Source organism: Tamandua tetradactyla, chromosome 7, assembly GCF_023851605.1.
Source record: "Tamandua tetradactyla isolate mTamTet1 chromosome 7, mTamTet1.pri, whole genome shotgun sequence".
Taxonomy (NCBI): domain Eukaryota; kingdom Metazoa; phylum Chordata; class Mammalia; order Pilosa; family Myrmecophagidae; genus Tamandua; species Tamandua tetradactyla.
Window position 1 is genome coordinate 5,268,889 of NC_135333.1, and position 404,122 is coordinate 5,673,010.

The 404,122-nt window shown below is 36.9% G+C and overlaps 4 protein-coding genes, 1 non-coding gene and 5 pseudogenes across 21 annotated transcripts; 4 read left to right on the plus strand and 6 right to left on the minus strand.

Moving 5' to 3' along the window:
- Nucleotides 1-51,243: 51,243 nt before the first annotated feature.
- On the minus strand, nucleotides 51,244-65,723 carry TOMM20 (translocase of outer mitochondrial membrane 20). Its single transcript, XM_077168392.1, has 6 exons — nucleotides 65,616-65,723; nucleotides 65,429-65,581; nucleotides 61,701-61,747; nucleotides 60,001-60,082; nucleotides 56,527-56,669; nucleotides 51,244-53,787 (listed from the first exon to the last, which is right to left on the minus strand). The coding sequence occupies exons 2-6, from the start codon at nucleotides 65,547-65,549 to the stop codon at nucleotides 53,743-53,745; spliced, it is 438 nt and encodes a 145-aa protein (XP_077024507.1). The 5' UTR covers nucleotides 65,550-65,581; nucleotides 65,616-65,723; the 3' UTR covers nucleotides 51,244-53,742.
- Nucleotides 64,776-64,909, minus strand: LOC143643050 (small nucleolar RNA SNORA14). The gene has a single exon (XR_013156091.1). It is a non-coding gene; the product is annotated as a small nucleolar RNA SNORA14 (small nucleolar RNA).
- A 5,229-nt stretch (nucleotides 65,724-70,952) lies between the features above and the next one.
- Nucleotides 70,953-114,367, minus strand: RBM34 (RNA binding motif protein 34). Its single transcript, XM_077168384.1, has 11 exons — nucleotides 113,978-114,367; nucleotides 113,685-113,859; nucleotides 113,163-113,299; nucleotides 106,981-107,218; nucleotides 105,682-105,741; nucleotides 102,068-102,111; nucleotides 80,976-81,059; nucleotides 80,646-80,709; nucleotides 78,369-78,408; nucleotides 78,015-78,133; nucleotides 70,953-76,618 (listed from the first exon to the last, which is right to left on the minus strand). The coding sequence occupies exons 1-11, from the start codon at nucleotides 114,028-114,030 to the stop codon at nucleotides 76,334-76,336; spliced, it is 1,299 nt and encodes a 432-aa protein (XP_077024499.1). The 5' UTR covers nucleotides 114,031-114,367; the 3' UTR covers nucleotides 70,953-76,333.
- Nucleotides 82,472-84,105, plus strand: LOC143690777 (serine/threonine-protein kinase Nek7 pseudogene; annotated as a pseudogene).
- A 2,883-nt stretch (nucleotides 114,368-117,250) lies between the features above and the next one.
- ARID4B (AT-rich interaction domain 4B) lies at nucleotides 117,251-326,795 on the minus strand. Of its 12 annotated transcripts, none has more exons than XM_077168373.1 (25): nucleotides 326,620-326,795; nucleotides 319,409-325,204; nucleotides 300,728-307,873; nucleotides 250,612-250,722; nucleotides 247,879-247,944; nucleotides 207,878-207,968; nucleotides 204,830-204,909; nucleotides 200,394-200,485; nucleotides 192,267-192,405; nucleotides 176,943-177,022; nucleotides 171,624-171,700; nucleotides 170,335-170,489; nucleotides 167,657-167,729; nucleotides 165,067-165,161; nucleotides 161,613-161,710; nucleotides 160,537-160,780; nucleotides 160,028-160,203; nucleotides 155,948-156,211; nucleotides 142,388-142,472; nucleotides 138,726-138,924; nucleotides 133,730-134,944; nucleotides 130,823-130,936; nucleotides 128,342-128,557; nucleotides 125,457-125,603; nucleotides 117,251-119,006 (listed from the first exon to the last, which is right to left on the minus strand). In XM_077168373.1, exons 3-25 carry the CDS (start codon nucleotides 300,794-300,796, stop codon nucleotides 118,879-118,881), a joined length of 4,014 nt encoding a protein of 1,337 aa, XP_077024488.1. In that variant the 5' UTR covers nucleotides 300,797-307,873; nucleotides 319,409-325,204; nucleotides 326,620-326,795; the 3' UTR covers nucleotides 117,251-118,878. The 12 variants fall into 12 exon arrangements, with proteins under 12 accessions (XP_077024488.1, XP_077024489.1, XP_077024487.1 ...); XM_077168374.1 differs by lacking the exon at nucleotides 326,620-326,795 and adding an exon at nucleotides 326,561-326,579; XM_077168372.1 differs by lacking the exon at nucleotides 326,620-326,795 and adding an exon at nucleotides 326,250-326,508.
- On the minus strand, nucleotides 171,731-176,932 carry LOC143690779 (alpha-ketoglutarate dehydrogenase component 4 pseudogene; annotated as a pseudogene).
- Nucleotides 236,877-237,976, plus strand: LOC143689420 (sugar phosphate exchanger 3 pseudogene; annotated as a pseudogene).
- LOC143689421 (eukaryotic translation initiation factor 4B pseudogene) lies at nucleotides 302,383-304,196 on the plus strand (annotated as a pseudogene).
- Nucleotides 326,635-338,969, plus strand: GGPS1 (geranylgeranyl diphosphate synthase 1). 6 transcript variants are annotated; one of them, XM_077168387.1, is made up of 5 exons: nucleotides 326,635-327,115; nucleotides 327,423-327,508; nucleotides 331,639-331,731; nucleotides 336,163-336,233; nucleotides 336,464-338,969. In XM_077168387.1, the coding sequence occupies exons 3-5, from the start codon at nucleotides 331,662-331,664 to the stop codon at nucleotides 337,223-337,225; spliced, it is 903 nt and encodes a 300-aa protein (XP_077024502.1). In that variant the 5' UTR covers nucleotides 326,635-327,115; nucleotides 327,423-327,508; nucleotides 331,639-331,661; the 3' UTR covers nucleotides 337,226-338,969. The 6 variants fall into 6 exon arrangements, with proteins under 6 accessions (XP_077024502.1, XP_077024500.1, XP_077024505.1 ...); XM_077168385.1 differs by having other exon boundaries at nucleotides 326,635-327,078; XM_077168390.1 differs by having other exon boundaries at nucleotides 326,635-327,078; nucleotides 327,428-327,508.
- Nucleotides 338,970-347,697: 8,728 nt separating this feature from the next.
- Nucleotides 347,698-349,145, minus strand: LOC143690359 (small ribosomal subunit protein uS9 pseudogene; annotated as a pseudogene).
- Nucleotides 349,146-404,122: the final 54,977 nt, after the last annotated feature.

Consider the following 404,122-nt stretch of genomic DNA (forward strand, 5'->3'; position numbering starts at 1 on the left):
GGATGGACCCCTCAGTGAGGCGCCTGCCCAGTGGGCCACGTGGTCAGGTCTCCCTGGTGGCATGCAACAGAGATGGAAGGGAGGGGGGAGGAAAAAAAGAAGGAATTTCAGGGAAAGGTGGGTGATGGGCCCAATTTTTCTTTCATCCCACCAAGGCTACAAGGAACGGGGGCTGAGAGGTTCTTCAAAACAAAATTGGGGTGCTGTTATTAAAAGAAGAGAGGAGGGACGCCGGGCAGGCAAGAAACAACAGAAGTCCCAGGCAGCGGCCATCTGCCGAGGTGGGGAAGTTTGGATGGTATGGATACAACCGTTCAGATTTTCTCCATCTCTCCCTTCATTTTCCACTATTTCATGATTTTAATGCAAATGACGATCCTCGCTGTGTCTTTTTCGTTATTTCTCTTTCTTCAACCTTAATGTCCTCAAAGGTAAACCAGGGACAAAGAATCCCAGCCTTGAAAGTTGTCGTGGGTTGAATTGTCCCCGGTCCGATAACTGTGACAAACTCACTGCAGGCATAATCAATTAGATCAGGTCACGCTGGATTAACGTGGGCTCCAATCCGATATGACTGGTGTCCTTACAAGAGGAGAACATTTGGACACTGAGGCAGACCCAGGAAAGAATGCTATGTGATGACAGAAGCAGAGATTGAAGTGCTGCCGCTGCAAGCCAAGGAACTCCTGCCAACACCCAAATCGAGAAGGGGCAAGGAAGGGTTCTCCCTACAGGCTTCAGCAAGAGCATGGCCTGCCCACAGCTCAGTTTCAGGCTTGCAGCCTCCACTGCAGTGAAACAATAAATTCCTGGTGTTTTAAGCCACCTAGCTGGTGGTGCTTTGTTAAAGCAGCCCAAGGGAACTAATTAAAAAGTTTATGAGTATTATGTGAGATCATGTGCCCAACATATAAAGGCTATTCAATAAATAGATATTATATTAGTATTTCTTATAATTATTTATTTTTATTATATATATGTATGTAAGAAATATATATATATATTATTTCTTAACATAATTCTAAACCTTTGGTCTGGGGTCCAACTAAATCAGATTACAGCCTATTTATTTAATATGCAGGTGGCTTGGCCCATCTCAGCCTTACTGTATCCAAATCTCTGAGACTGGGACTTAGAATCTGCATTTTAACAAGCTCCCCAGCGCCTCCCACCCAGCAGATGATTTTGTTACCCACTAAAGTATGTTCTGTGAAGGAAAATAGATTCAACAGTCGACTACACAACACCATGTCAGTATACTGGTTCATACAAGAAAATGCAGACTATAAGAACATGAAACAAAAATGAATGACACAGGGGTGCACAGGTGGTTCAGTGGTAGAAGCTCACCTTCCATGCAGAAAACTCGGGTTCTATTCCCGGACCATGCATCCGAAAAAAGAAGAAGAAAAAAAAAAGAATAACAAAAAGATTGGACAGGTTATGCAGGGAAGGTTACAAATCCACTCTTTTTCCCCAGCCAAGTTATTCTCCTACCGAGCTTTTTCCAGAAAAAAAAAAAAAATGCTGGCAATTTTAAAGGTGCAAATAGGACAAATCTAGGAAAATAAATTTCCCCAGCAGGTGTAAGGAGCCCCTTTCTCCCACACTTTTGAGAATCAACAGACCCTTGCAGCTACTTTGTAAACTCGAAACCTAGGAATGAGGAAGGAGGAGTCACTGGGTCAACATTTTCTTTTCCCAAAGCAACTGCAGCATTTGTCAGGAAAGCTCCCCAACTCCAGAGGCAAATACGACAGCTTTCTGGCCAGCCCCTTTCTGACATCTGCAGCTGCCGGTTCCTCTGGCTCTGCTCCCCCTTCATAAACAACAAGGCCTCCTCCTTCCCAAAGCCCCTGAGAGCCGTGGAGATAACAGCCCAGCACCACACCCACCCCAAACAGATGTGCTCCCTCCGGTTGTCAACACAGGAGAAAGAATTGAGTGTGAAATTCTCAGGACCCGTAAGAAGCCATGTGGTCTGGAAAGAAAGCCTCTGCAAACTTTTTTTATGCAAAAGACATTTGATACGGGTTTTAGTAAGGAGACATCTACTTTCCCACCACGTAATATGTTTTAGGTTAGAATCACGTGAAGAATGTTGGCGTCACCATCTGATTCAGCTCATTCATTTCCTGAGGAGAAAGAGACAGAGTCCAGAAGGGTAGATGCCTCTATACGAGAATTAAGACAAAACTCCAGGTCTCTTGACTTTTTGTTTTTGATCCATCCTTGGAAGGCTGTGGATTCTTAAACATCAGCTTTAAATTTAACCAGCTGTCTCCAGGAGCACGTAATGAAACAATGGCAGAGTGCTAGTCCAAGCTTCCCAATACTCAGAAAAATATTTCCCACTCAACTTTGGAGGAAGATGAGCAGGCCATTTGGTGGCTCTAGGCAAGGACAGGGGCCAGGGACTCATTTCAGTATCTTGAGAAAAAAGGTGAATGTTGCCAAAGAAAGACAAACGTGCAAACAGTCAGAAATGTTTGAGATGGAAAGAGACCACAGTGGCAGAGGACATCCTGTACTGAGCCTTGTCATCTTGGGAATGTTTTACCAGAAGTGTGGAGCCTTCCTTTCTACTTACTCATGATCAGTTAGCATTCTATGAACAAGCCTTTGCCTTTGCCTTGTGTATTTGTCAGGGTTCTGTAAGGAAACAGAACCAACAGGAGATATCTGTAAATATGAGATTTTATAAAAGTGGCTCACGCAACTGTGGGGAGGCACGAGTCTAAATTCCACAGGGCGAGCCGTGAGCTGGCAACTCCAATGAACGTCTTCAATGAATTTCCCAGGAGAGGCTGGCAGGTTGAAGTGTAGAGAGAGATTCTCTCTTCTAACCTCTCCTTTAAAGCCTTCAATTGATTACATTTAACATCACTCATCGTGGAAGACACTCCCCTTAGCCAACTGCAGATGTAATCAGCCATAAATGCAATCGATGTGCTGATGATTTAATAAACTAGCCTTCTGGTTTATTAAATAGCCACAAAATGTCCTTGCAGTAACAATTTAGGCCAGCGCTTGTTTGACCAGACAACTGGGTATCATCACCTGGCCAAGTTGACACATGAACTAACCATAATATCTTGGCTGCCAGAAAACTCAGCTAAATTCTGAGTACAATCAAAACAGCTTTACTTAGCACAAATCTTCTAGAATTAAACCTTCTCCACCTGATCCCTCCCTGCCTTTTTGCAAATCCTTTCTGGAGATAGGTAGGGAAAGTGAGCATTTGTTATTTTCTGGCTATTCTCTATTTGCACTTTTTGGCAACGAGGTATCAAATTCCCCCTAGGGAACTGTCCTTCCCCCACTCCTAGTCCTGTGCTTGGGAGAGAGTCTCAGGGATGAAGTATGTAAACTGGACATGAGCCAATCACCCTACCTGCCTGGCCACATTGGTTGGTTCTTAGGTAGGTGCATGAGCCAAATAGAGCCAGTGAGGTGCAAAGAACATTTTGCCAGAAATTTTGTGATAGAATAGTGTTCCCACTGGACCTGAAATTGGAGGGATACAAAGCAAAAGCCTCTACAGTTGTATTGTAACCATGAGGGAAGCATCTGCCTGAAAATGGAGCCACATAAAAAGAGGAAGGCCTGTCTACACGTCAAAGATGCTCAATGTACTCCAAGTAGATAAACCTAAATAGATCCATATTATAGTCAAACTGCCGAATGCCAGAGATAAAGAGAGAATTCTGAAAGCAACAAGAGAGAAGAAACATGTCAGGTTTAAGGGAGACTCGATAAGATTGAATGCCTATTTCTCATCAGAAATTATGGAGGCAGAAAGGGCAATGCAATGACATATTTAAAGTGCTAAAGCAGAAAACTGCCAACCAGTCTCTTATTCTTCCTTTTTCTTTACTTGCAAGAGTGCCTGCATGCTCCTTTTCTTTGTGTACTTAAAAAATTTCTTACCTATTTGCCCTGTCTATGCTGTGTTCTGAATTCTTTCTTATGGCACAGCCAAGAATCTAGGAAACCAAAATTCAGTAATAAATTTTGGTAAGCCAGCCAGGAGCCATTTCTCTCCACTGGCTGGACTGGTGAGTACCAGCAAGCTTGGCCATGTATTGTCACTTTTTCTTTTCACTTGGTTCATTGCTATCCTCTCCTGTGTCCTCATTTTCACTGCTTTCTTTAGGAATCTAGGAGCTCTAATGCTGCTACCCCAGGATATAACTTCGGCCTTCCTGAGCCTCTGACTCCCTCTTTGGACATGGCAGGGGCCTGTCTCCAAGCCATGTAGATCCAAAGAGGCTCAGGATGGCGGGTGACACTGCCCTTTCAGGCCTGATTGGGGGTTCTCCCCGTGTCATGCAGGAGTCCCGTGGGAGCCTAATTGAGTCCCGTCCCCCCACCCCGTATCTGTATCTCTGTCTTTCTCTCCTCAGCTCTCTGACACTTCCCACACTCTTGCTTTTCTTTTCCTCTGAGGACCCAGACACTTTCTGCTAAATCTGTTTCTCTTTCCACCTCCTCCACAAAGGTCCTCTCTCGTGCCTCCATGATACTCTCCCTTCTCCTCTCTCTGGCTTTTTATGCCTTCTGAGACATTCCATCTTTTCTAACACAGGATTCTGGGCTAAAGGTTCTCATACCAAACAAGGTTTTGCATTTAACATCCTAAAGAGTCACCTCTAGTTTAGGTTCAAGGGAACTGGGTAAATTCCATTGGGAGTGTCTCCCCTAAAAGCCAAAAATGAGGTTTGCAAAGTAAGCAAAAGCCCTGGCTACTGATTAGAGTTAGCTGACCTGCAAAAGCCAGCAAGCCCCCGTTCATCTCAAAATGAGCACGCAGGCCCTCTTGCTCTCTGCTCACTTGCAGCATTGGCTCTCCAGTCCTCACCTGCCCAGGGCTGGTTCTGAACCGTCATTTCTCCTCCCTATTGTGGCTCTCCAGTGCAGTTAAAACCTTAGTGGGCCTTTCTCATGGGGGAAGCTACTAGTGTTAAGTTTGCTTCCACTTTCTAAAACCTGTGCTGCAAAGGACAGAAGGAGCCTCACTCCTGACCCTGTCCTCCTATAATACGTGCGTACCTAAATCCCTCTGATTGCTTCAAAAGCATACTAAGCATGTTCTTAAAGGAGCTGAATTTCCTTGGCAGATGTTCTTTCCCTCTAGCTCAGTCATGACCACACCTGGGCTGGCATCTGGGAATTTCCAAGTTTCTTTATTTGTGGCAAATCCTTTCTCTTAGGCAGTACTCTAGGCAGTAAGTTTAAGAGCACAGATACCCAGGAAGCTGTCTTCCTTAGAAATGGGTGGTGCTTCTGAGAGCACAAACACTTCTAGGAAGATAAGTGGGTCAGCTCAGCAGCTTCAGGATGGCCCCACGGCATCCATCTTTTGAGTCTTTGAGGACCTCAGAGACACCTGGGGATAAGGAGCCTGGTCCCATGGTGGCGAGGGTCAGCGCTCAGCTCAGCAGGCAGGTGACCTGGGACACTGGGCACTGGTAGGAAACCTTCCTTTGTTCTACATGGCTGGAGCGTCCACGCAATACTGTATGGCACAAGATCACCTGAAGGACGGCCAGTATTGGGCCACAGGTGAGACGGTCAGCTATAACCTTATCCTACAGTCAAATCTCTTTTGTGAAAGGGAAGGAATGTGGCAGGAAATTCCTTACATACAGCTTTTATGGCCTTTTATCAAGACCAACCCATGAAAGGCTCTTGCAAATTAAAGTACGCCCAGGAAAATATCAGGAACTTCTTCCTCGTGACTCTTCATGGAAGGAAGCAAACGTTTTAAATAATCCTCTTTAAATAGCCCTCCCCCACCCCAAATCCTTGTTTAGTCTCTCTTAAAACCCACTGCGGTCGAATATAAAACATCTCTACTAAATTATACTGTCTTTTTAACCCTCAGGAGACAGGAAACTTAGAGGACAAAACGTCTCCTCTTCTTAAAAAAATGAGGAATTGTAGCCCTCCCGTGGGACTCTCAATTACAAAACCACCCTCCAGTCTGTAAAAGATAGGGAAAGTAGTCAGAAATTCCCTATGCCTAGATATTTATAGGTATATCAAGACAAGGACCTAAGCAAAAGCCAAAACTTGTCACTTGTGTTATGCCTACATCTCAATTTCCATTAGAGAAGGAAAGTTCTTGTTTTGCTAAAAAACGTGAAAAAATGTACCGCCAAACTGGTTAATTGTAATATGCTAAGGCGATCACTCAGGAAAAAGAGGAAAACCTGGCCCCGCTCCAAGAAAAGCTAATAAAAAGCCCAAAAAGTTTACTAAAGTAAGTCCGGTTTCCCAGGAAAGTCAAATTTTGCTAGGCACCCATTGGGAAATAGCTGCAAAAGTTCTCATGGCTCCACAAGCTCCCACTTATAACTTATTAGCTTTATCAGGATGAGGCCGAGGAGGAGAAGAAGAAGACAAAAAGAGGTAAGCAAAAGACTAGAGAATGAGCTCAGCTTACTGCAGTCACTGTCAGCAGCACCCTGCCCCCTTGGGGTCACCTGAATCGTGGCTCCAGACCTCAAGGTCTTTGCTCACCCATGAGCCAGAGGGCCAGTGGCAGAGAGGGTGCCAGAAACTTCAAGACAGCCCTCAACCTCCGGACCCACGGGGGCCTTGCCCCAAGTGCCACCAACACGTAAGCATGAAATCAGGATTTGAGGGATGATTTTGATTACTGATTATTTCTTTTTACTTTCTGGGATACTGGAATAGACAAAGGGGAATACCTAAAAATCCCTAAACTATAATTCAGCTGCCATGATTATAAAAGTCCTTATCTTGTGCCTTTATGAATGTAAGAGCCATTACTCCCTTTACCTGGTCATTTTTTTGTAGGGCAAAGACCCTAACGCTAATGAAGAATTTAAAGTCAGCCATTGACTAGTTTCAGCCCCGACATTTGTAAATCATATCGGCTAGACTGTGCTGTTGAAAGATAACTTGTCTCCATTTCTTTCTGAAATGATAGCTCTGCCCCCACTCCTTTCTGGTTACATTCTCCAACTGAATGATAATGACAACACTGTCTCCTTTTCTGCATAGAACTTGTTATTTGAAATTGTCATGACCGCACCTCCCCTTGCTAAAATCCATAAAAACCTTGAACCCCTAAACTCGGGGAGACAGATCTAGGGCCACGAGGCCGTCTGCTCTCCTACTACAATGCCTAGTAATAAACTCTTTCTCTCCTTGCAACCCCGGTGTCTCAGGATTGGTTACTGAGTGCATCACGCAGAAGAATCCACGGCCTTTGTCCGAACAAAGGTAACTGACATGAGCTTTGGGTCCAGGAACTGCACTGTCTCCCAAGGTGGGGATAGAACAGCCCAGGAGCCCTGCTGGCAGCAAGTGAAGAAGGCTGAGGGTGCCTGAGGCCGCGTGTGGCTCTGTGGACTTCACATCTGACCAACTTAGAGGATCTCCAGGTGACACTCGACAGGAAGGCTATTAATTTCTTAGTCAACAACTGGAGCCATTGTCCCAAACTGCCACTCTGGGCTTACTTCCACTTGAACTTGCCTAGTTATGGGAGTTGATGGTAAAGTCAAAACTAAAACTCCTTTGCAGGCTCAAGGATGTTCTAGTGTCCCATCAATTTCTCCTTGTCCCTGAATGCTCTAGGACTTTCTAGGGAAAAATCTTCACTCCCTGGAGCCCACCTAAAGACTAGAGTAACCTTGGGTTACTCCTTGTTTGACCCAAGGTCCCTACTAAATCAAGGCCTCTTAGCATCCCAGAGAAGATCTTCAAGTAAATAAATCTGTCTATAAAATAAAGGCATCCCAAAGCTAACCCGGGAACAACCCTAACTGCATTCAAGTTTTCAGCTCTAAATCTGAAAAACTCATTTTGTATCCCTCTTTACCCTAACTCTCAATACCTATTTGCCTTTAAATGGCAGGAACTTAAGGATAGGATTCCTGCCTGGCTCACTTAGTAAGGGCTGCCCCAAAAGTTTTAAAATAATCCCTATATCTTTAAAAATACCTTAGCAACAGACCTTACTAGCCTCCAGCTGCCTCAAAGTACAGTCCTGCAATATAAAGCTATTCCTAATATAAAAGTGAATTTATTATACTCATGATTAACTGAATGTATATAAACATAGAAAGTCTCATAAAGGTTTAGGGAAGATTTTTTCATCACATAGTTGTATATTCATCACCATAATCACCTCTCAGAACATTTGCATCAATCCAGAAAAAGAAATAAAAAAAAAAAGAAAGCAATTCCTATATACCATACCCCTTACCCCTCCCCCTCACCAATCACCAGCACTTCAATCTACTAAATTATTCTAATATCTGTTCCCCTTATTATTTATTTAATTTTAATCCATATGTTTTACTTATCTGTCAATAAGATAGGTAAAAGCAGCATCAGATACAAGTTTTCACAATCACACAGTCACATTGCAAAAGCTTTATCATTATACAATCATCTTCAAGAAACATGGCTACTGGAACATGGCTCTACATTTTCAGGCAGTTCCCTCCAGCCTCTCCATTACACCTTAACTAAAAAGCTGATATCTATATAATGCATAAGAATAACCTCCAGGATAACCTCTTGACTCTGTTTGGAATTTCTCAGCCATTGACACTTTATCCTGTCTCATTTTGCTCTTCCCCCTTTTGGTCAAGAAGATTTTCTCAATCCCTTGATGCTGAGTCCCAGCTTTTAGGATTTCTGTCCCACGTTGCCAGGAAGGTCCACACCCCTGGGAGTCATGTCCCATGTAGAGAGTGGGAGGGCAGTGAGTTTGCTTGTCGTGTTGGCTGAGAGAGAGGCCACATATGAGCAACAAAACAGGTTCTCTTGGGGGTGACTCTTAGGCCTAATTTTAAGTAGGCTTGACCTATCCTTTGCGGGGTTAAGTTTCATATGAACAAACCCCAAGATTGAGGGCTAAGCCCGTTGTTTTGGTTGTCCCTACTGCTTGTGAGAATATCAGGAATTCTCCACTTGGAGAAGTTGAATTTTCACCCTTTCTCACCATTCCCCCAAGAGGACTCTGCAAATACTTTTTTATTCACTGTTCAAATCACTCTGGGATTTATTGGGGCATCACTCTGGACAAACCTACAAAATCTCATGCCCTACTCAAGGTTCCATGTACTTATGGTGTTCAATTAAGCTGTCCATATAAGTTATATCAGGTAATGCACTAGTTAAAATATAAATTTTGTACCAAATAAGCATTTTTTGCTTTAATCTCGCACATAGGTTAAAATTTTTAAGTATGAATTACCGTCTATTTTCAACACCCTGCTATATTGACATTTCTTTGTTCTTCCTCATGCAAAAACATTTTTAAATTTGTACATTTAGTCACTATCATTATACACTATGGGCATACCTAGGTTATACCATCTCAGTCTTCATTGTCTGTCTATCTTTCTTAGGGAACTAAATTTTATAGTCATTACTGACAACAAGCCCTAAATGAATAGAGAAAATTATAGAAGTTTTAAGTCCTTGATGGATGTCGAAAGTTGTGGAAAGTTTTTTAAAAACTAAGTTTTGTTTATAGTCACTGCTAACTCCAAAAAGTTATAGAAAGCTTATAAAAGTAAATTCTGTCTGTCCTAGTCAGTGCTGCTCTCAGTTAAACTGCCTGTAATGAAAGATTATGAAAAATTTTTCATAATCATCTAAGGACTCTGTCTAAAAAACAGGTTAATAATATCCTTTCTTCATGTTCATGTGAACCTTACCCTTTATTTCAAAAACAAGTCTTCTCTTTCTTTCCGACAACTTTGGGAGCTCCTCCAGGATCCGAGGCTTCAGAGGGGGACGCCCGGGGTGGGCAAAGGGAAGGTGCGCCCCGCTGAGTGAATGGTCTCAGACTCCACCATCGCGGACCTACTTCTGATAGCCAGGACACCAGGACCCGACACCAGATGCTTGGATCTGCCATTTGTGAATGGGAAAAGGGGAAGGAAAAAAATCGGCCTCCCAGTGACCAGGCAACTCTGCGCACGGACCTAGGTAAGAAAAAAGGACTATTAAGTATTGCCTTGCTGGTTGGGAATTTCTGACGAGTCTGAGATTGAGTGTGTGTGTATGAGACATACTGCACAAGGTGAGTGTAGAGTCCCAATTTGCATGTCCCTTCTCCCGCAAGGACAGGTAAAGCAAAACGATGCTGAGAGAAAGGAACCCAGACAAGACTCAGAATGTGTAATAGAGGCAGTTGGCCAGCTGGGGAAAAAGGGAAGGAGGTACCTATAGAGTCCCCAGGAACAGTCCCCTGGATAGTCCAAAGGGAGAATGTCAAAACATTGAACTGACAGTGATGGGAGCAAAGGAAACGACAAAAAGAAAATGATTAGATATTGTTGTCAAGCTTGGACAAAATAGAGCATTTGCTGCCTGATGTAGTCTGGCCAAAATATGGGGCAGATGAGGATTGGCTCTGTGCTAACCTCATGCTTTATGTGAATGAAAAGAAGTCCTTCTCCAAAGAGGAATCTGATTATGCCATGTGCTGGCTAAAGGGATAAATTGACTGTGCCCAAATCTCAGAACTTAAATAAGTCATTTGAGGTGACTCAAGAAAAAGATGACACTCCCTCTGCTTACCTGCAGAGGTTGAGGGACCAAGTGAGGAAAAACTCAGGAATGGACCCTTATAGTCCTATGGCCCAAGGAATGCTAAAGCTCAGCTACATAAAGGGGTCTCAGCCTGACATTCAGAAAATGGATGGCAGATGGATAAACCACTGGAAGAGTTATTGAGAGAGTTTCAGAAAGTGTTTGTGAGAAAGGAAGAGGAAAACTAGAAGCAAAAAGCTAAAGTTATGATGAGCATGGTTGACCACATGTTCAAGAAGAAATTAGAAACAAAGCAGGGAGGGGACAGGCAGAGGTGAGCTGGAGAAGCAGTCTGGGCTAGATGGGATAAAGGGGCAAAGAGGGTACAGGACTTTGCAAGGTGCTATCACTGTGGGAAACCTGGTCATTTCAAAAGGGAGTGCCAAGTTTAAAGAAAGAAGGTCGGGTGATACCCCTGATGGATTTTGAGGATTAGTGGGGGTGACAGGCTCCTTGTCTCAAGATCCCCCTGGGAGCCTTTACTAAATCTGAAGGTAGGCCCCTATCAGGAAGAAAACATATTTTTGGTAGACACTGGCACAGCTCAATCTTCTGTGAACCACATCCCAAAGGGGATTGAATTCTCCAGTATCTCACACACAGTGGGAGTAAAGGGGGAAGGATTTGAAGTCCACATTTTCAGACCTACTAACATTTGCTGGGAACATAACCAAATTGTGAGCCTCCTGTTGTATATCCCAGAAGCTGGGGGAAACCCGTTGGGAAGGGACCTGATAGTACACATGGGACTGGACATAGAGGTAAGAGATGGCCAGATCGACGTTGTCTTAACATTGTTTACCAAAGAAGATGAAAAGGACATCCAAGAAAAAGTATGGGTGAGAGAGGGAGATGGTGGGGGGGTGGGGGTTGCAGGTTCCCCCTATCAAAATCAAAATGAAAAAGGACAGGGAGATAGTTTGTCAAACTATCCCCCATTGAAGAGGGGTTAGGGACTTCAGCCCATCATTAAAGGTCTCCTCCGAGATGGGCTTTTGGAAACCTGTCTGTCCCCTTCCACTACTCCCATCCTACCTGTCCAGAAGGCAGATGGCAGTTGGAGGACAGTACAGGACCTGAGGGCCATTGTCCGCGACTTCTCGCTCGGCTTCTGATCCCCGGCAGGCGCGGGTAACCCGTTGAACCCCATTCGTGATGGGGATCGGGGATTGCAATTATTCCCCATGAACGAGGAATTCCCAGTAAGTGCGGGTCATAAGCTTGCGTTGATTAAGTCCCTGCCCTTTGTACACGATGTCCGGGGCTGCACGCGCGCTACACTGACTGGCTACCAACCCTATCTTCCAATCACCTCTGTATACGTGGCACTAACCTATTGGGTTTGGGCACAGTATATAAGAGGTTACCCGGACAGGGTGGGTGGGCGCGTGCGTCATACGCGGAAACAGGATGCGGGCGCCATCTTGACTCACTCGATGGGCGGGGGGAACTCTAGAGCAGGCTGCAGCGCGTCCACTAGGCCAAACCCGGAAAGCGGCTCTCTACAGGCCATCAGTCAAATTGCTCAAGTTAGACACCCTGAGGTCCCTAACCCTCATACTCTCCTTAGTAGGGTCCCCTGTCATGGTAAATGGTTCAGTGTAGTAGATCTGAAGGATGACTTTTGGGCCTTCCCTCTTAATCCAGAGAGTAGAGACTTGTTTGCCTTTGAATGGGAAAATCCCTTTATTGGAAGGAGGCAGCAATATAGGTGGACAGTCTTACCGCAGGGCTTCACAGAACCTCAGTCTCTTTGGGCAGGAGCTAAAGAGAGTGCAGGAAAATTTTTCTTCCATCTGCAATTCCCTCTTACAGTATATAGATGATTTGTTAATATCAGGTAAAGAAAAACAGGTGGTGGCCAACGCTGCAAAGGACCTGTTGAACTTTCCTAGGAAACTCTTTGTAGTATCTAAAAGTAAACTACAGTTTGTGGAAAAGGAATTTAGATACCTAGACCATCTCAAAAGTGAAGGAAGAAGGAAAATAAATCCAGAAAGAATTCAGGCCATAACTGGATTGCCCCTTCCCCAGACAAAGAGGGAACTAGGGAAGTTCTTAGGGTTGGTGGGGTAGGGTAGGTTGCGGACAGATTTTTATGCCTCTCAAACTAAACAGCTATACCAAAAGCTACTGGGAGAAGAGCCTGACAAATTAGAATGGAGGGAGGGAGCCCTTTGGAAGGGCTCAAATGGGCACTGGTACAGGCTCCTGTTCTGGCTCGAAAAGACTTTCCATCTATTTGTTACAGTCTTAGGGGTACTAACCCAGACTAACCCAGGCCAAAGGAGACCTGTAGCCTTCCTTTCTAAAGTTTTGAACACTGTCTCCAGAGGATGGTCTGGGTGGGTTCAGGCTGCTGCAGCAACCGCTCTCCCGGTAGAGAAAAGTAGGAAACTGAGCTTTGGAGGGGCATTAGCGGTCAGCACCCTTCACGGAACAGGACTATTTTATCCCAAAGGCAGGAGGATGGCTGACTGATTCCCAAATCATGAACTATGAGGCAATCTTAATGAAAAAAGACAACTTGGTTTTGCAACAGGTAATAACTTAACCCCAGTCTCTTTCCTTTGGAAAGGGCCTGACCAGGCGGAAACTCTTGAACATGACTGTTTGGGTTTAATTGAGTATCAAACCTGAGTTCGGCCTGACCTAGGGGATCTCCCCTTACATTCAGGGGAGAAATTGTTCATAGATGGTCCTCCAGGGACCTGGAGGGAATGAGGTACAATGGCTATGCAATTGTGGATGGACTAACTTGTGAAATAAGAGAAGTGAGTTGATTACCCAATGATTGACCAACTCAAACTTGTGAATTGTATGCGTTAAGCCAAGCCCTCAAATTATTAAAAGAAATCAATGGTACAGGCTACACCGACTTTAAGTATGCCTTTGGGGTGGGCTGTATCTTTGGAAAAATTTGGGAAGAAGATTAATTAAGAGTGAAGTGAAGGAATTGATCCATGGGGAATTAATAAAACAAGTACTAATGGAAGTGGGTGATGGAGAAATGAATATGGTGGTTTTCTCAGGTGTCTGGAATTGTGGGTGATTTTTTTCCTCTTTTGGAAATCATACATTATTGTCACAATAATTTGATAATGAATAAAAAAGTAAAATAAAAAGTAAAAATAAAACAGTGGACTTCTAAATAGAGTAGCTGGAGATTAGCCCTGCTCCACAGAAAAGTTAGAGAAGGGGTAGGAGGGCTACTGAGGTGGTAATTCAGGAATGCAGCTGACCTGGGTGGGTCTTCTGTACCACATGTGGCAGCCCTGGTTGTGGGGGCCGAGGAATTGAGAGACAGAAAGCTGCAGTCTGGTGCAGAGATGAGGAACCACAGAGCCTGCAGGAGTGCATGGACTGGAGTCCAGGACTAGGAAGTAAGCCAGGCCGCGTTCTTTGGGCATGCTAACCTCACCAGTGCAGCCCCATGACCATATGCCACACCCCACACACCCGCTCCCATTCCCTGCACTCCTGGTGTCCCCACCCCACCAGCCCCCAGTGCACATACTTGCCCCACCCCCCACCCCCAAATGCAGCCCAACCCACCTCTCCTGCACCCCTTCCGAGCGCTACCTCCCCCTCCTGTCCCCTGCAGGCTGTTGCCAGCGCATAAAGGTTGAAAGCACGAACCTCCATAACAAGGCTACCCCTGACCCTCCACCCCACCCATAGTGTCACACAGCCTCACATCGCCCTGCCTGAGCACTGTGCATCTTTCTACAGCACTCCCAGGCCCATGCATGTGCAGTTCCCAGAGCTGAATCACATCATTCAGCTCTGGGAACTGCACTTTACAGCAGTCCTAGAACCATGCATGCACACAGCCCTCAGCCTCACTTTCCAGCTCTGAGAAAGTGCTGACCTGCACAGCCAGGGCACATCTGCCCCCAATTCACAAAGGCATAATGCCAACCTGCTGCCACAGCTCTGCGTATGTGCAGAAAGGGCCCCATGCCTTAGACCAGTGCACACCAAGGTTATGCACCCCAGACCAGTGCACCCGCACAGCTACATCTTCCCTGGCCGCTGGGTGCCCAAGTTCACAAGCATCAGCACCCTGACCTGCACCCCAACCTGCACCTATACCTGCCCTGAAGCAAATCACTGCATTGAGTTCCCCACCCAGTGCCCTGCTCCCTGCTGTACAACCATCCCACAAACACAAGGCCTTAGACTACTGAAAGAAATCAACTCCCAAAGTTAATCAATCAAGATATTACATGTCACAAAGACAGCAGAAGATCACTAGGCATATCACAATGCAGACAGATAAAGCCCTGCCTAATGAACAAATTAAAACACCAGAGGAGACACAGACATTGGAACAACTAATTAAAGATGGTCATACAATTTACTTAATATAAGTGTGATTGCAAATGACATAAAGGAGGTCAAGAAGACAGTAGAAGAGCACAAAGAGGAATTTGAAAGAAACAATTTAAAAATAGCAGATATCTCAGAGATTAAAGACTCTGTTGACCAAATAAAAAACATACTAGAGGCACACAACACCAGATTTGAAGAGACAGAAGAAAGAATAAGTATATAAAGGACAGGATAATTGAATTCGAAGTCTCAAAACAGCAAATGGTAAAAAGAAAAAGAAATTGAAAGGGAACTCAGGGAAATGATAAACAAAACAAAGCATGCAAATGTAAGAACCATTGGTGTTCCAGAAGGAGAAGAGAGAAGTAAAGGGCTAGGAAGAGTAATTGAGGATATAAAGGGGGGAAATTTCCCAACCCTTATAAAGGACATAAATATACAAGTCAAAGAAGCCCAAAGAACTCCAAACAAAATAAATCCAAATAGGCCTTCCCCAAGTCATGTACTAATCAGTCTGTCAAATGCTGAAGAGAAGCAGAAAAATCCTAAAAGCGGCAAGAGAAAAACAATCTACTATATACAAGGGAAAGCAAATAAGACTGAGTTCAGACTACTCAACTACCACCCCAGAGGTGAGAAGGCAGTGGTATTATATATTCAAGATCCTGAAAGAGAAAGACTTCCAGCCAAGAATTCTGTGCCCAGCCAAACTGTCCTTCAAAATTGAGGGAGAGATTAAAGTTTTCACAAACAAAGAAGTCCTAAAAGAATTTGTCAACAAGAGACAAGAAATACTAAAAGGAGTTCTGCCAGCTGAAAAAAAAAAGACAGGAGAGGAAGGTCTGGAGGAGGGTGCGGAATTGAAGAGTACCACTAAGAGTAATTTAAAGAATACAAACAGAAAGAGGGAAAAGAATATATAGATCTGACAAATAAAATAAAAAAGATAAGATGGTGGAATCAAGAAATGAATTTTTAGTAATAACTTTGAATGTTAATGTACTAAACTTACCAATTAAAAGATACAAACTGGCAGAATGGATTAAGAAACATAATTTAGCTATATGCTGCTTACAGGAGACTCATCTTAGACACAAGGATACAAATAGATTGAAAGTGGAAGGATGGAAAAAGATTTTTCATGCAAGTTGTAACCAAAAGAAAGTAGGAGTAGCTATACTAATATCAGCCAAAATAGAATTTAAATGTAAAGACATCATAAGAAACAAAGGACACTATATACCAATCAAAGGGTCAATACACCAAGATGATATAACAATCATAAATGTTTATGCTCCCAATCAGGGAACTCCAAAGTACATGAGACAGACATTGGCAAAACTGAAGGGAGTGATAGATGTTTCAACAATAATAGTAGGAGACTTCAATACACCACCCTCCTCTATAGACAGAACAACCAGACAGAAGATAAACAAGGAAATAAAGAAGTTAAATAACTTGATAAATAAATTAGACCTAAAAGACATATATAGGTCATTGCACCCCAAAGCACAAGGATATACATTCTTCTCTAGTGCTCATGGAACATTCTCCAGGATAGATCGTATGCTGGGGCATAAAACAGGTCCTTATAAATTTTAAAACACTGAAATTATTCAAAGCACTTTCTCTGATCACAATTGGATGAAGCTGGATCTCAATAACCACCAAAGAACAAGAACATTCACAAATATATGGAGATTAAATAACACAATCTTAACAACTAGTTGGTCAAAGAAGAAATTGTTAGAGAAATCAGTAGCTATTTGGAGATGAATGAAAATGAGAACACAACTAATCAGAACGTATGGGATGTGGCAAAAGCTGTGCTGAGAGGGAAATTTATTGCCCTAAATGCCCTTATTAAAAAAAAAAAAAAAAAAACCTAGAAAGAGCAAAAATCGAGGACTTAACAGCACACCTGGAGGAACTTGAGAAAGAACAACAAACTAACCCCAAAGCAAATAGGAGAAGAGAAATATCAAAGATTAAAGCAGAGATCAATGAATGGGAGAACAAAAGAACAATAGAATCAATAAAACAAAAAGTTGGTTCTTTGAGAAAATCAATAAAATTGATAAGCCACTAGCAAGACTGACAAAGAAAAAAAAAGAGAGGATTCCAATAAACAAAATCAGAAATGAGAAGGGGTGCATTACCACAGACCCTGAAGAAATAAAAGAAATCATAAGAAGATACTATGAACAACTATATGCCAACAAACTAGACAACTTAGATGAAATGGACAAATTTCTGGAGTCACACAAACAAGCTACACTGGCTCAGGAAGGAATAGAAGATATCATCAAACCAATCACAAGTAAAGAGATTCAGTCAGTCATCAAAATCTCCCTTCAAAGAAAAGCCCAGGGCCAGATCATTTCACAGGGGAATTTTATCAAACATCCCAGAAAGAACTAATACTAAACCTGCTCAAAGTTTTCCCAAAAAATGAGGAAAAAGGAACTCTACTTAACTCATTTTATGAAGCTAATATCATTTTTTAAATATCATTTTAATACCAAAACTGGGTAAAGATGCTACAAGAAAGGAAAACTGCAGGCCAATCTCCCTAATGAACATAGATGCAAAAATCCTCAATAAAATATTAGCAAATCAAATCCAACAACACATTAAAAGAATTATACACCATGACCAAGTGGGGTTTATACCAGGAATGCAAAGATGGTTCAACACAAGAAAATCAATTAATGTAATACCACACATTAACAAATCGAAAGGGAAAAATCACATGATCATCTTGATTGATGCTGAAAAAGCATTTGAAAAAATTTATCATCCTTTTCTGATAAAAACACTCCAAAAGATAGAAAATAAAGGTAACTACCTCAATATGATAAAGGGAATATATGAAAAACTGATAGCCAGCATTGTACTCAATGGAGAGAGACTGAAAGGTTTCCCCTTAAGATCAGGCACAAGACAAAGATGCCCACTGTCACCACTATTATTCAACATTGTGTTAGACATTCTAGCTAGAGCAATCAGGCAGGACAAAGAAATAAAAGATATCCAAATTGGAAAGGAAGAGATAAAACTCTCATTATTTGCAGATGATATGATACTATACTTGGAAGATTTTGAGAAATCTACAGCAAAATTACTTGAGCTAATAAATTCAGCAAGGTGGCGGGATGAAAAATTAATGCAAATATTAGTACCATTTCTAAACGCAAGCAATGACCTAGTTGAAGAACGAGTTAAGGAAAAAAGTACATTCAAAATAGCAACTAAAAGAATCACATACTTAGGAATGAACTTAACTAGGGATGTAAAGGACTTGTACACAGAAAACTACATAACATTACTAAAAGAAATTAAAGGAGATCTAAATAGGTGGAAAGACATTCCCTGCTCACGGATAGGAAGGTTAAATACAGTTAAGGTGTTCAATTCTCCCCAAATTGATCTACAGATTCAACACAGTACCAATCAAAATTCCAACAACCTACTTTGAAGACTTGGAAAAGCTGACTACCAAATTCATCTGTAAGGGAAAGAGACTCTGAAGAGCTAAAAGCATCCTAACATAGAAGAACGAAGTGGGAGGATTAACACTCTCTGACTTTAAAACCTATTATAAAGCCACAGTGGTCAAAACAGCATGGTACTGGCACAAAGAACAAGTTAAGGAAAAAAATACATTCAAAATAGCAACTAAAAGAATCACATACTTAGGAATGAACTTAACTAGGGATGTAAAGGACTTGTACACAGAAAACTACATAACACTACTAAAAGAAATCAAAGGAGATCTAAATAGGTGGAAAGACATTCCCTGCTTGACCAATGGAATCAAATCGAGAGTGCAGAAATAGACCACCAAATCTACAGTCAACTGATTTTTGACAAGACCGCCAAATCCTCTGAACTAGGACAAAATTGTCTTTTCAGTAATTGGGCATGGAAAAACTGGAAATCAATAGCCAAGAGAATGAAAGAGGACACCCTACACAAAAATTAACTCAAACTGGATCAAACACCTAAACATACAAACTAGCACCATGAAGCTTCTAGAAGAAAATGTAGGGAAACATCTTCAATACCTAGTAAGAGGAGGTAACTTCCTAAACTTTACACCCAAAGCACAAGCAACAAAAGAAAGAATAAATGAATGGGAGCTCCTCAAAATCAAATGCTTCTGCACCTCAGAAGTCTTTGTCAAAAAGGTGAAGAGGCAGCCAACTCAATGGGAGAAAATATTTGGAAATCACAGATAGGACAAGGCTTGATTTCCTGTACATACAAAGAAATCATACAACTCAACAACAAAAGAACAAACAACCCAATTATAAACTGGGCTAAAGATATGAATAAGCATTTTTCTGAAGAGCAAATACAGATGGCTCAAAAGCACATAAAGAAATGCTCATTTTCAGGAACAAGACAAGGATGTCCACTATCACCACTATTATTCAACATTGTGTTGGAGGTTCTAGCCAGAGCAATTAGACAAGAAAAAGAAATACAAGGCATCAAAATTGGAAAGGAAGAAGTAAAACTATCACTGTTTGCAGACGATATGATACTATACGTCGAAAACCCGGAAAAATCCACAACAAAACTACTAGAGCTAATAAATGAGTACAGCAAAGTAGCAGGTTACAAGATCAACATTCAAAAATCTGTAGCATTTCTATACACTAGTAATGAACAAGCTGAGGGGGAAATCAAGAAATGAATCCCATTTACAATTGCAACTAAAAGAAAGAAATATCTAGGAATAAATTTAACTAAAGAGACAAAAAACCTATATAAAGAAAACTACAAAAAACTGTTAAAAGAAATCACAGAAGACCTAAATAGATGGAAGGGCATACCGTGTTCATGGATTGGAAGACTAAATATAGTTAAGATGTCAATCCTATCTAAATTGATCTACAGATTCAATGCAATACCAATCAAAATCCAACAACTTATTTTTCAGAAATAGAAAAACCAATAAGCAAATTTATCTGGAAAGGCAGGGTGCCCCGAATTGCTAAAAACATCTTGAGGGAAAAAAACGAAGCTGGAGGTCTCATGCTGCCGGACTTTAAGGCATATTATGAAGCCACAGTGGTCAAAACAGCATGGTACTGGCATAAAGATAGATATATCGACCAATGGAATCAAATAGAGTGCTCAGATATAGACCCTCTCATCTATGGACATTTGATCTTTGATAAGGCAATCAAGCCAACTCACCTGGGACAGAACAGTCTCTTCAATAAATGGTGCCTAGAGAACTGGATATCCATATGCAAAAGAATGAAAGAGGACCCATATCTCACACCTTATACAAAAGTTAACTCAAAATGGATCAAAGATCTAAACATTAGGTCTAAGACCATAAAACAGTTAGAGGAAAATGTAGGGAGATATCTTATGAAACTTCCAATTGGAGGCAGTTTTATGGACCTTAAACCTAAAGCAAGAGCACTGAAGAAGGAAATAAATAAATGGGAGCTCCTCAAAATTAAACACTTTTGTGCATCAAAGAACTTCATCAAGAAAGTAGAAAGACAGCCTACACAATGGGAGATAATATTTGGAAATGACATATCAGATAAAGGTCTAGTATCCAGAATTTATAAAGAGACTGTTCAGCTCAACAACAAAAAGACAGCCAACCCAATTACAAAATGGGAAAAAGACTTGAACAGACACCTACCAGAAGAGGAAATACAAATGGCCAAAAGGCACACGAAGAGATGCTCAATGTCCCTGGCCATTAGAGAAATGCAAATCAAAACCACAATGAGATATCATCTCACACCCACCAGAATGGCCATTATCAACAAAACAGAAAATGACAAGTGCTGGAGAGGATGCGGAGAAAGAGGCACACTTATCCACTGTGGGTGGGAATGTCAAATGGTGCAACCACTGTGGAAGGCAGTTTGGCGGTTCCTCAAAAAGCTGAATATAGAATTGCCATACGACCCAGCAATACCATTGCTAGGTATCTACTCAAAGGACTTAAGGGCAAAGACACAAAGGGACATTTGCACACCAATGTTTATAGCAGCGTTATTTACAATTGCAAAGAGATGGAAACAGCCAAAATGTCCATCAACAGAAGAATGGCTAAACAAACTGTGGTATATACATACGATGGAATATTATGCAGCTTTAAGACAGGATAAACTTATGAAGCATGTAATAACATGGATGGACCTAGAGAACATTATGCTGAGTGAGACTAACCAAAAACTAAAGGACAAATACTGTATGGTCCCACTGATGTGAACAGACATTCGAGAATAAACTTGGAATATGTCATTGGTAACAGAGTCCAGCAGGAGTTAGAAACAGGGTAAGATAATGGGTAATTGGAGCTGAAGGGATACAGACTGTGCAACAGGACTAGATACAAAAACTCAAAAATGGACAGCACAATAATACCTAATTGTAAAGTAATCATGTTAAAACACTGAATGAAGCTGCATCTGAGCTATAGGTTTTTTGTTTGTTTGTTTGTTTGTTTGTTTGTTTTTTACTATTATTATTATTACTTTTATTTTTTTTCTCTATATTAACATTCTATATCTCTTTCTGTTGTGTTGCTAGTTCTTCTAAACCGATGCAAATGTACTAAGAAACGATGATCATGCATCTATGTGATGATGTTAAGAATTACTGATTGCATATGTAGAATGGTATGATTTCTAAATGTTGGGTTAATTTCTTTTTTTCCGTTAATTAAAAAAAAAAAAGAAATGCTCATTTTCATTGGCTATAAGGGAAATGCAGATCAAGACAGCAATGAGATGCCACCTCACACCTATAAGAATGACGGCTATTAAACAAACAGGAAACTACAAATGTTGGAGAGAATGTGGAGAAACTGGGACACTTATGCACTGCTGGTGGGAATGTATAATGGTGCAGCCACTATGGAAGACTGTTTGGTGCTTCCTTAGGAAACTAAATATCGAGTTGCCCTATGACCCAGCAATAGCACTATTTGGTATATACCCAGAAGAGCTGAAAGTAACGACACAGACATTTGCACACCGATGTTCATAGCAGCATTATTCACAATTGCCAAAAGATGGAAACAAACCAAACGCCTATCAACAGACCAGTGGATCAACAAAATGTAGTCTACACATATGATGGAATATTATGCAGCAGTAAAATAAAGTGACATCCTGAAACACATAACAAGATGGATGAGCCTTGAGGACATAATGCTAGGCAAAATTAGCCAGACACAAAAGGGTAGATACTTTATGATTCCACTTTTATGACCAGCATAAAGGTATAATCAGAGGCTAATAGTACAGAATATAGGGGACTTAGAGATACATGGAAGCTAGAGCTGGGTGAACCATTAGCTAATGAGGTTGAACTCTAATGTAAGGGGACAAATAGGAGCAAAGGTGAATCACTAGTGGGCCTATAAGTAAAATTACCATATTGGGATGAACAAGATTGAAAGGGGTTGTATAGACCAATGTGTCCCACTGATTTACACTAGAAATATGAATTAGTTCTCACAAGAAGTACTTCAAACATATGATTCTTGTATAAAGAGTGTTTAAGTCCAGGATAAAGGGGGGAAACTGCTATTGCATTCTATGAGCTATGTTCAAAAGGAAACCATCAGCACTACCACAGCAACAGCAGAGGTAAATAATGGGGGGAGGGACAAGAGTTAAGAGGAGGTTTAGATTTCCTATTTGGTGAGGGTGTGTTTATTGGTTTTCTTTCTCTTGGGACGATGAAATTATCTAAAATTGAAAATGTTGATGGGCTATGGACTTTGGGCCTTCTACATGATGCCCAATGAACGCAGGTAGCTAAAGGATGCACTGACGGAGAAGTAGATTGGTGCACAATGGTGTATACTCATGAACAAAGGTTGTTCTGCTACAAAAAGGAACAAAGTCCTGAGGCCTGCAATGATGTAAATGAACATATGGGACATCTGGTGAGACAAAATAAGGCAGAAACAAAGGAACAACAATGGTATGGTCACCTTTAGAAAATGCTTATAAGAAAACAGGGGCCTCGATTGTAAGCTTTTAGAGCAGACACATTAAGTCTGGAGTGGTGATTATTATTTCTGGATTTTGAGAGTTATATATATATATAACCTGATATTTAGAGATAAGAATGAAGCCGAACAGGTTGGGGTTAAAGTAATTCAGAACATGGGGGTAAGGAAGACAGTGTCTACATTTCAGAACTACACATACTCTTTGAGACCAATGGAAGAAAGGTTTATTTGATCTGGAACTGAAATTTTCTGTAGTGCATAATCTAATTCAACCTATCTGTATAGCTTATTTGAACAACTGAAACACAGGGAGCACAGAAGAAGAAAGAGGTCCGTTAATCCTGTATAGATTATTGTAATGCTTGGAAATAGCCTAGAATATATTAAGCAGATAATCAAAAAGTATTGGCAAAGACCCTGAGGGAGGGGAGAAAGAATATGGAACTATTAAACATTACCATCAGGGAATCCTCTGATATTGTGTCAAACTTTAGGGACACCCAAATCAATAGGCCATGCCCTCGATCGTGAGGCTTACTCTTGCAAAGCTTATGTAGGTAGCAGAGAAGCTTAGACTACATATAGGCATGCCTAAGAGTTACTTCTGGAGAACCTCTTTTGTTGCTCAGATGTGGCCTCAGTCTATAAGCCCAACTCTGCAAGTGAAATTACTGCCCTCCCCCCTACATGGGACAAAACATCAGGAATGAAAGTTTCCCTGGCGACGTGGGAGATGACTCCCAGGGATGAATCCAGACCTGACACCATGGGACCAACAATTCCATCCTGACCAAAAGGGGGAAAAGAAGTGTAATTAATAAAGTATCAGTGGCAGATAGAGTTCAGATAGAGTCGAGAGGCTACTCTGGAGGTTGCTCTTATGCAAGCTTCAGGTAGAACTTGCTACCTATCATAACCTGCCAACCCTCAACCAGGACCATTCCAGCCAATCCTAAAGAACACTTAGGGCAATATATAAGATTCCACAAGGGTTCCAGGTCCTGGAGTGATTTTCCAGAAACCTACAACCTCCAGATGGGTCCCTGGTCCAGATAAATCCTGAAACCTAGCCCAGCCTCTCCAGAACATCAGATAGTTCCATCTCCCTACCCCATATTAGCGACAGATCCTTCCAATATGAAAAACATAGAATTGCCATAGCCCAAACACCCCTAAAGAGGGGGATGGAAAGATCAAAGGTGATAGTGGAGTTATACAGAGAAGATAGGACTTAACAAATGAATATGATTGCTGAATCATTACACTGATGCCTCTTTTAGTTTCCAGTGTTTTAGAGCAGCTAGAAGTAAAACCTAAAATTGTGAAATTATAACCCACGTTGAAATCTGAAATATATTCTACAACTAATTGTGGTGCTGTGCTTTGAAATTTGTAGCTTTTTGTGTATATGCTATCGTTGAAAAAAAGAAGGAAAAAAGTCAGTGGTGATGATAATAAAATATTTAAGCCCTCTAGCCTCCTATAGTTTGGAGTAGCTAGAAGGAGAAATCTGAGAGGATCGTATGGTAGCCCATGGCAAACTTTGGATCTGTCCTATAACCATTTGTTGAAGAGTGCTTTGAAAACTATTGCTTTTTTATTTCTTTGCTTTGTGCATATGTTATACTAGACAATAAAAAAAGTTAACAAAAATAATAACAAAACAAGTATTAACCAACCTACTCTTACCAAGGGAAATAGCTATGAAATATCAGTGGTGCACGGAGATGGACACCAGAAAGGCCACATCCTTGAGGGGAAGGGAAAGAGGGTGGACAACAAGTACCCAACAACACAGTCAGATTCCTGGGAAATAACTTCAACTTCGAATACTTTAAAGAGGCCTTAGTCAGGAGGGTAAAAAGGGAATTTCGGATTCTATATTTTAATAATTGATAGTGGCTCTGGTCCAAGAGTCCTGCCCAAAGAAGACAAATGAAGGATTTTAAGCTTGGCCTAACAAATAAGCTTATTTATACTAGTTATAGTGCGTCAGGCTGCAAACAGGCATCATACCCTGTTGCATTAATAATAAATGTGACCTAAGGCTTACCCCAAACTGTGCAGTTTGACACCTGCCAAGTAATAGACTGCAGAGATTTAAAACAGCAGCGATGGCTAAGTAGAGAAAATAAGTATCTATGTCCAGAACCAATAGGAAATAGTCCTCAATACCCCCCTTGGGCACATGGACCTTGTCCCTCCTTGTCTTCTGTGTGGTGGGTCCCCAACATAAGGGATGGGTTGCCGACACAGACGCTCTACTGCAAGGTGAGATAACCTTAACCAGAGGCAATACCCTGCTAGATTGCAAAAACCTCCAGTGCAATCCGGTAGTAATAACTATTTAAAAAGCCGACAAACAAATAGGGGCAGCGTCAGAGATCATGTAATTGACAGAATATATGGAATGGGGCAGATGTCACTGGTAGAGACCCTCTGGGAAGTTTTGCATACAGGTTCCCCCCACCTCACCCCATGAAGCACTTCTCCAACAACGTCCTTTCCAGCGATCTCATGTAACACCCAAGGAGACCCCACCGGATGACTCACATTTTGTCAGAGTCCAAACAAAAGCAACTGCTATGCTTGTGCAACAGGCTGACCCACTGCTCTTATGGTGCCCTTTCTGAAAGGTTTGGAAAGACATGAAGAGGAGTTCAGATGTATGGTGCTCCTTTTTCAGAAGACTACTCACGGGGAAAATTGTAGTATGTTCTCCTCTTCCTTCCCTCCAGTCAGGAGAGGAAACACCAAGGTCATTCTGGCTTCCTGTCTTGGTCCAGGAAACTGCTCTGCCTCCCTCTCTAGATGGGGAGAAGGGCTCCCCATCATCATGTGGCATCATGTACCCAAGCATGGGTTGTGACTGAGGATGTTACTGGCTATTTCTCCAGTTTAACCATACCCCAGGCAGACCTTTGGTAGTTTTGTGGAAAGGGCACCCTCTGACAAGTATTACCTAAGAAGTGGAAAGGGACCTGTGCTCTGGTTCAATTGGCCATCCCATTCATCCTGGCATTTGAAAAAAAGGAGGAAGCTCAAATCCAGGGGAAAAGAAAGAAAAGAAGCCCACTAAACCCATTTGGTTCTTTTGATGACCGAATCTATTTAGACAATATAAGAGTGCCACGGGGAATACTGGATGAGTTTAAGGCCAGAAATCAAATAGCTGAGGGATGTGAGTCATCCTATCTTGGTGGGTCACAATTAATAAAAATGTGGATTGGATAATTACATGTGTTATAATCAACAAAGATTCATCAACCAGCAGAGACACAGTGAAGGGTATCACAGAGCAGCTAGATGCTACTGATCAAGTGATATGGGAAAATAGGATATGGTGCTAGCTGAAAAGGGAGGCGTTTGTGTTATGATCAGAGGTAGCTGCTGTATGTTCATCCTCAATTATACATCCCCAGATGGGACTATCAACAAAGCTCTGCAAGGCTTAACAGCCATATCTGAAGAACTGGCGGGAAATTCAGGCGTTAATAACCCTCTCATGGAAGACTGGTTTGGGAAATGGAAAGGGGTGGCACTGTCCATTTTAACTTCTTTAATCATTAAAGATTACATGATTAATCTTAATCTTTTAAGGGTACTCACAGCAATTGGGTGTTAGTTACATGGTCCCATGCTCCTGGGGGTAACTCAAAAGCTTATTGAACCTGCTTTAGCCAACCGAATGCCTCAGTACAGGCAAAACAATCGTACCCTCTTAAAGAAGATCCCTATGATAAAGAATGTGAAAAAGCTCTTAGCAAGTATGAAAAAGAACTACAATGTGAAAACTAAAAAGGCTGAAAAGAAAGAAGGGGAATTCGTAAGAACAGCATTAAGTTTAGCTTTCATGCAAAATGGTGCAGAATGGGAGAAATGAAATTTATTAAACAAAAAGCTGCAAAACTAGCTCAGACCAGTCTCTGGACAGGGAAAGAAGAGGGCCTCTGATGTAAGCCTAGAATTGGTGCCAGATCGTTATATGGGTAAAAACAAGTTTAAACAAGTAACAACCAGGGCCACTGGGATGTAAAACAATCAAATGCGGTAACTTTCGGTGGGAGATTTGAATTAGATTGCTGGGATAGGCTGTAACCTCTGGAGTATCCAGTCAGCACAGAAACAGCAGAGGGACCTGCATGTTAAGTTTAGGGTATAAAATCTTTGGTATTCTGTCGCTCGGCACACCAGCCGCCATATTTCAGTTGCGCACCCGTTCTTGCAAGATCATGAATAAATTACTTTCTCCTCCGCAATCGGGTGAGCATTTATTCTCTTTCAGGTACAGCTTTCTTTCCAACAATCATCACTAGACAGGCCCCACTAAAAAATGTTAACGAGGGTTTTGCAGGTTAAAAAGAAAGGACAATAGGTAGTAAATCAAAGCCACATGAAGACAGAAAGATCTCTGGTGAGGATAATGCCATGGACAAATATATTTTGCCAGTATTGTTTTGCTTTTGGTTTTTAACTCCACTTTTTACTTAGTATAGGATCTCAAAGGCAAATGCCTGACATGTAATGAGAAATCAGTGGTTTTGGATTCATAATGTATAAACATGTAATTTGGTGACTGCAAAGAAAACTTTGGAGAATATGCAAGTTCACAGAGACAGAAATTAAAGTACAAGTTGCCAGGAGCGAGGTGCAGGGGGAATAAGGAATTAATGCAAAATGGGTGTAGGGTTTCTGTTTGAAAAGAAGGAAAAGTTGTAGTAAAAGAGGGTGGTGAGGGTGAGGTAATACTGTGACTGTGATTAACCCATTGAATGGTGTGCTTGGGAGAGGCTGAGATAGAAAAGTTTACATTGTAAAAATGTTTCACAATACATTTTAAAAAGAGCAATTCAGGAGAAAATGACAATTAAATGCATAATGATCCTGAATGAGATCTAGCAACGGAGGAGAAAAGGAACAAAGGGATATTATTAGGACATATGAGAAATTGGAATATAGACTATAAGCTTTATATGAATGTTAAATTTCATGAACTTGATAACTACACTTAAGGTGCTCACATAAGGGAGCATCGTTGTTCTTAGGAAATATACAGGGCAACAATAAGTGTTCATAGAGTATAATAAACTCAACCTAAACTCAGATGCTCAGAAAATTGATAAATAGGTAGATATCGAGAGAGTGATACAGCAAAGGCAGAGAAATGCTAAAATTGGTGGGCCTGAATATGGGGCAGGGCAGGTATGTTGGAGTACTATGTCTGGGGTCTGTATTATTTGTGTATTTGTCCTGTGACTTTGAAAATATTTCAAAATAAAAAGTTAAAAATGGGGGAGACCTAGGAGAAGAAGATAAACCAGGTCCATGTTCATCATTTGAACCCTTAATCCCAGCTCTACCTGAAGCCCGCCCTGATTTTTGCTTAAATTTGACCTTGGGCTTGTTATTAGTTACAGCAGAAAGAGTTCCAATGATACCGTAAGTACAGACAAAAGGTCATACTTTGCTTTCTCTTACTATGAGAATAATACATGATTGTGGGAGGAATTTTGAAACATACAGGAAAGTGGAAGGAAAAAAAAAATCACCCATAATCCCCAAAACTAGAGATAATGGTAAATGAACTCACTATTCCCCAAATTCACTTTCCAAACAGGAAAAATGACCATTCATGAACAACTTCTAACATGTCAGTCACACAAAACCAGGTATAAGTCATCCCATTTGAGCCGCATAGCAGGAGAGTTATTAGCTCATTTCTGTTTTGCATTGGAGGGTAGTTCTAGCATGCTTTATACTTAGGTTTAAGGATTTTTCCCTTTCCCTTTCAAATCAGCCCTACTAGAAACCAGAGGCATGGTATGGGCTTGGCACATTGCCAAATGCCTTTTTTTTTAAATTTATTTATTAATTTTAAAAAATTTAACAAACCAAATAAAACACCAACATATATAATCAGTAAGTGACAATATCATCACTTAGTTGCATATTCATCATTTCTTAGAACATTTGCATCAATTCAGAAAAAGAAATAAAAAGACAATAGAAAAAGAAATAAAATGAAAACAGAAAAGAAAAAAAAGATTATACCTACCATACCCCTTACCCATCACTTTCATTGATCACTAGCACTTCAAACTAAATTTATTTTAACATTTGTTCCCCCTACTATTTATTTTTATGCCATATGTTCTACTCGTCTGTTGACAAGGTAGATAAAAGGAGCATCAGACACAAGGTTTTCACAATCACACAGTCACATTGTGAAAGCTATATCATTATTCAATCATCATCAAGAAACATGGCTACTGGAACACAGCTCTACATTTTCAGGCAGTTCCCTCCAGCCTCTCCATTACATCTTGAATAACAAGGTGATATCTTCTTAATGCGTAAGAATAACCTCCAGGATAACCTCTCGACTCTGGAATCTCTCAGCCATTGACACTGTCTCATTTCACTCTTCCCCCTTTTAGTCGAGAAGGTTTTCTCAATCCCTTGATGCTGAGTCTCAGCTCATTCTAGGGTTTTTCTCAATCCCTTGATGCTGAGTCTCAGCTCATTCCAGGATTTCTGTCCCATGTTGCCAGGAAGGTCCACACCCCTGGGTGTCATGTCCCACGTAGACAGGGGGAGGGTGGTGAGATTGCTTGTTGTGTTGGCTGGAGAGAGAGGCCACATCTGAGCAACAAAAGAGGCTCTCCTGGGGGTGACTCTTAGGCTTAAATTTTAAGTAGACTTGACCTATCCTTTGTGGGTTTAAGTTTTATATGAACAAACCCCAAGACTGGGGGCTCAGCCTATAGCTTTGGTTGTCCACACTGCTTGTGAGAATATCAAGAATTCAACTTGGGGAAGTTAAATTTCTCCCCATGCTCATCATTCCCCAAAGGGGGCTTTGCAAATACTTTTCCACTCACTGATTCAATCACTCTGGGATTTATCGGGGCATCACTCTGGACAAACGAACAAAATCTCATGTCCTACCTGAGATTCCAAGTACTTATCGTGTTCAATCAAACCATCTACATAAGTTATATTAGGAAATGCACTAGTCAAAATATAAATTTTGTACCACATAAACATTTTTTGCTTGAGTCTCACAGAATAAGGTGACATTTTAAAATATTAATTACCATCTATTTTCAGCACCCTGCAATAATGACATTCCTTTGTTCTTCCTCATGCAAAAGCATTTTTTAATTTGTACATTTAGTCACTATTATTATACACTCTAGGCATTCCTAGATTATACCATTTCAACCTTTAACATCTATCTTTCTTTCTGATTTCATTTATGCCCCCATCCCTCCTCCCTCTATCATTCTCACATGCAGCTTCATTCAGTGTTTTTTTTTTTTTTTTTTTTTAACATGGGCAGGCACTGGGAATCAAACCCGGGTCCTCAGGCCTGGCAGGCAAGCATTCTTACCTGCTGAGCCACCGTGGCCCGCCCTCACTCAGTGTTTTAACGTAATTGTATTACAGTTAGGTAATATTGTGCTGTCCATTTCTGATTTTTTTTATTCAGTCCTGTTGCACAGTCTGTATCCCTTCAGCTCCAATTACCCATTATCTTACCCTATTTCTATTTCTATCTCCTGATGGTCTCTGTTACCAATAAATATTCCAAATTTATTCACTAATGTCAGTTCATATCAGTGAGACCATACAGTATTTGTCCTTTAGTTTTTGGCTAGTCTCACTCAGCATAATGTTCTCAAGGTCCATCCATGTTGTTAAATACTTCATAAGTTTATAATGTTTATAATATTCCATCGTATGTATATACCACAGTTTGTTTAACCACTCGTCTGCTGATGGACGTTTTGGCTGTTTCCATCTCCTTGCAATTGTAAATAATGCTGCTATAAACATTGGTGTGCAAATGTCCGTTTGTGTCCTTGCCCTTATGTTCTCTGAGTAGATACCTAGCAAGGGTATTGCCAGGTCATATGGCAATTCTATATTCAGCTTTTTGGGGAACCACCAAACTGCCTTCCACAGCGGTTGCACCATTTGACATTCCCACCAACAGTGGATAAGTGTGCCTCTTTCTCCACATCCTCTCCAGCACTTGTCATTTTCTGTTTTGTTGATAATGGCCATTCTGGTGGGTGTGAGATAATACCTCATTGTGGTTTTGATTTGCATTTCTCTAATGGCCAGGGACGTTGAGCCTTCATGTGCCTTTTGGGCATTTGTATTTCCTCTTCTGAGAAGTGTCTGTTCAAGTCTTTTTCCCATTTTGTAATTGGATTGGCTGTCTTTTTGTTGTTGAGTTGAACAATCTCTTTATAAATTCTGGATACTACACCTTCATCTGATATGTCGTTTCCAAATATTGTCTCCCATTGTGTAGACTGTCTTTTTACTTTCTTGATGAAGTTCTTTAATGCGCAAAAGTGTTTAATTTTGAGGAGCTCCCAAATATTTCTTTCTTTCTTCAGTGCTCTTACTTTGGGTGTAAGGTCTATAAAACCACCTCCAATTATAAGATTTACAAGATATTTCCCTAAATTTTCCTCTAACTGTTTTATGGTCTTAGACCTAATGTTTAGATCTTTGATCCATTTTGAGTTAACTTTTGTATAGGGTGTGAGATACAGGTCTTCTTTCATTCTTTTGCATATGGATATCCAGTTCTCTAGGCACCATTTATTGAAGAGACTGTTCTGTCCCAGGTGAGTTGGCTTGACTGCCTTATCAAAGATCAAATGTCCATACATGAGAGGGTCTATATCTGAACACTCTATTTGATTCCATTGGTCAATATATCTATCTTTATGCCAGTACCATGCTGTTTTGACCACTATGGCTTCATAATATGCCTTAAAGTCAGGCAACATGAGACCTCCAGCTTCGTTTTTTTTTCCTCAAGATACTTTTAGCAATTCGGGGCACCCTGCCCTTCCAGATAAATTTGCTTATTGGTTTTCTATTTCTGAAAAGTAAGTTGTTGGGATTTTGATTGGTATTGCATTGAATCTGTAAATCAATTTAGGTAGAATTGACATCTTAACTATATTTAGTCTTCCAATCCATGAACACGGTATGCCCTTCCATCTATTTAGGTCTTCTGTGATTTCTTTTAACAATTTCTTGTAGTTTTCTTTGTATAGGTCTTTTGTCTCTTTAAATTTATTCCTAAATATTTTATTCTTTTGGTTGCAATTGTAAATGGAACTCGTTTCTTGATTTCCCCCTCAGATTGTTCACTACTAGTGTATAGAAACACTACAGATTTTTGAATGTTGATTTTGTAACCTGCCACTTTGCTGTACTCATTTATTAGCTCTGGTAGTTTTGCTGTGGATTTTTCAGGGTTTTTGACATACAGTATCATATCATCTGCAAATAGTGAGAGTTTTACTTCTTCCTTTCCAATTTTGATGCCTTGTATTTCTTTTTCTAGTCTAATTGCTCTGGCTAGAACTTCCAACACAATGTTGAATAACAGTGGTGATAGTGGACATCCTTGACTTGTTCCTGATCTTAGGGGGAAAGTTTCCAGTTTTTCCTCATGGAGGATGATATTAGCTGTGGGTTTTTCATATATTCCCTTTATCATTTTAAGGAAGTTCCCTTGTATTCCTATCCTTTGAAGTGTTTTCAACAGGAAAGGATGTTGAATTTTATCAAATGCCTTCTCTGCATCAATTGAGATGATCATGTGATTTTTCTGCTTTGGTTTGTTGATATGGTGTACTATATTAATTGATTTTCTTATGTTGAACCATCCTTGCATACCTGGGATAAATCCTACTTGGTCATGATGTATAATTCTTTTAATGTGTTGCTGGATTCAGTTTGCTAGAATTTTGTTGAGGATTTTTGCATCTATATTCATTAGAGAGATTGGTCTGTAGTTTTCTTTTTTTTGTAATATCTTTGTCTGGCTTTGGTATGAGGGTGATGTTGGCTTCATAGAATGAATTAGGTAGCTTTCCCTCCTTTCCAATTTTTTTGAAGAGTTTGAGAAGGATTGGTACTAATTCTTTCTGGAATGTTTGGTAGAATTCACATGTAAAGCCATCTGGTCCTGGACTTTTCTTTTTGGGAAACTTTTTAATGACTGATTCGATTTCTTTACTTGTGATTACTTTGTTGAGGTCATCTATTTCTTCTTGAGTCAAAGTTGGTTGTTCATGCCCTTCTAGGAAGTTGTCCATTTCATCTACGTTGTTGTATTTATTAGTATAAAGTTGTTCATAGTATCCTGTTATTACCTCCTTTATTTCTGTGAGGTCAGTGGTTATGTCTCCTCTTTCATTTCTGATCTTATTTATTTGAGTCCTCTCTCTTCTTTTTGTCGATCTTGCTAAGGGCCCATCAATCTTATTGATTTTCTCATAGAACCAGTTTCTGGTTTTATTGATTTTCTCAATTGTTTTCATGTTCTCAATTACATTTATTTCTGCTCTAGTCTTTGTTATTTCTTTCCTTTTTTGCTTGCTTTGGGGTTAGTTTGCTGTTCTTTCTCCAGTTCTTCCAAGTGGACAGTTAATTCCTAAATTTTTGCCCTTTCTTCTTTTTTGATATAGGCGTTTAGGGCAATAAATTTCCCTCTTAGCACTGCCTTTGCTGCATCCCATAAGTTTTGATATGTTGTGTTTTCATTTTCATTTGCCTCGAGATATTTACTGATTTCTCTTGTAATTTCTTCCATGACCCACTGGTTGTTTAAGAGTGTGTTGTTGAGCTTCCACGTATTTGTGAATTTTCTGGCATTCTGCCTAATATTGATTTCCAACTTCATTCCTTTATGATCTGAGAAAGTGTTGTGTATGATTTCAATCTTTTTAAGTTTGTTGAGACTTGCTTTGTGACCCAGCATATGGTCTATCTTTGAGAATGATCCATGAGCACTTGAGAAAAAGGTGTATCCTGCTGTTGTGGGGTGTAATGTTCTATAAATGTCTGTTAAGTCTAGCTCATTTATTATACTATTCAAATTCTCTGTTTCTTTATTGATCCTCTGTCTAGATGTTCTCTCCATTGATGGGAGTGGGGAATTGAAGTCTCCAATTATTATGGTAGATGTGTCTATTTCTCTTTTCAGTGTTTGCAGTGCTTGCCTCATGTATTTTGGAGCATTCTGGCTTGGCACATAAATATTTATGACTGTTATATCTTCTTGTTGAATGTTCTTTTTATTAGTACATAGTGTACTTCTTTGTCTCTTTTAACTGTTTTACATTTGAAGTTTAATTTGTTGGATATTAGTATAGCTACTCCTGCTCTTTTCTGGTTGTTATTTGCATGGAATATCTTTTCCCAACCTTTCACTTTCAACCTATATTTATCTGTGGGTCTAAGATGTGTTTCCTGTAGACAGCATATAGAAGGATCCTGTTTTTTAATCCATTCTGCCAGTCTATGTCTTTTGATTGGGGCATTCAATCCATTAACATTTAGTGTTATTACTGTACAGGTAGTACTTTCTTCTACCATTTTGCCTTTTGGAATTTATATGTCATATCTAATTTTCCTTCTTTCTACACTCTTCTCCACACCTCTTTCTTTTGTGTTTTCATATCTGTCTCCAATGCTCCCTTTAGTATTTCTTGCAGAGCTGGTCTCTTGGTCACAAATTGTCTCAGTGATTTTTTTTTTTTTTGTCTGAAAATGTTTTAATTTCCCCCTCATTTTTGAAGGGCAATTTTTCTGGGTATAGAATTCTCAGTTGGCAGTTTTTCTCTTTTAGTAATTTAAATATATCATCCCACTGTCTTCTTGCCTCCATGGTTTCTGCTGAGAAATCTATGCATAGTCTTATTGGGTTTCCCTTGTATGTGATGGATTGCTTTTCTCTTGCTGCTTTCAAGATCCCCTCTTCTCTTTGACCTCTGACATTCTGATTAGTAAGTGTCTTGGAGTACGTCTATTGGATCTATCCTCTTTGGGGTACGCTGCACTTCTTGGATCTGTAATTTTGAGTCTATCATAAGAGTTGGGAAATTTTCCATGATAATTTCCTCCATTAGTTTTTCTCCTCCATTTCCCTTCTCTTCTCCTTCTGGGACACCCACAACACATATATTCATGTGCTTCATATTATCACTCAATTCCCTGAGTCCCTGCTCATATTTTTCCATTTTTTTCCCTATAGTTTCTTTTTCTTTTCAGATTTCAGATGTTCCATCCTCCAGTTCACTAATCCTATCCTCTGTCTCTCAAAATCTACCATTGTAGGTTTCCATTGTTTTTTTTTTTCATCTCTTCTACTGTGACTTTCATTCCCATGAGTTCTGTGATTTGTTTTTTCAGACTTTCCGTTTCTTCTTTTTGTTCATTCCTTGCCTTCTTTATATCCTCCCTCAATTCATTGATTTTGTTTTTTTTTTTTTTTTTTTTAAAGGAAAGACAGAGAGAAGGAAGGAAGGATAGAAGGAAGGAAGGAAGGAAGAAAGGGAAACATCTTTAAACATTTTCTTGTTTTATTGTAATTTGTTTCTTTGTTTTTGTTACATGGGCTGGGGCCGGGAATCGAACCGAGGTCCTCCGGCATAGCAGGCAAGCACTTTGCCCGCTGAGCCACCGCGGCCCGCCCCATTGATTTTGTTTTTGATGAGGTTTTCCATGTCTGTTCATATATTCTGAATTAATTGTTTCAGCTCTTGTATCTCATTTGAACTGTTGGTTTGTTCCTTTGACTGGGCCATATCTTCAATTTTCCTTGTGTGATTTGTTATTTTTTGCTGGTGTCTGGGCATTTAATTACCTTAATTAGTTTATTCTTGAGATTGCTGTCCCTTCTCTTATCTAGGGTTTTCTTGCTGGATGAATTTGTTGTCTATTTGTTCTTTGATATTCAGTTCAGCTTTTTCTGGACCTCTAGTTTAGGTTTTGTTTAACAGAGGAGAATTTTTTGGTTCTTGTTTTCTTGTTTCTTGTCCTGCTTATCTGGTGCCTCCCCACCCCCACCCTTAGGAGGGTCTACGTAGGTATTATAGACTCCAGCCGGGTTTTGCCAGACTAAACTGACCTCCTATCAGGGGGGAGGAGTCATCTGCATCAGTTTTCCCTGAGGGTGAGACCCAGCAGCTTAAAAGACTTTCCTGTGAAGTCTCTGGGCTCTGTTTTTCTTATCCTGCCCAGTATGTGGCACTTGTCTGCCTGTGGGTCTCACCAGCATAAGATGATGCAGCACCTTTAACTTTGGAAGACTCTCCCTGCTTTGGTCGTGGTAGAGACAGAGGAGAGGTTGTAGTCTGGTTTTAACGGCTTCAAATTACCAAGCCCTGGGGTCTGAATTCCTTGAGGGAGGGATTCCACCTGAGTTGGGCTTCACCCTTCCCCTGGGGAAGGCACAGGCTCAAGACAAGCCCTGCCTGAAAGGAGCTTGTTACTGCCTATGCCTGGGGCAATTGCACCCTGAAAAGTCCTGCCACTGAATCCAGAGGCAGTCAAGCCTTTGTAGAAATGCAGCCACAAAAACCTCTGTTTCTTTCTTTTTTTTTCTTTTTCCATTAGCCCAATGAGCGACCTCCACTTTGACTAGGTTCACCTGAGCTGGGGGCCTATTTTTAGTAGTCAGAATTTGTTAATTAATGCCACAATTGGCGTTTGGTTGGACTAAGCCCCTGCTGCTGTTAAAGTCTCTTTCCTTTCCCTCTGGGAAGCAGCTTGTGGGGGAGGGGCACTGGCCACGGTGGCTTGGGGAACTCACGGTTCTAGGGGGCTCGCAGCCGGTCCAGCTGGTCCAGACTGGGGTACGCTATGTGTCTGGTCACTGATGTGGCCCCAGGAGCTGTTCTATACTGTTTCTGGTTATTTAGTAGTTGTTCTGGAGGATGAACTAAAACGTGCACATTGCCAAGCCGCCGTCTTGGCCCAAATGATCTACAGTACTGCCAAATGCCTTTTTGCTGCAACAGTTGAACTGGGGAGAGAGCTCACTCTCTCAGAGGAACAGCTGGCATTTCAGGTCCACCCTTCATCATTCAGTAAGTACTGCAAGACAGACATGGAGGCAGCACCATGCCCACCACGCCATTAACAGTGGTTCTTTGCACAGATCATGGGGATGTGCTGTGAGTCCTCCAGAACTGTGGGAATCTCCCCAGCAGTACCTGACCCCCCAGCTTGGTGGGTAGCTGTAGCCCCTCAGGTTGTTTTGAATGGATAGCACTGTAAACACTCTAGCTCACAGCATGTATTATTTGGGGGGGGGGTACTTTTTTATTATTAAAATTTTCAGGGTGCGCCACGGTAGCTCAGCAGGCAGAATTCTTGCCTGCCATGCCGGAGACCCAGGCTCAATTCCCGGTGACTGCCCAAGTCAAAAAATAGAAATTCAAACTTACAGAAGAGTAGAAAGAATACTATAATAAACACCCATATGCATGATTCTGATTTCACAATTAACATTTGTCAGTTCTGCTTCATGTATTTCTTTTCTTTTTTTTTTTTGCTGAAGTATGTTAAAGCAAACTATAGACATTATGGCATTTCATCCCTAAAAATGAAATGTATACACACACATGAAAATATGGTTATTTTCATATTTAATTACCATCCCCTTAAAACTGCTAATAAATTTAAGGTAATCCTTCCACATCATCTAATAACCAGCCCATATTCAAATTTCCCCAAATATTTAAAAAATGTCTTTTAAAGCTGTTTTGCTTCATCAAAAACCACAGTGTATTTAGTGTTTACCTCTTAAATTTATTTTCGTTTAGGATAGGCTCCCCACCCCATAACACACCAGTCTTGCCCTTTTTTAAGAAACCATCTTTTAGATATGTCTGACTGCTCCCTCACAGTGCAATTTTATTTTTACCTTTTATTTCCTATTCAAATTAGATATTGTAGCAACCCAGCCCTTAAAGAGCCTTGGCCAGACAGCCCCAAGACCAAAGAACGTGCTGTGCAGAGAATGAAGCATGGATGTTATTGGGACTTACCAACAGGAGAAGATCTTTCCCAGCTATGGCCATATAGAAAATGGGAATCAGTGCTCCACAAATGGGTGGGGGGTACAAGGGACAGCTTACAAGGGTTGAGGACAAAGACATTCCAGAGAGTGTGAGAATAGATTTTCAGCAAGGTCTCCCGACACAAGGATCTGGAAGTATGTTATCAACAGATTGGTAACAAAAATTTTAAAAGGAATTTTTTGGACAAATAATGGTCAGATTACAATATTTTGAATGGTTCCTATTCCCCATGGGTTTAAGATTCCCTCCCAGTGCAGCTGAATAGGCCAGCACCAAGGCCAAAGAAACTTATTTTCTTTATTTTGTATGGTCTGAGGCAAAAGCAACAACAAATTATTATAATTTCCCCTTTTCAGCTGCAAAGCTACTGACCCATTAATATGTATTCTCAGGGCCTGCATGAACCTTTAGCATTTCAATGTGCACAGGTGCAGCAGCCTAGGGCACTGCATTCAAGTGAGTTAATGCCTGATAGAGCCTTTTAGTCCAATGCTGCAAGGACCTCTTGTGCTCTTTTAGCTGTTCCTTTAACAAACCATTCATTCCTTCAATAAGGCCCACACCTGTGGGATTGTAGGGCTGACGGAACATCCACACCATGTCCTGACCCATGGCCCAGGACTGGGCTGTTTGCCCAGTGAAAGGGGTCCCCAGTCACTGTCTATCTGTGCAGGCACTCCATACAGAGCTCGCACTTTCTGAAAACATCAGATGGTAACCCTCTGGCTTCCCTTCCCCACTGGAAAGCTAACAACAGTCCTGTAGCTGTGTCCTCAGCAGTAAAGGTATACCTTGCCCTCTCTGAGAATGGGAGGAAATTGACATAGTCCACTTACCAACAGGTTACCAGGATTTGTGAGTGGCTGGTCTGTCCCATTTGATGTGGTAGCCTACATGGTCAGTGCAGGGAGCATGAAGTGTACTCTCTAGTTATGTCCAAAGGCTGCTGGCACGTAATTGACATCTGGAACTGCTGGACCCGATGCCACTGGTTTGATACCCTCAGTGTCCACTTTTCTAATGAAGCCATTCTGCCACTTTCCTGGTTTCAGCTGTGCTGCTCCACACCCGTGCGAGTGCATCTGCTTCCACATTCCCAGGTAACGTGTTGAGAGTGTGAGCAGAGACATGATAGACAGTTGCCTTTTGTCATTGGCAGGCATCCCAGATGTCATTCCACAATTTTTGTCCCCAGAGGGTCAACACATGACTGTCCATTGTTCCTGCTTCCAGGTTGCCATTCAGGTCATGAGGCCTTTGTAAACAGCCCAGTTGTTGGTGCAGATAGCGCATCTCCTGACTCGTGCACTATTACCATCCATACCGCTCTTAATTCTACCCATTGACTGCTTTGCGTATTGCCAGTCTCCCACCATACAGTGTCAATACTGGGTTGTACTGCCACAGCTGTTCCTGTGGAAGCTGCCTGCAAGCAGATCCATCCGTGTACCAAGCAGGCTCAGGAATGGGACCTGCGCCTTCTATAGTGGGCATTTCAACACCTGCTTCAGATGCAGTGACTTTAGCTGCTGAATCTTCTATATAGGACCCTGGTCTCGGAATCGTGTGCATATCTGCACTCAGAGGGCTGGTACTGAAAATACACACTGTAGCAGGTAGACTTTCTATTTGATCAGCATGCTCAGTCGGGCACTGCCAGAGCATGGCTTAGAAGCCGTGCCAGTTATCCACCCCTGAGTAGGGATGGCCATTTCCTAGGTGACTGGGGATCTGTGTGTCAGTCTCTCCACTTGCAAAAAGGCATTATATGCAGCACACAATTGTCTTTCCAGGGAGCCGTATCTCATTTCTGCCCCTTTCCATAATTGTGACCAGAAGCCAAGGAGCATGCGTTTAGAATATCACCTCTGCCACAGACCACACCCAAAGCCAATATTAGAGCTGGCCACGTCCAATTCACAGGGCACATCTAGAACTATGCCCCGCAGTGCTTGTGCCTGCTGCTAGTGCCCTTTTTGCCTTTCCAAAAGCAGCCTGTTGGGAGGTATCCCATTCCCAGAATTCTTGCGCCCTATGGCCTGTGGCTTTTTGGTTTCCTGGATGGCTCACCAATTGTTCCAACCCAGCTCATGAATAGCTCTTGCAGCCCCAAGACCAAAGAGTATGCTAAGCAGGGAGTTAGGCATGGATTTTATTGGGACCTAGGAACTGGAGAAGATCCTTCCGGTGGCAGTCACAAGGAAAATGGAAGTCAGTGCTCCGTAAAAGGGCGGGGAGTGCAAGGGACAGCTTATGAGGGCTTAGGACAAAGACAGGGTGTAAGAACAGAATTTCAGGAGGGTCTCATTACACCTGAGTCTGGAGGTCTATCATCAACAGTGACCAAGGGAGAGGAATTTTAATGCTTTGTTTATGATACCATCTGTACATTCTCCCCCATCCTGAAGTCTGATGACCTTTAACTTCTGTGCCTGTCATTGTAGGTAGCTACATGCAGCAACTTATTCTCAATATGGAAGAGGGGCCCAGGCCCTGGGTCTTCACAGATACCTACGAAGGATTTATTTATCTATTTTTTTAAATGCTTACTGTTTATCAAGTGCTTCATTCATTCCTTTGCCAATATTTATTGAGCACCAACTAGGTACCAGACATTATTCTAAGGCCTGGGGACATGGCAAGAGCAAACTGAAAAGAAAAATACAGCCCTCATGGAGCTTACATTTTGGTGAAGACAAGCATCAAATGGATAAATAACAACAAAATAAATAGTGTGCCATATGGGCTCTGGAGAAAAATTAAGTAGGGTAGAACCAGTGATAGTAGTGGAGGTGATGAGAAGTAACTGGATTCTGGATGTATTTTGAAGGTAGAGCCAATGGGGTTTCCTGACAGATTGGATGTGGGATTTGAAAGAAAAAGAGGTGTCGACAACAACTCCAAGGTTTTTTGTCTGAACATTGAGAAGAATGGAAGATCCATTAAATAAGATGGAGAAAACCACAGGAAGAGCAGGTTTGGGGAGGGAGAGCAAAAGTTCACTTTGGACATGTTATGCTTGAGACGTCTCTTAGAATCCAAGAAGAGATGTGAAGTAGGAGGATAGATATGTGAGTCTGGAGTTGAGGGATAAAGTCCAGGCTGGCGACACTAATCTGGGAATTGTCCTAATACACACATAGTATTTTACACCTTGAGAATGGGTAACACTACCAACGGCATGAACATAACTAGAAAAGACATCCAAGGACTAAGCTCTGGAAACTGGGAGATAGCGGGGTGTCCTGGAAGCTAAGGGAGGAAAAAATTTCCAAGAGAAGGGACTGATCAGCCGCCAAAGATAAAGGCCAAGCACTGACCACAGAATTCAGCACTGCTTTGTTTCCCTTGGCAGAAGCAGCTTCACTGAATTGGCCAGAACAAAAGTCTGTTACAGAGAGAGAAAAGGAACGGGAGATAGCAAATATAAACAACCCTTAAGGAGACATTTTGCTATAAAAGTGAGAAAAGAAATGAGGTGTAAGATGAAAAGGATAAGGAGTCAAGAGGTTCTTTTTTTTTTTTTTAATAGGAGAAATTATACCATGTTGGTCTGCTGAAGGAAATATCTAGAAGAGAAGGGGGAACGGATGATGCAGAAGAGAGAGGAAGAACTGCTGGCATTGTCCCAGTGAATGAGAGGGGATGCAACCTAGGCGCTTGGACAGTTCATCCATGGTAATAGAAGCAAACATGGAGATTACCGGCAGAGGTTCAGGCACTCCGTGGCTGTAGCAGGGTGCTAATTTTTCTGAGGAGATGTTATCATCCCCTTTGAAAGTGAGACAACTGAGCCTCGAAGAAGGTAAGTTCCCCAGTAAATTACAGATTTAGAACTGAAGCCACAGGTCTCTCTGATTTTAAAAACGGTGTTGGTTCTACTACACCATAGCTGCCCCTCTATATATGCAGGGTGATTAAGCAGAATTTGGAAGTCAAAGAGTTAAAGAAACTCTTTGCCACGTTTTATTATTTTTCTTTAATATAAAAGATACGGGTATACACGTTGCTTTGTTTGGAGCACTCTGAGTATTAACGTGGAGTCAGGCCTTTTTGACAAGTCAGCAGTCCATTCGCTCGTGCGGCATGTTTCCACATAAAATTTTTTAATTTATTGAGACCTGAAATAAGGATTCACAAAATGTCATACTGGTACATTTTCCAAGATTAATTTTTTTTTCCTAAATAACTGTGCAAGGATTTTCGCTTTACTACTAGCGAGCGCTATAATTTACCGGAGCACATTCCAGTGCTGGGAGTCATTAGGAGTCTCCAAAGCGCAGGGGTCAAGCCGTGTGCTTCAGGCGCCGGCCAGGCGCGGGCAGAGCCGAAGCCCCGCCCCGCTGGACCGTCTTGCGGCGGCGCTCGGACCCGCCGGGCCGCACAGTTCCACTAGATGGCGCTCGGGGCGTTTCCTCCGCTTCTGGGTCTAACTCGCGGGAAATTCTCACACTATTTACTGTTCGGAATGAACAGCGAACATCACCCGCGCCTCGCACTAAACGTGTTCGGTCCCTCCTCCAACCACCTTCTCCCCTCCAACCTGGAACAGAAGAAGGTGGGAGAACACGATGTTCATCGTCCCCACCGACCTTAAGGCACGTCCACGCAAGTCAACATCTTCTCGAACCCTTACAACGGTGACCTCGATGTCACAAGCAGCCAGGATACAGGACCGCTGATGTACAGACATTCTCTGTGCCAGTGGCGGTGGAGACGCTGACGGGTTGGAACAGCGAGGAATATATCTTTATGTAACTGCAACCTGACACGTACTTTCCTGATATTTGCTTCTGGAAACAACTTGTCCAGCGTCCATTAACCAGTTGCCTAGAGCCCTATGCAAGACTGGAGAGCAGCTTTAAATCCTTTCCAGAAGGTAAAGCATATATGCACATGCGTACATACATACATTCATACACAGTTCTCCTGTTATTTCTCTTTAGTTTCAGGGTAATAGATTAAAATGGCAGAAAACATGACAATTTATAGATCCTTGGAATGGAAGTCTGTGTGATGGACAAATCCATTCCTGAAAATTGTGTGTGTATCCTCCAGGAATGGCAAGTAGGGTGCAACATCTTATATAAAGTGCAATATTTAATATAATTAAATCAACCCAGACTTTTGAAAATTGGTCAGGGGATGTGTTAGTTAGATTCAGTTGTCAACTTGGCCAGGTGAGCATACCTAGTCTTGTTGCTGAGGACATAAGCCAATGGTGCGTGAACCTCATCTGTTGCCAATTACATCTGCAGTCAGCTAGGAGGTGTGTCTGCTGCAATGAGTGACGTCTGACTTAATTGACTGGTGCTTAAATGGGAGATTGCAATGTAGCACTGCTAGCAGCTTGGCATTCCTCATCTCAGCACTTGCAGCTCAGCCCAGGCCTTTGGAGATGCAGAAAGAAGTCACCCCGGGGAAAGTTGCTGGAACCCAGGGGCCTGGAGAGAAGACCAGCAGAGACCATCCTGTGCCTTCCACGTAAGAAAGAAACTCAGTGGAAAGTTAGCTGCCTTTCCTCCAAAGAACCAACAAAATAAATCCCCTTTTATTAAAAGCCAATCCGTCTCTGGTGTGTTGCATTCCGGCAGCTAGCAAACCAGAACAGGGGAGATGCTATTTCTTGACTTGAGTTTATTCCTTTATCTGCAAAATATCATCTCTCAAATCCTCTTACCTGAAATGAACAAAAATTTTTAAATTGTAGACTACTTTAAATAGGTCAGAGTAAATGTTAGCTATCATGGAAGTCTTCCAGGCATATTGATACTCTAGGGCTGAAGTTTGCAAGGCTGGCATGGATGTTTCTGGGAATTATATTTTATCACATACCTAAAATAGCTCTAAGAAGTTAATCTAATTCACTGTTGCTTACTTTTACTTTGGAAGGGAGAGGAAGGCTAGGAAGATGTGAAAGAGTTAAGTATAATTGAGATGCAGCCTTTATTATGGAAAGTATATCATTTTGATTAGTGCCTCCAGGACCTATTTCTTTTTCATTAATTCAGCATTTATTGAGGAGCTATCTTGTGCCAAACACTTGTTCAAAGTGTATGGAGCAGTGTTACCAACTCAAGCGAGTTCTTCTTTGGACACTCACACAGTATGGCAGAAGCTTTTTTTTTCTTTCTCATGAGAAAGGACACTCACAACAACAAGCAGCAAGTGAGTGCAGAGTATGGGAGTGTAGGCTCCTTTTATCCTAGTCCTTAACTCAAAGGCTACCACACTGGCTGGCTGCTTAGGAGTTACAATCTAGTTTTGAGAACTAGCAGAGTAATAGGTGAGTTTTTTACACCTTATTATCATAATTATTCATTTAATTTTTGACCAATCACAGATTAGGGTATGTTGAATCCTTTATTTGCATATCTGACTGCCTTATATAGAGGGGGAGCAAGTAAGTAAGCTTCGTACCCTACGCACCTATTATATTCTAGTACTAATGTGATTTGGGGGTAAAGTGCGCCAGGTTAGGGGGTCAAGACTTAAACAAAGGGCCTTCCATACTTCCTTATTTGAGTGGGACGAGTCCACCATCCCTTACAAAAGCACTGGGGATACAGCAGTGAACAGAAATGTGAAGAAGCACTGCCATGCTAGAGCTTACCACCTAATGGGAGAAAACCAAGAAATAAGATTTTTTTTAAAATGCATACTGTTAAGATGAGGATATGTATCACGTTATTGTCCTCAAAGCATTGTCAGATGGCTCAGGTTCAAGCTAGGAAGCTGAGCCTTAATCCATTTTGATCAATAGCTAGTTTGGCAATTTGTAAGTCACTTCTCAGTTCCTTGCCTCTGTTAATATCCTACTTTCCTCATAGATTTGATAATTCAGTGATAAAACATCTAGAGCTGTAAAAACATTACACAAGTGTAGGCCTTTGTTTTTTTGTTACAACTGTTAGTATTTAAGAAGAGCATAAAATAAGCCAAAAATAAGGGAACACTTGACCACTAGTAGTTCTTAAGACCAGTGTCAAAAGACTAGTACAATTAAGCTAGAACTCTAAGAGACATCACTTATTTTCAGCTATCGCATATTTCTCTGAAGCAATGAACAAAAACATAGAAGCACTGCCATTTTAGAAATCTAGACTGTTCTGTCTCTTTAAGTGATCAGGGTTGAATAATGTCAATCCTGAAAAGGTTCTAAGTAAGACTCCTTTGGAGTTAAGTAACCCTAGGCTATTCTTTTTGCATGAAAAGGACTAGTTTGCCCAAAGATGTTGAAAGAAACCAACCCTGTAAACCCAGGTAGCTCTAATTTGACTAAACCCAAGGCCAACATGAATACATTGACACAAGATGTTAACGGCAGCAGAGGTATCCTTGTACGAGTTCCTGTTCAATATAGGGACACTCCAGAACCACTTCCAGGAGGTATGATGACTGTGATGCACGCAGAGAACACAGGACACTAAATATAAATCCTGAAGCAGGATGTGCTGTTGCCTAACACAGAAGTCTGCAGAAAATCCCAAGCGAGGAGTCAACAGCCACAGAGGGGCTTACAACTGCTGAGATGATTTCCTATATTTTCCAACCTCCCCATTTCTCACCACTTCCCCATGCCTCTTAACAGTTAACCTCATCACCTAAGGGCTTCACCATGGAATTTTTTTCACGAGAAACAGGGGAATTACTATGGTTCATTGTTCTTAAGCAAGTATACCAAAATATGTATGGCTTTTGGTAGAAAAGAAGTCACATGCAGCAACAGGTGGAATAGATAAATTCTGCAATTTTCCTGTTGAAAATCCCTCTAAATTTTGAAATTATGCTGGCTTGATTTTGCTTCTACTGGAGAACTAAGAGAAATATCCCCCCTCATTGACCCAAATGAAGCAAAAGGACTAAATGGATCAACATTTTTTCCACAAGGAAAATTATTAAAAAGGGTCAGTTAGAATACCTCTCTTCCCACCTCCCCAGTCATGTGAAAGTTTGGTATGAGTTTTGAACAACCATCTGTTTACCCTCATAATTAATTTTGGGGGCTGAAGACCATTTAGGAAGAAATTTCACCCTTAGCAGAGAGCTGAACTGTGAGGGAAGTACCAAAATGTTGCTTGGTTGATAAACAAGACAAAACAAAAAAATAGAGCAACAGTAAAAACCCTTTTACCTCTGTCTGGAAACTTCAGTGTCTTTTTATCTAAAAGAATCTGTGAATGCCTAGTCCAGAAAGGAAAGTCATTCCTAGTTTTGTCAGTTTATTTTAATTCAGGTCAACTTAACAAACTACCCTCAGTTCAGTAGAAGAAATATTTACTATCTGCCTATTGACTTGCTAGAGTGATACTTAGAATCCAAAGGAAAAAAAATCTAATTCTTTTATCAGTAAACTCTTAGTCTAATAGGGAAGAAAGCATATAAGCAAATAACTACAATACATCATTTCACTTATTGTCCATTTTACTGATAAGATACTAGTGCTCATAAATGTTAAATAATTAAATACCTTGGGCCAGACAGCCAATACATATAAGAGCCAGAATTCAAACCACAGTACCTATTTTTTAGACTGCAATTGCTCCTGTATTATTCTATTTAGTAATATTACTTAAATTGAGTTTGCTAAATGTCTAATGTAATGCCTGGGAAGCTAAAGATTTGGAAAATCTTGTCTTGTCAAATATTTAGTAAAGACATGGTCACGTTAACAGGCATCTTCTTTCTGAATATACGTTACCAGGGGCCAGGGTGGGTAGGTTATAGGGAGAGTTTGGGGTGATAAAAAGTGTTGGTAATGGATGATACTGATGGGTAGCACAATACTGAGATTGTAATTAATGGCACTGAATTATGTATCTGAATGTGGTTAAAATAGGAAAGTGTAGGTTGTATATGTTATTAGAATAAACATAGTTTAAATACAAAAAACAAAACAAAACCATTGGACGGTAAAACACAGTGAACTCTAATTTAAACCATGTATTATAGTTAATACAATTATATTATTTCATCAGTTGTAACAAATGTAACACACTAATGGAAGATGTTAAAAAAGAGTGGGGAGCCTACGTGGGACATGACATCCAGGGGTGAAAATCTCCCTGGTGACATGGGAGAGGACTCCCAGGGATGAATCCAGACTGGTATCGTGGGATCAACAATTACATTCTGACCAAAAGGGGGAAAGAAGTGTAATTAATAAAGTATCAGTGGCAGAGAGAGTTCAAATAGAATCGAGAGGCTACTCTGGAGGTTGCTCTTATGCAAGCCTCAGGTAGACCTTGCTACCTATCATAACCTGCCAACCCCCAACCAGGACCATTCCAGCCAATCCTAAAGAACACCTAGGGCAATATATAAGATTCCACAAAGGTTCCAGGCACTAGAGTAACTTTCCAGAAACCTACAACCTCCAGATGGGTCCCTGGTCCCGGTAAGTCCTGAAACCTAGCCCAGTCTCTCTAGAACATCACAGAGTTCCATCTCCTTACCCCATATTAGTGACAGACCCTTCCAATATGAAAAAGTTAGAATAGCCATAGCCCAAACACCCTTAAAGAGAGGGATGGAAAAATCAAAGGTGATGGTGGAGTTATACAGAGAAGATAGGATTTAACAAATGAATATGAATGCTGAATCTTGATACCTCTTTTTAGTTTCCAGTATTTTAGAGCAGCTAGAAGTAAAAACCTAAAATTGTGGAATTGTAACCCATGTAAAACTCTGAAATATGTTCTACAACTAATTGTGGTGCTGTGCTTTGAAATTCATAGCTTTGTTGTATATGTTATTTTTCACAAAAAAAGAAAAAAAGCCAATTGTGACGATGAAAAAATATTTTAAGCCTCTAGCTTTCTTTATTCTGGAGCATCTAGTAGGAAAAATATGATCATATGGGAGCCCATAACAAACTCTGGGATCTGTCCTGTAACTACTTGTTGAAGAGTACTTTGAAATAACTATTGCTTTATTATTTCCTTGCTTTGTATACATGTTACACTATACAGTAAAAAAAGTTTAAGAAGTGGGAGAGAGGATATGGGGACTCTCTATTTTCTACATTTTTCTGTAAACCTACATTTCTAATAAAACAACTTTTAAAGTGAATTTAGAAATCGGTCATCTGTGAATGATGAAATTCCAAGTCTTCAAAGGTCTCTAAGAGGTAATACCATGAACTGCTGTATATAGTTCATCTGACTCAAAGGAAAAACAAAAACAAAACAATCCTGCCCTTTCAAAGGAATCAGAAAAAGCAGAATATAGATTAATCCACAGAATAGCCACATAATTTACCCCATTTGACAATGTTTACATGAAAAGTTAATAGTTTTGAGTGACTGCTTTTGTTTAGTTTACTTATATTACTCAGTGACAACCAGATTTGTTTTGTTTTCTTGGCATCGTATTGTTAATTTTCAAAGTGTCAAAAAAAAATTTAGAGCTAAATAAATGTTCCCTTTTCTCAAATTGTTAATTTCTAATAAGCAAATAATCTAGCTTTAAAAAGCTAATAATTTACCTTTTTTAAATACATCATATCAGTCTTTACATCCACTTTTCTTTTCACTTACCCTGTATGTGAAATCCCAAAGAATCTAATATTACCTTTACTGTGAAAAATTCCCAGTCTAGTTGTTAATTTGCATTTCTATTATTTACTGAGTCACTTAACTATGCTTTATGCTGGAGAATCAATGATCCATAAGACCTATGTTCTTAGGAGTTTAATGGCCAAGAGGGACAAGTCACCAAATTTTAGTAACCTTGACAAATGCCATGGTACGAAAATCCTACGATTCTCTAGAATCTCCTGACAAGGGGAACTAATCCTGCACCAGCGGAAGGCTTTCAGTTAAGAAGCTCTATTAAATTGTCCAGAGTGACAGTGAGGCTGCAGAGAAATGGAATGAATTAGTCATAAAAAGTTTAAGAGGGATGGGGTTTGGTAATTGAAGGGATGTGCTGAGTAGATGACAGCAAGTTGGGGGATGGCTCAGAAGTAGGTTGGAGGGGAAATGAATTCATTTTGTATGTTAATTTGAGGGGGCCTATGGACATTCAAATGATGCTAATCAAGTAGTCATACCCATTTGGCAGCCACTGAAGCCAGAGAGGAATGAAATCACCCAAGAATGGAGAAACTATGGAGAACATTTTTTTTAAGTTAAAATAGCACATTTTGGCTAAGAAGTTCTAGGGGAGGTTCTACTCCCTGTCCTGAACCTCACTTTCCGGCCAGCTTACCACTTTGATCTGCTTTCCAACAGTTCATCTACCCAGTTTGTGACAGTTTAGGAAGTCAGTATACCTTCCCAAAGCATTAACCTGTAGTAACCTGGGGAGGGGTAAACAGGTATTTTTATTAACATACTTCTTCTCTGGTAAATAGTATCCCATTTTTTTTTAAGCCCTCCGAACTCATTATCCTAGTGTGTCAAATAGGTAGTGATGTACAGCTGCAAGTGGTAATTCTGAATTCAAATCCTTAATCTATCACCTACCACGGAACTTTGGGCACATTTCTATAACTGTATCTTACCTTCGCTTGTAAAAGGAAATATCTACCTTACAACAGGGTTGTAAGGGTTAAATGAGTTAATACATTACACAGCTCAGCCATCATATGTGGACCTGAACTTCCCAGTGCCCAGAGCCCAAGCCCGTTTGTGAAAATGAATGGAAGCAGAGTTGGAGGGAACTGTCCAGTTCTAATCCACTCTTTCCCAAGATACAGGTTGGATTTCTGCACTTGCCCCAGGAATCCTAAGAGAATCTTTTCAGGGCCTTACAGGATACTCATGCACTTTGTTCATGAATGACAAATCTCTGCTAGGACCACAATCATCCTCTTCAAAAGGTGACTACAGTGAATACTATTGTGAATGCTGTCCAGAGGTCACTGAATAAACACGTTTAACCTCTTGGCACCACTCTTTGTGGTTACCCTGGGCAAAATGAGATGGGTTCTGGTTTTAGAATTCCAAGGATCCTTACTTAGCAAAAAAACAAACTAAAAGATGATGTCAATCCCACCTGTCTACTTACGCAATAAAAAGGCAGGGTATATCGATTTTAAGATCTCTGTGAAATTCTGGTGGGGTTATTTTTCTCCCTGAATGTTCAGATTAGGCACTAGCTCAAGCACTTGCGGACAGTGTTGTGAACACCACTACCTTTTTTCAGCTCAAACTCCAGCTTAGCCAGTCCCGAATCTCCGTTTTTCTTTCTATTCGCAGTCTCAACCACCACCCCTAAAGCCCAGCACTCACAGCTTCTTTGTCATTGTGTCAAAGCAACATTTCATATCAGTAATAATGAAAATTAAATAAGGTTCAGTATTTCCAAAATGCCTCCTGCACTGTTTCCAAAAGCAGCTGTAGCGTTTAATTGTACCCCAAACCCTGAATCTAAAAAGGGAAAAAAAAATCCCTTTGATTCACCTAGACACAAATATAGAATTAAAACTTCACGACTGAAATGCTTAGAAAATACAATTTCTGCTTAACTGGGAATATTTCCAGAAGAAAATATTCCTGAAATACATTTAACTGGGCATATTTAAAGTCCTTATGCTTCTGATCATTATCAAGAATGGAGTCCGGAGTTCTCAGATATCACGCTGCTACCAATTAGCAGTTTTTTGTGATGCATCTCATTTTCATAGAGTGCTACTGCAACCTTAACATAGCCAGCATTTGCTAGTAAGAATTTCCTATTCACTTCTTCCACACCACTGACCTTCACTGTCTCTTAAGAGTGGTGCCTAGATAGCAATGTCACCACGATCTGGGAGTTTGTCAGATATACTAATATTTGCACCCTTTCCCACATCTACTGCATGGCAGTATGTATGATGCAGTAATTTGTGTTTTAACAAACCTTCCAGGTCATTCTGATGCATACTAAAGTTTAAGAACCATTACTATAGAGAACCCCTCACTATTCACATTAAAGCAACAGCTCTTAAGAGCCCTGGAATCTGACAACCCCCTGAAATAAGCAAATGTTCATTTGCCTGGGGAAGAAAGCTCACAGCTCTCAACATTCTCAAAGGTATGTCAATCTAGATTAGTTGAAACTGCTTTAAAGTCAAATTGCACAGAATTCACTTCTGCAAATATACACCAAGTCAAATTTTTCTCCAAGCCCTTTAATTCACTTAAACAACTGAGGCACAATAACAAAAACTGCATTTTTTACTTTACAAGGAAAATCAATTTGTGTGATAGCTACACGATACGCTAATTTTCTCAAAATCTCTTCTGCAATAACATTTCATCAATACTCTGGTCCACAGGTTGAATCAGTGAGGTCACAAAGATAGGCAGGAAGGGATTAGAAGAATGAAATATTTACTGACTGCACACTATACTAGGTTTTACACTTAAATGTGAACATAAATTCTAGTTATCAATAGAAAAACAATGCTGTCAGGTAAGCTCGTTTTAAATGCTTTTACTTTAAATATAAATTATGAACCTTTGTATTTAACAAAGATTTTTGACCAAAGAAGCATGTCAACATACAACAATATGTTTTCCATTTCTAGAGATTTTACACAAGGGTGCAACATTAGCACATGGGAACATTCAATCTGTTTCATTCAACTTAAATCTTGAGTTGTTTTATTCCCACCTACTGGGTACCATTTGGTCAGCACCACGGTTCCCTGGTTTATCACCACTACTAAAACCTTAGGTAGGAAACTCTTCAGTGGGGATAAAATAGCAGGTTTTTTTTTTTTTTTTTTTTTTAATATAGCACACCTAAAGCTTTCAAAAGTAGGAGCTAATTTTAAAGTACCAAAGCTGTCATTTAAATAAGAAAATGTACTTGGCTTAATCGGCTCTAAAGTGAGGCCATCATTGCCTTTTCAACAAGGCTTAAATCAAAGAGGATTATTTTCCAGAAAGCTGATTCCCAGCTTGTAGTGCACAATTTTCAAGGGCATATATAGTTAACTTTCTACCTTCCCAAAATCTAGATGACCACTCACTCCTCCAACCAATCCTTAGTTTTTCCAGGCCCATTATTTTCTTGCTAAGCTCTCTGCTCTTTTTCCCACCTATATTCTCCCTCTACCTCCCTCAATCTATACCTAGAGAAAAGACTGTTTCTCTGCTGCCTGATCAATTACTGACCAATCACCACTACCGTGCTTTGAATTTCAGATCTTGTTAGTCAGGTTTCTACTGTTCATTCCCCACAAAAGCACACAAAGTGTCATGATGATAATAATAAAATACACCAAGAATTCTCACAAACCTAGAAGGTATCTGGAGGAAGAGCCCTTACATGTTTGACCCATCTATCCCAATGTCTAATTCATCGGTGAGACACTAGAGGTGGATACATGACATGCTCAAGGCTATACAGAAAGCTAATTAGAGGCAGAAGCTAGCCTTGTATTTCAAACTCTTTCCACTATACCACAACTACCACACACACACACAACCGCCTAGGTTAAGGTAAGAAAAGTTAATAAGTAAATCAAGATAAAAAGCCTAGTACAAAGGAAAAATCTCTGGGATCTCTCCTCAGACTTTTATATGGCACAAAGCCAATCTGAACGAGAAATACTGCTCGGTTCAGCACATGCAGCACGATACCAAAGATCCCTATTCTCAGTTCTGAAATGGGATCTGTGACTGCTTGTCAGTATTTGAGAAAAGGTCCCACTCCATTTTCTTCAATCTTCAGCCACAAGCTTATGCCTTACTCTTAGTGTTCAACAAGATAAATGAATCAAGTTGAATTAGGATTAAAGAAATACATCAAAGTTAAACACAAAGTGGAACTTTTTTTTTACAAGTAGGTCATCCCAGTTATCTTAAATCATACACTTCAGATTAATTTACAGTGTTGCGACAGAATCGTATGATTTCAGTGAAAATCAAAACAATAATCAGACATTAATAAAAGATCAATTTGAAAATACTAAGTTAGGCAAGCATGCAAAATTCAGAGTATAAAACAATACAAGGCCTGGTGGCCAAAGAAAAGACACTCTTCAGGAGAAGGTGGATTTGAAGATGCTGAACACAACCATATAAAAAAAGGGATGCCTCAGAGATCAGTTCCCTTTATTTTATAAATGAGGAAAATAAGCAGACATGATTTGGTGAAGCTCACACGCAGCTAGTGCTATTATATGCAACTGCTACACATATCTAAAGTACAGGGTGATAAATACCTAGGACATATTAAGCCCACCATTTAAATAAAACATTTTACTAAGCCTACTGATTTAAACAGTATTATCAAGATTGACATAAGGGGTAGGGATAAAGTTAATATAGCACAGCAGCACATTTCACATATGTATTTATATTTGAAAGATTAAATGGGAAAAATCATCTCAAAGATTAATGCTCAGTTTTGATAAACAATCAAGTTTTCAAACAATTTTCTGATATACAGCAAAAGGTATTAGCCTTTAAAAAATGCACGTTCTTCAGCTTTCTCCTATACTTCTTTATGCCTTATCTTTAAAAACTGAGCACTGGGGCAGGCCATGGTGGCTCAGCAGGTACAGTTCTCACCTGCCATGCCAAAGACTTGGGTTTGATTCCTTGCGCCTGCCCATGCGAAAAAAAGAAAACAAAAGAAAAAAAAACAACTGAGCACTGGGTACTTTCAAACTAAGTATTGTTACATGTATGTACATTTTAGGAAGAAACAAAATCCATGATATTTTAGTTAACTCATAGTGTATTTATAAAATGAAAAATACTTATCAAAATACACTTTTCACTGGGAAAAATAAATAAAACAGACAAATGGATCTACACAAAGTAAAAATTAACTTTGGCAGATTTCAGTGTGGTACAGTCCATCTCAAAGCATATTTGCTCCTATAACTCCAGAGCTGTTCATCTTCCAAGTTAAGAATCTTAAAAATATTTTAAATTGAGATTTTATTATGCTGATATTTGTTTTTCATTCCACATCATCTTCAGCCAAGCTCTGAGCACTTACAATTCTCTGCAAGAATAAAAGAAAAATAATTTAATTCCTATAAATATCAAACATTTAATCAAGATGTTATATAAAATACTCTTTATATTCAAAGATTCAAACCTTACTAAAGTTTATCCATTTTGACATTTATTTTAACATTTAACACACAGTTATCATCTGGGAAAAGGATGCTCATACTGTCAGTCTCATTTCAAAATTCAGGCTAATTAACATTACCCTGAGGTCAATTTTCCGAAAGCACTGCTATACTGCCTTTCAAACAGTGTATGCTATTAAACAGATGATTCTGATAAAAAAACAGACAGGAAACCACATCACAAGGATATAAGGATTTAAACTGAAGTCCTTGGTTTCCCAACTCTTTCCCTTGAATCTTTGGGATCTTTATTTTCTTTTTTCCAATTCCTTTCCAATCTACTTGAGTGAAGAACTGTTTGAAGGATAAAGCGTTCAGTTACACCATAAAGTTCTGCAAAAATCCAACATCATTATCCTACTAATTTTTAATAACACCCATTAAGGAAATTAACAAACATAACAGATCTGCTATACCAAAAAGCAGATTCATTTCAGCACCTTGGAAGAGATTAAAAATGAACAGAATGCATTTTAACCAACTCAAATTATATACAAATTAACCTTTTATATAAATGGCAATACTTGATTAGGGATGTGGAAAGGTAGTCCAAAAGCTCCAAAGTCAAGGCCCACCTCAGCAGAAGCAGAGGTACTGAGTTTTTAGACAAGTCAGGTGTCAGTGGGAGTCCAAAGTTCCTTACGACACTTTCTAAGCTACGCCATAATAGAGCCTCTGCCTTCAGCCAGGCCCCCTAACTAAATGCCTGATCTTCCAGAAGGGTAGGCAGGCGGCCAGTTTTAAAAAGTAGCTGACAGAAGGATGCCTGGACAAATCCCAGAGTGATCTGAACAGTGAATAAAAAAGTCTTTGCAAAGTCCTCTTAGGGGAATGGCAAGAAAGGGGGGAAAATTCAACTTTCCCGTTGGGAGAATTCTTGATATTCTCGCAAGCAGTGAGATCAAATCAATAGGCCAAGCCCTCAACCTTGGGGTTTGTTCATATGAAACTTATTCCCGTGAAGGATAAACTAAAGCCTACTTAAAATTAGGCCTAAGAGTCACCCCCAGTGAACCTCTTTTGTTGCTCAGATGTGACATATCTCTCTCTCAACCAACAAAGCAAGCAAACTCACCACCCTCCCTCTCTACATGGGACATGAATCCCAGGGGTGTAAACCTCCCTGTCGACATGGGACAGAAATCCTAGAATGAGCTGGGGCTGAGTATCAAGGGATCGAGAAAATCTTCTCAACCAAAAGAGAGAAATGAGATAAATTAAAGTGGCTGAGAGATTTCAAACAGAGTTGAGAGGTTTCCTGGAAGTTATTCTTATGTGCTTTATAGATATCCCCTTTTTAGTTTAAGGTGTATTAGAGAGGCTAGAGGGAAGTGCCAGAAACTGTAGAGCTGTGTTCCAGCAGCCATGTTTCTTGAAGATGAATGTATAATGATATAGCTTTCGCAATGTGACCATGTGATTGTGAAAACCTCGTCTGATGCTCCTTTTATCTACGATATTGACAGATGGGAGTAGTAAGGGGTGTACAAAAAAAAATAGGGGGAATAAAGGTTAAAATCTATTGAGTAGATGGAAAAACTAGCCGCCAATGACAGGGAAGGACAAGGGGTGTAGTGTGTGTAAGTTTTTTCTTTTTTTCTGGAATGATGCAAATGTTCTAAAAAATAATCATGGTGATGAATATATCACTATGTGATGATATTGTGACCCATTGATTGTACATACTTTCGCTGGTTTGAAATGATGTATGTACCCTAGAAAAGCCATGTTTTAATCCTAATCCCATTTTGTAAAGACAGCCATTTCTTCTAATCCCTATTCAGCACTGAATGTCTGAAACTGTAATTAGATAATCTCCCAGAAGATGTGATTAAATCAAGAGTGGTTGTTAAGGTGGATTAGCTGGAGGTATGTCTCCACCCATTTGGATGGGTCTTGATTAGTTTCTGGAGTCCTATTAAAGAGGAAACATTTTGGAAAAAGAAAGAGATTCTGAGAGAGCAGAACACAGCCAAAAGAAGCAGAGTCCACCAGCCAGCGACCTTTGGAGATGAAGAAGGAAAATGCCCCCTGGGGAGCTTCATGAAACAGGAACCCAGGGGAAAAAGTCGGCAGATGACGCTGTGTTTGCCACGTGCCCTTTCAGATGAGAGAAATTGTAACTGTGTTCACCATGTGCCTTCTCATTTGAGAAAAAGACCCTGAACTTCATCGGCCTTCTTGAACCAAGCTATCTTTCCCTGGATGCCTTAGACTGGACATTTCTGTAGACTTGCTTTAATTGCGACATCTTCTCAGCCTTAGAACTGTAAACTAGCAACTTACTAAATTCCACTTTTTAAAAGCCATTCTGTTTCCGGATATTGCATTCCAGCAGCTAGCAAACCAGAACAACCATAACACGGAATGTTTGCATGTTAAGAATGTCCATGTTTGTAGGTTATTTTAGTTTGATAATACAAAAGAAAAAGTAGCTGACAGTGACCTGAATTTTGAGACTTAATATTAAAGTCTGAGACTTTAAGAAATTTAGTTTCATTACATAGATGAATTTCATTATTTCAAATCTAAGCTCATTTTTAAATGCAAATGCCTGCAAACATTTCTCAGAATCTATCTACTTTTATTCTGTTACATTTCCTTACCTGACTAATTGTTGGGAGCTTAGTCAGAAGCATCTGGAACACTGGTGGTGGAAGAGTTTGCTGTAACACTTGCAGTAACTGCTGTGGCTGTCCACACACAGCAATTGCATTTGTCAAATGGTCCACACCCTTCTCATATTCACCTGTAAGATCACAAACAATTTGAATTGCCTTTTCCTTGCCAAAAAACTCTCAAGTCTTCACTGTTATCTTCAATGATGTTGATACACTGATATGAAAATGTCTCCAAGATATGCATACAAGGAAGAAAAATTAAGGAGTATAATTGTCCAAAGGTACGAATGGAAATGTCTCCAAGATATGTATACAAGGAGGTAAAGTTAAGGAGTATAATTGTCCAAATATACTAGCATTAATAAACCTAGAATACTTTTTTCAAGATTACCTAAGAAATTGTTGACAATGAAATAGTACTTTTCTATGAGATGAAAACTAGAAGACTGGGGGCTGAGGTGGAAAGAACACTCAATTTCATTTTAACCAATCTTTTGTACTATTTAGATATTACCACATGGAAGTTCAAGAAAAATGTTTTTTTTTTTAAAGTCATGCTGGGTGCACGGGTGGTTCAGTGGTAGAATGCAGGGGATCCAGGTTCGATTCCTGGTCCATGCACCACCACACCCTGGGGAAAAAGTCAAGCTAATAAGGAAAATGTGACAGTAATGAAATGGCAGGATTTATTCTTTTTATTTATCTATAAATTTCCGACAATACATTTACTACTTTTGAAAGAAGGAAAACATTACTTAAGGTTTACAGTTTTTAAATAGGACATAGAAATCCTTTTAAATGTACCTTTTAAAAAATGACTGGATTTCTTTTAATGAGGAAAGAGATTGGGAGACAAGTTCCCATAGATGTCTCTAATATCTACACTTCTTTGGAACATAGGCATTTATTACATTTGCTCTGTATTACCTTTTCAAGGATGTCTTAGTATAGTCAATAGCCATTGAATACATAAGGCCTCCCTCCAAAGTAAGGACAGATTTGCTTAAAATATTTCACCCCTCTGGGGCAAGGACAAACATGCTTCCTGGTCCATTATAAAAGGGCTGGATTTAGGTGTCATCTCCTGAAAGGCAATCCACTGTGTGTACAGGTGTTGTCTGATACTTGGCATCACCACGGGCACTGGGGCTCCAGGAACTGGTAAGAATGCTGATACCCTAGCTATTGTCATTACTGTGCTAAACTGTTCTACAACTCAGACCTAGGAGTCTCGGCACCCATGAAACTATCTATGGAAGGCTCTTAATAACCAGTATGTTCTTTTTATTCACTAAAACAGACTTTCATGATATAAATTTATAGGAAACAGATTTTAATGAGTTTTCAGTAAGTCAATGTTTTTGTAACAATACTTCTCATGTATTTATATAAAAGTTCATTCAAGTAGTTTAAACATTTCTTCCTCTATCTTTATTATCATCATATTAAACTACAAACATTTACAAGGGTCCTAGAACACTGTTCTAAGTGCTTTGCAGGAACAAGCTCATGTCATTTTCAAAATAACCTTTGGTTAGACACTTACTAGTATCATTCTCATTTTACATCTGAAAAAACTAAGCCTTAGAGTAATTAAGAATTTTGCTTTGAGTTATTAAGCCCAGGATTCCTTAATTCCAGAACCCCTGCTTGTATTACTAAACTTCTTCCCAAATCCAACATTTCTTCATCAGCACAGGTGTTGAGCCAATTTGAATTTATCCTAAACTAAGTCAACAATCAGTATGGTAGGGCCTACCATCCTGCAAAACTCTTATAAGGTAGTTTCTGACTTAAGAAAATGCCTCCAGACAGTTGCTCTTATTCACTCTTAATCTTTCTTATTTTGTAAGTAACTTGAGTATAGGAACTGGGCCACCTGCAACCATTTAGCTGGAATTAATTGAACAAATTCTAATTATGTCAAGAAATTATTTATTGGAAAAGGAAAGATAAAAAAGTAAAGCTGGTTACTATTATCTTATACTTTAATTCTCTTCCCATAAAGAAACAACAACAAAAACCCCACAAACACCCTGCAAAATGTAGTTCAACTCTGTCTAAACTATTATAGTAGCAATGAGAAGAAAACAGTCTTAATGCTTTTTAAAAAAAATGATAGCAAGTACTTCAAAAGCAACTTTTGAGATGTTAATTTGACACTAAAAAGATAAAGAAATAAATGTGTCAATACTAAATTACTGAATGAATTATACCTCAGTTGTGTCAAGTTGATGAGTTTAATTTCATTACAGGAATTTAAGAGCGCTCAATGAGGCACAAAGTAATGAAAGTTTAAATCAACATCAGATAACTTGGTTCATTCTAAAATCAGTCACAAACTCATATATGACCTTCATTAGGTAAATTTACCTTCTCTGGGATTTGTATCAAAATGGTATTGATTTTCTAAGTCCCTCCTAGACCTAACTTTTTTTTTTTTAATTTCTGCATATTTTATTGGGGTTCTGACTACATGCAAACATGTTTTGGCATAGAGACAATCATATTTACCGATGTAAAAAAATTTTTTAAAAAATTAAAAAATTTTTTTTCTGGTTTTCCAATTATTTTCTTAATGCTATTTGTTCTTTTCATGATTCATTATTCTTCAGAGAGTGACCACCTCTTGGGAATGCTGTGATGAAAAGTCCCTTGAGTGCTATGGGAGACTAAGCTTCTTAAGGGAAGAATAATGTAATTTCATCTTTTATCCCATCTAATGATACCATTAGAATAGGCTGGGAATATTCTGGGCATTCAATATGTGTTTGTAGCCCTGATAGACCTAACTTTTAATGCAAGATACAGTAAACATTTTTTGTCAACTTTTCATTCTGAAATAATTTCAAACTACAGGACAGCTGTAAAATTACAAACCCCACAGAGAACACCAACATACCACTGGATCCCCAGATCTCCTTGAACAACAATTTTAACATTTCACCAAGAATAACCTCATTTTTTAAGACTATTTATCACCTTTATATCATATATCAAGTAAACTAAAATGCAATCAAAATACACCATGGTCAATGAAAACCTACTTGAGAATATTTACTTCTGGAGTCAGTAGTATATATATAAAAATTCCCCACATTAAGTGCCTAAAAATTGGTCATGACATATTTAAAATACCACTTTAAAAAATAACCAGGCGGGCCGCGGTGGCTCAGCAGGCAAGAGTGCTTGCCTGCCATGCCGGAGGACCTCGGTTCGATTCCCGGCCCCAGCCCATGTAAAAAAAAACAAACAAACAAACAAAATATAATAAAAACAAGAAAATGTTTAAAGATGTTTCCCTTTCTTCCATCCTTCCTTCCTTCTCTCTGTCTTTCCTTCCCTTCCTCCCTCTCTCTTTAAAAAAAAAATAACCAAATTACACAAGAAAAGTCCCTTATACATTTATATTAGTGCAAAGCATTCTATCTACTTCTTCCTTCTTTTAAAGACTATTACCTTGGGCTAGTAACTCTTCACCAAGCTGTATTTCTTCAAGGAAAAATTTCTGAACAGCTTCAGCATCTTTAAGGTCAGGCAACTGTGGAAATAGAATGTTCAGTAATTGATACCAAAATTATGCCAAATGACATACTGGTATGCAGAAAATCATGCCAATAAAAATAAACAGGGGGTGCATGGGTAGCTCAGTGGTAGAATTCTTGCCTGCCATGTTGGAGACTCAGGCTTGATTCCTGGCCCATGCACCCCCACCCCTCCAAAAAAATGCTGCAAACAAAATTCCCTATGATATACACATCACATATATGCCTCTGTGTGTGTGTGTGTATATAGATACAGAAATACTTATGCAGGGAGTCATAAAAAACAGTTCATCCTAAAAGACTGCAAGGAATAGAGTTTACTATCTACATTGAAATGAAAAACAAAACTTTTTATTGATTCAACTGGCACTTGAACAGTTCTTAGAAAGCTGTGAAGCAAACCTAAAGAGAAAAAAACGAAGGGTACAAATAGCTCCACAACAAAACACACACTTATCTACACAATTTTTTTTTGCTTGTCATCATTTACATTTTTATATAATTGTAGTCAATTTTTTCTAATCCAACAAGATCTTATATAGATTTAACATACCTCTAAAAGATTAGTTATATTTAAACGCCAAAAGAATACCATTGAGTTGTATATGATTGTTTAATCATCTATTTGTTGGGCAGCTGAATTACTTTTAAGTGTCCTGACATTACCTATAAGCAGCTTTATTTCAGTAAGTTTGCATTTGTGTGTTTATTGTTTTGTGGTATTTTTTTAAATACTATCAGACTGAATGACTAGGATAATACAGAACGCCACCAGCTACATGGCTCTTTTTCTTTTTGAAAATTGCAAATCTGCTGGATTAGTCAAATATGTCTCCATTTTTATTATAAAACTTAGGCTTCTATTTCAATATTACCATGTCCAGTCAATTAACCATGATAATTACTCAACTGCGTCAAAATAACTACTAAAATAAACACTTATTGATCAAATTTTCTCTTGCCTCAATTTCCTTTGAAAAGAACCACTACTGGTCAACCATTACAGTTCCAATTCCTGGGAACCCAGACAATGAAACTAATTTCAATAAAAGTAAAGAGCTATATGGACAATGGTCAAAACTTACTTACTTACTTCGACATGTCAGAACATTTAGTAAGTAGATAAACCTATGTACAGTCATTGAAAATAATCATGAACACAGGATCTATGAAAAGAAAAAATTAATAGATGTGTACTTCATTTATGTATTCCAACAGGGTAAAAATCTGTTAGGGTGGTGAGATTCTGAATCAGTGGGTGTCCATAATTTTGTTATGACTTTAAAAATGAATAATATGTTTCTTTTAGGTTAAAGTAAAAAAAAAAATTAAATCAATACATGTTATGTATTATTATTTTGAAGCAGAGAAATTCTGAATCTTTTGGTGCAATTTTTTGCAGACTATCATCTTATTATCCCTTAAATAACGCTTGTACAGTAAGTTATATAAGTTAACAGACATTGAACTGAGTTAACTATTTTAAAAACAACAAATTGTTTTTAAAAAATGAAAATCAAGGTCTGACATAACTTTCTCAAAATATATACTGAACCAGATTTTAAAAATAAGCCTATAAAGCATATAACACAATCTAAACAAAAAACAGATTACCTTGGAAAGCCCAGCTCTCTCCTTGGCAAGTTTCTGTTTCTTTCTTCCTGCAAGAAATATAATGCAGTACTTCATTTTACCATTGTCACACTGGAAATCAAAAGAAAGTCCAGCTGCCATAGTAGTCATCCATTTTATTTGCAAAATATTTCCAACTCTTGGGATCTCTGCTTTTGGTTTGTGATTTATCAAGGTCATATGAATGGTTCTGTTCCAATGAACTGTGTGCAATGTGACACTTCTAGGCAGGAGCTTTCTTCTTAACTCTAAGGCACCTGGACTAGCAATTTATAAGACGGAGGCAGATCTTAACTCCAAAAGATGACCTTAGAGGACTGTTATGAGAAAAAAAAAAAAGCTTAAAACAAGCAAATGCCTTCTGAAAAACTTGGAAGCATTCTGCAAATCCAAGTCTTAACACATAACTAAAGAGTCAGTGACTTGTTGGCCTAACTCTAGATAGTTAATTGGTGATGGCAAGGATACCCTCTTTTCTTATTCTGGCTTTACAAACTGGATTAACCAAAATACTTCTTGCCAATTCTAACCTAATCAACACCACACAACTCTAGCAGTTAACAGAAAAACAGGTTAAAGCTGATCTTACATATTAATTTGAACACTGCCTATTTTTCTAACAAACATTTTAGTTAAGTGCTAATTACTCACTGTGCAATTAACTGTGGGCAAACCACACATGCTTAAGGGTTGAGGTCTTCTTTAGGCACAAAATGGTATGAGACCAGTGCTCCAAGATGAGCAGTAGGAAAAAATCACAAAGGAAATGAAGATGAAGATAAGGCTATATACTCATTATTTGAAATATTTTATGTATTACTTAGCTCATTTAATCCTGGCAACATTTTGAGAGAAAGCTTATGAAGGTCACAATTAGCGATGGAGTGGCAATTCAAACCCAAGCAGTTTAACTTCAGAGCATGTGTACTTAACCTTACTCTTAACTTTCTAAAAGGTAGAAGGTAAGTAAGTACACTCAAATGAAAACAAAAGACATCAGAAGTGAGCATGGCAACTTTGGGCAATAAACTCTGAGGAATACAATTTGCTAAGCCAGAATCTAGGAAAAAAGTGACAAAAATGATCATGAAACCCAGCAGAGTCAAACTCAGTTTCCAATACTATACAACCTCAAAGTTCCCCCCATTCTTGGGAGGGTGGAGTACGTGACTGTTGTTGAATAAATTTGATTGCTTCCAAATTTCAAGATTGCTTAGTTGCTTTACATTTCTAGCAATAAAATTAAGATTCTGGATTTAGTTTCCTAAGACAATTAACTCATTACATTAACTTACTTTCAAATATATCATCATCAAGTATCTATCTCTGTTATAAAGAGACAGCTGGTAAAAGACCAAAATACCACAGGAGCTATACATTTAATCAACAAAATGAGGCCCATAAGAAATATTTGCAAGATTATTATAGTCCTAAGTGCTACTGTGTAAACCCAACAAATAAAAACAGGAATGCCTGCTTTAAATATATATAAAAAACGAGTTGTAAAAAGCTTCACATCTAAAATCATTTTGAAAGCATTCATTTAAATATGGAGGTTGTCTGATATATTTGTTAATGTTTACTATTTTATATGGTACTTTTAAATGAAACATACTTGTACATGACATTATAATCTATAAGGATAAATTTCATTAATCAATGATTACTTAAGTTGAAAACATTATGCTTTAAGAGTCTCAATAATCTGCTCTTGCTAATGGAAGACAAGAAATATAAACAAATTGAAATCCCAGCTCTAGCCCCAAAACTTACTTAAAAAACAAAATCAGCCTCTTTTCCTAAAAAAATTTCATCAGGAAAACAAGCAAAAGTGATTGATCTGAGAATCCTGTTTTTACTGCAGATGCATACATAGTATTGGAAATTGGCCTGAAAAAAAAAATCTTCTAAACTGAAATCAATTTCATTACACAAATGCAAAATATTCTGTTTTTTTTAAAATCAGCCAACTATGCAATTACCTTTAAACAGAGAGCAAAATTATTCTGAAGCTTTTTTTACTAAAATATTAAATAATCTAATTACATTCATAAAAAGTCACTAGCATTCATCAATGTGCCTGGAACTGTACTAAGCTCTACATTTATTATATCATTTTATAAGAGGGAAACTAAAGCTAGAAAACGTGCAGTCTTTTCCCCAAGATCACTTAGCTAATAATAGTGAGCATTCAAATCATTCAGCTAGGGGGAATAAAAAGTATGGAATGAAGATGGAAAAGGAATTTTGAAAATAACAGATTTCTCAATTTGTCTAGAATGATACCTTTTATGATTTCTTTAAACCCAAAATGAAGTTTCCTCAAGGTTTAAAAAATAGGATTGAAGTATTTCCTAAGGAAAAAAGGATTAATCCACTCTATACAGAGTTCTTCACACACACCACCCACTCCCCCAAAATGTTTTTGAAGGTATAGGAAAAAGATGACCTAAATTCCAACAGTTAAACTTATAGGAAGCATTTAAGAAAGGGACTTCCCTCTGTCAGAAATTGTGGTTAGCAAATCTTCACAAAACCAACAAGAGGCAGGTGGCATTACATGGTTTATTGTTTAAGTTCAGAAAGCTCAAACTTATGCTGCTGATATTCAGTGACCAACCTGGGCCTGGAAACTCAATGCTGAATTCAAAGAGGCAATCCTTCCATTACACTAACTAAGCATAAGTAAAACAACATTCCTTTCCTCCTAAAACAGCTCGGTAAACTAAATGTCACGTGGTAAATGGTATAAGATCAGAACTGCCCAACATGGCAGCCACCTGCTACACGTGGCTACTGGTCACTTGGAATGACTTCTTAAAACTTAAGCACGAAATAGGATGGTTAGTTATTCGAACTTTTCCGGCTTTAATAACAGGTCAATTTTAACCGGATTTCTGAGAAATCTAGTTAAGTTACAAAAATATTTCTTTACTGCAACAAATTTGCTCTTCACTTGTTGCAGATCAAGATGCCTCTAAAATTCAGAGCAGATGACAAAAGGCTCTTAAAATTCCCTCAACTTCTCTTTTAAGAGCAAATCCAACTGCTCTTAAAGGATGTCGCAGGTATGAAATAAGACTGAGCCACGGAGAGGCGCAGCCCTTTGGACTCTCCTACAATTTCTGTAGCATTCACTCATATCTTGGAAGCATTTTCAACGAAGCTACCAAGAGGGTTTAAGAATGCTAGAATGATACCGCATTGCATTTGCGGGTTTGGTAGGAGGCTAAAATTCGTAAAACACAACTTTCGAGTTGTGAACAGATTAAAAAGGGTGAACGGAAAAAAAAAGGGGGGGGGAGAACAAAAAACACCCCACAAAAACCCTACCGTATCATTTCTCCATTTTGTTTTCCCCAAATCAGAGTGCGTTTTCACGGCAAAAGTGTTCGGGAAAAACAAAATGAGGGAATAAAATCCTTCCTCCAAAATGGAGGAAAGCCTGCCCACACGGAAGCGGGTAAATGCGCAGGCGGCGCCATCTCCTTTTCCCGGCCCGCACGTACAGTCCAGGCAGGTCAGCCCGCAGGCGCCAGGCCCGGGCCACGCCACGAGGTCGGCCCGCGCGCAACGGCCCAGATGACCGCCGGCACGGAGGACTACCGGGTCGCGTGCCCCGGAGCCCGCAGGCCAGCGGCGACTGGGGTAGGGGAACCAAGTGAGGCGGAGGGGAGGCACCAGGCCCAGGGGCGAGGGGACCCACTCACGCTCTCGCAGCCTGTTCTTGAAATTGGGGTCACTCCGTCTCTTGCGGTCGAAGTAAATGCAATACCCGATGAAAAGGGCCCCGCAAACACCGGCGGCGATGGCGCTGTTCCGACCCACCATTTTCTCTCGACCGTGGAGTGAGGAGGGCGGCGGCGGTGGCGGCAGCCCGCGAAGCAGCCTTCGGCCGCCAAACCTCGAGCGGGACGGCGCCGCTCAAATCTGACCACTTCAGGTGAGGGATGCGGAAGGCCCCCGCGCGCGCCACTTCCGGTTCCGTAGTCCTGCGCCTGCGCCGTGGAGGGTAGCTTGTGCGCGGCCCCGAGGGACCAACCAGCGGTTGCTTAGCGCCTTAGAGCTGTTCTGTTCGTTCAGTTAAAGGCTTTGCGCGTAGTCGCGTATTTCTGCAAACCAGCTAAGTTTGATTTACCGAGAGGGGCGTATTGCCGTTTTACACACTGACTTTGTAGCTGACAGCTGTGTGTCAATGATGGAAGATCGCGGACACATTTCGTATCACCCGTTTGTAACACAGGGCAGCCTGTGACTCCTGTTCGAATTAAACTGCAGTTACTTTTCAAGTTCACTTGTAACCCATTGTACAACGAGCACCATAATCTAGTGATTGAATCTGAGTTCCAAAAGATGGTACAATACAGTGCCAATTTATGAAGAGGGGAAGAAAATTGAGTGAAGTCCTGGAAACATAACCTCTGAAACTGGTTAGAGAAAAAAGTAGAAAGCGTGAAATGTCTTAAGACTTTTGAAGATATTATATCGGCACTTTACACTGAAATCTTACCACAAATAAAACTTTGGGGCCAATTGGTTTTACACGAGTCCACCAAATAACTACCAATTCAACACTTACAGGAAATAAAAATAAGGGGGGGGGGTATTTTTCCTATCTCATTTTATTAGAAAAGGGTAACTTTGATACCAAAACCAGCAAAGGATGAGAATGTACTACAAGCCAAACCCTGTCAAGAACATAAATTCAAAAATGCAAGCTTTATTAGTGAGATCATACAATATGAACTAATTATAAGTAAACTCATAGAGATAAAATTTAGAATGTAGGTTACCAGGAAAAAGAATGAGGTAGAGAATGGGGAGTGGATGCTTAAGATGTGCAGAATTTTTAACTAGGCTGAATTTAAATGTTTAGAAATGATGGTAACAAATTATGGTGACTGCGACAGCACCTCATTATGTATGTGACTGTGGTTGAAAGTGAAGTTTAGAGGCATGTATGTCACTAGAAGGAAAACTAGAAGATAAAACATGGGATTGTATAATACAGTGAACCCTGTGGTAGATAACTATGATTAATAGTACAAATAGAAAAAATTCTTTTATGAACTAGAACAAATGTATATCACTATTAGAAGAAGTTAATAATGGAGCTGGTAAATGGGGGAAAATGCACCCATTGCAAACTTTGGACTATAGTTGACAGTATTTTTTTTTTTTGACAGTATTGTTTTATTCTTCCATCAACAGTAATGCTAGCGGTCAATAATAGGAGAGATAAAGGGTATGGGATGTTTGGGGGTTTTGTGTGGAGTAACGAAAGTTGTGATATTGATTATGGTGATGAATGCACAACTATCCAATGATACTGTAAGCCAGTGGCTGTATACTTTGGATAGACTGTATGATGTGTGCATATATCTCAGTTATAAACAAATCTTAGCATAGAAGTAACATCATTTTGTAAGTTAGTTTCCAATCCAGAAGTTATTTTGTAGATTAGTTACTGTTGCTTTTTTTCTTTCTAAGCATTTCTTAAGCCTTTCCCTTCTATTAGATATAAAACAAATTATTTGAACCATCACTTGGTTCCTGCTTTAGTTAACTATTGCTGGGTAATGAATTGTCCCCAACTTTAGTTGGTATAAAAAATCCATTTATAAGCCAACAATTTAGGTGGTTCAGGAATTTGGAAGAGCCAGTTCTGGCTCGGGTGTTTCAAGCTGCAGTCATTTGAAGCCTTGACTAGAGGTGGGAAACACTTGCAAAATAGCTCACTTACATGGTTGTTGGCAGGAGGCCTCAATTCTAATGATAATGGCAACTAAAAAAATCCCAGAGCTCAAAGAGAAAGAGAGAAGAGAGAGAGAGAAGCCACACTGTCTTTCATGACCTAGCTTCAGGATTTCATTGTTCAGACATTCCATCATTTCCACTGTGTTCCACTGGTTACATAGACCAACTGGATACAGTGTAGAAAGGAACTATACTGGAAATAGTACTAGGAAGTAAGGATTATGGGAGCCTTCTTGGAGATTGGCTACTACAGTTCCCAAATACCCTCCTGGCCATATTTGCCACAGTACCTCTTCTTTCAGTTATTCACTAAACTAATATTTATTGAGTGTTTACTGAAAAAAAAAAAAACAGTTTTTTACTGTTTAACTACCACTAATCTAAGTAATTAGGATATAATACTGAACAAATCTAACTCCTTTCTCATTCAGAGATTGCATTCTAATGGGAAGAAGCAGATATTAAGCAAATGTCAAATAGCAACATTAAGTATAATGAAAAAGAATAAAGCAGCTACATGGGGGTGTATTTGTCATGTGATATGATACACAATGAGCTCAAGAAACACCTCTTTCAGAAAATGGATTTGGGGTAAAGACTTAAAGGAAGTAAACAAGTGAACTATGCAGATATCTGGGCTTTAATAACTTACATATGGATTTGCAGAGAGAATCGCAAATGTTCTTGAGGTAAGTGTGTGTTCCATATTTTGCAGGTATAGCAAGAAGGCCAGTGTACATAGAGTGGAGTTAGGTAGGAAATGAAGTCAGAGAAAGACAGTGAGGGTATGTAGGCCATGGGGAAAATTGGCTTTTGAGATATAGAGCAACTGGAGGATTTTAAGCAGAAAATAACTTGATTCAACTTCTTTTATTTGGATCACCCATAACACTGCATACAGAAAGCCTGTAGGAAATAGTGAAAGAAAACTAATGAGAAGACTGTTGCCATGATCTTAGTGAGACAGCTTGGACAAGGAGGTAGCAGATTTCACCATCATACGTATCAGTATTCTCCCTACCAGTACATCAGATTCTGGATGGCTTTCCAAAGTAAAGCCAAAAGGAACTGCCGATATAATGGGACAGATGAGAGAAAGAGAAAATTCAAGTATAACTCCAAGGGTTTGGCCTGTAAAATGGAATTTCCATTTACTGGAGCAAGAAATACCAAAAGATGAAGTTTGCCAGGAAAGTTCACAAGTGCAGTTTGGGCGTTAAGTCTGAGATACTTTGGAAACAACCAAGCAGAGATACCAAGAAGAGAGTTGGATATGTGAATATTCTCAAAGGTGAAATCTAGACTAGACAGATAAAATTGAGGGTCATCAGCATATAGATGGCATTTAAAGCTTTGAAATGGGATGAGATCATTAAAGAAATGAAAACAGCTAGAGAAGAGGTCTGAGGACTGAGTCCCAGAATACTCCAAATCTTGTAGATTAAGAAGAGGAGACAGAACCAACAAAGGACTCTAAAGCTAGTAAGGTAGGAGAACCAAATGAAAACAATGTGTCCAGGAGTACAGAGTGAATCATCTGTGTCTAATGCTGTCAATAAGTGGTATGATTATACATCCTGTTTTGCCAGGGCAGAGCTCCAGTTTACACCTGTTGTCCTAGCATAATTATTAATAGTCCCCCCTCTACTCTCAAAATATCCTGAATTGGCTAATAAATCAGATGATCATCCTACCAATAGGTCAAAATAAGGACTCAAAAATGAACATTGAATTTGCCAACACAGAGATCATCAGTGACAGTAAGAGTTGCACCTATTTTCCTACCCCCTACCATTCTACTTATCATGCTTACATTCCCCCACCATCTTGCCTTTGCTGATGCTGCTTGCTTTTCTCAGAATGCCTTCTTCCTTATCCCCACCTTGGGGGACCCTGCTTAAATTTCTCTGCCTTCATAAATGCTCCCGGGACATTCCCATATTCTCCATTCACCTCTACATTTGGTTAAACAGATTTTAAAACATAAACCTCCTATTCCTAGTGAAATAATAAAATCTGTAGGATCTTAAAAAGTTAAAAAAAAATTAAGACTTATTGAGACATAATTCACATAAATATTCTAAAAGCTTAAAACTGGAAAAGAAGCTTATGTATCTATTTTTGTTCATTAAATATGTATGTACCTTCACTGCCCTGAGACACTGTAGGGATGAAGATCTGATACCTGCCAAAAACAGACTTTGAACAAACAACTATAAGGTGATAAAGTGTTTAGTAAGAGAAGAACTACTTTCTATTTCATCGGAGAACCTAAATCTACTTGAGGCATCAGGAGGTGCCCTCCTGCTTTCCCGATAATAAACCTAAAACCCTAAAGAAGAATGGAAATTAGACCAAAGGTATATGTGTATTGCCTGGTCTCAGGTAGGGGAGAAGGCAAGTGTGGAGGGACAGATGTACCAAAGCAAAAATAAATGATTGGGGTCACAGGATTACATGCATCAGAGTAACACAAAGAGCTTTTTAAATCATATGTCCTGCACATATAGATTCAGAGTCTCTCCATTCAAAAAAGTTGTCAGTGTATCCCAGCCACTAATGGGAGTATTTCTGAGTCTCAGGTGTGTTAGAATAGAAAAGACTTATCCAGGGCCACAAAGCTTGTAATGAGGCCTTGAACTTGACTCCATTTATAGGTAAGAAAATTTTAGTAGACCAGGTTGGCCATTAGATTATGTCTCCTGAATAAGCATAGAACATATTACTCTTTTCTATTCCTCACACTGTCTTGTGCATTTTAAATGCAATGTAAATATTCAGATCACTACTATGAATCACAATATACCAAGTAAAATGTTTATACAAAAGCACAGTTAAACAACAGCTCATGCCTTTGAATCCCTTAACTACTCTACATTCTTAAATGCCTGTTGTAAAACAACTATAAAGCATAGAATCCTGAAATGGAAACAGCCTGGAAACCACCTAGGCCAAATATTACCTGAAATCATTAGTGGATTGTGGAACGAATTTAGTGCATCATAACCACCATTTTTAATGAAATAGAATTTTAAAAAAAGACTCAACACAAGTAGCACAGACAAATACTATCTTGGGAAACTTGTGTCAGCTAATTATATCCATGTTTGCAGAGGTCACAATCTAAAATAAATGTTACTGCAGATTGCAAGGAGCTAACCAAGCTACAAAGTCAGAAAGAAGGCAGGGGACCCACAGGATTGCCCTCCCTTGAGACACCAGCCTCAAGTTCAGGTGTCCCCTCACTTCAGATCAGCTGGCTGAAAATACAGGGTTACCTACAATCACCCTCAGATTCAATAACTCCTTATGATTCATAGACTTGTGAACGTTCTCTATTTGATTACAGTTTTATTATAGAAAAAAAATATATATATATAAATTAGAACCAATTAAAGGAAGAGAAGCATAGGGCAAAAACTGGGAGCACAAAAGCGAAGCTTCTGGTCATCCTCTCCCCATGGAGTCATGAATGGCATTTCCTCTTCCTGGTAAAGATGTGTGACAATATACACAGAATATTGTTAACCAGGGAAGTTCACCCAAGCCTTTGGTGCTCAGAATAGAAAAATAAATAAATTTATTGTGAAAAATAATATATATACAAAAAAGCAATAAATTTCCAAGTACATTTTAAACAAGCAGTTATACAACAGATTTTAAAGTTTGGTATGGGTTACAGTTCCATGATTTTTCATTTTTAATTCTAGCCATTCCAAGACACTGGAGATCAAAAGAAATATGAATATATTGATTGAGAAGTCATATTCATTTGTTAAATCCTATCTGTGCTGGTTTGGAAGGATGTATGTCCCCTAGAAAAGCCATGTTTTAATCTAAATCCCATTTTGTAAAGGCAGAATAATCTCTATTCAATACTGTATGTTTGAATCTGTAACTAGATCATCTCCCTGGAGATATGATTTAATCGAGTGGTTGTTAAACTGGATTAGGTGGAGGCATATCTCCACCCATTTGGGTGGGTCTTGATTAGTTTCTGTAGTCCTATAAAAGAGGAAACATTTTGGAGAATGAGAGAGATTCAGAGAGAGTGGAGAATGCTGCAGCACCACGAAGCAGAGTCCACTAGCCAGCACTTTGGAGATGAAGGAAAATGCCTCCCAGGGAGCTTCATGAAACAGGAAGCTAGGAGAGGAAACTAGCAGATGATGCCATGTTCGCCATGTGTCCTTCTAGATGACAGAGGAACCCTGACCGTGTTTACAATGTACCTTTCCAGATGAGAAACAGTGACTTGTGCTCACCATGTGCCCTTCCAGCTGAGAGAGAAACCCTAAACTTCATTGGCCTTCTTGAACCAAGGTATCTCTCCCCGGATGCCTTAGATTGGACATTTCTATAGACTTGTTTTAACTGGGACATTTTCTTGGCCTTAGAACTGTAAACTAGTAACTTATTAAATTCCCATTTTTAAAAGCCATCCCATTTCTGGTATATTGCTTTCCGGCAGCAAGGAAACTAGAACATTACCTTCTCTATCATACTCTTCCGTCTCTTTTTTGTGAAAAATAATATATACAAAAAGTCAGTAAATTTCGAAGTACATTACAAGAATTAGTTGTAGAACAGATTTCAGAGTTTGGTATGGGTGACAATTCCACAATTTTAGGTTTTTATTTCTAGCTACTCTAAGGTACTGGAGCCTGTGCTGGTTTGAAATGATGTATGTACCCTAGAAAAGCCATGTTTTAATCCTAATCCCATTTTGTAAAGGCAGCTGTTTCTTCTAATCCCTATTCAGTATTGTACGCTTGAAACGGTAATTAGATCATCTCCCCGGAGATGTGATTTAATCAAGAGTGGTTGTTAAACTGGTTTAGGTGGAGGCATGTCTCCACCCATTTGGGTGGGTCTTGATTAGTTTCTGGAGTCCTATAAAAGAGGAAACATTTTGGAGAATGAGAGATTCAGAGAGAGCGGAAAATGCTTCAGAACCACGAAGCAGAGTCCATCAGCCAGTGCTTTGGAGATGAAGAAGGAAAATGCCTCCCAGGGAGCTTCATGAAACAGGAATCCAGGAGAGAAAGCTAGCAGATGATGCCGTGTTCACCACGTGCCTTTCCAGATGAGCGAGAAACTCTGTTTGTCATGTGCCTTTCCACTTGGGAGAGAAACTCTGAACTTTACTGGCCTTCTTGAATCAAGGCATCTTTCCCTGGGTGCCTTAGATTGGACAATTCTATAGACTTGTTTTAATTGGGACATCTCAGCATTAGAACTGTAAACTAGCAACTTATTAAATTGCCCTTTTAAAAGCCATTCCATTTTTGGTATATTGCATTCTGGCAGCTAGCAAACTAGAACAGAGCCTAAAAGACATATCAATATACTGTCTCAGCACTCATACTCATTTGTTAAACCCTACATTTTCTGTATAACTCCACCATCACCTTTGATCTTTCTCTCACTCTCTAGGGGTATTTGGGCTATGACCATTCTAACTTTTTCATGTTGGAAGGGACTGTCAATAATATGGGATAGGGGAATGGAATTACTTGATGTTCTGGAAAGGCTGGCCCCTCTACCTTTCAGGACTTATCTGGTCCAGGGACCCATCTGGAGGTTGTAGGTTTCTGTAAAGTTACCCTAGTGCATGGAACTTTGGAGGATCTTGTATAGGTATTCTTTAGGATTGGCAGGAATGGTTTTGGTTGGGGTTTGGGCAGTTATGATAGTAGCAACATCTAATTGAAGCTTGTGTAAGAGTGACCTGCAGAGTAGCCTCTCGACTCTATTTGAACTTTTTCAGCCACTGATACCTTATTTGTTACTTCTTTTTCCCCTTTTGGTCAGGATGGCATTGTTGATCCCATGGTGCCAGGGTCAGACTCATCCCTGGGGGTCAGCTCCCATGCTGCCAAGGAGACATTCATCCCTGGATGTCATGGCCCACGTAGGAGGAAGGGCAATGGTTTCAGTTGCAGTTGGGCCTAGAGAGAGGCCACATCTGAGCAACAAAAGAGGTCCTCTGAAGGTGACTCTTAGGCAAACTTAAGTTTTTATTGGGGCTTAATCACATACTGCCAAGCTGACTAACCAGGTAAGTCTCCAGCCCATCCAGAGAGCAAAACTGATATGGCATGGCCCAAAGCCTCCATCATAAATCAATGCTGGGCTGTCCAGAAGCCAAAGCCCCTAGGCAAAGACACTCTTATTAGGCTGGGTATTTCATCTCATGGTAGCTGAGGACAAAAGTTAGATCTCTTACTATAGTCTGAAACCACTGATACAGTCTAACTTTATTTTACAAATCAAGATATTTAGATATGGAGAGGTTGACAGACATGTCCAGGTCATGCACAGAGTAAGTGACAGAGTTGGGTCAAGAACCCAGATGCTGTTACATGCCAGTCCAAAGCCAAGGCACTTTATGTGAAATCTTAGAGACTAAAGGAGCAAACTATGGTAATGACACTAACACTAGTTTAACTGGAGTGAGAAAATACTTAGGTAAAGCATTCCTGACCTTTCTCATAAGTAAGGATTCTTCAGCCTTACTTTTTTTTTTTTTTTAACATTCCACTGAAAAAATCTTTGACTTTTGGATAGAAACAGGAATTTTTTTTCCAGGAAAGACAATGCAATCATATTTCTGCTGGACCCAGAGCATGGCTTCCTTATTAGAATGTGTTCGGTATCAATGCAGCGCGTTCTGCAATTCTTGTCTGGAATGCTGAAATCAGACCTTCCCAGCACCATACAATGGTCCAGGCCATAGATAGCAATGCTTGAGTCATATTTGATATGTTCCTGGATCCCCAAATCAAAGTTTCCACAATGTCAGACCTTTCTCCAAGATTTCCTCTGCCTTGGGACACATGGTCTGGGCAGTGGACAGCAATCTTTTCAGTTCTCCTCATGCTGTACCTAGCTTTGGAAGATATGGGGTCTGCCCTGAGAGCAGTTCCAACACTTTGGCTGCCTAGGTCAGTCTAACCCCAAGCCCAAGTAGGTGCTGAGATAGAGCTTGTGGCTGTGAGGTTCCTACGAGGGGTTCTCCTTTTCACCCTGATCCTGCATGAGGGAGAAGAGCCTGTCCTACTTTCTCGATCCAGGATCATTAAGAGAAAACAGATTTTCATCAGGTTTTGCCAGAGAAAAAGTGTTCATGAGAAGAACAAGAACAATGCTCATTACTAATCAAAATCACCAAGTTTTTATTTCAATTATTAAAGGCCAAATTTGAGCCACTGTCGACCACCCTTATATATCTTCTTATGGCTAGAAGTATTTAATCAAATATAGCACGATACAATTATTTTTCCGGGTAACAAAGAATTATATCAGTATCTCTAATGGAAATGTTCTATAAAACCCACATTCCTTTCTGTTATATTTCTTCTATATCATATGTGCTTTAAAATTATAATAAAGTGTGCATATTCTGCTTAAAGTTTAAATTTTGTTTGTACAACCAATGTGGAGTTTTTAAATGTTGCTATGCTTTGAGAAGCTACCCATTCATAGGAAAGCCAGAATTAAGTTTATACACACAGACTACGTCAGTACATAGTCTCAAGATGATGCATCTGTATGTAAATTTAACTGGAAATGCATGCAAAAAGTTTCAGACATCAGGTAAAAAGTATTACTGAACCCTACTTAGGAAAAACAAGGTTCTAAGCCCCCTCCGGGGAGAGGTGAGGTTAAACTATTCAGGAGCTGGCTAGACAGGAAATTGACATGTCACTGCTCTCTACAAAGCTACATTTGAAAGACCTATAAAGTCTTCCCCATGATAACCCCACAAGAAGATTTTAAAAAATGCCAGTAACTTGCTCAACCCCCAATCCCTTTATCCACATAGGCGGTAAGATGGATGTACACTCAAATTCTGCCATACCAGTTTACTACCACCCCCCCCCCCTCCTGTGCTACAGGCCCAGCTTGGTAAGATACACGAGAGGTTGCACCAGGTACAGCAAAATGTTAAGTCCTAGGGAATGCAGTGGTATCCTGTGTATAAAAACTATTTATAGTTTGTGACAACGTATTTTAACCAAAAATGTTTCCTTTAAATATGATGTTTCAAAAGATTATTCAATTTGGGTGGGAGACACTAATTTAAGGATCTTAAGTTTTCCTGGGAGAAGATTTTTCAAATAAATATAGAAATGAAAAGTAGAAATCTGCTTAATAAGCTGATTTTCCAAGGACTTTAAGAAGCAGTTCTAATCACTGATTAAAAATAAAAAAAATCACAGCAACATCATTCCACAGATATAAAAAGTACAAGGTATCCTTATTGATTAGTTATTATGAGATTGACAAAATAAATCTCGAACTTCACTCAACACAAGAACAAGAGAAAGGAACAAAAATGAGTGGTTATTATATAACAACCCTCAAAACTTTCTTCTTAAGGACTGTGACTGTAACTTAGATCAGCATTCCCAGTTTATTTAGATATTTTGTTCAGGTACAGTCAGTACTACTACTTAGTGTATTGTTTTAATTTTCTGTAAATTTACTTACTTTTCAGTCTCATTCTGTGTGGTAATATTCTGAAAATAACTGATCTGAAGTGCTAATTACATATTTCCAATGTACATTAAAGTAAGACGTAACAACTAAAATTCTAAATGTTCACCCTATGCCTGAAATGTATAACATTATTACTAACATGAACCCGTACTAAACAATTTACCCATATTTTAAACAAATGTGTCAGAGATACCATTATAATTTAAATAAACTCAGAACAGAGAAGTCTCCAAGGTTCACATACAGCATCTATAAAAATTCTGAAATGTAACACACAGGTCAACACACTTTTAATACTAGTATTCAGTGTTTGCTTTTTTTTTTAAAGGAAAAGAGAAAAGAAAAGTTTCATATTATTTCTGTTTCTTTGCTTTCTGAGTTTGTCCACTTCTCTTCTGTCCCTTCTTTTTCTTTTTAATGAGAACTGCTTTTTCTCCAATAAAGAAACTTTTAGAATGTCTTGCAGTTTTTGAAGCAAAATTTTTAAGTCCCTGCTTAGGTTTACCAATATTCCTCAAACCAGGATTTGAGTTTTGTTGTTTTAATTTTTCTTTATTAACTGAACGCATGACTCTGAGTTTTCTTCCCATTAGTTCAGAATTATTTAATTTCAGAGCAAGATGAACAGCATCTGTATTCTGAAACAGAAATTAATAAATTAATTTTGATCAGAAACTCAGCTGTGAAGAAACTAATAAAATACTTTAAAAAAACGGGATTATAGCTATTTTCAGACTTCAATATAAAAACCCTTTCTATTTCCATACCCTGGAAGTGCAACCCCATGTCTTCTGTAGCCAAAGCTAGGTTTCACTCATACTCCTCACAAGTTTTTCCCCAGGGAGCACTCAAGCTGCCTTATCAAATGATCAGTCACAGTCCTATAGTCTTCCTTGTTTTCACTGCAAAATAGCGTGGTTAGACTAACTAGATTTAGTCACACATGATATTTAAACCAATACATTTCTTCCTCAAAAGAAATCCTTATGTAAAAGCCCAGTTTAATTAGTTGACTCAAGGGCAGGAAATTCCCCCATTAGAGTTCCTGAGATGCTGGATTCTATGCCCTCTAGGGTTCCCCTTTTAGATCCCCTGTTCTAGTCTTATTCTTTTAATATTGATAAGATGTTTGTTAAAAGACCTTAAAAGCTTATCAAGTAACAATCAATCAGAAGACAGAGACCAGACAAAAGAAAAATGACTACAATACAATAATGATGAAAATAAAAAGTTGTGACAACCTTTCTAAAAAGTCACCTGGCAATATAAATCAGAAGTCTTAAAAATGGTCAAACATCTTGACCTAGTAATGGCCCACAGCAAACGATCCTTAGGCAGGCCAACATTTCAGGAAAAACTATAACCCACGGCAATTTGACTGTTACACTGAAAAATGAAGAACACTGCAAATGCCCAACATTAGGGGGAAAAATACAAATTATGCTATATCACTCAATGGAACAGGCTTATATAACACAATGTAACTTAAAGCAGTTTACAAAATTTTATGCGCAGAGATAAAAGCTCAACTATTTAAAAAAAAAAAAGGGAAGGGGAACAGGAAATCACCTAGAGGAAATAAAGTGACTTTTGCTGAGGGAAGAAAAATTCAAATGCCATCAGATGGTACATGTTCTTTCACTACCTAATAATGTTAGGTGGGAAAAAATAATATTTAGTGAACTAAAATAACCAATTTTATACAAAGACTAAAATTTTTCTTCTAAGCAAATGGTCAATTATTTTCTCTATTTTACAGAAGGTGAAATTGATACTCAAGTGATACAGTACCTTTAATATCCAATATCTAAAATATTATTTAGTAACATCAATATGAACAAAGGGGAACTAGAACATCTTTTGGCAAGGTCCTATTATATCAACAGTATCCAATATAGCAGGTTACGAATTTAATTTCCTTAAGACAGAATGTGAGGGTGAAAATGAAAGCTATGTCTGAATGGATGAAAAAGTAGTAACAATCCCTCCCAGTTCATTTTCAAAGGATAGTGATAATGCATTAGTCTCTCATACCTCAAATAGTACATAGCCAAAACCTTTGCCAACTCCAGTAACTTGGTCTCTCACAATTCTCACTGCTACAATATTCCCACAGTCCAAAAAATGTTGCTCAACAGCAGATTCTTCAATTTCTTAAAAACAAATTGAACCAAAACGGAAGTAAAGACTTGCAATCTCCTTAGAAAGAAATAAATTTTTAATAACAGATATTCATGCATATTTAAGCATAGCCTCATTAAAATTAGTCATTTACAATACACGCTTTTTAAAGTTAGTTGTAAATCAAAACATTAAATTACTACTCAATTTTTATTTCCCCATTATTTTAATAATATGAAGGTACTTGATTTGTTTAAACAAACTTACTGTAAGGGAGATTCCCCACAAATACTGATCTCTTGTCCCTCTGAAACACAAAGACGGTTAAGAAAATATCACTCACATAAGCAAAAGACTGAGTCACCCTAAAGTCCTCCCTTTTCTTCATTCCCCATATCTTAACTGTTCACCAATCCTCCTGATTTCATCACCCTTCTCTCTCTTATCTATCCCCTGTTTATGTTTCTTCTGTTTTCCCAGCTGGTCTGTGAGTGGTCACCATCAGGAGGAAGTTCCTTTTTTGTTCAAAGCTGGCAATGACACAGGGTCTTTGTTGACATGTGTCAACAAAGACGAGCTACATCAGGAACTGACATAAATTTTAAGTAAAGGGCTAGATAATAAATATTTTAGGCTTTGTGGTCCATGTGGTCTCCATCTCAACTATTCAACTCTGCCATTACAGCAGGAAAGCAATCAATTATGATAGGTAAATGAATTAGACTGGCTGTGCTCCAATAAAAACTTATTAACAAAAACAGGCTGCACGTGGATTTGGCCCACAAGGCACACTTTACGGACCCCTCTCTGCTACATTCAGATAAAAGCCGATGCTTCTGCCCAGGCCTTTGTCATTTTCTTAATTAGGTCACTCTGACACAGAATGAAATGCACTGTTTCTGTGGTGGGCACTTCCAATCCATCCTTCATTTACCTCTGTAAAATGCAAGGCTGGTTATGGTGCTGCTTCTTTTAAACTGTTAGACTCACTCCTGGACAAAATCCAGACCCTGAGGAGCCAGACAAGGGTCTTACAATTTGGCCTCTACCTATTTGTCCAACTACAACTCTTATGCCTGCCCCTCAAATCCTACCTAATAACCAAATTAAGCTCTTGCCATTCTCTGAGCAAATAAAGTTTTCTGTCCCAACGATTTATACTGCTGTTTCAGCGCAGATATCCCAGGCTCCCTTTTGTAGTGGGGAGAAGGAAGCCTGAAGAATGCCTATACATCTTTCAAGACCTGTTCTGGAAAACCACCTTTACTCTTTTTTTCCCCTTTTCTTCTTTTTTATGTTAACACCATATGTAACATAAAATGTTCCATTTTCATTGTTTTTAAGTGTACAACTCAGTGGCATTAATTACATTCACAATGTTGTGCTACTATCACCATCATCCATTACAAAAACTTTTTAATAAGCCAAAATAGAAATTCACTCCCCCACCACTCTGATCTACTTTCTGTCTTTATGAATTTGCTTTTCTAGATATTTCATCTGAATGGAATCATACAGTACTTGTCATTTTGTTTCTGGTGTATTTCACTTAGCATGTTTTCAAAGTTTATTCACGTTGTAGCATATATCAGAACTTCACTCCTTTTTATGGCTGAGTAATATTCCATTGAATGTATATACTATACATTTTGTTTATCCACTCTTCCAGTGATGGATGCCTGGGCTTCTTTTTCCTTCTGGCAATTGTGACTAATGCTGCTATGAACATTAGTGTAGAAATACCTGTTTGAGCCCCTGTTTTCAGTTATTTGGCTGGCAGATATACCTAGGAGTAGAACTGCCAGCTCTTATGGTAATATCGTATTTAACTTTTTGAGGAACCACCAAATTGTTTTCCATAGCAGCTGCACCATTTTACATTTCCACGAGCAACATGTGAGTATTCCAATTTTTCCACATCTTCATCAACACTTATTTTCTATTTTTTTTTTTAACATTAGCTATCCTAATAAAGGTGACTTTTACCTTCTTTCCTTGTACCTCCTCAGGTTAAGGGTCCCCTCTCCTGTGCTGACAAAGCACCCTTATATTTATCATAATATGTCATAAAATGGTACAATGATTTGTTCATCTCTGCTTGTCTTTACCTTTATACTGTGAACTCCTAGAGAACTGAGACTGTCTTATCATTGTATGCCAGATAAGAGTAGGAACTCAAAATCTCAATTTAATGAATGACTTAACTTTCTAGACCTCAGCCTACATATAAGGTATCAGACTGGATGATGGATAATGTACCTTCTAGCCCTAACTTTCTATGATTATTTGAACAAATGGAGGGAATGCAGCAGTGCTTTAAACAGAAGATGACGATGTTCTTGAATCTAGCTAATGTTGGCTAAGAGTCCTGTGACACCCCAAGCACCAATATTGTCACTGTAGAGGATGAAGTTAATTTACTTCTGTGCTTTCACTTATGCCTGTACTACTGATTTCACTCTCTCCTCAGCAAAAGCTCAAAAGGAAATATTTTTATTTGCAAGCCTCTAATTAGGCTCTTATAAAAAATCAAGAATTACTTACAGATGAGGTCTCAGATGCAAGATCAACTCTAACACGAAATCCATCTGCAATCTGGGCTCCATTACTATATTATAATTAAGAGCAAAATAGTTGTTAAAAAAATAAAATGATGAATATGCAACTATGTGATGGACGGAATGATCATATGTTGTTTGTGTTTGTTGTTATATATTTTTTTTAATTTAAAAAATTAAAAAAAAAATAAGAGCACAAAGTTACTGTAATATTTGCCCAAAAGTGAACCCAAAGAATGAAAAATAAAGAATAAAAAATTACACCTACACATATTTAAATATAATAATTCTGTTTAAACCTCAGAGATAAAATTACCTTTTCAATGCTTTTGTAGCAGCATCCTCATCCTTAAACACAACATAAGCATTAATATTTTTCTGATCGGGATGAATTTTACGTCTACACCAAAAGATAAAAGAAAAAAAAAGACATGTAAAATTTGTTAACCTCAAAGCCACTAAAATAAATACAGCTCATTTTCTACTCTGAATTAACACACACGACAAGAATTATTGGGTAGAAGGTTCATTTCTTTGAGTAAATATTTAGCAATTACTCAAAGCGAAGACAATGTATAGAGCCACTGGCTGACACACCTTGTTACTGTGAGAGAAGTGGTAGACCACAGCTCAATGCCAATCCTTGAGAACACTAACTACCTAAGTCACAGGTTTATAACTGGCATATACATAAACACATGTTTTCTTCCCTTTTAACTGTAAAATGAAGCATACACATAGAAAACCACACAAAAATGCATAGCTTAGTAGCTTAGGAAATTATTAAAGGACCAGCATCCTTTACCATCACCCACTCAAGAAGCCTATGTGGCCCTTTCCAATTTTCTACTCCCTCCCTTTTTCAAAGGTATCCACTATCCATACTTCTCAGGAATCATTTCCTGTGTGTCTTCATAATTTTACTGCCCAAGTGTTTTACGAGACAGTGTACATTGGTCTTGTCCTTTCTTTGAACTGATGTATCTTTTGAGCCTATTTTAATGTTCAATATTCCTCCTCTTTCTTTTCCTTTTATTTACTTAAGAACCCCTGTTGTTACAACCTAGTTGTTTGACCTGCAGAACTTCCCACAGCCTAGATCTGGCTTGATTACAAGCTTGTGGTGCAAACTGATATGTACCTTTGTCCACTATAGTTCTTGGAAACTGGAGCTGGATCCAGAGGTTTGATCAGACTCAGATTCAATCCCTTTGTCAGGACTGTAGAGAGTATTGTGTCCTTTCATTATGAGAGTATTGTGTCCTTTCATTATGAGGGATGTTTTGTCTGCTTTTCACTCTTTTTTAATAACTGCAACCACTGCTGTTCAGGGCCTAAACTCCAGTGATTCTTTAGGGTTTGCAAAATAGTGATATAATTTAGTTACTTTAAGGGGAAATCATCCTTAGAGTTTTTTTGAAGGGAGACACGGGAATAAGTGGAAAGTGAGAAGCATCAGTAATTTATTCTACATCAAGGAGATGAAAACTTTGGCCCATGGGCCAAATCCAACCTGTGTGACTTGTTTTTGTTCTATTGGTGAGCAAAGAATGATTTAAAGAGTATTAAGAAAAAGGAGAAAAATATGTGACCAGTCTGTATGTGCCCTGCAAATCCTAAATATTATCTGTTACTTTATAAAAAAAGTTTGCCTGCCTGCATTCTATACCAATGAATGCTGTTCTTCAGAGCAGTGAATAAAATCAAACTTAAATGCTTTAGAAAGTCAAAATATTAAGTAAAGCAGAAAGTAATAAGTTTTAGTATGATGAACTATTAAAATAACACTTTCAGGGGGAAATCACCAAGATATAGTTAGATGATGACAGCCAAATAATGGGAATAATCCACATTTCCATCAACTGGTGAGTAGATAAATACATCATGGTACATCCAAACAACAGAATAATACTGAACAATTAAAAAAGGAAATCTTTGGTATACAGAACAAAACCATCACTCCAAAAAGAAAATGCAAATTACCGTACAGTGACAGAAAGCAGATCAGTGACTGGAAGGGGGAAGGGATGCACTACAAAGGAGAATGAGGAAACAGGGGGATGGTGAAAGCATCCAATATCTTAGCTGTGGCGATGCTTTCATGAAGGCATTCTCATGTCAAAAATAATACAAGTGTACACTTCAAGTACCTGCAGTTTTTTGGAGGTAAATTATACCTTACTAAAGTAGGAAAAAATTTTTAAATGACTATATAAAAAAGCAAAAAGCAGCCAGACAGAAATACTGTGGGTACTAAGTAAGGGCTCACAGAAACGCCAGAACCTGGAGAGAGTCAAGGGAAGCTAAGAGATGAAGCAGTTTGGCCCAGCAAAACCAAATGAGGGCCTACAGACGCCTGGAGAGAAAGCCATTGGATTCAGGATCTGAAAGCAACGAACCAGGAGCAAAAACCTCAGATGCCAGCCACCTGCCTTCCCAGCTGACAAGAGGTGTCCTGGCTGCTGGTTGCCTTTTCACTGAGAAGAGTTCTGAAGTTTCTGTTGCTTTGGACAATGGATAAACAATCACAAGGAATCCAAAGGCCACCTTTTCCTCAGTTCCAACCACAGAAGGCTTTAAGACCAGATATGGGCTATAACACATTGGCCAACTTTTAAACAGAAAAGAAAATTGGTCGTGTACAATTTAGTGAAGTTTATAGAGCACCAGGTCTCATGGATGGAGTACCAGTAGCTTTAAAAAAAGTACAGGTATTTGATTTAATGGGTGTCAAAGTATATTCTGATTGTATCAAAGAAATAGATCTCCTTAAACAACTCAATCATCCAAATGTTATTAAATATTATATCTCATTCGCTGAAGATAATGAACTAAATAGTTCTGGAATTAGCAGATGCTGGTGATCTATCCAGAATGATAAAGCATTTTAAGAAACAAAAGAGGTTAATTCCGGAAAGAACAGTTTGGATGTACTTTGTTCAGCTCTGCAGTGCATTGGAACACATACATTCTCGATGAGTCATTTACAGCCATTGGGATGGTAAAACTTGGAGATCTTGGGATTGGCCAGTTTTCCAGCTCCAAAACCACAACTGCACATTCTTTAGTGGGTACACCTTATTACATGTCTCCAGAGAGAATACAAGAAAATGGATACAACATCAAATCTGAATACAAGAAAATGGATACAACTTCAAATCTGACATCTGGTCTCTTGGCTGTCTACTTACTATATGACATGGCCGCATTACAGAGTCCTTACTATGGTGAAAAAATGAACTTATACTCGCTGTGTAAGAAGATAAAACAATATGACTACCCACGTCTTCCTTCAGATCACTATTCAGAGGAACTACGACAGTTGGTTAATATGTGTATCTACGTGGATCCAGAGAAGTGACCAGACGTCCCCTATGTTTATGACACAGCAAAGAGGATGCACACATGCACTGCAAGCAGCGAAACATGTGGAAGATCATGAAGAACATAACCAAAATAACTGAAAGTATTTTTGTGCAAATCATACTTCCCTTTTTTGTCTGGGTGTTAAGATTAATATTTCAGAGCTAATGTGCTTGGAATCCTTAACCAGTTTTCATATAAGTTTCATCTTGTACCAATCAGAGTCACTTCTTACAAACCCAAAATAACTTTGGAAAAATCAAATTGCATGTTAGGAGAGTAAATGAAATCTGATGGTTTTTAATGACTCAAGGTTTTTAGGATTATATAGACTTTTGGATAAATCGTGTTCAGATAAACTCTGAGTGCCAAATATTGAACGTTTGGCTTGGTACACACCAGCATAGTCTTACAACCTGAGGAAGAGTATCTGAGCAGGTGCCTCATTTCCTTTTTTTGTCACTTATGGGTGTTTGCAATGAACACAATTGTGAACTTTTATGATTATTTTATTTTTAAAAGTTTGAAGTATGTGTTTTAATTCTTAGCATTGTAGTTTTCAAATATAATTCTTTAGAGAAGTGTAGACAAACTATTTGAGAAACATTTCAAATTCTTAGCTTACACCTTTAAAATGTTAAATATGAAAAGGTTTGGGGGCAAAATATGAGTCACACACTGAAGAGTTTTTGTTTTTTGTTTTAATATCTCTAATATTATCTTTGCATTAAACTGGTATAAATGAATCCGTTTAAAAACTGCTTAAGCATCTGTTTGACTGGTGTGATAGTAATTTTTTTAAATATTTAAAATTTTTTTAATTAATAAAACCACTCAACATACAGTATGAACATTTTTTCCCAGTTGTATATTCATCATCCTGATCATTTCTTAAAACATTTGCATAAATTCAGAAAAAGAAAAAACAGAAAAAAATTCATAGATACCATAACCCTTACCCCTCCCTTTCACTGATAACTAGCATTTCAATCTACTAAATTTATTTCAACACTTGTTCCCCATATTATTTATTTTTATTTTTAATCCATATATTTTACTCATCTGTCCATAAGGTAGATAAAAGCATCAGACACAAGGTTTTCACAATCACACAGTCACACTGAGAAAGCTGTATGATTATCATCTTCAAGAAACATGGCTATTGGAAAACGGCTCTACATTTTAAGGCAGTTCCCTCCAGCCCCTCTGTTAGGCCTTAACTAAAAAGGTGATATCTATTTAATATGTAAGAATAACCTCCAGGATAACCTCTCGACTCTGTTTGGAATCTCTCAGCCATTGACACTTTATTTTGTCTCATTTCTCTCTTCCTACTTTTGGTCGAGGTTTTCTCAATCCCTTGGTGCTTAGTCCCTGGTCATTCTAGGATTTCTCTCCCACGTTGCCAGGAAGCTCTGTACCCTTGGGAGTCATGTCCCATATATAGAGAGGGGGAGGGCAGTGAGTTTGCTTATTATCTTGGCTGTGAGAGAGAGGCCACATCTGAGAAACAAAAGAGGTTCTCTTGGGGGTGACTCTTAGGCCTCATATTAAGTAGGCTTAGCCTATCCTTTGTGGGGTTAAGTTTCATATGAACAAACCCCAAGACTGGGAGCTCAGCCTATTGCTTTGGTTGTCCCCACTGCTTGTGACAATATCAAGAATTCTCCACTTGGGGAAGTTGAATTTTCCCCCTTTCTCACCATTCCCCCAAAGGGACTTTGCAAATACTTTTTTATTCACTGTTCAAATCCTGGGATTTATCAAGGTATCACTCTGCATCTACAAAATCTCATGCCCTACTCAAGGTTCCATGTACTTCTGATGTTCAATTAAACTGTCCACGTAAGTTATATTAGGAAATGCACTAGTCAAAATAAAAATTTTGTACCAAATAAATATTTTTTGCTTTACTCTCATGCATAAGTTAAAGTTTTAAAATACGAATTACCATCTATTTTCAACACCCTGAATTATTGACATTACTCTGTTCTTCATGCAAAACATTTTTAAATTTGCACATTTAGTCACTATTATTATACACTCTAGGCATTCCTAGATTATAACATTTCAGTCTTCATCATGTATCTTTCCTTCTGCTTTCATTTTTGCCCCCAGGCCTCCTCCCTCTATCATTCTCACATTCAGCTTCATTCAATGTTTTAACATTATTGTATTCCAGTTAGCTAGTATTGTGCTATCCATTTCTGAAATTTTACAATCAATCCCATTGCACAATCTGTATCCCTTCAGTTCCAATTACCCAATATCTACCCTATTTCTATCTCCTGATGACCTCTGCTCTTAACTGAAATTATCCAAGTTTATTCACTAATGTCAGTTCATATCAGTGAGACCATACAGTATTAGTCCTTTTGTTTCTGGCTAATCTCACTCAGCATAATGTCCTTAAGGTTCATCCATGTTGTTACATACTTCATAACTTTATTTTGTCTTAAACTTTATTCTGTCTTACAGCTGCATAATATTCTATCATATGTATACATCACAGCTTGTTTAGCCACTTGTCTGTTGATGGACATTTGGACTGTTTCCATCTGTTCTAGTTTGCTAGCTGCCAGAATGCAATATACCAGAAACAGAATGGCTTTTAAAAGGGGAAATTTAATAAGTTGCTACTTTACACTTCTAAGGCCAAGAAAATGTCCCAATTTAAGCAAGTCTATAGAAATTTCCAATCTAAGGCATCTAGGGGAAGATACCTTGATTCAGGAAGGCTGATGAAGTTCAGGGTTTCTCCCTCAAGTGGAAGGGCACATGGAAACACAATCAGAGTTCCTCTCTCATCCGGAAGGGCACATGGGGGAGCATGCCTCATCTGCTACCTTCTTCTCTTGGCTTCCTGTTTCATGAAGCTCCCCGGGAGGCATCTCCAAAGGTCGCTGATTGGTGGACTCTGCTTCTCGTGGCTATGTCATTCTCTGCGCTCTCTGAAATCTCTTTCATTCTCCAAAATGTTCTCTTTTACAGGACCCCAGAAACTTATCAAGACCCACCCCAAAGGGTGGAGACATGTCATCACCTAATGCAGCTTAACAACCATTATTGAATAAATCACATCATCCAGGAAGATGATCTGATCACAGTTTAAAACATGCAGTATTGAATGGGGATTATTCTGCCTTTACGAAATGGGATTTAAATTAAAACATGGCTTTTCTAGGGGACATACATCCTTTCAAACCAGCACACTACCTCCTGGCAATTGTCAATTATGCTGCTATAAACATTGGTGCACAAACATCTTTTTGTTTTGCCCTCATGTTCTCTGAGTAGATACCTAGCAATGGTATTGTTGGGTCCTATGGCAATTCTATACTTAGCTTCCTGAGAAACTGCCAAACTGCATTCTACAGCAATTTTACCATTTGACATTCCCACTAAGAGTGGATAAGTGTGCCTCTTTCTCCACATCCTCTCCAGCACTTGTCATTTTCTGTTTAATGATAACAGCGATTCCGGTGGGTGTGAGATGATATCTCATTGTGGTTTTGATTCGCATTTCCCTAATAGCCAGGGAAGTTGAGCATCTTTTCATGCCTTTTGGCCATTTGCATTTCCTCTTCAGAGAAGTGTCTGTTCAAGTCTTTTCCCCAGTTTGTAAGTGGGCTGTCTTTTTGTTGTTGAGTTGAACAATCTCTTTAAAAACTCTGGATACTAGACCTTTATCTGACATATTGTTTCCAAATTTTGTCTCCCATTGGGTAGGCTGTCTTTTTACTTTCTTGACAAAGATCTTTGATGCACAAACGTGTTTAATTCTGAGGTGTTCCCATTCACTTATTTTCTTCTTCTTATGCTTTGGGTGTAAGGTCTAGGAAACAGTCTCCTATTATAAGGTTTATAAAGATATTTCCCTACATTTTCTCCTAACAGTTTTATGGTCTTAGATCTAATGTTTAGGTCTTTGATGCATTTTGAGTTAATTTTTGTATAGGGTGTGAGATATGTGTCCTCTTTCATTCTTTTGCATGGGATATCGAGTTCTCTAGGCACCATTTATTGAAGAGACTGTTCTGTCCCAGGTAGGTTGGTTTGACTGCCTTATCAAAGATCAACTGTCCATAGATGAGAGGGTCTACATCTGAACACAATTTTCAATTCCATTGGTCAGTATATCTATCTTTATGCCAGTTTCAGGCTGTTTTGACCACTGTAGCTTCATAATAGGCCTTAAAGTCAAGTAGTGTATTACTTTATTTTTCCTTCTCAGGATACTTTAAGCTATTTGGGGCACCCTGTCCTTCCAGATAAATTTACTGTATTTTCCATTTCTGACAAGTAAGTTTTTGGGATTTTAATTAGTACTGCATTTAATCTGTAAATCAATTTAGGTAGAATTGACATCTTAACTATATTCTTTCAATCCATGAACATGGATTTATTATTCTTCTATTTATTTAGATCTTCTGTAATTTCTTTTAACAATTTCTTATAGTTTTCTCTGTATAGGTCTTTTGTCTCTTTAAATGTATTCCTAAAGTATTTTATTATTTTGGTTGCAGTTATAAATGGGATTCTTTTCATGATTTCCCCCTCAGATTGTTTATTACTAGTGTATAGAAACACTACAGAGTTTTGAGTGTTGCCCTTGTAACCTGCCATTTTGCTGTACTCATTTATTAGCTCTAGTAGTTTTGCTGTGGATTTTTTTTGGGTTTCCAACATATAGTTTCATATCATTAGAGAGTTTTACTTCTTCCTTTCCAATTATGAGGCATTGTCTTTCTTTTTCTTATCTAATTGCTCTAGCTAGAACTTCCAACACAATGCTGAATAACAATGGTGATAGTGGACATCTTTGTCTTGTTCCTGATCTTGGAGGAAAGTTTTCAGTTTTACCCCACTGAGGATGATGTTAGCTGTGGGTTTTTTATATATTCCCTTTATCATGTTGAGGAAGTTCCTTCTATTCCTATTCTTTGAAGTGTTTTCAACAGGAAAGGATGTTGAATATTGTCAAATGCCTTTTCTGCACCAATCGAGATGATCATGTGGTTTTTCTGCTTTGATTTGTTGATATGGTGTATTACATTAATTGATTTTCTTATGTTGAACCATCCTTGCATACCTGGGATGAATCCTACTTGGTCATGGTGTATAATTCTTTTAGTATGCTGCTGTATTCGATTTGCAAGAATTTTGTTGAAGATTTTTGCATCTATATTCATAAGAGAGATTGGCCTGTAGCTTCTTTTTGTAATATTTTTGTCTGGCTTTGGTATAAGGATGATGTTGGCTTTGGAAAATGAGTGAGGTAGCTTTCTCTCCTCTTCAATTTTTTGAAGAGTTTGAGCAGTAATGGTACTAATTCTTTCTTGAATGTTTGGTAGAATTCACATGTGAAGCCATCTGGTCCTGGACTTTTCTCTTTGGGGAGCTTCTTAATGACTAATATAATTTCTTTACTTGTGATTGGTTTGTTGAGGTCATCTGTTTCTCCTTGAGTCAACGTTCATTGCTCATGCCTTTCTAGGAAGTTGTCCATTTCATCTACATTGTTGAGTTTATTAATATAAATTTCTTCACAGTATCCTCTCATTCCTTCCTTTATTTCTGTGGGGCCATGGCTCCTTTTCCATTTCTGATCTTATTTATTTGCATCCTCTCTCTTCTTCTTTCTTTCAACCTCGCTAAGGGTCCATCAATTTTATTGATCTTCCCATAGAACCAACCTCTGGTTTTGCTGATTTTCTCAATTGTTTTCATGTTCTCAATTTCATTTATTTCTGCTGTAATCTTTGTTATTTCTGTCCTTTTCCTTGCTTTGGGGTTAGTTTGCTGTTCTTTCTCAAGTTCTTCCAAGTGGACTGTTAATTCTATTTTTGCCTTTTTTTCTTTTTTTCATATAGGCATTTAGGGCAATAAATTTCCCTCTTAGCATTGCCTTTGCTGCATCCTATAAATTTTGATATGTCATGTTTTCATTTTCATTTGCCTCAAGATATTTACTGTTTTCTCTTGTAATTTCTCCTTTGACCCACTGGTTGTTTAAGAGTGTTGTTGAACCTCCATATATTTGTGAATATCCTGCACTATTATTGACTTCCAACTTCATTCCTTTATGATCTGAGAAAGCATTTTGTATGATTTCAATCTTTTTAAATTTATTGAGACTTGCTTTGCGACTCAACATATGGCCTATCCTTGAGAATGATCCATGAGCATTTAAGAAGGTATATCCTGCTGTTGTAGGGTGTAATGTTCTATAAATGTCTGTTAAGTCTAGCTCATTTATTGTATTATTTGAATTCTGTTTCTTTATTGATCCTCTTTCTAGATGTTTAGTCCACTGATGGGACTAGGGAATTAAGTCTCCAACTTTTATGCTAGATGTGTCTATTTCTCTTTTCAGGGTGTGCGTCATGTATTTTGGAGCATTCTGGCTCAGTGCATAGATAATTTATCATTGTTATGTCTTATTATTGAATTGTTCTTTTATTAATACATAGTGTCCTTCTTTGTCTCTTTTAACTGTTTTACATTTGAAGTCTAATTTGTTGGATATACAGCTACTTGTGCTGGTTTGAAAGGATGTATTGTGGTAGTTAGATTCAGTTGTAAACTTGGCAGGTGAAAGTACCTAATTCTGTTGCTATGGACATGAGCCAATGGTACCTGAACGTCTACTGTTGCTCATTAAATCTGCAGTCAGCTAAGAGGCATGCCTGCTGTAATGAATGATGTTTGCTTTAACTGGCTGGTGTTTAAATGAGAGAGTTCAACGTAGCACAGCCTAAGCAGCTCAGCATACCTCATCTCAGCACTCGCAGCTCAGCCCAGACCTTTGGAGATGCAGAAAGAAATCACCCCAGGGAATGTTGTTGAAACCCAGAGGCCTGGAGAGAAGGCCAGCAGAGATCACTCTGTGCCTTCCCACGGAAGAAAGAACCTCAGTTGGAAGTTAGCTGCCTTTCCTCTGAAGAACTAATGAAATAAATCCCCTTTTATTAAAAGCCAATCCATCTCTGGTGTGTTGCATTCCAGCAGCTAGCAAACTAGAACATGTATATACCCTAGAAAAGCCATGTTTTAATCTTAATCCCATTTTGTAAAGGCAGCCATTTCTTCTAATCCCTATTCAGAATTGCATGCTTGAAACTGTAATTAAATCACACCCCAGAGATGTGATTTAATCAAGAGTGGTTAAGGTGCGTTGGGTGGAGGCGTGTCTCCACCCAATTTGGGTAGGTCCTGAGTGCTTTCTGGAGCACTCAAATAAAAGAGTAAACATTTTGGAGAATAAAAGAGATTCAGAAAGAGCACAGAAGAAAAGCATAGCCATGAGAAGTAGAGAGGACCAGGCAACGACCTTTGGAGATGATGAAGGAAAACACCTCCTGTGGAGCTTCATGAAACAGGAAGCCAGGAGAGAAAGGTAGCAGATGACACCATGTTCGCCATGTGCCCTTCCAGCTGAGAGACAAGCCCTGACTGTGTTCGCCATGTGCCTTCTCACATGAGGGAGAAACCCCGAACTTCATCAGACTTCTTGAACCAAGGTATCTTTCTCTGGATGGATGCCTTTCATTGGAGATTTCTATAGACTTGTTTCAATTGAGACATTTTCTCAGCCTTAGAACTGTTAAGCAGCAACTTATTAAATTATCCTTTTTAAAAGCCATCCCATTTCTGGTATGTTGCATCCCAGCAGCTAGCAAACTAGCACACTACTCCTGCTCTTTTCTGATTGTTATTTGCATGGACAATCTTTTCCCAACCTTTCACTTTCAAGCTATGTTTATCCTTGGGTCTAAGATGTGTTTTCTGTAGACAGCATATAGATGGGTCCTGTTTTTTAATCCATTCTGACAGTCTGTCTTTTGATTGGGGAGTTTAATCCATTAACATTTAGTGTTATTACTGTAAGGGCAGTACTTTCTTCTACCATTTTGCTTTCTTGGATTTTATATGTCATATCTAATTTTCCTTTTTATCTTTACTGATAGTCTTCCTTTCTACACTCTTCTCCACACCTCTCTTCTGTGTTTTCCTATCTGTCTCTAGTGTTTCCTTTAGTATTTCTTGCATAGCCAGTCTCTTGGTCACCAATTCTCACAATGATTTTTTGCCTGAAAATGTTTTAATTTCTCCCTCATTTTCGAAGAACAATTTCGCTGAATATAAAATTATTGGTTGGCAGTTTTTCTCTTTTAGTAATTTAAATATATCCTCCCACTGTCTTCTCACCTTCAGGGTTTCTTCTGAGAAATCTATGCATAGTCCTATTGGGCTTCCCTTGTATGTGATGGATTGCTTTTCTCTTGCTTTCACGATTTTCTCTTTCTCTTTGACATCTGACATTCTAATTAGTGAGTGTCTTGGAGTACATCTATTTGGGTCTATTCTGTTAGGGGTACACTGTACTTCTTAGATCTGTAATTTTAAGTCTTTCATAGGAGTTGGGAAATTTTCAGTGATAATTTCCTCCAGTAGATTTTTCTCCTCCTTTTCCCTTCTCTTCTCCTTCTGGGACACCCGTAACATGTATATTCCTGCGCTTCATATTGTCATTCAATTCCCTGAGTCCCTGCTCATATTTTTCCATTTTTTCCCTATATTTTCTTTTGCTTGTTGGATTTCTGATGTCCCATCCTGCAATTCACTAATTCTATCTTCTGCCTCTTGAAATCTGATATTGTATGTTTCCATTGTTTTTTTTTTCATCTCTTCTACTGTGCTTTCATTCCCATAAGTTCTGTGATTTGTTTTTCAGACTTTCAATTTCGTTTTGTTCATCCCTTGCCTTCTTTATATCCTCCCTTAATTCACTGATTTGATTTTTGATGAGGTTTTCCATGCCTGTTCAAAACATTCTGAATTAATTGTTTCAACTCCTGTATCTCATTTGAATTGCTGGTTTGTTCCTTTGACTGGGCCATATCTTCAATTTTTCTAGTGTGATTTGTTATTTTTTGCTGGTGTCTAGGCATTTAATTACCTTAATTAGTTTATTTTAGAGATTGCTTTCACTTCTTTTACCTTTTTTTTTTGCTGGATGACTTTGTTGTTTATCTGTTCTTTGACATTCATTTCAGCTTATTCTGGACCTCTAGCTTAGGTTTTGTTTAATAGATCAGAATTCTTCAGTTCTTGTTTTCTTGCCCTGCCTGTATATTGCCTTTTCCCCCGCCTTAAGGAGGGTCTACTTAGGTATTATGGACCGCAGCCAGATTTTCCTAGACCAAACTGGCCTCCTGACAGCAGATTAACAGTCACCTGTGTCAGTTTTTTCTGAGGGTGAAACCGAGCAGATTGAAAGGCTTTCCTACGAAGACTCTGGACTCTCTGTTTTTCCTATCCGACCCAGTATGTTGCACTTGTCCGCCTGCAGATCCCACCAGGATAAGGTGATGCAGTACCTTTAACTTCAGCAGACTCTATCTGCTGGGGATACAATGGAGACAGAGGAGAGGTTGTAGTTTGGTTTTAATCGCTTCACTTTTCCAGACTCTGGGGTCTGAACTCCTTTAGGGATGGATTCCACCTGAGCTGGGCCCCAGCCTTCTCCTGGGGAAGGCACAGTCTCCAAACACTCAAAAAAGCTTAATTCTGCCTATACCTGGGGTGGTGGAGCCTGAGAAGCCTCGCAGCTGTATCCAAAGAGCAGTCAAGCTGTAGAAACACAGCCACCAAAATGAAAGAGAAAGATCCTCTTCAGAGCAGGACTCCCGTTCCTCAGGTTTGCCAATCAAGAGCTTAAGTTGGTACATTGCTCTGTGTATCTCCAGGTCCTATATGCCCCATCCTTTCCTTCAGGGCCCAGGCCTTTCCAGATCCAAAGAAAACTCTGTTTTTTTTTTCTTTCTTTTTCCTTCAGCCCTGCCCACTCTGTGCCAGGGCAAAAATCAGCAACCTCCGCTTTAACTTGAGGTTCAGCTGAGCTGGGGGCCTATTTTTAATAGTCAGACTTTGCTAATTAATTCCACAATTGTAGTTTGGTTGTGCTCAGTCCCTGCTGCTGGTAAACTCTTTCCTTTTTTCTCTGGGAAGCAGCCTGTGGGGGAGGGGTGCTGGCCGCTGCAGCTTGGGGAACTCACAGTTCTGGGTGGACTCACAGCCGGTCCAGCTGTTACAGACTGGTGTATGCTATGTGTTCAGCCATGGAGGTGGCCCCAGCAGTCATCCTGTACTATTTCTGGCTATTTATTAGCTGCTCTGGAGGACTAACTAAATCCCACACCTCACTAAGCTGCCATCTTGGCGTGATAGTAATTTTTTTAAAACTGTTTTTATTAATTAAAAAAATTAACAAATAAAACATTAAGGTATCATTCCATTCTACATATACAATCAGTAATTCTTAACATCACATAGTTGCATATTCATCATTTCTTGGAACATTTGCATCATTTAAAAAAAAGAAATAAAAAGATAACAGAAAAAGAAATAAAACGATAAGAGAAAAAAAAGATTATACATACCATACCCCTTATCCCTCACTTTCATTTACCACTAGCATTTCAAACTAAATTTATTTTAACATTTGTTCCCCCTATCATTTATTTTTATTCCGTATGTTCTACTCTTCTGTTGATATAGTAGCTAAAAGGAGCATCAGACATAATGTTTTCACATTCACAGAGTCTCATTGTTAAAGCTATATCATTGTTCAATCATCATCAAGAAACATGGCTATTGGAACACAGCTCTACATTTTCAGGCAGTTCCCTCCAACCTTTCCGCTACATCTTGAACAACAAGGTGATATCTACTTAATGCCTAAGGATAACCTCCAGGATAACCTCTTAACTCTGTTTGGAATCTCTCAGCCATTGACACTTAGTCTCATTTCACTCTTTCCCCTTTGGTCGTTCTCTCAATCCCTTGATGTTAATTCTCAGCTCATTCTAGGGTTTTTCTCAGTCCCTTGATGCTGAGTCTCAGCTCATTCCAGGATCTCTGTCCAACGTTGCCAGGAAGGTCCACACACCTGGGAGTCAGGTCCCACGCAGAGAGGGGGAGGGTGGTGAGACTGCTCGTCATGTTGTCTGGAGAGAGAGGCCACATCTGAGCAACAAAAGAGGCTCTCTTGGGGGTGATTCTTAGGCCTAAATTTTAAGTAGACCTGACCTATCCTTTGTGGGGTTAAGTTTCATGTGAACAAATCCCAAGACTGGGGGCTCAACCTATAGCTTTGGTTGTCCACACTGCTTGTGAGAATATCAAGAATTCAACTTGGGGAAGTTGAATTTCTCCCAGCTCTCACCATTCCCCGAAGGGGGCTTGCAAATACTTTTCCAGTCACTGATCAAATCACTCTGGGATTCATTGGGGCATCACTCTGGACAAACCAACAAAATCTCACGTCCTACCTGAGATTCCAAGTACTTATGACATTCAATCAAACTATCTACATGAGTTATATTAGGAAATGCTCTAGTCAAAATCTAAATTTTGTAACAAATAAACATTTTTTGCTTTAGTCTCACACATAAGGTGACATTTTAAAGTATTATCATCTATTTTCAGCACCCTACAATAATGACATTCCTTTGTTCTTCCTCACGCAAAAACATTTTTAACATTTGTACATTGTACATTTCACTATTATTATACACTCTAGGCATTCCTAGATTATAGCATCTCGATCTTTACCATCTATCTTTGTTTTGTATTTCATTTATGTCCCCAGCCCTCCTCCCTCTATCATTCTCACATGCAGCTTCATTCAGTGTTTTAACATAATTACATACATTTAGGTAGTATTGTGCTGTCCATTTCTGAGTTTTTATATTCAGTCCTGTTGCACAATCTGTATCCCTTCAGCTCCAATTACCCAATATCTCACCCTATTTCTATCTCCTGATGGTCTCTGTAACCAAGGAAATATTCCAAGTTTATTCACTAATGTCAGTTCATATCAGTGAGACCATACAGTATTTGCCCTTTTGTTTCTGGCTAATCACACTCAGCATAATTTCCTTAAGGTCCATTCATGTTGTTACATACTTCATAACTTTATTCTGTCTTACAGCTGCATAATATTCCATCTTATGTAGATGTCACAGTTTGTTTAGTCAACTGTCTGTTGATGGACATTTTGGCTGTTTCCATCTCTTGGTAATTGTTAATAATGCTGCTATAAACATTGGTGTGTAAACGTCCATTTGTGTCCTTGGCCTCGTGTCCTTTGAGTAGAGACAGCATATAGATGGGTCCGGTTTTTTAATCCATTCTGCCAGACTATGTCTTTTGATTGGAGAGTTTAATCCATTAACATTCAGTGTTACTACTGCATGGGTAGTACTTTCTTCTCCTATTTTGCCTTCTGGATTTTATATGTCATATCTAATTTTCCTTCTTTTTACCTTTACTCATAGTCTTCCTTTCTACACTCTTCTCCACACCTCTCTCTTCTGTCCGTTCGTATCTGTCTCTAGTGCTCCCTTTAGTATTTCTTGCAGAGCTGGTCTCTTGGTCACAAATTTAGTGATTTTTGCCTGAAAATGTTTTAATTTCTCCCTCATTTTTGAAGGACAATTTTGCTGGATACAGAATTCTCGGTTGGCAGTTTTTCTCTTTTAATAATTTAAATATATTATCCCACTGTCTTCTCGCCTCCATGGTTTCTGCTGAGAGATCTGCGCATAGTCTTACTGGGCTTCCCTTGTATGTGATGGATTGCTTTTCTCTTGCTGCTTTCAAGATCCTCTTTCTCTTTGACCTCTGACATTCTGATTATTAAATGTCTTTGAGTATGTCTATTTGGGTCTATTCTCTTTGGGGTACGCTGCACTTCTTGGATCTGTAATTTTAAGTCTTTCATAAGAGTTGGGAAATTTTCAGTGATAATTTCCTCCATTAGTTTTTCTCCTCCTTTTCCCTTCTCTTCTCCTTCTGGGACACCCACAACATGTATATTCGTGCACTTCACATTGTCTTTCAATTCCGAGTCCCTGCTCATATTTTTCTGTTTTTTTTCCTATAGTTTCTGTTTGTCGGATTTCAGATGTTCCGTCCTCCAGTTTTGAAATCTTATGTTCTGCCTCTCGAAATCTACCATTGTAGGTTTCCATTGTTTTTTTCATCTCTTCTACTGTGTCTTTCGTTCCCATAAGTTCTGTGATTTGTTTTTTCAGACTTTCAGTTTCTTTTTTGTTCTTTCCTTGCCTTCTTTATATCCTCCCTCAATTCATCGATTTGGTTTTTGATGAGGTTTTCCATGTCTGATCGTACATTCTGAATTAACTGTTTCAGCTCCTGTATGTCATTTGAGTTGTTGGTTTGTTCCTTTGACTGGGCCATATCTTCAATTTTCCTAGTGTGATTTGTTAATTTTTGCTGGTGTCTAGGCATTTAATTACCTTAATTAGTTTATTCTGAAGATTGTTTTCACTTCTTTTATCTAGGGTTTTCTTGCTGGATGAATTTGTTGTCTGTTCTTTGACATTCCGTTCATCTTTATCTGGACTTTTAGCTTAAGTTTTGTTTAACAGAGGAGAATTTTTCAGTTCTCTTTTTCTTGTTTCTTGCCCTGCTTGTGTGGTGCCTTCCCGCCCCCCCACACACACACACACTTAGGAGGGTCTGTTTAGATATTATATACCCCAGCCAGATTTTCCCAGACCAAACTGGCCTCCTATCAGGAGGAAAGAGTCACCTGCGTTGGTTTTCCCTGAGGTCTCAACCTGAGGGTGAGACCCAGCAGGTTGAAAGACATACCTGTGAAGTCTCTGGACTCTGTTTTTCTTATCCTGCCCAGTATGTGGTGCTTGTATGCCTGCAGGTCCCACCAGCATAAGATGATGTGGTACCTTTAACTTTGGCAGATTCTCCCTGCTGGGGGCATGGTGGAGACAGAGGAGAGGTTATAGGCCGGTTTTAATGGCTTCAAATTACCAAGCCCTGGTGTCTGAATTCCTTGATGGAGGGATTCCACCTGAGTTGGGCTTCACCCCTCCCCTGGGGAAGGCACAGGCTCCAGACAAGCCCTCAAAAGAGTTCACTTCTGCCTATGCCTGGGGCAGTTGCAGCCTGAAAAGTCCTGCTGCTGTATCCAGAGGCAGTCAAGCCTTTGTAGAAACACAGCCACAAAAACCTGTTTCCTTTTTTTTCCCCCCTTTTTCTGTCAGTCCTGCCCCCTTGGCGCCGGGGCAAAAATGAGCAACCTCCACTTTGATCAGGTTCACCTAAGCTGGGGGCCTACTTTTAGTAGTCAGGATTTGTTCATTAGTTCCACAATTGGCGTTTGATTGTGCCCACTCCCTGCTGCTGGTAAAGTCCTTTCCTTTCCCCTCTGGGAAGTGGCCTGTGGGGGAGGGGCGCTGGCCACCGCAGCTTTGGGAACTCACGGTTCTGGGGGGTGCTCGCAGCTGGTCCAGCTGGTCTAGACTGGGGTACGCTGTGTGTCTGATCACTGGCATGGCCCCAGGAGCTGTTCTGTACTGTTTCTGGTTATTTTAGTATTTGTTCTAGAGGACGAACTAAAACGCGCATGTTGTTAAGCCGCCATCTTGACCCGGAAGTGATAGTAATTTTTAAAGTTGCACATTGCCCAAGTTTTTTTTTTGGTTTTATTATTGTTTGAACATTTGAAAATTGTTCTTTGAATAATTCTGTAGTACTATATTTTGATTTCTTTATAAATCTAAATGCATTCTCACTCATAATTGTCCACTATGCTGTTACCATATATTTTTATTCACAGATTTTGTTGAAGTACTGATTGGTTCCCTTCGGATTTTTTTAATTTTCTTCAAATTGCTTTAGATTATGTTTAAAGAAATGAAAACTGGCCATTACTAGAGCCAGAATTTTTGAGAGTAACATTTCTGTTGAGAAGTTTTTTAGTGAAGTACTATATTCATGCATGAAGATGACAGAGACGGTAACGCTTCATTTAAGGAAATGGAGCAAGTTTAGTTAATGCGGTTGTTGAGATGTGTTTTCCTTGAATGCCTGCAGATGTTTGTGATGATCAGTCCCTTACAGAATTGTGAAGCCAAACGGCTGTAAGGTAGTCACTATTAAAGGACATCATGCCACCATAATACCTTGGGATCCATTATCCTGTCAACATGAAAACCTCTTGTTTAAAGAACACCTACCCTTAGCTGATATAACTGCTGGGTTTGATTTTTCATATGTATGTATGTATTTCTTGCAATCATTTGAATGCTTTTGAGTGTAAACTTTAAAAATGTATAAAGAGCAAGCAGTGTCAACTTATCTTTTTATTTTCCAAAATTTAATCAGTTAGGTATGGTTTCTGAAGGGTAATTTTATCTTGGAAGAGACAATGGAAACCTAATTGGTCCTTTATATGATGACTGGATGCACTGTTTTTCCCATGGGTTTCCGTAGATTTATCTCCAGAACTATGAATGAAATTTTTTTGTTGACTATTAATGTCATGGTCATTTAAATGTAATAAGATTGATTGAAGTGAAATGTTCTGCTTATAGAACAGATACTCTCCTTTCTCTAGCAATGTTTAAAAATACATGGATTTAAAATTCATTAACTAACTCCCTCACAGTGACTTGTAAGCAAAGATTTAAGCTTTTCTTCTTTATGAATCTATCTGTTAGAAAGAAATAGGTGGGAAGAATTTGATAATCAGGGAAATCCCTGATCATTTTCTACATGTGGAAACTTTTTTTTGATAGTACATCATATGAACCTAAGTGTTCATATTTTTTATGTAGAAACCACTATGTAAAAAACAAATTTTAATTCTGAATGGGATCATTTCAAAGAATTATCAAGATGATTATACGTTCTAATTTTTTATAATCACCTATGTTTTCCTTATATTTCTGTTTATAAGTAAACTTTGTATTGATTAAGTTAAATATTTCAATTGATTTTAGAATGAGTAAAATGAAAGGTACACCTGAATCTGAATCTTATTTAGACGTTAGTACCACTTACTGGGAGAAAAACGTGGGGTAACTTTGTTTCATATGCTGAGTTCAGGAATGATGGATGAAGAATATCTCTCTATAAATAAAGTGCTCAACAGTATGCAATGATAGTAAATTTAATAAAATATTACAGCCATTTCATGAATGCTTTACCATTCTTCATAGTATCTATTACAAAACATCTTTCTTGTATCCATACACTTGAGGTGTTGCTGTTAACATATACCATGATATCTGTTTTAACCAAAATGTTATTCACATTAAACATTTATTCTTTAAAATGAATGTATTATGTTTACAACCCACAAATGCATAATTATCCTATGCCTCATATTTCAATAGCACTGTATTATGAACTCTTTTGTGAATACTTTTATTTTGTTGTGCTTTAAAAACATATACTAAAAAAGATTCTATTAGCCATGAAAATTGTACAATATCCTAATATAAATAAAATATAAAAATAAAAATATAGCAAAAAGCTTTACATGCAAAGTCCCTCATAGGAGAGTCAACAAGCAAATGACAAATAGGGAAAAATATTTGTAACACATCATAAAAGGATTTCGTTAACATTACATTGACCTATGTGATGTTAAGATGTTGAGATGTTCCAACTCAAAAGAAAAAAACGGGCAAATTATAGCCATAATTCAGACAAAAAGACAACAAACAAATGTCTGGTTATCATGGTATGCCACGCCTCAACCAAAGGTATTCCTGTAAACTCTAAAGAATCCTCAGGCCTCTGGTCTCAGAGTTTATAAAAGTTTCACTCACTAATTTCATTTTTCAGAAACCTAAACTCTCCAGATAAGTCCTGAAACCCAGAGGTACCAGTCTCTCCAAGAGCATCAACCAGTTGCATCCCTGTACCCCATAATGTCAATACCCCTTTTCAACATGAAGAAGTTAGAATGGTCACTGCCCAAATATCCCTAAGAGTGAGAGAAGGATCAAAGGAGAAGGAGTTGTATCAGAGAAGACAGTACTTAACAAATGTGTATAACTAACTGAATCATTATATTGATATTTCTTTTTAGTCTCCAGTGTCTTAAGAGCAGCTAGAAGAAAAAACCTAAAATTGTGGAACTGTAACCCATATCATGCTTTGAAATTTGTTCTATAACTACTTGTAAAAATGCACTTTGAAATTTATCACTTTTTTGTATGTATATTTCACAATAAAAATGTTAAAAAAATGGTTATCTTAAACATTATTGTAGGAGTATATATCTATCAAGTATCAACTATATCTGTTGTGGCTACAGGGGAAAAAACAGCAAAGAACTGTTCTGCCACATAATTCAAAATTCAATCCAAAATTTTAATGTTAACATAATTCCCAGAAATGTTTCTAAAGTATATCACTATATTTAATTTATGATAAAGGAACTAAGGACTGTGAAACCCATTATTTTATATAGTATTAAGAAAAAATACCCAAGATTGGGAGACTAATAGAAAACCCTGCCTAAAGGTGGGGTAAATGAAAAATACACCTTTCACATAGGGGAAAAAAGTAAGGACACTTGTACATATCACCCTTGGCACTGGGTGGAAAAAGGGAAAAACAATCTCCTAAGAATATGACCCACAAGTCACAGTATCTACGGTCCCCCAATCTTCAAACAGAAAGCAAAGCTGTCTCGGGCTGGACTCTACTCAGGTGACTGGCAGAAGCAAACACAAATCCTCTCTGAAGAAACTGATTTCAACCCAGGTCGACAGCAACTATGAGGCACCACTGACTTAAAGATGCACTTTGATTTTCGAGATGTCACTATGTGGGAAAATGTGTGCCTTTGAACTGGTGATATATGGTATTTATAATTTGTACCAGGAAATTTGGGATAACACTTTATGATCCCCTTCTGAACACTATGCCCTAAGGAACATTCTTGAAGTTTCTCATGGCACATTTTCCAATAAATTATTTTACATTACTTTCTGTAACTCGGCAATTTACATTAAATCTAAAGACAAACCTCTGGTAAATAAATTTATTTAGTATTACAGACAGGGGGAAAAAAATCAAGCACAATATATTATCTACTAAGTAGAAATTTCTGAAGTTGCTAAGAATGTATTTCAATATTTAACCAAAATGGAAGAAAGTGTAAGATCATTCCCTTTCTCAAATTATAAAACTTACTTTATTGCTGCCAACTTTTTGGATAAAGTCCCCTCCGCTGGAATCTTTTAAGAGAAAAATAAAACAGTATTGAAGAAAATTCAGTATTTGAAGTATTACCTCAAATTAATTATATTTTAATTGAAACCCAAATTGCTCATTCTCATATGTTCTGATTAAAAACATTCTGGGGAAATAACAGAATCCAAAATAACTATCATATGTTACATGAATGGAAACATCATAAAACTGACGACAAAAAGTTCCAAAAAATAGGATCATATACAGATTTAATAAGCAGTGACTCTCAAACTGTGGCAGATGTCACTAGGGGGGTCTAGTCATGATGAGAAACTGAAGGTGGGAAATGCACATGAAAAATTTGAGTAAAACTGCTTCATAAAATGAGTGTGAACAAAAGCAACATTATTCATATTTTATCTTATATCTTTGTGATTTTAAATAAATCTAATTAAATAAATAAATAAGGTAGGCAGTCAGGTATTACTTGATCCATTTCCCTAAGAGCTTCTATATTCTAAATTGGTTCCCAAAATTTCTGGTATCTTTAATTGGGCAAATAAAAGAATTGCCTCATATTCAAGCTCACTTTATTTTCAGTCATATATAGGTGCATGAGTGTGTACATATATGTGCTTACAGAGGGTTGGAGGTAGGTAGGGAAAACTTAATAGAAGAAGCAGAAAGTCAAGTCAACAAATATAACTGTGAGCAATGTGCCAAACACAGCCAGGTACTAAAAATATAAGTTCAAAGTCCAGGAGCTTCTGTGAATATAAATCTCCTTTAGGGCATTACTATAAAGCTTCTCTAGGAAAATTACTTTCTTTTTTAGTCATGTGACAGTTCATAGAGTAAAATTAAGACATCTGAAATATTTCTTCTTTTCTTGTGGGTCCTGTTCAAATTGCTAACAGTCTAACTCAAAACACAAGCAGGGTAATAATGCAAGACATGAGAAATGCCCAAAAGAATAATCGATACATGAATGACAATCATGAAAAACATTTTATTGGTGGCTTCTGGGAGCTCTCAAGGATCAATAATCTGTTATTAATGATATTAATGATTAAGTATATCATAAAGCAAAAAAATGCAAAAATAACTTAGAAGACAAAGTATGCTTTAACAGTATAATGGCTCAGAAAAGGCTGGAAGAGTAACACTGAAACTGCATACTGAAAAACAGGCAGCATCCAGACAGGAAGAAGGGGACTTCAACAACAGGCAGCTCCCTGGCTGTAGAGGTGTGTGTGTGTGTGTGTATGCATGCGCGCGTCTGCATGTATGTGCATGTTTGTGTGTGTGTGCGTGTTTGCGTGTATGTGTGTGTGTGTGTGTGTGTAGGAAGACAGGTCCGCAGGAAATTGGGACATAGATGCGGGGTGGAATTGATATGTGGACAACCGTGAGGCTAAGAACTAAAGAATGTTAGTTCACTGACAGAAAAAATGGAAAGTCTTAGGTAATTCAATAGATATTTAGTGGGCATTATGTGGGACTCAAGGATGAGCAAGCCAAACAGTATTCTGGCAATTACAGCTTGATTTGGTGAGGCAAACAAACAATATATATAACAATTGAAACAAATACTCTAAGGAAGTACAGGGTGCTACAGAGTACATAGTGGTAGTCCAAGAATAGGGAAGATTCAGGGCGAGCTCCCCAAAGGTGAGAAGAGAATACCAGGCAAAGGTGTGTGTGTGCTAATGGAGGGATGGGGATGGGGGGTTTGGGGAGTGGTTGATAGAGAGGAGAGGAGATCGTGGAAGAAGTACTTTAGGAAGATTAAGGTGACAATGGTGTGTTAGATAAATCAGAGAGGGACTGTTATAGGCCCCTAAAAAATTCCAGCAAGAAGTAATGAATACTTAGGTGGAATAACGTAAAAAGAAAGGAATGACTCATCTTAGGAAGAAACACAGTTGAAGAAAAACAGGTAATGGCGGCAAATGATAGAACGAATGGCCAAAGTGAAGCCAAAGGCAACTACAGAGCTTGTGGTCTGGGTGCCACTAAACAATGCAGAAAGTCAATGGACAGTGTGGTAGTTTGAAGCTGTTATGTACCCCCCCAGAAAAGGTCATGTTCTTTTAACCCATTTCTACTGGTGCAAACCTGTTATAGGCAGGACCAACACTACTCAAAGTTGGTCTTCACTCTCTTACTGGAGTCCTTTATAAGGGGAAAAGGACACCCAGAAAATGCCCAGAACACTCAGAGAAAAGCCCTGGAGAAGCTAAGAGAAGCTCAGAGAGGGAGTCACTAGAACCAGAGCCGAAAGCAACAGGACCCTGGAATGAAGGACTAGCTCATGCTAGCCATGTGTCTTCCCATGTGACAGAGGTGCCCCGGATGCCTGTCTTCAGAGTTCAGGTATTTTCCTGTTGATGCCTTGAGTTGGGCATTTTCATGACCTTAGAATTGTAAATTTATAAGCTAATACATTCCATTGTAAAAGCCACCTCACTTCTGATATATTGCATTCTGACAGCTTTAGCAAATCGAAAGAGATAGCATAGGTTGGGGAGTCTGGTAGATGGAGACAAACACAGACATGCTGAAACTGGTGTGCTGGCAAGACATCCAAATGGACTTGTCAGGTAAGGATGTGATATGTGAACTGGGACTCAGAGAGCAGACAAAATATCTGTGATAAAAGTGGGAAACAAACACAAGCACCATGAAAGAAATTATGGGGACTGTGTCAAATCTTGGGAAATACCTACTTTTAAGGCAGTGGGCAATTTGGGACCCCTGCTCTTGGGGAAAATTTTACAATGCCTAGAGAAATTTTTGGTTGTTACATCGGGGTAGGGAGGAGGGGAAGAGGAAGGCAGATTACCAGTATCTAGAGGGTAAAGGCCAGGAATGCCACTAAGCATCCTACAATGCTACAATGCACATGACAGCCCCCAAAACAAGGAACTATCCAGTCCAAAAGGTCAATAGTATAGAGAATCATATGAGAAAGAGCAGTCAAAAACATGAAATAAAAATTCCTATATTCTAACACAAATTAACTACATAAAAAATATATGGTGGCCAAGAATATACACAATGTTAAATCAAATATGGAATATAAAAAAAATGGGAAAACCAAATTACATGAATGATATTTATTTCATTCTCTAAGCAATGTGGCTACAACTGGTCTACAGAGTGCACAGCTGATGAAATCAGATGCCACTCACTTCTATAAACTTTTAACATTAAACTGATTAAAAAAAAGAAAACTTCATTTATGTTGAGAGCATAAGTATTGCTTAAAACAGTCAAACTTCCCATATTGAATGCATATAATGGGACATACAGTGTAAATAGGAGTTCAGAAATACTAGTCAATAAGTACTAACTTCTTGCTTACTCAACTGACAAGCAAACAAAAGTCACCCAATCCAACCCTCCAAAATACATTCTTTGTCTTCATAACAAGGATATCATTTTAAGTGAAACTATTAAATTATTTAACAAAGTCCAAACATTTATTTTGGGCTAGATTTGAACCTATTATTCAAAAAGTTTTCGTTCAACTCACCAATACTAAGAAGTTAATAAATCTAATTGAAATGCAGTGAGTTTTAACACTATGCAATTTAAAAGAGAATACATACCACAGAGCGAAATCGTACAGATTCTATTTGTCCATACTCTTTAAAAAATGACTTCAGCTTCTAGAAACAAAAAAATTCCATTTTCAGAACATCAAATAAGTGCTAGAAAAAGGAATGAAGTAAAAACCAGATAATCTTTCACTGCCAGTTTTTATTTTATAGTAACATTTCAGGAAAACTAGCTCACTATTCAATCGGATAGAAAAAATTTTTACTGACACATATAAAAAGAAAACACAATTCAAGTCCATATCAGTATCCATGATGTACTTAACATTTTTGTCTCCCAATCTTTTAAAATCTCTAATAATCACATGCAAATTAAGATTAGCCTTATATCTTCCACAGAGTTGCTCATCTTTTCACATTAGCTTAAACCAGACATGGATTTTAAAGATGCCTATGCCACTATGAGAAATTATCTGTCTCAAAGTAAGACCAAACATTCAGAAAAAGTCTAGAAGGCATGTTTTAGAAATCATTTTTTTGATTGGCTCAGAACATGAATAAAGTACAGGTTTTACAGCTAAAACAACTGTTTCTATAACCAATGTAAGTCAAGAATAATTTACTGAATGGTTAATATTTGTGCAATAACACCACACAGAGTCTTCCAATGAGCCCATTTATAATCTAAATAGGAAGACCAATAACCAAGACTATGCTACAAAGCAAAATGATTTATATTCTATAAAATAATCACAAATCAAACGCTAGGAGACAAAAGGAAACAATCAGAAAGCAAGTTCTGTGTACTATTTTGTTTTTAAGGAAGTGGAATTCAATTGTATTTAAAAATATGAGCAGGATTTGGAATTGCCAACAGTGACTATCATACGAAAACATAAAGAAAGGGCATCTTTTTGGTTTGGTAAACCTCAGGTAAAGGAAGAAACTTATGATGTGTTCATTCATTTACACGACAAATATTTATTGAATCTCTATTGTGAGCTATGTACTGTTTAAGATGCTGAAAACGGCTGAGAAGAAAAGAAAAATATCCCTGCACAAATGGAGCTTACATTCTAGTGACAAATGAGATAAGGCTAGAAGAAAAAAAACTGATAGCAGACTACTGCAGTAATTCAAATAAGATGTATGAAAGCCTAAGCTTGGACAGTGACTAAAGGAATGGAAAGAAGGGGGTAGATTCTGGAATCAACCTTTATCAGAACGATTTATTTAGAATTTATAATGAAGTTATTTATCAATGATTTGTTAATTACGTACTTATTCAATAAAGAAAGTAATGAATATTTACCTTTCTGAATTTTTATAATGTACCAACTATATACTTACCTTCTTATTACATGTGATGGGCAAATTCCCAACAAACACAGTTCTCTCATTCTTCAATCTTTCTTCCTCTTGGTTGATTTTTATTTTCTTTCTTTGATTTACTATTGTGTAATCTACATCATCAAGTACTTTTCTATCTGCTATTATAATACCATCACCAGATTGAGAACTTTTCTTTTTCTGCCCTTGCTTCTGGTGAATTTCTTCTTCTAAATCAGCACATGCTAGAGCACTTTCCCTTTTCAAGAAGAAACAAAAGAAAATAAGAAATAAGAGTCATGGAAGTCAGGTCTAGTAACTGACAAAGCACACTTTGTAAATTGTCAACACACTCTCCATGATAAGAAATATTTCCTACTATTCTGGCTTTCCTAAAAATGAACATACCATTCACAAATATATGTAAAATTTAAAAGTAGCAGCATCTAAAACGTGACTGATATCTTTAGAAAACAAACTCCTTGACTTAAAAGAGTAAGTTAGGCTCAATTTTTGAAGGCACACTAAAACCACCAAGTATTAACAGCAACAACAAAAAATACTTGGTTTTTTTAAAGTTCCTGTGATATAGTCTGTAGTCCATAATGCTTAATTTCATTTTCTTCTCTAGAATTTTAGGAGCACTGCTGTACTATGCAAATGCAATCTGTCAACAGGAAAAACTGGATTCTCTAGTTGTGAAATATTTAAAGTATGCTTACTAAAAGTAAATTCTGAAATGGCAAATACATAATATAAAATATTGGTGCATACAGATAAGTAGTATCTGGGATGAAGTCTTGAAGAGAACTGGATGGGGATCTTATGAAGTGAGGGGAGAGAATGGATAGTAGAAGCCATAAAAATGATTCAGTCATTCAATCGTTATTTACTTGGTTCCTGTTCAGTTCTAGTCTCTAAGGATATAAAGACTAAAATGCTATTAAAGGCCTTTCAAAAGTCTAGTGAGGTCCTCCCTGAAATTCTCCCCTTGGGTGATTTCCTGGCAGCCTCCTTTCTGGCTTTCCTCCTGTGTCTCTGGCCACACCTTTTTGGTCTCATCACAAGCCCCTCTCCTAGTGCTGACCTCTTAATTCCTGGGGTGCACAAGTGTTGGTGTGTGGCCTTTTCTCTTGTCTTACAAGTGTTCACACCAAACTCATCAACTACTACATCTACGTTGATGATTCCCAATCACACAGAGTTCCACTGCATGGTGTGCTCTAGTGGAAAGAGAATAGGTATGGAGAAAAGCAGACTTGGATTTGCACATTAGCTTTGCTACTTACTAGGATATGACTTTACAGAAGTTTTACTCAACTTTTGGGTTAGTTTTCATATCTGTAAAATGGGACAATATAACTATTATGTAAGATTGCTTGAGGATTATAGATAATGTATGGAAAATGCTAAACATACAGTACATGCTTAATAAATAGTAGCTATTATTAAATAAAAAAATAGTATAGTGAGAAGACTGCCAAAATTCACAAAAAATTGATAACTACAATAATATATAAGGGAACAAAAAAGGAAGACTGTGTCAGGAGGAAGGGGAAAGGCCTCTCAGAGGTAGAAAGGCCATGCCTGGCGTATAGTCAGTCCTCAATAAATGTGGACCATTATTACTCCTTCACTAAAAGCTAAGCTCCACTAAGGAGAGGGGCCATGTCTAGTTTTTTGTCCAATGTGATATATAAAGCAGTTAGTAGGAGGGAAAGAAAATGAGATAGTATGGTATCTCATAGAGGAGTGTGCTGGTTTAAAAATGTTATGTACCCCACAAAAGCCATATTATTTTTCCTAATCCTATCTTTTGGGGGGCAGACCTACTATTTAAGGTCGAAACCTTTGATTAGATCGTTCCCATGGAGACTGACCCACTCAATTGCAAGTGGGGCCTTTTGATTGGATGGAGATGCAACCCCGCCCATTCAAGGTGGGTCTTGATTAGTTTACCGGAGTCCTTTAATAGATGAAACATTTTGGGGTTATTTCAGAGCCAACAGACTCTGAAATAAGATGCCTGGAGATGCCTGGAGTGCCGACAGAGAGAGCAGATGCCTAGACAAGGATGTCTGGTGATGTAGAGCCCAGCAGACACTAGGCTCATCTTCCCATGAGATGCTAAGTAAACCAGAACCCAGAGTTTTGCCGCAGAGGAGCTAAGTAAAAGCCCACAGACACTTAGAAAACCAGTGGAATCAGAAGCTGGAAGCAACAGAACCTGAACAAGACAAGCAGACACCAACTACGTGCCTTCTCATGTGACAGACATCAGCCTTTTTGGAGTCAAAGTATTTTTCTCTGGATGCCTTAGTTTGGACATTTTTATGGCCTCAGACAGTAAACTTGTAACTTAATTCCCTTTTTAAAACCCATTCCATTTCTGGTATATTGCATTTCAGCAGCACTTAGCAAACTAAAACAAGGAACCTTATGCAAATGTGTTTAAATGTAATCCTGTAGAAAACAGGGAGCCACTGAAGACTTTGAGCAGCACCCATAGAAAAGATCATTTGAGCAGTAGAGTGGAAGAGAATTAAAAGAAGGCTGAAGAAGGGAGACAGTCAAAGTAGTGTACATTTAAGAAGACCAACCAAAGTAAGGGAAGAAGTGGGAAGAAGAGATTAAAGAGAGAATCAAAAGACAGCATCATCAGGACATGGTAAATAATTAGATATGCAGAGGGGAAATACTCTCACTGGCTTTGGAAACTTGAAGGATGGTGGAACCATTCATACAAAGGAAAAGATTTGATAAGGATGATGGGTTCAGGTGGAAGCATTCTGAATTTGAGGTGTATATGGAATATACAGGTGCATATGCCAGTAGGCAAACAGATATACAGGCCTGGAGGTTAGGACAGATATCATAAGAGAAGAGCCAGGGACACAAATGAGATAGGCCAGAATGAAAAGTAAGAAAAGGTCACTAGAAGATGATCGATAACAGAACCATGAGGAAAATCAACATTTAAGGAACAGTAGGAAGGAAAGGTGTCCACAATAAAAGTAGAAAGGACCAGAGAAACAAGAGGAGGACAATCAGAAGAGAAGCAATTAGAGAATCTAATAGTTTTGAGAAGAAAAGCAGCCATGTCAAATAAGGACTTGTATGACAAACTGCCTATAAAATATGGCAATTAGGCAAAGTGCCTTGAGGGATGGGAGAAATAATATGGAACTATTAAAACATTACCAGCAGGGAAACCCCGGATACCATGTCAGACATTAGGGACACCAAAATCAATAGGCCAAGCCCTTGATCTTGAGGTTTGCTCTTGTGAAGCCTATATATATAACAGAGAAGCTAACCTTACTTATATGCCTAAGAGTCATGCCCAGAGGACCTCTTCTGTTGCTCAGATATGGCCTCGCTCTCTTCTCTCTCTCTCTCTCTCTCTAAGCCCAACTCTGCAAGTAAAACCACTGCCCTCCCCAAGAAGTGACACATGACATCTACGGGTGAAAAGTCTCCCTGGCAGAGAGGGAGATGATTCCCAGGGATGAGCCTGGCCCTGGCTCCATGGGATCAATGCCATCCTGACCAAAAGGGGGAAAAGAAGTGGAACAAATAAGGTATCAGTGGCTGAGAGAATTCAAGTAGAGTTGAGAGGTTACTCTGGAGGTCACTCTTGTGCAAGCTTCAGTTAGACATTGCTACCTACCATAACTTGTCAAACCTCAACCAAAACCATTCCTGCCAATCCTAAAGATTACTCAGGGATTATATAAGATTCTACAAAGGTTCCAGGCACTAGGAACCTTCCAGAAACCTACAACCTCCAAATGAATCCCTGGACCAGATAAGTCCTGAAATGCAGAGGGGCCAGCCTTTCCAGAACATCAACTAGTTTCATTTCCCTCCCATATTATCAACAGCCCTTTTCAACATGAGAAAGTTAAAATGGGCGTAGTCCAAATACCCCTAAAAAGTGGAATAAAGATCAAAGGTGATTGTGGAGTTACACAGAGAAGACAGAGTTTAACAAATGAGTATGAGTGCTGAATCATTATACTGACATTTCTTTTAGTCTTTAGTGTCTTAGAGCAGCTAGGAGTAAAAACCTAAAATTGTGGAACTGTAAGCCAAATCAAACTTTAAAATCTGTTCTATAGCTACTTGTTAAAATGTACTTGGGAATTTATTGCTTTTTTGTATACATGTTATATTTCACAATAAAAAAATATATATGGCAATTAGGTCAGGATGGCTTTGCTGAGCACTTCACCAGAATGGTGAGAGCAAAAAGGAAAAACAGCAGGAAGACCAAAAGTGGAAGAAGTTCACAATTGTTAGCAATTAATAGCTCTCAAGAGGTAACATCTGATCTGCCAAGAGAAAATAGGGAAAGAAAAATAAGGGGCTTGAAGAGAGTGGCAAACATGTTGAAAAGCTGATGAGAGGACTGAGGAAGCTAACTAGGAGCAAGTGACCATACTGCTAAGCAGCACAGTGGGTGCATATCAACTAGACACCCAATATTTGTAGTGCTTATGGAAGGACAGAAGGTGAGAGAGTTGAGCCATACCTGAAGCACAGTACCAGAGGACGAAGGGGTTGCTTAGGGGGTGGGGTTGCTTGTAACTGGCTCAAACAACAGTAAGAAGTCAGAGAATGGGTATCAGAGTAGATAGTAAATGTTTTAAGAGTAAGGAAGTGTTATGCGCGGGAGGGGTATATCATTATTCAGAGGATGCCAATTCCTTGCTCAAACCATATGCCTTCAATTTCCAGGACCTGGAACCAGCATTTTGAAAGAGACATCAAGCAGCCTGCCAAATTGTATCTGCTATCTTTTTAAATTTAACTCAACATTTCCACAAAAATTTTAAGAAAATAGTAAAATATTAGGCTGTATTGGAAGACGAGCACTGTTTAATATAAAATATTTAAAGTGACAAAAATTAAAATTGTTCTTGTGCTAATGATAAATTAACACATCAACGCAACCTGTAGAAGAACGAGAAGTAAACCCAGGATAGTGTTTTTCACCCCAAGATGTGTATATGGTGGTGAGGATGGGCTGAGTGGTTGGGTAAGGGATGAATTAGCAATCAAGATTATCTGCGGGAAATTTTAAAAGCTACATATACTGCTATTTTCATATCAAACTGAAAATATACACTAAGATGAATGTATATATATGAAAAATTCACAAAACAAATGCAAACAACTAATTTTCAATCCTTCTAGTGATGAAAGAAATCAAAATTAAAAGTGATATTAATTTTTCATTGATAAAGTTAACAAAGACAGAAAAAACAAACACTATGATGAGATAAACAACCTCATAATGCCGGTGGAACTGTAAAATTGGTATCTTTCTCTCCAGAAAGCAATGTGATAAGTGGGATCAGAGACCTTAAAGATGGAAACCAAAGATGAACTAAATAAATTTTGGAGAGATATACCATGATCATAGATCAGAAGAGTGAATAATGCAAAGACTGTCAATTCCACCTAAAATAATGTATAGATTGATCACAGTCTCAATCAAACTCCCAGGCTTTTTTTTTTAATTAATAGAAATCAACAAATTGATTCTCAAATATATATGGAAGAGTAAAAGACTTAAAAAGGCCAAAACAGTTTTTAAAAAGAACAAAGTTGGAGGACTCATGCTACCTGACTTAAAAGGTCTCCTATGAAGACACACCACATTAACTGGGAATGCAGTGAATAAAATCTAGATGGTGGGAAATCCTACAGGATAAACAACATGGTTTTTCAAGAAATGGCAAGAAGGGAAAAAAAAAAAGAGATGAAACATATTAACCAATTGCAATGCACACATCTTATATGGATAATGACTCAAACTGCACAGAAAATTTTACGTTAACGGGGGAAATCTGACTTCTGACTAAACAAAAAAAACAAACTAATCTTTTGGATACATACTCAAGTATTTATGGACGAAGTCTCCTATTTGCTTCTAAATAATAAGGGAGTATAAGTCAGGCTGAAGATGAAACAAGATTAACAAGTATTAATTGTTAATAAGCATCAATAATTGCTGCTCCACGGTACCTGGGATTCATTATCCCACCCAATTTTGCACATGTGTGGCATTTGCGACAATAAAATTATTTTTAAAGAAAGAGAAATATGAAATGAAAAAAATTAAGACAAGCATTGAAAGGTACAGGAATTTAAATTTCCTTAACATCAACTAAAAGAGAATGGGAGATTTTACAGACCTGTTTGCCAACTTTTTGTCTGCATCAGAAACTTTCTTCTTCGCTTTCTTTTTTTTTGCAGGTTCGTGCAAAAGTGGTCTTTGAATTTGGGATGTACTTTCTTCCTCCTCGTTTCGTTTTCTTCTTTGTATATTTTCCTTTTAAAAGTTTGAAATTGTGTTTAAGATTTCATTATTTTAAAATTCTGACTCCAACAGATCATTTAGCTGTCTCTCTAAACTTGCGTCTTTTTGTCTCACTGACATATCCAGTAGCGAAAAGTAACTTAAAAAGTAATCCTATCTGGGCGGTGCGACGGTGGCGCAGTGGCAGAATTCTTGCCTGCCATGCCGGAGACCCGGGTTCGATTTCCGGTGCCTGCTCATGCAAAAAAAAAAAAAAAAAAAAAAAAAGTAATCTATCTGTCACAGTGTCCCAACTGCACTTTAGAAACCATGCCCTGCGTGGTAAACTGCCAGGTATGACCTTGCTGGTTTTAAATTTGTTCTAATGGGTCATTCCTAATAGAACCGAATAACTTACTTTAGGCACAGGCACGTACACGGGCTGAACCTGAGACTCGAAAGAGGTGAAAAGGGACGCCAGCCGATCTGTACTGCCTCTGGAAGGGCGCTTGCTGTGGAATAAGCTATCAGCGACTTGTCCAACGAGGTAGTCTGCAGTTCCACACCGGCGAATACCACCGTCCGGGTTCTCTCTAGAAACCGAGGGCAGAAACTCAGCAACGCTAAGCTACACCACGCCCCACCGCAGCCCCTGCTCGAGGTCTCAAACGTACGACATCCTTGCCCGGGAAGAAGTCCCGGGCCACTCACCCCCGGACAGCATTTTTCGTTTTCTTCCATTTGTTCTTCACTTCCAAGGCCATTCTTTTTCCAAGGTCTCCCAGAGAAGAGCAGCACGTGAAACGGTACTTCCGGCTCTGGCGACTTCCGCTCTCAGGGTCACGCCCCTTCCGCTCCGGGCGTCAACACCTTCCTCCCGGCGAATCAGCGGCGGGTGATGGAGTATTAGGTCGCTGGGATCTGTTCGCTTTCTTAACGCTCTGGGAAACCTAGTGTGGGTTGTGAAGCAAGTTTTCCTAGAGTAGTTGAGGCTCAACGTATGAGTAAGAATCAGAAAGGTTGGGTGGTAGAAGCGGCGTGTTAATCCAGGCAGAGCGGAAAACACGTACGAAAAACCCTGAGTTGAGGAAGAGGGAGGAGGAGAGAGGCTGGGCAAGAAATGAGGTTACAGAGGCATATGTAGCAAAATATTTAAAAATGGATGAGTCTCGTAAAGGGTATACAGGAGTTCACCTACTTTCCTTGCAGCTTTTGTGAAATATGACATTATTTCAAAATGAAGTTAAATAGTTCGAGACCACAGCTTTTACCTTACTCTGAGGGTAATGAACTTCCAAAAAGTTTTAATACTACCTTGCTATTGTACCAGAATAAGCTGATATTTGGCACTCTAAACTTTTTGCTCACCTAAGCCTGCTTTTCTTCACCACCTCTACTTTTCATTCCCCCACAATTGCCTTCCTCTTTCCCCCTAATTTTCACTTTCAAAAATATCTCCTAAATTGCCCAAGCCTGGTACAGATACTATCTTCACTGAAGAAAATTTCTCAGCTATTTTCAATAGGGATGTAATATTTTTCCAAGACTCCATTGTACTCACTAAAATCGTTTTTGCATTAATATTTATAGTCTTTCTAAAAGACATGACGGTATTCCGTACATAGTGAAAATTTAACTTGACTTTTTAGGTAATAAAAGACTACTATAAAATCATTGCAAATTTTTTTGGTAAACTAGGATTTGACTTTGAATCTTTTGCTTTCAGGAAGCTGTAAGTCACTGTATATATACTTGACCTGTTATAGCCCACATCAGACGTGGAGAAAAATCCACATTTTTAAAACTGGCCGTTTGATCTCTGAGCCCCTTATTTTGGTTTCCCTTAATCTTGATCGTTATTTTACAAAGACAAGAAAAATACTACTGTCTGTATTTGCAACTCAAATATCTCTGCCCTATTCAATTCAATGAAGAAATTCTGTTTAATTTTCCTTTGAAATGTTTCCCATTCCCATTCCTTCCACTCTCCCTAACATTGCTCCAAGAATCACCTTGTATCTGGATCACTACTGTAGCCTCTTCCTATCTGGCCTTCCTGACTCTTCCACTTCTACTACAGCCTACATAGCCTATTTCCATATGAATCTGGAATATAAGGTTTGCTTCTACTTCTTGTCACCATCAGTCATCACAACTCTGATATGCTCATATACTACCCCTTTAAACTCTTATGAACTTAAGTCTTCCTGACCACACAGTTTAGCATTTAATTTTATCTTGTATTATTCTCACAACCGTGAAACTCTTATACATGCGTAAGCCTTCATATTATGTTAACATCATTCTATAACTTAATTGATGAATGCAGAGTTCCTGGGAGGGTACTCATACAATGAGTGTTCTCAGAGATGATCCACAGGCGATGTTCAGTCCCGGTCCCTGGGAAGCAGCTCAGCGTCCAAAATCCCTAGATTATCAAGTAAAAATTAGGAGTACAAAGATGAAGAAATGGGCCTCACAAGGAATAAAAGGTAGCACAGAGAGAATAATAGTATGAAAAAGAGCCGTAGTTGGAGATGATTAAAAAATTAGCCTCATTGTGACACAGAACTGGTATCTAATCTTCTAGGGACCAATAACCCTTTTGAGAATTTCTTAAAATATAAGGGCTCTTTTCATAGAAAAATACAAACAAAAAAACAATTATCTAAGAAATGTCAGGAGTTTCATGGCAACTGCTTCACTTTCCCCAAGTCGGTTAAGAAAATTAACAAGAACCCACCCTAAGGTTATTTCTGGATGAAAAAAAGGTGCATGTAAGAAATAAATCGATCTTAGTTTTATCAGAGATTGATAAAATGTAGTGAAGGTGACAAGGGTAGACAACTCTCACGTGGTTGTCTTGAATTATATTCAACTAATACCACGAAATTCTCAAATCCTCTGAGAAGCTGGGAAAAATGGAGAGAAAAGGCAGGCAGGCAGGACAAAGAGATTCCAAGGGTTATGTATCTCAACTTCAATAACATTTGGAATCAATTCCTAATAAAGCACTATTTCTTTAAACACATCACACATATTGTATTAAAAGTTCACAGAAAAATAGTTGAGGACAGTAACCAGTTGTCTTCTTTAGGCCTTCTCAAAGCATGTTAGCATGTTAAAATATGCTAATACTATGAATTTCTAAAGGATGGTGATATATAGCATTACCAAAACATATCTAATAATAAAATTCAGAGAATTTCCAGGGACCAGGCATTCTAGAACATATGTTGGGAAACACTGTTCTATAGACTTTAAAAACTCAAACTAATTTCTGGGAAAATAAAGGGCCATTCCCAAAGGAGCTTTAAAAATATATATTTGAGGTTTTCAGGCTTAAAAAGAAGCGTTCCTTGTTTTAAAGAAATAATTTTGTTCTGGTGGAAAGTCCAAATAGAGCAAACAAAACAAAAACCCCTTATTGATTTTATAAGCTTTGAATAAAGCAGTGGTTCCCATCCAAGATGCATATTAAAGTTAGAAACATTTAAAAAAAGACCAACATTCAGGAATCACCTAGACCAATTAAATAAGACCTTTTGGGGCGATGGGGTACAGGGTCTGAGCCTTGACTACTGTTTAAAAAAAGCCCCGGTGGTTCAATGTGCAATACAGGTGGAGAGCATTAACATATAAAGCACCCACAAAGATCCAGTTAAATTAAATGACTTAAAAAAAAAGCTGCAGCTGATGGTTTCAAGTGTTAAAAGAAAAACAGGAAAAAACTTGATTTTTCTTTAGACAAGTTGCCAAACACAAGTGTTTACATTCAGACTCAGGCATAATAAATGCATTAAAAAATATAATGCCTAATAAAATTTTTATTATCTAATTAATGAGCTTTTGATCTTATATGTAAAATCCTTCCCTTTTTGTATGTAAAGTAACACCTTGTGATGTTAGATATGTATGTTTCATCACTCATCACATAGAGAAAGGAATTAAAATTACTTAATCTTTTAGAAACAAAATCAGGGATTCACAAACTATGGCATTTTATTTCAGAGCCTTTGCTTACATTTGTACAATATATTACATAATTCTCCATTGTTTGCAGATCCTAATATATACTTTATAGCTTTTCTTCTATAAGCTTTTTCTTCAATGTTTGTTGTCAACAAATCTTTACAGTCCTGTACAAATTTGAGTAACTTGAAACCATTTTCAACAAAATTAGTTACTGTAAGCACACACTATAAGACTGAAAATGCTTTTCTTAGAAAAGTTGAATGTAAAGGATTCTGACACGTTAGCATCTACAACAAAACACTTTGAGTCTCACGTGTCATATTGCCAGAAAACAAATAAAACATGCCAGCCCCATCCAAAAAAGTACACAGAACTACAATTAAAACAGTAAAACAGTCTGTACAATAAAGTACTGTGTATTAACAGTGCCAGGTATTAAATAGCTTGAATGAACACATCCATAATATACAAATGTCTTACAAAGGTGTAGAATTAAATACAAGTGCCAAACAGAACAAAGATTAGAATCATACAACATAAAGTCAACATGAAGTGAAAACAATTTTGCGTTCATTTTGGATTTTACACAAAGCATTTAATTTGATAGGCCTACCATCCAGAATAGCTATTTATACTTAAAATAAAAACCATCCTTTTGAGACAGTTCATATCAACAACCTCTGAACCATACTAATACAGTTTACTTGTTCCTGAAGTCCTCTCATTGTAGCTCATAATAAAATAAGCAATACAAATGAATTATCTGTATTTAAGGGAAAAGAAACATTTACAAGAAAACACAAAAATATAACTGTTATAATTCATTATGAATAAATATACACTTTGAATGGGCTAAATACAATTTTATACATTGTTTAAGATTTAATACAGTTTATTAGCCATTTTCTTTTTTCACACAAGGTATTATATCAAAATTAAAAAAAAATACTGATTCATAGAAAAATGGCAAAGTACAGTAGTTCCATTCCAATTTGAAGGGCCATGAAAAGCAAGACCATTTAGCCTAATTCAAACCTGTAAACATATTCAGTCTTTTTAAAAGAGAATCTTTAATGTTTGGTTACCAGGATTGATGTCTAATATCCTGTTAACTGCAGGTTTTGAATTTATTTCATGTGCTTGACTTATACAATTAAAGCCACCATAAGGTGACTTGCTTTAAAAAACAATTAGCTTGTACAAATGAAAATAGGTTCATATATTTTCATAAATAAATGGAAAAATATCAAATGTTCCAGCTTTAACAAAATACAAGGGAATACATATACAGTAAGTTATCTTAACATGTTCAGGCCCACTCAATAACTATGCTTATTGTATTGTCTCTACAGGCAGTGAAAAGCCTCCATTTGCCACAGTGGAAGGCCTTCAAGTTACCAGACATACAACTCCCAGACAAGTTGGAAACAATTATTGCTTGAGGAAAAGCAGTTCATTGTACTTTTTCTTCATTAAAAAAGTGCACTTGAGTGCCAAGTCAGCTTGTCAAGAAACAATTTTTAAATATAAAATAGTGCTTGTCTGATTTTGTGTGTGTGTGTGTGCCACTGTGCAGTATAAAAAAGACGTGGCCCTCAACAGCCATTAAGTGCAAAGTGCTTTGGAAAGTCCTGTTGTCACCTGCACTCAACTGACATTCCATTCTGTGATGTGCTGGACATTGACGGTTCAGCTAAAGTTAACATAACAGCAGCAGTTATAGAACTGGAAGAAGGTGAAGAAGAGGATGAGGATGTGGCAGCACCTAAAGGAAAAGGAAACCAAACAATGCTTAATAAAATTATATTCAACAATAAGAATAAAACACTATTCCTTTGAACTCAAATTCTGTTGCCTTCTCCAAAATCATTTAGCTCACAGTAAGAGCTGTTAATTCTCAAAGTACCCTGATGTAAAGAAAGGCAAATCTAGAGTATCTTATACCATACCTTAAATAGCTTGACAGTGCTAACTATAGAAGTAATGAAAAAGGAGAAACTAAGAAGACTCCTGCATGGATTGAAGAGGAAATAAAACATGTGCCCAGTCAATAAGACATGGTAATAAAATACAGATTAGAATAGACCTTCTGTAATAATAATGAAAATGCCAGAAAAGAGCTTACAATTCAGTGGGAAAAACTGTAACCCATCCCAAAATTATTTTTCTCTCAATAATCTTTCTGTGTTCATCAGGGCTTAGGGTTTTCATATAGATGAAAACGGAAGGCTAAAATTGGAACAAGAGTCTATAGCTCAATTACTGTGATCTCCTCCACTTGTTTATAAAGCAAATGACACAGTAGTTATTTTCTTCAGGGAAATTATTCCTTTGTTGTAAGTTAGTGTTGGGGTTTGTGGGTGTGTGTGTGTGGGTAATTATAAAAGAAATAAGAAGTTAAAATCTCATTTGGCAGAGGAGCATGCAGTAGAATAGTAAGTCCTCTCATCTAGGACTCTCCTAGTACCCCACATATCATCCTCTCTGGGCTACCAGTTGCTTCATATTGTTTGAAATGCTAGAATAGGTGTTGGCAAATTATGGCCCCAGGGCCAAATTCGGTCAAATCCAGTCAATATCCTCTTTTTGTAAATAAAACTTTATTGGAATATAGCCTATTTGTTTACATATTTCTTATGCCAGATTTCACAACTACAATGACAAAAGAAGTAGTTTCTACAGAGACCCAGAAAGCCTAAATTATTTATTATTTGTCCCTTAACAGAAAATGCTTACAACTCTTGTTCTAACATAATTTTATCTCTAGAATCTAGAGAAATTATATGCAAAAGTTAAACTATGTAGTGATAACTTCACTTTTAAAAACATAAATTGCAGGCATAGTAGGGTATCTGACTCTTGGGTTTTGTATTTATTTATTTGTAAAATTTTTATTGTATAACATAACATATGTACAAAATGAAAAGAAAAAAACAACAGTTTTCAAAGCACTCTTCAACAAGTAGTTACAGGACAGATCTCAGTGTTTGTCATGGGCCACTATACCATCCTCTCAGATTCTTCCTTCTAGCTGCTATAGAATATAGGAGGCTAGAAAGAATAATTTTTTTTTTAATCATCACAATTGACTTTTTTTTTCTTTTTTGTGAAAAATAACATATACATAAAACAATAAATTTCAAAGCACAGCACAACAATTAGTTGTAGAACAGATTTCAGAGTTTGGTATGTGTTATAATTCCACAATTTTAGGTTTTTACTTCTAGCTGCTCTAAAGTACTAGAGACTAAAAGAGATATCAATATAATGATTCAGCAATCATATTTGTTTGTTAAATCCTACCTTTCTATATAACTTCACCATCACCTTTGATCTTTCTATCCCACTGTTTAGGGGTATTTGGGCTATGGCCATTCTAACTTTTTCATGTTGGAAGGGGCTGTCAATAATATGGGGTAGGGAGATGGAACTAGCTGATGTTCTGGAGAGACTAGCCCCTCTAGGTTTCAGGACTTAGCTGGTCCAGGGACCCAGCTGGAGGCTGTAGTTACCTTAGTGCATGGAACCTTTGTAGAATCTTATATATATTGCCCTAGCTGTTCTTTAGGATTGGCAGGAATGGTTTTGGTTGGGGTTTATGTTAGGTAGCAATGTCTAACTGAAGCTTGCGTAAGAGTGACCTCCAGAGTAGCCTGCCTCTTGACTCTATTTGAACTATCTCAGCCACTGACACTTTATCAATTACACTTCTTTTCCCCCTTTTGGTTAGGATGGAATTGTTGGGATATTTTAAATTAATAATATATCTTAAGAGATTGTTCTGTATCAGCATACATAGATTTACCACTTTTTCTTTTCAAATTAAATAGTATCCACTATAACTATGAGCCATAACTTATTTAATAACTAGTGTTTTGCTATTACCGACAACAATGTAATGAATAACCTATGCAGTATAAATAAAACTTTAAATGTCTACTCTATTTTGCATCAAGGCAATGTATCATTTGATCATACAACTTAAAATGTCTTTTATTATAAAATTACCATAAAGTTCGTGTTCTTTGTAGCTATATATTTTGCCTTGGGACTTAGTCTAAGAACAAGATTAACCAGTTCTCCAAATATATGATCAAATTGTTTTTCAAAATAATGTGCCAATGCTTTGACTAGCATTGGTTTAGTTATGAATTTTTCTTTTTGGCAGCGCAGGCTCTGGGAATTGAACCTGGGCCTTTGGCATGGCAGATGAGAATTCTGCCACTGAGCCACCGATGCACTGTCCATCTACTGATTTTTAATAGTATTTATTTATGAACTGACTTTTAATGTTGACTCACCCAAAGAAAGCATTTTGCTTTATTATTACCATAGAAAATTTCTGATGACCAGGTCTACCAAATACTGTTTTGAAGGAACTATTCTTAGTAGACGTCTTATTATACAGAACACTCCAATTAAAAGGCTTAGCTTACTTAAGGGTGAAGAACTCTAGTAAAAGCATTTAAATAGTGTGCTAATTATAATCATTATGTATTTTTAAATGATTAGACACATAAAACCCTGAACCCGGTTCTTTGACAAAATGTTTCCATACATACTTTCTGTATAGTAACACTTAATTACTTTTCAAATACTCTATAACTCGTACACAGAAACAGGCTTTTATCCACCCCACAAATTAGAAAGCCTAGCCAAATGAGGTGGAGAGTGTTACAGGAATACCACTGACAACAATATAGAGAAGTAGGAAAATTGGTCTGAAGGAAAAGAAAATGAAAGTGATTCAGAAGGAAACAACGGTGTGCTGGTTCGAATCTGTTGTGGACCCCAGAAAAGCCATGTTCTTTAATCCTCATTCAATATTTCTGGATGGGAGCTTTCTGATTGTTCCCATGGAGATCTGAAATACCCAAATGCGGGTGGTAACTTTTGATTAGATGGTTTCCAGGGAGCTGTGTCTCTACCCATTCAAGGTGGGGCTGCTTACTGGAGCCCTTTAAGAAGGAACCAATTTTGGACAACGCTGTACAGCCCATGAAGCCAGAGACCTTTGGAGATAAAGAAGGAAAATGCCCCGAGGGGAGCTTCATGAAACAAGAAGCCTGGAGAGAAAGCTAGCAGACATCAGTATGTTCACATGTGCTTTTCCAGTTGAGAGAGAAACTCTGAATGTCACTGTGCTTCTTGAACCAAGGTATCTTTCCCTGGATGGCTTAGATTGGACATTTCTATAGCCTTCTTTAATTTAGACATTTTTACAGCCTTAAAACTGTAAAAGTGCAACTTAATAAATACCCCTCTTTAAAAGCCATTCCATTTCTGGCATATCAGACTCAGGCAGCTTGCAAACTAGAAAAGACAGTAACAGTGGGGAAAGAAGAGGAACTGAAGCAAAGTGATAAAGCTTATATTATGCTAGATTGCTCCCCTTCCCCACTCCCTATTGCCCCATTTCTCTACCCCCCTTCAACACTGAGGGTCACTCTCAACTTCATCTTCTTTATTCTTCTTAAACAACTTCAATTCAGCTTTATATCCACTACTCACTGAAAATGTTCTTGAAAAGGTTACCAATGAAACTAACATTGTCAAGTCTATTGACCACATACTTCTCTGATTTTTCAGCAGCACCTGACACACCTGACCACTCCCCTCTTTCTCCTCCAACATTCTCTTTTCTTGGCCATCCTCTCCTGGTCTTCCTCTTAATTCAGGGCTACTGCTTCTTATGACACAATAGGTCTGTTGTCACCTTCTCAGCCCTACCTCTGAATGTTGGCTTTCTCTCTTTTCTATCCACTTTCTCCCAAGGTGATCTACTTAAGTATTGTGGCTATAAAAACCACTTTGAGTAACTACTATACTGCAGATATGCCAATGATTTAAAAAGCATCTCTAGACCTGACTTTTCCCCTAAAATATCCCACTGTCTACTTGTCATCTCCATTTAGGTGCCATAATAGACATTTCAAAACTTAGATGGCTAAAACAGAACTTTTGGTCCTTGCTGTGTTCCCCTACCCACAATGTATTCTTCTCAAATCTTTCCCATTTCAGAAAATGGCACTATATCAATTTGTTGTAGCCAAAAACTCAGATGTCATCCTAAATTCTTCTCTTTCCTCCCATCCACCATTCTCAAATCCAATCAACTGGCAGGCACTGGTACAATTGTATATATTTTGCAATACAGTTACACAATCATTATTAAAGATCAGGGCTATTGGATTACAGTTCAGCAACTTCAGATATTTCCTTCTGACTAATCTAAAACCCTAGACAGTAAAAAGAAATATCTATTAATGAGTCAGTAATTTCAGTCATTTGTTAAATCCTAATTTCTCAGTTACACCTCCTCCCTCTCATTTGATCTTTCTCTCAATCTTCAGGGATATCTGGGCAATGACCACATTAACTTCTTTGCAATGGAAGGGGGTATTCGCTTTATGGGGTAGAGAAATGAAAGTGGTTGATGTTCTTGGAGAGATTGATACCTCTGTGCTTCACAGCTTATCAAGCATAGGATCAATCTGGAGAGCTTACTTAGTTTCTAAAAACATAAACTTACAATTTTTATAGAGACTTAGCTAGAGCCCAGGGCATTCCCTAGGGTTTTCAGGACTACTGTTGGTTGGGGCTTGGCATACCAATGGTAGTCCGCAACATCTGGCTAATGCTTGCCTAAGAGTAACCTCCAGAATGACTTCTTAATTCTATTTGAAATTTCTTAGCCATGGAAACTTTACTTTGTTTCATTACTTTTCCCCTGAAAAAAAGAAAGTGTTTTCAGTATCACAATGCCAGGGCCATGCTCATACCTGGGAGTTACACCACATGTTGCCAGGAAACATGTTGTACATAGAGGACAGATTAGTAAGTTTATTTGCAGAGTTGGTTTAGAGAGGCCAAATCTGAGCAACAAAAGAGGTTCTCTGGGGTTAACTTTTAGGCATAATTACATGCAGGTCTAGTTTCATTCACCACTGCAGAAATAAGATTCATAAGGGCAAGCCTCAAGATCAAGGGCTTGGTTTGTTAAATTGGGAGTCCCTAATGCGCAAGAGAGTATCAGGAATTTCCCAGGTGGGAAATTTAATAGCACCATATTTTCCCCCAGTCCCTCAAGGGAATAGAATTCAGTATTAACTGCTCTCCATCTTTACTGCAACTATCCTGACCCATGTTAACTATTACTTCCCACCTGAATTATTGCAATGGACTCCCAAACTCGTCTCATTGCTTCTACCATTGTCCCTCTGGAGTCTACTTTCTATGGTAAACAGTGATCTTTTAAAAAAACCCTACTATATAAAGAACATGTCATTTCCCTGCTTTAAACTTTTCAAATAACTGTCCATCTTAGAACAAAATCTGTATGTCTTCATCCTGGCCTACAAGGCCCCACTTGATTTGATTGTTATTTCTACCATTTTCCCACCACATGGTTTTCTTTCTGTTCCTGAAATGTAACAAATACATCGTCACCTTAGAGCATTAATCCTCATCTGGGGGCAATTTTTCCTACCAGGGGATATTTGGCAATGTTTGGAGACTTTTCTGATTTCCATTACTAGGGAGAGGAGTACTATTGGCATCTAGAGGTTAAAGGCCAAGGATGCTGTTTAACACCCTACAAGGCACAGGTGAAGTTCCCCAGAGCAAAGAACTATCTGACCCAAAATGTTAATAGTGCCAAGAATGAAAAACCCTGTCTTAGACACACTTGCTATTCTCTCTGCCTAGGATTCCTTCCCTCAGATTTTAATGCGTCTTTCTTCTTGTGATTTGGGAAATATCCTAATCATATGTAAATAGCCCATACAATCTCTATTTGATGCACAGTAGTTTTCACTTTCTAAAACTATTTAAGGTTTTTTTTTTTTTTGGCATATTCTAAGCTCTGTGAAACAATGTTATGTTTTGAGATAATTTTAAAGACATTTCAAGAGTCTATAACAAGGTAAGTCAATAGAGATAGGTTGTGATTTTCTACAAAAGAAGAACATACACTAACATTTACTAAGTAATTATCATGTTTGGGAATTATTCTAGACAAACTACAAGCATGAATTATTGCATTTACTTCTTACAATAAACTTATGAAGTCCATATTATTTTTTTTCCATTTTCTGGATGGAGATATGGCAGAGTGACTAAAAACTTGCCTGAATATAGACATACAAACCCACGCAAGTCTAACTGCAGAGTCATGAATTCTACATTTTAGTTAAAGTAGGGTGTAAACACTTACTCTCTCTCTCTTTCTTCTTTAAACGTTTTCTCCTCCGATCAATGGAAGCTACTTCAGATTTTAATGACAAATAATGTTTTCTGATTTCTTGTAGTTTTTCTTGAAGAATTGTGATGCGTTCAGCACTGGTCATATTTTCCAAGTCCGCTATGAATTAGAAACTTTCATTAATGTGTAATTTTGAAAAAAAAGTTAATATATCAAAGAGAACATTTAGTTGTAAAATAAAGTCAAGGCAGATAAACTGAAAAAACTAAGGCTTCTACAGACATTGTAGAAAAGTTTGGTGATTCCTCAAAATGTTAAATATAAAACTACTATATGACTGGGCAATCCCACTTGTAGTATACACCCAAAATAACTGAAAGCAGGGACTCAGATAATTTCTACCCTAGTGGTCATAGCAGTATTATTCACAATAACAAAAAGGTAGAAGCAACCCAGAAGTTCATCAGTAGATGAATGGACAAACAAAATGTAGTATTTTACAGTGGAACATTAGCCTTAAAAAGGAATGAAATTCTGATACAGGGTACACATGGATAAAACCTGAAAACATCATGTCAAGTTAAATTAGTCAGGTGTAAAGGGACAGATATTGTATGATTTCACTTATTTGAAATAGCTAGAATATGTAAATCCAGATATATAAAAAATAAGATTATAGGTTACCAGGTATATGGAGGAGAGGGAATGATGAGTTAATATATAATGGGAGTAGGGTCTATATCTGGAGTAATGAGAAAATTCTGCTTATGGACGGTGGGGAGGGTAGTAGAACACTGTTATTAATCCCATTGAATTATGTGCTTGGGAGTGGTTGAGATGCCAAAGTTTATGTTGTTTATCCTTCCAAAACGTAAAAAAAGAGCCACTAAAAAGACAATGACAGTTAAATGTAATATAAGATTCTAGACTGGATCTAATAATAGAGGAAAAAAGGTTCAAGAGGACATTATTACAAAACATAAAAAAATTGGAACATTGGGTGGGCCACAGTGGTTCAGTGGCAAAGTTCTTGTCTGCCATGCCGCAGACCCGCATTCGATTCCCAGTGCCTGCCCATGAAAAAAAATTGGAATATAGACTGGAAGCTTTTTATTAGTTAAATTTCTTGAACTTGATAACTTCTTAAGGTGGTTATATAAGTAAATATCCTTGTTCTTAGAAATGTACATGGAATTTTTATGCATTCAAGGAACAGAATGTATACAACCCACTCTCAAAATACACTGATAGATAGATGGACAGATGGGTGATGGACAGATGGACAAACAGCAAATGTAGAAAAAGGTTACAAATGGTATACCTGTGTATCTAGGGGTGGGGTATGTTGGTGCTCTCTGTATGGGTTGTGAATTATATTTGCAACTGTCTTGCAAGGATAAAATTTCAAAATAAAAAGCTTAAGAAAAAGAAAACAAACAAAAAAAGATTTCTAAATGTTTGTTTCCTAAGATTTTTGTGTTCTAGGCTAGAACAATGCCCAGCTTATAATATACCATTAGATGCTATGCGAGTTTGAAGCTGTTATGTACCTCAGAAAAACCATGTCCTTTTTCCTGATCCAATCTTGTGGAGGTGTCATGTTTCTTTTAATCTTGGTTCAATATAGTGGGGAGGAAACTTTAACTGGATTGTTTACATGGAAATGTGACACACCCAGTTGCAGGTGGGACCTTTTTGATCAGATAGAGATGTGATTCCACCCACTCAAAGTGGGTCTTGATTAGTTAATAGAATCCTTTAAACAGGGAAATATTTTGGAGAAACGTTAGATGTAGATGGAGAACAACTGGTTCAAAAACGACATTGAAACAGACATTTGGAGATGCTTGGAGTGCCAACAGAGAGAGCAGATGCCTAACAATGGATGTTTGGAGATATAAGGATCAGGTGCTGGTTACATGCCTTCCCATGTGAAAGACATCGGCCTTCCTTGAGTCAAGGTGTCTTTCTCTGGATACCTTAGTGTGGACATTTTTATCACCTTAGAACTGTAAACTTGTAACTCAATAAATCCCCTCTATAAAAGCCAACCTATTTCTGGTATATTGTATTCCAGCAGCTTTAACAAACTAAAATATATGGTATCTGTGGAATGAATAAATGGGTGCAGAATTAAAGACATTATGACCTAAACATTTATGCTAAAAATTCCACATACATAAACTGTATCACCACAGTATATGATTAAAGAATCATATATAGAAATAAGACTAGAAAGACATAAATGTTAAAATTTATAGATTTACAATTAACATTTTAAAAAATTTAAAATTGAGTATCAGGACTATGGATAAATTATTGTCCTCCAGCCTCTTTTCATTATTTTTTAGAATTTTTATGAGTAGGTAAACTTTTGAATTGTAGGAAAAATTTTTAAATGCTCTAAACATTTTTATTAGAAAAATTTCTTACACATACAAAAATACAGTCATGTAAGTTTTAAGTACCTAAGCCCTATGTACCTGTCATCCAGCTTCAATAATTATTAATTTATGACAAATCTGATTTCATTTACACCTCCTTAATTCCCACTTCCCACAAAGATAATTTAAAAGTAATTTCCACCAATATATCATAAATATCTTTTATTTGCAAACTGTAGTAAACATTGTCTTCCAGAAATTTGTTTATTCAAATTAGGATCCAAATGAAGTCTATAAATCCCAACAGGTTAAGGTATCTCTAAAATTTGGTATAACCTCTTTTAAGAGTTAATAACCATGGTTCAGTGGTAGAATGCTCGCGTTTCACACGGGAGACCCAGGTTTGATTCCTGAGCCTTGCACCCAAAAAAAGAATTAATATAAATCAAGAGGTTGTTATGGGTAAGGTATCAAATTTTCTACTGCTAATTATAGATTTAATATGTTACTTACACATCTGAAAACTCCACTTGTAAACTTTGGGTAATCGATTACTGGATTCCTTGATGTCAGGATCCTTATCGCCATTTTTTCCACACTTTCCTGGAGATTGGGTCCTTGCAGGAGATTTGGTACTATGAGACTTCATTCCAGTAGAAACTGGTTTGACTGGCTGAGTCTTAGTTACACTTTCACCAGCGGAAAGTTCTTCACTATCACTACTGTTTGCTGAAAGAAAAAAAATTTTTTTTAAAGCATTAATAGAAAAGTAACAAAACTTCTGTTATAATTTTAGTGGATAATTTGAAAGTAAACCATTTGAATTTACTACAACAGCAAATGACTTACTTTATTAAACCTTGCCTAGAAACCTAGAAAATCACCATGTATAAATGAAGTAGCATCTCAGTTCAAAACAAACTACAAGCCCCCAACATAAAAATATTCTTCTTACCTGAACTGCCAATAATTTAAAAAAAAAAAATCACTCAAACTAATCTCAGGCTACATTTGGTAGACAAGTTAAATATATTTTAATAATCTGAATTTTTTTCTAGTATGTTAATAGAATTCAGCATCTTTTAAAATGACCCATTATCGAAACTTCTTAATTTCAACATTTTAGATTTTATACAGACTGTGTATATGCAACATTTTCCTTCTCCCATGGCCACAATGACGTACCATCATCATATTTAAAGGAATCTTTGGGAATAAACTCTAAACTTTGATACAGCCAATGAATTTCTTCATAAGTAACTTCTATATCACACCTGTTGACTAAAAACAGTTTACCCTGATAAACATTCAGTTTTTCATGAAGAATTCAGAATTTGTTTAGTAATTATGTTACACATGTCTTTGCTGATTAAGTGATTTAAGTTTCAGTACCAGAATGGAAATATTTGACCATGAATAGCTTACCATGTAAATCTATAATGGGATTAATATTTCCATAAATTACCTCTTTCTGAAAACAAAGTATTATTTTAGATTTTGTCAGTTAATTCATTTTATTAAATTATTCTGAGTAATTTACCATGCCATAAGCCAATGATTAAAATGGAAGAATATAGTCAACCCCTAAATCTCTAAATTATATGAGTATGTTAATTGATTTGTTGAAGATGAACACTCTTAGGAAATGTCATTTAAATAATCAAGTCTTGAAGACCAAAACATTAAAATAAGAAAAAACACTTTGAAGAGTCTGTCAGTTATACCAAATAACTGACAATCAGTTTGGAATGTATTTATTTCTGATTCTTCATTTAATAGCCAGAAAGCCACCAAAAACAAAAACAAAAATGTATGTGTGTGTGTGTGTGTGTGTGTGTGTGTGTGTGTGTGTGTGTGTGTGTGTGCGCGCGCACGCACGCGCGCACTTGTTAGGATCTCAAAGCCTTAAAAGTATCCAAATTAGCAAAGATACTACCAACTCCTCCCACTGCGGTGTTTTGGGAATAAAGAAATTTCACCACTCTTTTACATATATCTTAAACTAAATCCCTCCCAGTCCCCCCACAGCTGCTCTGGAATCCCTGGCAACTCACAGCTAAGCCACCCAGGCCTAGCCCCACTCTGATGCAGTGATGCAGTGGTCTGCCTCAGCCTGGCTTTCATGGCCCTGCTGAGCACAGCCTCCCGGGGCCCCAAAGGATGCCATATTCACCGCCTGGAAGTCATATGGGCTCAGCAGAACCTCGGGGAGCTGGGCGAAAAACCCTTTCCTGCACTGAAGTGCAGCCAAGCCGGCTGATAGCAAAGGTCAGGCAGTGGAGGTGGCAGGAGTCTCCTGGAAGAGCAGCAGGAGGTCAGTGTGGGGCACCTGAAAAAAAATTTACATATTTTCTGCTTCTCACTTTGTGTCTACAAAAGAGAGATAAAATGTGCAGCTCTCAGGAGAAATACAGTATATAGTCCCTGTAGGTTGATTAACAAGAGTCACTGCTAAAGTTAAGCCTTAGTTGAAGCCTACATAGCAAAACTATTGTTTGTAGCAGTTGCTCTCAGGTCACATGGTTTGTAGTACCAAAGATAAAGGCAGTAACAAGTTGATGGGATTATAGCTCTGAAGCTATCTTGAGTGCTTTCTTCTAGGCTAATTTTACCCAGAATTACAAAGCAATCAGTTTCGTTGTAATAAAAGTAATATATAATTGAAACATTTTATAATATACATATAGCGGCTACTAGAAAGAACTGTGGATATAAAGAAAATATAAAGATGTGGATGTTTATATTATATTGGCCAGTTATTTAAAAAGGATTACTGGCTATTCATCAATAATCAATACCCAGCAAATAATACCGAACTGTGTAATCCTAGAATTTACCTAGAATTAGAAGATTTCTGTGTGACTGTACTGGGGGTGGAGATTAAATCAAAATATAGAACAATCCCATATCCTGAATACCCTTTTTTTTAAAATGGAGGAAAATATTTATCAGCTTTTATTCTTATATTTAAAAAATTAGAGGTTTCACACTTACTGCCTTTTCCCTTCTTTTTGTTGTTTACCACAGTTGCTTTATGGCTTCTCTTCTGCTTTTTTGATGAACTTCCTCCTCCCTGAGCTTCTTTTACTCTTTTCTGACCTGTACAGGCTATGATGGGAAAGAAATTATTAAGTAACACAAAATAAAATAAAATCTTCCCCAGGTATAAGTTAATTACATATTTTAGAAGCATAGAACAATTTCAAAACTACCATATGTTCTATTTAAGATTTATAAATCATAAAAATTACTACAAATTTTAAAAATAAATTACCATTAATGGAGTTGAATTATTGCACATACTAAAAAGTAGGCTTTGCTTAAAAAAGCAAACAAAGTATGCACATCCTTCTTAGAAAAATCAGATATAAACTGAAAATAGTTCCCAATAAGGTACAAGAAATATATGAATCTAGCATTCAAAAACAGGTATATGCTGAAAATAAAAACTGAAATTTGTTAAGATCATAGTACAAAAAAAATTCATAAAACTAAAATATTAAGATTTAATTGTAGGTTAAATCTTAATTATATATTATAATATATTACTATAAATTTAAAATGCTATAATACAATGATATTAATGAGATTATATTTTAGCAGTAATTCACACTTGGTTATTTTTATTTCAACAATCACTTAGCTCCCAAGGCACTGGTTACCATTTATAAATCCAGCACAGTAGTTCTAAGTAATGATTCATCTTCTCGTTTGGGAAATTCTCTCCAAACATTATAAATACCTCCCTTTTCTTCAAGGACTAATCCAAGTGCAACATCTTTCTAAAACCTTCCCTGATTCCCCAGCCTTCACTTCTTAACAGTAGCACTGACTCATAATATTCATTTGGTCCTTCATATGGGCTATGCTTCTGTATCTTTCTAATGATATCTTCCAGACTACACAGTAAGCTTTTTCCAGAGACTAATAAAGCCCTACCTCTATTTGGTTCCAATGTCAAATGCTATGATAAAATGATATAAATTAATATTATGGTACAATTATGCCATGCTTGCTACTATGTCCTGTCATTAATGATAAAATCAACCTTGGATATACAAGACATGGCTTCCATGGCCAAAAATGGGACAGGATATTAAATGTTTGCAGTAACTTCCTAGATAGTTTTCTTTTGTTTGTTTGTTAATGGATCACATCTTATTTGCAACTTTTTCTACTGCTCTTTTAGTATAACAGTTTAAGTGAGAAACAAAGAAGGTGATCTAGATATTGACTTTATTGAAGCACAGAATCGAAAAATAATTGGCAGGTTTCTCTCCAGGAGTTTCTTTAATAACAAAGTTTTCAACAACTATGAATTAAAATCCTAAATGTAGGCTAAATTGGAAAAGCTAAATCCAAATGGTAAAACTTGCATTTTTACTTTTAATATAATGAGAATTCCCCAATGTTAGTAATAGGCAAATATATTAAAATGAGGCCATATGAAATAGGTGCTAAAGAATTTAATTCTAAAGAGATGTAATTCTAAAAAAAAAAAAAAAAAATTGTAGAGCAATGTCTTAATTTGATAAAACAGATGGTCTCTTTCACCCTAAATGTAGAAGTGGCTTTCAAGTTCCATACTTATTAACCTAGTTCAGATTAAAATTCAAAAGGGCATTTTATTGATAAAATCAAAAATTCAAAAGGCCAGAGTTGACTTAGCCTATCAGAAGATAGGATATAATCTCTTGTATTTTTTTTTTAATATTTTAATCTTCTTAAGATATGAGGGGCATGGTAAGGTTACAAATGCCTAAGAACTATAATTATTAAAACTTTATTATATTACTGTTGAAAAAGTCTGTGATAAAGGATTCTATAATTGTGAAGATTAATCTACTCATGCCTAGATAATTCAGTTTCATAGGATAGTATGGCATACAAATATAATCATAGTAACTCTAAGCATGAATGTAGAAAAAAAAATCCCAATTTAATTGCAACTATACTTTTTACTTTATTAAAAGAAATGTTTTAAATCAAGAATTGTGTGAGAAAACTTAGAATTAACTAACCTGATCTATAAAGGTTTCTTTGAGCTTAGATGAAAATCTAAAATTAGCATACTTATATATATAAAATACATACCCTAGTGCTCTATCTTTCCAATGAAAAGCAAGTGTTTCAAAGTCAAGTGTCAGCCTAGAGTATACTGATTTAAAGATACCTGAACAAAGTGGTTTATAAGAAAAATGATGACAGAAGTATAGCTATAGCACCATCAAAAGGCACTAATACTTTTGGAAAGTACTAATTTGAATTTCCACTTTTAACAACTTCACGGAAAATCAAAAAAGTATTACTGTAGGTCATTAACATACACATTGGTCCTTCAATTTGGAAGCTATGCATCTAAGAAAGCATCAAATTCCTTTACAAACTCACACAAGTTAGTCAGGCTTGAAAATCAGTTTGACACGGTTGTCTGAGGAAAGCAGTGCCTGGACAGTTGGTTGCTCCAAACCCCTACATACAGTATTTGGTTAAGGGTGGAGGGGTCTGTCAATAAATCAAAATGTTTGTGAGAAACTGCACATTACAATTGCAAAAACAATGTCACAGAAATATATTTAATCTGCTCATGCCATAAGTCAATCAGTGTATAATGAATTTTTAAATAGGTTTGGATTTGGGCTTGGGTGCAATTTCTAGATGTGTTCTCATACACTATGAAATGTCATGGATGACTCAAGCAAAGAACATTAAAGCCTTCTTAAGCTTTTAAATGCATTCCACCATGTATTACTCAAATAACCTATCAATTTCCATTTTTACCATGTTCACACAAGTACTTCGTTTAAACACCTCATGTTATATTAAGAGAGACTGTGAAAGCACTAAAATTGTAAGAGGGGAAACCCTAAAATAAGTCACCATATACTTTTTCCTCCTCACCTTTTTCAGGATGTTCTGCTTCTGGCTGATTACTACTGCTGGAGCTCACACTCGCATCAAAGCCTGTTGGGGAGCTATTCCCTTCAGACTGGAGGTCTTGGAGCTCCCCTGCAACACTATCCACCTCAATTGTGCTATCAGTTTCACTCTTGATACTTCGAACCTCTTCTTGGTTTGGAGCCAGTGGTTCTGATACTGTTACAGAAGACTGCTGCCTACAGGCTTCTGTTACAGTGACTGATGAAGGTGACTCAGGTGTAGTAGGAGGGGTATTTAGTACTGAGTTACTGCCACTGCTTGGAAATTCTGCTTTTTTATCATTGACTTCCACTATTTTTTCCTCAAGGGGTTTACTATCAACACTGACTGGTGGTGACTTTTCTAGCTCTGCAATGGGCAAACAAGTCTCTTCTTCTGCCACAGTCTGTAGTGACTCCTCTGCTACCTCCTCCTCCGGGGAAGGATGGGGTGGTGAAGCTGCAGCCTCAGTATCAGAGTCTGAAAAAAGTTCTTTCAGCGTTTTTTTAGGCCACTGTCCCTGAATACTTGACCAAACATCTTTCCGATCTTTAGCTCTGCTGTTTTGAAGTCTTTCATCAGAGTTATTTAGAAGTTTTATCCTTTTCTCTGCCACTTCTGAAAAACCTGAATAGAAACCCGTTGTCCGGAGAGATTTTCTTTTTTCCTCCAAACCATTGTATTTCTTAGTTGGTGTCATCTTTGCTTTTGATCTTCCTTCTTCATCCTCATCTGAAGAGCTGTTGCTACTGTTTTCTATGCAAAGTGATTCCTTGTTCTTGGTCTTCTCTTCCTTTTTGCCAGGTGACCCAGTTTTTAAACATTCTTCAGTATTGCAATACCTTCTTTTACCACGTTTTACTTGTGGCTTTGAAGATTTATCTGTCATGTCCTTCTTGACATCCTTCCTCTTTTTTGTGACTTCATCCTCTTCTTCATAATCAGTGTCTTCTGATAACCCTTCTATATCTTTTCTTAACCTTTCTGGAGATTTTGACAATGGTTTGGTTATTACCAAATCTGTATGGATTTTGCTTTCTTCTAGCAAAGATGAATTGTTCTGTTCCTCTTTTGATAAAAGATCATTTTTGTTGTGGGTCACATGATCAATCTTAGATTCTTCTTTGCCATTATTATCAATGTCCTGAGCACCTGTCTCATCTTCCTGTTCACTGTCTTCAGCAGAACTTTCAGAAGCTAGAAAAATAAGAGAAGGAAAAAACGGTGATTATCATAAGAATATTCGCGATGTCTTCTATGTGCCTATCACTTTACTTTAGCTCCTATGTTCATAGTCTCTGAGGTGCCAGGTTTTATTTCCATTTTACAGGTAAAGAAACTGAGAGGTTAAGACACTTGCCCAATGATGGAAATGTTCCACATTATTATTGTGGTGGTAGTTACACTGCTGTATATTTTGCCAAAACTCATCAAACTGTAAACATAAAAGTGGTGAATTTTATTGTATGTAAATTAGACCTCAATAATGTTGAACATTAAAAAGAAATTCTCCCTACTTTATAGGTACAGGAAATAGTGGCATCAGGATGTAACCTTAGGTTGCTCTTACTACACAGACTATATTTTTATAAAATGGTAACCTTTGTTTTCAATATAATCATGACTATTCAAAGACTATATGATTGACAGATTTCCCCAATGTTCAAAGAACAGACATAACTTAAGTAACTGATGCCTTTTATAAAATATTTGTAGAAATTATTTTTCAAATGCTAGTTTTGTAAATAGATTCAATTAAGTATAAAAATAGCTTTTATTATTTTTATTTTTTCCTTTTTTATTAAAAAAATTAACAAACAAAACATTAAGATATCATTCCATTCTACGTATACAATCAGTAATTCTTAATATCATCACATAATTGCATATTCATCATTTCTTAGAACATTTGCATCAATTTAGAAAAAGAAATAAAAAGACAACAGAAAAAGAAAACGATAACAGAGAAAAAAAAAGATTATACATACCATACCCCTTACCCCTCGCTTTCATTTACCACTAGCATTTCAAACTAAATTTATTTTAATATTTGTTACCTCTATTATTTATTTGTATTCCATATGTTCTACTCATCTGTTGATACGGTAGATAAAAGGAGCATCAGACACAAGGTTTTCACATTCACAGAGTCTCATTGTGAAAGCTATATCATTGTTCAATCATCATCCAGAAACATGGAGCTTTTATTATTTTAAGATAACACTCATTGAGAGCTTATTACATGCCAGATACTTTGATATATTTTGCACAGATCACTTATTTCTCACAATAACCCACGAAGTACATGTTAATATTAGCCCCGTTTTTCTGTTCAGGTCTATCCTCGTGACCAAAGAGCTAGTAAAGGTCAAGAAAATGTCCAGATCTAAGTCATTTGACTCCAGAACTAAGAATTTTTTGCTGCTCTACACATGTTCACTATTGACCAGGAAGTGTCACAAATATAGAATCTGCAAATAATGAAGACTGACTGTATATATCTTATTTATATAATATTCTTTTTATATATGTTATATACACACAATTCCTAAAGTAATGTAAAACTACAATAAGAATGGGAAAAAATTATCGAGAACAACAGAATTTGCAAGCTAGAAAGCCAAATCTCAAGCCAGCAATGAAGGGAGCTGAGAACCAATCCGGTTAACCACAGAATCCTCAAAAATAACTGTCTGCACCAAGTACCCACAAAATTGAATAATGGAAGGAGTGCCTTAAGAGGACTCAATGAATACTTAGAAAACTAATTACATTCCTAGATCCTCACCCCAACTCTAGGTTGCTGGGTGACTGCCTTTCTGGAGGTTTATTCTCTAAAGATGGATGAAACAGAGTTTCTGACCTGGGAGATGCTAAGAACTACTAAAACCAATATATAGTGAAAAAGCCTACCAGGTACACAACATAATGGATGAAAATAGATCCACACAAGGCACAAATTACTGAAATCTTAGGACATTAGAAACAAAGAGAGGAAACAGCAAAAATTAAATAAGAAAACAAGTCATAAACAAAGAATCAGGAAATGAAGAGCTCTGAACTTCACAGAAGCAACACTGGAAGCAAAAAGAAACTGAACAATACCAATAAACACTGAAGGGAAAAATTTCAACCTAACTAAAACATAGTGTAGAATAAAGAAAGACATTGGCAGATATGCACATTGCACATCTCTAAAAAGTTACCTTTCCTCTCATGCACTTGTTCTTAAGAGGTTACTGGAGGTTGTGCTCCACCAAAATAGAGTAAAGCATGGGGATAGGGAATAGGAAATAATATGAGACAGAGAAAACAAAAGAATTCTAAGGACTACATTGAAGAGGTTCCTAGAATGAGATCTCCACTAGGAGACAGTTGTGCACCAGATGTAATAGAAAACCAGTCCAGACCAGTACAGGTATTCAAAAGAAAGTCATTCTGAGGGCAGGCATCACTAAAATGCTTGCTGCCATTGTATAGTCTTTGAATGACTACATTCTTAACTGTACTTAGGTTGTTTCGACCATGTGATAAAATTATAGTGTTCTCCTTCCTGGGGTGATTGTTTTACCCAGAAGAATTATTTTGCTTTGATCTAATCCTGAAAGCTGGAAGCAAATTATGGTAAGCCTAGAATCAGAAAATTCAGAGCAGCCTACTACCACTTAGAATGTTGCTGCTAGTTATCCACTACAACTATGAAAGACATTCTATGACGAGCCCCTATGTTTCCCAAAACTTGCTCAAGACTTTCTCCCAATGAATTCCTAAGAGGGGCTTTTTTTTTTAGCATTAAATTTCTTTTTTTAAAAATTTTTTATTAATTAAAAAAATTACAAGAAACAAACATTCCCAACACATACACTCAGCAATTCACAATATCGTCACATAGTTGCATATTCATCATCATGATCATTTCCCAGAACATTAGCATCAATTCAGAAAAAGAAATAAAAAGACAACAGAAAAATATAACAAACAGAAAAAAAAAAATTTTACAGGCCATACCCCTTCCTAAGAGGGGCTTTTGTAAACTCTCAGAGAAGAGGAAGCTGAAACCAGAATAGGACATAGAGATTCTATTCAGAAAATATTTTCAAGAAGACTTCATCTAAGAAGAAATAATGCCTTCTCTTACATAGCTAGGTTTTGCTTGCTACTCAGTTGTTCAAAATTAAACAGTATCCTCTTCAGGAACAAATACATAAGAAATACAATACTAAAGAAATGTAAAGCAATGATTACACAAAAGCCAAGACAACAGTTACTTCTGGGGGCAGGAAAAGGAAAACACGGAAGAGTTCAACTAAATATCCATCTGAAATCAGACAATTTCCATTACATTCAAAATAAAAACCTCCCCTAAGATATTAGAAAGGTAAAATACTTCTAGAGATGCATTATTTTACTTCAGAAGATAGATCAGATTTCCCCTTTTTCTGACCAGTTAAACTTAATAAATATCCCCACCCAGTCCTGTTTTTATTATTTGATACTTCAATCTTCCTTAAATATTAAGCAATAATTCCATCATGAAAGAAATAATAGATAATCAAAACATTCAGTTTGATATCCTTTACAAAAACTTTCAGTATAGCTTTATAGTCTGATATTGTATAGCACAAATTCTGCTTTAAATGACAATAGAAAGGATGATAACCTGAAAAAAAATAACATTAACAATACTGTGGGGTGAAAATTCAAAATTTTAACTAAATTGGGCAGGCCACAGTGGCTCAGTGGCAGAGTTCTCGCCTGCCATGCCAGAAATCTGGGTTCGATTCCCGGTGCCTGCCCATGTAAAAAATAAATTAAAACAATTTTTTTTTAGCTAAAATTTCAATTTAATAGAACCAACAAAATTCTAAGTCAATTCAAAAACAGAATTTTTATAATTTCGTTAACTTATCTTTATATAAACTGCCTTATAAAAACTAAACTCAAACATTTGCTTGTAAGGGGACATTTGTTAGCTTACCTTGGAGTCCATTAAGAATAGAAGTAATTTCTATGGACTTAATATGAGCTGTATCAGAGTTTTTGGCATCAGTGAGATCCAATTTGGACACCATTTCAGGAGAAGGATTTGTGTGAAATGGCGGTTTTGACAAGCGCCGAAGTTTAGAGTTTTTTGGAGAATATTTTTCATCTTTGTCTTTTTCTTTGTCTAATTTATTCTAGGTTAAAAAAAAGAAAAAAGTATGTGACCCATAATTTGTCATGACAAATTCATCAGTCCCAACGTCGACACTCATTTTTAAATCAAAGTTCTAGAATATATTATTAAATATTTAACATAAAAAGAAAGAATATAAATAGTTTCCCCAAAAAGCCAAAGACGTGTTTTTAACAAACACATAATTTAACAAAACACTACAGGATGAACAAAAAGTTTTGTATTGTACTACTAATATATTTTAATAGTGGGAATCAAATTAGCAGTCAGATGAGCTATTTAGATTAATAGACCTACATATTTCAAATCTACATTGGTGTTACAGTGTTTAAAATTAAATCACAATAAATATTAGGAGTGACAAAATTCTAAATATCTCTATTCACTTGACAGCTGAGAGAAACTAAACAAATGATCTGTTGTCAAGTCAAGGGCAACCTTTCTCATTAATAGAGTTTCATGAAAAACAAAGAAAAATCTCTTCAAATGCTCTTTTTACATATAGATAAGCAGAAGCTAACAAATATATTCCTCCGAAACCATAAGATTTAACAAATGATTATGATTGCTGAATCATTAAATCGATACCTCTTTTAGTCTCCACTATCTTAGAACAGTTAGAAGTAAAATCTTAAAATTGTGGAATTGTAACACATGCCAAACTTTGAAATATGTACTACAACTAATTGTTGTGCTGTGCTCTGACATTCATTGGTTTTTTTTGTATGTATGTTGTTGTTCACAAAAAAGAAAAAAAGTCGATGGTGATGATAAAAAAAATATTTATTCCTTCTAACCTCCTGTATTCTGGAGCAGCTAGAAGGAAAAATCTGAGAGGATAGAATGATAGCCCATGACAAACTCTGGGATCTATCCTGTAACTACTTGTTGAAGAGTGCTTTGAAAATTATTGCTGTTTTCTTTCTTTGCTTTGTTTATATGTTATATTAAACAATAAAAAAGTTTAAAAAGCTGTTATATGCAAATTCTTGAGATCAACAATCTGAATTTGTTGTCTGAGCCTTTATAATCAACTTTATTAAACATTCTGTGTTGTTTTTTTTCTTAACAGTTTTATTCATGCAACATATAATCTACCCCAAGTGTACAATTAACAGCTCCTGATATAATCACATACTTAGGAATTCACCACCACAATCAGTATGAGAACATTTTTAGTTCTACTGGGGGAAATAAAAAAGAATCCCATAACCCTCTCTTATATCCCCCTATTATTGATATTTAGCTTTGGTATAGTACCTTTATTACAGTTAATGAAAGAATATTACAACGTTACTGTTAACTGTAGACCTCAGTTTGCATTATTTGTATTTTTCCCATATACCAAGCCACTATTAACACCTTATTAATTGTGACATACATCTGTTCTAGTTCATGCAAAAACTTTCTTTTATTTGTACAATTAAACACCACCATCATCCACATTAAGTTTTGTAAGTTATTCAGTCTCACTTTTTATCTGGGATGGAATATCTTCAGCTTTTCTTCTGGTGATATTAATGACCCTAATTCACCTTTCAGCCATACTCACACTCAGTTTTGTTAATTATACTTACAATATTGTGTGGCCATCACACAGTATTGTGCTATCCTTTTCTGAACCTTTATACTCAAACCTTATTAAACATTCTGTACTCCTTAAGCATCAATTGCCCAAATTCTGCCCTCTATCTTCTGATAACATATGCTTTCTAACTTAACTCCCAGAGTCTGTTCATTGTAGTTAATTTATATAGAAAGACCATACACAGTATTTGTCTTTTTGTTTCTGGTTTATTTCTTTCAACATAATGTCCTCAAGGTTTATTCACGTTGTTTCATGACTTCATTTCTTCCTGGAGCTGCACAACGTTCTAACATATGTAGATACTACAGTTTGCCCTTTCACTCATCAGTTGATGATTTAAACAATCTGAGTTTTAACCAGTCCTCCAAGTGATTCTGATATATGCTCAAGTAAGAGACCCACTGTGTTTGGGCCTTTGGGCTTAATTCTCTCACAGAACCAACTGAGAAAGCATATGGACATACAGACTAACACAACCTATCAATTTGTAGTGCTGTTACATTTTTTCCCCTCCTGTTGCAACTTTTTCACCACTTCATTACTATATACTAAAGATCATAATCCACCATGAATGATGTGGGCAGAAACAGCCTATCCTCATCTAAGTTCAAATACGGCTTTTAATGTCTGTCATAGCATAGCTTTTAAAGTAGTGGTTTTCAAGTTAAAGTTGAGATAGAGTAAAGAAGGAATGGACAATACCAGACTATTACCTAGAAAACCTTTTCATAATTCCCATGTCCCTTTCCTTACAACCAGGAATTTTAATATGCCTGGGGAGTGGCCAGGAACTGAAGAGAGACATAAGTACTTAGAAAACACTCTCTAACTGATATTCCAATGTCGCTCCCCCCAGCTTACCCAATTCTCTTCCTTAAAAATACTATCTAAAGCTTGCTTTTTTAAGGAAATAAGGCTTTTTTTAGAGTTAAAAAAAAAACCACTAACTAAAAAAAAAAACAATGCTAAATACAACATAATTTCCATACTTTCCAATAAAGGCCAAAAGTGAAGAGGGAAAGGGATTTAAGAGGTCTGGTTTTAGGTACTACAATTGCTAAACTGAAAATTTAAAAACATGTGCCCAGTTTTACAGTGAGAAAAGAATTACCACTTTAGGGAAAAGCTTTCACTGTTTCAGGCTATTAAGAGTATTATTTGGCAATAAGGTAAATACCTCCATTTTGAATATGAAGATTGAATTCTAGATGAACTATTAAGCACCTCAACTATATACAATATTCAAAGTAGAAAAAGCCATTAAAGAAATAAAAAATATTTTAGGATGTAGTTAATGGACTACTTTCTAATTAAACATTTAAAAAGATTTAAATTTTAAAATTTAAATTTAACAAACTCAACTGATCCCCATGGCATCTATGTAGAATGTGGCTAATAGAGCCTCTGACTATATTCTAAGCTCCAATTTATAATTAGATAAAGGTGAAAAGGAAAAAGAAGAGAGTTGCCAGACAGATTCTCATCTGGCTTCAGACACCTCCTTTTCTTCCTCTGAATATTTTACAGCTATTACGGTAACTGATGACTCCTAACCAAACTGCTTTATAGCTCCTAGCTGGATTAAATTAGAGGGACAAGAAAGAGTTGAAATGGCTGAGAGAAATCTGGGTAGGTGGTCTTATACAATATTGGGACTAATAATAATAATAATAATTATTATTTATTATTATTATTATTTCCAAAATGCTTTTCTACAACCTGACAAAACTGTACCAAAACCTAGAATTTGATAAATTTGCTATTTCATGGGAATTGCTGTAACTCTACAAACAGTAAGACACACTCATATAATTGCATCATATCAAAGGAAATTATTTAATTAAAAGCTATGATATGTAACAAAATATGCACTTACCTTTATTTTCTTCCGATGTTTTATTTTGGGCACATTTTTATCAGCGGGCCTTACTATTTTATCTGCTTTAATCCATTCATCATATCTAAAATTAAAGGAAATTAATATAAATATGAAAACAAATAAAACAGAAGTAAATATAGCATATTACCAAGGAACACACATATACAATCATAACATTTTTAAAAGGGAAAAGACTTTGGAGATCATTTAGCTCAACGTCCTCATTTGATGAATAAAGCTATTAGGCCCAAAGAGAGGTATTACATGACTTGGCTCAAGGACATACATACTGTTTGCTACTGGCTAAGCCAATATGTGAAAACTAAAACCTCTTGACTCCTAGACTAGCACTTCTCACTTTGCCACACCAAAAAGAAATTAAAACTGAACAATAAATGTTCAGAGACATCACAATATCTTCTAAAGTTTTTGTTTTGTTTTTGCTTTTAAGCAGCAGGTAAGCAATGTCTTCTCTAGATATATCAAGTAGATGAGGTAATGTTATAGCTTAAAATGTCATAGTGTGTGATGACAGGAAAGTATCACATAATTTATGATAGCATTATAATTTATGAACAATGCAGAAATATCTAGACCCAAAATATCTAATCATAAAATACTAGAAAATATTACTCTGCAAAGTTTTCAGTATTATGAGGTGCATTCTACATGTACAGAGTCAACAGAGCTGTAAAATCTACATGATTTTACAGGGTGTAATTTACTATTGACTGCAATAAAGGTGATTATAAAAAGACCAACAGGGCAGGCCGCAGTGGCTCAGCAGGTAGAGTTCTCACCTGCCGTGCTGGAGCCCCGGGTTCAATTCCGGGTGCCTGCCCATGCAAAAAAAAAAAAAGAAATATAAAAAAAACCCCACATTTTTACAAGAAGTTACAAAGAAACATTAAAAAATTCACTCTTTTTGTGTTCAAAAGTTATGTATGTTTATTGTGGATAATGGAAAATTCACTTTTTAACTCTAAAAGATTAACACTTGAAAATGAGCTTACTTAACTACAATATCCATATTATTGGAGGTACAAAATAAAGTTGTAAAGGCCCCAAATCAGGAAGCAGCTGATTTGGGTCATTATTTGACGGTAAATTATATTCTTTCTATAAGGTACACCTAGAAAGTATCTACAGCAGCTCCTTGGCAAGAGTTTTGCTGCTCGTGCAAACCACTGGGCGCAGGGAAGTTGATGGTTCAACCGAACACAAATGGTTGTGTTTATGGTTACCAGCTGGAAGTCAGCTGTTGAGGGCCACAATGAGAATTAGAGAAAACGGGGAAAGGAATGGAATGAGCTCTAGTAAGGTCTTGACATAATCCCTCCTTACTACTTAATGCGGTCTTGGTCAAGCCATTTTCAACATTAGACTTAGATTATTTTTGTATAAAAAGACTGACTATACTACATGATTTTGGGGGTAGCAAATATATGATAATGATAGTTACCTTGAAAAGCTTTAAAATAAGTATCATTCTTCTACAAAACACAGTACTTCAGAATTTACACTGGCACTTTGGAATTTATCTATATATTAACAGTACTTTTACCTTCCCAATAAAACCACAAATTGCACTATGCATGGAAAGAAAGGAATTACATTTCTTCCAAAATTCGGGGAATGGGGGAAAATGATTATAGAAGTATCTCTGCCCTCTGCAAAATTCAATGTGAATGCCTAGAAATCGCTCTATTTGAAAATAGGGAAGACATAAATTGACTTTTTGAAAAATAAAATAAGCATCCTACTCCTTGTGAGATTAATTGAAAATAGTTCATGATTACACATAACATTCGCATAAGCTAAACAAAGATAGAATCGTTTTCTACCTTTCTTAACCAAGACCGTTAGGTAGCTAAGTTTTATGATACCAGATATTTTTACTAAAAATAAGGATAAAACCTACTCAATTCAATTTGCTTTTATTTTGACAAGAATTATATTTTGAATTAAGATAAAATAGTAGCTTTCAGTTTAAGATTACTGACATATTACACTTTTGCATATTTTACATGGAGTACCAAACACATAAGCCAAGAAAAAAGAGTTGTGGTTAAAATGTTCACTGTTCTCAGTGCCTGCCCATGTAAAAAAAAAAAACTTGTTCACTGTGACAGAGGAAGAATTTTTTACGACTTAGAGTAATGTTTGCTGCTTAAATTCTTTTAGGAGTAAGGTAAGAGAAACATACATATAAATAATAAAATTAGGGATGCCTGATTATGGTACAGACTGGGGTCATTACCTGAATTCTACCAATGTACAGATGCTATATAGAAATATTTTTTTCTCTACCCAATCATAAGTTAAACGACAGTGTGAGAACGTTTGTTGAAGGAGCTTTCTCACATTACAAATGCCCTTACCAAATGAAGGTTGAGAATCACTGACATAAACACATTAGGAGACAAATGCTTCAAAACATGAGGTTTTAAATAGCACTTTAGTCACCTAATCAACCTTTTAAGGAAAAAATATATACTGTCAGTAGAAAATAAAATATATACTGAAAAAATATATACTGTCAGTAGAAAATAAACTCATAGTTTATTTCATGAGGAAAAAAAAATTGTATTCATGAGAAAAAAAAAATAGTGCCCCCAACAAACATTTTTAGACATTAAAATTTTATAAAAGAGAGCTAGACCTATTTACATTTACTAATGTTAATTTAAATAATGGAGACAATTAGTGAGTTAAGATCTCTAATTTCTTATAAAATGCCAAGAATAAAGAATTGAATGAAGGAAATTTAGTTCAAAACTATAAGAAAAAGCTGCAGTTGATCCTGCTCATTCTACACAGTTAGACTTTTTATATAATATATTTAATATATAGGAAAAAAGAGATTTCAACAACTTTAACAGAACAGACAGCAGTCAACGAAGATAAAGAAAACAGCCTCAAGCTCAATAATCTTGAATATCATAAAAATTAAAATTCTTGAGAAAGACATGGCGAAGAACAAAAACTGCAACTAAGAAAATAAGAGACGATAAAATAATTCTCAAGTCATTCTTCCTTCAGATAATCTATCAAGTAAGGTATCTATTCATTCCTTAAATTACATTTTTAATGAATGTAAAAATCTTAATAACTAAGGCAAATGCAAACTTTTTGGTTTTAAAATGCTTTTAGTCCTTTTCTCAGGTATTCCCAAATACATGTACATCCTGTTCTTCCCTCAACTATACTGTAGCTCAACCCTACACAGCAGCTCTCCAATTTTGTTGACACTGCTTTACATGGTATCTTAGAAACTGTGATCAGAAGTGAGTAAAGGCCCTCTTTGCGACAAAAGAAAATATGGTTTGCCAGGGCACAAGGAAAAGAGGATTACTAAATTCTTCCATTTAAAAACAAATATTAAGTAGTAAGTTAAAAAACTAAAACTAAGTGCTAATGATTAGCCCATACTTTTTCAATGCAATTATCAATACATTCACTTTAACTGATGCATGTAATAGAAGGAATGCATATAAGTATCTAATCCAATATTTATCTAAAATACTAAGGAAAGTATTTTCAAGACACATAATACATGATTTATTGAAGATATTTCTACTGAGATGATTTAATATTCAACTAATGAACAAACATGAAAAAAAACAGCTGCATGAGCAAGTACTTTAACTTCTGGAGATACCCGATCAAATAAAATGAAGGCACTGGACCAGACAATTCTTAAATGAAAAATCATACGAGACTGCAAGACTAAAAATCAACACATGGACTTACTCATTTGGCAAATACTTCTTGGTTATCTATTATGTGCTCGATTCTGTGCTAGGCACTTGGTATTCAAGCAATGAATGCAACAAACAGCTCCTGCCCTCAAGGAGCTTACAGGTAACAAGGATTTACCTTTTTTGTAATATATAAGTAATTACAAAAATAACATACAAGCTTTCTGAAAGAAGACATGTAAATATTTGAATTTTTAAAACGTGATGAATTTCAATATTCATATAAAGCTAAGAGAAATTATTCAGAGACCATAGCATATTTGCTCTCACCAGAGAAAAATAGAGTTCTAAAATAAAAATTTTATGACCATTGTTTGGATATATTACCAAATCATCTAAGAATACATTTAGTAATAATAAAAATTGAGAAGAATGTTAGTCAACCAGATATAAAGACCAAAATGGTTACTGTATCCACAAACAACTCAGACATAGATAAACCCAACTAAACTACTTTCATAGAAATACTACCAGTATGTAGTAATATATACCCCAAAGGTAAAAACAATAAAAAACAATTTAAAAAAACAATAATTACATACAGAATAAAGAAATTTTAAAAATAATTTCTTAAAATCCAAAGCAAAATACTTAATTCACTATTTGAAATACATTTTATTAAAACAATAAAATTTAATGACCAATCTTTAAGGAAAATATTAAAATCATCTGTATTTTGTTTTCTGTAATGGATACACTTGTCTAGTAACTGCTGAACAATATGTGTTTTACAGTTTGCCTATGTATACACAAAAAAGTTCATGTATGCCATGTAACTGACTTACATGAAAACCTCATATCTAAAGGAGAAATTTATGCTATTTTAGAAAGAAAATTTCCCCTTGAGTAAGAAAACGTGAAATAAAAAATCATATAATAGGAAAAATCACCAAGTCATGGTAAAAAGCAGTACCAGCTATTATTAATTATAAGCTTTATAAGTAATTTTGTCAGTATTTGCCTAATTTATGGACTTTTCATATAATCCCAATTTATAAATACATCTTTAATCTAAGAGTATATCTAAAGCAAAATTTATTTAAAAAAAGACTCAATGAACACAATTTAATGCTTTTAGTCATATACTGAAGATAAAATCAAAATAAAGGTTTATTATTCAAAAAGTAAAATCCTAAGCACACTATCATTAACATTTCATATTTTCATATTTCTACTTCATATAACATTGCTAAATCCACATCAAAGAGTCAGAGGTGGCAGTCATCATAATTAAGAATATAACAGCAAAATGATAGAAACATGAATATTATAACATAACCATATTCAATATATGACACAACAGAATGGAACAGTAATTATATCAGATTCTCCTAGGGAATGCAACTTTGTAAAATTAAACAAAAATGCAGGTCTTCTGGAGGGAATATGTAATATTAAGAAAACATTACAGAACATTTTACCAGGCTCAGAAAGACCACTGCAAATGGTTAACAACTGTGTCAATAGTATGTTGTGACAGAGATAGTGACTTAAAAAGCTTATTATCAGTTTAGGGAATTAACATGTGCACGTTTAGACAAATATACAGATGTACTTGCCATTCTACAGAACTATTGAATGTAACATGTCAAAAATTTATGTTTTATGTTAAATGTACCTGCCAATCTATTTAAAACTACTGAATGAAACATGTCCAAATTTGGTAAACACTGTAAGTAAGGTGAATACAGAAAGAAAAATCAAAGTTCATTTGAGTATAAAAATAAGCATTATTAATCTTTGTTTTATAAAAGAAATGTTTATTTTCACTTGTACTTAAAAATTACAGTCAACTCTAATTGTCAAAATTACAGTCAACCCGCCCTGAAGTCATTTTTTTAAGTAAAACTTATTTTTATGTTCATTTTACTGAGTGCTTATAAACTTTAAATTTCTCTGTAGAATTGTCTGATACAAAGCATTTGAATGCTGCAAAAGAATTTTTCACATGAAAAATAACACAGAGTCCTTTTCTGCCACTGCAATTTTTAGTTTCATTATGTTTTATAACATAAACAAAAGTGAATAGGCTTGGAGATGTAACAGGGGTTTGTGAGGTGAGTGTGGAGAAGACGCAAGAAAAACAGAAGCGAAATATACAGAAGAAGTAACACAAAGGGACTAGGAAAAGACTTGGTGAGCAAGATAGGGGCAATGTTCTCTACACTCCCCCTAACAAGTCTATAGATATTTACTGGGAAGTCACTGCCAAGGGTTTTATTTAAAGGCTTTTAACTTTCATATTATGCAAATAAACACAAACAATTTCCTTAGAAATCTATTATTCTGTAAGTATGACTTAAAACCAGAGGTTTTTATTTGATTTTAACTTCTGAACCACTTCATTTTAGTGCCAGGAAGTTTAACATCCATTGATTACTTACTCCGTGACAGGCAGATACTGTACTAGATGTGGTAATGATATTATTGGAATGAATATGATACAGTAAATTTTTTTCATGTTTAAAAATACAAAGTAATAAGGCCTTGATGTGGAAAGTGTGAAAAATGGAAGGGTGGGGAGAGTGGGCTGAATGAAGGGAAAAACATTTACCCATAGTCTTAGTTGGTAGATTTATTCCAGAGGGGTTAAATCCCTTCTAGTTAAAAACCTAATTAAGAAAAATTCATTATCAGAAAAGTGACTCAGGAAAAAACAGCAACAGAAAGTAAAAAAGTTAAATGGTTATCAATGGAAAAAAGAAAGTGACAATTAGAAGGGGGAAAACAAAGATAAACAAGAAGGTAGAGTCAAAAGAACAAAAGCTAGGATGACTGAGGAATGATTTCTTTATTTCTGAGAAAGGTAGAAATGCAAAATAAACAAGAAAAACAGGTGCAGGTACAGTAGCTAGCCAAGTAAAATGTATCATGGATGTAGTGATCAACTGGGTCAAATCCTTTTGATAAGGCAGGTAGCAAAGATGAAAGGTTAAAAAATGAGTGGGTTCATTAAAAAGTTAAACATAAATTCCCATATGACTCAACAACCTTGTTCTAGGTATATATCCCAAAGAATTGAAAAACAGGGACTCAAACAGATCCTGGACACCAAAGTTCACAGAAGCATTAGTCACAACAGCAAAAAGGTGGAAATAATCCATGCTCAACAACAGTTGAATAGATAAAGAAAATGTAGGCACATGCAATGGAATATTATACAGCACTAAAAAAGAATTAAGTCCTGACATATGTTACATGGATAAATCTTAAAAACATTATGTTTAGTAATAAAAGCCAGATGTAAGGACTAACTGTATGATTCCACTTACACGAAATAATCTAGAATAAGCAAATTTAGAGACAGAAAATAGATGAGAGATTATAGGGAGCATGGAGGGAACAGTGGGGACCACATGGAATTATTGCTTAATGGGTACACAGTTTCTAACTCAGGTGGTGATAAAAAAAGTTTTGTTAATGGATAGTGGTGAAATTAATACCACTTAAAAATTGTTAAAATGGGAAATTTTAGTTTATATATATGTCACTACACACACACACACAATAATAAAGAAATGAGTATGGATTTCAGCTACATGGGGGTCATTGGTGATTCTGATAATCACAGTTTTAAAGGGATGGTGAAAGCAAATGCCTGCTCAGAGTGGGGGGTTTAAACAAAAATGAGAGGACAGAAACTGGAAAGCAAATACAGATAACTTTTTCAAATAGTATTGCTGTACAGTGGAACAAATAAAGTAAGGGAAAGTGAGGTCAAGAAAATGTTTTTAAAATACTATTTAAAGTGGGGGTGTAAGAATAATTCAGTGGTAGAATTTTCACCTGCCATGTGAATGGTTCAATTCCCAGTCCACGCACTTCCCCAAAAACACAAACAAAATACAACAAACAAAAATTCAACAAATGGTGCTGCAGTAACAGGATACTCACATAGAAAAATAATGAAATGTGACCCTGCCATACAGCCTACCAAAAAATAAAACAAACTATTTAAAGCCATTGTTATTTAGTATTTTATCATTTGGAAACTTGCAGAATTCAACATTTCCAATATGTTTAATACAATTTTTCAAACAGTAGCTGACAGAGAAGTGGATACTTGGCAAAACAGATCAATCAAGCAGCTTCTGTTAAACAATGAACCATGCTGGACAATAAGGTGAGGTAGATTTTCACAGGTAACTTCATACATTTTAAGTATTTTTCTTTTTACAAAGGTATAGTGCTCCTACATGCTAAACCAAATATCTGAACACTTGACATGGCACATATCAGGACATTAGGAAAGTACTTCTGAACAGTTGTTTAAAAAACATGAGCTACATGGTTGCATTGCTTCAGATTTTGGATAGACAATAAAAGGGAAAAAACTTCAGAAAGGATGAGGGAAATCAGTTGGTAGGATCTTCCTTAACTCTAAGTCTACAATTTTGACTCATGAAGTAAACATTCACCCATATTCTATCAGCTATTCACTCCCATGGCCACCATTTTAGCACCTAGAAATGCTCTGTCTCTGAAATTAAATACATACCAAAAAAATAAAACAACAGAAAAGGTTTTTCTTTAAGATGGGAGAAATAACAGCAGCTCTACATGTGGAAAGAGATGATCTAAAACAGCAAAAACTTACAAGAAAGAAAAAAGGACAGAATGGCTTGACCATTCTTGGCTTTGGCCAAGACAGGATGGCATTTAGAAGTCTGGCTTATTTCAGATAGCAGCATGAATTTCTCATCTATGGCTAAAGCTGAAATGCAGAGAATATGGCTGCAGATAAGAGCAGAGAGGTAGATACAGGAGAAGTTTGTGGGAGTTCTCTTCTCATTGCTTCAGTTTCTCAATGAGGTAGAAAAAAAGCAAGGTCAGCAGCTGAGAATGAGGATGGGGAGAAATATTGGGGATTTGAGGACATAAGAGACAGTAAACTCAAACTACTCTAATAACAAACAAATAAATAAATAAATAGAATAGAACTCTCCCAATAAAATAATTTTTAAAAATTTAAAAGATAGTACAAAAAAGTCTAAATAGGAGAGTGAATGAATCAAAATAAAATTAAGGCCTACTTGAGGTTCACAGTCATGAATTTAAAATAAGAACAATCAATGTGGTTGCTTGATTTACTTCAACCAGGAATAGCTACACAGGTATAGGTAAGGAGTAGGAGAGTTAGATTTAATAAGGGTTGCAATGGCTTTGTCCTGAATACTACACAAAGCAACAGAACAACAAAAGAAAAGCATGAGTGTCAAAGGAAGTGATTCTAACAATTAACCAAGGATTTTTAAAGGATTAAGGGTATTAAGGGGATAGGGATAATATGATCAATGGATTACAAAATCTGCTGGGGGTAATTTCCTTATCTGGAACATAGCAGGGACCATTCTTTGTAATCTTAGTGCCAAAGATAGTAAATGAAACATAGTAGATATTCAATATATATTTGCCAAATAAAGGAATAAAGTTCGAAAAAAAACAAGTTGAATGTTAGTAAACAGTGGGGGTTTAACCAATTTGTTTGTGAAGTCTTTTACTACTGTTTTTTTTGTTTGTTTTTGGTCTCCCTGATTCCTACTCAAGAGGATTCAATTCACTTGGAGAAGATTTCTATAACAAATAAATACATTTTTATTTCAAATACAAGGTTTAAGTATAAGGTATCTTTTTTTTTCGCAAGGGTAGGCACCGGGAATTAAACCGGGTCTCTGGCATGGCAGGCGAGAACTCTGCCTGCTGAGCTGGTATCTTATTTTAAATTCTCTTAACTTCCACTATGGAATAGCATTGTACATATTTAATAGCCTTATCGCTGAAATTTTAGGATGTCTTTTTTCCCTTTTTCTTTCACTTAAAGAAACCCTTTAATACAATTGGTGATCCTCAATAGAAAAAAATATTCTCTAATCAAATTCCCAACTCCTTGATTATGGAAAACCAAGTTGAAAATGAATGGAGAGAAATAATCAGTATCATTATAGCATAATAAAATACTGGTATATTTTAAATCCTATGCCAAATAGTCTAGATAGTTCCAAAAATTTGTAGTTGCTACTCAACAAGGATAAATGCAACATGCTCAAAAGAGTTTATGGCAGGTGGATTTCAGTGTATAACCTTACTTTCAAAAATCAATTCCATGTTTATGACATGACTTATGAACTGAACAGCAAAAAGGATCAATTAGCTAATGAGACTTCAAGAACTTCTATAAAATATTAATATCATTTAGAGAAGTTTAAAATATTTAACAGAGGGGTGCAAGGGTAGTTCAGGGGTAGAATTCTCTCCTGCCATGTGGGAGACCCAGGTTTGATTCACCTTCCATGCACTTTCCCAAAAACAAACAAACAAAACCAAAATTCAACAACAAACGGTGGTGCAACAATGGAATACTCCGTGGAAAAATGCAATGTGACCCTGCCATATAGCATACAAAAAATATATATAAATATATATATGAACAATATATGTACATATATAAAACACCGAGAGCCTACTGATAACAATTTACTGAAGTATGAGCAAGACTTCAAAAAAGATTAGGAGTTATAATTTTATAAGACTAAAAGAAAATATACTACCATGTTAGTTCTGATCTTTTTATTTTTATGCATTGCCCCAATTTTCTAGGTTGAATACTATGAATACAGTAACCATATCTGAAGATATATATACAGTAAATTTGGAATAAGCATGTAAAATAATGCCTTGTTTTTCACTGCAGTAGTAAAAAAACAAACTAGTCCAAACACTATCTTTAAGTAACAAAAATCAATACATTTTAGTTGTAAAATAGGGGTATAAATGAAAATTACATTAATATAAAGATTTAGACAACATTTTAGAAAAAAGGAAAAATATAGAAATTAAGAAGAAAAATAAAATTTTAAGCAAAATATATTTTTCTTTCTTCAAAAAGTATCTGTTTTCTGGAAAATGATGTTTCAGATACATAAATATTCATTTCTAATTTCACATCTCTTAAATGTAAATTTAGAGATCAAATTGAAGACCTCCAAAATAATAGGAAAATAGCCACAGAGCTGATGAAGAGGTGCTGCAGTCCTCATGAGATTAGCTAAAGATACAAAGGAGCGGCAAAGATCATAATTATTGCTTATTCATCAACAAGACAAACCCTGGATATTATTGCAGAGAGAAATAAGAATATTATTTGTTATGCTGGCTGGGAGAAAACTGCCTAATCTACTGAAGTACAGTTGCTTCCTCTATGATGATGGACTGCCTAGAGACCCACCCTATAGGTCTTCATCAGGACGACATATTTTCTTCTTCTGAAAATTCATACCACACAAGTGCTTGAGTTGTGAGAAATAGATGGCATCTTTCTTAGTAACACAAGCATGTCTAGTTAAACCAGGTCTCACTTTCCTTCCTATATTATTAAAAGCCTGAACACCTCAATTTAAAATCTTCCTTATTCTACTCCAACCCTATCAATTTCAAAACTAAAATACAAGTCATTCTTTTTATCCTCTAACACTCAACTGCTCTTAAGATTAATCTTTCTTTAGTCAATCTTTTCTTAATAAAAAGCTGCACCTTAATTGCAAAATAATTTTATCAAAGTCTCAATTTTTACACCTAATCAACCTCTTCTGTTAAATGAACCAATCAATAAAAAACAGTCAAGCCCTGATCATAGTTAAAGGTGGAGAACCCCTAAACTCTATCGAGTCTTCACAAAATAATTTAGAGTATTTTTTTTTTTTTTTTTTTTTTTTTTTTTTTAAAGGAAAGACAGAGAGAAGGAAGGAAGGAAGGAAGAAAGGGAAACATTTTTAAACATTTTCTTGTTTTATTGTATTCTGTTTCTCCGTTTTTGTTACATGGGTTGGGGCCGGGAATCGAACCGAGGTCCTCTGGCATAGCAGGCAAGCACTTTGCCCGCTGAGCCACCGCGGCCCGCCCAATTTAGAGTATTTTTAAAAAGACCACTAGGAAAACTGCCTCTTTAGATTAAGCCAGAAAAATAACTAGGAGAGAAGAACCAAAAGGAGAGATAAAAGGTGATGTGGCTCTTACCTATCTTGAGGGCACAGCTTAGTAATTATGAATTTTTTTCTTCCAAAGTTTAAATAAACATATTCTGCATTTACATTTACATCATAGCAAGAGGGACTCCCACATTTATATTTGTTAGATCATTTAGTAAAGTGAAAATAACTAAACAGCAAAGACTGGGCAAACTATTCTTTAACAGTTATATCTGAAATCTCAAGTATTGTCTTTAGAACATAATCATTAATAGCCCACCCTTCAGGTAAGAAAATTATGTACCACAGAGGCAGCATAAGAACCAATAGTCAAAAGGATAAATTACACAAGTGTTAAAAAAAAAAAAGTGCTGTCTTGAAAAGTTTATGTTGAATGACAACTATTATATCTAAGCACTCACTGACAGTAGATATTTTTAAAACCAAGAACTTTGCAAACTTCTTAATTAGAAATAATAAAGAATGGATTCCAAACAATCATCACTGTGATATCATTTCAGGGAATGGCAGGTCCCAAGGATGTGAAATTATCTTTCAATTTTATTTTAAATAGTAAAACTGTATTTTTATATTTTATTTTAAATACTAAAACTGACCTCTCCACCTTCAACACCAGAATTTTTATTACTAGCTTCATACATTTTTTCATTTTTCCCTCGTCCATACCGCACTTGAACTTTCAAGGCCTGTACGCTTTCTGCATATTTTCTTAGGAGTTAGGCTGCTATTTTTTTTCCAAGCATCATAATGGATCAGAATTGTACTTTTCTCAAAATAAAAAAGGTAATTATATTTGACCATACCTCCAGAATTTCCTAATGCTGCAACTGGACAACAAAAAATGTACTTTTAGGAAACAGAATTTTAGATATTTTCTTAAGAACTTCCTAAGCCAGAGAATATAGTTTAAATCTAAAATATAAGAACTGTATTTCTACCTGAAAACAATAGGTACCATGAAATCATCCCTTAAAAAACTTGTATGTAATCATTTTCAAGGGTTACAACTCTATCATAGGTTATATTAGGTTATATTTAAAATATAATACCAACTATCCCAAAATGAATTAAGTTATTGTTAAAAGATAACTGATATTCCTCAAAACCTGCTTACCAATTCTGGACAAAACTGAAATGCAAAATTTCTCAGGATTAACCAAGCAAAATTTATATAAGGGAAAAACTTTTGTCACTGAACTCAACCTAAAACCAAACCTTGATCTTGACTTTTAGTTTCCTACGTTAGTGGCAGTTGGAAAGTGTACTCCATTTTGATCAAGAAGACTTGCTTATATTTCAACTAGATTGTTTCAAAGATACAAATAAACTTCTAAGACTTCTGTTCAAGGTTGTAATGCAAAAGCTGTTAAGGACAGATAAGGCCTTCTTTAAAATTTCAACCATTATAGCCCTGTCTACTAAAGAAATATGATGACTTAAAAAATTACTAAGAGTTATTGTGGCAACGAAAATGCAAGAGAGCAGGCAACGTATTAATTGGGCTGTAGATATCAAGAAGCTCAAATCTCTTTTACCTTATTAAAAAATTCTTCCATCATTTCATCATAATGCTTTCTCTGTTAAAGTACATATAAATTGTATAGACTATTGTCTTTTAATAAAAATGCCTTTTAAGTACTGAAAACAGTAAGAAGGAAGTCACTAAGCAAGACATTTTCATGCTAAAAATTACCTATTTTTTATATGGTACCACAACCTCAATTAGAACACTAGCAAGTCTGTAATTCATTAATTAGCTTTTAAAACAGAAGCGTTTTTAGATAATAATCACTAGCTAAAACTCAAGTTACCTCACATTCCATCCGCAGTAATGCACCAAGTATAGGACCTCTCCACCTTCGACATCAGAATCTTTAATACTAGCTTCATACATTTTTTGATTTTTCCCTCGTCCATACCGCACTTGAACTTTCATGCCTGGTGGATAGCATTCAAATTCCTCTTCCTCATTGTTGTCATCATCATCATCATCTTCATCCTCTTCCTCCTCCTCCTCCTCCTCCTCCTCTTCTGCTTCTTCATCATCTTCATCTTCCTCTTTATTCGTTTCATCTCTTGAAAGGTTTAAAAAATTGCAGAGTTAATAAAAGACACCTCATAAGCTTTTCAGTTCCAAACCACATATACTGATAAATATCGTTGCTGTGATTGTTCCAGGGAACGGCAGGTTCCATGTGTGTGAAATTCTCTTTGAATTTTATTTTACATACTAAAACTGTATAAGATGAGCATGGTTGCAGAAAGACATATTTAGAGAAAACGAAGATTCAAAAAAAGTGCATAAGAGAAAAAAATTTCCAATAGCCGGAAGACCAGAAGTCGTGCTGAACAGCAAGAAACTAGTAAGGTCAACTGTAACAATTTTCTCATGTTCACTATAAAAGTATTTGAAATCTCAGTTGACAAAAAAATTATACTTACAGTCATACCCTAACTAATAACTGCTTTTCATAAAAATATTTCCAGGCTCAGAATGTTTAAAAACAAGCTTTTCTTCCTAGCAGATGTCAGACTTCATAACTTTCAAAGGTGCCCCAAATTTTTAAATGTTATACTTTCACAGGAATACTCTCCTAACATCATCATCAATATCATAGCAACTTTCTTTCCTTTCAATCCTTCTAAACTTCACCTCAATTTCTGTTCTATTTACCACATATTTACTAAATGTTTTCTTCCAAAAATGCTCTAAACTTTCATGTTCCAAAAAAAAAATGAGTATATGAAAGAGCAATTCCAAATATATGAAACTAAATATCCAACCATTCCAGAAGCAGCATTATAATCATTTGGAATCTTTTCAATACCATGTACTTTCTAAAACTGAACATTCATATTCTTTTTAGTCTCAAATTTGCATTAAATGAGTTGGCGAAAACCTTAAATTATAAATCTTTCTAAGCAGTAGGATTTATAAATACTAAACTTCAAGATGAAATTCAGAGTATATTTAATGTTTTTATGCGCTTCAGTGAATGTCTATGCTAACTATAACAGTTACGTTTCAAAAAAGAATTAATCACTTTTCAGCAAACAAATGAATTAATATCACAAAATAGAAGCCAGAAGATAGTTAAATAATTTTTAAAACAATGGATAAAATATTTATATAAAAATCCTTCTATCACTGATAAATTATGTTCTATATTCTTATGTAGCCTTTTAAGTAATTACATACTTACTCAGTCCTAATTTGGTAACTATAAAGGCAACAAAAATAATCTACAAATAGTGCTACAGGCAGCACTATAATGCCTTTTACTCTCCGTCCTCTTTCTGTAGTCAGTGGGCTTCCATATAAAGCCTAAAAGACTTGTGAAATTAAGTCTGAGTACACACAAAGGTACAAAATGTGTCAATTTTGTCTTAAATACAGCACAAAGACTACAAAGATCTCAAGAAATATCCCTATTTTAAAGACTCACAGTTAATAAAGCTTTATTTAAAATTTAAAACCCAAATGAAGTCACTTGCAATTTGAGATAAACAAAAACACAAACTGTGTTACTGAAAATACATTAATACGTCTACAGTGGATAATTACTAGTAAAGCTAAAATATTTAAGAAATTAACAGAAATGGTGCTATGGATGATAAAACTATTATAATAATTTTTAAATAGATTATATCCTTGGAAGAGAGGAAGTATATTCTAGAGGCCAAAATAAGAGATTTATCATGGACCTTTGTTTATACATTTCAGAACCACCATGTAAGAAGAGATATAGAATAAAAAGTCTAAACATTTTTAAATGAAAATTAAAAAGAAAATTCTAAACTGTGTCTTATGGAACGTTACACACTGAGCACAAATGATAAATGCCAATAATAACAAGCACAATTATACTTTAAGCAGTAGTCAGGGCAAAATTTTTAATCTGGAATGGAAACCTAATGCTTTTTATTAATAAAACAAAGTAATCAAAAATTAAAAAGTAAAGCTAGCATTTCACATCAACCTAAGACCATGAACCCAATAAAATTCATTTAAATAACACAATGAAGTATAAATAAGCAAACAATATAGTTACTGGCAACTCACCAAAGAAAATACTCTCTGGACTCAATTTACTGGCAGACTCTAAGGTTAACGCATTAAACCAGATGAAACCCAGAATGCCACAAAAGATAGCATTCCAGTGTCGAATGCAAACACATTAATTTAAAAAATTAGATTGATGCATATTGCATACACACACACACACACACACACACACACACACAGATTTAGGTTAGAGAACCACATTTTGGAAAACCCAATGTATCAAATGTTTCTTTGAATTCACAAAGAAATACCAAGTTTTCCCAGTTTGAACTCACATTCCTCTCAATGAAACGCATTAAAAAAAAAGCTATTATTTATTCTCTACTAAAATTTCTTGGCAACAGCCAATTAATCAGAAAACATTTATAAACTAGGAAACTAGGAAATTAATAAATATATTAATTCTTTATAATTATAAAAATTTCTATTGAATTTAGATAAAAAAATTAACTTCAGATATTTCCAACATGTAATGCATCTTACGAACATCTAGCAAACTAGGGCAATCACACCAGAAAAATTTCACTTTGCAGTATGAATATATTTATAAATAGCTTCAGTAAATATAAGCCATACAGTTAAGGAATTAAAGTGATTAATAAATCTACAAAACATAATTTATACAATAAAATAAACTGATATACCAACTTTAAAAATTAAGATAAATTTTAGGAACAAAAAAATACATAGGCTTATTAAAGTGCTTGCACATAGTAAATTCTTCAGAAACATCTGTAGATTTAAAAATCAGGTTTTTAAACAAAAAGCTGTATCTTATTAAAAGTTTCTAAGTAGTGAAACAGTCTCTAGGATCAGCAAGGAGTATTTCAAATATACATTTATACACAAAAGTGTAACAAAGTATAATAAACAAACACCTTTTACTATAATTCTCTGAACCCAATTTTTTCCCCACATTTATCTGTGTGCTATGGCCAAAATTTCAGGAAAAAAATAAAATAACCAAGAAATTTTAGGGAAAAAGCTGAACCCTTATTATGTTTCATAAGAGTTGAAATAGTCTTCATTAGTAGTAAGCAGTACTTCAAATACACATTTGTACACACAGAAATATAACAACATATATTAAACAAACACTTTTTACTATATTCATCTAAACCCAGTCTTTTCTCTTCTTCTAGGTTTGTCCGCATACTATGACCAAAATTTCAGAAAAATACTACAATGATCAGGAAAACGTAGTTGGCATATTCAAATAGAACATTAACAAATCAAGATATTAATGATTTTAAAACTTCAGAAACAAGATTAAACAACAAAAATTACCTATAAAATCCAGAGGTCTATTGGCATTGTTTAGATTACAATGTTAAATAATTCATCATTCCCAAGTGGCCCAAACAAGTAAATGTCACGGTTACCAAAAAACAAAATATAACAATTTTGGTCTTTTTAAATGCTTTAGTATTTTTCTGTTCTTAATTTTTGCATAAGAAATAAATACAATTTTCATAATCTACAGCCTGAACATACCACCCACAAAACAGTGAAGGCCATCTTCTCAAATTTATATTACCAAATCATTCAGTAAAGATTAACACAGTAAGAAGTATTTTCACCTAGCTAAAAATGTTAGATATTTCCATGATGAGAGCAAGAAGAATGGATCAAAAATATGATCATTTTTCACAAATTTGCATTAGTAGGGTCTCTGAAGGAGGGAGATGTAATTTACCTAATGAATGCAAATCACTCAATTATTCTGTTTTGTTAATCAAATTTATATTCATATATACAGACTTACAAAGAACAAATAAGAATTAATCCAGTCAAAATGCATCTTAACCAAAAACAAATTTCTTACCCAGATTTTGCTTTTTCTTCTTCAGCTTCTACCTTTATGCTGAGGGATTCATCTACCCTAGTTGTCTCAACATCTTTATCTTGCAGAATTTCATTTTCTTCTGTTTTTTTCATGGTAAGTTCTTTTTCCTGATCAGACTGTGTAGGTATAGAGTCTAATAAATTCTTTTTACTTCCCTAGAAAAAGATCAGAGGAACTAAACCAACAAAAGTAAATATTTCCAGCCTAGGTCCATGATCTAGTTGTTATAACAAGAGGCATCAACCAAGTCCATTACTGAGATAATTATTAGTTTCTTTTAAGAAACTCTCTTGCCATTCTTAAAACACTAGGCAAAAGTAGCAGACTTTTGAATAGTCATTACACTCAAAATTATATAGAAATAACACAATGAAGAAAAGAAATTAACTATAAAGTACAATATTATACAATAAATTAACTTTGGAAATGTTATAGAGGATGTAGAAAATGTACCAAAATCAACAAAGGACAATTAACATCTGATTTACCAGAGAAGGTCTGATATTTTCTTTTCTTTCAATATCATCCTCAATCGGCTTTTCTTCTTTTGCTATTATATTCCCCTCCTCTTCGATCTTCATTTCTTTGCTCTCTGGTTCATTCTCTTCCTTAACTTTTATTTCTTTTACATTTTCAAACTCCTTACACGACTTGTTAACAACCTTCTCTGGCAATGCCATCTGAAATTCAATATTGGCTGACCTACAGTACTCCTCAAAACCATACAAGTACCTGAAAACATGAAAAGTACAATTAGTGAAAACATCTCAAAATCCTACTTTAGTTTTCTTAGGAAATGTGTTTTCATTCTTTTTTTCTGTAAAATTGTCAGATATTGAACCACATTAATGTTCTAATTAATTCCAGTTCATTCTCTCTTCCAATCTTTTTTTTCTGGGGTTGGGGAGTGAGCATGGTTTGGAAATCAAACCCGGATCTCTTGCATGGAAGGTGAGCATTCTATCACTGAATCACCCATGCACCCTTCTGTCAATCTTTTTAACCCAAATAAACAATTCTTCAAAGAAAAAAAATTCTTTCAATAAACTATGCTAAGCATGAGAAATCATAATCTTAAATATAATAATAGTAATAACAAGTAGCTATTAGATGTATTAGTAACAATATCAACCATTTGCTGAGTACTTATGTACAAGGCACTGAGCCTCTTCTGAGTAAAATCTCATTTAATCATTACAGTATTAAGCAAGTAGTATTATCCCATTTTACAAATGATGAAATTAAGGCTTAGAAGGACAAAGAAATGGCTCAAGAATAAAATCAGCTAATAAATGAGAGAACTAGGACTCAAATCTGGGTTTGACATTAAAACTGTGGCTTTTTAACGACTATGCAGTACTTTCCAAATTTACTGGCTACAAAAATTTTTATTCAGCGAATACCACAAAGATCTAGTATGCATGGAATATGTATTAGAAGTGATACTTGAGTAAAATTTTCTGATTTCTTCTCAGAAGAAATAATTAGCTTCAGTTATATGGTAAATTCCATCCTGCTTTCTGTGTAAATTATTTAAAATTGTTGTGTATGTACATGAACTTACTTTTTATAAGCACATTTAACATTGTAACCCGCAGCTGAATTTAAGACAGGGATTCCAAGATCTTGGTAGACTTGTTTCCAAACAGCTCCACTTTCAATCTAATAAAGAAATTGAAATGAAAACTTTCAAATTAAAAGATGGGAATATAATAAAAATTTGATAAATGCAGTAAATAAAAATCTTTATATTATTCATTCTAGTATTAAAAGAATGAAAAAAGATCAGACGATAAATTAGAAATTTAAACTTTGGTTTACAATGTTTTAAATGTAAGTTTTCATACTCTAACAAATCTCAGAAAACTACAAGTATTCAAATAATAGGTCATTTAACTTTTAAATAAACTCTACTATAGTAAGAAAGTATCAATTTCCTAAGTTAAATTTTGTGTTGAAGCCACAGACAAAAAATTTTTAAGGATTTATTTGCAATAAAATTTACAAGCTAATCAAAGCAGTTCTACAGACTTTGTTATTTTTTTCAAAACTTTTTTACTGTATAATGTATACAAAGCAAAGAAAGAAAAAAAAACAATAGTTTTCAAAGTTCTCTTTAGCAAGTAGTTACAGGACAGATTCCAGAGTCTGTCATGGCCTACCATATCATCATCTCAGATTTTTCCCTCTAGCTGCTCCACAACATTGGAGACTAAAGAAGGAATAAATATTTTTTTATCATCACAATCAACATTTTCTTGGTGTGCATATGTGTGAAAAATAACATATATACAAAAAAGCAACAAATTTCAATGAACGGTACAACAATTGGTTGTAGAACAGATTTCAAAGTTTCGTATGGGTTATAATTCCACAATTTTAGGTTTTTACTTCTAGCTTCTCTAGAGGTAAAGAGACCAAAAGAAATATCAATTTAATGATTCAGCAATCATACTCGTTTGCTAAACCCTACCTTCTCTGTATAACTCCACCATCACCTTTGATCTTTCTATACCACTCTTAAGGGGTATTTGGGCTGCATATCTCTAAGTCCCCTATATTCTGTATTATAAGCCTCCGATTTTACCTTTACCATGGTCAAAAGAATGAAGTCATACAGGATCTATCCTTTTGTGTCTGGCTTATTTCACTCAGCATTATGTTCTCAAGGCTCATCCATCTTGTCATGTGCTTTAGGACATCATTTCGTCTTACTGCTTTATTGTATTCCATCATATGTATACACCACATTTTGCTAAGCAACTGCTGATGGGCACGTGGATTGTTTCCAGCTTTTGGAGACTGCAAATAATGCTGCTATGAACATCAGTGTGCAAATATCTGTTTGCGTCCCTGCTTTCAACTCTTCTGGCTATATCCTGAGTAATGTTATTGCTGGGTCATAGGGTAACTTGATCTTTAGTTTCCTAAGAAACTGCCAAACTGTCTTCCATAGCAGATGTACCATTATACGTTCCCACCAGCAGTGTATAAGTGTCCCAGTTTCTCCACATCCTCTCCAACATTTGTAGTTTCCTGTTGTTTAATGGCAACCATTCTTATAGGTGTGAGGTGGCATCTCATTGTAGTCTTGATAAGCATTTCCCCCTGTAGCCAATGAAAATGAGCATCTTTTCATGTGCTTTTGAGCCATCTGTATTTGCTCTTCAGAAAAATGCCTATTCATATCTTTAGCCCATTTTATAATTGGGTTGCTTGTTCTTTTGTTGAGTTGTATGATTTCTTTATGTATACAGGATACCAAACTTTTGACCAATGTGCGATTTCCAAATATTTTCTTCCATTGAGTTGGCTGTCTCTTCACCTTCTGACAAAGTCTTTTGAGGTGCAGAAGCATCTGATTTTGAGGAGCTTCCATTTATCTATTTTTTCTTTTGTTGCTTGTGCTTTGGGTGTAAAGTATAGGAAGCCACCTCCTATTACTGGGTTGCGAAGATGCTTCCCTACATTTTCTTCTAGGAGCTTTATGGTGCTAGTTCTTTTATTTAGGTTTGACCCACTTTGAGTTAATTTTTGCACAGGGTGTGAGGTAAGGGGCAACTTTCATTCTTTTGGTTAGTGATCGCCAGTTCTCCCATGCCCATTTATTCAAAACACTATTTTGTCCTAGTTTCGTGGATTTGGGGGCCTTGTCAAAAATCAGTTGACCATAGATTTGGTGGACTATTTCTGCACTCTCAATTTGAATCCATTGGTCAATACTCTTTTGTGCCAGTACCATGCTGTTTGACCACTGTGGCTTCATAATAAGTTCTAAAATCAGGAAGTGTTAATCCTCCCACTTAGTTCTTTTTTAGGACGCTTTTAGCTATTCTGGGTCTCTTTCCCTTTCAGATGAATTTGGTACTTAGTAAGCATTTAATTCTACAGAATACCTTAATTAGATGAGTACTATACAGTATGGCAATCTTCAAATAATTTCTTCAGATTAATTCAACAAACATTTTCTGCATGCTTAATATATATAAACCAGACACTATCAAAGGGATTATGGATATAAAGAATGTTAGGATAGATCCTGTGTTGGTTTGAAATGACGTATGTACCCTAGCCTAGAAAAGCCATGTTTTAATTCTAATCCCATTTCGTAAAGGCAGCCATTTCTTCTAATCCCTATACAGTATTGTATGTTTGAAACTGTAATTAGAGCATCTCCCTGGAGATGTAACTCAATCAAGAGTGGTTATTAAGCTGGATTAGGTAGAGATATGTCTCCACCCATTTGGGTGGGTCTTGATTAGTTTATTGGAATCCTATAAAACAGGAAATATTTTGGAGAATATGAGAAATTGCAGAGAAATGACATAGTCACAAGAAGCAGAGTCCACCAGCCAGCAACCTTTGAAGACGAAGAAGGAAAATGCCTCCCGGGCAGTTTCATGAAACAGGAAGCCACAAGAAGAAGGTAGCAGATGATTCACCATGTGCCCTTCCAGATGAGAGAGAAACTCTGACTGTGCTCACCATGTGCCTTTCCACTTGAGAAAGAAACCTGAACTTCACCGGCCTTCTTGAACCAAGGTAGCTTGCCCTGGATGCCTTCGATTGGACATTTCTATAGACCTGTTTTAACTGGAATGTTTTCTTGGCCTTAGAACTGTAAACTAGCAACTTACTAAATTCCCCTTTTTTAAAAGCCATTCCGTTTCTGGTATATTGCATTCCTGCAGCCAGCAAACTAGAACAGATCCTTACCCTGAAGAAGATTATAGTTTTGTGAAAGAAAGATTTTCCATCAAGATGGTTAAATTATGACTCAGATATAAACAGGCCGTTTATGACATTTTGACAAACAGTAAATCAGAAAACGTGTTTCAAATTTTTTTTTAAAGTTAATTTAACTAGTTAAAGTTAAATTTTGTCTGAGGAAGGATAGTTGTTTCAAACCTGCATTTTCCACGTTTTTCCTTATATTAATAGACAGTAATTTTAGACCTAGCAGGTATGTAAGAGATCATGTTGATGAAAAATATTTCACTTTCAATTGAAATACTTACATTATCAAATCCTCCAAGTTTGTGTACAAGCCTGAATAATTTAAAGAGATTCAAATTTCGATATCCAAGTACAGGTCGTTTGTTAATAGGTGTGCCTATCAGAGAAAACACAAAAATACATTAGAACTACACTTTAATTTAAAATTTCAAAGAATTAAAGTATTACTATGAATTGATACAGTATGTAAGAAAAAAATTCCCTTGTTAATCAGACATGATATCTATGTAAGTGGATTCCACTTTTAAAAAAATTTTCCTCATATCAGAATTTTGAAACCTTGTATAATTCTATTCCACCTTCCTGCTTCTGGTAAGCAAATTATTCTCTTGCTCAAAACAAATAAAAAAGAAGAGATGAATACCAATAATATTCAAAATTAGGGAAACAAGGATTCAGTAGAACTAAAAAAAAGTGTTGAGGTAATTGACGGGTACCTGCTTCATAAGAAGAGTTGGTTTTTTGTTTGGTTTTTTTTTGACACTTTCTTTGCATTTTACTAATTTATTATTACTCTAAATAATGATTCTATAAGTAGGAAACCAAAGGACAAACAAACAGGATCCAACTTCAAATTGCTACAAAGTAGGGCAGAGTGAGGAAATCTTCTATGGTCCTCCCAAAAATATATGACTAGCATAACCACATTTTATTTTCTCTACCATTACATTTCATTCATTTTCTTTACTTATGCAAAAGCCAACAAAACAGTATACATTCGTAATCCAAGTCTCCACTCATAACAAAGAAATAACAGATGAACCAAATGCATTTTATATTAAAATATGAAAAGATACCTATATTCTATTAGTCACCATGATTTATAAGGGGAAAAAGAAGACTTCTTCTCATCAAACCTACAAATGGGATTTAAAAAACATTAATTTCCAAAGTACATTGGCACTTGAAAATATCTGCTACTCCTGAAGCTAGAAAGCTTTCTGACTCTTCCCACCTCATTCTTAGCATCTTCCCAGGGAAGGAGAGGCTACTCTGCTCTGACCAAGCAGGTAAATAAGACAGTAATAGGATCATAGCTTACTGGAGGTCTAGGTCACCATTATAAACTGAAAGGCTAACACCCATACCCATACCGCTTTCCCCTAATTCTTGCATTTCTTTAACAACATTAGGCAGATTCAATAAACTGAACCAAGGCTCACTTTGAGACTCATCTTTCTTTCTGTTTCTGGATCTCTATGGATAGTTTAATTCTCTTCTTGATTCTATGTGGCTGGGTCTTAAAGGAAACTTATGACCCATCTTTTGGCCTTCTCTCTCTCTCTCTCTTATATGCAAAACACACACACACACAAACACTTGCCAATTATAGCAGAGATTTTGGAAAAGATGGCTTTTTTTTACCTTTGTGTAGTATCAATAAAATGGTACTATGATTCCCATTCTGCTAGTGTTTCCTAGTATAAAGGTTCTTTGGGGATCCCAATAGTGGCCAGAGGGATAGACAGGAGAGGATACAGGCATTTATGAGTCCCTGGCCACAGCACCACCAAAATGTCAAATTCCTCATTCTAGTCACTATGTGAAAGGTAATATGAAAAATGCTGGTGGTAACATCAATCAGAAAGACAGTAATGATTGATGTAAACATAAAGGTGAATTAATTTTTACTTTTAAAATAATATTGTCTATCTGAAACCCACAACATTAATCATGAATTTTTAAAAAATCACTATTTCGGAAGCAGAGAAGCTATAGTTATGCCTAATAATTACTTCTGGACAACATCTTTTGTTGCTCAGATGTGGCCTCTCTCTCTCTCTAAGCCCCAACTCTGCAAGGAAAGTCATTATCCTCCCCACTATGTACAACACAACTTCCAGGGATGAAAATGTCTCTGGCAACATGGAACATGACTCCTAGGGATGAGCCTGGCCCTGGCACCATGGGATTGACAATGCCTTCCTGACCAAAAGGGGGAAAGAAATTTAACAAAATAAAGTATCAGTGGCTAAGAGAGTTCAAACAGAGTCAAGAGGCTATTCTGGAGGCTACTCTTACACATCAGCTAGATATTGCTCATTATTAGTTTGCTGAACCCCAAACATCATTTCTGTTAACTCTAAAGAACATCTAAGACTCTATCTGATATTCTACAAAAAATTTCACACACTAAGATTACTTTCCAGAAATTTACAACCTCAAGACAATTATAGGTCAGATAAGTTCTGAAACCCAGAGGGACTAGCATCTCCATGAGCATCAACTAGTTCCATCTCCCTATCTGAGGACTGCTGTCAACAGTCCTTTTGAACTTGAAAAAGTGAGAATGGACATAGCCCAAATACTCCTAAAGACTGGAAAAAGGATCAAAGGAAAAGGAGGATTTATAACAGAGAAGAAAGGATTTAACAAATGAGTATGACTGCTGAATCATTATACTGATATTTCTTTTAGTCTTCAGTGTCTTGGAGCAACCAGAAAGAAAACCTGAAATTGTTGAACTGTAACCCATACCAAACTCTGAAATCTACTCTATAACTACTTGTTACAATGTACTTTGAAATTTATCACTTTTTTAATATATGTTATATTTCACAATAAAAAAATATTTAAAAACAAAACACTTGCCTCTGTCTTCCATAAATTTGTACAATTGTTGAAGAAAGTTCTCCCTTTCTTCTGGAAATGGTTCTATTTCTTCCTAATTTCAATCACAAAGAGAAAAATATTATTTTCCTCAGTTAAGCATTTTAACAATACAAGCAGATTTCCAGCTTACAGTAAAAACTAATACAAATTAAAAATATTTCAAAAGCTTCTTACCAAATAAAATTATTTAATACTAAGCTGTTCAAAATCAGAAGAAATTTTATGCTTTAATAAAGAGGTATCTGCCCAAAAAAGATATCTCAATATTTATGTAATGCATAACTATTACATAGGATTGTTAGGATCAAATAAATTGCTACACTTAATTTGTAATTACCAAGGTGAGTTCATGTAATTTTTTTTTTTTTTTACCCTATCAGAGTTCTATTTTCTGAATCAGTGTCAAAGACTCAAGAACACCTTCTCAACTTATATTAAACTGGGTCAGGGTTTAACATCAAAACTGACGTTATTACTACTCCTCAAGGCACAAACTACGCAAGTCTGGATTTTGTTAGCTGTTAACTACAAGTATCCTTCATTATTTGGAGCCCCACTGTATAGTTCTTCAAGTTTATAAAATCAGTAAAGTGGGGAATGATCTACAATACCTGAAGATTCAGACTTAGGGAAATCTTCAAGTAATAAAATAGTTCCCCGATTTATCAATTACAAGGGAGGGACTAGCTTCTTGCTGCTGTGGCCAGGGGCTGTGGCAGTAGGGAGCTGGTCCTGAAGGAACCTGCAAGGAGCAGGGTAGTAGGTAAGATTGAGGAACTCATTAATTGAATGACTTTCATCTATTCAACAAACATTTAATGAACTCCTGTAGGTGTAGGCACTACCTTGGGTGCCGAATTGGATAAAGGAAAAATAAGCTATGGACACTGCCATTAAAGAACATGATTAGGAGTAACTCTCAGAGAAAGTGAGTCAACAAATACATCTGGACTTCACAGTTACTCTGGATGAACCATATGTATTTCTAATATTAAGAATTATGAGCATATTTTTCAACAGATATTCTAAATAAATCTAAAAATATTGTAATTTAGAATACCATGTGCTTAATGCCAGTATTCTGAGATGTGCCCTTTTATTTTAAAAGCTAATGTAGCAAAGGAAGGCAAGTTAAAAACAAAAATCAAAGAACAGAACTCCAATTTGATGAACTATTAAGCATCCTAGTTGGGTAGGGAAGAATAAATGAAAATTATTAAGCTGTTTCAGATGAATCTATATTTCTCAATTTAAACATAGTTCACATATCCCAGGTATTGGTCAGGTAGTCAGATACAAATCTGAGGAAATCTGTATTTTAGATATTATCTTAAATGTCCCCATCATACAATATTTGACTTTAATAATCTGCTAAATTTATTACTGTTCCAAATATTTAAAAATGAAGTTTGTATTTAACTTAAGAAAATGTTACACTGGAAACCAGATTTGCTTTTACAAAAACATCAGTGAAACACAAACCTAAGCAACAAAAGGTATGGTAACTAATATTTATTGATTATCTCTTAATAGTAAGACATTATAATAGACACTATATGTACAAATATGAGTAAGACAGGGTCCCTATCCTCAAAGAAATTATAGATTAGTGGGGAGAAAACAAGTAGACCAAAGAAATATATATATATGTACAAGTAATACAATTAAGTAATTTGAACTCAAACAATAAATTAACTAACTTTCCCAAGAGTGAGAGAGGTGATGGTTCATGGGAAACTTCCCTTTATAGAGGTGACATGAAATTAGTGTTTTGAAAACAAGAGCCTGCCAGGCTGACCAGGAAAGAAGCAAAGGGCATTCTTGGCAAAGGTACTAGTATGTACAAAGGTGAACAACACAAACTACGTAATCTAACATTAAATTATCTCATACTCTGGGCAATTAAAAACAACCGATTTCATTATCAAACATAAGTAGCCTTCACTATCAGCATCATCTACCTAGTAACTTTTACAAAGTCATTCAGCAAACCATTAAAGAGGATCTTGTTACTGCTAGACATAAAGCACCAGTTATGATAAAATTCAAAACTTCAGGTCCTGGATCCATACAAATGGACGGATGTCTTACTTATGATCCAACACTATTAAGTACTGACATGTATTAGAAAAAAATTATTTGAGATTCTCTGAATCAAGTGATATTAATCTTTACTCTTAGACTTTGGCTAATCTTTTTGTTTGTGTTTTAGTATTTGTTTTCTTTTGCTTTTCTTAGGTTATTCTTTTAATACTAGATAGAAGATATATATTTTGTACTTTTCTAGGTATTTCAATAAAATATGTAGATGTAAACAGCTTATGTTATGACAGATGTCTACACAATGGTGAAATGCTTATTAGAGTTCTCTGTTAGGTATGTACTTCCTCAATCATCTGATGACACCAAAGGCACAGCAAGATTAAGAAACATTTTTGAGACAATGGAGTAACTCAATATTAATTTATAGGATCACATTTCAATTTTAAGGTAAGCATGGAAACTATTTGATTCTGATATTATAAATATACTTTTACTATGAAATATTTCTAATATTAAAAATATTTAAGTAGTTAATGAATTTATGCCAAAATCTGTACCATAGGAAAGTCAACCCCTATGTATAATTTTAAAAGGCATCAATTGTTTCTACTTGCCTCTTCTTCACTGCTATTATCCTCCTTTTCTTTTTCATCATCTTCCTCTTCTTCTTCTTCCTCTGCTTCACTGCTAGAGCTATCTTCTTTCAATTCAGTCTTCCAGTTAGCAGGAATAGTTCTGCTTTTGTGAAATTCAAGTGCCTGATCAAAGGCTGCAAAGAAACCATAAACTGAATGAACTGAAGAAATTAAGACAACTGATTTGTACAAAAATATTATCAAATATAAATATATTTAATATAAATACAAACATATAAATATAAATATATTAAATATAAAGATAAAGAAATAAAACCTGCCATACTAATACTGCTGACAGGGTTTACTGTACTGTGTGGTAGGAATTATATTAAGTGTAGCAACTCATTTAATCCTAAAAATCCTATGCATTAGGAACTATTACTATCCCCATTTTATATACAGCAAAACTGCTATCACTGAAAGGTTACTTATTTCAAATAAATATAGGAAAATTTTTCCCAATTTAAACCAAAAATAAGCTTTTCTAATAAAAACTTTGAGATAAATCATTTAATTCAACCACTTATGCAATAAATGATTACAGTATTATATACCAGACATTAAAGTCATTGTAATAAATATGCAGCACCTGAAAATTGACTAGAAATATCTTCTCTACATTTCTAGTTGAATCTGAATTAAAATCATGTTAAGAATAAGCTTAAACTAAAATTAGCTAGACTCAATTACTCTGTATATTATATGAAACAAATTATAAACCATAAATTCCTGATGACTGTTAGCTGTTGTATATAACACTGTTATTAGATTCAACGAGCAAGGGCAAAAGAGAAAAAAAACAGTTATTTACAATGCCTAAAACCAAATAAAAAATGCAATTTCAGCATATTCCTCAATCAAATATAACCAGTGGATCCTAGCAATTAGGATGTCCACTCATTAGAGATAAATGACACATCAAATTACTTTTCTACCATGCCCAAGAACTAATATTTTATTTACTAGACAATGCCAGACTATATTAGCTGATGATACAGCTCTTTTCCACTTTTGAGATTACAGTCCCTGATTATAAACTAAATAAACAAAACAAAACAAACAAAAAACTTACGATAATGAAAGACACATGTTTTTCAACATAGGTTATAAAAGTATAACTATAACTTTAACTTGCACAGAACCAAGTATAACTCTAAGGACATACTTTAATAACGTATTTTTAAGAGAAAATTTAATCTTTTTGAAGATTAAATTTCACTTCAGTTTAAAAATTTCTTGTTAATTTATTCCAAGATCACTTTTACCTTGTTTTAATACAGCATCAGGTTTTGGCACAGTGTCACTAGTAATTTCATGGACATCTTTTCTTGGTACCGAAGTACTATATATTTTTTTCAGTTATAAAGAAAAAGAAAACAAAAATAAGAGTTCTGTCAATTATAAGCCATAGAAAGATAATGAAAATACAGAAGAAATTTTGACAGTTGCAATGAAAACAATTACACACAGGGTTGTAAGTACCAAATAAAGTTTTGACCATGATACTAAAATACGTAATCATTTAAAGAAGAATCTCATCATAAAAAATTTTTTAAACACGGTTTTCAAAGACCAGAGTCCTCTTCCTAAATACAATAGTGGAACTGTTCACAGCCATAATAATAATTAAAATGTTTGGATGGCAGAATACATGAGCACAATAAAAAAAAGAAGTCAAATACCTAGCTGCTGCTGACCTAGAGATGCGAGCTGGTTTAACTGACATATTTAAACATGATACATATTATGATTATGTCTGGAATACTAACAAATGTCAAAACTGGAGACTCATGGTTATACTTGAAATATTGGGAGTTAATTGTTGAACTGAAAAAGTTTAAGAGTAGAGAAAGCCACATTGGAAAAGTAAGGCAAAAATGAAATAGAACTTCTTTTACTGAATCAAGCCAGACTGTCATATTGGCATTCTAGATAATCCATTGATACCCATTTCTTCTACCCCTGCTACCTGTGTTGCGGCTGTGTCTAAGCACCATTGAGCAGAGTGCTCTTCGACTCTTACTGCCTGATATGGATCGACTGTGTGCTGTCTTTTCTAAGCAGAAGTATGTTAGGCCTCTGGGAGACAGAAGGTTTCCTTCTTGATGCTCTAACTATTAAGATACAAATTCTCTGAATCATGTTTTAAGTATTGTATTTATTTAGCAGAACAGGATAATCTTGTATTATAGTGCAAGGATAAAAATTGTTTCTGGGGCAGGCCACGGTGGCTCAGCAGGTAAGAGTGGTTGCCTGCCATGCCCAAGGACCCGGGTTCGATTCCCGGTGCCTGCCCATGTAAAAATAAAATAAAATAAAATAAAAAAAGGTCAAATATACTGCCACTGTAAATACTTATTTTGTCTGTTTTTTATCAATATCTAAATAGTTTTCCCCTTGAATTATTTTTCTCGCTACCAAAATTACATTTAGAGGTCATCAGGTTATAGACAAAACAGGCTAACAGATGATAACAGAAAGTCTTATTATCAAAGATATATATGCATTTGTATTTTTTTAATGTGGAAGAGAATTTATTTAGCTTTGTGAGCCTTTAACTTACACAACAATAACACACTCTTGACATAGGAAGACCTTATTAAAGTTTCATAGCTGCTTTAATAAGGTAAATCTTTAGACTGATTTTATGAGGCTTCAGACATTACGTTTGAGAAAGTTACTGGGTTATCAGGATTTGCATATATGATCACAATCAAAACACTAAAATAAACATAAAAATTTAACACCCACCAAAATGTAATTGCAATTTCTAGTCTAACACTTATTTCTATGTTGTATTCACTGAACTCTTCATTTATTTTCCACTTTATATTCTTTCACATTTTCTGAATGTAGATGACAAACGATCTTTTGCATTATCTCCCCAGTCTCAATACCACAGTCACCTGATTAACCTTGGCTATATTTTTATCCTTTAAATACTATATGCTTATTATGCCAGTAATACTCTTGTAATGTTGTCAATGTAAAAACATTAAAGAATTAAGAACAAATAATGGAGTTATTATTTCAATGATCCTAATCAGCAGCAATTCTGCCTGATAAATTCCTTCCATCCCTAAACAGCTCCTGAAAGAAAAGTGAAATTAGGTGAAACCTATGATATTTTACCAGACATCATGTACTTTCAATAGTTCAACAGTAGTAAAACTTGGTAGGAGTAAGTTAATAGGCTAGCATTTAAAAATGTATACTTTAATAATTATAAAGCTTATAAATATTTAGGTAAGCTTGTGGAGAAGCTGACCAAGATACATAAATTAGGAGACACAAGTGTCTATCTAAGTTTTTATTTTTTTTACAGAATATTTTATTAAAGTTGTTTAATGTACAATAGATCATTTGTCATTAGGAAATCCCTTTATTGTAAAGATAATTCTTTTGTATGATGATAAATAGCAGCCCTGTCAGTGATTATTCTGGACCTACACATTGGATAAATTCAATTTCTTCTTGAGACATAGATTTCCCTCTGTATTTCTGAGGTAATGATTTTATTATTTCTGCAGTATCTGCAGGACCCTAATAAATCAGCAAATCTGGTGCTTTACTTTCCATAGAATTCTGTGAAACTGCAAATGAGTGAGAAGGTATTCCTGCTGATCTCAAAGCTTCTGATACATTGAGTTTAGGGTTGTCTCTCTGTCAGGGAACCTTATTAATGAAGTATGTGGCTTGACTAACTGGACAACCCTACTGGTAGAGGCCATCTTGCTGCCCATCATGATCTCCAAGTACCGAAGATTTATATTTTGAAGATCTCTCCCATCCCACCAAAGTAATAAAAAAAAATTTTTTTTAAAAGGCAAACAAAACCCATCAGGTGCTTCTTCTATCCATTTCGTAGCTTAGTGTATTCGAATTCGGCTTTTCTGTATCCAATAAGCAGGTATTATTTATCAGCAATGATATACAAGAAAAAAACACTTGTCCTTTAAATATAATAATGCCATTGTACATACAAAACTTTACAAAACATTTTATGTACGTTATCTCAAATTTTACCTACTAAAATGTAAGAAGGACACTTATCATACACGTACTGAATATGAATTGAGCTTTTACTAATTGCTTTATACATATTAAATCCTTACAGTTATCCCTTAAGGTAAGTACTATTATTACCCGCATTTTATAGGTGAGGGAACTGGGACTGAGGTACAGAAAACTCAAGACCTGCCCACAGTCACACAGGCAGTAATTTAGATTCGACATGAACACAAGCAATTTGGCTCCATAACCACTAGCAACCTGTACGCAATTTGACAGTAAGTGGCCAAGCAGGGACTGTAACAATGTTATCCATCTGCTTCTTATCATTTGTACTTATCAGACAAATTAATAAACACAATACGTTTATAGGACACTTAGGTTCAATTGTTGGATCATCATCATAAACACAGATATCTTTTTATTGAGTTCATATTGTACCCCGAATCTTACATAGATAACTTTGATTTATGTGCTTTTTGTTCTCAGAATCATTTTACAGATAAAGAAGCAGGCTCACTACTTGGAATTGGGCCTAAGAGTCACCCCCAAAAGAACCTCTTCTGTTGCTTAGATGTGGCCTCTCTCTCTCGGACGACACGGCAAGTAGGCTTGCTGCCCTCCCCTTCTCTGCATGGGACATGACTCCCAGGGGTGTGGACCTTCCTGGCAATGTGGGACAGAGATCGTAGGGTGAGCTGGAACTCAGCATCAAGGGATTGAGAAAGTCTTCTTGACCAAAGCAGGGAAGAGCAAAATGACACAAGGTAGAGTGTCACTGGCTGAGAGATTCCAAGCAGAGTCTAGAGGCTATCCTGGAGGTTATTCTTATGCAGTAAATGGATATCAACTGTTTATGGAGAGGCTGGAGGGAACTGCCTGAAAATGTGGAGCTGTGCTCTGGTGGCCATGTTTCTTGAAGTATGTGATGATACAGCTGTCACAGTGTGACTGTGTGGTTGTGAGAGCCTTGTGTCTGATGCTCCTTTTGTCTACCTTATCGACAGACAAGTAAAACATATGGATTAAAAAACAAATGTTAAAATAAATTTAGTAGATTGAAATGCTGGTGATTGCTGAAGGGGGGGTAAGGCGTATGGTGTGTACGAATTTTTTTCTGTTTTCATTTTATTGCTTTTTATGAATTGATGCAGATGTTCTAAGAAATTATCATGGTGATGAATACACAACTATGTGATGATAGTGTGAGTTATTGCTTATATAACAAGAATGGAATCATCATATGATAGGAATGTTTATGTTTGTATGTGGTGATGTATCATAAATAAAAAATAAATAAACTTACAAAAGAAAAAAGAAAAGCAGGTTCAGGGACTTAAAAAAAGATGTGGGCATTGGCTCTACAGTGTTAATTCTAATCCCTGTGTTTGGCTTAGAATAGGTTTTTTCCTCAGTGGCTATCATGTCACTTTTCTGTGTATCACAATGACTTTACTTGATCAAAAGTAATTTCTTTAGGCAAACGTGAACTGAAAAGTTTTTTCCCTGCTAGATTACACCCTTGCTTAAAGAACTAGTTTTCGTTTTAGATGCTGTTCCACTGATGTGCCATGTATCCATGAATAAAACACTTGATGCATTTAAAGAAGAAAAAAAAAAGAAGTCAAATAGTAATAATTTGTCATTATCTTGGTACAATCAAGGGAAATTACTTAAAGACTGGAAGATAATGCAACTTGATAATATAAATTTCCATTTAACGATTTTTTTAAACCTAGATTTTAGGCTCCAACAAATGTCTAATACGCAATTTCACTACTTAAAGCCGCTCATGAACCTACCCAACCATAAGGTGGGTCTGATGTGAATGACTGGGATGGGTTATATCATACACACAACCTACATTTTCTATTTTAAACTAATAAGTCATCATTAGGCTTTTGTGCATTTGCTTTGCATCACTCAATCCGTCAAAGCCTGAAAACCAGTCTAAATACATTTTTCAACTTGCCACCACTTTTAACTTTTTATTTAAAAAAATTAAAACATGGGGTGCATGGGTAGTTCAGTGGTAGAATTCTCAACTGCCACCTGAACACTGGGGTTCGATTCTCAGCCCATGTACTCCAAAAAAAGAAAGAAAGAAAGAAAACATACCTAAATATAGATAACAGTCTAATGAACCACCAGTATCCACCATCCAACTACAAAAATTATCAACTCAGTCACTGTTTCATCTATACCCTTACCCATTTCCTTGTATCCCGACTGGATCGCTTTGAAGCAAATCCCACACATTGCATTATTTCACTCAGAATATTTCATTATGGAGATTACTTAAAAGAATTATTTCTTAAAAACCAAAATTGTACCATTATAATACATTAAAACTACAATAGTTTTTCAAATATCAATATTAAAGATCAGAGTTCAAATTTCTCTGATTGTTTCAATTGTGTTAAAGTTGTTTTCATGGTTTTTTTAAAAAACAATCACTTTTCAGAACTGGAAATCCTCAGCACTAAATCTTATAACAGATAACTCCTTCAAGTTCAGCCAGTCTAAACTATCAAGCTTCTCTAGCCATAAATTCATAAATGTATTATACTTACAATTTGCCATCTTTGAAAGATCGAACAAGAATGTTGTCTTTTTTCACAGCAATTTCATCACTACAGTCAGGACAAACCACCTATAAGAGTGTGAAAATATTATAACTAATAGCACATTTATAGATAATTACATAAATACCCGCTATTATACTTCTTTAAAAAAAATAGTTTGAACTTAAACATTTAAACACTAATTTTAGTTTAAGGGTAAATAGGTAAAGACAGATAGGGGAGCACATACAAATAATTTAAAATTTATATGCTATATACATCCAGCTATCTGGGTAATCCAGACTTAGTTTGTGTGTGTGAAAGCAGAATCACATTTAGAATGAAAATGGGAACAAAGGTCCAGTCAAAAAATAGAAAGCCAGAATGAAAGTAGAAAAGGGGAAAACCTAGAGCCTTCTTTGAGGGCCTGGATCATGGCTAAGAGGATGTATGATCAAGTATCAAAACCATAATTAAGACAGTCTCTATTTAGTTCTACTTGTAATGTACATTTAAAACAGATTAAAATCTCTTTATGAACCAGGTTTCAAGATGGCAGCACAGAGAGGTACGCAATTTAGTTCATACTCCAGAGCAGCTATTAAGTAGCCAGGAACAATAGCAGAACAACTGCTGGGGCCACATCAGTGACCAGACACATAGCCTACAACAATCTGGACAAGCTGGCCCAGCTGTGTCCCGACACAGAACTGTAAGTCCCCCAGGCTGAGCAGGCCAGTGCCCCTCCCCCACAGGCTGGTACCCAGTGGGGAAAGGAAGTGACTTTGCTAGCAGCAAGAGCATAGCAAAACCAAGCTCCAACTGTGGAATTAATTAACAAATTCTGACTACTAAAAATAGGTCCCCAGCTCAGATAAACCTTAAATAAGAGCTAAAGGTACTAGGAGTTTTTACCCAGTCACAAAGGGGACATGCCTGACAGAAAAAACAAAACAAAACACAATTTTTGGATCAGACAGCACAAAATACCTGCAAGGGTTGGTAAAAAGGTGGGGGCGGGGGCCACATAGAACCTGGAGATACACAGAGCAACATACCAACTTAAGGTTTTGATTAACAATCCAGAGAAATGGGGTACCTGCTCTGAAAAGGACTTTTTTTTTCTTTGCTTTGTTTCTACTACTTAACTCTTCATTAGATAGAACTACAACACTTCTCAGGCTCCAACTGCCCCAGGCAAAGGCAGAATTAAGCTTGTCTGAGAGATAAAGAGGTTGGTCAGGGGAATGGAATTAATTCCCAGGAGGGGGATGCAACCCAGCTCAGATAGAATCCCTCCCTTAAGGAATTCAGACCCCTGGGACTGGAAATCTGAAGCAGTTAAAGCTAGCCTACAACCTCTCCTCTGTCTCAACCGTTTCCAGCAGGGAGAGTCTGCTGAAGTTAAAGGCATTGCATCACTTTATGCTGGCGGGAAACCGCAGAGCACAACATATTCGGCAGAAGAGGGAAAATACAGAGTCTAGAGGCTTCATGGGGAAGTCTGTTACCCTGCCTGGCCAGGGAAAACTGATAGAGGTGACTCTTTCCTCCTGAGAGAAGGCCAGTTTAATCTGAGAAAATCTGACTGGGGGTTATAACATCTAAGGAGACCTTCCTAAAAAAAAGAAAAGAAAGAAAGAAAAGAAAAGACTCCATAGAGGCAGGGCAAGAAACAGAAAAACAAGAGCTGAAAAATTCTGATCCATTAAACAAAACCTATGCTAGAGGACAAAGAACAGATAGATAACAAGGCCACGCAGAAAGAAAATCCCAGGTAAAAGAATGAAAACAATCTCCAGAATGGACTAATAAAGGAAATCAAATGCCTAGATGCCAGCAAAAAAGAATGAATCATACTAGGAAAAATGAAGATATGGCCTAGTCAAAGGAACAAATTCAAATGAGATACAGAAGTTGAAAAAAATAATTCAGGATGTTTCAGCACACATGGAAAATCCCATCAAAAAATTAAATCAATGAGTTGAGGAAGGCAATGGGTAAACAAAAAGAAGAAATGAAAGTCTGAAAAACGAATCACAGAAACTTATAGGAATCAAAGGTGCAGTAGAAGAGATGAAAAAAACAATGGAAACCTTCAACGTTAAATTTGAAGAAAGAATTACTGAACTGGAGGATGTGACATCTGAAATCCAACATGCAAAATAAAAAATAGGGAAAAGAATGGAAAAATATGAAAAGGGACTCAGTGAACTGAATGACAACATGAACCTCATAATATACATGTTGTGGGTGTCCCAGAAGGAAAAGGGAACGGAAAAGGAGGAAAAAGACTAGTGGAGAAAATTATCACTGAAAATTTCCCATCTCTTCCAAAGGACATAAAATTACAGATCCAAGAAGTGTAGCACACCCCAAACAAAACAGATCCAAATAGACATACTCCAAGACACTTACTAATCAGACTATGAGATGTCAGAAAGAGAACTTTGAAAGCAGCAAGAGAAAAGCAATTCATCACATACAAGAGAAGCCAAATAAGACTATGTATGTGTGGATTTCTCACCAGAATCCATGGAGGCAAGAAGATAGTGGTATGATATATTTAAGATTCTAAAAGAGAAAAACTGCCAACCAAGCAAAATTGTCCTTCAAAAACGAGGGGGAAATTAAAACATTTTCATACAAAAAAAACACCGAGAGAATTTGTGACCGAGAGATCGGCTCTGCAAGAAATACTAAAGAGAGTACTAGAGGCAGATAGGAAAAAACAAGAGACAGAGGTTGTGGAAATAAAGACAAGCAGTAAAGGTAAAAAGAGAAAAAAATTAGATATAACATAAAATCCAAAAGGTAAAACGCTACAAGAAAATGCTGCCCTTACAGAAATAACATTAAATGTTAATGGATTAAACTCCGTAATCAAAAGACATAGACTGGCAGAATGAATTAAAAAACAGGACCAATCTATATGCTATCTACAAAAGATGCAATTTAGCCCCAAAGATAAACATAGGTTGAAAGTGAAAGACTGGGAAAATATATTTCATGCAAACAATAATCATAAAAGAGCAGGAGTAACTATAGGAATATCCAACAAATTACACTTCAAATGCAAAATGATTAAAAGAGACAAAAAAAAAAGACACTATGTATTAATAAAAGGAAAAATTCAACAAGAAGACATAACAATCATAAATATTTATGCACTGAGCCAGAGTGCTCCAAAATACATGAAGCAAACACTGAAAAGAAAGACAGACACCTTTACCATAACAGCTGGAGACTTCAATTCCCCAATCTCATTAACGGACAGAATGTCTAGACAAAGGATTAAAAAAGAAGCAGAGAGTCTGAATAATACAATAAATGAACTAGACTTAACAGACATTTATAAACATTATACCCCACAACAGCAGGATGCATCTTTTTCTCAAGTACTCGTGGATCATTCTCAAGGACAGACCATATATGCTGGGTCACAAAGCAAGTCTCAATAAATTCAAAAAGACTGAAATCATACAAAACACCTTCTCAAATTAGAAAGGAATAAAGTTGAAAATCAGTAACAGAAAGAGGGCCACAAAATTCACAGATATATGGAGGCTCGATAACACTCTCTTAAATAACCAGTGGGTCAAGGAATAAATTACAAGAGAAATCAGTAAATATCTTGACGCAAATGAAAATGAAAACACAACATATCAAAATTTATGGGATGCAGCAAAGGCGGTGTGCTAAGACGGAAATTTATTGCCCTAAATGCCTATATTATAAAAGACCAAAAATCAAGGAATTAACTGTTCACTTGGAAGAACTAGAGAAAGAAAAGCAAACAAACCCCAAAGCAACCAAAAGGAAAGAAAAAATGAAGATTAGAGCACACATAAAAGAAACTGACAACATGAAAACAATCAAGAAAATCAACAAAGCCAGAAATTGGTTCTATGAGAAAATCAGTAAGACTTATGGATCCTTAGCAAGGTTCACAAAAAAAAAGAGGAAAGAGGATGCAAATAAATAAATAAAATCAGAAATGGAAGAGGAGACACAACCACTGATGCCACAGAAATAAAGGAGGTAATGAAAGGATACTATGAACAACTTGATGCTAAACTAGATAACATAGATGAAAAGGATAACATTCTAGAAAAGCATGATCAACTGACATTGAGAAGAAACAGATAACCGCAACAAACCAATCACAAGAAACAAACTTTATTAGTCCTTAAGAAGCTCCCAAAAAAGAAAAGTCCAGGACCAGATGGCGGCCATATGTGAATTCTACCAAACATTCAAGACAGAATTAGTACCAATCTGGCTCAAACTCTTCTAAAAAATTGAACAAAAGGGAAGGAAGGCTACCTAACTTATTCCATGAAGCCAGCATCACCCTCATACCAAAGTCGGACAAAGATATCACAAGAAAAGAAAATTACAGACCAATTTCTGTAATGAATTAGATGAAAAAATCCTCATCAAAATTCTTGCAAATCAAATCCAGCTGCACATTTAAGACTTATGCAAGATGACCAAGTAGGATTCATCCCAGGTATGCAAGATTGGTTCAACATAAGAAAAGCAATTAATGTAATACACCAAATCAACAATTCAAAGCAGAAAAACCAAATGATCATCAAGATTGATGTACAAATGGCATTTGACAAAATTCAACATCCTTTCTTGTTGAAAACACTTCAAAGGATAGGAATAGAAAGGAACTTCCTCAACATGATAAAGGGAATATGTTTTTCATATAGTCATACAAAAAACCTCTAGCTAATATCATTCTCAATGGGGAAAAACTGGAAACTTTACCTTTAAGATCAGGAAAAAAGACTAGTGTGTCCACTATCACCATTGTTATTCAATATTGTGTTGGAAATTCTAGCTAGAGCTATTAGACAAGAAAAAGAAATTCAAGGCATCAAAGCTGGAAAGGATGAAGCAAAACTCTCAGTGTTTGCAGAAGATATGATACTATATGTCGAAAACCCTGAAAAATCCAAGCCAAACTACAAGAGCTAATAAATGAGTTCAGCAAAGTGGCAGATTACAAGGTCAAGACTCAAAAATCTGTAGTGTTTCTATACACTAGTAATGAACAATCTGAGGGGGAAATCAAGAAAAAAATCCATTTACAACTGCAACCAAAAGAATAAAATATTTAGGAATAAATTTAACTATAGGATACAAAAGACCTACAAAGAAAAGCTACAGGAAATTGCTAAAAGAAATCACAGGAGACCTAAATAAAGGGAAGGGCATACCATGTTCATGGATTGGAAGATTAAAATATGGTTAAGATGTCAATTCTACCTAAATTGATTTATAGATACAATAAAATATCAATTAAAACCCCCAAAACTTACTTTTCAGAAATAGAAAAACCAATAACCAAATCTATCTGGAAGGGCAGGGTGCCCCAAGTAGCTAAAAATATCCTGAGAAAGAAAATGAAGTTGGAGGTCTCACCCTACCTGACTTTAAGGTGTATTACGAAGCTACAGTGGTCAAAACAGCATGGTACTGGCATAAAAACGGATACAGTGACCAATGGAATTGAATAGTGTTCAGATATAGACCCTCTCTTCTATGGACTACTGACCTTTGATAAGGCAGTCAAGTCAACTCACCTGGGACAGAACAGTGCCTTCAATAAATGGTGCCTGGAGAACTGGATATCTACATGCAAAAGAATGAAAGAGGATCCATATCTCACACCTTATACAAAAATTAACTCAAAATGGATCAAAGATCTAAACATTAGGTCTAAGACCATAAAACAGTTAGAGGAAAATGTAGGGAGATATCTTATGAAACTTACAATTATAATAGGAAGCAGTTTCCTATATCTTACACCCCAAGCACAAGCACTGAGGGAAAAAATACGTAAATGGGAACTCCACAAAATTAAGCACTTTTGTGCATCAAAGATCTTCGTTAAGAAAGTAAATAGAGCTTTTTCAGAGTCATGAGAAAGCCACACCAGAATGCTGCAGAACCACAAAGCAGAGAGTCCAAAAGCCAGCAACTTTTGGAAATGAAGAACGTTTCCCAGTAAGCTTCATAAAGCAAGAAGACTGGAGAGAAAGCCAGCAGACACTGCCAAGTTCACCAGGTGCCCTTCCAGCTGAGAGAAATGCGGAACATCATCGACCTTCCTGAACCAAGGTATCTTTTTCCTAGATGTCTCAGATTGGACATTTCTATAGACTTGTTTTAATTGGGACATTTTCTCAGCCTTAAAACTGTAAACTAGAAACTTATTAAATTTTCCTTTTTAAAAGCCATTGAGTTTCTGGTATATTGCAAACTAGAAGAGATTCTGGCCACTGCATAAGCCCTTGGAATGGGTGGGACTGCTGATTTCTAAAGCCCTGTGAATAAATGATTCTCAGACTTTGAAATCTAATGGACTTTGCCCTGCAGGTTTGCAAAACTGCTTGGATCCTGTGATTACTATGTTCCTTCTAATTTCTTCCTATGGAAATGGGTATATGCATTCTATGACTGTTTCTTCTTTGTAGGTTGGCAGCAAATAACTTGTTCTAAGTTTTACAGGTCCAGAGCCAGAGGAGAATTTAAGCCAGAGGTATTAGGACAGACCATGACTGTAAATGACGTTGACGAGATTTATACTGTTTCTGACTTGTATTTTTTTTTTTGTATTATAACTGAAGTTTGCAAGACTTTCTGATATTGCTATGGAATGAAAGTATTTTGCATTTGGAAAGAACATGTCTTTTTCAGGTCCAAAGGGTGGAATGTGCTAGTTTGAATTTGTGGTGGACCCCAGAGAAGCCATGTCCTTTAATCCTTATTCAGTATTGCTGGCTGGAAGCATTTTGATTGTTCCCAAGGAGATGTGACTCACCCAACAGGGCATGGTAACTTTTGATCAGATAGCTCCCACAGAGTTGTGACTCCACCCATTAATCCTCTAAAAGAGGAAGTATTTTGGAGAGTCCCTTTTTAGAGCCATGAGAAAGCTACAGCAGAATGCTGCAGAACCACGAAGAAGAGAGTCGACCAGCCAGCGATTTTTAGAAATGAAGAACACCTCCCAGGGAGCTTCATAAAGCAAGAAGGCTGGAAAGAAAGCCAACAGACACTGCCAGGTTCACCATGTGCCCTCCCAGCTGAGAGAGAAACGCTGAATGTCATCAACCTTCTGGAACCAAGGTACCTCTTACTGGATGCCTTAGATTGGACATTTCTATAGACTTGTTTTAATTGGGACATTTTCTCAGCCTAAGAACTGTAAACTAGAAACTTATTAAATGCCCCTTTCTAAAAGTAAAAAAACAAAAATAAAAATAAAAAAAGATAAAAAGACAGCCTACACAATGGGAGACAATATTTGGAAATAATATATCAGATAAGGATCTAGTATCAAGAATATATAAAAAGATTCTTCAACTCAACAACGAAAAGACAAACAACCCAATTACAAAATGACAAAAGATATAACTGACATTTCTCAGAAAAGGAATACAAATGGCTAAAAGGCACATGAAAAGAGGCTGAACTTCCCTGGTTATTAGGGAAATGCAAATCAAAAACACAATGAGATATCATCTGACACCCACTAGAATGGCCATTATCAAAAAAACAGAAAATGAGAAATGCTGGATAGGATGTGGATAAAGAGGCACACTTATCCACTGTTGGTAGGAATGTAAAATGGTACAACCGTGGTGGAAGGCAGTTTGGCGATTCCTCAGGAAGCTAAATATAGAACTGCCATATTGATCTGGCAATACCATTGCTAGATATCTATTCAGAGGACACGAGGACAAGGACACAAATGGACATTTGTATGCCAATGTTTATAGCTGCATTATTCACAATTGCCAAGAGATGGAAACTACCCAAATGTCCATCAACAGAAGAGTGGTTAACCAGGCTGTGGTATATACATACAATGGAATATTATATAGGGTAAGACAGAATAAAGTCATGAACCATGTAACAATGTGGATAGACCTTGAGGATGCTATGCTGAGTGAAATTAGCTAGAAAAAAAAAGATAAATACTATATGGTCTTACTGGTATGAACTAACATTAATAAATGAACTTGGAGAATTTCAGTTAACAACACACATTATCAGGAGATAGAAATAGGGTAGAAATTGGATAATTGGAGTAAAGGGATACAGATTTTGCAAGGAATAATTGTAAAAATTCAGAAATGGATAGCACAATACTACCTGACTGTAGCACAATAGTGTATGTACACTGAATTAAGCTGAATGAGAGAAAGATAGAGGGATAAGGGCTGGGGGTACATATGAAACCAGAAGGAAAGACAGACAATAAAGACTCAAATGGTATAATGTAGGAATGTCTAGCATGCACAATGATAGTGATTAAGTGTACAAATTGAATAATGCTTTTGCATGAGGAAGAACAAAAAAATGTCAATATTGCAGGGTGTTGAAAACAGATGGCCATTCGTATTTTAAAACTTCAACTTTTGCAGGAGACTAAAGCAAGAAATGTTTATTTGGTGCAAACTTTATATTTTGACTAGTGCATTTCCTAATATCACTCATATGGACAGTTTAAGTGAACACCATAAGTACACAGAACCTCGAATAGGGCATGAGATTTTGTACGTTAAGTCCACATTAGTGTGATGCCCTGAGGAATCCCAGAGTGATGTGACCATTGAATAAACAAGTATATGCAAAGTTCCTTTCGGGGAATGGGAAGAAAAAGGGAAAATTCAACTTCTCCATTTGGGGAATTTTTTTATATTCTCGCAAGCAGTGGGGTCAACCAAATCAATAGGCCAAACCCTTGATCTTGGGGTTCGTTCCTATGAAACTTATCCCCACAAAGGATAGGCTAGGCCTAGTTAAAATTAGGTCTAGGGCAGGTGATAATGGCGCAGTGGCAGAGCTCTCGCCTGCCATGCCGGAGACCCCAGTTCGATTACCAGTGCCTGCCCATGCGAAAAAAAAAAAAACATTAGGTCTAAGAGTCACCCCCCCCCCGAGTAACACCCCAGAAAACCTCTTTTGTTGCTCAGATCCAGCCTCTCTTTCTCTCTCTCTCTCTCTCTCCCTCCCTCTCTCTCTCTCAGCGAACGTGGCAAACAAACTGACTGCCTTCCCCCTCTCTACATGGGACATAACTCCCAGGGGTATAAAACCTCTCTGGCAACGTTGGACAGAAATCCTAGAATGAGTTGGGACTCAGCACCAAGGGATTGAGAAAACTTTCTCCACCAAAAGAGGAAAGAGAGAAATGAGAGAAAATAACGTATCAGTGGCTGAAATTTCAAACAGTCAAGAGGTTATCCTGGAGGTTATTCTTACACATTATATAGGTATACCCTATTTAGCTTATAGTGTATTAGAGTGGCTAGAAGGAAGTGGCTGAAACTGTGGAGCTGTGTTCTGGTAGCCATGTTTCTTAAAGACGATTGTATAAATATAGCTGTTGCAATGTGACTGTGTGATTGTGAAAACCTTGTGTCTGATGCTCCTTTTATCTACAGTATGGACAGATGAGTAAAAAATATGGGTAAAAAATAAATAAAAGGGGGAACAAAGGTTAAAATAAATTGAATAGATGGAAATACTAATGGTCAATGAGAGGAAGGGGTAAGGAGTACGGCATTTACGAGTTTTTTTCGTTTTTCTTTCTTTTGATGGAAAGATACACATGTTCAAAAAGATGATTATGGTGATACATACAAAACTATGTCATGATATTTTGAGCCACTGATTGTAATCTAGAATGTTTGTGTGTCTGTTGGTTATTAATAAATATATAAATTTAAAAATGCAATAAAAAATATCTTTATAATACAATTCACTCTAAGAAGGAAATATTTTCAAGTTGGTACCTTCCTGGAGTCTGAATAAGACTTATTACTAATATGAAAAAGAGTTCTAATGGAAATATAAATCTAACATAAGAGGCACACTGCTAATTGAAGCGAGGATAGACATGCCTTCCTCCCAAAGACAGTGTTAGTACAAGACTCCTATGAATTTTAATTATTTTAATCCCAAGACAGCCCACTACATATAACAAGAACAAGTTTACAGTTTATATTTTTAAGTGAAAAATCAGTTAAGTAAATATGGCAGGTTTGTTTCAAAGACTGTCTCTTCAGTTCTAAAAAATATGATGGTACATATGTATTCTCACAGGAGATGAGAGAAAGGAGACAGAAACACATGAGAGATGAGACAGAAACAGGTTAGTTAAAATTCAGTCTTCTGAAACTTTAAGTTAGTCAAAATTTTCCACATTTGAAATTACATTGTTGTTTTTTGTTAGTGTTGCTTAAATGCTGAAAGTATTTTCCACAATGTAATTTCAATTGTTAGTGTTGCTTAAATGTTGAAAGTTATCAGCAAATGTGATAATTTGCTGATAAAGGTTTTCACAGGAATGAAATATCTAGAAAAACTTTCCTGTTTCAAAATGTCTTAAATACTTAGTAACTGTTTATTCAATCTTCCAGTTACTCTACAAATATTATTAACTACTATATGCAAGGTACTGTACTGAATGCTGGAGAATAGAGGGGCCATGACTGACAAGTGTTTTTCCCCACAAGGAGCTTGCACTGTAGTTGGGAAAACAAGCATTAAACAAATAAGCGCAAATTTATTTATTTATTAAATAAACAATTATATTAAATTCTTTGACTAGTGTGCTATGAGAGAGACCTGGGAGGTCAGAGACTGCTTTCTGAGGAGAAGAAATTTAAGTTGAGGTCTGAAGTATGGGGAGGAATTAACTTGATAAAGAATATTTATATTTGCATATATTTACTATACAGGAGCAAGCAGAAGAAACAGATTATGCAAAGGCCTTGGGGCACAAAGCAGTGGAACAGAGTCTAGGAAACAAAAGAAGGTCTGTATGGCCTTTCTGCCTGTGCAGAATAAGAGAACTAAGCAGGGTCCAGATTTTTCAGGGCCTTATGGGTCATGCTAATTCTTAAGAGAGAATCTAAAATTTTTAAGGGAAGAGTCTATTTTGGCATGATGAGATGTGCTTTCTAAAAATTACTTTAGCTGCTTAAAGAAAATGGAAAAGAAAGGGGCAACAGTTAAAGAGACTAAGCTACTGTGATCATCTGGATGAGAAATGGTGACTTGGATGTAATCAACAATGGCAAGTTAAAGGAATGAGTATTAGAGACAATTAAGAAAGTAAAGGGATGAGTGAGAAGAACATGTTTCAGGTTCTACCATGTACAAATGGGTAGATGACAATGTCATTCACCTTGAAAGGAAACAATGGAGAAGGGCCAAGCTTTGGCATGAGAAATAGAAGATAACAGATTTAATTTGGGGATTAATTTATTAAGCCATATGGAAAGACAGCCAATGCTTATTACTGAATATACAGATACTAGATCTGGAGCTCAAAGTAGAGTTCTAAACTCTAGATAAATTTTGGAGCTGACAGCCTAAAACTAGTGAAAAACTTGGAGTTTGTGAACCGTATTTTTCTCTGATGATCCTAGGCTTTTAAAACAGTATATATGATAGCTTTGCCAGCACTGATGGCAGTGTGTCAGAGGACTTACTCTCCAATTCTGCCACAGAAACCGCATCTATGTTATTTTCTTGGACTGTAGGCATTTTAATTGCATTATTTCTGCAAATAGTTTGGAACTATTAAGATTAGATCACCATGAAGAAAACATAAAGAAGAAAAGATTTGAATCTTGAATTACAACATTTAAAAGCTGCTTAGAGGAGGAGAAATTAGTGAAGAAAAATGAAAAGGAAGACCATATGAGTCATGAAAACTACGATCTCCTGCTCTTAAAATGGGAATAAATATCCTTTATTTTCCAGGGTTGTTGTTAGGATTCAATGAAACTACTCATGTACACAAAGTTAGCAGGATGCCTGGTCAGGGGCAAGGCTCAATAAATGGTGGTTATTTATAGTCTCTAGGGGTATAAATACTGGCTAGTTATACTTCCTAGTTAATACAAAACACTCGCAAAATTTATTACATTTATTTTAAAAATACCTTTTAAATACAAACGTGAGTGTTGTTTATGTGATTACGTAAAGATTTTTTTTTAGAACACAAAATTTCATTCTATAAACATCACTGTTCAACAGATGTCAATTCTTTTTGGTGATAACATATATAAATAACCTTAAGATTCCTTAAATAATAATGAAATGGTTGACCTAGGAGAGTAACTTTTTGTTATATTTATTCTCAGCAAGGAAACTAGAAATTATGGTCAAATAAATTTAAATTAGTACTGAAAAGACTAATTTTGGTTCTAGCATTTCAAAGGAGACATATATAACAGTTTTTTAAAACACATTTTCAAAAGAAATCCTTACATTAATTTTCCACTTATATGAACCACTATCTTGAGGGTTTTGCTTAAATCAATTTTTTTACTTAACTTACTTTTTAAAAATTTTTTTTGCTTTTCTTTTATTAAACTGTTTTCATAAAATAAATCCTTACAGAGAGAGATTCAGAGAGAGCAACACTACAAAACAGAGAGTCCACCAGCCAGTGACCTTTGGAGATGAAGAAGGAAGACACCTCCCGGGGAGCTTCATGAAATAGGAAGACAGAAGAAAAAGCTAGCAGATGACGCCGTGTTTGCCATGTGCCCTTCCATCTGAGAGAGAAGCCCTGACTGTGTTCGCCATGTGCCTTCTCACTTGAGAGAGAAACCCTGAACTTCATCAGCCTTCTTGAACCAAGGTATCTTTCCCTGGATGCCTTTGATTGGACATTTCTATAGACTTGTTTTAATTGGGACATTTTCTCGGCCTTAGAACTGTAAACTAGCAACTCATTAAATTCCCCTTGTTAAAAGACAAAAAAAATAAAAAATAAAAAAAATAAATCCTTACAAAGAATCTCAGTGCTTTTAAGAATAACGAAATGATCGCAAACTTTTTCAGCTTACTCATTAATCAAAAACATGGTCTTCTGACATTCAATTTCCTTATCTCTAAATTGAGGTAAATAATATCACCTACCTCATAATGCTTGTAAAGGTCTTAGCATAATCATTACATACAATGTAACAGGTACCCAGGTACCCAATAAATGTTGGACAAATGGATGGATGGATACATGGGAAGGTACAAAGGTACCAGAGTCTTAACATTTATTAAATCCAACACTTGTCCTCATTAATTTTAATTGTAAGAGCTGACATTTACTGATGACTTAATCATGCAAAACAATGAAGTAAGCACTGGGGATAAAGAATACAAAACATCATCACTGAAAAGGATGATAAATAGATAATCCTTAAAGACAACAGTAGAAAACAGAGACGCTTTTACTCCTTAATCTATTATTCCTTTCTTTTTCTTTCGAGAAAACAATTAATTTTGAGATCATGGTTACCTAATGTAGCTCACTCAACCCACAAATATCTGAGTTATATATGTTATGGATAAATTTTCATACAAATGTACATAAAACATAGTATAATGTGTTTTAATTCCATTTCCAAGTCTCTGCAATTGAGAGTCAGTGAACAGGAAAGAGGATGAAAATAAAGGTTAGTAAATTCTTGACCAAAACAAAGGGAGGTTAATTAAACACAAGAATGAGAGAATCCTCTACAACGTCAATCCTTGTAAAATATTTGAACAGTGTTTAGGTTAAAACTAGATCATATTTAACAAATACACACTAAAGTATAAATCCTTCAGAACACAAAAATTTCATTAAATATTATTAATAGAAGAATAAAATGCATCCTAAGGGAATGTGGTTAATTATATTTAGTAAAGGACTAGGAATATATGATTCAGAGACCAGGGTATAATTTTTTACCCATTCTGTCCCTTGATATATGAGTAGTTGTTAGAAGAACAGTATCTTAAGTTTATGTGATAGACCTAGAAGTTTATAGTTTACAAGTATAAAGTGAGGGGGTACATATTTGAAAAAGATGTATATCCCAGTGTTTGACAGAAATGACCCCAAAGATCTTCAGATAAAAATCTTCAGAAGCGGGCAGGCCAGGGTGGCTCAGCAGGCAGAGTTCTCGCCTGCCATGCCAGAGGTCCCGGGTTCGATTCCCGGTGCCTACCCATGTTAAAAAAAAAATCTTCAGAAGTCATGTCATACAAACACACCAAAATTTAAAAGCCAGTGTTCAGGACTCTTCTAGACAGGTAATGATTTATAGTTTTCGTTCTGAAATTTAAAACCTTAAATGAATCCAACTATATCTTATTAAAAAAGAAATGCATTCTTACTGCTACAAATATTATATCTTAAAGTATAACACAAGACTAATTATTAGCATTTGCATGAAGTGATGCAAACTGTTTTCTTACCTACTAAACATACTTCACTGAAAGACACTCTAAAGTCTATGAAACATTCAGGAGTGTATTTCCGTTATAAAAGTGAAAGAAAATGGTCTCCTATACACGTCCCTTCCAACTAGCTGGAGAGCCCAGTGGTTACCAAAAACACAAATATAAAACTTTAAAGACTTTCTGTGATCTGCCATCCCAATCTAAGTTGCATAGAACTTGGGACAATTACAATAATAAGCATTAAGTATCTACCGAGAATCAAAGAACAGCTATGTGAGAAACCAAAGAGAAAAAGATATTTGATTTCGAATCTACAGAACTGCATACTTTTTTGGGGGGAAAAACAAAAAGTGAGTAGATAAAAGAATCTACTGTGGAGAAAGCCAGAGGCTGGGCTAGTTTCAAACTTTAGTCATTATTATATAGGAAGAACCTAAAAGAAAAAATTAAGATCAAAGAGGCAGAGAGTGCAAGGGTAGTTCAGTAGTAGAATTCCTGCCTGCCATGCAGGAGACCCGGTTCAATACCCAGTCCATGGACTTTCCAAAAACCAACAAGCAAACAAAGAAAGAAAAATTCAAGAGAGGGTGCTGCAATAATGATCCCATGGGAAAAAAATGAAATGTGACCCTGGCACATAGCATACAAAAAAGAAAAAAGCATGAAGCAAATATTCTGGCTCTGTAAGAATCAGGAATACTCCTAAGCTACTACTCCTGTCAACTAGGGAATGGTTCTGTTCTTTTGCAGGCTAGAGCTTACAGTGGGCTTCAGGAGTTTTACAATTCTGTACTATGAATTTTCTACCCAACACAGACCACTATAATGAACTGCCATATACCTAGCCCCTAGAATTATTAAGATTTTGCCTTTGTGGATGACTTTAAGAGTTCCTTGTACTCCAAGACAATTTTGAAAGTACCCTTGTGTGAATTAACAATGGTAAAAACAAAACATCTTCCCATTTTTGTACCCACAAAAAAGACTAGTAAGAAAATAAACTGTTTGCTTCATAAGTTTATATTGTTGAAAATTAAACTCTTCTATACTGAAGTTACTCACCAATGCAGGAAACCATAGTGCTTTCTTTTTATCCAAACTAACATAATCTACACATACAACTTTTCCTAGTAGCTCATCAATCTGTTTCCTCTCATCCTCATCTTCATCACTGGAGGATGATGAAGACTCTTCCTCTGGTCTAGAGAGAAAAAAATATATGATATTTTAATTTATTTTCACAAAGAATAAGCATGCCAAGCTGCTGAATATAAGTATGCTAGAAGTTTTATCCCATTTCCTGAAACATAAAAAATGGCTAATTTAATTAATCCTTTCTAGACAGTTTACTAAATCGCTAAAGAATTTACCATTACAGGAAAACATAATTTTTCTAAAAATCATATTTATTGAGTGCTATTTTAAAAAATTATGGGGAAGATAAATTTTTAAGAACAAAATTATTGACCAAATCCTCAAAATGCATAAAGTCCTATATTAAACATCCCAATACTAAAGCATACCAGATTCCAAGCTCAGATTAAAGGAATTCTGGAAATATGAATTTCACACTCCCAAAACAAAGCTAATTTAAAAAGGGGAGCTGAGGGTGAAGGTGGTTGTAACCCACCAGAGATCACCACTGCAATCCCCAATATCAAATAAACACAAATTAGGAATTTATAAGTTTCACAATACGGTTCTTTTGTACTGCTAAAAATTACTTTCAGTTACACTGTCTATTGGACTAGCATATTAGAAAAATGTTAAATGTCAGAAGAAAATGGAAGGCTCTAAAAGCAACAGCTGGCTGTTTCAGAAAAGAGTGCAGTAAGAAGTAGACCTAAAAAAGAAAAATAATTAAAACAAAACTTAACAAAAAGAGGCATTCCTTTTAAGCCCATACTCGTTGATAAAAGAAAGACTTCTTACAACTGACTGCTCAAAATACCCAGAATAAGTAAAACATTAGGAAATGCTGATTAGATAGACTGCAATGTATGTTCTTCTTATAAAATAAAACAGCATAGTGGCTATATACTAATTCTCTATAGGGATGAGTAACAGTTTTAGATTGACTGACAAAAAATGTAAATTAATAGATAGTTAATAGAATTCTAGTCTAAAACTAAACATGATTTATCATATTTGGTTGACTGGGACAAAAAATCCAGTTTTCTTTGAATTTTAATATAAATTTAAAATTTATATTACATATGCCAATATAAATATAAATGAAGCCAAAACTATTATAACAACATTAAATATTTTAGAGTAATATGGCGAGAACTGCTATTTGATTTCAATAATCCAAATAGCTTTATTCAAATGGCACATTATCTCTCCACTTTCTCATAACTGTACAACAAAACCAAACTTAAAACCATTATTATTCCTTTTTCAAAGTAGTCCTAAAAGAATCAATCAAGTAGGGTTTTATAGACACCCTTTAAATAATTAACATTAGCAAAATAGAAAGCCACAATGTCAGAGATGACTGTCAAAATCTGTAAAACACAGAGAAAACTGGGTTTTATTTGGATAACAATGTTACTGCATTTTTTACAAAAACTCTGAAGAAGCCTGAAGATAACAGATTCCAAAAAAGTTTTATCAAAAAACTTTGACTGACATTATACTGATATTTCTTTAAGCCTTCAGCACCTTATAAAAACTTAAAATTGTTGTAATCCATACCAACTCTGAAATCTGTTCTACAACTAATTGTTGCCAAGTATTTTGAAATTTATTCCTTTTATATATATATATGTTATTTAAAGAGAAAGAAGAGTATAACAGGGAAGACAGGATCTAACAAATAAGTATGACTGCTGGATCATTATACTGATATTTCTGTTGGTCTCCAGTGTCTTGCAGTAGCTAGAAGAAAAAATGAAAAATACTGAGACTGTATAACCCATACCAGACATTCAATTTTTTTCTATAATTACTTGCTAAAATGTACTTGGAAATTTATCTCTTTTCTGAATATATATATTGTACAATAAAAAATTAAGAAAAAAACTTTGAATAGATAAAAACACGTATCTCATGGCAGATTTTGTTATACATATGCTATCATGAAAATGAAAAATAAACAAAATTAATTATCTAGGTTCCACTCTGAAACCATCCCCAAACTTGCGGAATACATCTCTTTCCTCTTACCTACTCAAAACTTTGTTTCAGCAATGCTTCTTTCTCTCTCCTGCATCAATTTTTCTGCTAGAATCAGCCCCATAAGCACACTGTTATTTCCATCTATATCTGCTATTTCTCTCATCTTACAAAAAAAAAATCCGCTACCTTTACTTTGCTCGGCGGCTACCACCTCACTCCTCAATCCCCAGTCCCTGACACACACTCTTTTCAGTAGAACAAACCTGGAGACTTCTTCCTCCAGATATCTGGAAATTCTTTCATCTACTCTAAGTCTTTGCTTAAATGTCATCTCAATAAAGTTACTGTGCCCACTTTTTTCAAATTTACAACTTGTCAGTCTACCTACCTCCCTTCACCCTACTTTTATTTTTATTTTCACAGTACTTAGAAGCTCTTATCATATTATATAATTTATTCATTTCTTATGGTTGTTCTTTATTGTAAACCTCCCCCCCCCCGCCCCCTAAAACAAAAGCTATAAAGGCAGAGATATTTTAAATATCTGTTTTGTTTACTGATGTATCCTAAGTACCTGAACAGTGCTCGGCACAGTCTAGTTGTTCCATAAATGAAGGAACCAAATAGATTTACTTCTTTCTACTATGGTTCTTAAAGTACTTTCTCTGAAATAACAAAATATATATGATTAATGTAAACTCTATCATTATATTGAAGGCTACTTCATCCTTTCAGAGCCATTTCGCCAGGAAACCGTTTACACGAGACAGGTATTCAATAAGCTGATGAACTAAAACAAATGGAGCACTGGAAATATTTTAAGGGTGCAAAGAGAGAGCAAACAGAGAGCCTGCTTGTTTTTTCCTTCAACTCTGACACTGTTACTTCTCTGGTGGCACAAGAAAATAATGCACTATCTCTATGAAATAAAATCTGACGATGCCACTGGAGACAAAGCTAATTACACGGAAATATTTATCACAACAGAATAACAGCTAATTGCTTAATGCTGACCACAGTACACATAACTTATGCATATCACTATTAATTGTAAATCAAGTAAGAAGAAATTAAGACTGCACCAAAGAAAAGCAAATGATAAGATGCAAACAGAAAATTATACTAGGAAATTCAAAGGCCCAGTCTTTGAAATGAAATTCTGATTTCAATGATCTCTATTATTTCAGGCAAGCCAATTAACTCAGTTTCAAATTTTGTACAGTAAGTTAAAAATTTGTTTCAGTCAGTATCAGGGAAGACTGACAATGTATAGCTTCTGAAATTATGTTCCTTTTCCCAATTTTTAACAAGTATAGGATCAAATTCTCATATAAAAATAAAGCAACAACAAAAAAGAACTTCTGCAGTTAGTGGTGATGATTATAAAACTCTGTGAGTACACTAAAAATCACTGACTTCCAAGGATGAATTTTATGGTATGTGAATTATAATCAATTTTCAAAATGTTTTAAAAATCTGCAAAACTGCAAATACCAGATATAAATCTCTAGTTTACTGGGTAAATCTTAGCACTGTCACTGTGTAAAAACTATACACATAAATAATCCCTAAGAAGAATCACTAATAGGTTTTCTTGTGTTTTCTTCTCTTTCTGGAGAAGAAAAAAAGTAACAGCAAATAGACTGCTTTCCTACTGCAGCAGTAACACATATACGTTTGCTAGTTTATTAGAAAAAACTTTTTGGAGGGGACGTTGGGAAAGCAGATATTCCCATAATTTCAGGCACTCTATTCTTTACACAGAAACAAACAAAAAGCCCTACATGTAATGGGTAAATTATAAAGGCAAAACGCAATCAAGTTATACAATGATTAAAAGGATCAATAACTTGTTAAAAAGCTAACAAACCAGAGGATGAAAACCACTAAAGAAAATACTTGATTTCATTAGCACTATAGGTAAGATATAAACAGAAAGGAATTTTAAGAAAGGTGTCAAAATAATGAATTTTAGAAAATCTAGGTGCAGACTAACTGACGTGTGGATTAACAGCTGTTAAAAGAAAACCAAGGTATTATTTACACAACTACGACAAAGGGAGTCCTGGGAATCTTGGAAAGAGATAATATATTTATTTTTGCATATAAAAAAATTTTAAGTGGAAATCAGAGAATTAAAGGCCTTTTTGCTCCATCTATAATGAAGACTTATTTCAATGGCACAATGAAAAAAGAAACAAGGCACAGATGAATGACATTAAAGATCCAAGCCCAAGATTCTGTTATAGAAGCTCATTCTGAAGAGAAGGGAGAAAGAACTTAGAGGAAGATTAATTAAGGAGATGGAAATTCAAACTGAGGTACCTGACTATGATGTTTACATACCAATCTTTAAAGCATTAAATAAGCGCAACATTATAAGTTCTCTTGTCAGGAGAATGATCACAATAGTCTTCGGGAAGAAACAGCAGGCAGAAACAAGACTACACACAGAACTGGGCTTCATTTGTTAGACTGTGACTTCTCAACCTTTTGTCTACCTTCATACTTTGTGCATGCATAACACATTTCCAACAGTAAGTCTCTCATTACACACAGAAATTCTCAACTGGAGAATCACTAACTGAGAAAATTTGCTGGAATATTTAGAAAGCAAGGATTAACTTGTTCAGTGACAACAGCATGTTTTATTCTCATATTCAAGAAAGGGACACCTCAGCTAAAAAACGTATTGACTTCTTAATAGATCATAATTATTCATCAATGACATTTGTAGAGAGGTTTAAAAAAAGTCTAAATATGAAAGCATTTTTCAAAATTAAAAAAAGCTTGACAGGTATAAAAACTGCTTTTCCTATAACTAATATAGAACATTGCTTAAAAAAATTCGCATAATGTAGCAACAGTCCTATCTGTCAGAGATAAACATCATTAAACAGAATTATAAGTACTCACATATATGCACATTTGATATACATAAATGAAACCATATTAAATACTGATATTTCATCATGAAAATGTTTTCATGCCAACATATGATAATGATATCTGATACTTACATAGTGCTTTCTATATAAACACTTTAAGTATACGAACTCATTTAATCTTCAGAACAATCCTAAGAGATAGGTAATGCAATTATACCAATTTTAATGATGAGAAAATTGAGGCCTAAAAGGATTAAGTAACCCTGCCCAAGGTCACACACAGCAAAGCAGTGGCAGAGCCAAGATTCTAACTCAGATCATCTGGCTCCACAGTCTATACTTTGAACAACTATATCATATTGCCACTTTCAAAGACTAGAGAACTGAAAATCCATTACTAATGAAATAATTTTACATTAAATACACCACTTCTTACTGCTATGCCATCATCAATCATAATTAAGAGTTGGCTACAGTGGAAAGAGACTAATGGTCAATGGTAGATAAAATCTTAATTCACTACTATAGTCGTTATTCAAAAAAAAAAAAAATCAAAGGATTTAACTTATAAGTCATTCAATGAATATTCTGTGGCAACATAATAGTCCTTGGAAAAATCAAAAACATTATTAGATCACAGTAGCATCTAATATTCACAACAGGATTTTCTTACTAATAATGCCATAGTACATTTTTTCATTTATTTTTCTTTCTAGCTAGAACAATCAAGTTTTAAGTGTCATATGTACAAGAGTAAATAACAGTTACAACCTGAGCATCCTAAAAATAATCAGCTCAAACAGAAAGCTAAGTCACCAGCCAGAGAAATAATTCCCCCAGTAATTAAGGAAAACATTTTCAAGATTCAGTGTTAGGGAAGAAGAAAATGCCTGACTCAAATCACAAGTATAGTAGGAAAATAAGTAAAAGATATGTTTTAATATAAGGATTAATATTCTAATTTTCTCCCTCAAATGAGCAACTATTTATTTACTATTAAAATTAATTTGAGATGGGCCACAGTGGCTCAGTGGCAGAGTTCTTGCCTGCGATGCCGGAGACCCAGGTTCTATTCCCGTTGCCTGCCCACGTAAAAACAAACAAACAAACAAAAAAACACCTCACCCCCAAAATAAAGACAAACTCGCTAAAAATTAAAAAAAACTAATATGGGGGGTGGTGCGATGGTGGCTCAGTGGCAAAAGTTAGTGGCCTGCCATGCCAGAGACCTGGGTTCAATTCCCAGAATCTACCCATGAGAAACAAAAAACACTATTTTGAAAAAATTGATTATCTAAACAAAAAGAATCAATCCATTGAATGGGAAGAAGCCCATGGTGTAAGAAGGAGTTCAAATGCTGGTACCTTCCTTCCTATGTTCCTGGGATTAGTCACTTGCTGCTGTTTTTGAGGCCAAGTGACCCAATTTTCAATAAGGATAAAAATAATACCTACTTTTATGGGTTTCTTGTAAACCTAAGTAACATATGACATACTACTTAACCAACTTCTACTTCCAAAGTTCAGATACAATTAGATTTAATATCTGCTACTATATACTGAATGAAAGCATTCATATAAACTAAAGTTTTTAATAATTCAACTCAATATTTACTTTCAATGGCTATTCTGACAGTATTGGGCATAGGTATATTAAAAATGTTAATCAAAGTAATGCATTCAAAATTATTTTTAAGGGGCAGGTACATAGACAGTTCAGTGGTAGAATTCTCGTCCGCCATACAGGAGCTCAAGGTTCCATTCCTGGCCTATGCACTCAAAAAAAAAAAACACCACAAAACAAAAACTTCAACAAATGGTGTGCGATAACAGGATATCCACCTGGAAAAAGAATGAAACGTGACTCCCACCACACAGAATATGAAAAAATAAAAATTATAATTATTTTTAAAACAACCTCTGAAAGATCAAATTACATCTACATTTCCCTCCAACTTCCTTTCCCTCTCCAAGGAAGAAATTGTTTTTATGCCTCTTAGCTATTTCTCTGATAGCTTCTACCTTATTTCTAAATAATATTCTAATACTAGTATTTCTCGCATTATGTACTTTAAACATTCTATTGACTTTTTATTGTTATGAAGACCACTTACATTTAATACCACCTCTCTACCCTCCATCCTATTAATGTAACTGTATCATTTTTAGTTCAATAATCACTGTTTAGGACTACATAATTATTATTCACTAAGCATCAAATAGTTTTCTGTGATTATATTTCCTTTTTATTTCCTACTATATTTCTTATCATATCTTTCATTTTTCTCCAACATTCCACTATATAAGGTAACTCAACTCTTAGGTTTTAAAAGATCTTTTCTCCATTCTGCACTATACCAGCATTTCAGTGTTCTACTGAAAAGCCCTGATGCCATTGCACCTCTTTACCTTTGCAAAAGATTCTTTTTCTTTCTGGAACTGTTTGAAGATCACCTCTTTCTTCCTTGTGACCTAAAATTTCATGATCCCTTATGCCCTGTGATCCCTTTAAATTTAGAGCCTTTTAGAGCCTAGGCATATTTCATTAAAGCAATCTGTTAAAACAGGCAGAATGTGTGTCAGACTGTGAGGAAACATAAAAATGAGTAAGACAGTTCTGCTATCAAGGAGATTAAAATTATTAGGAAGAGAAAACAAATACTACAATGACAACAAGAGGTGAAATCTTGTTTATGACATTGGATAAATGCAAAGAATTGGGGGTTTAAAGGAGAGAAAAATATGTTCAGTTTCAAGGAAAGAGTTTGGGGAGGTATAAAATGGCTCGCATAAAGACAGAAGCATATCTGTTCTGACTCAAAGAGAGAATAAGACAGTGGCAAGGAAGGGGGCATTTGAAATATAAAAAGCAGTGGGGAAAAAAGCATGATATCAGAAAAACAAAGGATGTAGTCAGAAAATATCAACGAGTTCCAATTTAACTATATCATCAAGACACATGTAGGGAGAAATGGGAGGTAGATATAGCTGTTAAGGTTGGCTAAACATGGAGAACCTCAACCACCATGTTCAGGAGTCTGAAAGTACTATTAGGTCTGAAATTATTATTAGATTCAGTTAGCATTTTGCAAATTACCATTTAAGAAATAATAACTATTGAAACAATGTTAGAAGGAGAAATTAATTCAGGTTCAACTAACAATTATTAAAATGGACTTACATATGATTAGATCTTCTTCCTCTATTTGTTTTCTTTCCTATGACTGGAGTGCCAAAATGTTCAGGGTTGGTGAGTGGGAGCTGGTCTAATGTCTGTGGGTAAGAACATAAACCCATCAAAAGTTATTACTTTGCAAGTTCTTTTTTCTTTTTAAACCAAATCAGTGTAAGAATATGTTCAGATTTTGAGATTAAAACTTCCCCCAAGGAAGATTAAAACACAACTTTCCTAGAGATAGAAAACTCTAATTTCAAAAATAAAGAGGAATTTTCCATTACAAAAAAAATAAATAAAGTGAAAAGAAACTCATCGATTCTCTTCAGATTATATCATTAGCTATTTGGAAGCTGATGGACTTCTAAAAATGATAAAAAAGAAAACAAACACGGGATGGTAAATACAGATGTGAGAGATAATACACCTAATTCCTAGACTGGAGCCAACTGCAGCTCAGATTTTTCTTTGTAGATAGGGAATTATAATCCAAAAATAGAATTCTTAAGTAACAAAATTATCAAGAAAAATATCAATTGCTCCAAAAAATTTTCAAATAGAATAAATTACTTTGCAAACATTTTCTGCAAAAAACTTTTTTAAAGAAAATAAGAAAAAACAGTTTTTCTACAATTAATTTTTTCCTTCCTTTTTATCCTGCAGCAACCAATATTGTGCTTGGTATTCAGATAATAATAAATAAATACTTCTTTCTTGTATCCAAGTCAAGCCCTTTGCCCCTCACTCCCATATAAACATGATTTCTAGGCAAGGGATTGGCTGATGGTTGGAAGCAGAAGGAAGAAAAAGTGATTTGGGATAGACTTTTTTAAATTTCTTAAACACTTTTTAAAAATTTCTCTTAACATTATTTCCTGAAAAGGTTTACACATCTAAAAGGTTGAGATATCAACCCCAAGATGCTATGATACCCTAACTGCTTTAATTCTCTTAATACCAATTTTGATATTCTACTTTTTTCATTGTGAAGATTTTCTACAGTCACAATTCATATTATCCTCCAAAATTCAACCTCTGCTACTACAGACAGTTTCATTAATTCTAGGGAAACTAGAGCTCCCTGGAAAACTGTTAAGGTGGGAGTGAGGATGGGGGATTGTTTACGATCCTTAAACTAAGGTTTAAGGATCAGATATCTAAATACAAACTAATGCTAAGATTTCAAAAGGAAATTTTTAACTTTTATTTTTTAAATTGAGATAATTTCGCTGAAATAATGATAAAGCAAAATGTGAAAAAGGAAACCTATTAATCCATTTTGCACAATTCATTAGAATACATTGTTAACGTATTTACAGTATATAAATACATTCATCCAATAACCAGTTTGAGAATATGGTAGAGGAAAAAAATTAGCCATAAAGTTAAACAATGATTCCTTCAAAACAGAGAAAAATTCACTAGTGTATATAAGACAAAAACCCTAAGCCTGCCAATCTAATCTATATGGAACCTACTCTTGCATAAAAGATCCTTAAGTCAGGCACTTTAAATGCATCATTTCAAGGCAAAAGCTGGCCCAAACGCAACATATGCCAAACAGAAACTCTTCAGAAGACTTCCTTATTAACCCCCAATTATTCTTCTCAAAGGGCTAAAATTTCACAGCAATGTATTAGGCAAATAAGGAAAATAAATTAATAAATTCACTTTCTGCCAAGCTAACAGATGGTTTAAATGAAAAAAAAAAAAAAATTAAGAACACGTTCATGAAAAAGCAGAGATTTTCTATTTTAAGTACCTGCTAGTCATTGATTGCACTTGTTACAGCAAAGAAAACATCCAAGATTTTTTAAGAGCTGTTTAGGAATGACATATAAGAATTTTCAAATAAGCCATAGTCTCTTGCTAGTATGCAACGAAGAATTAGAATAATAAAAAAGCAAAATCTGTCCCTGGACAGACCCATGTCCAAATTAAGACAGGGAAAGACCTGGGGGAGGATAGAACTTATCTTGTTTTATACCTAAAGAGCAAAACCCAGAGACTCCCAGAAGATATAAAAGAAAATTTCATCGGCCCGGTTATAGCATGTTTACAAATCTCCTACAGTTCTATTATCTATAATGGACTATAGGAAATGTGGAAGCTGGGATTTTATCTATTCTTTTTTTAGAGTTGTCAATACCCTGTGGAACAAGCAAAGAATGAAGTGCTACTGTGACCTCTTATCATGAAAATCTTGACGTTTCTGAATGAGATTAGTGAGCCAAGATAGTGCCACTATGATGTGGCTTTCCTCTCAAAGGTCACTGCACTGTATCATTTTCCAAAGAACCAGTGTCATCTTTAAAAGAAATACAATTTTTAAAAATATCAAAAATCGGTTATTTCATAAAGAGAAAATAATGGTAGATCAAATTTCCCTTTGTATATGCCTGACCATGTCTTCAATGTGCTTAATACGCTTATAATTTTAAAATATTTTTAACTGCTTGATTAATGCTTTTTCTCCTGAAACTTATGGTAAATTATCCTGCGTCCCAGTGCCTAGCACAGAACCTGGTATATGGGAAGGGGGTAAGGAATCATACATCAGGTTCTAATTTTCCTCAAGCAAAACATAAATAAAAGTGTTCACATGCATGGACAAATAGAATAAAACTGATCCTCCCTTAAGGTAAAAAAGTATTTAGCTATTTGTTTAAAATTGTTTCAGACTTTTATAACAAATGTCTTATGGACCATTCTAACTTCAAAATCTCCTAGTAAAAAAATTAACATTTTAAATATTGCTCTTGACTTAGTAAGACACATGCCTTCATTTAACAATTAACACTCCAAAGTCTTCAAATCTTTGATTGAGTCATATAATTGAACACGTGCTCCATAAGGAGAATGAAATTATTTCTAAGAATTAATTAAACAGAAAAAATTGTTATTTCATCAATATAAAAAGCCAAATTTACTGTACTTCCTCCAAAGCAGCATGCTTTTCCTATATTTAAAATTTTCACAATTAATCCAACAAATATTTATTGAAGGCTTTTATACAGAAAACCCTCCTGGGAAAAGGAGGTCATATAAGGATGAGAAAAATATGGTTATTTCCTTAAAAACAGAGTAAAATCTTACAGGGGAAATAGAAAAGTAACAAAAAGACCATAAAATAAGAAGAAACAGCAAGAGAAGTATAAACAAATGAAAGGATAGATCAAATTTGGTTAGAGAGCTAATGAAACACATTACAGAGGAGGAAGCATTTCTACATCCTTCATAAGTAAGATTTCAATAAGTAGACGGCTTGGCAGGACAAAGAAAAGAAAGTATGAATCATAGTTTAGAAATTCCAAGTAGTATTATAAGGCAGAAATACAGAGAAGTAGTAGAATATGAGACTGAAACATAGGCCAGAATCATAATACAGAAAATCTATAAAAGATGTACCAAATTCTGAATTTAAATGGGAATCCAATCATTAGGGGAAGCAAAAATACGTTCAAAATAAATAAGCATAAAATAAGAATCTAAAGAGAAAAAAACAAAACATCTATAACAATGTCTATTTATAAAATCCTGAATTCTAAACTAGTGATTTATAAAACTTTGCGAACCTTTCATTTTTAGTAACTTGATAACTTTCAATTTAAGAGCATGGCTTTGGTGCTAGAATGTTCTGGTGTGAGAATGACCTCTGATCCTGTTTCCACATTTGTATATCGGTGAGAATAACATCATCTACCTCATAATGCTGTGAGATAATGCACGTATATCACTTAACAAAGACTCTGGTAAATATAAGCACTTCATTTATTCATCCAAATAACATTTATTCTGTTTCTACCCTGTGCCAGGCACTGTTCTAGGAACTAGGAACAAAATAGTAAAAAGACACAAAAATCCTGCCCTTGTGACACATTCTAGTTAGGAAGGTGGGCAATAAACAAATAATTAAGGACATATACATATTTTCCTGTTAGAGAATAAGTACTATGAAGAAAACTAAATCAATGTTAGAGGATGAGTAATGGAAGGAAGTAGGTTAGAAAAGCAATCAGACAAGGCTTCCTTGAAGAAGCTGTAATAATGTCAATTTCTATTATTATTATTATTTAGAGACTTCTTATAGTATCTATACAACCTTATATTATGACAGGATTCAAATGGATTACAAACCACATGTTTCTCCACTACATTTATTTAAAAGTTAAAGGAATCTATATAAAAGTTGACAGAAGGAAATAATTTTTAAAGACCATTATATTTTCTTGGTGGACAACTATTAAAATACCTTAGACAAAAATAAAAGATAGAATGGTGCTCAAGCATAAGGTCTTACACAGACTTCGCGTATTAAATTATAATATTACATATTAACAAATTTTTCTAATTAATAAGTAACTTGACTGACTTGGAAAAGCAAATACTTGATCCTCCCTAAAACAAAACTAATACATATTTATCATTAAATTATTACTTACTTCACTTTCAGCAAAATGTCTCTCTCCTTTTAGGCACAGTGAAGACCGTCTAAGTGTCTTCTCATCTCCATCATCAAAAACTATGAGAGGATGTAAAAATGGAAGCTACTTAAGAATTCTTAAAAGATTAACAAAAGAATATAAATTATCATTTAATTTTCTGAGCACTATTGTTTTAGAATACTACATTTGAAATTCAGTTCATTTTATGTTTTTTAATGAACTTCAAATATAAAGTATTAGAGTATCTTTTTCAATTTCTAGTCAGAAAGAAACAGTACACCTGAATTTAAAACATGTTCTCTAAAACAGCATATACCAAATAAAAATAAGATTTTAGGGATGATTAACTTTTCTCAAGATGGTAAAGGAAAGGCAATCTTTTCTAATGATGGGCAATGACAGAATTATCTGAAACACAAAATAAGATTATAAACTTAAGTATTCGGGTTGCCCCTACAATATGACTCTACTTTCATCATTTAAAGCAGATTTCCCAACTTCAACACTACTAACATTTTATAGCAGAAAATTCTTTGTTATGGGAGGACTTGTACTATGCCTTGTGGGATGGATACATACTAGCATCCCTGGGTTCTACTCAGTAGATGCCAGCAGAATCTCATCCCAGTAGTGACCAAAAAAAAAAAAAAGGAAGTCTCCAGACATTACTGAATATCCAGACAGGAAAAATTTCTACCCACTAAAAACCGCTGGTGTTTGTATATACATAATATGTGCATTTTATGATATATATATAATGTTAAGATTTAATGCATTCATCAAAAGTTATGTGAAGAGAGGACTTTACTTTAAAGAAAGCTAATTTTAAAAATCACAGTTTTTGCCTAACTACCAATATTACGTTATTAGATATTTCACATTAAGTCAGACTGGTTAAATAACGTTTAGCACATTCTTTTTTAATTTTGAACCTTAATTACACAACAATAAAAGGGCCATATTTATGAAACAGACTACCACACCTAATAACCATGTAGACTTACTACACAGATTGCTCAGTTTTTATAAACTATATACCATGAAATATTAATGTTTTGGAATCAAAATTTTCTTTATCATCCCATGTTTCCTTACTAAATAAGAAAAATAAAACTCATCTATTTTATTTCAAATATCTATCAAATTCTGACAATGTCAAAAGCATTTTGCTCAGTGTTTATTGTCGTCTATTACTCACTAAAAGGCACAGTATTACCATCAAATGAACTGCAATAATTGGCTATCAATTTAGAAAAAAATATATAAGATTCTTATTTTAATCCTTTCAAAAAATAAACTGTAGATGGAATTGAAAGCTATTCGGAAAACAAAAAAACTGTAAAGAAACTGAAGACCATGTTGGAGAACTGATTTTCAAAACTGACAGAAGGAAAGGTTTCTTAAGCAACATTCAAAACTAAAGCTACAAAGGAAGAGGTGACTATACCAACTGAAGTATACGAAAAATAAAAACAAAGAGTAAAGTAATAACAGAAAAATATTTGCAACTTAATTAGCAAAGGGCTAATTTCCAGAATATATAAAGAATTTGTATTATCCAAAAAATAAGAAAAAGATAAACTCGCCAAAGAGGGAAGGGGAAAAAAATGGAAAGATAATATAAGCCAGTCATTTTGCAACAGAGAAATGCAGTTGAAATTATATTCTTTTCTATTTTTATGAAAACATGCTCCATCTTACTAATTATCACGGAAGGTGCATATCAGAACAAACCTGAGATATTACGTTATGTCAATATTGGCAAAAATGAAGACGTTAACATCAAAGTTGGTAAGGTTAAAAAACATGTACATTCATACACCAGTAATGGAAGCATAAATTAACAAAGTCTTTTTAGAAGGCAATTTTCATTAACTACTGAAGTTTTGAAGTTCATTTCCCTTTAACCTATTTTCTCAGGAAATAAACTACAGAAATACTGGATAAACTGTGCATATGAAAGATATTCAATCTAGTATTGACTGTAAGAGCAATCATCACCAATAGGAGAAAATAAACTATGGCGTCATGGTCAGGTTCACGTGTCAACTTGGCCAGGTGGTGATGCCAGTTGTCTAGTGCTGGCCTATCTGTTGCTATGAGGACATTTCATGGACTTAAATCATTATTATGTTGATTGTATCCACAGCTGACTGCATCTGCAATCAGCTAAGGGGAGTATCTTCTGCAATAAGTGATGCTTAACGTAATCACTCGAAGGCCTTTTTTTTTGCATGGGCAGGTATTGGGAATCGAACCTGAGTCTCCAGCATGGCAGGTGAGAACTCTGCCTGCTGAGCCACCTGGCCCACCCTGGAAGGCTTTTAAGGAGAATTCAGAAGAAACAGTCACTCTTCCTGTTTCAGCTGGTAAGCCTTTCCTGTGGAGTTCATCCAGACCCTTCATCGGAGTCGCCAGCTTCACAGCCTGCCCATGGATTTTAGACTCTTCCATTCCCATGGTTGTTCAGCCAGTCTCTCCTAAGAGTTCTTTGAGGAATTTCCTTGGAGGTGCCAGTTTGGGGCCCGCCCTACAGACATTGGACCCTTACATTCCCATGGTTGCCCAGCCAGCTTTTCCTGAAAGTTCACTGAGGACCTTCATCGGAATTACCAGCTTGTGGCCTGCCCTACAGACCCTGGACTCTATATTCCCACAGTAACATGAGACACTCTTATAAATTTTATATCTACAGATATCTCCTGCTGATTCTGTTTCTCTAGAGAACCCTAGCTAATACACTATGATATATATCAAATATTATGAACTGTAATACTATAACTGAGAGAAATTTCTCTTATTTTTAAATGAAAAAAGCAAGAACTCCAATTACGTAACATATATATGAAATAATCTCAACTAATATATGTACATATATAATTATTAAAAGAATTTTTAACCTAGAAAGACACAAAGTAGTAACAGTAATATATCTGTGGTGTTAGAGGAAGAAGTGAATAAACAAATTTTCCTTTATCTGTAATATTTTAAGATAAATTTTACTTGCGTAATCGAAAATGAATTTTAAAAAGATTTTTCCCTTACCTACAGTGTACCAACTTGCATCTGTTAGTTTATTGATGACAGCTTCCTGATATGCACCATCAAGATTCTTTACTTCCACAATCGCTCCTACCTAAAGTATTAAAAAAATTAGAAAAACTTTTAAAAGATAAACAATGTTTTCTTTATATTTAAATAGCGTTGTTAACCTTTTGGGGTATATAAACTTAAGGTATTGATACCTTTTCCTATGATATCAAATACCAATAGACCAAGATGTAAAAGAAAAAAATTATAAAGAAATAAATCCCTAAGTAAATTTATAATTGAATTCTTAAATGATTAAAAAAATCAACATCTAATGACTTCAGATTATCAGGCAAAAACAAACTACATTTCTTTCAATAATAATAATAAAGATACAGATGGTCTTAGGAAGAATAATCAGAACAAAAACAAAAATCTATGAGTAAAACAGCATCGGTAAATATGTGTTCAGCCATTACATATTTTGCCATAAAAAACGTCAGGCTTCTTCTAATTCTTTTCCCTTACTATCTGAAGTTCTTATTTTTTATCATTTCAGCCCTTTCTCTTTCCCTCTTCATATACTTTTTAAACTTTTTATTTTGAAATACTTTCAGATTTATAGGGCAGTTACAAAAATATTACAAACCCCACATGGAGAACTCCAACATATCCCTATTCACCCAAATATTAAGATCTGCCAATTATAACTTTTTGGCACATTTGCCATACCATTCTACTTATCTTTCCATCATTCTATCAGTCCATCTATCTACCAGTCTACCTGGTTATCAAGGATATTCACTTAGGCTTCCAACTTAATTGCAGCTAAGCTCAAGAAACTTAACGTTGATATAAAGCTTACAGTCCATAATTGTTGTCATACATCCCAATAGCGTCCTTCTCTCCTTCCCTGTTAGATCTCCTCCATGATCATGTATTGCCTTTAATTGAAATTGTCTCTTTACTTCATCTATCTTTCTTTCTTTTTATTGTGGGGACATATTACAACAAACTTTTCCATCTCAACCACTAGCAAGCATACCATTCAGTGGGATTAATGAAATTCACTAGGTTGCAGTATCCTCATAACTTTCTATTAGTAAAATTTCCCCATCTTCCCAAACAGAAACACCACACCCATTTTCCATTAAGTCCCCATTTCCCCCACGAACCTGGCAACACATACCATATCTGTCTCTGTGAACTTTCATATTCTCTAGCATTTTCTTTGTAGTTACTATGGGGCTTAAATTTAACATCCAAATCTCAAATAATCTTTTATTTGATATCAACTTAACTTCAATACACAGACCATGTTTCTATGCCCCACCATCTTCCCATCTTTATGAGTCCAAAACCACTGTTTTCTAATTACATTTAATGCATTTGCCTTTCAAATCCTGTAGGAAGCAAAAGGTGGAGTTTCAAACCAAAATTAAAATAATACTGGTATTTATATTTACCCAAGTCATTACTCTTTGGAGATCTTTATTCCTTCATGCAGTTCTGATCTACAGCCTAGTGTCCTTTCCATTCAACCTGAAGAACTTTCTTTAGCATCTCTTGTAGTCTAGTGGTGTCAAGCTCCCTAAGCTTTTGTTTGCTGAGGAATGTCTTCATCTCTCTTTTTTTTTTGTTTTATGTTTTCTTTCTTTTTTGGGGGGTGGGTGGTGGGTGGGTGTATCGGCGGGGAATTGAATCTGGGTTTCCTGCATAGCAGGTAAGCATTCTACCACTGAACGACTTGTGTACCCATCTCTCTCTTTTTTTGAAAGACAGTTTTGCCAGATAAACAATCCTTGTTTGGCAGCTTTTTGCTTGTAGCCCATTAAATAAGTCATCATGAGCATCTGGGAAGATGGTAGAATACAACAGGATGAGTTCACCCCTGCTCTGTGGAACAATCAGAGAAGTGACAAAAAGGAACAGTTACAACAGGGTACAAGCAAACAGAAGGACTTCTACATTATATATGGAGGACTTGGATGAAAAAGTGAAGAAATTATGACTGATAAGGCAGGGTGAATTTATTCAGTCATGACTGCACTTGGGGCACACTGCAATTCACAGGCAGGAGCAGGTGCCGAAGAAGTGGTGCACTCCCACAATCCTGCCTACCTTCGCAGCTAGCTCTAGCTAGAGATCTTCCTTCTCAGCTCCCCAGCTGGGTACTTCCACAGGGGAAGTGACTTCTAGCACATATGGAAGTCAGCAGACTTGATTTACCTATGCACAGAGATCTTCCTACAGTTCACAGTGGCTACACTCCACCCCTGAGGCAGTCTGCTATGGGTATCTGGTTTTAGCAGAGTCGATTTGACAACTGGCCAGTGAAAGAGATATCCTGGATCCTGCTACTACTATCTTTTCTCCATGGAGGCCTGGAGCATTCACAACATGCACTGGCAAAGAGGCAGGGACGAAGAAACAAGTTGCACCACACTGCCAGGAACTACCAGGCACTACCAGGCTGGCTGTAGGAAAGTGTTGAAATATTCAGTCCCACAGCCCAAGGTCATTCTATGAGGAAGCTCAGGGACCAAGAGACCCATTGTGCCCATAGGCAGATTCTCCATCAAAATAAATAATGTCCATCCTCCAGCTTCAGGGTTGGTGACTTTTAGCACATATGGAAACCTGTAGCCTTGATAGTTTTTGTACCTGGTTGGGTCCCAGCCCAGCCAGCTGACTTACTTGGGGAGAGGGGGGCCTAAGGGGAAGTGGTGGCCCTAATAGTCCATCTTCTGGGAAGATGTGGAAAGTGCACACTGGTAAACTGTCTTTCTGCCTAGCTTTCAGCAGAATTTCAATTAGAAATACACCTCTTGCATCTTGCCAGCCTTGGTTTGGCAGGGAATCACTGGCAAACCAAGTGTAAAAGGAGACCTAGAATGCAAACCCAATCAACTACAAAATCTTAGATGCATGAAGAAAATCAACTTTCAAAATAACCTTATGAAGATAATCAAATGCCATGAAGGCAACTGAAAATCACAAAGCACATGAAGATGCAAGAAAACAGGGCCCAGCCTATTGACCAAATTAAAACACCAAAGGAGACACAGAATTTAGAACACCCAAAGATGTTCATACAAATCTCCTAAATAAGTTCAATGGGTTGGCTAAAGACATCAAGGATATCAAGAACACACTAGAAAGGCATAAAGAAGAATTTGAAAGAATAAATAGAAATATTAATAGATCTTAATAAAAGATACTACAGATCAAACTAAAAATATACTAGAGACACAAACAGCACATCTGAAGAGGCAGAAGAAAGAATAAGTGAACTAGAGGACAGGACAATTGAATTTGAACAAGCAAAAAAACAAATGGTGAAAAAGATGGAAAAATTTAATTGCACCATATGAAAATGATGGACAATGCAAAGTGTACAAATTTAAGAATCACTGGTGTTCCAGAAGAAGAAGCAGAAAGGCCTGGGAAGATTAACTGAGGACATAATTGGGGAAAACTTTCTAACCCTTTTATGAAAGACAAATATGCAAATCAAAGAACCCCAACAAATCACAAATGGAATAAATCCAAAAAGACCCATTCCAAGACACATACTAATCACTGTCAAATGTTGAAAAGAAGCAGAAAGTCCTGAAAGCAGAAGGAGAAAAGCAAATCACCACATACAAAGGAAGCCACAAAAAACTAAATTCGGCTACTCAACAAGAACCAGGGAGGGAGAAAGCAGTGGTATATTTAAGATTCTGAAACAGAATAGTTTCCAGTGAACAATTCTTTATCCAGCAAAGTTCTTCTTTGAAACTGAGGGAGAGATTTAAAATTCCACAGACAAACAAATACTGAGAGAATATGCTAACATGTCCTACCCTGTAAGAAATACTAAAAGAAGTTATGTTAGCTGAAAAAAAAAAAACAGACAGGAGAGAGAGGTCTGTAGGAGGGCACAGAATTGAGGAGTATTAGTAATGGTAATTTAAAGGATAAAAAGAGATACGAGGGAAAAGAACATACAGATTCGACAAATAAAAATCACAGGATAATATGTCTGGTAGATTCAAGAACAGCCTTTGCAATAACTTTGAATGTTAATGGACTAAAAATCAACAAAAGATACAGATTGGCAGAACAGATGTAAATATATGATCCATCTATAAGCTGTTTATAAGAGATTCATCTTAAACCCAAGGATGCAAACAGACTGAAAGTAAAAGGATGGAAAAGATATTCCATGTGAGCTGTAACCAAAAGAAAGCAGGAATACATATACTAATATCAGACAAAACAGACTTTAAATGCAAAGATGTCACAAGAAACAATTCACCAAGAAGGAAAAACAACCATAAATGTTTATGCACCCAATCAAGAAGCACCAAAGTACCTGAGGCAAACACTGGCAAAAGGAGATCCAAGATGGCGTCTTAGTAAGGTACATGCGTCTTAGTTCCTCCGACTCCAAATCAACTAATAGGTGAACAGAAACAGTACAAAACAACTCCCGGGGCTACAGCAGGGAATGGACACACAGCGTAACCAAGTCTGGGCTGGCTAGTCTGACTGCGAAACTCAGCTGCGGTGAGTGAGATCCCCGAGCGGCGGGCGATTTCCCGAGCAGCCGCAGCTGCGGCGGTCCGAGCTAATCCCTCCCTCCTTCCGGGGCTGGCTGAGAGACTCGGAGAGACAAGCTTCCCAGCCAAGGCGGCCGGCGCCACACTTTTGCGGGCGGCTTCGAGTCCGCGACTACAAGTCTCGGATCAGAGGGCTATCCAAAGTCTGGGCTGGCAAGTCTGTTTGCGAGACTTGGCTGCGGCGAGACCCCCGAGCGGCCGCAGCTGCGGCGGTCCGAGCTAATCCCTCCCTCCTTCCGGGGCTGGCTGAGAGACTCGGAGAGACAAGCTTCCCAGCCAAGGCGGCCGGCGCCACACTTTTGCGGGCGGCTTCGAGTCCGCGACTACAAGTCTCGGATCAGAGGGCTATCCAAAGTCTGGGCTGGCAAGTCTGATTGCGAGACGTGGCTGCGGTGAGACCCCCGAGCGGCCGCAGCTGCGGCGGTCCGAGCTAATCCCTCCCTCCTTCCCGGGCCGGCTGAGAGTATCGGAGAAGTAAGTTCCCCAAGCCGAGGCAGGTGGCGCCCTTCTTTTGCGGGCGGCTTCGAGTCTCGGCTTTAAGTCCGCGGCTACGAGTCCCGGATCAGAGGGCTATCCAAAGTCTGGGCTGGCTAGACTGACTGCGAGACTCGGCTGCAGTGAGACCCCCGAGCGGCGTGCGATCTCCCGATCAGCGGCAGCTGCGGTGGTCCGAGCTACTCCCTCCCCCCTTTCCGGGCCGGCTGAGAGTATTGGAGAAGCAAGTTTCCCAAGCCGAGGCAGGTGACACCCCTCTTTTGCGGGCGGCTTCGAGTCTCTGCTTCGAGTCCGCGGATACGAGTCTCAGATACGAGGGCTATCCAAGCCGTGGAAGCCCCCCCACCACGGGAGGCTTCCTGGTCCGGTGGGGAATCCCCCAGGCCCGCTGCGGCCCGCAATCAGCCACAGGGTCCCCTCAAACCGCGGCAGCTGACGCCCCCACCACGCGCGGCCCCTGAACCAACGGAGAGATTTGGATCCGAAAGCCCCAGGCCATGGAGATCGGTGACTGGGGGAGACCCATTCCAAACACTTGAGACAAACGTGTGCCACGTGCGCCACGTACTGGGCAAGATAAGAAAAACAGATCCCAGAGATTTCACAGAAAAATCTTACAACCTTGCTGGGTCCAACACCCAGAGAAATCTGAATAAATGCCCAGACGCCAGCAGCAGAAGATAACTGTCCACGCTCAAAAGATTGAGAATATGGCCCAGTCAAAGGAACAAACCAATAGCTCAAATGAGACACAAGAGCTGAGACAACTAATCCTGAATATACGAACAGAAATGGAAAACCTCTTCAAAAATGAAATCGATAAATTGAGGGAGGACATGAAGAGGACATGGGCTGAACATAAAGAAGAAATAGAAAAACTGAAAAAACAAATCGCAGAACTTATGGAAGTGAAGGATAAAGTAGCAAACATAGAAAAAATAATGGATAGTTACAATGATAGATTTAAAGAGACAGAAGATAGAATTAGTGATTTGGAGGATGGAACATCTGAATTCCAAAAACAAACAGAAACTATAGGGAAAAGAATGGAAAAATTTGAACAGGGTATCAGGGAACTCAAGGACAATATGAACCGCACAAATATATGTTGTGGGTGTCCCAGAAGGAGAAGAGAAGGGAAAAGGAGGAGAAAAACTAATGGAAGAAATTTTCACTGAAAATTTCCCAACTCTTATGAAAGACCTAAAATTACAGATCCAAGAAGTGCAGCGCACCCCAAAGAGATTAGACCCAAATAGGCGTTCTCCAAGACACTTACTAGTTAGAATGTCAGAGGTCAATGAGAAAGAGAGGATCTTGAAAGCAGCAAGAGAAAAACAATCCATCACATACAAGGGAAACCCAATAAGACTATGTGTAGATTTCTCAGCAGAAACCATGGAAGCTAGAAGACAGTGGGATGATATATTTAAAATACTAAAAGAGAAAAATTGCCAACCAAGACTCCTATATCCAGCAAAATTATCCTTCAAAAATGAGGGAGAAATTAAAACATTCTCAGACAAAAAGTCACTGAAAGAATTCATGAACAAGAGACCAGCTCTGCAAGAAATACTAAAGGGAGCATTAGAGTCAGATACAAAAAGACAGAAGAGAGAGACATGGAGAAGAGTGTAGAAAGAAGGAAAATCAGATATGATATATATAATACAAAAGGCAAAATGTTAGAGGAAAATATTATCCAAACAGTAATAACACTAAATGTCAATGGACTGAATTCCCCAATCAAAAGACATAGATTGGCAGAATGGATTAAAAAACAGGATCCTTCTATATGCTGTCTACAGGAAACACATCTTAGACCCAAAGATAAACATAGGTTGAAAGTGAAAGGTTGGGAAAAGATATTTCATGCAAACAACAACCAGAAAAGAGCAGGAGTGGCTATACTAATATCCAACAAATTAGACTTCAAATGTAAAGCAGTTAAAAGAGACAAAGAAGGACACTATCTACTAATAAAAGGAACAATTAAACAAGAAGACATAACAATCATAAATATTTACGCACCGAACCAGAATGCCCCAAAATACGTGAGGAATACACTGCAAACACTGAAAAGGGAAATAGACTCATATACTATAATAGTTGGAGACTTCAACACACCACTCTCATCAATGGACAGAACATCTAGACAGAAGATCAACAAAGAAATAGAGAATCTGAATATTACTATAAATGAACTAGACTTAATAGACATTTATAGGACATTACATCCCACAACAGGAGGATACACCTTTTTCTCAAGTGCTCATGGATCATTCTCAAAAATAGACCATATGCTGGGTCACAAAGCAAGTCTTAACAAATTTAAAAAGATTGAAATCTTACACAACACTTTCTCGGACCATAAAGGAATGATGTTGGAAATCAATAATAGGCAGAGTGCCAGAAAATTCACAAATACGTGGAGGCTCAACAACACACTCCTAAACAACGAGTGGGTCAAAGAAGAAATTGCTAGAGAAATTAGCAAATACCTCGAGGCGAATGAAAATGAAAACACAACATATCAAAACTTATGGGACGCAACAAAGGCAGTGCTAAGAGGGAAATTTATTGCTCTAAATGCCTATATCAGAAAAGAAGAAAAGGCAAAAATTCAGGAATTAACTATCCATTTGGAAGAACTGGAGAAAGAACAGCAAGCTAACCCCAAAGCAAGCAAAAGGAAAGAAATAACAAAGATTAGAGCACAAATAAATGAAATTGAAAACATGAAAACAATAGAGAAAATCAATAAGGCCAGAAGTTGGTTCTATGAGAAAATCAATAAGCTTGATGGGCCCTTAGCAAGATTGACAAAAAGAAGAAGAGAGAGGATGCAAATAAATAAGATCAGAAATGGAAGAGGAGACATAACTACTGACCTCACAGAAATAAAGGAGGTAATAACAGGATACTATGAACAACTTTACGCTAATAAATACAACAATTTAGAGGAAATGGACGGGTTCCTGGAAAGATATGAACAACCAACTCTGACTCAAGAAGAGATAGATGATCTCAACAAACCAATCACAAGTAAAGAAATCGAAGCAGTCATTCAAAAGCTTCCTAAAAAGAAAAGTCCAGGACCAGACGGCTTCACATGTGAATTCTATCAAACATTCCAGAAAGAATTAGTACCAACTCTCCTCAAACTCTTCAAAAAAATCGAAGTGGAGGGAAAACTACCTAACTCATTCTATGAAGCCAACATTACCCTCATACCAAAACCAGGCAAAGATATTACAAGAAAAGAAAACTACAGGCCGATCTCTCTAATGAATATTGATGCAAAAATCCTCAATAAAATTCTAGCAAATCGAATCCAACAACACATTAAAAGAATTATACATCATGACCAAGTAGGATTCATCCCAGGTATGCAAGGATGGTTCAACATAAGAAAATCAATTAATGTAATACACCATATCAACAAATTAAAGCAGAAAAATCACATGATCATCTCAATTGATGCAGAGAAGGCATTTGACAAGATTCAACATCCTTTCCTGTTGAAAACACTTCAAAGGATAGGAATACAAGGGAACTTCCTTAAAATGATAGAGGGAATATATGAAAAACCCACAGCTAATATCATCCTTAATGGGGAAAAATTGAAAACGTTCCCCCTAAGATCAGGAACAAGACAAGGATATCCACCTCACCACTATTATTCAACATTGTGTTGGAGGTTCTAGCCAGAGCAATTAGACAAGAAAAAGAAATACAAGGCATCAAAATTGGAAAGGAAGAAGTAAAACTATCACTGTTTGCAGACGATATGATACTATACGTCGAAAACCCGGAAAAATCCACAACAAAACTACTAGAGCTAATAAATGAGTACAGCAAAGTAGCAGGTTACAAGATCAACATTCAAAAATCTGTAGCATTTCAATACACTAGCAATGAACAAGCAGAGGGGGAAATCAAGAAACGAATCCCATTTACAATTGCAACTAAAAGAATAAAATACCTAGGAATAAATTTAACTAAAGAGACAAAAGACCTATACAAAGAAAAATACAAAAAACTGCTAAAAGAAATCACAGAAGACCTAAACAGATGGAAGGGCATACCGTGTTCATGGATTGGAAGACTAAATATAGTTAAGATGTCAATCCTACCTAAATTGATTTACAGATTCAATGCAATACCAATCAAAATCCCAACAACTTATTTTTCAGAAATAGAAAAACCAATAAGCAAATTTATCTGGAAGGGCAGGGTGCCCCGAATTGCTAAAAACATCTTGAGGAAAAAAAACGAAGCTGGAGGTCTTGCGCTGCCAGACTTTAAGGCATATTATGAAGCCACAGTGGTCAAAACAGCATGGTATTGGCATAAAGATAGATATATCGACCAATGGAATCGAATAGAGTGCTCAGATATAGACCCTCTCATCTATGGTCATTTGATCTTTGATAAGGGAGTCAAGCCAACTCACCTGGGACAGAACAGTCTCTTCAATAAATGGTGCCTAGAGAACTGGATATCCATATGCAAAAGAATGAAAGAAGACCCATATCTCACACCCTATACAAAAGTTAACTCAAAATGGATCAAAGATCTAAACATTAGGTCTAAGACCATAGAACAGTTAGAGGAAAATGTAGGGAGATATCTTATGAATCTTACAATTGGAGGCGGTTTTATGGACCTTACACCTAAAGCAAGAGCACTGAAGAAGGAAATAAATAAATGGGAACTCCTCAAAATTAAACACTTTTGTGCATCAAAGAACTTCATCAAGAAAGTAGAAAGACAGCCTACACAATGGGAATCAATATTTGGAAACGACATATCAGATAAAGGTCTAGTATCCAGAATTTATAAGGAGATTGTTCAACTCAACAACAAAAAGACAGCCAACCCAATTACAAAATGGGAAAAAGACTTGAATAGACACCTCTCAGAGGAGGAAATACAAATGGCCAAAAGACACATGAAGAGATGCTCAATGTCCCTGGCCATTAGAGAAATGCAAATCAAAACCACAATGAGATATCATCTCACACCCACCAGAATGGCCATTATCAACAAAACAGAAAATGACAAGTGCTGGAGAGGATGCGGAGAAAGAGGCACACTTATCCACTGTTGGTGGGAATGTCAAATGGTGCAACCACTGTGGAAAGCAGTTTGGCGGTTCCTCAAAAAGCTGAATATAGAATTGCCATACGATCCAGCAATACCATTGCTGGGAATCTACTCAAAGGAATTAAGGGCAAAAACTCAAACAGACATTTGCACACCAATGTTTATAGCAGCGTTATTTACAATTGCAAAGAGATGGAAACAGCCAAAATGTCCATCAACAGACGAGTGGCTAAACAAACTGTGGTATATACGTACGATGGAATATTATGCAGCGTTAAGACAGGATAAACTTATGAAGCATGTAATAACATGGATGGACCTAGAAAACATTATGCTGAGTGAGTCTAGCCAAAAGCTAAAAGACAAATACTGTATGGTCCCAATGATGTGAATCGACACTCGAGAATAAACTTGGAATATGTCATTGGTAACAGAGTTCAGCAGGAGTTAGAAACAGGGTAAGATAATGGGTAATCGGAGCTGATGGAATACAGATGGTGCAATAGGACTAGATACAAAAACTCAAAAATGGACAGTACAATAATACCTAATTGTAAAGTAATCATGTTAAAATACTGAACGAAGCTGCATCCGAGCTATAGGTTTTTGTTTTGTTTTGGTTTGTTTGTTTTGTTCTTATTATTATTACTTTTATTTTTTTTCTCTACATTAACATTCTATATCTTTTTCTGTTATAATGCTAGTTCTTCTAAACCGATGCAAATGTACTAAGAAACGATGATCATGCATCTATGTGATGATGTTAAGAATTACTGATTGCATATGTAGAATGGTATGACGTCTAAAAAAAAAAAAAAAATGGTCAGCACAATACTGCCTAATTGTAATGTAATTATCTTGGAACGCTGAATGAAGCTGCATCTGATCTATAGTTTTTTTTTGTTTGTTTTGTTTTTTTTTTCTCTTATATATTTTTGTACTTTTTATTTTTATTTGTGTTTTCTCTCTGTGTTATCACTTTATTTCTTTTTCTGTTGTAGTGCTATTTCTTTCTCTAAATCGATGCATATGTACTGAGAAATGATGACCATACACCTATGTGATGATATTAAGAATTACTGATTGCATATGTAGAATGGATTGATTTCTATTGTTGTGTTAGTTAATTTTTTTAATTAATAAAAAAAAAAAAAAAAAAACACTGGCAAAAGCGGAGGGAGCAACAGACATTTCAACAATAACAGCAGATTTCAATACACAACTCTCCTCTATATCTAGAATCACCAGACAGAGGATCACATTATTTAGAAAACCTTAACAATATGAAAAACGAACTAGACCTAACAGATAGAAAGACAATACACTCAAAACTCAAAGATACACATTCTTCTCTAGTGCTAACGGAACATTCTCCAGGATAAATCATATGTTGGGGCACAAAAAGTCTCCATAAATTTTAAAAGACAGACAAAGCATTGCCCTCATCACAATGGAACAAACCTGGAAATCAATAACCACCAAAGAACTAGAATTTTCACAAACATGTGAAGCCTAAATACCATACTCTTAAACAATCAGTGGGTCAAAGAAGAAACTGCAAGAGAAATAAGTAAATATATGGAGATGAATGAAAATGACAATATAACATATTAGAACTTACAGGATCTGTCAAAGGAAGTAGTGAGTGGGAAATATATTGCTCTAAATGCCTATATAAAAAAGAAGAGTAAAACTGGAGGACTTAAATGCTCACATGGAAGAATTAGAGGAAGAATAGCAAACCAACCCAAAGTAAATAGAAGAGAAATAATAGATTAAAACAGAAATAAATGAATTTGTGAACCAACAAATGACAGAAAGAATCAATAAAACCAAAAGTTGGTTCTTTGAGAAAATCAATAAAATTGATGGACACTTAGCTAGACTGACAAAGACAAAAAGAGAGAGGATGCAAACACATAAAATCTGAAATGAGAGGGGATCATTACCATGGACCCAGAAGAAATAAAAAAAACTATAAGAGGACACTATGAACAACTCTACAACAACAAATTAGAAAACTTAGATATGAAATGGACAAATTCTTAGAAACACATGAACAACCTACACTGACTTGAGAAGAAACAGAAGACCCCAACAAACTAACAACAAGTAAAAAGATTGTATTAGTCATCAAAAATTTTCCTACAAAAGAAAAGCCCAGGGCCAGAAGACTTCAGAGGGGAGTTTTAAGAAACATTCAAAAATGAACTAACACCATTCCTGCTAAAACTCTTCCAAAATAGTGAGGAAAAAGGAAAACTACTTAACTCATTTTATGAAACCAACATCACTCAAATAGCAAAATGGGATAAAGACACTACAAGTAAGGAAAACTACAGGTCAATCTCCCTGTTGAATATACATGCAAAATTTTTCAACAAGACTTGCAAATCGAATCCAACGGCACATTAAATGAATTATACACCACGACCGAGTGGGCTTTATTCTAGGTATGCAATAGTGGCTCAGCACAAGAAAATCAATGTAACACAACATATTACAAGTTGAAAGGGAAAAAAATCACATGATCATCTCAATTGATACTGAAAAGAGCATTCAACAAAATTCAAAAGATAGGAATCAAAGGAAATGTCCTTAATATGATAAATGGCATATACGGAAAATCCCACAGTCAGCATAATACTCAATAGCGAAAGACTGAAAGGCTCTCCCCTGAGATTGGGAATGAAGCAAGGATGCTCACTGTCACCGCTATTATATAATACTGTGCTAGAAGTTCTAACTAGACTAATCAGGCAAGGAAAAGAAATAAAAGGCATCCACATCAGACAGGAAGAAATGAAGTGTTCATTATTTGCAGAAGACATGATCCTATATTTGGAGAATCATGAAAAATCTACAACAGAGCTACCTGAGCTAATAAACAAATTCAGCAAATTAGCACAATAAAAGATTAATATGCCAAAAAGCAGTTAATATTTCTATAAACCTAAGGATACAATTAAAAAAAATTCTATTCACAAGAGCAATTAAAACAATCAAGTATCTAGGAATAAATTTAACCAGGAACATAAAGGATATGTATACAGAAAACTACAAAACACTGCTAAAAGAAATGAAAGACGACTGAAACAGATGGAAAGATGTTCCATGTTCAGATAAGAAGGTTAAACGTCATTAAAATGTTAATTCTACCCAAATTAATTTACAAATTCAATGCAATCTAATCAAAATTTTAAAAACGTACTGGAAAATATTGGAAAAGCTAGTTATCAAATTTATTCGGAAGAGAAAGGGGCCTCAAATAGCCAACATGATAAAAAAAGAATGAAGTGAGAGGACTTACACTTACTGATTTTAAAGCCACAGTAGTCAAAACAGGATGGTATTGGCACAAAGACAGACATATTGATCAATGGAATCAAACTGAGCTTTTGGAAATAGATGACCAAATCAATGGTCAACTGATCTTCAAAACAGCCCCAAATCCACTGAACTGGGATAGAATAGTCTTTTCGATAAATGGGCACTGGAGAACTGGATATCCATAGCCAAAGGAATTAAAAAAGACCCCTACCTCATATGCTATACAAAATTAACTCAAAGTAGAGCAAAGATCTAAAGATAAGCGCAAGTACCAGAAAACTGCTAAAAGAAAATATAGGGAAACATCTTCAAGACCTAGTAATAGGAGGTAGCTTCTTAGACCTTACACCCAAAGCACAGACAATGAAAGAAAAATAGATAAATGGGATCTCCTCAAAATTAAATACTTCTGTGCTTCAAAGGAATTTGTCAAAAGGGGGAAGAAACAGCCAAGTCAATGGGAGGAAATATTTGGAAATCATGTTTTAGTTTGAGCTGCCAGAACACACTATACCAGGAACTGAATAGCTTTTAAGGGGGAATTTATTAAGTTGCAAGTTTACAATTCTAAGGCCGTAAAAATGTTCAAATTAAGGCAAGGCTACAAAAATGTCCAAACCAAGGCATCCAAGAAAAGAAACCTTAGTTCAAGAAGGCCAGTGACAACTGGGTGTTCTCTCTCAGCTGGAAAGGCACATGGCAATGTCTGCTAGCTTTGCCTCTTGGCATCTTCAACGGCTTCCCCAGGGGCAATTAATTTATGCATTCCAAAGGTCTCTGGTTGTGTGGGCTCTGTTGGCCCTAAAGCTTTTTCCAAATGGTGCCTCTTAAAGGGCTCCAGTGAGCAACCCCACCTTGAATGGATGGAGACACACCACCACGGAAACTACCTAATCAAAATGTACCATCCACACTTGGGTGGATCAAATCTCCATGGAAACAATCAAAGATATCCTATCTAGCAATATTGAATGAGGGGTAAAAAACTTGACTCTTCTGGCATAAACAACAGATTTAAACCAGCATACCATATATCTGATAAGGATTTGATATCCAGTATATAAGAAGAAATGATACAATTCAACAACAACAAAAGAACAAACAATCCAATTATAAAATGGGCAAAAGAAACAGACATTTTTCCAAAGAGGACATACAAATGGCTAAAAAGCAAATGAAAAGATGTTCATCTTCAAAGCTTACAAATGAAATGCAAATAAAACTACAATAAGACAGTATTTCACACCTACAAGAATCACTGCCACTAAATAATCAAGAAAGAAGAAATGTTGGAGAGGATGTGGAGAAACTGGAACACTTCAAGTTGACCTACGACATGGCAAAATTACTACTAGGTAAATACCCAGGAGAACTGAAAGCAGCAGCATGAACAGACATATACACACTGATATTCACAGCGCATTATTCACAATTGCCAAAAGATGGGAACAAGCTAAGTATGCACCAACGGATGAGTGGATAAATAAAATGTGGTATATACATACAATGGAATATTATGCAGCATGTAGACAAAACAATTTCCTAAAACATATGACAGGAGAAAATGGCGGCTTAGTAAGACGCACGGATCTTAGTTTCTCCTTCAGGACAGCTACTAGGGGAGTAGAAACGATACAGAACAGCTTCCAAAGCCACGACAGAGATAAAAAAGACAGCGTACCCCATCCTGGAACGGCTGGCTGACTGAGAGAACCCGCTCTGGTGAGATTGCCAAGGGGGCGCGGGCTTCACCGGGCGGGGCGGCAAGCGGCCGGAGTCACTCCCTTTCCCCTCCCCGGGCCACCTGGGAGAATTGGGCAGGCGGTACCCTCAAACCGCGGCGGCTGGCGCCCACACCACGCACAGCCCCCCGGACCAACTGAGAGAATTGGATAGGAAATCCCCAGGCCGCGGAGAACGGTGATGGGGGGGGGGCCTTCCAAACCCGTGACTCCCCGGAAACGTGCACTCTCCTGGGCGGGCCGCGGTGGCCAGCGACCCTCCCCACGTTCGGACCCCGGGCTGGCTGGCACTCTTCCAAGCCGCTTCGGCTAGCGAACCTCCCGGACGGCGAGAGTTTTCCAAAGTTAAAGGACCCACAGCACCTTTTACTGGTGGGACCCGCAGACAAACATGTGCCACGAGCACCACCTACTGGGCAGGATAAGAAAAAGAGAACCCAGAGATTTCACAGAAAAATCTTACAACCTTGCTGGGTCCGACACCCAGCGAAATCTGACTAAATGCCCAGACGCCAGCAGCAGAAGATAACTGTCCACGCTCAGAAGATTGAGAATATGGCCCAGTCAAAGGAACAAACCAATAGCTCAAATGAGATACAAGAGCTGAGACAACTAATGCTGAATATACGAACAGAAATGGAAAACCTCTTCAAAAACGAAATCGATAAATTGAGGGAGGACATGAAGAGGACATGGGCTGAACATAAAGAAGAAATAGAAAAACTGAAAAAACAAATCACAGAACTTATGGAAGTGAAGGATAAAGTAGAAAAGATGGAAAAAACACTGGATACCTACAATGATAGATTTAAAGAGACAGAAGACAGAATTAGTGATTTGGAGGATGGAACATCTGAATTCCAAAAACAAACAGAAACTATAGGGAAAAGAATGGAAAAATTTGAACAGGGTATCAGGGAACTCAAGGACAATATGAAACGCACAAATATACGTGTTGTGGGTGTCCCAGAAGGAGAAGAGAAGGGAAAACGAAGAGAAAAACTAATGGAAGAAATTATCACTGAAAATTTCCCAACTCTTATGAAAGACCTAAAATTACAGATCCAAGAAGTGCAGCGTACCCCAAAGAGATTAGACCCAAATAGGTGTTCTCCAAGACACTTACTAGTTAGAATGTCCGAGGTCAAAGAGAAAGAGAGGATCTTGAAAGCAGCAAGAGAAAAACAATCCATCACATACAAGGGAAACCCAATAAGACTATGTGTAGCTTTCTCAGGAGAAACCATGGAAGCTAGAAGACAGTGAGATGATATATTTAAATTACTAAAAGAGAAAAACTGCCAACCAAGACTCCTATATCCAGCAAAATTATCCTTCAAAAATGAGGGAGAAATTAAAACATTCTCAGACAAAAAGTCACTGAGAGAATTTGTGACCAACAGACCAGCTCTGCAAGAAATACTAAAGGGAGCACTAGAGTCAGATACAAAAAGACAGAAGAGAGAGCTATGGAGAAGAGTGTAGAAAGAAGAAAAATCAGATATGATATATATAATACAAAAGGCAAACTGTTACAGGAAAATATTATCCAAACAGTAATAACACTAAATGTCAATGGACTGAATTCCCCAATCAAAAGACATAGATTGGCAGAATGGATTAAAAAACAGGATCCTTCTATATGCTGTCTACAGCAAACACATCTTAGACCCAAAGATAAACATAGGTTGAAAGTGAAAGGTTGGGAAAAGATATTTCATGCAAATAACAACCAGAAAAGAGCAGGAGTGGCTATACTAATATCCAACAAGTTAGACTTCAAATGTAAAACAGTTAAAAGAGACAAAGAAGGACACTATCTACTAATAAAAGGAACAATTAAACAAGAAGACATAACAATCATAAATATTTACGCACCGAACCAGAATGCCCCAAAATATGTGAGGAAGACACTGCAAACACTGAAAAGGGAAATAGACTCATATACCATAATAGTTGGAGACTTCAATTCACCACTCTCATTAATGGACAGAACATCTAGACAGAGGATCAATAAAGAAATAAAGAATCTGAATATTACTATAAATGAGCTAGACTTAACAGACATTTATAGGACATTACATCCCACAACAGCAGGATACACCTTTCTCTCAAATGCTCATGGATCATTCTCAAAGATAGACCATATGCTGGGTCACAAAGCAAGTCTTAACAAATTTAAAAAGATTGAAATCATACACAACACTTTCTCGGATCATAAAGGAATGAAGTTGGAAATCAATAATAGGCGGAGTGCCAGAAAATTCATAAATACGTGGAGGCTCAACAACACACTCCTAAACAACGACTGGGTCAAAGAAGGAATTGCTAGAGAAATTAGCAGATACCTCGAGGCGAATGACAATGAAAACACAACATATCAAAACGTATGGGACGCAGCAAAGGCAGTGCTAAGAGGGAAATTTATTGCCCTAAATGCCTATATCAGAAAAGAAGAAAAGGCAAAAATGCAGAAATTAACTATCCATTTGGAAGAACTGGAGAAAGAACAGCAAACTAATCCAAAAGCAAGCAAAAGGAAAGAAATAACAAAGATTAGAGCAGAAATAAATGAAATTGAAAACATGAAAACAATAGAGAAAATCAATAAGGCCAGAAGTTGGTTCTATGAGAAAATCAATAAGATTGATGGGCCCTTAGCAAGACTGACAAAAAGAAGAAGAGAGAGGATGCAAATAAATAAGATCAGAAATGGAAGAGGAGACATAACTACTGACCTCACAGAAATAAAGGAGGTAATAACAGGATACTATGAACAACTTTACACTAATAAATACAACAATTTAGAGGAAATAGACGGGTTCCTGGAAAGACATGAACAACCAACTTTGACTCAAGAAGACATAGATGACCTCAACAAACCAATCACCAATAAACAAATTGAATCAGTCATTCAAAAGCTTCCCAAAAAGAAAAGTCCAGGAACAGACGGCTTCACATGTGAATTCTATCAAACATTCCAGAAAGAATTAGTACCAACTCTCCTCAAACTCTTCAAAAAAATCGAAGTGGAGGGAAAACTACCTAATTCATTCTATGAAGCCAACATCACCCTCATACCAAAACCATGCAAGGATATTACTAAAAAAGAAAACTACAGGCCAATCTCTCTAATGAATATAGATGCAAAAATCCTCAATAAAATTCTAGCAAATCGTATCAAACAACACATTAAAAGAATTACACATCATGACCAAGTAGGATTCATCCCAGGTATGCAAGGATGGTTCAACATAAGAAAATCAATTAATGTAATACACCATATCAACAAATCAAAGCAGAAAAATCACATGATCATCTCAATTGATGCAGAGAAGGCATTTGACAAGAGTCAACATCCTTTCCTGTTGAAAACACTTCAAAGGATAGGAATACAAGGGAACTTCCTTAAAATGATACAGGGAATATATGAAAAACCCACAGCTAATATCATCCTCAATGGGGAAAAATTGAAAACTTTCCCCCTAAGATCAGGAACAAGACAAGGATATCCACCTCACCACTATTATTCAACATTGTGTTGGAGGTTCTAGCCAGAGCAATTAGACAAGAAAAAGAAATACAAGGCATCAAAATTGGAAAGGAAGAAGTAAAACTATCACTGTTTGCAGACGATATGATACTATATGTCGAAAACCCGGAAAAATCCACAACAAAACTACTAGAGCTAATAAATGAGTACAGCAAAGTAGCAGGTTACAAGATCAACATTCAAAAATCTGTAGCATTTCTATACACTAGTAATGAACAAGCTGAGGGGGAAATCAAGAAACGAATCCCATTTACAATTGCAACTAAAAGAATAAAATACCTAGGAATAAATTTAACTAAAGAGACAAAAAACCTATATAAAGAAAACTACAGAAAACTGTTAAAAGAAATCAGAGAAGACCTAAATAGATGGAAGGGCATACCGTGTTCATGGATTGGAAGACTAAATATAGTTTAGATGTCAATCCTACCTAAATTGATCTACAGATGCAATGCAATACCAATCAAAATCCCAACAACTTATTTTTCAGAAATAGAAAAACCAATAAGCAAATTTATCTGGAAGGCCAGGGTGCCCGAATTGCTAAAAACATCTTGAGGAAAAAAAACGAAGCTGGAGGTCTCACGCTGCCTGACTTTAAGGCATATTATGAAGCCACAGTGGTCAAAACAGCATGGTATTGGCATAAAGATAGATATATCGACCAATGGAATCAAACAGAGTGCTCAGATATAGACCCTCTCATCTATGGACATTTGATCTTTGATAAGGCAGTCAAGCCAACTCACCTGGGACAGAACAGTCTCTTCAATAAATGGTGCCTAGAGAACTGGATATCCATATGCAAAAGAATGAAAGAAGACCCATATCTCACACCCTACACAAAAGTTAACTCAAAATGGATCAAAGATCTAAACATTAGGTCTAAGACCATAAAACAGTTAGAGGAAAATGTAGGGAGATATCTTATGAATCTTATAATTGGAGGCAGTTTTATGGACCTTAAACCTAAAGCAAGAGCACTGAAGAAACAAAGAAAGAAATGGGAACTCCTCAAAATTAAACACTTTTGTGCATCAAAGAACTTCATCAAGAAAGTAGAAAGACAGCCTACACAATGGGAATCAATATTTGGAAACGACATATCAGATAAAGGTCTAGTATCCAGAATTTATAAAGAGATTGTTCATCTCAACAACAAAAAGACAGCCAACCCAATTACAAAATGGGAAAAAGACTTGAATAGACACCTCTCAGAGGAGGAAATACAAATGGCCAAAAGGCACATGAAGAGATGCTCAATGTCCCTGGCCATTAGAGAAATGCAAATCAAAACCACAATGAGATATCATCTCACACCTACCAGAATGGCCATTATCAACAAAACAGAAAATGACAAGTGCTGGAGAGGATGCGGAGAAAGAGGCACACTTATCCACTGTTGGTGGGAATGTCAAAGGGTGCAACCACTGTGGAAGGCAGTTTGGCGGTTCCTCAAAAAGCTGAATATAGAATTGCCATATGACCCAGCAATACCATTGCTGGGAATCTACTCAAAGGAATTAAGGGCAAAAACTCAAACGGACATTTGCACACCAATGTTTATAGCAGCGTTATTTACAATTGCAAAGAGATGGAAACAGCCAAAATGTCCATCAACAGACGAGTGGCTAAACAAACTGTGGTATATATATACGATGGAATATTATGCAGCTTTAAGGCAGGATAAACTGATGAAGCATGTAATAACATGGATGGACCTAGAGAACATTATGCTGAGTGAGTCTAGCCAAAAACTAAAAGACAAATACTGTATGATCCCAATGATGTGAATCGACACTCGAGAATAAACTTGGAATATGTCATTGGTAACAGAGTTCAGCAGGAGTTAGAAACAGGGTAAGATAATGGGTAATTGGAGCTGATGGGATACAGACTGTGCAATAGGACTAGATACAAAAACTCAAAAATGGACAGCACAATAATACCTAATTGTAAAGTAATCATGTTAAAACACTGAATGAAGCTGCATCCGAGCTATAGGTTTTTGTTTTGTTTTGTTCTTACTATTATTACTTTTTTTTTCCTCTATATTAACATTCTATATCTTTTTCGGTTATATTGCTAGTTCTTCTAAACCGATGCAAATGTACTAAGAAACGATGATCATGCATCTATGTGATGATATTAAGAATTACTGATTGCATATGTAGAATGGTATGATTTCTTAAAAAAAAAAAAATGGACAGCACAATACTACCTAATTGTAATGTAATTATGTTAAAACACTGAATGAAGCTGCATCTGAGCTATAGTTGTTTTTTTTTCTTATATATTTTTGTATTTTTTATTTTTATTTTTATTTTTTCTCTATATTGTCATTTTATTTCTTTTTCTGTTGCCTTGCTATTTCTTTTTCTAAATCGATGCATATGTACTAAGAAATGATGATCATACATCTATGTGATATTATTAAGAATTACTGATTGCATATGTAGAATGGAATGATTTCTAAATGTTGTGTTAGTTAATTTTTTTTAATTAATAAAAAAAAAAACATATGACAACATGGATGAACCATGAATACATATTGCTAAGTGAAATAAACCAGACACAAAAGGACAGATATTGTATGATTTCACTAATAGGAACCCTCTAGAAAATGTATACTCAAGAGTCTTAAAATGTAGAATATAGGGAACCCAGAGATAGACAGAAGCTGGAGAAGGAGGAACTAATGGCTACATACAGACTAGTTAATGAGGTGAACATAAAAGTAGGGGTGACGGTAGTTCATTAGTGGGTTTATAAGTAATAATGCCAAACCTAAAGTGAGTATGATTGAAGGGGGTTGTTTAGAGCTATGTAGCTCACTGATTAGCACTACAAATATAACTGAACTACTTCAAAGGTATGACACTTGTGTACGGGGGCAAGATGGCCGCTTAGTGAGATGTGGAATTTAGTTCGGCCTCCAGCTGGTCCTTCAGAGCAGCTAGTAAATGGCCAGGAACAGTACAGAACAATTGCTGGAGCTACATCAGCAACCCAACACAGCGTACACCAGTCTGAAGAAGCTGGACCAGCTGAGACCCCACACAGAACTGTAAATCCCCCAAGTTGCAGAGGTCAGCACCCCTCCCCCACAGGCACAGCAGGCTGGTTACCCGAGGGGAAAGGAAACAGACTTTATTAGCAGCAAGGGCTTAGCTCAATCAAACTCCATTTGTGGAATTAATGAACAAATTCTAACTACTGAAAATAGGCCCCTAGCCCAGAGAAACCTGGAATAAAGCATTAAAGGTACTAGGAGGTTTTCCCCCATAGAAAGGGGGCAGGACAGGGAAAGAAAAAAAACACCCAAGGCTTTTTTAGTCGAACAGCACAAAATACTGCAAAAGGAATGAACCCACCGTTCTGGGAAGATGGTGGAATAGGATAGGTTGAGTTCACCCCCGCTCTAAGGAACAGCTAGAGAAGGGATGGGAGGGTGACTAAGTCTGTGATGTCAGGGTATAAGTGACCTGGGAGGGTTTTCTGCACAACAGGGAGGCACTGGTTACAAAGTTGAAGAACTGGGATGCAGGGAACTGGAGATACATCCAATTGGTGAAAACAGCCTAACGCTGCCCTTTCCAAACAGAAGCCTAGAGCCCGCAGTAGTGCACAGACAGGGAGACAGACTACGAATACTCTACCTCCGTGTTCCCCATGCCACACCCTGATCCCATGCTCCAAGGTCTGCCTGAGCTGTACCACATACCTAGAGCCCCCGCACCGCACCTCTACAACCCCACAACACACATCCTATGCTCAAAGGCACCAGCGTAGTGTCCAACCTTGTGCCTATTCCGGTGCTGCAATGCATTACCACACTGTTGTGCCCTGCCCCACACCCCGCATCTTCCTCCACACCCATCCAGCAAATGCAAAGCTTCAGACTACAAAGGAAATCAACTCCAAAGTAAACCAATCAAGATATTTAAATGTCGCAAAGAAAACAGATCACTAAGCACATCAAGATGCAGACAGATAAAGCCCAGCCTAATGACCAAATTAAAACACCAGAGACATAGGCTTTGGAATAATTAATCAAAGATGTTCATATAACTCTAAAAAATAAAATACAGGTCCTGTAGACCAAATAAAAAATATACTTGAGACACACAACGGCAGATTTGAAGAAGAAAGCATAAGCAAACCAGAGGACGGGACAAATAATTTGGAACACTCAGAACTGTAAATGGAAAAAAGACAGAAAAATCTGAAATGGATCTCAGGGAAATAATAGACAAAACAAGGTACAAAAATATACGAATAATTTGTGCCCAGAAAGAGAAGAGAAAAGGGCTAGGAAGATTAGTTGAGGATGTGATGGGGGAAAACTTCCCAACCCTTATAAAGGATATGAATATGCAAATCAAAGAGACCAAATGAACCCCAAATAGGATTAAATCCTAATAGGCCTTCCTCAAGACACATACTAATCAGTCTGTCATATGCTGGAAGAGGCAAGAAAACAAACAATCTACTACATACAAGGTGTCATGGTCAGATTCATGTGTCAACTTCGCCAAGTTGTGGTACCTGTTTGTCTGGTTGGGCAAGTGCTGGCCTGTCTGTTGCAATGAGGACATTTCATAGAATTAGATCATGATCACATCAGCTGCATCCACAGCTGATTTCATTTGTAATCAACCAAAGGGGAGTGTATTCTGTAATGAGTGATGCTTAAATTTAATCACCGGAAGCCTTTTAAGGAAGATTCAGAAGAGACATGTTCTATTCCTGCTTCGGCTGGTGAACCTCTCCTGTGGAGTTCGTCCAGACCCTCCATCGGAGTCGTCGGCTTCACAGCCTGCCCTGCAGATTTTGGACCTGCATTCCCGCAGTCACGTGAGACACATTTATAAATTTTATATTTGCAAGTGTTCCCTGTTCATTCTGTTTCTCTAGAGAACCCTAACTAATACACAAGGGAAACCACATTTTAAGACTGAGTTCAGATGACTCAACTGGCACTATGGAGGGGAGAAGGCAGTGGTATGATATATTTAAGTTCCTGAAAGAGAAAGACTTCCAGCCAAGAATTCTGTACCCAGCCAAACTGCCCTTAAATACTGAGAGAGAGATTAAAATGTTCATAGGCAAATTCTAAAAGAATTTGTCAACAAGGACTGGCCCTATAAGAAATACTAAAGGGAGTTCTTCCAGTTGATAAAAAAGGACGGAGATGGAGGTCTGGAGGACGGCACAAAATTAAAGAGTACCAGTAAGAGTAACTTAAAGGATAAACAGAGATAGAGGGAAAAGAATATATAGATCTGACAAGCAAAATTCAAAGGATAAAATAATGGTAGAGTCAAGAAACACCTTTGTAGTAATAACTCTAAATGTTAGCTGACTAAATTTACCAATTAAAAGGTACAGGTTAGCAGAATGGATTAAGAAATATAATCCAGATATATGCTGCTGACAAGAGACTCGTTTTAGACATAAAGATACAAACAGATTGAAACTGAAAGGATGAAAAAGATGTTTCACGCAAGTTGTAGCCAAAACAAAGCAGAAGCAGCTATACAAATAATCAGACAAAGGTATGATGCTTGTACAAAGAGTTAATAGTAGAGGGGTATATGGGGAAAACTACATTTTGCATGCTAAGTCTATATTTAGCAGGAATATATTATTAGTACCAAAAGAATTCTAAGGGTAAATAATTGAAGGTGGGGGACAAAAGTAAAGAGGAGTTTTGGATTTTCTCTTTGATAAGGGTATATCTATCTGTTGTTTTTTCTTTGGAGCAATGAAAATCATTTAAAATTGAGAGTAATGATTGTGCAACTAAGTTAGGATACAATGAAACACTTTATTTTGAATAAATACATGCTGTATGAATGTATCACAACAAAATCTGCAGATTCAAAATAAATAAACAGAAAGATCCAAGTCCTTGAGAAAACGTACAGGGAGAGGTATACCTATTCAATGTTGGCAGGGTGGGAGAATGGGGCAGTCTCTCCAGAGGACAATGTAGTAGATGAACAGGGGGCTAAAAATAGGGTCATCAGATGACTAGGCAATCCCATTACTGGGAATATACTCAGAAGAACTGAAACCAAGGACAAGACTAGACATCTGCACATTGATGTTTATGGCAACATTATTCATGATACAGAATGAATGGAGGTGGTTAAAGAGTACACTGACTGGGAAGCAGAAGGGCAAACTAAAGGGTATACATACGATGAAATATTGTACAGTTACTGAAAGGAATGAAATCAAGAGGCATGCAACAAGGCGAGTGAACCATGAGGACATTATGATGAGCAAAATAAGGTAGAACAAAAGGACAAATACATAAACTCTTTAGAAAATGCTTAAGAAAATTGGGACCTAGATTATAAGCTCATACAGCAGTCACATTTATTCCTGTGCTTTAAATGTTATTTTTAAATTCTGAGACCCTGTGCTTTATGTGTATAAACCTGGTATTTTTCCTGGAACTTTGGGTACCTGTGTGACATTTAAGACTCAGAGCTGGAGTTCTGCAGCTCTGAAAGTCAGCACTGCTACAACAACTGTTAAAGAAGCCAAAAAAGAGATAAGGCTTCAATTAGATCTAAGAACAAAGCCAATCTGGTTGGGAATAAAGCAAATCAGAATACAGGGTAAAGGATCATATTGTCTGTACTTTAGAACTTCACCTATCAATGAGACCAAAGGCGAGTTTTATTTTATAAAAAGCCTAAATTTTCTGTAGCACAGAATTGGGATCACTGAATCCCAGCTCTGAGGGCAGCCATTGTTTCAGAACCACTCCAGACCGGGGCAGGGGCAGAGGCAGAGGCAGTGGACATCTAAAGATACAGTGCTTCCTCTGGGATTAGGGAGAGAATTAGCTGGACGGCTGCATTTGCTGGGCATGTCAGGAAAGTTCAGCTTTGGGGAGCTATTGGAGAAGTTTTTGGTGCCAATCCTGACGTCCTCCATACTTTGGAGCCAGTCTGCGCTTCTTTATGGGTCCCTGGCTCTATTTTGGCTGGGAAAGGCCAAATTGGGACAGTCCCCCCTGGGGTGAACCTCCTCCCAAAATCAGCCCTGCAGACAAAAGCAGTGTGAGACAACAGAGAGTGTAAAAAAACTATAGAGCGGGTACACAAGTGGTTCAGTGGTAGAGTGCTCGCCTTCCATGTGGGAGGCCAGGGTTCGATTCCTGGAAAAGGCAACAGCCCCACCCCACCCCTGCCAAAAATATAAAAAAAAAAAAAAAAACTATAGAGATGAACGGTCTTGGACAAAGACCTGCTGGCTATAAATACCCAGGAGAGGGAAGTTTATCCATGGGAAACAGAGGGGACAATCAAACCCCTAGAAAGAAGGCGACTCCAAAACAACTGACAAGCAAAAGCCCAGAACAAGACAAAGGCCCAGAAAGACAGTGAAAACACTGCACTTTGCATTCACCTTGAGCAGACCTTTCTGACAGGGGGGCTGAAGCTCGAGAAAACTTGTCCTGTCATTAGTTGGTTACAAAACCAAGAAACTGACATTCCAGGGAGTAAATCTCAGAGTTAACATTTAAAATATTAAAATGTACAGCAACAAAAGACCACAAGACAAACAAAGAAACAGGAAAAGACGTCCATCCAAAGGAAGAGGATGAGAACACCAACAAAGAAGATGAGACTGTGGACTTACCAAACAAAACCTTTAAAGAAATAATCTTTAAAAATGTTTAAGGACAAGACGGAAAGTACAGAGAAGGAATTACAAGATATCAGGAAAAGAAGGAATGAACTAAAATAGAGTAGAAGTAAAGAGCAGAGATCTTAGAAAGGAAAAAAAAAATGCCCAGAAGAGTTTCAAGAGCAGAATGGAGCTGGCAGAAAGAAAGAATCAGTTAACTTGGAAACAAGTTCTTAAAACGACTTGAAATGAGTAAAGCTGAGGAAGAAAAATAAAAAAGAATATTAAAAGCAAAAAGAGCCCAAGACAATTATGGGACACCATCAAGCACACATATATATGCATTAGGAGAGTATCAAAAGCAGAAGAAACAGAGACAGGGACAGAAGAAATAGTCGAAGAAATAATGACAGAGAACTTCCCAAATTTAGAGATGTGAATACTCACATCCAAAAAGTTAAGAGAATACCAAAAAGGATAAAAATGAAAAAATATACCCCATCATATGTTGACTACACTATCAAATGCAAACAGGAAAGAGTTCTGAAAGTTGCAGGAAAAGAGCAACCTGTAATATACAAGGCAATCCCAAGAAGGCTGCATGCTGATTTCTTATCAAAAACCACGGAGACAAGAAGACAATAGGTTGAAATACTTAAAGTGCTCTAAGAAACCAACTGCCAGCCATGAATTTTATATCCGGCTAGACTCACTTTCAAAAATGAAGGAGAGATTAAGACATTTTCAGATAAACAAAAGCTGAAGGCGCATATCACCATTCAAGGGCCCTACAAGCAAAATAGAATTCTTTAGACAGAAACAAAAGAACACTAGACCAAGGTTCAAAGCAGCATAAAGAAATAAAGACCTGTAGAAAAGGTAACCATTTGGGTAATTATAAAGCCTGTATTATTACATTGTATTGTTTGGTATGTAACTCTACTTCTTACTTATTACAGGTGCTAAAATGCAAAATGCATAAAAAGTAATAATGAATCTAGGATCTTGGACATACAATATACAAATACAGAAGTGTAACAAGTACTACAAAAAATGGTGGGTGGACAATATATATGCAATAAATATGCATACTGTTGAAGTTTAGCTGGCATCAAATCAAATATAATTGACATATATTTAGGAAGTTAAATTTAATCCTACAGCAACCCTAAGGAAAACAGATGAAAAATATATTCAGATAGAAATGAGGAGGGACATCACATGGTGTAACACAAGAAAGCAAACAAATATAAAAGTAGGGTACAATGGAAGTGAGTAACAAAACATGGTGTAAGAATTGCAAAGGAAAAATGGCAGAAGAAAGACATGATTTATATTATCAGTAGTGAGTTAAAATATGAATACTCTAGAACCCTCCAGTCAGACCTTGAGGTGAGGTGGCAGGGGTGGGAAGAGTGCTAGAGGGTGGACTGCAGAAAGGAGAAATGAAGTAAATCATTCACTATTCAAGTTTAAAGGTCACAGGTGAAAAGGAAGGTCAGTATGAACACGGTCCAGCCAAATATTTTTTAAAGAGGAACTCTGATCTCCCAGTTTAGACATCATCACGTTGTTGTGTTCTTGCTCACTTTCTTCAGTTATTCATTGCTCCATGCTTCAAGGAAAACATTTAGCAATGTCAAGGTCAGTGTCCAAGCAGTGGATCCCAACTGCTTTCAACAAAACAATTGAAGTGCATGCAAAGATTTGGAGCAGCAACCATTTGCTGCCCAATGTAGAGGAAGCCACTCTTGTCCTGGGAACAGTGGATACTATTTTTCTCATCTCCTACGCTGGGGGCCTTTTCATCAGTGGCATCATTGGGGATCATTTTAATTTATGATGGGTTCTATTTTGGCATGTGTGCTGGTTTGAAAGGATGTACATACCCTAGAAAAGCCATGTTTTAATCTAAATCCCATTTCATAAAGATAGAATAATCCCTATTCAGTACTGTATGTTTGAAACTGTAATCAGATCATCTCCCTGGAGATGTGGTTTAATCAAGAGTGGTTGTTAAACTGGATTAGATGACGACGTGTCTCCACCCACCTGGGTGGGTCTTGATAAGTTTCTGGAGTCCTATAAAAGAGGAAACATCTTGGAGAATGAAAAGAGTTCAGAGAGAGCAGAGAATGCTGCAGCAACATGAAGCAAAAAGTCCATCAGCCAGCGTTTTGGAGATGAAGAAGGAAGACTCTTCCCATGGAGCTTCACGAACCAGGAAGCCAGGAGAGAAAGCTAGCAGATGACGCTGTGCTCACCATGTGCCCTTCCAGCTGAGGGAAAAAACCATGACTGTGTTCACCATGTGCCTTCTCGGATGAGAGAGAGACCCTGAATTTCATCAGCCTTCTTGAACCAAGATATCTTTCCCCGAATGCCTTAGATTGGACATTTCTATAGACTTGTTAATGAGACATTTTCTTGGCCTTAGAAATGTAAACTAGCAACTTATTAAATTCCCCCTTTAAAACTCATTCCGTTTCTGGTATACTGCATTCTGGGAGCTAGCAAACTAGAACAGCATGTGTTCTTCTGCATTTGGCACCCTCACAGAATGGCTGCATTCCTACCCAGCGGTTCTACTGCTGTCTGTGGATTGTGAATGGTCTGCTGCAGTCCACAGGTTGGCACTGTGTAGTTGCTGTTATAGGCAACTGGTTTGGGAAAGTTGGACAAGGAGTTATTTCTGGTCTTTGGAGTGCCTGTGCTTCAGTCATTAATATTTTGGGAGCATATCTAGCTTCTATTCTGCAGTATGGTTATGAGTATGCCTTTCTGGTGACAGCATTTGTGCAGTTTGCTGACGGGATCATCATCCTCTTTGGATATTATGGTATCACCAGAAGAAACTGGTTTCCCAGATTTTGAGACATAAGAAAATTTTGAAGATTCACACAGGTTAATTAATGTGCTGAAAATGAAGGTGAATATGAGTCTAATTATTCAACCCAAGAAGGCAGTACTATCACCCAAGCCAAGGCAGTAAGCTTTAATCATGCTTTTTGCCTTCCTGGAGTTATACCATATTCACTTGTTATGCCTGCTTGAAGTTAGTGAATTACTCCTTCTTCTTCTGGTTGTCCTTTTATCTGAGTAACAACTATGGATAGGAGGCTGAAGCTGACAAGCTGTCCATGTGGTACGGTATAGGAAGAATTATAGGTGGAACTTTGCAAGGCTTCATCTCTGACATGTTACAAAAGAAAGCACCAGTTTTAACTCTAATTCTATTCCTGGCACTTGGGTCCCTCGTTGGATATAGTCATTCTCCAAACAACAAGTCCATTAATGCACGTCTAATGGCTGTTACAGGATTTTATATCGGTGAACCATTTAACATGATCAACTCTGCTACTTCTGCAGCACTGAGTCGCCAAGAACTAGTTCAAGGGAGCAGTGAGGCTTTGGCCACAGTCACAGGAATTGCTGATGGAACTGGGGGCACTGGAGCTGCGGTGGGCCAGTATTTAGTATCTTTGATACAGGAAAACCTAGAATGGATGTGGGTTTTCTATTTTTCATCCTCATGACAAGCTGTACAATTGTATTTATCTCACCATTAATGGTCAGGGAAATTTGCTACCTCGTACAGAGGAGACACACTCACACAGTGAATAAGTGATTGGTGCTGACAAAAGAAAAAGAACAATGGGAGATACATCAAGACTATTACTTTTTTTAATTCACCATATTCTGGGGTGGTCTAAGTGCTCCAACATAACCTTGGATTGTCAAACCTGCTTCAACAGTACCAACCACTTGAGATGCTGATCCACTGTGAAAACTGGGCTACTTTTCTACATTACAGGAATTATTATTGATGATTTTGTTGTTTCATGAATGTACTGAATGGCTTATGAATCTGCCAGCCTGTTTGGCCATGTTGTGGTTTACCCTTTCACCTTAAAATACTGTTTTGGCCTTGAACTCATGTTTTGAAGCCTAGAAAATTGAATGAAGAGAAGGTAGAGTCTTAAATGATTTTTATCAATAATGTGCTCTGTGAACTTAAAGTACTGTTGCATTTTGCTTTGGTAATTGAGTTTCCAGAGAATGCATCATCTTTGAAGTATCAAATCCTGATGAAGTACTCAAACTGATCAAGCATAAGCCTGCCTTGGACAAAAAAATCCTTTTAACTATGGTCAGAAAAACAATCCTACTATGTTCTTGATGGCTCAGTCACTGACTATTCGAAGTCATCCAGCTTTAGAAGCAGAAATATCTTCAAGCTGTCAACTTGTTCTGCTCCATCTTCATTCAAAATTAACTCTGACTCCTGAAAGTATTTATATTTTACTCTTCCTATGATGGACCATAAGCCACATCAGTTGGCTTGAACATTTCAGTGTTATCACTCAAAACCAAAGTACTCAACCCCAGATTTGCTGACTGGAAATTTCAGGATCCAATGTAAGAGGCTCTTTTAACTTAGCCCTATTTTTAGAAGACTGATTTCTCCTGCAATCAAGTTCCTTGAGTAACCTCAGCAGAAGATTAGAATTAGAGAAAATGAAATTGTAGATTATGTCTTCAAGGTTGTGAATTCTATACAAATTATCAATATTTTAAGGTCATTCTGTATACATATTAAGTTATACAGCAAACTAGGGGGAAATGTATAATTTTGAGGGATACTTGATTTGCGTTCAGTTGGGGAATATTTTCAACCTCTTACCCTAAAAAATGTGGTGTGTTTATGAAGTTATTACTCTAAATCAATGCTATTTAATCAAACATAAACTTCCAGCCCATTTATTGCTTATTATGGGCAAAAAAGGAAAATATGAAACACAGAAAGGTAAAATATAAACTGACTTTTCTAAATAAATAAAGTCCTCCAGTCAAAAGGCAGAGATTGACAGAATGGGTTAAAAAAGCATGATCCAAATATATTCTGTCTGTAAGCAACTCACCTTAAAGTTGAAGATACAAGTAAAAGGATGGAAAAATATATACCGTGCAAGCAGTGACCAAAAGAGAGTTGAGGTAGATATACTAATATCAGAAAAATAGACTTCAAGTCAAAAATAGGTACAAGGGACAAAGATGATCATTACATACTAATAAAGGGGATAATTCAACAGGAAGTTGTAACAATTATAACTATACATGCACCTAACACCAGAGCCCCAAAATACATAAAGTAAATACTGGCAGATTTGAAGGAAAAAAGTGACAGTTCTACATTAATAGTAGGCAACTTTAACATACCACTTTAAATAATGGACAGAACATTTAGTCAGAAGATCAATAATGAAGAACAGGATTTGAATGATACACTAAACCAACTACACCTAAAAGACATATTGCATCCAACAAAAATGGAATACACGTTCTTCTTAAGTGCACATGGATAATTCTCCAGGATAGACCATACGTTCGATCACAAAACAAGTCTCAATAAATTCAAAAACACTGAAATCATAAACTGTGTCTCTGACCCCAACGAAGTAAGAAATCAGTAACAGAGGAAGAAAGGGAAAATTTCAAATATGTGGAAATTAAACAACATATTCTTAAACAACCAATGGATTAAAGAGGAAATCAGAAGCAAAATCAGGAAACATCTTCAGGCAAATGAAAATGAAGCATATCAAAATTTATGGGATTTAGTGAAGGCAGTGCTGAAAGGGAAATGCATAGCTCTAAATGCTTACATTAAAAAAGAAGAAAAGACTTCAAAGCAGAGAACTAACCTCAAAACTGCAAAAACTAGAAAAAGAAGAGCAAACTAAACCCAAAGCAAACAGAAGGAAGGAAATAAAAAAAAATTAGAATGAAGATAAATTAAATGGAAGACAAAGAATTAACAAAACCAAAAGTTGGTTCTTTGAAAAGCTCAACAAAACTTTATGAAAAAAAAAGGATACAGATAACGAAAGTCAGAAATGAAAAGGAGATCAATTATTTCCCATCCCACAGAAATAAAAAGTACTATAAGTGGATGCTATGAACAGCTGTATGTTAATAAATTAGATAACATGGATGAAATGGAAAATTCTTAAAAATATAACTACTACTTATATTGACTCAAGAAGAAATAGAAGATTTCAACAGACTAATTACTTACTACTAAAGAGACTGAGTAAGTAATCAAAAACCTCCCAAAACAAAAGACAGCCCAGGACCAGGTGGTTTCACAGAGGAATTCTAGTAAACATTCCAAGATGATTTAACTCCAATTCTGCTCACACTCTCCAAAAACTTGAAGAGGAAGAGACACTCCCTAACTCATCTGTGAGGCCAACATCATTTCCATACCAAAACCGGAAAAAGATACCACAAGAAAAGAAGACTACAGACCAATGACTCTTATGAGCACAGACGCAAAAATCCTCAACAAAAAATTAGCAAACAGAATCCAACAAACTTTGAAGGAATTATACACCATTCATCAAGTGGGATTTTTATGAATGGATAAATAATACATTTACATACAAAGGAATATTAAACAGCAGTAAAAAGGAATGAAATCCTGATACATGCAACAACATGGATGAACTGTGAAGACATCGTGTTGAGTGAAGTAAGTCAGACACAAAAGGACGAATATTGTACAATCTCACTGACTGGAATGGAAGCAATGAGAATAAGAAAACTCATAGAGTCAGAATATATGTTACCAGGAGATTGGCTGGGGATAAAGAATGGGAAGTTGAGGCTGAAAATGTACAGGGTTCCTATTTGAAAGATGGAAATGTTCGGGCAATAAATGTTGGTGATGGTAGCACATTATAAAAACAATTAACAGCACTGAAATATGTATCTAAATATGATTAAAAGAGGAAATGTTATAGCGCATATATGGTAACAGAATAAAATAAAAATCCATGGGAACTACACTATACAAACAGTGGTCCCTAAGTTAAATCATGGACTTTAATTAACAGTATAATTACAAAATGTGCTATCATCAATTACAACAAATGCTCCCACCAATGCAAGGTGTTGGTGGTGGGTTGGCATATGGGAATCCTATATTTTACATATGATTGTTCTGTAAACTCTCAACTTCTCTAATAACCAGAGATGGGCAAGGATGGAGATATAGGTGTCCCAGCTGAGTTTAGCCTGTTTGGAGTTCGTTGAGCACCTACCTTCGGTTGTGTATATTCACATCTTTCATTAAATTTGGGAAGCTTTCAGCCATTATTTCTTTGAATATTCTCTCTGCCCTTTTTCTCCTTCTCCTTCTAGGACTCCAACAATGCATACACTGGTACTCTTAATGGTGTCCCACAGGTTCTTCAGGGTCTGTTCACTTTTCTCCATTCTACTTCTGCTTCTCAGACTGGATGATTCAATTGTTTTAGCTTCAAAGTTCATTGATTTTTTTCTTTACCTGCTGTTGGACTCCATGCTGGTATGAAAAGGTTTATGTATTCTAGAAAAGCCATGTTTTAATCCTAATCAGCCTGTGGGAGCGACGTTTTTTTCTAATCCCTATTCAATACTACATATTTGAAACTTTAATTAGATCATCTCCCTGTAGATGTGACTCAATCAAGAGTGGCTGTTAAAGTAGATTAGGTGGAGATGTGTCTCCACCCATTCCAGGTGGGTCTTGATTAGTTTATTGTAATTCTGTAAAAGAGGAAACATTTTGGAGAAAGGGAAAATTCAGAGAGAACAGAGCAGAATGACAGAGTCACAAGAAGCAGAATCCACCAGCCAGCAACCTTTGGAGATGCAGAAGGAAAATACCTCCCTGGGAGCTTAATGAAACAGGAGGCCAGGAGAGAAAGGTAGCAGATGATGCCGTGTTTGCCATGTGCCTTTCTGTATGAGAGAGAAACCCTAACCATGTTCGCCATGTGCCCTTCCAGCCAAGAGAGAAACCCTGACCGTGTTTGCCACATGCCTTTCCACTTGAGAGAGAAACCTGAACTTCATCGGCCTTCTTGAATCAAGGTAGCTTTCCCTGAATGCCTTAGATTGGACATTTCTATAGACTTGCTTTAATTAGCATACTTTCTCGGCCTTAAAACTGTAAACTAGAAATTTATTAAATTCCCCTTTTTAAAAGCCATTCCATTTCTGGTATATTGCATTCCGGCAGCTAACAAACTAGAATAGACTCCTCTAGGGAATTTTTTATTTCTGTTATATGGTCTTGAGCTTTCTTTGGTTCCTTTTTATAATTTTCGTCTCACTATTGATATTTTCTGTGTGTTGATTTATTGTTTCCCTGATTTCCTTTAGGTCTTTGTCCATGATTTCCTTTAGCTCTTTCAGCATGTTTAGGACCATTTTTTAAAGGTCTTCACCTGGTCTATCCAGGTCTGGTCTTCCTCATTGATGGTTTATATTAATGCTTTAATCTTCTTTGCCTGGGCCAACAATTTTATTTCTCATATGCTTTGTAATCTTTTGTTGAAATGTGGATGTTTCCATGTGTAATCACAATTTAGAATCTAAGGCATCTGTACCTCACAGTGTTATAAGAGAACTTTCCTTGAATACCAGGAGCTATTTTTAAAAAAAGGAGAGAGAGATGCTAAAAGAGAAAATACTTTCCCCAGTCTTTGCAGATTGTCTTGTGCAAGTGCTCTCCTTCAGGGCTTATCCATACAAAAAGGTTATCCAAGAGTCACCAGGCCAAAGCATAGAGGCCTCCTAGGTCCTTTCAGAACAGGTATCTTGTTTTAGGCATGCACCTATGCCCCTAGCAATTTCCCCATTTAAAGGATACAAATGCCTCTTCTTTCCTAGGAAAGAAGAAAACTATATGGTATGTCCTACAGTTAGCAATGCCTTGCCAGGCAGCATGACATACAGTGCAGCTTCTACTATTCTATAGGAAAGTTCTGCATCTTCCTACACAAAGGGCAAATTCTGGGATAGTGAGTCCCTCAAGCCACCACCAGATAGACTAGCTCTGCTCCCACCAGAACTTGGACCAGGGATCCATGCCGAGCCAGTGAGGGGTAGGAAAGTGGCTAGCCAGGGAGCTCGGCGATCCTACTGCTTTGAAGCTGTCTTTTCACTGATTTGGCACTCAGCCTGTTAAAACTAGTTCTTTAACAGTTTTCTGAAGCTTTGAGAAAGATGTTTTGCCAGTTCTTGCTGGATAGTCAAAGCTCCTATCCCCTCCTCGTACTTTATTAAAACAGGGTAATACTGATTCAAAAAAAAATTTTCCTCTTACATGTGTTTAAACATTAAATTTAACTAAAAAGAATTTTAGTCAATAGGCTCATTTTCCACAGAAAGATGTTCTAAAAAATTACTAAAAATATAATGATTAACTACTGTACTTACAGGCTAATAATACAAATGTGTGTGAGTGCGTATGTATATATACAGCATGAGGGGAAAAAACATATAAATCAGTGCACAGAAAAAAAAAACTGACTATAAAATGCTTGATTATAACAAAAGTTGGTTGTGTATCATGATCCAGCCAAGAATTCTATATTAACCACCATTGCAAAGACATATGCCAAAAGGATATCGCAGAAAAATAAACTTTCCTTATTAATAATTTCAGAATTGGCTCCAAACCCCTATATTAGGCTGAACTTCATGAGAACCCAAAGAAATCCCTCTGTCTAAACCAGTGGTCTCCTAGGGTGGGTGCAAAGCAAGCCAATAAAGAGGTTAGGAAAAAAGTTAGAACATCTTTTCTTTTCTACCGTATCCTTTCAAATTTTTGTTTATAATTCATAATCTCCATCATCTATTAATACAGAAGTATATGTATATAATTTATAAATAAATAAATATTGGGAAACATGCTCAAACTATTATTAAAGTGGCACATAGTTAAGAAAATTTGGAGACCTCTGTTCTAAACCAGTAGTTCTCAAATGCTTTGGTCTTAAGATTCCTTTATACTCTCAAAAACTGAGTTATTTTTATGTGAGTTTTTTATATTTATTATATTTAAAGTATTAGAAAATTAAAATAGAAATTTAAAAAGTATTTTATTAATTCATTTTAAAACAACAAAAGAAAATCATTACATGTTAATATAAACAATACTTTAAGAAAAAATAATTTTCCAAAACAAAAGAAATTTTAGTGGAAAGTAGCATTTTTTCCTTTTTTGCACATCTCTTTAATGTCTGACATAAAACAGACAGCTGGATTCTCATATCTATTTCCATGTTTAATCTGTTGTGATTTATTATTTTGATCAAAATATATGAAGAAAATCAGGCCACACACAGATATATAGTTAGAAAAAAGAGAAATATTTTAATTGTCTGTTTTAGGTAACTATGGATACTCTTCTTCGATACTATACCAAACTCAACATGAGGTAGTTTTTTAGGACTAGCTGCAATGAATCAGAAACCATATCAATAAAATTTTTATACTATTACGTTAAAATACACTGGTCTATCATACTTTGAATGGACCTTTTATCCATGAATAACTTTGTAACTTAATGCACCAGTTATTTGCAAAATAACTGATTCACTGAGTTATGCAGATTTTCCAAATGTTGATACATTTCATTATATAATATCAAAATCACATTCAATAATATCACTACTCTCATCAGAAAATTCTCTATGTACTAAAAAGCTTTTATCTCATAGCAGCAGATACAGGTTTACAAAATTATAATTTTTGCTTGAAAGGTTTTTTCACTGGTACTAAATACAGCTGGTTGTTTTATTTGTGGTAACAGACTCACTTTGTTTATTTTCAAGAAAATGTCTGCCAAATATTCAAGTCTGAATAACCAGTGTGTCAGTCAAGTAAAAATTGTTGTTCCATTAGAAAAGCAGCTCACAAATCAATCGCAGAAGTGCTTTTCCTTGAGATCACCAACATATTTCTGCATGCAGAACAATGCTTTAAGTGTACTCTGCATTTTGTCATACAAAATATTAAAATAATGTGTATTCAAAACTTTAAAAAATTAATATTTTTTCCTGCATTATTGACATTCTTTAGTGAAATTAGCTTTTACTAAAAAAAAAAACTCAGTGCATGGTAGTGAAGAGCAAAATGACTAATGACTTGATAGATGCTAAAATGCCAGCAGTTTTACCCACCACTGTTTTGCATCATCAGTCAAAATGTCAAAATGGTGAGAAAGGCAAAATAATATTTTAGTATTATTATGAGAATAGGTGTGACCTTACAAATCTGATATTAAGGACCCACAGATATCCTCAGACCACACACAATGCCCAAAAGGGGGAAAAGGAACTCAAGAGAACTAACAGAACTTTCACAGCATGTCTGTAGTTAAAAAAAAAACTCAATTTTTTATTTAACAGTCAAAAAATCTAGATATCATTTTCATATAAACTCATTATTGAAATTGTACTGAGTTCAAATGACCATCATTTTTTGCAGACTTCTTTTCTCTAAGAGAAATATTTTATTCAAATGTTGATACTTTTTCCAGCTGATAGAAAGCTACAACACATATTAAGAAACCTAATTCAAAGTATATTAGCACAGCTACAAGGTATGCTAGGAACCTACAGATCAAAAAGTGACAGATTTTCCAATAGTTCTGAAGCCCAAATTTGATATGCTGGCCTATGTCCAGATCAAAATGGTCCTAAAGCCCTAGTTACATATAAAGAAAATTTTAAAAAATGACACCCAAACAAGCAAAACAAATCAACTGTGCCGCTCTCAAGGAAAAAAGAGCAATACCTAGAGACAAAGATATCTCAGAGCTACAAAGCAGTTGCCTTTTCTATCCCTTTGGAACTGAACATTTTTGGCCCAGGAGGGCCTGCAGGCCCAGCTAACAGGATAATCAAGTAATGAAAAGATATGTTGGTGTGTTATGAAGCAAAAACAGAAATAAAGCACGGATGTGGTATTAAGTATCAAGAGGGCACAATGTTGTAACATTACAACTAGAGACTGTATACCAGTCATAACTTGGTTCTGTCCTTACTGGCTATGAAATCTTGGACAAATTACTTAACCTATCTCTTCAATTTCTTCTTCTATAAAATACATTTAGGTAAGACAATATGGGCAAAGCATTTAACAAAGCGTTAGCACAAACTAAGCACTAAATTAAAAATGGCAATATCACTTTTATTATTATAACTGGAAGGGTTTTTCTGTCCCCTTTTCCCTATAAATGGCAAATATGAACATGTAACATTAAAGAAGGTATCTACAGTATAGTAATGGTGGAAAATAATTTTTACAAAGCAAGATTAAAGAAAAATATTTAATAGTTTTTAGTTCTTCACTGCACCTTCTACAAATACAAGGTACAAATGCCCTGAGATCCAATTAAGAGTTTTAAAATTCAACCACATTGTTTAAAGCCATATATGTAAGTACGTTCTTGCATGAACCACTACGAATGTAAAAAAATAATAATAATAATTATAATAGAAGGATATACGGGGGAAAATATAGCTATTGCAAACAATGGAGTACAGTTATAACAGTAATACATTAATATTCTTTCATCACCAGTAACAAATTTACTACACTAATACTATAGGTCAACAATAGGGCATAATGGGGTATAAGAGGATTTGGGTTTTATTCTTATTTCTGTTCTGGAGTAACAAAAATGTTCTAAAATCGATCATGGGTATGTATGCACAACTATGTGATCATACTGTAAGCCACTGATTGTATACTTTTTATGGCGTTTGTGGTACGTGAATATATCTCAATTAAATTTAAAAAAAAATTCAACCACAAACTGAAAGATACAAATAACTAACTCTTCGAAAAGCACAGCTTTTATCAGTAAAGGATTTTCTTTTTTTCCTTAACTTTTTATTTTGAAATAATTTCAAACTTACAGAAAATTTGCAACAATAATACAAAAACAATACAGAGAACTGCAATATATCCCCTACCCAGATATCCAGATTTACCAACTTCTAACATTTTTGTCCACAGTTCACGCATTCTTTCTATCTTCTAAACACTAGCCAGTAGAATGTATACATCATGCTCAATAATTTCATTTGTATCTACAAACATTTCTTCAAGCTCGTTAACATTTCTTAAAATTCCCCTAGCTAGTCCAATGTCCATTTTCAGACATTTAGAAGGGCCATAAAGCACACATTCCCTTTAGCTAGGTCACTAGTAGAAAGTAAAGCAGAATTTATTTCAGTGGCCAATAAGGAAAAACAAATAAAAATAAATAAAACTCTCTAGCTTTTTAGTATGAATATGCTCATCACTTAACTGCTTGGTTATCCTTACATATTTATTTGTGTATGAGTGTGTGTTTTAATTTTCTCACCATTTACATCATCACAGAATTTAAATCCCTTAATTCCTAGTTCATCATCTATTAATTCTGAACACCTATCATTTTAGTAATGGAAACATGGTGGGACTGAAATAGATAAGTAAATAAAAAGCAGTCAATATTTCCTTAAAGTTTCTTTCATTTCTATAGTTAAACACTATGATACCAGGCTTTATTTAACATTAAGCCTAGAAAAAATTACATATTTATCAGCTCAATAACGAAAAATCCAAAAATCTTTTAATGACTAACTTTCTTACTCAATAAAACATTGCAATTAATAATGAATAAATTAATAAGTGAATTACCTTTAATGGGCCCTTTATGTGGTCATCTTGAACTTCAACTGTTGAAGAATCATGCCTAAATGTTACCTAGAGATTAAAAATTTAATTAACCAACATAAAAATCAAGCAACATAAGCTCCCCAATGCACTAATTACTTGCTTTTATTACAAGTGATCTAAACTAATAGCTTAGTTTATAAAAGATCCCAAACTCTACACTGATTAAATGAAAACTGGTTATTTAAACAACTGCCCAGACTATACCTTACTTTTTACAATTTGCATCTAAATTACTCCACGTCTCCATAGCATATTCTATCTAATATTATAATCTATTAGTTTATTTATAGAATTTCTTTTTCTGAAAAACAAAGAGCAAGAAGAGGTGGATTGCTTAGGCTTTTAGGTACTGTATCATCTTGTGAAGACCTCAGTAATAAACAATAGCAACAAACATTTACTGAGAGCTACTAAGAATCAGGTTCATGTATTAAATATTTAATCCACACAACCATTAGGTATAATTAGTCCCATTTTGTTGATAAGAAAACTGAGGAAAAGAAAATAAAAGCAACTGGTTCACAGTAACAGAACTAGTATGATGAGGTTGAGCTGAGATTCAAACCAAGGCAGTTTAGCTCTAGAACTTTACCAGACTGCCTCTCTATGTTGATATAGCAATCAGAGAGCATGGAAAACCAGGTAAGAGGACAATAAATTAAAATAAAGGGTTCAAGTTTAAAGATTCAATTACCTGTTGAAAAGCAAAATAGCTTCCAGTATTCAGTACAGAAAAGGTTGTTTTATCTATACAAGGCTGAAGAGTTCTTAAAAGGATAGAACCCATTAACATGGTCTTATCAGATGTATATGGTAATGTATTTAGGTAATGGGCTCATAAACCAGCTATGAGAGGAGATAGCCTGCATAGCCATAGCACCCCAGGCATTATTTTCTTACACAAAAGTATCCAACTTCATTTAAATTATGTGTTTAGGTATCTGTGCCCTATACTTAGACTGTAAGCCACTTAAAGACTGGGACTGTCTTAATTCGTTTCAGTACCTAATACATAATCTTAGAATTCTGTAAATGAAAACTGGTGAAGAAACGTATCAACAAATTTGCTGGAAAATTTATTAACTTTGAATCATGAACAAATTAAACTACTAAAGAAATATTTCAGAGAATAAGAAAATCATTAACTTTGAATTATAAAGCTGTAATTTCTCAGAGCAGCCAAAAAAATTACGTTTTACAAACTCTTTATAAGTACACGGTACTGAGTACTATCAATAGAGGCAGTAGAGACCTGTACGAAAGTTTTAGTGGCAAGAATGGATGTACTGCTTCATGTCACTTTCCTGGTTGTTTATTATACAGGGATCTCCAGTTGAGCATGCAAATAAGGGCTAAAACCCAGTCAGTGCTTTGCAGGCCAAGGCATGGGTCCTGGAGTGATGCTGTCCTTTTCTAAAGCGGGCTTTTTTTTTTTTTTTCTAACTGGTACCAAAGTGCTATCGCCAAACCTAGTTTTGCCAAAAAGGCTCTCCACCAAGAGGGAGGGCTTTTGCCTAATTCACACAAAGGTAGTACCAGTATGAGCAGTAGCAGTGTCTGAAGAAGTGAGAAAACTGATAATAAATAACTTTCTCTTCATCTCTAAGATGTTAAAAAAAAAAAAAAGAGTACAGAGTGGGTGAAGCCAAAACAAGAAATGCTACTCACTGTAAAAACATCGAAACAGCATCTGCATAATCAAATTACAAACTAAGAGACATCAAGTAAGTGGAAACTGAGGGAAGGGTAGGGCCAAGATTATCATACTACAGGCCAGCAGTCCATGTAAAGATCTTTTCACAATGGTTCAAATTACAATCACCCCGGAAGCTTTTTCCAACACACACAGAAAAAGGAAGCTGGGTTTTACAGACAAAGAAAAAACACCACTAGATTTTAATACATCTAAAGCCTGTTTGGTGCTATTCAAACCAATCACTTACATGTGTACCTGCTAATACTATCAATGACAAATGCTTTGATGACAGAAATAAGATCATACTCATTCCTTTATTCCCATCTTTCTTTTCACCTAACAGAGTAACTTGCCCAGGGTTTGTCACTCAATAAATTATTGACAAATAAATATCTACTTTCAAATATTTAACACAGATAATTTCTTAAAATATAAGCCATTACACTTCTTCTTCTGCATTATGAGACAGAACACAAGCATACTAGAAAGAATTTTCAAGAAAGGCAGAGGAAGAAGAATCAACAACTAGATTTACCATATTTCATCCCATCTATGACATCATCAATTATAAGTCATATCCCAATTTCATGGTTAAAATGAGTGGGGACAAGTGTTTCTTAAAACTGATGAACTATGGTACTTATAATTCTACACTAATTTGTTCTAATGACCTTGGAGAAATCACTTAAACTCTGTGAGCATCATTTTTTCTCATGTAAAATTAAGGAATTAAACTAAAAGAGTCCTAAGGTCTTTTCCCAGCTCTAAAAGGCCAACAATAAAAACAATACCAAGATTATAGTAAAATGGCATTTTTAATATGATAATCCAATTGGAATATTTTCAGGTCATCAACAATGGTTAGTTTTGAGATATTTTTAACAACCACTGCTCCTAGAAATTCATATTACAGAAAAATAATTCTTAGATTCACTCACCAAATAAGTTTAAATATCAAACACTGTACATATAATTTAGAAAATTTACAAATATTATACCTTGACTTTGACAAGTCTTTTTGCTGTCTTGATCTTTGCTTCACAGAAAGCTCCTCGATATTTAGCACTCACATCAGTGCCCACTGTCAAATAGGGAGGCTCATCAAGGGCCTAAAAATGCAAAGAAATATAATTAGATTACAACTTTTTTTTCCCTTTCCTACAATCAGACCTCAAAATGGCTTATCAAATACTGTTACAGCTATATAATAGTTATATGTATTTAACAAGAACCATCTATAGAACACTATAAATTCAAAAACAAGTAAAATATTTATTATAAAGCCTTTTAAAGGCACTAAAGGCACAGCATATTTAATGTAAAGTCATCTTTCAGCCTATTAAATACACATGGTCCATACTATGAATTAATTCAATGAGAAGTATAGACTTCTATTTACATCTCCATCTACCCATTCATTCATTCAACTATTTATTATATGCCCTTTAAAAAAGAAGAGCTAAAAAATGTATCCTTAAATCTCAGTCTGAGAAAATCCCTTTTAATATCTCGGCTATATCTTGGCAACTACCCAAATTCAGAATAGCTTTGTTATATTCCTATCTAGACAATTCTATGGTAAAATAAGAGTAAAAGGAAGAGAAAAAAAAATTATACTTAAACTACTGGTGAAAAACTGTATGAAAAAAATACAATCTTGGTAGTCTCAAATGTTCTGACATGAGTTTACTGTTTTACTTCTATATCTTCAATAGTATTTTATGTTTCATGACTTATGATATAGCTATATAGTCCCAATCTACTGCTCTCTTTACAACTGGGCACATTTCTGCATACAGTCAAATGCAAAACAGGTGCTATTTTGCTTATATTTAATCAACTCTACAGCCAAAGAAGATTATGTAAGCAGTTCTTCTGAAAGTGTTTTAAAAGAAATACTAATACTCCAAAATGCTGTATCAGAAAGGAAATGTGGGAAATTTGGAAAAATCAGTTTATTGGCTGTATCCCCATACTGTCTAATTGTAGAGAGTCACAAAAACATGCTAAAGGATCTGAGCAGCCCTATAATAAAGAAAAACATTTAAATTTTAACTCAGCATTTCCTAATAATTTGTCCAAAGAATGCTTTCTTCCTATTAATATCCTACAGAAATACCAAAGAATGTAAGTTAGAAAACTCTCTTATACAGAAATGAATAATAAAAAATGTCAATTTCATCTGGAAATCAAAGGAAATTCACCCCTAATATCTGTGGCTAATATAAGAGGAGTGCTCTCATTCAAAAAATAAATAAATAATTAAGGAACGTTAAGCTTAAAACTTTTTTATTATGGAGAATTTGGAACAAAAAGAAAATAAAGTAACAATATCTTTAGACTATTAGCATACAGAAAGCCATTTATGCACACCTTTTGTTAATATTCCCATCAAGTGCTAGCAATATTTCAACTACAGGTATGCTTATAGGGCAGATTTATTCATTTGAGTTAGAGAAAGAAGGCTTTTTCCCCCAAAAACTAAGCCCCATCCCATTAGCAAGAAAATCCATGTTGACAGGAGACTAGTATTAATTACCTCAAATATTGTGGGGGCAAATTACTATTTTGAAGGATGAAGGACATTTTCCTTCCATCAAGCTAGAACACATGAAAAATAATTACTAAAGCATATAAAAAGGAAATGCCTCTCAGAAAATATTTACAAAGGGAAAGTCAAAGTCTAATAAGATCCTGCTAAAGTTAAAAACACATTTTCAGAACAGGGTCAGTTTGCTAGAAAGGGCATAGGAAAATCAACAATCTATGTCCTGGTCTTACTTCTGCCACAGTATTTTTTGTATCATCTTTGATAAATTACTTTTCTGTTCCTAAATCATCTCATCATTTAGTGGAATCCAATAATATGAATCATGTATACATTTGTTTACCAAGCCTAGAGCAAAGCCTTAGGGGTTACAAGATAGACAAAGTGGGATACTATGAGATCCATATAATTATCTGGTAAGTAAAACTACAATTATTTTTCAATGCTGACCAAAATGTGAACGATAATTTCTAAAGAAACATAAGTGAATCCATACATGGTCAGATTTGTAAACAAAATTTTAGAAGAGCACAAGTTGTTAGTTTTTATCATTAGTGCATGTTGCAATGAAACATACAGGTTACTAGCACAGGCTCTCTAGGCAAAAAGAGAAGTTTCTAATCCCAGCTCGATCCTTATATGAAAGGCAAATTCTCATTTTAAATGACTGCTCATCATAAATAAAAAACAAATTCAAAGTTAAATCACTTCCCTCACTTTTTCACTCATGTCAACACTCCTGAGAATGCATTATTTTTCAGTACTAATCCAATGAGAAAATACCACAGGACATTTGGTAATATGTATGCTATGTCTTTAAAATGTTATACTTTTCCAGTTTTAGAACTGTGCCATGAAAAAGTAAAGATATATATATTATATTATACATATGAAAAGCAAAATTATATATAATAAAAAGAACAACTATTAAGAAGGATTACCCATGGGAACGGGTGTGAAGTGGAGGGGGGGTACATGAATGGAAATATTTTAATTTCAAGTAGGTCTTGCTTTTTTCTGTTTAAAAAAAATTCCTTTTGTTTTTTAAAATTGGCATATATTTTCTGCTTTTTAAATTGTATACAAAGAAACATTTCAAACACATACCAAAGAAGAGAAAACAGAATAATTAATCCCCCATGTACCCATAATCTGGCTTTCGTAATTATCAATTTATAATTTTGCCCCATCCTATACACCTACTCATTCCATCCCAAAACCCAACTATTTTTAAGGAAATCCCAGATATTATTTCACCATAAATATAAAAGTAATGATTGGGATTGTGGGTTTTAAAATTTTTTCTTATTAATACTTTTCTGTGTTTTTCAATTAATTTGCAATGACTATATTACTGAGAACCAGTATAATATCCTAACTAAGCACACAGGCTTCTGAATTAGATGCCTGGGTTCATGTTTACCACATTGTAGCTAGATGACCTTGGGCTGGTTATAGGACCTCTCTGTGTTTCAGGATGTAATGATAATGACTACCGTACAGGGATGAGGATTGAAATGTTACATAAATCTTTAAAACAAAGGGCCAGCATACAGCGCCCAATAAATGCTAAAATTTTAATCACTTGGTGGGGAAGTGAGAAAAAAACTATGAAATAAAAAAATTGGGCAAGTCCTACACAAAAGAGTTAAGTCATAAAAGTTCCCATGCCAGGATAACTAGGTATATATATGCGGGGGGAGAGTGCACAGAGGTTGTTCCTTTAAAATACTGTCTTATTCAACTCAGACATGAAATAACGATATTGAATCTTAGTAGCAAGAAAGATCAAGTCTTCATGAGGATGTTCCCTAGTGAAATATGCCATAACAATTTAGAGTGTGGCAGAAAAACAACCAAGATAATATACTAATCTGAGGCTAGTACAGTTTGGTCCAATGTAGAGATACACAAAGAATTATGTTGCAGACTAAGAATTCTTTGACCAACAGCAACCCTTAGATATACACATGTATCTCTTTTTTTTCTGCTTCGCTGATTTTGGTCATTAATATGGACCATCTCAGAGGCTAAAATAAAACCCATTTTTACGTAGAACTTCTATGCCAAAAAGGAAATTAAACTACTAAATTACCATCCCTTTGTTTAGTAAACAGAACAGTTTTCTAGTTGTCAAGGCAACAACTACCTCACAGTTTAAGCACTGCTTAAACAATTATTTTTCTAGTCAATCTACCAAATGCCCTAATTGGCAACTAAAAACCATTAAACTCCATAGGAACACTAAAAAGCATAAGTGATTTTTAAATTAGCTACTAGTGGAAAGCAATTCTTCAAGATGCCAAAATGACAAGGAAACATTTAAGAACACAAATGAATCAACAGTAATCTCTAATGTGCCTTTAGGCTGCAGTACATCAAATATATAAAATAAGTTTTAATAAGACAATGATAATTACCTAATGACTGACTGATATTGATATTCCCTAGGAAATATTCAGCTATTCAAGATCTATTTTATAAAAAAGCAAAACAGGCTAGATAGTATTCTATTGAGGCAGCTTATTAAGAAGAATAAGTATTCAAACTGATTACTAAGGCAGTGGCAATGCAGTCAGTAGAATCAGAAAACTAGAGTATTAAATTTGATGTTATGACCCTTAGAAAATAAATGTACTTAAAAACGTATACAGTCTAACAATAAATCTGTGGAAACAAGCTATTTCATATATATAAATCAGAGACACAAACAATGGAGAGAATTACACAGACTAACTTTTAAAAAAAGATATACCAAAGAGCATACCATTTAAAAATTAAGATTAAAATATTCAAATTTTTAGCACATACAAAAACTGAGTATACTGAGGAAATATGCAAAATCTAACTTACACTGAGGAAATATGCAAAATCTAACTTTAAAATCTTTCTCTGGGGCCATTTCCTCTCTCCCTTTTCATGGGGGGCAGCTGAAGACACAGACTAGAAAGCAAGTGAGGGTTGGGAAGCCACAAAGAGGTGAATGACAGTGGACCCAGATGCTCAGTATATAAGTAGTAGAGGAGGAGCTTTGGAGGGGCCGTGTGGAGGCACAGGCAAGCCCTTGCAGCTGAGAACATGGATGGGAGATAATTAAGAGCTAAAGAAAAGAGCAGCATTGTTGAAGATGCATGCACTGACCAGAATTGGGGTCCTGTTTTCCATCGCAAAGAAGTTAAAAAGACAGGAGGGGAGAAAGAGCTCTAAGGTTCTTCTAGAATTGGAAACATGGTTTAACTATGGTTGTACAATATTTATACACACAGAAAAATAAAAAAGTAGTTATAGATGCATGTTTGCCTACACATATAGGTATGTGTGTACATATATATATACACACATATATTTTCTTAACTCTGTCCAGGAAGGTCTAGAATAATAGACAGCCTAGTAACAAAATCATACCAATGACCTAATCTTGGTTTCGAAGTCTCATTCTCCTTCTAAGATTACGGGTCCTTTGAAAAAATGGCTAATTTCAAGGCCAGGTAGGGAAAGCACAAGAAGAGTATGCTCAATGAATGATGTAACATTTCAAAGAGATATGGGAGCTACATGAAAAGGGCTCCTTTCAGCCAAATGGAGGACAATTTGAAATCAAAATAAATATAAGCCATTCTATTATCTTGTTAAGGATATATGTATATGTCAAAATTGACTGAAATGTATACTTAAGTTCTGTATATTCCACTGTATGTAAATTATATCAATTTTTAAATGTCAGCAACAAATTATAACACATTCAGTAAAACTGTAATCCATGAGTCCATATTGATATAAATGAATGGAAAGAGGGAAAGCTTTTCCTTGTGGAATGTTAACTAATGAATTTAACAGGAATGATGAAAATAATTTGACAATCATCAATAAGGTCGTTGATTCCGAGTTTTCAATAGATGCTAAGACTGTTCAGTGGAGGTCTGACAAAAGATGGGATATTAGTATAACTTAGAATACTACTCAAAACACTACTCATTATCAATGGTAGATAGGTCAGTATTGCATACCTCCCTGATGTGATATAATGAGAACAGAACAACATTTTTTCTGCGGTATACCATCCATGAATGTATGACTGACTTAGGTAAAAAGGAAAATTAAGTTGAGCCAGGACGAAGTCATTTTACAGAAGTAAGACCTGTCTGTAATACCTAAAACTATAAAGGACATGAAATACAGGGAAAATACAGATTATTTCAGTTATACATTGAAATAGTCTAAAGAGACATAAACAGCCAATGTTGCTGAATAAAAGCATGGACCAGAAAGAAAAGAAGACACATTATGATGAGAGTAGGTAAAATGGAAAGAGGTCTGTGAATAGGATGACTGTGTGTACTAATGCTGATTTCCTAATGTAAAGGACTGAATGAAGGGTAGCTGGGAGTGTATGCAGTGTGGGTAATTATACACTGGAGAGAATATAGGGAAGACGGTGCATCATGTCTGTAGTTTGCTCTCAAAAAGTTCAAAGACTAACAATAATGGGTACATATGTGTGTATTTGTATATAAAGAGAGAGACATGTACATATGGAGCAAATATTATAGAATGCTAAGAGCTGGCAATCTGGTGAAGGGGGTTCCATGAATTCTTTGTACTGTAAATTTTAAATTGCTTGAAAAGAAATTTTTTTATGAAGTAGGTATTTACTGGCCATTTGCATCTCTTTTTGGTGCACTATCCATTAATTTCTTGGACATCACAAAAATCAACCCCCCCCTCCAAAAAAATACTCAAAAAAATTTCTTTGATTACTGCAACATTTCCTAATAATAGTCTTTTTCAAATTTAGGCTACTTTAGAGGATGGAACCATAAATTAATTATAAATCAATTTTACCCACATCTGTTAACCAGAGAGATATCTGCATATTCCCAGAAATTTAATTAAATCAAAGGAGGCATTCTAACTGGAATTTTCAGCATCAGCAAAGAGATGAGAGAGGAATATACTGGAAAAGACATTTATTTAGTGCCTACTTTATTTAATAACTTGTTCTCAATGCCAAAAAAGCTAAAGCAGCTTGCTCACTTAGTACAAAGGTAGCAAATTAGTCCTGCTCTGAGAAGAGGTTTAATTCTATTTGTTAACTTGCTGTTAAAGCCAAACTCTTATTCAAATGGAAATGAATCTACTTACAGTAACATCTCAGCACACAGAACTCCTATATTACAGTATTTGAACTTTAATCATCTAGAATTTAGAAAAGATGGTATTGCTAGTTCAAAAACCAGAATACAAAGAGAAATCATAAACTGACATTGTTATGGTTTATATCTATCTGGAAATGTTAGAAATATCTACTGGCATGTATTAGAAAGCAATAGGAAAAAGATTTTGAAAGGTCAAAAGATAAATCACTAGAGGTACATCTAAAAAACATTTCTAAGAGTTTATTAAAAAAAGAAAAGAGAAAAAAATAGAGCCTCACCAAGTTTGTGTTGTCTTACGTTCTCAAAAATGTGACTCTGAAAGAAGCCATCAACAGGAAACATGAATTTTTGATCACTTGAAAATCTATTCCTCACTTGTCTATTGACCAAGAGATTGGCCCACATAGTATGTAATAAATACTCTAAGTCATAGAATTCATTCTAATTTCAGAGCATTAATTACTCTTCCCAATCAATGCTATAATACTCAATACAACACACAATGTACAGATTTGCTTCTCCCAGATGGACACAAACATTTTTTTAAATATTTTTATTTTTTTTAAATACAAAAACAGCAAACAAACACAAACATTCTTAACTTTTGATCATTTTGTTCTACATATGTTCTAGTTTGCTAGCTGCCGGAATGCAACATACCAGAAACATACCTCTTATTAAATGCTTTTAATAAGAGGAATTTAATGAGTTGCTAGTTTACAAGTTCTAAGGCCGAGAAAATGTCCCAATTAAAACAAGTCTATAGAAATGTCCAATCTAAGGCATCCAGAGAAAGATACCTTGGTTCAAGAAGGCTGATGAAGTTCAGGGTTTCTTTCTCAAGTGGAAGGGCACATGGTGAACACACAGGGTTTCTCTATCATCTGGAAGGGCACGTGGTGAACATGACGTCATCTGCAAGCTTCTTCTCCTGGCTTCCTGTTTCATGAAACTCCCCGGGAGGCATTTTCCTTCTTCATCTCCAAAGGTCAATGGCTGGTGGACTCTGCTTCTCATGACTATGTTGTTCTGCTTTCTGAATCTCTCATTCTCCAAAATATTTCCTCTTTTATAGGACTCCAATGAACCAATCAAGACCCATGGGGGGAGACATGTCGTCACCTAATTCAGCTTAACAACCACTCTTGACTAAATCACATCATCCAGGGAGATGATCTGATTTCAGTTTCAAACATACAGTATTGAATAGGGATTACTCTACCTTCATGAAATGGGATTTTGATTAAAACATGGCTTTTCTAGGGGGGCATACTTCCTTTCAAACCAGCACAACATATATAATCAGTAATTCACAATATCATCACATAATTGCATATTCATCATCATAATCATTTCTTGGAACATTTGCATCTATTCAGAAAAGGAAACAAAAAGAAAACAAAAAAAAATTCATACATACCATACCCTTCACCCCTCCCTTTCACTGATCACTAACATTTCAATCTAAATTTATTTTAACATTTGTTCACCCTATTATGTATTTTTATTCCATATGTTTTACTCATCTGTTGATAAGGTAGATAAAAGGAGCATCAGACACAGGGTTTTCACAATCACACAGTCACATTTTGAAAGCTACATCATTATACAATCATCTTCAAAAAACATGGCTACTGGAACACAGCTCTACATTTTCAGGCAGTTCCCTCCAGCCTCTCCATTACATCTTGACTAACAAGGTGATTATCTACTTAATGCGTAAGAATAACCTCCAGGATAACCTCTCCACTCTGTTTGGAATCTCTCAGTCATCGACACTTTATTTTGTCTCATTTCACTCTTCCTCCTTTTGGTTGAGAATGTTTTCTCAATTCCTTGATGCTGAGTCTCAGCTCACTCTAGGATTTCTGTCCCACGTTGCCAGGAAGCTCCACGCCCCTGGGAGTCATGTCTCACATAGACAGGGGGATGGTGGTGAGTTTGCTTGTTGTGTTGGCTGGAGAGAGGCTATATCTGAGCAACAAAAGAGGTTCTCTTGGGTGTGACCCTTAGACCTAATTTTATGTAGGCTTGACCTACCCTTTGTGGGGTTAAGTTTCATATGAACAAACCCCAAGATTGGGGGCTCAGCCTAGTGCCTTGGTTGTCCACATTGCTTGTGAGAATATCAAGAATTCAATTTGGGGAAGTTGAATTTCCCCTCTTTCTCACCATTTCCCAAAGGGGACTTTGCAAACACTTTTTTATACACTGACAAACATTTTTTAAAGGTAAGCATTTTATACTGTATTTTAAGTATTGCAATCTTCTCTCCTAAACTGAACTACTAATGGCAGAAATAGACTCATTCGTTTTATACTATGGTCTGAGAATAGCACCTTCACACTGGAGGAATTTAGGAAACATCTGTTGAATTAAAGAGACTAAACATTAGTTAAGGACTGCTAAACATGACTTCTAAAGTTGAATATTACTTAACTTCAAAAATACATTATTAGGAGTTTAAAAGCATAAGCTCTGAAAGGGGAAGTAAGGGTACGTCAAAGGTAGAATTCCCGCATGCAATGCAGGAGACCTGGGTTCAATTTCCCGTCCATGCACTTTCCAAAAAAACAAAGCAAAACAAACATTCTACAAATGGTGCTGCAATAACAGGATACTCACATGGAAAAGTAATGAAATGTGACCCTACCATACAGTAGGCAAAAAAACAAACAAAAACAAGGCCGGAATCAGAATATACCAGAAATCAAACTCCAAGCCCATATCTTACCCATCTATGTGACCTGTTGGAAGAAGTTAGTTCCTCTGAGCCTACCAAGCTTCACATTTACAAAGCGGGGTTAATGATGGAACCTAATTCAAAACTGTGATCTGTTACATGTAAAATTATGTGTAAAATGATTAACAGTGCCTGACATGATAAATAAATGTTTGCTTTAATTTGTATCATTACCAGTCTTTATAAAGTCGATTTTGTACCTCAGAATAAAAAAATGCAGATATTAATGACAGAAACTGCCCAAAAATAGGCATGAAAAACTAGGCTATTAGTAACAAGAATATAATACTAGATAGAAGAAGGAAATCAGACAATAACAGCAAATAACCTCAAGTAGGAATTTCGTTTGACTAGGCCAGTTAATTTTCTAAAAACTCTGGAGAAATGTATTCTGGAATCTCACATTCCTGGTAGTCACAACTGAATTAATACCAAGTACTGACAATCTGCTTGTAAAACATCAAAGATGTTGCAAAACAGACCCAAGGGAATTTCTGTGGACTTCAGTTTGACATACACTGGTTCAGAGGTAATAGGATATAGGAGAATGAGGACAGAAATTGTGTAGGCAGTATCTGAAATTACGATCTGGATCTACAACCTATTAGCCACCAACTTTTAATCCCCAAGTCTCAGTTTTTCTATCTTTAACAAAGAGGAATGTTCTAGTATTATGCTTTGTCAACAAACAGCTGCTCACACTGGTACCTGACCCAAACTGGAGCAATAAGTTTATCTCTCCCTGGAATTTAAACCTGCTCCATTAAACAATTTAAAAAGGGGCAGTGATATAAAGCCTGTGGTAGCCATCTTCTGGCAAGATCAGGGAGAAACAGAAAAAAAAATGATCTGCAGAGAAGGAGTAAAAGAAAAGAACAAAAGACGTGCCGAGAAGAAAGTACACATAAGAGACTATGAGTTTTCTGAGTGAGTCAGAGAATAGCTAGCCTTAGCTCCTATTGACTGAGGAGCTCAAGTCAATAGCTTTAGCTCCTGACTGAAGTTCTTGCTCTTGGATACCATAACATGCCTTTGTATCCTTACAATAAATTTCCTTTTCTGATGTTCATAATCTGAAGTTACTATGACCTGTATTCAAAATAGCATTAGTTAAAGCCAGTAAGAAATTTCCTATCAATATAGAATTAATATAAAATGCAATTAAAATACTACAAACATTTACTAAGCATCCACAATGTCTTGGGATATTTAGGACTTTAGAGCACATCTAAACAAATATTAAACCAATTCAGAATAAATTTAGTGACATGTTGTACAAAAATCCTGCAAGACCAATAAAGAATAATGAAACACATAGATACAAAGAAAAAGAAAAAAAGATTTTTTTTAAAGCTATACAGATGAGGCGGGGCAAGCAGGCTGCACAGTGAGTTGTGGAATTCAGTTCCTCCTCCAAAGCACCTAGCAAATAACCAAGAACAGTACATGAGTGCTGGGGCTACACCAGTGACCAGATATACAACATACACCTATCTGGACCAGGTGAAACAGCTGAGTTCCCATACAGACCTGTAAGTCTCCCTAGCCTCTGAGACCCATACCTCACCCAACTCCCCCGTGGGAATTGCAGGCTGTTTCCCTACAAGAAAAGGAAACAGACTACCAGCAGCAAGGGCTTAGCTCAACCAAGCTCCAAATGCAGAATTAATCAACAAATACTGACTACTGAAAATAGGCCCCCAGCACAGATAAACCTGGAATAAGCAAGAAAGGTACTACAAGTTTTTCCCACAGGAGGGAGGGGGTGGGGGTTACCAAAAAAACTTTAAAAAGAGGCTTTCTGAGAAAGCACCAGAAAAGGACTGGACCACAAGAAAAGGGGGCACATAGAGCCTGGAGATACACACAGCCATGTACCAACTTAGGCTCTTGATTGACAAACTCAAACCCATGGAGCTGGTCAGGCTCACAAAACACTTTTTGGGGGTTTTTTGCACTTTTTTTCCTACTCCTTAACAGCTCATTAGATAGAACTGGAAGCCTCCTCAGGCTCCAGCACTATCCCAGGCAAGGGGAGAACTAAGTCTTTCTGAGAGCCCAAGTAATTAGTCAGGTGAAAGATGTTAACTCCCTAACAGTTGTATTTTCCCCAAGAGGAGTCTGGGGCCCAGGTAAAGTGGAAAAATATCTTAAAGGAATTTGGGCCCCAGGGACTGAAAAACTGAAGCAAATAACACCAGCCTACAACCTCCCCTTTGTTGCAACCATGCCCTCAGCTAGAAGAGTCTGCTGAAATTAAATGCATTACCCTGGTGGGAAGCCATGATAAGACAAATACCACATGCTGGGCAGGGTAGGAAGAGCACAGAACTTAGAGCCATCATAGTAAAGTCTGACAATCTGCTGGGTCTCACCTTCAGGGAAAACTGATACCAGTAATTCATTCCTCCTGAGACATGGACCTGTTTGGTCAGTGGAAATGTGAATGGGGTTTATAATATCAGAGGAGACCCTCCTAAAAAAAAAAAAAAAAGGCTCCATATAGGCAGGGAAAGAAACAGAATAACAAGAATTGAAAAATTCTGATCAGTTAAACAGAACCTATGAGAATTTATAGGATGTGGCATAGGCTGTGCTGAGAAGGAAATTTACTGCCTTAAATGCCTGTATTAAAAAACAAGAAAGGGCAAAAATCGAGGACTTGAATACTCACCTGGAGGAACTTAAGAAAGAACAGCAAACTATCCCCAAAGCAAATAGGAGAAGAGAAATAACAAAGATTAAAGCAGAGATCAATGAATGGGAGAACAAAAGAGCGACAGAAAGAGACAATAGAACCAAAAGTTGGTTCTTTGAGAAAATCAATAAAATTGATGGGCGACCAGCAAGAATGACAGAAAAAAAGAGGATGCAAATAAACAAAAATCAGAAATGAGAAGGGGTGCGTTACATGACTTCTTCACAGACCCTGAAGAAATAAAAGAAATCATAAAAAGGTACTATGAGCAACTATATGCCAACAAACTAGACAACTTAGATGAAATGGACAAGTTCCTGGAGACACTCAAACAAGAAACACTGACTCAGGAAGAAACAGAAGATCCCAAAAAGCCAATCACAAGTAAAGAGATTCAATCAGTCATCAAAACTCTTCTTACAAAGAAAAGCCGGGGGCCAGACGGCTTCACTCGGGAATTTTATCAAACATTCCAGAACTAAAGCCAATCCTGGTCAAACTCTTCCAAAAAACTCAGGAAAAAGGAACTCTACCTAACTCATTTTATGAAGCTAATACATTTTAATACCAAAAACCGGGTAAAGATGCTGTAAGAAAGGAAAACTACAGACCAATCTAACTAATGAACATAGATGCAAAAATTCTCAATAAAATATTAGCAAACCGAAATCAACAGCACATTAAAAGAATTATACACCATGACCAAGTGTGGTTAATACCAGCAATGCAAAGATGGTTCAATAAAAGAAAATCAATTAATGTAATACAGCACATTAACAAATTGAAAGAGGAAAATCACATGATCTCGACTGATGCTGAAAAAGCATTCAACAAAATTCAGCATCCTTTTCTGATAAAAACACTCTGAAAGAAAGGAATCAAAGTAAACTACCTCAATATGATAAAGAGAACATATGAAAAACCAAGAGCCAGCATCGTACTTAATAGAGAGAGACTGAAGGATGCCTACTGTCACCACTATTATTCAACACTGTGCTAGAAGTTCTAGATAGAGCAATCAGGCAAGACAAAGAAATAAAAGGCATCCAACTTGAAAAGGAAGAAGTAAAGCTCGCACTATTTGCAGATGATATGATACTATACTTGGAAGATCCTAAAAAATCTACAGCAAAATTACTTAAGGTAATAAAGTGGCAGGATATAAAATTAACATGCAAAAATCAGTAACATTTCTATACACAATCAATGATATAGTTGAGGAGTCAGTTAAGAAAAAAATTCCATTCAAAATAGCAACTGAAAGAATCACATACTTAAGAAGGAACTTAACTAGGGATGTAACGGACTTGTACACAGAAAACTACATAACATTGCTAAAAGAAATCAAAGAATATGTAAACAGGTGCAAAGATATTCCCTGCTCATGGATAGGAAGGCTAAATATAGTTAAGATGTCAAGTCTCTCCAAATTGATCTACAGATTCAAAACAGTACCAATCAAAATTCCAATACCCTACTTTGAAGACTTGGAAAAGCTGATGACCAAATTCATCTGGAAGAGAAAGAGACCCTGAATAGCTAAAAGCATCCTAAAAAAGAAGAACAAAGTGGGAGGATTAACACTCCCTGACTTTCAAATCTATTATAAAGCCACAGTGGTCAAAACAGCATGGTACTAACAGAAAGGCGGAAGCACTGACCAATGGAACAGAATCAAGAGTGCAGAAATAGACCACCAAATCTATGGTCAACTGATTTTTGACAAGGCCCCCAAATCCTCTGAACTGGGACAAAATAGTCTTTCAATAATTGGGCATGGAAGAACTGGATATCAATAGCCAAGAGAATGAAAGACGAGCCCTATCTTACACCCTACACAAAAATTAACTCAAAGTGGATCAAACACCTAAATATAAGAACTAGCATCATAAAGCTTCTACAAGAAAATGTAGGGAAACAGTTTCAAGACCTAGTAATAGGAGGTAGCTTCCTAAACCTTGTACCCAAAGTATAAGCAACAAAAGAAAAAATAGAGAAATGGGAACTCCTCAAAATCAAATGCTTCTGCACCTCAAAAGACTGTCAAAAAGATGAAGAGGCAGCCAACTCAATGGGAGAAAATATTTGGAAATCACATATCAGACTAAAGTTTGATTTTCTGTATATACAAAGAAATCATACAACTCATCAACAAAAGAACAAACAACCAATTATAAAATGGACTAAAGATATGAATAGGCATTTTTCTGAAGAGCAAATAGTTGCTATTAAACAAACAGGAAACTATAAATGTTGGAGAGGATGTGGAGAAACTGGGACACTTATGCACTCCTGGTGGGAATGTATAATGGTGCAGCCACTATGGAAGACTGTTTGGCAGTTCCTTAGGAAATTAAATATCAAACTGCCCTATGACCCAGTAATAGCACTACTTGGTATATACCCAGAAGGGCTGAAAGTAACGACACAGACATTTGCACACCAATGTTCATAGCAGCATTATTCACAATTACCAAAAGATGGAAATAAACCAAATGCCCATCAACAGACGAATGGCTCAACAAAACATGGTATGTACATATGATGGAATATTATGCAGCAGTAAGAAAAAATGATGTCTTGAAGTACATGACAAGATGGATGAGTCATGAGGACATAATGCTTAGCAAACTTAGCTAGACACAAGAGGACAGATACTGTATGATTCCACTTTTATGACTAGCATAAAGGTATAATCAGAGGCTAACAGTACAGAATATAGGGGACTTAGAGATACATAGAAGCTAGAGCTGGGAGAACCGTTAACTAATGAGGTTGAACTCTAATGTAAGGGAATAAATAGGAGCAAAGGTGAATCTCTAATGGGTCCATAAGTAAAATTACCATATTGAAGATGAGCAAGATTGAAAGGGGTTGTATAGACTTACATGTCCCACAGACTCACACTAGAAATATGAATGAGTTCTTTTAAGAATTATTTCAAAGACATGATTCTTGTATAAAGAATGTCTAATTCCAGGGTACAGGGGAAAACTGCTATTGCATCCTATGAGCTATGTTCAAAAGGAAACCATAAGCACTACCACAGCAACAGCAGAGGTAAATAATGGGGGGAGGGACAAGAGTTAAGAGGAGGTTTAGATTTCCTATCTGGTGAGGGTGTGTTTATTGGTTTTCTTTCCCTTGGGAACAATGAAATTATTTAAAATTAAGAATGTGGATGGACTGTGGACACTGACCCTCTACATGACGCCCAATGAATGTATGTATATGCCTGAAGGATGCACTAACAGAGAAGTAGATGGTGAACGATGGTGTATACACATGAACGAAGGCTGTGCTGCCACAAAAAGGAACAAGGTCGTGAGGCATGCATGCAACAATGTGAATGAACATGAGGGACATTTGGTGAGACAAAATAAGTCAGGAAATAAAAAACAATAGTATGGTCACCTTTAGAAAATGCTTAGGGGCCTAGATTGTAAGCTTTTCATGCAGACACATTAAGTACGGAGTGGTGATAATTACTTCTGGATTTTGAAAGGTCATTTTTTATATATATAACCTGATATTTAGAGATAAGAACGAAGCTGAACAGGTTGGGATTAAAGTAATTCAGAATATAGAGGTAAGGAAGACAGTTCTATATTTTAGAACCACACATATTCTTTGAGACCAATGGAAGAAAGGTTTATTTGATCTGGAACTGAAATTTTCTGTAGTGCATAATCTAATTCAACCTGTCTGTATAGCTCATTTGAATAAGTGAAACAGAGAAAGCACAGAATAAGAAAGTAGTCCTTGAATCCTGTGTAGATCACTGTAATGCCTGGAAACATCCTAGAATATACTAAGCAGATAATCAGAAAGTATTGGCAAAGTCCCCTGAGGGAGGGGAAAAAGACTATAAAACTATTAAACTTTACCATCAGGGAAGTCCCTGATACTATGCCAAACCTTAGGGAAACCCAAATCCCTCGATTTGGCCATCCCTAGATCATGAGGCTTACTCTTATGAAGCTTATATAGGTAGCAGAGAAGCTTAGACTACCTATAGGCATGCCTGAGAGTTACTTCTGGAGAACCTCGGTTGTTGTTCCTCTGTGGCCTCAGTCTCTCTAAGCCCAACTCTGCAAGTGAAATTGCTGCCCTCCCATCTACATGGGACATGACATCTAGGGGTGAAAATCTCCCTGGCGATGTGGGGAGGACTTCCAGGGATGAATATGGACCTGGCACCATGGGATCAACAATTACATCCTGACCAAAAGGGGAAAAAGAAGTAATAATTAATAAAGTATCAATGGCAGAGAGAGTTCAAATAGAGTCAAGAGCTACCCTGGAGGTTGCTCTTATGCAAGCCTCAGGTAGACCTTGCTACCTATCATAACCTGCCAACCCCCAACCAGGACCATTTCAGCAATCCTAAAGAACACCTAGGGCAATATATAAGATTCCACAAGGGTTCCAGGCACTAGAGTAACTTGCCAGAAACCTACAACCTCCAGATGGGTCCCTGGTCCAGATGAGTCCTGAAACCTAGACCAGCCTCTCCAAAGAACATCGGAGAGTTCCATCTCGCTATCCCATATTAGTGACAGACCCTTTCAATATCAAAAATTTAGAATTGCCATAGCCCAAACAACCCCAATGAGAGGTATGGAAAGATCAAAGGTAATGAGGAATTATACTTGGAAGACAGGCCCTAACAAATGAATATGAATGCTGAATCATTAAACATATCTCCTTTAGTCTCCAGAATTTTAGAGCAGCTAGAAGTAAAAACCTAAAATTGTGAAATGTAACCTATGTCAAAGTCTGATATATGTTCTACAACTAATTGTGGTGCTATGCTTTGAAACATTTTTTTTTGTATATATGTTATTGTTCACTTAAAAAAGTGGATTGTGACGATAAAAAATAGTATTTCAACCCTCTAGCCTCCTATATTCTGGAGCAGCTACAAAGAAAAATATGAAAGGATCATATGGGAGCCCATGACAAACTCTGGGATCTGTCCTGTAACCATTCAAGAGTGTTTTGAAAGCTACTGCTTTTTTATTTCTTTGTTTTGTATATTTGGTATACTATAAAATAAAAAAAGTTAAAAAGAAAAACACATTCTTAACATGCAAACATTCCATACATGAAATACAATCAATAGTAACCTTGATTCTTGAAGGTGACTGTATAAAGATAAAAATTCTACAGTGTGACTGTGTGACTGTGAAAACCTGTATGTCTGGTGCTCCTTTTATCCAGGGTATAGATAGATGAATAAAAAGCTACAGATAAAAAATAAATAGCTAATAGAAGGAATGTGCTGGTTTGAAAAGATTATGTACCCTAGAAAAGCCATGTTTTAATCCTGATCCATCTTGTGGAAGCAGCCGTTTCTTTTAATCCCCTTTCAATACTTTGGATGGGGACTTGATTAGATTATCTTCCCATGGACATGGCAGCTGTGGGTATAAGCCTTTGATTTGATGGAGATGTGACTCCAGCCATTCCAGGTGGGTCTTGATTAGTTTGTCGGAATCCTTTAAAAGAGGAAATATTTTGAAAAAAGCTTGAGAGAGCCACAAGAACCACAGAACCCACGCAACCAAAGACATTTGGAGATGAAGATGGAATACGTCTCCAAGGGAGCTTCATGAAACAAGAAACCTGGAGAGAAAGCTAGCAGGTGCCACCATGTTCACTATATGCCTTTTCCAGTTGAAAGAGAAACTCTGAATGTCACTGGCCTTCCTGAGCCAAGGTATCTTTCCCTGGATGCCTTAGACTGGACATTTTTATAGTCTTGCTTAAATTTGGACATTTTCACAGGCTTAAAACTGTAAACTTGCAACTTAATAAATTACCCTTCTTAAAAAGCCATTCCGTTTCTTGCATATCACATTTTGGCAGCTTGCAAACTAGAACAGAGGACCAAGGGTAAAATAAATCGGTAGATGGAAATAAATAGTGGTCAATGAGAGGGAGGGGTAAATATATGGTATATATAAATTTTTTCTTTTTTCTTATTCCTTTTTCTGGAGTGATGCAAATGTTCAAAAAATTATCATGGTGATGTATACACAAGTGTGTGATGACATCGGGAGCAACTGACTGTACACCATGTATAGAATGTATATGTGTGAAGAGAGCTCTATAAAACCATTATCTTATGCTATATGGCAGGATCACATTTCATTATTTTCCCATATGAATATCACATCATATCAGCACCATTTTAAAACTTTCTTTAAAAAGCAAAAAAGCGGGGCGGGCCGCGGTGGCTCAGCGGGCAGGGTGCTTGCCTGCTATGCCGGAGGACCTCGGTTCGATTCCCGGCCCCAGCCCATGTAACAAAAACGGAGAAACAGAATACAATAAAACAAGAAAATGTTTAAAAATGTTTCCCTTTCTTCCTTCCTTCCTTCCTTCTATCCTTCCTTCCTTCTTTCTCTCTGTCTTTCCTTTAAAAAAAAGCAAAAAAGCTATATAAACAAAGCTCTTATAGCAGTCACATTTATTCCTCAGCTTTAAATGTTATTTCTACAGTCTAAGATCCTGTGTTCTACGTGTACACCCTGCTATTTCCCTGGAATTTTGGTTATCTGTGTGAAGGTAAGACTTATAGTTGGAGTCCTACAGCTCTGAAAGTCAACACTGCTACACAAAACTACTGTTAAAGAAAACAAAAAAAGAGATCAAGCTTCAATTAGAGATAAGAATGAAGCCAATATGGTTGGGACTAAGTAAGGCAAATCAGAGTACAGCATAAAGGATGACAGTATTTGTATTTCAGAACTTCGCCTACTCTATAAGACCAAAGGGAGAGAGCTGCATTTTGTCCAAAACCGAAATTTTCTGTAGCACACAATCTAACTCAACCTGTCTGGATAGTTCATTTAAACAACCCAAACATACAGACTTCAGAATAGGAACAAAGGCTTGTAAATCTGTATAGTTTAATGTACCCAGATACATGCCAGAGTATGATGGTCATAGAATTAAAAACTATTGGCAAAGTCCCTTGAGGGTCTGGATGAAAAATATGGAACTATTAAACTTTCCCCCTGGAGAAACCCCTAATACTCTCTTAAACACTAGGGACTCCCAAGTTAATAAGCCAAGCCCCTAATCTTCAGGCTTGCTCTTATAAAACTTATTGCTGTAATGGAGAAGCTAAGCCTACCTGTAATCATGCCTAGGAGTTACTACCAGAGAACCTCTTGTTGCTCAGCTGTGGCCCCTCTCTCTAAACCCAACTCTGCAAGGAAAATCGTTACCACCCCAACTTTTCCATGTGGGACATGATATCCACGGTTGTGAGTCTCCCTGGCAACATGGAACATAACTTCCAGGTAAAACCCTGGCCCCAGCACCATGGGATCAACAATGCATACCTGACCAAAACACGGGGGAAAAGAAATGTAACAAATAAAGTATCAATGGCTAAGAGGGTTCAAATAGAGTCCAGAAGCTATTCTGAAGGTTACTCTTAGGCAAGTTTCAGCTAGATACTGCTAATTGCCACAGTTTGCCAAACTCCAACCAACCCTGAAGGACACCCGGGGCTCTGAGATTTTACATAAGCTGTATGCACTAAGTTCACTTTTTAGAAACCAAAAACTAGGTAAGTCCTGAAATCCTGAGGTGCCAGTCTCTCCAAGAACATCAACTAGCTCCAGTTCCCTGTCCCATACTGTTGACAACCCTCTTCAACATGAAAAAAGTTAGAATGGGCATAACCCAAATATACCGAATGAATGGGAGAAGGATTAAAGGAGAAGGAGTTACAACAGAGAAGTTAGGGTTTAACAAATAAGTATGACTATTACTATCATTAGATTGATACCCCTTCTTAGTTTTCAGTGTCTTCAAGCATGTAGAAGGAGAAACCTGAAATTGTGGAACTGTAACCCATATCAAACTTTGAAATCTGTTCTATAACTACTTGTTTACTTTGAAATTTATGACTTTTCTGTATATACGTTGTATTTCACAATGAAAATTAGTTTTAAAAAATCTATACAAACAGCAAAAAGTTAACCCAATAAAACAAAAGGCAAAGGACCATATTTTTACATGATTTTTCTGTAAACTAACATTTAATTTTATTCTCTAATAAAAGTAATAATAATAGGACACATTTCACAGGCCTATGTATTGGACATTTAAAATGAGATAATCCATGCAAATTAATTCACAGAGCGTTGAGAAAACAGAATCTATCAATAAATCCTGGCTAACACTGTTAAAAAAATACAGAGAGCACTGAAAAAAGTGTTGTCAACAATTGTAAGGAATGTTCCACACGTGTTGGTGGTGGGGTGGGGTGTGGAAATCTTTGATTTTAAGCATTATAGTTCTGTAAACCCACAACTTCCCTAACATGTGTTTAAAAAGACTATTTAGAGAACAGCTCCCGGGGCCATGGCAGGGAATGGACACACAGCGTACCCGAGTCTGGACTGGTAAGACTGACTGCGAGACTCTGCTGTGGTGAGATCCCCGAGCAGCACGCAGTCCCCCGAACCACGGCAGCTGTCGGCCGGAGCTCCTTCCTCCCTCCTTGCCGGGCCGGCTGAGAGTCTCGGAGAGGAAAGTTTCCCAAGCCGCGGCAGCTGGCGCCGCTCTTTTGCGGGCGGCTTCCTGGACCGGCTACGAGTCTCGGATCAGAGGGCTACCCAAGACGCGGTGGCCGGCAACCAGAGCCACTCCCCCGCGGGCGGCTTCCTGGTCCGGTGGTGAATTCCCCAGGCCGCAGCAGCCGGCGGACGGCACCCCTCCAGGGAGAGGAGGGAATTTCCGACAGTGGCAGGTACTGGGTCCAAACAAACACCAATAGGGGCATTAATAAAGAAACCACAGCGCCCCGTCAAGCTGCAGCGACTGGCGCACCCACCTCGCGCGGCCCTCCGGACCAACTAAGAGAATTGGATCGGAAATTCCCAGGCCGCGGAGAACGGTGACCGGGGGGATCCCTTCCAAACACGTGAGACAAACGTGTGCCACGAGCGCCACCTACTGGGCAGGAAAAGAAAAACAGAACCCAGAGATTTCACAGAAAAATCTTCCAAACTGTTGAGTCCAACGCCCAGGGAAATCTGACTAAATGCCCAGACTCCAGCAGAAGATAACGGACCACGCTCAGAAGACTGAAAATATGGCCCAGTAAAAGGAACAAACCAATAGTTCAAATGAGATACAGGAGCTGAGAAAACTAATGCTGAATATACAAACAGAAATGGAAAACCTCTTCAAAAACCAAATCGATAAATTGAGGCAGGACATGAAGAAGACATGGGCTGAACAAAAAGAAGAAATACAAAAACTGAAAAAACAAATCACAGAACTTACGGAAGTGAAGGATAAAGTAGAAAAGATGGAAAAAACAATGGATACCTACAATGATAGATTTAAAGAGACAGAAGATAGAATTAGTGATTTGGAGGATGGAACATCTGAATTCCAAAAAGAAACAGAAACTATCGGGAAAAGAATGGAAAAATTTGAACAGGGTATCAGGGAACTCAAGGACAATATGAAGTGCACAAATATATGTGTTGTGGGTGTCCCAGAAGGAGAAGAGGAGGGAAAAGGAGGAGAAAAACTAATGGAAGAAATTATCACTGAAAATTTCCCAACTCTTATGAAAGACCTAAAATTACAGATCCAAGAAGTACAGTGCACCCCAAAGAGATTAGACCCAAATAGGTGTTCTCCAAGACACTTACTAGTTAGAATGTCCGAGGTCAAAGAGAAAGAGAGGATCTTGAAAGCAGCAAGAGAAAAACAACCCATCACATACAAGGGAAACCCAATAAGACTATGTGTAGATTTCTCAGCAGAAACCATGGAAGCTAGAAGACAGTGGGATGATATATTTAAGTTACTAAAAGAGAAAAACTGCCAACCAAGACTCCTATATCCAGCAAAATTGTCCTTCAAAAATGAGGGAGAAATTAAAACATTCTCAGACAAAAAGTCACTGAGAGAATTTGTGACCAAGAGACCAGCTCTGCAAGAAATACTAAAGGGAGGACTAGAGTCAGATACGAAAAGACAGAAGAGAGAGGTATGGAGAAGAGTATAGAAAGAAGGAAAATCAGATATGATATATATAATACAAAAGGCAAACTGTTACAGGAAAATATTATCCAAACAGTAATAACATTGAATGTTAATGGACTGAATTCCCCAATCAAAAGACATAGATTGGCAGAATGGATTAAAAAACAGGATCCTTCTATATGCTGTCTACAGCAAACACATCTTAGACCCAAAGATAAACATAGGTTGAAAGTGAAAGGTTGGGAAAAGATATTTCATGCAAATAACAACCAGAAAAGAGGAGGAGTAGCTATAATAATATCCAACAAGTTAGACTTCAAATGTAAAACAGTTATAAGAGACAAAGAAGGACACTATCTACTAATAAAAGGAACAATTAAACAAGAAGACATAACAATCATAAATATTTATGCACGGAACCAGAATGCCCCAAAATACGTGAGGAATACACTGCAAACACTGAAAAGGGAAATAGACTCATATACCATACTAGTTGGAGACTTCAATTCACCACTCTCATCAATGGACAGAACATCTAGACAGAGGATCAATAAAGAAATAAAGAATCTGAATATTACTATAAATAAGCTAGACTTAACAGACATTTATAGGACATTACATCCCACAACAGCAGGATACACCTTTTTCTCAAGTGCTCATGGATCATTCTCAAAAATAGACCATATGCTGGGTCACAAAGCAAGTCTTAACAAATTTAAAAAGATTGAAATCATACACAACACTTTCTCGGATCATAAAGGAATGAAGTTGGAAATCAATAATAGGCGGAGTGCCAGAAAATTCACAAATACGTGGAGGCTCAACAACACACTCTTAAACAACGAGTGGGTCAAAGAAGAAATTGCAAGAGAAATTAGCAAATACCTTGAGGCGAATGAAAATGAAAACACAACATATCAAAACTTATGGGATGCAGCAAAGGCAGTGCTAAGAGGGAAATTTATTGCCCTAAATGCCTATATCAGAAAAGAAGAAAAGGCAAAAATGCAGGAATTAACTGTCCACTTGGAGAAACTGGAGAAAGAACAGCAAACTAATCCCAAAGCAAGCAAAAGGAAAGAAATAACAAAGATTAGAGCAGAAATAAATGAAATTGAAAACATGAAAACAATAGAGAAAATCAATAAGACCTGAAGTTGGTTCTATGAGAAAATCAATAAGATTGATGGGCCCCTAGCAAGATTGACAAAAAGAAGAAGAGAGAGGATGCAAATAAATAAGATCAGAAATGGAAGAGGAGACATAACCACTGACCTCACAGAAATAAAGGAGGTAATAACAGGATACTATGAACAACTTTACGCTAATAAATACAACAATTTAGATGAAATGGACGGGTTCCTGGAAAGACATGAACAACCAACTTTGACTCAAGAAGAAATAGATGACCTCAACAAACCAATCACAAGTAAAGAAATTGAATTAGTCATTCAAAAGCTTCCTAAAAAGAAAAGTCCAGGACCAGACGGCTTCACATGTGAATTTTATCAAACATTCCAGAAAGAATTAGTACCAACTCTCCTCAAACTCTTCAAAAAAATCGAAGTGGAGGGAAAACTACCTAATTCATTCTATGAAGCCAACATCACCCTCATACCAAAACCAGGCAAAGATATTACAAAAAAAGAAAACTACAGACCAATCTCTCTAATGAATATAGATGCAAAAATCCTCAACAAAATTCTAGCAAATCGTATCCAACAACACATTAAAAGAATTATCCATCATGACCAAGTAGGATTCATCCCAGGTATGCAAGGATGGTTCAACATAAGAAAATCAATTAATGTAATACACCATATCAGCAAATCAAAGCAGAAAAATCACATGATCATCTCAATTGATGCAGAGAAGGCATTTGACAAGATTCAACATCCTTTCCTGTTGAAAACACTTCAAAAGATAGGAATACAAGGGAACTTCCTTAAAATGATAGAGGGAATATATGAAAAACCCACACCTAATAACATCCTCAATGGGGAAAAATTGAAAACTTTCCCCCTAAGATCACGAGCAAGACAAGGATGTGCACTATCACCACTATTATTCAACATTGTGTTGGAGGTTCTAGCCAGAGCAATTAGACAAGAAAAAGAAATACAAGGCATCAAAATAGGAAAGGAAGAAGTAAAACTATCACTGTTTGCAGACGATATGATACTATACATCGAAAACCCGGAAAAATCCACAACAAAACTACTAGAGCTAATAAATGAGTACAGCAAAGTAGCAGGTTACAAGATCAACATTCAAAAATCTGTAGCATTTCTAAACACTAGTAATGAACAAGCTGAGGGGGAAATCAAGAAACGAATCCCATTTACAATTGCAACTAAAAGAATGAAATACCTAGGAATAAATTTAACTAAAGAGACAAAAAACATATATAAAGAAAACTACAAAAAACTGTTAAAAGAAATCACAGAAGACCTAAATAGATGGAAGGGCATACCATGTTCATGGATTGGAAGACTAAATATAGTTAAGATGTCAATCCTACCTAAATTGATTTACAGATTCAATGCAATACCAATCAAAATCCCAACAACTTATTTTTCAGAAATAGAAAAACCAATAAGCAAATTTATCTGGAAGGCCAGGGTGCCCCGAATTGCTAAAAACATCTTGAGGAAAAAAAATGAAGCTGGAGGTCTCGCGCTGCCTGACTTTAAGGCATATTATGAAGCCACAGTGGTCAAAACAGCATGGTATTGGCATAAAGATAGATATATCGACCAATGGAATCGAATAGAGTGCTCAGATATAGACCCTCTCATCTATGGACATTTGATCTTTGATAAGGCAGTCAAGCCAACTCACCTGGGACAGAACAGTCTCTTAAATAAATGGTGCCTAGAGAACTGGATATCCATATGCAAAAGAATGAAAGAAGACCCATATCTCACACCCTATACAAAAGTTAACTCAAAATGGATCAAAGATCTAAACATTAGGTCTAAGACTATAAAACAGTTAGAGAGGAAAACGTAGGGAGATATCTTATGAAACTTACAATTGGAGGTGGTTTTATGGACCTTACACCTAAAGCAAGAGCACTGAAGAAGGAAATAAATAAATGGGAACTCCTCAAAATTAAACACTTTTGTGCACCAAAGAACTTCATCAAGAAAGTAGAAAGACAGCCTACACAATGGGATACAATATTTGGAAATGACATATCAGATAAAGGTCTAGCATCCAGAATTTATAAAGAGATTGTTCAACTCAACAACAAAAAGACAGCCAACCCAATTACAAAATGGGAAAAAGACTTAACAGACACCTACCAGAAGAAGAAATACGGATGGCCAAGAGGCACATGAAGAGATGCTCAATGTCCCTGGCCATTAGAGAAATGCAAATCAAAACCACAATGAGATATCATCTCACACCCACCAGAATGGCCATTATCAACAAAACAGAAAATGACAAGTGCTGGAGAGGATGCGGAGAAAGAGGCACACTTATCCAATGTTGGTGGGAATGTCAAATGGTGCAACCACTGTGGAAGGCAGTTTGGCGGTTCCTCAAAAAGCTGAATATAGAATTGCCATACGACCCAGCAATACCATTGCTGGGAATCTACTCAAAGGACTTAAGGGCAAAGACACAAACGGACATTTGCACACCAATGTTTATAGCAGCGTTATTTACAATTGCAAAGAGATGGAAACAGCCAAAATGTCCATCAACAGATGAGTGGCTAAACAAACTGTGGTATATACATACGATGGAATATTATGCAGCTTTAAGGCAGGATAAACTGATGAAGCATGTAATAACATGGATAGACCTAGAGAACATTATGCTGAGTGAGTCTAGCCAAAAACTAAAAGACAAATACTGTATGGTCCCACTGATGTGAACCAACATTCGAGAATAAACTTGGAATATGTCATTGGTAGCAGAGTCCAGCAGGAGTTAGAAACAGGGTAAGATAATGGGTAATTGGAGCTGAAGGGATACAGACTGTGCAACAGGACTAGATACAAAAACTCAAAAATGGACAACACAATAATACCTAATTGTAAAGTAATCACGTTAAAACACTGAATGAAGCTGCATCTGAGCTATAGGGTTTTTTTTTACTATTATTATTACTTTTATTTTTTTCTCTATATTAACATTCTATATCTTTTTCTGTTGTGTTGCTAGTTCTTCTGAACCGATGCAAATGTACTAAGAAACGATGATCATGCATCTATGTGATGATGTTAATAATTACTGAATGCATATGTAGAACGGTATGATTTCTAAATGTTGGGTTAATTTCTTTTTTTTTCGTTAATTAATAAAAAAAATAAAAAATAAAAAAGTAAAAAAAAAAAAAAAAGGCTATTTAAACAACAAAAAAAAACAAGGAACGGGCAGGCCATAGTGGCTCAGCAGGCACAGTTCTCACCTGCCAAACTGGAGACCCAGGTTGTTTCCTGGTGCCTGCCCATGTTAAAAAAAAAAAAAAGACAAGGAACACAATGAAACAACAGGCAAAGACTTCAATAGATATTTCTCAAAAGAAGATATTACAGGTGCCGACCATGCAAATGAAAAGATGCTTAGCATCATCAATCATCAGGAAAATACAAACCAAAGCCATAACGATGTAATACTTCACACTCACTAGGATATCTATTATTAAGTAAACCAGAAGATAACAAGTGTTGACTATAATGCAGAGAAAGTATAAACCTTTTATATTGTTGATGAGTATAAAATGTAGTAATCCATGTAAACTGCTTCACACAGTGCCCAGAACACAGCTACTGTGGAGAATAGTTTGATGGTATCTCAAAAAATTAAACATAGAATTATCATATGACCTGGCAATCCCTCTTCTAGGTATATACCCAAAAAAGCAGGGACTCAAACAGATATCCGTACATCAATGTTCTTAGAACATTATTCACAATAGCCAAAAGGTGGAAACAACCCAAGCGTCCATGAACAGATAAATGGATAAACAAAAATGCTGTATATCCTTACAATGGAATACTGAATATTATTCAACCATAAAAAAGGAATGAATTTCTGAAACACACTATAAATGGATGAACCATGAATGCATTAAGTTGAATAATAAATACACTAGATGCAAAAGGATAAATATAATTTGATTCTACTTATATAGAATATCTAAAATAAGCAAATCAATAGACACAGAAGTAGATTAGAGGTTACCTTGGGCCAAGGGAAAGGAGAAAAGGAGTATTATTGCTTAATGGGTACAGAGTTTTTGTTTGGAGTTACAGAAAAGTCTTGGTAATAAACAGTGGTGACGGTAGTTCAACATTGTGGATGTAATATAGAGTCCAACGAAACGTACACTAAAGAAAAGTTAAGATGGGAAAATTCTCTGTTATATAAAAATGCTACCACAAGAAAAAGAAAAAAAGTGACCGAACACATAATAATAATAAGTATGAAATAGAAGTATAAGATATCACAAAAATGAAGAAATGTGGTATCATTTAAAAATCAATGAAACAACCCATAGCAGGAAAAATTATTAGGGGGTTCACAAACATTGTATGATTTCACTTATATTAAATAATTGGACTATGCAAATTCATCGAGTGAAACTCTAGAATAGAGGCTAACAGGCCAAAATGTGGGTGGGAAATAGGGAGTTAATATTTAACTGGTACTGAGTTTCTGTTTGAGGTGATGGAAAATATTGGTAATTATGGTCTTGTTAATGCACAACATCATGAATGTAATTAAAATCACTGAATTATACACTTGACAATGAATAAAATGGTATATTTTATGTTGAATATATATTACCATAAAAATTTTTTAAATAGGGCGGGCCGCGGTGGCTCAGCGGGCAAGAGTGCTTGCCTGCCGTGCCGGAGGACCCCGGTTCGATTCCTGGCCCCAGCCCATGTAAAAAACAAACAAACAAACAAAATATAATAAAACAAGAAAATGTTTAAAAATGTTTCCCTTTCTTCCTCCCTTCCTTCCTTCTCTGTCTTTCCTTCCTTTAAAAAAAAAAAAAATTTTTAAATAAATTGTATGTAGAGGAATGACATGATCTGATCTGTCTTAGAAAGATCACTCTGGCTATCACCTGGAAAATGGACTGCAAGAATACAAAACACAGGCGGGCCACGGTGGCTCAGCAGGCAAGAATGGTTGCCTGCCATGCCAGAGGACCCGGGTTCGATTCCCAGTGCCTACCCATGTAAAAAAAATAATGAATAAATAAATCAAAGCTCAAATGGTCCCATAACCATTAAACAAATTCAAAAAAAAAAAAAAAGAATGCAAAACAGAATCAGAGACCAGTTAAGAATCTGTTGCAGTAATCCAGAAGAGAAGATGGATGGCCTACAGTTAGGAGAGGACTGATTGGAGACATACTGTGGAGACAGAATCTTCTCTCCCTTGCTTTAACTCTCCCATCATAAAAACATCTGATTATGAACCAGTAAACTAAGAAAGCCAAACCAGAGAGATATCCAGACTGCCGAAGAGATTGCAGAAACGGGGGAAGATGAGGAAAAATTTCATGTGAGTCTGCAAGGAAAGAACAGTTCTGACTGTGTTGACCATCTCCAAACAAATATTAGATACTACCTGCATTCATGATGGTATGTGGGAAAGGTTCTACTTATTTTTATGCTTGTATGCTTTTATGTGTTCTAAAGTGATCAACATGCATCACATCAAACAAATTAAAGCCTAGTTATCAGCAATTTAAAAACTTATTTCTGTTGACATCTTCATTCTCTAGCTAGCAATTCAACTGGCAGTACGTTAAGAACTATAAAATAAACCTGACAAAAGATCATGTTCTTATATGAATGCTTGCTCCAAAAATTTAGTCTTTTTTCATTATGCTGTTTTATACATGAATTCAATTGTTTTATAAAGATATAAAATACAGAAATATACAAAAAAGTAAAACACTGGTCTCTCTTCACCTTCTACCACATCCCTCATCAATATAACCACTGTCAGCTATCTGGGGTATCTTTGCATCTCTTTTCTCAGCATTTACAGGAATCTATGTATGAAATAACAGCTTTTTATCAACATATTTACCAAATAAGTCTTCGGTTATTGAGTGTTCAAATATATTATTCTTGTGAAAACAATAAAATATTCAAGTGAGCCCTGAATTATCACACCTCTCAATCCCTTCCCTCTGATAATCACTGTTATCATTTTGTTTGTCCTTCCAAACATTTTCATTTACATACATATACATGTATCTAAATTTGGTATTTCTGTGAATATATTTTAACATAAATGCTATTAAATGCATTGTCTTTCAACTTTTTTTTCACCCAAAAAATGTCTTGGAGACCTTTCCATATCAGAAAATACAAATTATCAAATTATTTTTTACGGTGTATCTATGGTAGGAATTTAACATTATTCTATTCTACTTCTACTTCTCTAATGACAATAAATGGTTTCTAGTCTTTCATTATTATAAACAAGGCTGCAATAAGTATATCTGTGCATACTTCCTTGTGAATTTACAGACTTTCCTCTAGGGCAGTTCTAGAGTGATAAAACACTGAATATAAACATTTTTAATTTTAAGGGTGAAGGCAGATTCTTCCAAGGGTGCCTAAAATAATAATCTTAAAAATAATTCAGGTATCTTGAAGACCAATACATTACAAAAAAAGATTCTTTGCAGTTACGCATTCCATTTTCAACCAAAAAGCATTTGCTGTTATGTTAGTCTGCAACTGGATCAGGGGGACTGGAAAGGTTTTCTAATCCTGGAGGAGTTTATTTGGCATCTTCAACACAAACTGCCATTAATTCCTACTCCAATTATTATCAATGCACTATTTTAATAGCCTTAGAAAATACATTTATCCAATTTGACAATAATTATCAAAATTAAAAATGCATTTATCCCTATCCCCACAAAAATACCCCAAAATTTATCCTACAGATATACAGTGTATGTGTGGGACAACAACAAAGGTTCTAAGTTATTCATCATAAAGGCAAGTCAGTAAGTCTGGACAAACTTCTTTCTAATTCAAAGCGATAAAATATGATATTGGGAAAAAAACTTACATTAAATAGTAAATAAACTCAAAATTCAACAGAAAATATTAATAAATTTAACCATAAAAATTCTCTATGACCAAAAGTCCTAGACAAAACAAATGACACTTTAAAAGGAATACAAACAACAAATTCTAAAAACTATTATTTGTATTCCATACCACTAACAAGGAGCTAATCTTTCATACAAAGAACACACAGAAATGAAAAACAAAAGATGATCAAATTAGAGGAAGAGACAGTTCACAGAAGAGGAAATACAATCATTTTCTTAAATGAAAAAAGTGACTGAACTTGTTCACAAGAAAAATGTAAACAAAAACTAACGAATACCACTTTTCCTATCCGATTGGCAAAAATTCAGAAATCTGGGAACAAATTTCACTGATAAACTTTGGAAAAACAAGCACTCACATTATTAATGAGCGTGTAAATCGGAATAACCTTTATGGAAAAAAAATTGGAGAAAATTATCAAAATTAAAAACCCTTTAGCTAGAAATTCTACTTTGAAGGATATATCCTAGAGATACTCACCCACATGTATGAAATCACACATACACAAATTTATTCATCCAGATATGTTTATAAGAGCAAAAGATTGAAAACAACTTAAATGTACAAAAGTAGGAAATGCTTAAATAAACTGTCTTGTCCCTAAAGTTAACTACTACAGAGTTATGAGAGCAAATGAGATCAGTGGTTGCCTGGAGTTGGAGCAGGGAGAGAGAACTGATTGCAGACTGGCACAAGGGAACTTTTGGGGAAAAAGAGCTATTCTAAATATGAATTGTGGTAGGTACACACCTCCCATGCAGGAGACCCGGGTTCAATTCCTGGACCATGCACCAAAAAAAAAAAAAAAGGATTGTGGTGATGGATGAAAATCCTGTAAATTTACTAAAAAAAAAAAATCACTGATTTTTACATTTGAAATGGTATGACTTCATGGTATGCAAATCATACCTCAATAAAGTTGTTATTAAAAAATCACAAATGAGGACATTCTCTATATACTGCTATAGAAATATCTCCCAGATGTGCTAAGTGACAAAATTAGAAGGTACAGAACAACACATATGACTTTGAAAACTAAGGTAAAAAAAGAAAGGAGTAAGAAGGCAAATTTATGTCTCCTTGTATGTATGCATAAATAACTTCAGAACAATACACAAGAAACAATTATGTGGAAAGAAGTAAAATCCAACAAGTAGAGGGAAAGGTAGAAGGAAAAGTATAATCCTTTATTTTTTAATTTGCAGCCATATAAATACGCTTTAACCATCTGAAAAATTAAATTTAAAAAATTTGGATTTCAACAATATGGATACATGCTCTCATTTAATTTGTCTACTTCCTCCTTTCACTCCATACCAGACATAATTCTGCAATCATCCCGACTGTCCCCAAGAGTCTGCTTTTGTGAAGAGTTATATGTGCTACAGAAACCTTGTGTGTCAGTTTGAAATTGATGTATCCTAGAAAAGCCTTGCTCTTCTAATCATAATCCAATCTTGTGGGAGCAGACCTATTTGTTTGGGTGGGACCTTTTGATTAGGTTGTTTCCATGGAGTGTGAAACACCCAATTGTAGGTGTGACCATTTTGATTAGATTACTTCCATGGTGTTGTGGGCCTGTCCATTCAAGGTGGGTCTTAGTTTACTGGAGTCCTTAAAGGAGTTCACAGAGAGCAAAAGATCTCAGAACCAACATGGAGAGCAGAGAAATGAAACCAAGACAGATGTCTGGAGATGCTAAGCTAGGAGATCAAATCCAGAGTTTGCCCCAGAGAAGCTAAGTGAGGGCCTACAAAAGCTTAGAGAGGAGGACACTGAAACCAGAAGCTGAAAGCAACAAAACCCAAAAGCAAAGGACCAGGAGACATCGCCATGTGCCTTCCCATGAAACTGACCAGCCTTTCTAGACCGAAGGTATACTTTTGTTGATGCCTTAATGTGGACATTTTCACAGCCTTAGAACTGTGAACTTGTAATTTTGTAAAAGTCAACCATTTCTGGTATATTGCATTCCGGCAACATTAGCAAACCAAAACACCATGCGTCCTGAATGTTCTGGGAACAGTTTCAATTTCAAATATTCTATTCAATGTCCTGATAAATCAGTAAAGGTTCTTGGAAAATTCAGATTTTCCAAATTATATCCCCAGTAACATCTGGAAGACACACAAAAATATTTTTTGAATCACATGACAAAGTTTGAGGTTGAAATAAGGATACATGCAAAACTAAAAATTTTCATTTTTTTATTATTACTTGCAAGATAAATTTTAATTTCTTTGCAGGCAACAGCAACAAAACAGATACAAAGAGTACTGCAAAGTCTCTGCTAGCAGACAACTGGAAATAAGCCCTCTGGGAATATACACACAAGGGAGAAAAGCTGTATTAGAACTAAACAGTCAAGGAGAAGTTATAGATTCAAATGAATCCATAATTCTTCAAAGACCCCACAATACATTTCTTATACCTTTATAGTAACATTATCCTCTCTACCCGAAACCTTTAGGGAAGTAAAATCTAGTATACAAAGGCCAGAAATCCTATTTATTGTTTACTCACCATTTACAAAGTGTTAATGCTTTAATAATATTATCTCATTTAATCTGATAACAATACTACAACAATAGGTACTGTTACCATTATGTTACAGAAGAGAAAACCAAGAGTCAGATACAAACAATTAAGTATCAGAGTCAAAGCAAAAAAAAATTATATGCCATAAGCAAAAATATCCATTTTCCTCCCTTACTTTGTACTACATTTGAATTCTGATCAGTAACACAAATTTTTATCAGTAAAAAATGTTTATAGTTAGTTAATAAAGCATTATAGCTAGTTAATAAAGCAAAAACAACTGCACAAAATAGACAATACATGTTACTCATTAGGTAGGCAATCACTAATAAGAGCTTGTACCAGATCCTTCCAGGCCTTTTCTAAGAGGCACTAATAGAGTGCCAATTCAGTAATTTGTGAGGTAAAACAAGCAGTTTTCATCAACTTTGGATTTTACTATATAGTGTCCTAAAAAGCAAAGATACTGAAAGAAAAGAGTAAAAGAAGGAAGGATGAAAGGGAGAAAAGGCTAAGTGAAGTTTAGCAGCCCAATACAGCATTATACCCAGTTTGTCACCACCTACTCAGAGCTGAATCTAACTTCTATTTCCATGGTAACTATGGATTAAGCAAAAACATATATAAACAGACTTTTAGGAAAAGATTACTTCTTTCTCCTCCACTAGAAAAGTGCCTACTCAGGTGAATTTGAGCCACAAAACCTGGAATTTTAACTCTATGTCACAATTCCAATGTATTAGTCTGTGATGCAACTTCTAATAGTTATTAACTGGCAGGGGGAGAGGGGATTAAAGGAACAAAGTTGATTATCTGCAGATATGAAAATCACAACTTTTTTATAATCATAGTTCCATCTGACTTCTAATGATATGCAGTATGTTCAAAACCCAGTAAAATATTTAAAATTCTAAAATGCAATATATAAACGAACTATTTAGCAACCATCTGGTGATTTGGAAAATTTACAGTGGACTTTTAAATCTGAATTTGAAGAAACTCATGTAAGCACAAATTAAATTTTAAATAAAAACATAAGGTAAAATAAAACTTCATTTCTTGAGCTACTGATAGGATATTGAGGAAATGATGATATACAACTCAGTAACATCTTTATAAAAATACCCTCAACATTCTGGAATCATGTAATAGTTTGTATTACTTTAAAAGCTTAAAAACGAATTCTTAAAAGTAAAAAGGAAACTGAAATAAAGGGCCTAATTGTTTGACAATTGCTCATAGCACAAGCATACCGAGAATAATTATTTCAAGCCATTTAAAATTAGTACTCTGGAAAACAGTTTGACAATTCCTCAATAAATTAAACACAGAATTGCCATATAACCTGGCAATTCCACTCCTAGGTGTATATCCAAAAGAAGTGAAAACAGGCACTCAGAAACAGATCCTTCTATGCCGTACTCACTGCAGCATTATTCACAGTAGCCAAAAGGCGAAAATGACCCACGTTTAACAACAGACACACAAGATATGAAATATATAAATGTAATGGAATATTATTCAGTCATAAAAAGGAAATCTCACCACTCTGATACCTGCTACAACATGGATAAGCCTTGAAAACATTACACTATGTAAACTAACCCAGGCACCAAAGAACAAATACTATGATTTCACTTACATGAAATATCTAAGAATACGCTAATTCACAGAAAGATGTTTCGAGGTTACCAGGAGCTGAGAGAAGAAAAGAAAGGGGAATTCTTGATTAATGAGTACAGAGTAACTGACTGGAGTGATGAAAATATTTGGGAAATGGGATAGTGATGGTGGTTGCAAACACTGTGGATGTAGTTAATGTCACTGAACAGTTCACTTAAAAATGGTTAAAAGGGCTATGTGTTGGGAGGAAAATCAAGATGGCGGCTTAGAAATGTGCGCATTTTAGTTCGTCCTCCAGAACAACTACTAAATAACGAGAAACAGTACAGAAAGCTCCTGGGGCCACGTCAGTGAAGGGACACACAGCGTACCCCAGTCTGGACCAGCTGGACCGGATGCGAGCCCCCCCAGAACCGTGGGTTCCTCAAGCAGTGGCAGCCGGCGCCCCTCCCCCACAGGCTGCTTCCCAGAGGGGAAAGGAAAGAGACTTCACCAGCAGCAGGGACTGAGCCCAACCAAACACCAATCATGGAATTAAATAACAAATTCTGACTACTAAAAATAGGCCCCAGCCCAGGTGAACCTGGTCAAAGAAGAGGTCACTCATTTTTGCCCCAGCGCCAACTGGGCAGGGCTGATGGAAAAAGAAAAAAAAAAAAGGAAGCAGAGGTTTTTGTGGCTGTATTTCTACAAAGGCTTGACTGCCTTTGGATACAGCAGCAGGACTTCTAAGGTTGCAATTTCCCCGGGTATAGGCAGAAACAAGCTCATTTGAGGGCTTGTCTGGAGCCTATGCGTTCCCCCGGGGAGGGGTGAAGCCCAACTCAGGTGGAATCCCTCCCTTAAGGAATTAAGACACCAGGGCTTGGTAATTTGAAGCGATTAAAACCAGCCTACAACCTCTCCTCTGTCACCACCACATCCCCAGCAGGGAGAATCTACCTAAGTTAAAGGTAGCGCATCACCTTATGCTGGTGGCACATGCAGGCAGACAAGCACCACATACTGGGCAGGATAAGAAAAAACAGGGCCCAGAGACTTCACAGGAAACTCTTTCAATCTGCTGGGTCTTACCCTCAGGAAAAACCAAGGAGGTGACTCCTTCCCCTGATAGGAGGCCAGTTTGGTCTGGGAAAATCCAGCTGGGGTCTATAATATCTAAGTATACCCTCCTAAGGGTTGGGGGAAAAAGCACCATACAAGCAGGGCAAGAAACAAGAAAACAAGAACTGAAAAATTCTCCTCCATTAAACAAAACCTAAGCTAGAGGTCCAGAAAGGCTGAACTGAATGTCAAAGAACAGATAGACAACAAATTCATCTAGCAAGAAAATCGTAGGTAAAAGAAGTGAAAGCAATCTCCAGAATAAACTAATTATGGTAATTAAATGTCTAGACACCAGGAAAAATAAATCACCCTACGAAAATTGAAGATATGGCCCAGTCAAAGGAACAAACCAACATTTCAAATGAGATACAGGAGCTGAAACAATTAATTCAAAATATACAGACAGACACAGAAAACCTCATCAAAAACCAAATCAATGAATTGAGGGAGGATATAAAGAAGGCAAGGAATGAACAGAAAGAAGAAATCAAAAGTCTGAAAAAACAAATCTCAGAACTTATGGGAATGAAAGGGAAAGTCGAAGAGATGAAAGAAACAATGGAAACTTATAGCAGTAGATTTCAAGAGGAAGAAGATAGGATTAGTGAACTGGAGGATGGAACATCTGAAATCCAGCAAGAAACAGAAACTATAGGGAAAAAAATGGAAAAATATGAGCAGACTCAGGGAATTGAAGGACAATATGAAGCACACGAATATACGTGTTGTGGGTGTCCCAGAAGAAGAGAAGGGAAAAGGAGGAGAAAAACTAATGGAGGATATCATCACTGAAAATTTCCCAACTCTTATGAAAGACTTAAAATTACAGGTCCAAGAAGTGCAGCATACCCCAAACACAAGAGATCCAAACAGACGTACTCCAAGACATTTCCTAATCAGAATATCAGCAGTCAAAGAGAAAGAGAGAATCTTGAAAGCAGCAAGAGAAAAGCAATCATTCACGTACAAGGAAAGCCCAATAAGACTATACGTAGATTTCTCAGCAGAAACCATGGAGGCAGAAGACAGTGGGATGATATATTTAAATTATTAAAAGAGAAAAACTGCCAACCAAGAATTCTATATCCAGCAAAACTGTCCTTCAAAAATGAGGGAGAAATTAAAACATTTTCAGGCAAAAAATCACTGAGAGAATTTGTGACAAAGAGACCAGCTCTGCAAGAAATACTTAAAGGGAGCACTAGAGACAGATACGAATGGACAGAAGAGAGAGGTGTGGAGAAGAGAGTAGAAAGGAAGACTAAGAGTAAAGGTAAAAAGAAGGAAAATTAGATATATAAAATCCAAAAGGCAAAATGGTAGAAGAAAGTACCACCCGTACAGTTTTAACACTAAATGATAATGGATTAAACTCACCAATCAAAGGACATAGCCTGGCAGAATGGATTAAAAAACAGGACCCATCTATAAGCTGTCTCTACTCAAAGGACATGAGGGCAAGGACACAAATGGACATTTGCAAACCAATGTTTACAGCAGCATTATTAACAATTACCAAGAGATGGAAACAGCCAAAATGTCCATCAACAGACGGGTGGCTAAACAAACTGTGGTATATACATATGATGGAATATTATGTAGCTGTAAGACAGAATAAAGTTATGAAGTATGTAACAACATGGATGGACCTTGAGGACATTATGCTGAGTGAGATTAGTGAAAAACAAAAGGACAAATACTGTATGGTTTCACTGATATGAACTGACATGTGAATAAACTTGGAATATTTGGTTGGTAACAGAGACCATCAGGAGATAGAAATAGGGTAAGATATTGGGTAACTGAAGTTGAAGGGACATAGACTGTGCAACAGGACTGAACGTAAAAACTCATAAATGGACAGCACAATACTACCTAACTGTAATGTAATTATGTCAAAACACTGAATGAAGCCGCATGTGAGAATGATAGAGGGAGGAGGGCTGGGGACATAAATGAAATCGGAAAGAAAGATAGACGATAAAGATTGAGATGGTATAATCTAGCAATGCCCAGAGTGTATAATAGTGACTAAATGTACAAATTTAAAAAATGTTTTTGCATGAGGAAGAACAAAGGAATGTCATTATTGCAGGGTGCTGAAAACAGATGGTAATTAATATTTTAAAATGTCATCTTATGTGTAAGACTAAAGCAAAAAATGTTTATTTGGTACAAAATTTATATTTTGACTAGTGCATTTCCTAATATAACTTATGTAGATAGTTTGACTGAACACCATAAGTACTTGGAATCTCAGATAGGACATGAGATTTTGTCGGTTTCTCCAGAGTAATGCCCCGATCTCAGAGTGATTCAATCAGTGAGTGGAAAAGTATTTGCAAAGCCCCCTTCAGGGAATGGTGAGAATGGGGAGAAATTCAATTTCCCCAAGTTGAATTCTTGATATTCTCACAAGCAGTGTGGACAACCAAAGCTATAGGCTGAGCCCCCAGTCTTGGGGGTTGTTCATATGAAACTTAACCCCACAAAGGATAGGTCAAGCCTACTTAAAATTAGGCCTAAGAGTTACCCCCAAGAGAGCCTCTTTTGTTGCTCAGATGCGGCCTCCCTCTCCAGCCAACACAGCAAGTAAACTCACCACCCTCCCCTTGTCTACGTGGGGCATGACTCCCAGGGGTGTGGACCTTCCTGGCAACGTGGGACAGAGATCCTAGAATGAGCTGAGACTCAGCATCAAGGGATTGAGAAAAACCCTAGAATGAGCTGACACTTAGCATCAAGGGACTGAGAAAACCTTCTGGACCAATAGGGGGAAGAGTGAAATGAGACAAAGTGTCAATGGCTAAGAGATTCCAAACACAGTCGAGAGGTTATCCTGGAGGTTATTCTTACACATTAGGTAGATATCACCTTGTTAGTCAAGATGTAATAGAAAGGCTGGAGGAAGCTGCCTGGACATGTAGAGCTGTGCTCCAGTAGCCATGTTTCTTTTTTTTTTTTTTTTTTTTTTAAAGCAGAGATGTGTTTATTACTAATTATGAGAAGCTTGACATGCTCCCACTTCTCATAAAATAAATGAAGTCCATTTTTAATATCTGCTTCCATGACTTCTAGATGATAGGCAAATTTACTTTTAGGTCATATCTCATTTCTCTCATCCAGGGGTTTTTTGTTTTTTTTTATTTTTTATCATTGGCAAATCTTTAATAAAGGAAATCCTAAAGATGTCATTTAGGGATAATTAAATTGACCCCTGAAGAAAGATCTAAGATTCGAGAGAGAACAGCAGCTTCTAAAACAGATGTATTTCAGGCCCATCTCCATGTATTTTCTTTTCTTTTTTTTTTTTTTTTTATTAATTAAAAAAATTAACTAACACAACAATAGAAATCAATCCATTCTACATATGCAATCAGTAATTCTTAATATCATCACATAGGTGTATGGTCATCATTTCTCAGTACATATGCATCGATTTAGAGAAAGAAATAGCACTACAACAGAAAAAGAAATAAAGTGATAACACAGAGAGAAAACACAAATAAAAATAAAAAGTACAAAAATATATAAGAGAAAAAAAAACAAAACAAACAAAAAAAAACTATAGATCAGATGCAGCTTCATTCAGCGTTCCAAGATAATTACATTACAATTAGGCAGTATTGTGCTGACCATTTTTTTTTTTTTTTTAGACGTCATACCATTCTACATATGCAATCAGTAATTCTTAACATCATCACATAGATGCATGATCATCGTTTCTTAGTACATTTGCATCGGTTTAGAAGAACTAGCATTATAACAGAAAAAGATATAGAATGTTAATATAGAGAAAAAAAATAAAAGTAATAATAATAAGAACAAAACAAAACAAAACAAAAACCTATAGCTCGGATGCAGCTTCGTTCAGTATTTTAACATGATTACTTTACAATTAGGTATTATTGTACTGTCCATTTTTGAGTTTTTGTATCTAGTCCTATTGCACCGTCTGTATTCCATCAGCTCCGATTACCCATTATCTTACCCTGTTTCTAACTCCTGCTGAACTCTGTTACCAATGACATATTCCAAGTTTATTCTCGAGTGTCGATTCACATCATTGGGACCATACAGTATTTGTCTTTTAGCTTTTGGCTCCAGTAGCCATGTTTCTTGATGATGATCGTATAATGATATAGCTTTCACAATGTTACTGTGTGATTGTGAAAACCTTCTGTCTGACGCTCCTTTTATCTACCTTGTCAACAGACGAGTAGAACATATGGCATAAAAATAAATAATAGGGGGAACAAATGTTAAAATAAATTTAGTTTGAAAGGTTAGTGATCAATGAAAGGGAGGGGTAAGGGGTATGGTACGTATAATTTTTTTTTCTGGTTTTGTTTTATTTTTCTGTTGTCTTTTTATTTTTTCTGAATTGATGCAAATGTTCTGGGAAATGATCATGATGATAAATATGCAACTATGTGATGATATTGTGAATTACTGATTATATATGTAGAACAGAATGATCATATATTAGGAATGTTAGTGTTTCTTGTAATTTTTTTAATTAATAAAAAAAAATTTTTAAATGGTTAAAAGGACAAATTTTAAATTATAGACATGTTAACAATAAAACTTTCAAAAAGTGTTCTGCTTACACATCTCTACTAGAAAATAATCTATAGATGAAAAGAAACAAAGAAATTTTAAGTTGCAGTCAGTTTTATTATTACTATACTGATATTATTATACTGACACTGTTATTTGCAAACTAATAAATTATTTGTATAACATATTGTTAGTACTATTAAGAACCAAGATTTTCACCATAAAATTACGAAGATAGAAATATGAAAGAAATTAAGTAAAACTATGATTTATTTATTCATTTATTTATTTGCATGAGCAGGCACCGGGAATCGTACCCGGGTCTCCCACATCACAGGCAAGAAATCTCCTGCTGAGTTACCATGGCCCACCCAATCCTGTGATTTTTAATGTAAATTGTATGAAGTCATAATTTATTTTCCTCTTTCGAAACAACAAACAAGCAAATAAAACTCATTTCCTGGGTCTAAAACATTTTTTAAAAGCCTCTAAGCAATGAACACTCAAATAGCAACCAGTATCGCTAGCATCTTGATAGTGATCTATAAAAACCATTTCCCAAGGGTGTGAGGGTAGCTCAGTGGTTGAATTCTTGCCTGCCATGCAGGAGACAAAGTTCAATTCCCAGCTCATGCACTTCCCAAAAAAAAAAAAAAAAGCAAACAAACAAATAAAAGTTTGAAGACTGGTGCTGCAATAACGGGATACTCAAATGGAAAAAGAATGAAATGTGACCCCCCCCATCATACAGCATACAAAAAAATTAAAAAGAAAGGTCCCACTGAAAGGAATCTGGTATCTTTGGAGAACTAGCTGATTCTAGGTCTGGAGCAAGAAATGTATAAAGTATGCCTGAGAATCCTTGCATCAGAAAATAAAGGAAGTTATCAAAGACTAATGGGATCACATTCAAAAGGACAGAAGAACCCATTTGAAGGGACTCCAACTAGCAAAAGATGAGACAATTTAAACATCAAAAATAGTGCTGGCAATGGATTAAAACACATAAAAAGTAAAAATCCAGGATACTTGAAAACAAATAAAAAGCAAGCTCACTGGTTTTTTTAGAAAGCAAACTGCGGGAAATATCAAGCATGCATGCTGCATTTCATTCACTAAATAGATGAAGGAAAGGTCTTTTTTTTTACATGGGCAGGCACCGGGAAACGAACCCGGGGGTCCTTGGGCATGGCAGGCAAGCACTCTTACCTGCTGAGCCACCGTGGCCCGCCCGGAAAGGTCATTTTAATAGAAGGATTTCAACAACAAATAAATGTTGTGGGAATGATATGATTAGAAAAATCACCATTGTGCAATCCTTAGTGACATAAAGGATCTAGGCAACAACCATTAGTGGCTGCTAAAACCATGGGTGAAAGTTGACAGGAGATTTATATAGGATGGGTCAGACTGACACTTAAAACAACTTACCAATCTTAACAATACTAAAAGAGAGCCAATCTACATTATCTGCCTTCTGATATGATCTGGGATTTTGGAATTATAACCCATGCCAGACTCTGAGTGAGATCTGTTCAACAAATAACTGCTGTGATGTGCTTTGAAATTTACTGCTTTTCTTTATATATGTTATTTTTAACAAACAAAGAAAAAAAATCTTCTACCCTCCAGTGTTTTAGAGCAACTAGGAGGAAAAATCTGACATAGTGGAATGGTAATAACCAACTCTGAATTTTGTTCTGTATCTACTTGTTAAAGTGTACTTTAAAAATCACTGCATTTTCTTTCATTTCTTTGTAAACGTGTTATATTTCACAATAAAAGTTTAAAAAATAATGTAATAAAAAGAACACAGCACCTACTATGAAATATTGTCACCAAGAAAAGCCTCTATAACTGAAAACCCATTTAAAGAAAACACAGGGGTTAAACACCACCACAAAGATGCAATCAGCCAAACAGAGAACAGGGAAATTCTAAAAGTTAAATGCTATGGTTTCTTCATCAAATTACTAGCAAAAAAGGGAGGAGAATTTATAGAACAAGAGACTAGGCTTAAGAGACATATCTTTCAAATGCAATATGAAGACTTTGTTCAGATCCTAAAATAAGCAAACCAATTGGTAGAAGACATTTTTGAGACAATCAATCAGGGAAATCTGAACATGTTCTAGCTGAAAGATTGCATCAAAGAATTATTGCTGTTGGTACTGGTTGTGACAACAGCATTGTGTTATGCTTTTGTCAAAAAGTCCTAGTGTATTATAGACACATTCTGAAATATTTATGGGTGAAATGATTCCTGGGATTTGCTTTAAAATACTCCACAGGGGGGCAGAGAGGGAGTAGGGTGACAAAGATAAAATAAGAATGGCAAAATGGGGACAAGTGTTGAAACAAGGCAATGAGTATATGAAAATTCACTGAATCTTATCTTTGTATATGCTTTAACATTTCCATGATAAAGTTTTAAAACTATATCACCAGGGGTGCAGAGGTAGTTCAGGGGTAAAATTCTCGCCTGCCATGCAGGAGGCCCAGGTTCAATTCCCAGCCCATGCACTTTTCCCCCCAAAAAACCAACAAAAACAAAACATGGTGCTGCAATAATGGGATACTCACATGGAAAAAGAATAAAATGTGACCCCAGCATACAGCATACAAAAAAAAAAAAAAACAAAAAAACACCTGTATCACCAAAAACCTTGTGTGTAATGCTCCTTTTATCCAGGGCATGGACAGATGAGTTAAAAAAAAATAAAGTAGAATACGGATAAATAAATAAATAAATAGCAAGGGGGAATGAAGGGTAAAAAAAACAAACATTTGGTAAATTGAAATACTAGTGGTCCATGAGAGGGAGGGTAAGGGCATGGGATGTATGACTTTTTCTTTTTTATTTCTTTTTCTGGAATGATACAAACGTTTTTAAAATGATCATCGTGATGAACACACAGCTATGTGATGATACTGTGAGCCACTATTGTATTCTGTGAAAGGACTATATGTGTGTGAAGATTTCTCAATAAAAATATTAAAAAAAAATCTTTATCGCCAGCATGTGTTACCCTGAGGTGTATTTATTACTAATTTTTATTATCTCAAATCTCCAGAATCTGATCACCGAATTTTCCAAAACTTAAAACCTTAAAATGTTTCAACTAATATATTTACCTTATTCTAGAAGTCAATCATTATACCATATTAAATATATGTTTATAAATTACTACCTATTTTATACTACTTTATATGTATATAAAATACACAGCATTATAAACAGTCACTGTGCCTATTCAGACTGGTTAAATATTTGCAGAATGGTGCTTTTGTAGTGTACTACTTTACTTCAATTTGAAATCTTCAATGTACTTCAGTAGGACCTCATAATTTGTTTCATCCACATTTATCAGAGCTAATACTGCAATCAGAACAATGTAAATTATCTCTTAATGGGGACAGAGATGGGGAACTAAACCATACTGTTAATGTCTGCCATAAAACCTGGCTTCATTCTACGTAACAGAAGCTTTTCATTCATTAAAAATTGCAGTCTTATAAATCTCTCTGTTCTTTCGAGTCACCTTAAAATCTGAACCAAATATAAAATTCATGTACAAAAGAAGCTTGTTATTGCTTTTCTAGAGGATAAATTGTGATTTTTAAAATTATCTGAAAGTTCAACATCTGAAGAAATAACAAACGCAGATTTCAGCCTTTCAAAAATTAACAGACACCAACATATCAAGAAGTTATTTACTGACAGAAACTGGCTATCAGTCTTTAATCTTAACATTTTAGATTTGAATATTGGCACTGGTTTAAAAAGTGGGGCAGTTCTCAGGGATATAAATGGGAAGAACACAGGAAAAGGAGTCAAGAAATCCAAGAAAGGGTGTTAATCTACACCAGAGTATAAATTCATAATTCTTACCCATCAGTGGTGGCTGCCTAAATCGCTACCTTACAGGGGATTCTAAGGTTTCATTTAGGACTAGCCAAAAGAGTCTGCTTTAGATTTCTGGGCTGCTCAAGCAAATACCATGAAATGGGCCGGGTTAAACAATGAGAATTTATTCACTCACAGTTTGAAGCTGGGAAAAAGTTCAAATCAAGGTGTCTTCAAAGCAATGACTTCTTCCCAAAGATTACGGCATTACTGGGCAGGCTGCTAGCAATCCTTGGTCCTTAGCTTGACACATGGTAAGGCACATGGTGGTGTCACCTGGTCTCTCCTTTCACTTCCAGATTGCACTGTTGTTCAGCTTCTTGTGACTCTCTATCTGAGGTTCCTTCTCTTTATAAATAACACTAGTAACAAGATTAAGACCTATCCTTAATGAGGAGGGGCACCCCTTAATTGAAATAACCTCATCAAAAGGTCTTACTTAAAATGGGTATGCACCCACAGGAATAGATTAGGTTTAAGCACATGTTTTTCCTAGGTACACAGAGTTTCAAACCACCACAGAGTCTTATAGTCCTTGTCTGTTTTTTAATTATTTAGTACAAAGGACCAAGGAGCAGAAAAGAATTTTCTGGGGAAAAAATTATTCTATGTATTTCAAGAAAGCTCAGAATTCAAAAAGAGTATGAAGTTATTTAAATGCAAAGACAGCAAGACCTTATTTAAACAGAGACAAAAGACTATCTCATGGATGAAGTACAAAATCACGAGCAGTAAAAACAACTCGAAGAAGAAGCATGAGGAAAAAACAAAGGGACACAAGGATGATGAAGCTCCAAACCTGCATTGTCCGATGAGCACCACATGTGCTACTGAGCACTTGAAATGTGGCTTCAACAGAACTGAATTTTTTCATTTTTATTTAATTATAATTAATTGATTTTAAAAACTAATATTCAATTCAGTTATTAGAAAGCTTTTATGTCTGTTTGGAACAACTTGAATATATAAATTCACTTTTTCAACTGTAATTTTCATGAATTTTAATACAGATCAAGTATTTCCAATGAAAATTTAGTATCTAAACTTATAGCTATAGGATAAATTACACACCATATTTCAAAGACTTTAGGATGAAAAAGAATGCAAAATATCTCAATAATTTTGACAGTGATTAAATGCTGAAGTGACAATATTTGGAATATACTGGTAAACAAAATATAACTAAATTTTAAAAAATGCGGCTACCAGAAAACTTAAAAATTACATATGGTTCACATTATATTTCTACTAACAGAGCTGCTCTAAACAACCTTAGCATTTTAACACCTGTCAGCTAGCTATTCCTTCTCCTATCAATCATTATTAGCAACAATAACAGCTATTAATCACTCTATTAGACACTATGTTAAATGCTTTATATGGATTATCTCATTCAATCCTTCCAACCTATGCAGTAGGTCATATATCATTACCCTCATTTCAGAGAACAGCATCAGAGAGACCTAAGTAATAAGTCCGAAGTCACAAGTCAATAATCGTGAAAGGATTAGAACTCAAGCACTCTGATTTTAAAATTTGTATTCTTAACACAAAGGCTTTCATCTCCCAGTCTAAATTTACAACACTTAATTTTATATTATCTAAAACACTAACTCCAGAACATTCTTTCCAGTGGTTCTAAAAGCCTTTTTTATTAAACAACTCTGGGGGTAGGGGGGAGCAGAAATCCATTATTTCTCCAAGAATAAAGATTAACCAAAGCCATATAAATTTGGTTTCCAAGAATTAGATGCCCAGATAGAATTAAGATATACTTATTTTATCATAATGCAATATACACTGATCATACTAAAGTAAATAATCTAAAGCAATCTGAAAATATTTCCACCCCGCTATACATGAAAAGTTATTATTTTTTGGCCTTTATGAACCAAACCTGATAATACATATATCATCTTATTTACCACACAACAAGGTAATATAGTGTTCTAGTTTGCTAGCTGAGGATGCAATATACCAGAAATGGAATGGCTTTTAAAAAGGGGAATTTGGCGGGCCGCGGTGGCTCAGCGGGCAAAGTGCTTGCCTGCTATGCCGGAGGACCTCGGTTCGATTCCCGGCCCCAGCCCATGTAACAAAATACGGAGAAACAGAATACAATAAAAACAAGAAAATGTTTCCCTTTCTTCCTTCCTTCCTTCCTTCTATCCTTCCTTCCTTCTCTCTGTCTTTCCTTTAAAAAAAAAAAAAAAAAAAAAAAAAAAAAAAAAAAAGGGGAATTTAATAAGTTGCTAGTTTACAGTTCTAAGGCCGAGAAAGTGTCCCACTTAAACCAAGTCTATAGAAATGTCAATCAAAGGCATCCAGGGAAAGACACCTTGGTTCAGGAAGGCCGATGAAGTTCAGGGTATCTCTATTGGCTGGAAGGTATGTAGCAAACAAAAAAAGGTATGAAGCAAACAAGGTGTCATCTGCTAGCTTTCTCTCCTGGCTTCCTGTTTCATGAAGCTCCCCGGAAGGTATTTTTCTTCTTCATCTCCAAAGGTCACTGGCTGGTGGACTCTCCGCTTTGCAGTGCTGCAGCATTCTCTACTCTCTCTGAATCTCCTGCTTTCTCCTAAATGTTTCCTCTTTTATAAGATTCCAGGAAACTAATCAAGACCCACCCAAATGGGTAGAGACACGTCTCCCCTAATCCAGTTTAAGAACCACTCCATTGAGTCACATCTCCAGAGAGATGATCTAATTACAGATTCAAACATACAGTACTGAATAGGGACTCAAAGAAACGGTTGCCTTTACAAAATGGGATTAGAATTAAAACATGGCTTTTCTAGGGTACATACATCCTTCCAAACCAGCACATATAGTAAATATTATAATCCCCATTTTTCATCTGCTGAAAGTAAAGCTTAAAATAGTAAAGTAATTTGCCTAAAGCCATGCAACTAGTTTAAAAGCAGAGCAAGATTTAAAACTAAGTCCGACAAACCCATTTCATTATCTCCTTCATTGTGGTGATGAGGTGAGCTACATCAGATCCTAAAACATCCTTTTTTGCTTCTAATACACATCTAATGAAGTCTGCAATGAATAGCGCTTGAATTAATCGCTTTCATTAAAATGAAGCACTGTTATTTTTATTTTTACAAAACAATAGGCCAAAGCCCTTTACCTTGAGGCCTGTTCTAGTGAAGCTTATGTTAGTAGCAGGAAACCTTAGCCTACCTATAGGTATACCTAAGAGTCACCACCAGAGGACCTCTTTTGTTGCTCAGATGTGGCCTCTCTCTCTAAATCCAACTCTGCAAGTGAAACCATTGCCCAACCCCCTATGTGGGACATCCAAGGATGAAAGTCTCCCTGGCAGTGGGGGAGATGACTCCCACAGATAAGCCTGGTCCTGGCACCACGGGATCATCAACTTCATCCTGACCAAAAGGAGGAAAAGAAGTGTAACAAATAAGGTATGAGTGGCTGAGAGAGTTCAAATAGAGTCAAGAGGCTACGCAAGAGGTCACTCTTACACATGCTTCAATTAGACATTGCTACCTGCCAAACCCCAACCAAAACCATCCCTGCCAATCCTAAAGAATACCTAGGGCATTATATAAGATTCTACAAAGGTTCCATGTACTAGATAACTCTCCAAAACTTAAAACCTCCAGATGGGTGCCTTGACCAGATAAGTTCTGAAATCCAGAACATTAACGAGTTTCATCCCCCTATCCCGTATTATCAACAGCCCCTTCCAACATGAAAAAGTTGCAATGGCCATAGCCCAAATACCCTAGTGGGAGAAGGGGCAAAGGTGATGGTGGAGTTATACAGAGAAGGTTTAACAAATGAGTATGAATGCTGAATCATCATATTGATATTTCTTTTAGCCTCCAGTGCCTCAGGGCAGCTAGGAAAAAACCCTAAAAGTGTAGAATGTAACCAGTGTCAAACTCTGAAATCTATTCTACAACTAACTGTCGCAACATACTTTGAAATTTATTGCTTATATATATATATATATATATATGTCATTTAAATTGAAGGAAGAGTATAACAGCGAAGATTTAACAAATGAGTATCACTGGTGAATCATATTGACATTTCTGTTGGTCTCCCCTGCTTTGGAGAAGCTAGAAGAAAAAAAGAAAAGTTGTGGAACTGTAACCCATACCAAACTTTAAAGTCTGTTCTACAACTATTTGTTAAAATGCACTTGGAAATTTATTGCTTTTTTGTGTATATATTTCACAATAATAAAATGTTTAAAAAAAGTTATTTAATAATAATTTTGAATAGAGTACCAATAGGTACTATAAAACTTGAACGATTCACAAATCTAGGAAATAATGTATAAAATATTTGATATATGTAAAACACCATAAAGGTATAATGCAGAGCAAAGATCTTTGTGAAGCTGATTTTGTATTGATGCCTTTATGAAAAAAATATTTGACTACTATTTACTGTCTGCCATTAGAGTGATAAAGGTGCTATGCTAGAAATATGTATAGATTACAGCATTATACAAGGAGAAAAGGTCAGATCTACTGTCATGATGGTGAGGGATTAGGAAAGATATACTAGAGTCAAAAGATCCTATCATACTTATATAAGGACCAAATCTGTGGTTAAAACTCAAACTTAATTATCCAGGTGAGCCCAATATAATCAATCTCAATGGTTCTTATAAGTGGAAGAGAGAGGCAGGAGAGCTGGTATCAGAGTCAGAGATTTGAGGATGCTACCAATGCTGGCTTTGAAGACAAGAAGGGGCCACAAGCAAAGGAATGCAGGCAGCCTGTTACAAAACTGGACAAGGCAAGGAAACAGAAATTTGCAGAAGGAACACCATGAGACTGACTTCAGACTTCTGACCTCCAGAACTGGAATAAAGTAATGTCTACTTCTTAAGCCACTAAATTTGTGGTAATTTATTAGTGCAGCAATAGGAAACAATTGCAGAGCCTAATTCCGTCACCATTCCATAAAAAGTATAGTTGGATAAATGGTTTTGTGGCAAATACAGGTATTAGGAATTAAAATTTTGCAATGATATACTTTAAAAACCTGTCTCATACAATGTCTCAAAATTAAACATATACTCTTACACAACAGTTTTTGACTCCTAAAAAATTAAATAGTAATTAATCCTGAATTTAACTTAGCATACTTCAAAAAAATGACAACTTAGGTGCCCAGCACCAAGAAAGAATGAAGTATTCCATGGAAGTTGATTCTTTAAATTAAAGTGAATTTAGTTAGGAGGAACTCTAACTAAATCCTCCCAGTTCCCTTGCCTTGTTAAATAAAGATATGGAGCATATTAAAAACTTGATGACTCAAGGTCTACATTTGAAAATTGAATGTAATACTAAGCAGAAACAATTTTTTATTACTTTTTAAAATGCCTTATTTCTTCAGTATCCAATTCTATCTCACCATATCCATTTAAAAATTCCTCCCTCTCAATACATACATATACATAACACACACAAAATTTGATAACTCTAAAGTTTCTGTGGACTAAGAAAACTAGACATCTAATGTTAAATATATGTTAAATAAGGGGCAGAACATGAAGATTAGTAAGAGCTCTGCTGGGAAGTAGCTTAGATCTAAATCCTAGCTCTACCATTTACTAGTGGCATGATATTAAGCAAATTATACAATTTCTCTGCATAATAAGACTATTTCACCTATAAAATAGGACTATGCATATGTATTGCTCAGGATTTTTTGAGAAGTAAATCTTTTATTGTATGAAATACGTGACAAATTAGGCACTAAATAAGTAGTAATAATAATTATCATATAATGATAATTAAAAAGATGATGACAGCAAAAGAAACATGACCAGGAAAGAGGTTGTGGGATAATTTATACTATTTCAGAACAAGACAAAATTGATAACAGTTTGATTTTGAGATAAAAGAGCTGTTACTATAACAATAAAAGACATATTCAGAAATTATATGTTTACTGAAGTAGGACTGTCCTAATTACCTATGTATAGGAGGAGTAACTTTTTCCTATTATCACAGACCTTTAATATACTCAGGTTAAAGCATGTTTTCACAATTCAAAAGTGAATATAGGGTGGGCGACAGTGGTGCAGCAGCAGAGTTCTCACCTGCCATGCTGTAGACCCAGGTTCAATTCCCAGTGTCTGCCCATGCAAAAAAAAAAAAAAAGAATACATAATTTTCAGACGCTGTATGGTCCCTTAAATAAAATTTTTATAATACTGAAAAATACTTGAAAACCCCCTGATCAAAGCAGAAAGATCACAGTTGGAATTCTTTTTAATTGAGGGAGAAAAAAGTTGTGCATATAAATTAGAGAAAGAGAATAATAATGAGGGGAAGGGAATAAAATTAAAGAATCAAGTCCAAACAAGTAAAGAGAAACTGTTTCTAACGGATAATGTGAGAAGCCACCCAGACTGTAAATATTTCTGTTTAAACCAGACTAATTAAACTTCTGTGTTGTCACTTGGCAGAATATTTGGAGCCCTAATCCACAGGGCGAAATAAAATATAAATAAATACAGAAAGAAGGAAAACTTGTTACTTGAGGGCAACATAACCTTAAGATTTATTTTTCTTCTACTATAAAATATTAACCCTTCAAAGCCTTGTACAGTGCATCTCTAATTTATAATACTAATTTTCAAAGCATTAAAGATTCTTCCCAAATAACGAAGACGATTGTAGTTCACTTTAATATATTTTCAAATACTTTCTTCTAATTTTAACAAAATAAGGTAAATTTATATAAAATGCTTAGTACCATAATAATAGTAAATTCTAGCTTTAAAATAGTTTTCTTTCAATAAAGAAAGTAGGCAAAGGGTTTCTAAGTTATACTCATTATTCAATAAAACCATCAAAAAGTCATTAAATAGAAAAAAATTTTATTATTCACTTGTAACAAGTAGCAGCAGAGAGACAGCCCCGTTGGGTTTACTAACAAAAGAACAGACTTTGCCATCAGGTTAATATGGGCCTGTGGGCACATATCAATATCTGTTTCTTCAACCATAAAAAAAAAAAGAAAGAAAGAAAAAGAAAACTGCTACTAGCCTACCTCAAAGGGGCATTAAAAGAAATAGAGGCACATTTCATTTTATTGCACTCCACAGATACTGCATATTTTACAAATTGAAAGTTTGTGGCAATGCTGAATTAAACAAGTCTCTGGGCACCATTTTTCTAACAACCTGCTCACAGTGTGTCTCTGTGTGTCACATTTTGGTAATTCCAGCAATATCTTAAATTTTTGCATTATTATGATATATGTTATGGTGATCTGTGACCAGAGATCTTTTATGTTACAATTATAATTGTTTACGAGCACCACAAAGCATGCCCATAAAGATGGCCAACTTAATTAATAAAAGGGAAGTGTGCTCTAAGAGCTCTACCAACAAGCTGTTCTCCACCTAACCCCATTCGCGCTCTCTCTCTCTCTCTTATCAGGCCTCCCTATTACCTGAGTCACAACAGTACTGAAACTACGCCAATTAATAACCCTACAATGGCTTCTAGGTGTTTAAGGAAGAATCATACAACTCTCACTTGAAACCAAAAGCTAGAAACGATTAAGCTTAGAGAAGACATTTCAAAAGCCAAGAGAGATCAAAAGCTAGGCCTCTTGCACCAAACAGTGAGCCAAATTGTGAATGTCAAGGAAAATTCTTGAGAATTAAAAAGGCTACTCTGGTGAAAACAAGAATGACAGAATAGTAAAAACATCCTTTTTGGCATTCTCTCTCCCTCTCCCAACATGGTAGCCTCAAAGAAAAAGAAGAATAAGAAGGGAAGACTATCTCCCTAACAGACTTCCTGGCTGAGGATGGGGGTGTTGGTGCAGGAAGCACATATGTTCTCAAACCAGTCAGATGGCTGATGAAACAGATGATCTGTAAGATGTTTCAACCAGGTGGCACAGTAAGGATGACAATGTATATAGGGCACTTCCAACTGACCATTCCATCCTCCCCACTGCTCCACGGGCTGCTCAGGAACCCAATATTGACCGGAGCCATCTTCCCAAATCGCCGACCTACACTGCTTTTCTAGGGAACCTGCCCTTTGATGTAACAGAAGATTCCATTAAGGAATTTCTTAGAGGATTAAATATCAGTGCAGTGTGTTTATCACGTGAACCCAGCAATCCAGAGAGATTGAAAGGTTTTGGTTATGCCGAGTTTGAGGACCTGGATTCCCTGTTCAGTGCCCTGAGCCTCAACAGAGAGTCTTTAGGTTAAAAGGAGAATTCGAGTGGACCCTGATCAAGCACAGGATAAAGACAGAGACCATCATTGTTTTGGCCGTGATAGAAATCGAGATTCTGACAAAACAGAAACAGACTGGAGGGCCTGCCCTGCCACAGACAGCTCTGATGATTACCCACCTAGAAGAGGTGAGGATATCTTTGGGGACAAGTATCATGATTGGTATGATTCAGACCGGTATCGTGATGGATACTGTGACGGCCCACACCAGGATATGGATCGATATGGGGGCCGTGATCACTATGATGACCAAGGCAGCAGAGACCATAATAGAGGCTATGACTCCAGGATAGGCAGCGGCAGAAGAGCATTTGATAGTCAGTACCACAGGGATGATGACTACAGAGGAGGCAGGGACCGATATGACAGATGGCATGATCAGTCGTGGAGCTCCAGAGATGATTATTCTTGAGATGATTACAGGCGTGGTGATAGAGGTCCCCCCCAAAGATGAAAATTGAATCTAAAGCCTTGGAGCACTCCTAAGGAAGATGATTCCTCTGCTAGGAATCCAGTCGAGCAGTTTCCATCTTTGGAGGGACAAAGCCTGTTGACACAGCTGCTAGAGAACAGAAAGTAGAAGAATGGCTACAAAAGGAACAGGATAAATTGCAACATCAGCTGGATGAGCCAAAACTAGAACGACAGTCTCCTGAAAGACACTCCAGGTAGCGAAGTGAAGAGACTCAGGAACGGGAACGATCGAGAACAGGAATTGAGTCATCGTAGACAGGCACCTCCGCCACATCTGGCAGAAATGCATGAAGGGGAGAAAGCGAGAAATCTCTGGAAAATGAAACACTCAATAAGGAAGAAGACTGTCATTCTCCAACTTCTAAGCCTCCCAAATCTGATCTGCCTCTAAAGGTAATGCCAACCCCTCCACCAAAGGAGAATGCTTGGTTGAAGCAAAGTTCTAATCCTCCTGCTCGATCTCAGAGTTCAGACAAAGCCTACAAAAGTAGTTGCGGAAAAATACCTTCAGCGCAACCATCTGAGGAAGGACCAGAAAGAAAAGATGAAAACAAAGTAGATGGGGTGAGCATCCCAAAAGGCCAACGTGGGAACTCCATATGTGGTCCAGGAGATGGAGGGAGCAAAGACCACTGGAAGGAGTCTGATAGGAAAGATGGTAAAAAGGATCAAGACTCCAGATCTGTACCTGAGCCAAAGAAAACTGAAGAAAATCCAGCCTCTAAGTTCAGTTCTGCAAGCAAGTATGCTGCTGTCAGCTGATGGTGAAGATGAAAACAAGGGGGGAGGAATACAACAAATAAACCTCTACATTTATGCTTTCTCCTAGTCTCAGTCCAACCTGGAATATTCAAGAGCAAATCAAACCTCTATCCAGACAAGACAAAATAAAGCATACCATCTCCTGGAGACCTTTCTTAACTTTTTTTTTAATGAAATGAAATTCTTTCGCATGCTGCTGCAGCCTATAAAGTATTGAACTAACTGGAGCATCACCAGTGTAGCCAGAGAGAAAGACACACACACAGCTTTTAAAGGGAAAGTTGTGTGCCTTTATGACAGCGTGCAGTTGCCGGTGTGATTAGTGCCAAGGGACTTCCATTTACCAGAAATGGTAATGACAGTGATTCAGTGTCTGGAATCTGGTTGGATAGTACGGCAGGTATAAGAAAGAGTGTGAGATTTCTACCTTTTAATTCTTACTATCCTATTGTGGCATATATGAATTCTGAAATATTATATAAATAAATTTTCTATCCTTGGAAAGATAGGTTAAATAGTCTCTGAGGTCATTTTAGTCTCCAGGAGGCTGCCAGCCCCTCTTCTTAATTTAATTCTGAGCTTCAGGGCTAGCCTAGGGGAAATTGCTTCATTTTTACTCCCTAGAGGGGTAGCTGGGAGAGAGTCCACAGGCCATGGGAGAACAGGACTGTTCTGTGACCAAAATAAATGGGAAAGACATGATTTGAAAAGCTTTGGGAGGTGATGGATTATTTTACACCAGATAATAGGGAAATGGTGTGCTCTCCAATAAACACATATATAGTTACTTCCTAGAGCAGGAAGCAATTAAGGTTCATGAGAATTCCCAGGTCTTTTATGTGTCCTGATTTTGCTCTTTCTAAACACTATCCTATATATTCACATTCTTTTGAAACCTTGAAGCTTTAAGAATTGAGTCTCATTATCACTGTCCTATGTTCCTCATACTTTTTACTATCACCTCCCACAAACTGCTTCTATTTAAGTAACATACCTAATCTCTTAGATATTTTGTATCTCAGCCACTGGGAACTGTCAATTGAGGAATCACTGCTTTTCTCAAGCAAATTGGCTCCTTGAAGTCTTGACTCTCCTTCCCTCCACCCGTTTCTGCTCCTGCTTCTTTGACCCCTTTTACAGGTCAGAAAACTCCTGAATTAATGGTCTAGGGTGGTGAATAAGGGTGGACAAATAGGGACAACTAAATTGGGGGCATTTCTCCCAACCTTAATTGGTTTATTTTTACTTCATTTTTTTACTAGTTTCCTCCTCTCTCTACTGAAATTCCACAGTTTGGGTTTATAATGTGGCCTAGAACCAATGCTTAAGTGTGTTTTTGTTTTGTTCTTTTTTTTAAGCTTCCCTTGAGAGAATAAATGATGGAAAAAACTATCTAACAAGGTCCTGGCTTCTCTCACAACAAAAGCATAACTTTCCTGCTTTTGTGTGCACCTCTTACAGGGGTTGGCTTGATAGATGGTGTCCTTCCCAGCATGGGCAGTATTGGTACCTGCAGAAAAATGACACATTGATCTCCTGTTTGCAATTCTTTCTCACCTAAGTCCTAGGTTATACTCTGTCCAGCCGTGTAGGGTGTTGGTTCGTATGTGCTGCAGTAGTGGACATAATGAATCATTTACCCAATGGGCATAAAAGGTATTTCAAGTGAATTTTTAAAATTATTGGCATGGACTGGCTGGTAGCTAGGAAGTGAGCTTTTAGAGAGAGAAAGCCAAGGGTGAAAGGTTTTTGGTTTGTTTTTTAACTATTTGCTATGGATGATGAAAAGGTAGGGTTTGCCCTCTTCACGTCTATTCTTCTTCCAAATAGGTGTATCCAAAACTGTTCTTTTCCAGCCCCCTACTCTCCTCTCCCCTGTTAAAACAGAAAAAGGATTGATTTATGTCCAGTTCCTGAATACATGTAAAATTTGTACAAAAATATCTTCTATGAAAATGATTTGTAATCTGTAGACTTAATATCTGGGAAATGTCTTGAGATGTAAAATTCCCATCCTTTGGGTTGTGGGGTTTTTTTGTTTCCTCCAAATAAATCTGATCTTTCAAGTTCAAAAAAAAAAATCCTTGTTCTAGTTTGCAAGCTGCCAGGTACAATATGCAAAAAACAGGAACAGCTTTTTAAAAGGGGAATTCATTAAGTTACAAGTTTACATGTTCTAAGGCTGTGAAAATGTCCAAATAAAAGCTAAACTATAGAAATGTCCAATCTAAGGCATCCAGGGAAGATACCTTGGTTCAAGAAGGCCGATGAAGTTCAGGGTTTCTCTCTCAACTAGAAAGGTGACATCTTCTCACTTTCTTTCTAGGCTTCTTGTTTCATGAAGCTCCCAAGTGGCGGGGGTCCTTCTTCATCTCCAAAGGTCTCTGGATGCATGGACTCTAAAGCTTTTGCCAAAATCATTTCCTCTTAAAGGCTCCAGTAAGCAAAGCCCACATTGAATGGGCTGAGACACATCTCCATGGAAACCATCTAATCAAAAGTTACCACCACAACCCTAGTTGGGTCACATCTCCATGGATAATCAAAAAGCTCCCATCCAACAATATTGAATGAGGATTAAAGGACATGGCTTTTCTGGGGTATACAACAGATTCAAACCAGCACAACCTTTATTACTAAAATGGAGAAAGTTTTAGTGGTCTGGAGAGAAGATCAAACCAGTTAAAACATTCCCTTAAGCCAAAGCCCAATCCAGAACAAGACCCTAACTCTCTTCAATTCTGTGAAGGCTGAGAGTAGTGAGGAAACTACAGAAAAAAAGTTTGAAGCTAGCAGGGGCTGGTTCATGAGGCTTAAGGAAAGAGTTACCTCTCTGTAACACAAAAGCGCAAAGTAAAGTAACGCAAGGGTTGATGTAGAAGCTGCAGCAAGTTAACCAGAAGATCCAGCTAAGATAACTGATGAAGGTAGCTACACTAAACATTTTCAATGAAGAAAAAAACACCTTCTATTGGAAAAAGATGCCATCCAGGACTTTCAAAGCTAGAGAGGAGAAGGCAATGCCTGGTTTCAAAGTATCAAAGGATAGGCTCACTCTCTTTCTTATTAGGGGTTAATGCAGCTGGTGACATTAAGTTGAAACCAAAGCTCATTTATCATTCTGAAAATCTTAGAGCCCTTAACAATTATGCAAAGTCTTTGTCTGTGCTCTATAAATGGAACAACAAAGCCTGGATGCTTACAACATGGTTTATTCTTGAGACCTACTGCTCAGAAAAATAGATTCCTTTCAAAATATTACTTGCTCCTTCACAATGCACTTTGCCACCCAAGACACCTATTGGAGAGGTACAATGAGATTAATTTTGTTTTCCTGCTCGCTAACACAACATCCATTCTGCAGCCCAAGGATCAAGGAGTCATTTCAACTTTCAAGTCTTATTACTAAAGAAATACACTTCATAAGGCTACAGCTGCCACAAAGAGTGACTCCTCTAATGGATCTGGGCAAGTGAGATAAAAATAATAACATATGGTTGATATTTTTTGAGTTTGGAAGAACCTGATTTCACCCTCATGAATGACTCTGAAGGGTTCACTGGAGGAAGTACCTGCAGATGTAGTAGGAAAGAGCAAGAGAACTAGGATTACAAGTGAAGCCATGTGACTGAATTGCTACAATCTCATGATAAAACTTGAACAAATGAGGAGCTGTTTCTTAGGGATGAGCAAAGAGAGTGGTTTCTTCAGATGGAATCCATTTCTGGTTAAGAAGCTGTCACACTGTTGAAATAACAACAAAGGATTCAGAATATTATGTAAACTTAGTTGATAAAGTAGTAGCAGGACTTGAGGGGATTGACTCCAATTTTGAAATAAGTTCTACTACGGGTAAAATGCAATCAAACAGCATCATATGCTGCAGAAAAAAATCTTTGATGAAAGGAAGAATCAATTGATGTTGCAAACTTAATTCTTGTCTTATTTTAAGAAATTGCCACAGACAACCCAACCTTCAACAATCATCACCCTGATTATTCAGCAGTCATTAACATTAAGGCAAGACAGTCCACCATAATCTGAAGGCTCAGATGACGGTTATATTTTAGCATAAAGGTTTTTTAATTAAGGTATGTATGCTGTTGTTTTTTTAAGACATAATGCTATTATTGTGTACTGAACAGACAACAGGATAGTGAAAACATAACTTTTATATGCACCAGGAAATTTAAAAATTCATGCAACTTACTTTATTGAGATATTTACTTCATTGCAGTGGTTAGGAACTGAAACCGCAGTATCTGTGATATGCCCGTACTAATATTATGAAACACTTTAAAAACATATTATGCCATTTAACCTACAACTGCTCTAATAAAAAGTTAAATTTAAAAAATGAGCCTTTTAAAAACATTATAACTAAGATCAAAGGTGATGGTGGAGTTATACAGAGAAGGTAGGGTTTAACAAATGAGTATGAGTGCTGAATCATTATATTGACATTTCTTTTAGTCTCCATATCTTAGAGCAGCTCAAAGTAAAACCTAAAATTGTGGAACTGTAACCCATACCAGACTCTGAAACCTGTTCTACAACTAATTGCTGTGCTGCGACTTTGAAATTTATTGCCTTTTTGTATATATGTTATTTTTCACAAAAAAGGAAAAAGAGTCAACTGTGATGATAAAAATATTTATATTCGTTCTAGCTTCTAATGCTCTGGAACAGCTAGAAGGAAAAATCTGAGATGATGGAATGGTAGCCCATGGCAAACTCTAGGATCTGTCCTGTAATCACTTGTTGAGTACTTTCAAAATTATTGCTTTTTTCTTTCTTAGTTTTGTATACATGTTATACTATACAATAAAAAAGGTAAAAAGTAAATATAAATTTAAAAAATGAAAACACTATAACTTTGGTGGTGAATAATCACTTATATAGCACAAAGTCTAATACTGATCATCTGCTGGGGTCATTGCCTCAAGTAGTCTGTCCCCAAATTAACGTTTCTAATGAAAGCTACTAGGGATCCCAAAAATATGAATAACAGAATCAGCTTCTTTAGAGCCTGTCTATAGAATCAGAATCTATGTAAGCACAGCTTACCTTTTCCTTATTAAATTTTTAAATTTATTTCAGTGATATATATATACAGCCTGAAATATCCTCTTTTAACCAAATTCGGATATATAATTACATTCGCAGTACTGTTTACCATCACCATCACTCCCAACAGAAATTCTATACAAATTAAGCATTAATTCCTCATTCCCTACACCTTTCTCAATTCCAGATAACCTGTACTCTAGTCTGGCTCTATGAGTTCACATATTCTAATTACTCCATATCAGTGAGATCACATATTTGTCTTTTTGTTGTCTGGCTTATTTCACTCAATATGTCTTCAAGGTTCTGCCATGTTGTCCCATGTATCACAACTAAATACCTTCTCATAACAGCATAATAGTCCATTGTATGTATATACCACATGTTGCCTATTCATTTATCTGTTCATGGACACTTGGGATTGCTTCCATCTTTTGGCAACTGTGAATAATACCGCAATGAACACCGCTGCAGCATGACTTACCTCTTAATACCAATCATGCACAATAAGATTTCAACAATAGTTAGTAGTTACAATAATGATCTTTAGGAATATAAGAGACCATCATACATATTACAAGTGACTGGCCTTACCACCTATGACTACTAGACATTCAAGAAAATTAACAATATTTACTGAATAACTACTGAAAATTAAACACTGCTGCAAGTAAGGCAACTATCTACCTATCTGTCAAAACTTAAAAGCTAAAGAAACATAGACAGTAGTACCCAATATAAATCATTCAGTGATAGAAAAATCATATTCAGCACAAATAAAATCTAGCTACAGCATAAAAAAGAATGACTAATAACTGCATGGACTGATATAAAAGGATATCTGTGACATATTATTGAGCTAAAAGTTCCAGAACAATATGTATAATATGTCCTCATTTTTTGGAAAACCAAACATAACAAAATAAATACACACATATAAATTCACATTTGCAAAAAAAAAAAAAAAAGGTACAGAAGTATATAACACAAACATAATCCAAATTATTCACAAGACTGAGACTGGGAAACATAATTATTTTAACTTTTTATTGTATACATTTTCTGTAATAGTTAATACTTACATAAACTTGCATTACTTTTGTAATACAAAAAAACATATTTTGCTATAAGAATATCTAGATCAGCAAAATAAGTATTTCTCCAAATTGTGACACAGCAAAAACTAGTGCTTTATGGTGACTTACTAAGTGTCAAAAGTCTTCTGATTTACCATTCTTAAAAATCACTGAGCAATTTTCATTAAGAATATTCAGATGAAAAAATATACAGATACCCATTTCAATCAAGTTGGCAGAGTGAAACACTTTCAGGATGCCCTCTTTCCACAGAATCTTTCAACAACCAGCAAGAATTAGCAGAAACATCCTACTCAAAGCTCCAGAAAAGAGTTCAAGGACTGTAGTAACAGGGCAAGATCCAAATCAAGAAAAGACTACGGATCTCACTGCTCTCTACCCAGCCCCTCCATGATCCCTCATAAACTTGGTGCTGAACCAGCCTATACTACCAGTGTAGATCCCTGGTCTCAGTTCCAGAAGGAGCATAGTAACCCTCAGGCACATACTGGGAGCATGAATGTTTGGGTCAATCTATCTGAGAGACTTACCATTCCAAAAATTGCCCTGTGTGTAGAATGTCGCTCAAGAAATTATCCCTACAGAATGCTGGGGGAGAGTAAGGGCCGTTTCTAATGAAAGCTACTAGGGATCCCAATAATATGAATCACAGATACAAGTACAACGCCCAAACCAGGAGAAATGTGTACTCCAGAGAACAGGAGGCATTCAGAACCCTGTAAATGGAGGAATTCCTATAGTCTCAAAGACAAGAGGTGTGACAAAAATGATCAGGGAGATCCTGCGTTTTGGCCTTGAGCTACTTTCTAAACTCATTATATAGATAAGTCCCGAAGGAGAGCACTTGCACAGGTCAATCAGCAGAGAGTGTGAAAGGTATTTTTGTTTTTATCTTCCTTTTTTTTTTTCTTACCTCCTGGCAATCAAGAAAAGATCTGTCATAATACTAGCTGAATACAATCTTAAAGAACAAATGCTTCATGGTTCAATTACAGCCACAAAACATTAAAATATAAAATGCTTTGGATTCAATAAAAAGCTATAAAGAAACAGGAAGCAATGGCCTAGAAAAAAGAGATTAAAGCATTAGAAACCATCAATAAGGAGTACCAGACCTAGGACATTTAAGACAAAGATTTTTTTGTTAATGGTTCTAAATATACTCAAAGAGGCAAAGGAAAACATGAACAAAAAATTAAAAGAAATTAAAAAAAAAAACAATAAATGAACACAAAGAGTACCAACAGAGAATGAAAATTAGAAAAGAAACAAAACACAGGTGAAGACCACTGTAACAGAAATTAAAAATTCCTTAGAGGTATTCAACAACAGATTCGAGAAGGCAGAAGAAAGGAACAGGAAACTTGAAGATAAGAAAATTGAAATCATTCAGTCTTTAGAACAGAAAGAGGAAAGAATGAAAAAGAGTAAACAGAGTCTGAGGAACCTGTGGGACACCCATCAAGTAAACCAATATATATATATATATATATTTTAGGAGCACCAGAAGAAGAAATAAAGGGGCAGAGAGAATATTCAAGGAAATAATGACTGACAACTTTGAAAGACATGAATATAAACACATAAGATGGTCAAAGTATTCCAAATAGAATAACTCTAATAGACCCACATCGTAGCATGTTATAATCAAATTGCTGAATGTCAAAGATAAAGAAAGAATTCCAAAAAAAACAAAAGACAGATGCATCATGTCACATAGAAGGGCTTCAATAAGATTAAGTGCCAATTTCTCACTGGAAACTATAGAGGCAAGAGGATAGTGGGAAAACATATTTAAAGTGCCTGAAAGCAAAAAACTGCCAAACAAGAATTCCATACTTAACAAAACCCTCTTTCGAAAGTGAGGGAGAGGCCCCCTCTCTACCTGGGACATGACTCCCAGGGGTGTGGACCTTCTTGGCAACATGGGACAGAAATCTAGAATGAGCTGGGATTCAGCATCAAGGGATTGAGAAAATCTTCTCGACCAAAGAGGGGAAGAGTAAAATGAGACAAAATAAAGTGTCAATGGCTGAGAGATTCCAAACAGAGTGGACAGATTATCCTGAAAGTTATTCTTATGCATTAAATAGGTAATACCTGTTCAGTTAAGGTGTAATGGAGAGGCTGGAGGGAACTGCCTGAAAATGTGGAGCTGTGCTCCAGTGGCCTTGTTTCTTGAAGATAATCGTATGATGATATGGCTGTTGCAGAGTGACTGTGTGGTTGTGAAAGCCTTGTGTCTCATGCTCCTTTTGTCTACCTTATCGATGGACAAGTAAAACATATGGATTAAAAATAAATAAATAATAGGGGGAACAAATGTTAAAATAAATTTAATAGATTGAAATGCTGGTGATCGGTGAAGGGGAGGGGTAAGGGGTATGGTATGTATGAATTTTTTTCTGTTTTCTTTTTATTGCTTTTTCTGAATTGATACAGAGATTCTAAGAAATGATTATGATGATGAATATACAACTATGTGATGATAGTGTGGGTTACTGATTATATAAACAAGAACGGAATGATCATATGATGTTTGTGTTTATATGTGGTTATGTATCATAAAAAAATAATTAATTCAAAAAAAAAGTGAGGGAGAGGGTGGGCCACAGTGGCTCAGCGGGCAGAGCTCTGGCCTGCCATGCTGGAGACCTGGGTTCAATTTCCAGTGCCTACCCATGCCAAAAAAAAAAAAAAAAAAATACGTGAGGGAGAGATTAAGACATTCCCAGATAAACAAAAGCTGTGGGAGAGTTCATCACCCCTTGACCAGCCTTATAAGAGATGCTAAAGAGAGTTCTGGCGGTTGAAAAAGACAATAGACAATACATCAAAGCGGCATAAAGAAATAAAGATCTCAGGTATGGATAATATCATGGGTTAATATCAATACTAGTACTATTTATATTTACCAGTGGTTTGAATCTCCACTTCTAACTTCTTAATTCCTAAAAGGCAAATGAGATATCACTGGACTCATAATCTATAAACATGTAATTTATGGCAAAAACTCCATTAAATGGGGAAATGGTTTACAGGAATATAGTTTGTTTATATTACTGAAGTTCAGTTGGTATCAAAGCAAGTGAGACTGTCATAGATTTAGGACATTAACTTCAAGTCTCAAAGTAACTACCAAGAAAATGCTGGAGAATATGCAAGCTTACAGAGAAAGGAATTAGAGTACTGGTGGCCTAGGGCAGGTGAACAAAGAGTTAATGCACAATGAATGCAGAGTTTCTGTTTAGAGAGATGGGAAAGTTTTAGTACCAGGAGATAGTGAGCATACTACAACATAGTGAATGTGATTAATCCCACCAAATGGTATGCTTGGGAGTAGCTGAGATGGGAAAGTTTATGTTATATATATTTTCCCATAATTGAAAAAATAATAAAATGAAGGGTCACTAAAGAAACAATGGCAATTAAATGTAATACATGATCCTAGACAGGATCTAGCAAGGGAGAAGAAAAGGCTCAAAGGGACATTACTGGGTGATATGAAAAAATTGGAATATAAACTATTCAAGGAACATGATACATACAACCTACACTCAAAACTTCAGATAATGGGAAGACAAATTGATGAACAATTCGATAAAATGATATGGCAAAAATGGCAAAAAGTTAAAATCGGTGTATCTGGATAAGTAGAGGGTGGGGGGTCAAGGGTATGTTGGAGTTATCTGTTTAGCATTTGTATTATTTTTGTAACTCTCCTGTAAGTTTGGAAGGGCGTCAAAATAATTTTTTTTAATTAAAAAAAATGGGTCCCTTGGTGGGATGTACTTACCAATATAAAACTAAAAATATGAAGAGAGTTTTTTTTTAATTCCCAAATATACATAAGCCATGCTGCCTCATTTAAACTGAAATAATGGCTGCTTTATCTGCAGGCCAGCCCTTTTTCCTCTCTTGAGTAAAGACTCTTAGGATTGGCAGTGACCCAGTACTCATTTGCCCCACCCCCATAGGTTCACCATGTTAGATCAGCTCTAGGTAACTAACTGGCACTATAAGAACACTGATCTGATCAAAAAAAGAGAAAACTTCTTGCCCTACAAAAGCCATGCTAGAGATGGATAGTTAGACAGAAAACAAATGTCTTCAGTGTTTCTCCTAATTCAATAAACAACCCTCTACATCCGGAAGTAAAATTTACTTTTCCTTGAAAAAACACCATCTCTGCAAGACAGTAACAAATCAGGATAGAGGACAAGATATATTTATAGAGAGAAGCTTCTGCATCAGGAAGAGCTAGGATAAATAAAGGCTTGAAACAGGAGGAAAAAATATTTGGAACAAAGAAATCTTTGGTTTATATCTGCCATGAAAAGTACTATTTTTAATAAGTTAATGAAAGTAATAATAATAGGTTTCCCCATAATCACAAAATTTCAGCTTTCCCCCAAAAAACTTCTAAACAATGATTACAAGTTAAAAACTACATTCACCATGCCAGTATGAAACTGCTGTGTATCCCAGAAAAGAAAGCCAGGTTCTTTAATCTTCATTCACTATTGCTGGATGGTAACTTTTGATTAGACGGTTTCCATGGAGATGTGTCTCCATCCACTCAAGGTGGGGTCACTTATTGGAGTCCTTTGAGAGGGAACTTCTGGAAAAAGCTTCAGAGCCAATAGGAGACACAGACATTTGGAGGTGCAGAAAGAAAACACCTCCAAAAAAGTATTTCAATGAGAAGCCAAAGGACCAGCAGATGCTAGCCATGTGCCTTTCACTCTGATAGCGGTATTCTGGACCCACTGGCCTTTCTTGAGTTAACATATCTATCTCTGGATGCCTTAGTTTGGACATTTTTATAGTGTTAGAACTGTAAACTTGCAACCTAGTAATTCCCTCTTTAAAAGCCATTCCATTTCTGGTATATTACATTCTCGTAGCTTTAATAAAGTAATACACCCACTATATCACCCAAAAAGTTTATTTAAATTCACAAGAGTTTAGTATGTTCCATGTGTTATTACAGTACCCCCAACAACCCTAGGGGGTGAGTACCACAATCACTCTTCATTTTAGATGAGGATATCATCCTTCTTAGAAAGATAAAGAAGCTTCGCCACTTGATTATTTAGCAGTGAACTCATGATTTGATCCAAGCAGACCTGATTCAAGAATCCTCACTCTATCAACTTATAAAAGAAGTGACAGGATCCTACTAGCGGTGACACTTACAACCACGCCAATTATAGTATAAAGCATTTTAAATGTTATTTCATTAAATTTATTGATGTTTGGCACAATTTCGCCAAGACAGCTATTATTATCCCAGTTTTACAACACATGAAACTGTTTAATTTTATTTCAAAAGTAAGTAACTTTACTCAAAGTTCAGTAGCCAACTAAAGGACAGAGAAAGACAGGGCTGGAAATAAGACCTCTCTCTTTAAAGCCATAACCCATAATCTATAATTACTAGTATATAATGTTTATTGGGCATGTTAACTACAAAGAGTTTTTACAGTCATATTCAAATACAATTTTTACTATCAGTATAAAGAGAAACCTTTCTTTAAATGCCATTCAAGCAAAATTTTGACAGTTTATTAATGTCACTTGTTATTTAAATGGATAAGTTAATGTGACTACATATCAAAACTTAAAGGACACAGAAAAGGCTCCAACTCTTCCAAAAACTGAAGAGAAGAAAACACTTTCTAACTCATTCTATGAGACCATCATCACCCAATTCCAAAGGCACATAAGACAGCACAAGAGAAAAGAAAATTAGAGTGATATTCCTTACTAACATAGAAGCAAAATTTCTAGGCAAAATGCTAACAAACTAAATCCAATTACACAAAATAGCTATACACCATGATCAAGTGATCTGTCCCAGATTTATATGCTGAACCTCCATATGAAAATCAATCAATATAATAATGCACCCCACTAAGAGAATGAAAGAAAAAAAAAAAAAAACACAAAATCATCCCAATAGATGCCAAAAAAGTATTTGACAAAATCTAGCACCCTTTCTTGATAAAAAATTGGAATAGAAGGGAACTTTCTCAACGTGACAAAGGGCATATATGAAAAACCTATAGCCAACACCTTACTCAATTGGTAAAAGACTGAACACTTTCCTTCTAAGATCAAGAACAAGACATTGCCTGCTGTAACCACTGCTATTCAACTTATATTGGAAGAGTAACCAGGAGCAATTAGACAGAAAAAGCAAATGAAAGATGCCCAAATTGGAAAGAAAGAATGACGTTCTCCCTATAATCAGGTAACATGATCCTATACACAGAAAATCCCAAAGGATCTACAAGAAATTTACTAGAGCTAATAATTGAATTGAGCAAAGTGGCAGAGTATAAGAACAGCAGCCCAAAATCAGTGGTGTTTCTAATACCAACAAGGAAATCAAGGAAGCAGTTTCATTAACAATAGCAACTAAAAGAATGAAATATTTATGAATAAATTTAATCAAGGATATAAAGAAATTATATATCCAGAAAACCACAACTTTCTTCTTTAGAAACTAAAGAAGACATAAATAAATGGAAAGATTATCCATACTCAAGAATTGGAAAACTTAGTCATTAAGATATCAATCTATATATAAGCAATTTACAAATTTAACAAAACCCCAATCAAAATTCCAACAGAAATGGAAATGGAAATGCTTATCTTCAGAAATGGAAAAAGTAATCATCAGCTTCACATAGAAGGCAAGGGACCCCAAGCCAAAACAATCTTGAAAAAGATGAACAAAAGTTGGAGAACTCAGACTTCACAATTTCAAAACTTTTTACAAAGCTGCAATAATCAAAACAGTGTGGTACTGCCACGAAGACAGACATACAGACAAATGGAATAGAACTGAGAGTAAAGAAATAAACCCACATATCTATGGCCAGTTGATTTTTGATGAGGGAGCTAAGTTCACTCAAAGGAGAAAGAACAGTCTATATAACAAACGGTGCTGGCAAAACTAGATAGCTACCTGCAAAAGAATGAAAATGGACCCCCCCACCTCATACCATATACAAAAATCAACTCAAAATGAACCAACAACCTAAGAGCTTAAACTATAAAATTCATGAAAAAAAACATGAGGAAATATCTTTAGACTTTTTAGTAGGCAATGTATTCTTAGTCTTTATACTGAAAGCTTCTGCAATAAAAGAAGAAATAGATAAATTGGACTTCATCAAAACTTATGTGTATCTAGGGACATTTTCAAGAAAGTGAAAAAAGTCAACCAACAGAATGGGAGAAAATATTTGAAAACCACAGATCAGAAAAGGATTTATATCTAGAATTTATAAAGAAATACCACAACTCAACTACAAAAACACAAATGGTAAAATTAGATGCTATGGGCTCCGTCCTTCCAACAGAAGCTTTGAACTAGCAGAAACATTTAAATCAAAGTTAAAGAACTGCAGTAATAGGACAAGAGGTAAATCAAGAAAAAGGCCACTTAGCAGTAGGATCTACAGTCAACTAGCGGGCCTGTATTCCCAGCACGGATTCTTGGGTGGATTCCAGGGAGAGAAGAGTAACCCTCATACACACACTAGGAGTATATATATATGTCTGGATCAATATGACTGAAAGTGGCCTAAGGAACTCACTGTCCCAGGACTTACTGTGAGTGTGGTAGGCAGTTCACAGAACTCTCCTACAGAATGCTGTAGGCAAGCTGTCAAATGGTGCCACCTGGGGTAAGGAATTACTGACTGTAAGACACAAAATGTAGTGAGGAAGGGCTGACAATCTTAACCATGTAAACAGGAGGAATACTTAGGACCAGGAGAAAATACCCAAGACAAAAATGCATGTGAAGAAAGAACCTGGGTGGCCTCTACACCTTAGTCTTGGGTTATTCTCTAAAACTCATTGTGTGGATAAACCTTGAAGGAGAGCACTCTCCCACAGATAAATCTGCAAAGACTAGGAAAAGCATTTTCTTCTTCTTTTAAACTCCAGACATTCAAGGAAAGCTCTGTCTTAACACTAGTGGAGTACAGTATGCCATACACCATCTATTTTCAACACCCTGCAATCCTGACATTCATTTGTTCTCCCTCATGCAAAAACATTTCTGATATTCTTGCAAATAGTGGGGACAGCCAAATCAGTAGGCTGAGCCCTCGATCTTGGGGTTCACCCCTATGAAACATTCCTGCAAAGGACAGGCTAAGCCTACTTAAAATTAGCCCAAGACTCACCCCCAGATAACATCTTTTGTTGCTCAGATGTGGCCTCTCTCTCAGGTGAACTCACTGCCCTCCCTCCTACGTTGGACATGACTTCCAGGGGTATAAATCTCCCTGGCAATGTGGGACAAAATTTCTAGGATGAGTCAAGACCTGGCATCAAGGGATTGAGAAAGTTTTTTTGACCAAAAGGGGAAAGAGAGAAATGAGAGAAAATAACATTTCAGTGGCTGAGAGATTTCAGAGTCCAGAAGTTATCCCGGAGGTTATTCTTATACATTACACAGATATACCTTTTTAGTGTATGTTGAAGTACATATAACTGTTGAGCTGTATTCCAGTATCCTTGACTCTTGAAGACAATTGTATAAGGTTATAACTTTTACAATGTGACTATCTGATTGTGAAAACCTTGTGTCTGATGCTCCTTTTATCCAGGGTATGGACAGATGAGTAAAAAAATATGGACAAAAAATAAATAAATAATAGGGAGGACAAAGGGTAAAATAAGTTGGGTAGATGGAAATACTAGTGGTCAATGAAAGAAGGGGTAAGAGATGCAGGATATATGAGTTTTTCCGTTTTTCTTTTTATTTCTTTTTCTGGAGTGATGCAAATGTTCTAAAAAATGACACTGGTGAAGAATGCATGACTATACAATGATATTGTGAGCCACTGACAGTACACCATGTATTGATTGCATGTATGAAGATTTGTCAATTAAAAAAAAAATCTACAATGCCCACAGCATCTCTTATAAAGGGGGGGGAACCAAAAACCCTGCAATGGCTCCCTATTTCTATCACAAAGAAATCCAAAATTCTTAACAAAGGCCTCAAGGATCTCAAATGATCTGAACTCCAACTCCCACCCCCATTACCTGTCTTATCTCATCCCCTACCATTCTTTATCCTACTTACTCCACTCCAGCCATTCTGACCTCCTCACTGTTCAATGAACATGTCAAGCACATGCCGATTTTAAGGACTGGACTACTAAGATACCCTCCTTCCTTCAAGTATTTGCTCAATTGGCTTCTCAATAAAGGTTACTATGACAACCTTATTGAATATCCCAGCCCATCTCAACTTCCTTTCTCCACCTTATCCAGCTCCCCTCTGTTCTTATTTCCATACTACATATTTTATAACAAATGATAGACTGTATTTATTATGCTTATTTTTAATTGTCTGCCCCCTCTCTTTAAAATATAGGAATCACAGAGTTAGGAATTTCTGTTTTGTTCGCTGATATATCCCAAACGGCTAGAACAGAAACTAGCACATATGCAATCAATAAATGCTGAATAAAAAAAAGTCTAACTCCTTGGTGGCCACTTGCTACAACTACATGAAACACCAGAGCTAAACACTCAGCTCTCAATGGGGCTATCACAGATAGTGTTTTTACCATAAAAACCGAAAGGTCCACTGCTAGGTACACACTTAAGAGAAGTGAAAATAACCATTCACACAAAAACTTACACACAAATGTTCATAAAAGCCTTATCCATAGTCGAAAAAAAAAAGAACAACCCAAACGTTCACCAACAGAAGAATGGATAAGCAAAATGTGCTATATACATAATATAGAGTATTTTTTATTTGAAAATAAAAAGTAACAAAGTACTGACACATGCCTCAACATGTGGATGAACCTTGAAAACATTACGCTAAGAGAACGAAGTAGACACAAAAGGCCACATACTGCATAATTCCATTTATATGAAATGTAAAGAATTAAGCAAATCCAGAGACAGAAAGTGGACTAGTGATTACGAGGGAGGAGGGGGAGGGAAAACTAAGAATCAAAATGCCTTTTTGGCTATACCCAGTTCCAAGAATCCCATCCTACTAATCGCAGCAAAGAGATTTTAAAAGGAAAGCTACTTATCTGTGAGTGGCAGCAAGTAAAACTTTTCCCTCACATGCATTCCATTCAAATCCTATCCTATCATCCCCACCTTCAAATATATAAGGAATACAACTACTTCTCAACATCCAGTCCGTCACTATCGCTCACTAAAACACACAATGGCCTTGTAACTGGTCTCCCTACTTTCACTTCCACTCCCTCCCGTCTGTTCTGTACATGCCATTACTGTTCTTTTTTTTTTTTTTACTGTCAGATCACTTCATTTTCCCTCAAGACCCTTCAATGACTTCCTAAAACTTCAGATTTTATTCTAAGTTCTTACCATGTCCTACAATGCTTTACATTGTACTGCCCTTGCCTACTAAACCTTATCTTCTACACCCAGCCTCAATTGCTTCCTTTTTGTTATGTCAAGCTCATACATGACAAACATATTTCACCTCAAGGCCTTTGCACTTGATGCTTTTTTCTGCCATGAATGCTCTTCCCCCAGATAATTGAACAGCTTACTATATCAGGTGTTTCGCATGTATGCTTAAACGTCATCTCCTTATCTTTCAATCTAAAGTAACACCATCTATCACTCTAAACTCTTACCTGATTCTGCTCTATTTCTCTTCTTAGTATTTATCACTATATGACATCTTTTTTTTTTCTTAGTGTCTGTCTCCCCTAATGGGAAGTAAACTTCATTAGGTAAGAACTGTTTTGTTCAGGGCTATATTCGCAATACTAAGACCTATGTGTGGTACAGGAGGGTACACGATTATCTGTTCAATGACTGAATTTACTAGCTGAGCCGGCAAAACCACATTCTTTAGTAAAACACATACTCATCTAGAATATTAAGGAAATTACAATAATCAAAGAATTAGCAATATGGACAGAAAACAAGTCAATATTTTAGAAAATTACTTAATAGTCAAAAAGACCATAAACTTATAGCACAAAATATACTTATTATGGATCTAAATTTCTTTAAGTATTATAGTTACATTTTAACTATACAGAAGTTAACATTCAAACTGGATTAACCAAGCCTCTGACTTCTCTTCATTCTACCTGCTCTGTTAATCTTACATCTTAAGGAATAGGTTCACTTGTATGTGGACCTCACATAGGTCCCCTTAAATACTCAAAATTCTATTCCTCTTTACTCCAAAGACAACATCCTTCAAATGGCAGTAACATCCATTTAATTACCCAATGCGGAAACCTCCATCTTCCTCCTGTCCCAGAGTGAGTTATCAGGTCCTGAATTCTACTTCCTAAACATCTCAGATCTTTTACCTCTGCTCACTCCCACTGCATAAGTACATTGTTAAGGCCCTTAGTCACAACTCACTTTGACTTACCTGTAGTTTCCAGACCATCCAGAGCTCCCTTTTGATATATTCACTACAATACTACCAACATAATCTTTCTAGAATGCAAATCTAGCATCTTTACTCTTCTTAAAAACCTTCAGTTGTTCCAGGTAGTTTTCAAGAAAATTTTCAACTCCTTAACTTACTTTCATCTCCCCTCACTGCCCTCTTCATTCCCTCCCTGACCAAATCATGCTTTAATTTAATCCAGCAGTAGTAAACTATTTAGTTTTCAGACACGCTACCTTAAATTTTTTCCTCCTTATTTTCAGATACGATGTTCCCTCTCTGAAACAATCTTTTCTCACCTTCTTTGCCTAGCAAAAGCTTTAAATCTCAACTTAGATGTCAACTCCAGAGAGTTTTCTGTGGCCCCCCACCCCTGATTTAAATGACCTCTTTTGTCCTCCCACAGCACTTAAACCACAATTATCATACGTTTAACAAGTACTCTTATAATTCAGTATGCTGTAATTTTTGCCTTGACTTTTGCTTTAATATTTCTACATAATTGTGAGCTCCTTGAGAGGTGTTCTGCTACCTTATTCCCCTTCAAACCACACTGCCTGACACATGGAAACAAAGAAAGAAAAGGAGAGTGGGAGGGAAGGAGGGAGGAATGAAGGAAGGACAGATAAGGAAGAGGGTATTTAAAAAGGCATTTGAATCAATTCTTTATTTTTATATGGTCTAAGTCATTGAAGAGAAAATGGGACATCTGAAAAAACCATTCTCCCCAAATTCTAAATAACATCATCCAAATCACTTATCCCCTTAAAATTCTGATATATTTAGCCCATCTCATATCAAAATTTACTTCAATGCTAATAACACCCACAATATAAAGGCAGGAAATTATTAGGAAAAAATTGCAAAATGAATCTGACATAAAATTAAGTCTTTTTATAATTACTTATAAACATCAATAACTTATTTCCTGATAATTTCTATATACGACATTGAAAGGCCTAATGAAAAATACGAAAAACAGGGTGCATGGGTGGTTCAATGGTAGAATGCTTGCCTTCCATGCAGGATTTTTCATATATATATGAAAAATAAATCCAACATAATACCAACATGAAATCTAAGTTAACGCACAAATGGCCTGTGTGTTACAAGTCACGTTTTCTCAAGAACACATTGTGCAAAAATATCACAAGACAGAGAAACCTAGTCAGAAAAGGGGCTTTATTTAAGTAAATTCTTGAAAGTAGAACTACAGGAAATAGCCTGCTAAAATACATAATATATATATTTTCCTTTATTTGGGAACTTCAAAACAACAACCAAAAAAGTATTACTAAATACTGCATTCCAACTTTCAATTACCTCAACATAGTCAATAGTTTTTAAAAATCTTGCCACTAATAGTGCAAGAACAATACAAACTTAAAATATTGCTTGAAAGTACAACTATGTTTGGTTTGATGCATTAAATGACATAATCCTTAAATTCAACTATTATGGTACAGAAATTGGAAACATGAAAAAAATTAATACCAATTTAATAAAGCTTTTCAAATTATAGTTTTGCTAAAACAAAATATCAGTCATGAACAGCCTCGCATCTTTAACCAAACAGAAATTAAGCTGTAAGAAATAATCTGATTTTAGTACTAGTGATCACTTTGCCAAAAGAAGACTTCTACTATACTTCAAATAGCAGGAAGTTCTCTTTGCATAAAATTAGAAATTTAATAACTTATCCTTTAAACATTACTGGTACCTATTTTTAAAAGGCAGTAAGAACAGAAGTCCTCAGCACTTAAAAGTGGTAGTTCTAAAATGATACAAAAAAATCTGCATCAACCTAATGCTTACCATGAAACTTTTAAGGCTAAAATTTCCAACTTACTTTCGTTTTCAAGGACAAGCTTAAAAAAACAAAAACAAAGAAAGAAATGAAAATTTAAATCTAAAAGATCTAAACTAACTACATTTCTTTTAATCAATTTATAAAGTACCTAAGATGCACAAGACACTGCACTGGGAACTATGATAGATTACATTTTTTTAAAACAAAAACCTGTATTATTCAGCTTCTGAACTCTCTATATTATTCAACACAACAGTAAGGAAGACAAAGGGTATTCCTAGAGCTAGAGTTTGTGACTAGAAAAGGATTCATTTCGGAAACATTACTGGTTTTTTGGTTTTGTCTTTTTTTTTTTCATTTAAATAAGAGTAAGATGGAAATTCATAGGTAAGAACTATTTCATATAAGAGTTTACAGCGCCCCAAACTCAAGAAGAAAAGCCTAGAAAAAAATGAACTAAACCCACTCTTGTATAGGAGATAAATGTTTAAGTTGCCACAGCTTTTACTTTCTTCCATAAACACAAGCAAGTATTACAAATTTTAATCCGGATGCAGTACTTTAAAAGCAGTATCGATTTTGAAGAGAAGTGGAATAAAGTTTTTTTAAAATAGTTCAAAGGCACTGACAAAAGTAGATATTTACACTTCAGCATACTATACTATCTGTTCCATTTCTTTATCAGGGAACACACTTTTCAAGCACTTCTGAATTTGTACTGGATGAAAATATAGAATATGCTAGTCTTTAAGTGCCACCAGTTGAATATAGACAATTCACATATCTAAAGCTTTTTACTTCAGAATGCATTAAAAAACTAAACAGCATTCAATTACGTATTTTCTAAATTGAAAAAAGCTGTGTGTTCTTATACCATTAAGCAAATTGGGCCTCTCAGATAACTATCCTGCATTCAGTTGCCATGCTTAAATTTAAGAGAAACCTGGCCATCAGCTTATCACACATCACAATGTAACACAGCAGCTGAAAATTTGCAGACCAAAAGATCAAAATTCAAAAACAAACCATATAACTCTAAATCCCTGGAAATTAAGAGAACTGCTATCTCTAAACTGTGTAAAGATTACCATAATTTTCTTGAAAAAACTTCCAAAGAAGCTCATCTTTGTGTTTAATCAAATAGATTTTCTGCTAAAAATTTACAATACTGTTCACACAATAAGAGATTTTCTTTCATCAATGTAACCGATAGAACCACAACACAGTTCAGCATTTAGAGTCAGATTACTTAATCTGCTCTTTCAGTTTTACCTTTCAAAGCATTTTAATTCATGCAGTTTCCTATTTTTACCGGCAAAATGAAGCGCTCTATATGGTAGGGTGATGCTCAATGAGATATTCGGACTCCAACTCAAAAAGACACAGGCCCCGAGTATCCTATCTGGCAGCAGAGTCCCTGAGCTGTAGATTTCCTACCAGTTGACCCCCATCGTTACCCAGGCAAGAGTTCGGGGACCACGGCACCAAACACACCTTTCTCTTCAAAACTCAGGGAAGCCCCACACAACGACCTCAGTCAAATACCCTACCTTTCTGAATTCTCTAACACCAGAGGTTCGTTTTCTGCAGGCAATCTTACCTTCATGATGACTCCGGGGCCACAAGCCCCCCGATAACACCAGATTCACCTGCACCTGGAGTGGAAACAAAAAAGCACCCAGTCAACCCCACAGGCACCCCCTGTTCACTGGCGGAGGCGGAAAGGAACCAGTGAAACCTCTGAACACCGATTAAAGCGCCGGAGAGGGCGTCAGCCCCCTAACGATTAAACAAGGATTCGGGGACTCCTCTGGCCTCCCTATCCCCGCAAACCCAGCCAACTACACAGCTCGGTAGCTCCCGGTCCCCATTGTCGGGACCCGACGGAGTTTCCCGTCTCCGACAATGACGCCATTTCTGTCAGAGAAGAAACTCACAACAAGCCCGGAGTCCGACACGGAATCGGTCACCCTCCCCACCGCTCTTTCTCGCCCAGCCGAGCTGGTCCTCTCCCGAAGCGCCGCGCAGCACCCCGCGTCCAAGCGGCAGCCCGGCCCAGTCTCCAGGAATCGACCCAGCAGGGGCGCAGGAGAGAGTCAGACCGGCCGGAAGGGCTGCAAGCAGGACCGTCTCCCCCCGCAGAGCCTCTGTCCAAGTCCCGTTTCGAGGCCAGAGACCCTGAGAAGTAGGAGAGAATTTACACTTGGCCCCACGCTGCAGGGACGGGAGAAAACGGAAAGGCCGTGTGGCAGCGAGGACCTTAGGCAGCGCCCCCCAATTCCTGCCTGGGCCCCCCACCGCGGCCAAGGGCCGCTAAACCGCTGAGTCTGCGACCGCTCGGTCAAGGGGCGATTCGGACTCCATTCGGAAACTGCAGTAGGGGAGAAGGTGGGCCTCCCGGGAGGACAAGGCCCCGAATTCGGGCGCCCGGTGGAGAGACCACAACAGCCATCTACCCCCTGCTCCACAGCAAAACGCAGGGACTCCCAAAAAGACTCCCTTAGGGGACTGCAAAAGACCCAGAAAATGTCCCTACCTTCCTCGGAGGCCAGATCTGACCCTGGCACGTCCAGAATCCCCTCCCCTCCTCCCCCAAAACCAGTAGGCCCGGGGGAGAGATGGGGGAAGAAGGACGGCGGGTCCAGCGGTTGCTGAAGCTGAGGCTCCGGCTCCTCCTCCTCCCGCGGCGGCGACTGGTACCTTTGTTTGGCGGCCGCTCAGGCTCCCTCGTTGGGGGGAGGGGGAACGACAAAAATCACTCCCGGACTGGAGGTCCGGGCCCCCAAACGCTCTGCCCTCCAGAGGACGGCAACGATAGACCCTCTGAGGCTCCCTCCGGGCAGAGGCCCAGGCGATGGCCGTGGCGGCGGCAAGCTTCAGCTGAGAGTCTCCCTCCGCTACGGCACCCAAGCTCCTCACTCCGGACTCGACTGACGGGCAAACATCGCTTACCCCCCCAACCCCCCCTTCCCTCCTTTCTCCCCTCCCCTAGATTTTTCCCCCTCCCCTACCTCGTTCCCGGATGGCCTCTTAGACGACCTTGGATTGGTTAGAATTCTTTGGAACCCACCTATATCCTGTTCTTATTGGCCCCTCGGATACAAACACAGACGCCATTTTCCCACTAGTTCTATGGAAACAGAAAGTTATGCCTCAAAGCTTCACGGGGAATGTAGTCCAGTCTAGGAGGCCAATGCGCAAACCGCTTGCCGTTGAGAACTACAAGATCCGCAATGCCCCGCGCCCGCCTAAGGCGGGGGGAGGGGAAAGGGGGCGGGGGCGACAAAGCAGTGGGGGGGAGGCGGCTACGACGCCTGCGCAGTGTGACCGGGATGGCGCATTTTCTTGCACCGAGTAATGCGGTGTTGCTGGCCACCGAGGAGGGCGGAGAATTCTGTGGCGAAGTAGGGGGAGGGATATATGTGGTCACCGGGAGGAGCTTTGGTCTGAACTATAAAGTGGGAAGTTGACGCTCAGTTCTACTGTTACCGGACCGGCAACGGGGAAGTCGTGATATCATCGTTGAACTGTGAGCGGCAGTGGCGGTGGCTGGGGGGACCCGGATGGTGAGGAGGGCGGGGAAGGGTGGGAGGCGGGGAACCGAGAGGAAAGAAAGAAAAGAGAGTGAGGACCCGGATGCTGAACCGGATTGTGTATTAATTTTCCATCCGCGGGTTTGCGAGGGTCGAGGGGGCGGGAGGAGGGTTAAGTGATGAAGTGGGGCGGAAAGGGGCATTTGAGCCTAGGAGGAAGCAGAAACCTCCCGGTCACTTGGGAGTCTGTGCTAGGCAGAGTAAACATTTGAATTTCCTTTATTAAACCTTTGTTGAAAATCTGCCTCAAAGTTATTTAACTACCCTCCCTGTATCTCAGGACAGTTTTCTTCAGACGCATGATCCCCCGGAGTTTGAATGGAAGGATTCACTCAGCGCTTCACATCTACGCTTCACATCACATTTGTATGTCTCTACTAAGCAATTTTGAAACCAGAACCTTCCATTAAAAAAAAAATACTTAGCATGATAGTTTCACTTTTTATGCGCAAAGTTTTCCTCTGATGTACTTCTGTACTGCGTTGGAAGGTACTTCCGCTATTACATTCATTCAACCCTTCACATATTTTTGAGCTCCTACCACGTGGGAAAAACAGTATGGTTCTTCCCCTCAGGAACCAAGTCTAGTGAGACTGAAATTAAACAAAATAGACACACGAATCGGTTAAAATGACAACTGTGGTAGGTGCTACCCTGAAGAGTTACGCGGTGGTAAGGAAAGGCTTTCCCGACAAAGTGAGGATTGACTTCAGGTTAAGGAGGAGTAGGATAGCATGTTGGAAAGCCTTGTGTCAGGATGAAGAATTGAGGTTGGAGAGGTGAGCGGGGAGCCGAATCTTACAGGGCTTGTTGACAAGTTTTATTCTTACTCTAAAAGCAGTGAAATATCGTTGAAGAATTCTCAGTCCGAAGGGTGATAGAACCAGATTTAAATTTCGCAAAGAGCAGTGAGAGTTAAGTGATAAATTACAGGAGTGAATGCAGAGAAGCCAGACAAGGAGGATATTGCGGTAATAATCCATCCACACGGAAAAGAAAATCTGTTGTTTGCATTCCTGTTTATTGACCCACTCTTGGAACAAATTTAAGGCAGTTTTTCCGTTTTGAAAGTGGAGTAGTTTCACACTATCTCATGTAGGCATTCTGTAGGTATTCACCCTGAAATAGTAGAGATCATATAACACATTAATAATGCCTCTTTACTTTGTGTAATATAAAATTTCTAGCTGTGATAAATAACTATTAATTGGCTAAGTTGCTAAGTGGGAATTCTCGTATCTCTCTGAGCAAAATGGATATTTTTTTATTCATAATTAATGTTTAAATTGAGAGATAACATCAGCCAAAGCTCTAAGAATGGAAGCAAAGTTTATCTCACATTTCATTGCAACACTTTGTACCTTTTATTGAACCAGACAAACAAAAGAGCATTCTTGAAACTTGGCTTTGATGATTTTTAAGTGTCACAAAGTTTGTGTCAAAGATACAGACATGATTTTTGCTCTCAACCTAGTTGGGAAGAGATGGCTACTAACTTTTACTAACTTTTAAATAATTAGAGACGTGTGTAAGAGATGCTTTTACTATTCTATCTTCAATTCTGTCCAATAATAATGTTTTACCTAGGCAATTATTCTATTTAAGAAAATTTGCATCTTCTTTTCTTTCTTTAATCTCTAAGAATTAGGTAACCTATATCAGAGTTGCAGTTAGCTGGTAAACAGTACATGTAATAAATTTGGATTATTTCCTGAATTTTTTCCCTTATGACATAGTTTGTACTAACTGCTAGACAAGGTACATTTGCATTCCTGTTTATTGACCCACTCTTTGAACAAATTTAAGGTAGTTTTTCCGTTTTGAAAGTGGAGTAGTTTCACACTATCTCATGTAGGCATTCTGTAGGTATTCACCCTGAAATAGTAGAGATCATATAACACATTAATAATGCCTCTTTACTTTGTGTAATATAAAATCTCTAGCAGTGATAAATAAATGACTACTAATTGGCTAAGTTGCTAAGTGGGAATTCTCATATTTCTCTGAGCAAAAGGGATATTTTTTAATTCATAATTAATGTTTAAATTGAGAGATAACATCAGCCAAAGCTCTAAGAATGGAAGCAAAGGTTATCTCACATTTCCTTGCAACACTTTGTACCTTTTATTGAACCAGACAAACAAAAGAGCATTCTTGAAACTTGGCTTTGATGATTTTTAAGTGTCGCAAAGTTTGTGTCAAAGATACGGACATGATTTTTGCTCTCGACAAAAATGTTTATCTTTGCATTCAGATTGCTGAAAGATTTCCATTGTTGGAGTGCTGTTTTTTATGATTGTTTCACAAGGGTACTCATAGAGTGGATGATAAAAAATACAGTTTTTTCAGTACCAAAAAGTAACCTGAACTTTAACCATTTTCATGCTTTAATGTCCATTTGTAATCTCCCTCCAATAAAGAGTTAAGCCAGTAGAATTTATTTTTTAATTTGTCATTATACAAACATGAATATTTGTTTATTTGGTATTAAAGAGTAAGGATATTTATTCTATAGCTGGGGATTTTAATCTGAGATACATGTAAAGGATTCAGGGCCTATATGATTCCTAAAAAATTATATGTAGCATTTTATGGGTCTGCATGTATCTAGGTGAGGGCATATTCACTTATAAGCTGGGGTTTTTTGTTTAGTTTTTGTTTAAAATTCATAGCTTTTATCAGATTCTCAAAAGCTTTCTCTCACCAATGAGATGCATCATACTACATGGAAGCACCAAAACACTTAGTTGATGATAATCCGTGTGTATTCATTCAACCAACTTGAACACATGCCTACCATCTGCCTAACAGGACATAGAAAATGTAGTTTTATTCTTTTCTTCTGTTTACATGTTACACATCTTACACTCCAGTGGAAAAAGAAGTACATGATAAAATTGATGTGACATAACCCTTTTTCCCTTAAATCAGTAGCTCACAATAAATATTAAATACCTGATTCTCACCACTTAGGGTAGACTCAGCTCTACTGAGTTCTTCATTGTGCTGGTGAAAAAAATATTAGTTTACCAATAATGAGATGTCACTATGTTTACTTCAAGATTTTCAGATTTGCTTAGTGGCATGAGTATGAATCAACAATGTTTATTTACTGTAATATATGTGAAGACTCTCATATTTCATGGATTAAGGTATTAGACAAGTTCTGCTTCCCTAAGTATATTTTATACTTTTAAATTTGATGCTAGTAAGGAGAAACTACTGGAATAGCCTAGTCTATGAGAGTGGATGAAGAGCTCATCGTGTGAGATGACTAGGCTGTGAAAGATGAGTTTTAGTACTAACATTATGAAGTTACTACAGCTAATTTAGAAATTGAAGAACACCCCTGAATCTTACAGTAAATAAAACACCACCACACCCCTTTAGTTGTGTAACTAATATGCTTTCTTAAGAAACTCCATCAGAATCAAGTAAGGTGCAATTAAAAATGAAGGTTCCTTCCTAAGTTTAGTGAATTAGAAAAAAGACCTTTGAGTGGTCAAAATATAAATTCAACTTCGTTTCCATTATTCAAAAAAATAAAGTAAATATACCCTTACGCCTTATTATCGCCTAGCTTATTGTGAGAGAACTCTCTTCAGGTACCTTCCAATTCCAAATTCTGTGATTGCAACTCTAATCATGAACTGCCATTAGATACAATATTGCATTTAATCTTGTATTATTGTATCTTTAGTGCGGCTAAGAAAGTTGATTAGGAGAGAGCTAGTGATGCTAGAGAATAATAGGATCACTAGAGAATAATTTCCCACAGGGGGATATTTTTAATAAATATGACTGCATTCAAGTTAATGCATATCTCAAATCAGAATATCTGAAGTGAATTGATTGTAGAGAAATACAAGTTTTTTTCCCCCTTTAATTTTAAATATACAAGGCATATATCCATGTTAATAGTCATGACTGAAAAAAAAAGTGTGTTTACTAATTTATGTAATCAGTGAGATGTAGAGATAGCCTAATTCTGTGAATTTGTGTTGGCATTTATTTGATGGAAACAATTTAAGCTTTTCACTGTGATTACAATAGGAAAGGCTTAATATAAGTATATACCTAAGGAAACCACTTAAAAACTAGCTGTACCGTTACAACAATGTAATCACTTGAATGAAGAATTTTTTTAATTGAGATATAATTTTTGTGCCATACAGTTCACTCATTTAAAAGGTACATTATTCATAATGTGTGCAGCCATCACCAAAATCTAATTTTAGGTAACTGCTAATCTACTTTCTTTCTCTATAGATTTGCCTATTCTGAACATTTCATATAAGTAGAATCATGCAATTTACGATGTTATATGCCTGGCTCCTTCCACTTAGCATTATGTTTTCAAGGTTCATCCATTTCTAATTTTCTTTTAAAACCAAACTGAAAGTCTACTTTTTCAATAATACCTTTTTTCAAGAATACATGTTCCTTTGCATTTTGACACTGAAAGATGATTTGGTTATGTTTCTCCTTTTTAAAAGGTCAGCTTTGAAGTTTAAAAACAATGGAGAAGACACAACAAACAGTCCAAAGAATTCTTCTAGAACCCTACAAGTACCTACTTCAGTTACCAGGTAACTCTTCAGTTACAATTCATATAGGGTAGATTTAAAGTATGGTCACACCAGTATTAGCAAACAGATAAAGTTAGATTTGCCATCTCTTGAAATTTTCTGTTTAAAGTGGTGGTTTATGAGAAAATTACATAGAATTTTGACCTTTTTTTCTTCAAAAATACTTAAATATTTTAGTACCTCATTTGCATTCTTACTGTTTACAGATGCCACACATACCTCTTCCCAGCCATTTAGATAGTAAGGGAAGTGTATGCAGGTTTGTATAAACAAAAAGTTTCACTTATCTTTCATGTTCATGTTTTCTAGTATCATACACACTATATTTCCTTGACTACTAGTTCCTTGGAGAACTAAATGATAATGCCTCTAGGTCACAGTATGTGGATGCATAGCCCACATTATGCCTATAAAAAGGTGTATGGCCTGCACCTAAGCAACACCTGCCTAATTAATTGTGTATGTGTGTATACTATTTTGTTTTACTGTTCTTTTTAACTTTAAACTGTCTGGAGAATGATAATAAGTAAAAATTCATAAATATAACAAATATGAAATCTTATAAAAATAATTTATAGGGTGGTGTGACAGTGGCTCAGTGGCAAAGTTCTCAACGGCCATGCCAGAGACCCGAGTTCAGTTCCTGGTGTCTGCCCATGCAAAAAAAAAAAAAAATTCATTTATAAACCAGTTACTTGGAATTTGGGATACTTTCTCGTTCATATAAGTAATGTAAAAGGCAGCAAATTCTTTGACTAGACCACGAAAACCTACTAGTACATAATGTGGCTAAACAATAGTCTAATGCTGACCTCTCATCTCAGGGAAATTTTTCTATTCCTGTTCTAATAAAATATATCTCTCTGATAATGCACACTTTTTAAAATTAGAATCATTTCTGTTCTGGCACACCCTAATGAAGACTCACTTGCTAATGTCAATACTTTGAAAGAACAGAGGGAAACTTCTGTATCAGACCTAAGGAAGAGATGTTTGTTTGGTGTGAAATTTACATTTTGGGTAACTCATTATCTAATTTAACTTGTATAGTCAGTTTATTTGAACACCATAATTGCGTGGAGTCTTGAGTAGGGCATGAGGTCTTGTTGGTTTGTACAGGTTAGTGTAATGCCCCAATAAATCCCAGAGTAATTTGGCAGAAAATAAAAAAGTATTTTCAAGGTCCCCTTGGGGTACTAAGGAGAAAGAAGGAAATATTCAACTTCCCCATCTGGAAAATTTCTGATATTCTCACAAGCAGTAGGGACAACCAATTCAATAGGCTAAGCCCTATGAAATTCATTCCTGCAAAGGAGACGCTAAGCCTAGGAGTCACCCCCAAAGAACCTCTGTTGTGGCTTAGATGTGGCCTCTTTCTGAGCCAACTTGGCCGGTGAACTCACTGCCCTCCCCCCTATATGGGACATGACTCCCAGGTGTATAAATCTCCCTGGCAATGTGGGGCAGGACTCTGGGGATGAGCCAGTACCCAGCATCATGGGATTGAGAAAGCCTTCTTGACCAAAAGGGGGGAAGGAAGAAATGAGACAGGGTAATGGTTCAGTGGCTGAGAGATTTCAAATGGTTGAGAAGTTATCCTGGAGGTTATTCTTGTGCATTATATAGCTATCCCATCTCAGTTTATGATGTACTGGAATGGCTAGAGGGAAGTACCTGAAACTGTTGACCTGTGTTCTAGTAGCGTTGATTCTTGAAGAAGCTTTTACAATATGACCATGTGATTGTGAAAACCTTGTGATTGTGTCTGATGCTCTTTTTATCCATGGTATGGGCAAATGAGTAAAAAAAAATAAGAATAAATAAATACATAAATAATTGGGGGGATAAAGGGTAAAAAATTGGGTAGATTAAAATACTAGTGGTCAGTGAAAAGAAAGGGTAAGGATTATGGGTGTATGAGTTTTTTTTCTTTTCTTTTCTTTTCTTTTTCTGGAGTGATGCGCATGTTCTAAAAATGATCATGGTGATGAATACACAACTGAGTGATATTGTGAGCCATTGTTTTTATACTATGGATGGACTATATGTGTGTGAAGATTTCACAGTAAAAATTAAAAATTAAATTAAAAAAAGAATAGAGGAAAGACAGAAATGGAGAATGCAAAGGGAAAGTTGCCCACCGTTTAAGAAAAAGCTGAGATTGCTTTTGAGAGACATTTATTGAGCAGCTGGTAACTTTACTCATTTCAGCGTCTTCCACTGAATTTCTTCTGCACTTTACCCCCCTATTGCTGGACTTATTTTATAACAAGTTGGCATATACTGGTATGCCATAAAATATACTAGTTATCAGTGCTGACAAGATAATGTCCCCCACACTACTACCATGCAAAGCAAGGACTGCCTGTAGTTAAATTTTAACCAAATTCTTACCTATGTAATGAACTTCTGTAACATTTTTCTTAATCCTTAGTGTCTGGAAATAATATTTTAAAGCCATTAGATAACATATTTAAAACTCTCATTAAGTACCCTACTTTTTTTTGTTAGTCAAATATGTTGTTGATCAAATATTTCATCATGATCAAATACAACCTTGAAAGATTTTTCTAGAAATAGTATATTGTATTATGCTTAACAAACCTATTTTTCATGGAGTGTTTCAGAGTTTTTAGAGTGATTTGAAGGTGGGCCAGATCAATGTTTTAAAGTTACTCTTGCTAATAAAAGATGATAATAACAATATTAATATAAGATTTTGTGAAATATAATGACTTTTATTTTATTTGCCCTAGTATAAGTCACCAGATCTTAACCAGAGGGTGGTATTGGGAGTATAGGCAGAACAGGGGCTGCCAAAAGGGAATCAGTAATATTAAGATCTTAAAGAGGAAGCACTAAGTTGTATATTTGTTTGTTTTTAAATTTTGAGGAGTCTCTGTGACTAGCCTCAGTGTCCTGAGGGAGAAATGATTTGGGAACTTGAAACTATTAAGCCAGATCCTAGAATCAAGTCAAGGGTAAAAAATATTAAAACTAAACTATAGTGTCTGAAAATTAAGTCATTTATTGTAAATGACTAAACATTTGAAAGTGAAATAAGAAAATTTTACTCCACATTGATTCTGTGTTCTTCATCTTCTAAACTTGTTTTGAAAAGTGATGTGGATTACTTTTCAGAGTTGTGCCTAACAAGGATGGCCCTTAAACTAGAAAGCACAAGTATAAAGTCTGTAATTGCTACTCTGACCACAGTAGGTAGAAGATAATGTTTCCAGAACTTGAGAGTCCTTCTCTCCCCTAGACCACTCAAAGAAAATGAAACTGCCATTTCGATATGTGATGAGAGTTTATGTTTGTATTTTTGTTGCTCTGGGTGACTGACTGGTGTAACAAGGATATAAACAGGTCTTGGAAAGTAATGATTTTATTTCCTGAAACTTAACTTTTTATGTAACCATTTTCCTAAACCTTATCTGAAATTAGGACATTGTTATGCATTCACTTGAGCAGGAAGCACATAAAACATTTTTACTAAATGAACTGTTTGAATTTTTATCTCCCATTCTTTTATATTTGGGCTGAATCAATTTCTGGTGATAAATGTTGCCTGAAGACCTCTGTTGAGCTTTACAAATGAGAAAAAGAAATATTTAAAAACTAATGGTTAAAAAAAAAACAACTAATGGCTCTAGTCAAAATAAAGAGATTAGCTTTTGACTAAATTCAGGATGTGAAAGGGAATACTTCAGGGCATAGTAATCTCATTTTTTGATAGGAAAGAAGCAGCGCCTCATTCAGTCTCTAAAACCTAAATTTAAAAGTTTGATAGATAATTTGAAAGAAGTAATTTTACAAGGTAGTTCAATAACAAAGTACATTTTGTTAAAAGTACCTATAGGTCTCTCCCTGCTGATCAAGATGCAGCAATTCTAAGCAAAATATATAGTGCTAATTCAATTACCACTAATTAGGCTGACTTCCTTTTCAACAAAAGGAATGAATTAGACTATAATTCCTAAAAGTTCATTCCAATTCCAAAATTATTTTTTTTATTTTTTTTTACTTTTTTATTGTATAACATATATACAAAGCAAAGAAATAGAAAAAGCAATAGTTTTCAAAGCACTCTTCAACAAGTAATTACAGGACAGATCCCAGAGTTTGTCATGGGCTACCATACGATCCTCATATCCAAAATTGTTGTTTTTATAATATGAGATGAAAGGAGTGAACTAGTAGTCCACTTAAGTGATTTAGAATCTCTCTTACTTGCCCTAATTTTTAAACTTTGTGCATTTTAGGTTGTAAATGTTAAGAATGGTGGGCAAACAATAGAAGTTGAGCCTATGCAGTGGGTAATGGATTGATGGGGCTGGATTTTTAAAATCTGATCAAATTTAGAGGAAATCTCGTGTTTCTTGTAGTTAAAATATTAATTTTACCATCAAATTTTATTTTTAATTGCAGGTAAACAAGTGAGAACCAAACTTTCACAGGCATTTAATCATTGGCTAAAAGTTCCAGAAGACAAGCTACAGGTACTTAGACAATTCTAATTTCCTTTTTAATCCCCAACAAATCAACATACTAAATAAAAGTACTCCTAGCTCTTGACTTAATGACTTTTATTTTTAGGTTGTTAAATATCATTAGTTGTAAAAATTTATGATACTTGAGACTTTTCATTATCTTTTAGTAGTAATTAAAAATATATAAGCTGTTTTGAATTGTTCAATAAAGTGAAATTTTCATTTGTCTTTTTTGTTAGATTATCATTGAAGTGACAGAAATGTTGCATAATGCCAGTTTACTCATTGATGATATTGAAGATAACTCAAAACTGCGACGTGGCTTTCCAGTGGCACACAGCATCTATGGAATTCCATCTGTCATCAATTCTGCCAATTATGTATATTTCCTTGGTTTAGAGAAAGTCTTAACCCTTAATCACCCAGATGCAGTGAAACTTTTTACCTGTCAGCTTTTAGAACTCCACCAGGGACAAGGTCTTGATATTTACTGGAGAGATAATTACACTTGTCCCACTGAAGAACAATATAAAGCTATGGTGCTGCAAAAGACAGGTGGACTATTTGGATTAGCAGTAGGTCTCATGCAGTTGTTCTCTGATTACAAAGAAGATTTAAAGCCACTACTTAATACACTTGGGCTCTTTTTTCAAATTAGGGATGATTATGCTAATCTGCACTCCAAAGAATATAGTGAAAACAAAAGCTTTTGTGAAGACCTAACAGAGGGAAAATTCTCATTCCCTACTATTCATGCTATTTGGTCAAGGCCTGAAAGCACGCAAGTGCAGAATATCTTGCGCCAGAGAACCGAAAACATAGATATTAAAAAATACTGTGTACATTATCTTGAAAATGTAGGTTCTTTTGAATATACTCGAAATACCCTTAAAGAGCTTGAATCTAAAGCCTATAAACAAATTGATGCATGTGGTGGGAACCCTGCGCTAGTAGCTCTAGTAAAGCACTTAAGTAAGATGTTCAAAGAAGAAAATGAATAATAAGCCATTCTTGACTGGATATTACAGCTTATTTTAGTTGGGTTTTTTTTTTCACCCATCTTTTAGGCTATTACCTTTCAGAAAAATTGGACTAAGTTCTTGGTCTCTAAAAACTGAGTACATAGGGATGATGTGAATGAAGTAGTTTCAATTTAGAACCCCTCTGTACAGATAATCACCATAACACAAAGCCGAAGGAATTGGAAAGAGGCACATTTAAATAGGTTTAATTTGAATGTCAGAATGTGCTGTGATGGGACTTTGTAACCAACTCTGTCCTAATACCATGAATGATCTGTTGGTTCTTTCAATAAAATAGACTTCAGCTTCCAGGAACTTTTACCCAGACACGTCTATCTTTACTGTATTGGCAGGTCCCAACTCATCTATCCCAGTTCCTAGGCAGTGACTTCTTGAGACTTGTTTCTATAGCTAGATTGCCCAGAGACCACAGAAACTCTTCCTTTATTCTAAATGGTGCTGCTCAGGATTTCTCATTCTCTTTCTCCCTGGAAACCCCCTCACTAAAGTTTTCCATGGAAAGGGAATGATGAACAATAAGCACTCTCGTTCTTTTTTTTTCACACCCTCCAATTTTTCGTCCTTTCTTCCCTATCCCATAAATTCTGCTCTTAGAGAGGCTCTACTTAGTGAAATTCACTTGCTCCCCCAAGGTTTTGTGTGTGTGTATGCCCCAAAATGATTAGTATCTGAATACAGTAATGTCTTTTCATTTGGAAAGAAAAGAAAAAGGGTGTCAAGAAAAAAGTTTCTTAAGATGGAGCCTTTACATCTTTTTGTGTTGCCCCATCGTAAAGGTCTGTTTGCTTATCTCAACTACAAAGACAGGGAAAGTGCCCTTTTCCTTCCTACATACCATCACTACACCCCTGGAAGGCAATAGGTGCTTGAATGGAAAAGGAAGTAGATATCTTTAATCTCTTATGATTAAAGGAAAGAGAAAATGTTGACCTGAGATGTAGTGCCTGACTGAAAAGTAGGCAAAGCTATACTATTAAGAACTAATTAACTGGCTTTATGTAATGCCTTCCTTAACCCTGGCTCTGTTATCCCTTTTGTGTAATTTTCAGCTCCCACCACTGGAACTATTCTATGGCCCAAGAGGTGGAAAAAAAGGAAAAGAATACCTGATTCCTGTATTAGAAATGTTGTTAATACCTCAAAATGAAAGTTTGTATTCCCTTAGAAACATACTTTGCTTGATTGGTTCTATAGTATGTTTATAATCACCGTATACTTGTATGAAAAAATTCCCATGAAACACTCGGTCTAAATCTTTTGAAGAGTTGTGTGCTGCCTGTACTAACTTTTAAGATAATTTGAACTTTCCACTGCAACAGTGATAAGGAAACTTCTAAAAATCATGGTTATTTGTGCTATGGTATGGAAATTTGAACTTCGTGCTTATGAACCCATCACATTTTTTAAAAAGTTTAATGTTTATTCAAAAAAAATCTAATTCTTACTTTGTAGGCAGAATTTGAAGTATTTTAAATATAAATATTGCTTATAATTAAGTTAATTTTGGCCTGGTGCTATTCATGATTGTTTTACCATTTTTATCTTGTCTTTGTCAGTGGCAAAAATGCTGGACATTGAATTGGGGCTTATAAAAAGTCATTTTGAATGATCAAAAATCCCTTTTTTCACTTGATTTATAATCACAGCTGTTAATACAAAAAATATATATATAAGTTTAAATCCAATAAAATTAATTAATCTACCCAGATTTACAGTAGTCATTTTTTTTCTGCATAAAATTAAAGGTTGAATTTTGTTATTTAGAAAATGCAATAAATTTTGATACATTCATTTTTTATTTTTTAGGCTATGCAGCTTCAAAAAACAAATTGACTTTATTAATTTATTTGCCAAAGTAAAAAAGTGAGGGCTACTTATATAGCCATAAATCACTTTCAGACCTCAGCAAGATCTTAAATCTCTCAACTCTTCTCTATTCCACTTTGTCAGCATTTTACTGACTTGACTTCCTTCCTCCCTTACTTAATCTATACCCTATTGTCATTCACTTCTGGGAAACTTTCAGAAGGCTTCTCAGATCACATTCCTTTTTTTCCTTAGTCCCTCTCATCCGGTCAGTTGCCAATTCTGAATGAATTCAACTGTCTACATTTTTTGCCTCTTCCATGTTGTTAAAACTGTTTTTGTTTCCATTTCAAGTTAATTTATTATAGTCCCAGTTAACCTTTTATTCCATATCTAAACTCCCTTTTCTGGTGGAGATTTCAAATTTATCAATCTTAAATCCCTTGCTTCTCCCCTATTTTACTCCCATCAAATGTAAGCTCTCCTACCTCTTCCCCTCTACTTTTATTAGTTGGGTCTTCAAATAGTTTACCTTTTATCTTAGAAGAGAAGTTGTTTGTCCTCCCGCCCTAAGCCAAACAACCTCTTACGTTCCTGGTTTCCTTCCCTTCCTGCCTCTTGCCAGCCTTGTTCTAACCCTGTCTTGTATACTCAAGATTTATTAATTGGTTCTTTTATATTGAGAGGAAGGAAAGGTGGATGGAAAGGTACATTTATTAAGTACATATTAGTTACCAGGTGTTTAATATAATTTTTTTCTCCAAAGTTACTGCACAGAGCCAGGACCTTGAATTCAGGTCAGAACACTTTGGACTCTCCCAAATCCCACTGCCTTCCATTAATCCTATATGCACACAAATGTTTTTAAAGTTTTGGAAAGCACTAGTCTATTGTAATAGGATAGTAAAACAGTTTTCCCCCTATAATCTCTTCCCACTCCAATCTATCCTTCACACTCCAATTGAACTTGTCTTTCCAAAATGCAAATCTGATCATGTCATTCTGATGCTTAAAATTAGTTTTTTTGTTTTTGTTTTTTGCATGGGCAGGCTCTAGGAATCAAACCCTGGAGAACTCTGCCACTGAGCCACTGTTGCCTGCCCTTAAAATTAGTTTTTGGATCCTCAATACCAGCTACTTGTTTTACTGTGCATACCTTGTTTTACTGTGCTTCACTTTTTTTTTTTTTTTTTTTTTTTATTAATTAAAAAAAGAATTAACAAAACAATTAGAAATCATTCCAATCTACATGTACAATCAGTAATTCTTAATAACATCACATAGTTGCATATTCATCATTTCTTAGTACATTTGCATCAATTTAGAAAAAGAAATAAAAAGACAACAGAATAAGAATTAAAACAATAATAGAAAGAAAAAAAACAAAAAAAACAAAAACAAAAAACCTATACCTCACATGCAGCTTCATTCAGTGTTTTAATATAATTGCATTACAATTGGGTAGTATTGTGCTGTCCATTTCTGAGTTTTTATATCCAGTCCCGTTGTACAGTCTGTATCCCTTCATCTCCAATTATCCCTTCTCTTTTTTTTTTTTTTTTAATTAACGGAAAAAAAGAAATTAACCCAACATTTAGAGATCATACCATTCTACACATGCAATCATTAATTCTTAACATCATCACATAGATGCATGATCATCATTTCTTAGTACATTTGCATTGGTTTAGAAGAACTAGTAACATAACCGAAAAAGATATAGAATGTTAATATAGAGAAAAAAATAAAAGTAATAATAGTAAAATCAAAACAAAACAAAACAAAACAAAAACCTATAGCTCAGATGCAGCTTCATTCAGTGTTTTAACATGATTACTTTACAATTAGGTATTATTGTGCTGTCCATTTTTGAGTTTTTGTATCTAGTCCTGTTGCACAGTCTGTATCCCTTCAGCTTCAATTACCCATTGTCTTACCTTGTTTCTAACTCCTGCTGAACTCTGTTACCAATGACATATTTCAAGTTTATTCTCGAATGTCCGTTCACATCAGTGGGACCATACAGTATTTGTCCTTTAGTTTTTGGCTGGATTCACTCAGCATAATATTCTCTAGGTCCATCCATGTTATTACATGGTTCATAAGTTTATCTTGTCTTAAAGCTGAATCCATTCTGCCATTCTATGTCTTTTGATTGGGAAATTCAGTCCATTAACTTTTAGTGTTATTACTGTTTGGATAATATTTTCCTCTACCATTTTGGCTTTTGTATTATATATATCATATCTGATTTTCCTTCTTTCTACACTTTACTCCATACCTCTCTCTTCTGTCTTTTCGTATCTGACTCTAGTGCTCCCTTTAGTATTTCTTGCAGAGCTGGTCTCTTGGTCACAAATTCTCTCAGTGACTTTTTGTCTATAAATGTTTTAATTTCTCCTTCATTATTGAAGGACAATTTTGCTGGATATAGGAGTCTTGGTTGGCAGTTTTTCTCTTTTAGTGATTTAAATATATCATCCCACTGTCTTCTAGCTTCCATGGTTTCTGCTGAGAAATCTACACATAGTCTTATTGGGTTTCCCTTGTATGTGACAGATTGTTTTTCTCTTGCTGCTTTCAAGATCCTCTCTTTCTCTTTGACCTCTGACATTCTAACTAGTAAATGTCTTGGAGAACGCCTATTTGGGTCTATTCTCTTTGGGGTGCGCTGCACTTCTTGGATCTGTATATTTAGGTCTTTCATAAGAGTTGGGAAATTTTCAGTGATAATTTCTTCCATTAGTTTTTCTCCTCCTTTTCCCTTCTCTTCTCCTTCTGGGACACCCACAACACGTATATTTGTGCGCTTCATATTGTCATTCAGTTCCCTGATTCCCTGCTCAAGTTTTTCCATTCTTTTCCCTATAGTTTCTGTTTCTTTTTGGAATTCAGTTGTTCCATCCTCCAGTTCACTAATTGTAGCTTCTGTCTCTTTAGATCTACCATTGTAGGTATCCACTGTTTTTTCCATTTTTTCTTCTTTGTCCTTCACTCCCACAAGTTCTGTGATTTGTTTTTTCAGATTTTCTATTTCTTCTTTTTGTTCAGCCCATATCTTCTTCATGTCCTCCCTCAATTTATTGATTTGGTTTTTGAAGAGTTTTTCCATTTCTGTTCGTATATTCAGCATTAGTTGTCTCAGCTCCTGTATCTCATTTGAACTATTGGTTTGTTCCTTTGATTGGGCCATATCTTCAATTTTCCGAGCGTCATCCATTATTTTCTGCTGGTGTCTGGGCATTTGATCAGATCTCCCTGGGTGTGGGACCCAGCTGGTTGAAAGGTTTTTCTGTGGAATCTCTGGGCTCTGTTTTTCTTTTCCTGCCCAGTAGGTGGCGCTCGTGGCGGTCGTTTGTCTGCGGGGCAGTCGGCCCGGGAAACTGCGCGTGGAGGCGGGGGTCGCTGGCCGTGGCTTGGGGGAGTGCCGGTCCAAATTGCCCAGCTGGCCCGAGACGCCAAGCGTGACGGGAGGGCCCCACTATCCAATGTTCCCAGTCAGACCGGGGAGCCACGTGCGTGGAGGGGACCCCAGACGCCAGCCACCCCAGCCGGGAAAACGAGCACCCCTCGGGTATCTCACAGCAGTGGATTCTCCCTACCCGTTCAGCCATTCCAGAATGGGGTACGCTGTCTTTTTTGGTCTCTGTCGTGACTCTGGGAGCTGTTTTGTATTGTTTCTGTTTCTTTAGTTGCTTTTCTGGAGGAGGAACTAAGACCCGCGCGTCTTACTAAGCCGCCATCTTCTACTGTGCTTCACTTTATTGTGCATTTTTTCTTTGTGGCAGCCCTGTGTCAAGCACATCCCTAGGCACCATTTTTCCAACAGCATGTGCTCACTTCTTGTCTCACATTTTAATTAAAGTATGTACATTGTTTTTTAGACACAATGCTACTGCACACTTAATAGACTACAGTGTAATGTAAAATGACTTCTGTGTGCATGGGGAAATTAAAAAGTGGGTAATTCACTGTATTGCAATATTCATTTCAATGCAGTAGGCTGGAATGAGTTGTGATCTCTTCAAGCTAGACCTGCATAAATTCCTTGGCATAATATATAAGACACTTCAAAATCTGACCTCTAACCCACCTTACTAAATGTATTTAATAACACTTAACCCTCCCTAAACACCTTGTGCTCTGGCCATAAAATAATGCTCATCATTACTGGGATATTCTATTCCGTTCATTTAAAATACTTCTTGAGTGCCATTATGCTAGATCCTTTGCTAGCATTTGGAGATACAAATATGGCAGACACCATCCCTTAACTTCATGTAATTTTCCAGTAGTGGAGACTGATAATTAAATAGCCAATTATAAAACAGTATCATTAGTGCTGCATACTTTTAAATTTCTGTTTTGAAATACTCTCAAACGTATAGGACAATTACATAAATAATACAAACTCCATTCAAAAAACTCCGTTTCCCCCAATATACACATCCATCCATTTTAACAATTTGCTACATCCATATCATGTCTGTCCATCCATCTACTCACTGATCCATTTTCTGAACAGTTGAGTGTAGTTTGTATATGTAATACTCCTCAAACATTTAATACTGCCATGTACATTTCCTAAGAACAAAGATACTCACTTACATAACCACCTTAAGGGCAGTTATCAAGTTCAAGAAATGTCAAATATAAATCAAACTTTATGGATATAAACTTTATGGATATAAAGTCCAATTTTTTTGTATGTCTCAATAATGTCCTTTTAGGCCTTCTCTCTTCCTTTGTTAGATCCAATCCGGGATCATGTACTGCCTTTGTCAACTTACTTGCTCATTTTGTTGTTGTTGTTACAGGAGCCTATGTTCAAAATAAACTCTCATCTCAACCACTCCCAAGTATATGGTTTAGTGGGATTAATCACATTTACTATGCTGTGGTACCCTCACCACCTTTCATACTAAAACTTTCTCATATCCCTAACAGTAACCCTACGCCCATTTTGCATTAACTTCCTGTTCCCCCTGTACCCTTGTTTCTGTCTTTCTGAGCTTGCATGTTCTCTGATACTCTTTTGTAGTTACTCTAGGGTTTAAATTGAACATCCCAATCTCTAACAATTTCATTTGTTTTGATACCAACTTAATTTCAATAGTATACACAATCTTTATTCCTGTACCCCTTCAGCCCTCTAACAATGTAGTTATTGTCACAAATTACTATTTATACATTATGAGTCCAAAACCACTGATTTATCACATTTTATGTACATGCCTTGTGATAGTTAGGTTCTGGTGTCAACCTGGCCAGGTGATGATGTCCAGTTGTCTGTTCAGGCAAGCACTGGCCTGACCTGTGCTGCAAGGACATTTTGTCACTGATTGCTAAACTGAAAAGCTGCTTTATTGAACCATCAGTCAACTAATTGCAGCTGTGGCTGACAACATCTGTCATCCACTAAGGGCGTGCCACTCTGGGTAGTTAGATGCAGTTGTTAACTTGGCCAGGTGAAGGTGCCTAGATCTATTGCTGTGGACATGAGCCAATGGCGTGTGAACCTCATCTGTTGCTGATTACATCTGCAGTCAGCTAGGAGGCATGCCTGCTGCACTGATGATGTTTGATTTAATTGGCTGGTGCTTAAATGAGAGAGCTCAACCATAGCATAGCCCAAGCAGCTCCGCATACCTTATCTCAGCACTCACAGCTCAGTCCAGGCCTTTGGAGATGCAGAAAGAAATCACTCAGGGGAAACTTGTTGGAACCCAGAGGCCTGGAGGGGAGGCCAGCAGAGATCACCGTGTACCTTCCCACGTAAGAAAGAATCTCAGTTGAAAGTTAGCTGCCTTTCCTCTGAAGAACTAATGAAATAAATCCCCTTTTATTAAAAGCCAATCTGTCTCTGGTGTGTTGCCTTCGGCAGCTAGCAGACTAGAACACACTCGCAAAAGGTAATCCAATCAGTTGAAGAGTTTGAAGGAGGAAGAGAGACTCCTTCACTTTTTCAGCCAACGAAACTCTCCTATGGAGTTTGTCAATACCCTTGATCAGAGCTGCCAGCTTCACAGCCTGCCCTGTGGAATTGGGACTCTTCCATTCCCACGGTTGCATGAGACACCTTTATAAATCTCATATTTACAGATATTTCCTGTTGGTTCCATTTCTCTAGAGAACTGTGACTTATACGTGCCTCTTAGATCCTATGGGAAGTAAAAAAGTGGGATTACAAACCTAAAATAGAATGGTAGTGGTGTTTATATTTACCATGTCATTACCCTTACTGGAGAGCTTTTATTTCTTCATATGGCTTTGATCTTTTGTCTATCGTACTGCTCTTTAGTGTCTCTTGTAGGGCCTGTCTAGGAATGATGAACTCCCTCAGCTTTTGTTTATCTGGAAATGTCTTTACTTCTCCCTCGTTTTTAAAAGATGGCTTTGTCTCATATAGAATTCTTGGTTGGCAGTATTTTGCTTTCAGCAGTTTAATATGTCATCGCACTGCTTCTTATATCCATGGTTTCCAAAGAAAATCAGAATTTCTTATGTCCAAGAAATCAGCACTTAATCTTATTAAAGTTCCCTTGTATGTGGTACATTGCTTTTCTCTGGTAGTGTTCAGAATTCTCTCTTTATAGTTGGCATCTGACAGTTTGTTTATAATATGCTGCAGCCTGAGTCTGAGTTTATCCTGTTTAGAGTTCTTTGAGCATCTGGGACATGTAGACAGATCTTTCATTCAGTTTGGGAAGTTGTCAGCCATTATTTCTTTGAATATTCTCTCTTTTTTCTCCTTCTGGGACTCCCACAGTGGTTCAGTCGTATGTTTGATGGTGTCCCAAAGGCACTTCAGGCTCTGTTCACTCTTCTTTTACTTCTTTCTTTCTTCCCCTCAGATAAGCAATGACTATTTGCCCCTCTCTTTCCATTTGCAACATCGTTAACTTAGAACAGGCCTGTATTGCCCTAGTGTAAGAGCTGATCTCAGGTGGTTGAAATGTAGAAAAAGGCTCACCATAATGGGCCTCACAATAACATGAATTCAGATATAATGCGATTGGCAACTGGAGAGTCACTGTGTACATTTCATCATAATGTATAATTGTATATGTATAACTGTAAATGTATAATTATAATAACGCAACTCTCAATTTATGTTATTGATTATATTGGACTTACAGTATTATGCCTTAATTTAGTAAAATTATGTACTCATTGGTAAAAATATAATAGTGCAATACGCAATAATATTGGTAACATAAATTTCAATATTAACCCATTAGTTCAAGTTAATTGCATAGAATGTTTCATAACCATTGGTAATGGGTATTCCATCAGAGAAATATGAGAAACATTAGCAGCATTGCCATTTCATACACACAAATCTTTATAGCACTCTAGAATGACCAATTTATTATCTTTGAATTATATTTATTGCTGTAAAGAAACAAAAACAATATATCTGAAGATCTGAGAGTTGATGTAATAATACCTGGACTTAAATGAACAATATAATACTACTACTAAGCTGCAAAAGTAGTTTAAGTCTTACCAAAATGTTTAAAGTCATTTAATAGAAATTGTAAAATAGAAAAACTTAAACATTTGTAAAGCAAAAAAGTTTAAAAGATATTTAGCTTTAATAAATATTCTATCAGAGATATCAGTACCTCACAAGTAAACGTTTTGTTTATTAAAGCTGACAACGTAAGCCAATTAATAAAGAATTGAACATATAAAACTGAGTAAAGAAAACTGAAAATAAAGCAGAAAGTTATGGAAACAATTAAATTAAGGTGTGCCACTTGAAACAAAGCAAAGTGGCAATTCTAAAAGATAATAATAGATTTATCTGCTGCAACATATGAAAGATCACCCCAATAATTTTCTTCCTGGCTTGGAATATCATCTCAGAACATCCTGATATTTAAAGTTACCTAACTTATTTTCCTGTTTTCTTATTTCAGCACATCTTGCGTACAACTTCCAGACTAATGTTATTTGCATGCTATGCCTCTGTTCAAAAATCCTTTCTTTACAAGCACAGCTTCACATTCAAAGCTGTATGCAATCTGCTTCCCATCTTATTTCTCACTATTTCTTAATAGCCTTTACTTCATCTAAGACTGTTTTTTTCTCACCTGAAGATACCACACATATTCCTAGTTTCATACCTATATGCATAGATACACATTTCTGAAATGTTTCCTTACCATTAAATTTACTCTTTTTTTTTTTGCTCTATCTTTTTCAAAGTCTAACTTCAAGCCATAATTTCTTGGTGAAGGCAAAGACTTTTTACCTAAATCAAAATGTCTTTATTATAAATAATAATATTATTATAGAATAGCTATTGTTATTTATCTAATAGAATGTTATATAAGTATATTTAAATAAATATAAAATATTTATGGTAAAATATTATTTATAGTTGATAAATCTGTGTAACTGTCCCCTCTTATAAGATGGTTGAAAGAATGATCTTTAACTAATAATTTACTAGAGACCTTACAAAGCAAAGCCTAAATATAGTCTTTAGTTAACAAGATGGTGGCCATCAAAAGGCATAGGGCTACCTCAGTAGAGGCTCTTTTTGCTCTCTAAAGTGATGAATCATTGTGAGACAGCCGGAAAACTTTCTTTAATATAGATTTATTCTAATGTTTCTACAACTTAAATAATGCACGATATTTTTTTCTTTTCTTTTTTGTTTTTAACCTTAAAATCCCACAACCTTGTTTATTATAAATGTGAACCCTACTCCTCGCAGTTGGAGTCTTGGTAGGATTCTGGTACCGAGCCGGGCCACCAGGGCCACCGAACTTCATAGATTCGCAGCGAAGGGGGTCAGCCAACCAGCAGGGTCCGGTCGTACCGGATAAGGATGTCTTTGATCTCTTTCTTGGAAGCCTCATCTACGTGTTTCTGGTAATAGGTCACCAGGGCTTTGGAGACAGACTGGCGGATTGTGTAGGATTGTGTAAATCTGGACCACGTGAACACCATCCTTGACCCGGGCACGTATGTCCACACTAGCGAATCGTTCTTTGCCTAGAAGCAGAACAGGTTCCAGGGGCTTGTACTGCAGCGCGCGCAGCTCGATCATCTCCAGCAGTGTCGCCTCACCCTGATGAAGCCTTTGTCCTGTTTGCAGGGCGCCACGGCTACAGCGGTCTTCCCGCGCCTGAAGCCCTGCACTGACTGCTACCGCCCTTGGAATGCGTGGTTGTGGGCGTAGGCTGGAGCTCCTCACCGCGCCTCCCTTAAGGGAAAAGCTGTACCAAATCCTTAAAAAAAAAAAAACAGTTATCCTCGTTCTTTACTGTTGACAAAGATTACTGTTGTTATACTGAAGCGTATTATATAAAACTAAGCAAGGCATAAGCTCTTATAGAGGACAGTTTTGCTTATTGGAAATTCTTCCACCCTAATACTACATAATCACGTTTCTTTACAAACAAAAAATACACGTTCTTTTAATTGTGAAATAGAACATATATACACACACAAAATGCAGTACTTTTCAAAGTACATTTTAACAAGTAGTTACAAAACAGATTTCAAAGTTTGGTGTAGTTCCACATTTTCAGGTTTTTCCTTGCAGCTGCTCCAAAACACTGGAAGCTAAAAGAAATATCATTATAGTGATTCAGTCATCATACTCACTTATTAAATCTTATCTTCTCTGTTAGAACTCCCCCTCCTTTGAGCCTATTCCCAATCTATAAAAGTCTTTGGGATATTCTCATTCTAACTTTTTCATGTTGAAAAAGGGTGTCAGCAATATAGATGGAATTAGTGGATATTCTTGGAGAGGCAGGCCCCTCTGGGTTTTAGGACTTATCTAGCCTAGAAACCCCCTGGAGGTTGTAGGTTTCAGGAAAGTAAACTTAGAACACGAAACTTTGGTAGAGTCTCAGAGCCCTGGGTGTTCTTTAGGGTTAACAGGAATGATGTTAGTTGGGGTTTGGCAAACCATGGCAGTTAGCAATATCTAGCTGAAGCTTGCAGAACAGTAGCCTCCAGAATAGCCTCTTGACTCCATGTGAACTCTCTTAGCCACTGATACCTTATTTTGCTACATTTCTTTTCCCACTTTTGGTCCAGAAGGCATTTTCGATCCCACAGTGCCAGGGCCAGGCTCAACCCTGGGAGTCATGACCCCTGTTGTCAGGGAGACTTTCACCTCTGAATGTCATGTCTCACATAGGGTGGAGGGTAATGATTTTCCTTGAAGAGTTGGGCTTAGAGAGAGGGAGAGGGCACATCTGAGCAACTAAAGAGGTTTCCTGGAAGCAACTCTTAGGCAATATTATAGGTAATCTTAACTTCTCCACTGAGGAAATAAGTTTTGTAAGGGCAAGGCTCAAAATCAAGGGCTTGGCCCAGCTCTGCTGATTCATTATATTCATACTTCTTTTAGTCTACAGGCTCTTGGAGTAGTTAGAAAGAAAAACTTAAAATTGTGGAACATTAACCCATGCCAAACTCTGAAATCTGGTGTATAACTACTTGTTACAATGTAGTTTTAAATTTATTGCTTTTTGTATATATGTTATATTTCATAATAAAAACTTTTTAAAAAATGAAGGGCTTGGCCTATTTTCTTGGTAGTCCCTAATGTTTGAGTCAATACCAAGGGTTTCATGTTGCTCCCCAGACAAAGGGAGTTTACATTCACCTAGAAGCTCTTTATCAAAGGCATCCATCAAGTTCTTAGAAGAAAGATTAGGGGAGCCAGAAACCAAGTGAGTCACCCAGGTGTGCAGGAGGTGATAGGCAACTGAGCTATCAGTGGTATGAAATACCAGGCGCTTCCCCAAACACTCCTCTCATAGGAAGGAAAACCTAAGATGCTGGAGGAGAGACGACAAACCCTCTGACCCACAGGGTTCAAAGGTGATGATCATCAGCACCAGGAGCAGGCCCAAAGATTCTTCTCTACTACAGAGCAAAAGCCTTAAGCAGCTGGAGAAGGGGTTGCAAAGCCATCACCCCCCAGAATAGAAGCAACAATGGATTGCATTGGGGAAAGGATAGAAAGAAAAACTTTCTACCCCTAAGGAAGAAGCAGGAAGCTGCTTTGGGCCTAAAATCCTATACCGATACAAACTAGAGGGTCTTATCACTAGAAGAATGGCAGAAATTCCAGCCTGAGAGCACACACAAACAAGGTAGAGTTTGACCAATAGAAAGAGGAGGGGCAGGAATACTGAGAAACCCCAACAAGAGGTCCAGATTCCCAGGGCCTCCCTAAGGCTGAAGACTGACTAGAGTAACAGACGAACTTTTCCTCCCTCCGACATGAGCCTGTTACTGAATAATTGACAATTGCAGTCTGAGCTGGAAGAGGGACCAGAATTTGGGAAGAAGTCTCTATGGCAAAGATACACAGTGATGGATGAAAGCTGAGTATGGGAAACACAGAAAAAATTTTCCATAGCACCTGGTCCCCACTCTAAGCACAAACACCAACAGCTTACTGTTATAAGAGGAATATGAATCATCATATGCAGTGACAGTAACCATAACAACAACAAAACCCAGACATAGCTGAATTCCTGATTGGTTTGATGAAACATCTGACATTTGTGGCTGACAGAAGAAGAAGCAAGTCTATTTCCAGGATTTTTTTTAAAAAAAACTATTTTCCTCATTCTCTATTAAATAATATATGATGTCTGGCATTCAGGCAAAAATTATCACACCCCAAAAAAAGAAAATTTGAATGGACATTTCACAACAGAATGTATATGGATGGCAACTAAGCACATAGAAATATAGTTAATATCATTAGTCAGGAAAATCCACATATAAGTTGTAATGAGAAACCACTAACCCCCCATTAGATTGTCTCAAATTAAGAATATTAACCTACAAATATTGAGGAGGATGTAGAGCAACTGGGACCATCATATACTGCCATGGAAATGTAAAATTTTACAATCACTATGGGAAACAGTTTTGGACAGTAAACATTTACCTACACTATATCCTAGCCATTTCACGTCTAAGAAAAGTTAGAACATGTCAATACAAAGAATTGTGTGTGAATGTGCATAACAGCTATAATTGTAGTACCCAGCACTGCAAACAACGCAAATTCCATTCACAGGTAAAAGGATAAGCAAATTGTGAAATATCCATACAAAGCAATCCTACTTAGCAGTAAAAAAGAACAAACTACTGATATACACAACAACATAGGTGAATCTCTAAATAATTATATTGAGCTTTAAAATTCAGAAAATGAATTATACACTTTATGATTCCAGTGTATATTAAATTCTGAAAAATTAAAATAAGTGATAGATAAAGTAGAATAGTGGTGCCTGGAGATGGAGATAAGGGTGTATTAGTCAGGGTTCTCTAAAGAAAATAAAACCAAAGGAGATATCTTTAAATATGTGATTTATAAAAATATCTCACACAACAATGGGAATATAAAGTCCAATATCCATAAGGCAGGCCACAAGATTGGCAACTCCAATGAAGTTCCTCGATGAACTCTACAGAAGAGGCTGGTTGGCTAAAGAAGTGAAAATTCCCTCTTCTCCCTCAAAAAAAAAAAAAAAGAAAAAAAATCTTTGACTGATTGGATTAAATCCAACTGATTGAATTCTCTCATTGCCGAAGAGGCACTCTTACTTGATCGTAGGTATAATCAGTCACAGTTGCAATCATCTGACTGATGATTTAATAAACCAACCTTCTGGTTTACTAACCAGCCATGAATATCCTTGCAGTAATGGTTAGGCCAGTGGTGCCTGACCAGACAACTGGGCACCATCACCTGGCCAAGTTGACAGCTGAGGCTAACCATTACTGAGGAGTAGAGGGCAAATGGATGTATTGTAAACAGCTATGAGAAATTTGGGGGATTCATGACATGCCTGCCCCCCTCCAAAAAAATAAGTAAAGCATTGTCAAGAGATAAAATAACCTATAGAACCGAACTCAGAGATGACATTGATGTTGGAACTATCAGAGAACTTAATATATGATTGTTAAAGAAGCTAGTGGAAAAGGTGATCAACATGAATGAACAGACAGGGAATTTTTAGCAAACAGATGAAAATTATAAAGAGTCAAACAGAAATCATAGATGAAGAATTCCTTCAAAATTATCAATACATTTGACAGAGCTAAGCTAAGAATTAGGGGGCTTGAGGTAGAGCAATAGAAATTACCCAAACTGAAACACAAAGAGATGAAAGAGTAAATAAGCAAAACTTAGCCTCCATATGGTGTGGGACATATAAAATAGACTAACATGTAATTGGAGTCGCAGAAGGAAAAGAAAGAGAACGGGGCATAAGAAATATGAGAAGAGCAAATGGGTGAGAATTTTCAAAGAATGTTGAAAAAATCAAATCGCACATCCAAGAATCTCACGGAAACCCAAGTAGGAGAAATATCAACAAGGCAGCAAGGAAATAAATAAAATGAAAAAGTCACAATGCACCTAGACACTTTATATTCACATTAAAAATTAAAAATAGAGAAATATTGAATGCAAAGGAAAAAGTACATTACATACAGAAAAACAAAGATATAAATTAGAGCAGAATTCTTGCCAGAATATCTGCAAGCCATATGACATGTAAGCCATATAAAAATATGTTGATTGAGAATTCTATAACCAGCTAAATATCTTTCAAAAATGGAGAAATAAAGACCTTTTCAGAAAAATAAAAGCAGATGTAATTCATTGGCAGTGAACCTGTGCTACAAGAAATGGTAAAGGAAGTTCTACAGGCAGGAAGAATAAAACACCAGGGAGAAACTTGGATCTATGCAAAGTATAGAAGAGCTCTGGAAATTATAAAAATGAAGGTGAATATAAAAGTCACTGTCCTTTATTTTTAATCACTCTAAAAGACAATTGAAAGTCTAGAAAAAATAACAATACATTAGCATTTTATGACACATGTGAAAGCAGAACATATAACAAAATAGATCAATGGATGGGAATGAGGAATTGGGAGTACATGCATTCTCACTTCATGTGGTGGTACTGAATTGTGAATATCATGCAGGCTGAAACTATTCAAAGCAATCTTAATAATCAATGGGAAAAATTACAATTAGTTCATGACTGCAAATTTTTGATAAACCTTGAAATCTCTCACTGTCAGTATTAATGTGTAGGAATGGTAAAAATTCATAAAATATTTATTTAGTACACTGGGATTTAAAACCTTAGAAACATTGACAATTAATGTGATTGCTTTCCTTGAAAACAGAGTATCAAGAGCATATTAAATGGTTAAAGAAAATTAATGTATAATTTCTCAGTGAATAAAGTTATAGCTTTCATATTAAATAGAAAAATTCACATCCTGGTATTTAGTAAATGGCTAAAATATTTTAAAATATGTTACATTGACATTTTTTCTAAATGTTTACTACATTTAAATATAGCATATATACAAAGAAAAGAAAGAAAAAGCAATGATTTCAAAGTACACTTCAACAAATAGTTACAGAACAGATATCAGAGTTTTTTATGGGTTACCGTTCCACTATTTCAGATCTTTCCTTCTAGCTATTCCAAAGCACTGGAGGCTAGAAGAAATTTTTTTTCTTTTTTGTGAAAAATAACATATATACAAAAAAGCGATATATTTCAAAATACATGACAACAATTAGTTGTAGAACATATTTCCCAGAGTTTGGTATGGGTTGCAATTCCACAGTTTTAGATTTTTCCTCTAGCTGCTCTAAGATACTGGAGATTAAAAGAAATGTTGATGTAATGATGCAGCAATCACACTCATTTGTCAAACCCTACCTTCTCTGTATGACTCCACCATCATCTTTGATTTTTCTCCCACTCCTTAGGGGTATTTGGGCTATGCCCATTCTAACTTTTTCATGTTGGGAGGCGCTGTTGATAACAAGGGATAGGAGAATGGAACTAGTTGATGTTCTGGAGATCTCTGTTCATTTTTAAGTAGTCTTATTCACACATCATACAATCCAACCTAAGTGCATAGATAGACATGCTTTTGCAACGACAATCTATATGAAGACACTTCCTTTTCTTCCACAAAGAATCCATAGCCCTTCTCCATGCCGGTTACCCCATCTGTTGACATTTGGTTTTGGCATAATGTCTTTGTTACATTCAATGGAACCGTATTACAATGTTACTATTGATTATAGACCCTAGCTTGCATTGATTTTGTTTTTTTCTCTATACCACCTATTTTCAACACCCTGAAATGTTGACATTCATTTGTTCTCCCTTGTGCAAAAATGTCGTTTTATTTGCACATTTAATAACCATTATTGTCTGGTCTAGGAATTCCTAAATTATACCGTCTCAGTCTTTATCTTTTATCTTTTCTTCTGTTTTCATATGTGCCCCCATCCCTTCTCCTCCTATCATACTCACATTCAACTTCATTCAGTGTACTTATATTATTGTGCTACCTTCAGGTAGTATCGTGCTATCCATTTCTGAATTTTTACAAACAGTTCTATTGCAAAATCTGCATTCCTTGGGCACCAATTGCCCAATCTCTACCCTATTTCTATCTCCTGATAAACTGTGTTCTTATTTTTTTTTAATATTTTATTGTTAAAACTTAACATACAAGCATTTCATACATGGGGTACAGTCAGTGGCTCACAATATCATCAAAAGTTGTATATTCATCACTATGATCACTTTTTTGAACATTTATATCACTCCAGAAAAAGAAAGAAAAAATCACACATCCCATATCCCTTACCCTCCCTCTCATTGACCACTACTATTTCCATCCACACAATTTATTTTAACCTTCATTCCCCCTATTATTTGTTTATTTTTTATCCATAGTGTTTACTCATCTTTCCATACCCTAGATAAAAAGAGCATCAGACAAACAAGGTTTTCACAATCACACAGTCACACTGTAAAAGCTGTATCATTATACAATCAACTTCAAGAAACAATGCTACTAGAACACAGCTTGCAGTTTCAGGTACTTCCCTCCAGCTACTCCAATACACCATAAACTAAAAGGGATATCTATATAATGCATAAGAATAGCCTCCAGGATAATCTCTCAACTCTCTTCAAAATCTCTCAGTCACTGACACTTTATTTGGTCTAATTTCTCTCTTCTCCCTTTTGGTCAAGAAGTTTTTCTCAATCCTTCATGGCTCTTCCTAGGATTTTTGTCCCATGTCGCCTGGGAGATTTACACCCCTGGGAGTCATGTCCCACGTAGTGGGAGAGGGCAGTGAGTTCACCTGCCGTGTCAGCTTAGAGAGAGAGATCCCACATCTGAGCAACAAAAGAGGTTCTCTGGGGGTGACTCTTAGGTCTAATTTTAAGTAGGCTTAGCCTATCCTTTGCAGGAATAAGTTTCATAGTGGCAAACCCCCAGATTGAGGGCTTGGTCCATTGACCTGGTTGTCCCCATTGCTTGTGAAAATTTCAGAAATTCTCCAAATGAGAAAGTTGAATATTTCCTCCTTTCTCCCCATTTCCCCAACGGGACTTTGTAAATACTTCTTTGTTCACTGTCCAGATCACTCTGGGATTTATCAGGGCATCACACTAACATGGTCAAACCAACAAAATCTCATGCCTTATTCAAGATTCCATGTACTTATGGTATTCAAATAAATAGATCATATAAGTTAAATTAAGAAATGCATTAGCCAAAATATAAATTTTGTGCCAAACATTTCTCCTTTTAGTCTCATGCAGAAGTTGATGTTTTAAAATATGGATGATATCATCCTTTACCCAGTCTCCTGATAAACCTTAGTCTTATCCCAATCAGTTTCATTCATAACTCTACTAGATTTTTTTTTAAAGTTTGATCACTTTTTCAACTTTTTAAACAGTTCCTGTGTGGGATACTGCTGACTTTCATAGCTTCAGAGCTCTAACTCTGAGTCTCAGGTGTCACATAAATAACTGAAGTTTCTGGGAAAGACCACATTATATACAAACAGCTCAGTATGTCAGACTTTAGAAATAACAGTTATACTACCTGAGTATATGTGACTGCTGTAAAACAGCAGTCAACCTGATAATCCATGCTCTTGACTTGAGTTCACTGAATTTTTATGTTATAGTTAGTCCATATAATTGAGACATGATAATATTTGTCCTTTTGTTCCTGACATTTCATTCAACACACATCTCTTAAGGTCCTCCATTCATCTGATTGCATGCCTTAATAACTTCATTCCTTCTTGTGGCCCCTAAGTAGTCCATCGTATGAATACACCATAGTTCCCCATTCCATTCCTCAGCCTTTGTACCATTAGGCCACCTCCATTCCTTGTGGATCACGAACACCAGCTGCCAGAAACAACAGTGGCCAAATGTCCATTCGTGTCTCTGCATTCAGTTCCTCCAGATAACTACTGAACAATGGAGGTCAGGATCATATGGCAACTCCACCCCGGCCTCCTGTAGAACCACCACACTGCCCTCCGAAGGGTCGCACCTCTCATTTCTCTACCGACAGCGAATAGCTACGTCTCTGTCTTCACATTTTCTCTAGCACGTGTTTCTTTCTGTTCATCTTAAAATAGTTTTATTCATACATCACACGATCCAGCCTAAGTGTATAGACATGCCTTCACCACCATACTCTATCCGAAGACACTTCCTTTTCTTCCACAAAGAATCCATACCCCTTTTCCAATCCCCCTGCCTGTTGTCATTTAGTTTTGGCATAATGCCTTGGTTACATTCAGTGGAACCATATCACAATGCTACTGTTGACTATAGACCCTTGCTTACACTGATTGTACTTTCTCCCCATAAACCATCTGTTTTCAACACCCTGAAATGCTGACATTCATTTGTTCTCCCATATGCAAAAATGATTTTTTATTTGTACATTTAATCACCATCATTGTCCGGTCTAGGCATGTCTAAATTATACTCTCTCAGTCTTTATCTTCTATCTTTCCCTCTGGTTTCACGCCTGCCCCCAGCCCTTCTCCTTCTATCATACTCACATTCAGTTCCATTAAGTGTACTTATATTATTGTGCTACTTATATTATTGTGCTACACTCAGGTAGTATTGTGCTAGCCATTTCTGAATTTTTACAAACAGTCCTGTTGCACAATCTGTATATCTTCTGCACTGATTGCCCAATCTCTACCCTATTCCTATCTCCTAATAACCTGTGTTCTTAACTTCAATTCTCTAAGTTCATGCATTAATGTTAGTTCACATTAGTGAGACCATACAGTATTTGTCCTTTTGTTTCTGACTAATTTCACTCAGTATAATGTCCTCAAGGTACATCCATGTTGTCACATGCGTCATGACTTTATTCTGTCTTACAGTTCCATGATACTCCATCATATGTATATAACTCAGCTTGTTTAGCCACTCATCCATTGATGGGCATTTGGGCTGTTTTCATCTCTTGGCTATCATAATGATGCAGTTATAAACAAAATCATGCAAATGTCTGTCTGTGTCCTTGCCCTCACGTCCTCTGAATATATACCTAGTAATGGGATTGCTGGATCATATGGCAATTCTATACTTAGTTTCCTGAGGAACCGCCAAAATGCCTTCCAAGGAGGTTGTATCATTTTACATTCCCACCAACGGTGGATAAGTGTGCCTCTTTCTCCACATCCTCTCTAACACTTGTTTTCTGATTCTTTGATAATGGCCATTCTAGTCAGTGTCAGATGATAACTCATTGTAGTTTTAATTTGCATTTCCCTAATAGCCAGTGAAGTTGAGCATCTTTCCATGTGCCTTTTAGCCATTTGTATTTCCTCTTCTCAGAAGTGTCTGTTCATGTCTTTTACCTGTTTTTCAATTGGGTTGTTTGTCTTTTTGTTGTTGAGTTGAAGAATCTCTTTATATATTGTGTATAAGAAATCCTTGTTTGATATGTGGTTTCCAAATATTGTCACCCATTACATAGGCTGCCTTTTTACTTTCTTAACAAAGTTCTTTGATGTGCAAAAGTGTTTAATTTTGAGGCGATCCCATTTATCTTTTTTTTTTTTTTCAATGCTCATGCTTTGGGTCAGTGATGGCACTGACTTTGCTACATCCCATGAATTTTGATATATTGTTTTCACTTTCATTTGCCTCAAGATATTTACTGATTTCTCTTGTAATTTCTTCCTTGACCCACTTGTTTAAGAGTGCATTGTTTAAGAGTGTGTTGTTAAGCCTCTATATATTTGTGAATTTTCAGGCCTTCTGCCTGTTATTGATTTCTGACTTCATTCCATTATGATCTGAGAAAGTGTTTTGTATAATGTGGGTGCAAGGTCTAGGAAACCACCTCACAAATTTTAAAAGATATTTCCCTACATTTTTTTTCTCAAACTTTTATGGTCTTAGCGCTAATACTTAGGTCTTTGATCCATTTTAAGTTAATTTTTGTATACAGTGCGAGATATGGATCCTCTTTCATTCTTTTGCATATGGAATATCCAGTTCTCCAAGCACCATTCATAGAAGAGGCTGCTCTGTCCCAGGTGGTTTGGCTTGAACAACTTATCAAAGATGATTGTCCACAGATGAGAGGGCATGTGTCTGAACACACTACTCAATTCCTTTGGTCAGCATATCTACCTTTATGCCAGTACCATGATGCTTTGACCAGTGTAGCTTCATAACATGCTTTAACATCAGATAGTATGAGACCTCCCACTTCATTTTTCTTTCTCAACAAACTTTTAGCTATTTGGGGCACTCTTCCCTTCTAAATAAATTTGGTTATTGATTTTCCTACTTCTGCAAAGTTTTTGGGATTTCAATTGATATTGCATTGAATCTATAAATCAACTTGGACAGAACTGACATCTTAACTGTATTTGGTCTTCCCATCTATGAACACGATATGCCCTTCCATTTATTTAGGTCTTCCATGAGTTCTTTTAGCAATTTCTTGTAGTTTTCCATGTATAGGTCTTTTGTATCCTTAGTTAAACTTATTCCTAAATATTTTATTCTTTTGGTTGCTATTGTAAATGCAGTTTTTTACTTGATTTACTCCTCAGATTGCTCATTACTAGTGTATAGAAACACTGATGATTTGTGGGTGTTGATCTTGTACCCTGCTACTTTGCTGTACTCATTTATTAGCTCTAGAAGCTTTGCTGTCGATATTTTTGGGATTTTTGACATATGGTATCATGTCATCTGCAAACAGTGAGAATTTTATTCCTTCCTTTCCAATTTTGATGCCTTTTATTTCTTTTTCTTGACTGATTGGTCTGTCTAGAACTTCCAGCACAATGTTGAATAACAATGTGTTGTCTTGTTCCTGGTTTTACAGGGAAAACTTTCTGTCTTTCCCCATTGAGTATGCTGCTAGCTTTGGGTTTTTCATATATTTTCTTTATTATGTTGGGTAAGTTCCCTTATATTCCTATCCCTCGAAGTGTTTTCATCAAGAAAGGATGTTGATTGGCAAACGATGTTGCATACTTATGAACAAAGATTGCGCTGCTACAAAAAGGAATGAAGTCATGAGGCGTACAATGAATGATGTGAATGAACATGTAGGACATTTGGTGAGGCAAAATAAGCCAAAAACAAAAGAACAGCAATGGTATGGTCTCCTTTAGAAAATGCTTGTAAGGAAACAGGGGCCAGGCAGTTCATGGTGGCTCTGCAGGCAGAGTTCTTACATGCCATGCTGGAGACCCGGGTTTGATTCCCCGTGCCTGTCCATGAAAAAAAAAAAAAAAGAAGAAGAAGAATACAGGGGCCTAGCTTGTAAGCTTTTATAGTGGACATATTAAGTCCAGAGTGATAATTATTATTTCTGGATTTTGAGAGGCTGTTATGTATATATATATATATAACCTGATATTTAGAGATAAGAACGAAGCCAATCAGGTTTGGGTCAAAGTAATTCAAAACACAGGGGTAAGGAAGACAGTGTCTATCTCTTTGAGACCAAAGGAAGAAAGGTTTATTTGGTTTGGAACTGAAATTTTCTGTGGCACATAATCTAACTCAAACTCTGTAGCTCATTTGAACAACTGAAACACAGAATGCCCAGAATGAGAAAGAGGTCCTTTAATCCTGTTCCCCACTATGTGGGAAACAACCCCCAACCCCCAACCAGGACCATTCCAGCCAATCCTAAAGAACACCTAGGGCAATATATAAGATTCCACAAGGGATCCATGCACCAGAGTAACTTTCCAGAAACCTACAACCTCCAGATGGGTCCCCGGACCATATAAATCCTGAAAGCTAGAGGACCCAGCATCTCCAGAACATCACATAGTTCTATCTCCCTACCCCATATTAGTGACAGACCCTTCTAACATGGAAAAATTAAAATAGCCATAACCCAAACACCCCTAAAGAGAGGGATGGAAAGATCAAAGGTGATGGTGGAGTTATACAGAGAAGATAGCATTTAACAAATGGATACAAACACTGAATCATTAAATTAATATCTCTTTTGGTCTCCAGTATCTTAGAGCAGCTAGAAGCAAAAATCTGAATTTGTGGAATTGTAACCCATGTCAAACTCTGAAATATGTTCTACAACTAATTGTTAGTGCTGTGCTTTAAAATTTATTGCTTTTTTGTATATATGTTATTTTTCACACAAAAAAAGAAAGAGGATGAGGGAGAAGATGGCGGCTTAGTAAGATGCGCGGGTCTTAGTTCCTCCTCCAGAAAAGCAACTAAAGAAACAGAAACAATACGAAACAGCTCCCGGAGTCACGACAGAGACCAAAAAGACAGCGTACCCCATTCTGGAACAGCTGAACGGGCAGGGAGAATCCGCTGCGGTGACATACCCGAGGGGCGCACGTTTTCCCAGCCGGGGTGGCTGGCGACTGGGGTCCCCTCCACGCACGTGGCTCCCCGGTCTGACTGGGAACGTTGGATAGCGGGGCCCTCCCGTCACGCTTGGCGTCTCGGGCCAGCTGGGCAATTTGGACCGGCACTCCCCCAAGCCGCGGCCAGCGACCCCCGCCTCCATGCACGGTTTCCCGGGCCGACTGCCCCGCAGACAGACGACCGCCACGAGCGCCACCTACTGGGCAGGAAAAGAAAAACAGAGCCCAGAGATTCCACAGAAAAACCTTTCAACCAGCTGGGTCCCACACCCAGGGAAATCTGATCAAATGCCCAGACAACAGCAGAAAATAATGGATGACGCTCGGAAAACTGAAGATATGGCCCAGTCAAAGGAACAAACCAATAGTTCAAATGAGATACAAGAGCTGAGACAACTAATGCTGAATATACGAACAGAAATGGAAAAACTCTTCAAAAACCAAATCAATAAATTGAGGGAGGACATGAAGAAGACATGGGCTGAACAAAAAGAAGAAATAGAAAATCTGAAAAAACAAATCACAGAACTTATGGGAGTGAAGGACAAAGAAGAAAAAATGGAAAAAACAATGGATACCTACAATGGTAGATCTAAAGAGACAGAAGCTACAGTTAGTGAACTGGAGGATGGAACATCTGAATTCCAAAAAGAAACAGAAACTATAGGGAAAAGAATGGAAAAACTTGAGCAGGGAATCAGGGAACTGAATGACAATATGAAGCGCACAAATATACGTGTTGTGGGTGTCCCAGAAGGAGAAGAGAAGGGAAAAGGAGGAAAAAAACTAATGGAAGAAATTATCACTGAAAATTTCCCAACTCTTATGAAAGACCTAAATATACAGATCCAAGAAGTGCAGCGCACCCCAAAGAGAATAGACCCAAATAGGCATTCTCCAAGACATTTACTAGTTAGAATGTCAGAGGTCAAAGAGAAAGAGAGGATCTTGAAAGCAGCAAGAGAAAAACAATCTGTCACATACAAGGGAAACCCAATAAAACTATGTGTAGATTTCTCAGCAGAAACCATGGAAGCTAGAAGACAGTGGGATGATATATTTAAATTACTAAAAGAGAAAAACTGCCAACCAAGACTCCTATATCCAGCAAAATTGTCCTTCAAAAATGAAGGAGAAATTAAAACATTTATAGACAAAAAGTCACTGAGAGAATTTGTGACCAAGAGACCAGCTCTGCAAGAAATACTTAAGGGAGCACTAGAGTCAGATACGAAAAGACAGAAGAGAGAGGTATGGAGTAAAGTGTAGAAAGAAGGAAAATCAGATATGATATATATAATACAAAAGCCAAAATGGTAGAGGAAAATATTATCCAAACAGTAATAACACTAAAAGTTAATGGACTGAATTTCCCAATCAAAAGACATAGAATGGCAGAATGGATTACGACCCAGCAATACCACTGCTAGGTATCTACTCAAAGGACTTAAGGGCAAAGACACAGACGGACATTTGCACACCAGTGCAGCATTATCTACAATTGCAAAGAGATGGAAACAGCCAAAATGTCCATCAACAGACGAGTGGCTAAACAAACTGTGGCATATACCTACGATGGAATATTATGCAGCTTTAAGACAGACTAAACTTATGAAGCATGTAATAACATGGATGGACCTAGAGAACATTATGCTGAGTGAGTCTAGCCCAAACTAAAGGACAAATACTGTATGGTCCCACTGATGTGAACCGACATTCGAGAATCAGCTTGGAATATATCATTGGTAACAGAGACCAGCAGGAGTTAGAAACAGGGTAAGATAATGGGTAATTGGAGCTGAAGGGATACAGACTGTGCAACAGGACTAGATACAAAAACTCAAAAATGGACAGCACAATAATACCTAAGTGTAATGTAACTATGTTGGAACACTGAATGAAGCTGCACCTGAAATATGGTTTTTTGTTTGTTTGTTTGTGTGTTTGTATCTTTTGTTTTTGTTTTTTCTTTTTCCTTTATATATATATATTTTTTTATTAGTATTATTATTTTAATTCTCTTCTCTATATTAACATTCTATATATCTTTTTCTGCTGTTTTGCTAGTTCTTTTCCTAAATCGATGCAAATGTACTAAGAAATGATGATCATACATCTATGTGATGATACTAAGAATTACTGAGTGCATGTGTAGAATGGAATGATTTCTAAATGTTGTGTTAATTTCTTTTCTTTTTTTTGATTAATAAAAAAAATTAAAAAAAAAAAGAAAGAAAAAACTCTGTTGTGATAAGAAAAAATATTTAAGCCTTCTAGCCTCCTATATTCTGGAGAAGCTAGAAGGAAAAATCTGAGAGGATTATATGGTATCCCATGACAAACTCTGGGGTCTGTCCTGTAACTACTTGTTGAAGAGTACTTTGAAAACTATTGCTTTTTAATTCCTTTGCTTTCTATATATGTTATACTATACAGTAAAAAAGTTAAAAAAAAAGATGTTGGATTTTGTCAAATGATTTTTCTGCATCATCAAGATGGTCATGTAGTTTTTCCACTTTTATTTATTGATATGGTGCATTACATTAATTGATTTTCTTATGTTGAACCAGCCTTGCATACCTGGAATAAATCCTACTTGGTTGTGACACATAATTCATTTAATGTGCTACTGGATTCGATATGCAAGTATTTTGTTGATTTTTGCATCTATATTTATTAGAGAGATTGGTCTGTAATTTTTTTTCTTGTAGTATCTTTGGCTTTGGTATTAGGGTGATATTGGCTCCTAGAATGAGTTAGATAGCTTTCCCTTCTCCAACTTTTTTGAAGAGTTTGAGCAGGATTGGTACTAATTCTTTTTTGAATGCTTGGTAGAATTCACATGTGAAGCCATCAGGTTCTGGGCTTTTCTTTTTAGGGAGCTTCTTAATGATTGATTCAATTTATTTACTTGTGATTGGTTTGTTGAGGTCGTCTATTTCTTCTTGAGTCAATGTTGATTATTCATGTCTTTCTAGGAAGTTGTCCATTTCATTCATCTATGTTGTCTAATTTATTAGCATATAGTTGCTCATAGTATTCTCTCATTATCTCCTTTATTTCTGCACGGTCAGTGGTCATGTTTCCTTTTTCATTTCTGATTTTATTTTCTCACATCTTCTCTCTTTTTCTTTTTTGTCAACCTAACTAAGGGTCCATCAATTTTATTGATTTTCTCAAAGAACCAGCTTCTGGTTTCGTTGATTTTCTCAATTGTTTTAATGTTCTCGATTTCATTTATTTTTTCTCTAATCTTTGTTATTTCTTTCCTCTTGTTTGCTTTGGGGCTAGTTTGCTGTTTTATCTCTAGTTCTTCCAAGTGAACAGTTAATTCGCGATTTTTGCTCTTTCTTTTTTTTTTTAACAGGCATTTAAGGCAATAAATTTCACTCTTAGCACTGCCTTTGCTGCATCCCATGAATTTCGATATATTTTGTTTTCATATTCATTTGCCTCAAGATATTTATTGATTTATTTTGTAATTTCTTCCTTGACTCACTGGTTGTTTAAGAGTGTGTTGTTTTGCCTCCATAAAGCTGTGAATTTTTGGCCCTCTGCCTATTGTTGATTTCCAACTTCATTCCATTATTATCTGAGAAAAAATTTTATATGATTTCAATCTTTTTAAGTTTATTGTGACTTGTCCTGTGAACCAGCATATGATCTACCCTTGAGAATGACCCAGGAGCCCTTGAGAAAAATATATACCTGTTGTTGTGGGGTGTAATATTCTCAAATGTCTGTTAAGTCTAGTTCATTTATCACATTATTTGAATTCTCTGTTTTTTTTTTTTTTGATCCTCTGTCTAGATGTTCTATCCTCTAACTGTTATGGTAGAGGTGTCTATTTCTACCATCACTCTTGTCAATTGTGCTGGTTTGAAAGGATTTATGTACTCTATAAAAGCCATGTTTTAATCCTAATCCCATTTTGTAAAGACAGCCATTTCTTCTAATCCCTATTCAGTACTATAAATTGAAAACTTTAACTAGATTATCTCCATGGAGATGTGACTAAATCAAGTGTGGGTATTAACTTGATTAGGTGGAGATGTGCCTCCACTCATTCCTGGTGGGTCTTGATTAGTTTACTGGAATCCTTTAAAAGAGGAAGCATTTTGGAGAAAGCTTCAGAACACTGTAGAACCACAAAGCAGAGAGCCCACCAGCCAGTGAGTTTAGGAGATGAAGAAGGAAAATGCCTCCTCAGGAGCTTCACAAAACAAGAGGTCTGGAGAGAAAGCTAGCAGATGCCACCATGTTCACCATGTGCTTTGCCTTTACACTTGAGAGAGAAACTCTGAACTTCATTGGCCTTCTTGAGTCAATGTATCTTTTCCTGAATGCCTTAGATTGGACATTTCTATAGACTTGCTTTAATTGGGACATTTTCATGGCCTTAGAACTGTAAACTTGTATCTTATTAAATTCTTTTTAAAAGCCATTCATTTCTGGTATATTGCATTCCACTGGCTAGCAAACTAGAACATCTGTGTTGGCCTCATGTACTTTGGAGCCCTCTGACTTGGTGCATAAATGTTTATGATTGCTATGTCTTCTTTGTTGAATTGTTCCTTTTATTAACACATAGTGTCCTTCTTTGTCTCTTTTAATTGTCTTATATTTGAAGTCTAATTTGTCATGTATTAGTATAGCTACTCTTGCTCTTTCGTGATTGTTGTTTTCATGAAATATTTTTTCCCAACCTTTCATTTTCAACATATTTTAGTCTCTTGTAAACAGCATATAGATAGGTCCTGTTTTTTAACCCATTCTGCCAGTCTATGTCTTTTGATTGAAGAGTTTAATCCATTAACATTTAATGCTATTACTGTAAAGGTATACTTTCTTCTACCATTTTGTCTTTTGGATTTTATATGATATCTAATTTTCCCCTCTTTTTATCTTTACTGGTAGTCTTCATTTCTACATTCTTCTCCACACCTCTCTCTCCTGCTTTTTATCTTAGTGTTCTCTTTAGTATTTCTTGCAGAACCAGTCTCTGTTACAAATTCTCTCAGTAATTGTTTGTCTGAAAATATTTCAACCTCCCCCTCATTTTTGAAGGACAGTTTTGCTGGATATAGAATTCTTGATTGGGAGTTTTTCTGTTTTAGAATCTTAAATATATCATGCCACTATCTTCTCACCTCCATGGTTTATGCTGAGAAATCCATATGTAGTTTTGGGCTTCCCTGGTATTTGATGGGTTGCTTTTCTCTTGCTGATTTCAAAATTCTCTCTTTCTCTTTAACATTTGACAATCTGATTAGTAAGTGTCTTGGAGTATGTCTATTTGGATCTATTCTGTTTGAGGTATGCTGCACTTCTTGGATCTGTAATTTTATGTCTTTCAGAAGAGATGGGAAATTTTCAGTGATTATTTCCTCCGTTAGTCTTTCTCTTCCCTTTCCCTTCTCTTCTCCTTCTGGGAAACCCAAAACATATATATATCCCCTACATGGGACATGACTCCCAGGGGTGTAAATCTCCCTGGTTACATGGGACAGAAATCCTTGGATGAGCTGGGACCCAGCATCAAGGGATTGAGAAAAGCTTCTTGACCAAAAAGGGGAAGAGAGAAATGAGACAAAATAAAGTGTCAGTGACTGAGAGATTTCAAACAGAATCAAGGGATTATCCTGGAGGTTATACTTGTGCATTATATAGATATCCCTTTTAGTTTATGGTGTATTGGAGTGGCTAGAGGGAAGTACCTGAAACTATAGAGCTGTGTTCCAGTAGCCATGTTTTTTGAAGATGATTGTATTATGATATAGCTTTTACAATGTGACTGTGTGAATGTGAAAACCTTGTATCTGATGCTCCTTTTATCTAGGGTATGGAAAGATGAGTAAAAAATATGGATAAAAAATAAATAATAGGGGGAACAAGGGTTAAAATAAATTGGGTGGATGGAAATACTAGTGGTCAATGATAGGTATAGATTATGGTTTGTATGAGTTTTTTCCTTTTGCTTTCTTTTTCTGGAGTGATCCAATGTTCAAAAAACTGATCATGGTGAGGAATAAATGTATGTAATAATATTGTGGCCATTGTTTGTACACCATGTATAGACTATTTGTATGTCAAGAATGTTTGTATGGGATATAAAAACTCAGAAATGGACAGCACAATACTACCCAATTGTAATGCAATTATGTTAAAACACTGAATGAAGCTGCATGTGAGGTATAGGTTTTTTGTTTTTGTTTTTTTTGTTTTTTTTTCTTTTATTATTGTTTTAATTCTTATTCTGTTGTCTTTTTATTTCTTTTTCTAAATCGATGCAAATGTACTAAGAAATGATGAATATGCAACTATGTGATGTTATTAAGAATTACTGATTGTACATGTAGATTGGAATGATTTCTAATTGTTTTGTTAATTCTTTTTTTAATTAATAAAAAAAAAGAATGTTTGTATGTTTGTTTGTTACAGTTTTACAGTAAAAATATTTTTTAAAAAAGATTATGACATGGGACTGAAGAGTTGATGTGCCTCTGAGGTAGGACAGTGAAGGCATGCTGCTGGCCTTGTCAGCTGAACACAAACTGTTTCTGGTGGTTCTTACTAACAGAAATTTAGAAAAAAAAGCATTTCTCAGATAAGTAACTGCATACAAGTTACCAGGAGATGTGTTGACTTGGTCCAGCAGTGATACATCTTCAACAGCAACTGCAGTTGAAGTCATCACCTGGTTAAGTTTATGATAATCCACTTGTTCTAGTTTGCTAGCTGCCGGAATGCAACACGCCAGAGATGGATTGGTTTATAATAAAAGGAGATTTATTTTGTCAATTCTTCAGAGGAAAGGCAGTTAACTTTCCACTGAGGTTCTTTCTTATGTGGGAAGGTGCAGGATGGTCTCTGCCAGCCTTCTCTCCAGGCCCCTGGGTTCCAACAACTTTCCCCGGGGTGACTTCTCTCTGTATCTCCAAAGGCCTGGGCTGAGCTGCAAGTGCTGAGATGAGGAATGCTGAGCTGCTTGGGCTGTGCTACATTGTGCACTCTCATTTACACACCAGCCAGTTAAGTCAAACGTCATTCATTGCAGCAGGCACGCCTCCTAGCCGACTGCAGATGTAATCAGCAACAGATGAGGTTCACGTACCATTGGCTCAAGTCCGCAGCAACAGAACTAGGTGTCTTCACCTGGCCAAGTTGACAACTGAATCTAAGTACCACACCACTGTTTTCTGCACAGGCCAAATAGGAGAATTGAATGGGTATGAGGTGGGAATCACAACTTTCACATTCTTCAAGTTCTTAAGAGTGATTCTAATCTCTGCAATCCCACCAAGAATCTGGTTGCTTTTGATTTAGTATTTTGCTCAGTATGGACCCTTCTAGGGGCTTCCACTTGGCCTTTTCTATTGTTTCAGTTTGTTAAGTTGCCAGAAATGAAACAGCTTTTAAAAAGGGAATTTAATAAATTACAGGTTTACAGCTTTAGTGCTGAGAGCATATCCAAACTAAGGCATCAACAAGAGGTTACCTTCCCTCAAGAAAGGATGATGCCATCCAGAACAACTCTCAGTTGGGAAGTGTGTGGCTGCCATTTGCTGGTCCTTTGCTCCTGGACTCAGTTGCTTTCAGCCTCTGTTGCTTTCAGCCTCTGTTCCTCTGGGTATTTCTCACTTTGTTTCTCTGGTGCTGACTTTCATCTCTTGGCTTCCTGTGCCCCTCTCCAGGTTGTGGCTTGCTTAACATCTCGTGGGAAGGAACATAGTGGTGTCTGCTGGGCTACAAGCATCTCCAAACACTTGTGTCTCTATTCTGAGCTCTCTCTAAAATGTTTCCTCTTTAAGGATCCAGTAAACTAATCAAGACCCACCTGGAATGGGAGTCACATTACACTCACAATTGGATGTGTCCCATCTAAAAGAAATGGCTGCTCCCATAAGATTGGATCCAGATCAGAAATGGCTTTTTTGGGGTATATAATATTTTCAAACCTGCACACCTACCATAATAGCCCTCACTCCATGAGTCAGGGAACCAGTGTGTAAATTTTGCCAATTGCTCTCTATGTCTATTCCACTTATGCATGTTGGAACTGGGGAAATAACCACAGAATGGGTCTGGAGACCCACTGGACCCACTGTCAGATGGACCTGAGCTAAATCTCCATTGATCACCTGACCCTCATAAGCTTCTACTCTAACTGGTGGACAAGAATGACATTTTGGGGCTTCTGGAATTAGTGTAAATTCTGAGCCAGTGTCTAGTAATCCCTGAAATATCTGATTTGGTCATTTCCTCTTCCCCAGTGCACAGTTACCTTCATAAAAGGCTGTAGGTCTCCTTGGGGAAAGCTGGGAGAAAGGTTACAGTGTAAATTTTGGGCACTGTAACAGGGTCCTACCCAAGGTTATCTGGCCTTCCCCTCATTCAAGGGGCTCTAGGTCTGTAAACTTTCTCAAATCTGGGAATTGATTAAGGGGTCCTGACTCTCTGTTTTTGTAATTCAAATTAGTCTTTTGTTCACTTGACCTAGAACTCTTCTGCTTAAACAGCACAAACAAGAATTTAGTAGACTGCCATCTATTTTATTTCTAGGTACCCCATGATCTACTAGCCAATGCCACATATCTCTGCAAGTCAGATTAGTTTGATTGCTGATTTGCATCTGCTGTCCATTGCAGTGGCCACGCCTACCTTGTCTATGGCGATTAACTATTGCCACATGGTGTGCTGGTTTGAAACTATTATTTACTCCAGAAAAGCCATGTTTTAATCCTGACCCGATCTTGTAGTAGCAACCTTTCTTTTAATTCTGGTTCAATACCGTAGGTTGGAATTTTTTATTAGATTTTCTCCATGGAGATATGACACACTCAATTATGGGTGTGACCTTTCATTAGAGGGAGATTTGGCTCCACCCATTCCAGGTGGGCCTTGATTAATTTACTGGAATCCTTTAAAAGAGGAAACATTTTGAAGAGAGTCATAAATGACAGAAGCCTCAGAGCTGACAAAAACTTCACAGCAGAGCTGACACTGATAGAGACACATGGAGAAGAGCAACACAGATATTTGGAGATGCTTGGAGTCCAGCAGGCATTGCCATAAGATGTTAAGCAAGCCAGAACCTGGAGAGAGTCAAGAGAAGTCGAGAGATGAAGCCAGTCCTGGAAAAATGAAGTGAGGAACCTCCACAGGAACAGAGGCTGAAATCAAACGAGTCCAGGAGCAAGAGACCAGCAGAATCCAGCCATGTGACTACCCAGCTGACAGAGGCATTCCTGACCCATCGGCCTTTCTTAAGTGAAGATAACCTCTTACTGGTGCCTTAATTTGGACGCTTTCACTTCCTTAGAACTGTAAACTTGTAACTTATTAAATTCCCCCTTTGAAGAGCCATTCCAGTTCTCATGTATTGCATTCCAATAGCTTACAAACTAACACACATGGCTTCTGTCAACTCGGGATCTGATCATCCCTATTGTGTTTAAAGATTCCAGCTCAGTGACAGCAGTTCCCACAAGAATATCCGACTCTTCTAGTTTGCTAGCTGCTGGAATGCCATATACCAAAAATGGAATGGCTTTTAAAAAGAGGAATTTAAGTTGCTTGTTTACAGTTCTAAGGCCATGAAAAGGTCCCGATTAAAGCAAGTTTATGAAAATGTCCAAATTAAGGCACTGATAAGAGGTTACCTTCACTCAAGAAAGGCTGATGAAGTTCAGGGTTTCTCTCTCAACTGGAAAGGCACGTCGTGAACATAAGATGTCTGCGAGCTTTCTCTCCAGCTTCTTATTTTCTGAACCACCCCTGGGGACCTTTTCCTTCTTCACAGCCAAAGGTCTCTGGCTGTGTGGGCTCTGTGATCCCCATGGCTGTCGTCACTCACGGCTCTGTGGCTCTCTCTAAAATGCTTCCTCTTTTTAGGATTCCAGTGAACTAATGAAGACCCATCCAGAATGGTTAATAACCACAATTATGCAAGTCACATCTCCATAGAGGTTAATAACCACAATTATGCAAGTCACATTTCCATAGAGATAATCTAATCAAGCGATTCTAGCCTACATTATTGAATAGAGATTAAAAGAAATGGTTGCTCCCACAAGATTGAATCAGGATTAAAACATGGCTTTTCTAGGGCACATAATCCTTTCAAACCCACACACTGACCTACAGAAAAGGGTGACGAGAGAGCTCTTTAGGGATAATGGAGCTAGTCTCACAAATTTATTCCTCAAAGTCCTGGTGAAAGGTGTGTCCTCTGGACATTCCTGGGCCGTGTGAGCAGGTCTTCCATGATAAATCCGCTCTAACATTCCAATCTCTCTAAGCCTTTGGATCCCCTCTTCTACATTATGCCAGGGCAGTTCTGGCATTTAGACCTCAGGTAATGTCAGCCACCTTTTGATCCATGTTTTAGCCAACCATCCAAACAAACTATTAACACCATTTCTAACCCATTGAGCTACAACATTGAATGCAGAATGTTTCTCGGGGCCTGTTAGAAGTTTAGTCTAGTTATAGGTCTTGAAGGAAAGAGAGGTGGTGGGAATGGGTCAGGAAAAGAAATAGAAATCTCTTTCAAGACAATTACCTTAGGGCATTCCCTTGCAGTTTCGTCTGGTGAAACAGGATTAATCTCTCCAGACAGAAGAGTGAGGGCTGTTTCCCAAGGGAAGGTAGTTATTGGTTTAGCAGGCACTGAAGGGTTAATAATCTCTTTAGGTGGAGGTTGGATGGCAGACTCTTCTGGGTGGACTAGAGGTTTGGAAGCTGTTTCCTCAAGCCAGGCTGGAGGTTGGAAAGCTCTTTCCTCAGAGCAGGCCAGATATACGGTTTCCTCAGGATAGACTGGAGGTGGAGGGGAGGGGGGAGCTGTTTCTTCAGGACAGACCATTACAGGTCTATCTAGCAAAGACTCAGCTGAATGCAGGGTTTCCATGTCCCCACTGCCATTATTTTCAACCCATATGCTCCACCAGCAAGTTTCAAGATCTCATTCTTTTCCAATCGAGGCCCTTACTTTAACATCAGACATCCTGCAAGTTTGAGATTTAGTTTATGTTGTAAATCTGCTACTTGCACAATGAGGCTCTGTGTCTGGTTTTCAGTATCTCAAATCAGTGACCACAGAAAATAAATTTTCTTTCAAGGCACACATGGAGCCTTTTATATCTTTTATACTGTGCTTAAGTTGCAAATTTGAAGTTTTCAGCTCATCCCTTTCCCTCATAACTGTATCCAACATATCTAACAACAACCAGCCAAGGTCATTATGTTTCTTAACTGTGCAGAAACTCTGTGAAGGTGTCAAAACACTCTCACCCAGAGCCTTGCCTCATATAAGCGTACCCTTCATGACATTATACTTATCTCTATTGGCAACTCATACCATGGACTGTCAGTACCATCTTGATTATTAGAAACAGAGTCATTAGTGCCTTTGAGTCTAATCAGAGTAGAAAACCAATTGTAAAAACCCATTTTTAAAACTCTGTTTCTTAAGAACCATTTTGGTATTAAGCTATATTAGTCAGGGTTCTTCAGAGAAATAGACCAACAGGAGATATTTGTAAATATGATATTTATAAAAGTGTCTCATGCAACCATGGGATTGTAAGAGTCCAAAATTCACAGGGCAGGGTGTGAAGCTGGAAACTCCGATGAAGGGTCACAATGAACTCCGCAGGAGAGGTTGGCTGGCTGAAGAAGCAATGAAAATTCTCTTGTCTCCCTTAAAAAGCTTCAACCCATTGAATCAGACCCCACTGATTGAATTATCTCATTGCTGGAGACATGCCCTTGGTTGATCGTAGATGTAATCAGCCATAGCTACATTCCACTGATTGATGATTTCATAAACCAGCCACAAAATACCCTTGCAGTAACGTTTAGGCCACTGCTTGACTGACCAGACAACTGGGCACCATCACCTGGCCAAGTTGACCCCAGAACCTAACCATCACAGAAGGGAACTGTTAAAAGAATTTTGAAAACACTGTACATTTCTTTTCTGTACAAGCCAGAATTATTTCTCTGTAACTTATTGTTCAAATTGGCATTGCTTCTGACTTGATGGATTGATAACATGGTATAATAATTAAACAGTTTGAAACTATTATTTTCTACACACATTTTAAAGTCATGTACTAGGTGAAACATACAATAAAACTACCTACTAAGTTTGGAGAAGTTTAGGTCTTTTAAGAAAAAAATATTGTCATTAATTACACCTACGATAAAAGTGCTTATTTTAATTTACATAGATAAAGCTGCGATTGGTGGAAATGATAAATATTTATAATGCTAACATTGTGAATGCTTTGGATTTAAGAGAACAAACATTTTACAAAAATCACTTTGTGAGGATTATAAATTTAATTATTGTGCTGAAAATGAAATATTACTCTTTTTTTACAGCATGTCACAGATGTAGGCTTGTATGCTTGTGTGACTTAATATTAGTCCACCCAACTTCTAAAAAGCTAATAGTTCTAATTGAACACAAAAAAGGGTCTTTTTTTTTTAAAACAAGCGTGTTCTTGCTTTTCTCCCAAGTATCATTGAAAGTAGAAATTTAATTTAAAGACATGATTATTTTAAGTGTCTTATAAACTATACTGCTTTTAATTTGCATAGTTACGTCTAATAATTCTCTTTTCGGATATATAAAGAATAAATATGCATGTATATATATAATATATATATTCACAGTATATGTTTAGTGTGAATTTTATTGTTGCAGATTTAAGGTTTGCATCTAAATGATGTCTATGAGATGGGTGAAAGTGTTGGCTTTTTTTCCTCAGCATTACTCTCTAACTGGTGAGGGTTAGGGAGCTAATTGTAGTTCAACTATTTATTTGGTTCTTTAAATGGAGGTATTAAATTGTCAGGTATTTCTCTCTTCACTCTTATGATTTAACACTTCCATGGGTTGTTGGATGCTAAAAGTGGACTAAATAATTTTGAAACTGATTCTGTATGGCACACAACACAGTAAGATCAAATGTCATTGATTTTTCACAGATTATTTGATCATTGTCTTACTGTGTGAAAACAAGAATCACACAAGTTCGTCACCTTGTACTTCAAAGAAAATGTGCATAAATTCATTGCAAAACCTGTCTTCATTTTCTCTCCTGATAATTAAGGTTTTCTTAATATCTAGGGCCTGTCTGTAGATCTATGTATTTCACTTTTGTCATATGTAGGGACTGGCATTCAAAATTGTGATTCATCTAAATGTTTTTCAGATGGATATTGGAGGAAGATGAGATCTTTCAAGTGATTATGGTTTGTTGTCTTATGAACTCAGTTTGTATGTGATCAAATGCATGCAGAATTTTGATATATATTTGATTCCTATAACTAAATTAGTCTGAGTATTGTTTTGTTTGTTTGTTTTTATTTTTTAGCTTGAGTATTGTTTTACATTCCTTTTTCCTTTTTAAATAACCAGGTTGGCTTTGTAGAAAGCTTAATAGTGAAATGTTGAAATCTTTAATAGTGTGAAGGAAAACAAGAAGGATATTGTATATAAAAGAAATGCCATTTCAGGTGGGCCACGGTGGCTCAGCAGGTAAGAATGCTTGCCTGCCATGCCCGAGGACCTGGGTTCGATTCCTGGTGCCTGCCCATGCAAAAAAAGAAAAAAGAAATGTCATTTCATTTACAGAAAAGATAAAACTCAAAAAGAAGTATATTGCCACTTGATGGGTTTTTGTAAATTCTTAATTACAATACAAAAATTTTTTCTAATTTTTAAAATTATTTATAATTTGGTTGCCATTTATTTAACTTTAGGCTGTTTTGGGTGTGTATTATGTACTCAGTGTGAGCTTCCAAAAAGAAAAACAGATATTTCGGGTTTCATTAGCTGAATTCATGACATTTTAGGAAGTTGAAGGGTTTTTTGTTTTCAGCAATAGTTGGGAGAAAATGTTCTTTTAAAATTTATCTGATTATTAAATAACATAAATTTTCTTTTTATAAGCTGAGAACATTTTATGAATCTTTGGAAAGACAGTTTCTGAAAGTGTGACTCAAATATCAACATGCTGTGTATAAAATGGTTTTCAATTTTATAGCACAAAACACTGAATAGTATATGAAAAAAATATATATATATCCAATCTATTTGATTTTTACCTTATTCAGGTGCCCTTGAGTGACATGTTTAAATGTTCGGGGGGTGGGAGTCGGAAGCAGTTATCTGACTTCTATTTTGTTCATTGCTTAGGTTTATTTCTCTTGTCAAAACTGGCCCCCACCCTCAAAAATGGTGTGATATATGCATATGCATAAAATGTTAAAATTGAGTGCATCCTTGTATTCATATTTTTGTTTTTTAACATTGCCGAGGTGCTATGGGAAATTAAAGTTAGCACAATTGGAAAAAAATGAAATTATTACAAAGGGGGAATAAAAAGAGTAGGTTGAACATTGCCTGTCTTCTCATCATACACTTTTCCATAAGAAGCAAGCCTCTTTTCTGTGCCTTGATTGTCATGCTCCTTTCTAAGTTTGGACTGGCTTCCAATATTTAATATTGTGAAATATTTCCAAGAGGTCTTTTAATGTGACATCTTCATCCTTTTTTTGTCACAGACACTATCCTCATTTATGTAATTAAGTTTGTCTTCAAAAAGTTGATCTGATTGCGTATCTAGAGTCTGTAATGGTGGCAGTGTTAACAACCCATGGTCAGCTATTTCTTCTATAACTCCATTTCCATTCAATTCGACTTTCACTCTCTTTGCTATCAATTTTCGCTTCTTTGCTACACTTTAATCTTTATTGGCAACTTTCTTTTTTCAATTGTCCATTTTCATAAACTTTTATGTAGGTTTATTTCTAGGATACAAGGAGGCAATGCATCTGCCTTCCTAGGTGTCTGTGTGTGAATCAAATCACAGATGCACAGTGACCAGTCACTGAATGGCTTAGAATGAAGTGACATAATTGGTCCCTGATTATGATGTGCATCTATTATTAGGTAGTGATTTGTGGACTTAAAATTAGAAACCAAATTTGTTCTTTATGCAAGTTCTCACAGTTAATATACCATGCTAAGTGAAATTTGGAATATGTCGCGGGACTAATGTCATTTAACTATCTGGTGGTGTTATGGATGGAATCATCAATGTGATCCTATTTGACAATAGAATCTTAAAAGGTGTTGTTAGTTAAGGTAAAGACAAACTGGATTAAGATGGATCCTAATCCAACATGACTGATATCCTTATAGGGAGAGGAATTTGAGACACAGACAGAATGGGAGAACACCATATGATGACTGAGCAGTGATTGAAGCCCAAGAATTGCCAGCCACTGCCAGAAACCAGAGAGAGAGACATAAGGGAGAAGGCCATGGATTGCCAGCAAAACATCAAAAGCCGAAAGTAAATTATCTTTACTCTTTAGGTAAAGAGTAAAGGCATTAGGTCCTGCCCCCACCAAGATGATAAATTCTGGGTTCTGTCCCCCTACAGAAGCTTTGAAAAAACAGCAAAAAATGGCAGAAACATCTTTCTCAAAGTCACAGAAAACAATTAAAGGATTGTAATAACAGGATGAGGGCTGACTCAAGAAAAGGGGTAGGATCTCTTGGTGCCCTCGCTGATTTTATCCTGTTTGGAGTTCATTGAGCATCTTGGATGTGTATGTGAATGTCTTTCATTAGATTTGTGAATTTCAGCCATTATTTCCCCTTTCTCTCTTTCTTTGCTTTCTGAGACTCTCACAATACCTATATTGGTTCTCTTGATGGTGTCCCCGGGTTTCTCAGGCTTTTTTCACTTTTCTCCATTCTTCTTTCTGCTCCTCAGACTGGATGATTCAGTTATCTTAAAAATCACTGATTCTTCTGTTAGCTCTAATCTGCTGTTAACCCCCTCCAGAGAATTTTTAATTTCTGTTACTATGGTCTTCAGCTCTGCTTGGTTCCTTTTCATAATTTCCATCTCTCTTTGATATTTTCTTTGTGTTCATCTATGGTTTTCCTGATTTCATTTAGTTCTTTGTTCATGTTTTCCTTTAGGTTTTTGGAAACTTAGAAGGTTCTAAGTATTTCTAAGAGCATACTTAGAACCTTCCCAATCTTTGTCTGGAATGTCCCATGTCTCATCCTCCTCACTTGTGCTTTCCAATGTTTTAATCTTCTCTTTTGCCTGGGTCATCACTTCCTGTATCTTTGTAGGTTTTATAATCTTTTGTTGAAATCTAGACATTTTGATATTTCAGTGTATCTGGAATTTAGATTCTATGGTTTCTGTTCTTTTAGCTTATATCCAGCTAGTATTATAACAGAGTTTACTTGAGTGCAAGGAGTTAACAACAAAAAAAAAGAAGGGCAAAAAGAGAACTCCCTTCCCAGTCTTTGCAGATTGGTCTGTGAGAGTGCTCTCCCTTAGAGTTTATCCATTCAATACGTTTATAGAATAGCTCCAGGCCAAAGTGTAGGGCTACCCTAATCCTTTCTGTGCATGTGTCTTGTCTTAGGAATGCACATTTGGCCCTGGGAACTCCTCCCTTTACATAGAAATGAATGTCCCCTCTTCCCTAGAAAATAGTTTTCTCAGAGTCCTGGGTACTGTACTGTTTGATCTATATCCAGCAGTCCCTTGCCCCAGGCAACCCTTGATTGCTCTCCCGTATAAGGGAGTCTCTCAGGTCGCCACCGGACAGATTGTGTCTAACATCCATGCTCCATGCTCCAGGGTTACTCCACTCCCTCTGGAACAGGGACCAGGAATCCACACTGAAAGCATGGACCAGCTTTTTGCAGAGATTGGGGAAGGGACCAGCCAGGGCACCACAAGATAGTACCACTTTTTTTTCCCAGCGTTTTTATTGTATAACATAACATATATACAAAGCAAAGAAAGAAAAAAGCAATAGTTTTCAAAGCACTCTTCAACAAGTCAGGACAGATCCCAGAATTTGTCATGGGCTACCATACGATTATCTCAGATTTTTCCTTCTGGCTGTTCCAGAACATTGGAGGCTAGAAGGAATACACATTTTTTTTATCATCACAATCGACCTTTTCTCTTTTTTGTGAGAAATAACATATATACTAATAAACAATAAATTTCAAAGCACAGGACAGCAATTAGTTGTAGACCAGATTTCAGAGTTTGGTATGGGTTACAATTCCACAATTTTAGGTTTTTACTGCTAGCTGCTCGAAGATACTGGAGACTAAAAGAAATATCAATATAATGATTCAGCAATCATATTCATTTGTCTCTGTATAACTCCATCATCACCTTTGATCTTTCTGTCCTACTCTTTAGGGGTATTTGGGCTATGCCCATTCTAACTTTTTCATATTGGAAGGGGCTGTCAATAACTTGGGGTAGGGAGATGGAACTCTGATATTCTGGAAAGGTTGGCCCTCTAGGTGTCAGGACTTATCTGGACCAAGGACCCATCTGGAGGTTTTAGGTTTCTGGAAAGTTACCTAGTGTATGGGATGTTTGTAGAATCTTATATATTGCCTTAGATGTTCTTTAGTATTGGTTGGAGTGGTTTTAGTTAGAATTTGGTATGTTATGATAGGTAGCAATGTCTAACTAAAGCTTGTGTAAGAGTGACCTACAAAGTAGCCTCTCAACACTATTTGATCTCTCTCAGCCACTGATACCTTATTTGTTACACTTCTTTTCCCCCTTTTGGTCAGGATGGCATTGTTGGTCCCATGGTGCCAGGGCTGGACTCATCCCTGGGAGTCATCTCCCACACCGCCAGGGAGACTTTCACCCCTGGATGTCATGTCCCACGTAGTAAGGAGAGCCATGATTTCATTTACAGAGTTGGGCTTAGAGGGAGTAAGGCCACCTCTGAGAATACAAGAGGTCCTCCAGAAGTAACTGTTAGGCATACCTATAGGTAGACTAAGCTTCTCTGCTACATATATAAGCTTCACAAAAGCAAGCTTCAGGATCAAGGGCATGGCCTATTATTTAGGTGTCCCTAATGTATAACACATTATCAGGGGGTTCCCCAATGATAAAATTTAATGATTCCATATTTTTTCTTCCATCCCTCAAGGGACTTTGCAAATACTTTTTGGTAGTCTGTTTAATATATTCTAGGATGAAGATGCTACCACTTTTTTTTTTTTTTTTTTTGGCATGGGCAGGTGCAAACTCTGCCACTGTACTCTTGCCTGCCTAAGATGCTACCACTTTTAAGTAGCCTTTTTCTTAATTTAGTAGCCAACCTTCTTACTACACTCCTTTAACTGTTTTCTGGAGCTTTGAGAAGGATGTTTCTACCACTACTTGCTGGTTGTTCAAAGCTTCGGTGGGGATATGGAGCTCTGAAGTTTCTCACTCCATCAACTAGAGGGGTGAGACTTTTAGAATATATATATTTTTTGTGCATGGGTAGGCACCAGGAATCAAACCTGGGTCTCCAGTATGGCAGGTAAGAACTCTACCTGCAGAGCCACTGTGGCCCACCCTAGAATATATTTTTAAAGAAGTTCCTCCAATATTCCAGGGAGCTTATCTTCCTGGAGAATACTTTGAACAGAAAGGTTACTGGGATAAACTTTTGACCATAATCCTTTCCTTCCTTTATTATTCATTCTCAGTTACCCTCATCCTGAACTAGCATTTCTGATAGTATCAATGATTTACCTGGAGGCTGAGCCAGACCTTCATTCCTGAAGTGTTTGAGTTCCTGGTTACCATGTACTCCTCAGTCTAGGGTTACTGTACTTGTTCATTCCTCATCAAAATTGAACAAGGGACAACCAAGAAATGTCAAAATTGGACAAGGGACAACCAAGAAATGTCAAAATTGATCTGTTGGGCAGAAACATAGTCCTTTCTGTTCTCACTGCGTTAAGAGTAGCCCTACCTCTTCCTGATGATCAAGGGCAATTACTCCTGCCAGATGGAGATTATTTTCTTGTCACCTGATCCCTTGACACAGGGTATCTGAAGTTCCGAGGTAGTAGCCAAGGCCCATAATTCAATGGGACTCTCTTTATCTCCTGGAAGATTTCCTCCTTTGGAAACCAGTACATGTAAACTTCATAGCCCAGACCTGCATGGATGGGAAGCAGAAATTCTCAAAGTGGTTCACTAGGAGTGATGGTAAGCTAGTCTTGGAGACGCATCTTTTTCTTATTGGGTACAGAGCACCATATAAAGGTCTTTGGTCACAGAATACATTGCATCCTGGCGATGGTACCTCATACTCAGAAGGCATATTTTCCAAGCTGGTGCTTCCGTTGATCCAATTTTCTATCAAAACAGCAGCTTCTGGTTGGTGTAGTATATGATACAACTGGTTAATCCTATAACCATGCCCTCTTTTTTGTTTTCTTTTATAAAAAGTGGATTCTCTAGACCATTGCATCCTAGATCTATCACTCTGTAATCCTTTGGACAGTGATGCTGATTGAAACCCTGTTGGCAGGGAAAGCAAATGCTACCCATATCCAAACCCACATGAGTCTACTCCTGTCAGAATGAATTGCTGACCTTTCTAGGGTAAAAAGCATTCAATGTATTTAACTTACAACTGTGTGGCTTGGTCTCAAGGGTTGATGTCATAACAGGTACTCAGAATTGGTCTCTGTTGCTGGCAATTTGGACATTTGGCAATGTTGGTAGATAGATCAGACTTGGTAAGTGAGAGCCCATTCTTTTGGGTCCATGCATAATCTCTATCTCTGCTACCACAGACTCTCTGCTCATATGCCCATTATATCAGCGTTGGGTTAGCCTATGACTGAGGATGGCTAATGTTTTGTCTACTTAGTTGTTTAGGGCATCTTCTGTGGTCTATGACCTCTGGTAGGCATTAACAGCAATTCAAAGATCTTCACACTTTGCTTCCCCTCTCATATACCCATCCACATGCTTCTACCTCCTTTATCCTTGTTCTTGATCTTCCAATGTTTCTCATTTAAGGCCCTCAACCAGTTGATCATCAGCTATTACCCATGAGTCTCTACATATTCTAACCTCAGACAACTTTTCTTTCCACAGGGAAGGAACTGACCAGGTGTACCACACATGCCTTTGCCTATTGAGAGGATTTTCCCTCATTTCTATTATTCAAGCCCACTCCTGAGTGGAATTGGAGTGTGCAGTCGCTGCCATTTAAAGCCTGTACCCACATATTGAGCAGATTGATCCCTGATCCAAGCTCAGGTTTTTCTCTCCTCCAGTAGCTTGTCCTAAGGATACCCACATGACCATAAGTGTGACCTGTGTCTTTCATGACTAGGTCATGAAAGGTATGCCTTTTTCATGAAATCATATCAAGGAGGCAGGGTGTTCTAGTTTGCTAGCTGCCGGAGTGCAACACACCAGAGACAGATTGGCTTTTAATAAAAGGGGATTTATTTCATTGGTTCTTCAGAGGAAAGGCAGCTAACTTGCAACTGAGGTTCTTTCTTATGCGGGAAGGCACAGGGTGATCTCTGCTGGGCTTCTCTCCAGGTCTCTGGGTTCCAACAACTTTCTCCAGGGTGATTTCTTTCTGCATCTCTGAAGGCCTGGGCTGAGCTGCGAGTGCTGAGATGAGGTATGCTGAGCCGCTTGGGCTGTGCTATGTTGAGCTCTCTCATTTAAGCTCGAACCAACTAAATCAAACATCATTCATTGCAGCAGGCACACTTCCTAGCCTACTGCAGATGTAATGAGCAACAGATGAGGTTCATGTACTAGTGGCTCGTGTCCGCAGCAACAGAACTAGGCACGTTCACCTGGCCAAGTTGACAACTGAGTCTAACTACCACACAGTGATATCAGCATGACTTATTATTAGTGATGCTAAGCTACATCACTTGGGTAAAATGGTGTCTGTCAGGTTTCTTCATTATAAAGTAACTATTTTTCCCTTCTACATTCTGTTCTTTAGAGGCAAGTTACAAGTCCAGGCTAAACTCAAGGAAAGAGGAATTAAGCTCCATGTTCTGGAGAGAGGAGTAACAGGAATTTATGGAAGCCTGTTAAATCACCTGTATTAAAGTTCTCTAGATAAAAAGAACAAACATTACTGATTGCATATGTAGAATGGTATGATTTCTAAATGTTGGGTTAATTTCTTTTTTCCGTTAATTAATAAAAAAAAAGAAAAAAAAAGAACAAACAGGTGATATCTATAAATAATATGAGATTTTATAAAAGTGTCTCATGCAACTGTGGGGATGCATGAGTCCAAATTCTGTAGGGCAGACTACAAGCTGGCACTCCAGTGAAGGTCTTTGATAAATTCCCCAGGAGATGCTTGCTGGCTGAAGTAGAGATGAAAGTTCTTCTTAATGCTAAAGCTATCACCTCCCCCTTATAAGCTTTCAACTGATTAGATTAAATGTCTCTCATTGCAGAAGGCACTCCCCTTAGCTGACTACAGATGTAATCAGCCACAGAAGAAATCAATGTACTCATGATTTTGTCCATGAACTGTCCTTGCAGCAACAGACAACACTAAAAATATAGATAAATTCTTGCATGAACTACTTCAAAGGTATGAATCTTGTACCAAGAGTCAATAATAGAGGGTGTGCCAGTTTGAAGCTATTACGTATCCTAGAAAAGCAATGTCCTTTAATCCTCAGTCAGTATCGCTGGAAGGAATTTTTCTGATTGTTTCCATGGAGATGTAACCCACGCAATTAAGGGTGGTAACTTTTGATTTGATAGTCTCCATGGAGATGTGTCTCCACCCATTCAAGCTGCAGTTGCTTACTGGAGTTCTTTTAGAAGGAACCATTTTGAAAAAGCTTTAGAGCCACCAGAACCAACAGAGCCAATAGAACATTCAGAGCCCCAGGGGAGCCATTTAAGAAACCTGGAGAGAAAGCTAACAGAAGTTCCCATGTGCCTTTCCAGTGAGAGAGAAGCCCTAAACATCATCGGCCTTCTTAAACCAAGGTGTCTTTCCCTAGATATCTTAATTTGGACATCTTTATAGGCTTGCCTTAATTTGGACATCTTCACAGGCTTAGAACTGTAAACTTGTAACTTACTAAATTCCCTTTTTAAAAAGCCATTCCAACTCTGGTGGATCACATTCCTGCAACTTACTAACTAAAACAGAGGGGTCCGGGGGAACATTACTGTTGCATGATATGATCGATATTTAACAGGAAGACATTAGCAGTACTATAGCAATACGAAGGCTACATAATTGCGGGGAAGGACAAAAGTTAAAGGGAAGCTTGGATTTTCTATTTGCTGAGAGTGTGTTTATCAGTTATTTTTCTCTTTCGAGCAATTAAAAAGTCTAAAACTGAGAGTGTTAACGAGTGTACAACTAAGTGAGAATAATGTGAGACATGGGTTGTTCACTTTGAACATTATCAACAATGTCCAAAGGATAGGGATAGCTGAAAAATACATTGACTGAGAAGTAGAATGGCAAAATGCGGTGTTACATATGATGGAATATTGTGTGACTACAGAAAGGAACAAAGTCATGAGGCATGCAATACAGTGAATGAAATTTGGGGACATTATGTGGTGTAAAATAAGCCAGAAACAAAATAACAAATATTGTATGATCTCTTTTAGAAAATGTTTATAAGAAAACTGGGGCCTAGGTTGTAAGTTCTTATAGCAGTCACATTTATTCTGGATCTGTAAATGTTATTTCTAGATTTTGATTTTCTGTGCTATGTGTGTATAAGTGGGTCTCTCTGGCACTTTGGCTATCCATGTGACACATAAGACTCAGAGTTGGAGTTCTGTATCTCTGAAAGTCAGCATTGCTACATACTATAACCACTAAAAGAATGAAAAAAAGGGATCAGGCTTCAATTAGATATAAGAATAAAGCTGATAAAGCTGATCTGATCAGGACTAATGTAAATCAAAAAACAGGGGTAAGGATGACATTTTCTGTATTTTAGAACTTCACCTACTGTCTGAGACCATAGGAAGAGAGGTTTATTTTGTCCAAAACCTAAATTTTCTGTAGCACACAATCTAATTCAACCTGTCTGGATGGATCATTTAAACAACCCAAACACATGGAGCCCAGATGGGAATGAGGGCTTATTGTAAGACCCAGATATATCCCAGAGTATGTTGTGAAGATAATTAAAAATTATTGGTGGGTGAATGAGCGGTTCAGTGGTAGAATGCTCGCCTTCCATGCGGGAGACCTGGATTTGATTCCTGGACAATACACCCCTGCCCCCCCCAAAAAGAAAAAAAAAGTATTGGCAAAGACTCTTGATGGACTGGAGAAAAAATATGTAAGTATTAAACTTTACTGCTGGGGAAACCCTGGGATACTGTCTTAAACATTAGGGACTCTCAAGTCAATAGGCCAAGCCGTTAATGTTAAGGCTTGCTCTTATGGAACTTCTTTCTGTAGCAGAAAAGCTATTCCTACCTATACGTACTAAAACTTACTTTCAGAAAATATCTTTTGTTATTCAGATGTGGTCTGTCTCTCTCTAAGCCCGATTCTGCAAGGAAAATAATTATCCTCCCCTCTACTTGGGTATGACATTCAGGGGTGAAAGTCTCCCTGGCAACATGGGACATGACCCCCAGGGATGAGCCTGGCTGTGGTACCGTGGGATTGACAACACCTTCCTGACCAAAAAGGGGAAAGGAAATGTAACAAAATAAGGTATCAGTGGCTAAGAGACTTCAAAAATAGTTGAGAGGCTATTCTGAAGGCTATTCTTATATGAGCCTCGGGTAGATAAGACCCAACCAAAACCATTCCTGTTAACCCTAAAGAACACCCAGGGCTCTGTTCTAGTTTGCTAGCTGCCAGAATGCAATATACCAGAAACAGATTGGATTTTAAGTCTATAGAAATGTCTAATCTAAGGCATCCAGGGAAAGATACCTTGGTTCAAGAAGGCCAAAGAAGTTCAGGGTTACTTTCTCAAGTGAGAAGGCACATGGCGAACACAGTCAGGGTTTCTCTCTCACCTGGAAAGGACATGGAGAACATGGCATCATCTGCTAGCTTTCTCTCCTAGCTTCCTGTTTCATGAAGCTCCCTGGGAGACATTTTCCTTCTTCATCTCCAAAGGTTGCTGGCTGGTAGAATCTCTGCTTCTCGTGGCTATGTCATTCTCTGCTCTCTCAGAATCTCTTAGCTTTCTCTGTTGTCATTCTCTTTTACAGGATTCTAGTAAACTAATCAAGACTCACCCAAATGGGTGGAGACCTGTCTCTACCTAATCCATTTTAACAACCACTCTTGATCACTCAGGATCACATCAAGATGTGACTCCCTAAGTTACATCTCCAGGGAGATGATCTAACTACAGTTTCAAACATACAGCACTGAATAGGGATTAGAAGAAATGATTGACTTCACAAAATAGGATTAGGATTAAAACATGGCTTTTCTAGGGTACATTCTATCCTTTCAAACCAGCACAGGCTCTATCTGAGATTCTACAAAAGTTTCATGCACTAAGATTTCTTTCCAGAAACCTACAACCTCCAGATGTTTCCCAGGCCACAAAAGTCCTGAAATCCTACAGTGGCTCAGTGCCAGAGTCCTTGCCTGCCATGCTGGAGACCCAGGTTCATTCCCAAAGCGTGCCCATGCCAAAAAAAAAGTCCTGAAATCCTGAGGAGCCAACTTCTCCAAGAACATCAACTAATTCCATCCCCCATCCCATATTATCAACACCTCTTCCCAACATGAAAAAGTTAGAATGGCCAGAGCCTATATACCCTTAAAGATTGGGAGAAGGATCAAAGGAGAAGGAGAAGTTGTAATAGAGAAGTTAGAATTTAACAAATGATTATGACTACTAAATCATTATATTGATATTTCTTTTAGTCTCCAGTGTCTTGGAGCATCTAGAAGAAAACAAACTGGAATTGTGGAACTGTAACCCATACCAAACTCTGAACTCTGTTCTCTAAGCACTTGTTATTGTAATTTATTGCTTTTTTGAATATATGTTATATTTCACAATAAAAAATGTTTTTAAAAAACTACCTCAATTAAAAAAAAAATCTATACTCAAAAGCCCAAACTGTCTCTGAGGCTCCTCCTTCAACTTTATGTTTTCATTTTGTCAATAATCTAAAAGTAAAATTACCAGCTTTTTTAAAGTGGAAAAAAAAAAACTAGTTGTCATAAATTGACCATGTGATGGTGCCCGATTGTCTGGTCAAGCAAGCACTGGCCTAACTGTTAACTGTGAGGACATTTCACAGACTTAAATAATCAGTAAGTTGGTTGTATCTATGGCTGATTACATCCACAATCAACCAAGAGGAGTGTTGTCTGCATTGAGGTACGTTTAACCCAAGCAGTTGAAGGCTGTTAAAGGAGAAGTGCTAACTTCAGCAGCCAGAGAGAGAATTTTCATCTCCACGACAGCCAACCAGCCTCTCCTGGGGAATTCATAAAGACATGCATTAGATTTGCCAATTTGCAGCTTGTCTTAGGGAATTTGGACTCAGGCACCCCCCCAATTGCATGTGACACTTCTATAAAATCTCATATTTACAGAAATCTCCTGTTGGTTCTATTTTTCTAGAGAACACTGACTAATACACTAGTCAGTATTAGATGTGTAGTTTCATCTCATTGTGGTTTTAATTTGAATTTCTCCAATGTGGTTTAATTTGAATTTCCCCAGTGACAAGAGAAAAAAAAAATTGTGTTTATTTGTTATCACATAGATCTTTGGTGAAGTATTGATACAAATATTTTACTCATTTTAAAAACTGGATTGTTTTCTCATTGTTGGGTTCTTAAATAGATTCTGGGTTCAATGGTTTGGTGGCCCAGGGCCCGGGTACCTTCCTAAATGGCTCATAGCAAACCTTCTTTAGCCAAGGACAAAGGTCAAGAAAGTAAACAATCTCTCTGGAGGGGGAATCATCCCTGGAGGGATGTAAAAACGGCATTGATTATATCTTAGTCTTAAACAGTAATCTTAGTAAAACATCAGGTCTTTGGCCTCTAATAATTCCTCTAGAGACCTAATGTCCTCATACTATAAGGAATGTCATTGTTCTAAAATCATATATTGCCTCTTGTGCCCCCGTCCTTCTCAAATTGCAAAACCTCCAGATCAGCCACCACTGGAAAACATGTTATATTCTTAAGTCCCAATAAATCTATATTCTGTTTCTGGACCTGGCGTGTTTTTCGGTCTTTCAGGAGATACCATTCCATGCTCTGCACGAACTCAATCTGTGCCAGAACAATTGGAGACCCAGTCAAGAGACTGAGACACTGCTGGCAGCAGTAAGCATGGATCTGGGGAAGGGAAACTCAGTGGGGGAAATCCTGGGTTGGCCTGCACTGTCCATGTGGGGAGAGGTGGCTGCCCTCCTGGACAGATGGGGATCTCTACGAGAATATGGGATGTCCTGAAAACTCTTGTGGGGTTGTTAACAGTTTTGCAGCAGATAGCAGGACAACTCAATCTTAGCAAAGAGAAAGGAAAACATGAAGTAGTGGGAGCCATAGCCTGGCGCCTTTTAGGAGCCTTACATATGGCAGAACAGGTAGCAAAAACAACAGCTTGCCATGTAGAGAAAGAATTAAAATTAGAGAGTGATACATGGCTCATTCAAGTGGACATGAAATATGCCTTAACTGAGCACTTGCATAGTGTGGATCATCAGTTAGAAACTTTAGCTTGTACATATGCTTGAGTCTGTGGTAAAAAATGATCCTGAGTTCAAATCTAGAGAATACTATCTAATCTGGGTGGGACCCAAAAGCTTGGATCCCATAGATTCTTCAACTGCAAATGAAGAAGAGGAAAAGGAAGGAGTATGGGAAGTGAAGAAAGAGGAAACCTTCTCACCCTCACCTCAGTAAGCATACCCAGTGCTAGAGCAAAAAATAGAAAGAGCACAGGTCCACTGTGGGGCGGACCCTCCGAATTTACAACCTCCTGAGCAGAAACTCCATGCTAGCATGAGAGATTATACCATTGCTGAATTAGGTGACCTCGGGCAGTATTATAGGCAGGAAGCCAGGGAGTGATTACCTGATTGTTTTTTACGATAATATGACACAGGAGCCGAGGGCGTAATATTAACTGGGATGGAAATGAGTAAGCTAGTGTCTATCAGAACACACCCACCCTTATACCAGCACCTGTATGCTGCCCTAAGTCATGTAGAAATGGTGGCTTTGTTAGCCTGGCTAATAGCTGCATGCAAGACTCCCCAGCCCAATGAGAGACATATTCCACACAATACTTCCCATCGGTAATCTGTGGAAGAGCAGCAAGATGTTTGTGGGGCCTTGGAACGAAACATGCAATATATTTTGTGAATTTTGAAGGCCACAGCAAAGAAACTTTTACAATTGGGATAAAAGACACCATCTTGCACATAGCTTCTAATCATTTTATAGATCCCTCATGTCCATTTTGAGTCATCTAGTGGGATAACCCTTTTGAGAGCTGCTTAAGCTATGGCATATCTAGAGGAATAAGAGCAGCTCTGGAGAAGAGGTGTGAGGGCCATGGGAAAAACTTCCCGTGGGGACAGAACTAGAAACCATCAATAAACAACCAGATGCTGTTTTAGCTCAACTGTGAAGCAAATTAGCCAAAGACACATGATTTTCTAAAATGAATCCTGAACAACTGAAGGGGAAAATAAACTAAATAAGAACACCCCTTTTAACCCCCCCCCCCCCAGAGGAGAATTTGCAAGCTCCCTTTCTTCTCCTTTAGGGAGGGGTCAAAACTCCCAGGTATGAGCGATAACCAGGGACCCTGGGGATCAGAGGCTACAGGTAGAATTAACTATTTACTGGTCTTCTACTAACAAATAGAGTGCTGACACTGGGGATGAGCATACTTTAATTTATGGAAATGTTGCCCAAATTAACAGACCCATGCTGGCCATAGATGGCTATGGAGGAAAGACTATCAGAGCCAAACAATATAATTTGATCTTGCAATTGGGAGATTGCTCCCCTTCCCAGAAATACATTGTATTTATTTCTCCTGTACCTGAATATATATTAGGAATTTATCTTCTTTTAAATTCCACATTACAAACTAGTATAGGAGAATTCTACCTGTGGTGTAGAGTAATGAAAGCAGTCTTAAAGGGGCAGGCAAAATGGTTCACTGTAAAAGTATCTAACCTCAGAGGACTATAGCCACTAAACTATATAAGCTCCCGGGGGGACATCAAGAAATTTCTGCAGTCATTAAGGAACTAGAAAGAGTGAGAATATTAATACCAACCCGTGGCCCCTTTAATAACTCTGTGTGGCCAGTACAGAAACCTGATGGAACCTGGTGCATGACAGTGCATTACTGTGAATTAAATAAAGTAATGCCACCTTTGTATGCAGTGGTTCCACACATTGCCTTTTTACTAGAAGAAATTAGCACTTATTTATGGCATTATCGTTTCTTTTTAAGATGTAGCTAATGCTTTCTTCAGCATTTCCTTAGCTAGAGAGAGTCAACCTGATTTCATTTTCACCTGGGAAGGATGCAGAAGGACTTCGCCATGCTCCCACAAGGTTATTTAAATAGTTGGATCATTTGCCATGGCCTAGTGTCCAAAGACACGGCCTATTGGTAGAAACCCAAATTTGTGATTTTGTTTCATTATATTGATGATATTATGCTAACCAATGGTTCTCTTTTAGAATTAAGAGTTATCAGAATAATAATATCTCCCCTCAAGAGCCAGGGATGAGCAATTTAATTAATTGGCATAAGCTACAAGGCCCTGGCTACTCTGTTAAATTCTTGGATATTGTATGTTTGTGTAAAATAAAAACTATTCCTTCTGCAGTAACTGATATGGTACAATGTTTTCTTTGCTGCATACTACACCAAAGCAATCAAAGGCCTTTCTAGGACTACTGGGAAATTGAAATCTTTGGTTCCTCTTTTAATTCAAATATTAAAACCATTACGTATACTAATTAGGAAAGGCCATACTTGGGAATGGGATGACCCTCAGCAGGCTGCTTTTGATAAAGCAAAAATAGCAATAGCACAGGCACAAGCACGGAAGGGGATAGATCATGATTTACCTTGTGAATGGATGTGGCTAGCACTGACATTGGCTTTGAGTGAGGTTTGCCACAAAGACAACATTCTAAGTGAGAACCCATAGACTTCTGGTCACAATTATGGAAAGGGGTAGAATTAAGATAGAGCTCCTCAGAAAGGCAACTGTGTGCTGCATGTAATGTAGCACATTACAAGTGCTTTTGCAAGTGAAAGGTCTGATGCAAAAACGTCCTGTCACCTGAAGATCATCCTCCCTATACGGGGTGGATTACGGACACAGCCAATAAGTCACACTCTGGCAGTACACAACAACTACCTTAATAAAGTAGAAACCTTACTTTTTGTAACTCATTGTTTTCAATACTATCCCTTTTAGTGCCAAGATGCACTGATTTTAGGACAAGTGTCGTATGTAGAAGATTTGACAGCTAAAATTACTGCACCTGAAATAGCTGTTGAGATGCCCACTATAGAGGGCACAGGAACAATTCTTGCGGCTTCTTGGTACACTGATTAATCCGTTAGCACAACTCAGCACTGACACTATATGGTGGGAAACTGGTGCTATGCAAAGCAGTCAACGGGGTGAATTAAAAGCCCTATGGATGGGGATGGTACAATGATAGCTCAGTGGCAGAATTCTCTCCTGCCATGCTGGAGACCCAGGTTCAATTCCTGGTGCCTGCTCATGCAGAGGAAAAAAAAAGTCCTATGGATGGTTATAATGCATGAACCAGGGGGTGTGTTAACTATTTGTACCAACAGCTGGGCTGTTTACAAAGGCCTCATGACCAGGATGGCAACCTAGAAACAAGAACAATGGACAGTCATAGGTTGCCCCTTATGGGGATGAATGCTTATCCTTATGGTAAGACATTTGGGATGCCTGCCAGCAATGAAAGGTAATTGTCTATCATGTCCCCACCCACATTCCTAACATGCTACCCTGGAATGTTGAGGCAGATGCCCTCACTCAAATCCAGAGCCACACTCCTGGAACCTGAGAAGCAGCCAAGTGGCTTCATTGAAAGAGTAGACAGCAAGGGTAGCAAACCTTATGGCATTTAACCCAGCAGTTCCAGCTATCCATCCACATGCCAACAACTTACAGATATCACATAGGAGTGCCCGTCATGCTTCCTGTGACGACCAAGCTGATTGTCCCATACAGCCAATCACAGGCTCCAATGACCCAGTCACAAGCAGACTACATTGGCTCCCTTCTATTCTCAGAAGGGGCAATGTACGCATTCACCATGGTAGGTACTGCCTTGGGATTTCTGTTAGATTTTCTGGTGGAGAAAGCTAATCAGCAAGCCACCATGTATTGCCTAGAAAGGGTAAGTATGGGATACCTACACAAGTAGTCAGTGATCAGGGAATGCCTTTCACTGGATAAATGACCCAAGCATGGGCTATGGACTAAGAAGTAAAGTGAAGTTTTCATCTAACCTATAACCCCACAGGTGCAGGCCTTATAGAAAAAAAATGAATGACTTCTTGATGGCCAAGAGGCACATGAAGAGATGCTCAATGTCCCTGGTCATTAGAGAAATGCAAATCAAAACCACAATGAGATATCATCTCACACCCACCAGAATGGCCATTATCAACAAAACAGAAAATGTCAAGTGCTGGAGAGGATGCGGAGAAAGAGGCACACTTATCCACTGTTGGTGGGAATGTCAAAGGGTGCAACCACTGTGGAAGGCAGTTTGGCGGTTCCTCAAAAAGCTGAATATAGAATTGCCATATGACCCAGCAATACCATTGCTAGGTATCTACTCAAAGGACTTAAGGGCAAAGACACAAATGGACATTTGCACACCAATGTTTATAGCAGCATTATTTACAATTGCAAAGAGATGGAAACAGCCAAAATCTCCATCAACAGAAGAGTGGCTAAACAAACTGTGGTATATACATACGATGGAATATTATGCAGCTTTAAGACAAGATAAACTTATGAACCATGTAATAACATGGATGGACCTAGAGAATATTATGCTGAGTGAATCCAGCCAAAAACTAAAGGACAAATACTGTATGGTCCCACTGATGTGAACGGACATTCGAGAATAAACTTGGAATATGTCATTGGTAACAGAGTTCAGCAGGAGTTAGAAACAGGGTAAGACAATGGGTAATTGAAGCTGAAGGGATACAGACTGTGCAACAGGACTAGATACAAAAACTCAAAAATGGACAGCACAATAATACCTAATTGTAAAGTAATCATGTTAAAACACTGAATGAAGCTGCATCTGAGCTATAGGTTTTTGTTTTGTTTTGTTTTGTTTTGTTTTGATTTTACTATTATTACTTTTATTTTTTTCTCTATATTAACATTCTATATCTTTTTCGGTTATGTTGCTAGTTCTTCTAAACCAATGCAAATGTACTAAGAAATGATGATCATGCATCTATGTGATGATGTTAAGAATTAATGATTGCATGTGTAGAATGGTATGATCTCTAAATGTTGGGTTAATTTCTTTTTTTCCATTAATTAAAAAAAAAAAAAAAGAGAAGGGATAATTGGAGATGAAGGGATACAGACTGTACAACGGGACTGGATATAAAAACTCAGAAATGGACAGCACAATACTACCCAATTGTAATGCAATTATGTTAAAACACTGAATGAAGCTGCATGTGAGGTATAGGTTTTTTGTTTTTGTTTTTTTTGTTTTTTTTCTTTCTATTATTGTTTTAATTCTTATTCTGTTGTCTTTTTATTTCTTTTTCTAAATTGATGCAAATGTACTAAGAAATGATGAATATGCAACTATGTGATGTTATTAAGAATTACTGATTGTACATGTAGATTGGAATGATTTCTAATTGTTTTGTTAATTCTTTTTTTAATTAATAAAAAAAAAAATGAATGACTTCTTAAAGGAACAGTTGAAAGATGGTAAGAAATCCCTACAACAATGCACTAAAAGGTTTTATCTGGCCCTAATCCACCTAAACTCTACAACAAGGACCGCAGCCCCAGATCCTATTGAAATGCTAATGGTTAGTTAAGAATCCTAAATCCCTGGGGAATAGAAGTCACCCCAAATATTGTATTAAGACCTCAATTTATACAGAAAATGCCTGTTAATGTTTAATCACCACTCTGGGACCTATTCCCATGGGAACCGTGTGCATGACTATGTGAACCTTTCTTATGCCCAGACTAACAATTGATATTACAGGAGTGGACTATCAAGATTTACAGGGGAGAATATCTAGTATTTAAAACCTCCGCACAGTGCCCTCTGCCTGGTACCTTACTATCTACCAATGAAACTATTGTATGTATATTATTAAATCAACGAGATTACCCCTTATAACATATTTCCCCATAGACATATTTCTTTTCACCCATAGCACCCTAGCAAACACCTTTCTAAAGTGGACTTCAGTGGTAAACTCATGCCCACAATCAAACCTAATGTTGGGTTTGCATGGACTTACCATTTTTGTGTGTGTGATGCTGGCCTTTTCTGGACCATAGGTCCTGCTAACTGGATTACATGGAACAACCTGCTATGTGGCAGAATTCAACACACCGAAAAATCTGGAGTGAGACTTTCTCTTTCAAGGCTGAAATCCGATTACTATCTTATAACGAGACTTGAGCTTATACCTTTTCCTTTGTGAGGGCACAAGTAAATAAGCCCTGGCCTATATGCTGTACATACTGAGAAGGATGGCAGAGAGTGGAAGCAGGAAACTTAGACCACATTGCCCCTGTCTGCATGGAATGTTTTAATGGAAACAAGATATGGGGTGGTTACCCTCAGAATTGTGAAATTTTACCATTAAGCTACAAAATGATAAGCTTTTCCAATGGTAAAGTGCCCCCAGTAGACATGGAGCAAATGCCTCTTCCATAGGATGGCTATGGATTTGTTGGCAATATAGATGACCCTATTTACCTTATAATTGGACAGGATGCTGTAAATGGAAGCAGATGTATGTCCCTGCCACATTATATGTTTCTTTGCCACACATTCCTAGTAACTGAGAAATGGTTAAATCCAGATATCAAGTGAAGCATATTCCAGGGTGGTTTGATCCTTTAGCTATTTTTGCCCTGGGGAGAAGCTGCAATGGTTACCAAAAAGCATATGACAGCTTTAGCCAACCACACAGCTCGTGTGCTTAATGAATCTAAATTAACAATATCACTGTTGAATGACAAGACCACGCAATTGTGGAAAGTAGCTCTATCAGCTGGAGTTCTCTAGAGAAACAGAATCAGCAGGAGATATCCATAAATATAAAATTTATAAAAGTGTCTCATGCAACTATGGGGATGTAAGAGTCCAAGGTCTGTAGGGCAGGCTGTGTTGGTCCTCAATGAATTCAGGGGAGGTTGCCTAACTAAAGCAGGAAAAGAGGCGGTCTCTTCTGAATCCTCCTTAAAAACCTTCTGGTGATTAGATTAAGCATCACTCATTGCAGAAGACATTTCCCTTATCAGCTGTGGATGCAGCCAATGTGGTCATGATTTAAGTCCACGAAATGTCCTCATAGCACAGACAGGCCAATGCTTGCCCAACCAGACAACCGGGTACCACCACCTGACCAAATTGACACATGAACATGACCATGACAGTAGTTTTACAAAAGAGAATGGCTTAAGACATTTTAACTGCAGCACAAGGTGAATCCCACCCATATAAACATAAAATGTTGTGTATTTATTCCTGATCACTCACACAATATTTCACAAAATTTAAATCATATGCAAGAGCACATATATGGTATTGATCAATTATTTACTGATTCCCTTTCTACTTGGATTAATTCTCTTACTCAGCCTTGGCAGCATTTTTTCATAGGATTATCTGCCCTATGTGTTGGATTATTACTATTCTGTTATCTTTTATATTGTTCCTGTGGTATATGGATGCAATGCCTGTCCTATGTTCAATGCAGCCTGTTACAGGGGGGTGGATTTTGGTGGCCCAGAGCCTGGGCTCCCTCCTAAATGGCCTTTAACAACCTGCTTTAGCCAAGGACAAAACTCAAGAAAGTAAACAATTTCCTTCGAGGAGGAAGAATGCAACCACGGATGTAAGAACAGCACTGATTGAATATCTTAGTTTTGAATAGTAATCTTAGTAAAACAGCAGGTTTTAAGCCCCTTTAATGATTATATTAGAGACCTGATGCCCTTATAGAATGTGGAATTTTTAATTTTAAAATCATATGTTGCCGGTTGATGCAACGGTGACTCAATGACAGAATTCTCACCTGTCATACTAGAGACCTGGGTTCAATTTCCGGAGCCTGCCCATGTAAAAAAAAATCAAATGTTGCCCTTTGTGGCCCCTGTCCCTCATAGGGTGTGACATTTCTGGATTGGCCACCACCAGAGAACCTTTCCATTCGTAAGTCCAAATAAATTTAAGTCCGCTTCTGTGCATGGCGTGTTTTTCGGTCTTGCGGCAGCACTAAAACTAACCTATGCTCTGCACGAATTTAGTCTAGGCCCCCCCAAATGGATTCATGAATATTTACTTCACTGTTTGGGCTATAACCAAATTGTCTTAGTTTGCTAAAGCTGCCAGAATGCAACGCACAAGAAATGGAACGGCTTTTAAAAACGAAATTTATAGGTCCAAGTTTACAGTTCTAAGGCCATGAAAATGTCCAAATTAAGGCACCAACAAGAGGTAACCTTCACTCAAGAAAGGCTGATGCCATCTGGAACACCTCTGTCAGCTGGGAAGGCACATGGCTGGCACGTGCTGGAGTCCTTGGCTTCTGGACACCTGTCTCAGCTGGGAAGGCGCATGGCTGGCAGGTGCTGGAGTCCTTGGCTTCTGGACACCCGTCTCAGCTGGAATGGCACACGGCTGGCACGTGCTGGAGACCTTGGTTTCTGGACACCCATCTCAGCTGGGAAGGCACATGGCTGGCACATGCTGGAATCCTTGGCTTCTGGACACCTGTCTCAGCTGGGAAGGCACATGGCTGGCACGTGCTGGAGTCCTTGGCTTCTGGACACCTGTCTCAGCTGGGAAGGCACATGGCAACATCTGCTTCTTTCTTTTTTTTTTTTTTTTTGTCTTTTCGTTTCTGGTTTATATAACTCAATATAATGTCCACAAGGCTTGTCCACAAGGCTTATCCACATTTTTTGCAGGCATCATAACTTTATTCCACTTATGATGCAATATTACAGAGAGCTGTGTAATATTTCATCATAAGTATATATCCCAGTTTGTTTATCCAATCACCCATTGACTTGGGCTATCTCCATCCATTGGCAATCATGAACAGTACTACCATAAACATCAGTATGCAAATGTCTATTCGTGTCCCTGCTCTCGGGTCTTCCAAATATATACCTAATAATGGGATTAGCACCCAGTTTTGATGAAGAGAAGTCTGAATTTCACTGCTTTATATAAGATAACTTTCCCCTATCTCTTCTTCTGTTCTTGCTCCAGGACTCCAAATGGCATTGAATGTTAGATTTTTTGTTATATCTCACAAGTCCCTGAGGCTCTGTTGATTTTTTTTTCAGTCAATTTTCTCCCTGTTGTCCAGGTTGAGTAATTTTAGTATCATATCTTCAAGTTCAATGATTCATTGTACTGCCTACTCTATTGTGCTGTTGAGTCATTCCATTGAGTTTTTTTTTTTTAAATTTTTTTATTAATCAAAAAAAAGAAAAGAAATTAACACAACATTTAGAAATCATTCCATTCTACAAATGCACTCAGTAATTCTTAGTATCATCACATAGATGTATGATCATCATTTCTTAGTACATTTGCATCGATTTAGGAAAAGAACTAGCAAAACAGCAGAAAAAAATATAGAATGTTAATATAGAGAAGAGAATTAAAATAATAATACTAATTATATATATATATATATATATATAAAGGAAAAAAGAAAAAAAACAAAAACAAAAGATACAAACACACAAACAAACAAACAAAAAACCATATTTCAGGTGCAGCTTCATTCAGTGTTCCAACATAGTTACATTACACTTAGGTATTATTGTGCTGTCCATTTTTGAGTTTTTGTATCTAGTCCTGTTGCACAGTCTGTATCTCTTCAGCTCCAATTACCCATTATCTTACCCTGTTTCTAACTCCTGCTGGTCTCTGTTACCAATGATATATTCCAAGCTGATTCTCAAATGTCGGTTCACATCAGTGGGACCTTACAGTATTTGTCCTTTAGTTTTGGGCTAGACTCACTCAGCATAATGTTCTCTAGATCCATCCATGTTATTACATGCTTCATAAGTTTAGTCTGTCTTAAAGCTGCATAATATTCCATCGTAGGTATACACCACAGTTTGTTTAGCCACTCATCTGTTGATGAACACTTTGGCTGTTTCCTTCTCTTTGCAATTGTAGATAATGCTGCTATAAACACTGGTGTGCAAATGTCCGTCTGTGTCTTTGCCCTTAAGTCCCTTGAGTAGATACCCAGCAGTGGTATTGCTGGGTCGTAATCCATTCTGTCATTCTATGTCTTTTGATTGGGAAATTCAGTCCATTAACTTTTAGTATTATTACTGTTTGGATAATATTTTCCTCTACAATTTTGGCTTTTGTATTATATATATCATATCTGATTTTCCTTCTTTCTACACTTTACTCCATACCTCTCTCTTCTGTCTTTTCGTATCTGACTCTAGTGCTCCCTTTAGTATTTCTTGCAGAGCTGGTCTCTTGGTTACAAATTCTCTCAGTGACTTTTTGTCTATAAATGTTTTAATTTCTCCTTCATTTTTGAAGGACAATTTTGCTGGATATAGGAGTCTTGGTTGGCAGTTTTTCTCTTTTAGTGATTTAAATATATCATCCCACTGTCTTCTAGCTTCCATGGTTTCTGCTGAGAAATCTACACATAGTCTTATTGGGTTTCCCTTGTATGTGACAGATTGTTTTTCTCTTGCTGCTTTCAAGATCCTCTCTTTCTCTTTGACCTCTGACATTCTAACTAGTAAGTGTCTTGGAGAACGCCTATTTGGGTCTATTCTCTTTGGGGTGCGCTGCACTTCTTGGATCTGTAAATTTAGGTCTTTCATAAGAGTTGGGAAATTTTCAGTGATAATTTCTTCCATTAGTTTTTCTCCTCCTTTTCCCTTCTCTTCTCCTTCTGGGACACCCACAACACGTATATTTGTGCGCTTCATATTGTCATTCAGTTCCCTGATCCCCTGCTCAAGTTTTTCCATTCTTTTCCCTATAGTTTCTGTTTCTTTTTGGAATTCAGATGTTCCATCCTCCAGTTCACTAATTGTAGCTTCTGTCTCTTTAGATCTACCATTGTAGGTATCCATTGTTTTTTCCATTTTTTCTTCTTTGTCCTTCACTCCCATAAGTTCTGTGATTTGTTTTCTCAGATTTTCTATTTCTTCTTTTTGTTCAGCCCATGTCTTCTTCATGTCCTCCCTCAATTTATTGATTTGGTTTTTGAAGAATTTTTCCATTTCTGTTCGTATATTCAGCATTAGTTGTCTCAGCTCCTGTATCTCATTTGAACTATTGGTTTGTTCCTTTGACTGGGCCATATCTTCAATTTTCCGAGCGTCATCCATTATTTTCTGCTGTTGTCTGGGCATTTGATCAGATTTCCCTGGGTGTGGGACGCAGCTGGTTGAAAGGTTTTTCTGTGAAATCTCTGGGCTCTGTTTTTCTTTTCCTGCCCAGTAGGTGGCGCTCGTGGCACTCGTCTGTCTGCACGACAGTCAGCCCGGGAAACCGCGCGTGGAGGTGGGGGTCGCTGGCCGCCGTGGCTTGGGAGAGTGCCGGTCCTAATTGCCCAGCTGGCCCGAAACGCCAAGCGTGACGGGAGGGCCCCGCTATCCAACGTTCCCAGTCAGACCGGGGAGCCACGTGCGTGGAGGGGACCCCAGTCGCCAGCCGCCCCGGCCGGGAAAACGCGCGCCCCTCGGGTAGCTCACCGCAGCAGATTCTCCCTGCCCGTTCAGCTGTTCCAGAATGGGGTACGCTGTCTTTTTGGTCTCTGTCGTGACTCCGGGAGCTGTTTCGTATTGTTTCTGTTTCTTTAGTTGCTTTTCTGGAGGAGGAACTAAGACCCGCGCGTCTTACTAAGCCGCCATCTTCTCCGGAAGTCCAAGATCCAGTTTTTATGTCAGAGCTACGACCACCGTCCCCATCTTCAGTCCATCGCGGCCGCCTTGCGAACTGCCGGACGCTCCTCTTTCGGCGTTCTCCATTCCATTGAGTTTTTTATTTATTGTTTTCCATTGAGTTTTTTAAAACTTTTTTATTAATTAAAAAAAATTACAAGAAAGAAACACAAACATTGCCAACACATACACTCAGCAATTCACAATATCATTACATAGTTGCATATTCATCATCATGATCATTTCCCAGAACATTAGCATCAATTCAGAAAAAGACAAACAGAAAAATAAAAGAAAAACAGAAAAAAAAATTTTACATACCATACCCCTTACCCCCACCCTTTCATTGATCACTAGCATTTCAAACTAAATCTATTTTCACATTTGTTCCCCCTATTATTTATTTTTATTCCATATGTTCTACTCCTCTGTCGACAAGCTAGATAAAAGGAGCATCAGACACAAGGTTTTCACAATCACACAGTCACATTGTGAAAGCTATATCATTATTCAATCATCATCAAGAAACATGGCTACTGGAACACAGCTCTACATTTTCAGGCAGTTCCCTCCAGTCTCTCCATTATATCTTGGATAACAAGGTAATATGTACTTAATGTGTAAGAATAACCTCCAGGATAACCTCTCAACTCTGTTTGGAATCTCTCAGCCATTGACACTTTGTCCCATTTCACTCTTCCTGCCTCTGGTCAAGAAGGCCCTCTCAATCCTTTGATGCTGGGTCTCAGCTCATTCTAGGGTTTTTCTCAATCCCTTGATGCTGAGTCTCAGCCCATTCCAGGATTTCTGTCCCACATTGCCAGGAAGGTCTATACCCCTGGGAGTCATGTCCCACGTAGACAGGGGGAGGGTGGTGAGTTTGCTTGCTGTGTTGGCTGGAGAGAGAGGCCACATCTGACAACAGAAGAGGTTCTCTTGGGGGTGACTCTTAGGCCTAATTTTAAGTAGGCTTGACCTATCCTTTGTGGGGTTAAGTTTCATATGAACAAGCCCCAAGACTGGGGGCTCAGTCTATAGCTTTGGTTGTCCACGCTGCTTGTGAGAATATCAAGAATCCAACTTGGGGAAGTTGAGTTTTCCCCTGTTCTCACCATTCCCTGAAGGGGACTTTGCAAATATTTTTCCACTCACTGATCAAATCACTCTGGGATTTATCAGGGCATCACCTGGACAAACCAACAAAATCTCATGTCCTACCCAAAGATCCATGTACTTAAGGTGTTCAACCAACTATCTACATAAGTTATATTAGGAAATGCACTAGTTATAATATAAATTTGTACCAAATAAATGTTTTTTTTTGCTTTGGTCGCAAACATACATTGAAATTTCAAAATATTGATTACCATCTATTTTCAGCACACTGCAGTAATGACATTCTTTTGTTCTTCCTCATGCAAAAACATTTTTTAAATTTGTACATTTAGTCACTACCATTATACACTCTAGGCATCCCTAGATTATACCATCTCAATCTTTATTGTCTATCTTTCTTTGTGATTTCATTTATGCCCCAGCCCTCCTCCCTCTATCGTTCTCACATGCAGCTTCATTCAGTGTTTTAACATAATTGTATTACAGTTAGGTAATATTGTGCTGTTCATTTCTGAGTTTTTCTATTCAGTCCTGTTGCACAATCTGTATCCCTTCAGCTCCAATTACCCAGTATCTTACCCTATTTCTATCTCCTGACGGTCTCTGTTACCAACAAAATATTCCAAGTTTACTCACTAATGTCAGTTCATATCAGTGAGACCATACAGTATTTGTCCTTTTGTTTCTGGCTAATCACACTCAGCATAATGTCCTTAAGGTCCATTCATGTTGTTACATACTTCATAACTTTATTCTGTCTTACAGCTGCATAATATTCCATCTTATGTATATGCCACAGTTTGTTTAGCCAACCATCTGTTGATGGACATTTTGGCTGCTTCCATCTCTTGGTAATTGTAAATAATGCCGCTATAAACATTTGTGTGCAAATGTCCGTTTGTGTTCTTGTCCTCATGTCCTTTGAGTAGAGACAGCATATAGATGATCCTGTTTTGTAATTCATTTTGCCAGACTATGTCTTTTGATTGGAGAGTTTAATCCATTAACATTTAGTGTTATTACTGCATGGGTAGTACTTTCTTACACTCTTTTGCCTTCTGAATTTTATATGTCATATCTATTTTTCCTTCTTTTTATCTTTACTCATAGTCTTCCTTTCTACACTCTTCTCCACACCTCTCACTTCTGTCTTTGTATCTGTCTCTAGTGCTCCCTTTAGTATTTCTTGCAGAGCTGGTCTCTTGGTCACAAACTCTCTCAGTGATTTTTTGTCTGAAAATGTTTTAATTTCTCTCTCATTTTTGAAGGGCAATTTTGCTGGATATAGAATTCTTGGTTGGCAGTTTTTCTCTTTTAATAATTTAAATATATCATCCCAGTGTCTTCTTGCCTCCATGGTTTCTGCTGAGAAATCTATGCATAGTCTTATTGGGCTTCCCTTATATGTGATGGATTGCTTTTCTCTTGCTTCTTTCAAGATTCTCTCTTTCTCTTTGACTTCTGACATTCTGATTTGTAAATGTTTTGGAGTATGTCTATTTCAATATATTCTCTTTGGGGTATGCTGCATTTCTTGGGTCTGTAATTTGAAGTCTTTCATAAGAGTTGGGAAATTTTCAGTGATAATTCCCTCCATTAGTTTTTCTCCTCCTTTTCCCTTCTCTTCTCCTTCTTGGATACCCACAACACGTATATTCATGCACTTCATATTGTCTTTCAATCCCCTGCATCCCTGCTCATATTTTTCCTTATATTTTCTTTTGCTTGCCAGATTTTAGATGTTTCATCCTCCAGTTCACTAATTTTATGTTCTGTCTCTTGAAATCTACCATTGTAGGTTTCCATTGTTTTTTTCATCTCTTCAACTGTGCCTTTCATTCCCATAAGTTCTGTGATTTGTTTTTTCAGACTTTCAATTTCTTCTTTTTGTTCATTCCTTGCCTTTTTTATCTGCTCCCTCAATTCATTGATTTGTTTTTTGATGAGGTTTCCCATGTCTGTTTGTATATTCTAAATTAATTGTTTCAGCTCCTGTATCTCATTTGAATTATTGGTTTGTTCCTTTGGGCCATATCTTCAATTTTCTTGGTGTGATTTGTTATTTTTTGCTGGCATCTAGACATTTAATTACCTTAATTAGTTTATTCTGGAGATTGCTTTCACTTCTTTTATCTAGGGTTTTCTTGTTGTCTGTTTGTTCTTTGACATTCAGTTCAGCTTTTTCTGGACCTCTTTGTTTAACGGAGGAAAATTTTTCAGTTCTTGTTTTCTTGTTTCTTGCCCTGCTTGTATGGTGCCTTTCCCCCCCCACCCTGAGGAGGGTCTACATGGGTATTATAGACCCCAGCTGGATTTTCCCAGACAAAACTGGCCCCCTATGAGGTGGAAAGATTCACCTGTGTCGGTTTTCCCTGAGGTGAGACCCAGCAGGTGACAGACTTTCTTGTGAAGTCTCTGGGCTCTGTTTTTCTTATACTGCCCAGTCTGTGGTGCTTGTCTGCCTGCAGGTCCCACCAGCGTAAGATGATGCAGTACCTTTTACTTTGGCAGATTCTCCCTGCTGGGGCCATGGTGGAGCCAGAGGAGAGGTTGCAGGCTGGTTTTAATGGCTTCAAATTACCAAGGCCTGGTGTCTGAATTCCTTGAGAGAGGGATTCCACCTGAGTTGGGCTTCACCCCTCCCCTTGGGAAGGCACAGGTTCCAGACAAGCCCTCAAAATGAGTTTGTTTCTGCCTGTGCCTGGGGAAGTTGCAGCCTGAGGAGGCCTGCTGCTATATCCAAAGGCAGTCAAGCCTTTTTAGAAACACAGCCACTAAAGCCTCTGTTTCCTTCTTTTTTTTTCCCCCCCTTTTTCCGTCAACCCTGCCCCCTTGGCACTGGTGCAAAAATGAGCAACCTACCCTTTGACCAGGTTCACCTAAGCTGCGGGGCTATTCTTAGTAGTCAGAATTTGTTAATTAATGCCACAATTGTCATTTGATTGTGCTCAGTCCCTGTTGCTGGTGAAATTTCTTTCCTTTCCCCTCTGGGAGCAGTCTGTGGGGAGGGGGGTGGTGGTGCCGGGTGCCACAGCTTCGGGAACTCACGGTCCTGGGGGGCTCGCAGCTGGTCCAGCTGTTCCAGACTGGTGTACGCTGTGTGTCCGGTCTCTGACGTGGCCCCAGGAGCTGCTCTGTATTGTTTCTGGTTATTTAGGAGTTGCTCTGGGGGACGAACTAAAATGTGCACATTGTTTAGCCGCCATCTTGACCCTGAAGTCCTCACCATCTGCTTATTTCATAAGGCTTCCATGGGGGCATTTTCCTTCTGCATCTCCATAGTTCTCTTGCTGTGTGGGATCCAAAGCTTTTTTTAAAATGGTTCCCTCTTACAGGACTCCAGTAAGCAACCCCCTTGACTGGGTTGAGACACATGTGCATGGAAACCACCTAATCAAAAGGTCCCAACCACAATTGGATGGGTCACATCTCCATGAAAACAACTTAATAAAAAGATCCTACCCAGAAATATTGATTAACAAATTAAAAAATGTGGCTTTTCTCGGGTATGCAACAGTTTCAAATCAACACACCAATATTAACATTTTCTTGCTCAAATTGTTCCATTTTTGGCTTTTGGGAGTCCTTTCAGGTTTGTTGCTGTGCCCTTTTGACATGACTCCACATTTTTATCCCTCCCTCCTTCCTTCCTTCCTTTTCTTCTTTGTCCTTTCCTTCCTCCTTTCTTTGTTCCTCCCTTCTCCCCTTTCCATGTTTTTTTTAAGCAAACACTTATTTTCTTTCTACTATTCCAAGATGTTCTAGGCTGATCTTCTCATCTCGTTTATTTCCTGCCCCTGCTCTAGGATCAGTCATTTCTCCAAGTTACCCTGGTTGCTAGGTTTTCTTATTTTTGGGCTACCTGGATTTTGGGCTACCTGTACCTTTTAGAATATTCTCCCATAATCAGCCACAGAAATTCTGGCATCTTTACCTCACTTAAAGTGGGCCATCACTTTTCCCAGGCATGGAGGAGCCATTCTAGTAGTAAGTTGCAGGATCTCAGCTCCAGGCTGAATTCTCTCTCTTAGAGAAAGAATTCAAGTACGAGAAAGCAAGTAAAGGCAAACTGAGGTTTATTGAAGAGAAA

Bases quoted from the DNA above. Each gene is read 5' to 3' on its own strand.
- TOMM20 (XM_077168392.1), bottom strand. From the start codon at position 65,549: ATGGTGGGTCGGAACAGCGCCATCGCCGCCGGTGTTTGCGGGGCCCTT. The intron at 61,748-65,428 runs GTGAGTGGGTCC...TATTTCTTGCAG, and splicing joins CAAGAACAGGCTGCGAGAGC to GAAGAAAGAAACAGAAACTT. The intron at 56,670-60,000 runs GTAATAGTCTTT...GTGATCTTACAG, and splicing joins TGAAGAGTTACTAGCCCAAG to GTGAATATGAGAAGGGTGTG.
- RBM34 (XM_077168384.1), bottom strand. From the start codon at position 114,030: ATGGCCTTGGAAGTGAAGAACAAATGGAAGAAAACGAAAAATGCTGTC. The intron at 78,409-80,645 runs GTAAGTAATTCT...TTTGTGTTTCAG, and splicing joins TTGCATCTGAGACCTCATCT to AGGGACAAGAGATCAGTATT. The intron at 76,619-78,014 runs GTATGAGAGACT...TTTCTGTTTCAG, and splicing joins TTGGCTATGTACTATTTGAG to AATACAGATGCTGTTCATCT.
- ARID4B (XM_077168373.1), bottom strand. From the start codon at position 300,796: ATGTATTCTTTTTTTTTTTTTTTGCATGGGCAGACACTGGGAATTGAA. The intron at 160,204-160,536 runs GTAAATCAGATG...ATCTTTTTCTAG, and splicing joins AAAATATCAGACCTTCTCTG to GGAAGTAAAAAGAATTTATT. The intron at 125,604-128,341 runs GTAAGTAACATA...TCTAATTCATAG, and splicing joins CAAGTGGAGTTTTCAGATGT to CGGACTTGGAAAATATGACC.
- GGPS1 (XM_077168387.1), top strand. From the start codon at position 331,662: ATGGAGAAGACACAACAAACAGTCCAAAGAATTCTTCTAGAACCCTAC. The intron at 331,732-336,162 runs GTAACTCTTCAG...TTTTAATTGCAG, and splicing joins GTACCTACTTCAGTTACCAG to GTAAACAAGTGAGAACCAAA. The intron at 336,234-336,463 runs GTACTTAGACAA...CTTTTTTGTTAG, and splicing joins TTCCAGAAGACAAGCTACAG to ATTATCATTGAAGTGACAGA.